Source organism: Chelmon rostratus, chromosome 12, assembly GCF_017976325.1.
Source record: "Chelmon rostratus isolate fCheRos1 chromosome 12, fCheRos1.pri, whole genome shotgun sequence".
NCBI classification, from domain to species: Eukaryota; Metazoa; Chordata; class Actinopteri; order Chaetodontiformes; family Chaetodontidae; genus Chelmon; species Chelmon rostratus.
Window position 1 is genome coordinate 10,478,417 of NC_055669.1, and position 566,806 is coordinate 11,045,222.

The window sequence follows — 566,806 nt, forward strand, 5'->3', positions numbered from 1 at the left end:
CAAAACACACAGGGGACTGATGTTTGAGGAATCAATAGCAGACGGACGGTGTAATGATGCCCCCGCCTCACACACGATCCTGCCTGGGATGGATCCAACACTCACTATTTAACAGGACCAGAGAGCCTCTTTACCAAACACACACACACACACACACACACACACACACACACACACACACACACACACACACACACACACACACACACACACACACACACACACACACTTTAAAAAATACTTTAAAATGTGTAAAACTATATTTGCCCATTGAACAATGCTGAAACAAACTATGTTTTAACCTGATAGCTGACTCATGTTATACAGCTTCTTATCAAACACTGATTACTTCCTGTCACAGCATCCTTCCTTCTCTGCTGCTTGTATTATTTCATCGTACAGATATAAAACAAGACTATAAACAAACAATTGATATTTCCTGATTGAGAGTTCCCATCCCCTCAAACACTGACTGGATATTGGAGGGTCTCGCCACTTCTTTTATTGAAATGTGTGTCTGAGCGCACCAGAAAAGGTACAGAGATACTGATGCAAATCACAACCAGCTCTCATGTCCACCTCTCCACTGTTTTCTAAAAAAAAAAAATAAAAAGCCAAATCTTCCTGAAACTCAAAACGTTACCTGAACTAAATGAAGCAACAGTCGTGTTTCAGCAGTCAATTAATGGATCAGTCGATCAAAAAAAAATTTCATTAACTATTTTGATAACTGATTAATCGTTCCAATCATTTTTCAAGTAAAAATGTCAAACAAGTGGCCCACTCCCAGCTGCTTCAGTGTCAGGATTTACTGCTTTTCTTTTTCATCTTTCGTAGTGACTGAAGGCTCTTTGGGTTTTGAACTGTTGGTTGGACAAAAGAAGCCATCTGAAGACGTCCCTTTGTGCTGGAAAATTGTGTTGAGCATTTTTCACTATTTCTTTTTTTATTTTATTATTTTTACATTTTATAGACTAAAAGATTAATCTGAAAATAAGCAGAAGATCCATCAATAAAGAAAATACTCATTAGTTGCAGCCCTTTTCAACACTATACAGTACATTGTGTGGTAAATATATATATTTATATTCAAATATAGATGTAAATATAAAGTATCACAGTTGTATATGTATTGTATACTTATCAATGACTCTTTATGAATAATGGCCCACTTTGTTGTTGTTGTTGTATTATACTGTATGTTACAATGGAGCTGAGCTGAACTACGTTATATACTCTTATCCTCAATCTATCTCAATACATCACATTTTTTAAACATATTTGTTTAACATCAAGGATAAAGTAACTATAGCTGTCACAAAAACACAGTGGAGTAAAAAGTCTAATATGTCCCTCTGAAATGAGTACTCTATGTGCTATGAAGGCACCTATAAACTAACAAAATCTATAAAATACTTAAAAGAATATAAAAGAATAAAGCATTTGACCGTAACCTTTGAGGAAAAGATCTACCGGATCTCCACCTGCCCACATGCTGCTCACAAAGACACTGCTGCTGCATTCATTTCAAACGTTTAACCCTGATGCTCGCTAAAGCAGGAAAAAGGCAACAACGCTGCACTTAAGTTCTATTCTGGGCCTCTGACAGGAAGCTGAGCTGTGAAAAGGGTCCATGTCACATTTCTCTCCTGGGGGAGGCAGTTTTCCTTCGGAGTGAAGGATAAAAAACGACAACGCTTTCCAAGTATTTCTGAGTTCGACAAATAGCGGAACAAACAGCAGTCATGAGCTTCAATATTTTGCCTTTCTGTCATCAGTTGTCAACCAATGTGCTGAGAGAAACAAACATTATGAGTTGCAAAGATGGATGAGTGAGCCAACGCACTTGTCAGATAAAACTGTTATGACTGCCACCGCCTGGGACTGCATGGGCTGTTTTGGCTCAAGCTCAGGTGCCACATCTACAGCACTCTCACTGTACCGATACAAAGGAAAATGTCCCGTCGTTGCAGGAAGTAATGATAGAAAATGAAGAACACAATGCATGGTTCAAGAACAAGTCGTTTTTAACTGACACACGCGCGCACTCATTCACATACACTACAACTACAGTGTCTCAGCTCCTACAATTAATCAACACTCTGACAAAGCACAGCTTGGTACAGCAGTCGTGAGCAGGTGTGTGGCTGGTTTCCAGAGAAAAAGGATGAGTTGAAGCAAGAGGAAAATAAACAGAGATGACAAGGAAACTACACACACATACACACACAAAATATGGTTATGTATAAAATATGTGAGGAAATAGAATAGAAGAATGTCCACCACAATTTTCCAGATGTCTTGTTTGGGTGATCAATAGTTCAGTGATTCAGTTTGCAATCTTGCTTTTCCCCCCCTTTGCTTATAAATTAAAATAAGACATAAGATAAGATAAAACTTTATTAATGCCCTGCCAAGGATATTAGGGTGTTACAGGCAGCAAGCTATAGTAGCAGGAATATACAGAAAACAAAATAAAAAGTTGTCTATATTTATGTACATTTCATACAAAAAGACTGTAAAAAAATATATTGCCAATGGATTTTTTTTTAATTGCAAATGGACTTTGGAAAATTGCTAAGGGCCTCCACAGGTCCAGGACAGAGCCAGCTCTCCTGACCAGTTTGTTAAGTCTTTTTCTGTCCCTCTCAGAGCTTTCACAGCCCCAGCAGACCACTGCATAAAAGATGCAGATGCAACCAGAGTAATAAAATGTTTCTAACACTCCAAAGGACCTCAGTCTTCTCAGCAGATGGAGACGACTTTGGCTCTTCCTGCACAGGGCATCTTATACTAAGGACAAAAAAATCATCTTGACCTCTGCTTCTTTGATTTCTACCTTTCTTTTCTTTTAAATCTGCCTTTTGTAAGTCCCCAATGTGACAGAGGCGCAATACTAAATCCGTGGAGCAGACCGTTGATTTTGTGTGGATCAACCAACCAGTTATTTGCATAATGGTTTTAGCATTTGCTGATATTCACTTGCACTAAAAGACCTGGCGGTGAGCCATGTAGATCAAGAAAATAGACCAGTATCACAAATCACAAGTTTGCCTCACATGTAATTATCTGAAATGATAAGTGAAAAAAGGTACAGTGAGTGGACGTGAAAAATGTCAGGCTGAGTTGGAAAAACAGCAAGTGGTGTGTGGGATAAAAGCCATGAATTCCCCATAAAGCCAATATTACAGGGAAATAATTGCACCAATGGTCTGTCTGCAGGACAGTGGTCATGTTTGCATCAGGATCACTGACACTGCAAAATTCTCCCCAAACAGCAGCAATGTTTTGAGGGACACATGCACAAAACCAGCTCAGCTTGTGATATTCAACAAGAAAATCAACATGAAGGCATCATTATGCACATACTGAATGACAACCACAGGAAAATGAGCTCAACAACAACAAAAACTTTTCCACATGCAGCAACACAGACAGCAGCAGCAGCATAAGAGTAGAAACTAGCATTCAGTAAATGACAAGTTTTCACATGCAAACCAACAGCAGCCTCTGCAGCACTTCAGTGGTGGAAGAAGTACTTTATTTCAGTAAAAATAACTATACCACACTGTGACAATACTCCACTACATGTAAAAGCCTTACATTCAAAAGCCTTACTAAAGTAAATGTATGCTGTATTAGAAGTAAGTAACAAAAGTAAAAGTACTCATTGTGCAGTAAAATACTACCTGTCAGTGTTTTACTACATCTGATGTTTTTATATTAATTTTACTGCTGCATGACTGTTGCATTTTACTGCTGTAGATATTTAAGGTTGAGTTTACTCTAAATATTTTATAAACTGTTGGGTTACATTATTTTAATCTACTGCAATGCATCATTTCATATAAGAACCACACATTTCTAATAGCGTGTCTGAGAGAAGCAGCCCTGTTTTCAGCTCTCTGTTGATGCATCTTTCAGCTAATCCAATGTGGTTGTTAAATAATTCATTTAACTCAAAAGAAGAAAAATTAAAAAAAAACAAAAAACAAAAAACACCAGATTGGAGATACATGGATTTCACAGGACATGAGAAGTGATCAGTAACTACAGCTGTCAGACAAATGTAGTGGAGTAAAAAGTACAATATTTGCCTCTGAGATATAGTATAAAACTACATAAAATGGAAACACTAGTACAAGTACCTCAAATTTGTACTTACATGAATGTATTTAGTTACTTTCCACCACAAACACAACCAAAACATCCGCTCACAGGTGTTAACCATGTTAGCAAAGCTTGAGCTACTCACCTTAGTGAAGCGGAGAGAGGAAAGTCGGACTTCGGGGGAGATTAAATCCTTCAGTGGAGACACTTGTTCACCTCCATGAAGTGCGAGTTTGTGGCACAAAAACGATTGTTTTCACTACACACAAACAAATTAAACTTCCTGAAGCGTCCTCAGTGAGTGTAGAGTGTTAGCTTGCTTGCGCAAATGCTACACGAACGGTAGCATCTGTTTCCAGTGATGTTTTCAGGTGAGCATCTTGAATAATCCCGCCCCACTTCAGAGGGTGCGTTTGATTTACGTTCCGGTGAGAACAGTCTGGCGGAACTGTTTTTATATTTTCTCCTGTTTAATTTTCCAAACCTGACATATAGCTCTTTCGGCTCACAGTGTTAAAAGTTGTATGTTTGCATTTAGACGGCATAAATTCACCGCACTTATCAGAAAAACATGTGATGTGTGTTATTTCATATTTAATTGGTTCAACTCTGGTTTTACTGATTTCACCATTCTTGAACTGAGTTAAAGTGAAAGGGAAAACACGAAGAAAAAGACGACGATGACGACGAAGAAGACAAGAATAGAAGATCAAGTCAAGAGATTATAAAAGAAAGAATGTAAAGAAATAAAGTTTAAATAAACACAATCAAAGAAAAACACCGCTCTGCATAATTTGCCAACTGCAAACTAAGAAGCGGAGCAATCAAAAGTAACTTAAGACCGCCAAATCAAACTGAGGCTGTTGTTGATCACTAGCGGCCCCTACCGGCCGCTTAGGAGTAGTGACTTAGCAGTCAATGGCAGTATAGAACAGAACAGTCATTAAACCAGTTTTTACATCTGTGAATCACCACAACCACAGGAGGGCCTTGAGCATACAGTCCTAAATGTGCATAATACTATGCTGATTGGTTCCGGTTGTATGCGAGATTAGCCTCGGACACACACACACACACACACACACACACACACACGCCTCTGGGTTTCTGAGGCACTCTGTAGTGTTCTCCAGCACGGGTCCATTAGATAGTTATTGAACATGTGGTGCTCAGTTAAAAGGTCACATTAAGCTGCTAATTAGTCAAATTGTATTTCTTCATCCTCGGGGATCTGCTGAGTGAAGAAATGAATCGTCAGCACTGTTGTGAGCAGGGAGCCCGAGCAGAGCTTGGACATTTAATAGATGAACTCACATGAAGGGCGGTCAATTAAACGCTTTGTGGGATTGATTTAAAATCTGCATACAGTGGGTTATACAACAGGAGGGGGTTTGACTTCTCTAGTGATATTCTTAATGTTTGTCAGAAAATGTTTCTCTGAAAAGTGTCAATTCCAAAAACTAGACATTGTTTCTTGTACCTTTTGAAACAAACACAGCTGAAACAATTACAAGTATTAAACTGTACATTCTCTGGAATAAACTCAAGGACTTGTGCCTCTCCTGCATTGTCAGATCAGTGTTCAGCCTGTTTCATTTGTGTGATTTGTCTTCACATGTGCCTGAATTCTGCCTTTAGAACAAGAAATCATTATCAGACATTATTAAAAGACGAAAAGATGCCATCTGTTATTTGTTACTTGTCTTTATTTCCAACACACTACAAGATATATTTCACAAACAAACCTTGCAACCAGATTTGTTGGATAGTTGATTGTTGGATTCTTTTCTTACTTCAAATACATGTTGCTGTAGATGCTGTCATGCATCATCAGTTTAATATTTACAACTTTCTTTTCTGTGTTGGTTTATGTCGAAACATATTACATTTACTCTCAACCCAACATTAATTCATCCTTCCAGCAGCAGGGTTCAGTAATACAAGTTTTTTAAAACGTTTTTTTTTAAGGCATTTCAAAATTCATAATGACATTTCAGATGATGCTCGTTATCCAGCAGTTTCTCATATCATTTACCTCCTGTTGAAGTTCTCATCCTCCCCCAAGCAACCATTATACTGTATTCCTATCGCAGCCTTTGTTTGTGACAGACCTCACCACATTTGTTGTTTCCCTCACAGCAGCCACCTCACTATTAAATGATTTAGACACTAACAGTGAATTATCAGTTGTTTTCTTTTTGGCCCCGTTGAACACGTTATTGCAAAATGTTTCATCACTAACTGCGTGTCAGGGTCGATCTTTTCCACCACATTCAGTGTCTTCTAAGACAATAGTGCATGGGGTTTTATTGACGTATTTATCAGTTGGTCTCTGTCTCCATCATCCTCATCATTTGTTTTTTTTGTGTGTTTATCATTCTTGGCCTATTACTTAAGTCAATACAGAAATTGCAACCTCTAAACTTTTGGCTGGAACTTCACCAGAACAAAAGTTAAAATTGGACACATACAGTGAATACTGTTGTTTCTCTGACAGCTGCACTTATTGAGAAAAACAAATTCATTCATAAGTTTACCTTTAACCTTTTCTTGTTTTACCTCTTTCAGTAAAACTACTAGCTATCCTACTTGATGAGAATTCATCTTTTTTAATCTATCTTCCTGTCTTGTGATCTTTTAAAGGAATAGTTTTGGGATACGTGTTTATTTGCTTTCTCGCCAAAACAGTCACATGAGAAGGTGAATACAGCTACAGTCAGCTGATAGTTAGCTTAGCTTAGCATAAAGACTGGAAACACAGGAAACAGCCATCCTGGCATCATCTAAAGGGAACAAAATCCCACTTCTAGCACTTTTACAGCAAATTTATTAGCATGTTTGTTCAATCTGGACAAAAGCGGAAGTGTAATAAACTACAATGTACGATTTTATGGGGGTTTATGTGATGAGCCGTTACTTCCTTGAGTCTCCACTGGTTGCCTAGCAACCCCACAGTGACAAGATTCCGGCTCTGTAACACCACCCCTATGAACACCACTGAGTGTCTTCAGTTTTATGCAGATTATGTCCTGAATGTGTGTTTAAGCAGTGAGTGATTGGTTTTCTTTTCAGATTTCAGGAACAGGAGCGACCCGAGCAGAGGGAGCTCTCCACAATTTCACAAAAAAAGCAAGAAAATAGACAAAAGCCCCCAAAAAACTAAGGGTCTATATTTTTCCTTTAATCATCCTGTAACTCTCTCAGATTTATTTCGGGATCTCTTGGGTAATGTTCAAACAGCTCATTTCATGTGTCTACATATACTGTGCTGCTGTTTGTGTAGCTCTATTAAAGGGTATGAATGGAGGCCGGATGCATCAGTGCCTCGTGTTCAACCTTTTAACACCTCAGACACTAAAACATACACATATTCCTTCGTAGAACGCATATTGTATACCAGGCCTGTTTGGGCCCAGAAATACAAAGACTTTGAACAAAGTGGAGTGCTGGCTGTCTATGTAAGCTTATGTAAACAAAACAGCCAGTCAGCTTACTGCAACATGTGATGAATTCAGGCGGCTTTCCAACATCTACAATGACAGCTTATTAATTATGTAAGTCCCTGGGTTTGCCAACACACACACACAGACACACACACAGAGACAGAGAGAGAGATGTCTAGTGTACAAACAAGGAGAGCCGTGTAGAGTCTAAAACAAGTCTTTATTGGTCAATATACAGAAAGCAGTGGGATGACCACTAAAGAGAGCGAAATCCCAACCATTTTGTTTACAAAAGAAAAAGAAACGGATATATAAAATAACTGTCTTGAACATTTTTACAGGGTTTGTTTTTATATGTAAAAGAATCTTTTTCTCTTTAATCTTTCAGAAGCACAATATGACAAAAGGGGGACGAGGGAAACAAGGCAGTTGTTTCACAATGATGACATCACAATCACAGGTGCTAAAGGCCAACAGAGGGAGGGGAAGGTGAACAGGAGACATATCAGTTAAAGAGCTCAGAGGGAGTAATAGTCACTGATACTGTCTGGACATGAACAGGTGAGAGGTGATTTCTCTGAGTAGAAATGGGAATGTCAAAGAGATCTGGAGATACTTGTAGATCATTTGAATGAAGGTGAAATCATGGAATTACAATTTGTCTGAGCAAGCTTAATCTGGAATAACAAAATGGAATTAATATCAGTGAAGTTTCCACTTCTAGCAACACCAACAAATACACACACCCTGCTTCTTAGCTCTGTGGGTCTGCACCTGACTTTAAAGGGGTACTCCACCAATTTTACACACTGAGTTCAGTTTATTTGTCAAAGAGAGCAGTCGTATAATGTCATCAGTGGCTCTGGAGGTGCTTTGTCAAGCCTAAGAAAATAACCCTGATGATGTAACCAGGGTTATCTTTGCTTGGACATGAGACAAATGTTTAACCTGCATTGCAAAAGTTTGTTTTAGACTAGTCTGTCGTGTTAGGCCAGCCTTAATTTTGCTCTCAGATTAGTCTAATGCAGCAGCTCTCAAACTGGGGGGCATAGAGCCTCTGCAGGACTGCAGCCTAAGTTAAAATGTTAACTGACCCAGAATTCATGGCAAATTAGTTTGACTGAAGATAATCAAGAACTAGACAGATTTATGCAGTGGATTGATTGAGATGTCGAGTCTGACTGTCAGTTAGTGTCTTTGCATCTTTGTGAATCCAGCTCCGGGTATATTCCACACAAGTCTACAAAGGTGCTACTCAGCTATTATGGGAAGTGTAGGATCCAGTGTTTTTGAAGTTTGACTCACAGGCACTGAGTCAGTATATCATGGCCTCCATTGCAATTTTTACCTTATTTTCAAATCTGCCTGTCATAAATTGTGCAAAAATAAATTGCTGGAGTACCCCTGTTTCTGTATACTGGTCTTTTATGCTGGGCCCGTAATTGCATAGAGGGCTCCTATTACAATGGAATTAAAAACAAAGCGAAGACAGGATATTAGTAGCATACAGTAACATCATTTCATCTGCTGAAGAAAGAAAGATAACTGACCTAACCCCAACCAGCAAAGGCTACAACAGACCACAGAATCATTTTAAAATATGTTCAGAATTCTGCTTTGTATAGAAACCAGACGGAATGAGGACTGTTCATGGGCAGAGATAACATGATAACAGGATCCTGTTTCTCTTTAGTGTCCAGGCCACAGAACCACAGCACTGTGATGAATTTGGAGAAACTCAGTACTGATCACACAGACTTCAGGGACAGAACAGTGTCTGGGTTTAGTTAGAGATGAGAACAGAGGACATACACTGAGTGACAAAACACCTATGTTATACCTGCTATATAGGCCAAAGGAACTATATTAAAAGGTTTTACAGATACATTAAATAATGGATGTGTATATGCATTCATCTCACTGCTCAATCTGTTAATGACCCATCACATTGCAGACAGTCTGTTTAAGAAATAAACAGAAAAAGTAATCTGAGGACACATGTAATTGCAAATATTAACTGTGGGATAAAAGCCCACATTATCTTAATGTAGTCGATGTAAGAAATGGAGAGAATTTGTGACACTATATTTAAGATTTGACTCGTGTTTGTCAAGTTTGGATTAAATTTTATCAGCACAATTCCAGCTAATTGTACACATACAATGAGAAGACTGTGCTTGTTTGATATTCATCATATATTTTGCTTCTTCATTGGCTGTGATGTGAATAATAATCTACTGTGTTTTTCGGCACTGTGGGACTGCAGCTGACTCTGTAGTACTGACTTTGTCCAGCAGAGGGAGATGTTTCATTAAACATGACAACATGGAAAGATCCAAAGTGTTTTTTCCAGCAACAGATTGTAGATAATTTCAACAGAGATTTTGTGTCTGTGTGCGTATGTGTGCGTGTAGAGAGCATGACGGATGGTGTGTGTGTGTGTGTGTGTGTGTGTGTGTGGTTGATGGAGAGAGGGTGACAGAGAGAGAGAGAGAGAGAGAGAGAGAGAGAGAGAGAGAGAGAGAGAGAGAGAGAGAGAGAGAGAGAGAGAGAGACGCACACGTATATGCTTGTATGTGCAGATATATGTGCATGTGCGGTTAGTATGTCATGGAGGAACTGTCCCACTCTAGTTTTCCCTTTTGCTTCCTCTCTTTCACCTCTTCTCTCTCGCCTTCTTCTTCCTCCTCCTCGTCTTCATCACTGTTGTCTGATTCAGCACTTGTCATTCCTCCCACCTGTTCCTCATCCTCTTCTTCTTCCTCCTCCTCATGTCCTTCTTCTTTTACCTCTTCATCAAGTGCCTGAGCTCCTTTTATGTTCTAGAAGAGAAAAGGTAATTTAGTAAAGGTCACCCCAGATCCGAGATCCGGTATAGAGAGGCAAGCAATGCAACTGAGCTATGAGTAAGAAAAATCCTCTTCTATCCTGCAGTCAGCCTTTCTAGTCTTTAGATCGATAGTCTTTAGGCATACTGCAGGAGCAAAACCCCAAAATTTAAATGTAAATGTCATCCAACCTCCATGGGGTTGACCGTGATCGTGAGTGCAGAGTTGTCCCAGTCTTCCTCAGGGTCTTTGCCCCCGTCCTCATCTTCTCTGGACCCCTCCTGATGTGTGGCATGGATCCTGTACACGCCGATCACCACAATCACCACCAGGGCGGCGATACAAACCACAATAACCACCGTGGCTGCTGGAGGTGCTGCTCCTGGGAGAGGAGTAGAGAGGCAAAAGATGGCATGGCATTATTTTCTATTACATCAGAACTAGCGCTGTCTTATTTTGCTGTTGGCTGCGACTGCCTCTCTTCTTGTCTCCCTGTTTTCGTTTAGCATTTGCTGGATTTAAATTTAAATTGACCTGCTTGTTTAAACAATGGTTAAAAAAATGTTGCATACATATTCATGTGTATACAGCTGAGTCTACACATGGCTGTAGATCTGCCACTGTTGGTGTTCAACTTTTGGCTCGAGCTAAATATCTGTATGATATATGCTGCTTCCTTTCTGTATTTGATTAATTTAAAATCAAAGCTTTACAAATTCTCCGACAGTTGTCTTGTTTTTGTTGTTCTGACCGTTGTTCTTTTCAGTTCTGACAACATTTTAGTCTTGAATTTGATTGCTGAGGTCTGGAGACATAGTAACTCAATTAGAAAAGGCATTAAACATCAGCAGAGTCATCTCCAGTTTGATCGTCTTGTCTAAACCACTTCAATGGAACAGAAATCAAGGGCACATAAATTTAGATGTCCATTATAATCATCCATTGCAGTGTGAAAGTGGATCAGAGTCCAACTGCTGTACAGTAAGACAGAACAGTGGGTCTAAGCTGAACCTCTAGGAAGGAAAGACATCTATGTCTTTATTTTCATTTCCAAATAATAGTCTGATTAACAAAAACGCTGTCCTGTTAGGCAGCAGGTGACAGAAAAGTCAGTGCTATGTGTAAAGATGCTTGCTGAGTGCTGGTATGGAATAAGTACAAGACAGACCGGTTAAAACATCATTCTCCTCCATCATTACAGCATCAAATATTCACCACAGAAAACACTTACATTTTAGCTTACCTGACATGTGCGAGTTTAGAGTGTGTATCATGAGTGGGTGATGGACGGGTCTCATGTACTGAGGTTGGGCAGCCATATGATTGACATGTGCCACCAGTGCTGAGTGGTGAAGAACACTGACCTACAGAGGCGGGACAAACACCATTATCCTCGGGAAAAAGAAGGTGGAGGATTGAGGGTTGAAAAAAAACCCCAGAAAGACATCAAGCTGACCTCTAAAGTGAACTCATTGCTGGTGTAGCGTCCGTTGAGTTCGGAGCAGGTGAGTCTGAACCTTCTCTCACTCAGGGTGGCAGGTCGCCAGTTCCTGTAGCGCACCTGTCTCAGTGCCTGCTCGTAGTGGGCCATGGAGTCCACGCCTTGTAACACACAGGAAACACGTGTTATAGGATGGTCTAAAATATGTCATGACGGGCTGTGTGTGAGTTTGGAGCTGTAATAACTTATGACAGGGTCTATTTCACTGACCTTTACAGCTGTCCTACTGTATAGAGTGTGAATGTTCATCTTACTGCTGCATAAAGGGCAAGCCATTTTTAGTGACATTCTCAAAGATTTTAAGGTGGAAAGGTGGTGCATCTCTTCCCACACATCACCACCCTGAGCAGATTGTTCGCACCGCCTACCATAGATTGATATTCCAGAGGTGGAGTTGGTGGCATCCAGGTGTTTTCCCAACAAAGCACTGTGATGAATCTCCAGACTCTCTCTCTCAGGATTCAGTTCTTCCCCAATTACCAGAACATCACAGTAGTCCAGGTTATGCATCACCTCCATCACACCTGGTCTGCGGGCTGTATACGCACACACCAAATGACAAAAATGAGTTACGTGCACCTAAACAGGACCTTAACAGGACTCTAAAACCACAGATTCTGTCACGTTAAGTGGAACATTACTACAAGGCTGGTGTGACACGAGAAGCACACAGGCAGCCTCTCCACTCACAGCCACCGAAGCTGTCTCCCTTCATTACTGTGCTCGTGATGTGAAGCTCCTTGAAGGGTGCCACACCCAGCGGGGCCCGCAGGTCACCGGCAGGCCTGACGAGCCGATTAGATCCTGTAATAGTGATTCTCGGTTCGCTGGGCGGCAGGACCATCACTACCGCCTTGATGTCCGGGATGGAGAGACACGTGTCCTCCCCGAAACACCTGACAGACGGACACACACGCAGAAGAAGACGAGAGGAGGGAGAGGTTACAGCACGGGACAGAGCCAGTGTTACTGACTCACTGCTGATTTGTCTTGATTTAACTGTATGGGTGTTTTGCTGGATTTTTTTTATGTAGTTGTCACAAATAATGATCATAAAATGCAAAAACACTGTGTCATAATGCGCAAAATAAGCAATAATGTAACCAGAAAAAACATTTATTTTTTGTTGGGGAGTTAAACGCTACAAACTAAACTGTTTCATCAGGACTGTGTGGGTGTTGTTTCATCAGATTTGACTGACAGTGGCCTTTTCATTAGCAGATGATGACTGATTACAACTTTTAAGGGTAACTGAATGCCAGAACAAGCTGGTAATAAACACTTAATATGGAGGAAACAAAACATTCCCTAATGTTCCCCTTTTACGCTCCATGTTATGATCAGGAAATCAGCTGCAAATGAGAAATATTGCACCAACAACTAGGAAATCATCCTCTGATTCAACTTGATCATTTCCAAAATTGTGCCCAAAGTGATGTTTATTTTCAGTTATGGACAGAAAATGTACTTGATGATGAGAATGCTACTCGATGGACCCTGAAGTTATCTGGTATTCACTTTGGATTCTCCATTTATTCTGAGGAAAGTATTAAATGTACCAAATGTGTTTATTTGGTAAAAAGCATTGGTTCATAGTTTCTCTCATGTCCTGGCAACCAGTCCTATTTGTTCTGAGCCATTTCAATACTCTGTTGTCAAAGTTGTGTCTAAGTGTAATAAAATACCCATTTTTTCTGCACTTCAACTTTTTTTTTTTTTTACATAATCACCACTTAAGAGTCAGGAAAATCAGTTTAAACTGAAGCATCTCTAACATAGGTTTAAAAATGAAACGTTGCAATAAAGCGAAGCCTCACTTAAAAGTCTGAAGTGACAGCAATTAGCCCTGACCTCAGCTCTCAGTCATACAGGAATAAATCTCCAACAGGAAAAAACAATCCATTTCAAAATAGGCATAATACATAAAGAAAGATGTTATCTTAACCCGGTCTAAACAAAACACCAGAAAGAAGAATTTAAAAACTGTCAATAATGTGTAATGGGACTACATATTATCGTCTTTGCCTCAGTCACGCTGCAAATTCAACATATCTTGTGAGGCAGATCTATCCGTCTTCATCTCGAGGGGAGTCATGAAGTGTTGGTCAGAATTAGACAGCCTCTATTGCTGCTCCTCGAGCTCACTTCTCTTTATCGACCAGCACACGTCTAAGCTGATTTCAACCTGCCTGCGTTTGCTGCTCAACAAATGAACAAGTGCTGAATGCGTGTGGAGACGGGGGCAGACACATAAAGTATATGCTGTGAGACACATGGAGAAGCACTCCTGTACACACATGCAGCGTATAACTCACACACATTCTTTAAAAAAGCTATGAGACCTGCAAAGGCAAATCTTACTTAATTCCTTAGTTATAGAACGTGCAATTTATGCAATTAGTTTGTGCCACTCAACATGAAGGAACTTATTTACAGTATTAGCTAGTTTGTAAGTATTTTCCTCAATCATTCTGTTCTTAAAGGTACATTGGGTATTAAGCTACTTTATGATTCACAGTTTAGATGATATACAGAACACATACAAGGCTAAATCATGTGTTTCTGATTATGCAACGAGAGTAAAATAAAACATAAAAGTTATGCTAGCAGAAGTGTGAATGCTCTGTTAATCATTACCTGCCCATTCCATTTTCATATTTCCTGTGTGTAAATGGAGATTTCAGCCTGATAGTGGCATCAAACGAAGTGTCAGGGATGTCATCAAAAACATTACTATTAATCCTTTGAATAGTCAAAGCAGATATCAAGGAAATCCAGTCATTTTCAAGATACAGTGCTGTCGCCCAAAGTCTTTTGATTTCCTAACAATGTGATTGGCAGTCAAGATATTTTTGGTTTGGACAAATAGATCGACTGACATCACCGTCCTTGGGATCTGCGGCTATCGAGCAAAGAAAAGTCAATTCAAATCAAATTACATCCAGAAAGACATACACAGAAGGACAATCAGAAAAACAGACAGAAAATGAAAGTAAGAAAGAATGAGACAGAGAATAAACAAAAGCAAGGAATATAGACGCCAGCAAGATGGTCTTTCCATTCACCAGAAGGCTTAATGTCCTTAATGGCCAGCTGGTCTGTTTAGTAATTTAATAGTTTTTACACTAATGATCCATCCTTTGCCATCTCGCTGGGAGTTCTGTGGCTTGAAGACAAAGACACACACGACACATCTGACAGAGCCTTCCTTTAATGCTTTAACCACCACTCCTCTGGCTGTTGCGGTGTGTGGCTTTTGTGACCATCTACTGGAATTAAGTTGACCAACTTGTTCTAGGCATTATGCATCATTTCACATTAGTGTTAGTGTGATAGTTACCTCACACTTAATTCAACAACCCACTCAACCCGTAACCGTAACCCACTCAAACAGAATACCTGCAAAATGTGCTTCCCTAGTGATCACCACCGAGATGCGTGTCCTCGGGTGAGGTGAAAGGTTTAAGATGTGCTTTTGAGCAAGGCCATAAACTCATCCAGCAGAGCTGCTCAGTGACGGCGACTGAACTGTGCAGCTCCTACAGTAAATGCGAAAATGCGCAGCTAAATGAATGTAAAGCTGGATGTTAAAACAGTCAAGGCGTGAGTGAAAATGCAAACAAGTGTATGGGCACTTACTGTACTGTGGTGGTGATGTGTAGCCGGCGGAGGCCTGGCGTAGGGAACTGGCGAGAGTTAATGTAGGAGACCTTGGTCATGGCTGTGTTGATGCTGTCCACATCCTCTCCTTCCACCACCAGCACAGACTGTGCAGGGTTGAAATGGAACTGGACACACAAACGATTTGTCCTCAATGGAACTTCCAGAGATCCAGATTCAAACAGCTGTGTTTAAGTTGTTGTTTCACAATATCAAAGGACATGAATTAAAGAATAACCTTCCTTTTGATAAAAACCATCAGCCTGAAGAGTGTCTTACTTCTATATTACCGCTAAAGCAATTCCAGGACCCATTGGCTATCATCTGATGATGATTTAGCCTCTGGTGTTTCAGGGTGAATATCTAGATAGTGGATATGCGGGCCAAGGCTTTCTCTTCAATGCACCGGTCATTGTTTGTAGTCTGATTTGAAACTTGACTTTCAAATTTGACAACAACTTGACATTTCAGCAAATCTCTATAGCAGACATTTGCATATGAATGCAGAGAAATTGAAAAAAAAGGCTAATAAAAAGCTAAATCAGACGATCTGATAAATCTGAGATTTTGTCCATTTTGCCTCTTTTGCTCTCCACGTGGACTGTTTACCTGCATGTAACCAAAGCCCGCTCAAATGTGATTGGTCAATCCTACTCTGACTACAAACTGAAACCAAAACTTCTGATGCCAAAATCTTATCTCTTGCCTACAGATGTCTGCATTCATATGCAGATGTCTGTTTAAAGAAATTACCACAATGCTGGTGCTATACTATCAACTAAAAGCAGCTGAAAGTTTGAAGTCTATGTATGTGTGTGTGTATGCGTGTGTGTGTGTGTGTGTGTGTGTGTGTGTGTGTGTTGTATATTGGAAACACCTCCACTTTCCACACACCTTGATGTCCTTAGCAAGGCTTTCAAGGGAGTTAATATCAAGGCCTTCTTTGCAGGCCTGCAAACAGGAGATAACCTTCTGGGTTTCAATGCGGCCTGGTCGGATTGTCAGACCTGACAGGCTGCCATGGAAATACTGGGTGAACCTTGGGGTCGCGACCTCACCACCTAATGGGAGCAGAGAGAAAAGAAGAGAACCACAGGCAGGAAAAGTGGGGAAGTGAGATATGAGGGTTAAGGGCAGAATTGATAAGGACGAGAGGAGAAGTGACAAATGGGTCAAATACAACCATTGTCACAATGTCAGCCAATTCCAAGTCTCACATTTTCCTCGTCTGGGTTTTTCACCTGCTATGAACTAAATCTCCTGTCGTTACAGATGCTGCCACTCACACCTGGCCTGCAGTAACCCCTGCATTCCCAGCATTCCCCATCACCTGACCTCCCCTGTCCACCTGCACTTCCTCATTAGCCAAGCGCCATACTGTATATACTGGCCCACTTCCATTCATTCCCTGCCAGATCATCTGTTGTGCATCTGCCCTGGCGCTCCAGCCGTTTCCTTCGTCTGTTAAGACCCCCTGCCTGCCTTTTGATAAGGCTCTCTCACCTGATCCTTGTTCTCATGTGTCTGCCTCATCTGTGCGGCCCATTTTGACTTTTGCCTGTTTTTCAACCTAGAGTAAACTCTGTCGGCCTGGTCTGTGAGACGTGCTTTTTGGTTCAAACCTTTTTTTACTGAGCCTTTGCTGGGTAAAAGAGACAACAACATGCATTATGTATGTTTCCAAGGGAAAAGCACACACAGTTTGCTGAGAATAACATCTGTGAATCTGCTTCAGAAAAAGCTTACAGGGCCCAGTGGATAGCGAGCTACGAAGAATTTAGAGGTTATTTTTCCCAAAGTTCACAATGGAGGTAAGAAAAGAAGCATGCAAAACATGAGACACAAGTTCAGACAGGAAACAAATGTAACTGAATCACACTGACACTGACATTGTGTTTTCACAGTTTTCTAATGTCTAATGGAGTTGTCATTAACATATAGTAGGGTTGGAATGTTAAACTGCTTGATATAGATGACAAAATCATTTCTTTAATAGATGACAATGAACAACTAAACACCTGTAACTTCTAATTAAATATACCACCACAATGCAGGAAATGCTCACAAGCACATCTCTTTCTGTATGACTTCATCCACATTAAATATGCTGTGGGAACTGATGGCAACAATTGTGTCATATCACTGAATAAAGACAAAAAGCTACCTAAGAGTAGGCGGCATTACACAAACAAATAAGTAAGTCTGCAATACTCAACAACTATGACATGAAATTGCAACAGCTGGTACAGCTACAGATATTTTGACCCTTCCTGTCAGGTTTATGCATTGAATTTGATGTATGGGTTTGACAGATGGAATGTGTGCTTGACCTGAAATGTTCTGCAACTGCCACAGAGAGTGGAGAGAGTGGGAAATACGTCCTTTCATGCTAAATGAATGGAACCTCTACTGCAAGCCAACACATTGGCACAGTCTGCGTGTGTGTGAGGTATCGCAGCACTGCAGTCTGTGGGGTCAGCTCCATCACAAATTCAGTCAAGCCCTGGCATCTTATGCAGTAAAAAAAAGTGTGTTTTTTTCATCCATAACACAAGATTTTGCTCTGTGGTGCAAGTTCACCACTTCTGATGAAGCAAATATTCATACTTGGTGCTGTATCAGTCAATGGTAAATTGCAAAATGTCATGGAGGTGTAATATGAGCTCCTGGACAGCAGCCTCGTTTTTGAAATTAAACATTTACATCTTCTTTTAGGAAGATTTAAGTTGCATTTTTGAAATCCAAATAAACACTACATTGTATTGTGCTTCTCTGTTAACTGAAATATTTGAAAAGAATCTCTAGACAGTAATGGTTGGTATTGGTTCATAATAACAAAATCAAACAAAAACATGAAATTAAATGGACACATTAAAGAATGTTTATGCAAACACAGAACAGTGCTCGGTACTGTTAAACGCTAACACACTTAAAGAAGACTTAAATAATTTAGTTTGTTAAAAACAAACAAGAAGAACTAAGTGGTGATTTTTGTTTTCTGTTGAAAATTACAAAAATAAAGTTCAATCTTAAAATACAGCCAAAACCCATGAAATACAACATTTTTAAAAAATATAGGTAGGAAACAAGCTACACTGAAGTTTGATTGACTGTTGAATATTCCCATTCATCACCTTGTTTACTAGTTTATTCCAGGCCCTTTGTCCAACATATTTCCATCAGCATCATTGTTTACACTCCTGAACTAACCATATTTCAACCCTCTGCAGCAAAATCAAAATCCCTGCTGTCATACTGAATATTTGCTCTTCGTGCCCGAATGCTGAATAAATAATTTTGTTGTTTGAGGTTACTAACCCACTCACTGTAATGCACGCTGGAGGTTCTCCTTGCACAGCACTCTTCTGCAGAGCAAGGCTCAGGGGAATGGAAGACAGTAACAGCAGACATTATTCTGAACAGCAGCTACCAGCCAGCCAGCATGGGCTGGAGGCATCCACTCTCTCAGCTCTGTCAATGTGAATCACACAGTAGTGTATACATGTAGAGCTCAGAGAGAAGATCCTGTCACGGAGACAGCAAACAACTGCCTTCAGCATGCCAGACAACAGGAGACTTACAGTGTACAAAGGCCGCCTAGGCCACAAGATTAACATGTCACTTATTAAGTAACTTACAATTTCACAACATCGACCATGTTCTCCAAGAACCACTAAAACAGCACATGATTTGCAATAACCACATAAACAACACTACAGCAAACAGCAAAACAGAAGAAATTAGAATCTGCTCAAACAATCCAACTGTCTGAGGAAGGTTTATAAACTTTATCTCATGCAGACACAGACAGACACTAGACTACAAGCTCATTCACACTCAGAATCACAAACTGGCAGGCAGTGGGAACAAAACTCCTGTCTTTGATCCCAGCATGGCCATCCAACCAGCCCGAGAGCTTTATGACACTTTCTGACTGGTCTGCGTGCTGCTCTGTGTGCTGTATGTATGCACACAGTAGAGTATGTGTAGAGGTCATTCTGGCAGTTGTCACCCACATTTCACTTATCATGACAGCTCTGCAGCAGGAGTTTAAAAGGTCACACCTTCAAGTATTCTTCCTATACTACATTATGGACATTATTATTTTACATCTAGATCACAACCAGAGCATGCTAACACATCAAGGTTTGTCAAATCAAAAAAAATACTGAAATGCTGTGGCTGCATTTTAGTATATTGCTCTGTCCCTTCATTTTTCATAAGAACGTGTTCTATGATGTGTGCCTTTTCCAGATGAAACAAAAGTACTGCTGTTGGATTGCTGAGGCTGTTTTTGTGTTAGGATTGTGGCTTCCCCATCTGATGATGAATGTCAAACTAGCAAACAGAAAATAACTGAAGATGATTAGAAAGCTCTTTGGTCTTATTTAGAATAACTTGCAATTTGATTTGTATGTGTCACTCCCTCTGCATTCATCAGATACTGCAAGAACTACAAATATCATCCTTATCATAGGTTTTATTATTCTTATTCTTTATACTTGCCCATGCATTAGAGGCAGACATGTAAACACTGTTTGATGAAAGTGGGTGTAAGTAGGAGCAGAGTGAGGAATCCATGACCTCCCTTTCTCTCCAAATGTAGCAGTTGTCCTCATTATTCTGTCCTGTAGTCTCCTTCTTGATCTCTCTGACAAATGCTTGGTTGAAAGCTTTTCATCAAGGCACTGTCTTTGCGATTGCATTACCACGTGTGAACTGATTGTGTCTAGTGCATATGAGGTTTATGTAGATTCACAAAAAAGAGAAATGAAAGACGATAGAAGACGAGGATGAGGAAACGTCACATGTTGGACATAATAAAGCGCTAATAACTGAGAACTTTTGTAACTAAGCAATCACTGCTAATTTACATTGAATAGCTACTTATTTCTTTTACCTCTTTTACCTAAACAATAAACTGGACTGGTCCACCAACACAGATGCCCTGTATAGGAAGGGCCAAAGTCTTCTCCATTTTCTAAGAAGACTGAGGTCCTTTGGAGTATGTAGGACATTACTGAGGACTTTCATTTACGCAGTGGTCTGCTGGGGCTGTGAAAGCTCTGAGAGGGACAGAAAAAGACTCAACAAACTGGTGAGGAGAGCTGACTCTGTCTTGGACTGCCCTCTGGACACCACTGAGGATGTAGGTGAGAGGAGGATGTTAGCCAAGCTGACATCGATCATGGACAACCCCTCCCTCCCCCTGCATGACACAGTGGGGGCCCTTTGCAGCTCCTTTAGTAACAGACTGTTGCACCCACCCTGTAAGAAGGAACGCTACTGCAGGTCCTTCATTCCATCAGCTGTCAGATTATTCAACTCGTTATTTGGTCGTTTGCCAAATAATCTGTTGTTTTTTTCTCATTTATGCCAACATACGCTCATATCCTTTACATTTTTGTGCAATATTTCCTTTACATTTTGTGCAACACTACATCTTTTCTCTACTGTTTTGTATATTTTTTCTTCTGTGCAATAGCATTAACACTATATATTTTTTCTACATATTTTTTATTTTATATAGTTGCTTGTATAACATGTACGTATATATAGTCACGTTTTATTTTGTGTCTTGTTTTTTTAATTTCTCTATCTTTGTTGCTATTTTTCTTTCCAACTGCTATTACATGCTGTTGTAATGCCCCAATTTCCCCGGCTGGGGATAAATAAAGTTTTATCTTATCTGAGTCTGACTTTTTTTCTTTCAGAAAAAGGATCACTTGTCATACACAGATGTGACCAATAACGCAGAAAACTGCTGTTGCTCCTGCATCTCATTCCAGTTCCTTGGCACTTGTATTTGACCTGTTGGCTTAATGGTGGGGCACCTTAATGGAACAGAACCATAATTAATATGATTAGCTGCACCGCACTGTTTCTGCTTGGTCGAGCCAAAATGAGAAAGGTCTAGTGGATTACTTTCGATTTGAAAAGAAATACCATTTATGCTCGTAGTGGTGCACTGGGACAATAAACATGACTTCTGTTCTCATTTCACTGTGTGCTAGAAGAATACGATCACAAAGCAAGCTGTGCTTCTACTTAAATTGCAACTCATTTTAAACTTACTGCTGTATATGTTGACTGGTACCTCATTATTAACACAAAATTACCCAAGGCTCTTGATGCCTACACTGTGCTTCTGTGGTATTTGTGTACTGTACTGTTGGGGGGTTGCTTTGAAATTGCACACCCACTTTCCTGTTGCACATGAAATGCGATGGAAAACACACATTTACATCCAAACTTAAAAACAGCCCCCCCCCCCACACCAACAACCAACCCATTCTTTTGTTAACCTTGTATGGTGACAACACACGTTTTCCTTTTTGTTTGCAGGGCAATGAATACAGTCTGAATGCCTTTCATTCCACATGTCTCATCATTATGTTGTTGATTGTGGGGAAAAGGGGATGGAGAAATGAGAGGCTGAAAGGCAATCTTGCTCGCTAATGGCCTGCAAAGTTATCAGTTGCGGCTTAGTGAAGCTTAAAGCGGCTTCATTGGGATGTAATAGCTGGCAAAGTTGTCCTCCATTCACTCTAGCTAATCCTTCCTTCAGGGCTTTCTCTCACAATCAGAGATTCATGGAAAGAGGCAGAAAGACCAGGCTGTATGAAGCAAGGAAGAAAATGATGACGACAATAAGAAAATTGCAATCAGGCACAGGATGAAAAGACATTTAAATAGCAACCAAAACGGCATCAGGATGAAGCTCTGGATGATGCTGGTGAGGGTTGTGAGCGTGATTTAGGCAAGCTGCAGAACGGATCACTACTGTGTCATTCTGCCCTCCTGTAAAGCATTTTTGTATAATTATTCAAGTCATAAACATGGCAGCAGGGTAGCTCTTATTCATTCCAATGTGATCACTACCCGCTCTCGTTCCCTGCCGCTGGAACTGACACGCAGAATTTCCTGTGTGATACCCACACGGCTAGCGCCTCTCCATTTCAAAGAAGAAATGCTTGCAGCCCCGGGGCATGAATCTTAATCTCTTTATTTATCTTAGCATTAAGACTCCTGCTTTCTCTCTCTCTCTCTGTTTGTGCTTCAAATGTAATGTCATTTTCTTTTGGCTGCTGTTGTTGTAATGCAGTTTCTCCATATTTGGCAAAGGTTGCTGTCCTTTTCCAGGTATTACCCATTTGCATATTTAGAGAAAAATTACATTTCTGTATATTTCACAACACTTTGATTAACTTAACTACAAATGAATTGCCAGATTTGATCTCAGCTTTGTTTCTGTGTCAATTAATTATTTTCCATGTATTACAGAGTTTCTGATCAAAATACTATGACAGGTATAAATACAATGCTTAATTTTGTTTTTCTTTTTGTATTGGCACAAATATAGGCTTCTTATGTATTATTCAATACAATAGCACTATTTTATATTTAAACAAAACTGCTCTGTAGAAAAGCAATTGTTTTATCTTGATGTGTGTGTATATCTACAGCAGATACTGGTGACAAATTAAAGAGAAAAAAACCCACACAAAGTGTCTTTGTAAGCCACCAGAACAGCTCCAGTGCTCTTTGGCACAGATTCTCCTGGAACATTCTTCCAAAAAGTATTCCCTCATTTGGTGTTTTTTAATTTATTTTTTTATCCCTTTATTGGTTTTCACAAAAAGCATTTATAATACTAAAGCTGCTGTAACTATCAATATGCAACCACAAACCAATTACATAACAGAATGAACTACAGGGCTTACAAATAAGTGATAAAGATAATGTTTCTCCTGTACAGATATGGCTCCTTTTTGCGGAAATAGGCCTATGAATAACTCTGTTACTTCATTTTATGCGGGGCAAATAAAAACCATAACCTCAAGCTGAAAAGCCTGCTGCATATAAAACGACTGTCAGATTATAGTATAGCTGTAAAATATCCCAACAACACAACAACGTGCAACATCAGTTGTGTCCCATTCCTGTCTGAGTTTAGCTTCTTTAATGCCATGGGCAAATTTCTGCATCACTCCAAAGCTACTGTGCATTTTTAGACACACACACACACACACACACACACACACACACACACACACACACTGACCTTGCCAGCAGGCGCCCACAGTCAGCTGCGTATCAATCTTCGAGGTGTGGATCGGCCAGTCATCCGTCACCAGGTAAGGTTCATAGGTCACACCATCCACAAATAGTGTCACTGCAGGAAACTCCACATTGATCACATAATAGTGCCACTCCTTGTCACAGATCTGTAAAGAGGAGAGAGAGGTTATCATGTTACTATGCTGTAGAATTTTCTGCTATGTGTCCTCTTATTATGCACTCAAATAAGAAAGTATCCTTAAGTTTGTACATACACAAAAATGGGGCAGCTTTAAAAATACATTACTCTGGCAACTACATTTCTTTTTGGGGGGCCTTATTTAGGTTAGGAGCATTTTTCCGTGGAGGATTATATTTAGAGGAATGCCGTTGAAGATGATGATGTTTACTCCAATCATGCAGCCGAGACCGAGAGCGCATCCTTGAACGTTCCCCGCCTTTCTACCTTCAATGAGAGCGACGCAACAAATTCCTCTCCTCATCTCCGGATCATTTGCTCCCTATCGTCAGATAGCTAATGAGGTTTGCGTCTAATGAGCTGTTCATTAAAGGCACAGAATGAGTGACAAACACGGCTGTGGGAGACCTGGGTTTCTTTGATTATTTAGAGAACTTGTAAGGACATGTCCTGTTGTCTCTCTTTCCCTCCTGCCTCTCTACCCACGATAAACACCCAACCACACTTTCCCTCCACCTGGGCCACAACAATATGTGGACACTTTAGCTATTTTGCATACATGTAGTTGGAGCCATAACTACAGATTATTTTCACTAGCGATTAACCGACATATTGCTTTTCTTGACTAAATAATTAACTGTTTTATTTATAACCTGAACTGGGTGGCTGGCCGGGGCCTTCCTGTGTGGGGTTTAGTTTGCATATTCTATATGAATCACCCTGTGGGATGGAAGGTAAAGAGGCAAACGATTCCCACGTCTATGACTTGAGAGCGATTTTGTGATGGGACAACAAGAGATCTAAAAATACTGTGCATTGATAATATAGCATTTTATCCATCCATTCTTGCTTAGCTGTTTGCCTTTTCAGTCACATCCATATTATTATTATTATTATTATTATAGTACCAGTCAAAATATATCACATACAACATTTTCAGAAAAATCTCAGATGTAATGTTGAAATGAATATTGTTTACAAGTCAGTAAATAGCAAAATAAGATATTGCAGTAACTTTGATATTACATGAATGCAGCATTTGCCCTGTGATTGACTGGTGACCTGTCCAAGATCTACCTTGCTTGGCTCCAGTTCACTGACACCCTAAACAGGATAAACAGGTATAGAAAACGGATGAGCCTAAGATAGAAACACTTACACTCCCAACACCCAGGGTAGCTTGCAAAGATTCATGTCATATTCTGTCTTGTAATATGCTGTGATATGGATAAACAGGAATAAGTGCTGTTTTCACCTATTTCATCGGCTGAAAGGATCAATGACAGATACAACACAGCATGAAGCCTTGAAAGCAACAACACATCGTTCTCATACACACCATGGTGCCTGTTATCTGAATTAAAGCAAGACATGCAAATACTCTCAATTTAAAGCCATTAAACTGCAAGTGTGCTTCCTTTTCAAGTCATATTTACAGTTTTAATGTCTTCAGCAACTTGGTGAAGTCTCAAAGGATTTAGAAGTCCTAACGTTATTGTTCCTCCTCTTATGGCTACAGCATCGGTTTTTCTGTAATCAGTCTGGTGTGAAGGATTCGGTTGAATTAACAGCAAACAATTTATTTGCACTGAAGGAGAATATCTGCTAATTTGAGATGCACCGAGAGGAACTGCAGGAAAGGATACAAGAGTCAGATAGATTTTTATTTTGTTGAATTTCTTTCCAAGATTCAGTGGCCACACACACACACACACACACACAAACACACACAAGTAGTTTATTCAAGCTGTGATGTGTGACAACGAAATTGAGACCTGTGTTGGAGCCACTAGTAATCTCCAGGGATGTACAATTTAGAACGTAGAGTCTCACCCCTCTCAAGTGTGAAGAGGCATAAATTCCCACAGGATATCCCAGAAGCTCCTCCCACACAGTGTCACATCTCTTGGCAGACAGTGGGATAACCACTATGCTTTTTCTATGGACTGCTTCCTTATATGACCACAACTAGATCTGAACCTCACAATTTAAGGCCTGACATCTGGCCGTTCAGAAAAACTACAATTCTGGTGTGATACCAATAATTGATTGGAAAAATCCAAATCTTTTGAACAAGTAAACAAGAACAAGTAAAAAAAAAAAACCTACATAATTAGATCAAATTACAACCTGCTCAGATTGCTGCTCGCTTGCTGTACACAGATTAAGATATCCCATGATTCCAAGCATGTTATTAACAATGACAGTGTGTTTTAGTTTCATCAGCTCACATTCAGGATTTGTATGTGTACTGTGGTACACAGGCAGAATGAATTGCCACTTTCATTTAGCTGCTGGCTGGCTGACTGCCTGTGGAGGTCACTGCAAAATATAGACACTGAAAAAGAAGAATTACAACGGGCATCTGATCTTTTTGAACTTGCTGGATTTTGACAGGAGTTGCAGCTTTCTTGGTCATGTTTTTCCTGCTGTCCTTCTCTGCTATTATAATGCCATCAAAAAAAGGAGCAAAAATTCATACCATCAAGTGTGAAACAGGACTAAGAGTTTAAAATGCAAACATTCAGATGTTTAGCAGATATAATTCTTACCATATTCACCATCTTAGTTTAGTGTGTTAGCATGCTAACATTTGCTGATTAGTACTAAACACAAGGTACAGCTGAAGCAGATGAATGTCATTAGCTTAGCAGGTAAACAACCAGTTAAAATTTTGACCTGATGATGGTGCTAGATGAAAGGTTTTTTGATCAGCAGTTACTAGAGTTATTACAAGATTTGTGTACTAAATTTTATCTCCACCTCCACAGCTGTGTTTCAATTTTATCTTAAAATCAGAGGATCATCAAAGTTATTAGGATTCATCCTGTGATGACCATGAACACCTGAACCAAATGTCATGGCAACCTAATAGTTGTTGCGATATTTCAGTCTGGACAGAAGTGGTGGACCGACCAACAAACAGACAAGACTATCCATAGAGCCTTGCAGCTAGCATGGTGAAAAAACACTTTGGGAAAATGGCAAACAAACAAATAAACAAAACCCCACAAAGCTCCACTTCCAGAAAAACTACAAAAAACATTTTCACAGAGTTCCTTAATTTCTAATCTTGTGCTCTCTCATTCTTCCTCTCCGTCTGTGTTTTTGAGTGGAATAACTGATAACTGGTGCTGGACCAAATGGCAGAAATAGAGGCCATGAACAAATAATGACCTCTATGTCTCTATGCTTATTAAGAAATGCATGTACAGTGACAGCAGGAGCTTTCAGTAGAGTCGCAATCAGATTTTATTGCATGAATATTAAAGCACAAATGGAAGCTGACAGGCACTGAGGGTCAGACAATGAACACAAATACTGTGTATATTATTATTTAATGTGCAATAAAGTGTAAGTAAGAATACACTGTTGGCAAGAACACAGGTCATCTTGTTAGACATTAACTTTACAGAGTGGCTTTTAGTGCAATCATTCATTGTATGTACACACAGTGCCTGTGACTACTGTAATTAGGAAAAGTTAAAGCCAAGGATCTAATCCAGCATTTAATTTGTTTATCTTGTTGACTCTCTTTACTTGACAACTCATAACCCGCACTTACAAATGCACATACATGCCCCAGTAAACACACAGACACACACACATCATTAGTAGATACCATCAGCTGTACTGTTTTTGCTTGAGACATATTTGTATACACAATGCATGTCTGAAGGCATATTAATCAGTGGAAGCTTGAAAGTATTTCTCCTCTTCACCAGAGTAACAACACAACGAACGCTGAAACACTGTAATGAGCTGGTCCCCAAGCAGGTTGCAGGCCTGCTTAGAATGAACAGAATCATCAGAGGAGTCCCACAACAGAGAGAGAAAGAGAGAAAGAGAGAGAGAGAGAGAGAGGGGGGGGGGGGGGGGGGGGGGGGGGGGGGGGGGGGCAGCAGTGGAGGTGTCTCTATGCCTCTGCTAAGACCATGTCTCCCTGTTAATGTAGATGCACTACAAAATATATGTTTGGTGATCCATTTTGGACCTCTATTCAAATCAAATTGCTGTTTTCTAACAGCAAAAACAGAATATTTTACTTGATGCACTCACAGTGAGAGGATAGTTATCATTTTTGCGCTCTCTCACTTCCAGTGTTGAAATTTCTACCTCTTTGATGGAATACACCACTTTAGTTGAATAACTGAGGGAAACAGTAATTCAAGAGTAACTTCGAGGAAAGGCCATGCTATCCTTAAATTTCTATAGATCCGTAAACATGGCCTGCTTGATGAGAAGTGTGAGAAATGGAAACATTTCCTTTGATGAAAACTTTTCATCTATTCTTCCTTTTATTGCTCTGATTGCTATAGTATGGTGAAGATTTGCAGCCCATTGGAGCAGAAATTCAGCTTCTCACAGAATTAACAGTTGCTTTTCTGCCAAAAGGATTACTAAAATTAAATGTCTGATTTCAGCAGGTGAAAATGCAGCTTACCTCAGAAGGCAAGATCACTGAACTTGGACAAAAACAACAAAAAAATTCAGTTGAACAAGCTGAGGACAGCAGCAGATGCTGGGAACATCACAAAAAAGGAAGATAAGCAGTCAAGTTTTTAACAAATAAATATGCTGACCGATTAAGGTTATTTCAAGATTGAAAGGGTTCATTGAACACACTGTTTTATGTGCTGCATCTACGGGGACCTGTTGAATAAACCCATGTCACGTTCACGGATGGTGCTTTCAAATATTTCACCTTGTTAGACCTCTTATTAGGACTTCTGTGCAGGATTCAGACCACATGATACCAGCCTGACCTGACAGACTTAGACATCAAGAATGAAAATGGGTGTCGGGGGCAACAATCGATTGAAGCATATCATAGTAAACGACAACCGATGCCGCATAGAGGACATCATGCAGCATGCAACTGTGAAATAGAGGAAATGTCACTATCATGCCTTTTTTTTCTTTTTTAGGCTTTTCCAAACACAAGACAGCCAGTATCATACGCAGCACCACAATTTGTTTACATTCATTTTCCCAAGAGTCCTTTCCCTACCAACTCCTTTGCAGTGACATCATGCACATTGTGAAAAGACAGCAAGCCATGATTGGTTGTTAGGGCAAGTCTATAATCAGCTAATCTGACACAGTATCCATCTTAACAGACAAAAATGGTGTTTGAACTTGGTTTTACTGTTGTTTTGTTGCACCTTTTAGGGGTTGTTGACTTGTCATAGTACAGTGGAAGAAGCACAGGGGTAACAACACCAGGACAAGAGTGAAGCAGCTAAAAGGAATTGAACCATCATTAATTGCATTACTTTCAGCTGTGCTTTTTCCTATTTTGTGAAAATATCCTATTGAAAAAGGCCGTTTTTTTTAGTGCACCTTGTTTGGTGACAGCATAGCTCCACACACCATCCACGTAAGCAGAATTCTAACCAGCAGGAACATGTGCAGGCTGAGGAACCTTTTAGCACAGTAGACAACTTATCATGTCAAACAGGAAAAGCACAGGTGTAATTGATAACATTAAAAAAAACCCGACTCCACGCCAGTGTAGGTGAGCTAGTTCCACGGTCCTGCGGGAGGAGATGGCCAGGAGAGGTTTGTTTTTACTCATCCTACAACTCCAAAAGTATTAGAAGAACTGTTCACACAATTTCTTTTCATATCTGTTAAAATAACACATCGGGAGAACTGCTGTCTGATTTCCTTTATCGCGAGCAGGCCAATCTCCAAAGAATTTATACTCCACCTATAACCAGTACATAAAGCATAGATTTCCCCTGATTTTCTCCCAGCCTTTGCTACATTGCTTTCTTCCTACCGTGAGATGACTTTGTGTTTCTGTAATATTGATATTTTCACCTCCCAGCTCCACTCAAAACTTGAAGTTTTGTCCATTTTATAGTCTGTATTTATACACAATCTGAAGAGTGATTCATCACTCAAATAGAAGAATATACGCTCTCCTCCTTCAGGTATTCTCTAAAATAGATTACTTCCCTCCCCGTGTTGGTTAAGATCAAGAACTGTCCAATCGGTATCCAGACACTTTCTGATCATTCCTCTACTACTATAGCCATCTCCAATCCTTATAAAGATTAGGTTTCAGATACCTTACTGAGCCAGATTCCCTTTGTTGAGTATACTACCATGCAATAGCAGTGTTTTATAGCTGAGAATAAAACACCAGAGATAAGCCCGTCTATCTTGTGGAAATCTGCCACGGCGTATTTACGAGAGGCTATTACATCTTATACATGGGCACAAAAGAAGGAAGATCTTAAGAGCCAATTGGACCTTGAAAATACTATAGAGTCTGTAGGATGAATTCAGGTTGTCACCCAAAGGATATCTGGTAAAAGAAGTAGACACTGCCTGTTCTGCGTTAGATCAACTACTCACATAAAGAGCACAGTCCTAAACCTTTTTTTTTCTGCCAAATATTCATAGGTTATAGGATGGAGGTAATGAAACCAGAAGGGCTTATTGTGCATCTTGCTAGGGAGAAAACCAAACATAACCCCTTATTCACAGGGCATTTTCTATCTGCTGACATAAACAGAATAATGAGGACGTTCTGCTGGCTGCTGAAAAGCCCTTTAATAGGGTCAGGTTTATTTTGATGCCTTGGAGAGGTTTGGGATAGGAGGAGACATCTTTATTTGGATGCTAACCATATATAATGGTGTTCAGATCTGTTTCATGTGATGAACAGCGCCCGGCAGGCATGTCCCATTAGACCACTGATCTTTGCTTTGGCACAGAACCACGGGCCAAGACCATTAGGCTTTTTGCTGATGTGAAGGATATAATGATTGGTAATGATTGGGGCATGATTTTTTTTCTTGTATGCTGACAACACTCTTTTTTGCTGTTGTCCTCTCCAAATATATTGATTGCTTACTTTCTGTCATAAGATAATTTCAGGAAATCTGAATCTTTGCTTTTTGGCATCACTACCCTCCTTTCCTTCTTCTATCCTCTTCTCATCTGTCCTGTTCCACACCCCTTTGTTCTGCTTTCCATCTCCTTTTATCCCCCACCTCCATTTCATTACTCCATCCTAACCTGCATCTCTCCTCTCTTTCTCTTTTCATCTCCTCTGTTCTTATTCACGTTCATTGCCTCTCCTCTGCTCCCCTCTCTTCTGTCAGTGTTGTGGCACTACATTATTGATGTCAGCCTATCATGTGTCAGTGTGGTGGTACAGCATGAGAAGGGTGGTAAAAGAAAGAAAAAAATAAAAGAAAAAATGACAGAAAGGAAAAGAGCTTTGCTAACCTGCTCCACAGCATGTCCATAAAACACACCTTGTCATACAAAACCAGCTTATTTGTGATGTAAGATGTTTACATGGTCATGCAGAACATAACATTCACAACTATTAGTCGTAATGTCCAAATGAAAAGTTTTGAACTAACTGAAAAGAAAAATGACTGTCTAAAGACTGCATCAAGGTCTGCTTTCAGAAGTTTTACTAAAGCATGTTGATGAAGGGAAGATCTGCAGCAACTGATTCATGTCAGTGACACAATTGAAAAAGCTAAACAAAGAAAGATGTGAGGCACAAGATTAAATAAGAATGCAAAACACGCCTGCCACTTAAAGTCAAAGGTCCACTTAGAAATTATGTTTTGCTGCAGGATTTTTGAAAAATCTCTATTGTCTATCTGTCTCTTCTGTCGCCTCAGCAGCTCTTACTTGGTTAATGCAGGAATATAATATTGGTGAATTATTTAAGTTGTACATTTAAGGTCAGCCAGAAAAGCCCCTTTTTGCCTCAGGTAAGGCAGGAATTAGAGAAACGGGAGGATAAAAAAGTGATGGACAGAGGGGAAGAGAGACCAAGATGGAGTGAGAGAAAATAGAAAATGAAGACATGGAATAAACTAGCTGTCAATACATTAGTGTGCTGACCGAATTCTTATGTAGTGCTGCTTATAGTGCACTCAGCATGTCCTCTGAGTGGTCTATAAGTAGCAGACTGTGGAAGTAAGCACCCCGCCTCTTACACCAACAAACACAGTCACTATTTGTCACACCCTAGTCTCAGCACACACACACTGCAAAGACTCACACATTTAGTGAGATGCAGCAGCTCTACATACTGTAGGAAAAACACAGGAAGTGCCTGAAGGAGACAAAGCACAGCTGAGCTCTCAAATGACTTCATTTGGGAAATAGAAGCCAGAAATAAAATAAACGCACACACTGGAAATGTATACGCTAGAGGCAATGTTCAATATCTTCTCTGTTGCTCTTTGTCTTTTTCTGTTTTGCTCTTACAGAACAGCAAAAAAAGTGTGTTTCATGATTGCTTGTGCTCTTTTATATTAAAGTATGCTACATACTGAATCCTTGTAATAGCTGACTTGCCAAATCAGAGTTCAGTCATAGGAAATAATATTATAATAAAGTCAATAAACACAGCAAGGCCAGAGAACACATGACGCTGACTGAACAAAAGTATGGATTTGTGTGTCTTTCATAAAATAAGCATTTCACTTCAAGGAGATTTTTTTCCGACAATTACAAGATCACTTTTGTAAGGTGAGGTAAACAAACATATCCCTCTTTCACATATGCTTGCTTTAGAGGCAGAATGACTAATCCAAAGACAATCTCCCTCAAGCATCGCATGACCCACTAGAAGTGTCTGGGGGTGTGTATCTGCAGAGACCCTGCCCCTTGTCTGTATCTGCTTATTTTGCTGTACTTGGGATGTTCTGGGTGTCAACCTTTGGCCAGTGGGTGTGTACCTCTAGCCAATAAAAGTTTTTAGGCTGTGAGGGCTGGACTTTCTAAAAATGTAGTTACCAGGTGCCAGACTGTCAGCAGCTTGCATCCAAGAGGAAGCTACGAACATGGTGGGCACTGCACAAAAAAAACATGCAAATATAGTGAGATGAAACGCAAAGCAGACAAAGCTGCTGTCAAAACGAGCGTTAATCTGGGGTGGGCTTTCACCTGTTGGCGAGGTGGCACAGTGGGATGTATTCTGGGAGGGGCGTGCGCCCCTGGTGCCGTTGAGGAGGGGTCAACTTTGTTGTGTTTATAAACCACAACTGACAAATCCTACTCATTCTGCCTTTCGCCTTTAAAAACTGCACTACTGTACTGCTATAACAGCATTCTAAACATTATAAGCATTGTAAGCACACAAGTAACTGAGCTGAAGCACTTTTCAGTCAGTCTCTTGTGTTTGAGATGGACCTAAATTGCTCTCTGAGTAGGCGCCTCAATCTCACCTGGTGTCTACAACAAACACACAGAGAGGCAATACACTCTCACAAATACCAGCACTACCACCACCATCCAATTAATCTCAGAAACAAAGGGAGGCTTCTAATAAACACAGGACAGAGAACAAGCCATGGCACAACGAGCATAGTAATAGCAGGCAGATAAGGCACATAATTGCAGATGCTGTATAGACAAGGGTTGTTTTGTGCTACTCCAGCATTCCGTCCATATAATCAAACCCAGACATAAATGATAAATAGCAGGAGGTCCGCAGCTGTTTCGAGCCGTGTAATTGGTGAAATTGGAAAGTTTGTCTGTAATTCACAACATCTGATCTGTGAACTGTACACTTCTCTTGGATTGATGTGAAACAGCTTCCAACACAAATAAATCTTTGGCTTTTGACTTATCGTTTTTACATCTCAGGCCTCAGCTGAGAAAAATACTGCGTATTTGTCTCAACCCTCACCTCTTTGTTCACATAGATTTTTCCTGCTCTAAGAACCCTGTTGTGAGTAAATAACACCTCGTTTGTAAGGATTTAGATCAATGCCACATCACAAACACACACTTGTTCATTATCTTGCTAAGATGGGCAAACTTGAGCTGTAGGGATAGTACAAAATGGGGTAGATTGGGAAAAATGACTTCTTTATCCACTTCTGTTTATTCTGAACTTCTGTAGGTTTCCCTCTATCCTCTGCTTTGTGTGACTTTGTTTGCATGTTTGACACATTCCTACCATATTTTGCTAACAGGACATTACAGGAGTGAATCTTCATTTGCATGGGACCGTTTGATTTGACTGTGAGTGAACACCTTTTTGAACACCTGGATTCAACTGAACTGAACTCTTTAGACTCACGGACAGTGAATAATGTGCATAGAGAGGAGTGATCCATCCTGCAGTCCATTACCAAGGCTGAAAAAGAGCAAGGAAAATTGGCATCCTGTGTGTGTGTGTGTGTGTATGGGTTGTGTTCACAAATAAGTCAGTGCCTGTTGGTGTGTGTGGAAAAGTGTCTGTCAGATGAGACATTCCTTCAGTACATTTGACCGACAAGGAAAATGGAAGCCTCTCTCTCTCTCTCTCTCTCTCCCTCTTTGCCAGGTTCCTTTCATCCCTCTCTCCCCCTCCTCTCTTGGGGTGAGAATTGTAAAATCAATAGAGCTAAATGGAGTTGCCGCGGAAGCCATTGAGCGTCCTTTCTAAGTGCTGGAGGAACAAGGACAGTATAGAAGCAGCTGTGACAACCCATAGTGACCTCTTCTCCTGCTTCCTTTAATCTGCAACACTCAATGTTTTCAACATTCTCTGCTATTCTCTGAGTTTGTCCTCATTATTCACCTCAAGGCACTGCAGCACCTCCTGTGCATAAAGTACAAGCTACACAAGCCAAACGTCAACCAAAAACCAAGTGGGTGTCACAGAGAGGAGAGAACCAGCAAACGGTTGCCTAGGCTGTATTTGGAGCTGCACACTACACACTACTGATGAATGCAGTATGCAGTATGTACTACATACTATTTTGCATAGGAGTATGCAGTATGGAAGTGTTAAATTGACCTATTTTGCAGTAAGCCAGGCCAGGCTTAGCTGGTATTCAGCTTTGGAAAGTAACACGGCTAATGTCAAAAAAACACTACTGCACAGCAATCCATTATACTCTAAAAAAAGGAAATTATAAATGTGGATTTTCACAATGTTTCTGAAAGATAAGTATTTACCTGAGAGATGGGTAACCCTATCTGACGATTGGAAGCAACCAGATTCACCAGCTTTTTGTTATTATGGCATTTTTGTTCATGTTAACACCCACGCTGGTGTGGTCGTATCGTGACCCCCCCCCCGGCAATAGCTGCAAGTTTAATAAAATTGGTCAAAAATGTAATGACAGAATAACAGCAGTACAGAAATCAAAAATATCTTCCAGTTGTGGCCCTCGCTTTCCTCTACCATTGTTGGTGAAGTCTACTGTGTTGGGTGCAGTGGTGTGTGTGACTGTGGGGTCTGTGTGTGACTGGCTGGTCGGTTAGCTAGCTACCCCTGCAGGCGCTTATGCAACTTCTTAAAAATACTTTTCCGAATCATCGCAAATGTTTTCCTAAAACTTCAATATTCAAAATCTACACATGATTTCTCACCTCAGAAATTGTCAGAAGTGAACTAGCATACTAAAATTGTAATAATCTGGTTATTGTGACTGCTCCAACACTTTGTGGGACAAGGTACTCGAGGTAGACTGGTCCGATGCATACTGTGATTTTTGCAGAATCAGCACAACATCTGGATATTTTGGTCACAAAGCAGATTTTGCCAGATTTCTGTCTGCATACTACATGTTACATTTTGGCCAAATCAGTACATACTGCAAGTGTAGCAGGTGATTTCCAAAACTGCCCTTGTCATAAACATGCATTTCTTAAAATGAGGTTTTTGCATAAACTCTGCCTTTAGTAAGCTAAAAGTACGTGGATGAAAGGCCAAAATGCATTAAAAAAAGCTACGTTTTGAAAAATGCTTGTGCACGTTTGGACTAGGCATTTTTCTGATGACCCTCAGCCACGCCCATCCCCAGTACCTGCAAAGATGGCAGCTACATAAACTACATGACAGGGTGGAGAGGAAGTAAGATACATACAGCACACTACACTATATTTAAATTTCATCTGAATGTTGGAATATTGAGTGTGAACCTTATCCACCACACAGTGCCATCGAGCATTCCCACAATGGAATAAAAAGGTAGTCGATGGCACAAATTCCCCAATGCAATACCCTTTGTAGGTGATAAAACTGCATTTTATATTAGCTAAAATTCCCACTATAAAGTAAACCTCTGAGTATCTGTCATATACAGTAGCGAGGAGTGAACAAGGCGTTATTTCACAGCCTCTACTTGTCATAGCAGGAAACAGGTGTAACCACTCACATTAACAATGGCTCTGTTTTATCATGTGTACCTTTGCGGTGAGCCAACATGCATAATATCAGAAAATGGAACTAGGTCATCTAAATGGAATAGAGACCTAATTAATGTCATTAATCACAACTGTGCCTTTCCTGCTATGACATGTCAAAATGAATGCAGAGAAAAACCTTTTTACTGACAAACATTTGATCAATATTTCATGTCCACTGATTGTAACACCAGGTGTTGACTTTACTGCCCATGGCAATAGTAATTTTGTCCTTATTGTTGATAATAGCTCACAGTTGACCCTATGAATTACAACTGAGAAACCCTGACCATACCCAAACCATATTGTAGGTTCACTGACATCATCATCAATGCGAGATGAAAATACATGAGGCTGCAATTTTATACAGTCCACTAAACCTTCTAGCATCTTCAAAAAAGATTCATATTGTATTTGTAGAATGCTACTGCTGTTTTCAAGGACACTGTGCTCACTTCTCTTTGACCTAAAATACTGTGCACTGCTTCAGGGCACCCATTAGGTTTCGATGTCAGCTCTTCGCATTCAAAGAGCAGTGTTCTATACTCACCATTTTGCACTGAGATTCAACAATAACACAGACCTAAATCAATTGTAAAAAGAGACACCAGTTTCTCTTTTGGCAGAGGCCAAAGTCCACAATTAAATTCAACAATCCTGCAAGTAGCACCAATGGATAAGTGCTTTGTCAGACATTTTGCCAAAAAATGATTACATAAAAACTCCAGGCGTCACTACCATAAATAGAGATACTGTACATAGATACAGCAAGTTCTCTAAACTACACTGTACATCAAAGATCAATGAAATGGCAGTTTATGAAAATATTATGAGTAGTCTTCGCTCCATTTTGTCCATTCATGCTCCTATGATGTCATTTCTCTGGTTAACCTCCGGTATTTCAGACCAGTTTCCATTTATATTTAATGAGAGTCTCTGCACAAGTGATTTGTACTGGTGAGTAACTCATCACATATTCTCTTTGACTGCACTGCGTGCTTCCTCTGTGCTCCTTCTCAAGATACAACTAAAGGAGAAAATGGGATCCCTGCTATCGATGTACTGTATTTATGTGTGGGAGAGAATGACAGAGAGCAAGGGAAAAATAATAAGAGCGCGAAAGAGAATGAGAAAAACAAGACTGAAATACAACTGAGTCTTGAGGTTGTTAGCTAAGAAAACTCAGTAGTCTGCTACTTGGCTGCCCTTCTCTTAGTCACATCTGCCTCTGTGGACTTCAGGAGAAAAGAACACTGGACTGAGAAAAACTTTTCAATCTAACTTTGAACCAGAACAAACAACCACCTGGCTGGAAGGTACACACCAGCACCGGCAGACACAGTGCCAAGAAAACACACTGAAATGACTGCATGCACACAAGGACTGACTGCATGAGTCTTGCATGTAATTTTGACAACCTGTGGAAAAAACTCCAAAATAAAAGCAGTTTTCAGAGAAGACACACACGCAGATGCATGGTCAGACAGCCATGAGCGCACTTACACGGAAATACCCAAATACAAATCTCTGATAATCTGCTTAGTGAGCAAAACTTCTCACAGCTTGCTGTAATTATGGAGCATTTTCTAATAATTTCAGCACTAGGCGAATATATGTTGTATCCCAAGGGTACACAATTAGATTAGATTTACATCTACCATCCATTACTAGTGAGATGGGGAGACTCTGTGGAAAGATTTCTGTGCAAGAGAGTTCATTGGCTTATCATGAAAATCATTTTGACTCCAGGGATTTTATTTTCTTTTTACAGTAGGATTTTCTCTGCTCAGTGACTGCCTGCTGAGCTGGAGTGACTAGACACCCTTCAGCTGGATGATTCTCATTCAAGCATCCGCCTTACTGAGGTGTCCTTGACCAAGACCTTTAATCCGTCCAGTGACTGGTCTGACATTGTAATGTCTTTAAGGGAGGGTGCAAAAATGAGGTGTCACTTGGCAGACTTTAAATTTCTATCTATATATTTGGATGAATTACCTGCCTGCTGTGCATTATGTAATTCATTTACTGTGCTGTGCTGTGTACATCTGCAGGATACTTCCAGTAGGAAAAGCACTGTGAAACATTTAGAGAAAAAAAGCTTATTATGTGCAGCCTTCTAGCTGAAGGAACTTCATGTGTGCAATATTTTCCTTTCAAAGGCTTTCTGCAGGTCTGAAACAGTGAGCTTCACTGCAAATTAGTTCAATAACACTCCAAAAGCATGGCAGATAATAGAGATCTGCTGCTAGGTGAGCTATTATCCATAACTAAACAGAATTTCCTATTTGGGTCTATGCTTGTGTGTTTGTGTTTGTGTATGTGTGTGGGGGATAACAGTGTCTTCTACCCTCTTATCTCCTGCAGCGAGCAGAAGAAAGTGATGGAGGGCCTCAGGTAATTAGGATGGAGAGCCTCTCCCTTCACTACACAAATAATGATAGCCCTTCACCTGCTGTAGAAAATCACCCTGAATCTATGTTTGCACTCAAATAAGACACAGGCAAGCTCACACACATGTATACACACACAAACACAAACACACCAACACACACACACTCCTCACCTGCTCCAGTTTCCAGTGGAACTCGGCAGGTCTGAAAGTGTCGACCTGAGTGAAATCTCTTCTAAGCAAGAACACCAGGCGGCAGTTGTGAACATACAGAGAGTAATGGTGGCGGTTCATCTCTGCAAAAGGAAGATCACAAGCATGCGTGGTCACACAAAGACACCAACACATGCACAAAATTAAACAGAATCCAGCATTTAACCGCAAATGAGTCAAAGAGCTCGAGGCCTCTACTTCGAGGACAATAACTGATGCATCTGCTCCTTAAGTTCTCTTGTGGAGGCAGTTTGATTTGTTTCTCTGGGACCATCCAGAAAATGCAGTACAGCTGTGAGAAACTCTTCAGCTACTGCAAATGGGTTCTCCACATCAAAACACAGCTATCAGCATGACAGAAAGGGTCTAGTGAGTGTGCTCACAGTGTGCATACTGCCGGTATGTCTCTTTTTCATCGACTGGTGTCTGAAGGAGATGGCAATGAAAGACCCACTTGCTCCGCTTTCATAATACACTTAATAAGCTTGAGGTGGGATCAGGTGTGGGATGTGCAATACCACACATGTCCACAGTGATGAACTCGTGCTTGTGCTTCAAAGACAATGTTTGTGTTGTTTTTTAAGAGCAGTTTTTGGTGTTAAAATGACTGAAATAGAAACAGATGTTTGTCATCCCATACTTCTATGAGTGCAAATGAAATCATGGCAAAGCAACATCTTGAAAATCATTTGAATCTTGATTTATCATGACATGGGGTCACAGAGAGTGCATTTATCAATTTCTAAGTAATGTCAGGGTGAAAAAAGGCAATCTCATTCATCTTGACTTAAACTAACAATATTATCTTTTGTTGTCAATCCATATCATTGTACCAAAATCGGTCGCAGTGTGAGGTCTTCATTTTTTTTTTGTTAAAAAAATATAGAATGTTTAGGTAAAATACTAAAAAAACAATTGAATTAGTTGGTTAAATGTAAATATATTCTATTTATGTATTCTTTCTACATAAATTATCTTCATTCAACTTAGTTTGACTTCATGTTTTTCCCCGGGTTATCTTCCGCCCCCCTGCAGAGGATCTCTGCCTCTCCCCCCAGTTTGAGAACTGCTGGATTAGGAACAATTTGATAAGTATATTGACATGCTGCGATTTAGATAATATTGTGATAATTATCATGATAGTTATTTTGTTTCTATCTCAGCCAGAGGAATAATGGGACATAAAACAGGGCCATTTTTCCACACAGTATGCTGATATGGCCCTCATGCTCTGCCTTCTGGTACCATTCACATCCTTAAGCAAAAAGTTGCAAATGAAAAAAGGGTTTTAGAAGATTTTGATGGTCTAACACAAACTACTCTGCAGTTTTGCATTACAAGATCAGACTACACATTTCCTAAGCTAATACACCATCTGTGAGACCATTGTGAGAGCGTGAAATGTGCAGATGGCTCACTTAATTACACAGTTCAGGCAGCTTAGTTCAGACATGCAGTGGGGAAAAAGTTGTAAATTTCAAAGGGCATTGTGGGCTTCAGTCTTGGCTTTAATTTTCTTATTTTGAAAGGATGTTTTTGATCATGTTATGTTCATATAATGTTAACATTGAGGACTCTTTCAAAATCAAAATAAGAAGAATCAAGTAGTTTTCAGTTTCTTAAAGCAGGAGCAGAAATGTAGTTCAAATGAACAAAAATTAAAGATCAAATACAAACTCAAAGTTCAAACTTTTTTTTGAACAAATTTTAACTCTCTAACATGTTAGATGGCAGAAACTTGCTTCTTAATAGTGAGCACATGTGAATTTTTTCCTCACCGGTCTTGTCAGAGTTACACAGTAAGGTTTCCTTCTCAGCTCTGAGTCCTGGACTGGGCCCGTGTTTCATCCATGTTGCTATGGTGAACTGATCTGTCAGGTTTTGGGGCACCACGTGATCTGGAACATTAGCAGCCTGACGCCCGTCGAATCTGTAGATGAGGTCACTGTCTCGGCCGCTGTCAGTCAGGAGAGACGCTGTCCAGTTTGTGGAAGGGCTGGGGGCAGGGAGGAGGTCGGTGCTGCCTGATGCTGCACCTGGATGTGCCAATCAGAAGATACGACGCTGTCATGACGGCTGCACAGGGAATCAACCTGGAGAGAAACTGCTTCTCCAGAACCATCTTAATTTCCATGTGATTTCTAAGTACCAGAAATCTGCAGACATCAGTTCATGACCTAATGTTGTTTGTGAATGTCACAAATATAACTTCACAGGTAGACTGTGAATCAGTGAATGCTGAGAAATAGAAACTAGTCTCATGTCACCACTCACCACCACCACCTTCGTCAAAGGGAATACACTCTTTGTCTGTTTGACACATACTGTATATTACAGTGCAAAGCCATGAACACATGTCACAGTTTGGAATAGCATTTGGAAATGTAATTTAAAATAAACATTATTTCAAAATAGTCTGTAGGATTTAAGTGCCATGAAAACTGGCATATTAATTGACAGCAGAGGGTACGATGTCAAGAGGTAATTTCTTCTTTGAATTAAATTTTTCCTTTTCTCTCATTATTATTTCTACCCTTTGCTCTTTCATAGTCCTTGACTCTTAAATAGCACCTCACTATTTCAACAAAGCATTTCAATCCATCGTTTTTTAGCAACTCCTCATTTCAACTTTTTCTCTCTTTTTTTCTTTTCTCTATACTTACCGCAGAGTTTTTGCAAAGACTTCTCAGAGTATGTTTCCCGGTCGCAGCCCTTCCCGATGTGATTGGTCTGCAGCTCTACCATCGCCTTCACGCCAGACAGGGGACCTCCACATGTTTCTAAGTGCATCTTGGGAAACAGCTGCCTGCTTCCAGTCCCTGGCTCATAGTCCACCCGCTTGTTCCAACCTTTAAGGATCAAATTTTGTTTAGTAGCTGATGAGAGTAAGTAAATCCTACTTTTCACATGAGAAATAATGTCATTGTCATTGCATGTGTCACTGCATAGATAGCTGGTCTGTGATCTCATATTCCTGTTGGTCCTCTTTAACATCCCACTAAAACCTGACCTGACCTTCTCTCAGGGTACTAATCTCACTATCTTGATCATATGCACACACTGGGAGAGCTAAGCACCAGCACCATGTGGTTTCACTGTGGTTGACAACAAAATTGATCATTTCTACCCATCATAAGATAGTTCCATTTAAATTGAATGTCTACTTCTTTTCAGCCCTGTCTCGAAATTAAAATTGTATTTCACTAATTTGTCTTCATAATCACATTGTGGTAGAGTGTGTAAGTTGTAAGTATGTATATGTATTCTAGCATATTTATTCTTATTAAACCTTGTTCCGTGTAGGATGAACACATCTCTTGTTGCTAATCTTTTCTTCTACATTTCAAGCGTCATTAGACCAGTCCACGGAAATGTAGGAAATATTATTTTACGTTCTACTGTAGGTGGTTTTATAATGAGCATGTGGGTTGGGAAAGAATGACAGATTGGCAACTTCAGAACTTAGAATTTCCTCAGTGAAATATTGCCCTGTGTCAAGTCAAAAGGACACTGAAAGGGCCCAGTAACATGACAGGCCTGATAGAAAGGGGTGCATACCTTTTTTTAACTGTCAGTCCTGCTGCCAGATGCTATATTTTCATTACCCAGGTGTTACAACTACCCTCATTGTACGAGAATACCTGAATCACCATGGTGAATGGTATTTACAAGCATGATTGCGTATAGGAATGGCGTCAACTTGTGTGTGTATGTGTGTGTGTGTGTGTGTAGGTGGACACCTGGGATCTCTTGCCAAGCCTACAGAATATGATATGAAGTCTCCTGAGACACACATTCACAAAGAAAGAAAACACGCAGTGATCAGGTAGGAGTGAGGAGGAGTGAGAGGTGAGGTGGAGCCACATGTATTTGGCCACTATTTATCCCGAGGGGCCTTCTTCAAAAAACAGCTGCAGAAGCGCTGCTGACCTTTACACACAGATAATAAATAAGGTTGCATGGACAAACGACATGATGTTTGAATGCATCACTGCGTTATGTTTTATTCATGGACTTTAAACTACTATGGGTTAATGGCTTTACAACAGGATTATGCAGTACGGCCTCTTTCATGAGCCAAATTGCAAAGAATCATGCAACACTGATGAGGATGTTAGGAGGGTTTTAGGCAAGTGTTTTTTTGTGATTCATGTGCGGTGTGTCAACGCTGTGTGCCCATTTAATCTCAAAAACAACTGTCTATTTTTTCCCTATTGGCAAAAAGAAGATCCAGTTGATGTTTTATTGTCATTCAGTTGATTTTATGATTTGATAATCACTATAAGTTGGATCAAAAATAGCCTGTACCTTCTATTCTTCAATTATTTCTTTAGTTAGGGTTACTTTGTTAAAATCAATGGCCCCTCAGAGCTCTACTTCACACAAAGTTGACATTTACATAAAGTTTTAATGCCATTTCAGACTTTCTCAACACTGCACAGACTCTTTCTCCCTCTGCACCACCACCCCTCTGCGATATGCACTGACATTTCCCTCAGTGAGTGTCCCTAAATCCTAAACAATGGCCATTCACATCATTTTCAGTATGTGCTCTCTTTGCACTAATGGATCTTGTCTGAAACATAAGGCTTCAGCTGTGATTTTAACTAAAATTATCTTTAAGCACCAAATTATATGAAGCCATTAGACATGGAGCAAGGTGTCCAGGATTGAGTTATATATATTTAGGTTAGCTGAAAAACATCCATCAAACCATCATGGACATCTATAGCATGCAGCCATGGACCTTAGATGTTCAAATCAACAGCCTGACCTACTCTGAACCAACGATACCCACTATTTAATGCAGACCAGCATTAATGTATTGCATTATCACACACAACTGTATCCTAAGGGGATCTGGTCACAGACTTAATGTTTAAAAAACTTGCTTTCAAATAATGAAACAACATTTTTTTTAGATTGGGGTTTTACTAACTACACCATACACAGTAATGTACTATATCCTGGTTAAGTTATTTATTCCCAACCAGATCTGTGATTTGTTTTTAAGACAATAAGAATAACTATCACCTCTTTCCTTCCCTCTAACTTTGTTTCTCTCTTTCCTCCCTTGAGTTGCCTGTTCATTCGGTCTCTTTCTTTATCTCTTTCTTCCTCCCTTTCCTCTCTCCCCTCTTATCTTTCCACTGTCTTCCCCCTTCATTCCTGTGTGAGCATGACTCCTGAGATGCTGTCAGTGCTGACAGGTGAAGCAGCAGGGGAGACGGGCTGGCTCAAGTGCCAAGCTGCTAGCATGTTAAAGGAGAGAAAAAAAAAGAACACACTCCAGTCAACTTTCCCTCTGGAGGATTTTGTCAGGTCTTCTGATTTCCTCAAGAGACGATCGTTCCAAAATGAGATAGAATTCCCTTGAGGGAAAGGATATGCTCAAAAACTGCACTGAGCCGCCTGCTTCAATTTGGATGGTATTGTTTTATATTTATATTTTATTTTATTTATATTAAACAATATGTCAGTGCACTTTATATCAGCATAGCAATAAGTTAACTTCTGTAAATTATGGGAAGGTAAATGAAGGCATTTTGAAAGTATGTCTTTTGCTGTTTATCTCTAACCTTGCCATCCAGGTTTGCAGACAGGCTTGACATCAATATGCACCGCAACATCCTCCTTTGCTCTCTTCTGACCACAGTCAAAGGCCGTCACCATAATCTTGTAGCTTTGCTGTTTGTCATAGCTAAGCCGCTCCGTGTTTCTGATGTTACCTACAGGAAGCAAAAACAGAGAGGGAATACAATTCAAATTATTCATTGATAAAGAAACATAAACTGTTGTGCTTATTTGACAATAATGAAGGAAGAAACACTTCCTGCTGAGCAATAATTGAGACTGACATTTAAGAAACAGCTCCTCGAACTCTTATTAACTCTTACTTATTGAAGCCTTTTACTGAAAACTGAAGGTCCAGTAACCTTGCATTTCATTTAAATATCTAAGGCCCTTTGTAAACAGTCAATGTAAAATTGCAATGATGGATTATCCTCACTTGTCACCAGGGTAACAGTGTAAGAACAACGTGAGATAGAGGAGATGCTACAGGCATGTGGATTTTTAGAAACGTGCTTTGGGTACAGCCACTAGACAAGGTTATATACTGAGTTTACTACTTTTGAAGAGTGCAGCCTGCAGCTCGATAGCTTTGACAGATGTTTAATAGCGCGGGATCTTGCAGTTGTTTACTGTGATGTATCAACTTTTACATTGTTAAAGTGCCTTTTTGACATAATGTGCTTTCATGGTGTTGAATATTGTTAGACAGCTCCGGATAGGCCGCTTCCATTTAGCCTTGTATTTCCACAACTTTTAGATTGTTCTTATTTGTGTGCATGAATTGTTTGTGACTATAATAATCATAATCACGTCTGCCTCTAGCAGGACAAATAAAATATTTAAATTGAATTTTTAGAGTATTTATTTTATTAAATTTCTCTCTGTTCTGTAATGGCTTCTGTCCTTTCTATTTCTAGTATGACACAGTGATACTGTATGTTAAAGAAAGTAATTGTAATAATTGACAGAGTCAATATGATCAATATAAAGCATTATAATGTCAATGCTATTTCTGTGCCGAAGCCAAAAACTACAAAAAATCATAAATGCATAAATAAACTCGGCTTGAAGAAAACAATGATTAATGGTTGTTTGTCTCACCAAAACACTATTTTAACACTGTGCAAAACTTTATTTGCTACTTTAATGATGTGCTCCCTAACAGTGGGGCAGTAACCCACTAATCTTGCTTCATGAGAGCAGACCCGGGTGGAGTTGGTTTACTCAACTGTACCCACCAAGCTTATGGTTGGATATTTGTCAAAAAACACAATGGAAGACAGACTGCAGTGCATGTCACTGACCACTGGGCATTTTATAAATTCTACACATTAGATACAACCTCATTCAAGCATATTTTAGTATTAACTGTTTTTGTTGCCAAGTGCTTGCTCATGAGGGAATTGTTGAGTCTCTGTAGATAAAGAGTTTGGCCTGTACCTGCTCTATATGGAAAGTGTCCACAGACATCTTCGGTTGTGATTTGGTGCTATATATGAACTTGTGAAATGCACTTGTTTACTGTTTATTCCATGGTGGTAAAAGTCGATGGAAGATTGCATGAAAGATAATTTCAGACAGTGTTTCATGTTGTGTTACAAGTCTGATGTCTGGCCAGAGATGTGTGGGTTTGAAGTCTTTACAGTTCTGGAATATTTGCAGTGTGATTATAGTTAATATATATAAGCAGTTGATAAAATGGTAAAACCACATCCACAGGAAAGAGATACATTGAGTCACTAGAGATTACACCCCAGGAAGAGTGGTGCAACAAGGCAACAGCTACTGACTGAGCTAAACTTTAACAATGCAGCAGTGAGGTTGTTGTGCATCTCAAAAAAAAAAAAAAAGACATAAAATCTTTCCAGTTGATGACACACTATTTATATGTGAGACTTAAATACAGATGTTCCTCAAGATAAAACAACAGACTTCAAAACAATGTCATATTATTCTTTTTGTCATTTTGCATCAGTCAATGCCGTCACAGTCTGTCTCCGAACCTATGAGGACAACTGAAGCTATTTTTTGTTGTTTGCATCCGGAGGCTTGGCTGTATGAAAGGCTGTCACTCTGATTGCTGTCTGAGAGCAGAGGAGAGAGGAGCGGAGAAGAAAAGAGGGGGAACCAGAGGAGAGGAGGTGCAGTGAGCACGGGAGAAATCAGTTCAGAGCACAGCAGTACAGAGAAGAAAAGAGCTGAGCTTGAAATGTCATAGGAAGAAAGGTGAAGAGGCCAGAGTCAGACAGTTCCAACAGAAGTCCCCTACAGTGACTGTTTGATCTGCAGCTGGTTTGAACAGTAACAGTTAAGGTTCTGGAAATCAACGATCTGACACTTTTTTCAACAACAGGGAAGGTGATAGTTCAATTTAACAGGACATTTTACCCATGAAGTTCTGTACAAGGTACTGAGGATACTAACCCAACCCACACCCTCTATCTGTCTATCTTCATTAAATGATGTTCCGGAAATATGAGCTGCTCATGCTACCCTCCTTGTGGCAAATATTCAGAGTATCTGTGAGAATGAATCTCCCACCTGGCATCCTGAATTGCAGGTAAGTCTACACAGGCAGCAATTCCACCAATGTCAGTAATCCAAGAGAATAATCATAACGATCTAATTTTACCAGTACAATCAACCCTTCTCGCAGAAAAGAAAGACATTTGTATATGGCTTTGAATTTTGAATTATGTTGGATGAGGGTCTTTCAGCTTCTGAATTATTACAATATGTAATCATATCACAGCAAAGAGGTGTTATACCAAAACTCAATTTGACTGTAGCAACTGTCCAAACAACCACATCTGAAATCTGAAGCCTGTTTTACGGGTTTTTTTTTAAAGGTCCAGTATGTAGGATCTTGTGGTTCCTATACCCCTCTCATCACGCCTCCCTTTCCCGGCACGTAGAGAACCTACAGTGTTCACAAAACAAACTCCATGTTGATATAAAGGGCTCATTCTAAGGTGATGAAAACACAATTCTTATTTTCAGGTGATTATACACCAATGAAAACATACATGGGAATATTATGTATATCCATTTCTGCCAGTAGATTAAATCTCACACGCCAGTCATTTAAATGGTCCTATTAGTACTACAGAGAAGATTAGGTGCCATGTATTTTTCTTCTCAGTAGAAACAAAGGTCTTGTTTATGAATTTATGTATTCTTAATTCACTGACAGTTTTAAGATACTCAATTTACTTACAAACTGCAGCATGGCCCATTTACTTCTATATTTTATCTTCCCTCAGTGCACAAAATTACCTTGTTTATAAAATAGGTCTAAACAATGGGCTGTGTCTTCGACTTTCTCCCAAACAATATTATTGCGCCTGGGAGGAGATCAAATCAAATAAGCCAGACTACTGTTAAATCCAGTAAGTAAAAGCGCAAGAGGTTAAACTAAAAAAGCAATGAGTCAAAATAATAAATATGACCCTGAGAAAGAGAAAGATACAGTACGGAAAACAGTGTGTGCTTATGTCTGATTCACTGGCAGAAGTCAACAAACATATACACACACCAGACCCTGCAGTCCCCCTTCAGTTTGGATTACGCTGCACTCAGATCAGGACAGTGTGGATGTGAAGCTCAGGGAGGAGCCAGCGCAAATCCCAAAGCTGAAATTTTATATAGGCAGATATGCTCAGAATAGCTCTCAATTTGGAATGAAATACTAGGACCTGTGCACATCCACAGTGGAACAAAAGAGAATCTAAAAAAATAGAAAGAGGAGGCTGTCAGAGTAATGTGGATCTTTTTCAAGTAACGTGTGAGGGATGCACTGATGAAAGCTCACAGACCGCAACAACTGCAATAAAAAGAGGAATCAAATCTCTTTTTCATTTTTCTATAAGTGTATTTGCAGTAATCTGTTTAATAAACATCACATAAAGATGACTGGTGCAGTGCCTGCTGTACATGCAGATAAAAAATAAAGGTTTAAAGCAGTTTGTGCATTAACAACATCTTTAATCGTCCACCACTTAGACACAAGCGAATGTGACTTAACTGCTTCAAATCATCCCTGGGTTATTATTTTCCACATCACTTGTTTCTGTTCACTGTCTGCGCCACGATTCATCTCTAGGTTCAGCCGGTCTGAGCTGGCTCTCTCATGTCTATCTTTAGTAGAGACTTGTTCGTGTTCATACGAGGTTCAGCTGGTTGAGATCATAGAAAGAACATATGCAAATTTAGCTGAAGAATGGCATTTAGCTTTCATCACGACATTTACCATGCTGCTTGTGTTCAAGTTAGGCAGGAACAGCACTGCTATTCATGTATTCGAAATTTAAGTCTCGAGCAAGGTTCAAATGAGCTTTAACTGAAATGATTAAAGGCAGAATGGGTTTGTTTGTTGGTTGCAGTTTGTAAACACAACATTCAAAGTTGGTCCCTCCTCCCTGGCGCCGCAATTTTCACAGCTTCTTCTTGGATGACAACCTGGCACCTGATCACTATGTTTTTATAGAGTCCCGTCCTTATTGGCTGCGGGCGACACAGCCACCGCCCAATATTGACGAAGAGAAACGCCCTGACCAAAGCAAAATAAGAAAATACAGGCAGAAGGCAGTGTCTCTGCAGGTATTACAGCATTCACCCTATTTTACTGAAGTTGAGAGAGCAGTCTCACTCCAAGGTCCATTTAGTGGCTGTTGTGATTTTATTTTGTTTTCTGATAAACTGGTTAGTTGCTGTTGGAAAAAAAATAACTTTAGGTCCTTGAGCCTCTCCTGAACATTTTTTGCAGTGTGGCAGGGTGTATTGCCATTGCCAATGGGGGGTTCGCTTGGTCTGTAACAACGTTTGAGTGGGTGTTGCCTTTCAGGGTGGCATCCAAAGGAATAGCAGGACCCAAGGTTTCCCAGCAGAACTGGGTATTTTAATGAGATGATCAATGTTATTCACTTCAGTTGTCAGTGGCTTTAATGCTGTGGCTCTCTGTGTATGTAAAAAAATGACATGTTCTTAGGGCTCATGACCTACTGTAAAATTTTCTCACTAATTGGCCACACTAATAATAAATAATTTAATTAATTTCACAAAACCTCCAGGCATGCAAATTGCCCTTCGCTGTGCTTCCCTACTTTCTCATTCTCTCTCAGACATATACATCACTCCTCATCTCATCAGCAATTAGAACTGCGGTCCAGTCTCTCATTCAGCTGAGGCAGATTCTAACACACACATAAATGCACACACACTTACCATTGCGGTCAATGGCAAATGGCGTCCCTGCAGTGACGATTTCATAGTTGCAGATCTGGCTGTACTGTGGAGAGCAGTCTTGGTCCCAGGCTTCCACCTGCAACATTACAGCCAGTTTCCTCTCAGTTCTTTAACAACAACACTACAAAGACTGCAGACCACACAGAGCTGTGTGGTAACTTTTTTGCACACAGCACTGCTGCTACAGAGAAAGTTTTGTAGCACAGGCCTTAAAATTGTAGCAAGACTGTAAAACATTTGCTACCGTCTCTAAAAACATCCATAAGTTGTGCAGTTTGTCACTTAAACGGGCATGTGCCTGGCCAATGGCATCATTATTATTGACAAACTACTCTACAATCACTCTCAGGTTGGACTGGGCCTTTTCCACTGGTGAGTAATGTTAGATGAGTGCATTTTCTGAATTCATTAATGCTGCAGGATGGATGTGGCCCACGGGCTGAGTGATGGGCCGGGTCTGGAATGAGATGCGGACTGAGGTCCGGACTTTGAGAGGCCCTGCTGTAGACAATTTTTTGTGACATTGTTAAACCATCATAACTTACATACTTATCTGTCAGGTTAATTCAACGAAACAATGATATAAAATCCAACAGGGCTAACTAAATAATACTAGCTTTCAAATAGAATATCAAAATACCTGTAAAATGCTGTCGTAGATCTTGCCCTCTGTTACCAGTGCCTTGTACTGTGACTCCCGAAACACAGGGCAGAACTCATTGACGTCATCCACCTGGATGTGAACCACGGCCCTGAATGGAGGAGGGAAGCAGGAAAAACAGGGAGAGAAAGATTCAAAGAAAGTGGAGTGGAAATGATTGATGGAGAAAGGGAAGAGAAAGGACATGGGGGGAGAAGAGATGGATGGAGGAAGGGAGAAAGGAGGGAAGGAAAAAATCTCTTGAAGTCATTAGAGATGATTGAAATTAATTAAGACCTAAAGTATTTCATTGTTTATCTTAAGACAAGTGGTTTATTAAAGGCAGAGGAGAGCGAGAGGAAAACAGTTCCTATGCTTTCAAATTTATTTATAGCGTTAGTCCTGAAGACAGTATCGAGAAGAGTTGATTAAAAGGTACCACACACACAGGTGAGGTTTTGTTTATTGGTACAGTGTATCTTTGTGAAATGGGTGCCAATTACTAATAAGATAGTAATTGGTAGTTTTTGCTTCACAGAGTTGGCCTGTTGCCCATTGAAGTTTATTTAACAGGCTTTTGCACAGACACAGGCGCTTTCTTTCGATACCCTTCCCTCTTAGTCTGATACACATAAACACACAAACTGCTGAAAGGGACTGCTGAAGATATTAACTAGACACTCTGATAACATTTGTGCACTAAAGTACATAAATGAAGCTATAATTCAGATGTATCATGAAGTTTTATTCACCGGTGACCTTCTCTGACAACAACTCACGGTGTATCTGAAGAAGCACATCTGGCTAATTAATGACATTAGCTTAATGAGGCCTATTTAGAATGTCATGCAGTGATAATGTCACACACATACACACATGCAGATGTGCGCGCACACGTATACACACACACACACACACACACACACATTCACACACGCACACACACAGTGCATCATTCATCATCCACTGGTGAAATTCATCACAGATCCCTGAGCTGATAAATCTCTCTCTCTTCCTCTCTTCAGTACCAAGCCCGCAGCAGCTTATTTTAGCAGCTCCTTGTCTCCGACTGAAGGACCAGAGGGTTTGATTTGCTGCTGTCCATGCCAGTCTGCCTGCCTGTCAATCCCATTCACATAGCTGCCACACACACATACGGACACACATAATATTGATGGGCCATTAGGGGGACATATCCTGAGATCAGAACTGCAAGTCTCAGCTGTCACTGCTGCAGCACTGAGAGATATTGGGGATAAGAGACAATAAAAAAAGAAAGAAGACAGAAACAGCAAAGGCAAGATCTAATTATTGCCTCAATGTATTTTTCTTTAAGATGTGAGTGTAAAATATAAATTAGTGTGTTTCCAGTTTTTTACTTATAAATTAATTTAAAGGGAGGGCTAATTGTATTGTATATATAACAGAGAGAGAGATACGGTTCTAATCTTTTTAGCTGCAGGATGTCTCCCTGGTTTTTTCTCTATCTACAGACACCAAGAAAAGTGGCTCAAGTGCTACAGTGGAACTAAGTAATGGGGATCCTAAATCACAGACAAACAAAAAAGCACTCAGAAAACACAGCTTCCAATGCACACTCCATCCCAGTCTTCTATCTCGCAGGGTCTTCAAACCACAGGTGGACAAATGACTTTTGACTCCTTTTCTTTACACCAAAACATGGCCAAGAAAATCAGTAAAACACAGTCTGGCACAGCAGTGTGCTGTTCTGTAATTATAATGTTAAGTTTTAATTAACACTGTCAGATAGGTGTTAATTCGACTCTGGTCATTTCTAAGGCTGTATTTTTTTAGTAACGCTGAGCAAATATCCTGCTGTCCTTGTTTGTGTTGGCGACTCATGACCATTGCTCCTCTTTGCTACTAAAGTTTTCCTCTGTTTTTCATTGGTTGTCAGGAATCTTGAGACTTTTTGAGAACTTAATATGACTCTTTTGTGCAGCTGCCTTTGCTACTTTGATTTAAGTACTTTTCATGTTAACATTTGTTTCTATGTCATGTCATCCACCCACTTTAAATCTGAATTACTTTGACAGCTAAACAAATGAGTCATTCTCAGATAAATAATAATTGGCAGTATGTGACAGCTTTAATACAGGGTCTGGCAATCACCATTTTCATTACTGAGCTTTTAGGCAGCATACAGACAGTTTCAGAGATACAAACATGTAAGCTAGTCAGTGGGTGAAGTGTTGCTGAAGTCACGAAATGTGTAAAGCTTTAGAGAATACATGTTCTCCAACACACAAAAACACTTAATACAAATTGATCATTTGAAGCTTCAGAAAGGAAAAATTTGTTGCAGAGCAAGTGTATTAAATTGTGTTACACTGACATTCCTGCAATTTTGTAATCCCACGAATACATGGTCATTTTTTCTTTGACTTCAGACGTGTGATTTTCTTGTCAGTCTGACTTCCTTCTGGCAAGATCTTCAATGTTTTTTTTTAACAGAAACAGCAATCATTGCAAACCTCTTAAAATGGAAACAAAGCACAGGTAGGGAAACTAAATATCTCTCCAGTACATGTGGAATGAAATCTGTTTTTGTACATTCTGTACCACGTGCAAAACAAATGAGGAAACACCAAGGACAGGACAGTGTTGCTCTCATGTTGGGACACAAATAGATAAATAAAATGGATGAACTAACACAAAGTATGACAAATAATGAAGTTACGTCTTTAAAAAAAAGCAATATTGAAAAACATAGAAAAATGTGGCATCAGCGATGGCTGTTAAACAATCATAATTTTATATATTTTCAAATTAGGCCAACAAGATGTGGAAACCAAAAGCCTTTGTTTGGGAAGAAAACACACATACACATACACATGCACACAGACACACACACACACACACACACACACCCCAACACACACACACACACAAAACATGTTTGACTAGCTCTGTCTTATTGACAGCTAAACTAAATACACCCACAACACATGGACAGACATTTGTTGACTCACTTGTGGGATTTCTTCCAGTCGGCCCCGCTGGGCCCAGCTCCACAGTCATAGGCCTGGATTATGAAGGTGTACTCTTTCTGGCTCTCACAGTCCACAGGGCCACTGGCCCTAAGGACACCTTCTCCTGATGTGCGATTTAACACCACGGCCTCGAAGGGAGCATCCTGACCATAGATCTTAAAGGCACAAATCTCCCCTAAAAAGACAAGGAAGCAGAGCTGTAAATGACTTACTTTTACAGATACACTGACAAAGTGAACAAGTAGACAAAGCTATTGCAGTGTTCTCCACAGTATGTGCTATCTTTAGCGGGGAACCATGCTAGCATTTTATAAAACTCATTTATTGTGCTTCTGTGCAAAAAATGAAGCCACACAAAAAATGTGTGAATTAACACAGCCAGGACTTTTGAACACATTGTTTTGGCAATTTTGAGGACAGTAGTCTGTGTATCAGTTGTACTTTTTTTCAGGCCAACACTTACAAACAAATCATGGGAAAACATTTCCAATAGCTGGATTTTTTCATTCACCCATTTTTCTTTGAAGACACTGCTGGTAAAGTATTATTTTGCTGTTTGTTTCTTCCTTCCCCCCCTCATTCTGAAACCCAGCAGCAGCTACCAAATGGCACAGATAGTTGAGGATGAATCAAAGTGTGGGTAATGAAGTAAAAACTAACAATACACACTGTGACATTTTCTTTACAGCACGGCTATCACTTCAAATTTCAGTCTGAGTCTCTTTTCTGGACACATCGAACTTTGTCAGCATGAGCTGCTCACAAAAAAACACAGTACAGAGCTCCTGGGGTGCAGTTAAGAGAAACATAATTTCTGATATGTGTCAAAGTCTGCCAGCTCACCAAAAGATGAAATTTGTTGTGCTCACAGAGTGTTGTACCATACACACTGAGTGTACTGTGTCTGCCTAAACGGGTGTGTGTTTCTGTGTGTAGATCTGGTTGTGAGTCTTGAGTCATCTGTGGAGTTCATCCCCTGCACAAGTGTTCATTTCAGGGATTTGGGAAATCTCCTTGCACAGGGCACAAAAAGCTGCAGAGCTCTGACCCTGTGTTGGCTGATAGCTCTCGGAACACAGAGGGACACAGCGGAAACAGAGAGCCACCTAGCTATGGGAATTCCGCTTGCATGCTCAAACCCCACCGACAAACACAAAGACAAATTTCCCTCTCGCCACTGGCTTCTTTCCACTTCAGTTCCTCTAGTCTTCGTATCCCACTGTCTTACAGCGACTCATTTCTCTCTCTGATTTCCTTTTAACCTGATTCAACTTTTTCAAATCCCCTTCTTGGTGAAATAATGCTGCTGCCAAACACAGTTGGCTTCAAAATTTGATCCCTAACCAATTTTCCATATGCCTGGCCCTCATAGTTGCTCTTTTGAGGAGTCGTCAAAATGAAAAAGTCCCCAGTATGGCAGTGGGATGTGGTTTGTACGTGGAGAAAAATAATAAACACAGTGGGTGGTATGGGAGAAGGGCGATAAGCACGGTCTTGATCTAGCATGAACACACACATTCATACACACAAACTGGCAATAAGGTCTTAGATGGGACCAAAGAGAGAAGAACCTGGTTTGAAAATACCAGTTATTATAACGTACTGCTGCATCCCTTTGCATAAACCTTGACTTAGTGGTGGGGAGCAGTAAAATGTACTTCCACTTAACAGTTTGGGGTTGGATGCGAATCCATTTTCCGCTCCATCTATTGTGGCAAATTCATTTTTCTGGATTACATTTTACAGGAAAACGTCGTGGAGTGCAGGAAAGATAGACAGAGCAATAGAAGAGGATGGAGAGAGGTGAGGGTGAGAAGGGATGTGATGTGCCAATGTATATGTAAATGGTAATGACAGAGATTTCTAACAGATCCCTACTGTGTCAGCAAATGTGTTCTTTATGCACATTCACTTTCTTTCCTGCCACTTCACTCAGCCTCACCAGAGGGAACACTATAATTTCACCACGCTGTGGTGTATGGATGAAATGAAGTCTAATCTTTTGGCCTATACGTCATGAGGGAAAGGGGTCGCTTTCAAAGTAAATATCATGGATTTTTGCTTCGGGGAGTTGGCCTGTTGCCATGCCAGATTGAGAATAAAATGGAAGAGTCAGCGAAAAAAGGTTCGATTATAACATTCATCTAAAATAGATGGCACTCCACAGAAAGCTTGAGTGGCATAAACTGCACTGACGGAAAATATCAAGCTGCTAAGGGACATGTATTTCACAGGATGTTAAATTGCCAATATGACGGAAATGGCCAAGATGGATACAATTAACTAAGACATCATCACAAGGAGCCAAAATTAATTTGTGCATTCCTACTTACGTAACAGTACTTGTTTTTAAGCAAGGGTTTTGTTTTTAAACTTTTTTTTTTTCTCTTGGTTGGATTTAACAAATGCTTACACTTCTTTTATTATCCATGGCTGTTTTTTCAAATACAGTGTTTAAAATAAGGACTTAATCTCAAAACTAGGTTTGATTGGTTATTCGAGCAATATATGCTTCATAAAACCTTTGCATTTTGCTCACAATGTGGTTCAAATGAACTAATTTCCATGTCATTAAAAACAAATACGTTCCAAGTGTGCAAAATGAAAATAAACTGATTTATTGTGAGACCAAACTGATTTATAACAATGACACTCATGAACACGCAAGTTGACGCTCTGAAGTTTACACTCGTAAACTTCAGAGCAAGGCTACTATGAGAATTCAAAAATTCAAAACAAGAATTCAAAACAGACTTGCTGTTTGTACAAGGTTTCAATCAATAGAAGCCCTTAATGAAGAAATAATTTATTACATAACAATCAATTATGTCAGTTGAAAAGACTTCTACAATGACTGATTTTTTTAATTTTCTCTCCATTGATGAGATTTTTTTTTTCTGTTATTTTCTTAAGTGATGTAGATTGCTGGTTATTGTGGCTCGTATATTGTTTTTTTCGTACTTTATTGATCAACATCTGATTATACACCAGTTGTACAATGTACAAAATAAGATTAAAATATCAAATCAGTCTTGTTATTACTGAGCTCATAAGCATTTTTTGTCTTTGTTTACATGCAGCATAGTGTACACACTGTAGTTTTTCCATCAATAACATATTCGTCATTGACAAAACTAATGGGGAGGGCAAAATGTTGCCACACCGGTGACTTCAGGGAAGTAGATTTTCTGTTCTGCTGCTCTGTCATGGTGTCAAGTTTAAAAGCTGTTGCTGTCTTTGTCTTTGGACATGTGGTGGACGTGTGCCAGTCGAGTGTGTGGAGAGAGAAAAAACAAGTAAGCTAAAGAGTGAAAAACATTGATGGATTCAGCTTTTCTCATACAGGCCTACACTTAACCTCACTGAACCAAAGACATTTTAATACAGCAGGAAAAGCACAGGTGTTACTAATAACATTTATGACGGCTCTGCTCCATTAAAGAACCTCAGTGGACCAGCATGCACAAACCAATACTTTGTTAAAGGTTATGCTTTAGATCTGTGACTATGACAAGGCTAAATGTTGCTCGTGTGAGCCCTATCAGTAATATTAATAATTTTACCAGAAGTCTGGCAGCAGCTAATTGGTAAGATGTTGATGACATATCCCGGGAAGACGACTTTTTCTGCATGTAACAAACAGGATGTGACAAAGGCATGAAAAGCGGTCTTAAAACTACAGGGCAGACCTGTAAGCAGCACACACTTCACCTACACCAACATGCTCTATGAAATGGAAGCAAGGATCAGTGTAGAGTACGAACTGGGGTCAGATCCTGCGATTTAAATTTCTGTCTTCAATTCTTCAATTGGAGGTTTTGGGTAATTCACCCCCTGATGACAAGAAGACAATTATGTAAAATAGACAGCCTGTCTAAGTCCTTTGGGTTAAAGGAGAGGTACAGTAGTGTATCATCAGCATGAAAATGAAAGAAAATGTCATGCTGTCCAATAATGTGACCCTCGGGTGACATCAGTGGAAACAAATCAGGAGCAGGAATGAAGCCTTGAATTTACGTCAGGAGTGACAGGCTAACACTACACCAATTAGTGCCCTACTAAGGGAAACATCCCTCTTCTTTAGATTTCAGCAGTAAACAATTAGATGTATCACTTTTAATCATGATTGCGATTGCGATTGTGTGACCTGCAATGTGCTTTAACAGGGAAATAAAGACTGACTTCCAATGTACATTGAACAAAAATCGACTTTTTTTTTAGTAAGTGTAGTAAGTAGTAGTTTTTAGTAAGTAAAAGATATAGCAAGTTGCTGGATATTGGCTGTAATTTGAACACGTGGCCATACCTGCTGATTCAGAACACCCCAAACATGCTTGATGGGTGACATGTTGGCTTCCAGCAGTTGTGTGCAGGTCCTTGCAACATGGGGTTGTGCATTATCTTGCTACAACATGAGGTGATGGCGGTGGATGTATGTCACAACAATGGGTCTCAGGATATTGCAACCGTTTCTCTGTGCACCTGTATTTGGAGTGCCCCAGTAGCCCACTTGGTAGAGCAAGTACCTAAGACCAAGTCCTTATCGAAACGACCCGGCCATCTTTTTTGCTGTTTGCTGTTTTTGTTTTTTTGGACCCATGCAAATGAAAGGAGGGTGTGAGAAGGAAGAAGAAGAACAAGTAACATATTAATACCAGGTCTACATACAACCTGGATATGAGATACATTTTAATTGAAGTTGAAAAGTGGGTAAAACAAAAAATTTGAGAGCAATAGGCCTTTTGTGTGCACAGAAAAAGTCTTAGATCTATCTATGATCTCAACCCATGAAAAATGGGAGCAAAAACAAAAAGTGTTGTGTTTATACTAAAAGCCTGAAGTGAACCCCCTTTCTCAGCAACCCTCAACAGAGAAACAGAAAATTCAATCACGTTAATTCCTATTCTTAATCAAATACTGTTGTGACTCCATCTGGTGTGTCTGTGCCTGTTTGTCTGTCTCTGCGTAGAGCATTAGACATAAAAGCTTCAGTATCAAGATTTGACTCTCTGTGTATGTGTGTGTGTGTGTGCACCCTCACATGGATGCGCGTGTGTGTGGTGGGGGTGGGGTGGCTGCAAGACCTTGATTAAAGTGAGTTTCTAGGCAGACAGTGTGTCAGGCGGTTTTAAGACCTGATTCCTTCACTCTCCTGCCTCCAGCACTGAGCTCACAGTCACCCTTGTTCTTGTCATTTAATTAGTGACTGGATAATACTTCATCCCACTTCTGACCCACAGAAACACCCTAACTACACTCACTCAGACACACACACAATATACAGTGTGCATATGCAAGAATTTTAAACACACACTGTGCGCTATGCACAGTGAGCTCCAAAGATACCCACAATGGATAAAAATGTGAAGCATGCTTCATTATGGTGTCTCAGATTTTAATAAGACTTTATTGACTCAGATTTTGGTTTGCTCTGTTTTTTTCATACTAAAATTAAAATACAAAGGCTACAGTTCTATTAATGCAAGAGCTACCTCTTTCCAGAAGCCAGCAGCACATTGAAAATATTATGATTGTATTAAATGAGTCTTCATTTTTGTCTAAAATGTCACCAGATCTTTGGAGAGGTTCATGTTTTCAGGTTTAATCTTTTGTGAATTTCATTGTAGGCACAAGAGATTTCCACCATGAAGAGGCATCTTGCTCTAAATAACCTCGTGGCATATGGAGCACACGGCTGTGTATGACTGAACAAATAAGGGATTGTGTTCTAAGTCGTCTCCTGCTCTGGAGCTGCAATCACTCCAGCTGTCCCAACTTCTCAGTAGGAAGTTTAGATTGGAGATCCAGCTACTTCAAGTCTTGTTCCAGGCTGACTGAAAATGTTTTCATTGCCATGGAAGCATCAGACTGTGCTTTTACGGACACTGCGATGCAATTCGTCCAAACATATGGGAGACAGAATATTAAAAAACGCCTCACTGTATAATGCAGTCCCATACCACAAAACAAGCCTCAAACTTCAATGGAATTGAGTCAACTCTTTTTAAACACAGGTTCAAAGTGACTCTTTAAGCTTCACAAAGGAAGGATTTATTACAGGGCTACAGATTGTGGAGGCAGCTAGTTAAAGTCTTACTGAAATGATTTGTAGTCATTCTTGGTTCAGTCAAAAACAATGTCAATGTTCTTTATAAATGTATTATCAAATGTTTTTGTGATTAAAGGGAAGGAAAAAAGGTCTATCAGAAATGGACATGCTTAATAAATTGTAATTCAGGTGCATTATAGGAAAAAATGTTCATAATTGCATTATGCAGTTTTTTATTTTTGCAAGAGAGAAAAAAAAGTATTTTGCATTCATATGTCAGCAATAGGTTGTGCGTTGTCAGATTGGATGTAGGCATGCTTTGATGGACTTACATATAAGTGTTGCCTCTTGCATTACTCACATTTTTATTGGAGGGCTATAACATAACTTGCCTAAATAATACAATGATAAATGATTTGTTTGTAAGTTGCAGATGCAGTCTCTTTTGAATCCCACTTGAACATCTCAGGCTTCATATAAAATATCAAAATTTGAATATTACTTGTATTCGTATGAGTTGCACACATTTCATTTTTTGTATCAAGTTTGGACATTTCAATTATCAGTTTTATTGAATTTATCTACATTGTTTTTGGACAAGTGGGTATAATGGGCAGTACATCTACAATGAATTTTCCTATTATTCAAAACTTAGAATTAATTACACTGTCGGAACATTGGAAAAATAACTCCTCTCCCTCTACTTTTGTAGGCTGAGGGAGGATAGAAGAGGAGGATCAGGATGAAAACAAATGACGGTTCACAGCCTTCCACTAAGCCTTTATCGTTTTGGCTTTAATGGGATTTTCTCTGTACTGTCTCAAGGTTTTTGGTGAGGACATGATGAGGACACTGAGCGGCAGGCAGTTAACTGGAGGATAAGTTGTCAAATGTCAGTGGTGGCTGTGTAGACTTGTCGCTGCCTGACATATGGCTTTTTAAATCTACACTCAAAGTGTTTCTCTACTACTTTACACCAGAGAAACCTAAGAAAAGGGAGGCATATTGTAAAAAAAACAAGGTTCATTGCTTAGAAAGTCATGACATTAGAATTAGAGGTCAATATTGAGTTACAGTCAAAAGGATCCATTCACTACATGACTGCATAGTATGATCTGTTTTAAGTTCTGCATGTGCATCCTCATAGTCACCCACTCTTTGAATACAAACAAATAAACAGGGTATTGATTAAAAGCTCCATTTTATACACAGACACCAACGTGAACACACAAAAATACACCAAGAACAGCCTATAGGCAGCTTTCAAATAATTTAGAGAGTTCCTCAAAATCGAGCTTTTACAACTCCTGAAATGTCTCATTTCCCTTTCCTTGTCTTCCTCAATCCCATCCAGAAAATACTGTTATGAAAAGTCCTGCTTTACAGAAACAATAATTTGCCTTCAACTTCCTGAGAGTGCGTTCGGCACATGACTAGTAAGCTAGTATTGACACAATGCAGTGTGTGTCAGTGTGCACGGGTGCATGCATTTGTTAACCGGTCGGTGCAGGCACAGTGGGCTCCCAGTCAGTTAAAGAGAAACATGCAGGAGCAATTCATCAGAGTCCCACTGGGCTCCTTCAGACAGCCGGCCACTTCCTAATTGCATCTGGGAGATTGTCACACCATCCACTTGACCTCGGGGTGACAAATCAACAACTCACACAGACCGGAGGCACATGCACACATGCAAACCCACACACACACACACACACACACACACACACACACACTTTCAGGTTATCTATTCACCCAGAACCACTGATGCTTTGGACAACACAATATAGGAATGGGACTATTCAATATAGCAGACAATCCACATTCATTCTGCTGGGGGCTTTGGTGGTCTGCAATGCAATTAGTGTTAATTGCAGCCTCTGAAGTTGTGGGATTAGAATTCATCAGATGAACTGTGACTGTCAGTGTTGCCTCTTAATTGAACTGTGTGAAGATGCAGTTGTGTGACTTAAATGCTGAAGAGGAGAGCTCTGAAAAATTCTGACCAAGGTGTTTAAAGCTGATACAAAGTGGAGTGTTAACTGCTGAAGTAAGGCACAATTATGAGTGGTTTAAGATGTCACTTTCACAGAAGCTACTTGCGACTTAAGGGCGGGTTTGAGTGCCACGACAAACAGGGAAATAACTTGCCTTCAGCTAGGCGCTTAACTAGCTAGGTGCTTGAATTTAATTTCAATTTAAAATATGTAAACAGAAAAAGGTAAATTGGCAGGAGGTTGCTCATCAAGTTAAGCATGAAATTGTGAAAGCTGCATGTGTGGGTCTGGCGGATTGCATCAAAAGTTGGACCTCCAAGCAAGCCTTTTTTTCCACTTCAATGTTTCACAGTGTTCAAAAAAAAAAAAAAAAAAATCAGAGCCAGGGCATGAGCATGATGATAGGAAGGAAAACACCACGAAAAATGGATAAAGAACATCGGGCACATGAGCACTGAGGAGGATACCAGTGACATGTAGTACAGAGGAGGTCAAAGAGATACAAAGAGTGGATTAAAAAGTGACTGAGAGGAGAGGAGAAGCTGCAGGGAAGATAGAAAGGAGGAGGAGAAAAATAAGGAAGGATATAGCACGATAACAGTGTGTGAGATAACTAATGCAAGTATAAACAGCACTATCAACCTCTTGAGTATCTCACTGTGCTTCCCCTCCTCCTGCTCCTCACCTTTTCCTCCCAGTGTTCCTTCTCCCTTCCTCTGCAGCAGATTTCACAGCGGTAAGCAATTATTCAGCTCTTAACATCAGCACTCAAATGCACCTCTCAACCTTGCCCTCCTCTGCCCCTGACACGCCTCACCCACACTTGTTTCTGCCCTCTTTCTCACCTTCCTCCCCTCCTCCTCTGTTCCTCAGTCACCTGCTGTTCGCCGCAACTGACAGTTCACTGCTCTCCAAGGGTCGCCGGATGACAGTTAAATGGCTTCTTGAACGGGAGGAATTTTACGGTTTGGGGATGCATGGGTGTGCAGGTGCTCTCTCACAAACACACACGTGCATAAATACATGCACAAATGAGAATGCTGGCTGGCGTCACACAGCTCTACACTGAGGTGTATAGGAGCCAAACACACACTAAGATTTGTAGTCATACATCTGAGAAAGAACGTATACTTATAGCAAGATACATATAAGACATATTTTTAGAAGAAGATTCACCACTGTTGGAATATGGAAAATGAAATATCATCAGTCAATGAAAAATGTCCATCCACTGTATTGTATGCACACAGTCTGCTAATGTAAACAAGACTATGATTCTACAACCATGCTGCTATGTAAAGCTGTACTGAGGCACAGTGGTGCTTTGAGCTAAATGCTAACACATTATAGTTTAGTGTGTTTGTATCCTAACCTTTACTAAATAGCAGTTCAAATGAACTACAATTGAAGCCAATCACAATTCATCCTCAGGGGTACATCAATGTCTGCACCAAATTTCATGGCAATCAATCCGATAGTCATGGAGACATTTCACTGAAAACCACGAATGTCAACAAATGGTGCTAGTGGAATTTGTTTCATCCTCTGGGGACCTTGCATGCCTATACAAGGTTCTGAGCTAACCCATCTGCCAGTATTTCCCTGAAAGCTTTGCCTTGCTGGTGGCACTAGGGGAAAAGTCATTGGATCACAACAGTCAGTAAGTATCAACAAGTCTACAAAATTTCATCTTAAGTCATCTAATAGTCAGTCTTAACCAAAAACTGTTCATACTGACTGACTGAGCCTTTTGTCTGCACGCAGTGAATCTTAAGGAAAATTTGGACAATATTAACAAGAATTTGTTTGTTTTAGGCATGTTTGCATTTTTGAATGATAATTTTTGAAACTCCACAAGAGACGAAATTAACATAAGATTACAGTGACCATTCTCTGAAGTCAATGTGCTGCCCTTGTCAACCGTTTCATACCTAACATCATCTGTCCATTATCTTTTCAACCGAATCACACCTCTTCAATGTGACATTCACATCATTGTGTGTCTTTTCTTTCGACGGCATGGTTCTGAGATAATCACAGGCTGCCAGGTGCAGCAGGGAGTCTCCATAAGCCTCTGAGCTGTAAATGTCACAATGTCTCTGACTACAACCTCTGTCACCTCAGCAGCTCACCGAGAAGAGAAGGACATGGACCACTGGTTCATAAAAGACACACACTCACATGCACACGTACGCAGTACGCATGTTTTTGTGCTTCACTGCACACAAACATGCAAACACCCATACACTCATAGGCATGCACACTCGCTAGCACAAACATTTGCACATGAATAGGACAATGCAGTGACAGTATAAGAGTAAGGACTTGTGACTTTGGATTTAAAAAATATGGTTTTAAGCATACTATATTTGTGCATGTTGTGTGACATTTTAAAAATGAAACTATTTAAATATTTGTTAAACTCGACCCAAGTCACAAAAATGACTTGAGGTTGCGCTTGGCTGATCAGCATTAGCTGCTTGCATTTTGCTTTTAATGTCTGGCTTAGCCACAGCTGTGTGGCTAGTAGCGTCCAGTCATAATCATGCAGGAGTATAGTGCAGACATTATGACCTGGCACCATCACTGTTTACTCTGGTAATTACACTCATGCTAACACTGTTTGCTGCTGCAGCTCCCTCCGCCACCCCACTGTTCTCCTTTCCATGGTATGTCATATTGTTGCTTTAACTGTTACTGTTCATGTATATGTTTAGTCACTGAGAGCTACCTTAAACAGCAGAGCTTTTTAGAACAAATCTAACTGTATAACCATTTGTTTTAAATTGTCAATTCCTTTACAAGTGTCTCTGACAAACAAATGTGTTGGCATGTGTTCAATGACTCTATCTGTACCAGAACTCTGTGCAGGTTGTTAATAAAAAAAGGAAAAAACAATTCTGCTTTGCGTGCTTTTGCCATAGTATCAAAAGAGGCATCGAGTATCATCTAGTATTGTATCAAAGTTTAAAATTTCCGATACTGAGACAATATTACTAAGGACAGAAGATATTTTGCTTTTGAGATGAATGTGTGATTTGGGTCAATGTGTATAAAAACACTTAACTACTTAAAAGTGACATATTTTGACCCATAAATGAATGATATGCATGTCTGCATCTCAAGTAGTGTAGATGCATCTCTGTGAAACTGAGACAACAATACCTGCGCTAATTTAATTTACTAACTTTGACAACTTAGAAATGCATACAAGCTATTTGACAATACAAGTCCTGCCAAAGCTGCAGCTATTTATTAAACTCTCTGACTCTCTTTATTAATCTCTGGTTCTGTTGGCAATAAGTTACTTGAATAGTAAGACAAAAATGCCAAAATTTGAAAACTGACCTGATGCCAAGCTCTGCAAAATTGTAATTACGGAACCACATCCCACATTAAAAAGATCAGGACTCAATGTAAAACCACAGCATACTGTACCAGGGCTGTGGTTTTATATTAAGTCATGGCAGATATGCTCACTGCATATGATTATACACTCAGCTGTCAGTTTATTTGGCATACCTAGCTATAATAAATGCAGTATAATGCAACAAATCCTTCCCCCGTGGAGGTTATAATGTTGACACTGAATGTAAATTGCATGGCGGATGCCAGACTGCAGCTCTTGCTCCATTGGCAAGTCATCATCAAATCATCAAGTCCAACTAGCTGAGCAGCCAGCTAAGACTCAATCACATCATGAAGTCCCACATCTGACAAACATGTACAGGACAATAATACAACAAGGAATCTTCATGTAAATACTCCATCATCTTATCAGTTTGTTATGGCTGACACATTAGAAACAATGGTCTTCTGATATTAACCGGCCTTTTAGTCTGATATTAACCGGCCTTTTAGCTCCAGTTTGCCCTACCACCCCTGTTTAGCTTGCGAGACATTTGCCACTAAGGTTTGCCAGCAACTTTATATGCTTCGTCTGGGTCTGGCAGTGTCAACCTTAAAGGATGAGCTGAAATCAGCTGAGCGATGCACAGAGTTGTGGGCTGACTTGTCACTTCTCATTGGGTTCACACTCCTTGCAACACTTCACTTTATAGGGAGTCATGTTATTCTTTGTTGAAAAAATATTGTTTAATGGAGCTTTACTTAAGATGTCAGTGGAGCTGTTGCATCACTTTACAGATTTGTACAAACAGAAAGAAGCAAATCTCCTATTGAAATCAGTGAACACCAGCACCAAGTGAAACTCAGCATAAATGCACTTATCCAGCTCTTATGTATCTGTCTCTTTCCCTCCCCTCTGTTTTTATTTCGCTATGAACACTTGGGTGCAAAATAATTTCCACATTATCTCTTCTATATGTTAAACTAAAGCATTAGTTAAAGCAAACACAACATCAATGAAATCTGGCAGGTGGCATTTGAAAACCCTAGGAGACCCTTTGCATGCTAATGCATGCTTATTAAAATGACACAAGTAAACCGTCAGTCAGGCAGGCCAGCAGGGGTGTGGGCTGCGAGACCGCATGCAGCATTCATCAGGAAGGTAAACTCAAAAAAAAACATGTTGAGAGGAGGTAATGAGCAGTGTAGTTTTGATATGCTGTGGAGGTTAAGATAACCTAATCTGTCATCTTTCATTGATCACTACATGCTAGTTATGTTTGTCATAACATACGGCAGGCAATAGCTCATGCGTGCGCCCCTGTCATGTTTGATCATTTGTCAGTTCAGGCAAATGTGGTGTCCTTTCGTTTTCCAGTGAGAGCAGCTCACACATTAAGCTGTTATATCTACTTTCTGTCTCTGCACATTGCACAACATCTACCAGGTACGGTACCAACACTAAAGCTGATCTAACACACAGAAAACACACTGGAAACACAGTAGACACAAAATCAAATCATGACCTTGGAATAAGAATGCATCTAAGACAAGAGCAGAAACTGAGCATCAATAACTTGCAGTCTAACAAAAATATAGATAATTTGGCACACGGAAACAGTCAAATGGTCAGAGGGCATTTCAGCCATCAAAGAATGGTGCAAGACTGGCGATTTCTTTACGAGTGTCTGTTCTCCACCACACCAGAATATGCCACCACATAACACCCCACCCATATGGACTGTGAGCTGACAAAATCCTCACCTCATAGTGACAGCCCCTCTTGTGATAGAGTTAAATGACACAAAAAGGTCAACAAAAGGTCTTAGAAGGGCAGGAAGGGGGTGGTATTAGACTGTCTTCATCTGTTTGTCCCATGGGAGGTAGAGGAACATAGATTAGGGAGTTTTCATCATCCCTCATCCCCCCTCTTTTTTCACTTTGCCTTTATTCTCACTTTCTCTCTCTCACAATTAGCAGAGACAAAGAAATCCTCAAGGGACTAACACCAGATAAAACCTGTGACAGAATACTGATAACACTACAGGAAATCAGAAATTAGTTCAGCAGCGTCAGTGCTGCAGAGTGCTAGACGTCATGCGTGGCATACTGTGGCTTTGCAGTACTTATAGATCTTGAGCTCAGAAACATGGTGTGTTTCCTTTGTTTTTAACTATTTCTGAACATTTACAAGACTACATTGAACCATTCTCTCTTATTAAATGAAATAACCTTAAACCTCTCAACTAAAATATTAATTTATCTTTTAATAGCTGTTGGTCTGTTTGCCTACTCGCAGTGAGGCACTCAGTGGGCATTTGATCTATATTTACTTTGAGCTAATGTCATTACTATTGTTTCAAGCGTCCACTGGGGATGTGAGAAGAGAAGTGAGAAGAGAAAAATGTCTCTTAAGGTTTTTTTATTCTTATTTGATTATTTTGATGCCCATCATGGGAGATTAGCTTCACTATCCTTTGATGACATCCAACAATGTTTTCTCCTCACTTTGCCATGTCTCTTGAAATGACCATTGACACAGTCAGCTGTCAGAAACTCCAACTCAGCCTCACAGTGACACTGTGACACCATTTTCAAAATACTTGACGGACATGTTCTTCATACAATATATCTGTATTGTGAACTTTTCAAAGCAATTTCCTGCTACAGCGTTCTGCCTGGAAGGAAAACGGAGTTGTTCAAAGCTGGTGCAGACACATGAGAGTGGCTGTAAGTATATGTTAGCTAGAACTCTGACTTAGTTCTGTTCAGCACTTGACTGATGGCCCTCGCTGCCCTCATCCATTACTCTGTCACTCGTTTGGAATTGCCTTTCACACATTCCGGCACTTGTGGAATAGTGAGCACTGCTCCTTTTTGTCTGGATAGCTGAATGAAGGCAGGTGAAGACGCAAAAATCTTTATTTTACTTGCACAGCCATTGGATCCTGTGGGACCCGTTCAGAGTTGATCTACCCCCTGAGCAAAATACACAGAGCAAAAAAAATTAGGAATGACAGTGAAAAGAATAAATGCAGACGCATGCTGCAAAAAGTATATAGCTAGAGAAGACACTTTAGTCTCAGAGAGAAATGTGGACACCAGACAAGGTCTCATTATACTCTCTCTTTGACTGGATGTCAGAAATGATGCTGACATGTGTAAGTAGGCATTTAGAAATGGACAGAACTTGACAACTGTAATTATCAAATTGTGGTCTCTGTGTAGACTTTTTGATCCATCCATGTAGAAATTTTGCTTCTAGACACAGCATATCCATATGTAAATATGCATTTCAGCATTCATGTAAACTGCCTGTAATCTTGAACTCACAGTCTCGTCTCCTGACCCTCCATTCTGTCTCTGTGTGTGGGCCTGGCTGACATGACAGCTCATTCCTAGACACTATAAATGACGGAGCTCCCCTTTTCTCTCACTATCATCTATCACCCAGAGCCAGACTGGCCATCACTCCTTCACTAAATTACAACCCGCTGCATGAGATATAAAATAGGGTAATGGGCTGAAAATTAGCCAATTACAATCATTACACTGCCATAATTGACCCTGGAGACCCATGTCCAGCAGTACACACTCTGCCTTAAGGTTATGTGTGTGTTCGTGTGTGTGAGGCACTTAATTAGGAGTAGATTGGACCATGAGGATGAAATCTAATTTATCGAACAGCAGCAATCTAAAAGCTGACTGGCAGTAAACAGGGAGTATTTTGGAGAGGTGCATAGCTGAGATGCTTGTAGGAAAGAATAGGAACAAAATTGAAAAAATTAATAGCAGGAGGAAAAGATGGTGGAGTGGGAGGGGATGTATGTAATTTATCCACAGGGGGAAAATGAAAGACTAAAACAGAGGAAAGGAAGATAAAAAAACAAGCTAAACACAAAAATGGGTCATTATTTCTCAAGGAAGAGCATAGCCAACAGATGTCAGAACCCAAATATTATCTCATGAAATATAAAGTTAATAATTGCTACAGTAGTTCACAGACAATAAGTATGAAACTTAAAATAAGATGAAAATAAATACAATTACACTTCAATTCTTTTCCAGATTAAACTTAATCTTATAGATATGATATGGAGCTCTTTTTTCAGTTCCATAATAATTTGGTTACTTCCTTTGGGGAAGGCTTCATGTAAAGATCTTTGAAATCACACTCACACACACACATTTATGTTCTGCTCACTTTCCACTTTATGTTTTCCGAGCAGCTGATATGTGATCATGTAGGAATAAAAAGAAGTTGTATTTTGATTATGGCATCAATGCCAGTGTAGCAAAGTAAAGATTAATGACTGAGTCTTACCAGCTCTGTTAGTAGCCTATACTGACAGCCTTTTCCTCACTCTGCTGACTCCCTTTACAGCCACCTGAAGGCAGCAGGTATCTGCAGGCTCTAATTGGAGTGATGAATTTTGTGCAAACAACACCAGTACGTTAATAACACCACAAACCTTTGTGCTTTACACCAACAGTCTCGTTACAATTAATTATTCTACTCTTTCTACTGCAGTGTCAATTAACAGTGTTAGAGACGGATGCACTGAAAACTGGTGATGCACTTTGAAAAATCGCAGATCAATTAAAAGTTTGCCCACTAATAACTCCCTCCAGTCCATCTGTCCACCCCGAGTGTCTCCATCCCGAACACCGGGGTAACAATTAATTAATGAATTAAGATTAAAATCAAAATGTGGCTGTGGTGAGCAACATGTGATAGATTGTTTGAGTTAAAATTTGTGGTGGTAGTGCCAGAAAGAAAAGGGTGTTTTGTGTTCTTTCATTTTATGACAACATGAATAGTGAGAAAGAATTTAATAACACTGACAAAATCACTTTGTTCCTTTGGTGCTCACACTAGTCCTTATTTATCCTCTCTCTCTCTCTCCTCTCTCTCTTCTGCCTTTCTCTCTCCTCTCTCTCCTCACTCTCTCTCTCTCCTTCGGTCTCTCTCTCCTCTCTCTCTGTCTCTGCCTCTCCCTCCTCTCTCTCTCGGTCTCTCTGTCTCTGTCTCTGTCTCTCTCTCCTACACAGATGTAATCTCAAGGTCTCTCAGACTGAGGCATCAATGAATAAAAAGGCTGTTTGTCTCTTTCACCTTGACAGAAAACAGCAAGACATCCATCAGATTTAAACCACCTTTTTCAAAGGCGGTGTGTAACCCAGTGCCAAAACCATAGTTTAGCATTTGAAAAGGTAGACAAACTGCCTGCTTCATAAAAAGAGAAAAACAACGACAGAAATGACACCTTAAAAGAGTCAATTTGCATTTGTTTCATTCAAATTTGCCTGGATACTAAACAGTTTATAAACTATTAAAAAACGAACCATTTGTCCTAACTTACAGTAACTTACAGACTGTAAATAATTCCATATTCAGATCTACTGTATGCAGTAATGAATAAGACACTGGAGCAATTTGTGGTGAAGCAGAGGAAATAATGCTTTTTTGTTTGTAATGAACAACAGTGATAGGAACAATGTTGTTACCACAGCGTATGTGCTTCTTGATCCACTGAAATGTTTTAGCACCACATTGGGGTACAACTGTTTATGTTTAAGTTATTACATTTGGCCACAGCTCTAATCAACATTCTGCACAGTTCTGCGCTGTTGAGGCAATTTATAATCCACGCAGGACATGATACATGATGCACCTGTAGTATAATCCTCTTGTAGCCACAGATGCTCTGTTGATTTTTAAATTGTAGAGTGATTGTATCATATGGGTTATGTTCAGTTCTTGCTTGTAACAGATGAGTGCAAATGTTCTGCACTTAACTAAGCATATTCAATATAATAGTTTGTAACCAGTATGTTGTAATACATAATTAGGAGTTTGTCATTTTAGCAAGATACAGACAAAGCAAAGCAATCTGTGTTTCTGTGTTGCCAAAAAATTACTCAAATTAGCTAACTGTGGACTTTTAATGACATAACTGTGCCGGCTAGTATCAGCCAAAAGGGACACAATATATTGACTCTACCTTTGTAACTCATGACAGAATTAATGGTAGAGTTGAACTAAGACACTGAGATTTGTTAAATAAGTGACTTAAATACAGTTTTATTAGCTTCATTTCATATTTCTCAAGTGTGCAGTAAATTCTGGGAAAATCTTTATTACAGGAAGGTTGTTTTCAAGCCACAACCATTGCCCTTTAATTCTTAGAGAATGTTTTCATACATGATCTTAGTTAGTTCACTGTTTATCATACAGTAGGAATAAATAATAAATAAATAATCTTCAATTGATGTCAATCAGGAAGGCTGTCCTGCTGTTTACTTTTTGTAATTAGGATGATCACAATGATGAGAGAGGAGAGGAGAGGAAGTTGAAAGGGCAGAGCAGAGGCAAAGATAAACAGAAATGGGAGAGGATGTGACAAAGGTGATTGAACCAACAGAGGTTCAAGTCAGTTACAATAAAAAAGAGATGGAGTAGAGTTGGGAAGGTGGAGGGGTCATGGATGATGGAGGATAAAGTTAGTCTGTGTGACTGTGATGTCGCACACAGGTCCAAAAGCCAGATTATCCTATTTTATGCTCACATGAACAAGGCAAATGGAGCGAGGAAGATATGCAAATTGCTGTCTAATTGGCCTGTCAGGAAACTGAAGCCCTGTCAAACCACTGTCTGAGAGGGAGAGAGCAAGAGCCAGAGAACATAGAGAATTACTGGATTAGTTTCAGCTGCCACTCACTGCACATTTCATTAAGTAATTTCAGCTCACATCACGACCATGGGTCAGCGCTCTATCCTTGAAGAGCAGGTTCTTTCGGCCGTCATTTCGAGAAAAGGGCTGCACTTCCCATCACCGCTCTACCTACCACCTCCTCCTGTCTGTCTCCCACAACCAAAACACAGACACTGCCAGCAGACGAGTTTTCACTGGCTCCCCTCCTCTGCAGATGGCACAAGGAAGACACATCTGAATGCAGAGAAGGTTACAAGAGACTAAACTGTGAAACAAAATATTGAAACAGGAATAAATCTGTTTCAAGAAGTCAGTCTAGCCATCAGTCAAACAGCAATCAAAACAGCATCATCTTCTCTTTACACATGCTAGATCGAGCTATCGGGACTATTTTCAGACATTGTATCAGACATTAATTCATATAGTAGTGAGTTTGCTGCATGCTCACAATTGACAGATCACTAAGCCCTGTCTGCCTTAATTGCTGATTTCTATACCTTTCTGTTCTTACACAGCAACTATAAACTTTATGATGGTAACAGTGGCAAATTTACCTCTCTAGATTCGTAGTCATTTTTGAAACAACCGTCCTTTATATAAGACAGAAGTAGACAAAAGCAGCTAATAAATTTGTAGCTGTCAACTGCTGATTTTACCCACTAAAATTACAGCTGTTGCTGGCAGATTTTATCAGCTGTAGCTAGCTAGCTGACTAAACTACTGCTAGCTCCATGAGTTGGTTGAGAAATCTTAAAAAATACATTTGATGGCTACACACAATATCAGGCTAAATACTGAAACTCAGGATGCATTGCCCTGGCAGGAAGTCAGCATCCTACCCAGCTGGCTTAGCTTACACACTAGTTTGCATTTTCAAACCGTATATCGACACATTGCAAGACACATTACAAGAGAGAAGGTCTTTTAGCATGAGGACTAACTGATGTATTTGGCAAATTTAGATTTTTTCCAAAATCTCAGGTAATGGTGACTTAATGCAAGTTGCTGGAATGTTTCCCACGTCCAAAGAGCAGGACAGAGCTGATAACATTACCCTGAACCTATCAGCAACGTCACAGACGAATGTATAACAGTCAGTTAATATTGTGTCATTTGGCCTTAGAAATAACAACAGTATTCACCGTGCTACTTAGCTGATGCTAATGATTGCAGCTTACATTAGAGTAAATAAACAAAGAGTTTGGAAAGGCTAAAAAACACTATTAAGAAAAAAAAACACCACCCTCCAAAGTCTTTAAATACAGATTATTGCTTTTACTACAGTATTTTGAAAGTATTTTTGATGGCGAATTTTGTTGCTACAACTTAACTGAGCTAACAAAGTAATTTCGTCTTACAGATGTGAAATTCATGATCTTTATGCACTGATCATTCTGATCACATCATCCGGTATGGTTGTTGTTATGGTATATGTAACATACATGGGGGTCATATACGCGCTGCCCCAGAGCATGAGTATAAAAGTAGGAGCACCAGCTGCTAAATGTGCTTTATGTTTATGAAATGATACTTTTTCATTTAATAAAAAAGCTCCTTTCACTATAACCTCATAGACACAAACACAAGCGCATACAAGCACACACACACACACACGCACACCCCCCACCAAAGTATGAGTGGACACACACAAAAAAGAAATAGAGAGCGTTCAAGAAATTGAAAATCATTATATGGTGTCAAAACATGAGAGAAAGATCCAGTTCAGAATGGAACAATGGAGTAATAGGGTAATAAGTGAAGGGACTGGGTCTTGCAGAAAATCAATCAGAGGCTAAGAGGTTGTTTGACGCTGTGAGCAACTTGACAATGCATTGATGACAGAGCTCCAGTGAAGCATAACTGGACGTGTAATTACTCTGAACATCTTATATGGATCCAATTAGCTTGCTTCAACAGTGGAGAGACATGGTGATTCCCATCTTATGAATGGGCTTCTCAATCTGTCAGTGTGTTCCAGAAAACATGCCATGGCAAAATATTAGTATATCTTTTCAGAAACTGGTACTTGACATTTTTGGTTAGATGCAGCTTTCTCTGGATAATCCTCAGATCCTGAAACAATCTGTTGGATGGTAACAGGTATTGATTACAGAGAGAGAGAGAAAAAAGGAGATACGTGCAATTTCTTCAAGAGAGTGAGAAAATCATTCCTCTGTCTTTAAATTCCCTTGTTCCTTATACTGTAGTTTCACTGAAACAAGACAAGGATGCAATCAGCCTCAATAATAAAGAATACAAGATGTCACAGTAATAATATTCAATCAAGGCTGTACACTCTGTTTAAGCAATAAATTAAATACCAAGGAATAAACCTTAAACGTTCTGCATACAACATTCACCGCTACTACATGTCACACCAGAGCACCAATGTCTAGGACCAGGACCTTTTTCCCATGAAAAACATCCTGTCATACTTTAAAATGGCTTGGACGTAACTCTTAACATAACACTTTTGCCATCATTTACTATGCACAGAGCAATGAATATGCAAATAGTCCCCACCCCTATCTCCACCCACCTCCCCACCGCTCATCTGCAGCTCCAGCATATCTGCTCACCTGCGACTTTGCTCATTAAACACACAAACAGCCCTTTCTGGCAGAAAGCCCCGAAGGAAAACTTCTGCCACGTGCCCCATGCAATTAAATTTCGCCCCCCTTAATCTTGCTAACACCACACTAGCAGCTTATGAGCTCCATCACGCTTTCTTTGTGAAGTAACGTTTTCTGTCAGAATCAATGTAATGAATATAGCCATCATCTAATGCGGCATCTTAGCTATCTGACAAACTGTTTTAAGTAACATGCGCCATAACTTTCTTAATCAATGCCCGCATTCAATAAAAAGTGTCACCAATTGACATGAATCATTGTGCAACCTGACAGGCTAACGTTGAATAACGTTATCTAGTACACTGCACATTTGATGGACACAGTAAATACATAAAGAAAAATAATTGTCTTGTAGCATATAAAAAACACCATATGGACGTGTTCACAAGGTGAACAGCTTGATTTTCATTGGAGGGGTCTTAGATAGTAAAGTCAAACACAGATGGGTTCTAAAGGCAGTGGAGTAAGTGTAATCCATTATATCTTGTTGACAACAGAAGGCTACAAACATTTATAGAAGCAGTCTACATACACAGACTTGCAGGCAAACAAACACACACACACACACACCTGCAGGCCAAGTGGCAAATGTGCTGTGGAGACCACAAATTGCTCAGTCAGTCATAAAAGATGTCTTTCCATTTCTTTTGTCTTTTGCTGGATTGGCTTTTTAATTAGGACTTGTCATTGCGCGGTGTAGCCAGCATAATATTGAGTGAAAACACATTTAACAACACATTTGATTTGAATTTGGTTGTTGCGTATCGTTCTAGAGGTGCATTCTCCCTGTCAGATAATTAGATACATATACATACATAGGAAAAATCACAAACTGTGAATTAACTGTTAACTAACTGAACTTAGATACAATAAAGATTTCAGGAAAGTGGAAGTGTAGTTGTTGAACAGAATGACGGCTTTCTTCTCTCCCACACATTGTCTATGGCCTCGGCTACATTCAAAAAGTCAGGTGCATCCTAATAAGACTTGAGAGAATTCTATGTAATTAATTAACAAGCACAGCACTAAAATCAAAGACAATATGCCCCCCTGTGCCTCTTCATTACTGCTGCATTGTTCCAAAAAGCTTAAACTTTCGACTATCTCTCTTGTAAGTGACTCATTTTGTCAACATCAACCTCGGAACGCTGAATGAATATCAAGACGAGATGCTAATCCAAAGTAACAGAGCGAAATTCATTGATGGAGAACAGCTTCGTCCCTTGATTATATTCAGTTCTGAGGTAAATCTGCGGTGCTTTGACATTTAATTTTAGGAAACTTAATAATTTAATAGAATTAACATTTTGATAGTAAAATGTTACTGCCTCCCCTCATTACAATGATTTGACCAAGATAAAAATGTGAAAGCCTTTAAAGTTCCTTGTGTATAAACAACAGGTCCCCCAGGAAAAGTGAGTGGCAAGCAAAGCCTCATTGGGGCAAGTGTGTCGGTCAGACACAGGTGAGAGCAGAATCAATAAAATGTGACAAACACAATATCTCTCTGGTTTCTAATAAGAGAAAGTCATTGTCTCAGGCTCAAAAAATATGACTGCGGATGAGTTCGGAGAAGTTTAAATGAAGATCCACTGTGATGACGGAGGAGTGAGAAAAAGAGCAGGAGAGAGAGAGACAGACAGCGAGGGCGAGGGGGAAACGAGAAAAAGGATTGAGAGGGCTGAGAGGGAGAAAAAAGGGGAATGTATCTGTCCTGCTGGGAGCAAACACAAAAAGATGGGTGTGGAGGCGAAGCACTGAATCTCATGTCCTAAGGCAAGGAGGAGATATCAGTACACACACCATCTGACAGCTCACTGAGAGCCAGTTGCCTGCTCTGAACAGAAAAAAGAGGAAGGAAGATACAGTAAGAGGAGAGAAGCTTGCACAGACAAAACTGTACTACAACTCCAAACCACAGTGGACTCGTGTCTGGGCCTGGCATAACTTTCAAAAGTGCTGTATCCGTTTTTCTGAACATCTCAACTTTTTGCGTCCATGGCCATGCCGTGGTAGGAGGTATTACACACACACACGCACACGTATGCATGCACGCACGCACGCACGTAGGCAGGCAACAAAAGAATATAGTATGATGAAGCATATTGCAGCACAATGTAGTGTTACTCCAATCAATATAAGAGGTGTTCTACTAATATTGACTATACCAACTACTGTAAAACTGGTAGGACTTCATAAATGGCAAAAATTTACTTAACTGATGAAATATTAGTAATACTGGATTTATGTAATCGTCCACATTGTCACATCTTATTATCATTGTATAATTAGAACATTTTAATTAAAACAAAATATCTTGCACACATAACAACATAATAATCACTTCATGGATCACTTAATTTTTTTTACCACTTGGAGACAGCAGAGTGAACTTTCAACTCAACATCGATATATTATCATTTTTAAAGTTGCTGATTTTATCTGTATGTCATGTGGTGCAGGGCAGTTTTTCACAAAAAAGACCCCTGCTGCAGATGGAAATATGGTTGACGAGAGCCAGGAGACTGAACAGTATATGGTCTAGTCGATTCCTCCACCAGACTGGCAATAGCTGGCTGATGTGCCCTTGAGCAAGGCACTTACTCCCCATATGCTCCCTGGGCGCCTGATGCGGCAGCCCACTGCTCCTGTGTGTTTCACTGCATGTTGCATGTGTGTTTTTCAAAACAGTGATGGGTGAGGTGCAGAGAAGAATTTCCCAGTTTGGGATCAATAAAGTCAATAAAATTTTTTAAAAAATTAAAATTTATTAAAGTAAAACTGGGAATCCTTGCACATTCCTGTACATTTCAGCCATTGTTAACATAAAAATATCAGTGCTTTAAGGCATTAATGTGATGTTCTGACTTTATTCATGGGTTAACATGAACAGATTTGATCCTGACAAAATGAAATAAGATGCTTGTGCAGGTCTGCTAACGCTAGTAGCAGCAGAGAGAAATCCTGCTTGCAGATGGGTGTCAGAGAGACCATACGGAATCTCTGATGTTCTGCGTCTGTTTCATGTTGCAGACCTGCCTCACTGTTAACTCATGACTAAGCACCCGCTGCAGAAATTTAACAGCTACACAAAGGCAAAGGGGACAGAGCGAGGGAGCGAGACAAAGACAGAGAGGGAGAGGCGGGCAAAGTGATATGTTCCTCTTCTCCTCGGGGCAGGCACACAGACACCTGCGTGGTTTGATCAGACTGTCCCTTCAATACTCTCGCTTGTTCTTTGATGATCAATCACATCATGTCTGACTATTCCCCCTGTCTGTCTCACTCTCACACACACACACATGCATATCCCTATTTCCTGGGCCTGGGCCTTTGTTTCTCTCTTTCATCTCCCCAGCTCCCTGTTTCGAACATTTTTTTTTTAGCGCTCTCCCACCTTGTTCCTGCCTCACCACCTTTGAAGTGTGCCATAGCTCCTGCTTTGTTGGGCCCTACAGTTTAATTAGCACCTCTCTTTTTGTCATCTTGGTGCAGTTTCACTTCCAGGTAGTCACTGTAGGTAGATCGGTGCAACTGACAATTGTTATTATGTGAAGATGTTTTGCAGCAACACAACCAAAACTAGAGCCATGATCTGTTGTAGAGCTGCACCTTAATGCAATCACGCAGTTAGTTTCCCTTATTTATTTACTCCTATTTTCTATTCTCCTCTTAATGTCCTCTCTCTCTTTTTAGAATGCTATTTCTCAGCAGATGGAAGGTATTTTTGGCAATACACATTGTCATGGTGGAGTTGTTTCTCTGCAAAGGAAAAATACAACTGTAAGCAAAAGAGCATTAGGCAACGGTGAGAACTTGACGATTCACAGAGCAGACTGCATTATGATTGCAGGAAGCGACGGGGAGCTGTGGATCACTTCCTGTTTTTGTCTTCATTGCAACACCTGACAAAAAATGATGTGATTGTTCCAGACAGAAATGCAGGAATGTTTAAACATTTCACTCACAATTATTCAACCATCCATCACTGTGTCTCATTAACGAGTCAGGTATTGTAAATGATGCATGCCCACATGATTCAAACGGCATGTATGGTATGTGCAGCTGGAGTGATTGTATTAAAATTATCAAAGTTAAATCGATGCACGGGCGGTGGCAGCATGGTGTTTCAGGAGACATGAAATACAATTCAGGAAGTCCAGTTTGAGTAACAGATCTGTGAATTTGACGGCATATCAGACACAAAACATTGCAAAGCAGTTTATAAAACTCCGACATCATTGAGACATCATTTCACAAATCTCGAAAGTTATCACAGGGGCAATCACTTCATCGTTTGTTGTGACAATTGTGAGTTAAACAGTAGAAATACACCTTTCACATCACAAAGCAATCCACCAGGAAGGAGTGCTTTGCGTGTATTTGATTGGCCAACACAGTTCCTTCATGCTGTGGCAAAAGTTGACCCTGTTTAATTTTTTTTGCCAGGTGACCCTCCAACTTGCCCCATTTAAAGAAATGCTGCATTTTCACACAGGGTAAAGCTGGTCTGAACAAGGTTTAATAAATGCATCCCAAACACGCCTTCTTTTCTATACGGTACATTTATTGCTATCTATTGATAGACAGTAAAAATAGAAGCTGAGGAGTTACAGCCCAAAGTGTTGAAACTAACAGGCTGTCTCAGCATTGGCATTTCAACCATCTCACGAGTGTCTGATAGAACAGATGCACTTAAACTGTAATCAATACAGCCGTCTACACTGGCCACATAAATCTGCACTAATCTATTTTCTTGTATCTTTAGTGTATAACTGCAGCGATTGTGTGTTGGGCCATGAGAGCTATCAAAACAGGCCTGAGCCCACAACACGGTCATGTGGCTTTAGACACTGACTGAGGATCGAAGTTGCTGCTTAAGCTTTGCAGCCTGTGTAAAAAACAGAATGATGTTGGTGGACTTTCTACAAAATACAGCTACCGTAGATGAAAAATTGATTCATTATTAGGTGATAAAGTAGAGAGTACACATCAAAGGAGAGACAAAACATTCAAGCTCACACTCAAAACACAAGTGCGAGAAAATGACAGATAATATACCACTGGACTTACTGTAAAAAATGCAGAGACTGATGAGAAATATAGTTCATACAATCGCATGAATACACGTGTGCATGCGCACACTCACACACACACAACCTAAACCAACCAATGGGAATAATCAAACATGTTTTTTTGAGGCAGCTGCCGGTGATGAACCTCGCTCAATTTCTTTGTCCTTCTGTCTCCTCTGTTTTTTTCTCTCCACTATCTATTCTCCCTTTTCCTCCAATTCTCCAACTACTTTTGTTCCTTTTCCCCGTGCGAGTTCAGCAGAGGAAACAATGTACTACAGCACATTATTCTGGTACCATGATGAATGGGTAGAATCCGTGCCTGTTGACTGTGGTCTTGAGATAAAGAATAAGCAAATGAAACTGTCTTCCTGCCTTTCAGCACCCTGGAGTCCACTGCCACCGTTCCTCATGCTAATTTGATTGAGAATGCTCGATCAGCACATAATCCTCGACCCACACACCTTTGCTCCATGGGAGGTGTTTGGGGGCAGGGGGGGTGCAGAGGATAGAGGATGCCATCATGGCAAGCAGTAATAACAATTTATCACCAGGATGCCTGTCTCAGCATATAATGGTCAAGTTAGGCCCACTGTGGGTAGTTTGCATCAAAGTGAAATGTGGAACAGCAGGAGAGGACAGGACAGAAGGAAAGACAGGAAGGAAAGGAGGAAAAGAATATTCAGATTAAAAAGGTGAGGAGGGGAGAGAAGTGATGTGAGAAGATGAGGGGGCTGTGAGAGGCATTCAGAGGAGTGATGGAAGGACAGACGGGAGAGGGAATAAAGGATGACAAGAGAAAAGTACAAAAGAGGAGAAAATAGGCAAGTACTTAACAATCCTGGTCTGTGTTCCCACACTGCAATTAATGTGGAGCCAGAAGGACAGCCTACTCCTTTCTGCAGTAAAACAAAACCAGGATTGATGAGAGTGTCTGTAGTGCATAAGTGACTGAGTGTATCCGGGCTGGCTAGGAGCAAAGTGTCGAGATAGAGAGTAGGAGAAAGGGCAGTCGAAGTGAGGAAGAAGGAATGTGGCACTACATGCAGAGAAAGACACAAACAGAGGGAGAGGCTGAGATAAAGATTTGAGGAGGGAGCTGTGTGAGTTTGTGCAAAACAAGGGAGAGCTGTAGCAGTAGACAATTGCAAGGGAAGATAAATTGGGACAGAGCTGCTCTTTTGATGGCCCTCTTTTTTTCAGAGTCTCCTTGGTAGCGATTGTATGGGTTTCATTCATTAGGCTGCATGTAATGAAAAACAAGGAGAGAAATATCACCAGTCAGCAGCCAGTGCACAGCTCTGCTTTTTCCTCTCGGGCAATATTTCACCCAGCTTGACCTTCTCAAGTCAACAAACCAAAGTGTTAATCATGGAGAAAAACAATCAAAATTAATTTCCTCTTTTGTTTGGCTGCTCGTTGCAGTGTCGTTAAACCTTTACTGCGTCACAGATTTGGTTACTAGGGAAAAGTATGTACTGTAAATTACAGTACGTCAGTACTGCTTGGTTGGAGAGGAACAATGTCTGTGAGGAATACCTTCAGCATCTCTACCTTAAGATGAATAAAGTTTTTGTATAATATATTACGTTTTACATGCTTTGAATAACTAAATCAAAACCTAAACCCCACCAAAGGATCATTAGATCTTCATATACTGTACAGTCCATAGCATTTCCATTACAGTGTGCAGTATCTGTAATACAGGCCTGTCAAAAGCCCTGTCAAGAGAAGCAGAACAAAAGAGCCTTTACATGGATCCAGGTTGTTTCACACTCCCCAAGGTCAGTTATATTTACCCATTATTTACAGAACAGCTCACATGTAACACTGAAAAACACAAAATTATAGCTAAACCAAATGAACAAAAACACACACAAAAAAAGGAAAACAGGGAGAAAAATAGCCAACTATCAGTTTTCCAGGGCTGTCAGCACTGGGATAAATGGGAGCCATTTTGTCATAATGAGCTGTTCAGCGTTAGAATACTTTGTCCACTTATAAGAGCTCTCTCTTCCTGTCACTGTCAGCACTGCTGTACCTGCATGACAGCTGTCTGAATTCAGCTCTTGTTAGACAACACAATCAGTAACTGAAACAATCATCTGGAGTTGAGGTTTATAATGATATATCATTATCACACATGTACCTGTGTGCTTTCAGTCAGCACTACGCTCCCAGCACCCGCTTTAATGGAAACCATTAATGGGCTATGTGGCATATCTGCCTCAAACTTTCAAAGCAATAAAAAGTTTGTTTTTCACAACTTAGACTTAGACTTAGAAATTAATTAATGAACTCAGGACATTAATAAATGACTGTGACGAGGACCAAAACAAAACCAAGTGCTGCTTCATAGAACTGTATGAGTAATGAGTGTTCTGGTGACAATATAAGCAAGACAAAACCCTGTCTTGCTTTTTGTGAGGTGTCATATTTTGGAAATTAAAAACTGTGCATTCATAGACAAGCTTGTAAACCAGCTCCACAGTAACATTAAGATTTAGGCCACAAAATGAACATTGTCATCATGAAAAGTTGTAAGTATGTAGCTTAGCTTCAAACCTGACATCTGACAACATTATGAGAATAAATGCATTTCCATAAACCTCTTAAGTGGGAATCAGTCATCTGTTCTTCCACCAACAAACTCAAAATCCACGCTGTTATGATTTTAAATCACCTCAAACCCAACAAACATGTTTAAGAAGGTTTAAATGTAATCATATACTAGTGGTAACTACAAACAATAAACATACTGATCTGAAAACAATCTTGCGAGTTTTTGAACAATTAAATACAATAGTGAGAAGAAAGTGCTCTTTAAAAAAAAGGAAAACCATTTGTTTAACAGTGCTATGGGTGATAAATGGAATTCAGTCTCCATAACAAACAGTGAGTACAGAGAACTGTTGGATCATCTGTTTTCGTCTTGTGGTGTGAAGTTGCCACAGTTGCCTGGACACAATACAGAAGCATCTCAGCCACTGTGTTTTTGTGTGCGTGCATGTGCGTGTGTGTATTACTTGCATTGTGGGGACATAAATCTGTTTACACAGTAACACTGTGGTCCAAATGCAAGTCTCCACAACATAAATCATTCAATTTTAGAGTAAAGACTTGGGTTAAGGTTAGGCTAAGGGTTAGGGTTAGGCACGTAGCTGTTATCATCATGGTTATGGTAAGTCTTCAAGTGCGTGTGTGTGTGGGAGGATCTATATACACTTTGTGTTGTAGACTCTCTAAATGTGTGTGGATAGTTGAGTGTGCACATACTGCGCAGCAGATTTTTTTTCTGTGTGTCTGTATTTGTTGTTCCTACCAGCATAGGGGACCGGGGCATCCTTGTCTAGAGCAACCAGTGGAGGGTCCAGCAGCACTGTGTCCATGTTCTCTGTGATCACACCATGGTAAGATGTCTCTATCCACGGCTTGTGCTTGTTCACTGTGGAAGAAATGGGAAAAGAGGAGGCATACCATCAACGTTAGTCTTCCTTTGTAATATTGCAACTGTACTTTTAAGTATATATCATTATTGAAAGGATTGTTACTGTAATTTCCATGCTTTGTTGTTTCTAGTTGTATCTGAACACAGTGAGTCACTTCTCCACTGTTTTAAAATGCTATGTTGTGATCATGCCCGTGGTTTGTGATTCATCTCTTAGGGTTTACAGATGACAGGATGAGTAATGGAAGTCTGACACTGAACATTGTGAAAAAGATTATTGATGTTTGTTGTATCTGTGACTGTCTTGCATTGAAAAGGGCTCTGTATTCCCTAACAAAGCACTGCCAAGAGCCACAAACAACCCAATTCCTCACTTTTACAAGAGAAGAAAAACAGCGAAACCTTTAACATTAGTACTCCCACTTGCTTTTTCCCCATTTCCTCTTGGTTTGTATACACTGTATACACTCCTTGTCTCTAATAACTCTCTGTTGGCCTTGGGAGGTTGCAGACAGACATGTGTCTCCTCACCAATGGCTGCACTGTCGGTTGTGCTCATTGGGGCACTGCAGCAAAGCTTTAAACCTCTAATATCTTGACTCAGTTGGGCAAAACAACAGGGTCTCAGCAGTCCAAATCTTTTAAAACCTTGTTATATCTACATCCCCGATTCCAAATAAGTTGGGACACTTTGTAAAACGTAAAAAAAAGAATGCAACTTTTTGAGCATCGGGGTTGTATCATCACTTGTTTTTAGACTTCAGAGCTGAAATTATACCCCAGACTTATCTGGGACATCTCTGCTAGTGTTCTACAAAATGGAGATCTCAACCACTGGGCCACAAATGTGACTGAAAGGTCAGGAGGATGAGCTGGAGATTAACGCGGATCACCATCACACGTAGTTACTGACACTGTAAATTAAACTTCCTCCCACGATCCCAGCAGGATCTCACGAGTCGATAGAGACCGATGTACAGGCATCTATCCCAACCATGTGTGCATGTGCACTCACACACGCACACACACACACACACACAAACATAAATGCAAATATCTCTGGTGCACAAGTGTCACTCTTTGCAGTGAGCTAGGATGTCAACTTGACCTTTCAATCCACTGAAGAGGGACGCTTTGTCTCATGCCAATGAGCAGATGACATATCCAGCTGGCAGTGATTTAAAATGCATCAAACTGTTCCTAAAACCTTTGGACAAATTTCAGTGGTTTTGTCCCACTACTCCATTTTCTCCCTCACTTGTCAGGTTGAGAGAACAGGGGCAAAGTAAAAAAAAAAAAAAAATAGGAAACACATGCAACAGAATCATGTTCATGTTCATTCACATCAAAAATGTTGTGAATGAAAGAAGAAATTAAACTTGGCAGCTTCTTATTAACAGGCAAAAATTGGTTACTTAAATGATCTTGAACCATAAACTTTTAACAACTTTGACATTAATGGTTTGTATTGGCTTCAATGACATAAAACAATATACTGATGAGATGAAATATCATTAACAAAATGCAATTACTGCGCCAGTGTGTTACTTCTAATTCACACTTGCCTTCTACTCCTTCAATTCACTGACAGAGACTGATGACTACTGATCATTCTAGACTCTTGCCCTGCTGAGACTAGAGTGGGGAGTGGATTATACGGAGTGAAAGAGAACCACAAGGGAGGACATTATTCATACTAGGAGTCTCATCTCATGCTCATGCAGGAGATATAAAGCACTACAGCGAACAGCACGACTCTGCTCTGCTGGAAAGTGGAAAGAACAGAGTGGAGGCCTGTCTTTGAGTGGTGTTTGGGCAACTTTACACCTGGAGTATTATACTTGCAACGGTGGACAATCAGTGCATTAAAGCACACCAGCACGCACACTTCTATGGTGTATTTTAGATACAACCTCACCCTTATACAATATTTACAGCTTTCTTTGGATTTACTCTTCTGTGTTAGTAAAAGTTCCACCCAAAAAGCAGATGTGAAATGACTTGAAACAATCTTACAAAGAGAATCTTCCAAACTAATTAACCATATTAGACTGAGGCGCTGAGGAGACTATAACACAGACCAAAAAAACAGGTATCAGTCAAGTGGGTCTTCATTTCTATGTGCTTGCATTTGCCAGTGTAAACACATATTAATCCATCATGCTCGCATAGCATTTCATTTACATTTGAAGATGTCTTCACTAAGTCTAATAGCAGCCCACAGCTAGCACAGTTTACTCATGGATGGCAGGTTCAATTTCTAGCTCAAGGTCTTACATTTATCCCAAACAAATTGGGTGGCGGTTGAGGCAGCAGAGCTGTGACTCTTTAAAGGGAGACTAATATAAGAGCTGCTTTGTAGAAAGAGCACACATCAGACCAAGGAAATGGGCTATTTCAAAATGGCTTTCATGACATGTAGTACTGTAAAGCCATTAGTGATGCATTTAAGGTATTCATCCATGACACCCTTGTGTAGCAATGAAACGAAAATTGAGGCAACCTTGCATTCGAAGTGAAAAAACTCTGGCAGGAGCAGCTGCCAAGACAAAGTCAGCCCTGCTATAACATACCATTCAGCTGTTTTCCAAACCATCATCTCTGAAACTGAAACAAGGCCCTACAGCCATGTTAGCAGCTCTATGAGGCTTGCTGACACACAGCATGTGCTTTGAGCTAAATGTTAATGTTAGCATACTAACACCTTAGTAAAATGGAAGGAATCTGTCTGTCTCTCTGTCTGTCTGTCTGTCCTTCGATTTCTCTGCAACCGTTCATCCAATCTCTTCACACTTGGTGGCCGTATTGCTGAGCACTAAAGGAAGAGCAGTGTTGAGGGTGAAGCAGTTTGGATAAATGTGGTTTTCAAGAAACGTAAAAAGAGAACCATTGCCCTACATGTTGCAGGTTTAAATGGCAACATGCGTCTCCGTCAAATCCAGAGCTATGTGAAGAGAGGGTTAGGGTTAATCCTCTGAAAATAGGTTGTAACAAGATTACATATACTTTTCTAATCCCTGCTTCCTCTCTATGTTCTCATGAGTGATCAGGACTCACACAGATAATCTTTTCCTTTTGGAAGTGTCTAAAGTATAAAATGAATGACAGGCAAATCAAAATTTTCAATTGTGTATTTTGACATTTTTAATACATAAAAAACTGCATATTTTGTGTTTTTGGTCTACAATCAAAAAGAAGCAGAAATAACAATAATGATTATTATTACTGATAGTAATTTAGGTGGCTCGTGTTTTTGAACCATCCCAATAAACTGTCTATTCTGGTGGTGTATTGTAACATTACTGTTCATAAAGTTTCAAAAAGGAAAAAATAAACTGGCTGCGCACATGTGCAGCATCATCTAAAACTGTGTGTCTGGAACTGCTGCACCTAGAAACATACCTGTCAACACTGAGATTTGAAAATTTGGGGCTGTCCCATCACCCTTAAGACTGATCATATACCTCTTGCAGTTAGACAAGGAGACACACAATGGATCCTGAAATCACCAATAGGCAACCACTTGCTGCAAAATATAAGAGCGACAAGGGTTGGGCTAACTAGTTCCTATATTGAGTAAGGGACTAAAGTTCGGTGGTCAGGATCAGATACCTGGTTGGAAGTTAAATACTGTGAAGATCCCTGGATTATATAAATGGAAACACAAATAGACATATAAATTCAGCACCTAATTTAAATATGTATAACTTGAAGGATATGTACAATGCACTTACACATTATGCTTCCCTTATGATGAGTAAGAGAGACAACTGGTTGGAAAGGGTGATTACGAAAATGGATTGGACAGATAGTGTGAATGCAGTCATTGACCAAGTATGTTTCTGCACCGCTTGGGCATGCTTATGCTTATCCTGATGATGGCCCTTGAGGAAAAGTCATGGGCTCATCAAAGTCATGCGGTTACATCGTCTGTGAGATACATTATACTGTCAGTGAAAACTTCAACTTGCTGGTGGCACAACAGTAAAAGGCATAGGATAACATAAATCACCAGGATTAATCCTACAGTACATGAATATCTGAACCAAATGTCATGGCAATCCATCCAATAGTTGTTGAGGTATTTCACTCTGTCAGATTTCAGAGTCAAATTGCTTATAAATGCACACATACTTGGCCATTAAAGCCAATTCTGATTCTATTACATCCTCTGGAGACCATGAATATCTGTACAAAATTTCACAGCAATCCAAATGATAGTTACTGATGTATTTCACTCTGGACCAGTGTGGCGGACTGAGTGGCCATAGACAGACAGATCCATGCCACTAGCATGGCTAATAAAAACCATTGTTGTTGCATGTGGTTCCTCCTTTAATGAGATTACAAGCATCTTTGGCCTTTTCCTAAGGAACATCTGCAGCCATTACAGCATCAGATTGCACATTATGGAGGACTAATTCACTTAGTTGAAGAAACTAAAGTCTAAAAGTGGATCTGGTACAGCACTGGATAAAATCTGATATGACAGTAATATGAAGACAGAAATCCACAAACAAGACAGAGCTTTCCTGTTAATAACATTACTGCAGGGGATTGCCAACTTGTCCATCCTGATACTAAAATCAAAACATCTATTAGTGTCTTCCCCCGGGACTGAGGCTCATGAAAACATATTACTATAGAGACACAGCCGGTTCACAGTCTGTATTTAATTTGGGTTCCAGCTCATATTCTAAGAGACACCGCATTACTGTGTTATGTATTGATCTGTTTAAGTCATGTCAATCCATTTCATGTCAATCCATTTCTTGTTAGAATTTATTTGATTGCAATAATGTTGCGGTGGAATAGAGTTATCCCAGCATAGACTACAGTAAGGCAAAATATCAAGGCAAGGATAAAAACAACACCACCAACAAGTAATAATAATGAGAAAAGGAAGAAAAGGAAGAGAGAAAGATAAAGAAGAGAGTGATAAAAGGGATAAATATGGAAAGGGATCGAAAAAGAGGGCACCACATCCCATAAAATCCTATTTCTAAAAGTGTTGAGAAGAGATTTAAAATATGTTACTGATTCTGGAAGTCCTATTTCCTTATAGGCATGGTAAGTCAGAGCTGAGGGGCCTCCTTTAGCAAACTACAGGCCGGTCTAAAACCTGCACCGACAAACCAGCACAATGTGCTAAGAAACTTCTCCGCTTTAAATGCAAATTTTATGAGGCACTTTACAATCTATGCAGAAGAGAGTTAGAATTTCCTTAATGTAGTGCAAATCATAAACATCCCTCAGCTGAAATACAATACCACTAGGCACCAGGAGGGGAAATGTACTCTAGTCACGATAAAAATATTAGAGAGGAGGATGAGTGCAGTAGAGAGGATCAGTAACAGGGAGCTGAGAATAGAAAAATGAGGTAAAAAATGATCCCATGGGATGCATCAACATTTCAGCAATATTACAGAATAATGATGAAAGCTAAGTGCGATTGAAAGGTGAGGGAACGGACTAAGCATGTGAAGTGACCTCCCAGTACCCTGTTAGAATGAACAACTTGGGTGGGCACACACACAAACACACATAACATATGCACATTATTATTATACAGCGTCCTCAGAAAGATACAGCTCTGCAATAATGGCTGACTTTTGACACAATGTGTGTGACTATGGACATGCAAGCCGCCATTATTTAACACCAGGGACAGAAGTAGATCATATAGATGCATGTACTGCATTAGCAGAATGTGGAAACAAAGGACATGATGCAAAATGTGAGAGAACATGAAGTGAAGTAAAGGAGGGAGGAGGAAAGGGTTAAACAGGAGAAGAGAGGAACAGAGAGGTAAGGAAGATGAAAAGTGGAGGCGGTGGGGTGAGTTGCGTTGATGGGGTGAGGAGGGAGAGATAATAGGGGAGAGGAGCCAGTGAGAAAATGGGGCAACTGGGGTAGAAGCGATGGCAGCTAGCACTTCCTGTATTACAAACAGACTGCTGCTTATAGGACAAATTCTTTAATTCATTTTCCAATTGAAATGTCAAATTTAATTCCTACTGGATACATTACATCTCTGACATCACACATCATCAGATCAACAGCATTGATCCATCACGGATCAATGTCAGTCATGTACAGAAAGATCTTGCGAAGGCCTCAAAAAATGGTGACTGAGACACACCCAATGCTTTGATGGTGCTGAGACAATGAATAAATAAACTAAAAAATAAAAATACCTCCTCATTGGCACAGAAAGATCTTGCGAAGGCCTCAAAAAATGGTGACTGAGACACACAAAAAATGGTGACTGAGACACACCCAATGCTTTGATGGTGCTGAGACAATGAATAAATAAACTAAAAAATAAAAATACCTCCTCATTGGCAGAAAAAAAATTAACTAGAGAAGACCGAGGAAGAAGGAGAATCACACCGATCACACACTGTCGTGGTAACCTCAGACAGTCGGTTGACTGGGAGGCTCGTCAGCTGATCACACTCACTTGGGCCCATATGTTCACTCTCTCTCACCCCTCCTACAGCTGGCAGAGTCTTTGTTTGTTAGTTTATTTTGTGCTTTGTGTTAACTTCAGTTTAATAAATTATTCTTGTTTTATGTAAAATCTTTTTGCGTGGACTCCTAACTAGTCACATTCTGAGCCTAGGCCAGTTTGTGACACTGTTATCACTGTAGCTTTCCAATCCAAGCTTTGGGTAAGAACTTGAGCATACAACTCATGTGTATCATGTAAACGTGATGGCCTTGATTGGAGTCTGGCAGGGAAAGTTTATCATGTGATTTTACGCATTCACTGTCTGCTTGCTGCCTCTCTCTTTAGTCAAAACCATCCAATATCAGCAAAAGGTCATACAAAAATCAAGAAAATGGCAATATACAAGCTGTAGCAGCTCATTTGTCACATGTCATCAGCCTTTCCTTTCCTTTTTTCCTATCTTTGCTGTCAACAATCAAATTAGAGGGAAAGAAGCAATAAAGACAAACAGTTCAACAGGTCCAACAAGACACCTTATAAGGCCATCTGTGATCATCCAGAGAGCGATTTTAAAAACCCCATCAAAAGAAAATCACATTTTTAATCTTGTTAACACCATATGGTGTTTTTTTTATATGCTACGAGACACAGCCAGGATTTCATACTTAACATGAGGAACCAATCCCGTTAGCTTGCAGGGTGGGGCTTTTTGAGGGGTGTCAGAGGAGAAGCCAGGTGTAGCTGCGTATCACTATTTAGCAAACAGAAACAGAAAACAAGCAAAGGTGTGTGTGTGTTTGGTGACACTTGACCTGCAGGCAAGCAGCATGGAGATAGAAGCAGGAACTATTCACTTTACCACACATATGAAGACATTTTAAGGCATGAAGGGTTTTATTCCTAACTTCAAAATATGTCATTTTGATGAAAAGAGATTAACCAATGCCTGTTGAAATAGAGCTCTTTCTTCTTCCTCTCTGTTTCTAGCTTCAGTTACAGAACGTAAATAAAGTACTACTGAATTATGTTCAATTATTGTTAACTGACTGCATGTTAATTTCATAGAAATTCAGAGCATGAAAGACAATTAAAACATTTGCAATTATCTCACAAATATGATTACACATTAATTTTCCACATTTGAGAAAACATCGTGACAGACATCACAATATTAAACAATATTGTTTTTTCTCTAATGAGGCACTTAAAACAAATCACCTCATTCTCGACCTGTCTCTTATAGTGATGTGTCCGTGTGGGAAAGTGTTTATGATGCTGTTAGTCTAATAGTAAATGCGGTCAGAGAATTAAAACTGCAGATTCTGAGCCATTCTGCTCAGTTAGGAGGTGATAATTGCTTCAGCGGTCAACAGTGAATCTTGTTATATCACGATTCCACAGTTAATTGACGGCAACTTAATATCTAAACTATGAAGGCTTTAATGACATGCACTATAACAGTTATAACAGAGTAACACACGAGCAGACATGATGGACAAGTTCAATTTAAGTCAGTAGTGTGTCTGAAAATATCCTCAACATAACTTCCTGCTGCTGGAGAGGGAAGAATGTGACTGCCGCACATCTACGCAGATGACACGAAATTTACAGCATCGGGGCACAGATCATTAGTATAGGAAAAAATCTTAATGTGTATGTGTAAAAAAATCATTAAAGCAAACTAAAGTGTCAATAATTCTAATCATCAATCAAAGCAATTACACAACAAATACACAACTCTATATAGACAATATATACACAATTTGCAATAACAATAATAAATTACATCCTTGACTGGTTGTGTCCTTTAATTTCTTTTTCTCTCACTTATGCGGTTTCCCGCCTTTTCAAAAAGAGCTACTGCGTTTAATGGGAGATGGAAACACCTTTTTCGACATAGCAAATATTTAACTCACATGACTAATCAGCTGTTTCTGAAGAAGAAGAAGAAGAAGAAGAAGAATAAGAAAGCTGTTTCCACAGATCTTGTGTAACCTTCCTCACATTAACACATAAAACAGAAAGAAATGTCATATTTCCATCGTGTTGTCTACATTTTCTCACCACTTGAAGACTGGTATTCTTTTAATTGCGTCATCTTGTTGCGCCCTCTACTTCTGTGGTATAATGGTTTTCTAACTGGAGAACTGGCTCCACCTACGGCTTATCTCGATGAAGCAACTCTTAATAACCATGTAACAGTAGTGGATGGAAACAAGCATTCATTCGCACTTTCTTTTGCTGATTTTCTAGAAATTCCGTTAAAATTTGCAATGTGTTTGGATGGAAACACAGCTTACGTGTACTGTGAAAGGGCTCACTTCTAGTGACAAACCAACATAAAATTATCACCCTATTCTGCTAAATGTGCAGTTTGCCTCAGCCCTAAGGCACATTTTTGCATTATTAAGCTCATTGCTATTGCCTTGCAGCCCCTGACTGTATTATTTTGGTTCACTCCAACCGCATGGTACTTTATGTGTACATGGTATCTGCCCAGCACCAGAGAAAGTTAGCATCTACATGGTCAACATATTGGACCATTTAGCAGCTAAAGAGCTATGTATTTTTCTTAAATTTGTCAGGTGGGGAGACACATGACTCTAAATGAATGCTAATATTGCTCTGTGTCTGGCACATGCGTAAATACATAACTATTTTGCAACACATTCGACATAACAACTTTGTAAGGTTCTTTTTTTTTAACTATATTTTCCTGCTTCCATTCTCAGCACAAAGCATGTGATTTATCGTTTGATTCAGGGACCAGAAAGCTTTTGTACCTGGAGGGACGAATTACAAATTCCAGCATTTAGTCCATACGTACTGTGCATTACCATGAAACTCAGAGCAATGGCCGATAAGAGAACTAACTACAACAGCAGTAGATTAAGCATCAGAAACTCCCACACCCAGGAGAGGAGGGGGACGAAATCATTACATTATGTCCATAAGTACTATTTGCATCCACTCTGACTTTTACAGTCCCACTGCTGAAGTGGAAGATGCAGTTAGCAAGATCAGAGTAATTAGGCATATTGACTGCTGCATATAATTCCTGCACTTTAAGCAGATCTAGGTTGGAGCTGACCAGTGGGTCATTTTCAGAACATTAGTTCTTCCCACTCACTCTCTCCCAGGACCCTTCCTCCTCGTACAGTTAGATTTGCAGGCAGTGCTGTTGTTTTTTTAGTCTTGTTTTTTTCTTTCTTAACAACTCATTAAAGAGGCCATAAACTCCGATCTTCACAAACCACAAGCTATAAACCCCCCTCCCCAGTTGTGAAGACAATTACTTTACAGAACATTTTGATTTAATTTGGTTTCGTCCACAATCCCATCAAGACAATCTGGCGGTTCCTTTCCTATCGGAAGAATAACACGTGAGATACAGATGTGCCATAATTGCTCTGCGTCATGCAACTCCCCTTTGCCTTCCCCAGCTTGGTGCTGAAAGCATCTAAACAAACTGAGGAGGGAAACAAAGCCACCGCGTTCAATTGACATTGAATATTTTGCACATGGTAGTGCATTGTCTACAGGCATGCAAGAAAAACAACTGCAGTTATTTCGGTATGTCTGAGGACAGAGTGTGCAAGGGCGTGAGTGTGTTCGCAGAATAGATGGCCATAGACAAAACCTAACGTGTAAGTACTGCTGAGAGAAGAGAAGAGAAGAGAAGAGAAGAGAAGAGAAGAGAAGAGAAGAGAAGAGAAATATATAATCACAAAAAGAGGAAGTAGAGAGAAAGGATGTAGGGTAGAAAGTTAATGGTCTGTGGTGGCATTGTATCTCCTCATGAGCATTCGATGAAACTCAGCAGGTTTCTAATTCTGGTGGATCTGATGACTCAGCAGAATCCTATGGAGGCTATGGAGGGAGAGTGGGTGGCGTTGTTACAGAAAATGACACTTATTGAATGAGAGATATCTGCTCGTGTTAAGATATGATAAATGTGATTTAAGAGTAAAAGGCACAACAGATATTGCCATCATTCAAACATCAGAGTGGCTAACCTCCAGCTTATGAAAGCATGGCATCTGAAAGAGTTATAGGAGCTTTGATAGCATTTTAGGCAGATGCCAAGTCAGCACCTCCATTTAATTTAATAGAAACACTATTTGCATTAGCACCGATTCTCAAAAGCAATAATCGGAGTCATTACAGTTTTAAGCAAACATTCCAATTTGTTTCACTCCCTGAAAAGGTTTTTTTTTTCTCAGCTGTGGCATTTCCTGACGCCACAGCTAAAGCAATACCCGGGGAGTCTCAAAATGTCAATCGTTCGCCATTCGAGTGCTTGGCATTCACTATAAGGAAATATTGAGCCTTGCTGAAAGAAACTCAGTCTGCCTGCCTTACAGAGTGGCACTCAATAATAAACCATATTTGTTTTTCCTTCTTTGTCTGTCTCTTCTACTTGTAATGAATCATTTGTTGATTTACAGTACAATGAGAGAGGGAGGGAGCGTGCCTTGGATAACTAACAATGGCTCTGATTAGGTTCTGCAGAAAAGGAGATGCTGAGTGCACTGGGTGATAGCTTACTGTCGATTAGTTTCACTGAGTGGGCCAATGAAGAGGCACAACACAAGGATTTGAAAGGAGCGAAGTGAAAGTGGAGTGGAGGGAAAAGGACAACAAAGAGAGAACAGAGAAGGAGGGAGGAGGTGATATCTCCTTTAACAGTAAGCAGCAGGCGACGAGAGGAGCCATGGTGAGGAGGAATGGATGGCTGTGTGACTGACTGGATTGAATAAGAAACAGTTCCACTTTGCAGACTTGGGCGTCATGTGATGATCAAGCAGCATAAACTGTCCACCAATTGCACTTACTTCAACTCACTTCAAATACAACAATCTGCTACATGTCGAAAAACTTTAAAAAAAAATGCAAATCCCAAACCCTGACTGGCTAGAGAGAGTGGTTCCTCCATCTGTTTGTCTAGTTTTGCATCACATGTTCAGTGACACTTTTCTACACGTTTGATGCAAAGCAGACTTTTAAGAGTGTGGTAACTAAGAGCAGGTTCTGACAGAGTGAGCAGATTTATATGGTATGCACGAGTTACATTCCCCAAAAGGGAAGACAGTGGCTAGACAGTGGTACGAATCTGACATGCCGGGTCATCACATGATATCGCACAGATAAAGGGAAATGCCAGTATCATTTAAATCTACTTACTGCTATCTACATCTTGTCAACACTACCAAATTCATGCACTTCTGCATCTTTTGATATCATTTGTGGAATTGCGGATTCAATCAGGCACTTTCGATTTTGGGGGGAAATTCTGCCAGGTAGTGAAGTTGATCTATGAACGGAAACGGCAGGCAGCAGATTGTTTCCTCTGAGGGGTTGAAAGGAAGCCCTAGATTTCTCCAACCACACTGAATGTGCGTGGACAACAGCAGGGAGATATCTGGCCTGCCCTCTCCATTTTGTAACCGTCAGTAATTATGGTTTGATGTGTGCTATGATGTTAAAAGATTAACATCTAAAGCGTTGAGAGAATAAAATGCAAATCAATGCGTGTTTGCTGTTGAAACTACAGAAACTACTGTTATGCATATATACTATGTGACTGTGACAAGATTACAGAACTAATTGAGCATCAGTAAGACATATTTTGATTCTAATTTTTGATCAGAATTCAACTTTTTAAATTGCTTTAGCTTGTGTACTCTATGTGTGTACACTCATTTTTATCAGCTAACTCTCACATACAATTAATAAATGAATTTGTCTCCTTTGCCAGCTTCAAGCTTCTTCATGGATAGAGAGGGGTCGATTTTGAATCTCTTACTGAACCTTTTATTACTATATGCTCTTTTTCATTAGCAAAGAGCAATGAACATAACTTTAGGGTTAGCTCATTGCTCATAGCTCACAGTGCTGAGCATTCACTTTTGTTAAAAGGATAAATATCACTGGCAGCAGATTATATCAGCTAAATAATGTTAATTCCATAACAGCTAAAGCGAAACTTTTGGCTGGAGTCTGGCTAATGTGCTGTCTGAAAGCCTGTGTCTGCTCAGCCAGAGATCGATGGTGAGGGAGCAGTAACATCACTCTGTAGCATCCCTTAACAACAAACAGACTGGTGACTATTCTGTGGAGATCTGATTGCGCCACATCAGTTTCAGAAGAATCATATCACATCAATAATAGAGGCTGAACAGTTTTGCATTGGGACTTCCAGTATTTGAAACAAGTAGTGCAAAAGTAAGTAGGCAACAACTGTTATTTCAGTGTTTCAGATCATGCATATTTCATACATTCTCATATTCCTATCTCATTTTCAGGTTGTATTTAAGATGTAGATTATATAGCTTCCACTTAAAGCTGTTCAACAAAAGGTGATAACAGATCAGATTAAGCTATTCATAAGTTGAGTGCCTTGCAAATGTAGAAAGCAAAACTTTTTTCAGATTCAATTAATGCTTTGAAAAGATTTGGAGTCAATAAAATGCTATCAAACCCCAATTATTCTAACTAACCTCTAACTAACAAGGTGCCCCACTAATTGTCTTCCCCGTGTCTATTTTGTCACATTAGTTTACAAGTGTCCCTGTTCCACCAGGTTTGGCATTCAAGACACCATGGTGGGTAAGAGACACATCACTTGTTCCACTCCAGTCATGAAAGTTGTACTCTGGCAGACATCTGTTTGGTTGCTGCGCTTCTTATCCTTTTTGTTGCTGACTCACATCTCGGCTGTATCAGCTGTGAGTCTGACTAACCCTTACTTTTCTTACCATCTGTCTCAGATCTTTTGTCTGTCACTGTCTGCCGTGGTAAATCTGTCATCTAAACCCACTTAACCGTGTCTTTCTTTTCCTCACTCTCTCACTCTCTTTCTGCCTGTCAGTGGTATCAGGTAACAGGTATTAGCTGTCAGTCTGATCATTTGTTGGGACTTTTTCCTGGGTTCCTGGTGAAGGTTGATATTAAATGTCCCTTGACTGAGCAAGCTAGAAAAAACTTGACAGGTCAGTGTCAGTCAAGTCAAGTCAAAAAAGGGAAGGCATATTTAACACGGATTTCAAAATGTGGAATGCTGTTGACATTTCTAGCACTGCAAAACAGAAGAACACTGTCATCCTCTGCTAAACGTGCGCTCAATAACTAAAATACTGTACCCAACCTTAGTTCAATTTCCAACATCTACAAATCCACCAGAGGAATAATGAACTGAAGAGAGCATGAGGTCTGTTATATCTCTCCAAACTGTAAGATGTCTGATTCAATTACAGCACAAAATCTGTTCCAATAGCTCTCTAACAAGCAGGAAGCAGGAAATTACTTCCACTTCCAAAATTGGCTAGTCCGTTCCCTTTGTGATGAAGATGTCACAAAAATACACCCTGAAGCTGCCACTTTCCCTCTTTGTGAAAAGAGGATACAGATATCATTTTAAGGATAGGCAACATGGACTCAAAGATACTCTCAATTGATTTAAAAGAAAAACTGCTGTCCTCATGATACATTGCATCTCCTGTGTACCTACGGGTATTTCTTTAGAGCTGCTGATGGTACTCAACTATGCCTCTAACAAACCCACCATCGTAATCACAATTAAATATGCTGTCACAGGTCATGTGGGTGTTGTTGTTGCTATGTTAGAATTACTCGTGTGCACAAAGTGCTCTTAACGCAAACCTCATTCTTTTCACAGTTAACAAGTTCTTCTTATTAAGTTATTCTGACTCATTTAATGTGTAAAAATGTGCCATGGAATTAAGTCAGATTGTGAACACAGTCGTAAAGAACTTGAAATATAAAGGCAAACCGTATGGCTGGAAAATAGTTGCAAATCCATGTATGGTACCATGGATAAAGAGTGAGAAATCACTCCAGGGAGGTTAAAGTTGCTGGCTGAGGCATTTTCAAAGCAGGGGAAAAGCTTTAGTCATGGCTGAAGGGGCCTATAAGCCCCTCTAGAAAAGTATGAGCATGAAACGCAGTAACTTTCCACAGCAGATTCATTTACTACACACAAATGCATATGCAAACACACCAACACACAGTAAGCCAACAACACTGACAGAATTAGTAAGTACCGCTCCACTGGGAATGAGGGTTTAAGTACTGTTTTATTACTCTCTCAACAGTCCTCTGGTCACAGTAGCATGCACAGGGGTGTGTGTCGTATTTGAGCTCCACGACTCAAAAGGATTAAAGAAACTAAAAAATTTTAAAAGCGCCAAATCACACCATCTGATTCCTGAGTGATGAAGTCGGCGATGAAAGACATAACGTCACAAGAAACTGGACAGTGAGTTCAACTGAGCTGAAGTGAGGGAGGTTTGTGTGTATGTGTGTGTGTGTGTTTCGACAGTGTAATGTGGAATTCACTTCAGCAACCTTTTTTATGAGTGTACCGACGGTAATTGCAGAAATTTTAGTCTTAATTAGCCTACAAATTGAAGCGCACAGTTAAGATTAACGATACTTATTATATTTCCCCATATCTGTGCAAACATGAGCAAACAAATGAGCGAATGAGCCACACCTTTTCCTTCAACGTGATCGGAGCAGTGCGGAAGGTCAACATGTCTTACAGCAATCTGTATGTCTGTAATTCATGTCCATAATTACTCTGTCAAACTAGCCTGACTAATTGATTGCAAACCTGTTTCCTTTTTTTTCAGCATAATGAGCATAATGAATAAACAGAGCTCTCAACACGGTACATTCACTTCTGTGGTTTAAGCCCAAGAGAACAGAAATCCTGCATTGTTATGGTCATACTACAAACATAGGAGTGTGTTTTCAAAATGTTTCTCACAATCTTGCTCACAGTATGATTTTGAAAACCACTGATATAAGCAATCAACTGTCCTGCATCATCCAGTGGCGTCCAATTGCATTAAATGGAAAACCCAATACATCCACATCCTCATAAATGACCTTACTGATTACTTTTACTTACTTTACACATACGTGCAAAATAAAGACGCAACATTTTGAAAGTGTCTGTAATACGACACACACAACATATTCTGCCTGGTATCACCGAACAGCCATGAAAACAAACAGCAGAATTTGATGTTTGTATTTATGTACAGATGGTGGGCCATGCCTTCCTGCTGGTGCGGATGTGTATGTTGCGGGCAAAGGTCTCTGCAGAGCTAAAAGACATTAAACATATTCCATGATGTTATTTTTACTGTGATAATCAGTAACCAGGAGAGAGCTTGTTATGAATCAACACTGTAAATGTTTCATCTTCACTCCAATTCCACTTGTTTTTCAAATGGCCCATTTCATTATGGTCTGAAGATAAACATTGTTGATACTAGGCCTGTGTGGAGCCATTAAGACTGGAATGAGGCTCTTACTATTGGAAAACAATTTTCTTAATCTGTTAATAAATATTTCAGGGTTTCCATCACTCTCTACCTCTCTCTCTCTCTCTCTATTTATACCTGTTCATTTTATGCCTCCAGAATCACAAACACACACAAACATGCACTCACACACACAGCTTGAGGCTATATCCAAACCACCATGGTAGAGAGGACCAGGGGTGATAGACTATTGACTGATAGAGCTCAAGCAGTCCATGTAACTCTTGGTGGTTAGTCAGTCATTTCAGTAACAGCCTTGGGCAACCTGCTACTATTCACTGTGCATGTGTTTGTGTCTGTGTTTCTGCATTGGGATTTGTGTGTTTGTGTTTTTGCTGTGGACTGATGGAATTCCCTGAAGCCCGTGAGAGTGACTGGGAGGATGTCTGACAGTTGAAGATAAACTGGACCAACAGCCAATAGCATGGAGGCAGTGGGCTTCATAAGAACAACATGGCAAACAGAGCACATTGTCTACTCTGTATAAAAGTTGTCTAGGGTTTATGGGGATATGGTGCTGCATTCATGTATGTGGTGGACTTGCATGTGTGTATGTGTGTGGTTCAGTGTAAAGGGAGCTCAGGGAATAAGTGCAAGGGAGAGAAAGAAAGAAGGAGGGAGAAATAGTGCAAGTGAATGTAACTGCAATGAGAGAGAAAGATGGGGGGAATATATCAGGGATTAGTTATGGACCATGAGGTAGAGCAGTAGATAAATCACCACCACCTCAGGGCAGCAGGAGAGGAGAAGTACCCCTCATGTTTTTAGATTTCTTCTAGAAGAAATTGTTCAAAATGGACACGGGTAACAATCAACTGACATGACAACCGACATGTACAGTACACTGACAGCACTGCCATCACAACCTGAAACTGCAACTGAGCCGGTTATCATTCATTGTCAAGAGTAGGATCATAAAAAGGCTAGGCAACTGAGCTTTAAGCTGCGTGTGAGGTGGCATGGTGGTAAGAGACTTTCATCTTTTACACTATCTTAAGTAGACACACTGATACATTTAATCCATACTACCACATGTCGCTCCTCTGCCACTTCTCCCTTTACCCTTAAGTACCTATACAGATAAGAGCAGACACCATTAGGCCCTTTCCCCTTTCCAACAGAGGTCGACACGCACACACATACACACGCAAACAGAAGGCAGACGAGAATCCTGGCAGACTGATGAATGCACCCAGCTATGTCAGTGGTAAAAAAGCGCAGCGTGTGCAGTGTGTGTGCAGTGTGAGACATACATGTGTCATTTTTATATTCCCTCTCTCAGCAGGTTTGTTTGGATACTCTTGTGAACTGAAGGCTCAATTAGTCCCTGAGGTGACCAAAGTAATCGATTTGCAAATTTAATAGTTCATACTGGTTCATATTGTCTGTATTTCAACTGAGAACGTCATATTCTGCAAATAGATGCATTGTAACAACTGCAGTTGTATTATACCTATTATTAGTTCAAGTTAGCGAAGTTATTTTTGCCTCCCTGGTGCAGAACCCTATGTTGGATCCCACAAATCACTATGAGCCAAAGGAAGTGTTTTCACAGATCCTAAACGTCTTGTTTCTGTGTCTGTGCTTCATCTTTTGAGGTTTCTTTGTAGAGCGATGCCCAGTGAGGCACGATCCAGCACAGCTCAGCAGTTATACTCCAGGACATCAAGTCTGTGTCTCATCTCTCATAGAGAGTGCGTACAAGTGTTCCAGGCTGATAGAGTTGTTATTCCAGCTCAAATAACAGGCAAGACATCTGTTAAAAGTCCCATTCGCCACAAAAAAGAATGAGCTCAGAATAAGAAAATAAAGTGAGACTGACACAAGGAGAACGCAACTCCACACAGAAAGGGTCGGAGCGAGGAATCAGTTTGAGACCTTCCTCGAGCTCACCAGAGTTCCAGTGAACCTCACCCAATGGATTATGTGTGAAATGTTGTAAACACTAGATCATGCTGGAGCGTGAAAGTTCATTCTGACCTTGGAAACAATAGATGAAAAAATTATTACCATAATTTTTGCAGCTTTTAATTGTATCTCACAGTCTTCCTCTTCATCAAACTCCGTCTACTGAGGGAGAGCATGACATGTAGTGAAAGCCCACAGAAAAACTAGTGGAACTGCACCTTTTTTCAAACAAAACACAAAACACATTATGGATTTAAATATAGTACAATTGAATAGCTTTTAATACCCAATATATGTCAATCTGAATTAAATTAATTGAAGACCCTGCAGATACTCTGGCCCTACATGTGCATGTGTGTGAGAGAGAGATAGTTAGAGAGACAAAGGAGAGGTAGAGAAGCTGGGCCGGGGACGAGCCAGCGAAGATCTATGGGCTGTCAGTAGCACTAATCAGGCTTTCCCCAGCAGCATTCATCTCTGGAGCAGCACCACAAACTGGGCGCTGACCAGCAGCCGGCCGGCCAACTAACCACGGGCTGCCATGGCTACAGCAACTGCCCAGTGATAACGATGGGGAGGGCAGATTCTTTCAAATGAATGACATGTCGTATTGAGTAGCAACTGCTTCAGATTCTTTTAATCTTAGCTATGATTTCCTCATTTTGAAAACAATGTGTGTGCTTGAGGAAGCTTTTTTTCCTTCTGTGATGGTCCCTGCAGTCTTGTGACTTCCTGACTTGTCAACAAGCTGCCTGGTGGAATAGCTCTTAACAAGACAAAAAAGAAATAAGAGCAGACAGGGAAAACTAAGCTTGTGTGAGTGTGTATCATACATTTTCAACAACATGTTGAATGGAGAATGAGACGGCATTGTGAGAATGTGACGGAACTCCATGCAGGCTATGAAAAATGTGTGCACTGACTGACTTCAAAGGAAAAACTAAAGAAAATACAGTCAACAGTCCCTCAGAACTGCCAAGCTAATAGCATCTGAGCCCTTTTCATTCTTGTTACTCTACTGCTGTGCCATTACCAAAACCACTGCCTCTCCCTACCAGCTTTATGTTCACTTTCAATCCTCTGCAGATTGCATCTGACTTTGTCAAAGTTGTCCGCATTGCATTTGAAAGAATATGTCATTGGAATAAAAAGGCAAGTGGGAGGAGGAGTGGGGGCCAAAGTAATCAAGGGAGCTGAAAAGCGTGAAAGTACCATTACTCATAATGCCATATACACATAGGAAAGATAAATGACTGCAATCCAATGGCAGCCCTCTAATACTGGATCCAGTTAGGCGGAAAAGAAGAGAAAAACCTTCCCCTTGCTTACCATCTCACCATTGTTTCAAGTAATCGTTATACATTGGAAGCTCATACGAAAATACATGTCCTAAAAGCACTGTGAACCTGCAAGACAACAACAGTAGCTTATGGCTTTACAAACCAAGGTCACATACACAAAATGTGACTCTGTTGTGAACAAGTCTACATGTAAACATTTGCCTCACACTGTGAGATTCCGGATGTTTTGACCCTGTGCCATTTGCTGTAGGTGTTCACAGGGTTGTGGTTGTCAAGATGAGGCTAGCGGCCACAATACAGGAAAAACAAAGCCACAGAAAGAGAACAAAACTCTTTTCTGTAACACACAAAACAAAAAACTGAAGCTGAACAACAGCAGGCAACACGCTCCCTCCTTCTTCAGCAACTGTGGTGGCTTTACAGGTGCCAGTTATCTCTGCCTCGGGCTACAGCATCTAAGACTAGGCAATACATCAAGATAGGAGACGTGTGCTGGGGGAAGTTGACCAACTGAGGGAGAAGAGTAGGGGAACAATACACTCCACTGCCTCAAAGCTCCTTTTCCAAAGGTGGGCTGTATTTCCACCTTCCACTTCCACATTTGTATTACTGGCCACCATCCTTATAAAAAAGTCCCACCAAAAATAATTTTGGTGCTTTTTCTATAATATTATATAGGTATTATCTAATCTTTAAAAATCTTTTTATCAAATTTCTTTTTTTTTTCAATAGCTTCCATGTCTGTTAAGCACACTCATTGTCTGCAGTGATTTGAGTACACACACAAATAAAAACACATTTTTCAAAGCTTTAACTCTCATGAGCAAGCTGTTCCAAGAACCAAGACTGACGTAAATTATTTGTCATGGCTTGTATAACAGTGGTTATAAACAGCAGCTCCTCGTGACATGGGCACACACCTCCCAGCGTGATTTTACTCTCCTGTCATTTTCAGAAGTTGTTTAGCTGCTCAGAAAGCTGTGGGAGCTGGAGAGAAAGGTAACAATTGCCAACAGCACAAAACTTTGCAAAACAAAAGAAAGAGGAGGGGTGGAAAAGTCAAAGGAGAGGGGGAACAGAAATGGGGAAAAATAAGGAGAGTTAATTAGGGAGACTCCACTTGGAGGAACCAAGAGGTTCACATAATAAGTATTGAGAGCCTGAGTAACTCACTTGAACTAATGTCGTATACTGAAAACAACCTGCAGTAACAGTGAGAAACACTTATGCAACGTTACATCATATTTCCCTCTGGGCTCGAACACAGAGGTTTCCATCATAACCACAGCAACGCCTGGGTCAGGGTTGCAAATTAAACTCTGACCATGAAATTATTTTGATGGTTTCAAAGTAATATTTTTCTACATGAAAAATTGTCATATTGTATGAAAATGCTTTACTGGCTTTGCTCTTCACAGCTACTGCTTAAGGTAGGCTTAAAGCTGGTTATGTGCTAGCAGGGGAGCAGGTCTAAAAATAACTGTAAGGTATTTTGTGAGAGAAGCCTACTCATTAGAGCCTAAAATACTATTTGGGCTGAACAAAAATCTGTCTTTTGATGTAACTTATCATTATGTCAAACATAAAGCAGACTCATTGGAAACAATGGAAAGCCCTTTATTGATAATATTGATAAATGTTGCACAATTTAGTCAAAACAAAATCATCTATTTCTCTCAAAATGATCTGTGTATGACAAATATTTGTCTTTTAGAGCTGAGAGGGGAGAGACATGAGTCCATATAACCAAGACAAAAGGCAGCAAAAGGCTACAGCCTTGCAACTGTGACAATAAGATATGATAGTGATGAATAATATTAAATTAAATGTCTTATCTAGTTTCCTGGCACACAGATTCAAGTTTTTCTATTGGCCCCCATTCCTGGCAACACTACATCAAGCAGATATACAATCCTGACAATTAGATGAGTTACTGCAAAAATGATGCACTCACTTTATATTTGCTAGATGATAACAGAAAACACAAAACGCAAATACACACAACCCCACACATTGTGGAGCCACTGCTGTATATTTTACAAACCCATATTTTACAATGTGGGTTTGTAAAACATGTTTCTCTCTCTCATTCTCATGCCAACACACACACACACACACACACACACACAAACACACACATCAATCCGCCCATAACCATTTTGGAAAGGGAAGTGTTTTCAAACTCCACCACTCAGGCAGAAACAATCTTGCTCTCCCACCACAGTGTGTCTTCAGGTGAGGACATGATGTCTTCCTGGAAGGAAAAAAGATGGCCAGACACAAAGCAGGCTGGATGCACCTGCAGCTGTGTTCCAGCCAGCCAATGATCTTACAGCCAGATAAAGAACGTTGATTCATCAGCAGGAGACGAAATATAGCAAGGCCTTGATGTTTACCACAAAGAGAGCTCCAAAGATGTTTTCCATGATAAGAGACGGGCACTTAAAGGTTAAATCACACATTTGACTTCATTGATCCGAGCCTTCTATGACCTTGTTTCAAGTCATTCCTAGCAATAATCCTAATAAGTATTTCTTGCAGCAGAAAAAAGGAGATACAAAATGAACTGGGCAGCATTGTTTATTTTGAACTTATCATTCAAACTTCATTAACAGAAATTTAAAAAACTATAACCCACAAGCAAGCCAATAATAGCCAATACGCCAACAGATCACGGTGCATAAACAGCACAGGGCAAATCAGCACAGCAGAAAATCTTTCAGACTGTAGACATTAACATATTCCTTATGATTAGCATTTTGAGCTCTTTACACACTCGCTTCTTCATAGGTTGTAAAACTGCCTTCTTTTCTTAGCTTTAAGCTTCAAACCTAGTCACAGAACTGTCACATTCATAAAAAAAAAACCATTAAAAATCACACATTCTATTTCCTGGTTATGTGATGACACTACACTAAGGCTACAATATTTTTTTGTCTCCTCCTCTCCTCAGTCAATACACTGGCCTGTTCTCTCCCTCCCACCTATTCTTTAAACAATTCCATTCCCTTCCATCAGACTCTTCCACCCTTTTGCCTCTTTCGCTCTCTCTGCACATAAACTCGGAGCATGACGTTTGCCTGGAGAGTCGTGTTTAAAGGAATAATCGATCTGGATACAGTAACAGTACACTGTTATAAGTCTGCAATGATTGATGCTATGGAATTTTTCAATAAGGTTTTTTTGTGAGTGTAGTATTGTAAGATAATTGTTGGGTGTAGACTAACTTGCCGTTTCTACAAACGTTCAAAAACCCTCAGAGACATGCCTGAACTTTCTGAATTCAGATTACGATGGCTGGGAAAGTGCAAGAGAGCTGGTCAGAGTGACTGTTTCCCCTTTTATCAAAAACGTATGCTGTGCTATGTAAACTCATTTATCCTTCAATGATGTATACCTTTGGCATAAAAGATTGATATGAATTCATTTCTGTTGATGTTTGACTTAAAACTTCTGGAAAAGAAAATGAATTTGAAGCTGTTTTTGATAATGGTTGAGTTTCGTTTAATTCTGGAAATGGTCCAGTTGCAACTTTGACCAACAGCCTCCTCTCACATGTCTCCCCTCTGCTGTCTTCTTTTTCGCTTTCTTTCTGTCTCATTACTCAAACAGAAAGTTTCAAAGTTTCCATCTGGTGCATAATAGTCTTTGGCTTTAAAAAATGAGTTGGCCTGCTGGGGTGAGGTGGTAGTTACCTAGTACAGGGGCCTAACCAAGACATTAAAAATAAAGAAGGGTAAAGCTGGAAAACTGTAATTTTTAAAACAAGACTTAAATTTCTCTTCAAAAGAATTTAATTATTGATGGAGAAATGGACATGGACATGCAATAAAAATCCATGGACATGACCTTGATGTCCTCATTGGTAGTTTCAGCCTTGATACAATACACAAGAGCAAAAAGGGCCACAGCACAGTGTGAAGACCAGTCAATAATCCGATAAGCAGAAGGGCAGACAAGACAAAGTCTGTGACGAGTGAGCTGGTCACACAGAGATGATGCTCATCACCAGAGAGTGCTTCATCCAGAGGAGCTGCAGCACTGAGGGGAGCAGAAGTGTTTTGAAGTCATTGTATTTCTCTTTGGCACAGCTGACCCTTTTTCTCACACTGTGGCATCAGCCCGCTGCTAGTCAGTGACTCTATCTCCGATCTTTCCAATCAAATTCTATTCACTTCCCTTCAGGCTTAGAGTAGAGATTCACTGAACCCAGATCCATCTTTCACCACTCACACAAATGACTTAGAAGACTAACATTAAGACTTGATAGCATTTAAATATAATTTTTTTGCAAATCTTCAAGCTCAAGTAGGGGTGGGCAGTATGCTTTTATTGTTTTTTACTCTCACCAGTGTGCTATGCCACAATATGATTTTATAACGTCACTGCCGTAATAAAAGTTGGAGCATCTTAAAATAATTCACTTTACTATGTATGTGATAAGATGCAGGTGGAAGGCTACACATGTACTCACAGAACTGGAGTTACATCCACTAACTGCTATTTTCCACACTATAACTCTGACTCCAGTAACATGACGATATGAAGGTTAACATTACGAGATATGCACTCTGATTTTTCAGCTGTTGGCTGCAAGGACCAACACAAAAGTCTTCATCTACTCCCTCCCGCCCAGTGGATTAACTTGATGGAAATGTCCCCACAACAACTGGGGATCTTAAAACTGAAGCTCAAGGATGGATCAATTGTGACATCAAACTTAGAACCTGTGTGTTTTGCCATTTTTATGTTGCTTTACTGATAATTCTGCTGGCTAGCCTGTTGAATTTAGCTTTGGTGTTGTGAAGCTTCACTTAATGTAGAATAACAACATCAAATGCATTTATGTATGGAGAATCCCAACCCATTGAACACATCATGAGATGTAACCAAGCTCCACAAAGTACCAGGGATGACCTGGCTTGTCAAGCAATTTATCTGTCACAGTCTATTCACAATCTATTCAGTTTTACACTGATTCCTTGTCCAAAAAGCATTTCTTGCGGTCACTAAAGCTACTAAGGACAACACAATGCACATCATAATACACACAGTGTGCCATGCCACATTCCAGATTGATATCTACAGCCAATTAAACATGCAGTGAGGCTAGGTAAATTTCTGCACAAAATGACACAGAGGAGGAAAACATAAATTGATGCAGAGTGCTCTCTGCACGACACATTCTTGGCACTGTAATTGGCTACAACTGCATGAGAATTGCAAGGAACAATGATGTGACTCAAAACAAAGTTATTTAACTGGTATTCATGCTGCTGCTACCTTTGAAACTTTTCAGTATTATGCTTGGCCTGCTGCTTCATTCTGTACTCCTGACACAGTAGTTGTGTTAGTCATTAGGCCTTTGTGCTGCAAAAGTCTACACAGCATCACTGCATGGCAACTGCTTCATGGCCACCCGATAAAGGCATCGGGGCCAGAATGCAAAATAGCTACACACTGGGCTGGCGTTTTCTTGAACCAAGTTCTATGTGGTGCCGTGGACGCTAATCCTGTATGTACCCATAGTGCACTGAAGCCGAAGAACTGAACAGATGACTCACAAAGTCTAATGAAGGGAGGCCAGCCTCTTTTATGGCCACAGCTATGGTTTTAAAGTTGCAGAGCATGACTATGTGGATGATGTCTGATGCGTAGATATGAGGTCAGTTCAAGTCTTTCAAATAAAATGATTCGCTCATTGGGGAACTGCATCTCAAACAAGCACAGAAGTGTAGTCATTCAAAACCCCCTCACTTATTCCAATACTGTGCCTGTGCACCAAGCTTTGAAGTCTGACATCTGTGTTTGTTATAGTCTCACAGCACAGAGGTCTTTAAATCCATCTCTGGCTGGCTTCAGTTTATGCTAACTGAGATGCTGTGTAAGGGCTAAAGGCAGATAAGACAGTCTGTATTTATGTTTGACTTCCCTTTGGAAGAGAATTTCAAGGAAAAAAAAAAGAGATTCAGAGGCTAGCCACAGTAACATCACTCACTGTATTAGATTGCATCACTCCGCATCTACCTTTGCCCCTTTCGGTTATGAAAAAAAGCAGTTTCATTGATAAAAAATGACTGCTATGCCATGAAAGCTGAACGAGTGGCAATGTGAGTCCAGGGAAAATAACGCACAAGAAATTCCTCCGAAAAGAAGCCTTCGACCATGGTGGACGAAGATGCATTAAACAGTGTGACGAAACCATCTGACACATATGAAAAGGGGCAGAGAAAACATGAGGTAGAGAGGCAAGGGAGCATTCCACCTGCCAAGGTCGGAGAACAGGAGGAAACCACTTAATAGACAAACCATTTAGATGGTAAAATGTGTGTGTGTGTGTGTGTGTGTGTCTGCGTGTGTGTCAAAGAGAGAGAGAGGCAGAAACACAACTATAAATAGGAAGACATAAGAAATAGGGAGAAGCAGAAAGCCAGTGGGTGAAAAGATGAAACAGGTAATTTTCATTTTTCCACATAAAATTCCTCTCGCCCAACTCTGACTGCCCCCCCTCACTATTCCACCTACACTCTGCCCCATCACATTTTCCCTGGCTTTTGACTCCTGATTTGAATTTAGACAGGGAACACTGAGCATAGTGCATGGCTGAGGTTTACAGCGGGTGATTTGTCCTCGCTACCCTTGGAGTCTGAGGGACAGAATTCAGTTCTTTCCAGCCATGCTGGGAAGCAGGCAGACCAGAAACAGAAAGTAATTTTAGAGGTTATATAATTTTGTGTCCAAGTGGGTAGAGGTTTAGGACATGTTCAAGACCAGTTCAAATCCAGCTGCAGACCCTGTTGACATGCCATCCCCCTGTCTCTCCCCTTATTTCCTGCTAGCTCTCTACCATCTCCTATCTACTAAAAGCCCAAAAGAAAATGCGCATGCAGCCAAGGTTCCCTAAAAATTATGCTTATTTTGTACAGATCTGCAAAGCACAATTTCCGTGGAGCTCATGTCCTCTCAGAGTCTTGCAGTAAATGCTTGCTTTCTTTTTCATAACCTCAGTCTTTTTCTAACCTAGACTAAGTGTTTTGGTTGCCTAATCTTAAAGGTGTCATGCTCAACACACGATAACAGTCCAAATATGGGGAAAACTGCACACAATTTTGGGCAGTCTCTCCTCAAAGGCTTTCACAGTGTTGCACAAATAGTGGCATAACAGTTTGTTTCCATCGGGCATGGCTCCATCGCGTTCCAGCTGCAGTGCACTTCTGTCAAACCACACCAGGAGCGTTTCAGAAGCAGAGCTTCGTGCTTCTGCTATGGGTAAGTAGGCTATGTAGTTAAATGGTTTCTTTTCTGTCTGCTGTAATTGTGTTTATTGTTGATGTACGAAGTCTGCAGTGGGTGTTTTCTTTTGAAAATTGCCAGGATTCTGTGTCTGACTACATGCCCGCTTCGATCTGCTCTGTGCAGCTTGACGCAAAAATAGCCGGGGCAGTTCTCCGTGGAGCAGAGCATGGAGTCACATCTGGGATGTTTCTGAAATGTGCTGCGACACTTCGGTGGAATCAAAGCTCATTCTGGAATGGCTACAATTAGCTCCAGCAGCCATGTTGCAGCCAGCACACAACGCTACTAAACCCTACTAACTTCCTCACCTCCATACACCTGGCTGAAGGCAGCCTGAAGCAGACATGATTGTCATTAATTGGAATGTATTGAATTACTAAGTTTAGAGGACATACTGTATATTGTACAAGCAGAACTTGGCATTGGGGAAATGTTGGTTTAGAAAAACGTCTTGATGGATGACATAAAAGAGAAGAATAGAATAAAGGAAAAGTGAGACAGGCAGAAGCATTGAATGCAGCAATGAAAAACAGCGCTGAAGAAAACATATCGAACTATGTGGTATTCTCTAAACTAAAAACTTGTAAAGTAACAGTTGGCGTCTTAAGCCAGTGAATCACATGAAGAAAAGTCTGCCCATGAACCAAAGGTTTTACAATTCAGGGTAAAATAAGTTGTTTGTTCTTCAGTGCCTTGGCAACAGAACAAGAAATAAAACATTTTGTTGTCTGTTTGATAGATTACCATCTGCCCACTATTCCCACAGCATGATTCTTCAATCAGACACAACCATAGATCTTTCCAGATAAATCCCCCTCTCTAATACTGTAAGGGTAGATGGGAGGGACAGAGAAAACAAATCTAAAATCTAATTTAACTCACAAACAGTAGAATGTGTACATCAGATTACAATCAAATTGAATTTCCTACTCCCTGTCTCCCAAGTTGCCTTTTTTATACATCCACTTGTACACAAACCTCCCTCAGTTGTTTGCTTTGATATTACAAGACATCAGCTGGGGCAGTTCCTCGTTTCCATCAGCCCATACTGAGCACCACAATGCTTTTCTGTGCGTCTTGTGACATTTGTTTTTTCAGAGGGGTGGGTCCATACGCTTTTGGAGCAGCAGCGTTTATGAATACAATAGACACTTATCATCCGCAGGTAATTTCCCAAGGCAGAAAACTAACCTCATAGATTTCCCTTGAGGTGGCTGTCTAAAAATGCTCCCTCTTCTTCTGGTGGCTGTTTTACAAACTTTCTATCTTTCGCGTGTTTTCATCATCCTTCCCTTGTTGCCCCCTGGCAGACTCCAAAAACAGCAGCAGTACTTTTACAGGATTCAGATTGTGGGTTGGTAGGTGTGTATTTTTCATTTAAACTAATCAACTGTATTTTATATGTGTGAGGAGTTGCTAATACACCAAGCAGCATAATTTAGTTGGGAAATAAACATAAGCTGCTTTTTTCTTCATTTACTAGGTTTACGTGACAGCAAAAACCTGACTAAAGAGCAACAAAGGAGCCTTCCAAATTTCTCCCTGCACTGCTTCAATAGATTGTTGGCTTCACTATTAATAGGTCCTGACATTAATTAAATCTCATCCAATCAGAACTGAGAATCTTAGCCCATATTGTTTGTGCAGCTGCGTCATTGAGGTCATAAGCTTTATAGCGGAGCTACAAAGTTGTGACCCAATCACACAGGCCTTGTTTGTGTGTGTGTGTTTTTGATTTTGGATCTCGTCGCTGACTTAAAACTGACCCCAAGCCATGTGGACTCCCCTCATAGTGGGGACCTCAATTTTATCCCCACTATGCCTTTGGGGGTGAAGACTTGGTTTTAGGCTTCAAATTAGGTGAGGGCTAGGGTTAGGCATTCAGCTGTGATGGTAAAGGTTAGGGTAAGGGGCTAGGCAATGCAAGTGCGTATGCAAGGCCTTGACTCATATGAGGCACTTGAGATAAGCTATGGGATGTTAAAAAACCTAAACTCTGGAAATCTGCAGTTAAACACAAAGGAGCTGAGTCATGATGTCACATTTGCAACAACCGTAGAGCTGGTTCTGTTATTTGTGTAATTAAATTAGCCACAGAATTGGAGACAGCTGCATGTTTTATTTTTAGGGTTTTCTTAGAGTATACTTAAAAATAGCATTAACTTTCAAGATGCAGTCAAAAGTGTCATCTCTCAGTCAGAGCTCATCTCATTTAGCATATTTTCTCCCTCCTTCTCTTCACTCTTTCTTTCATACACGGTTTTGCAACTGTTGCTTTCTCTCTCTCTCTCTCTCTCATTCTTTCTTTCTCTCTTTCTCTCTCTCTCATTCTTTCTCATTCTTTCTCTCTCTCTCTCTCTCTCTCTCTCATTCTTTCTCATTCTTTCTCTCTCTCTGTCTCTCTCTCTCTCTCCCACTTAAGAATGATCACATTAGGAGATCCATTAGGTGAGAACAAAAGGGGGAGAAAAAGCAGCTAGCGGACAAACTGTTAACACAGCAAGGTCAGCAGATAGCCATCAGACTGTTATCAGGAAAGGTCACAGCCATAATGCTAATGTGTGTGTCTGTGTGTGTGTGTGTGTGTGTGTGTGTACGTGAGTATCCTTGTGTCCACATTAAAATGTGGATAAACATGATGCATGGTGTAGAGTGTAAAGGATAATGTATATACGTAAATGTCCCTCTGCTTCATTCACCAAAGTTTATTCCTCAAACAGGCAAAGCTTTATTCTGTTGTGTTTTCAGCGTTTCTTCAGTGGTGTCCAGATAGACCCAAAGCTGCTCTGAATCACGACGAAGCATGTTACCGAGGGATAGGACCATTCGCAGTCCGTCTTCATCACTCTCTGTTCCCCCAGGCCAGAAACAGGCTGGACATGGAACACTGCAGGAACACTGCATTTGTTGGTTAACATGAATGCCAAAATGATTAACACATGAATACTGACTTGATGTATCATGTTACTGGCTTTATGTGGCTCTGGGTCTATTATTGATTTGTCAAAAAATGGCTAACCCTCTGTGAACTAGCAAATTAAAAAAAAATAAAAATACCTTTTTTTAAACCCTTTTTAAAGAAAACCTTTTGGAGAGGATCAAATGCACTTAAAGGGTTTGCTTGTGTCTTGTCTCAGTGGTGCTGTTTTTGTACCCTGCTGGTAGTTGAAGAGTAAGTGAACTGAAACTTAAAAGAGGTGGTTATATTGTGTATAGTGTTTACTTTGCAGTACACTACCAGTGTGTATGTACCAGTATGCAATCTCTATACAGTCTCTTCCATATGCGGCACTTCATATTGCACATCTGCTGGGTCCATGGCCTTAGTTTCCTTTCATTCTACTAAAATGTGTTTTTGTCCTATGCCTCCTTCAGTCTTTTTATTGATCTGCCTATTTTCAGTCTCATGCTCGCTCACACACTCGTATAGCATCAGCATGGGTGGCAACCCCGCCATCTGTCCTCTTCACCCTCCTTCCCTGTTTGCTGCTTGCTAATATGCTGGTTAATTATAGAAATGCAGGGGATCAGTGCAGCCTCTTCATGACATAGGCTGTGGTTATTATCTTAGGGAAAAGCTGATTCTAATGAACTCATCAAACATTCGGCCTGTAAGCCAGTCAGATAGTCAGGGAATAGATTTAAGGGCATACACATTCATAAGTACCTACAGTGTAAATTCTTTACTCACACCCAAGCAGGTAATTCCAGGGGAAGATGAGTAGCTTCTGTAAAATTGCTTGGGCAGCTGAATTCCAAATTGGTACTGTGAAGCTAGTTAGCTCGTCTGTAAAGTCCTACAGATGGCCCCCGAATATGCACTGTAATAAAACATTGTGTACTCTATTGTACCCTTTTGCAAACTATACTCTCTGAATTTGCAGCTTTATTGCATATCCTGTGTAACTGAATCAGGTCACTCTCAACAAAAACAAAATGCTTACAATTCTTCATTATTCTAAATTGTTCAGCTAGTATTACTTCCTGCTGCATGTTTATACAAGAGAGATGAACAATACAAATTAAGATCTAATCTGATATAAATGTATTAAAAGACTGATGATGATTGAATTTTCACCATCTTACTGATATGTAACTTAAATAAAAATGTTCTTTTTTTTCTTTACCTGACCCACAAGTTTGTTTAGTCAAGTTAGTATCAGGATGGTCACTTAACTTTATGTTATGTAAAAATAAGGATAACTTATTGCAATGAGAAACATCTGAAAATATTTTGGATGGGGCCCTTTAGGTCTCATGCTTATTTGAGTGACTGCATGACCCGTGGTTGTTTTATTGATGGTAACACATTAAATACTTTTGCTACAATTATGTGGCCTGTACTACAAAACTCTTAACCTCTGTAGCACCAGAGTTGATGTACAGCTCTGTGTGGTCACAGTGACCTTTGACCACTGACCACCAAAATCTTATCATCACATGTGACTATTTGTGCCAAATTTGAAGAAATTCCCTCAAGGCGTTCCTGAGATCTGTTCACGAGAATGGGACAGATGGACAGACAACCACAGCTCTGGCCATGGCTGTCGCCGGCATGGAGGGATAGAAATTCCTTTACAAGCTTAACTGCACCTGTTTGGACTCCAACACAATGACAATGAGATTCATAGTTATGAGGTGAGTGACGGCATCCAATTTGGTGTTCGTCTCATATTCATTATCACCATATTGTTCTTTAATTCAACAGCAATGACATCCTCTCCATGCTCTGCTTCCTGTTTCATATCGCCTTTAATTCAGGTTTGGTGAGTGTTTTTCACCAAAATGTGCTGTGAAAAAAATAATCAATTAAATGTTTAATTGGAGGAGTTAAATCAAGTCAAGACTGACTTCATCTTCACGGGGAGACGAGTTGCAATTTTGCCTAACTGCCTGACAACACCAGCTCCCTCAATAGATCACTTAATTGTGTTTTCACACTGAATAAGGATTTTCAGTTCATCACCTCATCCAACATGTGTAAAATGAAAAGGATTGCAAACGATGTACTGACTCTCAGTAAACTTGCATATTCTTTTTAGTGATTATTGTTTTTTAAAGCCAAAAAAAAAAAAACACTTGAGAAAAAAGTTAGGAAACGTCTAATCAACTGTCTGCACCAATTGTATTTTTTTTTTGGAAAGGGGAAAGAGAGTGTGGATGCCATGCAGCGAGGGGCTTCAGGCTGAAATCAAGCCCAGGCCGCTGTGGTAAGGACGCAGCCTTAGCAGATGGGGCACACATTCTGCCAGGTGAGCAATGTGTCAGGTGTCCCATCTGCACCAAAATTTTGGTGCAACAAAAAAATATAAATCCTGTTCAACAGACAAAACAATAGCACCCAAAACAAAATTGAAACTGTCCATAACCGACAGTGCAGTGCTATAAATTTACCCATTCAAACAGACTAAAAGATAGTAATAATGTCATTTTAATAAATTTTAAAGTAGTATTTTAAAGTCTTGTAAGAATACAGGCCACAAAGCAGTCCTCGCTCAGACATTTCTGTGCTGTAGCTGAGGTTATTTAGACCTTGGGTTGCAGGTGGGATGGCAGATGTCTGACGATGGAGCTAATCAGACTTCCTGCTTGGTCTAATGGCTGAATAATTGTCCCAGGCTTAGCTATGGTCTGATAACACCCTATCAGCCCGGAGTCGTCTTACAGAGCAAACAGGGATGGAAAGTAATGCAATAGGGAGAGTGGGCAAATTTTATTAGAGATGATAAAGAATGGATTCATAAGTCTGGATGGAAATAGCAAGAAGCAGAAAGCTGCAAAGCTCATTGCTCTGAAAAAATGGCTCTCATCCTCTGACCTTTCAGATACAGAGCGGGAGAGAAAGAGGATCTCACTGTGTGTGAGGAAATGTTCCCTTGTGTGATGAATTATTGTCCCACCCTCCTTCACATATATAGACTTATGCATTTCTCTCCTATAAAAGCCAAGCAAAGGGGACCTTGGTGAACACATACTAAGGGTTAGTTTTCATTGTTAAGGCATTACACTGTAGTTAAGAGAAATGTAAGCTCATATCTTGACATACTGTACATGTATAGAGAAGGTTAACATACATAACAATCATTGGCTACATTACAAAAAAATACAATCATTTTAAATAAAAGGACTTTATACCTGGCAAATGAATTTAGGAAATAAAATTCATATTGATTACTGACGACAGTTCTATTTCCTCTACTGACCAGTGTTTATTGTGCATACAACTGAAGGACCTGAAGATACAACTGAAGATATGGCTCTGTCATTTAGTCAGTCATTTACTTTATAGAAAGACCTCTTATCTATGCACATAAACTACCTACACTACCGCAGTTACAGAAATGTTCAATAATGCCACTTTGCAGAGAATGGTACTAGTAGTAGTAGTAGTAGTAGTAGTAATAATAGCCATGTCTACCTTGTGACAACAAATAGGTATTCAAAAAACATCATTGTTCTATTTCTATGCATTTACAGGCAAAGACATGCAAAGGCTGAGTTCATTTTAGACTAGTATGCTTTGAGTACAGATTTATAAGAAAACGCAGACTCCTAAAAAGAAACTGAAATATATATCCATGGCCAGGTGTTAAATCACAACAAGCATTGAAAATATCTTCCTTTCCATTATTTCCTAAGGTAATTAAGAAAATGCAGAAGAAAAAATATAAATAAAATGCATCAGAATTCTCCCTTTGTCTTTTAATGACATGTGAGATGGTACACTACAAAATAAAAGCGTGTTTTGAAACAATTAAATAGTCATGTATTGTTGAGACCAATTAAATGGCACCACTGTCAAATTCTACGAAAATATAATTTGCTGAGTTTTCACAATTTCATAAAGTTCTCATTCATTACAACGTATTTACTGTAAACGCATAAATAGCCTTGCCCCGATTCAATCTGCCAACTGATCAAAAAAATGTAATAGTAAAGGAGTCACAACGAGAGTTTCAAGTGGTAACTGGAGTTTTTAACACAAAGGTTAAACTATGGCTTATACCGGGAATAGGCAATAGGAAGTTCATTGCTGTCATGTATCATTCCGTAAATGTCGATTGCATAATGTATTGGCAAAATAATAATGACACCATCTGCATTTGAATTGGTTCCTTTCTTTCTTTAAGTAAGCCTCGCTTTCATGGTGCACTTTTGTCTGCCACAGGTTGCGATCTCCAGGAAGAACGAATGGCGATCCAGTCAGGCTGGCACAGTTTTTTTATGCTTTCTTGTCTCTAATATAGATCCAATGAATGAATGAACTCACACCTTTTCTCCAAATGTTTTCTTATGAATGAATGAATGAATGAAAATTTATTTCAGTCAGGTCATTTAAGATATGCAGTTTACCACAAAATACAATTATGATGACAAATAACCAAACCGAAAAGGCATAGGCTGAAGCTAACCCCTGCTGTAGTTGCTTGTTTGCAAGCAGCAACACTCAAACTATGTTACTATTACATATAAAATTCTGATCATTTCACTTTACTTCTTCAGTGAACATGCTTGTTTCCTTTCTCTTATTTCCAAAGTGGTGTTGATCATTTCTTCACAGAAATTTGTAAACAAATGCAGTGTGCTACGTCCTTTTGGTAGTTGCTGGACTGTGCGACAGCAGCGTCAACAATAACAGCACTTGGAAATGGTAGTGGGGGTTGAAAAGTTGCCTGTTTCCACGTTACACTGAACACTGAATGAGGTTTGACTGGAACCACTTGCCAAATACAGTACATGTACGGTAGGCCTACATACAGCCACCCACACACATTCTTACTCCTACATGTGAATGTAACATGCTGTCTTCACTTAGAGACTATTTTTCCAGAGGAGTACAGAGAACTGATAGAGAGCTTCATCAGATGGTGCAACGACAATCACCTGAAGATCAATATCAGGAGAAACAATGAGCCGGTGGTGGACTACAATGCTTCAAATATGGATGCTGCTGCAAAGAAGCTACAAACTGTAAGACGTGGATGCGTCACACACATCTTCAACCCGGCAGCACAAGATCTAAACAATCAGCTCAGTTTGAAGGTAGAGACCAAGATTAGTAGTTAATTCAGTACCTGACCAAATGTGAAATATAGTGACAATTTCCCCTTTTGTTCCTGAGTTATGGTGTTGAATAATAGCCAGAAAAGTGTTTTTGCTGAACACTATGACGTCATAGGGAAGGTGACCTCTGATCTTTTGGATATAAAGTGTCATCACTTCATCATTTTATCCTCTGAGACATTTCAGTATTTTTTTTTTATTTGGTTATGGCCTGAAATGTGTTTACTGTGGTCACAGCAACCTTTGACCACCAAAAAGAAGAAATCCCCTCACCGCGTTCGTGAGATATCGTGGTCACAAGAATGGGACGGGTGGACGGACCACCCAAACATATAATGTCTCTGGCGGCTGCTGTCACCAGCACAGAGACACAAAAATTGCTTTATATGTCAAACTGCACCTGTTTGGACTCCTGTACAATGACAATGAGATTCATAATCATAAAGTGAGTGACAGCATCCTATTTAGTGCTCCTGTCTCATTATCTCAATCTTTTCAGTGACACGTCTCTATGCTCTGTTTCCTGCTTCATATCGCCTTTAATTTGAGTGGTTTTGTAGATTTTTTTTCATCAAAATGTGTTGTGAAAAAATACAATGGGACAGATGGATATACAGACGGACAATCCGAAAACATAATGCTTCCGGCCACGGCTGTCGTTGACAGCAGCATTGATGCATTCACTAAAACAGAAATCAATCCAATTGCCTGTTCTTTACAGTATCCACTGTGATGGCAGCATTCCTCACATCCGTGAGCAATGGTTTGTGCAACAATATAATGCATATTATCTCTCCACTAAACTGTTAATTTCATCAATTTCTTCAAGCTTTTAGCTTCCCCTAGCCTTTCTTTCGTGACAGTGTATTTTGTGGGTTTTTTCAAGGCTGTGATTTGGTGTGTGACTCTGAGCAGCTCTGTCGCATGGCTGGACTGAAAATTCATGCACAGTCTTATCACCAGCTCAAATGGTTCTCCCAGATTGTCCACAGTGGGTAAAAAGGACAGATGTTGGATATGTGGTGTTCCTTCGTCTCCATGTCTAAATTTGTTTTAGCCAGTCTGAGTCATATCTCCTAGAGAAAATAGTCTTTTAAGTCACTCACAATATCAAACTCTTTCTTTTCATCTCTGTGACATTTAAATGAGCAGATGTGACAACGTTGATACATGTATGTATGATTTCATCAAGGCTTAATTAGGAAATTGTGCCATCTTAGCAAAAATCTCATCAAGCAGGGAACCATACATACATAAAAAGCAATATTATGTTTTCTTGTTTTAGGTCTTACATTTAACTCAGTCTACATGAACTTCATTGGTTCATTTAACTATAGAATGTAATCCTGATTTAAGCAGGACCCCCTAAAGTTAGCCTCATACAATCAAAGTATTTCAAATATGGTATTTGTCAAAGGATTATTGCACTCATGCTTTTTGCATCGCATCAACAGTTTAAAGTCACTTTAAAATTTTGTAGCCGGCAGTAAGTCACGCTTCAGCAGAGTTCAGGCAGCAGCTTATTGATGCACTAAGGCTGTCAGTGTCCCTCACTGACTTCAACGGCCATGGGGAGAAAGCAAATATGCAAGATCAAAAGAGGACAAACCACCCTAAACTCTCCATTTTAAACATAATGGGGAGTTCATGGGTGCAGGTAAGCAGGTGGATTCTTATATAGCTGGACATACAAATGGAAACAATATTCACCTCCCCCTTTTTATTTCATTACACATCTTCAGACCAACTTATCCGCAGTTAGTTGCATGACATTATGACCCCCAGTCTACATTAATTCAAGTCATCAGTGTTGAAAGTTGGCAGTAGTGAGCGTCTGCATCTCAAGCAGCGATTTTCAACATGATGTGTCTGTTTGTGGTCAACCGGAGATATGGTTCATCACGCATGGCCTCTCTGCAGTCTGATTGGCAATGCAACAGACCCCAGCACTTTGCCTTGCAGGTGCTGTGCCCATATGGCAGCAGCTTCCACGTTGCTTCTTGGGCTGCGGTACAGTCCAAGGCACTCATACTCATTGAAGCTCCCCTTCTGAGTCGGGCTCCAGCAGAGGGACTGTCCTCCACAGTCAAGATGTGGTTGATTCGTTCAAAAGCTACTGCAGCTATTTAGGGAGCTTGAGTAGTCTTAGTCTTAGTCTGGCCCCGCCCTGAGACCAATTTGCCTGGGGAAACCCTAGAAGAGCTGTTGCTCCGATCATCAAGAAGTGCTACCTTGCTTAGCATTCTGCCACAGCTATTTGGACCCAGATAAGTGGCAAGAAATAGTTTGATGGATCAGGAATCCCGGCAGCATTTTATAGTGGAGGCATCCATTCTCATCTATATATGATATAAAGAGCGCTAAGTTTGTACTGGCGAGCTGGACTTCACCGATGGCTGTCATGGATAGAAGGATGATGGGATGTATCAAAACCTATTTTATGACAGACAGCCAATTTCAGCATTTTATACCAATACTTCATATTTCCAGCAATCTACTTGGACTGTCAGTGCAGTGAAGTGCCGTAAACATAAAACTGAAGCAGCAAGCTTTTTCCAGAATTTACAAGTGGTATAACAGGGTTAATGAATATGTCTTGATGTTCTTTTTTCTCTTTATTATTATTAGTGGTAGTAGATGGAGTAATTCAGTAGCAGTTGTAGAGTATTAGTAGTAGCAGTAGTAATAGTAGGAAGAATTTAGGGCACTGTGTCAATACGATTCCTAATTTAAATTTTATGCTGCAAAGCAGAGTGAGTTTCTCCAATTCCCTGTTGGGCTAAAAACTGGAAAAAAGTTGGTTAAAGAGACATGTTTTTAAACTCCAGCTGCACAGTTTTCCTGGAGCACCATGAGTAGATGTGCTGTATCTCTCTACCTGCCTTTGTAGCTCATCTTCCATGTAGTGATGTTACTTATAAAGGCTAATGTTGCAAGACATTATCTTAAAAGCTGCCATATCAAATTCTAGTCAATGGTTGCCTGAGGGGCTAATTGTGGCCAATGTTGTGTGTGAGTGTGTGTGCGTGTGTGCGTGTGTGTCTGTGTGTGTGTGTGTGTCTGTTCATCACAAAAACACATACACCCCTGTTTTCCAAGGAAAACCATGTATCTCCAAATGTTAACATTTTTGGATACAGTGGATGATTAAAAACTCCTTCACGTGTTGAGATGAATAAAAATGTTCCTTGTTCGGCCAATATAATACTATAAATGTTTGTACTGAAATGAAACTGCAAACAACATGTGATGTGAAATACTCTTTATCCTGGACTCAAACCCCCCATAGCATGTACATGGTCATGCACGCAAATTGGACTGGATGCTTGGTTGTGTCCCTTGGTGTTCATGTGGTTTTTTACACGTAAAGAAACACACGTTCGGATTACTATCCCTGACATGACACAGGAGAATGTTGCCACTTTCTTCCACCTGTATCAGCCACTCATATGTATGCGCAGGCATGTACTGTCAAAGCAAACAAAGGCTTACACAGACACCACACATGACTAACCACACTCCTTTCTACATTGGTAAACGTCCTGTCTGTATCCATGCTGATAGTCTTTATCATCCCTGCACCGCTGCCCGACTCAGTCGTCATGTCAATGCTATTGTCAGGGCAACATTTAACACAACGCGACAGTGTTGTAGATGAAATACATTGGAAGGACAGGGTGATAATAATGTGTCATTTTTTTGCAACAGTATACGTGTGTGTGTGTTTGCTTGTGATTATACCTTTATTCCTGAGGACAGAAAGTTTTGTTTTTTTTTAAATAATGTCACTATCAGCATGGCACTGGACACTTTCATTATGAAATAGCAGTTCACAAGCTGTAATGATATTACAGCTGGGTGAGTAAAAAACATTTCTGCTTCTCCATGCATTAATATCTACCATGTATACTCGTAAAATCCAACTAAAGTTATTTGTCAAAAGTTGTGTTGAATGAAGTTGAGTTTGAATAAAGTCTTTTCATATTACATTAAGTTGTTTATTATCATTGAAATACATGTACAACCTGCTGTTCAGCTGCTCTGATATATTTCTGTTTCCTGTTCAGTTTCCATTCCTCACAAACACTACCAGTGTCACACGTTGAAGAGATGTCATTTGCCAATCTTAGAACTACAGAAATGGTGTTCAATCGTTGTTGTTGTTGGCAGTGTGTGAGACTTGGTTATGCACTGAATCTTTGATTAAGAATTCTCCATATTATGGACACAGTTGTACAGCCCAAACAAGCTAAACTATAAATAATACTGCAACCAGTCAGTCATAAGATGAGTAACTGGTAAAGTAAAACCTACTGAACAATGTTAACCTTGTATCCATACACTCAGTCTTATTTTCTCAGAAATTTACTCCCTGAGTGGACGTCATGCAGGTGCACTGCATCTGCAACTTTGCCAGCTTTTTTCCACAAACCTGCACCTGTTTGGTATTTTGCTGTCTCTCAGTGTGGAAGGAGACACACATGATAGAGGAGGTGGCACTTTAAATCTAGTTGCACACTGCTCCTCTGATGTTACGATTGGCACTGTTTTGCACTGTCCCACACACGCTGGTCATGTAAGATTTTTCAGTTTTCTTTCAGATTTCACCCTGTGTCCATGTGCATTTAGCATGCACCACTTGCCAGCAGCCCAGCATTTAGCAAAAGTGCACCCCTACTTCCTCAGAACACTTGACTGCGTTTCATGCTCTTTGGCTCACAAAATTTTCACCTGAGGAGCCTTCAGTTAAATAAAAAGTCTAAATAAAAAACTGTAAATCCTATCTTTATGCAAAATATGTGCTTATTCATACAGACATTACCTCCCTAAGTGCAGACTTGGTTGCAATGTTAAAGAGTGCACTGTCCTGTAGGTCAGGCTGCAACACGGCATGGTGTTATTAGTTGATAACAATAGTGCCTCATCAGGATCGCTCCACATCCTCCTGATTACCACTCCGGTAAGGAACTAACCAATAGCACATCCTGGTTTCAAAGTCTCCAATTTTGGTAAAGAAACTGTTGTGCACGTAATGTAATGAAGTGTATGAGCATGTCATTTTATGGAATATGGTTGAAATCGGCAAAAATTAGTGGGAATATATCATATGAGGATAATATGGGGATAATGCTATCTAGATACTGTACAGTATACACAGGAATATATCACAAAGCCTAAGCCTGGGTATTAAAATATTGGTGTGTCATGCATGCTACACTGCATTCATTTTTATTGGACTACCCTGCGTGTTGTTGCAGTCCAGTGTGATGTATTGGGGCTTCTGGTAGACTAATGGAGTGTATGGGCAACTCTGAGTAAACATCCTACAAATGATAAAGCTCCTGCATCCAGCAGTGATCTATTCCTGGATAGGAACACATTCTGTTTCTACGGGGACAATGCACACACACATTTTTAAAAAGAGACACACACACACACACACACACACACACACACACACAGCTATTCCTGGACACACAGCCAGACAGAAGGGTTGGCCATGTCTGGCTGGCACAACCAGCAGCACAGCTGACACTACAGGTTGTCTATCTGCGCATGTGTTCTTATATTTCAATCTTTGTGAGGACTTGAGAATGAGAGTAGTTTGAAAATGAGCAGGCTTGTCACCAAGTCAGGGCATTAGAGTGCTATGCCACAGTAAGGAGAGGTGTGATATCTTTTGTTTTAATTTTTGTGTATATGCAGTACAGGCCAAAAGTTGGACACAACTTGTCATTCAATGCGTTTTCTTTATTTTAATGACTATTTACATTGTAGATTCTCACTGAAGGCATCAAAACTATGAATGAACACATGTGGGGTTATGTACTTAACAAAAAAAGTTGAAATAACTGAAAACATGTTTAGCACTTGTTGGCCCTTTTGCTTTCACTCTGTGGTCCAGCTCACCCCAAACCATCTCGATTGGGTTCAGGTCCGGTGACTGTGGAGGCCAGGTCATCTGCTGCAGCACTCCATCAGTCTCCCTCTTGGTCAAATAGCCCTTACACAGCCTGGAGGTGTGTTTGGGGTCATTGTCTTGTTAAAAAATAAATGACTGCCCAACTAAACGCAAACTGGATAGGATGGCACGTAGCTGCAGGATGCTGTGGTTGCCATGCTGGTTCAGTGTGCCTTCAATTTTGAATAAATCCCCAACAGTGTCACCAGCAAAACACCCCCACACCATCACACCTCCTCCTCCATGCTTCACAGTGGGAATCAGGCATGTGGAATCCATCCGTTCACCTTTTCTGTGTCTCACAAAGACACAGCATTTAGAACCAAAGATCTCAAAGTTGAACTCATCAGACCAAAGCACAGATTTCCACTGGTCTAATGTCCATTCCTTGTGTTTCTTGGCCCAAACAAATCTCTTCTGCATGTTGCCTGTCCTTAGCAGTGGCTTCCTAGCAGCTATTTGACCATGAAGGCCTGATTCGCGCAGTCTCCCCTTAACAGTTGTTCTAGAGATGGGTCTGCTGCTAGAACCCTGTGTGGCATTCATCTGGTCTCTGATGTGAGCTGCTGTAAACTTGTGATTTCTGAGGCTGGTGACTCAGAAGAACTTATCCTCACAAGCAGAGGTCACTCTTGGTCTTCCTCTCCTGGGTCGGTCCTCACATGTGACAGTTTCGTTGTAGTGCTTGATGGTTTTTGCGCCTCCACTTGGGGACATATTTAAAGTTTTTGCAATTTTCCGGACTGACTGACCTTCATTTCTTAAAGTAATGATAGCCACTCGTTTTTCTTTTGTTAGCTGGTTCTTGCCATAATATGAATTAAAAAAGTTGTCCAATAGGGCTGTCGGCTGTGTATTAACCTAACTTCTGCACAACACAACTGATGGTCCCAACCCCATTGATAAAGAAAGAAATCCCACTAATTAACTCTGATAAGGCACACATGTAAAGTGAAAACCATTTCAGGTGACTACCTCTTGAAGCTCATCGAGAGAATGCCAAGAGTGTGCAAAGCAGTAATCAGAGCAAAGGGTGACTAGAATATAAAACATGTTTTCAGTTATTTCACCTTTTTTGTTAAGTACATAACTCCAGTTAGGCTTTGATGCCTTCAGTGAGAATCTACAATGTAAATAGTCATGAAAATAAAGAAAACGCATTGGATGAGAAGGTGTGTCCAAACTTTTGGCCTGTACTGTATATATATAAAAAATATGTCTATAGGCCAATTGATCTGTTGTGGCAGGAAGATTTGAACCAGATTCAGACAGCCTCTCTAGCATGAACAAAATATAGCTCAAATGCAGCTTTCAACCAAAAAATATCGTGAATCTTGCATAAGGATCATGATGCAACAGCCTGCCCGGGGGAAATCAGATACCCATCCAAGAAGTTTCCTCTGGCTCTCATTTCTTCAAAAGCTTCTTTGAGGCTTGAGACTTGGTTTTAGGATTAAGGTTAGAATTACTTTATGTTTTTGTTAAAGTAAGTAAGGCTAGAAACATGTAGTTGTGGGCACACGTGTGGGTTTCTGTCCATGTATTTGAGCTTTTGTTTCCTTGTTACATGGCACGTACAGTAATTCCATGGCCAGGGGGTGCACTGTCCTAGATAGTGAAGGTGTGAGCAGTCTAAGATGCAGAGCTCAGTGAAAAGTAAAAATGGAGCACCGGTTTCTGGGGGAAAATAATTTAAAATTTAATGAAGACAGAAACTTAACACTCTAATGAGCAATGACTCCATGCAGCTGCAAAACATGTTCAACCCACCTCTTCAATACTCGGCCAAGTCACAGATTTATGATACTGGTTTCTAACATAAGAAGAGCACCAGAGTTTTAATGAACCTGGATTTACAGAGGAAGGTTTAAAAGCAAGTTAAAAGGGAAAGAGTAAAGCAAATTAAACATTCCATATTTTTTCTGTGTGCCCCAGTTTAGTCAGAGTGAATATTTGTAGCTGTTCTATATTCTGAAAAAAAAGCAAAGAGCTTCCTTTGCCCTCTCATCGGTAAAGTTCCTGTACGTACTCTGAAAAATCACTGGAAAACATGTCCTTGAGCTCAGTGGCACTATGGTGGATAAAAATGCTTTAAATGAAAATCAGATAGACATTATTAGTTTGGAAGCATGTAGGCTTATTTTTGGAGGAAATATGTGTTTTTGGTGGTAAAGTTCAAATAAACATTCATCTGTATCTATTATTTCGTGTCAGTGGAGCAGCACCAGGGATTATCTCAATATTTTTGTAAGAGAAAGCATGAAAATCAAGCATTAAGGCAAATTAAAGGTTGTTGACAGAGTAGAGGTGTCAGTGCTAATAAAGCAGACAATCATGAGGCTAAAATGTGGTGCCCCCATGGTTTACGAGTTAAAATGCCAACAATAAAACATTATATCCCCTGTTTAAGTCCGGCTGGGGACCTTTGATGCATCTCTCTCTGTCCCTTATCATGTCATCTCTCAGCTCGCAATATCTAATAAAGGCATAAAAAGGGAGATTTGTACATAATAAGGGTTACAACTCCTATACTGTTTGTTTGATGCAGGTATAAACGCCCTTAAATTAATGATGAAACTCTGCATTTTACCATCTACAGCTTTGAAGGAGGACCTAAGAATGACTACATCAGTGAAAACTAGCACCATGCACCTTACAGAAAGAACAGATGTGCGTATCTCTTCTTGTAATTGTAACGCAGCTCCTGTTTTGACCGATAACAATGCTGGCAGGAGGAATATGCCACTCGCCTCACAACTAAATTAATGACGCAAAATTATTTCTGTTATAATTAATCAAGTAAAAAATTACCATTACATGTGTTACTACATGTATTACTTGATACATGCTTTACCTGTCCCTTTGGTATTTTGCTGCTCAGTGTGCATGATACGATGGTGGGAGGAAAACAATGCAAGACTGATGTTTCATCTACAATGGCAGCACATTTGTCACAGCACATTTGTGTACTGCCACTCTGAAACTTCTCGACAACAGTATTGTTTTAATACTGGTCTGCACCCTGCTTTTTATTTGATGGACCATTTTCCTTAAGTGCGTAGCCAACAGTATTATCACAATAGATAAAGATTAAGACTTAAGGAGAGAGGAAAAGAGAGGTGAGGCTGTACTGTCAGGTAATGTTGACAGATTGTCAGATACTCCTCCAGGGCTTCCAGGGACAATCTTGTCTTAAGTCTATAATACCACTTAAGTCCAGCCAAGGTTCTCTGGAATTCATGGGTAACAGGGCCGCGTGACTATGGATTGCAACCTCAAGAGCAAGACACTCTTCTAAGAATTTCAATTGCTCACTTGCAAAGATGGACAGAGTAGCAGAATGTACTGTGATGAGAAATACTGAATACTTAAGTTTCTGAAAGACTATGTTCTTGAACAGCAAAGGCAAAATGCAAAAAAAAAATTTAAAGACTGCTGTAAGTTACAGTTACTGAGCTGCTACAGTGAAAGGTGTCATTCTGGCTGTTAGTATTCTGAAAGTCTTTACCCTGCAAACCAGTCCTTCCCCAATCAGTGAAGCTGTGCCTTATAAGAGAAAAGAAGTTGAAAGCAACTCCTCCTCATTGTGCCTTAACAACTGAACTGTACGTTACTCTTTAATTATTGCCTTCCTAAAAGTAGTTGAAGACCTTCTGACTGGTTTCAGAATGTATTCAAAAAAGTACAAATATGTAAAACTATTCAGTTACAGAGTATGTCCAAACTTCAGTTACATTACAACCCTGCTGTCATTCTCCAAATTATTAACAAGGGAAGAAATGTGGACAGAAGGAGGTAAAGGAGGGATGAACTGGAGTGGAAGGAATTGAGAAATGCTGCATCAACTTATCAAATGTGTAAAGGAAAAAGCTATTCATTTTGACACATCAGTGAAGCCGACAGAAATCAGTTTTAGATTATGTTTGTTACGTGTGTGTGTGTTTGCTACGTGTGTGTGTGTGTGTGTGTGTGTGTGTGTGTGTGTGGACACGCATTTCTCATGTTGTGGGAACACAAATCTGTTTACACAGTCACATTGTAGGGACTCACCTTCCTTATGAGGACAATACGCTAGTCCCCATAACGTATATTACTACATTTTAGGGTAAGGATTTGGGTTAAGTCTGTGCAAGTGTGTGTAATGTCCCCAAAATGATGAAACCATGACTATGTGTGTGTGTGTGTGTGTGTGTGCGTGCGTGCGTGCATGTGTGTGTGTGTGTACTTGCACAGCGATCTTTGTAAGAACATTTCAGCCAGTCCTCACTCTCAGACAGACTTTCAAAGAACTGTTTGAGGGTTAGGTTAGAATTAGGTTTAGGTTAGGGTCAGGGTTTGGCATTTAGTTGTGATGGTTAAGGTTAGGTTAGGGTAAGGGACTAGAGAATGTATTATGTCAAGGAGTATATGCACGTCTCCAGGAAATGAATATAAGTGTATGTAATGTCCCCAAAAGTTATGGAAATAAGACTCTGTGTGTGTGTGTTGGTGTGTGTGTGTGTGTGTGTGTGTGTGCGCGCGCGTGTGTGTGCGTGTGTGTGTGTGTGTGAGAGAGAGAGGTGATAGAGTGGAAATAAAATAATGCAAAAACAAAGAAAGCGAGTGAACATGAGATAATCTGCAATCATTCAAAACAAGAGAAGTTCTAACCATATCTCAAGACAGGTAATTGTATTATCTCTGTAAATGTTGTATTTTTCATTGAAGCTCGTTTATTCATGCATAAGGCGACTGGTGTTTCTGTAAACTGTCTAAAATGATCAATGGCCCTGCTTTACACTCCTGCAGATTGTGTTATTCATCTTCCCTCTGTCTCCACAACCTTTCTCTTCGTCTAATTTTGGAAGGGTCTCAATTAGACAATCCTGGCATTTTAAACATTACATGTGGGCTGAAAGGATGTGTGGACGGTCCTGGAGGCAGGATGAGAGGGGATTTTATCGGGATGACTCATACACCTGGGTAGGATCAAAGGATCAAATTCACTTTTCCAAGACAGATTGTGTGAGAACTTGGAACAAGTGACAGAGTCTGATGTGTAACCCCATTTTCAGCTAAAATGAATAAATGGATTTCAATAAATAACTGGATCTAACAAGTAAGGTGGGTTACAAACTGTCACAGAAAACCATTATTACAGTGGTCCCTACAGTATTGCAAGTTATTAAATGACTGCCAACACCAAGAATTACATATAGTACGTTATTTGTTTTAAGCTGCTTTGTAAAACTGCACCACGTGGTTAGCCTTCACTACACACCTGCATACACTGACTAACAATTTACCCATTTCAAAAGTAGATATTGTTGCCTGTCATTATACACAGCCATCTGAAAGCAAAGCTAAGGAACTGGAGTTGTGACTTTTTTGGAGAACAGAAAGCTGATATCTTACGTTACATTCATAGCAATTTTCAAAACCTTGGCAGCTTGAATAATCATTAAAAAAAATCTATATTTTTACACGCTTCCATTGCCTGGACTTTTAAACCCCTGAGTTAAGGGTATGAAGTCACACAAACATGCTGCACTGCGTTTGGTAAAAAGCTGTAGCAGCACATTCGGCAAAAAACAATATTTCTTTCTTACTTTACAAAAAATGCCAGGTAATTCTCATTCTTTTCATTGGGAGAAGTGGAATCAGCTCTTTCTTTCGCATGGTGCCGATGTAAACTTAAAGAAATATTTTGAGTCCAGCAATTCTGTTAGAGACGTTTTCTAGGATGACGAAGACAATGCGTCAGCTGCTGCTCTCATATAGTCTAAAAAAAAGATGCAGAGACTTTTTAGGCTTGTCATTCTTTTTTACAGTAATGAGTCAAAGCTCAAATCTGTATCAACACAGTGATTATCTCTCAATCAATAAGATCAGTTCAGAGAAAGAAGTGATAGTTGTGAACTAAGAGGCAAAGCATGAGAGTTCTACTGTACTGTAGTATTGCGCTAGCTTTTTTATGCTTACTGCCAGAAACTGACTTTTTTGTTGTGGAATAAAAAAAGAGATTTATTTGAGTAGGAAAGCAACGTGATATTAGAGGCAGTAAAGAATTATGTAACATATTCCAAACAGCAGTCATCAAACTGAAATAACATTGTTCAATTCGACGGGCATATTCAAACCAAAGGCTGTATCACTTTAAGTTGTGCAAGTACACATTTGTGGTTGGATTTACTGAATTAACTACAATTATAAAAACAGTCACAGAGTACAAATGTGTCTACAGAGGAACTTAATGGAATTCTTCACAGGCTCCTTCATGTTTTGTCATATTGTCTTTGTGAATAAGACAGCAGCAGTGTGACAACAAATTACAACACTAGCTGAGAGTGACTGCCAGGACAACTATGTCCACTTTCACACACAAACAGACAGATCTTTCAGTTTCAACCTTTCACAATTTCAACAAAGCATTTTAATGAGTGAGTGTCACTCACAAATGTTCACACACACACACAAACACAAATAACATATATATAATAAATAAATGCCAAACAATTACCATAATAATTAAAACATGTAGCTATGACAGCAAGTTGAAAACACTAGGGTTATTTGCCATCACCTCTTGAGCAAGAATAGAAACATGCTGTCATGCCGCAAAGATGAGGATGTACAGTCATGAGGAATTCATTTATTTACCCATTGATTCGAGCTAAAAGAATCAGCTAACCTCTAATGTCTTGGGGCTTATTTAATAGAATACTCGCTACTCAATTGTGTCGTTTTCTTCAGAGTTCCCCAAAAGATTAATAATAATAAGACAGTTCATTGCAAAATATGATAAAAGAGACTAATAATACACTATTTAGAGTCTAAGTTTACACAGCACATCGGCAGTGGAAGCCTGCTGAGACAAGAAAGGGAAGCTTTTTGTTTTACTTTTCAGAATATTTAACTTGAATGATGAGTGGAATAAAACTGAACATCTGCGAATTTTACAACATAAAGACATTCATCATACAAATACTACATGTGACAAGCCACCCCCACCACCCAGCCACAAAGCTGTTCACGGTGAAGGAACAAAGAGAGACAAAGGGAGAAAAAAGGAGTTTGGGAAGAAGGGAGTGAAATAAGGACAGGGAATGGATTATTTCCTTGTCTCTCCCAGGCTGTTTTGGTGTACCTAACCCATTCTTCCAGGAAGTAAAATCAAATCAGAAATCAGCCAGTTGTCTAATAATATATTTTTCTCTTATCGTTTGTCAGAGCAGAGAAAGAACACATGGCAGAAAAAGACAGAGACACAGAGGTTAGAAGCCACCCCATGGACAGACACACAGAATGAATGACTTTTTGTTTCCATAGATATGCCATCACATTTTATCTTATTTAAAGTATATTCATGTACAAATTAAACATATTTTTCTGTGTATTGTAGAGACAGCTGAGTTGCACATCTCAATGTGCTAAAACTAAAAGCTGAGGATACAAAGCAGTTTTTCCCCTGTCCCAGAAAATATGGTGATGAGAGGTAACTGTTACTATTCTGCCCATGTATTAACTCCAGCCTTTTATAAATCCACGGAGGTGATGTTTTCCCCAAAATATTGCATTGCATCAAATTCACTACCCGCATTTTCATTTCATCAAGTCTTTAATGCAAAGTCGTCAATTGCCAGACTACGGTCTGGGCTTGTTAGCTAGTCTTACAGTCAGCATTTTGCAGCACACAAAATGAACCTGGAAATGCATGAAACAGAAGTACAGGGAGTGATGAGCCCCAGGCGAGCCAGAGAAACTCTTATTTTCTATAACACAACAACACAAGCCCCAGAAAAACTAGCAGTACCATCCATCAGCGATGATATCTCAGCTGACAAGGGCAGCCCCAAACCAGGCGGCAAGCCAATACACCACATCCAGTTTGGCCAGGACACCCAAAATATATAATAAATCATGGTTTATTAAGTTAATGTAATACATACGTAAATTGATGTGATATTCAATAATAAGCAATGCCTTCTTATTAATACCAGCTGAAAGGCCTGTTATTATGTTAGGTATATCAATCCAATAAACATACTGGAAAAATCTTGAAAGAAGATTTCTCTTCAGCAGTTTATTTACTCAAAGGAAAAACCTAAAAGATATCCATCTCTTCACTTGGTATTTGATCAAAAAGGAAAGCAATTACTGCCCCAAAATCACTCTAATGGGAATAGTTATCCTTGAAGAGAGTCGATTTGTTTGTGTTTGAGCTTGTGAGCAACTTTTCATCTGCTTGTTTATCTGTCCTTCTAGCAGTTTGAAAGTCAAACATTGGCTGCCCTTCCCTCCCTCAGAGTTTGTGCTGTCTGTCTTCCCACCACCTGCTGGCCCAACTGTGTCTCACTCAGTCTGTCAGTCTGTCGTTGTGTTATGGTAATTGTTGCACATGCACAGTTGTGTGTGCACAGTTTAGGTTATACAGCTCTTGTGTGAGTGTGAAACCTTCAAACCTTCATCCAATATTGTCACCAAACATCGCTCAAGGGAGGATTTCTACAAGCTCAATGTCAATTTCTTTCCTTCCTCTTCTGCTACCTATCGCCATTTAATTGAATACTGCAGGACAACACTGTTATCACACAGGAAAGGGAAAAATGAATGACTACAACAAAGATAAGGTTCAATAAAATTGCCGGAAATTGTTTAGGTGTTAAATCTGACATTAGGAACAAGCAGTGGACACACACAAACATTAAAGCAGTTTATAATGTCTTGTTTCCAGTGATTACGCTCTACTTACAAATAACATTTACAGAGAGACTATAATGTCTTGAGGTGAGACTTTTTGACTGTGAAAGCTGCCTTTCATTTCAAACTGTAATCAACCAATCTATACAGAGGCCAAACTGTCTGTAGATCATATTTCTAAAGCAGAGTGTTAAGTGTCGCTTCATTTCATTCCAGAGATTATGTCATTTTAATTGCTATTATGTAAAACAAATATCACCTCAAAGGGACACTGAGGGACCAGTCATTAGAGCTTGGGAAGTGAAGGAAAAGTCACATTAATTTTACCTTTCGGACGAATATAATGCGCAGCCCACTGGTAAGTATCAATCTACAAATGGCCTTGCAGGAGTGAACGCGTGTTTGACAGAGATAGACAAGTATGAGTGGGCAAATAAGGGTACAAATATGCTGAATTTTCTTTTACAAGATTCATACTACTACCAGCTTCAAAGTATACTTTCCCCCTCCTCTTGTCTCATCACCACCATCAAAACTACTGTATATCACTTTTACTCATTTACTTAAAACTCTCAACCAATAATCTTTACCATTAATGTCAAAGTTTTCTAATAATATTAATAACAACGAATATTTAATAATATTACACACACTATTATTAATAGGTTACTGATGATAATGGTGATGATGAGGCTGATTATTATTACATACTTTGTAAGAATTGTGATGAGCGTGACAATGATCATTATTTTTATTATTATTAATAGCATTGTTGACTATTACTAAAATGATGCTGATGAATGAATGAATGAACAATTACTATTATAGTCACTATTGTTATTTATCACTTTAACATGTATACACATGCATACACAAACATGTATACACATGCATACACAAACGTATAATTTAAAATTATAAAGAAAAACCTCACTTATTAACTCTTTAGGCTTGTTAATTTATTTATTCACTACATTATTTGTTGGTTTGCATACTTATTAATTTACCTTCTATTACATATTATTCATTTCTTCGTCCCTTCCATAATCAGCGATTCCCCAGAATGAGACACCTGACAAGCCCTGGTAGATGAACGGGGGTTTGGGGGAATGGACTAGTACAGGAAAGCTGTGATAAGAGAGGACCTAATTGCAGCTAAGTCCCTTTTTAAATAGAAACTGTTCCTCAGACCCAAATAATCAGGCCCTCTCCCATGAATGTGGGGAGACTGTACGAAAGGGGATCTGACCTGCAACAGGAAATGGATATATAAACAAATTAATAAAACTCGAGCCTTAAACTTAGCTGACCTGACATGTTCAGTGCCACTTCAGCCCCTGTGGCCCAACCACAAAGGTCCCCCTTAGAGCTTTTTTTCTTTCTTGTTATTTCTAATAATTTGACACTGTGAAACCAGAGTTAGCGCAGCCTCTCATGGCCAGTACATAGCACTGATGCTAAAGAGGCTGTAAGTTTTTGTAGCACAAGCCACAAAATTGTATTACGAGTATAAAACATCAAACAACTTTTGGCATGGAAATGCTCACTTTTAACCAAATGTGTCATAAACACATGCTTGATATTAGCAACAAACTAAGCTGTTAGAGTTAGAAAATTCAGTGAGTTATGATGATTTTAAATGCAGACAGATCCCCTTCTTAATTGACTTGCATTAGTGGGCAGCTTCCATGTACAAATATGGTGGCCGATCCCGAGGAACCTCGCACAAAAAAGCAGCTCTGGCTTCGTCCACACTGTTTCCATTGTAAAACAAAACCATCTCCATCCAAATGATTTTAGCATCATTTCAGACTGTTTCACACACACACACACACACACACACACACACACACACACACACACTGCAAAGATGCATCGCATGGATTCATGCGTATGATCGTTCATCACACAGACCGATTTCTTTGAAGCAAGTGCAACATATATGTCCCACCGTACAGCCCTGCAGCAGTCAATGCTGATGATGGAAGACTGGAAGAATTATTTGTGACTCCAATTATTTTTGTCAGTGAGCAGTTCAGGCTGAAATACACAGGCACTTTCTGCATCTCTCAGGTCATAACTTGAACAAAATGCAGCAGCATTTGAAGAGAGAGAGGCATAAAAGAGAACAATATTTAAGTGATTAAGAGCTATTTATCTGAAAGCTGCCACCCTCTTCACCTGACCATTAAAAAAACAGGTTCAATTAGTGTCTTTCGTTGACCAGATACTCTTAGGGAAAACAGACAGTTATAGTTCAGTAAAATGACCGATCAGCGTAATCACACTGGTTTCCTTTTAATGCTCCACAACAATTCCCTTGTCCAAATAGCCCATTAACTGTTTGAAATTAAATTATGCCATTATCGGTAAAAGAAAGGACTATGCAGTTTTTTTTTCTGCTGTGTTTATGGAAATAATAGCATGGGTGTGACACTGTTTTTAATTCAGCATCTGCTCAAATTATGATTTGAAAGATGTTTCAGTTTTTTGCCACAGCTGCACTTGCTTTCTCTCACACTGCTTTGCATCAGTGAAATCCAGCTTGGTGTTTGAAGCATAAACAGCGTGAAGTGCGATGAATAGCTAATCAGTTTTTAGACACTTAAGGCAAATGTGCTTCATCTATTAAAAGCTCTGATAAGCTTAGACCTTTTCATGGTCTTAGCTCAAAGAGAAGGCGATGGCTGACTTCCAAATCCTCTAAAGTGGTGAACTTAAAATGCATGGGGGTCTAAAGTGGACGTAATTTAGTCTACTATATTTAACCAGTACCTGTTAGCCCTGGTCTTATTACAGGGCACAACAAATCAAGTTTTTATATAATTTTAAGAGCATTTACATTAGATCCTGAATGTACCAATGTCAATATTGAAAAACTGATCACAGACACATGAAGGATATATCAGCACTAGCATCCCTGTCAGTCAATAAGTACCAATAAATTGCAGTATAGATGTGCCAGAGACAGGTTTCAGCTCATTCGAAAATGGTGTTGCCATTACATAATTTGTCCGTTAGAAGGTTTCAGGTGTAAAATAGTAATGTAACCAAAATCCAAAAAAACTTATGTATTAAATGTAATGTGAATATGTGTGTAATACTGTTCAAAAGTTTGGAATCACCTGTTATATTGTTGTTTTTATTCTTTCCTTCAATAATGGCTATATATTCCGTGATCCAATTTCAACAGAGCTAACCACAAAGGTCCCCCTTAGAGCTTTTTTTCTTTCTTGTTATTTCTAATAATTTGACACTGTGAAACCACAGTTAGTGCAGCCTGGCCAGTGGCCAGTACATAGCACTGATGCTACAGATATGGCACTGATGCTTCAATAATGGCTATTTTAACATAGATAACATATAATTCAGAGACCAAATGTACTATCGACATTTGAAAAAGTTGTGGTCCCAAAAGAAGAATAATTAAATGGCTAAAACTTTTAGTCAATTCCCCACAGTGTTGCAGGAATGGGGAGAACACTAACCATTTTTCCCTCTAAATGCCCTTCAATGTTGAATTTGTTTTCCAATCCAGAGAAGCGCAAGTGACCCTAGATCATTATTGAACCACAATGGTGCGAGTGGGCTTTACATATTTGGGAATCCATTTTTCTTTGGTCCCTTTGCAGTCTACTCAGTAGTATGTTCAGCTGATATTCCATGATCCAAATTCAACAGAGCTAACCTTTGACTAAACTTCTATTTCTGTTTTGAAGTTCCAAGAACAACTTTGCTAAAGCAATATGCCAATTCTTTCTAGCTATAGTTCCAGTTATAGGCATTATTGTGGACTTTCATTCCTACTTAAATCTGCACAGATTTTGATGCAAGGCTTCCAATTTCTTTTATCAATGGCTGGTGATTTCCTATATTGTTACTCAACTGTTCCTCAGCGATATCTTTCTGCCCTTTGACTCAGGTTGAACCATTGTTCAGCATTTTGCTCTCCATGTAGAAAACACTGCTTTTTGCAACCCCTTCATACAAAATGACATCTATTTGGAAAGAAGACTTTCTACAAAATAACAGCATAAAAGACCATTCAGAATATAGAATAGTCATGTCAGTCACCTGACTGTACTCAATCAAGTTTTTGTGGCAGGTGATCCCAAACTTTTGAATGGCATGTTAAAAAAAATTCAATGCCAATCACTATCATCCTCATTAACAGACTACTGGTCTGGCTTTACTGTCCACAAAACTGTACAAAATGCTTTGAGACACAACCCAAACACGAGCAGAAGTCCTGTTTACCAGAACTGGGAGACTCGAGAAACACTGTAGGAAACTCTGTGGAAATTTAGATTGTCAGTGTTGGGAAAGCTACTTGGAAAGTGTAGTGAGCTGAGCTAACAGTACTCTACATTAAATGAAGCTTCACTACACCAAAAGTTACCCCCAGAGAAATGTAGCAAGCTCAGCTACAGCAACATGGCGAAAGCAGTTTACTACAATGACGCTTTTTTTGTTTTGTTTTTTACATTGAACCAACTTCATTCCAAGTAAGTGCTCAAGTGCTCTCAGTGATCAATAAAACTGCAAGTCAAACAGATTGCTAATTAAACAATAAGCTGTGCTCTCTGCTCTCACTGCTCCCAAACCAATATGGAAACAAAAACAAACAAACTTTTGGTCCACATAATAACAAAAAAGCAGGTTTTGAGAGTGCATGTATGTTCATCTATGTTTGTTTGTGTGTGTGTGTGTGTGTGTGTGTGTGTGTGTGCGTGTGTGTGTGTGTGTGTGCTTCCATTGGTATGCTCAGTTTATACAGACGTTAACATCTGTATCAGTATAAACTGAGCGTGTTAACAGATAAAATTGTCTACCACCACATTACGGAGAAATGTAGCTGAAGTAGTTATGCTGCTACTTTCAGTGCCGCTACTGCACAGCACTGACAGACACACATACCAACATAATATACTTTGGCAGAAAACCCAAAATACAACAGTAGTCAGTGTGCAAGGAAGCATGTCTATCAAGTACAATTACATACAGCAGCAACAGACACGTGTACAGATGTGGCAGGCAGCGGAGGGGGCTTTCCTGTAAACACAAATCAGCTGAGCTTGTGTTGCGGTATGAAGTGTAGAGTGACTGTTTCTCACATCCGAGCTACCACTCTGGTTATTTAATTGGCTTCAAATGAGACTTAACATTCACAGTTTCTTCTGACTGTCCGTCAATATTAAATACAGCAACATTGCTCCAACAACTGAACAATTAGCGTGCATTGCTAATAATCTTACTTTCACATCTTCATGTCAGAGGAGTCAGCTTTATAGCACAGAAAATAACAGTTAGTGGATGTAACTTCAGTTCTACATGCGTAGCTCTCCACCTGCATGTTTTGGCAGCCACAGTAAAGCAGATTATTTTCAAGATGCTAAAACTTCATCATAGTCATGACAGTACTGCAAAATCCATGTTGTGGCATGACATGTCACACTAGTGATGGTGACGAAACAGTATATCGCCCACCACTAACGTAAGGACAGATGTTATCCGTAGTTATTCATATTCTCAAGTGTTAACCAGACATGTATGCAAATTGAGCTGATGACAGCATAATAGGTGAGAAGGTGTTGATTGTGCTTGTTTTGTAAATGAGAAATGCACTTAAGAACAAAATCAAAGAAGGAAATTAGAGATAATTTGGCAAAACACAGAAAGGCACACACAGCATACGCACATATGTATACACATATACACACACACAAACACTATATCAGTATTTCTGCATCAATAGAGAGAGAAACACAAACAGTATGCACATTCTGCTAAAGAGCTGTCCAAGCACACCATGTCAGGATAAAAAAATATAAATGACGTTCTGCTCTGTTTGCCTCCAAGATTGTGCTGACAGTGCAACACTGCATATGAGTAATCATATTCCAGAGCACCTGAGGGCACACAGCAGCACGCTAACACACTGATACTTTTCAGTAATATAGAGTGTCAGCTAAGTGATTATAGTAGATGATGGCTTTGACAATACCTCCCCAGTGTAGGCACACGGTTTAATAGATATTGTCAACATGAAATAATAATTTGCATCTCTTTTCTATCTTTGGCATCTTTGGTGCCAAATGCTCACTACCATGAAGTTTGTGCACCGCACCTTTAGAAATAATTTTTCAGTAAACAATGTGTCCAGTACTATGACATCTTTATACGTAACTCCATCTTAAAGGGACATTCCATCGATTCTACACATGAAGCTCAGTTTAGTCAGTCATGGGGAGTACAACTCAGCTTGGGAAATTCTGTGGCTCCGGAGAAGCTCTTCAGTGAAAAAAAAAAAATATATATATACAGAATATAAATATAAAAAAATGGAGGTGTGGGGTTTGAAAAAAGTGGGAATTTAGGAGGCAGACAGAGTCTAATGAAATCTGCAGTTGAGTTGCATTAGGGGAAAGGAAGAAGAGCTTCGAGTTTGACTAGAGACTCTAGACTCTAACTAGAGACTAAAATCAGGATAGCTCTGCCTTTCATGCTTCGATTTAAACAATGATTTTTTTTAAATCTGTCTCTTGTGAGCCCCCAAACATCACATTTGGTGTATGTGGTGGTGCTAAATCGTTGGAGTATCCTTTTAAAGGATTAGGATGTTTTTCCTTATGATGTCATTCTGTTTTCTTATTCTCAATCAATTCATACATAAACCAAAACCAACAATGTGTCTCTAAATACCATCTGACATCTTCCCATCTGTGGCACTCAGCCTTAAAAACAGCTCCCAAACATATTGTTTGACATACCAAAAAGGCTGAATAATTAGTTTTTAGTAAATGTTATCCAAATTCAGAGTAAATGTTGCATCTGTTAGGAACTATTGTCAGCCACGTATTAATACACATTTGGTGAGTATTTATGATAGTGGGATGATGCAAGTGGGATTGACTCAAAACAAACTACTTGTAGGAGCCACATTGAACATTTTGCTTGTACTCATATTTTGTTGTTTTCTGCATTTTGTGAGATTGCGTCCTCTATAGGTGGTGAATGGTGCCACCACCACCGGGTAAATGGATGCCTATTGCGCATGTCTGTAGGAAGGCAGGCAGCAGGATACAGTCATTGACCTCGCCCGCCTATGACGCACGCTGCTCACCTGTGCTGAATATTACCTTGCAGTGTGCTATTTACTAAACTTTATCTTTTGCATACCATTGCATCCTTTTGTTTGTATTTTCTTTTATTTGTAATAAAATCGGCAGCAATTCCAGTCAACCATCTCATTGGATTATTAAGGGTGTGAGTCTGACACTGTGAAATCTGCCTTCTTGTCTCATGGGAAAACGGATAGGACTTGGGCTAAAGGAAAAGCCAAAACCTGTTTTTGCCATTACACTACTGTTCAATGAAATGAGCAAACCATGTATGTACAACAGTATATATTTTGGTGTAGTAATTGTTGTAATAATTTGCATGTAAATTGAATTTTATTTGGAACTTCCAGACAAACAAAACTACTGTATCATCTGAAATGTCAACGACACTCGCCCACTCGCTTGCTGTCTAGCAGTGTAGCAGTACAGACTCTGGTGAATGACACTGTGAAAATATGGTTTAAAGGATATCTCCCATGGTGGAAATGGTATTGGTAAATCTATACCAGTGGACACATTTCTACCGTCACAAAATATAAACCATCATATCACCCAACCATGAATAGAGATGTAGCACAACCCCTGAACCTCTAGCTTGTATCAGCGTGTGACTGCTCAGGGAATACTTATTAGTAAGATCAAATCCTTGTTTTGGTCTTTTGATTGGAAGTTCTGAAAGTAAGAAAAATAATACATTCATATTATGTAGACATCAGATAAGTAAATAATTGGCTGAAAAATAGAGCTGCAACAATTTGTCAAACTATTAATTAGTTGATTGAAAGAATTTTGTTCCCAGTTATTTTGATAATCAATTAATAATTCCAGTCATTTTTCAAGTAAAAATAGTCAAACATCTGTCGCTTCCAGCTTTTGAAATATAAGGATTTGCTGCTTTTCTTTGTCATTTATGACAGTAAATGAACAGTCTTTGGGTTTTCGACTGTTGGTTAGACAAAAGAAGCAATCTGAAGACGCCTCTTTGGGCTCTGAAAAATTGTGATGTGCATTTTTTTTTCAATTTGGCATTTCATGGACTAAAGGATTAATCAATTAATTGTGAAAAAATCAGCAGACTAATCAGTAATGAAACTAATCATTAGTTGCAGCCCTGCTGGACAATGAAATAGATTAAAACATGAGTGGTGGTACATGTCCAGAATTGAACTCATTTTTGAGGCGAACAAGTCCATAACCTATACAATATTCATGGAGTGACAGCAGTAAGAGAGAATGACATTGGTTTTAGCTGCAGCCTTGGCAGACATACCACAGGGGCGATCATTAATCATTTAGACCTCCCCACCACCATACTGTGCATTAGAGACTTAGTGTACAGGAAGCGCACATGACATTACACTGTGTATATGTGTTTGAGTGCTACAAAAGCATCCACCTACAACTATAGGATGAACAGAAAAAGCTGCAAGCATCCACACAAAAAGTTACAAGCACCAGGGATGTTTTTACAAGTTCACTCACACAAACACACACACACACTCACACACACACACACAACATTTATGTACAAAACTGCTGACATTTGGACAAACAAGAATTATGCACTGTGAGCTGTTTTTGGAAGAAGTGAAATGTGGCTGACTGGGATCAGTAAAGAGAGAAACATAAAAGAGATGTAAATGATCAAGGTAAGAAATGACAGCAAATGCCACAGAGGAAGTCAGAGACACGCGAAGGGTAAAGATAGAGAATCACAGAAAAAGGGTGAAAGGGAGGAGAGAGGATTGAGGTGAGAGCCAAACTGACAGACAAAAATTGACACTTGACATTTAAACACCTCTAATGAGTCAGTGAAGCTGCATGTGACACAACAGATGGGAGTAAAAATAACCAAAAACTCTGATATAGAAAGCTAAAATACGCCACCAACTTCTCAATGTAAAAAGCAACACGTCATGTGGACCTGCCGAACAAATAGCACCACCCACATGACAGACATTTTCAAGACTCCAACACAAAAAAGAACTATTTTTACAGAGGAGGACAAAGAACAGAAAGCTTTGTCACATTGTGCAACAGTCACCTAAAGATCAGTATTAGCAAAAATGAGCTTGTGGTGGACTACTAGAGGAAGAGAAGGCCCATTCAGGAAAGGCCACAGTGATTTGATCACCAAATTCCATCCGTTCCTCACTGAATCCAAGTGAATGTTTGAGCCAGATGTGATGAAATTCCCTCCAGGCATTCCATAGATATCTCGTTCACGAGAATGGCACGAACAGACAGGCAAAAGGACGGACAACCCGAAAACATAATGCCATGGCTGTCGCTGATGTGGAGGCACAAAAATAGGTGCAGCAGAGACACAACACAGGCAGAAAGTGACCAAGATCCTTGCTGGCAAAAACAGATGCCCCAAAATAACAGCAGCCTCCGTCGCTAGTGTGCCCAGCCCTGCCTACTGTGACATTACCTGCCTACCACCACATAATCATGATGAATCGCTCTGGGGCTTGGGCCGACCACCGCTCACACCGCCAAACAATGAGTGGCAATGGCAAACACCACCACATTGCGCAGTCTCTCTTCCTTTATCCTCCCTCGTTTTCTGTCATTTTTTTTCATTCTTTTCCTTATCTCTGCCTCTCTCTTTCCCTCTTACATGTCACATCTCTTCTGTCCTTGGCTTCTACACCATCCCTGCATTGTCACTCTTCCAGCCCTACTCTTCTCGTCTGGTCATATTATTTTCTCTCTTTCTTTGTCTGTTTTGTATTTTCAAATGCACCTCTGTCCTTCATGTTTTCTTTCAACTTCACAAGAAAGACAGGTTTATTACAAGGAAGGGTACTGGAGGTGACTTGCACCTGCATAGGACAGACAGGATAATAATAGTTAATCTGATGATTTTGAAGGATTTCAGCAAGTCTACTGTGAATGGGGATAGTTACTGAGCTCTTAAACAAGGAGATGGTAGATTATGTCAGTCTGCTGCAATGTGAAAGCCATGACAGTGTACTATATGCCAAACCATATTCATTCTGCACTGTACATCTGGTAATGAGAGACAACTCAACACTTCAGACTTCAGTGGCTTGCCAGATGAACTTCTGAGGCAGGAAAGACATTTGTGTGAAATTTCACAGTGTTGCCAATATTTTGGCATTTGTTTTCTACATCATCTCTCAGCAAAAGAAATATGGGCGGTGAGGTCGCTACAGGGGGAAATGTGATATTTGGAGTATTAGACTCCCATAGTGCCATAAGAAGACTGTTGAGGGCATTTTCAGAATTTAATAATAGGCCAAGCCACATTACTCTCAGCAGTTTGTTTTAATCTACCACAGGGATCAGGATGGGAAAGAAAACATTATTTATCATCACTTTTCTCCTAAAATCAATATCTTGACAACAGGGATGAATTACATATTCTGCAATAACAAAGAGGGCAGCAACACCGCCGTGTATTTTTTAAAATGCCACCATGGCTACAAAATCGTCCTCATTTCTCAGAGACAGACGAAATAACAGAACAAAAAGAAGAGAGTCTTGTGAATACACTGCTGTTTGTCAACAGAATGCTTGGAAGAGCCGCTGAAATCCTAGATGGTGAATTTCTGCCATGACTCCCAAAGCAATTACCGGTGCTTCCCCTTCACTTTGCTTATCTTCTATGTAAAGAAATGATGCTTAAGAGGCAAACAGCACCTTGAGAGGTAAACACAGTAGCTCTTTAATATTGTATGACGTCTCAGCTTTGTTGCTACCAATGCAAGCAATCCTACAGTATCAGTACTCCAAGTGGGCAGAAAGACGGAAGAGAGACAGAGGTCAAGGGGTTAACAAGAGGAGTAAGCTGGCCATCTTCTCCCTGATATGTCTCATCTGCAAGCATCTGTCTGATTCTTTGTGGAGCTGCCATCTTGGACCACTCCACTCACAGCTGATGCCTATTACTGGGGGAGACAGCAGCCTTATTACAGAGGCTGAGAAGCTGCTAAGTGAATGCGTACGTGTGTGTGTGTGTGTGTTTAATTGTGCATGAGGGAAGAAGGGAGAATGTCAGTGCAAAGGCCATGGGGGAAAAGGGTAGCTGTGGGAGAGACCGTATGAAGGAGCCAGGCAGGGAAACAACACGCTCATGTCCAATAAAAGCAAACACCCTTCACATCCTTAAGTTGCAAGTGTGGAGCTACCATACCTGCTAAAAGGAGTACTTTCCTTCCTGTTGATCTGACAACTCAGAACCATTTTCTGGCCAATTACTTTAAATAAAGCGTAATGGGTGAGTGATCACACAGGGAGAGGGGAGGAAGGGAGGAGAGAGGACTGATGATGTGTTTTAATGGTAATACATCCCAAACAAAAACATCAGCAGTGTGACCCGTGCTCTTTAAGTCACTTCCAGAAACTTTCATTGTGGTTACTTCATCTGTGAGCCTCTCCTGTACTCCTCCACTCTCCCCACAAAAATGCTTCTGGGGCACTGGATTTCCTTTAGAGAAACACTCAATAAATACACAGCTCCAGTAAGTGCAATAATTAAGCACATAATAGTGTAATCACAGGTTCAAAACACCACTGATCTAGGCTTTAAAAGGTGAGTGATAACAGATATTCAACACAATGTCTGCTTTTAAATGACACATTTATCATTGCAATGTGCTCCACTTCGACACAATGGTTTATATAGTACATAATTCGATAACATAGTCAATGTCGCCAGTGGATCGCATAAGTGGTAGCTATAAAGTTTTTATTGTCTCTAGATTTGAATTTACTCATCCAATAATCTGGAAGAGAAGAGCACATTTCTGACAATAGTGTTCTGGCTGGCAAAAAGTAAAATGCCTTGTGTTGAGAGGATATTAAATGTATGTTGCCATAGCGAGGAGGCTCACTGTTTCAAGTATTTCCCTGTTTTCAACTATCAAATATAATTTTTGCTCTCCACTCTGTGTGTCTGATGGTGCCACTGTCTTTTCAACTCAATACAATAAAGTTATTGTCTGCTTGTGAAGAAAATTGACTATAATTACAGAGGAAAAGTGCCACAGAGATACGGGGGTGAGCAATCCACACACAAAGCCTTGGCAATTTAATAGAAATTTAACAGTTCAGTCGTGGGTTAATTGTGACAGGTAGACTGAAGAGATGCTCTTACTTCTTTCCAGGCTTTTTGTTTGGAAGACCATCATTTATTTGATCTGAGTGCCTTTTTCTCTCAAAAAAAGATGCATAAAGGTTTATTTAGAACAGGGAAGGAGTCATTTCACTGTCTAGCAAAGACATAATATCAGTGCTTTTGTCTGCTGCATCCGTCTAATCAGACAGAGCAGACTGTGTTTGAGAGAGAGACTGAAAAAGATATAGGAGGGAGATTTTTTTGATTTTATAGTTTTTACCTTTGCCTTTAGCAAACCTACAGAAACTGATGCAATAAATCATAAGCCATCTTAACTTACCTACATCTACCCTTGACAGAAACCAAAAGCAACAAAACAGAAGTAATATCATCCCAGATATCACAAGACCACCTCATGTGGACATGACAAGTCATCAGAGAGAGAGAAGAATCACATATGAGCCATGTGCTGCCACATTACAAGACATAACTTACAGGGTGAGGTCCAATTATGTTTTCATGAACAATATTTCAATTAAACCAATTACCACAAACACACAAACATACTGCATATCCTTACAATATGAATCAGTATAGATACTATGTGCTATCAAATGCACCCTCTTCTTAGTGTTTCGGTGTCCCCTTGTAGGTGGAAATGTCACCCCAGACAAAGATGTCATTGTCATATATAAGCGTAAGTTGATGTGAGATTTTCTACATTGGAATGCTCAAAGGCCTAAAAGGGAAGTTTCATTTTGCATCTGCGATTATGAATGTCAATCGATTAACGATAATGAGCTAAAAAAAACCTGGGCAAGCACCTTTATCGGACTGTGCAAAAACAGTGCTGAAATAGCAGAAAGATTAATAGGATTTTTTGCTGACAGAGAACAGAGTTGTAATAGCGAAAGCAGTGGACTGTGAATAAAATAAACAGAAAATGTCATTACACCAGAGTAAGTAAAAATTAAAGCTCATCTGTTGTGACATGGAGTTGATGGGAAATGCTGCTATGCTGACACAAGAGTGGTGGGTGGTAAAATACTGCTCATTCCTTCGGGACAAAAAGAGAACGTGAGGTAGAGAGACAAAGAGAGGTGGAAAACAGGGAGGTTGAGGGTGACTATGTGAGTTTAACAGCTTGGTGGAGCATCAACAGCAGGATGAACTCAGCAGTGAGGTTTTGGTTGAAAGGTCAGATGAGCATATAGGAAGTGTGAAGGAGTTGGACCGAATGACTCAGAGGGCAACAACAAACTGTACATGAAAAGCACTGCAAATGGAAGAAACAACGGCGAAGATGGGGAGCAAATTACAAATCAGAAATTGAGGCTCAGTTCTGACACATTAACATTTATGGTTCAGGGAAATATGCAGTAGGTGACTCACAATCACACTAATTCCTTTCGTGGCAGCACATTGTAAAGGCTCCATGAGCCCTATGCACACAGTTCATCTCTCATGTGGACACGCACACACGCACACACACACACACACACACACACAACAAATTCTACTTTGAAAGTCTAAAGAAACATAAATGAGGTCATTAACTCCCTGGGGAACACTTCCTGCTACAGAAACCAGTGACTCAGAAAAGCCAATATTTGAGCAGGTGCTAAACCATTGCAGGTTTTGCTCTGCGGATTATGCATAGTAGATAGTAGATAAATAAGCATGTTTCCTGCAGTTTTATGTCAGTTTATGATTAATGTATGAGGAGGACAGTTTTTTAAGGACACGACTATTACTCTGTTTACACAATGTTAATTTGTATTTAGAACAACAACAATAAGAAATAAAAATGTATTTTACTAAACTAAAAAGCGTCTTTTATGTCTCTGGATATTTAATATTTATTTCCTGCCAAAAACACATCATAACTTCCCCACCTGTGCTGTACACAATAAAAGCTGAAGAGCATGGGCAAGGTGAGCAGAAAAAGTGATAACACACCACAAAAAAGAAGAAAGAAGAAGAAAGCGTGCTTTGTCCTTAAATACATTTTTTTTGAAGGACCCAGAACAGAAAATAAACCAGTTTCTCTTATTCCCACTGGGCTCTGAGCATCACTTCTAATTAAACAACACACTCCACACAAGAATATTTCAAAAGAAATGCTGCCCATTTCTCATTACGGTATATGATAATTTATTTTAGAACTAATTTAGGATTAATTAGGTAAATTAAGACTTGAATCAAGGAAAATGTACTTCTTCATCATTTTTCAGAAGAAAATTAAATTAGGAAATTATGAAAACAGAATTAAATACAATTTCTAGGTTGTGTGGCAAGAAGGTATATATAGGTATATGTTCTGTTCACCAGTCAAGCAAACTAATACACTTTTAATTTGCCTGTACCACACATTTTCATTTCTTTTCATGCAACAGGACATCACATTATAAATGTAATCTAAGCCAGAGAGGCATGAAGCACTTAATTAGCAGTTGTCACAGGTAGACATATTGATACATGTACTAGGTGATAAGCTGCTATGATGGATTTTGCACAAGAAATGCAGTATATACACAATAAGACACAATATATGAATGTGTTACACACACATACAGAGATTTGGACACCCTCTAATTTAGCTAGAAATGAAACACCAGAAGAGAGATAGAGTAGGGGGACGCAATGCAGACGAGGAAGAGTACAAAAGAGGAGACATGAGCCACACTGGCAGAGGTGAGGACATACTCTCTGTAGTTAGGTAAGGCTCAACAACAGCAGCCTTACAAAAGAAGGAGAAGATGAAAATACAAAAGTGATCTGCGAGGAGAAACAGGGATATTTGCACTGACACACACAAATCCAAATCCTCATATGTAATGTGCCGCTGCCAGGAGGGGAGAAGAAAAGAGAGGCAAAGTCAATGACACACACAGAGACAGGTGGGTTGGTAGAGAGTGAGAGAGAGTCATAGAGGAAGAAGCAGGAAGATAGACAGAGAGAAACAGATAACTCATCTGACTCGTGAAAATTAAAACCTTTCTTCTTGAGGACATGCTTTCATTTTCCCTTCCTGCTGTGATGCCTTTCTTCCTGAGCAGCAGTCGTAGCTTCAGGTACACCAGGTGCATGAGTCTGTGTGCATACATGTGACTGAAGGTGTGAGAAAACACACACTCACTCACTCACTTACTCACTCACACACACACACACGCGCGCGCACACAAACACACACAGACACACAAACACACACACACAGTTATGTTCTGTCTCCTCTGAAAATATTCCTGTGTTGTTTTAAAAATGACTTGCTTTTCAGTCACACACTGAGTCGCCTTGTAGGCAAAGCATTAGAAAACTTAAAAGAATTCCCTTTGGCATGGCTTGCAGTAGAACCTGTGATGTTACACTACACAGTTTCACTTCGTAGCCTACCTCTCTAACATTCATGAACATTTATGAAAACCTGTGGTTGTAAAGCATCTCCAGAATCATATCGCGTGATGGAAAATAAATGGCTCTTTCATGGTTACTGCGGGATGAAATCAAAAGCACTAAAAAAATCTAATATAAAGCCATTTCAAAGCATATAGTGAGGCTCTGGACTGACTATACAAGAGACCCACACAGGACAACCTGAAAGGAAGATGAAGGAGATGACTCAATCAATGTGTGAGTGGGTGCGCTTTTGTGCGTATGTCTCTTATATTTGGTTGGACATGAACACACACTACAATGTTAACACATTTTATTAGGTGTACAAATGCACAGCAGGCTAATAAGTTTGTATTGGAATTATAATTAAAACAGCGAGCAGTGGTGCATGTCTTCATAACCTCAGGCTTTATCATGAGTCACAACAGACTGCAGTCTATTGTTTAATAAAGGATTGCTAGGCCTGTGTACATAGAGACAATAGAAAACATTTCAATGACACCAGCTCATGGGACACAGGACAGGCACTGTGGTCGCAGTTCAGTCAGTAAGTTGCTGCTGAACATTGCTCTATTCAGCCAAACTCAGACTGAGGACCAGCCATTTTCAAAATTGGTAGCATTGAATGCTTTGGTTAAACAAGACTAAAAAGACAAAAAAAACCATCTCAGCTTAAGAGAAATTTCTCCACTAACGCAAAAACTCCATCTAAGTTCAGAGGCACTCATCCTCCTCCTTATTTGCCCTGGGACCTGCTCTTGGTGCCAACTAAGACTATTTTCAATGTTTTACTGAAATGGCAGTGAGAGCAAACAAGCTACAGTTAAGGAACATCATTGGGAAAAAAATTGACAAGCTTTTACTTGACATGAAGAGAGATGTTTAAGATAGCCTATTTTGAAATAAAGGCAAAATGAGTAGAAGCCATGACGAACATTCAGGGCTATACATGAACTCTTCTGCACATGGCACTGGTGCCACAGATTTAGTATAAAAATTCTGTTACCATCTCTAAAAACATCCTTAAGTAGTGCAGTTCATCATTTAAACAGACACGTGACTGGAGTACATTTTAAGACAAATATTTTCTTTATTTGCCCATAATGGTACATTTCACTGATATAACATCTCTTGCTGCACAAAACATTCATATATAACTTGTTTAAATGAGCAGCATAAATGTTTGTGTAGTCATACATAGAATATCGTTTACATTAAATTCATATTGATCATACAGTATGCATCTGTGAAGTGTTTTTGGTCTTGTATTAATAATTTACACTAACAAACATAGTAAGCAGTGTTACAACTAAAAACTAGCATGCTGCGTTATTTTAATAACTTTCCCTCTCATTTCACCCTGATATGATTTGCAAACAAGTTGTTTAAACATCCCAGTGCTCTACATCTCACAACTACTAGAGTAAACTTTAGCAGCAGCTCTGCTAGCCTGTAGGAGTACCTCCCCACATGTCTGTGAATTACTTGAAAGAAGGCTGCTGATAATATCGACCGTCAAACAGTCCCTGACAGTAAAAGCATGTGTGTGTGATTGAGAGAGAGCGCGTCAAAAACTCAATTCACTTGTTTTATTGTAGGGAAGCACGCTAAAGTGGAGGCTGATTAAGTTAGCCGGTCTGGCTCTAAACGCTCAGCAGACTATGTACTAGCAATGGCGACAATGTATGTAATATGGAGAATAGTGTGAGTTTGCGTAAAAAACACATGAAAAACTTTACAACTCACAACTACTAACGTTGCTGTGAGCTTTCTGGTCCTATGATCTAAAAAATTAAAGTGAAGATAAGATGCTATAAGCTATTTAGTGTTTAACAGTTGGTCTAATCCGTTACAACAAGCTGCTGATAATATTGATATGGAAATAGTGATAGTAGTAAGAAGTGTGTGTGTGAGAGAGTAGAATTCATGAGTGATTTATCTAAATGTCGTTTCAGTTATTGTGACATTTTACTTTATTTACTGTATTAAATTCAGAGAGCTATTATATAAAGTTTTTATTTAACTTGTTAACACCATGTACTTTTTGTTGTCTTTGAACTTAAAACAAAGATAATTCATTTCAGTTATATTTAAATGTTACTTTATTTACTGTGGAAACATTTATATCCGTCAATCCCTAGTACTCTATGTACAAATGATCTAATGAGACAAAAAAACTCAAATTCTCAGAAATTCCGACTTTCCAGTTCAAATGGAATGCACCCTTAGTACATCATTAGGAGGTGCAGCTTCCCTGTACCAATAAGGCAGCTGTTTCCTAGGAATTGTGGGAATTGGCATTGCATGTAAGGCCTCTACACAGCTGGGCTGATTTTAAACTGCTCGACAGACTACAACTACCAGGAAGACTACTGATGCGCCATCCATTTACCCCACACACACAACCGAGCACACAATCCCTCACCTCAAACAAACACAAACACAAACAAGCCTGACAATGCTAATACGTTTTCATTTTAAACATTTTAACACAATGTCAGACTGTCTCACACGACTCACAAAGCTGTACCGTATAGGTGCTACTGCGGTAATTTCATTCATGGCACAGACAGATTTTTTTGATAGCACATGCGACATATGTCACACTGTACAGCCCTGGCCTTCATTTGACAAGCAGAGAACTGATTACGTGACTGCAGTCAGTGTATGTTTGAAGCCTCCCAGCATGCACTGTGGCAACAGAGTTATGTGCATAATGTCTCACGTTATGCGTTTTCCTGTATTATTTTTACTGGTGTTATTTTGTTCTGCATTGTGTCCCACAATGTTTCCACTGTTTGAGCACTTCAACAGCTGTTATATAATTCATTACAAATGAATGTGGTTAGACTGTTAGTGATGTTATGTGGATGGCCAAAATTCAACATACAACGTGTGGCTCACGAAACAATTTACCTGTAGTTAATGAACTCATTCCAATTTAAAATCATTTATTGTTTTAATCCACATGAATACAGTCTGTGTTCATGATGCAGTTACAAATTATAAATTTTACCGCTGAAATGACCAAACATCGTCATAACATCACAGTTAAATGTAATGTGTAATGTAATCCATCCCTGTAAACAGTCTTTTAACAGAAAGTTTTAATTAAGTTCATGTTTTTCTTTTTAGGGGGTTTTCTTTTTTCAATCGTACACTAATCATGTTGTGTAGGTTATCATATATAGGTATATAGGTTGTAGGTATATAGGTTTTAATTCACCAGTGTGAAAATGGCATAAAGAATGTTACAATAGTACTAGCACCACCAGATTGTGTGGGTTTCTCAACAATCTTATCATCAAAACAAGCTAGTTATCCGTTTAAGAAAAACGGGGTCCAGGTTTGTATTTGTCAACAACACAATCACAATCACTGCAGATCATTGGCTGTGTTAGACAGAACAGCCATGTAGACCTGACTACAAACACAAGCCAACCAAATGACCTCTGTCAGATAACTTCAGTTTCCTTTGCACCGATGTCAACCAGATGTATGAGCGTCTCACTCGTGGCTCACATATGGCTCTGTTTTTGAGAGGCAGCTTGCATCTCTGAAGCATGAAATTCACTTGGAAATGTCTATAAATCCCTGTATTTACTTCTATTTGTTGAAATTCTCTTTGCATCCCAGCAGCAATCCATAAATCAAATGTTCACAAATTGTTGACAAAAAAAGAAATCTGGTCTCTGTGGCTGACCTGTTATAAGTCCAAAATGAAATGAGTGGATGGCCCCACTGCCTGTCTCCCTACACGCCTACCCAAGTGCATTCTGCCTATGCTCATTGCACATGACCTCAGTGTTCCTGAGACAAAGACGAAGTGAGCTGCTGCAGCAGCAACAGACCCTCATTCAACAGCTAACCCAGTAGCAAAGAGCACACACCCACAACGGATCATGATGCAACTGCATCCAGTTGATATGAGGGTTTGATATGAAAGTAAACACACCAGACAACACACTGACAACAACTGGTCAGTAATGACTGCAGTTCTGGCAGTAGACGAATCCACAAACCCAACAAGAAAATCATGTTCACTACATTATTTCATCTGCAAACTGTGAACATAAATTGACCCAGACTAGAACAGATCAGGTCCAGTTTGGCCCAGCCAATCACACCAAAATCAATTTCATAAACAGTTCCAATGTGGGTCCCTGCCTCAACCCTTGTACCCAATCTTTTGATGTTGTAGGGTCATGGTTTAGGAAAGCTGGTATCTATGCAATTCTTTCGCTCATTCTCTCTATTTTTTAACTCTCTTGGTGCCTCATACATTTGTGTTCCTAAAGCATACAGAGGAAAATCATATAAAACGGTTATGATGAAATAATTATGGAGAATTATCATCCACATTATGTAAGGTTTAAAAAAAGCCCAATTCTCCTTTATTTCCTCTTTCTGCTCTTTCCTCTCCCATTCCTCTCCCAGTGACTTTCTCTCCTCTCAGTCATTTAGTGACAATTGGCCACCAGGTGAAGCTTCAAGGGGAAAATATGTGTGGGTTTCTATTAATAAATAAAAAAGTAAATGTGTTTACTCAGGTAGTTTCAAACTACAAGAGTGTCTGAGTGTGTGTCCAAGCACTAGTGAGAGAACTAAGAATGAGTGTGTGAGGGTGTCTCAGAAGCCAGCTCTGCATGCAGTGTTTATCCACCACATATTGAGCAGTGCTGACCAGAAAGCCCCACCGGGGCCATTGGACCAGCTGGTGTAATACTGGCGTATACACACAGCGCAAAACACTAACACCTATCTGTCACACTCATACACACACACAACAACAAACACACTCATACTCATATACATCATCCTATGGCACCCCTTCCATTTTGCTTCTCTCCTCCACCTTACGCCTCATCAGACATATTATAATTAGCCGTGCTGAGTAATTAACATCCAAATTAGGACATTCATTTACATATCTGCCCTCATTTGCATATACTTTGAGCAGCACACAGACCTGACGATCCTCCACACACTTATAAATGTCAGTACAAAGCACAAGGGTACTCAGTCTTTTTCAACACAATCGTCCGCCATCACAGCACATGCACACACCTTTTTACATATAGCACACATGTATTTTTTTCTCTTTTGTGAGGCATTTGAAAACAAAAAACAAAACTGTGGATAGTAACAAAGAGCGAAGATTTGAGGTGGAGGGGAATGAGAAAAAGTACGGGAGTGAAAGACAGAGAAAATCTGGACAGGCTAGGAAAGGGAGAGAATATAAATGGGACTGAGGAGGGGGTCTGTAATAGAGGTACCCAGGATTGAGTGAGAATGTGACACTTTCCAGATGAGAAAAGGCAAAGTAAGACAGAAAGAAGACTGCCTCACCATTTATACATCTCACTTAAGCCCATAAAACTTTGAAATTGAATCCACGGCTGTGGAGAGATAGAGAGAGCGAAAGGGAGAGAGACAGAGAGAGAGAAGCAGCTTTGGAAATCAGAGTGAAGACTGCTCAGGCTTGGAAAAAGAAGTGAGGAGAAGAATGACGAAACACTTCTCTCTCTCTGTGACATTTGCCCTCTGAGTGGCATCAGCTCAACGGAGCGGAGCAACCAAACAGTGATGCGGAGTCGAAGGGGGGGAGAGAGAGAGAGAGAGAGAGAGAAGGGAGAATAACACAAGTGAGAAAGCAGAGGAAAGAAGGAGAATAAAAAGGGCATGAATAACAGTAAAGAGGAAAAGAGCTACAGGACAGGGAGAGCAGTTCCCGCCAGACATTGTTTCAGCAGCCATCGCACAGAAGAGGAAAAACCTGAGTTATGCTCCTGCATTCCACATCGCTTTCACGATTTATGTTCCGGTGAGGATAATGCAGCTAGACGGCTCTGTTGAAAAGACACCCGTAAATCTGATCTTGTTTCCGTTTTTTTTTTCACATTTTTCTTTCTCTTTCAGTGCCCCCCTAATCCTCTCAGTCTGTGTTCGTTGGCATTCTTTGGCTCCAGTCTATTTCCTGACTTCTTATGTAAAGGTATTCAGCAGCAAGCCTGCGTCTCATGTACATACTCCATTCTGCTCAGCTTGTAGAGCTTGTAAATACCAAATCAACACAAACACACACAAACACACACAAACACACACACACACACACAAAATCACTCCGTGTTCATCTCATACAACAAGCAAACATCCAACCAGCACACAGAGGCCTTGGTCAATTCCTTTTTAAAGTATTATCAAATTTAAAGAATTTATGTTGTTTTTTTACCGAGTCAAAGTAACTTCAGCCATTTCATAAAATGTTTGGCAACATGATATTTGACTTCCAGACCAGATTGTAGATGTACCTGTGTATTGCATAGCCAATGACAACTGTGGAGATATTTATAAACACACATCACATTCACCTTTGACAAGCGAATGAGTCATGAACTATCTACCGAAAACAGGCTCTTCTCGAAAGTTAGTCTAAACCAAGTTAGCCTTCCATATGGCTCAGGGCCATATGGAGGTCTTTTATAAACAGGGAAAAAAAAGATCATGTTTGGTTGAGTGTAGACAGCGAGTCAGCCCAGTGCTCTCACTCCAGAGACCCAATTAATACCACTGTAAACCACCGCTGCCCTTCATAGGGAGCACCAGTCAATGCTGTTTGCGTGTGTGAGAGAGAAAGAGAGAGACAGAGAGAGTATCACACGCGAGGATGTGATTGTATACAACGCCCTGACCATGGCTGCCCTCCCTGAGCACTAATCGATTATAGTAGACAAAAATCATCTTCAGATCACTGGCCAACCAGCCAATCATGACCAGCAACAGATCTACGGATATCCTCAATAAATGTTGTTTTTATGTTGTTAATCATTTCAAAAGCAACTGGCACATGACAGAATGTTATGTGGGGACGAGTTTCCAGCAACCTTTACAGGTGACATAAATACTTGAATGCTAATATGAGAATTCCTATTGTCAGTAAGTGAAATAGGGGTGAGGTGAAAGCGTGTGATTGCTAAAATTCTGTCTGTACGGGTGCCTTAGTGAACCCTAGGTTGTTTTGGGGCTGTGTCCTCCTGATCTCCAAATTAATGATATGTAAATATATACAGCAAAATGCTCAGACTTATGTCAATGGAAAAAAATTACCCATCTACTCAGAGGTAAACTGAATTTGAGTGAAAGGGTCTGGGGACCCTTCCTGTATTTGGTGGGATATGACTTAGGGAGCCTACTGATACAAGGAGACAACTTGGATGGTTTATGATTTGAAGTGTGTATGAGCCTGTGAAATACCTTCATATTTACTGCAGGCACATTTTTTAAACTTTACTATATATTGTTTATTATATGCATATTGCATTTCTATGCATAGATGTATTTTTACGTTCTTGTTAAAAGCGAATAGGTCGGGGAGGATTAACGCTACTGCTGATGTGGTGTACTTCTATGCATTGAATGCGAAAACGATAAACGTGTTGTTGACAGCAGTTAAGTGAAATAGTGATGAAGTCTGCGCATCATCAGAGCTGAAGCGATTAGCCAGTTAATGTCAAGTCATTTGTCCATAAATCTGATAATTAATAAATCGTTTAAGTCATTTTTCAAGCTAAAATACCAACTATTGCCAGTTTAAGTTCCTTGTTTGTGACGAGCTGCTGCTATTCGTTGTTTTTTCCGGCTGTTTCTTACTATTATCTAACATTTTATAGTTTAAAACAAACAATCAATCGATGGTGGAAGCGTCAGTTGCAGCTCCAATGTCTAATGGCGGTTATTTTCCACCTTTTTCCAGTTATGCTACCAACATATCACAGTAAGACTACCTGGCGCTACAACTACGCTGCCATTCCCCACCAAACTGAACATGTCCCGCTAATTGCCTCGCCTGGCACTACGTGAACTTTGACTAACAAGTCAATAATTTCGAAGATAACCATAGGCTACTGAATATTCAGCACAACTTAACTGGAGACAGACAAAAAATACCTAAATGGCGACGAAGTTGTTGGATGGACGGTAGGCTCTCTCCTTGCCAACTTGGGCGAAACGCGAAAAAGCAGCTTTTTTTGCCCCCATATGATTCTTTTTCATGTTCCTACCTTTTCCGCTGAGAGCGCAGCAGTGGCCCCACATGAGCCAAAACAGCAAAACGGGGGTCCCGAGTATCGGCATGGTTGTCGAGCTGTGGAGGTGATGTCTCCCCGTCCTCTCCTCTTCTGAAATCCTGGTTCACTCTCGAGCGCGAGGATGTTCAACTAGCCGGGCGCGCGAGGGAGAGTCCGTGCGTAGAGAGACAGTCACTGGGTACTGTAAGCAAAGAGAGAGAGAGAAAGGCTGACGTTTAAATAGCGTAGACACAGCAAAATTTCCGGTTAGTGGTTTTCAAAATAAAACACACTTGCCTGTTAACTTTGAGTGGTGTCACATAAGGGTCGTAAAATAAGGCAGCATTTACACGGGGTTAAAATTACATCATTTTTAAAAACTTATTTCCAGACTCTGTCCATTACGGGTTGTCCGAAATAGGTTTTCCCAAGCAAGACAAATTGTACGCTTTTAAGTTGAAGAAAAAAGGTGTCCTTTTCTGGTAAATATCTTTCTTTATTCGTCAAACTTGACAAAGCTGTTACACAGACGGAGCAAATGATGGAGAGGAGGGAATGCATGAAGGGGATCTGGCGAAGATGAGTGTGAATGTGTTGATAGTTTGGTGTTAAGAGGGGACAAGATTGATTTTGACACCCCGGGAAAGGGCTGCTGTAACCAAGAGTTAGGTGCCAGTGATTGCATTCCTCAACACGAATAAAGCTACAGTTATTTAATCAATTCAATAAACCCCAAGCTATGGCAAGGTACGACACCAGAGGCTTACCACTTTCTTGAAAATTTAGCAATGAAGTACGCAGGGAATATCAATTCTCCCATTTTTCAAGTTTTTAACACAAGAAACTTATAAATCAGTGTTTTCCAATCTTTCTCGCTTGTGGCTCCTTAAAATAAAGCAATCTCGGCAGCTGCTACTAATGTCAACTAACTGGGACCTGTTCCCGAGAAGTTATTACTTCCATTTTATGTTAATAATTTTTATGTCATTAAGCAGTAATTCAGAGGAAAACAAGCAAAGGTAAGAGGTAGATTTGAATAACTAACATGAATAACTGTTCTAAATTAGCTTCAGAATAACATTTGCTTGACATTTGCCCATTGTGGTAATAGTAAAAGATACAAGATCAGATTTTATCTTAGATCAGGGGCCACACCTTGCTGATGACCACCTGTTTGGCATTTTGGTATACAGATTAGTCAGCAACCCATGTGCATCCTTGAGCCAGTTTATTAGCTGGTACCAACACATTCACTGCATGTGTGTAAATGTAAGTTAGGCTGCATTTGGAAAATGTAAAAAAAAAAAATAATAACTTTAGTAGCTTTGATTAAGGAGTAACAAGAGCTGCTGATTTTTTCATTTTCTCACAGAAACACTCCTTTCATAATTGAATGAAGCAACTGCCACATATGATATTTTTCCAGCTGTATCCTCCTAACAAGCGCCTGAACAGCACATCTATACTCCCCCTCACAGATTTGAGTCTTTCAGTTTTCACCCTGTGGCAGAATCACTGGTTTTCTCTAACGGCCGTATGCTCTTCATTTATTCCCCCATGTTTCGTCTTCTGTTGGGTGTGGGTGTGTGTTCTGGGGATTAGAGAGAGAGAGAGGGCAGACCTCAAGTGAGTTAAGAGGATAACAAAGATAGAACAGACGTGCACACACACACACACACACAAACACACACACACACACATGCAGGACCACATTTACATGCACACACAGTCACTTACACACACATGCTCCCAGTTGACTGTTTCCATGGGCAGTGGCAGCAAAGTTAGAGCAAAGCAGTGATGTGCAAAAGATGGTGCAATGAGCGGATTATCCTTCCACTTGTGGTCAAGCCATCAGCTCAGCAATCATTCGGAGACAGAAGAAGTTATTCAGTGTGGCATCACTGAACTATTGCTTGTTATGTTACTTACGAGTACACATTGTACTCTCAGCATTACACACAACCTCATAGGAAAAAGGCTGGTTGTGTTTTAGACTTTCCACTTTTTCCAGCTTCTGTTGCAAGCCTAAACAGTGCATGGCTGATAAATTATTCAACAGTTTATGACTGCTAAATTATTCATATTATTAATAAATACATTAATTAAGGTACTGTATCCTCACTGTCATAAGGACTTTAATTTTGCCAAGAATTTGCCTTAAAAAGCCTCGAACGTACAAATGCTAACCCTAAGACCTTGGATAATTCAGTCAGTATACATGAAAATGTCTTCTTCATGTGAACAAACCAAGGAGCCAGCGACGCTATCAGGACACCCTGTCTCGACCTGTCACATTCATCTGACAACTCAACGGTGACATCCAAGTAAATTTAATGTTACAGTAGTTTTACCCCTGAAACAATACAAAACTGAAAATGTCCCTCCAACCACAGAAAATGAATCTGGGAGCTTTTTCTGTCCATCTGCACTAATTCTGGTGTGGCAATTCCAGGATAAGACAAACTCCATTCTACTGGTATGTAGGCAGTTGAGGATTTTAACGGATATAGACTAAGCAGTTGAATGTATAACAAGTTTTAGCTCAGAAATATGGTTGTATATGTCTGTTTGTTTTTTCAAACACAGAAAGGCACACACATGCACACGGAGAAACACAAAAGGCCTCTGTAACCCACAGTTCATTGCTGGGTTTGACACTGACAACAAAAATAATTACTATCCTATTAAATAGGTGAAATTTTGAATGAAAGTAACTACTTGTTTTTAGGGGTGGAAGAAGTACGCTAGTCTTGTACTAAAGTAAAAATAGCAATACCACATGCACATACAGTGTGTTTGCCTGTGCAATTCCTGTGGCCATAACTGTCTCCACTGGACTGGTGTAGAATTTTCCCGTGTTATATAACAGTGGTCTGTGAAATTCCATGGCACTTACATGAAAGTTCACATTATTTTAAAGTTGTTTTCATACCTCTGTGACAAAGCAGAGTTATTGGAAAAGCCATTTGCTGTACAGCTATTTTGCAGGTTGCACTCCAGACAGTCAATTAGTGTTCGACAAAGCTTTTCCTTTTCATCTGACAAGCAGTTAACAACAATGGAATGAAAGGTTACTAGGAGCAGGTTGGTGTTTGATGCTACACGACTATAAAGGTCAGATGATGATTATAGCAGTTTTTTTTCTGGGACAATGTTGTCCTCAGCCACAGAGGCTCAAGCATGCGTTAAATTAAAGCTCAATGTAACACTGATCTCAAACAAGTAGCTACAATGCTGATCATCTTTATTGTGTGTAATTACCAAAACTTACCAGCAGCTTGTCCAGTGTATTTCAGTACCGTGGAGAGCTCCGTCACTTTACCCAGAATGACCTCCTTCCACCTGAGGGCGTAATTGAGCCAGTTTTGCCTCAGCGGAACCATCGAGCGGTAGCTTCCCAGAATAGGGGAGTGGAAAGAGTGTGACACAGTTACCCAACAGCAACAATGTGAATAGAAGGTAATGGAATTATTTATAATTTCTACTATTGAATGTAGTTCACATTACATTTTGTAACATGACCGTTTGAATGTACTACTGTTCACTTTCATTTACACATCCCCTCTAGTGTGTGTTTGTCGCTTGCACGTAGTTTTGTCCGCTAGGCTAATTAACCTTAGCCGCTTGTTCAACGTCAAGCCTTCATAGACTGAACGTTGCTGCAGTTTGTATGCTGCCCTGTGACTTAAACGATACTGTAACAACTGCCAAAAAAGCACAGCAACTCATGTTTTCTTCGTGTAATTGTGTCAAACTTATGAACTAGTATCTGAAATGGGACAGTCGACAGTCTGTGGTCTGATGACCATAGCATCCATCAGTCACCTGTGCTCTAAAGACTGATCCGTTTCGCACAGGAAGTTACTTGTGATTTTTAAAGTCAGAGACGATGAACATCCTACATTTTCTTTATTCTCTGCCCTTTCGTAATACATGTGCGTACAATAGAAGAGCATTGGCCCTTGGATTAGTTATTCAATGAATAAAGACAATAAATGTATGTGTTGCACTTTCCAAGCAAACAGCAATAATTGAAACGAAATGAATGAAAGAAATGCAACAAAAACAATAAGAGAACACTATGACACAGACGGGACATTACATGCAAGTTTTGCATCTAATGTCTAAAAATAGGCAACAAGCAGTCAAATAGTCAAGCACATCCAGCACAGACACAAATATCTGATCTATATACTTATAGGAAATATTAAATCTGGTAATTACATGTCAGAGCTTTATTATGTGAATGATATTTCTAGTTGTCAGGCAGAAAGGTCACACTATAAAAAACGTCTTTAAGCCTGATTGAGGTATTATATAGTGCACATAAAGTTAATCATTTAACTAACAAATTGCAAGTCAAAGAAGTTCTTCGTGACTGAATGCGTGCCAGAGAGGCTGGTTAAAATAAACCATCTTTCCAAACTGTGTTGACAGAGGCTGGTGTTAATTTCCCTTTAGGCTCTCTACACACGCATGCACACATTAGAACAAAATGCCACTGCAGTTGTTCCCCTCTTCCATTGTCTGACTCCGGCGAAATGCCGCCACATTTATTCTTGCCTGTTTCTCTAAGTGCTTTGGGTGTCTTAGTGATAAATGGACAGAGAACGGCTATGCTATGTGTTGCCTCTCATTGGGGCCACCTATACTAACACTGTGCTCATACATCGTAAGGTGCTTTGGGATTTCAAACTCCTACCAAATGTCAAATTGGTTGTTAATGTTAATGCAACTAAGGCGAACCTCTACAAACTGTTACTACATGACACATAGTTAGAAGTACAGAGTGACTTTTAAATTTAGAAGTCTTAATCTTTCTGCACAGTGTTCTGTATAATGTGTAATCTCTTTCCAATTGTTAGCTTCCTTCTCTCTTCTGACGTTTGCATCCTGTTTTGTGACTCCTGCCATGTTAATTCTTTCTTCTGCTTTTCCTCTTTCCTCTTCTTCTGCTTTCCTCCAAGGTTCTTTGACAGTGGAGTGAGGAGTTAAACCAAGATGGCCACCCACCGTGTTCCACTACTCCTGCTAGCCTGCGGCTCCTTTAATCCCATCACCAACCAGCATATGAGGCTGTTTGAGCTGGCCAGAGACCACATGCACAGCACAGGTGAGATCCAGACATCATAGACACTGTGTCTCTTAATCGTTTTGTGTTTTTATTTGACTTTCCAGAGAACCTTCAGGGTCAAAGCAGCTGCTTTAAAAGCTCCTAGATAATGGCCACCAATTAATTAATATTAATAATTAATAATATTAATTAATATTAATAATATAATTAATTAATATTATTTTATTAACAATGAATCAAATGACAATGTGTACAGTGAGAAAGAGTTTGCTCATAGTGATGAACCTATACAGAATTATGACCAAATCTGTAGTTCTACAGGGCTTCTTTTTTTAATTAATTTTAATTTTATTCACTCTAGTAATCCCAAACTGGGAAATTGCATTTCACCCATCGCTGATCTACTGAAACACACACATGCACATGCAACATGCAGTGAGACACACAGGAGCAGTGGGCTGCCGCATCAGGCGCCCGGGGAGCATATTGGGGGGTTAAGTGCCTTGCTCAAGGGCACATCAGCCGGCTAATGGAGGGGGGGAGTGAATACTCCACCACACCCAAGTTTCTCTGCCAGTCCGGTGGGGGGAATCGAACTGGTGACCCTCCGGTCACAAGCTGCTTCTCCAACCTCTAGGCCATGGCTGCCCCCGAAACTTAAACTCTAGCTCAACAAATTTACGGTTTCTCCACTCTCATCAACCTCATTTCCAGCAGCAGGAGCAGGCAGCAGCTGTTTCCAGCAAAGCCCTGATGAACCGGCTGTCTCTTGTCTATCCAGCACCAACCAGTAGTAGCATACAACACTAGAGACCAGCTGGAGGAGTTAGTTGAATGTAAGAGCTCAAAGCAGAATAAATATGGGACATAAATCAGGTTCACGGTTCCAAATGAATGCTAATGCTGCTTTGTGTCCTTTTGATTTGCAAACAGGCTCTTTGCTAACACATTATACACTTTATGAAACAATAACAGAACATTGTTTTTCAGCTTATTGTGGGACCCAAGCCCCCTAGTGGCTCAAATATTGATAAATGCAGCTTTAAACACCAAATTCCTGTGTATTTGCCCAACTACAGACAACAAGAAGAATCAGATAAAAGGAGAATCAGATTTTATTGATTGTTTACAAATAATACAGCAATATGTCAATTTTTCTGATACTGCAGATACTACAAGGTTGCACTCCTTGTTGTCCTCTTCTAAACTCAGTCACCCAATGCCACGCTGTGTGACATGTGCTGCCGGACAGCCCCATGTAACAACCGTGTCAGCAGACGCAGTCTCCTTATATTAAACCCTGGACCATTTAATTCCCAAGCTGCTCTAAACAAGAGCACTGGCCTGGACACATGGTCACAACGACATCATTATAGCTTAAGAGTTACGCTGGTCCTGAGTCAGCTCTCTCTAAGATGCTTTATGAATCAGTGCAGCATGTAAGTGGGCAGGAACATAAATAATGCTCTTACAGTTTCCCTTTGACCCCTTACCTATAACACATCAGGTGACTCATTTGAGGGCAATTATAAAATGACTATAAACTGCATACAGCAGCTGTTTTCATTCTCCTGTTTGCTAAATGCAGTTGCAGATACATCAGTTGTCATTTAAACTCTAAAATTTGCACAATTTGCTTTATCAGAATGAGAGTTCTCAAACTTTTAGCGTAACCCATTGTTTAAGGCAGTTTTCTAAACCTTTCATGTCAATTACACATTATAAGTTACAAGTAATTATATAGTTTGACACTTGTCATGATCAAGCGCCTTCATCAGCCCGCTTTAAAAAGATAAGTTGTAGCATTTCTCTCTCAAATGTGCAATCTGATGACACAATAATAATATTAATCTCAGCATGTCTTAGAGATTGCTACTGATTTATATTCCATTTCTATATCGGCTGTCATGACCCAGAAAAAACTGTATTAATCGTCTCTCCCTTCAGGCCAGTACCAGGTGGTGGGTGGCATCGTGTCTCCAGTGAGCGACGGCTATGCAAAGCAAGGCCTGGTACTGGCTAAGCACCGCATTGCTATGGCAAAGCTGGCGCTCCAGAGCTCCAACTGGGTCACGGTTGATGAATGGGAGAGCCAGCAGCCAGACTGGACCGAGACTGTGGTCACCATGAGGTATAAAATACGTTTACAGCATCGGCAGAGTTACAGTTGCTTCCTTTGAAAAAGAAGGTTTCCACTGTCCAAGCAGGAGAAGCTGTAGGATAATATCAGCTATTGGTCCCTCTGTGCTGCTTGTCACCTGTTGTCAAGGTACATCATTGACTACATCCACTATTATACAAGATATTTATAATGCAGTAATTCCCTGTCCATTCATTCTATGATTATGGCCGCTCCAGTGGTTTATTACAGATGAGATTTATCTCACAAAAATGCCATTTATCCAGAGTGCAGCGAACATGCTATTGCTTTGTGTGACCACCCATTGTGAGAGTACATCAGCCCATTATGTGTAGCTAGTCAAAGTATTGGGACCTTAATATCAACAGGTGTCCCATTCCTTCAGTTTTTCTGTGCTGGCCCACACGATGTGAGCTGCGATTACGATGCGACACAATGGGCCCAGGTCATCTCTGGTTTAAATCAGTTTATGCTGCATTCACATGGAGTCGGGGAGAGAGCAGGCAAACATTTTCTGAACTGCACGGGAACAACAAACAAACAAAAAATTCTGACAGAATGGGAAGGGCGGCAAATGAAGCACACGAGTCAGTATTTTTGCTGTTGCGTTGAGGTATTATTAGATGAATAATCAACCACCTGCCTGAATCCATGTGAATGCAGCATTATACAGAGTGTTACTCAGTCGCTGCTTATTGTTTTCGTTAGCCTTTACTGTCCCATTACGGCCTTCTTCGTCCTTGATGGGATAAAAGACACATGTTTTTTATTTTAGGACATGTCCTAGTTTTACCACAGCACCAGCAGAGTTCACAGGGATGTGCTCTCCTCTGCTGCGTCTCTGCCCGCCCTGCTGCATGCCAGCTTCAGCTGCTCATGTAACACAGTGTTGCCTGGTTCCCAGAGCCGAAATTACAGGTTCTGGTTGATTGGGAGCTGCCAGACTTGACTCGACTCATGTCAGGTCTGGGTTTTTCATGAGGTTAAATAAGGGGCATAGGCTGTTAAATTCACTGACCAAGTGGGAACTTGGTTGCAAAAGGCTGTTTTGGCACATGAACATGGGTAAAGACGGGCCGACAGCTGTGATGTAAATACGGGCTGTCTGAGTGAAGGTCCACTCCATATGGCAGAAGTTTACTGTGCAGAAATATGAAATTTATTTCCGCTGTTGTGTCCAAAGGAATTAATCATCTAATGGAAAAATTGTACCTTACACTCAATTACTGCACACACCCACTGTATGTCATGTATGACATTTAGGCTTATTTTAGAAAAGCCTTGTATCCTTGCTTCATTAAACTTTTATTCACTCTCCTTCTCCCCTGCTCCGCTTTTCTCACAAATCCCCTCATGAGTTAACACCACCCCCCCAGCTGGCTGTTTCTAAGCAGCATTTGCGCAACATGGGTGCTGATCAAGGGGCCTGTTGTCCGAAGCAGGCCACGTCACACGTCCTCTCACTCCCCAGCACACACACACATACACACACACACACACACAAATGAACACCTTTAAGAAGCTTTACTTGAAAACAGTGAAGTTTTTCATTCATCTTGGTGGATGTATGGATATTTCTCTTTTCTAATTCAGTTCAGTTTGATAAAGCTTTATTGGCATTAGATTTAAAAACATGCATATACATAAACAGAGTAAGAAATGAATAAATACAAATAAAAGTAATGATGATACATATCATATGTACAACAACGAGCTACTGGTTGCAACCATTTATAAAAGGAAACAAATCCATTCTCTGTCCCCCTCTCTCTCCTACCTTTGGTCATTGGGCAGGTATCATTATGGGCGTATTCTGAAGGACTATGAGCAGAGCAGAGGAACGCATAACTCCAATGGACATACCACTCCACTCTCAAGTAAGGACCTCTTAATGTTTGACACTCGGGATCAGCACAGAAACCCTTTGACCACTTAATTTGCATTGGCCGTGAATTCCTTTCATTTTGGGATGGCATTGGTTTGGTGCACCACTTTGATTTCATAAATATCTTAACAACTATTTGATGGGTTGCCAATAAATTCTGTAGAGACATTCAAGGTCCCCAGAGGATGAAGTACCTTTGGTGACTCCTTGCTGTTGCTCTAGTGCCACCAGTGCAGAAGTATTAGAATCAAAATATATTTAAAGTTTCAAAAGTAAAAGCACTCATGCAGAATCATCATGCCTGTCAGAATATTTGAACTTGGATCAATCCCACATTATGTGCCGGAGCTTAATGCGTGCAAAGTAGAGGCCTAATGGTGCTCTGTGGTCCTGACCAACAGTGGTTAAAGAGTATTAGGGATAGTTTTAATACTTTTGAGACTTTGTGTGTGTGACGGACAAACTCACACATACATATAGCTATAGCACGTGTGAACATGATGGTTGTTGTGTAACTGGAAAATAGCCAATCAGTATTCAGGAGCGTTTTCATGGATTATCTCTGATTTGTCAAAATCATTTCCAGGGGTATCTGTTTGGGCCCCACTGCCTCTCCGCACAACACGGCACAACGATGACGACTTTCATGCATTCATTCAGAAATAGAAAAGTTTCTTTGCTTTTTTGGTCTCCTTTTTAGTTGTTTCTATGCTGAGTCTAAACACAAATTACCGTTCAGTTTGAATTTTTGGTCTTGGTATGATTTGTTGTAGCCTCCAGCACCATGAATATCTTCTAAGTTGCACAATTTGTAGAACTACTTAGCCCGTCATGTTCTGATGTTTCATTTGCCTGGTCTACACTCACAATGTTTGCTTGCTTTTTCCTGGATATCCTCATCACAAAAAAATGAAACAAACAATGAAAATAAAAATGATAATAATGGAATTTTACTAACACCCACTGGGCCCTTTCCATGTATACAATCCTAACAACACTTAAGCATTATCTTAATCTTTGCCACCAAGTTTGCTCAGAAAAACTTTTTTTAGTGATTTAGTGAACGGGCCAATCACCAAATAACTATTTCTGGGTAGTCATTTGAAGGAGACCAGCGATGCCTGAAAGGTGAAAATCCAAACTGGACAGGTGACTGATGAGTGAATACCTTTTGAAGATAAAACAAAGCGTCATCATCAAGCATCATAAACTATCTTAAAATAGAATTATTAATCATATTCCTTTTTATGTTCAAAATGAATCATATCGAGCGTATCTCTGACCCCTCACTGCATATCAACTTTTCTCTCAGCTTATATGCAGCCTATGTGAACGCCATATTTATCATTCCATGTTTTTGTTTTAACCCTTTTATGGTAAATATTCAAAGATAGTCTGGTTAGTAAAGAAGTAAACAGTCCTCCGTCTCTCCCCTCAGGCCTCTGTCCCCAGCTGAAGCTCCTATGCGGAGCCGATTTCCTCAACACGTTCGAGATCCCTGGCCTGTGGCGGGACGACCACGTGGAGGAGGTGGCCGGGCGGTTTGGCCTCGTCTGCGTCAGCCGAGGGGGGCTTCAGCCCGAGCGAGCCGTGCACGAGTCGGACACGCTCTCGCGCCACCGTCAAAACATCTTCCTGGTGAAGGAATGGGTGAGGAACGAGACAAGCGCCACTGAGGTCCGCCGGGCTCTGAGGCGGGGGCTTAGCGTAAAATACCTGATCCCGGACTCAGTGATAGAGTATATACACCAGCACAACCTCTACACAGAGGACAGCGAGAGGAGAAATGAGGGCACGGCACTGAGGCCGCTCACCAAACAGACACAGCAGCCTGTGAAGAGTCTGGATGACTGATAGATAGATGGAAGGCTACAGCATTGAGCTGTACATGGGAGCCCTTGAAATGTGAATTCACTCACAGATCAGTGCTTCTCTTCAGGGACGGTAAGCTCCGTTACCTTCCACTGGACTGCAGCGCGATAGAGGTTTGCACAACCTGGAAATGTCTGCAAAGAAACACCTAGTGTGTTTTCCAGGCATCACTTGTTTTCACTTTGAAGCATCTACACAGTGCCGTGGTGTCTTTTGAATCATACACATGAAGTGTTGCAAATACTGAGCCTCATCTTTGTGCTACAGTGCGAATGAACATTTGTTTGCTCAAAGTTTTCATCCTTTGTAGTTTTACACATTGCACATCATTACAGAGTTGGATAAATTGAGATAAAAACCTGTATGTTTGAAGTTTTTTTGTCTGCCCGGTGTTTTTTTTTTTCCTGGGAGCACTCTAAATGTATAAAATCATCAACCAAGCAGAGATTTAATCAGGATTGTGGAAATAATGAGCGCATGAGTCCAAGTCCCACCAACAACCCAAATCTCACCCACAGAGACACCAAGAAGACAGTTTTTACAACATGCACAACACTTCAAATGCCTCCATAAAAATACAACATACCTGATTTGAGAACGATAAAGTCCTGCACTCATTTCAGTCATTGTCCCTGGTGAAGACAGGTGTTCAATGACTGATGGTAAGATATATTAGAAAAAGAACTGAAGAGCTTGGAAACTGAATCACATGAAGAAAAAAGATCAGATCTTTTCAGAAAGCAGACAAGGTCAAAAGCATCAGAGACATCTTTGCATCTTTGGGTTTTTTTGTTTTTTTTTTAATAAATGACCAGCTACAGTTTCAGTAAAAAGCATTTTCCAACATGAGCCTTTTGATACTGGTGGACAATTATTGAAGCCTTGATTTATTTATCATGAATTCTTTTGTAGATCTGCTGTCAAGAATCAGCATATGGCACCGTGTGTGTGTGTGTGTGTGTCTTTTAATGGTATGCATCTTAACCGCAATAGGCTCCCAGGAGGCCCCCATGTTTTTAAGTTTTTAATTGCAAAAATATCAACTGTATCCTGGTTCTTCTCACATGCAGATCATTAGTTGGTGTCTCCACTCTGCAGCAGCCTCCCAACAGCAATTCATTGTGGATCTATTCAGCTTCCCCATTATCGTCCACACTCTGTGTCTGAGAGGCCTGTATGATTTTCCACCAAAGGATTTTAAGTAATCCTGACAGTTGCTCAGCTACGGGAGGTGTTTTCTCACTGAGGCCAATGGCTGACAGCGCCAGTGCGAGTGATACTAACTGGCATCCTTTGAAAGACGCTGTGTGTGTGTGTGTGTGTGTGTGTGTGTGTGTGTGTTCCAGTCACTAAAGGATCTAGACAGTGGGTTAGCTGCAGCTGGCCCAAAAGAGAGATTATCACATTAATTGAGTTATTTAAGTGAGACAAAAGATGTGACAGTCCTATTGTGCTATGTTTAATTGTTCCAGCTGGATCATTTTAAGCTCAGGTGATTCTGCTTTTGTACGGTGCTTATTATCCACACAGAGTGCTCCATTCAGCCACAATTGCAGGCTGATCAATGTTGTAATAGATGTTTGTGTCATTTTAATCCATTAGTCTGAGTGTTGATGGTCCTGCAGCTTGATTATAACCCTGATTTAAACATGATTAAAAAGGCTTCATCTTATACAACAGAACCAGGCCAAATCTGCCACACGTGGAATTCCATATAAGTGCGCCTGTGTCAATTAATAAAGGAAGTGTATTCATCCTAATCCCACATAGGCGGGGTAAGCAGTCTCCAACAAAAAGCACGTGTGTATCCTACATTATGTATGCATGCCTCATGTTCTCAGTATACAATATGTAGGGAGAGCATGGTGAGGATTGAGGGGTTACATGGTGTTGGCAGTGGGAGGGAAGTGGGAGGTGCATACATGTTCCTTAAAAAAAAAAAAAACAGCAGATAATCGGATTAAAGTGAGTGTGGTTCAAATTGAGGCGTTTTGACAGCAGGTTCTGCACTCGGTCACAAGCAGCCGTCCACAGTGGACCTCCTCATTCACTGGAAGTAAGGAAACCAGCAGAGAAACAGCCAACCATGCCAGCCGATTTGAACGGATATTGGAAAATGATTTCCAATGATAACTTCGAGGAGTACCTGAAGGCCCTTGGTGAGTTGAGAGTAGCAGGGGATAGAGCGCAACAGGCCTGGTAAAGGCACTGGAGCAAACTTATCATCATTACATCGCAAATATCAAGCTCTTAATATTAGAATTGACTGTAACAACCCTTTAAACCACTCTCTACTATTCATAAAAATCCTAAAATTTCAACTGGACTAGCATGAGATTAGATCTAGTATGTTTATGTCTCACATTGTATTATTACAATAATGAGAAAAATTTAGATTTGTTGTGATATTTCATATCTTCTGGTTATTCTTGTGTAGTAACTACAGTTATTATCAGAAACACCAGGCACTTTTAAAGTTTAACATAAACAAGCTGGACTGAAAAATGTCACATAAACACTGCTGCATCATACAGTTTTTTTAAAAATCTCTACATACTATGTGTCTGAGACCGCCATGCTTCTCATGGTCCTTCTCCCCTGTTTCTCATTTATTTTCCACTTTCTTTGCGGACCTGTCGCAGATGTTAATGTTGCCATCAGGAAAATCGCCACCTTGTTGAAGCCTGACAAGGACATCGTCCACGACGGGGACCACATCATCATCAAAACCCTGAGCACCTTCAAAAACTACAACATGGACTTCCATGTGGGCAAAGAGTTCGAGGAGGATCTGTCTGGAGTGGATGACAGGAAGTGCATGGTGAGTGTTTGGAGCAATGTGTTCAGAGGGGATTTAACACATTTTAATGAATACATACATGATGCATTACTATTAAAACTTGAGAAACGTGTTCTTTATACTTCGTGGTTAAAGTACATTGCTGCAGGTAAAGGGACCTGTGGCATTAATCTCCCATTGGTGAAAAACCTGTAAGTGACTTTTCATGGTGGCACCTCTCCAGATTATAATGAGCATATGGTGCGGTGAGATTTGACCATTTTATTTTTTCCACCTAGTTTCAAAACTTTTCTGAAACTTTTCGCACTCTTTTCAATGAATCAATGTAATGAAGACCGATATCAGATACTGCAGAAAAATAACTGGGAGAGGCAAGAGTCAAGACGCGCATTTATTTCATCAGATTGTGTCCCTGAATACTAAATAGGATCAAAGATTATCTGTGGTCCCCCTTGAAAAACCTTTTTTGTGTGCTGATTATAGATAAGCTATAAGCGGTTTGGAGGCTGGCTGAGAGAAAGGGTCACGTGCGTCTGTATGTGCAGATTTTATCACAATAATTATTTTTAAGACGTGGTGGAGGAAGACTGAGCCTCCCACTCTGCATACATGTGTTTAAATCTGTATGTTTATGAAAGGAAACCTGAATCCAGATTGTTAAATTTGAGTTTTGCACTCGTCCATCATGTATTATAATGACATGTTCTCCCCGACCTGTGACCTCATGCAGACCACTATTACCTGGGAGGGAGACAAGCTGGTGTGTGTGCAGAAGGGAGAGATTGAAGGAAGAGGCTGGACCCACTGGGTGGACGGAGATGAGCTTCATCTGGTGAGAAAACATCAGCTCCTGCCATGAATATTAATGTATGCAATTTGGACACTTTAATCCAAACCCCAAATGCCTCTCAGCGCTGTATGTGCGGTGCATATATTTTTATGTGTGACTCGTGAATTGGCCCACTCGCCCCGGCAGCAGTAACAGCTGTGTGAGGTGCATGCACACTGGGAAAACACTTTATGAAAGTGGAGGTGGAGGTAACTTGTTTTTTTTTATTCTCAAATCTTCCGTCAACATCAAACTGACACAAGATGATGCAAGATTAGAAATTAAACGTTCTGCTACTCATTCATCTCATCTTCCAGTGATCCAGCACACACCAACACCAGCTCCTGCCGTATTATTATTATCCCGGCTTATGTCCATCAGAAGGACTGTGTTAACTTTTTTTTTTTCAAACATCTCCTCTGTGAAATTCATAATGTGGCCCAGTGTGGCCTGTAATGAAAGCATTAGAATCTGAAAAGACTTTAAAGTAATGACTAGCACATTACCATTTTCATTAGCTCAGCATTATCAGATTTCAGTCTCTTTGATTACTGCTATCAAAGCTAAGCAAAACTAATCTGCCAAATTATTTGGTTTAAGTGATGCCAACAGATGTTTTCAATCAGCAGCCATGAAATTAGTTATTAGTTGGAATTTCCCAAGAGCTGGAGGAGCATTTAAATGTAGAGCAACAGTGCCCTCTAATGGCACAAAATAGTTTGCAAGGTGGATACTGAGGGTATACTGGAAGACTGTTGCTGTTCAAATTACCTTTAATTATTAGAACTACTGCACATTCAATGCCTCCTTGCATCCTTTACTAAGTCAGACCAACTTTTTTGTCTTTGAATTGTCTTTTGTCCTCTGCAGGAGCTGAGAGCTGCAGGAGTTGTCAGCAAGCAGGTCTTCAAGAAGACCTAAGCTGGCTCTGATCGAACGAGACGGTGCCTCCGGCTGACACTGGCTCACAGAGACACACCAGACGCATCCCATGCTTCTGAGATACCATCCAACTTCCCTTTGGTCCATTCATACGTGTCTACATGCGTCCGTCTACCAATCTGTCATGTATTTTTTGCATTTCAAATACAACTTTTGCCAGCCATCACAACTGGTGACATTTTTGCCTTGTTCTGCCAAAGTGGATTCATATTCTACATATTATCATACAACTCAGTACGGTGAGAGCCAGGCCAGGAGTGTGTGTCATGTAACATCGCAAAATAAAATACCGTGTAGTATATCTGTCTCAGGGTGGGTGCTCTTTTGATTAACAAGCTTAGATGTGTTGGACACATGCATACTGCTACTGTAGGTGTAGCTGAGCTGAAAACGCCATGCGCTGAAATGACCAGTGGAAAAGGAATGGACACAGTGAAGAGAACAGAGATACAACTAGTGAAAAGGCTTCATCCTGTTTTAGTTCTCTGACTGACTACTGTGGATGGCAAAGATGATACTTTGAGTGTGTTTGAGTGCCGTAAACTTCTTTGCTACTGAGGCTTAGTCTCTAGAATGGATATCAGATATGATATGAGTGTATTTATCCCTCCCAATTCCTTTGGGACTGCGCAATTGATAGTAAAAATTATTCAATCAATAAAGTAAACAGTGCTCAATAATGTCATTTGTCTTTTTCTGAGTGGTTAAAGCTGCCATGCATCTCTCTCTTTTTTTTTTTTTTGCTAACCAGACTTGTTGGAAAAGGAAATGTTTTGTTTGGCAGTTCAGTGACAAAAGCGTTGGAATGATTGGTGGTTATTTACTGAAGTTTCACAGGCCAACAAATCAGCATTAGAAGCTTCTTTGATCTGAAAATGTCTCTCCAGACATGCACGAGGATCCTGAGGGCCTCAACTTGAGAATTTCAGCGAGAGAAGTGGAGCCTGCCGAGCTGCAGCCAGACAACTCGAGACACGCTGTGCTCTGAATCAGCTCATCTGTCAGCTCACTTTGTGCAGTGCCATTACCAATTGGGCAGTCTATATAAGCTGTCCAACTCACTTGCTCATTCTTTGCTGCTGCTGCTGCTGTTCTCCCTGCTGTTCTGCCTCCTGCTGCTTCGTATGCATTCACACTCTTCCACCATCCCGGCGTCCACCTGCAGGCCCTGTTTATTTATGGTTCCCCAGTGGGGCTGTTATTGATCTCTCCTTGCTCTTACTTTGGCTGGTTAAAAAAAAAACGCTCTCAGGGAGGGGCCGAAATGGAGCGTGGCGCCAGAGAAAATTCTTCATTTGCATTTATTTTCAGTATAGTGTTTCTACTCTAAGTGCATGAGTTGTCTGGCTAAAGGTCAGTCACTCATTGGCCAACAATCAACAGGTTGACATGAAAACATGAAACCTCCAGCACACATACTGTACACTGAGAATGGACGGTTGTGTGAGGTTGTGACCCTTATTATTTTAGTCCTGGTTGATTTGGTAACACCTGTGGTTACTGGTGGTAATGCTTAGAACATTTTGATAATGCAAGTCCCAGAGTTCCATTAGAAATGAGCCGTATTGATCACCGGGACCAGGAAATGTGCTTTGAGCAGTTATATTTATGGTTTCCTGTGAATCCTGCTTCACCTGATCTGATGTCTACTGTATAAAAATGTAACTAACGAGTGTAACCACATTTAATGGCTATATCAGAATAAATGTTTGCCATAATTAGTATCAAAACTTGCATTTGATATGATGAAAATCTCCAGGATTAAAACTTTAAGATTCATAATAATATTCACAGATTCTGCGTTTAACTACATTTGATTATTTGTCTATTTGTTTCATTTACAAAATTAGGCACAAATGCTGATTTTAGACCAGTTGGTGGATCTCTTGAACTTCATTAACCGTCATGCTCAAAGTTCAGGTATTCTCGTTTAGTATCTGATCTTGCCACTGACAAAGATCAAATAAAGAGCACACACTGTTGGCAGACGTTACAAAAGAGCTCCTGCTGTCTGTACATTGTACACTGACCATCACTGTAGTTAGTGTCTGCATGCGTCTGTGTGTAAAAGTGCATGTGAGAGCAAGCATGAGTAGTGGTGGTGGGGAGGGGGTGGGCTCCCCCAATGACAGTGTAAAGGCTGAAAGAAAAGGGTGAGCCCTCCCCCTCCCCCTCCAAAACAACTGCCCCTGCCAATCCCCTTCAAGCTATAAACTCACTTATCAATAGTTTGCTGCCCCCGTGAGGGCAGGGGGCACCCTGACTCATATAAAAGCAGGAGGACTCCTTGCACCTTCCCCCTCCTCACACTGTCTAAAGTCTACACACAACACTGTCACCAGCTGCCACCATGCCTGCAGACTTCAGTGGGAAATGGATTCTGGAAACCAGTGACAAATTTGAGGATTATTTGAAAGTGCTGAGTAAGAAACTTTTCATTTTGGTGGGTTTGAGTTCTGTGTTAAAGTAGTGTTACAGGGTGAGGTGACAGGTCGGACAAGCTCCACAAAACAAAATCATCCAATTTCATGCCCTCTGGATCTCTCTGTGAGGAGAGTTCTTCTCTCCTTTTGTTAGTGTTCGACTTAGTCCGGAGCGAGCACAGAAAGGTTTTTCTACAGGGATTCTTTTACCACAAATTCTCCAGTGTACAACAACCATGATGTCAAATACTAAAATTATTCCAATTTAAAACTCATGCCTAGGGGATTAGATTATTTTTTCAATTGTGGACAGAAGTTAAACTTTCCACATCACCTCATCTACTCCTGTAGAAATATACTTTACGCTCTGCAAACTATATGTGTATCATCAAGTCTCTCTATTCTGGCCATAGATATTGACTTTGCTACAAGGAAAATTGCCATCTCCCTGTCTCAGACCAAAGTGGTGGCCCAAGATGGAGACAAGTTTGACTTCAAAACACTGAGCACCTTAAGGAACTATGAGCTCTCCTTCACTGTAGGGGTTGAGTTTGACGAGTACACCAAGGGACTGGACAACAGAAATGTCAAGGTGAGTTGACCTCTCATATATGGAGTCCTTGAAGTGATAAGATTGAGTGATAATTCAACTGATGAGTCGATATTTCCCATTTTTCTTGTTGCTGATATGAAAACTAGAACGGCGTTATCTCAGCGTGTCCAGGGGAAAAACTGGTCTTTGATATCAGTGCTGCAAACAGACAGAAAACATTCAAAGGGATTAGCACTGTTACTCTGAATGCCAGTGGATGGAAGACTTTTGAAAAAAGGCCTGGGGCACAGGAGGCTTAAACATCTTGTTTACAACTTCAGCCTCTCCTGACATGAAATGTCTGCTTCAGATACCTGCAGAACCTTTTGATTATCAAGCTGCGAGGAAAATAGGAAATGTTGTTGTGAGAGTAAATTAGGTTATTTTTAAAATTTCTTTCATGAAATAACAGGAGGCAATGGGGAAAAATAAAGCACTGTATTTGAAGCCTAGTAGAATTAATGGCTATATTAAGCTGGTACTTATTTATTGATAGCATGTGTTCAATTACATCGCATAGCTCAGTAGAGACAATTTTCACTTCTGAGGCTCCCCAGAGTCGCACTGACTGATACATTTAGTTCATTTTTTTTGCCAAAAGAAGAGCTAATATAAGTAGTCTACACAAAAAGCTGGTTTCATTCAGTGCTGATTCAGTGCTAACATGTGAGCAGTTCTTAATTGGCGCTAGCCTTCAGGATGGAGACGTGAACCTGTGGGTGGTAAAAGTAGTCATGCATAAGGTGGAAGAGGCTGTTTTAATGACAGGTGTGTCTGTGGAGGGATTCCTTAACACAAAGTCAAATTTACATTACAGATTTATGAATGAGGTTCATTGTTTAACAAGTGCACCATGTGTTGGCCTGTAGAGTCTGGTGACCTGGGAGGGGGACAAGCTGGTGTGCACTCAGAAAGGAGAGAAGGCCAATCGTGGCTGGAAACACTGGACCGAAGGAGACAAGCTCTACCTGGTGGGTTGACAGTATTCCCTGTCAATATATATAGATTTTTGTGAAAGATCTGGACCAGAACATGGACTAGTGTGGTTGTTTGTTGTAGTAAAGACACTGTTATATTATTAATTTATTTTCCCCCATAAACACTCTCAGTGAAATGATAATAACAGACTAATTTTCCTCTCACAGGAGCTGACGTGTGAAGATGTCCTTTGTCTTCAGGTGTTCAGGAGGAAAGAATAAAAGGCAAAATATCTGTTTTCGTTTTCATTTACTCAGTCATGAAGGTCTTTGTTTACTCCTCGATGACATGTTTTTTCTTAAACTGGTGAACAAAAATAAAGGTGCTATTCAGAGAACATGTCATGTTGCGTACGAACAGAGACAAACCTGTTAATATTATGAATCAGCTGTGAGTTTGGGTGTTTACACTGGGTCTCACATCACAAAAAAATGAAGGTGCTTTTTGACAGAAGAGACTCATTTCATCATCTTACACAAAACGGCTGCTAGAACGTCAAACTCATCAGTATTTTTCATTGTAAAACACTTAACACCTAACATACCTCCTCCTGATGGTCCGACAGTATGTCTGTGTAGCCACATTTTGCACAAAGGACTGATGAACTGAGTTTTAGTCAGAAGAGTCACATCGTTTTGTCAGTTATGCATTGCATTAAACACATCTTAGGCTTGATAAAGTGGGTTATTTTATGAGGCAATGCTTAAATGCCCATCTGCTGGAAAAAAAATATGGCAGCATGTTGGAGGTGGGATAGCATCTAATAATATGACAATAACATCAATGGATATAAGCCTCAGAAATGACACCTTTGAAATATGTTCATATTACCTGGAAATGAGTAAAAAAAAGTGCCTCTGCTATGTTATACGAGAAAGTAGCGTGTAACTTTATGTAGAAAAGTTGATGTGACTGATTATACTACTAGTACCACCACTACTATCAGTGATATGGAAACTCAATAAACAAATTAAATGATTTAACGTCTGTTTTCTTTCTTATGTAAATCCACACCATGTGCATTAACCATGTGCAAAGTGACTGCTTATTTTTACCTATTTGCTCACTGGCATCAGTTTGACTGTACTCTTGAGGGTGAACATGGCTGTTTTGTGAAGTAATAACGGGCAGCTATTTGATTAACTGTTGGGTTATAGCCACACAGTTGGGTTATAATATAATCAGTGCACATGTGTTTTGGTGCTTTGGTTGTGTGTGTCACTCAGAGATGAGATGCCAGTCATTCAGCTTACTTTCTCATCACGGGGGACCTTTTATTGTTATAGCAACATTTACCTTGTTACTAGATAGCCTGCCTTTATGTTGCAATGATAGTTTATTAGAATCTTTCCTCAGTATAACAAGACGGGCTGGTTGCTACAGTGCGGTAAAGTGACTGAAATACATGTCACCTTGCACAAATCAAAGGCCATGCCAGTGTCCTCAATCGCCTCTGTAGTGTTAGAAACTGGATTCGTTAGGTGATGAAAGTATTGGTATAACAGCAAACTGGGAGGGTTTTTTTTACTGGCACCGTGGTAGAACATCGCCTGTCGCAGTCGCAGCTGACCGACCTTCATGTCACGTCACCATTTCCAACGTGCAGCTCTCGCGAGATTCGCTTTCAGGAACTTCCACGTCAGTACCCAGTGCTCTGTACACTGAAGTCGCAACATTTGGACCCGGATTGCACACATTTATCTGATCTTATTGCGACAACACAGGAATAAACATGGTAAGAGACATTTAAATAAGTTACCAATATCTTCCGTCTCCGCACATGTCATCCGATTTATTTTATAAAAGGACGGTTAAGCAGTATCAAATAATAAGACATCCTTGTAAATAGCATAGCGGCTAACTAGCTTGAGTTAGCATTTTAGCTAACGGGTTTTAAAATGCTTAACTATGGCTGTTTTTAAGCTTTGTATGTGCTTACATGTGCTTGTTGTTCTGAGTCAGTTGAATGAATATGAGACGTATAAGTGTGGGATTATCGGAACCACTGAAATGGGAGAAATGTTAGCATACTAACGGTTACTTTGACTTTATTACCTGCCTTACGATTCCGGGTTTTAACATCGACGCTAAGAAGTTGTTATCAACTCGTTAAATGCCCATGTAAAACAACTCATATTTAGAGTTTGATCAGCATAAGAAAAGACACTGATGCCCCCTGTCTTTTCAGCCTCTGAGGCTGGACATTAAGCGGAGGCTGACTGCCAGGTCAGACCGAGTGAAGAGTGTGGACCTTCACCCAACTGAGCCATGGATGTTGGCCAGTCTGTACAACGGCAGTGTCTGTGTGTGGAACCACGAAACACAGGTACGGATCAATAGCCCACCCATACAAAGTTGCACTACACATTGTAGAAAGATTGATGGCTAATCTTTCATGCTTGAGTATGTTACTTTATAATCAATGACCGATTTGACACTTAAAAGCAGTGATGATGCAGCAAACCATAACCAAGTCAGCAATGTTCTTTCTTTCAGACTCTGGTCAAGACCTTTGAAGTATGTGACCTGCCTGTCAGAGCTTCTAAGTTTGTGGCAAGGAAGAACTGGGTCATCACTGGAGCGGTGAGTTGCATCTAATTGCTTGTGTTGATGACAGTTGTCATCCACAACACCAGCAGTTATGCAAACTAATAGTATATAGAGAGTATGAGTTTAAACGTGTTTAATTTGGTGTGGCTTTAGTGTTATGTAGCTGTGTGCTCTTTTTTCTGTTTTGTGTTTATTTACTTAATCAGCTGTGTGTTCAGCTAATATTGAAGCCTTTTTTTTCTCCCTGTGCAGGATGACATGCAGATCCGTGTGTTCAACTACAATACCTTGGAGCGGGTCCACATGTTTGAAGCCCACTCTGACTACATCCGTTGCATCGCCGTCCATCCGACACAGCCCTACATCCTCACCAGCAGTGGTACGCTAGTAAACTCATGATATTTTGATTGGTAACATACTAGACTCTTATAATTTATTCACCACAAAACTCAAAGTTGTCTTTATACTGGTGTCCTCAAATGCATGTGTATGTTTGCACTTGTATGAATGGCTTTCTGTTTCTGCGCAGATGACATGTTGATCAAACTATGGGACTGGGAGAAGAAGTGGTCGTGCAGCCAGGTGTTTGAGGGTCACACACACTATGTCATGCAGATTGTCATCAACCCCAAGGACAACAACCAGTTTGCCAGTGCCTCCCTGGACAGGACAATTAAGGTAGACTCTGTTTGCTGTTGTTGTTGTCTCCTTTACTGCTGCTAATTTTATGTTGTTATTGGCTGAGTAATGTGGAATGCCCATATCCTACTGCAGTACTGCAGCATCTTCAATGACTTTTGATCAAGCGTATTCTTCCCTTAAACACAATTAAAGTAGTACATTCAGTGATGCTCTGTTATGTCCTCTGGGTTGTTTCAGGTTTGGCAGCTTGGCTCCTCCTCTCCCAATTTCACTTTGGAGGGTCACGAGAAAGGAGTCAATTGTATTGACTACTACAGTGGAGGAGACAAGCCTTACCTCATCTCAGGGGCTGATGACCGCCAAGTCAAGATCTGGGACTATCAGGTTAGAAAACTTTCCTTTCACTTCCTTCACGAGAAGGTGAGAGTAAGCCATAAAACAGTGATCATGGAACTAATAAGCACTTCAGATGGGCACAGGCTAATTTCCTGCTAAAGGTTTTGTTGTTTTTTTGTGTTCTATAGAAAATCAAATCTTATAGCTTACTAAAGGAGTTGATTGTTCAAAAAGAATGTGTTGCTGCTGTATCCTTTCTTAGAGTATAACATTGTCTCTATATAGAAACATTTCAACTGTCTTCCTTTGCGTGTCATAGAATAAAACCTGTGTTCAGACTCTGGAGGGCCACGCCCAGAATGTCTCTTGTGTCAGCTTTCACCCAGAGCTGCCCATCATCATCACTGGATCAGAGGATGGTGAGCAGGAATCCCACTCATCCTCACCTATGTACACAAAGACCTCATCTCATTCCCTCATTAATCATTGTTTCATGCAACATTACATCCTTGCTCTGTAGGTACGGTGCGTATCTGGCACTCAAGCACTTACCGCCTGGAGAGCACTCTGAATTATGGCATGGAGAGAGTGTGGTGTGTGTGCGGCCTCAGGGGCTCCAACAACGTGGCATTGGGCTATGACGAAGGCAGCATTATTATTAAGGTGAGTGGAAGAAACTTTTTAAATTCTTTAAAAATGTATTGCGATTGTAAAGAAACTCTTACTAAAAAAAGTGCCATTGGAGATTTACACAATTGTTTATTTGGACATCAAAATGTTAAATACAGAAGAAAAATAAAAATTTGCTGTACAGCAAAAAACAAAAACAAATGACTTACAAATAAATGCTGTCTATAAAACATTCAAGATGAGATGTATGAAGTGTATGATCAAATATCTGAAACTAAAGTCCCTTTTCTTTCTCTTCCTATCGTTCTGCCTCCTGCTGTAGGTGGGTCGGGAGGAGCCGGCCATGTCTATGGACACCAACGGGAAGATCATCTGGGCAAAACACAGTGAAATACAGCAGGCCAACCTGAAGGCCATGGGTGACGCTGAGATCAAGGACGGAGAGAGGCTGCCATTGGCTGTCAAAGACATGGGCAGCTGTGAGATTTACCCTCAAACCATCCAGCATAACCCTAATGGAAGGTATGCATGTTGTACACTCAGCCCAGGCAGTCTGACTGATTATTTTATTTATTTTTCAGAAATGGAAGAAAGTGGAACCACAAATGTTTATCTTCTGTAGCCAGTCTAGATATGAATTTATTTACACTAAGATCCCTGTCACTTCTTTGTGCATGTTTGTGTGCAACAGGTTTGTTGTGGTGTGTGGAGATGGAGAGTATATCATCTATACCGCAATGGCTTTGAGAAACAAGAGCTTTGGCTCAGCGCAGGAGTTTGTCTGGGCACACGACTCATCTGAGTAAGTATGATGTTTGAAATAGGTGAGATACTTCCCTGCTCTATATCTCTGTACCTCAGAGTTGATGATTAACTGCTACAATCTTTTTTTCTTATTATGACAGATATGCCATCAGAGAAAGCAACAGTATCGTCAAAATCTTCAAAAATTTCAAAGAAAAGAAATCTTTCAAGCCTGACTTTGGAGCTGAAGGTAATGTGAATGCTGTTGTATAGTAGACTTGTGGTTTCAAAGTGGATTGTTCCCACTATCTTCTTTACTGGATGTGTTTCCATTTCTTCCCTGCAGGGATCTATGGAGGTTTCTTGCTTGGGGTGAGGTCAGTGAATGGCCTGGCATTCTATGACTGGGAGAACACAGAGCTGATCCGCCGCATCGAGATTCAGCCCAAACATGTAAGACTGGCTCACTTTATTTTCGCTCTACGTCCTGGTCTCTGTACGATATAAATTTAGTCTCTGGCAATGCTTGCCAAATTATTTGGTTCTACACATTTAGATTTTTTTTTTTGTAAGTAGCTACGAATGCAGTTTTGTGCTTCTATATTTTGATCTTTAACAATGTTTTATGTAAATACTTAATCAAACCACAGTCTGTTGCCCAGTAATTTTAGTAGCTCTCTCATTTTTGCTCTCATTCTCTCCTTCACCCTTTTTCCTCTTGATCATAATTCATCCAGATCTTCTGGTCAGACTCTGGTGAACTGGTCTGCATTGCTACAGAGGAGTCCTTCTTCATTCTGCGTTATATGGCAGATAAAGTAGCTGCCTCTCAAGAGAACAATGAAGGAGTGACAGAGGATGGTATTGAAGATGCCTTTGAGGTGGGTGTGTGGATGTATACACATCTGTTGTTAGGATTTTTTTATTATTTATGCTTTATGCTTTATATAGAGACCGGAGCAGTTTTTTTTTTTCACTTTTTTTTTTTTTTAAACTTTATTTTGCATTTTTCTATTAACAAACATACAACTTCCGAACATAAACACCGACCCCCCACCCCCCAAGGCTCATAAACAAAATTAAATCAAATAAACAGAGTACAAGTACAAAAACAAATACAGAAATAGTCAGACAGGAACCCCTCATTATATGTTCCAATCAGTGATATGACGTTTTGAGCATATAATAAAGAGGCTTTAACTATCCAATACAACTTGTATTAAGGTGTATCATTGAAAAGAAAAGCCTTCTACAAATTCTATAAAGGGACTCCAGATCAAGGTAAAGTTTCTGTGGACTTTACACATCTTGTATCTCATTTTCTCTAAAGGTAGAAAAGATGGCACATCCCTCAGCCACTGCAGGAATGACGGGGCTGAATTCGACCTCCAATTAAAAAGTATGAGTCTGCGTGCGAGCAGGGAAGCAAATGCCAAAGCATTTGCTTGCAGGTTTGAGACTTTGCAGCCTGGTGGTGGAACGCCAAAAATGGCTGTGTGATAGTCAGGTGTTATGGACTGGCCACAGATTTTGGAAAATACATCAAATATCTGTCTCCAATAGTCGTCGAGGGAGGTGCATGACCAAAACATATGACCAACTGTGGTGGGTACATGACTGCACCTCGGACAGCCTGGATCTGTAGTGGGAAAGAGTTTGGCCAACTTATCCCTTGAATAATGCAGACGGTGGAGTACTTTAAATTGAATTAAACCATGGCGTATACACAATGACGAGGTATGAATACGTTTTAGACTATGCTGCCACATATCATCAGAGAGCTCAACCCCCAAATCCCTCTCCCATGCCGTTTTAGTTTTATCCCATGAGACTGGTTTGAGGTCTCCAATCATATTATAAATGACAGATACACGCTTCCTCTCATAAGGATCTAATCCTAGAATTGTATCAAAATGCTCCTTGGGTGGCAGGAAAGGAAATGAGGGGAACTTTTCTCTGGTAAAGCTGCGTATCTGGAGAAATCTAAAATGATGTGATCTGGGTATATTGTGGTCATTTTCGAGTGTTTCAAATGAAATAAACACATTATCAGGATACAAATCACAGAAAAACACCAACCCATTTCTATGCCAATATTGGAATGCATTGTCATACCCAGATGGAAGAAAGAAGTGATTATCTGCTACAGGGAAGTACCTGCTATACTGCTTTAGATCAAAGTGTCTCCTAAACTGTAACCATATTCTAAGCGAAGCTTTGACAACTGGGTTTGTGAACTGTATAATACAGTTGTGTGGTAACGATGACGTGAGCGTCGGTAGGGGGTTGGATAATAGTTCCATGTGAACCCAGTCTGGGCCCTGTTTATTTTCATATGTATAAATCCAATGAATTAGTTTTACTATGTTAGCAGCCCAGTAATACCAAAGAAAATTGGGTAACCCCAACCCACCAGCGTCCTTGGGAACCTCCAGGTACATCTTCTTCATCCTAGGGTTAGAATTGTTCCATATAAATGAAGAAATCAATCTATCCAACTGTTTAAATGTTTTCATAGGGATAAATATAGGAATCATCTGGAACACATAAAGAAATCTGGGCAAGACTGTCATTTTAACTATGTTAATGCGGGCTGCTAACGAAATTGGTAAAGTTTTTTTTTTCACTTTAAAACCATGTGTTACATTAATCACCTTTGTGTCCTTGTTTTTTATGTCCAGGTCCAGGGAGAGATCCAGGAGATTGTGAAGACTGGACTCTGGGTAGGAGACTGCTTCATCTACACCAGCTCTGTGAACAGACTCAACTACTACGTAGGAGGAGAGATCGTCACGATTGCTCACCTGGACAGGTACAAATACAGATGTTTAGCTTGAATTTAAGTGGGCATATTTAAAGACTGTGAGCACTGTGTATATCTTGCAGACAATTTGTAAACGTTATGCTATGCTATACTTTAAACCCTTCACGGTTGCCTACAAAGTCTAGAAAAACAGCAGCTAAGCTCTAAAAGGTTATGTGATTGCTGCATCTTTTACACCTCCTGCCTTCTGTCCTTGCAGAACCATGTACCTTCTGGGTTACATACCAAAAGATGACCGTCTGTACTTGGGAGACAAGGAGCTCAACATTGTCAGCTACTCCCTGCTGGTCTCCGTCCTGGAGTACCAGACTGCCGTAATGAGGAGGGACTTTGGCATGGCTGACAAGGTGCTACCTACAATTCCTAAAGAGCAGCGAACCAGGGTGGCACATTTCCTGGAGAAACAGGTAAACAAATACAGAAGGATTTGATTTTCTTTTTATTTAATTGCAGACTGTCAGTTTGATGCCACTTCAAAAACAGAGAAGATGCAGATGCAGTAATTTTGGTACCCAACTTGATAAGGGGTTGGACTTGAAACTGAGGTGTAAAGTTGTTATGTCATCACCAGAATTACATGATAAGGTTATGCAGTGGCACCAGCTGTGGTGCCTGATGGTATTCTGAGTGATGACATATTTAGGTTTTTGTTTGTTTGTTTTTAAATTCAAAAAGGATGTACACTTTGTGCATGTAGCATGCTGATGGATTTTGTTTATTTGTCTCTTCAGGGTTTCAAGCAGCAGGCGCTGGCCGTGTCCACAGACCCAGAGCACAGGTTTGAGCTGGCGTTGCAGCTGGGAGAGTTGAAGATCGCCTACCAGCTGGCTGTCGAGGCTGAGGTTAGAGCACACATTCTATAGCGTGTCACATCTTTTGCACGACTTGAAACGCTGCCAGAGATCTCACAGGGGGCTCACTGTACATTTCTCCTATTTGTCATTCTAACCCTTACAGTCGGAGCAGAAGTGGAAACAGCTAGCGGAGCTGGCTATCAGTAAGTGCCAATTTGGCCTGGCCCAGGAGTGCCTGCACCATGCCCAGGATTATGGTGGCCTACTCCTCCTTGCCACAGCCTCCGGTAACGCCACTATGGTGGGCAAGCTGGCTGAGGGTGCAGAAAGGGACGGCAAGAACAATGTGGCCTTCATGACCTACTTCCTGCAGGGGAAGTGAGTACCAGATGTGTGAGACTGAAAGGTGGTGACACTGGTGGACAAATGAGGCAGTAGATGTGTATTGATCATGTGGTATATGTGGCGACCGTCTTTTCTCCACAGACTCGACCAGTGTTTGGAGCTTCTGATCAGGACAAACCGACTACCTGAAGCTGCCTTCCTGGCTCGCACCTACCTGCCCAGTCAGGTGTCCCGGGTGGTCAAATTGTGGAGGGAGAACCTGGCTAAAGTCAACCAGAAGGTCCGTACAGGATTTTTGCTACAGCATGGAATTTGTTTAAAAGCTAAGGTCCAATCCAGTGTGTATGATTTAGAGGGATCTGCTGGCAATATGATATTCATAAGTATGTTTTCATCAGTGTATAATCACCTGTAAATACGAATCATTGTGTTTTCATTAGCTTAGAATTAGCTCTCGATCTGCAGAGGGAGTGTCACGGCCACTGTAGGTATTCCCACATGCTTGGAAAGGGAGGGTGAGGCGAGGGGTATTCAGTTGGTTGCAATTTGCAATCTCGCTGCTAGATGCCACTAAATCCTACACACTGGTCTTTGAAGACAGTCAGCATCAGTCTGGCTAGGGAAAAATCCTATTTAAATTCAAAGCATCTTAAATTTTTAAGACTTTTACCCAAACTCTAATGATTTAGAACCAGAGATTTTGCCTTTTTAAAAAGAGAATAAATGAGTTTGACTATATAAATATTTCTTTTTCACCCTGACACATTGCACTGCATCTTCACTGCAGGCGGCTGAATCCCTAGCAGACCCTACAGAGTATGAGAATCTGTTCCCCGGGCTAAAGGAAGCCTTTGCAGCTGAGCATTACCTCCGAGAGACCTGCTTGGGCACCACTAGGCCTGCTAAAGATTATCCTCTTGTCACGGTGAGTTTTAACTCCACAAATAAAGTAGATGTGTTGTGTGCAGACAGTATTTCTGTAGTTGTATCTCAATCCTCTCTCTTGCATTTCAACGAACTCCACCATTTTTCAGCTCAATGAAGACAGGAATATTCTTGAGGAGGCTCAGGGATATGAGCCCAAAGGAACATTCATTCCTCCTGTCTCCAAGGTTTGTCTGCCGTATATTTTCTGTTGAACCAACTTTGATCTAATATTAACCTGACTACATACCATTTGTAGCTAGTCAAGCCTGATTTTACATATTTTGTTCATCCTCTCCACCTCCATATTCTGTAATCTGTAAAAATATGATTTTACAAAAGGTTAAAAAGAAGAGGAACCAGTGCTCAGTGCTTTAAACTGTATTTCATTGACCTTTTATGGCAGACACAGGATAGTGAGGAGTCAGTGGCAGCAGCTCCTGTCACTGCAGCAGCTGTGATGTCTTCACTGCCTGAACCTGCTGCTCCAACAGCAGTGGACAAAGAGGAGGAGGAGGAAGAGGAGGAGCAAATCCCTGCGTTCTCACAAAAAGAGGTTTGACTTCTGTCTTCATTCTTTAATTTAATTGTTTGTTCTCACCCTGAAAAAATATACAATGAGATACGAAATAATAGGATCACTTAAGAGAACAGTAATCTTGTAAAAAGTCATTGTCCTTTGTGCGTGTCTTTATTTAGACTCTGGACGAGCTGGAAGTAGATCTGGACAACATGGAGCTGGACGACATCGACACCACAGACGTTAACCTTGATGATGACTTTCTAGATGATTGAGACCTGCCTGAGCACTCTGCTCCCCAGCAGTCTTCAGAGCTAATTTAAAAAAAAGAGAGAGAAAGAGACCAAACCCCCCTTCCCCCTTTTTTGTATTTGTACGTAAAAATATTATATTGTCATGTCCGCCCACTGGAGTGACAGAATTTAAGTAGATGATGGTGACTTCAGCAATGTTTTCAAAAATAGGCAGATGATGTCTATTTCAGACTCTCCATTTTGTACACCATTTATTGACTGTTTGAGAAACTTTCACTTACTGTCCATTGAGTGATATGTTATATTTACTCTTCGCTTTGTGTTGTCTGTAATGGCAAAATGAATTCAGTCCAATAAACTGCAGTTGCTGTACATATTCAAATTTGACTTGAGAGTGTTCCCTACTAGAAGCTAGGACAGTGATAATGCCATTTACTAGTTTCAATACATAACCTTAGGAGGGATGTCTTTAAAGTGGAATGAATGTTACATTTTCTAATTAACCAGATATGTCACGCCATCCATCTAAATGTGAAGCCTGGCGTAGACATGCAAAAATTAGTTGGCCTTGACCATAGAGGGTATAAAACATGGACTATGTGTTCATCTTGGCAGTGCCTGGCTCTGCCACACTCACAGCTAATCCACAAGTGAGCTATCAGGTTGAGCGTGGGTGGAGCTGAGGTGGGCCGAATGAAGCCTGGTTGCTGTCACCTAGCAGCTAGCCGTCACTCAAAGCAGCCATGCCCACAATTGTGTATAACTTTAAGCCTTAATGTAACCTATATTAGTGAGTTACATAAAAATGTACACCCATACAGCTGTCATGAACAGGAAAGTTAGCTGTAGAGATTAAAACTTATTTGTACCACGCTGTAAACATGTCTATGTTTGCTGTGAAGTTGGGCATTTTAATACAGGGGTCTGTGTGGACTGATCGGCTTCTGGAGCCAGCCTTAAGTGGCCACAAGAGGCACTGCAGTGTTTGGCACGCCACGCTGGCTTCATTTTTCAGCCCCTGAGGATGCCTGTGTGTTTTTTATTATAGAGGTGTAGTAGTCATACTTGAGTCTGAGTCACAAAATAAAACAATTTTGGATCTTAGCCACAGTTTGGAACTGTGCCACCATGAATGCATCAAAGCTTTCTGTGCACCTCACTGGTACCAAGTGTTAGTTATTTGGTTTGATTACAGTGCACAAGGACATTTATGTTTTGCTTGTAAGTTACTGCTAAGATGCTATCATTATGAAGTAAAACTAAATTTTAATTAATCATAAATTGAAATTGATAAAATACAGAGGACAGCCAGCCCAAAACCTACAAGGAAGAAAAATGTTGATGTTTCCCCTTGTTTTTCCCAGTGCACAATGAAATAGGCTGTAGACCCCCTGTGACAAAAATGGGTATGGAAGAAAGGATGATTGACCAAGCCATTTTTTTTTTTTTTCAGATTAGCAAATTTGTTAGCCATCAATCCTCATCGTGATGTCTGTCCTAACGTGGGCGGCCCCTCAGGCTGCAGGGGCTTAATGCCCTTATCCGTATGACCGCCTCTGTTCAGTCATGCACTGCAGCAGGAATATTTCCCCCAGGAAAGCTGTCACTCTCCTCCTCTCCTGTGGATGGCGCCCCTCCGAGACTGGCTCGGACGAGTCTGTGCAGTTTCGTGTGCAACAAAGTATCGAGCTTGGCAGCTAGCGAGAAGGGAAAGCCGAGCCTTCTCAGACTGTATCTTTCCTGCGTTTTCAAACAGCTTTTCAGATATTTCCAAGCTTTCAGCGGCATACTGGAAGTTTAATACAAACGGAAACTAACGCGATTCAGTCTGCGAACGGTGTTAGGACATTTAGTGCAGGAGCAAGGGGGGGTTTGGATAGAAAGGGAGGTAAAGCAACATTGACGAGCTGGCGTAGGAAAGAGACCCAGGACTACGTAGCGTGTCGGTCAGCCACGGAGAGCCGGGAGGACCACGGCACAGCCGCCGCCAGCGCCACGGGGAGTCGGGGCCCGAGAGGGAGCCTGCCAGGCCCTCGGCTTGATGCACCCTGCCTGCCTCGCCTTAGCCGCAGTCCGAGATGGGGGAGACCAAAATTATCTACCACCTCGACGACCAGGAGACACCGTATCTGGTGAAACTGTCGGTGCCGGCGGACAAAGTCACTCTGGCAGACTTCAAAAATGTCCTCAAGAAACCAAATTACAAATTCTTCTTCAAATCTATGGACGATGACTTCGGGTAACTGTTAAAGGGTTTATTGCGTTTAACATGGAATCAGCATAACAACCGTGGGTTTTCTGTACGTTAGTGCAGCTAGATTAACGTTAACTTAGTGGTTACCTCCTCCAGCTGGCTTGTCATCAGTTTTAACGTTACCTGGCTGTCGATCATTAGCTAGCTACTTCCATTGCAGTTCCTTTGTTAGCTGCTAGCGACGAGCTCCCATCGTTAGCAGGTCTGTTTAGCGTCCCGACCCCGTTTGTTTACATTGCTTGTGTGGCTATCCTCTGCGTCTTGTGCCTTGCCTTCGCCTGACCAAGTTTGGTATTTGTCAGTTTCACGAACGCCAGCGAGAGTCCTGAATGACATTTTAATCCATATTAGAGAAAGTGGAAGCAGGGGCAGTTGACAACACTGATAATAACCAGTTACTGACGTTACTGCTGTCAGTTGCTGTGTAGCGAATGTGAGGTATGTTTCTGCTAACAGGCTAATGTCAGAATGTAAACGGCCAGTCTCAGTTAGCTAGTCAGTGAGTCCAGCAGGCCCCTGCTGTTGTTGTCTATTAGCCCGAGGAATGCAGAGTTGGACACAGGAATGCTCTGTTCATCACTGTGGCAGCTTTATGAGCGTGTCCTTTTGTGTTAAAACATGGCTGAAAAGTAGACGTTTTATGTTCCTCCAGACAGTGTCCTCTAGAGAGTTAAAAAAAGGGCCCCGAATGTGCTATTTCTTTAACATTTCAGCCAGGTTTCCAAAGTTGTTTTTGGCTAAATTCAAACTAGGGTGGGGCAACAACTTTTTAACATTTGGAAGTGGGAAAGACATATTTTCAAAAGAAGCCACAGCTCTTCATGTTGGTATGAGTGAAGGTATATTCTGTAAATAAACTGTTGAAACCTTTACTGTGGTATAGACTGAACAACCTGTCTGACTGGAATAGAGACTGGTGTCCATATTTACCAAGACATTCAAAGGAAGTCTCACTTACCTTCACTATTCCTTCTGCTCTGAAAGGCGCAGCTAATCTGGTCATGGCCAGTAGTCTGAGGTTGATTTGTCCTATGGATTGTTTGACAGGTGTTGTTGCGGTACCGTCTGACATTGTGCAAGCAAGCAATCTGTTGAGGATTGATCGGAAAACGTTTGCTGAATAGTCACACGTTTGAACTGGTTAAAAACATTCAGGCGAATCTGTGTTTTGCATGGCTGTTGTTTCAGAGCAAAGAACTTTACTTTTCAGCAGCATTCGCTGTATAGACAGACACTAAGGATTTCTTATATAATGCCTTAACAGATTTATTTCAGACGTGTGTTGGCTGCACCCTGTCTACTCACTGGTTCCTACTCCACATTCAGTTAGATTGCAAAGGACAGTGGCATGCAGAAATGTTGCTCTTATCCTTTCTTTGGTTCCTTAAATATGTTGTTTCCTCACCTTGCTGAAAGCAACAAGGCGCAGTTTTATCTTTGCAGAAAGATTTAGGAAATATATTTATTACACAATAATCAGCACTGACATTTTTTATAGGCAATATTGAATATATCTGGCTGGCAGTGTGTGAAAACAGTGTAGTAAGTGTACTATTAAATCAGCATTGGTTGTCCCAGTTGTCAGTATCCATCCTGACTAATGGAAGTATTGCCCATCTCAATTGCCTCTAAATGCAGCCTCATGTTTTATTGCCCTAAGAGTGCTTTTGTGTCGGTAAAGGTTTACTGAAACAGAGCTTTGTTCTCTTTACAGGGTGGTAAAGGAGGAAATATCTGATGACAACGCTAAGCTGCCCTGTTTTAATGGACGTGTGGTGTCATGGGTAGGTTAAAAAATCCATCCTGGAGTAATTTTTGGATTTATTTACTTATTTGTTGTTGTGCACTTGCCTGTGTTCACTGTATTTGTGTGGTCAAGTGGCTGTGTGGCAAGTGCGTGCGTGCATGTATAACAATGATTCCCATCTGTTGACCAGTGGCCACAACCATACTCTGTCTCCAGGGAGAAGCCCTCCGCGTCTGCATGATAATGTCATTATCACATAATGATCCTCGGAGCAACACACAAATGCAAACGCCCTGCTGTTGTGTTTTTAAGGACATTTTTTAAGAAAAAGCAATACAGTGCAATGTTTTTTAAGTAATTTAAGCAGGTCCTTACACATGCTAGTCACCACATGCAACACATACATGTACTTGCATGTAGTGTCTCATTTAGAGGCTCTGAGCAATAACTCTCCTGTCTCCACAACACTAGAGACATCTGGTGCCGGTGCACAGCCTCCCTTCCTCTCGTCTTGACATTGAAATTGAATTAAGAGCAAGTGAAATCACAGGATAGAAGGAAAATACCCCATAACAAAGAGCCTCACTGCATGTCATCTAACAAGAAGATTGAATCTCACAGGGTGGGGAGAGTAAAGCTGAGAGAGTGAGAGTGTTCTGTGTCTTGATGTGAGAGGCTGATGCATTTGGTTAATTAAGTACAGTGTGGTTATAATTCCAAGTTTTATTTGAGAGTCATCAACACAGCGCTATCACCAGACATGCATGTGTACAATCCAGCATGCTGGTCCTGATGTGTCCCTCTGTTGTGGTCACTTTCATTAGACAATGTGGAGGTTTGGTTGGCTCTGGTTCAAAGCCAGTTTCGCTCTATGTGTGTGTGTGTTTTAATCTGTTTGTTATCTTTTGGGGGCTGTTGAAATGTTCCATGTACAATGAAATGTTATCTCTGTTACTGTACGTCCATTTGTTTGTCTCCACCGTTCATCTGTTGTTTCAATGACCTGATTGATTGTCCTCTGGGGTCCGAGGGCTGGGCTCGCTATCATCACATTACAACAGGCCAGCACCCTCCATCTGGCCTGTTGTATTTTAATGTCAGCTGACAGATTTTGTATATCGAATTATTTCTTTTACACCTTATCTTAGTGCACCTCAACTGTCCTGTAAATACATTTCTCCCCTTTCTTCACACATAGTAGACTGCCTGTCAAGTGAAAATGAAACAGTACAAACACAGTATATACGTATAAACTGGATAAAAGGGAAATCAAAATTACTAGCAGAGCTTGTGTTCATTATTCTTTAATCTGTCTACGTCTTTTATGTCTGTCTGTTTGCCCTGTTGTGGCTCAAAATAGTTAAACTACTGTTTTCTTTTTTTATTAGTGGATGGGTCGCTTTTTACTCCCTGCCAAATTCCACTTCTGTGCCAGTTTGCTTTCATTGGGAGTCACTGTCTCACTTTCCCTGTCCCTCACACAGATAGATGCATTAATCAGAAATTTTTAGATGCCCCTGTCACCCCAGAAACTGAACTGAGTCATTCTAGTTGTTCATGGATTTTCCCATTTATACTGACTCTGCAGTAAACATGTCCAATATGTCCACGCCTTTTCAACTGTACAGTATGTCTAATGTAGAGAGGGTACTACACAGCTCAAAAGGGTGTATGGTACAGCTGAAACACTATGAAAAAAAACAGTAAGTGATAAACTTGATGGATGCTGTGATGCTGAGCATAAAATGTGATAGTAGATACGTATAAATGAACAGCCTGTGTCTGAGCATAAAACGAAATTGAACCAGATTCCAGGCACTGCACTCTAGTTCACACAGCAGTATTTCTATCCCATTACACAACAGATACAATGTACAGTACTTGTTGAAAAGGTGCCGAATGCCATTAACAGCTAGCAAATTTTATCTGGTTACCTAACGATCGCCTGCTAATAGTGGAGATTGTTTCACACGGATTTCATGTTAGCCTTTAAACATTTTTGTACGCACATCATGCATGTACATGCTTCATATCTAATATGGACAACATCCAAGATGCCACAGAACTCAAGCTCCATGGTGGAATGAATCTTGAGTGAGCAGGACTAACGTTCATTGGAATTTGCTCAAAGTAAAAGGAGAAAAAAAGATGGAAATGTAAACAGCCCACTATTCTAATGCTTGAATTTACCCGTCGTATAATTTCCCCTGAAAAAGCAGTCATGGTCTATTGGATCCCACTTTTTCCCACACTTGGGTAACTCAGGCAACGCTGACAGGTAGACAAATCACAAGTCTTGGCACATGCTCTGCCTTTCATCACGCATTGAATCCACAGCTGCCTTTGTAGAGCTTTGGTCTTTTAGCAAAAATAAGTAGAAAGCAAATTCATTTTTACATTGTAGTCCCTAAATGCTGACAAGCCTTTAAGCAGGGACATTAAAACGATATACCACCCAGTCCTCGACTGTGGTGCAGTATAAACACAGTAGTGCTCTGACGTGGGTCTGCTGCCCACTTGTTCCGTGTCTGTCAGTGTGCTCCACTTGAGTGTTTGTCTCATCCCTCTGACTGACCCGATTCTCTGTCTGTTGACAGTTGGTCTCTGGAGACGGGGCCCACACAGATGCAGGCTCAGTGGCGGATAGTTTAGAGGCGACACCCCCCTTGGAGAGGACCGGGGGCATTGGAGACTCAAGACCACCTTCTTATCAGTCAGTATATTCAGAATAGACACTGTGGTGTGTTTCTTATAGGAGGCATTCAGGAGATTTTGTGTATTGTGTGTGTGTGTGTGTGTGTCTCTGTGTCTGTGTCTGTGTCTGTGTCTGTCAATGAGGGAGATGCCGTGCGTACTTTGTTTTTGGCGCTGTGCATGTGTTTTGAATGAGTCTGTCTGTGTTTCCTAATAAGCTCAGTAACAGAGGAAACAGCAAATTGAATGGAAAAGTATGACACCTTGTGACTGGCCAGGAGGACACTATCTACCTATTTTCTTCTCCTCGCTTATCATGAGCTTATCTTTATTCTGGAAATCAGACATTTGACTTGGTCATGCAGAGCACAGTTTTCTCTTATACTTCCTGTTGCCAGTCTTTTATTTTTTTATTTGTTAAAAAGTATGTAATCATTGGCTGTTTTCACATTTGTAAGTATGGTCTGGTACATCTGCAAGTAACGCAAAGTGTTCAGTGTGCAGAATTGCAATTCTTGACAAATATTTTTAGCTACAGAGGGTAACCTCAAGTGCACTGAGCCAGAGAAGACATAATGTAACTAATGTGATTGTAAGCAGAAGCATTTAATGGGTGGCTGTTAAATGAAGTAAACTGCCTTGATAACAATGCAGTGTAATTCTGTCTCTTTTTAACACTACCTCTGGCTTCTGTGCACCGTCTCCGTCTAAAGTGGGAAAGCAGCAAGCGGTCGGGACAGTTTGGACAATGACACAGAGACTGGCTCCATGGTGTCGCAAAGGAGAGAGAGGGAGAGGCCGCGACGGAAACACACTAACGACCACGGTCAGAGAGCTGTTTGCTATACTGTTTTTCTCATTGTATTCTGTGTATCAGTTTTATTTCCAGAATTTCCACATCTTAGCAATGTCTTTTATGTGGTGCCCTACGCAGTTTTATTAAAAGCCGAAAGCTAAAAGCTTTGCACAGTGACTTAAGAAATGCATATCTCCAGCCTGCTGTCCTGTAAGCATGTGAGGGTTGTGCAGAGGCTTGATATCTGTGGTTTGAGTAACCATATGATGATGTGGGAGAAATGCAACATTAGGGCACAGTCAGAATAACATGTAGGTCCTCTGCAGTCATCAAGATGTATCAGTCTTAATGAATGTGTGACAAACATTGCGGGAGTTATATTAAAATTCATCTGTAGTGCAAGGGTTTCAACAAAGTTATTTTTGTAAACTGTGACATGGTTATATAAGTATAAAGAGAAAAAAGTCTGACCCCTAATTTGAAATGGGATATACGGTTGTACTTTCATATAAAATTGTGGATTTATGCTGTAACTGAAACCTGTAGTTTAGTTCTAGTCTGTGTCTAATTTGTGGATGGAATTTTTAGTTGGTTTTTTTTTTTGGTTCTCTGTGCTTTTACCTTTTTTAATGTAACACCTGTATTTTCATGTACTTTGTGTATACATGTGTCATCCTGATTGTAATGCCGTCCCACTGCAGGTGCAAGGCAGAACGGCTACTCATCGCGGGCAATGGGACGTGGGGGCGCCGAGTACGACAGCTGCTCGTCCTTCATGAGCAGCGAGCTGGAGTCTACCTCCTGCTTTGATTCAGAGGATGATGACGCAACCAGCAGGTCAGATGTCCTGTGTAGCTTTTCGGCTTGTTGTTCATAAGTGCAGTTCCCAATGAGAGCAGGCATTTTGGCTTGAGGAATGCATCTGGAATTGCAGTTGATGGGTCTTGGCAGAGATTAGTGCAAGATTAGTCTGGTGGTTTTTGTGGGGTTCTCCTCCAGGAGTCGTAGAAATATCTGCAGCCCACTTTAGAGACTCTGCTGTTCTCAGTCTTCAGGCATCTCTCAGGATGTTTTCCTGTTGATGCGGCTCCAAATAGATCTGGATAAAAGCTTCATCACGATATGGGTTTCTCTCCGCCACAGAAAGAAATTTCTCGATATTTGTGTCCATCACTGATTTGATGATCAGTCAGGTCATAACTTCTAAATGAAGTGGGTTGGGTGCTGTTTTACAGACAGTTAAAACCAGTCCTAACTACTAGCAAGCACCACTTTCATTATGGAAAAAGTGTTTCAATGGCTTCTTAGTATGTAGTTAACAGACAGGCTTTAATTTGATGTTTAGACGAGTTACATGGGGAAAACAGCTTCTGTTTCTGTCCAGGTGTTTTTATTCACGGTATGATCTGTCATGGTTTGTTTTGGTGCAAGCGGGAGAGCAGACAGTTAGACAGACAGTCAGAACATTTGACCATGGTTAAAATTTTGGTTTTGAATAGCTAGCAAATATGGACTGAAGCAGAATACTTTATATTTTGTAAATGATTACATCTCTCCTTTTTTCTTTTCTTTTTTTTTTTTTTTAACCTAAATTTTGACTGTTGGACTTTCCAAAGCTCTGGAGTTATTAGAAATGCGATCACACGAGTTAGAAACAATCCTACACAGTCACTACTGGGATCTAATTCTACAAATAGTGTTATACTAATAATATTTGTGCAGCCTAATTTTTATCTGTAATTGTGCAGAAATACCAGATTCAAACCAACACGTTCTCATCCCAGCTCTTCAAATACTGATGCTGCCTTGTCACGCTGCTCTGCGTCTCATGTGCAACCCGCAAAGCCTTCCCACCAGACAGCTTTTCTAACACATGGTTAACATTGTAAAGCTGTCACTGTTTGTTTAGGTTTAGGCACCAAAAGTACTTGGTTAGGTTTAAGTTCATTTAGGATATTGCAGCAGATGGGATTACATCCTGGTGTGTCTCACACAGATGCTAAAGGCTTGTACGTCTGTATCACACCCTATGGCATTGGTCCGTATGAGACGCCGAAGGGCAGGACACAACGTCGGTCTGTGATGGCCTGAGACTGGGCTGTTAAAACAGAATGAATAGACATGCGACAGAAAAACTGCATAATAGTCTAATATTGCTTTTGTTCTTCTTTTCTTGTATTCAGATTTAGCAGCTCCACTGAGCAGAGCTCCTCTCGTCTAATGAGACGACACCGCCGTCGCCGACGGAAGCCTAAGGCCTCTAATATGGACAGGGTGAGGCCACAGGACTGCAAATCAGCCCCAGACCTCTTTATTGAAATTGTTTTCCAGTTTGTGATTCTTGACTCTTTTTTTTCATTTTCTTTTATATCTTTCCAATCTTCATCATTCTTCCCTCCAGTCTTCGTCATTCAGCAGCATTACAGACTCCACCATGTCTCTGAACATCATCACAGTCACTCTCAACATGGGTAAGTCACTTGGGCATATGGAAGCTGCACACAGAATGCAATTAGATTTGTTGGTACAAGAAGTCTTTTCTGAATAAAGCCTCCTTATACAACCACGCTCTGAGCCTAAGTTCAAAAATTCCTCTCACAAGATTGGAAAATGTACAAGTGTAACCAAATTGTTCCATATTGATGCAGGTTGCGGTCATCTTTTCCATCTTTACTTACTTGACCGCTGCTTCATTTCATTCTTGGATACACACTGTCCTTTGGTCTCCTCTTCACAGAGAAGTACAACTTCTTGGGCATCAGTATTGTAGGTCAGAGTAATGAGAGGGGAGATGGAGGAATCTACATCGGCTCTATCATGAAGGGAGGAGCTGTGGCTGCCGACGGACGCATAGAGCCTGGGGACATGCTGTTGCAGGTGTGTGTCTGTGTGTGTGTGTAAGACAGAGAGAGAGAGGGGGAGAGACGCACACAGAGGATGAAAAAATGTGTGTCTGTGAATACCTGGGACTTGGACCAGGAAAGTGTGTGTGTGTGTGTGGGTCAGTCAGTGCGTGCTCTGTTTGGGTTTAGTGCCAGCACCTGCAATGGAGTCAAAGGACTTAGTAATGTGAGACCAATCAAGTTTTTTTTTTTATTCAGATGGCCATGTGTAAAAGATTAAACCAAATCTGGTTTTGACCTTTTCTGAATTTTATGATTTTTATGAAATATTGTTTTGCAGTCTGTTTTCCCTTTATTCTCATTTCCCTTTTTTCTGTTATGGCAGTCACATATGATATAGAAGTGGCATGTTGTATAGCAATATGTTTCAGTCAGCTTTGTGTATGGCTCTAATGATCATTTTCTATTTTCATCATCTGTTGAAAACCCACATCCCAGATGCATTATGGCACAGCATGTTGAACAGTTCCAGTAATGGGTTTGTATAGTAGGACTTACTGGAATAACTGTAACTCTGAGAGTTTTATACCTGGTTAAACTGTAGGAATACAGCATAGTGTGTACAATAGTGTTAGGCCCATCTTATATTGTCATAATGATGCATATTCCTGCACAAATATGTACACAACCTGAGAGATTGTTTGATTATTTTCTTTAATTTTTATTCATGTAGGTGAACGACATAAACTTCGAGAACATGAGCAATGACGATGCAGTTCGAGTACTGAGGGACATAGTGCACAAGCCAGGGTAAGCAGCAGTCAGGCACACAAATTTGTACTTGCTTGCATATTCTTTAATAAAGATTCATTGAAATATTCCTACATTAAATGCAGGTGCAAAACACTGATATAGCTGAGATCTAGTAAAGTTGAATGTGTTGTTCTCTGGTTGTTACCAGCCCCATTACTCTGACTGTGGCCAAGTGCTGGGACCCGAACCCTCGGAGCTGCTTCGCTCTGCCCAGGAGTGAGTGTTTGTCTCATTGTTTCTTTTTTCCTTTTCATTTCAACAAGATGGATACATCCAAATGCTGTTTTAGTGAGTCTGCTCTGATTAAGATCATCTAACTGCGTATCCTACATTTAATTCGAAAGGTGAGCCAATCCGGCCCATTGACCCAGCTGCGTGGGTGTCCCACACGGCGGCCATGACAGGGGTGTACCCTGCGTATGGCATGAGCCCTTCCATGAGCACCGTCACCTCCACAAGCTCCTCCATCAGCAGCTCTATCCCTGAGACTGAACGTGAGTCACCCCTGCAGCTGCCTGTTGTGGCACTTTTACTCAAAACAACTTGCAATGAACCTTAACTCTTAGTCACAGTTTCCATTCACCTCCCTTTGTCTTGATAAGGATTTTTGCTCACATGCGTCCTCCTTTTTGAATTTGCAGTGTGTTTTTTGTTTTTCTGTCCTTCTGTTTTTATCAGTTTACAGCATGTACTATGTTTTCTGTTGGATTTTTGATAACCTACATTCACTTAGATACATTTGACTGTTAACACTATTATGATATGAAGCATGAAATCCTCCAGGATTGTTGGTGTTTCAGGAGGTTTTTGAACAATCAGCTCTCATTTTGGAGCCACCACCCTCTGACCTCCTAAAATGCAGTAATATCAGTATATTCCTCAGTGGTGTTAGTAAATCTCAGTGTGGCCCTGCCCTCTTACTGCATTCCTGTGACTGCTCTCTGTTCCAGCTTTTACTGTGTTCAGCCTCACAGCTTCCATCTGCTCAATAACTCTTGTCAAAACTAAGCCATAACTCACAACACTCATCTTCCCTGTAATCTTTGGAAGAATAGTGATGTTTTTTCTTTCTTTCTGGAGAAAAATCTTTCCTCTCTCAACACACTTTCGTAACCAGATTGGTGTGACTCACATTTTTGTAGATTTTCCCTCTTAGACTGAACATAAATTTTACAAGATCACATGCTACAGAAAGGCGTTAGAAAAAAATCTAAATAATTTAAGTATTCTTTTGGTTGTGTCGCCATGTAATTGTCAAGCGAATTTGAAGCAAACTTTTGAAGAAAAAAAAAAAGCAAATGCAAATTGCAAATAGCATGTTTCCATCAAGTGGTTTGAATCAAATAAACTAGGCTCTGCAAAATGTAGTGTTGTCAGAAACAGGCTAAGAGAAGAGAAGTAAGAGAAGTTGAGGTTGTGGTGAAGGAGAAAAAGGAGAAGGCTTGATACTCAGAAAAGGTGTTTCCTTCTCCCGTTCTTATTTTAAAAAAAGGCAAAAAAATAAAGGAAGTTATTTTGAATTTTGCTGATTCCATCAACGTTTTCAGATGCAATATCTCAAAATGTACATGAAAATATGTTGATGCAAACACAGCTAATTAAAAATATATATATATTGTTGCACCTTGCACATCTAGCTGCAATTTATAGTTTAATGATGTATTTTTCACAGACTTGATACTTGGCCAACTGTATTGTTGCCAGGAGTTATTTCAAGTGCAGCTATAGTGAAGTTTAAAAGAAGAAAAATGTCTATCTACGATATCAGTTTTAAAGTTCAATTGGTGCCTTAAAGTCAGTGCAATGGCTTCTTTCTACACTCACTCTTTTGAACCAGTGTTCAACGGTCATACAGGCAGAAATCTGTCATGGACAAGATGGGTTCAACTGTTTCTCCACTGATTAAAGCCTCAACAGTACATGGAGCAATGCAGCCGCTTAAAAGGTTGAGTTTTGCATAAAGGATTTAACTGTTGGCAATGTGCACAGCTGCAACAGCCTGCCAGAAGCATTCAAACTAGAGATGTGAAAAATGATTTCTCAAATACTAAATAAGTTGTAAATTGTGACTCCTTTTCAAGGATTTGAAAATGTATTTAAGTCATGTACTGGTTCACAAGTTATTGAAAACAGAAACAGTGTCTACAGACAATCAAACAGTTATATCTACAATACTCCCAGAGAAGATGTTCACGCCCTTGTGAACATGCGGATGGTCACAATGCTTCCTGAAAAAGAGAGGAAATCACTGAGTGAAGCGGACATACAGTAGACAGAATGAGGGGAAGTGGGAACACCAAAAGGTAAATTAGAGCACTTTTTCAGGATATCTTATCTTGGAATGCAGTGAACCTTAGCCTTATGATATGTAACAATGTGATAGTGTTTGAATTGGACTACAACCGAGCTTGAATGAATCAAAAGTCCTTCCTCAAACAAAGATCCTGCCTAATCCAGTGTGATTCTTGGTCAAGACAGAACATGGGTCGAATTACAGTCCAGACCACAGGAAACCAAATATTATTTAAGGGAAATTTTGGAGTTGTCTCGATACCACAACAGCATTTGGCTGTGTTGCCATTAAGATTGTAGGAAACCAAACAAAATGTCCCCTTTTGACACTTGTGTGAGATTCATTTCTTTGTCTCTTTTGTGTTCCACATAATAATCTCATACAAATTTGAGAGCGATCAGACCCAAACTACTTCAGCTCCTGTGGTAACTTGTGGCGTGTCCCCTGATCTTTCCCAGGATTCGATGACTTCCACCTCTCCATCCACAGCGACATGGCAACAGTTGCTAAGGCCATGGCCTGCCCAGAGTCAGGTCTGGAAGTGCGGGACAGGATGTGGCTCAAGATAACCATCGCCAACGCCTTTATTGGTATGTCTGTGAGAGCAGAGGCCACGGTCCAGCATTTGTTTTTTCCTTCATCTGTATTCACACACTCTCTATTCTTTTCTTTTGCTATTGCTCAGTTCAGTTCATAGACTATTATGTAGTGTGTTTCCGTGATGTGGCTGAAGTGATGCCTTAGAGCCTCTAATATAAATTCAGAATTTTTAATTGTTTACTGCTTGTGGGGCGCCGCCATGTTGTGTCACTCCGAAAACGCTGTTAAATCAAAACAGTGTCATTTACAGTTTTCCCTATTGCTCCCAGTTCATCATAGCAGTATTTTGTTACATTCAGCAAAACATATTTGTGTTTACTGTTGACCAAAGCAGTCACAGACATGATGAGCAAAATTCCCATGTCCAGTACCTGAGGTGTGTACGTCTTTGTGTCCTCAGGCTCTGACGTGGTGGACTGGCTCTTCCATCATGTGGAAGGGTTCTCAGATCGCCGAGAAGCCCGCAAATACGCCAGCAACCTGCTGAAGGCCGGCTACATCCGACACACCGTCAACAAGATCACCTTCTCTGAGCAGTGTTACTATATCTTTGGAGACCTCTGCGGCAGTGAGTGGCACTCTGCTCTCTGATTAGCTGAGATCTGCTCTCAGCTTTCACAGTAAAAGCAAAGTGTTGTGGTTCAGTTGAATCTGTGCCCCCTGCAGTGTCTACTTAGTCAGCAGGTCAGACTGTACACATCACACGTTTTCTACAGCTTTTTCTTCTATCTCCCTCAGACATGACTCACCTGTCTCTCCATGACCATGATGGTTCCAGTGGGGGAGCCTCAGATCAGGACACTCTCCCCCCTCTGCCCCATCCCGGGGCTGCCCCCTGGCCTATGGCCATGCCCTACCAGTTCCCCATTCCACACCCATACGACCTGCCACAGCCCTTCCATGGTGGACCAGGCGCCGGCAGTGCAGGAAGCCAGCACAGCGGTGAGTTTAGTGAGACCATGCACCATGTGTTCATCACAACCAACAATCTGAAAGGGTGGTAGTGGAGAATAAAATGAATGCCATATTAATATTATACGTTGTATATTCCATCCAAGTGTTATCGTATGAGTGTCAAACACTCATCCCCTTCTCTGTTAAGTTTGTAGTTTGTTCTTTCACAAAGAACTACAGCAGTAGTGAGCCTGAGTTCATGTCAGTAATGATAGATCTTGATGATAAGAACTTTTCATGGTTTCATGGATCAAAATGTCAATAGAAACCCTCCAGTGATTGCAAATTCCCTTTCTCAATTATTCATCTGTATGCTACCAACACTGTGTCGCACACTATGTTGCAAACACATTCAAAACAATTCTAAGATATGATTCTTCAAGCAGAGCTCCAGCGCTTACATGAGGGCAATGCGAAAACAGTAAAAAGTTGTCTAAGTCATTGCAACTGATATGAATACACGCAAACAGCTACAGCTGCGTTTCTTGACAAGGAGCAAAGTACAGACCTTTAACAACCACTTTTCAAGCCTCCAGAGAGATATTTGAGAGTGTCACAGAGGGATTTAAAGGAATACTCTCAACATTTGCTGTGTTTCACATCTTGTTTGCTGTCTTACCCACAGCCAGATGACCGTATCAACATAAATTTTTGTCCACACTTGAGATACAGTTATAGGTCCCATGCATGTTTAAATTAGCTTACTTCAAAGACTTGAAGGAGTGAAATGTATTCCTTCCAACAGCTCCAAAGCTGCCTTGTTTACATGTTTTACTCTGTGTATTTTAACAGGTAGAAGTAGAAAAGCAGACATAGTGGTTTTAGGAGCAGTTTGCTTACGCAGTGGAGATATTTACTGACCAACAACAGCTGGGTCCACTGACTACAAATCAAACGGCCTGTCTTCATTTTGTGGTTGCTTACTAACATGCATGTATTGGATAGTTTATTAGGTTACAAGACACAACATGAGTTTTTTGAGTTGTTATAAGGTGTATTTTATTTATTTTGTAGTTGGTGTTAAATTAGTCCCAAACCTGCCTGTCTAAAAATAAAATGTATCTTTTCATCTGTCTGTGGGTTTGATGGCAACTAGTGTGATTCTCAAAATGTCAAAACGTTCCTTTAAGCATAGAAACTGTTGCGGTTTTTAAATTCATCAGTCTGAAGAATTTGTTTGTGGTAATAAAATGAAAACATGCAATTGCCTTCAGTAATGGCAGAGCTGCGTTGCCTGTGAAAGGCAGTGAACGCTCAGTGGCCATGTCTGCATTAGTCATGCAGCTCTCCTGAGAGCCTCCTACAAACTGGGTCAGTACTGCCTGCGTCACTTTACTGACATGCAGATGGGAGTAAGTGGCTCACTCAGTAGGTCAGTCGGGTTTAATTAAAAAAAACATCATGTGTCTGTATGTTGCACTTATAATAATCACTGTCTCTTCTACTCTGTCTACAGGAAGCAGTGGTTCAAACTGTAGTAAGAACGAGGGACGGAAGTCCGGCGGCAGTGGCAGTGAAACGGAGATCAGGAGCCACCGAGCTCCAAGTGAGCGCTCAGTGGCTCCCCCAAGTGAGCGAAGCATCCGTAGCTCAGTCAGCCACCGCAGCGCCAACTCCCACTCAATAGCTTATGGTCCTGGCCTTGTTTATGGACCCCCTGGCCTGCCCCCCCAACCGCCACATCTGTCTACAGCTGCACCTGGTGCCCCACCAGGCAGAGAGCTCGCCTCTGTGCCTCCTGAGCTCACCGCCTCACGCCAGTCTCTGCGCCTGGCGGTGGGCAATGCCGGAGAGTTCTTTGTTGATGTCATGTAACACAGATCCTAGGCCGATAACGAAGTAGCAGATTGGGCTTTCTCATTACCTTGTAAGGCCGAGAAGGACGACAGGACAGGACAGGAGGGAGGGAAGATTGCAAAAGCTGTAGCCCAAGACATTGATTCCACTTAACTAAAAGCAGAAATGGAACCAACCCTGTTGTGTATGCTGAGAGAAAGTGTTACTCCTCTCTTGTGCTTTTCCTCCTAGTAGTAGTGGCCATACTTTCTTCAGTGAAGAAACCCCCTTGCTCAAGATGGAACCAAAGCGCCTCTCTCAGTTTCTGCTCCTCGGTGGGGAAGCGTTTGAGTAAGGACAAAGAGCAAGAGAGGGAGGGAGGCAGCGGAACTGGACAGCTGGGCAAGATGACTCAGCGCTTTTCTACATGGATGTTTTTCATTTGTTCTTCTCTTCACTCTACCCTCCTCTCTGTCTTCCTTATCTCACATTCTCTGCCCTCCTCCACCCCTGTTCACGTCAAAACTGAGAGAAAGAAGCCTCTTCCCTCCTTCTGTTCTTTCAATTTCCCCGACTTCTAACAAGAAAAAAAAAGAACTCCCCGAAAGAAAGCTGAAATGAACACTAACTGTTAACCTTATTCAGACTTTTTAAATGTTTGCTTGACTTAAGAGAGAAAGAAATGGAAAAATGTGTATGTAGTGCAAGAGAATTGCAGTCCTTCTTACTGTAAGAGCGCATTTGTTTTATTATATACGTAGTTGGTCACAACTAGTTTCATTTTTCAACGCTAAACGTGAGCATCCAGCTTCAAGAGTCATTTTTACACTACACAGCTGCATTTTCATCTTTTAACCAGAGCTATTTCAGACTCTGTTGTGATAATGTATAGTGAGAAAAAATTTCTTACCATGTCTTTCACACTACTCTTTTATCAAGGAAAAAAATGTCTTTTTATTTATAAATATAGTTTTATGACTTAGTGCTGCTTTGTGTTGTGTTTTAATTTGAGTGGTTGTGGATGTTTTTTTGAAGCAGAACGTTTGCTGCTATGTGTGTGTGTTTTCACAGTATCTGAGGTCATGTTTGCATTTAAAGGCAGTGGATTTTAGACTGTCCAAGATCAGGAATGTGAAGGTTAGGCAATCTGGTGCACAGATGTGTGTGTGTGGGCTGTGGTTGTGTTTAAGAGGATCAGCCTGTGTGCTTTTAGATTTGCTTCAGAATTGAATGACCCTATGAAAAATGCTCTCTGTGGTTGGAAGGTGGGGGAAACTCCTGTAGAGAGGTGAGTTGATTCAACTTGGACAAAATCGTTGAATCAGATGGACTCTCCAGGACAGAAAAAAATAAGACCACCCACGCAACACTTAGAGGACAAACACTTCTTGTTTCCTCCCAGGGAAATTAGTTTCCTTGCCCCAGTTCACTGAGGGTGAGTTACAGAGCAGCTATCCACCTCTGGATCTAGAAAAGTACCACTGTGTTGCTCAAGAATAATTAAATAAGCAAGTTGGATAAATGCAAACATAGTCCCAAATTCATTTTAAAAGGGTACTAGCCTGCCGTACTACCCAATATAGTTACTATAGACATAACAATTAATGAACGACCATGAAATGAATAACTGTCCTATAGCCAATATAGCTTATCATAGCAAGGCCTGGGTGCGGTTAACACATCGCTCCTGCCGCGCCTTTTCCTGTCACAGCGGAACGGCGGTGCGTAAGGACGGCGGGTCAGCTGACAGCTATCAGCGGACCAGAGGAAGGAGCGGAATTAGCGGGTGTGTGAACTGGGAACCCACTGGATCCTGACATAGGCTATATCCGAGGCAAACGGGGAGAGAAAGCCTGTTGGCGTTCGTGAGAGAACTAGGGTAAGTTCACTAAAGTTGAGACGGTTACATGTTTCTCGTAAAAATAATCAATTGTAGCCTGGTAACCGTTTCGGACAACCGGTAAAACTGTTTCAATCGGGGGCGAAGCTAACGTTAGCAATGTTAGCTTGCTGCCGCTCCGTTAGCCAACGTCAAGCTAGCCGCGGCAACTACTACGATAACGGAAAAGTGGTTATTTTTCCCTTCAAAATAAAAGTATATAGTATGCCTTTTATGCAATGTTTTAACGATGTAGCGTTATTGTGCACCGTCAGTGCTAAACATTTAAATTGTTAGTTTGTAAGTGTGCGGCATTTTACAGTTCTGCGCATTGTATGTTCGTCAAACGGTCTGATTTTCTTCTCACCGGAAGTCCATATAAAATTCGGCACGGCTCGACGTGTTCGCTGAACACCGCCAGTTAGCCTGCTATCGTAAGCTAAATTAGCTAGCTACCTCTTACTCGATCTATTCCCCATCACTTTGATCTTAGCTGAAGGTCAAGCATTCAGTAATGTTGTATCCATTTAAGTAGGTTTAAAATAAAGCTTCTCAAGCAAACCTGTCCCCCAATGGTCGAGGAACAAATGGGGAAATATGAAAAATGTATGAACGTTAGGAAATGGCCCGAGTGAGCAGACATCTTGACTTCGGCCAATAAAAGGGCGACTAAACCCGCTCAGGTCTTGTGCACGGTTTATTCGATCACGACTCAGGAATGTCCACATGGAGAAATTATTTTACTGATCTTGGGCAAATGATTGTGTTGTACACTTCTCTTAGCACCGTGTGTGTAAGATGTCTGGCCTCTGTCTTCGAGGAATTCCAAGCATGTCCTTCATCCCCTGGTTTCCAGAAGCTTCATTCTTGAATGAGGACAAACTCCCATGATTTGTTGGTCTAAATCATGTAGACTTCATCATAGCCGTCTAAAAACATCGCCGCCTCTAGATGAATTTTGCTGTCTAAAGGTTTTGATCTTTGGATTCCATGTGTAGTCTAATCCGGTCCAGGGTGCATCTGGTAGTAAAATGCAACCCAGTAAGAGCAGCAGATTTGTAGCTGGCAACCTGGTGACATCCTGCTTCTAACTGGTGCCTGCTAATCTGCGGTTAATTCTTACTTTGGAAGAAAACAAGGAATTGGCTGTGGTGAGGGTGGTGGTAGTGGAGTCTTTTAAGCCTGTATTGGAGTGATATTTAATGCATGTATGTGTATGCACGTGCACAAATCAGAAATGAGTCACCACAGTGGGGCAGCTGCAGGGTATATTCAACTGGCAATAGAGTGGTGTGTGTGTGAGTGAGAGGGAGAGACAGAGAAAGCGGATGTGAAGGACAAGCGCCTCCCTGTACTGTTGGTCACTCCTCACTTTTCACTGCTTTCACTTCTCTATCACCCCTTTTTCCTCTCCCTGCTTCCTTCCTGCAATCTCTGCTCCATTTCTCTTTTTTCAGGCGGGGTTTGGTTTCACCATGGCCAGTTGGGACTGAGAAGCAGCCACAATGATTGGAGGATTGTTCATCTACAACCACAAGGGGGAGGTCCTCATCTCCCGGGTCTACCGAGATGACATTGGGTATGTTTTACAGTCGCAAAGCTGTTATAACAGTCCTAAATTTCCGGGGTCTTCATGTCAGTGACAAGGTCTGGTAGGGTTGGACAGGTTGGGATTGATTCCGAGGGGATGAGAGAGGATTATGCCCCTCCTCCTGTCTAAGAAGTTAACATTTGTCTGTTTTGTTATCTCCTCTAAAATGTGTTTTAGCTAAGCCAGGATTACATTTAGGACAATGTTACTAACTGTTAAGCCTCTTTCACACATAGTTCCCGGTAAATTGCTGGGATAACCAGACACCACTAGTGATCTTCATGATTCTCTGACGCAGCTGCCTCTCTCTCTCACACATGCACTGCAACCCTCAGTCTATTTAGATATTACCTGGAAGAGCTGTCTCTGAGAATGTAGATGTCAAAATCAGTTGGACTGGACATTACACGGACTACCCTGCCAGCACCATAGTACAAAGTCTGTGTAATACCCGAATGAGCCAATGTGTGAATAGAGGAGGTCATTATCCAGAGAATTCGCAGCGAGCAGAAGGGTGTGTTGATGACGTTGATGGCCACCCCTCACCTAAACCAACTGATGTATTTCCAGTACATGGGAGCACGCCAGACACGGGCAATCTTGTGTTGTGTGCTACATGTGTGAAAGGGCAAATCTGGATATTGCCCGGAGTTCATATGAGAAAACTGCTTCTGTCTGCAGTCACCACTCTGTAGTCTCACTCATTGTCCTGCCCACAGCACTATCTGACTGGTTACACGTCATGAGTAATAGCCACTGAGGGCTAATAACACTGAAGGTTACTGTGCCACAGACAGGCAAAGAGAAACGCATGTGTCGGCTAGAGCTGCTCCGCCGAGTGAGTGGAGCTGATGGTGGACCTCTGTCCACATCTCTTCTTATTGTCAGGAACATAGCTGGCGAAGACCTGTTTTGTCAGGTGCTCTTGTACTGTATTTAATATTCAACAAGTTTGAGAGACAAGTCATGTTTTTTCATGATCGACTAACTGTACGCAAGTCCCGGATTCAAAAACATCATCAGCAGAGTCTTTTGTTTGGTTTGTTTGCTCCAAAAAAGTGTCTTTTGTCAGACCATAACCATTTAGGTGCTTGTTCCTGCAATGTTACTGCTTTCCTTCACAACACAGCTGTACTGGCATTTTCCCTAGAATGTGACTGGTTCTTAAGGTGGGAAACTGACAGCACAGAGTTCCCTGAATATTGATCCGTGTTCCCATCCGCACATGACCCCATGCAGGAAATGTTCCTGAACATTTAAGGGATAGACTGCATGTGTGAAAGGGGCTTTAGACAAAGAATACAATTATTGAAAATATAATAACATAGAATAACGTGCAGAGATTCTCACAATAAGTCAACAATGAAATGCGTGCAACTGTAATAAAAAACACAGACACAGAAGTACAATTATGCCCAATCAAGAAAAATGATCTCCTCACTCCCTGTTTCCCATGTTATGAGGTAATGATTTGGTTCACTCATGTTTATCAAACCACACCTTCTATTTAAAAGATTAGGTGCAGCTGTGTGAAAAACTTTTCCAAAATGACTTAATGTTGACACAAGACACAAGTTATTAAGTATTACCATATGGACGTGGGGTACTGATGGCAAGCACCTTTTTCCTCTCCTTTAAAAAATTATGAAAATACCAAAGTTATTGGTATGGAAGGATGGGGGAATCAGCAATTGCTTGTTCAGGGAAAAAAGTGTGGAAATGCCTTAAAAAGAATAGTTAGTGGGTTGTAATGGCTGACTTTCAATGTGGATGTAAAAGCTGCCAACGATTGAGCGTTGAAGCAAAGTAAATTGTTCCAGCCTACGATGGACAACTAAAACCATGGCTGAGTCATATCCAGCGTAGACTGGGAGTAATAGACTAAAGACCTTGTCACATGTGACCTAATCACATTGAAAAAAATGCAGGTAAATGTTTGGTACTTCACACATGTCAAATTAAAGACTACATCCACATAGATATTACAGGAACTCAGCTGTGTGGCCAGAAGAATAGAAGATCTGACTTATCTACTTTCTCTTTCTTCTTTTCCTTGTTTGTTTGTTTGTGGCACATTGTTGATGTGATTCATTTGTAATGTAGACATGTAGTCCATGCTTACACCCAAGGATCGCTTTGTGTTTTGTGTAAACTCAGACACATTCAGTGATTCAGTTGAGGGTAGACATCTCCAGAACACACACCAGACCAGTGCTTTGTAGCGTTATACAGTGAGGGCTGGCGAGGGCGCAGCGGGAGAAATTGATTTCCTAGTGTCAATTATGTGGGTACACACAGCAGCAGTGCTGGGTCAGTTTGTTATTCTTTTGTGCAGACCCTTGAAGCATTTTTTTTACATTTCATCCCTTGATCTGTTTTTGCTGTAGTTGTAGGATTACAGGAGGAGAGAAGAAATGAATATACTGTACCAGGATCCCTTCATCTTTTGTCCTGAGCCTAGGTTGCAATCAGCAATGTAATTGTGGCTGCTTTGTTTGTAATCATTGCTCCTTCCTTGTCTAGCAGCAGCACAAATACATCTGCTGCCTCTGCCTCCTCAGACACAGCACAAAGTGTACTACAGAATAGCACTGAATATGTGAAAAGGAAAAAGAAGTTGAATTCAGGCCCTCATAACGACATTCCATTTTGCTAAAAGGTGTGAAAAGAGGAAAACTCATTTTGTGAGACTTTCATTTAGACAACAGCCACAGAGATTTCTTATGTTTAGAAAATCCATAAGTTTTGTCTGCAAATCTCTACTGTGGTCCCAGCATCAGTTACTGTTGGTGGTCCTCCCTGTGGCTGCAGAAATGCATAGTAAACCAGACACATTATGGTGCTATCGTGCTATAATGTTATGTTCGCGCTTGTTTTATATTGAAATAGAGCTTTTAGTTAAAGCTGAAACGGATCTACTTGAAATAATTCAGCTATTATGAGTTAAGATGGCCTTGCCATGCTGTTGTGACGATAACACACAACTGCTGACTTGTTTCCAACGTATTCAGTGTCAGTGATGGCGTCATAATAAACACCATGTTACTCACCTTGTCTGTGTACATGATGCACGAAAATGTCTCTTGTGCATTTTTGTCTCTCTCCTCTCCTTTTACTTCATCCTTTTTTCCTCTCTATCCTCTGTATCACCATTTTCCTCCATCTGTCCATCTTGGCCCCTGTAGGAATAGGTAAGAGATGCTCGAGCATCAAGCATGACCCCATCCCCTCTCATGGCCACCAGTCAATGACCCCTGAAACCCCTAACTGCATGCCCATTGATTCCACAGTCAACTTCCTGATACTTCCTCCACGCATGAGTCACCTGTCATGTCATTACAGTGGTAAATAAACCACCGGATACTGAGATACAACAGCCAATCAATCAAAACCAACAAATTCAACCACTACCAGGGCCCTTCAGAGTATTGATGCTCACAAACAGCTCTCTCAGTGCCTAAGCATGTAGTCTGAGCATGGGATATGACAGTTAAGTAGTCCCCTCATCCTTTGATTCTGCCCTTATTTTTCACAAAGAAACTGAAAAATGGCTTAGATCGTTTTAAATTCATTTTTAGAGGTGGGGCTTGAATGGAGTAATATACACTGAAATCAACAATCTTTTTAAAATATTATAACTGACAATTTGTTTTCATCAAAGCTTAAATGCTGTTTCACACAAGGAAATATGGTAGATATGTTTTGGCTGATAATACTTACCAGTTTTGATATAGAAGCAGTTCATTGGACAAGGCAGACATCATGGCGGCCTCCCAGACTGACATGTTGTACTTTTGTCCTCGTGGGCCTTCATTAATCACCACGTGCAATTCCTACACCTGCCAATATAGATGTTGATATTTTGATAACATTACATTTGTTTTTCATGGTACAATTTTAAAAAGTGGGAGCTATCAGTTACAGCGTGGTTGAATTGTTCACCTGATGTCTTGGTTCTTCTGATGTTAATATACTAAGCTATTACACTTTCAGATTAGTTATTTTAGTAGTTTTTTTTTTTAAGTTACACTCAGCTGAGTATGCCAGCTGTTATATGTTTGAAAATAAGGTAGATGATTGTAGTCTAGAATATTAGTAAGGTGGACAGTTTGTGTCTCCTTGATGTTCTCTGGTGTTTCTCAGTAGGATTTGGCATTCTTGTCAGAATGAGCTGCATCCTCTGTGCTAAGCCTTGTTATTTATATATCCACAGTAATCGGGGCAGTGTTTCCCTAATGCATCATGGCACTGAGTTATACTTTAAGGTGAACTTCAAAATAAACAAATAGTCCAACTTAAGATCAGATTTGGAACATACATGTTTTTTTGTTCCCATGGAGTCCATGTAGTTATGCTGTAGCCTCCCTCCTGGTAATTATCAGCATTTACACAAAACAACTCTCCTTTTCACTGTCTTAAAAGCACCAACTTGAGGCGTCTTCTTCCTGTTCCAGTTAGAAATGAGGGATATGTTGTGGAGGTCAGAAGGGGTTAATTATTGAGTTCAGTGCAGGACTGGATATCAGGATATGTTTTTTTTTTTAATGTTTTCACAGGATATCACAGAGTGGGATAGTGTTAACTCTAAAACAATTCTCTCAGCTGCCAACGTAAATGTCTCTCTCTCTCTCTTTTTCTGTATCCTCGCCCTCCCTCCCATCTCAGGCGTAACGCTGTGGATGCGTTTCGCGTGAACGTGATCCACGCCCGGCAGCAGGTTCGATCCCCGGTGACCAACATCGCCCGCACCAGCTTCTTCCATGTCAAGCGCTCCAACATCTGGTTGGCGGCCGTCACCAAGCAGAATGTCAACGCCGCCATGGTGTTCGAGTTCCTGTACAAGATGTGTGACGTCATGACGGCCTACTTTGGCAAGATCAGCGAGGAGAACATCAAGAACAACTTTGTGCTCATCTATGAGCTGCTGGATGGTAGGAGGAGATCATCTGTCCGTGTGTTTGTTTATATAAAAGACAACTGGGTAGCAGTTGACAGCAAAACCTGAATTGTAGTTTCAGTCTCATGTTTGCAGTTATGCAGGTTGCTTTATTAGCTGCTCTTGTAGAGTTGCAGTAATCTAATGTCTCAGTCAGTCAGTACTGGTTCTTCCCATTGCTACATGGCCTGGTTTTTACTTTTAACCATCTTATCTGTTATGAACACTTATCTGTCCATGTTTGTTCATGCAGAGATCCTGGACTTTGGCTACCCCCAGAACTCAGAGACCGGAGCTCTGAAGACCTTCATCACCCAGCAGGGCATTAAGGGACAGGTCAGTAAGACAAGTTCAGTCTTTACATTTACGGATTGAGTTTTGTTGTGTTGCTATAACAATAGACTCAGTTGCTAGTTTATTAGGTGCACTTAGCTAACTTCTTGCTAACTTCTTAATGACCTGCTGTCAAGTTCACTTTATGTTGAGAGACAGTCTTAGAGGGGTGCTGATTCAGGTTTATGGTAGTTTTAGAGGCTGTTGTTTATTTTCATTGTTTTTATATTTATATACAGCATTTATATCAGAGAGGGTAAATGAAACATTTGAGATCAGTGTTACTCAGTATCTGGAGAATCACAAGTGATAAGATAAATACATTTTTTTACAGAGATGTCCCAAGCCAGTTAGCTTGATCTGGGTTTGACTTTTTTATTAGACTGATGTTGATGTTATAGAGCCTGATCTATTTCCAGTCTTTTGTTTATTGTAATCCATTAGACTATGAGTAGCAGCTGTCAAACATACTACCACAACATTTGATTACGCTGGAACCTGCAGTGTTCCCTACGCACAGCGTTGCGACCGAAACAAGCGATAGCTGACAATGTGATACATTGATGTCCACGCTGACTAAGTGAAAGAGACACTAGTGTCTTCATGGAAATCCTACAAAATGTGGTGCACACCAAACATTATAGGAAACCATCAGAGGAAAGCTGTGATGCAGACAATTTTGCAGCGACATCGGACATCCCCGTTGAAAGAAATGCATTTGTAAATTGAGTCGTGGCAGAGAAGTCTTAAAAAACCATCACACAAATGCAGTTTTTTCATGAAAATTGCAAATACTTTATTGCATGTATTTGTGGATTTCTACTTTTATTTATTTAACACAAGAAATATTTTTGTGTGCGTCAGAAATAAACTTATGAGTCTTACATTTTTTTGTATTTGGATGTGCGTGACATTTATAAACAGAACAAACAGTGGTGAGAGTCATTTATATATAAATCCCCAACTTTTTTGTGAATCTTTCTGTGTGCGTTCATTAATATTGAGATCTGATTCCATACTTACCTGCTAATCATGATCTGAATTGAAGTGGTTTTCCTTATTTGACTGTGGGCCTCCATTAGTGTCTGTTATAAATACTGGTATCACAGATGGTCATGAGTCCGATTGTGTGCAAAAAAAAAAAAGATCCTGAATCTAATTAGCACATTCCTGGTTTATGTATGAAAAAAATGTATGTTTATGGTGTGATTAGCTAAAAACTTGAAATTCTATCCTAATTTTCTGTTCTCTCCTTGTTTTCTACCAACTTGCGGTCTTGGACACTTCGTAATTCAGCACCAGGTAATAAACAACACACACGTCAGCTCAGGAATATTCATTTTATCCATGTATGGGGCCGTGTCATATTTGTTTTCCTCCCTGCTAATGATCCCTCTTCATGCTGTCTTTCTTTGCTCAGCCTGTCAGACCTCTCCTTTTGTTAGTAGTGATACAGTTTCTCTTCCTGTCTCCCAGACAAAAGAGGAGCAGTCTCAGATCACCAGCCAGGTGACGGGGCAGATCGGCTGGCGTCGCGAGGGCATCAAGTATCGCCGCAACGAGCTTTTCCTGGACGTCCTGGAGAGCGTCAACCTGCTCATGTCACCACAAGGTTTGTTTATGCGGCCTTCCCAAACTGGGCGGGGACTGCTGTCATTAATGATTTACTGAAATGTTCTAGTGCCAGTAGTTGACCACTTGAGAGTTTAGGGCTTATGTCTCTCCTTGTTTATATTGATTGATTTGTATTATTTGTTTCTCAATATATTTGTCACATGTATAGAGAGCTGAGCTGAGCTGAGAGTCTGTGCATAAGATATCAGCTAGCAGTCCCACTCCTTTAGCGTCTATTTTTCTTAGCCAGGCAAATAAAAGCCATCATCATCTTCAGTAGGTGTAGTTGGATGGAGTTTAGTTTCATCTACAGAGACTTGTTACTCATTCTGAACGTGATGACAAATTCCAATCTTGTCTTTTGATTTTTGATAGCATTGTTTCCCTTTTGTTTACATGTGGGCCTTAAACCGTTAGGTGAGCGCTGAGCAGGGAGAGAAATATAATTTGCAGTCCGTCCAGTTTTGGACTCACTTTTTTCCACTCCTGTCCAGGCCAGGTCCTGAGCGCCCACGTGTCGGGCCGAGTAGTGATGAAGAGCTACCTGAGTGGAATGCCAGAGTGCAAATTTGGCATGAACGACAAGATTGTCATCGATAAGCAGGGCAAGGGAGGAGCGTCTGATGAAGCAGGGAAGAGGTGAGTGACATAACGAGGCAACGATATCTGGAATAAACCATATTTTGATAAGCAATTTGAAAATGATTTTAGGTAATTTGTAATTCAGTTTCTTTATTCTTTACTGAGAGTTGGTGCTTTTGTGTGATTTTCATCTTGAAAACGCTGACAAGGAACTTTATTGCTGAGTCAGTTTTTAAGAGACCACCTTGTCTGTTAGCCCCGTGTCTGTGTTATCAGTGTTGTCTTGCTGTTTACAACAAGACAGGCTTTACAATTTCTTTTTAATTTTTCTTTCCTTTGGATGCATCTCTCCTTTCTTTCCCTCTCTTTCTTTTCTATGTGCTGTACCTCAGTGATTTAGGGGGAGGAAGGTACTGTACTGATAAGTGTCCTCAACCTCTGCCACCTCAGCACACACACACACACACACACACACACACACACACACACACACACACACACACACACTTGTCTTGTCTAAGCCCTTAAGCACATTAAAAATCTGTACATCTCATGCAGTGTTGCTACCCACACACTCAATACAAATCAAACACACCTTGTTAACTCTTCAGTGTACTGCCCGGTGGTTGTTTGCCTATTTTGTGGAATGGTTGGTCTGTTGTATTACCCCACACCTACCTGCTTGACTTTTAACTATTTAAACACCTAACGGGGATTGTGATTTGTTTTATTGCACAGTAGTGCCATTTTTATGTTTTTAGTTTTTTTATGGCTTGATACCAGCAGTTGTGTCCCTACGTGTGCTCATATCTTAATGTTTCCTTTTAACCTATGGACATTAGTTGAGGGAGAGTAGTAGTTTTATCTTTTGAAGAATTGGTGTCATAGTTATTAGATAGAATTTTTTTAATAATAAACAAGTGAACTAATCTTTCGTCTCTTTTGTGTGTGTCTCTGATGTGTTTTTTCTGCCGGCAGTGGGAAGCAGTCCATAGCCATCGATGACTGCACTTTCCACCAGTGTGTGCGCCTCAGTAAGTTTGACTCAGAGCGTAGCATCAGCTTCATCCCCCCTGATGGAGAGTATGAGCTCATGAGGTCAGTAGATGGATTTAAAAAATCTTTTAAAGCTTTTTTTATTGTTATTATTAAGATGTCCAGACAAGAGCAGAATGTGACAGAAAAGTGTTAGAGTCACAGGGCATGAGTTTAATATGTAAACATATGAAAAGCATATAACATGTGGTAGTTTGTGTCCACATGGTCTTTTACTGGATGCGTGTATCCTCAGTTTGTCTGAAAGGCATGGATGAACACTGAAACAAATACTTATTTTCTGAAATAACATTTTGTGTTTTGTCCTCCCCCTTTCTTGCAGGTATCGCACCACTAAAGACATCATCCTGCCGTTCCGCGTTATTCCTCTAGTCAGGGAGGTTGGCCGCACTAAACTGGAGGTTAAGGTGGTCATCAAGTCCAACTTCAAACCCTCGCTGCTGGCCCAAAAGATCGAGGTGAGCTCTGATCAAAGTCAAGATGACAGCAGCGCACACAGATTTTAATGACCAACACTGGTCATTTTTCCTCACATTGCAGCAAATCACAGCTTAAACATGGCCAAAGGTAACCAGAGACACTTTGGAACGCCTCTGCACTGCATGAAGTTTGATTGTTTTAACACTGTTCCATTCTCAACTCCTCAGGTGCGTATCCCAACGCCCCTCAACACCAGCGGCGTGCAGGTGATTTGTATGAAGGGAAAAGCCAAGTACAAGGCTAGTGAGAACGCCATTGTCTGGAAGTGAGTAGTAGCTCTGCCCGAACATTCCCGTACAAACTCACTTTTGTCTCTGTGTCAAGTTAATGATCAACAGCTTCTCTTTGGTTTGTTTAACCTAGACACGCAGTAATCTCTGTTCTGTAAACCCTCTCATTTATCCTGGTGAGGTTTTAAAAATGAGGCTCATTACTGACATCTATGGAACACTTCCTAAGCTTTACTGTTTGTTTGTGCGTGTGTGTGTGTGCAGGATCAAACGCATGGCTGGGATGAAGGAGTCTCAGATCAGCGCTGAGATTGAGCTGCTGCCGACCAACGATAAGAAGAAATGGGCCAGACCTCCCATCTCCATGAACTTTGAGGTGAGAACGCATTAATAGTTTATAGTCTCTGCCTTCCTCTCTGTCGTACACACACACACACACACACACACACACACACACAATCTGATCCCAGCAAATCACAACCTGCTTACTTCACACACACACTTCCTGCTCTGAGCTCACTTGATTTTCACAGGCACAGTAAGAACCCAACATGCCCCGACACGCCCTTAACCTTCCTCTTCTCGTCTCGGCAGGTTCCTTTTGCTCCCTCTGGTCTCAAGGTCCGCTACTTGAAGGTGTTTGAGTCCAAGCTCAACTACAGTGACCACGATGTCATCAAATGGGTGCGGTACATCGGCCGCTCCGGCATCTACGAAACACGCTGCTAAAGCTCAACCCCGCCGGGCAGCGAACTGACCACTTTTCCTCCCATCTATCTTGTTAAGATTTTTTTCTTCTGCCCCTTCCTACTTTGTCTCTCTCCTCCCCTCAATCCTTCCAGCTTCTCTCATACAACCCCACCCCGACCCCCCTCCACCACCACCCTCACCCCTTCCTAACTAGGTGTTGGAGATTGAATTTACATCGTTAAAAAAAGTAAATATGATATAATGCACAGATATATGCAAAATGTGAACCATTGTATCGTATATATCTCGTAGTGATGAGTAAACCTGTAAACCAACTGGTGTCCAAAAGAAAAAGACAAGTGATGCAGGTGGGAACCAGGGGGGAGAGGACTGGAGGCACCCTTTTAGGTGACTTTAAAGGGTGTCCTGTCATGTTTATCCAGTGTTATTGTTTCACTATCTTCTCTCCAGTTACTTTAGAAGCCCAACAAGTCCTAGAGTTAATCACTGGTAAAATGGTTTGTAGCTGTTGTGGTTGAAACTGAATCCTGATGTAGTTCCTGTGTTTGAACCTCTGTCTCCGTAGAGTCTCCCCTTCAAACTGAGATGCATTGTCTGATTCTGTATTGTGGACTGATTGATATTTGATATCTGTGTTTTTTGGGAATGGTCATATGGATCAAAAGTCTCATTTCAACATCTCTTTTGGGTAGTTAGGAAAGATAAGGAATTGATAGTGACCGCGCTGTTTTTGTATTTTCTGGAGAGTGTATCGTTTCTTTCCCTTGCTATTTTTCCACCGTTAGTTTTACCAGCAGCCAGTAAGGTCAAAGTATAGTTAAAACATTGGGGAAACATTCCAGACAGTTTTGAGGTTTGACCATCATCCCGATAAGCTAGGACGTGACTCAACTTTCCTGTTTCTTAAGCACTAAGATGAACTTTGTCACACCATTGCGATTGAAAGATGCTGTGGGGAAATCTGGCACTGGGAGTATGTTTGCAGTGAGGTGAGGTCTCCCCCTGGTGTTTGCCTCATCACTGTCTGCTTCTTCATGTTTGTAGCCCTGGTGACCGTTCTGTCCAATAAAATCTGACTATATAACCAACCCTGCATATCTCCTGTGTGTGTTTTCATCTGGCCGATATTATTGTAGATCGTCTTTAATGTATCGTATTGCTGTTTCCTCTGGATATTGTTTGAAATGAGGGAGGGGCTGGTGCAGGAACTGTGGATCCTGGGCGATGGTGGATGTAGCATGGCTTTGGTTTGTCCAGTTTACATCCTGACCACTCATTTGAGAAATAGATTAGAAACTCCCTGATTCAAACATTATGTGAATAAGTGCTCATTACATAAAACCACAGCAGACAAAATAATTGAGCGCGGTCGAGAAATGCTTTGGCCAAACATGTTTTAATACATTGTTCCTGTCTTGCTCTTCCTCTACATCCAGGACATCCAAAATAACCCCAAACAGTAAAATAACATGATTAAAACACTTACTGTTAAAAACATTTACATTTGTTCTTAGTAGTAGTGGCTGTTATTCATCTGCCACTCCAGTCTTTGCCACCTCGAACTCGTAATGTGGTCTGAGAAGTTCACACTGATTTAAAGGAAGCGATTCCACAAGAATCGAGACAAGGCTTCCCAAAAGTAGCTTAGCACCAAAATCTAGGCTAGTGTTCCTCTATACTGGTTTTGCACTTTTAATACCAGAAGTAGGACTTCATAACTGTGGCTCTAAAATCTGACTTGCTTTTGGGAAACCAAGCCTAGAACAGATCAATCAACATTTATATTCCGAGTCGTTAACAGTATTGCATTACATCTCCATGTGACCTGTGATGTTTCATTTTTCAGTTATATAGGAGACACAAGACATGCTTTAATCACTTGAGATGCAGGACACGCAGCGAGGCCGGAGAATCTCGGATATCTGACCCAGTCACATTGCTTCATTGCTGCAACAATGGCTCTGTTTAGAAAGGAAAAATATTCATTTGTGCTCATCTGAGCAAACCGAATCAGTTCAGGGAAGAAGGAGGTAGCTACATAAATGTTGATCTGGTGTTTCATTGATGCATAAATCACACCACTACAGTATTGACACAGTCTGCCACCTCTAAACAGATGCAGACCGTGTCCACAGTTCTCCTGTAAATTGGTGCAAACTCCAAATCTGTGGGTTTTTGGGACGACCTTGTGTACTTCTGCCATGTATGTGTGCTGCCAATGAGGAGGCCTTATTCTTAAAACAATCTTATTTTGTGCTTGTGACTCCAAATAACCAAAAGATGTATATTCTTATAAGAAGTATGGCATTTAGACAGTTCTCAGGTCTTCTTTGATTTATGAAAACTTAATACTTTCTATCGTCATCACACATATATCTGATGAAAATTATTACTTCCTTACAGGCCCAGGTGACGCAGGATCTGCATTACAAAAAAATATACATATGTAACTCCAGCCCTGCTCATGTTGATTCACTGCTCAGACTATCAAAGCACTTCTAAACAGGGATTATTAAGATCGTTATCTGTACAGACGATAAAGAAAGAGGGAATCTACAAAAATAAGTATTTCTACATTAACATTTAAATGGTTCAACCTTGCATGACTTTCATTTACGCCACAAGAAAGGCGCCCAGTCAGAATCTAGTCTTCCGAAGACTGAATCTTGTCAGCAGACAAAAAACATTTATTACTACGTGTTTGCAGTTAAATCAAAGCTGAACCCAGGTCTGCAGCATTCTGTGGAGAATGTTGGCAGAAGACATTTCAAACATGCCGACGTAAGAGCTTGCACGCACGAACATCACATGCACATACACACGGACACGCATAGCCCCAAAGCAGGTGGACAAACTTGGGAAAAAGCTGCTGTTTAGTAGACATTTAACACTCGACTCCTAAGATTCACTTCATATTTGATCTAGAGTTCCCTGCTATTATTAAAAAAAAACAAAAAGCCAGGTTGGTTGCTTGTTACTATGAGCAGGACTGAAACTGCCCCGCATGAGCAGATCTTTTAAAAGTCCAGTTTTCTGACCTGCTCTGAAAAACCTCCCCTGGAGATATTAGACAGTGTCTCAACGAGGTCTCAGCTCAACTCTCCCACACCAAAATAGATGTGCTGTTCCAACAAGTGACCAAAAACCTGCGAGCCCTCCCGCTAAAGCCATGACGAAAACAAAAACACAAACTGCTACCTCACTGCGATGCCGACCTAAAGAACATTGTCATAGATAGAAGAGTGCACTGAGTGTAGCCCCTGCAGATATTCCTAAGTGACAGTGAGCAACTAATAAACGCAACATCAAAAGTGACTGATATACGTGAATCTAATTTTCAAAGAACTCAGGTGACGAGTGGTGACTTTACTGACCGTTACACAAGAACAAAAAGGACAAAAGAGGCTGTTGAAAACAAAAGAGGTGAGAAACTGGCTGCTCAAGTGAACGGGACACTGAAGTGACAAACAAAGTAAATCCATACACAAACAAAAAAAATGAAAGCAGGAGCTCAATGAAAGCCACGTTACTCGACCGGTAACCGGTAGCTCTGACTGCGGCACCAGACACATGTGAGGGATTCAAACGCGGCCTAGTTTTCGTCGTCTTCGTCGTCGTCCTCGCTGATGAGGTATCCGCGGGCCCCGCTGTGGTGCGGCGGAGGCGAGGGAGGCGGGGAGGTCTTGGTGAAGAAGGGCAGACGGAAGGTGGGAGAGGGGGAGCGCTCCTCGCGGGTGGGGCTGCTGTCGGGGCTCTGCCTGGGGCTGATGGCCTGCAGCATGCGGCCCTTGCCTTCCTTCAGCATGTGCTTCTGTGGAGGTGAGACGGAGACATGAACACATCGTCCTTTATATCGACGCATGATAAAATCAGCTTAATGCAAACCCAGGGTCAGTTCAAACTGCTTCAACACAACACAGCTTGCCTTCTGTTGTTACCTCTGGACAGAGCCAGGCTAGCTGTCCAAGACACATAACTATTCCTTTAAAAAAGATGTTAACATATGAAAAGAATCAAATCAAAATAAATCTTTTGCATTGGTCATTGGTAGGAAATCTTATCAATGGTGGCGTATGACCTAATGCAGATCTAAATGCAAGTTATGGCTGAACACACAGTGCTTTGCTTGTTCTGTAAGCATACCATCATTTTTTAGGTTGACGAGTGCTTTTTAGTTCATGAATGATTTCATACTTTCCAGGAAGCGAGTGGTTAAGCTCAAACCAGGACAGAGGTGGAACAAATTCTGTCAGTGAAGCCTTCCATCCCTCAGAAACTTGTCTCCCCGGCCATCGATAGTGTAAATAAGGATGTGTTCTTAGCCACCCAGCCTGATTAAACAGTGATGAAAGACACAACAAAACCAACATCCTCACCAGAGCTCCCTCTGGGCCGAACATCTGCAGGAAGTTGCCGATGAACTCCCTGGATTTTTCTTCCCATTTCTGGATGAGGTCGATGCTCTTCTCCTCCACCTTCTGGACAAACTCTTTGCTCTTCTCCTCTACATCACGCACCTTCCTCTTCACCTTGTCCACGCGCTCCTGCAGGTGGTACTTCTTCTCCTGATAAGCATGGCGACAGCAAAGGTTACAAAAAATAAGGTGCCAGGTCTGTAACTGCCACGTCTTCTTTTTATCCAACACTGTACACAGCTACAGTCACACAGTTAAAGCCAAAACTAAGTTTCATACATTAATGAAGCTGACGTTGAGCTCCTTGGCTGTGTATCCTCTCTGCAGGTTGCGTCTGACATACACATCATAGTCACGGACGATGCGTGTGATGATGTCAGAGGTGGAGATGCCCTCTGTCCTCTGAGTGGGAGCAAACATACCTGTGGAGGGCATGAAAAGGTCAGGAGTCACTGTATACAGATGGTTACAACTACACTCTGTCAATCAGTCTGAGGTGAAGCCGTACCGAGATGACTTTAGCCAGGGGCTAAAAATGGTACTAATGATTGCAGTTTATAGATTTAATTCAAGAGGTTGCAGTAATAACCGAATGCATTCAGGAACTTAGGCTACATCTATTTCCTGGTAAAGTCTCCTTGGTCATTAGCTAGATAAAATTCATTCCTATAATCTTACAGTATGTCAAATCCTGCTACTTTCTTTGCAGCTCAATGTGCAGTACAACAAAAACACTGAAATTCTTCCTGAAGCAGTCTGCTAAAGGACTCATCTCAGATTTTAACATATCTACTGTAGAACATGAGCAATCAGTCCTTGCTTTATATAAAGCAGCTTATGGATGAGACACTTACTTATTTTAATGACAGCTAGCATCGTCAAATATTATTTCATAAAGTAATTTCATTTTCTTTCTTTTGCTTAATTAGTATTTACTCTAATTACAACTGCCGTGCATACACGTGTGCTGCATATACAGTATGTGCATGTGTGTCTGCATGCATGCATGCATTGATTTGTTCTTTATACTCTCCTGCGCAAGGTTTGAGAAAACTATTACACGTAGACACAACACATAAAAAAATGGATCAAAGTATATTTTCAAGTACAGAACAATACGGCACCATCTGTGTATTGGAAGCAGTAGTAAATCCTGTACTGCATCCTGTAATTAGTTGTGTCCCACACTACCACTCACCAGCTTCCTTGATGTGCTTATACACGTCATCACTGCCCGCTGAGGAGTACGGGATGTCGTCATGGGCCACAAAGTCAATCTGGAGAGGTCATTACAACATACATCAACACAGTAGATTCAGATCTACAAATTGTACAAAAACAAAAATACACACAGACACAAAAAAAAAAAAAAAAAACACAGGGAAAAGGTTACAGAGGATCAGATGTGGTGGCTCGCCCACTCATTTCTCCGCTTCGTCCACTCACGCGATGTCTTGCGAGGAACTCTGGCGTTAACGTCCAGGGAGCGTTTCGCACCACTTCATCCACATAGCGGCAATGTCTGATGGCATCGTAGCGCTCATCCTCATTCATCACTGTGAAGCCCTTGTATTTGTGGGTCAGGTCATCACTGCACACTTTGAATAGTTAAAAAAATACAGAAATTGCTGTTTGAAATGCCTTTACCATGATGAAAACAGAAAAGTAAAGAATGAGGTGAAGGTGTCTTATTGTTACTTTAGCTTAGTTCGCTTAGTTAGCTTACTTGTCTGTATTTCCTTACCTTGCATTATCATCAGTTATCTAACTTTTCCCAGATTTCTGAATTCATCAGACGTGTACTGGGACTCTATCGAGTGTCTTCCTGTTTTGTTTTTTTATTTCATTTTCACACTTATGAAAGAAGCGGTTGATGGGATGCGTGTTGCTGTAAAAAGCCTGTATGGCAACAGACGGTCACAGACTCACACTTACCTCCAACGATGAGGTGCGTATTTGGGAAGAGGCATTTAGCCTGCATTAGTGCTCTGGCGTGACCTGAGTGGAAAACATCAAAGATCCCATCTGCATACACCCGCACCGGTCTGTCGGCTGGACGGAGAGAGACGAGACACCCGCAGATGAAAGATGTATTCTGTACAGAGTGAATCTAAAATTGTTCTTGTTTGTTCATATATGACTGTGAGAGGAATAATGGGTGATGTGTATAAGAAACACAAGAAGAATAGAAAGAATAAAAGGTCTCATAAGACCAAGAGGCATCACTGAAAGGCTCAGACTCACGTGGCGTTCCCCTCTTGGCCTCCTCCATGTTGACTCTCTCATAAGGTTTACCATCAGCTGGCTCCAGCTCATCTGCGAAAGGTGCAGGGTGCTTCAACCCCTATGAGACCCACACCAACAGAAGGGGGAGATTTCAGCAATCAAAGACGTTTTCTATTTGTTCACACAGAAATCATAGCTGCACATCACAGCGAATCGTTTAGTCTTCACTGGTTGGATAAAGTTAAATTAGGATGCTCTAATTGTGTGACATTCTTTCCTGGAACAGTCTGATGTGGAAATCAAGGGTGCTGCTATTATGATTAAACAGCTGATGACATTTTTTCTAAGTACACTACTCATCAAACAACATGAAGTTTGACACATGATGCACACAGCAGATAAAAACTACATTTCAACTGACTGTAGAAAACATACACTGTGGGACATTAAAGATCCATTAACACGGAACCTTTATTTTCCAACTTTTTGTCCTTCTGTCAGCCTATAGAAAGCACTGGATAAACACGCTGCTCAAAGACCGCTGGGGCACACAGCTAACTCACCACTGTACATCTGGGGATTTTCCCAAGCCTCTCGCCCTCCTCGGTCTCTCCATTGGAGCCGTCTCTCCTCCTCTTTCTGGACAGCAGCAGCCCGCTGGAGCTCTGAGCCTCCATCTGTGTCAAAATAAACGCAATTAAAACACAGCATACTTCAAATACACCATACGCTGCTTTGGCATATTCTAGCAGGATTAAAAAAAGAGACACACAGACACTCAGTTCTTCTCTGTATAATGGGCCAACATTCGAGGCATGAAGTCTGTGCTACATAATTATAGTAAGCATTGAGGTTATGGCAGATGACATATCTTCAGTCAACTTTGACCCTGTAACAGAGGGAGAATTGGGGAAGTGACTCAATGAACCACGAGGACTGACTTGTTTTCCAGTGACACACATATGAAGGTCAAGAGAAAATGAAGCAAACACCACCTGTTTCAACATGAAACATTTTGTTCCCAAACATAATCAAGCATGTCCAGCCTTCACTTCAGGTTTCTGGTCTGGTCTGCTGTCATTTCTAAAAACCTAGTTACCATCACATTTAGCATCAGCAGATCAGGCCCTGCTCCACCAGACTTCAGCTGACTTTGTTTTGTAACAGCCAGCTGGATGACTTTCTTGTGACTGCACACACTGGTATGTTTAGGGCTACTTTTAACCAAATACAAACTTTTTTTGTCCAGCATAGCAAAAACAAATTTTGAGAGGATTTTTTGAGAAACTTAAGCTCAACATATCTGGATATCTGTATTAGATCATGTAAAGTAGGGCTGAAAAAAACGTATCGTTTCGATCATCTTCACACTTTCCCATAGACATCTTCCCAAGGTGACATCTTCTTATCTAAGTTTGTCCAACCAAAAGTCAAAAACCAAGCTATTCTATACACAATGACATAAAACGGAGAAAAGCAGCGCACTGTAGAAACTGGAACCACCAAATGTAACAAAATAGAAACAAAATCTTGCTTGAAAAATGACTTAAATGATCAATCAATTACCAAAACAGTTAAAGATTAATTTTTGGTCAATTAATTGACTGCGAACAACCAAATAAATCTGGAAGAGTGAGTGATCACAATCTATAACTGTCCTGTGTATCCTGGTAGAGAACAGGGCTGGGGCCTAAAATAGCCATTTCATTCTAACATGGCTTTAAATTCCTTACACAAAGTGTGACACACCTTCAAAGAGCCCATCCACAACGACAATGTGACATCCACCCTATCGGTCCAAATTCAGTGACACAATAGAAACTACTGCAGATATCCTACTAAAAGGGTTGCTGTGTTATGGGTTGAGGCTCTGCCCCATTCCCCACATTCCACCTCACTACCAACAATGAAGGCTCGGTCATTAAAGGGAGGGGTCATTATTTTGAAATGTCTTGCCTTGCCACGTCTTTAACGTGCAGCCCTGCCTGAACAACCCTTGGCTAGACTTGTGCTGCTGTGTCAGTTATGAAAGTGTGACTCAGTGCAGCGAGTGACGGGCATGCAGTACACGATCCCGGTGGTGACAGCTACCTGATCCAACGCCGCGCATTTGCACAAGCAACCCTCTTTCTCTTAGCAACAGCTGAGCCCGGAGAGTGAGAAGCCCTGCAGGGCCCTGACACACCGACAGAGAAGATTTACACAAGTCGCACATGTCATCATTAACTGAAGCAGCCTGCTATAATAAGACAGCAACAAAAGGACAGTGGCCTGTTTACAGGGACTTCAACTTTATCTAGTAAGACAATGCCACAGCCCACGGTGAGGTTTCCAAACTGTTCATTAATTTTAACAAAAAGTAAAAAAACTAAAAGATGTTCTGTTCACAATCATGTTAAACAAAGAAACGGAGCAAATCCATACATTTGAGAAGCTGGAACAGACAACCTTTGACATTTTGCTTAACAAAGGACTCCAATGACTAACCAATGAATCAACTTGTTTCAACACTAGGAGTACTCACTGTAAACTGTAGTTTTGGGTATAACAGTGTGACTTCAAAAAGTCAGTGTAGTGTTCTGTTATTGTACTTATACTGCAGTAAAAACACAAAAATCAAATGTACATTTTGCTGTTGGGCCATGGATCCATTCCTGGCCTCCTGATGGCTCCCGGACCACACTTTGAACCACAGGCTTCAGGGGCATTTCACACAATGTTCCCAGTGTCTGCTTTCACGTTGATTTTGACAAATCACTTAATGTTAGATATTGGATCACTTGTCGTCACAGAAACAGACACAGATATGTCAAAAGTTGTCAAAAGCAATGCCAGAAGTGAAACCAGTGACCAAAACAGCTGACTGTGGAGTTGTACTGGTGACACTGTTTGTGCAGCTGAACTGTCAGATGGCTTCCTGGACGCTTTCGTCTGGGACAAAAATCCTTAAAATCAATATTCTAATTAACCCTTAATAGTAACGGTAGCAAACTTCAGACAGCTACATGAAGTTTCTGCTTACTTACCGTTCACTCGTTTGCCCAGAATACTGCTTTGACGGAGTGGGCGGCTTCCGAGACTTGTACTACCAGCAGGTTAGCTAGGTAAATGCAAAAAGCCAGCTAACGCTGCTAGCTACCGTCGAATGCTAGCTAGCAAGCTAGCTGTCAAGCTGGTTGGCTTGGTAGCTAACTTTAGCCGTTAGCTCGCTGGTTAGCTGACACCTGCAACACCGATAAGAACGAATAATCCTGTGTGTCCGACGCCCTGGTGCTCGCTCTGTTGCTGGCGGAAAACTGCTACAACCAGGAGGACAGACAAATTATCAGTAGTGACAGCTTGTACTACAACGCTGACAGGTCAACTACACAGGAACTACAAAACTTCGACAAGGAACTGACATAAGTCAGACATTTCCGGTGTTGAATCGTACTGCCCCCTAGTGGAAAGACTGTATGTGGCGGAAGGAGACTTCAAGACGATTTGATAAGAAGAATCGTGCTTTCCACGCATGGCACAAAGGTAATTATTTTTTAAAATGTGACATGCAGCCTCCTGTATTCTACATTTATTTCAGTTATGCATATGCATTTTGTCACTGGTGGAAAATGTTTTAAGAATTTTACCGAGTAAAAGTAGTACTATCATAGTGTAAAAATACTCAAGTAAAAGTCTGGCATTCAAAATCTTACACAGTTAAAAGTATGATTATTTCCAATATAAAATCTCAATCTGCAAAGTCACCACTAACTATAGCCATGAAATAAATGTAGTGGAGTAAAAAGTGCAATATTTCCTTCTGAAATGTCGTAAAGACTAGAATGGAAAGCTGTGCTTAAATTCACTACTTGAGAAAATGCACTTGCTTTTGTACATTTCACCACTGTCTTTTTCAGAGTTGACATTTAGACTTGTCAAGGAAAAGCACAGGCATTGATAACAACATGAGTAATGGCTCTGTTGTATTGAAGTGTCCCACTAAGCCATGGCAGTGTGAAAGCATGCATGATACACAGAACCGAAGCAACTAAATGGAATTCAGCCATCAATAATCTCATGATTTTGACCTGTGATTTAATTTCACAGCATTTTATGTTGATTCTAGCCTGTTTTAAATGTGTAATTGTTATGTGCTAAAGATGTGTTAGCATTTCTATATAGTTTATAAACAATATACACTACACTGAGTTGATTGTAAGAATAAAATAATGTATGTGTGTATATATTGAATGAAGATGTTTTGTAAAAACCATCATTGTTGAGAGAGCTTCAATCTGGGCCTAGTATGGAATGAGATTTAGCAAAATCTGATACCAGTCCTAAACCTTGGCTGACCCTATACAGGACCAACTTTAGGCCTCACATTTATACCATTGGCTGAGGGAAGACTATTTCACTCCTGCTCTGGCAGTCAAATCTTAACCTTCCATGGACGGTCTTTCTTATGTGGGCTGAGTGATACTGGACTGTGTGGGCAGTCACTGAGCCACCCCACATTTTCTATGTGAGTTCTCTTCAGCCCATTTGACTCAAGAACTGCAAATTTTCTCCTGCAGTAGGCAAGAGAGAAGTTTCATCCAAATATCTGCAAACTTACATGATCTTACAACAGGAAAACTGAGCGATAACCTTTAACCTTGAACAAGGCTGCCTTATTGCTGCTGAGGAAAGACAGCACAGAGGCACCATAGCTATGGAATGACGGGTACAGAGCTAAAAACATAACTCTTGAGCTGACCCTCTTGTGTCCTGCAGATAGCTCCAGGACAAGGTATAATTTCACCTGAAGATCAGAGGGGCACAGGCAATGATAATTGATACCCTAGAGGTGATGGTAAAGTTGTGCAACAAACGCTGCAGTACTTTGCAGCAATGCAGCTATTCCATGATCTCCTTCACTATCAGTATGACTTGAAATAAAGAACTGAGAGCAATAAGGTGATGGATGTAAGATCCTTTAAACATATTTTCATTTTTCCATCACAAAACAATGGAGATAAACCCTCTGTAACATTGTCTGTTTTGTAATTTTTAAAGGCATTACAAGCGTGATGTTTCATTGTTCAGTTTATCTCTTCAGTGTTCTGTCAATCTGCCACAAGGCTCATCCGGACTTACTGTATCCATTGGTAACAAGTGCTGGTGGCTCAGTTTGTTGTTATATAAATGATTACATTTTGCCAATATATGGAAGTTTTGCAGAAGCGTTAGTCTGACAAGCCTGCAAGAAATAGTAATAATAATGTCAGAGAGCATTGCACAATTTTTGCCCTACTTACACCATCTGCAAAACAACTTGATTTATTTTGTGAAGCGGCTGGTTGTCTCAGTGTACAGGTAAAATAAATGTATATCATTTAAGAGTAACAGGTACTCTTGCCCTTCCATTTCTTTCATGTGCACAGAGCAATTAGAGTATGATGCTCACCATTAGCCACCTGGTATGGACTCCCTGTCTCCTTCTTGCACTCTTTGATCGCAGCCTTACCTGCTGGTTTGAAGGATAGAATTTGCTTCAGTGTTGAAATGACAAACACTGAGTAGGCAAGCAAGAGTGGAAGAAAATGAAGACAGTCTCAAGAACGTTAAAAGAATGTAATAAAGAAGAATGTAATAAAGAAAAAGGTATAAAAAAGAAGAAAAAAGAAAAGCTTCCCGGGCTTATCTAACATGTGGTTGGCACAGGCACACATCATATTCTGGATCATGTGTACTAGTTGAACCAATACTGGTGTCCTGATCACATGGCAAATAGACAAACATCTGAAAGTTGCTTGTTTTGGCTCAGTTCATTGCATGAAGTTTCCTGGTTTTGTCTCTTCAGACAGGAAGGACGCAGAGTATAAGACAAGGGAAAAGAGGCTCAGGTGGGAAATGACCAAAATTGTTCTAAACACTTATCCAGATAGCAACTCTGTAACCTATTTTGTGCATGTATGTGTGTTATTGCCATCCAGGCATTCAGAAATACTTGTCAATGTGGAAACCAATAAAAATGGTGTTTTGAAGCCTCTAAAAAGAATTCCCAGGCTGTGTCACATTGACTTGGTGTTTAGCCAAGATAGCCCATAATTCCTGCATATTTCTTGGGGACTTAAACAGCAGTTGACTCGGCTCCCCCTCTACTTTTTGACTGGCCAAGACCGGAGTTAAAAGGGCATATCCAGCTGTTTCCTGTCAGAGGGTTAATTTTTACCTGCCAGGCATGTTTTGTCAAGAATTGGGCTACAGTAGCACGGGCATCTCACTGTATTTTGCATATTTGGTGCATAAAACAAACAGAAATATACATGTTTGGCAGCTGTAGACTTGGGAAAATGCAGTGTTTTTAAGTGCATAGATTCTACCTCCATTGGTGGCTTCATCCAGGGCTATGACCGGTCTGCCTGTGCACCCAGTAGGTGCCCTGCTGTCACAGGGCTGTTTTCTTGCACCTTTACAAGGAGTCACATTTTGTTTGAAGTTGGTCTTTTACTGCCGCTTCATGCTCAGTGTGCTAATGAGCTCTTCCACGTCTCAACCGAAAATGCGTGAGGGGTGGAGTTAGGCCTACTTGCTGCTCAGTGGCCAATGGACAGGCCCCAGAATCAGCGGCAGTATTTATGAACAGTTATGTTGTTCAGAGGATTAGACCAGGACTGGACAGATGCGACAGCAGGTGAGCAAGTCCTGCTTTCTTTTTCACTCTGTTAGCCGTGTCAGGTTTTACAGAAGAGTTGTTTGAATAAGGCATCCTTTGCTTTGCATTGTTTGCATTAGATTTTTATCAGTTCACTTATCTTTGCACAAATAATTATCTGACAGCTATTTAAAAGATAATCTGCAAATATCAAATGAAAAGGGGGACGATTGCTACTTCACAGGAAACTGAAAAATATGATGACTGCTACAGAAATCTTAGTCGCAAGCTTTATTCAGGTGTTGTGAGCTTTGCCAGCAGGTATTGTCATCTGGTGGTTCATGTCATGGAGTGTGACACTTTTAAGTGTCCCTGCATGTTTTTCAGCTCTCTTTCGTTTGTTTTTGTGCTTTCAACATGCTTTATGGATCCTTCTTTGGTTGTCTCTTTTGTGAGTAACAGCAGTCATGTCAGACAGAGAGCAAAATAATCAGGGTTCTTCGTGATATTGCAATTGCAGACGTCAAGGATGATTTCCCAGGTGTTGCTGTTGAGGGCGCTAGGCTGCCTGCTGCTAATACCAGGTTTGTCCATGTAAAATGCAGAGTTTATTCCTCTTTCATGTGACCTTTATGTAAGGGTTCAAACCTTGCTCATAAAAAGCTGAATGATGATGGTAAATCGTAGCCATTGTTATCACTGTTCACATTGCCATGAGTTGAATGCCTCCTTTGATTGCTGTGAAATGTTTTGCACAATGAAGTGTTGTGTTTGGGGTGAGTGTCTTATATGTGTGCTCTGCCTCCCTCCAGGTTTGCTTGAAGCAACATCTCTGGTGAAAGTAAAAAATCCAGGAGGTACGTGATCTGCCATCTTCTTACAGGTTGTAATTTTTTGTTGTGAACATTATAATTATTGCTATGTTGCCACTTCTCATCCTAAAAATTAAAAAGTACCTCACAAATTTTAGTTAAAATGTGAATAGGGTTGTTTTTTCCCCTTTATAATCCCCGGCTCTGTGTTCTTTCACAGGGAACCCGCTTAGCATTGACTCTGCTCAGGCACACGATTTCTTGACCAATTCTCGACCTAAGAGGAACATTGACCCAAAGTGGTACCGAGGCACTCCAGATTTTCAGTCCTATTACCGCTTCTACAACAGTATTGGACACATTGAAGGGGTAAGTTGTGGTTGGTTGGAGATTCTTACATATGTGGTTCAACTTGAATTTCACCATTCATCTAAAGACTTTTCAAGATTCAAGATTTCTTTATTGTCATTGAGCATGACATGTCAATGAAAATTTTTCCTCTCTTGTATGTTTCTGTGCTCCTCAATCAGCTCTACGAGATTGACAGGATCAGGATGTTGTATCAGCAGATGCGTCACTTGGAGCTGACCTATGGTCCGGACGCTTCCAGTTACCAAAATGTCTTGGGTGTACTGACAACCACTGCAGCACCAACTACCACCACTCAGCCTCCCACCACCCCTGCTCCGACCCCAGACCCTCTGGAGAATGCTCAGAGGATCTATCTGTGTAACCCCAAAGATCCACTGTGCAAACCTCAGATCGTCTACCTGCCAACAGGGGCTGTCCCAGTGCTGTGTGACCCTCGACTCAACCCCTCCTGCAGACCTAGAACAGAGGAGGAGATAAAAGCTGCTGCTCCTCCCCAACCACCCCCTGCTCCTCCTGCTCCCAAAAAGTCTGCCCCACCTCCCCCTCCTGTTGTCTCTGCTAAAGGTATGGAGTATGACTGTGACCCATACTGGGACCCCGACTGCCTCATCGATCACCCTCCCCGCCCAATCCAGGACACATCCGCACCAGAGGCACCAGCTGAAGAGAAAGTGGTGAAAGAAGAAGTAGCAAAAGCCGAGGAAAGTGTCCCTGCAGCACCAGCCACCCAGAAAGCCCCCTCGCCTTACTTTGACCCTTATGATTTCAAACGTGACCTTTATGACCCCTTTAAATATGCCAATCCAGCTCCCGAACAGTAAAAACAAAGTGCTTAACAAATTATTCTACGTAGGGTGAGACTACAAAATTAAATCACAAGACCAAACCAAGGCAGGACTGTGAGCAACTCCACATTAAAAACAAAGAGAACGAGTTGAATTGTGCCAGTCATCAAATGTTTCATGGAGCAGACATAAAAACAAAGCTTCCGTGCTCATAGTTTTTCCACATGACAAAAAACACTATGACTTTGCTGTATGTGTGTATGGGTGTTCATAAGACGTGCACAATAAACGTTTGTATGGAACAAAAACCATAAAAAAGAATAAAAATGGATTATGGTAATAAATATGTGTGATTTTATATTTCTTTTTAGTACATTATTCTGTGGTATTTGCATAATGATGGTGGACTCCCAATAAAGTGCATTTAATCAAATTGCCACAAACTGACACAAATGGCATTGTTCCAGCAAAATGACTGGTTGCTCTGGACTTAATTGGAAATAAATAATGGAATAAAGTACCATAGAAGGTACTTTATCATGCTTTCTTGCACATTAGGTCACTGTAGAAGTTTTTATGTTTATCTACCATAGAGGCATCCAAGTAGGCACTTTTGCAGCATTATTTTTAACACAGCATTGCACAGGTTTGAAAACGAAAAAGGGAAAAACACCTAGTTCTGTGCCACCATTAGATTCTTTTTTCAGATTTATTTAACAGCTGCACTTAGTGGTTTGAAGATTAGGATTTTACTTAAAACACATGATCCAGTTCACAAATATAATATTGTATTATTGACTAAACAGCTGGACAGGATGAAGTAGCTAAAACTGACTCAACCTAAAATGCTGCTTCTATGTCAATATCTCAACTATCAAGTGGTGTAATACATTTTTAAATTTGACATGCTGAAATTGGCCATTCTGCATTATGAATACTTGATACTTTAACTAACCTACATTTCTCCCTTCTACTCTAGTTAGTTTTTGCAGTACAGATAATTGTGCTTAAATAAATGATCTGAATACTTCTTTCAGAAGTCCTACCAACAAACAGGTTACAGTACAGTACAGGACAGTTGCAGCTGAACAAAATCCAGTAAGTAGGTCTCGATGACAGTGTAATTTCTACCAGTAGGGGGCGGTAATACTCGACTTTAACGATTGTGCGACCAAACGCCGAGGAAGGACGACGCAGCGGCGAAGTAAACTACTGTCTCCCTTCCAGCATCATCAGTCTCCACCTCCATCACTTCTATTCAGACTTACCGCACACAAAACTGGATTCTATTGTCATCTGTCTACTTAAATCCAACATCTGATATCAGGTATTTTACTGTGCCACCACAACCGTGTTGCTTTTAAACGTGTCAGTGAGCGGGACAGTAAAGCAGAAATGCTCGGGCGTTGGTTTGCGATACCACCGTTAGTCGCTTATTATAACAGCAGGCCCGCCGGCTGCCATGGAGATTAGCATGCTAACATAGCTAACCTAGCAGACAGTGTAGCCGTTAATGAGATTATTTAATGTTTTGACATATGTTCGTGCCAGTGGAAAGACTTAATAACGTGAAGCGTTCACTAAATTAGCGACCTACAATGTAGAAACGTAAGGTAAATTGACACAATAGCGAGTTTTGATATTTATCTGCAGTCAGTATGACAGTGGGTGGATGGTGTTGGAGCATCTCGGTTGTCCAACTGTTATGGACATTCGCGACACACTTAATAGGATTACAGCCTGAATATGAGCTGGTGTGTGTAGCTGTATGACACGGCTAACGTTAGCTACGCCAGTTATTTAAACGCTGCTAGCTCTGACTTTTGACAGTTATATGCACAAGAGTCAGAGACAGGGTGATAAACGAAGAATATTTTTTTTAGGATAAAAATATAACTGAGGAAATAATAATTTCACAAGTAAATAGCTTATATTTAGTTTGTATATTTCTGGAATAATACACTCGCTCACATACTCATGATTAGCTGTGACACCATGGAGAAAACAGATAAAGAGGACATTGTTATCAACAGCTGGTTGGTGTTCACATGTTAGCGGGATGACAGGCCCAGGGCTACCCTGCACTGCTCCCAGCTGCTGGTCCAGACATCGCAGACTGGATATTGTGGCACTGATAGGTGCAGTTTGCAAACAGGGAAAATCAGAAGTCACAACTTCCTGAACAAAACATTTTTTCTATTGCTGTGCAGAGTTTCTGATGTTTATTGATTGACTTTGCAGGTTTATTTATCTTTGGCACTTTTTGAGGGGTTCTTGTACTGTACTGTAAAGAGCTGCCTGTCTTCTACATACATGGCCAAACTGTAAAAATAAGTGTTTTACAAACCTGAGATAAAATTGCATCAAACAGTTGCAACCAGTCATTATTTTCAATATCAGTTTTCTGCTGATTGCATTAATCCCATTGTCTATAAAATCTTGTTCAGTCCAAGACTATAATATTTAGTTTACCATCATGCATGACAATGAAAAGCAAGAAAATCTTTGCGAGAGGCCGAAAACTGAGAATGTGTGGCATTTTTGCTGGAAAATGACTAATCTGTTAATTGATCATCTAAATACTTATTTATTTTCAGTCAGTCGACTAATTCATTCATCAACAGCTCCAAGACCTCAAACAATCTGCTGGCTCAGTGAGACCCATAAATTAGTGTTGGTTTGAACATAGTCTTCAGTGCTCACATGGACTCAATTAGAGCGATTAAAATTATTCTAATCTAATCAATCAATATTGCCATACTTAAAGAATTTCTTTAAATAGTTTTTTCCTCACATACTATAGGAATGCCTATGCTTGTAGATATGCGGCTCAAGGACATTTGATGTTACCAACACTGAGACTTGAATGACAGTCTCCTCTCTTTGCATTGGTTGTTCTTCACCATTTTCTCATCTTTTAAAGACCAAACAATTTATCAATTTGAAAATAATTGTCAGATTATTAATTGATTATGAAGATGTTTGTTAGTTGCAGCCCTACTAAACACCCTGTAAGCCTCAAAGTTATTGTGAGTGAAGCAGACGATTTTTAGTGAGTTTAATTGATTCATAATAATTCAGAGAGAAAATGCAAGAGCAAGGGGTGACAGATTTCTTGAAGAGCCTCTTCACGGTCTTGCAAAATCTTCACCCTGCAGTATGTCTGACAAGAGTGAGCTGAAGGCTGAACTCGAGAGGAAGAAACAGCGGATCGCCCAGATTCGAGAGGAGAAGAAGAGAAAAGAAGAGGAGAAGAAAAAGAAGGATGTAAGTTGGAATGTTTTCCAATTTTACTTGTATCTTACAAACCTGCCAGAGTGCTGCTTTGTTTTTAGCTTGCCCCTGTACTCTGTAGGGAGACTCAAAACGTGGTGCTGAGGCGGGGTCTTCTGTCGGCCATGAAGACTCTGACCTGGAGAGGAAGAGGAGGGAGGCGGAGGCTCTGCTGCAGAGTGTCGGCATCACCCCCGACATACCCCACGGTAAACGGACAACGGCAGCATGCTTCTGTTTTTACCACTCGCCCTCACTTATCTCCCATCACTTTCCGACCGTTTGCTTGATGGATATGCACTGTTTACAAATGTCACCTCTAATGTTGCTGTCTGACTTGGTTTCCGTCACACACCCCCTGCCCCCCCCCCATCCCCACCTCACAAAATATCTCAACATTTTATATAACTTTTGTGCATGACACCTAAACCTGCCTGCCATTTATTTTCATTCTCTCTTCTCTCCCCTTTGTCTGTCCTTTTGTGTTTTGTCCCCCTCACTGCATGCAAACTCATTCACTCACTCACTCATTGACACACTCCTTCCATACCCCACTTCCTTCTCCACTCCCTCACTCACTCTCTCCCTCACTCACTCACCCATTCATCGACTGACACACTCACAAACACACACGCGCACTCACAGCTCAGCCCCTGAGGGTAGTAACAGAAGATACATGTCTGTTTCACTACCTAGTCCCCGCCCCCATGTCTCCCTCCAACAAATCAGTGGGCAGCGATGCAGGAAGCCAAGATTCTGGGGACGGAAACGCAGGACCAAGGTGTGTGTGTGTGTGTGTGTGTGTGCGAGAGAGAGAGATTGGAATTGGTTGTTTTAGGTAATTTTTATGTAATACTGGGTTGTACCTGCATGCCAAAGTGTGTGTGTGTATTAACATGTTAAATAAACTCGATGAATTCTGACATGTCTCCTCTTTGCCTTTTCACCGGCACGCTGACATTTCTCAATTAACCCGCACTCCGTTCTTCTTCTCTCTATGTCTTTCTTCCTCTCTGTTTGCTGTCTTTCCAATCTTTAACATCTCTTATATGGCTCACCTTTTGCCCGTCTTCTGTGTTTGGTTTCATCCTCTTGTTTTCCTCTTTCTTTCTGTCTGTCTGTCCTGTCTCTCTCTTACTAACACCGTCTGGTGGTTTGGCTGTATAAGGACATTGCATTGGGATCCTGACCCCTCTACTCTGCAACTCCACTCCGACTCTGAGCTCCTGGGGTACTGCTCCTCCTCTCTCCTTTAGCTTGTCTTTCAGCTTTATTCAGTTTTTGTGGTTTCATCTTAGATTTGTCTAAATGTGTTAATATTATGTCTGTACATCGTTATTTATGTCTCTACTTGTAAACTTCAGCATTCAGTTCTGCTTTATACTGCAAACCTGTGTATGTGTGTGCTTATTTCCACAATGGTATGTGTGTGTGTATATGTGTGTAGACGTGGAGCTGTGAGGCTGGGAATGTCCAAAGTGACCCAGGTGGACTTCATCCCGAAGGAAATGGTGTCCTACTCCAAAGAAACACAGACACCAACTGAGACATTGACACAAGCTGATCAGAAAGCAGGTGAAACAAACACGGACTTTCTCAGCCTCTTACTTCGGCTGATTTAGAGCTGAATGAAATATAAATCAAATCTGCCTGTGTTTTCCAGATGAGGAAGAGGATGAGGAGATAACTGCTCCCCCACCAGCAGAGGACACCCAAGAGGAGAAAGCTGAACCGGGCGAGCAGCAGGAGGAGGGTAAGAATAAAAGTGCTTAAACTGTTATGCTTTCAGATTTCTGCTCAGTGATGATTTTAAGCTGATGTTTTTTCAGCAATATGTTACCTGTAAACGTTAGTCTTCTCTAATGGATTTTTTTCCTCATCTCATCTTGAATTATCTGTGAATAGACACTCCCAAAGAGCTGACAGAAGAAGAGAAGCTGCAGATTCTGCACTCTGGGGAGTTCTTGTCGTTTTTCGAGCGAGGCAGCAGAATTGTGGAGAGAGCTCTGGCTGAGCAGGTGGACGTCTGCTTCGACTACAGTGGCAGAGATCTCGAGGATAAGGAGGGGTGAGACGCATGAAAAAAGCTGTTGAGTAGTTGAGAAGTTGAGTGATAGACAGATGGATAGGCACGTTGATAATCTTTTCTTTTTTTCTTTTTTTTCCGTCCCTCTCAGTGACTTGCAGGCAGGTGCAAAGCTGGTTCTGAACAGACAGTTTGCAGATGAGCGCTGGACTAAAAACAGAGTGGTCACCTGTCTAGACTGGTCTCCTCAGGTGGGCTTTAGTTTGTTATTTATCCCCACAAAGAAATTAGTTCTACATGTCCAAAACTGCACGCCAGGTTCAGTCTCTTCCACCTGAACATTTAATCCTATCTAACCTTTAGGCCCGATTCTCCTGTGTGTTGACTCATAAGTGACAGAGAGAGCGTGTGTGTGCACAGTTAGAATGACTTAAAATCACAAATGACTCGTATTCAGTCATTTGTGATTCTTAAATGATAAATGATTCTTCTCTGCTTCTAAAAATTGCTGCCATGTTCCTCTCAGTATCCAGAGCTGCTGGTGGCTTCATATAACAATAATGAGGATGCTCCCCACGAGCCTGATGGAGTGGCACTGGTCTGGAACATGAAGTACAAGAAGGGCACCCCCGAGTACATCTTCCACTGCCAGGTAAGGAAAGAATTCACAATGACACCAAAGACATTATTTTAAGCTTAATATGATCAAACACTTGGGCAGAATATGTCTAAATTGTATTATTTTCTTCTTTCAGTCAGAGGTGATGTCAGCCGGGTTTGCAAAGTTTCACCCTAACCTGGTGGTGGGCGGGACGTACTCTGGACAGATTGTCTTATGGGACAACAGGAGCAACAAACGCACCCCTGTTCAGAGAACTCCTCTGTCTGCAGCTGCACACACAGTAATGCACTGGAACTCACGCCGCTTTGTGTCTACACACACATCGTTTTTTTCCTCCTTTCTTTACCTCTGTCCTTGGTTTTCCTGGTAAGTGTGTGCTGTCTAAACTGCGCTCTCCTGCTGTGTTCAGCATCCAGTCTACTGTGTGAACGTGGTCGGAACCCAAAACGCAAACAACCTGATCAGTATTTCCACTGATGGCAAAATGTGCTCCTGGAGCCTGGACATGCTCTCCCAGCCACAGGTACATTGAACTTGTCTGGATGACGTACAGACATGCTGTCGTATCTGTACATCACGTCTGTTATATGTGTATATCACTATCAGCTGCTTCGTCAGCCAGTCTGAGGCTGCCTGTGCTCTTCCCTGCAGGACAGCCTGGAGCTGGTATTCAAACAGAGCAAAGCGGTGGCTGTAACTTCCATGGCCTTTCCTCTGGGTGACGTTAACAACTTTGTGGTGGGGAGTGAGGACGGCTCTGTCTACACAGCCTGTCGCCACGGGAGGTGAGTGCTTTTTAACCCCTGACCTCATTAGCGTTTTCCTAGATTTTTCACTTCCCAGATTTTTGTTTGGTTTATAACCAGGATGTGAAAGTAGCACTTCCAACAAATGCTGGAGAAGTCTTTGGGGGAAAGAGGCTAATTGGTAGAAGTCCTCTCAGTCATTTTCATGTGTGTGTTACAGTAAGGCGGGTATCACAGAGGTGTTTGAAGGCCATCATGGTCCGGTGACCGGGCTGAGCTGTCACAGTGCTGGAGGACCGGTTGACTTCTCTCATCTCTTCATCTCCGCCTCTTTTGACTGGACTGTCAAACTCTGGAGCACTAAGGTGAGACATTGACAGTCACACTATTAGATGCGCGATAAGTCATGTTTCCCGACATTAATCCAGTTCTCCCATCGTTCTTCTGTGCAGAGTACCCGTCCATTGTACTCGTTCGAGGACAGTTGTGACTATGTCTATGATGCGATGTGGTCTCCAACGCACCCTGCTCTGTTTGCTTGTGTGGACCTAAGTGGACGCCTGGACCTGTGGAACCTCAACAATGATACAGAGGTATACACACACACACACGATGCACTGAAACCTGAGACCTTAATTTCACCCTTTAAAGGAATAGTTTTTGTAACATTTTGAGGAAATGTATATTAAGTGTGTATCTGGATCCAGCAGCTGGTTAGCTTAGCTTAACATGAAGACTGAAGACAGGACCATCCGTGGATCTGCTTCTTTCTATGCTGGTGTTTGTTGTTTTAGGTTCCCACTGCCAGTGTGTGTGTGGAGGGGGCTCCAGCACTGAACCGTGTGAGATGGGCTCACTCTGGTAAAGAGATTGCCACTGGGGACTCAGAGGGACAGGTGCAGGTCTATGATGTAGGGGAGGTGAGATATTATCCCATAGTATTGTGGGTGCTTTGGTAATTTCTGTATTGGCATTTACTGTCCTTCAGTTATAGTACTAAAAATAAATGATGTTGGTCCAGATATTTAGGTTATCACCCTCTCCAACGCTTGCTTGACGCATCATCCTTTGTCTTCCTGCAGCAAATCTGTGTGCCGAAGGCTGACGAGTGGACGCGCTTTGTCAGGACGCTGGCTGAGATCAATGAGAACCGAGACGAGGCTGAGGAGCTGGCCAACGTCTGATGTTACAAACCCCACGCTGACAACTGCTCATAAATTTCTTTCCAGTACACTCCACACATATAGCACACTACACGACACTGGCTTCCAACCTGTCCACCTACTACAACATGAATTGGCCTGAGGAGATGTGCAGAGCTAGAAGGGATAGAAGAGACAGTTTTAGACGAGTTTTAGATGTGTTTTTAGAAACGTCTCGAAGAGTTTTAGAGTACCTTTGTAGGAACAATGAATGTGGTAGTAGTAGTAGTAGCTACATTTAAGTGGTTGGAAGTCTAACTGACAGAGGAATACAGGGAAGTGATTTTCAGAGTAGATGTGGCTGTCCGCTCTAAACTTCTAGCTTTGAAGACATCCTCAGGGCTCCAAGAAACTGCTCTTCTCCTGAGGCCTCAACCAACTCAGTTCTTTTTTAAATATGCAAACCTTTGTACTTGCACCTTTTTATTACCATTTGAGTGTTTTTACATGTTTTAATATTTTCCTGGACACACTTGTGTGCAGGGCTGGCACAGTGTGTGTTGACAGAGTGAAAAAAAGAAAAGCTGACATATCACCATCAGGGGCCGTATTCACAAACATTCTCAGAGTCCAGTCAGAGAGCTCCTAACTTAGCCTAAACATTTCTAGCTAGGAGTCCCAGCTTTGAAGTGATTTAGGACAATTCTCCGAGCAACTCTGAGCAAGGAAAGGACTGAAGCTTTTACCTTAGTGAGGAGGCGTGGTTGACCTCTTTGCTAGGTATGACGCATACTTTTAGACGGTGTCATTGGCTAATTCTTACTGATAGTGGACAGTGAAATCGATAGGCCTAATCATAGAATTAAGACATGGTGTAATTATGAATACTATTTTATGTAATGCCTACTTGCGCATGGCTGAGAGTTGTTATATTTATTTGCTTACGTTTGCTACCATGCTGGTAATTTTAGTGCATGATCTATTTGATAGGCCTATTAACGGGAGAAAAATGGCTCAGTTAATTGACATAACTCCACCATAAACATAACCATAAATGTCCTTTTGTGTGCCTGCAAGGTGCATTCAGCATTCAGAAATGCTGCATTTTTCCAGCTGCCAAATATCTTCTATAATATAGCGTTATTTTGTTAGGTGGGAGAGCACATCTTGAATGAGATCAACCACAAACATTATTCCTGCACCATCTTATCTGTAGCATTTCATGAATTCACTGTCATTCAGCGTTTGGAGAGTATTTCTCTTTCCACAATTTTCTCCTCTGCTTAAGAAACTCTTCTGCCTCTTAAAAGTTTAAAAGTCCTCCTCCCTCCTACTCCCAACAGGTTTTCACCTCAGGAGCTCTCTTAAGGGCTAAAATGCTTTGCAATTAACTTTTACCTTTATCAGAATCTAGTCTTAATTGTAAGGAGAAATTCTTAGAAAAAGTCATCACTCCAAGAATTTTCTTAGCACTGGGAATCTTCATGAATACAGCTCCAGATCGTCTTCATCGTCAACAGCACTTGAATTTGATGACTAAAACATTTTAAGTGCTTACATGTGCTCACTCAGACCTGTGCACAAGTGTGTCAATGTTACATTCTAACCACTACAATATTTAATATTTATTCTGGTGGTTGCACTTATTTAAATATTTTGTTTGTTTATGAAATGCTGCTTTGTATTAAGACCTTGAGTAGTCAATTCCTAAAATTAGCACTACAAGCTTTTTACTAGGCAAAATCTGTTACTATACTTGCCTTGAATTTATTGACACAAGTACAGTTAAAAAGTTCAGGGTTTTTTTCTGTACCAAAGGTTGTTTATACTCTGAACCTATGAAACGAGTGGTAGAAAACCATTTCCTGATTTGTCCTCTTTAAGAGGATCCAAATAAACTACAGGAAGTTTTAAATGGAGATGTAACGCTGAGGTTGGAAAATAATTTTTGCTTTTCATTAGTTTCTTTTTCCATCCAATTTTTTCATTCCTTCCATAATGCAGCAGTCCAACCTCACCAGGCTGGTTAAAATTTTCATCTTGAAATGCTTTCTCTTTAAATGTTTAAAATTAGCTAAAAAAAAAAAAGCACTGTAGCAATCATATTTGATAGAACATAAACAAGATCAGTATTCTGCATAGACTAACTGTACTGTATCCTTACGTGTTACTGTTCCTGATACAGTTGAGGGTTGCACTTTTCCATTGGAATAAAACTCAAGACATACTGTTAAAATTAAAACCATATGGATGATTTATTTCAATAAAATACAATGACTGAATTCCCATACATTTAATTTATTAATACCTAATTCTCTGCTCATGATTCTTGTTTTATCAAGAAAACATTTAATTCTGTAAAGTTCTGTACATCAGTAAGAGAGATTCTCAGAGACCAGGACCAACGGCCCTACGTTGCTTTAACATTACAGTTGCTGTATAGTTATACTAACTGAATGTTATAGAGCTTTGTCATGTAACATTTTCGTTACTGCTTCCTGCCAATGTGCTGTCTCAGTACACTTATACAATATGTACAGTACATAGTGCCTGTGTGAGGCCCAATCAATAGTGAAGCCCTGCACACTGTGCTGACCAATCTTAATATTTTCTATGCCCGCTGTCTAATAAGAGAAGTCGTACTCACACTGAGTATCAGACAGAAAATAGAATAATAATCATATCAGCTACTCATGAGAGAGAGAGAGAGAGGAGTGCCCAAAGCTCTGTTTTATACAAATGCTGGAGAGAAGAACACAAAAGATGAAGATGCCAGGAGCGTACAGCCACTGAAGATACAGCACAGTCAGCGCTCTGGTCCTGTCGCTGTCTGCTCGGTTACATCCGCAGCTGCAGCCAGCTCTCCAACTCCACCACTGGCTGAGGACCAGTGGAGCACACCTTCACCCTGGAGAGGGTAACGGGCTGGGGTTGTTCGTCTCTAAGTTGACGGCCCCTATTCGTGGAGTGTGTCGTAACTGTGTGTGTTTTGTTTGTGTATCTATCTAAGTGTCTGGCTCCTGGTAGAGGAGAAGGATGGCAAAGTGATATGGAGATTCAGACCTCTATGAGGCCTGAGCTGGCGTGGCAGTGACTGGCTCTGGATGATGTATGGAAACCACGCCGGAGGACTTGAATTTTGGAAGGTGGAGGCCAAATTTGTTCTCCACCCCGGCAAAGGTAGCTGCGGCCAGGCGGTAGCCTCCGACGTGGTCCGCGTTAATAGGAGGAAGCTCTGAGATGCGGGACTTAGGTGTGGGCTTAGATCCTGCTGGACGACTGCAGAAAGGAGAGATGAGAACAGGAGTGATCATTACTCAATCGTAACAGTGACATAGAAATGAAGGGAAAATATGTTTTCAGCACTTATAGTTACATCTATATAAATGTATTTTATTGTGTAAGTCTGTTTCATTTTTTGGAAATGAAGTGATTTTCTCAGGAGTCATGATGGACGTTAGGACAGTAGTCTTGATTTCAACCTGGGAAGTCACACATTAAGGCAGTGCAACAGACATCATCCTATCATGTGATCAATCTCATTACAAAACAAATAAAATGCAAACAAACAGTTTTTTGGTAAACCTTGAGATATGCTATCCAGCAGCGGGAGACAGGTATGACAAATTATATACTCTATTGAACAGAATGCAAAAATCAAACAGAATATGGCATCAAGAGGCAGTTTCAGAGTTATGTTCTGTATTTTTAGACTGGCCAGGAATCTTACCAGTGCATCCTCAAATGTGACATGTGCTTTTCCAACTCTCCCAGTCTACTTCAGCTGTCTAAGTTGTTAAAAAAAGCTACAGAAGTAATTTTATGACTCACTCTTCTTTAAACCTAAAGAAATAAATACAGAACTAAATAAAGTTAACTTACTGTCCTCCAAAATCAATGTAGAACCACCGCTGTAAGAGCTCATAAGTCACCAGAGTCACGCCAAACTGGGGAGAAGACCGGCACATACGAGCTGGAGAAGAGAGAGACACAGTTTAACACAGTTTAACACGGTTTACTTGCAAAAACAATCGCTGTCTGTTCATGCAGGAGGACACAAACACACACCTCCAGCTCCCTTCCACAAGGCCCTGAACCCTTCCTCTCTCATGATCTTCCTGAAGCAATCAATGACTCCATTGTAAGTGGTCTGTCCCGCCCTCGCTGCAACTTGCAGACGCGTCTTGATGACATCAGCAGGCGTCACGAGGGAGGCTGCAGGGATACCTGGGAAGTAAGAGTTAGAAAGACGTCAGACGAGGTATGTTCCTTTAAACCCATTAAAAATGGGGTGTCCATGACTTAAGGGAAGAAGTCACAACCAGTAGCTTGTCTATCACCATTTCTTGGTTCAGCTTGCAGCTATGGTGTCAGTCGAGTGGTATGCATTTCTCAGTGCACAGTGCAGCTGAATAATGACTGCTGCCGCTGATGTAGCTCATAATCCGAGGTTACCTGCAATTGCTCCAGCAGTGAGAAGCTGCAGAGGTCCCACCCTGCCTTGTTCGTCAGCCATCTGGGCCTTGAGGTGAGCATACGCTGGGAAATAGATGGCTGAGAAGGGGATGTCTCTCAGGAAACATGCTTTAGCACCCTACACAGACACATGTGGGGCAGACAGATGCGTGAGACTGTGCTTGGGAGAAGAACCATGAAAGAGTGAGGCAAAGAGAAAGAGTGCACAAATACTCATGCAACCACCATTGGGAAGCCTGAGAAAAGACTTGTGGGGCAGATCTGGTTCCAAAAAAGTGGGACGCCGTGTAGCACGAAAGTGAAGACAGAATGCAATCATTTGCAAATCCTTTTTGACCTACAGTATGATCAGTTCAATTCATTTTGTTGTAAATATACACTGATTCTGAATTTGATGCCTGCAACAGGTTCCAGAGAAGTTTGTAACAGGGGCAGGGATGTATCTGCAGGTATCTTTACTGAATGAAGGCTCTTAACCTCACGGGGGCCACAACACTAAGTGCTGAAGTTTTGAAAGTGAAATTCTTTGTCAGTCTTGCTTGATATGTGACTTGAGTTGTCAGTCCGAGGTCTCCCTTGTTGGATTTTGTGCTTCATAATGCTCCACATATTTTCAATGGGGGACAGGTCTGAACTGTAGACAGGTAAGTCTACTACCTGCATTGTTTTACTATGAGGCCGCACTGCTGTAACATGTGAAGAATGTGGTTTGGTGTTGTCTTGTTAAACTAAGCAGGAATGTCCCTGAAAAAAGATGTAGCCTGGATGGCAGCATGTTGCTCCAATACCTGTATGTACTTTTCAGCAGTAATGGTGCCTTCACAGCGAGTTACCCCCTGCAATGGAAACTAACACCTTCCAAAAACAATTTGACATGTCGACTCACCAGACCACATCACACTTTTCCATTTTATATCAGCACATGTTAGGTGAGCTCAGGCCTAGAGAAGTGAGCCACATTTTTGGATGTTTTTGATATATGACTTTCACTTTGCATGGTAGAGTCTTAACTCACATTTGTAGATGCAGCGACAAACTGAGTTCACAGACAATAGTTTTCAAAGTGTTCCCAAGCCCACGTAGTAATATCCTTTATGCAATAATGTTGGTGTTTAATGCAGTGCAGCCTGAGGGATCAAATATGCAAAATTCTCTGATCTTTCGATGTTGTTATGGATTTAGATGGTGAAATCCCAAAATTCCTTGCAACTGTTCGATCAGAAATGTTGTTCTTAAACTGTTTTTAATTTTTCGCCTACGCTCCAGCCTCGCTTTTGAACCACTGACCCTTTCCAGGATGCTCCTTTCATACCCAATCATAATACTATCACCTGTTACCAATCAACCTGTTTACCTGTGGACTGTTCCAAACAGGTGTTTTTGGAGCGTTCCACAACTTTCACAGTTTTTTCTTGCCCCTGTCTCAACTTATTTGAAACATGTTGCTGCATCAAATTCAGAATAAGCAGATATTTACAAAAATCAATGAAGTTGATGAGGTAAAACATTGAATATCGTGAGTATATGTCATGGATTAGCAAATTATCACATTGTTTTTTTCATGCTGTTACACAGCGCCCCCAACTTCATTGGAAACAGGGTTGTTCATTCAAAGACACATTACCTTGTAGAGGCCGAAGAAGCCCAAGTCACGGACCACGTTGAGTGCGCTGACTCGAGGACCAGTGGTGATCTCACCTGCCACCTGCAGGCGAATCTTTACGATCTCCAGAGGGTTTGTAAAAATCACCTGAGAGCCTCCAGCCTGGACAAATGGGGAGATGAAGAGTGTGTACATTCACATAAAACAAAAAACAATGTTCCTGCATCTCACATGTACACAGCTAAGGGATGGAAGGAAAGTCTTGGCACATGGTAGGTATCAAAAAGTAAAAATCAAATCCTGTTCAATCATTTACTTTGCCATTTCTCCGGATGATAAGGTGTGCTGGGCCAATGTAAGAATGAACAATGCTATCAAAAACAGACAAAAAAAACTAAACAAAACATGTTGCCTTGGACAATGACAATTTAACTCTCACTCATTTCACTCACTCTCACTCACTTTAACTCATTTGGAACTCTGCAAGCTAGTTAATACAACAAACAAACACACTGCATGCAGAAGTTACTCTTTAATGGACTTTATAACTAAAGAGGTTCACATCCTGGGTCACACTATTATTTCTTATTGAGTCTTCATTTATGCATTCACAAACAGAAAGAGTGGGATGCAAAAGTGTTTGGGACCTGGTACTTACACAGCCACCGGCTAAAATCTCAGCATACAGAGGAATTGTGTCGTCTTTTGTGGTGAACTTGTCTCTTACAAAGTCATTCACCTGTGGGACACGAACACAGAGCAGGAATGAGACCAAAGACAATTCAGAGGAATGCTAAAAATCAGTGTTATCTTGCTTTTGTCAATCTGCCCTAATGTGATGAATATTATGACCCATTTCTTTTAGATTTTAAGCTTTTTGTTACTGTATTTCTTATCTCTCATGTTTAAATTACTTTTATTTTATATTCATGTGTCGTATATGATCTTGTCACCTTCCTGTACCTTTGGTGAAGAAGCTTCTAAAACAGAATCACTGCTACTAATGTCATTTAACAAGCATGCACAGTGAGGAGGATTGTGTGTTGTGTGTGTGGGGGAAAGGTACTCACTGTGAGTTTAATAGCCTTCTCAGGTGCCACACCTATAAGCTGAGGAACCAGACCTGTGGGGCATCATGGGGGATTGAGTGACAGTAGAATCTCATTTCATTAGTATTACTGGGCAAACAGCAGCATCAGAGGAGAAATCAAAAGGAAATAAGAAGATGAAAAAGAAAATACAATTCAAAAACATGAAGGTGGAGACCAACAAGGACAGACAGAGCTGAGAGATGAAGAACACACATGAAAGTTGATTACAATAGGGGTATCTTGTAATTAGTATGATGCAACATAGCCCAAAATGATAGAGGTATCAATAGGAGAATGGAAAAGAAAGAAAATAGAAAACATTTTAACTGATTTAACAACAATTTTGAAATACTCTGCACTAAGCACTAAGATGCTTCAACTGAACAAACGTATATTTCACATTTGAACAAGGCAGCTACACCCACTGGACTACATGCTGAACGCAGTTTCAGGAAGTTATTTGCAATTTTATAACAGATTCATGTTCAAGAGGTAAATGGCATGGTGTAGAAAAGATTAAAAAACACAGCCAAGATGAACAAAATAAAAGACAGGACACCAAACACCAAACCGCTGGTGTTGTGACTGCAGACGGGATAATGCAGGTGCCATTTCAGAGCTCTGCCTGCCTGGCCTACCTCTATAGAAGCCGAAGAAGCCCTCATAGCGAAGCACCTTCTTAGCACAGTCGAAGCTGTTCTTGTACATCAGCTCTCCAACAAAGGATCCTGTAGACCTCTGGTTCTGCATACGGGTCTTCACCAGGTCGATGGGGTACACAGCCGTCGCTCCCGTAGCTATGTAAACACACACCAAAAACCAGGACTAAATACTATTCATCAACTTGAATGTATCAGATGCTGCTGTGTGCCCATCCGACAGCCATCCATCTCTGGCCACAGGATAACTCACCTCCAGCAATGGAGCCCAAAGTGAACCTGTAGGCCGACTCTGCAGCTTGGACCCAAACAGGCCTGGAGCTGTCTCCGTGGGCCTGATGGAAATATCACACATGGCAGCACGGTGAGTTTATATTAGGAAAACTGTTTTACGCTGATGTGAATTGTTCTTGTGCAAGACACAATCCTGCTTTCATGCTGTGAATTCAGAATGTGTAAACAGTATATTTACTTATTCATCTATGAATCAAGAGTTGCACACGCAGACTGATACAAGCATCCTACCTGTTTTTGGGTTTCAACCAGATGGTCAGGCAGACATCCTTCCTCTAACGGAGCTATCCTCTCAATGTCAGTTAGATTCAGGCGCCTGATACACAAATGTTTATTTTCCCATTATTAACATCACTGTCACCACACAAATCATCATATTTTTCTGTAAATATCAGCACAGAGCACAGATGTTTGGATTTGTGAAGCTAAGGAATTGGGCCTGGTTCTACCACAGGCTGAGCAGCAGAGTGAGTGTTTACCCAGAGGGGGAGTGCAGGCCTGACAGCTGGTACAGGATGTCAATTTCCATTGGAGTGATCTGACCAAACTTGTTGGCAGCATGAACAAACTCTTCTGCAGAAAGAGACAGAAGCGAGTAAAAAATTACCTTACAGAAAAACATGGACATTCCTGCCACAGCAACATCTTGGCTGAAAGGCAAAGATACATCACAACCATGTAACAATCTGGGCACCTTTAGTCACGAGCGTGTCCTTCCGCGTGCCAGCCAGTGTGCTGTAGATCTTGCGTATCAGCTCCATGTTGTTCAGGAGGGAGTTGAAGGCATTGAAGTACGAGAAGCTGACCATGTGAGAGGTGCTGCCACCTGCAGCCTAGCAGAAGAAAGGCAGAGGATATCAAGTACTAAGTCCACAATAAAAAAGCTTGTTTCTTTATATTAATTTAAGCATTACGTTAAAGAGAAAGCCAAGACGTACAGTTGCAAATTTTACTCAGTACCGCTTTGAGCAATCTTAAGCTAATGAGTAACTTTACTCCTTTATTTAAATCGTTATGTGAATATTAATATTGCACTGCCATGTTCTGTCTTATAGCCTAGTATTCTACTTTAACAATTTCATTTTTGGCAGGCGATGATGTTAAAAAAGGCTTAAAGAAAAAGATGTCAAATGTACACAAAACGTATTCATCCTATGCCATTCTTAACAGGATATCTAACTGTCAGTGAAAAGAATTTCCGGTAAATCAGGATAACACCACATTTAGTCAAGTCCAGAACTGTTGGAGATTACAGCTGGCATGTGTAGAAAAACCAAGCTCAAGAGAACACCAACAAGCCTGAGCAAGCTTATAAGATTATTAAAATTAGAAATTCACCAGGCCCCAGTTGAAAATGACCAGTATTGTCCTTTAAGGCTCCTAAACTCCAGATGCAAAGCGGATGAGGATTTACCTCTGTTGAGTGGGAACATTTTCGTAGCCCCACAGGTCAGAGTGGATTATATGGCCACTAGCCAGTGATCAAAACACTACTGTTGTTTTTCATATTTTGGGGTAAATGAAAAACTTTTTGTCCCAGTTAGAATTCAAATACTAAAAGTTTGCTTCTCCAGAAAGTGGCTGAAGTCATAGCCTAGTCAGAACTGAAAAGAGTGAGCTTCCAGCTATGAAAATTAATTTAGAACAGTCAGAGCTGTGGTTATCTGAAAATAACACTCATCCTCCTGACAATCAGAACTGAATATTCTCTGTGGCCAGAGTGACAAATTATACAAATTACTGTCAGTAAGCCCTCCATGCACACACAAACACTCACTGAGACAAGGTTCTCCTCCACAAAGGGTGTGAGCATGTGGTGCCTGATGGTGGCCATAATGTCACTGAAGTCCATGGCAGATATGACGCCATTCTTCCCTTTGTCCTTCTGGGCAAACGCCTGGCGTGCATGCTCCAACTGCAGCTCCTGAAAAACAAAACAACAAAACAAAACAAAAGATGACGCCACAAAGCTGAGTGTTAATATAGCAAGTAAGAGACAATATGGAAAAAACTCAACTGATTTGTGTGTTTGTTTTTGTGTGTGTGTGTGTGTGTGTGTGTAACCAGCGTGCCTGCAGGAACTGGGTGAACTCGAGGTAGCTGAGGTGTTTCTTGCGATCGTGCCCAAAGTGCAGACGGATGAACTCACAGTCCCAGTTGAAGGGAATGTGATGGTGCACTGTGGTCTGGCTGAAGATGTCCCGCACATTCTCTGCAGCACAAATACACATTAACACACATTACAAAAAAAGAAAGAAAGAACGAAAGAAAGAAAGAATCAATAATCAATTACAGATGAGTGCAATGCACCCATAACATAAAGGTTGATGTATGTGGCAAAAGACAGAAAGCAGAAGTAGGAGGGAAAAGAAACAGTGCAAGAGAGGCATTATGTAAGTCCATCCATGTGTGATGACTTAGACAAGGAGTAATCTGGTTAACAATGCCACATTAGGAAATTCTTTCTCCGCAGTACACAGCAGGAAAGCGTGTGAATTGCTCAGATGACGCAGCACACAAACACTTCAGGAATGGGTGCACCTCAATTAAAGTACAGGACTTCTTCAAAAACTGACAGCTGAAAATATTATGCAGAGTGTACAGTGCTATATTAGTACTGACTTATTTGTTTTTTGTGAAATTGGGTGAACTGAACTGAAAGCTCATCTGAAAACACGGAAACACACTGGCCCGTACCGAAGGAAATGGCTCCAGTTCCAGTCTTGTCAAACAGCTGGAAGGCTACTATGAAGAGAGTGTCGGGCGCACACAACACCGATTCAAAAGCAAGAAACTCCTGGAACGAGATCAGCCTGTGGGTGTGTATGTAGTATAAGAGGGGAAAAAAAGACATATGATTAAAAACATTCACCAATTCACAGAAAGACAGATATTTGTTCTTAGCTAACATAACACATATAGGTTGCTGTTCAAGTTTAGAGAAGCAAGCGAGAAGGTTGAAAAGAGACATGCCTTTAATTACTGATTATATGATAATTCTGTGCCACCATAAGAAGCATTATTCAACAGAACTGTACAGAAAATTAAAGCAACTGAGTGTGTGACAGTGTGCATTGCACTCATCTGTGCAGCTGATCAGCTGTTAACAGGCATAATAATAATAATAATAATTTATCTAGTCACAGAGTAGCCTACACGTCAGTACTGTCACACTCACACACTGTACATACTGACACAATATTTTTTATGCATAAAAAGTAATTACTTCGAGCTCATGCCAGTTCGTATTATAGATCATGAATGGCTCTATAAACTTCCCTTTAAGATAACCAGAGAAAAATGTAAGTACCTGGGAATAATTATTACTAAAAATTTTAATTTATTGTTTAAGGCCAATTTTGATCCCTTGATGGATAAACTCAGGAATAACATTCAATTTTGGAGGACGCTTCCGATTTCTTTGCTGGGAAGGATAAATGCTGTTAAAATGATATTTCTCCCGCAGCTGTTATATTTCCGCCAGAACATACCTGTTTGTATCTCTAAAGCATTCTTCAAACGCTTGGATTCCATTATTCTCTCATTTGTGTGGGATTATAAAGTACATAGAATAGGGAAAGCTTATCTTTGTAAACCCAAGACAAATGGAGGGCTGGCTCTGCCAAACTTGATTCATTATTATTGGGCCTCCAACATTCGCTCCATTGCCTATTTGTTGGATGACTCAGCTGTGCTGCCTGTTGGTTTAGAAATGGAACAAGAGGATTGTCTACCTTTCTCTGTAGGTGCAGTCATTTTGTCACCTGTGCCACTAAGTAAAGCCAACTATAGTAACAATCCAATTATTCATAACATCATACTCATTTGGAAACAACTTAAGAAACATTTTGAGCTTAGAAATGTGTCTTTCCTATTACCCATAATAGCAAATCCTTCATTTGCTCCTTCTTCTTATATATCTTATTTAGGCTCCTTTCTTGCATGGAAGGATTTGGGAATTGGATGTGTTGGTGACCTATACCTAAAATGAGTGTTTGCATCCTTCCAGCAACTTGCTCTCCCACAGTGTGACTTCTTTAAATACCTGCAGGTTAGGAGTTATGTGAGAACACATCTCCCCTGGCTTTGAGGATGCGGGGCCGGACAAACTGGATAGCTGTTTAAAATACTCCATGTGGCCTAAAGGTATAATATGTTGTCTGTATAACACGCCATAGCATAGCCCCAACTGCAACTAATGCAATTAAAGCAGAATGGGAAGCAGAATTGGGTGAGCAGATGTCAGAGGATATTTGGAATAAAAGCCTGGACTATATACATACTTGCTCAGTTAACGCACAGCATCGTTTAATTCAATTTAAAATTTTGCATAGATTGCATTATTCAAAGACAAAATTACACAAAATATTTCCACAAATTTCATCTCAATGCGATAAATGTGGCTCACCAAATGCAAAGTTATTGCACAGTCCCATGATCAGTAGAGCATGTGTGTGTTAATTTGTACCTGTATGACCTTCAATGAAATTCTTGAAAATGTGAGTCATTGGGGGTCTTATCTTATCTTAAAGTGGTTACAATATCAAGTAGTGATCAGACATCAATACACTCAATTAGTGACGATAAGCCGTGTGCAAGTGTTTCTGTGTCAGAACGTACCCGTCCTTTGTGGTGTCAGCAACAGCAGCGATGAGCTGTACAGTTTTGGGGTTGTGGTGGATCTGCGTGTGGAGTCCAAGATACCTCTGGACAAAGTCTCCTGGGGTCATGAACCTCTCTCCATCCTTGTCTGCTACGCTGGCATACTAAGGATAGAAACAAGACATAAAATCAACATCAAGAAGAACAGCTTTGTTAACCCTCACAGTGCCCCAGCTGATGGCCTGTTTGGTCAGTGCTCAGAGGCATGAGTGTGGAGCGTGACCAGTACATGGCTTTCAGTGAACCACAGGCCAGCAGTACTACACTGTACACTGTAGGCTGTTTGTTGTCTGTCACAAGCTGTGTACATTATACAACATTATAAGGTGCATGTTTTACATACTACACTACACTGACTAATTCCAGTGTTATTTCAACCTTGTTTCTAGAACTGCAACAATTCGTGAATCAAAAGAAAATTAATTGCCAGTCAATTTATCGTTTAAGACATTTTTATCGCAAAAATGTCAAACGTTTGCTGGTTCCTGCATCTTAAATGTAATTACTTGCTTATTTCTTTTGCCACTTATGAAAGTAAATGAAAAGTATTTGGATTTTGGACTGTTGGTTGGATAAAAGAAGCAGTTTGAAGACGTCTCTTCGACCTCTGGGAAATTGTGATGAGCGTTTTTTCAAAATTTCATGGCCTTTATATACTTTATGATTAATTGTGAAAATAATTGGCTGAATAATTCAGAATGAAAATAATCGTTAGTTGTAACCCAGTTTGTCACAGGTGCAAGTTATTACATTCAATTTTGAGGTCAGTGGCTCACAAAAGCATACAATGTGTAATCCACCTTTTACTTAAGTGTGCTGGTGATTCATACTGCACCTGAACAACCAAGGTCAGTAGTCTTGCAGTTGTGGAGTGACATTTCAGAGTGACACCAGCCCACACTTGGGCATGCATGAGCATAAAAAAGTGTACTGATGTTTTGGCTTGAGCTTGTCAGCTATCTGACCTATGAATATCAGCATGCTGACAATAGCTGGCCCGCACGACAACCACACAGTGGGTCACACACTCACCACGCAAGACGACAGTGGAGCAAGGTGAAGGTTAACCAAATCCACTCTTGTTGCAGTCATGCATGCACATCTCATGCTCATAAACATGCCAGTCTCCATTTGTATCCTCTAACATGCAACAGCCTTGACCCTGACTCAAAATCTTTTTTTATACATAACATGAGCTCTGGTGTGACAGAGTGCCGTCTGATCCGTAGACATGCAAGTCCTTGCTAGTGCTGTACTGGAGAGCTTGAAACAAAACCTGACAGACAGACAACAGATTTCTGGACCCTCAGATCAAAAGTCTGATGCTTCCCTGACTGGGCTATCTAGGCTCATGAATCTTGTGCAACATCCCAACACATTCCCTGAGCATTACATGACGATCAAAGCCAACAGAGACTGACACAAGGAGATGTTAAACACTTCTCTTCGCACCCACAACAGCTGCTGCTGCTGACTCAACAAGTTTGAACCACTATTACGTCTAAGCTTCAACCTCTGACAAAAAACACAAACAACAATATTAGGCAAACTGATGAATATGATGACTAGTTAAATTCAGTTTCAGTCAGTTGTGTTTGAATGCAATAACAGCAAGCCTGTGCTGGACCTTTAACTGTGGCTAATGCTGTAATTTAAACCCCATGACCAACTTACAAGCTCATTCACGAAGTGAAAGCAGTCCTGGGTGAGCTGTTGTCTACATACAGAGCCTTGTCACAAATACATCTGAGGGATATGTACAAGATGGGCACACATTCTACCATATCAATGGGTAATGTGACACTGACTGAAGAAACGCCTGAATTTTATTTGTCTGGGTGAAATCTTACCTTCTGGAAGATTGCCTTCAGCTCACTTGGGTCCCCGCGTTTGGTAGATTGCACCTAAAACAATACAAGGTCAAGTAACTTTATGACATTGTTCGACAATGCAAAAATGCTTTTTACAATACCAAAAAAAGCTACTATGCGAAGCAAGTTTTGCAGGCACTGTACTCGACATCAACTGAAGCAAAACAAGCAAGCTAAGTTACTTTCTCAGGGTTTCTGTCTCCTTGAAACGTCCACTGCTGTGAAGGAGAAACGGGCACGGCACACTATCAGATGTTAAATTACACCTTGGCATGCCCTCACATTTAGCATGTTAGGCAGCTAGCTAAACAATCGACCAGCTAATAAGCCAAACCTCTGCAGGAGCTCTAACTACTGTTACAACTGAGTAGCCGGTTAGCAAGTACAAAGCACACACAGGAAGAGGACACAAACCGTTGCAATGACATGTTAAGATTTAAATCGGGAAAAAGCGAAAGGAGGAGAGCAAACTGTCAGAGAGTCGGCTGCTCCGAAAAGATGCGACTTTATCTAGCGTCAGCGGGTTTTATTCGCGGTAGTATTAGCAGCCCGATAGCTGTTTAGCATTTTCTCGCTAACTTCTAGGTTGTGGATGTGTCATCAAGGCCAGCCGGGCGGCGGCTAGCCCAGGGATGCTACAGCCTCAGAGTACACCGCATCCCAAACACCCTACCCGGACAGGTACAGAAAGTCTAGCTTCGAATAATCCCACAAAAGAAAACGAGCAGAAGACATGCAGACACGATGAAATAGAGGGTTGAAAATCGCTTAGAGAGCGATGCCGAAGTCACCTTGACCGCCATGCTGGTTTGACGTCACGTACAGTGAGCGAGCAGGGCGCAGCGCACCCCATCAGACGGCGGCAGCTGGCACGTGAAAAGGAAAGCGCGCATCATTTTAAAAATACACACCGATAAATCAGGCACACGATAAACGTCGTAATCAATTGTTCAATCTGTTCATGACATTATCAAATTACTGGAGCGTAATAATGTTAAAGGTTTTGTTGTGAGGAATGAACTGTACTCATAACCTGACACGTAAACGCGCGCGTGCACTCACTCGCTCACTCATTCTCTCTCTCTCACACGCGCGCGCTGCTGCATTACTACAATCACTGCTACTATTGTTGCTGCTGCTGTTATCACTGCTGTAAGTACATACACAAACACAAAGAAGCGCACAGGGAATGTTTACTGTCACAAGATTTTCTTCAGACGGTGAAGCAGACAGTTAAATCCGGATAACTCATTGAAGCCCTTACATCAGGCATGTCCAAACTATTCCATAAAGGGCCGTGTGGCTGCAGGTTTTCGTTCCAACCAAGGAGGAGCACACCAGGCCAGCCAATCAACATCAAGGGATCACTGAGTTATCAGCTGAAGACTGAGCTCAGCTAATTAAGCTGGTGTGCTCCTCCTTGGTTGGAACGAAAACCTGCAGCCACACGGCCCTTTATGGAATAGTTTGGACATGCCTGCCTTACATGAACAGAAGTAAAGAGACATTTGTGAATGAAGTCCTCAGTTCAGTCCCATGTGTGACAGATGAAAACGGACCCATATCGATTTGCACAGGCAGATAGTGGAGAAGATGGAGAGACAGCTGCCAGAACAACAGAAAATAATTTAAGGTGGACAACACAGGATTTAGATCATTGTGATAAGCCATATACAGTATAAGCCCATTGTTGTCTTCATAGCCATGATACACTCCTTACTGAAATTCAGCTTCAGAGGACAGAGAGGTGAGCATGAACAAAGCATTATAGTTACAGCTGCAATGTTTATGAAGCAGTAATAATGTGAATGGGCCTTTTTCCTGTCACATATTTTGACATGTCTGTGGCAAACTGTGGCTGAATTTCATCTCACGGCTCTCATTGGTTGTTGAGACACTTGAATAGAACGGAGCCATTGTTAATGTTATTAGCGACACATGTGGTTTGCCCACTAGACAAGTTGAAATATCCGCTGTGAAGATGACCTATCGTGCCAACAAACAACTCTTCTTCTTTTTTGTCTTTTAGCTTACCTCTATCCCTCTATCAGTGCTGGCTTTGTTCGAGGAACCAGTAGATGTAGCAATTGTCTACTTTTGTGCTGAGAAATGTTTTCATTTTTAATCTATTTGATACTTATGGATGACAGCTTATCTCGTTTGCCTTGGTGAAGTGTCCCTATGAGACCTCAGCAGTGTTTGTTGTCACTGATAACGCAGTGACCTCTTACCTCCACTATCTGCACACAGCACCAGTGATGGCCTGTGTTACCTAACTTTGTTAAATAATCTATGTAATGTACTGTAATGTAAAAAGTAAAGTCCTACATAGAGGTGTTCAGTGGTGTGTTTGGTTTCGGGGGTCACATGCATTTCTTCATACTGTACATTCACAGGATAAAGAACAACTGTCATGCTTTCTGTAATCATGCTGGCAGCTAATGAACTAAGAAATAACGTGTACAAGTGCTACAACTACTTGAAACATTCCAACCAAGGAGGAGCACACCAGTCTGGACTCATTTGATCAGCTGATCTCAGTCTTCAGCTGATAATTAGATGACCTCTTGACTGGTTGGAGCAAAAACCTGCAGCCACATGGCTCTTTATGGAATAGTTTGGACATGCCTGCCCTACTGGGTCAATGGCCAGACTATCATTAAAATATTTCTAAGACATTAATAGTATATGCCACTAAATCTAATACTCTGAATGGTGCCAGTTTGCATAAAAAATGCTTTTACTTTATTACTGTTTGCTGTTAATACATATGTAGTATGGTACTATATTGTAAAATATTGAATAAAGGACTTTTATTTTTACTTAGTATTGTTACAAGGCAGTATTTTTACTTTACTTTACTACAACACAATGTGAATATTATGTATTTCAATACCATAGAAATGATACAGAGCAGAAAAAGCATAATAATGATGACAATGAGTTCCATAGTGGTTAAAATCTGTGCAAAGACTGCAAAATGAACAATATATGGCAAAGGATCATCATCGAGCAAACAACAAAACACTACGAAAAAAGAAAAAGAAAATAAATATTAAAAAACTATTATATTCAAAATCAATAGAAAGAGAGGACAGAGGGGAATCAATACTTTACAGCCCCTGTGGTTCTTCATATGGCTGAATGTAGTCTGGATCATGCATCACGTGACTCCTGCACCACGTGACCATCAATAAAAATGGCAGCCCACTGTTCGGCAGGACTTGCTGCAAGATCAGGTACTGAGCTAAAACACTGCCCAAATTCTAGTAGGCAGGTAGCATTAGCGGCTTCTCAGACCAGCCGTATACGCGAATAATATAAAAACAAACTAGTTATATAACGAGCACATGAAAACATGACTGCAGCTTTGATACTCTGTAAGTAAACGGTGTGTTGTTGATGTTAGCTTACCTCCTATACTGTACATAACTTACTGTAACGTTACTGTTATGGAGTCCATAATAGTCAATTTCAAATCAGAAATATGTAAATTCAATTATGTTTATTTCTGAAGTCATGGCGGTGTTGAACTATATACTGAGAGGTCTTTCTCATTTCTTTTGGATTCCTTATTCCTTAATTAAATCTGGCATAAAATGGACCTCACTAACATTGACTATCTGTGCAAGTTTTGTGAAGCAATATTAGATATGTCATACAAACTGCAGTATAAGGAAAAATACTAGCATTGAAAACACTCTCTCTTGGTAATTAAACAAAGCAGCTGTACTTGTAGTTAAACATGTAATTTCCTTTTTCTTTTTTTTGTAATTTTGTTCCTTTATTGGATAGTAAAAGAGACGGATGACATGCAACATCGTTTCCTGGCTGGACTCGAACAGGGAACGAAGTGATTTCATAATCAGTGTCTTAAATCTCAAAGTCACCAGGACAGAGTGAGTTACATATTTGATGAGGTGCTCATCCGCTATGGTTGGACATTACTACTAAGCTGCTATATGTAGATACAGCAGAACATCCACAGTGACGTAAAATGCAGCCTTTGCTATAACCCAGTAATAATCATGTAGTGACCATACTGCTAGTGACAGATGTCTAGCCCTCACATACTAATTCTGCTCTTCCTGGTGGCGGCTTGGGCATGATTACTCTAAACAGCGGTCTTCATCACGGCTCACACAATAAGCAAAAAAAACTACAGATTGTTGTCAGTAATTGTTGCACAGTGGACTAAAAAGAGAGCACTGGTGAGGGGAAATCCCATTTATTATTATGCCAGAGATAGATTGTCAGAGAGCGCTCTTCTTCATTGTGATGCTGTCCCTTTCTCCAGGACTGGCCGGTTTCTTACGGAGAGTCTGTGGTCTAAAAAGCTGCGGTCCCCCCACAGCCTTACTGTGTCAGCAACATCGGTGCTTCTTCTGGAGGAAGTGGAAAAGTTCTCACAATGTTGTTCGCCCAGCTACTGTTAGGCCTGCCTATGCAGTACCCAAGGTACAGTACCTTATGTCCCCATAATGTCACATCCCACAGCAGCATTCTGATTGGAAAGTCCAGATTGTAAGTTTCCAAGGATGGCCTGCAGTTTGAAGTTTTACCTTTGTTTTTCTTGCTTCATTGAATTTATTACTACGTCAATAATTGTGGCACATTCTAATGATAGAAGCCTTCCTAAAATTATTGCAAAATGATGACTGGCAAAATTACTGGAAGTAACAAAGGTGTTGCTGGAACCAATGCAAGGATATTTTCATGATCCTCTGAACATTTTCAACCTTTAGATTTCTTCCTGTGAGGAGGGTCTGTGCTGACTTCCAAGTCAGGGTGGTCAGGCTGTCAAAAATGTTCCCAGTAACAGCCTCAGTACACATATAGAAGATGTAGAGGCAGCAACATAATACTATTAAGATGTTAACTTACATATGCATCAGATGACTTCTCACTTTAGGATAGTGTTTTTGTTGAAGCAAAACCTTAAATTCTTCTATTCTTTATTATTGAATTAAATTGAGGGATACACACTTTAAAATTTTCTCTGTTCAGGCCAGTCAGCTTTTGTCAGTTTTTTTATAGAACCCTGGGACAACAATATGACCCACCCTTCATATCTTGTCTTTCCTCTCCTCTTTGACTGCAGCACATTGTGCGGCCTGACTATGTAGGCACTACAGTGGTCCCAGAATGGCCAGACTACATAGAGATCAAAGGCCAGGAGCAGATTGAAGGCCTTGCCAGGGCATGTCAGCTAGCCAGACATGTACTGCTACTAGCTGGCTGCAATCTGAAGGTAAGCACCTACTCGCTACAAGTACTGTGTGTGTTTCTGTGTTACGAAAGACAAAAACAGCTTAACAGTTATGACCTGTGTCTTCCAGGTTGGCATGACAACAGATGAAATAGACTTCATCGTGCACCAGGAGACAATCAAGCACAACGCGTACCCATCTCCTCTCAGATACGGGGGTTTCCCCAAGTCAGTCTGTACGTCTGTGAACAATGTGGTCTGTCATGGTATACCTGACAGGTAAATGGGCAGGATATTCATTCACAGCATTTAGATCAGATTTGGAGAATATCACTCCTAATGAGAACAATGATGCTGGGCTTTCTACAAAGCCTCTTTGGCATAGAAAGAGTACTCAAGAAATCTATGTATATAGTGACACCCAGTGTCCACAGTAGGAACTTTATGTTGATACCCACAGCGGGCCAAATATAATTGTGATTTCAAAATAACTCAACAGCCAAATGAACTAAGATGTCCTAATGACAGTGTTAATTTAGACACACAAAACAACAAAAACATTTTCAATACAAATGATGTGTTATTTTTCTCTTTACCTTTGTTTGCCTTCCAAAATGAGATGCTACCAGTGGGAAAATAAACCCATTGAGAAAATGATTTTTATCACACAGTTAACCACATTTAAGTGAATACTGATAACTTAAATCTTTAAATGTTGGATTTGTTATAGAAACTGATGATAAACTGTATCATTTTAAAACAGAATTCATTATTGGACAATTGCCTTCTTAGATAAATGCAATAAAGACAAAATACAGTGTAGATACTATATATTTAAAAGGTGCGGTACTATGAGGATGTCCAGTATTAATTGACTTATAACAGAAAAGTTGTACATTATTACAAATGTAATTAATGTTTTGGGTTTTTTTTTTTGTCCTGCAGTCGGCAACTTCAAGAAGGAGATATAATCAACATTGATGTCACTGTGAGTTGATGCCATAACAGACCACTGACTGAGTAGAATAAGTGGACCTAGAGTCCTTTTCAGACCTCCGGGTCTGAAAAGTGAAACCAATGCAGAAGTGTCTTAAACCTGCATTCTTTGTGCAATTGTATGGAGTCTTGTGACAAAACGATCACATGATTAATTACCTCAGTAAACAGTTTCCTAATTAGTTTATGCCCTCCATCACTGGTTTCAAGTCTTCTTCAATACAGCATGATGTTCATTTTGTAAATTATGGTTATTTAGAGTAAAATAGACGATAAAGCTGGGCATGCTTTAGGGTGTGGCGACCTTGTTTTTGACAAGTCCTCACCATGGCGTGTCCTTGGGTTCTCAGATCCAATCAGGATAGAGGTGTAGCACTGCGTGTCATCCTCAGCTCCATCCTCTCAACTAAATATGGTCACTTCTGGCTCCAAAATAACCAAGATGACTTCAAATTAGTATTCAACAAACCAATTGGTGACATCACAATGGCTGCGTCCACTGCTGTTATACAGTCTAGCAACAGACACACAAAGTGAAAGGCATTACTGCAAACGAGACCAGTTTGAACCCTGCTCCCATCACTGACCACTGCATATTTGTCATAGGTGTATTTGGATGGTTACCACGGTGATACCTCAGAAACCTTCTTGATTGGTGAGGTGGATGAGGTTGGGCAGCGATTAGTTGAAACTGCCAGGCGTTGCCGAGATGAAGCCATCGCTTCCTGCATGCCGGGTGCACAGCTCTGTGTTATAGGAAACACTATTAGGTACACACACACAAAATATACACACAGTGAATACCCATGTATTGTATTGTCACTTTAATTTTTTTCTAATATGCCAACTAATTTTTTTTGTTTTTGCTGACAGTGAAATAGCCCATGCTAGTGGCTTCCAAGTTTGTCCTTATTTCATTGGACATGGAATAGGCTCATACTTTCATGGCCATCCTGAGATCTGGCACCATGGTGAGTTTGAGTCTGTGGTCTGATGATGTGGCAAACTCCTGTATGAACATCTGAGACTTCACCAAAAGCACCTGCTACCCATTTATCAAATACTTTCTTTAAAGTTTTATGGGTTCCTTATTATTTAGTAGTAGCCCATATTGCCAAAAGGTCTTTTTAATGAACAAGAGAATTCTGTTTTTGTCTTTTTCTTCAGCTAATGACAATGACATGACCATGGATGAAGGCATGGCTTTCACAATAGGCAAGTTACCTTACGCAGTATTTGCATGCACATTAAGATGCCACGGAGCGTGGGGCTGATATTGTCTGTCAATTTGTAGAGCCCATACTGATGGAGGGGTCTGTAGAGTTTAAAATCCTGAAGGACAAGTGGACAGCAGTGTCTGCAGATGATAAAAGGTAGGTAGCAACCAGAAACATCTTGGCTGTGTTTGCAGCTGTTATTTTGCGAACACTTTTTTCCAGCTGGCATCATTAGAGCGTGTAAAAGCCTTAAAACTCCCTAAAACTACAAATTGTTGTTTTAACTGTCTGTGGATTTTAACCAAATGAGATGAGTGTTAATTAATTAGCTTTAGGTGTGTTAGTAGGCCTATTTGGAAACTTTGGAGAGAGCTAGGCTAGCCGTTTCCCCCTGCTGCCGGTGTTTATGCTAAACTAAGCTAATAGCCTCCTACACAAAGGCATGAGAAGTGGTATCAGTCTTCTCATCTCACTCTCAAAAAAGCATATTTCTCAAATAATGAACTATTCTTTTAAATCTTACACTTGCTTCTTCTTTATTTGAAATTGACATTCATGCAGGTCGGCTCAGTTTGAACACACGGTGGTCATCACATCTGACGGAGTGGATATTCTCACCAAACTGCCAGAAGAGAGCAATCTGTGATCTGACTCCTACATCGGCTGCTAGAAATCTCTTTATGTCAATCAGCACCTAAACTGCCTCTTGTGATAATAAAACACTGTTAAAAGAACTTGCATGGTGATTCACCAAGACTTATCTTGAAATAATAAGAAAAGCGTGATGTTTCTAACTTGTATAAATAAATACAATAAATTTAACTTTTAATTATTCGGTAGGGGTTACACACCCAGTATCTACATACTCAATTTGACTCAGGTGTTTTTTTTCACTCTTTTACTTTTTTCACTCAAAAAGTGACCCTGGATACGAGCCCAGCAGGAACTATGTTTGTGTGGTTAAGACCTTTTGTCCACCTTTATGCATGTCGGATATTGTGTCATTCAGGTCAGCAGATCTATCTCTTGGTAAATGACACACTGTATAGTCAGGTGTAGCCAGTAGATGGCAGCACACACTGTAATAAACTGTGCTTGGAGCATGTTACAGCCAGCACAGGCTTCTCATCTCACCCTCTATATTCAGATTATTTGTTTATGGCCCACACGCAGTATGTTTCAGTCTGTCTCCTGATGTTAAAGTCAGCACTCGATTAATCTAAACCAAGCGTCTCCCAGGGCCTGAGGCTAACATGTGAACAACTGCCCAACAAGCTATCTCTGGTGATACTCATGGTCAGAGTATCACCAGAGTTAGCTTCCTAAGTATGAAAGACTGATTGAACATGTTAAAGAAAAAGAATCTGGACAACAAAAGCTACCTGTGGGTTTTGTACATTCCAGGCATAGCAACATCCTTTTGTGCTATTCTTCCAGTTCTTCTCCACCGTCTATATCTTTTGTCTACAGGTGGATTTAATAAAGAAGAGAACAAGAGATCAAATATCTCACAAGGCCCTTTCTCTCGTCCCGTCATCTAGTTAAGCTTTTTACAGGAACGCTCTTGCACGACATCTCTTGACATTCCTCACTATGATTAGAGCACAAATTACAGGTTTGTTAATTTACACAGAAGCTGGATTGCAGAGTGCAGCATGTGAGTGATTAAAAGCTTCTCATACAGCCTTATCAAGTTCTCAAAGAGTCTGTCCACAAAGCTGGGTGGATCATTTAAATTAGATGCTTTTTGTAACGATACGTGTTAATGTGAGGAGAATATGGTGAGGATGCTTCACACAGAAAAAACATAGGAGGAGAAATTGGATTCCAGCCCACTGGGTGTGTTTTAACTTCCTGCCAATGTACTCTTGAGTGTGTGTGTGTGTGTGTGTGTGTGTGTGTGTGTGTGTGTGTGTGTGTTTCTGTACTCCTTGCCAGTGCCAGTTTGTGGGTGGGGCAGGAAGGATTACACAAATAAAGGTGGGTCAGTTAATCAGTCTGATCATGTCCAGCCAGGAAATGATTCACATTTTATCATTTTGAGACATATGGTGATAAGGAGAATCATACACATCTATTCAGCTTTTATTAAACTTGAGGGTCAAAAAACAGACTTTAAAGCCTTAAAGAAAGACCTGAAATACTGTACAGAAGCCTTTATTGTGGCTCAGGCTATTTGTTGAGGCAACACAGTACTCCCCATTTGATTTCAGGGCAGGGTGCGTGTGTGTGGCTGAAGGAGTGTGAGCTTCCGGTGAATCAGGACAGGAGTCACGTAAACAATTCTCAATGGCCTCCCACCAGAATATAAGTCATTAAATATGAAACATCTGAAAAAATTGAAAAGATATACAAGCTTTGGCAGCAAGAAGGAGAGAAAATGCAGGCAACAAGCCAAAGGTAGATAGTAGGGGGAGCAGAGGTGGGTAAGAGGGGAGGATTTGGGGAGGAGCAGGGTGTGGCGGGGTGAGGTGTTGGATTGTGGTCATGAATCTCTCTCCTGCCTCTCATTCTTTTCCTGCATGTTGGGACTCATTCCTGCTCTCTCCTCTCACTCTGTGGATCTCTGTGAACTCTCGTCTGTTTATGTTAAGGCTCCTCTTTGGTATTCAATCTTGAAATAATAAGAAAAATACTCTATTGCTCGAAATTGAACCCTTGGTGGTTATCATCGCCTCTGCGGAGGAGGCTTTGCTTCTGTTCCTTTTCTTTGCCTAAAAAACTATTCCAGTGAAGTTTGGTGAAAAGTCAAAGTCAAAGTCAAAGTGAAGTGTTAGGCCATGAGCCTTGGGCAAAACTCATAAAGTAAATATACATATGAATATATGAATATACTGTGTTTTACTGGATATATGACAACAGCTGTACATACATCAGATATCACTGCACTCATGGTGTACGCTGCTCAGCCATCAAACACTGATGCTGAAGATACAGCCATCATTCATTCCACCATGTGTGAGGACCCACCTCTCTCTCTCAACAGATTTACTGTCCACTGTGTTTAGTTGTTCTGTAACTACTAGGTGAGCAGCTTGACATGTTATGTTTCTCCCACGTTCTCACCCTCCAGGTGTGCACGCCTCCGTCACAGTATGCATATGAGACTGTGATATGTCACACTTACCTGGTATCTCACTGAGGGGCACCGCAGGAATTCTTGGTTTCCCTGGCGACCCGTGAAACTGTGGCTTTAACAAAGTGATGTATCATTGCCAGACTTGTGGAAGCGGATCTCTCCGACACATGCCCAGATGGCATGTGCTGAATTTGACTGAATCACCCTGTCTGTGGTGACTTCGTCAAAGCACCTGAGGGCCGAGCAGAAACAGCTGAGTTCGTGTGTTGGAATGGAACATGCGGTGTGCAAGGACATGCCTAGCTACAGGGTGAAGTTGGGTGAATAAACACATTTGGTTTCTCAACAATGAGGGAAAAACAGAAAGGTTACTCTAGTTTATGATGGTCTGCACACAGTTTCTCATTTGGTTAACCCAGTTCGGAGATAGTACAGTAAATTCATAAAGCCACACCTTCTCCTTGCACTAAAGCAAGTGTTGTCTACGTAATCGGGCTGTTATTTGACATCTTCTTGTTCCATTGCCTTTATTTGCTCTAACTTATGTCCAATATTTTTTCTCTTTGTGTTGTATGTTGTTTAATTCTCCAGACTTTTTTATTTGCCAACCTGTGCGTGCAACAAGACTGCAAACATGGCAGCAGCTCTCTGAGGCTGCAGTACTTTGAGCTAAATGCTAACATGCTTGCAATGGCAGTGAGAAACTAAGATGGTAAACATACCTGAACTTGTAAACTGGAGCCACCAGACTGCAGCAGAGAGGGTTCTCTCTTGATTGACACTTACAAGGTGGAAAACTTTCTCCTATGACCTCTTGACTCCTTCACTGTGAGGAAGGCTTTTTGTCTTTCTAACACAGTGGAAATATTTTTGAAGGCGTGATCTCGTGCTGCCAGACCACAGATAAGGAACCCTGGCTGTCCGCACATCCCGGCGTGCGGCCTTGATTCCTGGGTGTATCTGTTTGGCTTCTGTGTGATTCTTTGTTCCTTTGACACCATTCCTGCGTGTAAACAACCAAAGCACACTGCCAGAACAAGGGCAGCGATGCGGCGTGCGGATGGTATGCATCGCCCGAGGCAGCTCTGAAAGGTCTCTGATAAATAGTACTGTAACTGTCTGCCTCTGTTGTCTTCTGAGACTCACACACACACATTCACATAAATACACACTGGAGCTCGCTGCCCTGTACAATGGTCTCTCTTACAGTGTTTGGGACACAGGAAAACCGGTTATGCAGCTCAGTGCAATAGCCTTTTAGCTGTGTGTGTGTGTGTGTGTGTGTGTGTGTGTATGGACCTCAGTGGGAGGTGTGGAGACATTCAGGTAGGATCAGATAAGCTTTAAAGGAGAACAAGTGTTTTATTTCTTTAGTCCTTGGAAACACCCCCCTCATTTCCTTTGATCTGTTTAAAAAAAGCTTCACCCAGACAAAGACTTGTGCTAAGGGAAGAGCCCACACGCTGATAATATACACTGATGTCACTGACTGATATCACTGGCGATGACAGACAGTGGATGTAAAATACTAAAATACTATCAGATATGTGATATTTTTTTGACAGTGTTCTGTCTTGATGAGACAGGGAAGTAGTTGAGCGACAGGCATCACATTTAGCTTTCCTGCTTTGACTGTGCTCCTTCCTACAGTCCATAGATATTTTCAACAACAGCAACTGAACTATGTGTGTGTGTGTTTGAATGTACAATATAATGCAGTGGACCAAAACAGAGGGAAGGAAGCTCTCTGTGGTGCCAAAAGGAATTCTGGAATGGTGGAGGAACTTCTAAAACAATCCTCACAAGTTGAAAGGTCAGGATCCTCAAAGCACCATTAACACAGCTCAGAGCAGCTCAGTATTTATGTGTTAGTGTGTATTTGTGTGTGTGTCTGAATTAACAATTAGTTCTACCCAGTAATGTATAGCTCTCCTGGATGCCAAGGGAATTCAATATGGTGGAAACTGTTTTGTTGCGCTGCCAGCTTTGAGTTATGTTTGTCTGACTGTTGTGTGTGTGTGTGTGTGTGTGTGTGTGTGTGCATCTCCTACAACAGAGTTATGGTAGAAGTGTTAGATTTACTACAGGGACATTTTACCTTACCACACTACCTATCAGACATTGTAACAGGATTTATTTTTTGCTATATCTTAATAATCATTTTTTAAATATTTTGTGTTGGATTCACTCTGTTGTTTCATGAAATCTTTGCAAAAGTTTTGCATGTATTTATTATTAACCAATACACATTTTTTTAAGGGATCAAAAAGTTGTTATTCAGTACAATTCACCCTAAGGGGTCATGAATATCTGTATCAAATTTCATACATCCAATAGCTGTTGGGGTCACAAATGATAACCTCGTGGTGGCGAAAAGGTGGAGGAGAAAACACTGGGTCACCAAAAGTCAGCAGGATTTGATTTGAAGTATTTGTGAGATAAAAAATAATTTAAATGAGCAAACAGGCACTTCTTGTATTCACTGACATACAGGTTGTTTTAGCACCTCCTTGTTTTATTTTCCAGATGCTGCACCCACACAGTACAGTCAGTCTTTTACTGTTTGCCACTGAGACACTTTACAGGAGCAGTTTGTACTTAACTGTCTTTCTGAAACAGTGCGGAGAGCAATATTTCCAATCCAGCCCATATTTTTTTCAGCCAGTCCATGAATTGAACCCCTAACCTTTGTTTTTATTGCCTGGTCAGCATGGCCTTTTTAAAAATGTCTGTCATCAAATATACGTACTAATACCGCTGTCAGGGGAAAATAGCGAGGTTGTGTGTGGTGGGAGTTTTTTTTTTCTTAATTTTTTTCTTTAGAAAGAGCACTTTCAAATAGCAATGTCATAATCACGTAAAATAATCATAGAACACATGTATACAATGACATTATCAAATAAGTAGTCATAGATCATCTGAGAATATCTCCATACAGCTCTTTCAGATATTTTTGAACCTTTATGTAAACATTAAGTATGAATTATTTACAAGAACACGGGAGGCCTTCACATTGGAGAGGTATAGAAACAAAATATCAGTACATCCATGGAACAAAATACAAAGGTTTCCAATAGTTTAAGAGAAGTCTGGTCTTCTGGTCTTATATATGTGGATTTCCTGCCAATAAGGAACAATGACTGGGCAGTTCCAGAAAACATGATAATAATTGGCGTCATCCATCGTGGTGAGAGTTTTAATGTCGTAGATGTTTAATGTGTTTTGTTGCTACAGACAACAGACTGCCAAAAGCTGAATTAAGGATTGAAGCGAAGTTCAAAATGCATTTAATCATTGGAGTGAGTTATAGTGCAATTAGACACATTATCTTATCAGTGACAGACAGCGTTTAGAAAGAGTTTTTATAAGCTGAGACAAGTGCCCACTGCCAGCCGACTCTGTCAGGAGAAAACTGAACTTTGCACCTCCCTCAAGTTAGGTAACATCTGTTTGAAGCACACCTGCACCCACCAACGCTGGGACCCTCCCACACCTACTGCCATCTCATATTACATCCTCTGGCCAGGGCTGGGACACACACACACACACACACACACACACACACTGCTCATTCAGGAGGTAAATGTACAAAGGGAGGTTGCAATTATCCCGAGGGTGTTACAGCACTGCTGGACACGAGAAGGCATCAGTTCCTCCTTATTGACTGTAATCAATACACTCATCAACAAGGACAAAGGATCTGTTGCAGCCTGCACTGTGTGTGTGTGTGTGTGTGTGTGTCTTTATGTTTTAACCATGAGTATAAGTCCTACTAAGAAATTGGATCAATACTGTTAATAAGAGATATCACATAGGGGAATGTAAATTAGACGTTTGTCCCTACAATGTCACTTGATTGCTAACTGATAGCTTTGTTTTCGTTCTGGTTTGCAGTACATTATACACACGGCATCGCACACACTTTCATGTTCTCAGTGTCAGCAACACATGATCTGAACCCTGCATCTCTTCACCCTGACAGCCCTTCTGAAATGAAAGCATTAACATCAGCATTTCTACGGGTATTAGACTTTTATCTGATGTAAAGAATGCATTAAAATGCATTAGACCAGGAACTTTCTGTCTTTGATTAGTAGACACAGTGGGGTAATTTGTTGTGTAATTTATTGTTAGCATCACTGCTAACAAAAATGTGAAAAATAAAGTCAAGATTCAAGATTCAAGAGTCTTTATTGTCATTGTCAATGAAATTTTCATTGACATGTGTCAATAAAGTGTTCCGCAAGCTGTGAGTTGACAAATGTAATGTAATGACCTCCTAGAGGAATAGTTTGATATTTTGGGGATCTTCTTTCCTTTCTTGCAGAAGGCCAGACAACATAATTGATGCCACTCTGATATCTGAATGGTAAATATGAAGCTACAGCCAGCAGCCAGTTAGCTTAGCATTTGATCCATACAGAAAGTGAAATGTAAAAACGCTGTGGTAGGTGGGTCTTTTTACCTTTGCAAGGAGCCAGGCCAGCTCTTTTCCCCTGTTTCCACTCTTTATGCTTAACTAAGCTACCTGCGTGCTGGCTGCAGCTTCATATTTACCATGCAAACATGAGAATGGTATTCATCTTTTCATCTAACTCCTGGCAAGAAAACACATGTGTGAATCTCCCCCAGTTCGGACCTATCCCCTTAAGCAATGCTACATTCAACATTCAAAGCCAAGCAGCCGGCTCTTAGCGTACGTGAGAAGAGCTTGGTCAGCGCTCATTAATCTTCCGACTGTCCTGAGTTTTCATTGAAGGAATTTCAGCTGATGTTTCATCTGTTTGTCTGATCTGGATCAGAATCAGCTATAAATGAATTCTGAACTGTTCTGCTGTCTACATATTTACAGGCTCACGTAATCGATAGCGTTCAGGGAAAATGCGTTAATGTGTTGCGGTTGGGAAAGATCCTGGGTTTGGAGTTCAATGTGATTGTGAAACAGATGTGTGTGTGTGTCTGTGTGTGTGTGTGAATGCATTTATCAGCGCCTTAAGGCTATGTGTATCTACAGTGTCATAAAGACACACACCTTACCAATCAGCTCACTGCGCCACACCCTCAGATGAGTGTGTTTGTTTCCCCGTAGTGTACCTGGAGCTGCAGCTTTAAGAACAAATACAGGGCTGTGGCTCGGGCGAGTCTAGGCACTGAATTTTCACTCTGCGTGTGTGTGTGTGTGTGTGTGTGTGTGTGTGCGCCTGTGTGCGTGTGTGTGCCAGAGAACATTGCTTTCACTGTCATTCCTCTACTTAAGCACCCAGGGCAAGGTTTTTTTCTCCCCTGCTGTCGTAATACTGAACATGCTGTACACTCAGCACATACTCATGACTCAGTTGTTAATTCTGTGAAGAGATAATTAACAGAATATGCGTGTGCGTGCATGCATGCATAAAACTTTAGCAGGAGTTGGATTTTGTTAATGTTTGAGTCGAATCTTTACATCATTGTTCATTCACTGACTCTTTAAAAAAGCAGCAGCAGCAGTTAATCAGCAATCATTCATTAATAAAGTAAGGAGGAAGCCAATTCAGAGCTATGTATCTCATTAATTACTTACTCATTTGTTTTACAATCTGTTCTCAAGTACTTTATCGATATTTACTATTTTTTTGTTTAATCAGAGTTTTTAACTGCTTGTTTACCACCACAGTTAATCCCTGATCTGTTCCTTAGTGGCTAGGTAGGATTCATCATTATGTGTTACCCTTAAATCATGACTGAATGTCAATAGATCAATGCTCAGCTGTAGCTGCAGCTGCCTTTCAGTCTGTTTATGTGTAGATGAGACGTGTGACCTTTATTTCCCTGGAGGATCTTAGAGGAGAAGAAGAAAAGTTGGTTAATCATGTTGACAGGCTGTGGTAAGTGTGATGTCGAGGTTTGATGATTGAAAAAAAAATATATGCATTATGAGCGCCAACCAAGAATATTTTTTGGCTGTCGTTAAACCCAGCTGTAGCCATGGAGGGATGAACGCCAGAGAGAGGACAGCTGTGATTCGATGTCAGCCAGAGGAAGAAGTGTCATACAGTATGTCTGTTAATTAACTGGGTGTCCCTCTGTTGTCTCTGTGTCAGTATGTTACAACAGACATACACACGCACTTTGGACATAGACGTTTACTGTGAGAGAACGCCACAAGCCAAGGGCGAGCTAAGCTACCTCAGCTCACCTCACTGTACACGCTGCTGTTGGCTCTTATCAGCGATAAGGCTGATTCCTGTTTCTGACCTTCTGCAGATAAATCACCAGTGATTGTCCAGTTGGCTGCTGCTCTTACCTGGAACTGGAACAGCACCAGCCCGAGCTGGACTGGAAAGACAACAACGCGGATGCAAAAATAGAGTCAACGGGCTGGCGGTCACATGACGATAGGGATTCCACTACCTCAAGAAGGGAGGTTTATGAGATAAAGTAGTATCATCTGGACATCTGCCAAGCATGTGACTGACCAGGGCAAAAAGAAAGTTTTGAAACTCTGAGCCAGTTCACACACACAAATGCACCTTATTTTGTCATCTGTTAATTAAAAATCTAATGTAAAAAAAATTAATTTTGGTCCAACTCCAAGTAATGTTAAATCACAGAGCTGATCCTTGAAGTCTTAAGTAGATAACAGACCTGCATGGGAACCACATTCCTCCCGTGCCCTTTTCCCTTTCTGCGCTCCCCTCTTCCACCATTAATTGCGGCTTTTATACTGTATGTGGGCAGTTTCTTTCTCCCTCTCCCTTTCTGTCTGCCCTCTTTCTCAATGTGCAGACAAAGCCTGCGTTGTCTGCTGAAATGCTGTGTTGCGAGGACAGGCTTTGGGTCAGCGTCTCATGGAATGCCTTGAAAACCATCTAGGGAGGGAGTGTGTTAATGTGCGGGTCTGTGCCCAGTCTGGCTCCTTCTGGCTCTGTGACTCATCTAATCGGTCACTGCGGAGCACACAGGCCCTGTGGTGATAACATGTCAGGATCTGAGGGAGAAAGGATTGTAATCCCAAATTCTGACTAATTTCTAGTTTTGGATTTCTGGGCTGTGGCTTGTAGAGGCCATCTAGTGCACAGTAGACACACTAGTTGCTGTATATCTTTATTTCTTCTATTCCTTTATGCCCAGAATCATGTATTTGCTTCTCTGTTTCCATCTGTCTCTCCCACATGGCCATTTTATTGCTGCTGTTGCCTTTACTGATCACCCAACACTAACTACTGTGCCACCATGACTCTCCCTCTTCTCTCTCCCAGCCTATTGTCTCTGCTTCTCCTTTTTAACTGCAAGGATGTCAGTAAACACAATTTACTGTGAGCGTGCAGATGACTCTCCCATGTCACTGGGTATCTCGCCAATATTTTCCCTCTTGTGGGACTTAGGATATGTTTGTTTACGCCTGTTTCCAAGGGAGTTTAACTCAAGTCTTTATTATAGCGTTATGCTTCGAGATCTGCTGCCAGTGTAGCCCAAAGCACTGCTTTATTGCTGCAAATGTGTTTGGACTAAGCCTCAGGCATCAATAAGAATTGATCTGCTGAACAGTTTGAGAGGGGATTGATCTGTTCCAATTAAAATGCATTTGACAATATAAGTTAGATTTCTAAGCAGTTTGAGGTGTGGTAGGGTGGTGTGTGTGTGTGTGTGTGTGTGTGTGTGTGTGTGCCAGGAAAGGCCAGTGGGAGGGGCAGCAGCAAGTAAAGTGGACAACATTCAAACCCTCCAGCAGCAGCAGTCACTCATTCGCACTCTGCACCTCACCCACTGAGGACTCACCTCTCACCAGTTTAAGGGAGTTTTGCGTGTGATTACAGCTGATGGCGGACAGGATCACCTGCCGACTGTGGCTGGCCGTCTTTCTCCTGGGATGCGGACGACTGTCCGCTTTCAACCTGGACAGCGAGAACGTCCTGCGGAAGAGCGGGGATCCGGGCAGCCTGTTCGGCTTCTCTCTCGCCATGCACCGGCAGCTCGATCCGGTGGACAAGAGAATGTAAGAGCCTCTCGAAAAACTTTTTGCTCCACAGCTCGGAGGCAGCGCACTTACTTCTGCGTCGTCCTCGGGAACACGCTGTGCATGTCATTAAAATAACTCCTGTAACCATGTAATTAAAATGTCACAGCAGCGTCGGAGCCGCCGCGGGAGTTGAAAAATCCCACTTTTAGGAGACAGCAGTGAAGCTAACGGAATGCCCAGGTGGGCTGTGTCGCAGGTAGCTTCAAACCAGCGGCCTGGACGATTTTTCCACTAAATCTCAGCCCTCCATTTTCCTCAGCTTCCTTCTGGAACGTCCAGTAACTCAAACACCTGCTGTGAGGTAAACCTCAGGCCTGCGGCTTGTTAATCTTTGCTCAGTCCTGACTTCCAGGTTACTTATTTGTGAGTTTTTATTGGACCTCCGCAGTAGATTTGTGTTCACGTGCACGCCACAGCGCGTGCCCACCTCTCTCTCTCCTCTGACTTTCTCCCAAAGTTGGTTTTAACTGAGCTTGGGCATCCAGGTCCAAACATCTCAATGAATCATTGTTGGCGCTTTTACGGGCATTGATTCAGAGGGATTTGTCATGGTGCATAAAGGCTAACTGCCATCATGTGGTCACTGGGCTGAACAGCCTGAATATTAGCTGACCTGAGATCAGAGCAGTCAAATTCTTTAATCTGAGAATCTGTTAGAGTATAATGGAGCAGCTAGAAGTAGAGATGTGTGCCTGTATTTTCCATTAGGGGTAAAAAACACTGTCAAAAACACTGCATGCAGAAAACAGGCCCTTTGAGAGTTGTATTATTATCTATTATATGATTGGACTATTGTTGCTGATGGAGTAATGATAAAAAAATACAATTTAATGTTGTATTTGATTTAGGTATATCTGATTTTAACTTGTGTATATACAATTTAATTTATAGCAATGCAAAATATTTTGTAAACTCATATGTTTTGTATATGAAATCTTAATTAAATTAGGTAAAGTAACTAGTAGCTAACTATAGCTGTTAGATATATAGTAGAGTAAAAGTACAATATTTTGTATGAAGTAGCCTGAAATGGAAATATTCAGGTGAAGTACAAGTACCTAAAATATCTACTTAAGGACAGTGCCTGAGTAAATGTACAGTTGTATTCCACCCCTGTCACTACTATAGGAGAAGTCACCCAAAAAATGATGAGTGCCTCTAGTAGGGATTACAATCTGATAAACTACTACTGTTAACTGGCTGTTTACTCAGAATTGGTCCATAAAGAGGTTTTTCTGTCTTGTAACTAGTTAATAGAAGGGTTGAAGCTGAACTCCAAGTAGTGGTTTGTGTTTGTATAGCTAATGCACGAGGGGGTCACCGCAGTGTGTTTAACCACCGCAAGATTACCCTGAACTATCATGGGTCAGGATTAGCAAGCATCCAGAGATTTTCAGCCTTGGCCACAGAGGTTAAACTTATTTACACACTTCTACTACTGCTGCACATTCACACACACACACACACACACTGTGGCAGTTCGTGTCCTAGTTTTAGGCTGTGTCTAAATGAAAGACACATGGTGATCAGCACGAGACCAGAGCCACCGCAAAGTCCCACTGCTTCAGGTTGTAAAATTACATTCAAGGAGACAGAACACAGTTGGATTCTGTGAACTCAAAAACAACAGATACTCGTGTTTATAATATAGACTGAGCCGTGTGTGGAGGTGTCAACTACTGAAGCAATTAGGCGATTAATGGAGCAGTAGATCAGCAGAATAATTTGTCTGTAATATTCATTCACTAATTTTTAAGCAAAAACAAAGCAAACATTTGCTTGTTTCATCTTTTTAAATGTGAAGATATGCTGGTGTCCCTCCACGTCTATGATAGTAAACTGAATACCTTTGAGAGTACAGTTTTGACATGTCAATTGTGCCTCTGGGAAATAGTGATGTACATTTTTCATTACTGTCTGATATTTTCTGGATTAAACTAGTAACTGATTAATGGATAGAATCATTGGCAGATTTATCTACAATGAAAAAAAAATGTTATTTGAGCTCTAATGCTTATTTTTGAGAGATGTAACCTCAGGCATGTTTTCAGGCGGGTTATTTCCCTTGATGCAGAGCTATTTGCCATAATCTGTCATCTAAATACAATTGTATTCCACATACTGTAACAGTTTGTTGCACACGACTTTTAAAATACAGCCTTGTCCTGTATCAGGATAGAAGCAGGTGAGCTTGAGACATCAGCAGTTTGTGCGTGCTCCCTCGCAACACAAGTTGGAAGGTGTGTGTGCATGTTCGAGCAGGAAGCCATGTTTGATTTATAAGCGATGGTGCTCATAGTGCTGTTACAGAGGTGGAATGTGCTCTCACTGTGGACTGCGCGTTCGTGTGTATGCACATGCATTTGTGCATTGCCTGTGGATGCATGTGCGTGTATGGATGAGTGCGTGTGTGTGTGTTTTAATGGTGCTGATGCATGCTGTGGCTGAGTACTGAGGCGTTGCCTTGTTGTCAGTCACTTGGACGAGTGTCAGAGAGCTCAGTGTGCAGCTTGACACATTCCTAACCTGAGGCAAAGAAGAGAAGAGGTAGATTTTTTATGCTGACAGTGATTTTCTTTTCCTGTAAGAGTTCAATAACGTACGTTACATTAACATGGCGGTGTACGTGTGCTTTTGCGCCCCCACATGTGTATCCTCACTGCTGGGTTTGCACTGTGAGTCACAGTCCTTTCCTAGCCAGCCTGCCAACTTTTATTTCGTCTTATATCTTCCTGTGTCTTTCATGCCCTACAGGCACGAGTGTTGCATGTACCTGCAGGAGAGGGCAGGACCCGATGGGATTGTGCATATGCATGTGTGACAGTGTGTGCGCATGTGTGTGTGTGTGCAGCATTCCATGGTTGGTCATAATTGCCAGACGGAGCCGTCTGTATAATAAAATCAAGAGGGAAAGCACAAAATGCATGAAGAGGGAGGAGGAGACAGAGAGTGAGAGTTGAAGGAAGTTTAAGAGCTTGGATTGAGTGTGAGAAATGTGTGGGAGAAAGTAAATGCATGTGTGTGTGTGTGTGTGTGTGTGTGTGTGTTCTTTTGAGAAATAAACTGGCTCTGGAGAAATGGATAAATGTAGCACAAAGAGTAAAGGATATATAGAGACATGCAGTGAGAGAGAGGGGAGCGAGGCATGCTGGCATGTTAAATAGTAATGTCAATGTCATGCTGGGTTTGGATTCCTATGATGTAGGAGACAGGACGACTGTAGAGTTGAGTACTTAAGTCAGCTTTGTGTGTGAGTGTATATGGTCTGTGTATGAGAGTCAGGCTGCCCCTTTCTCTTCCCTTCAGGTGAGTTGAGGTTAAGCACCATCAAAGGCAGAGAGCGATGGCCGAAAGCCTGTGGAGAGGAACATAAATCAGTTTTACATCTGGGCACCAAATAGAAGCCGTTATTAAAGCAGTCGGAGTCAGCGGGCTCCATCCTGGCAGACACATGGAGGCAGAAGTTGGGTAACACATGACATGAACCTCTGGATCTGCAGCCCATTTGGAGGCGAACGCCTCTGTTTGATAGGGCGGCACTGGCTGTCGCTAAGCAACAGGCTGTGCCCCGGCTGGGCAGCCAGTTTGCTGCTGTTAGATAAATCGACACACCTCTCTCAGCGGGGTGTCGCCCTGTGCTGCGCAAGGGCAGTTCAAGTGTTGCTGCCAGTATGTGTGCTTCTGTTTTGGGAGTCATTGAACACTTTTACCCAAACACACATTCACACACACACACACACACACACACACACACACACACACATACACACACTCTCGCTCTCTGTTTGTCTTTGTCCTTCCTGTAGACTAAGCCCGTGTGTTGGGGCTTCCTCTGCTGGTGGTGAATGATTAGATAAACAGCTGGCTCTCTGTCAGTGGACCAGCCACTCAGCCTTATCGCTGTGTTTCTCCCGGACACGTCACGTCAGCACTTCAATGGCAAAAAACAATAAAAGTGTGTAGCCATAAAGATAACATGTGTCTATTGGGGCTTTTTTTAATTTAATTTAATTTGGATCATATGTCAGCAAATGCTCTGCCTGCTCCTTCTGCTGTCTAAATCATTGTTCAATCAATCAATTGTTCAAATAATCACTAACATAATGAGTTTTATATCATTATGTCTTAATTTTATTTGCTTTTGTTGGCTGCATTGTGCCCAAAGGAAACAGCTGAACGAGACCTCGAATGAGCATCACCGTGTGATTATGTAAAAGCAGGAACGGCAGCATCCACTCTCTATTAACGCAGCAGAGACCCCAGACCCAGTGATCCCATTTCCCAGAGTCCCACTGTGTCTCGGCAGATCACTTTCCGTCCATTCTCCTGACTTCCTGTGTCTCGGAGGATGACGGGGGTGGAGATGTGCCCACTTGGGATTCGCTGGTAGTCACGAATCGTCTCTTTGGAAGCGATGACTCGTCCGAATCTGGCTCAGCCGTCGAGCACATGCTCGGACAGTTGCTCTGGGTGTGAAGATGTGTTTTCTGTTGGGTAGGTGTGTGCGCGTAGAGGTGGAGAGTTGACTTCAAAATGTGTGGTATCAAATGTCAAGTGTCCCTCGTAGTTTAAACAAAGGCTGGATAGGACACTTGTTGGGTGGGATGACTGCACAAATTATAGTGCTCTGGTTTCTGAAATGAGGCCAAACCAATCCAGTGGTTAAAACGGGATAAACAGTGCGCACTTGTCCATCATTGCAGAAGGAGTCTGTTTCTGTTGTGATGACTTGTCTTAATGCATTTTTAGAGGCAGTTCTTCATAATTTCCCAGTATTTCATTACATTTAAACCATCTCATAAGGCCAGCATTGTCAGACTGTGACCAACTTTGTGAACAGTTTTAACGAAGCCATATTTTTGTGTGTCATATAACCAGATTTATCGTCCTTTGCTCATCATCACACCCGCTGAAGTCAATATTCCTGATTTATGCTCGTCTGAAAAAGTCAGCTTTGTAGTTTGAAGTCTTCCCCCACATGCAGCGAGTGTTGACTAGTGAGGTCTACGCTGCAGACATGCTGATCACATTAGGCCTCTTCACTCTGACTATATGTCTCTGTGAATTCCCTCCCAGATGGCAAGTGTGTGTGTGTATCTGAGAATGCTTTGTGTTCTAGCTAAAAATGGCTTCGCTTAATCTCATCTGGTGAAGACAGTGTGCTGTTCAACATTAACTCTGGAGGTCATCGGACAGACAAAGCAAACCAGAGAGAGCTGCTGGAACATGCAGGCAGAGAGGCCGGTGTGTTGACAGTGTGTATGTGCGCTGGGCTCTACTGTAAACCTCCACAAAGCATCAGCTCGAAAGACGCCATCCTTGACTTGTTTGATTCACTCTGCAGGGAACCCTGGGAACTGGGTGCCAATCGCCAAGACTTGGGTGTGACATTTGCCCTTGTCCTTGCTCCACAAAGGCAGCCTGTGTGCGTGTGTGCATGTGTGCGTGTGTGGAAAGAGATAGAAAGCCTGGCTCAGTCAACCACAGCGGGCGTTTGAAAGGGGTCTTTGACTCAGCGGGACCATGAAGACATGGAACATCAGTTTGGTGGGGGATGTGTTTGTGTCTGTGTGTGTGTGTGTGTGAATACGGTTCTGCTGTGTGACACAGTAGACTGGAATGTATGATAATATAATGTCTGAGTGGAAGAAATGTCCGGATGCTGGATTGCAGATGACGGTCGATTTGCGTATGTCTTAATGGAGTCGTTTGTGTGTTGCAGGCTGCTGGTTGGTGCCCCGAGAGCAAAAGCCTTGAGTGGTCAAAAGGCTAAAGTGACAGGAGGACTGTACAGCTGTGACATGAGCTCACCTGATTGCTCCAGGGTTATTTTTGACGATAGCGGTGAGATATCTGCTCACACCTGTGCACTTCCCACATGTTTTTGGCTATTTCAGACATTTTATTCTAATATTTCAGTCACAATAACCTCTTTGTGTCTATTTTGGTCCCTGTCTCTGTGCAGAGGATACAGCCAGAGAAAGCAAAGAGAACCAGTGGATGGGAGTGTCAGTCAGCAGTCAGGGACCAGGAGGCAAGATTATGGTAAGAGTGTGTGTCTTTGTATCTGACCCTGACTTTGAAATTGAACATTTTGGCACTAATGCCCAAAGATGATCTGCTTGCTGCTGTGTGAGGATTAGCTGCTTTTTCTGTTTTATGTCATTGTAAAGTGAACATCTTCTTGTTTTAGACTGATATTTTATGGACTGAACTATTGGCAGATGAATTGATACATGTTTTCTGTGTCCCTGTTAGACCTGCGCCCACCGCTACCAGCGCCGGAGCAATGTGAACACACCCATTGAATCCCGGGACATTATCGGCCGCTGCTACGTGCTGAGTCAGGACTTGACTATCAACCCGTCTTCAAGTGAGGATGGAGGCAGCTGGCATTTCTGCGAGAGCCGGCCCAGAGGCCACGAGATGTTTGGCTCCTGCCAGCAGGGCCTCTCTGCCAGGTTCGACAAGGACTTCCACTACCTCATCTTTGGGGCCCCGGGAGCTTACAACTGGAAAGGTAGCCGAGTGCGTGTGGATGTCACAGCTAGTTTGCATAGATGTTCAAAGTAAGCTATGAAAGAAGAACTGACCTGCATGTGTGCTTCGTTATCACATTTCGTGTATGATTTATGATTTTTCATTTAAAGGGGGATTTGCCAGTGGTGCTTCTTTCAGTCATGTGTTCAACATTACTGCCAATTGGATTATTGTGTCATGGGTTTGTCATCCCTTTGTTGCAAGCCTCATCTCTCCTGCCTTAACTGGCCTCCCCTCCTCCAGGTGTGGTACGCTTGGAACAAAAGAACGACACCTTCTTAGAGATGGGCATCTATGACGATGGTCCTTTTGAGGTGGGAGATGAGAGCGAAAAGAACCCTGACCTGGTTCCTGCTCCTGCAAACAGCTACCTTGGTAAATCGCCGCTCGCTCTCTTCGTCCGTTCATTGCCAGTCTTAGACTTATTTAATCACTTCACTTGCTCTCCTGTCACAGAAAAGCGTACCTGACTGGCCTGGACTATCTGACTATTATTTTGTCTCTGTCTCTCAGGCTTCTCCCTGGACTCGGGGAAGAGTCTGACCAAGAAGGGCCAGCTGACAGTGGTGGCGGGAGCTCCGCGAGCGAACCTCAGCGGGGCGGTGGTGCTGCTTAAGAAGGGCGCGGACACTAGCAACATCCTGCTGGAAGAGTACACCCTGGAAGGGGAAGGGCTGGCCTCGTCTTTCGGCTACGATCTGGCCGTGCTGGATCTTAACAAGGACGGGTGAGTGGCACAGCGTGATAACACAACTGTGCTATTGCTATTACTGCATGCTCATGAACAAGTTCCGCTTGCGTTTGTCAGCTGGCAGGACATAGTGGTGGGGGCACCTCAGTACTTTGAGAAGGAAGGAGTAATTGGAGGAGCCGTCTACGTCTTCGTCAACAAAGCCGGAAAGTGGAACAAAGTCATGCCCACCAGAATCGATGGACCTCAGGACTCCATGTTTGGCCTGGCTGTGGAAAACTTGGGAGACATCAATCAGGATGGTTACCATGGTGAGGCTCCAATGTTTGTGCGTGTGTGTGCATACATAATGTACTACTATTCTTCACGCCGGTTCTTGAATGAAATGTTCCTGTATAGCCACGTTATAAATCTCTGTGGTTGTTCTTGTGGTCAGATTTTGCTGTGGGGGCTCCTTATACGGATGGTGGTGCAGGGACTGTTTACATCTACCATGGATCAGCCACAGGTCTCAGCTCGAAGAAAGCTGCACAGGTATGTAATAAACTGATGGAATAGCTAACTTCACCTTGTCAACAGTTGCTGCAGCCTTGTTTTGGGAGGTAGGGAGGCTGTCATAGATCATAGATTCAGCTGTCATAGTCATAGATTTTGTCCAAATGTGTGATGTTTGTATCTTAAAGTTAGGATAGTTGGTTTGGATGGAAGTTTCTTTGTTCTGGGTCACACCAGGTTTGACTTCTCAGTCTCTGTCATGCTTTACAGTAAGTGGCTGTAATGAAAATGTGTGCTTCCCTTGCTGCAGGTTCTGTCCGGCCAGCCTTTAGGAGTCCGGCTTTTTGGCTACTCTTTGGCAGGCAACATGGACCTGGATAGGAACTCATACCCTGACCTGGCTGTGGGATCCCTCTCTGACGCCGTCTTTGTCTACAGGTGAGAAAACTGGTACACTTGTCTCCATGTACTCTCTCCGGTCTCATGGTCATAGAGTTGCTCACCGAGTCTTGTCCTCCCAGAGCCCGTCCAGTTATCAACATCAAGAAGGAAATCAAGTTCTCACCGAAGGAAATCGACCTCACCAAAAAGAACTGTGGCAACACCTTCTGGTACCTGTTTTTTTTACTGTTGCTTCAAATATGAACAATTGTATTCATGGCGAAAAAGATGAGAGATCCAGTTTAATATTATTATGTTCATGAGATGCTTTGATTCATTTATGGACATTCATCAAACTGTGAAAAATCACTGTGCCAGTACTCTGTCTGACTGTGGATAAACTGCATTATGTCTCCAGCTTGAGTGTTGAGGCATGCTTCACCTACACCGCCAACCCCAAGAGCTACTCTCCCAGTCTGAGTAAGCTGAGCCGTCTTTTCATTCATTAACACTCTGAACCACACAGCCTGTCAGCCTGTCAAAAATATGCCTGTATCATGTGTAGCCAAAAAATGTCAGTCTCCTCTGTCTTATGTCTCCGTCTCTGTCCCGTCTAGCGGTGGCGTACACCCTCGAGGCCGACAGTGACCGCACAAAGAACGGTCTTATCCCCAGGGCCACCTTCTCCGAGGCCAATGAGCAGAGCTACGAATCCAAAGGGACCATCACCTTGAACAGCAAAGGACAGAAACAGTGCGTTACACGTCAGCTCGCCATAAAGGTAGGCGCTCTCTCTGGAAATTCCTCTGTGTTGATGAGCGTGCATTGTGGCTGGCCCGTCATGTTGTGTGGCGTCCTCACTCTGCAGGAAAATATCAAAGACAAGCTGCGCGGGATCCCCATCGAAGTGTCAGTGGAGATCCAGGACGCCAAACGCAAGCGCAGACAGAGCTCAACTCCTCAGCTGCCACCCGTCCTGGACGCCAATGAGCCCATGACGACTCGATCAGAGGTGTGTGTGTGCGACTCAACGTAGGAACACGCTGAAAGACTTTATAGACACGCAGGAGATGTGCTGATGTTCCGACTGTGTCCGTGTAATCTGGTTTTAGGTGCATTTCCTGAAGGAAGGATGTGGCAGTGACAATGTTTGTCAGAGCAACTTGCAGGTGAAATATCGCTACGGCTACAGGACAACTGACGAAGACACATTCACTCCATTAGGACTGTAAGAGCGCACGCACACACACGCACACACACACACACACCTGTTTTCATAACACCATTACCTTTATTGGGGCTTCTAAGCCTGGTTCCTTAAGACTGTGCACACACGGCCACTCAGCAACACACTGGCTCACAACTGCTGTCTGTTTAAAGGGAGAACGGCGTGCCGGTGATCTCGCTCAGCAACCAAAAGGACATCGCCCTGGAGGTCAAAGTAACCAATCTGAACGGAGATGATGCGTACGAAGCCTCTGTGCTCGCCTCCTTCCCACGCTCTGTTACCTACTCTGCGTTCCGCGTTCCACCAACTGTGAGCCTGTCTTTCTCTCTCCGTCTCCCTCTCTCACACACACAAACACATTGAACACACACACATACCACTTTGCGGCCCTGACTTGATTTTGTTATTGATTTCAGGAGCGGCATGTAACCTGTGTAGCCAATAAAAATGGTTCCCAGGCTGATTGTGAGATTGGAAACCCCTTCAAACGAGACTCAGAGGTGAGAGAAAATCTCCTGTTGGCGCCGTCTGCCACCTCTGCACAGGTGCTACTGTTGATATTTATGTATTGCCTCTGCATTTGTGCACATAGACGACCTTCTACATCATCCTGGGTACATCAGGCATCTCTCTCAACACTACTGAACTGGAGATTGATCTTCAGCTTGAGACGTAAGTATATCTAACGGCTTAATAACATTGATTTACACCTTTTAAGAAGTTAGATGATTGATTTTGAATTGATGGATGGTTTGACAGTGGTCTTGATCTTCTGAAGATGCGCTCCTGGGCCGTATCTTCAATATGCATTAACATTTGTAGTTCATCTGACTTGACCTGTGTGTATCCTCTGATCCAACAGTACGAGCGACCAGCAGAAAATAGCCCCTGTTAAAGCGAAGGCAAAGGTGGCCATCATGTTGCAGCTGTCTGTATCAGGGTAAGAACACACACACACACTCGGTCACAACCCAAAAAGCACACATGTATGTTTAGATTCATACTACTAACTGTGCTTCTCTGTCTTTCCAGACAAGCCCAGCCATCTCAGGTCTACTTCACAGGAGAGGTCAAAGGTGAGGCGGCCATGAAGAGTGAGAGTGAAATTGGCAGCGCCATCACACACCAGTTCAGAGTGAGTACAGGGAAGCTCAGATTGGCTCGTTCTCCTCTGTGCCGTTAACACGTTTCCGGCGTTCTGTGTGTACATGTGCTCGAGTGAGATGGAGGTGGAACGCCGTTTCTGTCTTGATTTGCAGATCATCAATCTGGGAAAGCGCCTGACAGACTTCGGCACCGCCACCCTCGACATCGACTGGCCAAAGGAGACGGAGCAGGGGAAGTGGCTGCTCTACCTGATGAAGATCACCTCCACTGGAGTGGACCATATAGAGTGCTCTCCTAAAGGGGAGATCAACCCTCTTAACAAGGTCAGTAAAAACATCACATTCAGGTGTGGTGGTCCCTCTGTCTGCATGGATAGTTTAGTAAAGTGGACTGTTTTACATATATTGATTCATATTTATTTAGACAAAGAAGTTGAGGTAAATTTTATAGTTGGATGTACCTCTTCCTCTCTGCCTTAAGGAACCAAGTAACTCCAGGACGAGAAGAGCAGCAGATAACACCCAGGGAAGTGAGGAGGGCACTATTTTACGTTCAACTGACAAAAGGAAATCTAAAACTCTGGTAATACCACACTGCCTGGTTCTATTCTTTTGTTTTATATCACTATATTTTATGTGCCTTCGCAACCAGTTGTAAAAGGAATGCTGTAGTAACTTTGTGCTCTCTTTTACTTTGACAGTCCTGTGACAACGGGGCAAAATGTGTGAGGATAAAGTGCCCCCTGCGGGGCCTGGACAGTAATGCAGTCATCACTCTCAACTCTCGCCTCTGGAACGGCACCTTCATAGAGGTAACACAGCTTGTTTTAATCAACTTTTTGGGCCGGATTTGAGACGGGTAGCAACTCTGTGGTGAGAATCAGCTTCACTGCCCTGAGAAGTAAAAGTAAAGGAATTTCTCAAATGCTTTTTAACAAGCTGAACTTATATATTGAACAACCCAATTCCAGAAAAGTGTGAAACTCCAATAAAAATGGCTTATTAAAAGCCATCAGTTCCATAAATGCTCATTAACACCATCACATATTCACATATTGTAGTCATTGCACTGAAAGCTGTTACTGGGCTCTTAGAGTGTTACAGAGGAATGTACAAGAGTAAGAATAAGAATTATTGAATGAAAAACAGCTGTCTAGCTTCATAGGCTGCCTCGCACGCAGACTATCACGTTTAAAATATAATATAATATAATATGTTTTTAGTTAAAGGGGCAGAAATTGCAATTGAAGTTTTTTTTTGTCTTCATTTCATTATTCTAAACTTGATCTTCTCTTCTTGTCTTTGAACAGGATTATTCCAAGTTACACCATGTGGAGGTGATAGTGAGGGCCTCTCTGCATGTTGATAGCACAACAAAGAACACAGTGCTGCAAAACGCTGAGACACAGGTAACATGTGGCCCAATAAGGGGGCATGATTATTGCGTGACATGGCAGTTAAATGATGTCAGTGTAGTGTGTGAACATGGAAAGCCTGAGCTTGTGAACCATATAAACAGAGAGAATAAGGGGACATTTGAAAGTGTAGCTGACGCTCTGATCCAGAGGTCTTAATGCTGATGTTCTGCCGCTGTCTTTGTGTTCCCCAGGTGAGACTGACGGTGTTCCCAGAGAGGCGTGCAGCCCAGTATGGAGGAGTGCCATGGTGGATCATCGTGCTGTCCGTCCTGCTCGGGCTGCTGTTGCTGGCCCTGCTGGCTTTCCTTCTCTGGAAGGTAGGGCAAGGGACTGGGCCACACCCTGCGCCAGCTAATTAAAACACATGCAAGCACATCTACATGTTCCTGGTTTCAACTGAAAAAAGTCTGTAAAGCACAATTTCCAGATCAAATGTAGGTGTACATTAACAGCACATACACATTTTCTAACAATTTGCCTCTCCTCAGTGTGGAGTCTTTGGGAAAAAGAATAAAGAGGACCCATCAGAAAAAGAGAGACTGACATCAAATGCATAAAAAAGAGAGGGTAAAATTACCCGCCTGCTATGAATGGGTGAAGCGTTTTCTTTGCTCCTTTTTTGCTTCAGAAGTGCTGCTTTCTGGTATGAGGCAGGCAGTGGGCAGTTCTCATACTGTGATATGAATGCTACTATAAAAGCTGACTGATTAATTCTGCAAGGAGTCAATGCCGAAAAGGTTTGCACACATGATTCTGTGTGGATCGTTTCAGTTTACCTGCATGGCAAGGGGATGTGATGGCTGATAGCAGTGACAGGATCACCACGGGGGGCTCTTCTGCATCTGTCTGATTTTCTCATTTCCTCTGTTTCCAGTTTCTTTTGTTGCTGTTGCACATGCAGTCACTTGGTCTGCAGGTTTCTTTCTGGCTACATTTAAAAACAGAGGCATTAGAACATGCTTCCTGTCTTTAAGAGGAGTGCAGATGGCTTGTCTACACCTCTGAATGGATTCACTGAATCTTGGTTCTTCCCTTTGAAACGGACTGATGACATTAAATGTATCATCGTCCCCCTTTGCTTTCTCTGAATGTCTGAAAATATACTTTTCCCCAAACAAAACTCTGATTGCTTTCCCACTCTTCTCTACAGTGTGGCTTTTTTAAGCGAGCCAAATATGAAGACAAGGTTCCCAGTTACAACGCTGTTCGGATCAAACGGGAGGAGAGAGCAGTGAACCCTGGGAATGGTAACTGGGAAAACCTGGAAAAGAAGCCCTGGATGACAACATGGCATGACAAAGAGCATTATTCTTAACAGCCAATGAGATCCCACCCCACACAGATTCCTGTTGCTTACTGATAAAACTCCCAATATCACCGTTTTTTTTCCTGCCTCGTCTTTACGCAGCGTGGACTGTAAATAGAGACAAAAATCATTTGAAAAAAAAAAACTTTGTAAGACTAAATACTTGATCAAACATTCTGCTTCAGGGGCTGAACCGATCTTGGACAAAGTCTGTATGAATCACTGGAGAAGGACAGTTGCAGTGTGGGAGGTGGTCCTGCACTGCTACTGTCTGTCAGAGCTCGTTTTGTACATTTACTACATACACAGTGTTGACTGGGGGAGGGAGGGAGTGTTTATATGTTTTTTGTACATTTTTCTGAATGTTTTGCAGAATTGTTTGTATTTATTCTTTGTGAGGAGTACTTTATGTTACGTGCCCTACAGGCCAAAGAGCCATGCAATGCAAAGACTGGCGACTTTGGTGTTTTTTGTTTTTTAAACTAAAATGCATTTCCCCCATTTTTTAGCATTTCTACTTTGCATCTGCCTTAACTTGCTGATCAGTCAGCATTTTTCATGCTCAAGGTGCCTCAGGTCGTACGTGATGGAGGAACAGCGACTTATCTCGCATTTGTCGAGCACTCGGTTTGCAAATACACAACCAAGCCTCTGCATAATCCACCTTTTATTCACTGGCTGTAAAATAGCAGAGCGAGCAAAGAATTTCTTGAATAAAAATGTCTAAATGTTGTTACATCCAAGTGCTCTGTGTGTGGTTATTCAAGGATAAATTAATTAGTCTATAAAGGGTATCAGGAAGAAGTTTAAAGCATTATTTATTTGTACATAAAAAAAGCATTTACAGCAAATACCATCATTAAATATTAAAATCATTCTAAGGATAATTTAAGGTCCATGATTTAAAAAAAAAAAAAATCACTGTAAAACAGTAAATTGTCACACATTTCACTGGACATACACTGAGAGATGCGTGTCTGCTGTGAGAGTGAACTTTAGTGCTGGAGTCAGCCTCTCTGGTCCAAAGATCTGTGTGTCCATTAAAAACCAGCAAGTGTTCTGGATCCTAAACGATGACTATCAAGATGTGAACAATAGAGGATGTTTGCAGTGGATCTAGCTGTTTCTATCAACTACATAGAGACTGGTTCAAGTGCATTTTTGTGTGTGTTACACTGCAAACACTCATGCTGGTGGCGCATCTCTGACATCACCTTTACAGGAGTGACTCGGTTCTTACAGTTTTGCCACTGCGTCTGGCGTCTTTCGCTGATTTCTCGATGATCATCATCATCGCCTTCTCTTTTTCTTCGCTCTCCTTATCCAAAATCGCGTTCTTCTCTTTCTCCTTTTCCTCTTTCAACTTCCTCTCTCCTTTCCTCTGCCCCTTTTCCTCACTTTTCTTTATCTCCTTCAGCTTCTTCTTGAGGGCAGAGCGGTCGCTATGGCTGCACACCCCCAGAGCCTGACAGCAGAGGAAAGAGAAACAGCGGGAAGACGCATGTGAATGTAAACATATGATACAAAACCAGATTCAAATTTTTTTCATTTTACTGGATTAAATAGTGTCATAATTGGAAACAAAAGTGGTTTAACCCCATTAAAAGGGACTGATGCAGCCTCACTGAGGTAGTTATCACCAGTAGAGCCTTGTCAATATATGGGCATGGCTTACTGTATATTATCTTATCACTGATTAAATAGCATCACCATATAATACATGTTGATGGATAATTAAGAAAATGTAGCAAAGTTATGATGATAATGTAGAGACAGTGTGGACTTGCATACTTTGCCCACGAAGGAGCACAGACAAGTGTATTTTTTAACTGAAATGCCCCACTCAGCACAGCTCCTGGAAACAGCTCTCTAAATAACCGGTTTTAAAGGGATCCTTGTTGTCCTTGTTTAAAAAAAAAATGTTCAGCCAATATGTCCTTGTCACATTTTTTGTAACATCTTAATACAATAACAACATACACTCATCTACACAAGCATAGATTAGTAAACAACAAAAAAGACGAAAGAAATAACTGAAATAAATGAACTAAAAATACAGAATAAGGGCAAAAACTGTCAGTCTGAGGATGGCAGTGTTATTAGAGTTTAAAAAATTAAATAATAAAACTTTAATCACAGTATAATCACATTGGCTATTTGATAGTCGGACCCCTACTCATGAATTAGTTCAATTAGGAATAATTAAACCAACATGACTTTGATCAATTAGTTGAAGTCTTGAGATTAAGCATATTTAAATAGTTTAAAATGTGTATATATGAGAATACAGTTTAATTCAATGTCATAAAATGTATCAGAATCAGTGTATCCTGTGCCTACCACAATGATTTTTTGGATTAATCTTAATTGTTCACCTTGAGTTTCTCGCTGTCCATGCTGAGCAGCTGCGTCCCATCCACACCTCTGGCAGCGAACTCAGGCGCGTACTGGTCCATGCTCATGGCGATTAACCACAGACACACCTGCTGGTTGTTCCACTCCAAGACGGGCCGACTTTGCCACTGGTTGTTGTTATTGGTGGGAACTGGGTCATCGTCCAACGTCTGACAGGACACCAGAGACAATATGCAAGACGCAGACGGAGCGAGGGAGAAGAGAGGGAAGGAAATGAGAGGAGACTGTAATTAAAGACGAGAGCAGACTTGGGAAAAAGAACAATTGGACAAGGAGCGTGCCACGGGGGAAGTAGTAAGGAAAAAAAGGCCAGAAAAAAGGGAGGGAAGGACAGACTCACCTCAGTGGAGGAAAAGGTGAAAGTGTGAGAGTGTCCAGAGAGTGACAGATCAGAGACATGACCCACCATGCTGGAGCTGCACACTGGAGAACCAATACTCTGGAAGCAAGAGAAAAGGGCTGCCTACGTACGGTGCTTCACACGTGTTGCATGCGAACCCACGCGCGTGTGTTTATATTAGAAAGGATTTCTGTTTGTGAGATATCAGAAAGCTCAGACAGAGGAGGAGGATGGCATGCAGAGAGCCTAATTTATATCCTTGTTAGTCCAACTACATGTTCACACAAATTCACACAGTCCAGCTTTTCTTACCTGATCTCGTCTACCTGTGGTCGTCAGGTACGGTAAACTGCTGCTGGACACGGATCGAAGCCTCTCCCTGCCTCTCTCGGCCTCTTCTTTTTCCCTCCCTCGCTCTCCAAACCAGGGAAAGGGCAGGCAAGAAGGCATGGAGGTGACTGAGCCTGACGGAGAAACTCCCGTGGGCTCATCCACCAGGTCACCACACGACCCTCTGCTAATAAACAGTTACAGCACCAGTCAAAAGTTTCTTTCAAATGTTCATTCTCTATTTTTCTACATCATACGTTCGTACTGCAGACGTCAACAGTAAGAAATAACACATGTGAAATTATGTCAGCAGTGCAGATGCAACGCTCTGATAAAACTGGCTCTCATGAGGACCACCCCACGAATGGAGAAGGTGTGAACCAGATGAGTCCTCCAGGCTATGTGAGGGCTATCTGAGCAAGGAGAGTGACGCAGCGCTGCATCAGATGACCTGGTCTCCACAACCACCTGCCCTAAACCCAGCTCAGGTTCGGGATGAGGTGGACTGCGGAGTGAAGCTACTTTGAAGAATTAAAAATATAAAATAGATTTTGCTTAGTTTACGCTTTTATTGCTTACTACATAATTCCATGTGTCTTACTTCAAAGTTTTGACGCCTTCAGTATTAATCTACAATGCAGAAAAACCACTGAATGAGAAGGTGTGTCCAAACTTTTGGCGGGTACAGTATGTATTTAATTAACATCTCAGACATGTTTGAGGCTAATTTCTTTTATGTAGTTCCAAGGAGCTTTTTTCTCCTTTTTGTTGGACATTTCCTGTTTTTTTTAATTAGAAATGTGCATAAAAGCAGGTGATACTTTATTACCATCAGGAGTGGTAGCGTGCAAGTCATCAGTACTAAATGCTTTCTACTTACAGCGATATCACATGAAAGTCATGAAACTTAATGTTAATTGCTCATTTTGGTATTTTTGTTTTGTGTTAGTGTGCATGTGATACCATACCTGTTATTTATAGACCTTTTGCGGTGTTTCTCACTTCTCCTTTTGCTGAGGGACTTGCGAAGGCCACTAAAAAAAACAGAAGAAAATTCTAATCAATAAAGGGATCAGGAAAAAGTAGACCACCAGCAAAATGGCCGGGTCAGTGTCCCTACTCAGCCAGCCCCTGTGGCAAATGAGCAGAAATTCTGCCTATAGCAGAGAGGGAATCTATAAACTACTATGTTTTGACATATCATGATCCAAAAATCTGAGACACGTGAGACAGAGATCCTGCACCTGAAGTCGGGAAATTTCCTTTTGGACTTTCTGGATGCGGAGGACTTGCACGGTGAGGGAGTGACGGTGTTGGTGATGTAGATGGGAGGGGTGAAGTTGGAGCTGGTGGGGGGTTGAGGACTGAGAGCAGAGAGAGACGAGGTGCTGGACAGGTCACTTCTGCTGCTCTTTTGTACCGCTGTGGGAGCAGACAGCGACTGGCTCTCCTGGTGTTTCTGAGCTTCGTCTTCCTAAACACAACACGTGGAGGCGCCTGTTAAGCTTCACAAAACAGCAAACAGAGTTTGAGTTTCACGGCTCCGTCTCCTACCTGTTTCCTGAAGCTCTCTCTGAGTTTGTCTCGCGAGGGCGGGTGGCGCTTGGATTTCTGGGCCAGCTGAGCTCTGGCTATGTGGGCGCTGGAGTCTAGACGTTCTGTATCAGGAACTGGAATATTCCAGTCTGGACCTGAGACACAAACAATTCATTTTGCTCAGTCAAAAAGCACATTTTTATGAATTTTATTTATGTATTTGATGTATATGTATATGAAATGGTTTTGAAGTTGCCGGCAGCGACACAAAGTCTAAGAGATGTACGGTCACATGAACAGCACGCGCTACCGTCACAGTAATTCAGCTCTTACCTGTGTATGGAGAGTCCACAGAGTGGTTCTGTCTTTGTGGCGCTTTCCCCTCCAGCTGTGCTATCTGTGATAAACAGTGTGGAACAATGACTACAGAGAAATGGCAGGCACAGTCAAGTAAATCCGTCCATACATTACAAGTGTCCTCTCACCTGGATTTGCAGTCTTTCGACTGTCTCTTTGTGCAGCCTCTCTCTCTCCTCCATTTCTGTCCTCAAATCGGCTTCTCTTTTCTCCCTCTCCTCCTCTCTGAGGGGGATAATTTTACCAGCTTACAAACAAAATACACTCCTAATAGTAGTGTGGTAATTAGTAGTAATTTGTGATGTGTGTGTGTGTGATGCTCCACATTGTCAGGGAAATAACTCGACTGGGTGGATTAGATCAATACCTGCTCTGGTATTCTCTGACCAGTCTCTTGGCCTTGCTGTATTTGATCTCCAAGCTCTCTGATTGGCTCTGGGCATCAGCCAGTCGCTGGCTCACAACCCTGCACAGCGTCTGGGCCTCTTGCCAATACCTGATAAAAAGAGTGAGGGGCGTTAAACACCCTCTTAACCATCATTATAGTCTTCATAATGTTTCTGAGCATGATTATCCTTTTACAGGCTTTCGGCTCCCACTTGATCTTTGCATATATGGCAAAATGCATTTCTATGGTATGTATGCAGAATACAGTCTATAGCATTGTACTTGTCTAGTTTGTCAGCTTTCTCCTCTCCATCCTCCACTCTTTGCTCCAACTCATTCTTCTGGCTCTCCCAACAGGCCTGCTGCTCCTCCCATGCCTTCAACTTGGCAGACATACAGCACAAGAGTAGATTATATACACTTTTATGAATGCATGTGATAAATGGCATATCCACAAGGGGGGAAGAAAAGTCCCTCTGTTGTAACGTCACACATTTTTAGAGTTGGCAAAACCGTGTATTTTTTCAATCCTCTTACTTCACGAGTTTTGATACAACAAATGAAGCGCTCACTGATCTAACACAGCGGGACAGAAGAAAGCCAGATTTGCGTTCGCCAACCCAGTTATGTCACAGCGGTGATTACTTCAAGGCAAAGGCAGAAAAGCGTTGCTGACGTGGAGAAGTGTTGGAACGCCGCCCGTGTCCTAGTAACTCTGCACCGAGCCATCTCACACACAGTTAAATGGGTCAGACTGTTCCAAATATGGACGCAAAGGTAGTGTATTAATGTGAGTACAGTTATTGGTTTGTACGTGTGTGTGTGTGTGTGAGTGTGTGAGAGAGAGAGAGAGAGAGATCTCAATCTCAGCCGAGTGACCTACCTTTTCTCTAGCATGGTGAAGCTGGGCTGCTCTGCTTCGTAGTTTTAAATGAAGCTACAAAGACAGACAGGGTGGAAAACAAAATATCCATGGATCTGTTTTGGTATATTACAAGCTATACAACAGGGGATGCACTTTTAATAGTTTTACATTACAAGCAAGGGTGGTAATATTTTTGTAGGATGGAAAGTGGGAAATGTAAAGTACCTGCTGGTATTTGAGGCAGAGCTGGTAGTTGTCCAGGCTGGAAAGAACAGACACATCCTCCTCCTCGTCTTCCTCCTCTTCCTCAGCCACTGAGCCCCTCTCCGACATGCTACTATCATTATATTCATCTCCGCCTGCTCTTCCGCTCTTCATATATAAAACACACGTGGAAAACAGGACAATCAAACCATGTGGAATCGTTAACAGGGCTGAAACTTCACCCTTGTTTTAGAAAACACACCTTCCTGGATGTTTTATCCATTTCCAGGCTTTCATTGATCAGTCGGGCGACCTCGCTCTCCACCCCCTCCTTCTCTCTGCCAATCAAAAACCTGCATCCGAAGAGAGACACCAATATAAGCTGTGAGCTATCACCACAGCCTGTTTCACGGCAGACATTTTAGAAGAAATTACACTGTCTTATCCTAAACACCTTTCCTTGACCTCGATGGCAAACGTCATGAGGTGAAGGAAAGTCGCAAGAAGGATTCATCAGGACTTAGGAACAGACTGACGGTGCTGAGAGAATCTGACACACTTACACTGAAACTACACTAGGCTCCGTAATGATGTCGGATTGCTGCTGCAAGGAATTGTGGGACCACATCATCTCCTTCCTTTCGGAGTTAAGAAAGTTAAGAAAGGAAGCACTGAGGTGCCTTTCCTCAGCATTTAGAGAATTCAAACAGCTCTTATCATGGCTGCCACTTTAGTTAGGAACCTGTGTGACTTGTCATAGCAGGTAAAACACAGGCGTTACTAATCAAATTGACGATAGCATATGTGGCAGTGAGGCAGCATGACACCACGACCTGAAAAATGAAGCAGCTAAATTGAATTTAGCCATCATTCATTTTGGTAGTTGCACCTGTGCTTTTCCTGCTGTGATGTGTCAAAATGCCTTCTGTGTTAAAAAGCTTATTGTGCAGTTTGTCGTCAGTGCACAATAATACAGCTAGCAAGCACAGACTGCGTTTAATATTCTCTCAATGTTGGTGCGTTTAAAGACACTAATTCTGGAGGCATTGCTAAAAAACATCTCACTCACAAGTTATGCTACTGAAAACCTATTTCAGAAAAATCAGCTCAGTGGACAAAGAAAAGCTTATGTGGACTTCATGAAGAGGAAATTAATGTGGTCGTTTGTCGCTTTAAAAGGTTTGCCGGCTGGCATCCGAACCTACAACCTCAGGTGTTCCACAGGTGTGTTCTATCTGAAAAGCTGGCAGGCAATCGAAACACTAAATGCTTTAGCTGACAGGCTAACACTTCCTGGATGTTTTTTTTTATTTTAATTTTTTAATTTTATTCACTCTAGTAATCCCAAACTGGGAAATTAGTCTCTGCATTTCATCCCATCGCTGATTTACTGAAACACACACATGCACATGCAACATGCAGTGAACCACACAGGAGCAGTGGGATGCCGCATCAGGCGCCCGGAGAGCATATTGGGGGGTTAAGTGCCTTGCTCAAGGGCACATCAGCCGGCTAATGGAGTGAATACTCCACCACACCCAAGTTTCTCTGCCAGTCCAGTTGGGGGAATCGAACTGGCGACCCTCCGGTCACAAGCCGCTTCTCCAACCTCTAGGCCACGGCTGGCCCCCAATTGATTAAAAGCACTAGTATGGTCTTTTAAAAACACCATCTGGGGGGTGATAAGTTATATTTTCCTTTCTAGCACTGTTTCATCTTTAAATAACTTCAATTATGTAACAAACATTTAGAAGTCTGACTCTGTTCCTGATCAGATGGGCTGTTTTTTCAAACTGACAAATCAATCGTTGTGATATCAAGCCTCTGAATCACTAACGACAAAGACTTCACACTCTGTTGTTCGCCCAAACTAGCAGCAATGCATACAAATAGTGGGAAAGATGCAACAGCGCAGCAACATCGCACTGAGACGCGACGACTTACTTGACGAGGCCTGACGTGTTCTTGAGGACTGTGGCTGCGAACAGCTGGGAGACTCCAACCAAACTCACCCCATCCACATCCACTATCTGGTCATTCACCTGAATCCTAACACACACAAACACACACAGAGACAAAAGAAGATCTCATCTTATCGGAGCCACATTGAATGCCCAGCTAACAAGAGACTGCTGTTAATTGTACCTTCCATCCTTCTGTGTTGCTCCTCCTTCAGTGATTGTCTTGACGAAGATTCCCAGTTTTTCCAGTCCCTGGTCGGCACCTACACCCATACCTATGATACTGATGCCCAGACCGTCGTCGCCTGGAGGGAAAAGAAATTAGGAATTTAACCTCAAGTTAACAGCATTAGTCAGAAGAAGACAGCTGGACTGTAATGAAGCAAAAAGTATGTAGTGAATAGAGGGAAAACGTGGTGCGTGAAGTCAGAGCAGAAGCTGAGATTATTATGATAATTCTGCTTTTTAACCTATTACATGTCAGCCGCGATAATACAGGATTTGTTACGTTTTTCTTTGCTTCTGCACTCTGATGTGGATACACACCCTTTTCTATCTCCACTGGAAACACGTCCATCCTATCCACTCTCTTCTCCAGCTCATACTCAGCTGAGGCGGACACGGGGTCAATATCCTCATTGTGTCTGTCGTACTCTGCGTTGGAATAAGTGCAGAACACCTGAAAGACAGCATTCAATTTACGGTTTAAGTCCGGCCGCAGCTCATGTTAACACCGATGTCAAATTTAGGCTCAGCGACTTAGCTATTGACACAACAAGAAACTGATTATGTTGGCAGATGTGTCAGAGGGAGAGAATCAGGACGACTTGAGCAAACTGCACAAGCATAATTAGAGGATTGCAAAAAAATCTCAGTAAATACACCCAACTTCCATGTGTCAATTACTGATATTACACTGACCGCTACAACTTTACTTTGTTATGAACTGAGCCAGACGAATGCCACACACACCCACAGGAATGTTTTCTGTGCTGTTACATCAAGGCACCTCTGAGCTGACAGAATGAAGCATGTGGGATCTTGCCTTTCCTCCTCCTCCTCTAATGGATTAGAAACATGGCTTTGGGGCTGACACTTCCCTTATATAGATTCGAACACCAGCTTGAACTGACAGTCACACAAATCTACGATGAAGAGCTCCCGTAAAATGCATGAACGTAGAGATAAGTGACCCTGCAGCTGTCAGTGAAGTGAATAACGAGTGCTGAAAGCCTGCACTTGTATTATTTTTTCCTAAAGGTTTCCTTACCTTGATTGGTGCTGAGGAGAACCTGACCTTTCTCTTTACAACTTCCGCTGCATCCTCATCCTCCTGATCGTCCACTTCAGGCACACCAGGAATTTCCTCATATTCCGATAACAGCTGATTTCCTCCAGGTGTAGAGTTCTCCCATTCCTGCCTTGGTGACACTGAATGAGTCTGGGACTCCTGCTCGTACACAAAGGCCTCGTTCTCAATCCCACAGGCAGCTGCAGATTCTGGCTGGTCCTCTTTGCCCCCTCCTGCATGATCTTTCCCATCACCGTCCTCTCTGCACTCCTCACGCTTGACCTCCTCATTGACATGCTCCTCTTGCAGCTCTTCTTTCTCACTTTTCTCCTCCTCTTCAATTCTTTCCCCCTCTTGACTTTGTTTCCATTCTTTCTTCTTTCCCACACTGCACAATGTATCTTTCTTGTCAGTATCATCCTCCTGCATCATGCCTCTCTCTGTCCTTCCAGCACTTTCTTCCACTCCTTCATCTGTCTTTTTCTCCCCATACTCCCCCTTTTCTGTCGACTTCTCAGCCAGTGCAATCAAATGACTTCTCTGCCCCTCCCATTGTTCAGTCACCTGCCGATACTTGTCTTCTCCACCTTCCCCGTCATCCTTGGTCTCTCTTTTACATGACATACTGGCTGATAACTCCCTCTGGTATTCTTCTGAGGGAACGACTGGCCTGCCACCCCCTGATCTAATGTCCACTCTGTTTTCCAGCTCATATGGCCTTGTTTCCATGCAGGGCCCTTCAAAAACATCATCCACTAGATCCTGCTCACTTTCTCCTGCTACTTTCTTTGTATACTTTTCCCACTCATCCTTAAGCCAGTTTTCAGCCTCTTTCCGCCCCTTCTCTTCTTCATTCTCATCACTTTCCGACGACTCGTTCTTTAAGTCAACTAGTTCTGCCCTCACCGGTTCCTCTGGGGTCAAGCAGAGCTCAAGAGTTGCGCTCTCAGGCCTTTCTTTGTTGGTTTGTGATCCTGTGCTTTGACCTTGTTTGTCAAGATAGGAAGGAGACGTATTGGATGCTTCACTCGGGCCATCTGATACAGGAGATTTAGGGTGCCTTGTCAGCAAGGCCTGTGCAGGCGGCTGTGGTGAGGAAATATTTATGATGGGTGGGTTTATGGATTTGTCTCTATCAAAGCTATCCTCCTCTGGATGCTTACTTTTCCCACTTGTCTCTTCCCATTTTTCCACCTGGCTGACACCTCCTCTCCCCTCTTCCTCTTCTCCCTGCCCATCTGCCATCCCCTTGCTTCCCCTGCTGGTAATACCTTTTAAAACCTGCCCTCCACCACCTTCAACCTCTGTAACCTTGGTCTCAAATAACCTCCGCGTTACAGAAAACTTCTGAGCCAGAGCAGCTCTGTCGATATCTGCTATCTCCTCAGACCTCGATAGTTTATCTTGCAGAGAAGATGCTGGAGTAGAACTGTTGGCCACAGTGCTCGGGACAGATGAGGAACTGACGATTGAACGTCTGGATCCAGAGAAAGGTGACGTTTGGAGCTGTGGGCTAGGATTATGGGGAGAAAGGAGGGGTGTGGGGCCAGAACTCAGCACTGGACCACCATCCTGTTTCAGCTGCTGGCTGTCCATTTGCAGGAAGATGTTGTCTCTGATCTTGGTCCCCCTGGTGCTGCGAACCCTCCCTCTGCTGCCTGTGCTGGTGTGAGACATTATGGGATCTGAGAGGCTGGATAGCAGCCTGGTTGAGTGCACAGCAGAGCGCTGGGCGGCAGCGGCTTTGGTCCCCGGTTGTAGAGTGGTCCCAGTGTCAAATGAACATTTGATGGCGTGGAAGTCAGTCTTATAGGTTATCCTGTGAGGGGAGGCACTTCGGCCTTTGCTGTCCGTCCGCATCATTTGGTTCTCTGACGTGAGAAAAACTGTGGAGGAGTTGAGGAGGAAGCTTTTCACAGTTAATGAAAGCACCTGGGCAAGGGTTGAACAGGTAGATAACGTTTGAGGATTTGCTGGTACAGTGGAATGGTGGCAATAAGGCAATAAATATGCTGGGTAACAGAGCTGGTGTGTTAAGAGGTTACTGCATTTGTTTGATGACAGCAGGTGACAAAACCAGGCTCTTGGTGTGGAAACTTCATTGTCAGCAGGTGGTCTTCAAATATTAATTCATCATCACCACAGTAAGAGTCTCCTGAAAAAGTGGTTCGAGCAAAGGTTAGGCACAACACATTCACTGAGGTGAACTAGCACAACCGAACGGGTCATTAATGCAAATTACTGCAGAGACAATTAAGTAGCTCATTCAACACTTGCAGCGATCAGTGCTAGAATTAAAATCAACAAATTTCAGGGTCATTTCACACTCACTGCGAAGTTGGAGGATAGGCGATTGTCAGCACCGTCAAAAAATACAAAACGTATTTGCTGCACAGCTAGGTACAATTGTTTGCAAGAGCAAAGTCCTCTGGGGAACCGCTGCTTTCGCGTGCAGTCGGAAAATGTGCTGATAAAGTACACCTGGACATGGTAGCTAAGTATCTCAGGGGAAAAGACGCATACTTCTTTTCACTAGCTATTGTTGTACTTAATTCCCTGGCATCGGGCCTCAAATTGCACGTTTACGTTTTGTTTTTCCGAGTTGCTAAGTTAATTAGCATAACTTAACCTCAATTTGATGGCTGGTGTGTTTTGTCCTCTCTTCAGTGCAGCCCTACAGCGCACCATAACGTCAGTCCTGCGTCCCTTGAGCTCTAAAAGTAAATTCTCTGTCATTAGCATCGATGCTAACTGTGACTAAAACTGCCACACGAAATGAATTAGAGTTGGAGTAGGAGTTTACGACTGCATTTGAAGGCAGCAAATCTCTCCAACCTGGCCGGAGTGCGCGCGCAGTTTAAAGGTCGTGACGACCGTCGGGTGACAACAACCAACGGCCGACTAGACACAACATTTAGCCGGTGTGCTACAACGGCAGCTATGTTGCATTTTCTTACACAATTCCTGACAGCTTCGTCTTACCGTACAAGTGCTGTTTGTTTGTAAGCCGGTGCTGACGGCTCGCTCGCTGTGATAAACGCAGACAGATGGCGACTCATGTCTCTAAATACTGTAAGTGGATTATCCCCCGGTAATCCTGTGTAAACTACTCTAGTAACTGTGAAACACTGATGGTGAGTGGGTACCAGCACCGGGTTAAATTAGCCAACATTTGGAGGGCCAATTGTTACATCTGTACCCTGTAATTTATCTAACTACAGTAGGAGGTCTGAACATTTTGCCCACTGTTCACTCCAGCCTGTTATAGTCTTTGTGTTAAATGAGCATTTAGTAGTTAAGTATGGAGGCAAATGCTATTGATTCCATCCATCATGACAAATACTGCTTTATTTTACTGTGTCACTCCATGATTTCTTTCTAAATTTACACTTTGGCATCATAATAATGTTCATATGATTTACTGTAGTTGTGCCTTACACTACTATCAATCATGCAGGCTACAGCTACATCCACTTACCTTTATCTGTGTTTCAGCATCACTGCCAGTGCTGTCATCTGCTGTGAAAAGCGATATCACTGTAACAAAGGTCCTCCTGGGCTCAGAGGTAAGCTTTGTGTGAATATTCACCTGTGTGCATGATGCAGGTTAGTGCAGTCAGCCAGATCTCTCACTATCTACCTGTGTGGTGTGGTGTGGTGTGGTGTGGTTTGTGTGTGTATGTGTGTGTGTGTTTGATGTGTGAGGCAAACGAGAGCAGTGATGCAGCACCTGCTGATGTACGTGTGTGTGTGCCTACCTACCTGTGTGTGATGCCAGTGGGTGAGTTGGTGCAGTAACCATGTCTGTCTGTGGAGCTGGCTTGTGTGGCAGATGGACTGGACTGGACTGGACTGGACTGATCCTTGCAGAGCCGAAGAATGGTTCTGCCTGCTGTGACCTGGATCTGACTGGAGACCATTGTCCCAGGTGGCACTGGGACCTAGTTGATATAAATACTAGCCAATCACAAAAGCCTTATTCTGAATGAGGCTAACCAAAAGGAGGGAGGGAGAGGAGGGGAGGGAGGGAGGGAAAGTGAAGTGATGTAGAGATGGAAAATGAGGGAGTGATGTCGGGGTGGGTGGCAAAGTAAATTTAGAGACGTAAGGGAAGCAAGAAAGTGACTGAGGCAGACTAGGTGGAGACAAGGAATGGAAGCAGAAATTTAACTTGGATTGGTAGAAGGGAACTGGGAAACAATATATGAACTGAATGGTACATATGAGTAAAACAGTAAATTACATGTATGATGGCTGCTGGTGAATAAGAGCAAATCCCCTGTATTTAACTCAGCAGTGGTGTTTGTAATTGATGGCAGCTACTGGAAATACAGGGATCTGTGTGTGCTGACATAATCCTCAACTCCCATTTCTCTCACCAGCAGCAGGTCACCTTGACTTCTACAGAAGTTGGTGTTCTACCCTCCTCAGGCTCACACAAGGATTTTGTCTTTTTGAATTGGGCATGAGTACATTGTGGTCTACACATGGACACACACACACACACACACACACACAGCTGGTATTCACAGCACTGCCATTCTGGGTTTGTGTTGTTAAGGTGCATGATGATAATTGGGCAGGTGAAGGGATGGTGATCGTGCGTGTTAACAAATCGATATCAGTGGCTTCTACACACTGCTAAAAGACACAGATTACTGACACACCAGCACATTTTTCTTGCTGTCACTCTTGATTTTATTACATCACAGATGTATTGGCTGATATCACCTTATCACAAGTACTTAGTACTGGTCAGAAGTCAGCTGATAAACAGGAAACTGCAGTACAGAAATGCCAAACATATGTTTGCAATTGATGTTGCCATTACATAGTTTGTCCACTAGAGAGAACTTTAACTTTGAACTGTAAAATGTAATTATATATAAATTAAACTCTCAAATGTGAATATCAGTATCCGCCTCAAAAATCCAACATCTGTGTGCTTGTACTACTAATCACAGCATTCAGTCCAGCTTCAATGAAATGCTGGCTCATTAAATTTGTTAATTTTAAGTCAGATCAGGGGAAATGACAGATGTTTTCTTTAGACTGAGATACTGTCTGACAGCTGATGGCATCAGCTCTGTATGTGTGTGTCATGTAGGCTGCATTTGGCAGACAGTCATGCCCCATATGGTTATCTGTTCAGTCAGCCATGCTCAGAGTTCCCCAGCTTCACCAGGGAATTGCACTCAATCCTCTGAACATTTAAATGCAGACATGCACACACAGACACACACACACACACTCTCTCACTCGACCCGTGGCTGGGATGAACACACAGGTCAGCACAATGTAGCAGTTCTGCAGCTCTGCACAGTGAGTTTATGTGGTGCTGTGAATCAGTCTGACGTGCCCCTTAAACTGCAGTTTTTATAGCTTCAGTGTTGGTGCATCTGTGAATCCATAAACAATGATGCTGCCACATTGTGTTTAGATGTGTGTACTGCACATACATTATTTTAACGACACCAGTAACAATGCTGTAATTCTCTGTAGATGAATATGTACGTCGAGCTAGGCACTAGCACTGACAAAGTTATGGACTCAAATCTCACCAGGGTCAAAAATGATAAAAACAGAGCTTCATAATATGGTGATGTGCTTTGGAAAGAAGCTTCCGCACAATGTTTTTGTCTTGCAGAAGCCTCAGATCTTCATACCATTGTGCCTTTTTTTGTATTTAGTGCAGTAGGCAACAGCTATTATAGAAAATATGTTGTGATTGTGGAATCTATCCAAATCCTCAGTGGATTAAATTAAAATGGATCAATGACAAGGCTAAGTCAAGACTTTGATTTTAGAAAGGCCAGCTGATAATGATTCATAAATAAAATCATTACTTGAGATTTCTAGTTTTCATATATAAATAAATGAACAAAGTTATTCAGCAAGACACTTTCTAACTACTGATAGAGAAATTATTTTGGGTGTTGCAGTTTTTATTAAGAGGAAACTTGTTTTTATTGTGTTCAAGAGCTTAACGTGCTGCATTTCAACACAGAACACAAATAGAACATCTGAAAAATACAGCGTGACTAATTCTGAGACAGCTGGAATGACACACACGCACACACACACACACACGCACACTCGCTTCACTTTAACAATATGGTGAAAACTTGCTCAATCACCCTGCAGTGTTACAATCATGCGTGCTGAAGTGCCATTTCAAACAGATGCAGGAAGGCAAGCGTAAACATCCACACACACACACACACACACACACACACACACACACACACTTTCAACAGGTGCACACATTCACGCATCGTAATTCACCTGATGCAGTAGAACTAATGGCTTTAAAGATGTCAGTATGCAGGATGGAGGACGAAAACGGGGTCTAAGTTGGAGGAGTTTGAGATGCGACAGTAATTCTCCTGCCTCACTTGTGTCTCATACCTCATTTTTCTTGCCCTCCTCTTTCTATATGACCTGCTTTTTCAGAGCAGACACTGAACAGAATAAATCCCTAAATTCCTCTCATAGCACATCTTCTGTTCTCCCTCCTCTCCTTGTTTTCACGTAGGGTATACATGGGACATGGTTTTAGGCAGTGCTGCTGCTCCCTGCTCCTCATCATCCGCCCTTCCTCCCTCCCTCTCATCCTCCCTCCCTCCCACACTCCCTTTGCTGCGGTGGCTGCGGTCATCTTGGTGACGGGCTGCATCTCTGCTGCTGCCTCTCTCATCACTTGGGTTGAAACAACACAAGATAGACTAACGCTGCTTTGTTGCTTGTTCACACGCCATTTCACACAAGGCGTCCTTTCAAGGCTACAACATCTTTATTTCTGCACATCAAAGCCTCCGTATGCAGAAGCAGTGGTCATATCCAGCTTGTTTATGTCATGTTAATTTATATGGATGATTTAATACTGTTGTGGTATGATTTGGCCACTCTCCTCCATTTTTATCCCAAAATTTCAGTCTTACTGGATCCCAATTATCATTATGATACTTTAGTCAAGAATAGAAAAGTAGATATCACGAAACAGTGCAGGGTCATGTATCAATATTTATTGTGGTTTTGACACCACTTTCTTAGCTAGTTATAGTTCCTATCCACAGGTGCTTCCAAAGACAACGAGGAGGCTTATTTTTTGTCCTAACTGACTGGTGGGGAGTCCCAGACATTTATCCTCTTGCAGGATCATTGACCCGCCCAGATATCATGTGAGTCGTTAGGGTCACAAGAGTCATGGCGTTAATGGGTCAGTGGGTGTTAATGGGTGAGTCATGGTGTGAATGGGTGGGTCGTTTACCCAATGAACATCACGGGAGTGATAAGGTCCTTTTCTGCATGTGTGGATGTTAAGAGAGTTATGTAGCACAACTCCTTGGTCCTACCAGGACGTCCAAAAACATGGGGACACAGGGGACCCATTTAAGCAAATTTGCAACATACAAGTTTAAAATTGCAACATGAGATAACCTCTTTTAATTTTAGCATCACCGGTCAAATAAAATTCCATACATACAGTACAAGCCGGGCATGTGCATGCTAGAGTGACAATCATTTGCAAAACAAGATGCTGCCTCACTTGCGATGGACGTGTAAGCACCGGTCGCAAATCTCTTTTGTGAGACAAGCGGCTTATTGGAAAATGGATGTTCTGATTGCTCGCAATCCATTATACTCTGAGGTAACCCAGTTGGATGTCTTCCCCTAACATCACCTGCACCTGCACTGACCAGAAAGGCATGCTGTCCAGAATGACTGGGGAAGGGGGGGGGGTCCTGCCCACCCATGTGCACACCACTGGAGTAACTATTCGTTGAAAGCACCTGTAGTCTTACCTCCAGCATACTGCCACATTATTGATATTGAAATATTTGATCAAATATATAGCTAGTGGATGTTGCCTACCTCTGATGTCCCTACTGACTGTACACAACAGGCCTATAATTGCACTTGTAAGCATTATATCCTATGGCAGGCTACCAACTGACATACTGATATACTCAGTTGTAATGTTTAATTGTGTCTCCGAGCATTGCACTGCAGTGTCTGAGCCCTCCAGCCCATAAAGGCAGCCTGACACAAGTCATCTACGTGCCATGATGAAGGCGGCGGCAACAGCAGCAGCAGGCTGTAGTTGTGTGAGGCAGCTCGAAGCAGTGGGGCGGGGAGGGGGCGCAGCCGGAGCTCACATTCATTAACGACCACCGACAACCGGGAAGCCTCCTCCGGTGGCAGCGTTCACCGTCACACGGCCGGGGAAGATGGTAGCGGTGCAGACGTCCCCCAACTCGTCCCCGTCGGCGGAGTGGATCTGCTGCCTGGACAAAAGGTGGGTGAACACACGCTTCCACGCCGCGCATCCCCACGCAGCGGTTTTCTCGACCCTCTTCCATTCACCCGCGTCAACGTGATTAAACGCAGCCGGCGATCGCCGCGCGTGCGGCGTGTGAGTGTGCAACAATAGCGCGATACGCCTTGTTTTGGGCTCTACAGCTAGGCTGCTGTCATTTCCACTGAATAAACACCCCAGCGTCCAGTGATGCTCGAGGCTGGAGCGCATCGTATACACGCTGTTTTTTGAAAAGGTTCCTGTTTTCGCGTGTGCTCGGTCAGAAAGGCGTTGGTGGCTTCGAGGTTCATCACCGGGATGTCTCCGCACCGCACGAGCTGTGATACGCGGCAGGACAGACGCACATGGTTTATGTCCGTCCGCTTCAATCAAATATCCATACATTTTTAAAATACTATCGTGGCGTGCGTGTTAGCGATTTCCTGGAAATGTGGATTAGCAGCAGGTCAGTGCTTTGCCCCCCCCCCCATGTTTGTCACAATGCTGCTGCAGTTGAGGCTGCATTTGTCTGCTCTTACTGAGCACGTTAGAATAACCGATCAGCCAATTCACAGTGTGTTTATTAACAAGCCTTCTCCTCTTTGAGCAGCCCAGGAGCTGCTGGGTTTATGCTGTATCTGCCCAGTTAACATTCAAGGTCTCATGCTGCAAGCAAACTGTGCCAGAACAGGCACAGTGTCCAAGGGAGTGGGCTTGAATAAATAAACAAGATGAAATGGCAGCCTGTGCACTAATTGCTGTAGATGGTACACCTCACACCTTAAACAAACAGTGGTATACGAGACATGCACCCCACAGCACCGACACCCACGCGTGCTGCACACACCTCTCTATGACACATCCTCACGTTACCATTGGCAACCTGAAGCTACCATCTTGTCTTCGTATCCTCACCTGTAATAAGACTGATGCATGATGTAAAAACAATGTGCTGTTATATTTAGCCGCTGACAGAGATGATGAAGTGTAGGGCTGCGGCTAAGGATCATTTCCACATTAGGTTAGTCAGCTGATTATTTTCTTGATTTGGTTAATTGTTTGGTCTGCAGAATGTCAGGAAACAGTGAACAGCAAGCGACCAGGTGTTGTCTTTATGTTGCTGTTTTTATCCCACCAAAAGACCAAAGACCACCAAATAATTTACAATTTGAAGCTGGAACCACTATGCTTTGGGCGTTTTCGCTCAAAAAAATAGATCAAATCAAAATGTTTGTTAATTTATTTTGTGTTGATTGACTGATCAATAAGTTAGTAAATTGTTTGGTGTTAGTTAAGTGTGATTTGTTGTTAAATGTGGACAGCTGTGTAGAATACAATATAAAATCATTGTGAGCGGGGTGTGATCCTCACAGTACTAAAATCTTTACAATTTATATAAAAAAACAGCACAGCACTGAATATCTTAAGCAAAATGCAGTCAATGTGCAGTAGTAGTTTGGGCCGTAATATTAGCCAGGACAGGATCTTATTTGCAGAGCACTCAGTGCTCCTCAGCTATGCACCTCCTTATTCAATCAATAACCAGCAGTGTGTTTGTGTGTATGTGCGTGTATGTGTGTGTGTGGGGCAGCTTTCATCTAGAGTAACTGTTGATGTGAGCAAGTGGAGAGTGAGAGGCGGGGGGAGAGGGGGAATGAAAAACTAAGACGGCGGTTAAGATGTGACTGTCTCTAATACATCTGTCCAGAGACATTTATTGGCAGTGAGTGTGAAGTATGTGAGATAAGATCAGATTTGTTTTGTGTAGTGTTTCCCCGGGAAGGTAATAGACGGTCCAGTCAGCACAAACACAGCACCGGTCCTGATGCCAGATGAACTTTAATGTTCCTCTGCTGGAGAAAAGTAGACGCACAGAGCAATGTGATGAGTTCACGGCCATCAAGTGACAAGGAAAACAACAAGTTCAAGACAAAAGCAGCTTCACACAAGTTAAACCTGTTGTCTCACGTGGGTTGATTTGACAATATGAAGGTCGATCTTCAAATATGTCCCGGCTGGATGAGCAATTTGATGAGTGATGTTTCGCTGGTAAATTGTAAACTGAGCTGTGTTTATGCTGATTAATATTCAGTGTTTTTTACAGGATCTCAGGTCTTTACTGGTGATGCAGATGGTTGTCGAAAGAGCTGTGTACATACAATTAAAGAGACTCTGCTACAGTAATGCATTAATCTGCCAGCTCGGGAAATCTGTTTGTGCTGAGGCTGTCTGACATTTTGGTTGGCTGCCATAAATCAACCTATGATTTATTTTGTCTGGAAACAGTGAGTTTTTCCAGATGGATCTTTCCTAAAACAATCTGCAGAACCTTCTGGTGTCTCTCAATTTTCTCTTCACTGTGTCATGCTGGTCCATTAGTAAATCCTGCATGTATGCGTGAGTGCGCATGTGTGTGCATGTGTGGCTATAATTTGTGGTTGAAAGCTGAGATCTCTGCTGACATGATGAGTCGGGGGGAAAGGCTGAGAAAGGGAGAAGTCAAGGAGGAGAGAAAAGGGGGATGGAGGGAGAGTAAGGTCAGGTGAACAGCTCTCAGGTCGCATCCGTCTCGTACTAACAGGGGAGGAAGATTCCTGTGGACGGGCAGGGAGCGAGCAAGCACAGGACAACGGAACAGAGAAAGACAGAGGGAACAAGGATTTAACCAGGGGATTATAACTGACGTGTCTACAGTTTCACTGTAGACGCATAGGTGAAGGGTGATGCTGGTATTACCCATTCAGCCCTGCAGAGCTCACCTCCCTGTCTCTCCCTGTTGCAGTGTGTGGGAGTCCACCTGTCTAAACCATTAACCCAGCCTACACTGGGATATGATGCTCTGTCTGAGCACCAAGGGCCAATATACAGGCCGTAAAAGGATGATGGGAGGATGAGTCAGAGGCAAAAAAAAAAAACGGGCTAAAAAGACAGAGAGAGAAGGAAAAGACCCGTTTGTAATGGGCCTGAGCTCGTGGCAGATGTTGTGGGACTGGAAAGATGTGTTGTGCGGTACATCCCTTTAGGCGAAGTCTGTGTTTATGTGGGAGTACCGTCCTGGGTACGGAGGACAATCTACTACAGCCTGGGGACACAAATATATGTGTTTATCCCTGTATGTACGTGTGTGTGGGGGGGTAAAAGGGGGAGTCATCGCTGCCTGTGAGCTTGCAAAGCAGAAATGAGTGGATAATGATGGAGGGATAGTGAGTGCGGGTGCGTTAGTGTGGGACTTAATGGATGGAGGGAAACACGAATGTGCCAGTAATGGAGAGGAGAAAATGGGTAGAGTAAAGAAGAAAGAGGCCATTTGTTCTTTTCCATCTCGCCTACAATGTTCCTGAGAGAAACAGGAAATCTTGAGAGTGGAGGAAAAATGGATGGAGATAAGAGAAATGTTTAGTGGAGGCAGACAAAGAAGGGAAAGCTGGGAGCGAGGGAACGGGCAGGAGCTGAAGGAGGAGAGGGGATACATAGCCTCTCGTCTGTGAAGGAAGAAGCCACACACACACGTGCAAGGATGACTCACTAGCAGAGGCAAAAATGTGAATGAATGACACTAACTGCAGTGTGTGTTACTCTGAGATGTTTCGGCTTTGTAGTTTTTTCACCACCGCGTCACAGAACAGAATGTTTAAGCTCTCAGATCAATCTTCTGTGTGTTCTCGTGTCTGTGCGCCCGCGTCGATGTCCAACAATGCTGGTGTGTGCGTGTGTGAGTGTGTGTGCGCGTGCAGGCTCAGATTTAAGCGTATTAGAAACAGCAGCAGTACAAATGAGATCTTACATCAACACCCTGTGGGGGGTCTGAGCCGAGAGAAGTAACGCCTGCAGCTCTCCACTGTTATCGCTAAGACATGAGGCTGAACAATGAAGCAGCGTGCTCACACACGCACACGCACACACACACACACAAATGCACAGATAACACTAAAACACTACAGCTGCCTTTCATCTTGGGACAATACCACTGATTTTTCATGTTTTAGTCCATTAACTGCTAATTGCAAATATTTAACATTGCCAGCCGCTTTCCAAAGCACACTGTAGGTTCGTGATTGATTCCCTTGCTCTCTATGCAGAAATGGATTCGCTCGGGAAAGATAATCCATCGCACTGAACAAGTTACATCCTGCAGTTAATCATTTTGTTTAACATAGTTTCGCAGTTAATAGGCCAAAAACATGAATTAGCACTGGTGTGGTTCTTTAACTGCTAACATTAGGCCTAATGAATTCTGTTGTGCGCAGGCCCTCGGAGCGCTCAGGAGAGGATGTGGACATCATATTGACCAGACTGAGAGAGGTCAAAGCCTTCCATAGGTTCCCACCTCCGCTCTTACTGCAGATCTGTGCCTGTGCCTTCTACGAATGCCTAGAGAAAGGCATCACTTGTATGTGCTGTACACGCGCACACACACACACACACAAATACGGATATGGTTTTGTGTACGACAATAGATGCTTCTGAGGCTGTCAGGCTCAGACTGGCTCTGTATAGTGAAGCATCATTATACAGTATATACTGTATACGTTATTATATGACAGTCGTGCTGAAGGAGATCCCTTTGCTGTGTGAGCTGTGATCATTTAAATTCATGTGTACACACCTCTCTGCAAACAAATAACACAAGCCTTTTTTTAACATGTTCATTGGAAATGGACGTCAACATAAATGCTAATAATTAATAAATGATTATTGCAGTATTTATAGCCATGAAATATCACAGTTGCTTTATAAAAATAGCAGAAAACTGTGAAAATTCCATAATAATTTCCCAGAGCCCAAATAGTTTTCATTTAGATATTTAATATATACTTATAACATAGAGAAAAGCTGCTAATCGTGCCTGGATCTGCTGTATGTCTTTCACTGACTGATATGTTTTTCATTCCACCAGCACTCTACACTGTTTAATGTATTTTACTGTCCGCAGTGTTTCGACAGGGAGACATAGGCACCAGCTGGTACGCTGTCCTGTCTGGCTCCCTGGACGTCAAAGTGTCAGAAACCGCCAACCACCAGGTAAGACCAGCTTCCAGTCAGATTAGAGCTTCATGCATAATAGCTTGCTTAGTTTCACTTGTGCTGCTCTTTCTCTCTCTCTCTTCTGTGTTTCCTATAAATCATTTGAATCACAAATGAATGAATGAATAATGAATTGAAGCGTGAATCACAGACACCACCGGGTTCATTCTGCTATTTGCTTGTGTATTTGTGATGATTTTTCACGGCTGCCGTTTCCGACTCCCTCTCGTGCTGCTTTTAGCGTAACCTTCTCTGTCGAGATCCAGATGCTCTACAAGTGCGCCTCATTTTAGAGAGCTGGTCCTGCGTGACTCTCTTCAATGCTGACATTGTTCTAGTACATTAGCTCATGTCTCCCTGCTTAAATATGCCAGAGCAAAGCTGCCACAGCGCAGAAAACAAGTCCTCTGAGAACTGTGCTTCTGCTACTTGTTATGCCCTTTACGCTACAGTGTGGAAATAGGTTTATACTGTACATATAGAGGAGAAGAATGACATGTGGGAGAGAAGAGAGAGAGAGCGAGAGAGAGAGGGGATTTGTTCCCGGTTAAAGACAGAGATAAGAAGCCCCTCCATTGTGAATCGTCCCTTTTATGTATGTAGCCCTAAAGTGCCATTGGTGGCCTAGTTTCTGTGGCTATATTTGAAATGTCACTTTGGACAGCTGAAAAGGTTTCCATAGCATGCAGAATATTTGTCTAAATCAGTGGATGGCGTGTGTATATATGTGCATGTGTGTGTGTGTGTTCGCCCGCCTCTAGTGTCCAATTATATCCAGCACCCAGAGATATTTTCCTTACAGGAGACTCCGTTTACTCGTCCCTCGTGTTTGAATTTATTTGCATTAATTACCATATTTTAATCTGTCTGCTCTTCATGTCTGTCCATTTTTATGAAGCGTCCGGGGCTGCAGCGTTTAGCTGATAGACAGAAAATGGATCGGCGACGATTTTGATAAATGGTTCATTTTGAGTCAGTTTTTTTAAAGAGAAAATGCAAACATTCTCTTGTTTATGTTTCTGAGATTCTGAAATGTGTCGCTTTTCCTTGTCTTTACATTGTTACGATTGTTTTCTATGGTTATATAGATCAAACGATTAATTGAAAAATCTTTTTCCAGATTTCCAGATGAGTTGATTATGAAAATAATCCTTAGTTGCAGCTCTAGTCGTGTCACAATCGAGCGATTTACTGTATAACCGCAAGCAGAACCAGTATAACCATTGCTCCTGTATGGTAGGGCTCATTTGAACTGATTTCATCCTTAAATTTAAACCTGTTGGCTCTCACACATTTCATCTCTAACAAGCATATTTAAGGAAACATGTTTGTGTGCAGGATGCAGTCACTATCTGTACGCTGGGGATCGGGACAGCGTTCGGGGAGTCCATCCTGGACAACACACCACGCCACGCTACCATCGTCAGCAGGGAGACCAGCGAGCTGCTCCGTATCGAGCAGAGGGAGTTCAAGAGTCTCTGGGAGGTGAGAGACAAAGAGAGGGTTTTAAAAACCGTACGAGCCGCTCTACTGTATGTATCTGTGAGTATGAGCCGGAAGCACATGATTCAGCATGAACGCTGTCTTGGTAGCGTACCTAAAGGTTTCTGTCGTGGAAGGAGTTTCTCGTTTCTTCAGACAACTTACCATTGTTATTGTGCCTTTAACCACAAGAGGGCTGTCTGCCATAGCAGTGCCCCCTGTTCCACCTATTAGACACACACCTCAGGTGATACTCAGCAATGAGGGAGAGGGAGCGGGAGAGGGAGAGAGAGAGAGAGGGAGAGAGAGAGGGAGAGAGAGAGACAAGGGATATCTAAGTGTGAGGTGTGATAAGTTCACATTAGTTCTTGTACTGCCATGAATAAAACAGAGGTTTCCTCCTCGGCTCAGGTACAGATGGATTGATTTTAACACTTTCTGATTCGTGTTGGAAAGAGGAGGTTAGGTAGTATCCTGTTGGACTGGCTTAATATGCTTGAATAAATTCAGTTTTTCCACATAGATTGGCAGAATGCTTTTTTTAAATGCAGATATTTTGACAAGTTACTGCAGGAAAAGTGCAGATGTATTCAATACCATTAACAACTTCTTTTGTGTAACTTTCCATTGCAGTGATTTACATCATTATTTACACCTGTGCTTTCACTGCTGTGTCAATATGAAGAGTCTAAATAGCCGATTCCTATCCAGAATCAGAGTATGACCTCTGTTTTTCAAAGAAAAGATCACAACACTTGTACTGCCAAGATGAATTTTAAGAGGATATTCTCAAATGGGGTCCACTCTGTGTTGGTGAGATCAGTAGGATTCACTTGTAGTAGATATTAATCAAATGAAAATGCAAAGACAGGCGCTGCAGCAATCATCTTTCCCTTTGTGCTTCAGAATGAAATATCGTACACTGTGGGTAATATTGGTATATTGCAGACATAACTTCCATCAATAAAACATATCACCGTGTACCACACCTTAGAGGGGAAAAAGCCAATAACACTGTAGCGTGGAATGACTTAGATGAGTCACGTTCAGAATATAAAAACTCACCGTCAGCAGGTGTATCAGATATTGTGAACAGACACTGTATCATACAAACTGGAAGAATCAGTACTTTGGTCTGGCATGTCCTTTGAGAGTCGCACACTGGGTCCCTCTCAGAGAGGAGGTCCTGGCGGAGGAGTGGATCGGTTTGCTGAGGCTCCAGAGTCCTGTGTGCCATGTTGTTTTGTCAGGCTCTAATCTCCTATTTTGCATTGTCAAATCCAAAAGGTCCCATTTTCCTCCTTTTCTTCTTTATTTGTTTTTGTGTCTAGTTTTTTCCACATACAGATTATGGCTTTAGTACTTCTAATTTTTAAAGGACATTTTATTTCCAATTGTAGTTTTTTCCTTGGTTTCGCTCACATTGAGGTCAGAGGTCAGGCTCACTTTATAGAATGATTTTTGAGTGTTTTGAGTGTTTTCTGATGTCAACACTGTTGACTTCAGATGTAGTTGGGTGGATTTATTGCGGTATTTTACATATCAGAGTCTGTTTTTACCGGTCTTGGGAAGTAAGACTACATCTGCGGAAAAAAAAACGTAGTATAAAGCCTTTTGTTGTTCATTACATTAAACTGAGTTTTTCCCTCATTAATGAAATATGTGTTTTTAGTTACTGCTCTGATTTTCACACAGATTTTCTGTGTTTTAAATAATGATTAAAACATGCTGCATTTTGCACATCAATGTGGTTTTCTTTTGGCCGACCTTTTTCGTGTGTTATATGTGGGTCGTGTTATGAACCAAGCGTAAATATGAGTGTGAGCATTGTTTTTGACAACCCTGTTGACAAAAAGAGATTTCTCCAAAAATAAATGCTGTTTTGTTTCACATTCGTCTATTCATTGTTGCCATTTCTGAAAAAAGTAATGGCCTCTTCAGTCCTATTATTACTAGATGAAATTGGATTCACTGAAACGTGATATCTCCATTTCATGACACAGGAACATGTAAAAGCGAGATAAGACAGTAATTGGTGATTACAGCACGTGTACCATCTTATTATCAGGCTTGTCGTGTGTTTGTTTGTCAACTAAGTGCACTCACTCTTCCTCTCTGCTGTCTATTTTAGGACAGTAGACATAAAGCAGAAGACATAGCCCGCGGTTGTCCTCTTTTGAATCTTATTCAGCTCATAGTAAAAGGATCTTTGTGTGTGTGTGTGTGTGTGTGTGTGTGTGTGTGTGTGTGTGTGTGTGTGTGTGTGTGTGTGTGTGTGTATGCATGGACTAATTTGTGTGCCCGTGCTGCGTGTGCTTGTGTGTGGCGAGGACTAGAAAGCTGCGGGATGAATGCAGTCATGTGTTTGATGAAAAGATGAAAGAAAAAAAAGCGCTGCTCCATAATTGTAACACCCAGTGGAAGTGAGATGAATGAACGGGGTGAAGGCATAAAGCAGCTTGTTGTCTCTGGCAGATATGTGTAAACACACAGGTTTCCAAACAGTGGGTGCTTGGTTGGCCCGCACTTGGTCTCTCTTACTTTCTTTTTCGACCCTAATTTACTCCTCTGTCCCTTTCACCTGCTCTACATTTCTCTTGCCCACTTCCTCTCTCCATTATTGGCCAGGTTGTGTCTTTTGCCAGCCTCCGTCCTTTCCTCCGCTCCCTCCCCCCCTGCATCCTCACCCTCACTACTCCTTTCTTGCTTCCTTTCTCTGCCCCCCCCTCTTTCCTCCTCCACTGGAGTAGCTCTGTGGTACGGAGACTCAGATCACCGTGGTAACCTGTGAGAGAAAGTGGCTTGGTTGTTGGCTCGATCGCGGTGAGAGAGGGGGAGCGAGAGACCGGGGAAGACACTGGGGTGACTGTGTGTGAGAGAGAGGGGAAGAGAGCGGGGAGAAAGAAAGGAGGAGAGCAGCTTGTTTTGAGCAGGATGCTATCCGGTGGCTTGTGTGTGAGTTGTAAAGGAGCAGAGGGCAGCTCTCTGGGGTTTCAGTCCCTCCAGCATTAGGCAGCTGAGTGTGTTACCTCAGGTGAGTCTGACTCCTCCACTGTGACACTGTGTAGTCTGTGGTGTGCATGTGTGCTAAATAATGTTTCACTGTCATGTGTCCTATTTACTTCTGCTACCTTTTCACAAAATGAAACTTAAACTTCCAGAAACTGTTTTGCAACGCTTCTTTGGTTGTGTTTGTGGGCAAGAAAGACATTGACAGGGCTGTTTGTGACTTTAGGTCAAACAGATGCTCCCTCTGTCTCTGCCTCTGTGTGTGTGTGTGTGTGTGTGTGTTCATAGAAGTCCTCAGAGGGCATAGGTTGCAAAAAGCAAGGGCACATTCAGGCTCAGAATTACCTGCTGTGTGTATTTCAGTGTCTCTGCTATAGAGATGTAAACACACTGTATTGTTCGTAACAGCTGTAAGAGCAGCATCTGTACAGTCTCATTAACCTTTGTCTGAATGCTGCTGCTGCTGTGTGTGTGTGCGTGTGTGTTATATAATGTTAGTTGTTCTGCATGTAAATGATCTTGGTTGTACAAAGGGCTTTGTTTTGAGGGGCACTTGCAGTGTGTGTGCTTGAAAGTGACACTGTGTATGTTAGAGTGATGAATAACGGGTTTTGATGTTTGATAGATGATGTCTTCTGGAAGATCAAAATAATGGAGGTGTACTTTTTTTAGGATAGGCATAAATTCTGATGTGTGTGTGTGTGATTTGTTTTGTAGAAGTATCGTCAGAGCTTGGCTGGACTGTTGGCCCCTCCTTATGGAGCTATGGAGAGTGGATCCAACAATGACAGTGAGTAGACACACACACACACACACACACAAACACATACACACATACAGTAGAATCAAAGAAACTCTGTACAAGTGATAATATGTTTAATTACTGGATCTAAGTGTGTTTAGTTATGCATAAAACAATAAAAATAGTAATGTAGTCTTGTGAAACAGAGGTGAGAGGCTGAGTCGGTTGTATTTGGATTAAGATATACCAAAAAGGTAGAATGTAGAATGATGAATATTATAACTCATAGCTTAACTTCTGTGAAATTCTTCATTTTGAATCAGCTTGACTACAGTTTTTCCTCCTCAGGACTCGCAGACAAAGACAACATGAACTCAGACTCTGCAAACAAAGCTCACAACAAGGTAAACACTCTCTGCAGATTGCTGCTCGAAACCCAAAAGTCTTGGATTTGTGCAGGAAGTGCGAAAAAGTTCAGCACGGCAACCCAATCCTTTAAATGAGCCCTGCCAACACGTTTCAGGGAGCTGTGTCTTTCCTCGCGGCACACAAAGCATGAATGAGCCAAACTCACAACCAATATACTGTGTGTCCCAGGCAGCCTCAGTTTGTCTTGGATTCCTCTATGTCTCACTACTTGTGTCAGAGGATGTGTGTGTGGACAGGGCAGCTACTTTACAAAAACCAAAAACATTGAGAGAGAAAAGACAGTAAACTGGATCCCAGTGTCAGAAAACTGTGCGCTGCTGCATACTTTCATGTCTGTGAATGAGCCTGAATGCCAGTATGAATTTTGGAGGTGTGTGCGTGTGTTCAGAGACGAGACAAGTGATGACTCACAGCTGTGATCCTCTGTAGTTATGCTAATGCCAGCTAACGCATGCACACAGAAGAAAGGTCCCATCTGCCCAATTAGCATGCCTTGCTTTGTTGTTTTCTCCAGCAGCTGTGTGTGTGTACACACATCTGTCCTTTTCCTCTGTTTCTAAGGGGCAGGTGTGATCTGTATAGGATGTGTTTGCTTGTATGTATCCACTGTGTGTTTTGATACAATTTGACTGGTATGACTGCTGTATAGTGCTGTACCTGTATGTTACTAGTATTAGCATGCATCCCTCGCAGCGTGCCAGTCTATCTCAAGGTCAACAGTCAAAATTATCAATTTTATTGTTGGTTTATTGGTATTTTCCATGTATTTTACAGAAGAATTTATTGATTTGAATCAAGATAAGTTTAACCTGGTAATATTAGCTTACCTGGCGGCAGCACAGGTGTCGCGAGTATTGACTTGTGAATCATGGCACGCAGTCAGTTCACCAAACTAGCCCGGTGTTCCTGTGCGTTCTGTAGATTCCTTCAGAGAAGCTGCAGAGAGCCGGGAAGGTCCTGCGCAATGCCATCCTGTCCAGAGCCCCGCACATGATCCGAGACAGGAAGTACCATCTCAAGACATACAGGTGAGAGCGCGCTTGTCTACAGCCCCAACTGTGAATATGCATGCAACAGCTTTAGGAAGATTCAGTGCATTTTAGTGGTTTGTGTGTATTGCAGACAATGCTGCGTAGGCACAGAGCTGGTGGACTGGCTGGTGCTGCAGAGTGCCTGTGTTCTCACACGGTCCCATGCTGTAGGGATGTGGCAGGCGCTACTAGAAGAAGGGGTGCTCAACCATGGTAACGAAATCTTTCTCGTTATATAGAGTATTCTGTTTAGTCTCACTCCATGCACTGCCGTGTCAGGATGAATACCAATGTGGAAATTAATTAGAAATTTTGAAGCAGCAACATCAAATACAGATTGAATCTCAAATTCATAACCTTCAAAGGAGACGTCTGAAAATTGAGTTCTGAGAGTAGAAAACAACACGTGATTGCTGAAAACGTGCACACTTGTGTCTTCTGACCGTGTGTGCTCCTCAGTGGACCAGGAGCTGGGTTTCCAGGACAAGTACCTGTTCTACCGTTTTCTTGACGACGAGGAGGAGGACACGCCGTTGCCCAGCGAGGAGGAGAAGAGGGAGAGTGAGGAAGAGCTGCCAGAGACCATCCTCTTCCTCGCTCAGATCGGCCCAGACGCACTGCTGCGCATGATCCTCAGGAAATCGTCAGTAACAGCCAATAATGACTTTCAAAACAGCCACATTCTTTTAGCAGTAGGATGCGTCAACACTAATTTCTATGTAGTGTAATAAGAAGTGAAGTGCGTGCATGAAATCTTCATGGTGAGCTCATTGTGACTAACCCCTGTGTGTGTCTGCAGGCCTGGTCAGAGGACAGGGGATGACCTAGAGATCATCTATGATGAGCTGCTTCACATCAAGGCCTTAGCTCACCTCTCCAACACCGTGAGTCAGCCGGTCCACTTCGCTTTTAAAGGGACAGTACAGGTTTCCAAAAAGGCTGTTAATTCTTAAGAGCCGCTTTGTACATTTTTTTTGTTTGTAAGACCAGAGGAAGGAGCTGTAGTCACTGTCAGCGTTTCTCTTGCCAGTGTAATTGGATGCAGTTTTATACCATTCTGCCGTGTGATGGCAGGTATTCACCATGTGGAGGAGTCCTGAAGTCTGTAATGGCTCTTGCTGTTGTTTTCATGCTACATATATTCCTAGAATCACTAAGTGGTTCTCGAACAATGGGCTTAAATCAAGTTTTTCATTTAAGTGATTTTTATTCCTATTTCCCTCCATTATCATTTTGAACAGACTGCTTATTTATATTAGATTCCAACTACATTTAATCAGCAAATTAAATTCTCTTCAAGCTGAAACGTGCATGTGCTGTCATGTCTCCCAGATCAATTTAAATAATCCTTAAACACCCCGATCTGTGCACTTTTACTGTTCTCGCACATGTTTCTGCATTGCAGTTGAATCCAACATGGCCTGAACAGTGTGCTCTGGTTTGTAGGTGAAGAGGGAACTGGCGAGCGTTGTGATCTTCGAGTCGCATGCGAAAGCTGGAACAGTGTGTGAGTCTTCACTTTGTCCTAGAATGCCTTCTTATTTAGAAGTCTTTGACACTGTGGGTCCCCCCTCAGACAAAATATAGACTACTGCACCCCCCAGCACCCTCCATATACTCCCTGGCTTTAAACACAAGGCAAATACCTGCACATTGATGGATAGCATCACTGTTACAGGAATATAAGAACCAGGTTGATGGGACATTCTGAGGCTCAAAGAAATCTTGATAGTGCAACATGAAATAAAGTTAGAATTACTGGACCGAGTATACTGTTATTATTTATCACTTTGAGGCATAATCACATTTTGGAACTGCAGTAGTATCATTCTGAGATGTTGGGGGATGTAAACACGAAGAATAATGTTGCCATGGAGTCAGTGATTAAAGTTATCTGTGGACTCATTTGCTTACATTTTGGTCACTTGGCCCTATTAAAAGTATGCTGAATTAGCTGTTAGCAGTTCCTGTTTGCAGTTTACCTGTGGATGCACAGACAGCTAGCACAGGACATTGGACATTAGAGACGATGACATCCTCAGGAAGCATAATCTAAAAATATCTCTGTCACGTTCAGATTTGACTGCGTTGTAACTCCAAGGAGGAGTATGAATTTTGATGCAAACTGCGGCTGATGTCCTTCTGTTTGTCCACTTTATCTTCCAGTGTTCAACCAAGGAGAGGAGGGCACATCATGGTACATCATCCAGAAGGGCTCTGTCAACGTGGTTATCTACGGCAAGGTGTGTGTGTGTGTGTGCTTGAATGCATTCATCCACCTGCATGCTTATGTTTGTTTGTTTGAGGCATGAGCATTGTTACAGCTTTCTGCTTCATTGGATGATATTTCATCTGGAAGTAATGGATTAAAACGTGTAGCTGATCAGACCAGCAGTGTCTGCCCTGCGGGGCCGGGAAACACCAGCACTGGAGTTTGGCAAACTCTGCCCAGCTCACCATGACTCATCACTATGATTAAATGTCTTTAGGGGATTGTACGCATATTTCACACCACACGCTGATTTACAACCACTGTACTGGCAGATGTCCTCTACGTGCTCATGTGTGTGCATACACACTGATCACACATGTACTTACACACATGCACTCTGCATGCACACATATAGATGAGTCATCCCTGTCCTGAGATCTCCTGCTCCTTTCAGATTTCCCTTCAGGGCTTAAGATGACTTGTAAACTGTGTTTGTGTCTGAGCTTGTTTGTATCTTGGAGCGTGTTTGTTTGTGCGTGCATTCATGCATGTGTGTGTGTGTGTGTGTGTGTCACAGGGTGTGGTGTGTACGCTCCACGAGGGTGATGACTTTGGGAAGCTGGCCCTGGTTACAGACTCACCTCGTGCTGCCTCCATCGTCCTGAGAGAGGACAACTGCCACTTCCTCCGTGTGGACAAGGAAGACTTCAACAGGATACTCAGGGTAGATCAGTGAGAGATAAACACTCATCATGATGGATACAAGTGTAGCCACACCAGCACCATATCACTACCAGACTGTGACAAACACTGTTATTAGCAATGTATATTCACAAAGTTACGGCTAAGTCAAAAGATAAAGCCAAAAGTCAGATGCTTTCCACTCAACACTACCTGAATTCATTCACGTGGTCCGTCTGAAGGCTCACGCTACACTATATACCAGCTGATGCTGCCGGTCTATGATGTTTGTCTCCCTCCTCTGGCAGAGGAGCTGTATTCCATGTAAAAAGCGACACATGCATATCGTCTTGTATGTACAGGATGTGGAAGCCAACACGGTGCGCTTGAAAGAGCATGAACAACCTGTGCTGGTGTTAGAAAAGAGTCCCCGCGCCTCCACCCTGGGAAGCATCAAGTATGTGTGAGGAGTCTTGGACACATACTTATAACTGAACAGTAGAAAATATCTCTCTGTGTCTGACCTTTTTTTTTTCTTCTCACCTTTTCTGCAGGTACACTGTGATATCAGGAACACCGGAGAAGATTCTTGAGCACTTCCTGGAGACGATGAGAATGGACATACATCACAATGAACCAGGTAGCTGAATAGAAACAAATATATAAATAATACAAAGTGAAAAGGTTGTTAGGCCTAATTAATTTTGAACAGATGGTTACCAGAGATAGTCTATATTATATGCATTACAATGGAGAAATAGATAGAGAGATAAGCAAGATGAATGGATGAATGATTAGTGGTATTTTCACTACCTTTTGCACCTCTTGATTTCCTCTCTTTCCCATCTGACTCTCTTCCCTCTTGCTGTGTTTTTCTCCCATCTGTTAGACCCAGCTGTGGATGATTTTGTCCTCATGCACTGCGTCTTCATACCCAACAGCCAGCTGTGCCCTCTACTCATGGCACAATATCCTGTCTGCCTGTTGTTTGTTGCACGGTGCCACTGACAGCATCTTGGACTGTCCAACTTAGTGGTTCTGCTTATGGAAGTGCTGAAGCAGCAGTTGACTGTCCAGCACTAATGAACTGCTCACCGGGTGCACACCTCCCTTCACACCATAGTAAGAAGTTGTAATCCCGGCCAAGAAGGTCTTTTCTTATTGTCTTAGTCATTGTAGTGCAAGTGTTCAGCCAGTTGTGCTATACCACTGCTGCACTGATGATTATACCCTGATATGGTACTGATGATGCAGTGATGAGGGCTAACCATGGCTTTGGGTAGGTTGAAATATCAGTTCTGTTTCCTGTACTGCATTTAGTTTGGGCCATGTTGTGTTTCCTCATCAGGTTTGGATCATTCCGCAGGTAAACAGGTTCATTGGTAACAGCTGACAGTATCATGACTTGGTATGAAAGGAGCATCCTGGAAAGGCTCAGTCGCTCATAAGCGAGGATGGAGCGCGGCTCACCACTTTGTGAACACGTGATTGGATAAAGGATGTTACTACATGGGCTCAGGAAGACTTCATGAAACTGAACACAGTTTGTTTGCAAATAAATGCATCTGTTTTGTTTACCTTTTAGACAGTGTCCCAGTTTTTCTGGAACTGGGGTTGCACATAAAGATACGTATTTAGCAGCAGTGACGATTCGTTTAGATTCAAGCTGTGGTTGTACAGCTTGTGCAATGTAAGATCTAAGTTGTATTTATCTTTAACCCCGTGTGCACCTACCATGCGCCATCTCCGCCTGGCCCCGAACAAGAGAAGTTGGAGTACGCGCTCAACAGTAAGAGGAGGGCCGTCATTCTGGCCCTGCGCTGGGCTAACACACTCACATACATGCTACAGGAGGAGCCTGCTGCAATCTCCTTCCTCGAGGTGACCAAAAGCAAGCAAATATCAGTAAGTAACATAACACTGATTATATGCACGGCCTGATTGTGGTTCTTCCTCTTTGGCACTCTGCAGGAGTTGTATGGGAGCTTATCAAATGACTCTCGGACGCTGAGAGCTTTGAAAGACTTGGTTCCTGACCTGGAGAAAGTTGTCAAATTACAGTATGTTTCCCAGCTTCTGCACGTTAAACTTTCACTGTGATGTTTCATGTACCACCTCTATTTATCGTGGTTTGTTTTTTCTACCCTTTTTACATTTTGTAGTTCAGAAGAAGCCAAATCCACAAAAAAAGTAAGTCCAGACTATTGTTTTGAAAAAAAGTTGGTATTGCATTTGACATGCATCTTGGTGATATGCATGCTGTTTTGTATAATCCAACAGAAAACCCTAATAAGACAGTTCAGCAACGGAGAGGAAAGGCTGCAGAAGAAACAGCCCATCAGGAATCAAGATGACAGTAAGTTTATGTGAATGTTTTTTTGTTTTTTTTGGTGTGATTGCTGACTTTTCCTGCAGTGCCACTATCACACCAACAAATGTTCATCATTTCAGTATTATTTCTGTGTGCGCGTTAGTCCTGTTGAAGGTGTACTGCGGCGATCACACATACACGACTATCCGGGTTGCCGTGGTAGCGACGGGAAGAGAAGTGATCAGCGCTGTGGCCGACAAACTTGGCACCACCGATGAGCTCCTGTTGGTCCACCTCAGCTCTGCTGGTGGTAAGAATGAAGATTCTAACTACAGATAATCAGTCGTTTCAGTGGCTTCATGCACACATGATGAATTCTGTCAGCTGGGTATATACCATGCACACTGCATACGCAGCGAGCAGGACTCATGAAGACTCAACTATCCCCATTTTTGTTACAGAAAAACTAATCGTGAAGCCGAACGACGTGTCAGTGTTTTCCGTCCTGAGCATCAACGGCAGATTATTTGCTTGTCCTCGAGACCAGCTCAACAGTCTGGTAAGAGACGAGTGTTTCCCCTGTTTGCTTGGAACTTCTGAAGCTTTTATTAAATGGGTTTACAGAAATGCCTATCACTCACTTGTTGTTGTAATTATACTTTAATGGTGATGTATATAGATCTTTGTCACATGACATTATTTGAAAGAAGCTATATTTGTAAAAATGCCTTGATTGCCATACAGTGATTATTTAATGTGTGTGAACCTGTGCTCTTGCATGTGTTTATTTAAATGTGTGTCCATGTGTCAGACCCCTCTTCCAGACCAGGAGGGTCCCTCTGCAGGCTCCATGTCAACTTTTGAGCTGATGAGCTCTAAGGACCTGGCTTACCAAATGACCATGTTTGACTGGGAGCTCTTCAGCTGCGTGCATGAGGTATCGCGCACTCTCACACTCACACACAAAAACAACTTGAGGCCAAGACTATGATCTGGTACAAGCGTGTACGGTGTTGCAGAGCCTTATTTGACACTTTGAAAAGCAGAGATTTGTTGCTGCATGATTGTTCAGAACAAAAACACTGCAGGAGTAAAGCTTGATAGATGCAAGGTGGCAGGACCTGTCCACTAGATTAACTCTAAACCTGCTCCCCCCTAACGTCTCCTCCCTTCTCTCTGCAGCATGAGCTGCTCTACCACACGTTTGGCCGGCAGAGCTTCAGGAGAACCACGGCCAATCTGGATCTGTTCCTGCGCAGGTTCAACCAGGTTCAGCTGTGGGTGGTCACTGAGGTCTGCCTCTGCGGACAGCTCAGCAAGAGAGTCCAGCTCCTCAAGAAATTCATCAAGATAGCTGCACAGTGAGTCGGAGCTGCTGGGGACTGTCACACACTTCATCTAAGTGCACGCGTGCCAACCAGCACGCATATGAAGAGTTTATCATATACATGCTCGACCTTTAGCTGCATTCACGTCATGTCTTGCATGTGTATATTTGTCTGTAGCTGTCGGGAGTTTAAGAACCTGAATTCGTTCTTTGCCATCATCATGGGGATGAGCAACCCTGCTGTCAGCAGACTGAGCCAGACGTGGGAGGTAAACTTAGTCTAATCTACATCTAGGTCTTCAGTGAACCTTGGGTGTATTCCACTATTGCTAAAGTACTACACTGAAATCCTCTGTTTTTCCTGGCAGAAACTGCCCACCAAGTTTAAGAAGTTCTATGCTGAGTTTGAGAGTATGATGGTGAGTAGCATGAAATTCCATTCACCACCATAGTATCAGCAGGTAGCAGCAGAAAACTATAGATGATAGATAAAAAAAATGTATATAGCAGTGGTGGAGGAAGTAACCAGATCCTTTAATTAAGTTTATATCTCATTGTAAAAATACTCTGTTACAATCAGAAGTGCAGCATTGAAAATGTTGCTAAAGTTAAAGTTTAGTAAATTAATAAAAGTAAATGCACTCAATGGAGAAAAATGGTTATTATGTATTGTATCAGTATATTATTTTGTTAGAATCCATAATACATGAACAGAACTTCTGAGATATTGACAGTTTATATGTTTGGTGACAGGACCCGTCAAGAAACCACCGGTCCTACCGACTCACCGTCACCAAACTGGAACCCCCAATCATCCCCTTCATGCCCCTCCTTCTCAAAGGTACGACTCAGGGTGGAGAACAGAGGAGACGCGTGGCTCTCTCAACAAGACCTCCGTCACTGTATCACACGTAATGACCTCTGGGAGGAACATGACTGCTGTTAATATGAATTTTTTTGGTTTCAGATATGACATTTACACATGAGGGCAACAAGACCTTCATTGACAGTATGGTCAATTTTGAGAAAATGGTGAGTTTCTGTGCACAAAAAAAGGGCGAATTAGTCATGTTGGGGATATGTTTTATATGTCACACTCTTTTTACTTAAGAGTCTCCTGTCCTTATCTCTTCAGCGTATTATAGCTAACACAATTCGCCAAGTGAGGCATTGTAGAAGCCAACCCTTCAGTAAGTCTGCTCGTTACTCATCAGCACACATTCACACGCCGGCTTCACACACATCCTCCCAATCACATTTTTTCTCTTCCTTCTCTTGCCGCATCAGACCCCGACATATGCCAACCCAACAAAAATCAAGCGGAGGTACGGGCTTACGTTAGGAAGCTCTGTGTGGTCGACAACCAGAGGGCGCTGACGCAGCTCTCCTACAGGATGGAGCCTCGGCGGACATGAGCCCCAGATCTTCCACCACCATCGCCTTCTCTGTGACGTTAGCATAAAAAAACCACACTCCACAACCATTACCTGGATTAAATAACTCAACACGACCGGCCGTTCAGTAGCAAATCACAACCTTCAACGACTTTAACACTATTGTGGACTATTATGGATCAAGGACTTCTACTGTGCCATTAAAAACCTCTTCCTCCTGGACAGAAAGTGTTCAGCAGCTCTCTCGTCGCTGTGTCTCTGAGGGTTTTAACCGTACTAGCTGTTACTGTCTGGGACCTGTTAGATAGAACTGTAATGTATAGAACTGGAATCAATATCCTGCATGACTGAACTTCATAGGCTTTGTGTTCTATGCAGTGGATTTCTATCGGAGTGTCCTGTAATGTTGTGCTACCCCAAATGAGCCCTAGTTTACAATATATTACTGTACCTGCCTGTAATGCAAACCTTACTCTCCTGATGGTCCCACTCATAGACAGAAAACCCCATAAACCATAGTAACCTAGACTCTTCATTCTCCCTGTTGAATATACAGATAAATAGGTAATCTGAAAGTACTTATTTACTTCATCATGATTATATTCGAGTCTTTGAAAATCTTTAGGATTTGATGTCCTTTAGGTAAATGTCAGTGTCTTTTAACTAGTCAGACACTTCAAAATTACTAAACTGAGTATTAGATCAAAGCCCTAATGTTATTGCAAAAAGTATTCAAATCTGTCACCGCAGTGTTATGATTTCTTTTTGCATTGGAGTACAACTCCTGAAGAATATTAATTATTCTAGTTGCTAAAGTTTCTTGGTACGATCTGCTCTGAGGTCAGCTGTATAATCAAATCGCACTCCTTTGATTTGGAAGCACTGATCCGACACGCAGAGTCTAAAGGCAACTTCTTCTTAAAGGGGAACTCTTCTCATCTCTACCAGTCGTGATCAGTCCGTGTAACTTTATTTTTATATATGTGAGTGTAGATCTTGAGCGTGTTCTTGACAAGTGTCATTAATTTTCCTTTGATCTCAGGAGCTTTTGATGTGACGGTGTGTGTCGAGAACTGCCGTGAGGCTGGCTTTCCCCAGAGCGGCCTGTAACTGTACTGTATGTGTGGTCTGCCTTGTAAATAAAAATAGCTAATTTAACAGTGCTCACGGTTTGATTTCAGAATGTGTTTTTGCAAGTGGTGGAAAGGCTGCGGATGGCGGTAAAATCCAGAGCGCTAGACGTCACTAGAAGTTTCCATTTTTTTAGATGAAAGCCTGCTTTACAAATGGTGGGTGTGAAGTTTCAACAATGTGATCATTTATTTTGCTGAAAATCGTGGAACTGCTCTTTTTTGAATAAGTTAGCTTTTGGATGTTGTGACTATGAAGATAAAATATGAAAGACATGAGGATTGGAACGAGGTTGTATTGTTCACGAGTGTTGGCGCAGTATTTGATCTGACTAAATTAAGCTGCGACAGTGACCGTCATGCCCCCCTAATGACCTCTGTCCATTTAAGGTCACCACATGACCTTTCACCTGCAGCCACCTGTAGGTTGAATCATCACCTTTGCACTCAACAAAGTTCATTAATTACTTAATTTCCTCTGTAACTGGCTGACTGTTGTTCATTGTCAACGCTTCCATACTACGGGGTGCAGTGATTCACTGCAGCTTCTGGGAGCACCCGTTCAGACTTTTAGTCACGTTTTATTTAACCAGTGAATCACGACTAAGTCTCCTCTCGTGCTTGATTACTGTCAACAAGCGAGAAGTGTCCTAAGTTCCCCGAGCTGATCTCACCTGTCCCTACTCAGTGATGTCAGCGTGTCTATCTTGCTTGATGGTGTCACTGGGTCATTCCTGTCGGGCTGAGTAACACACAGTCACTGCCCGGCGTCTCCGGTGTGTGTGTGTGGGGGGTTTTATTTAGACGCCGTGTGTGTGAAAGATGGCTTTAGGTATCTGTGGCAGTCAACCTTGTTGCTAACTGATTTATTATGTCTGACACGCTATAGGCCAGAGCTGTATATCTGTGTGTGTGTGTGTGTGTGTGTGTGTGTGTGGTGTATGGAGATCTTTATATAGCCACAGTTATCCAGGAAGAAGGAATGCCCTGGATGCCAGTGACCATATTTGAACAGTGTGTCTGCTACAGGCAGACTGCACACACACACACACACACACTGACTGCGAACCATAACTTCCACACACTCAAACACTCAGCCCCCCTTCATGGTCAGGCTCTGTGCATGTGTGTGGGCTTCGTGTTGTAGTTACACTGGACCGCCACTATCAGGCAATGTAACACCTAGTCTGGCAGTGACAGGGGGGGCTTCTCCTGCTCACAGGGGGAAAACTTCTCTCTCTCTCTCGCTCTCTTTCCAGCACTTTCTGGTCTCTTCTCTCTGACAGTCTGCTCTGCTGACTGACAACATCCACTCCGCCTCTCCTTACTCCTCATCCTCCCCTCGCTCTGCGCTGAGTCGGACGGCCGGCGCCGGTGGCTGAGCGTGCGCGCTTTTTTTTTTCTCTCTCGGGGCTGTGCGTTGTGTGCGTACGCGCGTGTTTGTGTGCGCGTGAGTCAGTATGCCATGTCGTCCCCTGGCTCGTCGTTTGTGCAGATAAAGCACGAGGACCTGCTCTTCTATGAGAACTGTGGAGGAGGCAGCTTCGGGAGCGTCTACAGAGCCCTGTGGATTTCCCAGGACAAGGAAGTGGCTGTGAAGAAGCTCCTGAAGATTGACAAAGAGGTAAGGGGGACACGCACGCGCACACACACAGACAGACACACGCACGCACGCACGCACGCAGAGCAGTCGTGCTCTGTGCAGCAGACACACATCACTTTATGGTCCAAAGCATTAAAAAGTTATGGGCTCATCTGTGACACATGAATCAGTAATTCCCCCAGATTCCCTTTGGACCCGTACAACCAAAGCCCCCTTCCTTGTACTCCCCCCCTCCTCCCCCTGTTGTCTGCCGTTGAACAAGTGTTTATCTTAAACATACCTCTCCCTGTCCCCCCTCCTCCTCCCCCCACTCGTTGTGGATGGAGCCGTTTCATTTATGGCAGCGCTCCCCCGTTCCTCCCATTATGTGTCCAGGCGAGGTGTGTGGTCATTCGGGGCTTTCTGCGCTGCACTTCAGGCCCGGGGAGTTCTCCACGAGTGTGATGGTGATCCACACACGTTACTCAGGCTCACAGTCCAGCGGCAGGAAAGTGCTGCAGGTTAGGGTGACCTGCGGGTGATCGGGCACGGTGTTATTGTTGTGGCAGCAGGTTTAAACAATGTAACGTGAAGCATGCACAATACGGGGGGGGGGGGGGGGGGGGGGGGGGGGGGGGGTAGATTTGTCCTCTCTCTTACTTCTCTCACGCTCACTTTCTCACACCCACGCGCAAACGGCAAACGCGCGCAGGGTGGCCAGCTGTGCGTAAAAGCGTGCGCGTGCGGCTCATGCGTAAATACACACTGATGGGTGGTGAGAGAGCTGCTCTTTGTGGATGCTGTGGAATGGATCAGCCTGCGAACATAAAATCAGAGTTGCAGGAACGTTGCATTCACACAGTGGACGAGTGTGCGGATCTGTAACAATTACTCTCTAATAATAGTCTAATAAATGTTTCACTGCAGTGAAAGCGCAGATGCATTAGCGACAAAATGTAATTAAAGCATCAAAAGGAAAAGAACTGCAGCTATACCAACTAAAGCTGTCAGATAAAACATGCAGTGGAGTAAAACTACCTCACAATTGTACTTAAATATATCGCTTGAGTAAACGCACTTCACAAATGTGAAACTGCATGAGCTCAAACTCATGTTTGTCCACGCTGATAAGCTCACACGTGGAGGACATGATGGAAAGAAAAGTGATAAAATCAATCAATCAATCTTTGCCATAAAAAAATATTTTGTTAAACCGCAGTTTTTTTTTGTGTGTGATTTCACATAATTGATGGTTCGTTATTATGTTGCTTGGCAACAGTCACATATTCCACATATTCAGAGGGTATGACCTATCTGTCAGTTCAGATTAATGGCATGTTTGTCACCACAGTGTGGAAGGTTTGGAGACTCAACCTGCGGTATGAAAGAGCTTCAGACCTCAGTCCAGGCATCCCGGAGAAACAGTCGAGAATAACTTTAAACTTCAATAACACGTCAAACACTCTTTACGGTTTACAGTCTCTCAGGAATGATTTACGCTGGATCTTCCTAAAGGTCACGTTTCCTTGCCAATGTCAGATATTGGAAAACTGAAGGAGGCTTGTTGTTCATGTCCCTCTGTTTCTCCTTCTCTCGTCTCCTCGTCCAGGCTGAGATTCTTAGTGTCCTGAGTCATAAGAACATCATTCAGTTTTATGGAGCCGTGCTGGAATCTCCCAACTATGGCATTGTCACAGGTCAGACCCCACACATGTGTGTGTGTGTATGAGAGAGAGAGTGTGTGTGAGAGATCCATGTATCCTTTCAGATGTCCTCACTAGAACATAAAACTTAAAAATGTGGCTGTAGGAGTATTTCACTCCATAATTTCATTCAGATAAGTGTTATCTTTTGAAAAGGTGCTCTACAAATGAAGACGTGTGTTATTATCTGTGGGGTTGCAGCCTAATGATATAGATAACATTAGGTCAGTCAGGGTTTCAGGTGAGGCATGAAGGGGTTGGGGTCACGACAGATTTAAAACTAGGCCAATGTGTGTGCATTAGCTTTATTAATGCCTATCTGATCCCAGACGTGCCACTTACAGACACATTAGCACATGCTCCGATGGCAGACAAGTGTTTATGTGTGTGTTTTGAAGTATTGGTGTATACTCGGAGCGCTGGTTCTTGCTGTGTTTCCTGGCAGGACATTTGTAACTGAGACCAGCATGTTTGGATGTGGTTGTAACCCTGGATGGGGTCATATGGTTAAGATAAAGCACCGACACACCACTACAGACTTCTCCAGCAACAATTCCCGCTGCGGCCGAGTCTAACAGAGCCCAGCGCTGACTAAAGATAATAAAGTACAGTAGGAACAAGGGAGAACTGGTTCAGGAGGTGGACTTTGTTCCCAGTAAACTGCATTTTGCAGCCATTTGAAAGGACAGATCCTTGCATGTTCTGCTCTCCAGGCTATAATCAGTTTTTAAAGATGAAACTCAAACAGGTGTTACATGGTCACATTGAACAGAATGAGCAGCCATACACACCCGATTTTCTTATGATGACCATTACTTCTCTGTGTGTGTGTGTTCCTACAGAATATGCCAGTGAAGGGTCTCTGTATGAGTACCTCTCCAGTGAGCAGAGTGAGGAGATGGACATGGAGCAGATCATGACGTGGGCCATACAGATAGCCAAAGGTACACCTGAAGGAATGAGGATAATCCTAATAATAAAAATCACTTAGCTTTTGATATCAAGCCACTCAGTGTTTGGAGCCCTGATACAGTCCTGGTGTCTTGTTTAGTGTCGTACTCTGGTCATCATGTACCAGAGTTAATGGTTTACACAGCTTTTTATTTGCCTCTTAATCGCCGTCTCTAACCTTCATTCAGTGGGTTTCTACGTTAACCTGAAAGTGAGTTCAAACCAAAATATTTCACACTAAAACTGCATCCAAATCGGCGCAAAAAAACTGATCAGAATAAACATTAAAAGGCTGTAGTTTCTAACTCTTGATGCTTGATGTCCTCGCAGGGATGCATTACCTCCATGCAGAAGCTCCAGTCAAAGTCATTCACAGAGACCTCAAATCACGGAACGGTAACGCATGACCTGAAACAACATTCAGATTTTTTCCCATCAAACTGTGCTTGCTTTTCTTCTGCACACTGAAACACGAGTTGTCTTCGTCATTTGTCTGTTTACATCACTCAGCTTTGACTGGTGTCTCTGCTCTCTCTCTTACAGTGGTAATGACAGCAGACAGAGTGCTGAAGGTTTGTGACAGCGACCTTGTGATCTACAGACAGACACATATTAGCGCTCTTCATTCAGCTCAGGCACACGGGACACTCTGCGTTTTCCTAACCGCTCTCTCTGTTGGGATTTCAGATTTGTGACTTTGGGGCGTCTAAGTTCCTGTCCCACACCACCCACATGACGGTGGTGGGCACTTTTCCCTGGATGGCTCCTGAAGTCATTCAGAGCCTGCCTGTCTCCGAGACCTGCGACACCTACTCTTATGGCGTGGTGAGTTCTCAGCACTGTGCAAATATCAGACCAGGAAATCAAACCTCGAGTCAATATCAAGTAGTGACAGCTGGAATTAAATGCTTCCTCAGATATGCAGTCTTTACTTATTACTTATTAATACTCACATCTGAGAAGTTTGATTCTTTTGTTAAACTGCGAAAAAAAAGTATATTCCTCAAATAAAGTATCAGAAAAGTACTGTGTGGTATCAGCCATCGAATCGGCACTAGTGTGAATTCATTCCAAACAGCTCCCCGCCACGCTGGGTTGGGTATTTTTGTTTGCTTTAGTGGTGCCTTTATATTAAGATATCTCCACAACTATCCAGGAGACGTGTCCCTGAAGTATTTGGAGCTTCCAGCAGCACGTCAAAGAAATCATGTCTGTCTGAACTGAACCACAGTCTGCTCTGTGGGCAGGTGCTGTGGGAGATGCTGACTCGGGAAGTTCCTTTCAAAGGTTTTGAAGGGCTGCAGGTTGCGTGGTTGGTGGTGGAGAAACAAGAGGTAACCCACGCACACACACGCACGCACGCACACACACACATGTGAGCACACCTTTCTGAACTGTCAGCATGTAGACCCACCAGAGTCTGAGGAGGCTGGAGGAACAATGCGATGCTCTCATGGTTTCCACTGCGAGCTGGTGAGGCTGAGGCTGGGTATTTTTAGGCCTGATGTCAGTTCTCTGCTCTTGTAAGGCCTGGATACACAGCAGTGGAGCTGGGCCAGACTCCCCCCTCCCAGCTAAAGCCTTTACGAGAGAGACAGAGAGAGAGAGAGGGGGAAAAGGGGGGTGGGGGGGGGTAAAGATTGCAGTGATAAGAGGGTTGATTCAAAAGGTTTATGGGAGATGGGAAATGATGGTCATACAGTGTGTGTGTTTCAGTTTTTGACATGCTTTAATCCCCCTCCACAGTCACACACAAACACAGGGGCCTAACAAACAACTCTGAGAACATGATTCCTGCGTAGCTGTTGGCTAATCTCCAAATACTCTCCCTAAATAACTCACTCTCTCTCTTTCCCAGTCTCCCCCTGATTTTCCCCTCCACTGCTATACCTCTCTTCCTGACCCTCTTACTTGCCCTCTCTCCACTCAGAGTCGGTGATATTTTAGGATTAATCCCCAGAGAAAACTGTTTCCATTTACTGCGCTGTACTATGGAGCTGTCTGGGCTCATTCAGACCTTTGATGATGGGATCAGTTGATCTTTTATGCAGGGACATTATCTCAGTGGCTTGGTGTGGTTTAGTGTTGTTCCTGCAGCTTACATATTTACAGTCAGATAAACAGGAACTTGGACACTTTCACATTTACCCATTTGAGTGTAGATTGTACATTAAGGACTTTTTGGTCTGTAATGTCTAACAAATTTTTTTCTTAGCTCCTCTCACTAGTTTATTGTTTGTGTGTTGATGTCACCTACTTCTGAGAACCAATCAGGATTTGATTCAGAATCAGTTGACAGCTGTGGGGCTGTTTACTTGTGCTTCCAGGCCACTGTCAATCAAATCTGTAAAAACCATACCCACACAGTCCTGATGAAGCACATTAGCTGAGAGGAGGAGCGTCAAACTCTTAATAAATGATACCTTAAAATGTTTTTGGCCAAACTAGTGGACTCTAGCGCTACCATGGGGTTGACATTTTTGGCTTTTAATGATTTGTCTTGGCATCCATTGGTTGGATTTCCATGAAATTTTAGATTTTCATGGGGCCCAGATGATAAATCCCAACGACTTTGGTGATGCTGTGATTTCTCCTCTGGGAATACTTTTACTAATTGGATGGATTGCCTTTGTATTTAGTACAAACAGTGATGTTCCTCCTTGGGATGAACTGCAGTAACTTTAGTGATCCCCTGATTTTTCATGCAGTGCCATCATCTGCTAACACAATAAATTATCATCGTGAACATAGCAAATAAGTACAGCCTAACAGAATGGATCTGAGTCTGGTTTAAACTTTCATGTTGCTTATTCAGTCTTGAATATTTATTGTTGTGGAGAAAAGCCACATTTTCAGCTGGGTTTGGTTGGGTGGGTTTAATTAGCCTTAAAATTGAGGTGGTCTGACATGACTTTACCGTTAAAAGTGAAGGCTTCTGCTGCTTGTGTTTGCATGTGTTTGTGGGTGTCTAGAGGCTGACCATCCCCACCAGCTGTCCAGCAAGTTTTGCAGAGCTGATGAGGAAATGTTGGCAAGCAGACCCAAAGGTAAGCCAAATGGACAAGGGATACAATTATTGATCTGGTAAAATGTTTTTTATGCCTCACTTGTAAACTTCTAAAGACATTAAAAACAGCAGGTAATTTTATCCCGTGTGCATGCATGTACCTACAGGAGCGTCCACAGTTCAAACAGGTGCTGGCAACCCTGGAGACCATGGCCAACGACAGCAGACTACCGGACCAGTGCAACTCCTTCCTACATAACAAGGACCAGTGGAGGTACACACACACATATACAGTCTTGTAGACATCCAAAAGAAAACACAGAGTGTATCTGCACTGTGTCTGAGATTGAGGTATCTTGTTTAATTTTCTAAGTGTATTATATATATCTTGGTCTCTTGTCAGAATGACAAATGCAGTCTGCGGTTTACTGTACTCCAAATAAAACTCAATATGCATGCACACACACACACACACATTCAACATAGTCACACACGTGCCAGCATGTACACACACACACACAAACATACGTGCACAGCTCTGCGGACTCTAAAGCTCAGGAGAGAAGTTGAACGTGTTACCCTGTGCTCCACTTCAGTCTATAATAAGCTCTCTGGAAAGTGTCCATGGAAGAGATTCCTCTACTCCTCCACTCTGCCCTCGCTCCTCCACGGGGAGAACGACAGAGGGGCTGGAGCAGTGGGGGAGAGTGGGATAGAGGTAGGGGAGAAATCAAGTATGAGCTGAAGAAGAGGAGAGGTTCAGGGAGGAACTGAATGAACTCTAAAACACTGAACAAGAGAGAAACGGCAAGGATAGTGGGTATCGAGACTGGACAGATGACAGGGGTGAGAATGGGGGGAGAGGTGGGGGATGGAGCAGAGAGAGGGTGCGAGATTCTGTGCATATTTAGCAGGAGTACAGCGATGCAATCAATTCTGAGTGAAGTTTTGGGTATGGGTGGAAAAAGTTGGACAAGGGAAGGGTAGGCAGAGAGGAGGAGTGAGGGAGGTGAAGGGGCGGGATGAATGAACAGGGAAGTATGGAAGGAACACAGGAGGAGGTATGGCTGTGCGTCAGATCTGTCTATATTTAGTTGCTGCGAAAGTTGATTGTGTTTGTGAATGCAGGTTCATGGACAGTCACTCACAAGCTTTCACAGTGATCTCTTGTGGTAGCAGACAGTACTGCAGCCACATATTCTACACTGTTAAGAAGTATTGTCCTCTGCAGGAACAGTCAAGTAAATATGATATCTCAAGTAGTCTGCTATATGAAAGTATATGCTGGTATTGATGTTAGAATATTTTTTTAATGTTGTATCAAAGCTGCAGCTTTCTGGAAGCCAAATAAATGAAGTTCCATTTACTAATGTTTATCTAGTTTCATAGTACATAGTAATATTCAAGCAGTAGCTAAAGTGTTTATACTGCAAAGTGAGAATACATACTCAAAAAAGAATACTAAAATATGTGAGTTGAGTGTGCTCTTGATGTACAGTATTTTTCCCACAATGCAATGCACAAAAGAAATTCAAACAAATTATGGATGGTGGTGAGGTGGCTCACAAAAACATTTTGTGGTGGCATTGAATGTGGCAGCTTGCATGAATCAGGGCAGGTACTGCATAATATCCTGTCAGTACAAAATGTAAAAGTACACAGATTTCTTGATCATTAACTGCAAAAATAGCAAACTGACTATTAGTATATAGTATATAGTGTATACTGCTTGTATGTGGTATGGAATTACATGACATTACTAGTTTCTTTGTCCTGAGTAGCTTTCTAGAAGTGAGTCTGTCATTTGTTCTAAGGCGACGGCAGTAAAGTTGCTGTTAAGACTAGGCCACATCTGCACGTAAAAAGTCACAGCAGGTGACTTGATAGTCTGTCTGTGTGTGCACATACTATAGGTGTGAAATTGAGTCGACCCTGGAGCGCCTTCGGAAGCTGGAGAGAGAGCTTTACTCCAAAGAGAAGGAGCTGGAGGAGAGGGAGAGGAGGCTCAGACTGTGGGAGGAGAGGCTGATGGAGAGGTCCAACATGACTCCCAGTCCGACCTCCCTACTCATGGAGCGCTCAAACATCTCACCAGTAAGTGGAAGTGGAGTAAATCTGAAAACAGACATCAAACAGCTGAAAACAAAATTTAAAAAAAACCTTTTCATGATCTTGACCGTCCTCCTCTACTTCCCTTCTCTCTCTCTGACAGTTCTTCACACCACTGTCCATCGGTTCCTCTGGCTCTTTCTTCCGCTCGCACTCTCAAGACTCCAACAGCACAGGGATCAGCAGTGCTGGCGTCAGCAGCGCCGGCGTCAGCTGTCTCCTCCGCACCCTCAGCAATGGAGACACGGAGAGGGGCAGCAGTACGGTACTGGAGAGGGGGATGGGTTCGCTCGACAGCGGGAGGCTGCATGCCATGCTCCGAGGGTTGCAGGGCAGGTTCGGGGATGAGGACGAGGAACAGGAGGGAACCCTGGAGGAGAAAAACTGGGGGCAGAGGGAGAGAGATGACAGTGGGAGTATGGAGGGAGGAAGGGTGCAGGTGACACTCAGGAGCTTCCCTGGCGGTGTAGTGGAGAGGGAGGAGAGGACGTGGGAGGAGGGGGACAGGGAGAGAGGGGGAATGCAGAGGAGCAGGGTGACCACCATAGTCCGTGGATACTCAGGTGGGTTTGGAGAGGCGGAAGGGGAGAGAGAAAAAGAGGGAGGATGGGAGATAGAAAAGATGGGGGACAGGTTAGATGAAAGAGGGATGGAAGGGGGGATAGAAGGGGGGAGGCTCCCAACCATGTTTAAGGGTCTGCACGGGAGATTGGGGGGCTTGGGGGACATGCTGTCTTTAGACATGAATGAGATGGGGGAAATGGAGAGACTAGGTGACATGGACATGGAGATGGATATGGGTGACCTGGGAGTGAGGAAGGTCGTAGGTCACGGCATCAGGAGTGAGGTGGGGGTCAGGGGTCGCAGGAGTGACATGGGAGTTGTGGTCCAGGGAGTCCGAGGTGACCTCAGCGAGGCCATCAGCCAAAAGATTAGAGGTGAAGTAGGGGTCATTGGTCATTCAGGGGTGCAGGTGAGCATGCAGTCTTCGTCCAATCAGAACTCTGTGAAGAGCTGCAGTGTGCGGCAGGGAACCAAGATCAACATGGCGACCGCAGCCATGGACATGATGGAGTTCGACTGGCCTGACAGTGACTAGAAAACACACAGGAGCACACACACACACAGAAAACACACATAGAAAATACACACAGAGGCCAAACTAGAAAGATTTTGACTTGTTAGCACATGCGAGCTACAGTATGTGCGTTAGGATCTCCAGTTAAAAAAAAAGCTGGCAGACACACATTTCTTTTGTTAAATTCTTTTTTATAGAATGGATGAATACTACGCCCATGTGTACTGTGAAGTAGGAAGGAGCAAAGAGACAATAAGAGGTTGTCTTGTCATGTTGTCAGACTGACTTCACCTGTGTAATTTAATGTGCTATTAAACTGCTGCATAACATACTGTAAGAGGTACAAGTGTTACAAAATAACACACTTGAATGCCGCTCTAATGAGGCAGCACTTCTTTTTCCTGCTTATCAAGAATCTTGTAGTTTATAGATTTGGTTTGTTCAAAACAAGCTTAGACTTCATCAGTTCTAACTGTGATCTAGTGTGTGAATTTTTGGCATTTCTTTCTGTATATTTTATCATTTTTCAATAAAAAGAAAAGAAATTGATTCCATTCCTGTGATTTTGCTCTTCTAGAGTTAGCCTCCATCCTCCAGTATATGGAGGAGGATGCCCCTTTTTAACACATGGTGACACACCGAACCTACCACTTAAAATCAAATCCCTCTCAACTTCTGAACTCCTAAACGGAGGTAACAAAGGTAACGATGGTTCTGTGAATTCCTGCATCACTGCCAGTGGATATATATCGGCTAGCACAGGTGGTCATCTTATGTAACCAAAGTCACATGTGTGGCAGTCATTCAGGAATCCACAGAACATAGTTGCCTTTGAAACCTCCTTTCAGCAGTAAACAAAGTGAATGACTGAGACCAGCAGAGTCACAAGGAACAAAAATCACCTACTGGCCAACTTGTAGAAGCCAGCGGCAGAATGACCGACACTAGCATGGACCCAGAGGCCACCTTAAGGTGATAGATGGTCAGAAATGTGCAAGGCAGTGTCCAGGACGCCGCCACACAGATCAGTGATAGTAACACCTGCTTTCGCCTCCCAGGTGAATGAAAATATGTAAGGTTTACTATCACTCCATAAGCCTTGTTAAGACAGTGCCTGGCTCTTGTTCTTTCCACTATGGCACCCTAACAGCTGCTCTGAGCGCCTGAAGCTCTGTGCTTCTTCAATGTACAGCTGCAATCCCAGACTGAACACAGCAAATTGTCCCTCTCATCCAGCTTAGATCTAAATGGGGAAGATGGTATGCCTCCAGTTTTATGGCCTGGCTGGGGGATAAAACCCTTGATAGGAACAAGATTGTTTGGAATGACCTTTGCCATTTTCATTTTGTTATGAAATATGCCTGTTTGGAGTAAAGAAACATAGCCAGCATTCACAAAGTAATCATTAAATTCAGTGGCAATCTCTTGGTTATATTTGGTTGATTATTTTTAATAAAGTAATTTGGATGATCTGATTTTCCTCAACCCTAATTAAATAGGCTGTTAAGCACTTTCCATGTATTACTTCTATGCTGATTGAATCTCATACTTTTCTGTTTCCTTTGTTCTGTATTTTAAGACCAGCTTATATAATATTATTATATAATTTAATATTATCATTAAACTTATTCTGTAAGGTTGCAAAAATAGGAAGGTGACTTACATCATTGAGAAGCAGTCCACTCACTACTCTACTAGCACTGTCAATGGTTATGCTGGTTGGTTTTCTGACAGTGTGAAATAGACTGACACTGTACTTTGTGTCCGTAAAGTCTCGATTCTTTATGTTATTTGGGTTTAACAAATCTACGTTAAAATCCCCACATACAAAGACCATCTTTCCATCATTCATCTTATCACACATATCAACCATCTTGTGATTAAATGTGTCAAGATGGGATCCTGAAGTTTCCTATTCACAGCTTATTATTTTTAGATTTCTCCATATATACTACTACAGTAACACAGTCCATGATATTTTCTATTGTTGTTGACATTCTTTCTATTTTACAGCTGAAGTCGTTATTCATGCCATTATTCATTAACATGGCAACTTCTCTCAAAGTTGCTTGTAGCCCTCAAATTCCACATCAGCTCCCATGTCTTTACTGACGATAAGTCTCCGTGATTAACTCATTACAATAAACATGGCGAATTGTCACAAATAATCCTTAAGTCTTGTAAAACTGCTATAAAGACTTTTACTGTTGAAGTGTATTATTCACAACGTACCGTCCATTATTATATTGCTTTGGAAAAACAGAGCCATACAGTCACATGAGGGATAACAAACACCAAACAACACAGCATGTGTTTACCTTCCTTTGATCTGCAAGTGAAAAACACAACCCAAACAAGGGTCTACAAGAAACCGAGGCTAACAGCAAGAGGCCGGATGAAGGCTACCATGTGGTCCACGTGTCTTCGCAAGGAGACATATTCACTTTGTTAACTGCTGCCAGCAGTCAGGAAGGAATGAAACAACTCCCTCTTACACACTGAGCAGCAGAGCCACTCCTGCCAGCACCCACTTGGCAGGCCTCTCCCTGGTTTTAAGGCTGAAAGTCCATACATATGTGGTTCCTCTGATCTTGGTCTTGTACAGCGGACACTCATAGATGTTCCTGGTCTCGTGGCGGTCATTGGGCACAGCTCGGACTGAGATAACGGGCATAGCTGGGGTCAGTTCCTTTAGACGGGCCTCAGTGATCACCCCAGCCTGAGTGTCCCACCTTGCACCTGCAGAAGGACAAAGGTGAAGAGGAGAGAGAAAATGGAATTACCTTCTGTAAAACAAGGACATTCGAACACTACTGACTAACTTTCCTTAAACTTACATAAGTTTCTCGCTCAAGGATCAGTAACAGAAACTAAAATAACAAAATGGAGTTGTTTGTCATTACCTTCCATATAAAGTCCATATACGTATGCACCCTCCCTGGCGGGTTGGTTGAACTCTTCCTTAAACTTCTTGGTCACATCCACTGTCAGGTTCACTTTATCGAGGGGCCACTCATTCTTGCGCGCCAGAGACTGCATCACTGCTGCAAAGCCAGAGTAGACAAGGGATGACGCAACAGAAAAAGAAATGAGGGGAGAGTCTGGAAAATATTTCACTCAAGTTATCTGTATGCACGAATTTGTGTTACCAGTGAGGAAGGACTGTGGGTTGAAAAGTCCAGACAGCCAGACAACGCTAGGCAGAGACAGGTCCTGAGTCCAGCTGTCTAGCTCTTTACAACGCTGCAACACATCATTATACCTGACACACACACAAACACGGCAAGAGAGAGCGACAAAGATCTAAAGATATTGTCAGTCTTCTGGACACAAAAATAACATGAATTATTATAGCTACTGCAGATGGATTAATCTGTATGTAATGTATAACAGTACAGTATCTCAAACAGCTAATTCTATTTTTTTGCAGGCAATGTGTAATAACACACTAACTACATTTACTGCAACTACATACAGTAGATCACACAAAAAGCAAGACAAAAACTTGATTTCTAAAATGTATTCCCCACATTTTTGGAAACACAACAGATACACACACGATCAAACACACACACACACACACACACACACACACACACACACACACACACCATATAGCGAGGCTGTAGGTGGAGGGGTAGGCCAGCTTGGTCCAGGTGTCGGGGACGTTGTCAAAGAACAAGGCCGTCTGCAGCTTCTCCATCTCAGAAGAGATGGCCAGTTCACCCTTTGACAGACGTATTTAACTGTTACATCGCTATGAATACAGTGCTAATTGTCACAATTACAATCATTAATTTGACATTCTAGTAGGGATGCACGATAATTATTGGGCCGATAGTTATCGGGCCGATAACAGGAAATTATGATGTCATTCCGATAAGTCCGTAGTACGTTACACCTTGAATGCAGCATGCGGCACAGCGTGCTTATGAAAACAGACTTCAGACTTCTGTTGAAGTTTCCGAAGAAGATTGTTTGCTGGTTATTCATAACAAATGTTCCAAGCGAGTTCCACTAGGAGCGAGAAATGGCACAAGCTTTAATACCCGATCAGTCACCGGAAACATAACCACCGCTTTGACGGAGTTTGGAAAGCGTATGAGGACGCTAACGTTAGCAAGCCAGCCGCACCGGAAGCCACCGGGACTTACGCGTCGGCGAGGCTTTCGAAAAGTCCAAGAAATTTGCCAAAGATGACCCACGGGCTAAGGTTATTGTGGATTTAATCATGGACGTGATGCTGCTTGACTTACTATGGACTGCCCTTCTTCAGTTTGTTTACATAGATAAGTCTAAGTAAGGGATTAACGGCTTATTACTAAAGCATTCAATAGTGTGACACAAAATAGTGATTAAAACACATTTTATTGATTTAAAATGAGTCTACTCTTGCCTGTCGCCGCTCTCACTGCGCAGCGGCTCTGAAAGTAAACACGTAACTCTGCGGCGGTCGGCTAGTTTAGCTGTAGTTTGCGACTGTTATTTTTCACAAAATGGATGAATATTTTTCCGACTCTGAGGTGGTGGACAATGACTTTGTTTACCGTTTTGAGCCGGAGTACACGGACGAGGAGCTCGTTGAAAGGAGGATGCGGAGGCAGAGAGAGGAACAGCTGGCCAAACAACAACAAATGCGTATCTTCTGGCCGCGAGTCCCACTCTGAGCAACAGAGGCATTCCTCCTCTGTTGTCATCGATGAACATTGTCCACAAGAACACCACCAGTTGCCGTTTACTCGTGGACGCGCAGCCGTTTGTTGTTGTTTTGGCCAGCTGTCACAGTGTGATGTCAGTGTGTGTGATGTCAGTGTGTGATGTCACCGTGTGATGTCAGTGTGTCATGTCACAGCGTGACGTCACAGTGTGACGTGTGTGATGTCAGTGATGTCACTGTGTGATGTCACTGTGTGATGTCACTGTGTGATCTCTGATGTCACACTGTGATGTCACACTGTGATGTCACTGTGTGATGTCACACTGTGATGTCACTGTGTGATGTCACTGTGTGATGTCACAGTGTGTGATGTCACAGTTTGATGTCACTGTGTGATGTCACTGTGATGGTCATTTCTAATTATATCATTCTGAGATATTAAAATCATCGTTTGTGGGCATGCATGATAATTATCGGGCCGATAACAAGAAATTATGACGTCATTCCGATAAGTCCGATATCATCACGAATAGCCCCGATAACATATGTGTTTTTGTCAGCACGGCAGTGCCTCGCTCCCACTATGAGACCCGAATGGCCTGCAGTGAATGCTGCGTTCAAGTGACGTTGGCATAATCAGAAAAACTCTTTCTCACTTGGAAAAATCAAGAATACCCCCTCATGCCAGAAAACAACTTGTTAACTCGGTCATAATTTTGCTAGTTGCTGACTTGAATTAATATTCGCAGTATTTTTTCACATGTTACACACAAAAAATAGAAACATGAACTTAAATAGGCCAAAAGAACGACTGGCAAACGAGGGAACTGGGGAATGTACGTTACACCTTGAATGCAGCATGCGGCACAGCGTGCTTATGAAAACAGAATTCAGACTTCTTCAAAGTTTCCGAAGAAGATTGTTCGCTGGTTATTCGTAACAAATGATCCAAGGGAGTTCCACTAGGAGCGAGAAATTGCACGAGCTTTAATACCTGATCAGTCACCTGAAACATAACCACCGCTTTGACGGAGTTTGGAAAGCGTATGAGGACGGCCGGCGTGCTAAAGACGCTAACGTTAGCAAGGCAGCCGCAAAGAAGCACCGGGACTTACGCGTCGGCGAGGCTTTCGAAAAGTCCAAGAAATTTGCCAAAGATGACCCACGGGCTAAGGTTATTGAAGATTTAATCATGGACGTGATGGTGCTTGACTTACTATGGACTGCCCTTCTTCAGTTTGTTTACATAGATAAGTCTAAGTAAGGGATCATGTATCTTCCTTCAGGATGACATAGAAGCCTGACGCGACGCTTCTCCGTAGGAAACTGCTCACTATATGTTATCCCGCTTAGAACGCGGCTTACTACTAAAGCATTCAATAGTGTGACACAAAATACTGATTAAAACATATTTTATTGATTTAAAATGAGTCTACTCTCGCCTGTCAACGCTCTCACTGCGAAGCGGCTCTGAAAGTAAACACGTACGTTGCGTAGCAACCGCCTCTCACTGTGCGCAGGCCGGCAGGTAGGAAAACTTATTTCTTTACAGATGTTCAGCGAAATCATGTCAAATGTGGAGAAGTGATGGGATATCCCAGACCCGAGAGAGACGTAGCTGGAGACAGAGTTTGGTTTACCGCTGTTTTTTCGGACTGATGAATAAAAGTCCTGCATCAGCTGATTTCTGCTTTCAGCGTCAGACATTAAAAAATCTGTCTCCAGTTTTGTCTCCACTCAGCAGTCTTTTAGCAGACCGATCGTGTTTCTCTTGGTGTTTTTTTCGTGTCTGTCGGCTTCAATCTGGTCAATCTCTGCGTCCTCAAGTCTTTTGTGTCTTAATATCGCTCCTGCTGTCGGTCCAGCGTTGTTCTTTACTTTTCTCGTCTTTTTTGCTGGGGACATCATTCTCCAGCCAAGTGTTTGGTCCTCTCCAAACAAATTAAAAATAATGTACGGAAAATGCTCCATATTATGCCACTCAAATCAGCAGGCGATTTGTTATTGAGCTTGGTACATTAAGGGATTGCCCCTTTAGTCTGACTGTTTGGAACACGCGATTGACCAATCAGAATTAAGTATTTAAGAGCGCTGTCTTCTAACTTCTGTCAGTACAATATGCACTGTGCATTATTTTTGTTGTCATTGAGGAATGCACTTTTTCAGTTTGTTTAAATAGAAATGTTTGAATCTAACTTGTGCCAGTGCATTAATTTTCTATGTATATTTATTTTTTTGTAAACTTCTGGAATACACTTTTTCAGTTTGTAATCCTGATGCATGTATTTGCATCATTTCAAGGGGCCTTTATTTTTTATATCAGTAAGTAATGCACCTTATTTAAATTGATGTGAGATATCAAATAGGTTTGTTTGATAGCTTTAAGAACATGTTTGAGAGGCTTACCAATAGTTTTTCATTGGAAAAATAAATATCTCTTCATTTAAAGAGTCAAAACTGTTTTTGGTTTTGTTCGTGGTATTGATGTCATGATGTTGGGTATATGTGTGTGTTATCGGTTATCGGTTATCGGTATCGGCCTTTAGGAGCTGAAAGTTATCGGTTATCGGTTTTAAAAAACAGTTATCGTGCATCCCTACATTCTAGAGAAAACGCACACAAAGGTAAAAACACACCTTGAGTCCCAGGTCAAGCTCCTTGAGTGAGCGCCTTATCTCAGAGATGAGCGTGTTCATGCGCTCGCACTCCTGGAAGCAGACCAGGATGTACGGGGACCGCTCAGCTGTCTTAGAGGTGATGTCAGACATGTTGTACTCCTCTGGTAGCTTCTCCAGCACCTCATCTAAAATTGTTTTCACCTACCGAAGGGTGGAGTCAGTAATTATTAGAATTATTAGAGTAATGTAAAACTGCTGCCATTGTGAGTAACTGAAAGATCTGACTGGTAGAGAAGTGTCAGTCACTATATCAATATAATGTATTTTAATTCCTGTCAAAAAACAAACAAAAACTCTCATTGAGAATTAGTTGAACATGTAGGTGTAGCTACCTTCTCCTCCAGGGTTTGTGTGGCTCCCTCCCCCATCACAGCATCAGGAGACTGCAGCTCCAGCAGAGTGTGGAAAAGGTTATCGGATGTTACTGTCAAGAACTCAATTTCTGCATTTGGGTGCAACCCATAATGCACTGGGCTCTCGTGGGGCAGCATCTCATCTATGAAATCATGGTAGCCCTGGAGATGTAGGGAGAGAAAATGGTGAAAGTCATCATTTGTTATTATCATGTATTTATAAAAACTACACTGTAAGTCATCTGGTTTCTTTTATTCTAAGTGTTTTACAGTCGGACATAGTTAGATTATGAACTTCCCTTGTGGGAACTGAATTTCAACCGTTATTTGTCCAAGGATAAACAGGTACTTACATCCACAAAAAGACACATCAGGTGCAGTTACACTTCTGTTCAGACCAGTTTATGTTTGAAAGATCTGACAATGAAAGTTAAACTGTTTCAAGGTGTGTTTCCTCAAATACCCATCTCTAGTTACCTGGTAGTCCAGGTTGGAGGGGACAACAAAACCAGGAGCCAAAGCAAGCTTCCGGTCAAACTAGGACAAAAACAACACATTTTTAGCTTCAGATCCCTAACAGTACAAAACATGAAATTATCCAAACCCAGGTAGCCAAAATTTCTTGGCCTAAATCTGGCACATATGGTTGCCAGACACTCTTTAGCTTGCATGTGAAGTCTCTGGCCCAAAACTAGCCAAACTACTGCTAACTGGAGCTGATTCTCAGTCAAAAATGTCCCAAGTCTGCACTCCAAAAACACAGTTAAATCCGGCAGCCATGTTTGGTCTGCACCAAAGCCAGTTCACATTTGGTCCTCTTGTGCTACAACATAGGCAAGCATGCCAACACTCAATCTCTATCATAAAGACTAGGGAGGATTACATTCACATTTTCTCGCTTTGTATTTTCAGGCTCATGAACAAACCTGGTTGGGCTGCATGTATTCTTCCAGGTATGTTCTGCAGAGCCGTCTGTCCCAGTCGTCAGTGATGTGACCTCCATACATGATCTCCCCAAACAGATACCTTAGGTCCTCCCATGGCACCTTCATCATCATAATCATTATGAAAATCACTGCCAATACAATCATCACCTTTCTTATCCTCATCATCCTGTTATGCACCATCTCCCCCACTCATAACACCAGTAACACATCCTACCTGTGCATTAGCCTCCAGGTAGTTGTAGAGGACATTAACTGATATTGTCAGGTCTCCGGTATTGAAGGGGTACTTTCTGTTCCAACCTTGGGGTCCAAACTTCCTCCTCTCTGCCACACAGGCATGGAAGTAACACAGAGAGAAGAGGATGGTCTTAAACTCCTGCTCACGGCTGCACTGGTCCAGGATGTCCTAGAGAGAGGCCAATCAATTAATTAATAAATAAATAAACAAATATGCATGACTTGCATAAAGCAGACAGTCTCTCACCTGGTCAAAGTTATCCAGAGCAGCATGCAAATTGGCGAGCATGCCTGTAGGAGGTTCATTGGTGATCTTGATCGCGTTTTCCAAAATGCCCTGAGGAAAACATGTAAGATCAAGAGATTCAAATTTGTATTTAATGCCTCCACATACCAACTGTAAATTTCTCTTTGGAGGTTAATGAAGTATCTATCTCTCTATATATCTATCTATCTACCAAAGTGAGAAACTGCAACATACACTGCAGCAGCTGTACAATGAACTGGTGTCAACATTGATCACATGACCTTCCTGCATGAGCAGTGCATTTCTACCTGAGGGATAATGTGTTCCTGGGGTGTTGGTGCCGGCTCAGCGCTCATAAAAACTCTGTAGTCTGGATGACTGCCTTCACAGCAGCGCTCCAGGAGCTTTTCAAGGGAACCCAGCCAGCGACCAACCAGGTGGATGTTCTACAGGAAGGTGGATGAAAACACAAAATCAAACTCTCAGTATTCAGAGAAGCAAAGTTAATACAGTGTTCAGAGAAAAACATTCTTATTCATAATTTACAAACTATTTTAAAGTTTAAATCTAATTACAGAAACTACATTTATTCTCAATTACTATTCAGTCAAGATTTTCTATCCTCTAACAAAACATGAGTTCTATTTATTCAAACACTCAGAGTAAACCCATCTCTCTATCAATCAGACCTGCAATATAACCCAGTGACCCTCCTTGGCAGCCTTTTCCATGGCAACCTCAGCCACAGCTTCCTGGCCCTGGCCCAAGGACACGTTGTGAAGCTTCCCAAGATCGATAGTGAAACCCATCTTCCTTCCTGAGGACAACAGGGTTGAATTTAAGTCTTTCTATATGGTGATGTACACTAAAACTCCTCCTTCTTAAAAATCTTCATGTGATCATACTGCTACAGAAATACAGCCTTTATTCTCAATAATCATTGTTATCAACAGTTTCAAAGAAGTTATTTCTGCCTCTCTCTTCCTAAATTTTGTTTTTGTTTTCTCTGCATTCAATTGCAACATGATCACTCTATTGTCACTATGACATTGTAATATATAGTTTTGGAGCTATTTCTAAAAGACCAGGGACACTCAAAACAGTGAGAGTACCTGAGTATGTATGTGTGTGTGAGTGTATGCAGTCTGTGCATGTTTACAGCTACTCTCTTCACAGTACCCAGTGATTCCACATCTTTAAGTGGGTCCACTCCGGGGGAGAGGATGAAGAACACAGGCGAGGCTGGACCACTTTCTCTGAAGGACTTTGCAAATTCAGTCTTTCTGCCCTCAGTATACTTCACCCCAAGCTTCTCCTCCACAAAGTTCCTACAGTATGGCAACAGGAAGAACAGAAAAGGTCTGGATTAGCAAAAAAGTGATAGGGGAGTGCATAATCCAAAAGGACCAGCGACATGCAAATACATTCTGAGGGAAAGAGGTAGAGCCAATGAATAAAAGAACACAAGAAAACCCTCCTCACCTGAGAGCATACGTCATGCGGTCAGGTCTCAGGGCTCTCATCATGATGAGTTTCTGCAGGGAGCTTTTCCCTTTCCACTCCTGAGGAAACTTCTCTTTTTCTGGACACTCTGACTCGACCAACTTCTTCCAGCGCTTCGGAGAGCCTTCAATGTCCCGATCAAGACCACGAAACTCATCAGTGAAACTCATCACCTAGGCAAAGGCAAGGGGCAGCAGGTGGTGCTTGACAATATCATTTAAGAATGTGAGTCAGCAAAATAATTAAATAAATAAACTCTTGAGTGGATGCGTGTGTGCATGCACCTTGATGGCGCTCCACGCTGAGTTGGAAAGAAAGTCGAGGGGGCTGACATAGCTGTGCTCGATGTTAAAACGCAGCAGGAAGTCCAGCTCCCGCACATCTATCTCCTTACTCATCAGGAGTAACTAAAAGAGCAAGAACACAGTCAGGGTGGAAACACACTGTCTCTCAAACACTGACTCAGACACATACACACCTGGAAGGCTAGCTGTGCAGTAAAGGTGAGCTTGTCTCGCTCAAATAACCCCCTGCTGATGTAGTTGAAGGTGGAGTAGGTAACACAGTCTATGAGAGTGTTAACTCTGCAATTCACATCTTCTGAGGCCTCTGCCATCGACACTGCATTGTGGAAAACCACATTAAAGGCCTGAGAACAAGAGGGAGGAACTTCCAGTTTATTAGGTAGTTGATCAGGATCACTGAATAAATGTCACATCACAGATTTCACATGAATTTATGTACTTTTCATCTTAGGTTATCCAGAGTTTACCACATGATCTTCATCAGGTCCTCTAGTATTTAAACCAGAGGGACACGTTTAAACATGTTTTAACATTGAGTCGATATGTGTATGTCTGCTTCTTTCTAATTCAATCTGTCAGTACAGAGCCTGTCAGTCTGCTGTTAACGCTTTACCTTGAGGCTGAACTGGTACATGGGGTTGATCTTGTTGAGATCGTTCATGATAAAGTAGAGCAGAGACGCTCTGACAGCAACAGGACGATAGTGCTCTCTGGCTTCGTTTATCTTCACCTCATTAACTTTAGCTTCCAGGACCTGAGAAGGAAGGAGGGAGGGATTAGAGAGGAGAAGAGATGGAAGGAGTAAAGTTGGAGCATTGGAGGAAGTATGGACGAAATTTGTAGAGAGTATGAAAGACGCAAAACTAGTGAACTCACAACAACTGTACACCCACATTCACTCCATTACCTTCATTTCAATCTCAGCAGCAGTGTGCTTGGTGGTCTCCAGCTTCTCCACCAGCACGTTGTCACCAAGGAAGTTACTCTCTGCAGCAGACAGCCTGGTCAGTAGCTCGTCCTCCAGAAGCTTCAGCTCAATCTTGAACATATTCTGCTGTTTGGTCAGTTCACTCTGCAGGGAGTTTACATACACAGCAAAAACATTATCAGCACTGTTGGATTTAATGAAATATTTCAATGGAAAGAACGCGAACCAAACCAAAGCCTACATTTTATTATAATACAATATATAGTAACAAGGGAACAACAGATTAACAATGGACCAACACCAATTTGCCATATCATGGCGGGAAACTCCTAATAACTTATTTATCTCACCTTAAGGTGCTCAAGGTCAGGTCTTTCCTGATTCACCACCTGGGCCAGAAGCTGATCCTCCAGACCATCCCTGGTCACAGTAAAATTGATGAGGGTCGTCTGGGCTTGAATCTCTGGCTTGTAGTGAGGATTGGCCAACTTGGTGTGCAGGATGAGTCTGAAGCTCGGGTGGAAGAAGCACTCCTTGTCCCCCACTTTTATACAACTGTGAGAGTGTGGTAAAGAGGAAGGAAGCATAAAGCATGAGAGGGCAGAAAACCAACAGGAAGTATTGGTGGTTTTCTGTGTACAGTACACATGAATTTCTCTTGTGTTACCTGCCCTTCTTGATGGTATGTCGTCCCAGCAGAGGGTCAATAACAGGGTCGATGGTCTCCTCAAGGTTCTCTATGAGGACAGTATCCCCTGCCACTACAGCCTGTTCTATCACATCTACATAGCTGGAACAACATTTAACATTAGATGAAAATTAAAGCTCATTTACAGAGTAACAGACACAGTTGGTGGTAGCAGGCCTGTGCTATGTTAGAATGCTTTACAGTTATAGCTTTCCCAACAGATTTGTGTCAAGGCTGGTTAGGCAGGGCAACAGGGACAGGAGCCAAACGAAGACAGAGGAGGCAGCAGGATGACCTCAGTGATTTATGGATGATACAGAGCAGCTTACAGGCAGATTCAGGTGGACAGACAGGCAGAGTGGTAGGCAGGCAGGCAGGCAGGCAGATATACAGCTGGCAGACAGACAGCAGAAAGCAACTAAGAATTGGCAGAGCATGAGTGGGAATGGGCTGACTAACGGCTAGCCCACATATACATGGGTATTTTCCAAATAGTAGCTTTTTCTCTGCATTTTTGCCTTTCGCCTGAACATGAACACAGTTTTAGGTAACTGAAAACAGACATATGTAGAAACTCTGCTTGCAGTGTTGAAACATAGACATAGATTTTGTGCAATAGCAGACATGGCTAAAACAGTAGTGGTGCTAACCTTGTTAACGGGACTTTAAGTTTACACATAAATATACGGTGACTCTTGCACTTTTATTGAGGGACTGAAGCATCAGAATGCGCTACGGTGGTCACTGGTACATAACCAAACACTCCTGCAGGACTAATGAGGAAGAGTGGAAACAGGTGAGTCGCTTTGTGATGAAGATCAGGTGACTGGGACTGCAGGGAAAGGGGTTATTGCAGGGGCAGGAGGGAGTGGCTGAATGTGGGAGAGAGATGACTGGGACGGCAGAAAAAGGCAGAATGTGTCTTTAGTGTGTGCATTCATACACAAATTCATCAGACACATAGCAGCATTTCAGGTCCAGAGCAGGTCTGTAATGAAAGCTATTATGTCTCCACTTACCCTCTCTGGCCTAGACTGACAACCTTGAGGCTGCTGCCATATCGACTCTTGATCCATTTGATGCCTTGCAGCTGAGGGTCAATGAGGAGAGGCCAACGCTCACCTGAAGCAATACACACATGGCCCACACATGAAGATTGGATTATTACTGAGCACATTGCCTGCCATCACTCATTCGGTGATATGATATAGTATATTTAATGCCACAGCTCACAGTTAGTGAGGATGGTCGCATTCTGAGTTGACATTTTGTCTCCTGGTAAGCCTTCATTGTTCCACTGGGCCACCATTGCATCATCAGTCAGCATCAACACTGGATCTAAGCCCTCTGTCATGGGGATGGGCGTCTGACGGAGAGATGATAAGGAGAAATTAGCAAAATAAGAAGAGATGTCAACATGGAAATCTAAACACAATCTGACGCAGCTGGGGGTAATGATAGAGGGGAAAAAGAAGGAAAGAGTGACATACAAATGTAGAGAATACCTAATACTTTGGGAAAATATTTTTTCATTATAGAATAATTCTGGGAATTTTCTAAGTTTGTGTAAGACTGTGACCTTCTGGCTGCGCAGGAAGGGCATCCAGAGGTTGTCCAGCAGCTCTCTCCTGTACTTCTTGGAGAAGGAGCCGGCATAGGAGATGAAGGCTGCCGTCAGGAGGACGTCCCCGCTGAGGGTTTCCTCCTGTTCATGGTACTGAGCCACTGAGTGAGCCCAGCGCACATTCTCACTCTGAAACATGCACACACAGTATACAGGGAGACACTTGGGTATTATTCCCAAAATACTTCCACACTGTGGGTAATGTTTAAAAAATGTGTACAGTTTACAACATATTGCACTAATGCAAAATGTCTGAAGTCAGCTTTAAGAAGCCCACCTCCAGTCCTTTGACCAGCCGATTGGCAAGTTCTATTGTCTTGTTGGTGCGGTTGACCTCTTCTTGAAAGCGTAGTTTCTCTGATGTGGCTTTCTCAAATGCTGTTGTCAGAGTTTCCAGGCTGCTGTCCAACTCCTGAGAGAGAGGGGCAGAGGATCATCATAATAAAATATGTCATAGAAACGTTTGAAAATTATTTTAACTCCATGTGCAATCTGTATACAACCAGGCAATTAATATAGTACGGCAAAATTAGTAAAATTATTCAGAGCCAATAGCACCTACGAAAAAAGAGCAGCCATGTGTGACAGGCACATTCTGAAAATGTAAGGGTTTGCAATTTGTAGTCACCATGGTCTAATCAGACTTACAGCGAGCTTCTTCCTGATGGCCTCTAGTTTCTCAGCAGCCTCAGCCAGATCAGCATTGGCCTGCGACAGACACATCCTCTTCATCTCTACCTCACAGAATACCTGTAGACAAAACAAACACAGACACACACACACACACACACACAGCAGTTTAACTCAAAAATATCCATTATTTTGATGGGCCAATTATAAAACAGTACAATTGGCTATATTTAGAAGTGCATGTTTAGTTTTATCAGTAAAACACAATGTAATTCTTTGAGGCATGCAGAAAAAAACATAACCTGCCACAACCTATTCTATCATGAATGACATTCACAGGAGTCCAAAAAGATTATGTAACCTGGAACAAAACACTTCCTCTCTATGCTCACATTAAATCCCATGCATGCACTGTACATTTGAAAATCCAATAATATAAAAAAACAAAGCAGAGCTGTACTTACAAAAATCTTTCCAGGGCAGCACAATAGTTGGGGAAAGAAAAAAAAAACAATCAAACAACAAGAACACAGTGCTGTACATTGAAAACATCACACACTGGCTTAGCTTGGATGACACTAAATATGTGTGACAGCTGGTGAACATGTCTGTACCTCGTGGAAGCGTATGATGTTGATTACCCAGGCACAGAGCCCCGCAGCAGCCGAGGACTTCTGACGTACGAACTCTGGGTTGAACTCCGGGTCACTGAGGTGCTCCTCTCTCACACACCTCACTGTGGCCTCGGGGATGTGCTCTTTGTCAAAGTTCACCAGAGCCTGCAGGAAGTCATCAACCTGGACGTGCATTTGTGTGTATGAAGTTGATAAAATGGTGTCACCTCACAATCTCCATACATAATACTTTTGCTGGCTTTTTGGATTTTAGATTATGAGTGGGAATTGAGAGGTGAAATAAAATAAAAATACATGAAGCCACACACCGTATTGGCAACTATCTAATGTAACACAAGGTTTGCTAAAATCTCTTTTTCAGTTTCAGGAAAGTGCCTCCTGAAAATTAAAAATCTCCTTTACCAGAAGCCAAGATAACAGCAGCACACAGAACATAAAATATAGAGGTTAAAAACATTCAGTATAACAGATTCAAAAATGATAAAATAAAAGCAGTCAATACATCATTAACAGTAAGAGATATAAAAACATATACAATAAATATAAGTATTCAATTATCAGTCGTGCTGGCAGCTCAGACAAGCAATGAGGAATAAAATGGCAATAAATCATTTTAAATGTGGCACAATGTTATTTCAGCAGTTTGGGGAATTTATTGATGCTGGACTTCTTTGGCTTTGTGGGAGCTAGCCATAAATCTCACAAACACTACAAGTCATCACTGTAAAATATCACCTTGCTCATGACCATCTTGGAAGCCTTCCAGCTGCGATCTTTGGGGATTCGGCCTTGGGGAGACAGCAGCACCAGAACAGCTGCTGAGACATTGGTGACAATTGCTGGAGGGTTGGGGAATGTCCTCAGCTCTGTCAGGTTCAACTGGATGAGCACACATGCACATATAAAAAAATCTTTATATGGGAGGCTGAGATGGAGCAAACCTTGCAACGCTTTTCTTGATATATTTTCACTGCATGAAACTGTCACGTATAAAGCAAATGGAATAAATAAAATTAAACAAATAAAATAAATCAATTTTAGTGAAAGGATTCAGGTCCATTTATGCATACAAGAGTGATTTACCCTGTTTAGTGTATTGAGGGCTGCATTGGCTGCCTGTAGGGCAGGTTCAGCCTTGGCCAGGTCCTCCTCTGTCTCCTGCTGCTGTTTGGTAACTTCAGCTTGGATTGCAGCGACCTGAGCAAACAGAAAATTACGTGTGATATCTAGGTTGTACTTTCAGCGGAATTGGTGCTTTTTCACACTACACACACAGTGTAAACTGAAGAAGTGGCATTAATGGAAACTCATGATCCAAGCCTTCACATCTATTTTACTGTTGCCCAAGAGGTCCCACTCACACCGACAGTCTTACCTTTTGCTCCTCTGCATCCGCCACAGCTCTCTCCTGGTTGAGCTTGTCTGTCTGTTGTCCTATTTTAGCGATGAGAGCCTCTATATCTGTGTTCCTCTGCCACAGCTCCACCTCCTGCACTGCTAGCTTGGCTTTCAGATCTTCTACCTGAATGAGACAGACAGGAGGAGATTGTCATATTAAAACAAGAAAATGACAAGACCGGTTGGGAGAATAAAGAATGTAAAAGGACAAAGTAGATAGCTTACAACTGTCTGCACTCATTCAGTATAGCATATATTGCTGACCTGTGAGGCAGTCGTCTGCAATTTCTGCAGGCCGTTCTCTAATCGTTCCATCTTCTGGGTCAACTCTGTCCGTTTTTTCCCCAGCAGGTTGCCATACAGTTTCATAAACTCCAGGAAACTCTTTGGGGTGGTGTAGTTAAAGTGTTTCTCATTCTGCTGGTACTTGACACTCACCTGTGCATTTTGGATAAACAAGAAATCTGAGTGGTGATGTCAGACAGGTGTGGTTGTCACTCATGGTGCATTGAATAGCTCACCTCATTGACACTGGTGTGGGCATAGGAGATAAACTCACTGATAGATGCACGCACGTTTGGCTGCATGGGATAAACAAGCACAGGGATAAAAGGAATTATTATGTTAGCAGGCATCAGTTAGACAAACAAAAATATTTTTAGTAAGCGTAAATACGATTATTGTTAAGTTTTCATATTTATGGATATGACTGGTATACTACCTACAACTGCATATTATGTTCACGCTGTTTGGTATTTCGAGCAGAGGAAGTAGTTAATATGGAAATGAACGTTATCATGAATGCTAGGTGAATGTGCTGTCACCTCCAGTCCAGGTATCTTCTCTATGAAACTGGAGCTGACAGACTGCAGGGCGAGCTGAGGCCAGGGGTGGAACCAGTCTATGGCTGTACAGTTCACCAGAGCCGGAAACTTCCGTGCGCGTGTTCGCAATGTGAACCCGACTGGCGAGAAACACAAGACGACCTAGAGGACAAAGAGGGTGGTGGCAGATGATATGTGAGATCAGTAATAAGGGAAATGAGATTAAATAATGCTAAATACACGGCTTAATATTACATAAATAATGTTTCAGACCTTGAGCTGTCTTCGTATCCTCTCAATAAAGAAGCTCCAGCAGTTGTCTCTGGTATCTATGAGTCCTAATCCTCTCAGCTCCATCCGGATCGACGTCACAATCATGTCCACTTCCTCATCACTAAACAGGTCTGGAATATCCCCTAAATTATACAGACAAAGGTAGCTTTAAATGCAAATGTTCCTATTTACAGTATAGTGTAAATACAGAATTCAGCAGAGTTCAGTGGAGTTGCTCTGTGCCGATTTCCACAGTTTCTCCTTTTAGGTTATTGATGCCAGTCTGGCTCAGATCTATTGTTCATCAACAGTCAATGTGCTCTAAGCTTCTAATACTGGCATACAAAAAACACTTGGTTTTATTTGGACAAAACCTGTTAAAATTTAAACTGGATTAGAATCAGATTTTTGTGGCATCCTATAAAGTACGTTTACCAGCAAGTGTAACCTGGTATTGAAGCATCGTCACCACCCATGCACCACCCTATTAAGGAAAAATATAATTCAAGGATACATTTTGGCTAGGTCTGTGGTTCCACTACTTACTCCTTAATTTATCCAAGCAGAAAACTTAAATTTGATCGATGAAATCTGGGCAGGGTTGCTGAATTTATGCTCTGAACATCTCTGACACTTTCAATTCATGCACAGAAGATCTTTGATATTCCCTGGAGGAAAGTTTGCTTTCAGTAGCTTTTTTTTAATCAAAAGAACCAGTCACTGTATCCAAACCTGAGGCCAACATATCGTTGATGAGCACCAGGAAGCGTTCATCTGGAATCTGGGCATCGGTATGAAGGAACACCGTCCCAATGTTTTTCACCCCCACCTTTATATACAACGCTGCTATGTCACTCTAGAGATAGATGATAGCAGAAAAGGGACAAAGAATATATAATATGGCATGACACAGGTCCATCTGGCATGAAGTTGTATCAAACAGTGGAATGACATTTTGCATCATTTGTGCATGTGTGCGTACATGCATGTTTACCTTAAGGTCATTGATGCCGTAGCCTTTACGCAGAGTGATCTGGAAAACTTCCAGCGTGCTGAGGAAGGCAGCCAGTCGACACAAACTCTGCTTCCCACTGCCCCCAACCCCCACCAGCAGGGCGTTACCATAGGGAGCCTCCAGGATACGACTGATACGACATCTGAACACAAACACCAGAATTAATAGTGTCTATGGTCTGTTGTTTACATATGTGCTCATCTGTGTAAATTCTCCCTTTTGCATGTTAACAGATGGTACATGTTCAACTGCAATTCGCGTGCATGTGAATGTCTTACATGTGCTGGATGGCTTCTTCAAACAGTACCAGGTCCATGACAGCATGCAGCTCATTATAATGCTCCAGAGCATCAGCCAGTGTCTTCTGGAGTTTCTCCCAGTCTGAAGCCTGACAGGACAGGCAAATAAACAAACTTTGCTCTCTCGAGTAAGGGCAGCAGTGTCCAAGTAACTATGTGGTAACTTCCACATACATAATGAAATTAAGTTCTTATCAAGACTTGAGTCAATTAACTTTCAATTCAAACTCCACATAGAAAAAAAGGTAATTAGTTTGCTAATGACAGCACATTTATCCTCATTTATTTTCTGACAGATTAGACATGACAGCCAAATTCATGCCATAAGGTTTTTGAATATGTGAGCTACAGATAATCCACATGCTAAATTGATTTAAGTCAAAAACAATTAAACTCACCCATTCTATTACCACAGTTAATAAAGAATAAATGGATGTTTGAAAGGAGCAACATGGGCTCCAGATCGGAGTAGCTCTGACGAGTTTGTGTGTGTGAATGTGTTGAACCTGGTGATAGCGAGGCTCTCCCACTCCCTGGGCAAAGTGACAGTAGACCAAAGGCTGGTGGATAAAGATGGACTCATCTATTCCCTGGAGAAAATTGGCAAAAACTGAGATAAGAAGAAGGCAACAAAATAGTGAACATACCACTGGCCTTCAATGGCTAGAAATACAACAATTATTTTCAGCAAAACAGTATGACATACAGTACTGTACGAGAAGCCCTACAAAGATGTACTGTATGTTCCTTACCTCAAAATATCTCTTGCCAGTGTCCAGTAGGATTTTGTTGAAGAGTTCCACATCTTTTTCTTCCATTAGTTTGTCGGAGTAAACCCTGGAGCTCTCATGTAGCCACAGGTGAACCAGGTCCATCGGGTAACGGATACTCTCCGGCAGGGCAAACAGAATACCCTACATACCAAGATACATGGAATAAATAACCATGTGATTCATCACACACAATTGACGCTAAACTAATGTATTTAATACATCTCCATCCCCACAAACCAGGTATCTCACTGACAGCTAGCCAGATATACTGTACGTGGCTTGATAGCTGAAATGGATATTTAGTAATTCAGCAACCACTTCCACTTCCCCTGAAAATAGACCCATAGCTTTGTTAACTGTGATTCTCATTCACTGTATTACACACCATTCATCCAAGCAGTGCATAGAGGAGGCAGCAATCATTTAACACAATATGTATTTTTTATCTGTGTCTGTCTTACCTGGAAAATATTAGAGAGGTCTCGCAGGTTGAAGATGTAGTGGAAACGTATTGCTGTGGGGAGGAAGTTCTGACTGATTTTTTGATGCAGACAGATAGCTGCCTGGATGAGCAGAGCAAAAAGAAGGACAGACATAAAGATGGATGGATAGATATTGAAACAGACTAACAGATGGGCATTCTTACACATAGCACGGCTGAAAATTTTGAAAGACCAATCTGAAAGTCTGAAATCAACTGTCGACGAATAACGCATTGATACTGTGGTGTACCTGTATGAGAGTTCCAACTGAGCGGGAGACCCCATAGCTGAATCCTCCCTGAAGGAAGTGAGCTGACAAGATGCTGGAGAAGATGGTGGCCAGTGCATCGGCACTGGGGAAATGTACGGCAAATACTGAGAAATGCCTCTGAAAGGAGAAATGAGAGATGTGACAATGACTTTTAATTAAAAGTCTGTAGGAAGTACCTGTCAAACTGCTTTCTAAACATAATTACTAATGAGATTTGTACTGTCATCAGTTATTAGTTTCCTCAGCCATTCTAACTTTAATTTCACTGCTGTTTTTTGGGCTTGTTTATTTCTTTGTCATGTAATTGCTTCTTGCTTTCGCTGCTGATTAAATTCATTCTGTGTTAATCTGCACCTTGATAAATTACTTCATAAGAATGCTTAATGACCTAATTAAGTAAAGTAATTGGAGTAAAAAGAGCAATGGTGATGTGTGGTGTATGTATGCGCCACGTGCCCGTATGAATGAACATCTATACCTGTAGTCTGGGGTTGATAGAGAAGCTTCCAGCTGTTGGGTTCATGCATGTGATATACTGGCAGTTATGAATTTCCTTCAGTGCCAGTCGTTGTCTGTCATACCTAAAAAGGTTTTGTCAATTTAGATTCAATGTAACCATTAAACTCAGTACCTGTACTCACCGCACAGTACATGTGTTTACATACAGATGTGGGTGTACATGGACAATGAGCTAACTGTGCATGTATTGCGTGTATTAGTCTTACCAGTGGTTGTAGTCAAGGTGCTGGCGTATAAGTGTGTGCGGCTGGACAGTTCCATAAACGTCCACCTCTGGCATGTTGAGGTCGTCTATGAAGTAGATGAGTCTCTTAGCAGTGGGAGGAGCAAATTTACGACCAGCTTTCTTCTCCAGGGGTTTCTCCAAGACACCTGAGGTCCATATATGTAATGCAAGAGACAGCTGATGAAAACGACAAGACAAAAAACTGTGGGCAGTGCACACAGCAAATGACTCATTTAACACAGTCAGTGTGTGAATAGCAGAGGAGTGGTTCTCAGTTATGGATTTCAGTCTGCACCAGGAAAAAAGAACTGAACACAAAAGCAATGAATGCAATTAAAGCAATATTAGAGAGCAAAAGCAGTGCAGTATTACAAGATGTCACTACACTGATATACAGGCAGGGTCAGGATCTGCTTTGTTGCTGGGATTTTCTCAACTTACACAATGTATTCAGTACATTAAACAATCCCAAATTCTAATTCTCAAAATCTATTATGTATGATGTTTGCTCCTTTTCCATTTCATTCTGAAACAACTAGAACTACTATACCTCACAAAACCCCCACTGTGCCATCAGTGTGTAGAATCCGTACTTATTTTAAGCAAGCACCAGCCCCTTGTCAAAATATTTGTCCTCATTCCTGTGATTCTTACGCTGCAGCATGGCTGATGTGGTGTAGTAGTTGAAGGGGACTTTAGCCACCATGTAGTCCTCTTTCAGCTTGGCCACTTTATCAGACACCAGGATGGTCTTGCCCACTCCAGCGTTGCCCACTAACATGATAGGTTTGCCTCTCTGGAGCAGCAAGTCCATGAAGTAGGTCAGACAAATGGTTTCTGGAGTGTGGACCAGCACAGTCTGAAACACACGTCGCATGACCTAAGTGAGCCTTGTCCACAATGTGGTAATAAGTGTAAAAATAATGTGCAGTAATTCTGTTCAGTACACACCTGTAATGGTACATCGGGCTCTAGCTCAAATGGCACCATCTTCTCGCTCCAGGGAGTAAACTTTTTAGTCTCTGAGTCAATGAAATAGTCAAAGACAGTGCCCTGGGAAGGAAACTTCACCGCTCTCATCTCTTTGGACCACCAGCGGCTGAATTCAGCACGGTAGTCATTCAGCTGGACCGGGTGTTGGGAAAACACAAAAATAATACAAATCATAATGTGCTGTAAAAATCTGAAGTGTCTCCTTATCTGCAGTGTAAAGTTTATACTTCAATAAAAAGGAGTCATCTCTTCAAGCAAACACTTAGTGACCACACACATGATCCTGGAAGAGGGCTCCTCCAAAGGCCCAGACACAGGCGAAGACAAAGTAGATCTCATAAAGTTCTCGGGGAGAGTCAGCAGGAGTGTTGTCCTCTGTCAGCAGGCAGTCCAACAAGGAACACAGTGTCTGGGCACAACACATAAATGTAATGTTTTTTTTGACAATATGCAAGAAGAACAACACCAAACAACACCAAAATTGGATGTAAAGGTAGAGTATGTAATGCAGTGTTTAAAACCCTTTGGCCTGTAGGCTGTAGGTAGACACATAATGAGCATGTTGTGTGTTCTCACCTGCACCATGCTGGTTTCTGGTATGGGAGTGATGGTTTTCAGGTTGCAGCGGACTTGTTCCAGGCAGTATGGAACATACTTATCAAACAGAATGGTGAGGTTGGCACGCTCTGATTGGGCCTGTCGGGTGTCTATCCAACTTGTCACATACCTGGAAATACAGTTAAGACAACACTGCACTGCTGACCAAAATTTCAAAACAGCAAAGAAACAGAAGTCCATCATTTTTGTGTGTGTGTGTCTTACGAGCTCCAGCCAAGGTCCTGCGGGTTGACGTAGAGTATTCCTGCTCTGGACACAGTAGCTGGAGTAGCAGCCTTCAGATGAGAGATCTCAAAGAGTAGACGCATGGAGGAGGACAAACTGATCCTCTCATTACTGGCAAGCGTCAGAACCTGGACAGAGTAGAGGACAAATTAGATTTTGTGTACCATAAGCATTTGCTAAAATACACTCAGCAGCTTCAAGATGTGAAGTGACTGGTGCTGACAAACATGTATTTACATATTTAGACATGGGCTTTGGGTCAGTTGATGTAAAGATTAAGGCATACTGAAATGCTTGGAACTTTAACTGCTTTAAGGACAAAATCCAGAAGTAGAAAAATGGAAACACAGGACAGAAAACAAAGATGCACTTTGACCTTATTGTCATCCATAACTGTGTTGAGTGACTCAATCCACATGGGGTCAATATCACCATCCAGAACAATCCATTTGGGTCCATCATGGCCCACTGAGGTCAGCTCTCTCATGGTAGAGGAGAATAGACCTACAGTAGAGAGTAAAACATACAGTGGTATATCAGCAGTATTTTGTTTTGATTGTTCCGGTATCAGACAACCACTAGGGTAAAAATGTCACATGCTATTGTTTATGTAATACCAAAGTCATATAATGGAATCAAAATATTTGATATCAAAACTATTCCAACAAAAGTTAACTCTCAACCAGAAAAAGTACTTTAACAAATTCTAATTAATTCTGAGAAGAAGCTTGGGAATAAATTACGGACTTGGCAGTATAATAACTCCTGCTTGACGGCGACCCAAAATCTGGAGAAAACACTGGTTCCCTTCATCATCATTTACATCTTATTAAATTCCCTGTGTAATCCTCAAGTTCCTCACCATCTTTCCACTCTCTGGTAGCAGGGTGCAGGTACCCAAACAACTCGTCTGTAGTCACAGCTTTAGGGTTGATATCGCTCCATATGGGCTTCATTTTCATGTTTGCGTAGGTTCTGTGGAGCGTCTTCAAGATCTGATGAATAAACATTATAAATAAATGTGTACCCTGTCTAATCACGAAAGCAAATCAATCATTATACCAATCAAAATCTTCAGACTTAACAGCACAGTCGCAACCTGAAAAGTTATGTGTTTGGGTGTGAGGACAACATTTATAAGCCACCTCTTATAAAAAGTGGCTGTGAAGACAAAGTTGCACATACTATTCTGTATGTGTTTTAATGGATGTAGTAGTTATACAGAAGTTAACCTGGCTCTTTCCAGTTCCTGGTCCACCTACTACAAACACAGAGTGTCTGACAGCCAGCAGCTCTTCCAGCTGGGTCACCTGTACACAAACAAACAAACAAACAAACAAACAAACATAGCATCATGTTGGATTTCAACTAATTATAAATATACATTTCTCAGTCACAAATCACAGATCTAGTATATGTATGTCTCTTTTCATGTTTCCAAAGAAATAAAGTACTGTGTATCCACTGTGTAAACATAGTGATGAACTGTGTGTTACTCATCAAAATTATATATTTGTAAAGCATACATTGGTCTACAATCCTAAGGCAGCATTTCTTCCTTTTTTTCAGAAAAAAGACATACCAAAACCCCTTCATACTGCGACTGAAATAGAGGCATGTAAATTCACATGTTTGTTATGTTGTTAAAATGAGACACCTTAAGTATGAAGTTCTCCTCAGGCTGCAGGCGCAGTTCACTGACTGACTGGCGAACAGCGTTCTCCAGCTCAGGGTCTCTCTTCCTGGGCACGTCCAGCAGAGGAAAAAGGTCTGTGATCAGACCGAGGAATATCGGCACATCGCTGGTCACTATCTTAGGCAGGTTGAAGTCCCTCAGTGCCCGCATCAGCACCTAGGCAGGAAATTAAATTTTTGGATGTTGTAGTGCAAAAACACTTCCAAACGAGATGTGTGATGCTTCAGTGTGAATGACAGCCTCCACCAGTGACAACAGATTGATGCGTACCTGTTCCTCAGGTCTGCTCCGGTCCTCTCTCTTCAGCGATCCAGCCACAACCAGTACGGATTTGATAGCCCTTAAACCCCAATCGTAATGATCCTAACAGGTAAAGGGGATTAACTATCAAAGTCATGAAAGCTAGGGCTACAATATGTCACATTCTTCATTGTCCTGGGAAATAGTAGAGGGATGTTTAAAGCAATCCAACAGTATTTTAATAGTGCAATCACAATGACCAGTGCAAAGAGTAAAATATTCTGTGCAAAGGTTTGAGAGTGCATTTTGAAGCCCCTTTTATTTTTGCTCCAGTATTTGATGATGATGACTGCATCTAAATGTAGTGGCACCACTTGCACCATTTGTTGCATTTCCATTAAAATCAAGATCCAAAAGTTGGTTCAGTCTTTGGACCTGCAGGTGTTGGATTGCTAAATGTCTACAGGATCACCCATTACTGTTGCAAAGAGTGCTTGTTCTGGCATAACAGAACTTGCTTTTTATTCCTTTAATATTCACATTAGTTTTCTTAACAGTACACACACATCCTGAAACAGCAGGATGAATAGTTACAGTATATTCATGGCCCTGTGTGTTAAGTAGAAAGTGGTTTTATGTACCTGTTTGGACAGCAGCTCCTTACAAAGAGTGTAGAGGCTGATGAATTTGCGTGCCAGCAGACGAGCATCTATAAAGCCTTCTGCTACCAACATGATCTCGCAGATGAGCTCAAAGTCTGGGATCACCATGGCACAGGGCCTGGACAGTTAGCAAACAAGCTGTTAATTTGCCATTGACATTTGTTGAGTCGTACTCTTTTTCTTCTCTGTTTATACCAGACCTGAATAGAGCCTTGAGGTTCTCTGGGAGTTCAGCTCTGCCGGCGTAACCTGGATTCAGAGTGATGAAGATCCCCACACTTTGCTTCAGCTCAATCTCCTCTCCAAGGAAATGGAATCTACGTACACACAGTACCAATTACAAATGACTAATTACATCTGTAGAGAAATCCCAGAGTGGATTAACAGACAAATCGATGAATAGATAAAAGTGATGATGAATAGAACTTAACTTATAGTGCATGTCATTGTTGCCACATCTACCTTTGTTTCTTGTTGCGTACAGCATCCTGTATAGTCTTGACCTGTACAGCTACCACAGATAGCACTTCCACTGAGATCCTGTTGAACTCATCGAAGCATCCCCACACTCCTGTCTGAGCCAGACCCTTATAAATGTTACCTATGGACTGAAGAGTAAGGGTGGAATGTACGCAAGTGACAATATGAATGCAGTAAATATGAGATATAAATGGACACTACAGAGAACATCTGTACAGTCTGTGCTACCTTGTAGTCCATCTGTTCTGAGCAGTTGAACACATATACCATGATGCCCAAGGAACGTCCAAGGTCTTTAGTGGTCTCTGTCTTACCGGTGCCAGCAGGGCCGGAGGGGGCACCACTCATAGTTAGATGGAGGGACTGGGTCAGGGTTATGTAGCACCTTACAGAGGTAAGGTTGAGACATAAAATCCCCCAAAAGAACACAACATAAAACTGCACAGCTTGACTGGAGCACTTAAGTCTTTGCCCTGCCCAAACGGGGGTCACATGCCACCTTTCTTACACGACAAGTACAAAGCTTTAATAATGTGTACAATCCATGTGCATGTGTACTGGTGTACTATACATATATGTGTACCTGTCAGTAAGTGGCGTGATGACAAGTCTGTTAGTGTTCCCCAGGTATTCATAGCTGAACTGGAACTGGGCATCACAGATGTTAACATAACAGTGTCTGGTTTCATCATCCCAGCGATGGCGTAACTGTGACAGCCATGCAAACGCCTGTCCTGTGGTCACCTGGACACATACAGTAATGTCAACAGGAAAGTTTTCTCGCCTGTGTAATGCTCCATTTAACAAATGTACATCTTACTTACCTTCTGACTTATGAGATTGGCGACGACATCTCGAGCATGAACATCAATAGTGCAGACAGTCATAATTTTCTGTCTGTCTCCACGAGTTAAATCTCCCAGCAGCATGTGGATCAGTGAGTTCAGCTGTGTGATCTACAAAACCAAAATTCAGCAAACGTCACTGTGCAAAACAACCATAGTTGTGGTCAGCCAGCATCCTAGCAATATCTTACTCTAGATTTAAAGCAATACCTGTTTTCTGTTGTAGTCTTTGAGAGCTGTCTCAAATCCCTCCTCCACCCTCTCAAAGGCAATGCCCACATCTGTGGCCCACCACACCTGACTACCAGTCAACCCTACCTATGAATGCAAAGAAAACAGAGAAAGACAACAGATAATTTGTGTGTTTTAAAAAGCTAATGTGGTAATTCTACATACAGCACATGACATGACAGACCTGTGCAGGGTAGTCAAACAGCCACTGGTCTCGTGGTTTGTCCTCATAGGCAGCAACAGCCTCCTGGATTTCCTTTCGGACCGTACAGCGCATGGTGCTCTCTAAGGCACTCAACCAACACTCTGCCTAAGGACAGACACAAAATGATCAAAAATACATGAAAATAAAGACATGAAAAAGGCATGACAATTATTACACATGGCACATACAATTCAATATTCTGTTTAAAAAAGCATGCATGGGTGTATGCAAGCATGGTTATATTTTTAAATGTATATGCGTAAGTATGAATTTATGGGTGCATGTGTATATATGTATATACAGTATGTATAGTTTTATATTTATATAATCATATATCTTGTATAATATGTACATTTATATAGTCTACTTTTTATTTTGTATTTTTCAAATGTTCTCTACCTCTGCTGCTATTTTTCTTCCCACTGCTATCACATGCTGCTGTAATGATCAAATTTCCCAGCTGGGGATAAATAAAGTTTTATCTTAACTTATACAGATATATTTCTGCTTTAATTATGTAAATTCTGCTTCTATTCTGTGTGAGCATAAATGCTAATAAATGCAAACAAACTGTGCTGTAAACAATTTATTCATTATAGCTATGCCATGTGATTAATGAATATAGCAATAACTGAGTGTAAATCTGTCAGTCTATCAGTTTTTATACCTGTCCTTCACAGACACATGGCTCAGAGAATGGAACATATTCTCCCTCTCGGCTGTACATCCCTATAGCAACTGCCTCCCCATCCTCCTCCTCCTCTCTTCCACCTCTGTCTGAGTCCTTGAAGCGAAGATCTGCTATGTTGTCGAACAGCTTCAGTAAGTGTCTGGTCACCTGGAAGAAAGACACACAAACACACACACGGATTATGGTTCCATTTCTGTTTTAAAGGTTGTATTTACAGACTGTAATCTCTTGAGTTGGAATTTGAGGAAACTAAAAAAGAAAGCAATAAATCAATGTCAAATTTCCACTTTGTCGTTAATTCTTATTTTTTTTTAATATTCTCTGCTCCATAAAGCTAAGACAGTTTGAGTATAATGAACTGATAACTACAATGTGCTAAAAAAATAGCATAATTAAATTGTAATCCTCACCTGTTTGGGCTGTGTTCCCTTGGAGACGATCTCCAGAAGGTCTGAGGCAGAGACAAAGTAAAATCTAGGGAAAGTGAGTCTCTTGGTCTCCAGGTACTCGGCCAGAGCCTTCTCACACACAGACAGCCTCTGCTGCAAGGTCTCCAGGTTCTCCAGGAAGCCGGTCTGGTTGGTCACCTGTACCACATTACTGTTCTGCACCATCTCAGTCATCAAGCTCTGGGTGACAGAAGAATTAAAATGTTATAGTGAGATGGAGACATGTGGGCTGGTGGTCTTACTGTATATGTTACCTGGAAGTCAGTGTGAATTCCCTGGAAGCGCTCTGCATCATTAGCCAGCTGGCAGCGGATGTCGTGACTGTTGGTGAAAATGCTGTTGAGGTGGGCCCAGGTCCTCTGGACAGACATCCAAGAGGAGATGACCAGGTCAGCGACCATCAGCTTCCTCTGCCATCCGCTCACCTCTGCTTGGAAATACTCCACGTACTTACTCATCAGGATGTTCTGCAGCTGCACCTGCAGAGGAAGAAAGAAGGAGCTTTACACCTGCAATCTTTTAATGTATGATGAGAAAAAGAGAAATGAAACTATCCATTGATTATGTTTCTGTGCATTTTTTGTTCTTGTTACCTTCTTAATGTTAGGTCAGACTGACTGAAAGCACTACTTGAAGGCATCAAACACCACTAGAAACCCAAATATTAAATGCAACACTGAACCTGGTGTTCTATACCAGACAGGATTTAAAAGCATTAACCTACTGAATCAATCTAGATATCACATGTTTGGGTTCAGCAGCACTTTTATCACACTCACCTGGTTGTCCTCCAGTGTTTCTATCAGATTTTCATCTGCTTTGAGCAGAGGGGTTCCTGTGCTGGTATGAGTCTCATATGACAATGACATAACACTCCATGTCTGGGTTATCTCAGCCAAAATCTAAGCAAATGTAGAAAATGCATCTTTACAAATGAGACACCTGCTATTTGAGAATGAGGAAACACATTCAAATTGTGCAGTAACATAAAAAAAACATATAAAAAGAAGGATGTTACTAACTATAATATATATCTTACTTCTGCATACTGTAATGAATTGTAATTTCACCTTTCTTGTCCATTGTGAGTCTGCTTTATGATTATTTGTGACCCTCCTTTTCAGAATACAGTAAACGTTACCATTTAAAGTTAAAGGATTTGGGATAGCATTTGTATCTTCGTTCAGAATTACTGACAGCCATTAAGACTGACTCAAAAAGAAACTGTTTTGTTTAGTCAGTACTTAAATATTGACTTTTATGACTACTGCATTAATACACAGGACAATATTCAATTACTGGTTGGTCTCTATGATTCTTACTTTCTCTATGGCCATTTCTTTCACAGCCTTGTCCACGATGTTTTTGACCTCATCCTCCACACGGTGAAGCTGCAGTTCCAAAAGGTCCCCCAGGGTGGTGCCTTCCCCCATCACAAACCTAACCTGAGGACAAAGAGGAATACACGAGCGTGGTCGGATTTCAGATCAGGATAGCGGGTTCACTGAACTGTGCTGGTCATCACAGGCCTGGACATGAGTTGGCAGGATAGTTGAATGAAGGTAGAGTACATGAAGACTAGATTAAAGAACAGAACTACACTCAAAAGAGTGGCAAGCATACAGTGCAGAACATGATCATTGATGGAACATTATCGAATCAGATGGTATGAGACAGTCTGAAGCAGCAGCAGAGATAGTCCTGTACCCTGGTGGTGTTCATAAGCTGTTGCCAGTGTCTTTCTCTGACTGCAGAGTTCTGCAGCTCATTGACGGCTCTTAGAGAGGTCAACAGGTTCTTCACAGTCGACTCCAGACCCATGTAAACGTCCCACACCCGCACCTCCTTATCCAGCATCTTCATTTCCTTTAAAGTGCAACAAAGATAGTCATAAATTATGAGAGAGGTATGCACATGTGTAGATTATAATGTTTATCCATGAAAGCTTGACATACTTTGGCAAATCGTCTGAGTTCCATGTCCATCTGCTCAACATTGATCTCTTTCCATGGAGTCTTGGTCCAATCCTCTATGCTAGTCTAGTACAAAGAGGAGAATAGAAACATTTAATGATTCTCTAATGAACATTACAGAGAAAAATCTATTTTCCCCTACAGTCAAAAAGGTTATCTGTTGGTGTAGTAATGGATTCACAGCTTCTGGTTGCCTGCTGTGTGGAAACAGTCTGCCTTGTGTTCATGGTTTATCCACGGAGCTCAAACATAGCAAAGAAATTAAAATATCAACGTATTTAATTTGTGCCGATTAATATGTACCTTCACAAAGATGACCATGTCCCAGACTGCTTTGACCAGGATGATGTCAGAGCGACACTGGCGCAGTTGCTTGTATTCTGGGAAACTGACCTCAAACAGATCAGCAGTGTCCTGCAGCTTCTTCATTTCTGCCTCCATCAAGGCTACTGCGCGATTAGACTGGAGACATTTTCAAATGCTGTGGCTTGAAACTGCGTTGCTTACTAAATTCCATTTAATCATACACTGTGTGGCCTTACTTTGCAAAAGAATTACATTTAAACTTTTTTTTTGCAGAGCATAGCACGTCTCCCAGTTCTCACCTTATCAGTTAGTTTATATGGGTCCTCCAAGTTGATCTTAAAGATCGGTTCAGTACGAAACTGTTCTCTGAACTCATGCTGCTTGACCTAAATGTGGGAAAAAAAACAAAAAACCCTGCAGATTCAGGATTCTTTGAAGCTGCAGTCCTATGCATATCTACCTCCATGTTTCAGTCTATAACTATAGGCACCAAGGGGGGTGGGGGGTGTCAGTCATATATAATGCAGGACAGAAAGTGAGAAGGTTTATATGTCAGATATTGAGCTCTTTGTAAGAGGTTGTGACACTGACATCTTACCCCACTCACACACAGCCTTACCTCAAACCGCACACATTTCCTGCGTATAACAGAAACTTCATTTGACTGTAGAGGTGCCACTTCATGTTTAACTGTGAATGCAATTTTCCTCAGACTCTTCCACTTCTCTGGCAGCTCCTGCGTGTTGTGGTGATAAAGAGAACAATGCTGCTGAACAATAAATGTACATATCTGTCAGCACTCATGAAAATGTGTGTATTTGTGCACTACTACACACTTCTAGCTGTGTGTAGACGCTCTCTGGCAGCTGCTGTCCATAGGTCTTTAGGAGTTCAGCAGTGGACTTGAGAGGTTTGAAGTGCTGTTCGTTGCTGATCTGTCTGTCTCGTATGGCCATAAGGTGGCCCATGATGTTCACAAGGCCTGCATAGTCGCCATCTGACACCTTGTTAGAAAGACCCCGGGCCGTGTCCTGGACAAAAGAGGATAATTCTCTCACGCTGCAGGACGGAGAGGAAGGAGGATGATGTAAGGTTTCAGAATGGAGGAGTGTCACAGGAAAAAGTCATATTAAATAAAAAGATTAAATCTCTTGTACAACAATGCAATTGACAATGTTTCTAAACACATGCATTAATTTGCCATCTTAAATAATTCTTTATCTGTTCTTGTTGATCTTGTCTATTTAGAGTGACAAACACAAACATATGTGTGTCAGTGCTGGTGCATGCGTGTGTCTAACCTCTGGTTCACATGGTTGAGCAGGTGCTCCTTGAACATCCAGCTCCATCTCTTGATGACATTCATCAGTGTGTGCTTGAAGGGTCTGATGTCTAACTGTAGCCAGCCACAAAACACTCTCCTGTCCTCCATCTTGCTCACTCGTACATATAGAGACTCAAAGAGGTTGATCTGGAGTGAAGAATGATACAGTGACTCCGGGACAATGAGGAAAAGACCAGAGATTATGGTTACACTGATCAGCTCCATATACTAAATTACGGTAGGGTAAAATGAAACACACCTGTTCTTTGAAGTTGTCCAGGGTAGGTGGGTTCTTTTTTAGCTCATAATCAGCATACAGCTCAGCTTCCTCTGTACTTAGCACATGGCCATATAGCAGGAACTGCCGCATAAATTCAGACCTGTGAAAGTTCAGGAAAAAAGAGCAGCTTTTTGCTTTAATGTTTTTTAAATCCTTTTTTTAAGAAAACGTCCTCATAAGTTTCCCCTAAAAGATATTTATAAATAATAATGTGAATGAAATTATGTACAAGAACCTGTATTAGTGTTTTTCTGTAATGACATTTGATGATTGTAAAAAAAAAAAAAAAGAAGACAAGAGAGCCATACACCTCTGACCTGTCATCAGTCCAAAGGTAGCGGTAGCTGGCAAACGATCCCTGATATTCTCTGACCTGAAAATCAACACAATATTTACAGCTGTATGCATCATAAATGAGCCTCCAGTGAGAGCAGAAAACAGACTCTCACCTTAGCAATAGCTGCACGTGCTCGTGAGCGCACTATATAGCACATCTCTGACAAATCCTCCATCTCATTGATGTCACACTATAAGAAGAAGAAACACAGCCTATGAAAAGGTTGTGTGCATGTGCAAATATATTTCTGTAGAGTTGTATGTATTTACATGGTGTATAATGTGTACTAAAAATCCCATCTGTACAGCACCTGGTAATTATCCAGCTGTTTATGCTTTGCCACTCTGGGAATGAAGGAGGCCATGTTGGTGATGTTGGCCACCATATTATCCACGATATCATAGAAGTTACCACTGTGGCTGAAGTCCAACGGGGGGTCGAAGGTCATTTCATTGCTGTTGAGTACCAGCTGGACCTCAAACAGTGGTATAACACGCTGGGCTGTGTCTGTGTTGTCCATGAGGTACTGCAGGGAGCAGCGTACTGCACTGGAGAAGCCTGTGAGGATCATTCGGTCCACATAGTCTGTGTAGGCCTGCCACTCGCTGCTGTCCAGGTCTGTAACGCAGAGCAGCGACTGGTTCTCCTGGAGCACAGTGGACAAGTGATGTGTTTGGGGAGTGAAGAAGGAAAAAAATCATAGGTTTAATATTATATATTCATAGATATGAATATGGGTTCTGAAGATAATAAGTCCTTCTCTCCAGCATCAAGAGTAAGGTAAGTGAATGTACCTGCAGCAGTTTGTGCATTTGCTCTCCTGTACTGCTGATGAGAGCGTGCTGTTTGGAAACACTCTCTTCAATGTCCGAGAAGATGAGGAGAGTAGAACCACAGCTCTTTCTGGTGATGAAGGCACGGTGGCTGAATTTTCCCATAAGGGCCTGGATGGCCTCCACATTAGCTTTACTCCTCTGGACACGATTAGAAATGCTCTGCCGATAGCAAAAGAGAGAAACTATTGCAGCCGGTAATTACATCCCCTTTGGCTGACAGCTGCATGTTGCTTTTTGTTTCAGAGGTGTTTGCCACAAGCGAGAAAAGCTGGCTTGGAATACATGAGGAGAATGCCAGATTTCAACAGTTTCATAGCAGCTTTTGATTGTACAAACTCTAAAATAAACCATAACTTTTATCTAACTTTTTATGTTTCAGCACAAAATGCAGAGACAGGATTCTCTTCTGTTTCTTTAAATATAGCAGAATAGTACAAATACACTGCAGTTTGCGGCTATTTTCATACCCAGAGCTCCTTTGCTCTGGTCAGAATCAGATGAGTGGGTGAACTGATCTGTGAGTGTTTTCTCCTGGGTTAATTTTCTTTTCACACAGAGAAGAATCCAAATAAGCCAAAGTGCAGCACTACAAAGCATGTGAGAATGTTTATTTCACTCATTGGTCACATGTGTTCAGAGTGTGAGCAAGCGCATACAGATAGAAAAAAGGTCCTGAAGGAGGCCCACTGGCCAAGCACTAATGTAGGTCCAACCTTGATTCATTCCCCGGCTAGTTGCTGTTCAACTGGCTCATCTGCATCCCACTATGCAATCAAGTTCCCACAACAAAACAAACCGCTCCAGAGTTCATCTGGGACCGGACTGAGATCCTGAGATCCACAAGAAATGTTCAGTACCTTGACCAGGTCTCGTGTGCTCTGAATATAGTCCCATAGGTCGTCCTGAGCCCAGGTGAGCTCCTGGAGGGCCGGATCCAGCTGTCGTCTCGTCCCGTCCATCTCATCTTTCACTAATCCCAGCTCGACAGCTAGGATGGTGCTGTGGAGCTGGTTGTACCACTGGGTCACCAAGGTCAGTGTCTGTGTATACTACAGGATACAATGCAGGGTTAACACCTTTTTTAAACATATTTCACAGGTAAAAAAAACCCCCAACAATTCCAGATATTCCACATAGCTCACATACGTAGCTGTCTGATACTACAGTTTATCCAATGCAACTCTAGAAGCTTAGTTACTCACCATGTAGAGTCTCTCCCGTTTGGAGTAGAGATGGAGAGCTGCTTTAGGAATGTTTTGGTTCTTCAACATGCCCAGATACTTCACCTCTCTTAGCACCGATGTCAACTGAGGAGAGAGAGAACGAAGAGATGTAATAAACAATTTGATGAATCCAGACTTGTAGTTAATCTTTTGTTTACTTTTGCCTTGATGGCAATTTGAATAGAGGGAACAGCATCTTAAAGTGGCGACCTCATTCAGATAAATTATATGAAAAACCTAGCAGTAAATTCATTCACAAACACATTCATACACTGGGGACTGAGGCTACCACGCAAGGTGCCACCTGCTCATCAGGAGCGATAACTTACACACCGATGACACAGCATCAGGTTTAGCATGCTGCCCAAGGACACACTGATATGTATGCGTGTGGTCAAAGTCAGAGGAATTTCCCAGCTGAAAATTACACTTTGACTTCCTAGTGTTCCAGGTGCACAATGCCAAATATATTCAAAAAGCACAACAGACCAAGGAAAACTGATGTTTCTTTGGCAAGTGTACACCCAATTAAGCTCTTAGCAATACAGTTCCTAGCAAATACAAATGAAAACAGAGCAGGAAAAATGACGAGATAACAGATGCCATTATAAATCTCATTTTATGGCATTCTGATACTAGAAAACGTATCTAAATATTCTATTCATTAGCCAAATACAAATGATGTAGTCTTCTAAGACATCCTATCCCCCTCCCCTATTTATTGAACTGTAGAAGGGGAGAAATAAATTACATGACATTGAAAACAAAATAAACTTAAAATTAAATAAGTTAAGGGCTAGTATTAACTTTACAGAGACATATAAGTAATTGTGAGATTCAGTAAATGTTCTATATTTTCTAATGTTTTTATATGTTTTTGGCATTTTTAAGGTTTTCCTGAATAACTTTTGTGCAGAGATGACTTTCAGAGCTGGCTTGACAAAACCTCGCAGACATAACACAATTAGATAAAATATATTTGAACTCTGACTAATAAATGTCACTTTGTGATTGCATCTTCACTGTGCTTACTGCAGGACTGAAGTTGACCTGGAACAGGCCTGTGTCAGTGTCCAGTGTTAGCAGTGGTTCTGTCAGGTGGGTTTGACAGATTTGCTCCAGGCCCTCAGTCCACTCTGTGAACAGCTCCTCATCATGCTGGTCCAGAACCTCCAGAACATGCTCACACTTCTGGAGGACATCGTCCGCTTCAGCACACCCCAGAGGCCTGGAAGTGAGGGAGGGTGGAAAACAGAAAAGAAGAAAAATGGAGATAATGAGTAAAATATGTCATCTGGATCTTGTAAATGTTAGTAAACTGTATTCTTGCAGTATGCGTGCCAGATTTTCTGAGTGTAAGTGGCCACCTTGCATTGTTTGTGATATACAGTGCCAGGTTTTGACAAGGAAGATGTATGCGTGGAATAAAAAAAGACTGTATCTGTTGTGTGTTCTGCTGCACTGATTTTACATACGTACATATGGGCCAGCTGGCAGAGGTTGCTCCTGTTTGTTAGGATGCGATTTCGAAGTTCCTGTGACCATTTGAGGTTACCAGACACTGACGGCATATTCTTCCCCAAGACAGCACAGCCAGAATGCAGCTGAAACACACAGACCAAATTAGTTTGGCTGATGATATACATATTTAGTGTGTGAATTATAATAGCACATATGTCACATTGAACTCTTAGAAGAGAGGTGGGCACAAAGGGGTATTACAGCTATATGCACACTTGTTGAGAGAGGCCAAATGCAGAGCTTTCAAGCTTTAAGGGAAAATTTTGGGTTGGAGGCAAGGGAACTTTTTAGATATTTTCAGGTAAGGGATTATTATTTAAAAGAAATTAAAGTAAAGGAACCCAGAGAACAAAATGGGATCATTAAAATAATCATAAATGCATACGAAGGAAGAACATGTAGAGTTATCTCTGCTCTATACCAAGCTATTGATGCCAGCGGGGGTAATTCAACTATATATATAAAAGAAAAATGGGAAAAAGAGCTGGGCATAGAAATAACGGAAGAGAACTGGGAGAATGTGTGCAAAGCTCAACAATCAGCTACAGGTTCAAGAATATGGCGAGAATTTGGGTGGAAGAACATTATAAGGTTTTTCATAACACCAAAGATGACTGGGAGATATACACCAGATAAAAGCTTATGTTGGAGGCTGTGCGGTCAGGCAGAGGCAGACCATGCACATGTGTTCTGGAAATGCCAAAAAATAGAGGAGTATTGGGAGGGAGTGTGGAGTGCATTAAAAAAAATATTGAGATATGATATACAAAAAACACCTTTGGTGCTGTATTTGGGATATGTACCACAGGATGAGGTTCAAGGAGAAGATACATATCTGCTTAAAGTACTACTTGCAGCCAGCCGAAAAGCAATTACAAGAGCATGGTATAAGGTAGACCCCCCAACTTCAGAGCAGTGGCTTAGTATCGTGGAAGAGATTTATGGCATGGAAAAGTTATCACACATTTTGAAAATGCGAGAGGAACAATTCGAAAAGAAATGGGAGAAATGGTTTTGGTACAAGAAGGAAGATGATACCATTGACTGAAGGATAATTTGACAGACTTGATTGTTTGCATTTATGAAAGAATGAATGAAAGGACCCATAAGCTGTTTTTTATTTTTATTCTCATTATTATTATTATTTTTGTTTTATTATTACTATAACTATACTTCCATGTTGTTGGTTTCTGTTTTTATGCATGGATGACATTGTATTTGGATGCAAAAAATCTAATAAAAACCAAAGTTTAAAAAAAAAAAGAACTCTTAGAAACTGCCCTGTTATGGCATAATTTAGCGTGCTAACTGGCTGTAGTCTGATAGTATGGCTGTATTTCTGTACATTTTCAAGTAACTGTGTCAATATTCAAATTCACTGAAAATATTATTTCTTTTCAACCTCTCTTACCCCATCTCTGTGTTGATCAAGTATAAGATGACAGTGGTCTATTTCCTGGTTGAACATGGCCAACAACACATTATAATTTGGAGAGAACAGCTGGTGGATCCTGGGTCTCTCTAGCAGGGTGCTGAAAATCTTCAACAACTAGATGGGACATGCCAAGGGCAGAGAAAAAGGACAACATAAGTTTTAAACATTAAGGTCGTACTATGATGCCCAATAATATAGTTCTGATTAGCTTCCCTGCCTTTTCCACAATACCCACAATAATGACAAAATGCTTCTCAGCTAAGATCATTGTGATTATTGCATGCTAACATGCTAAGCAGTCTCCACTTGCTCTTTTAACTTTTGTAGAAAAGGTATGATCAACACCTTGTCCCTGACCGACCTGGAAGCATATGACTAAAAACTAAACTAAATACAGGACTCTGACTGTTTAAGGGGCCAATGTGTAACTGACATACCTTAAAGGTTGACTTCAGGTTTCTTGAGTGCTGGAAAGCCAGATTGAGGACAGTTCCCAGCCTCTGGTCAAAGTCTCTGTTCTGCTCTATGAAACGCCTGTAGTGATGCACAAAACCCTGGATGCAAGACAGCATAGAGAGGAAATTGACACTTTTCACTTTTCCCTTTCCTGATTAAAAAGCTGTAAGTCAACTCATATTATTCAGCAATTTTTATATTTGTATTCCATCCATATTTTACTCATATATAACAGATCAATTCCAGTTTTGATTGGCTGAGTCACATTGGAAGCAGTTGTAAAATAACTGGAAAATATCTAGTAAATTAAATATTGATGCACTGACAAATAATTCCTGCTGCCAGTGATTCTTACATGTTGCTTAGCAACTACTTTGCCTTGCTACTTTTCAATTACTCTGCTGCTGGGCAGTAAAATAACATCTAATTGGTATTTTTTTATTATTCAGCTGTGCCTGTCAATGCCACTTATTAATTGCTTCGAATTACAGCCCTTCAGGCCTTATTAATTACATAGCAGTGTGATATCAAAGACAACTGCAACAATCTCACTATGCCTCACATCATCAGTATAGTCCAGGGGGTCATATTTGCTCTCTCTGAGGGCCCGCCAGCGGTCATGAAACTCCTCGCTCATGCTGAAGACCATCTCACTGAGGACTTTCCCTCTGGATCCACCCAGTTCAACCTTCTCCAGTTTCAGAAAGTCCAGCGCTGTTGCAAAAAGCTCCTATAGACGAGAAGAGAAAAGCCACTAACGGGTCAGGGAGATGGGATGGAGGTAATCATAATTTACAAAACGCTTTGTGTGGGATGGCAGTTTTGATAAACAATAGACAATAAATCAAAAATAAACATTACAAATGTATAAACAGCAGTTTACTTGATGCAAATAATGAAAATAATGTTGAGAATTCTGTTCTGTCTTTCTTAGGATTGACAGTCAGGTGAGCATGTTTCTAATTTTCCTATGAAACCAGCACACACAATACTCTGCTTCTCAACTCATGCACCTCGATCATTAGCAGCCTCTCCATGATACGGTCTGAACGCTGGAACACAAGTGTAGCCGGAAAGTCCCACAGCCTAATTGTCTGGGTGTGCCTGTAGTACTTGGGGATCCGCTGGCGGTGAGTATGAAACAATTGCTTGAAGCTGCGCAGAACTGAGATAGTTATCTGAACTCTCTCCATCCCCTCCTCAAGTTCCATCTTAAACAGTTCTTCAGGGATAAGGTAGGCAAAGGCCTGGATACAGATACACAATCATTAATAAGATGAGTTGTACAAATTAGTTAATTTGTCTTATTCTGTCCCCCTCTCTTTCACACATACACAGAGATGTATCACTGTACCTTTTCGATGATCAGGTTGCAGAACTCCTGCAGGAGGACCACCATGCGTTGTGGAGTGCAGTAGTATTGCGAGCGGCTCCAGATGAGACAGAGTGTATGGAAAAGAGAAGGCAGTAGAGCGTCTAGCTGTGGGAAACTCCTCTCTTCTAAGCTGCTGATCAGTCTCCTCAGAGGGCGTAGATAGAGATCTATATCCTCTGCCTCCAGCACCGCTATCATAATGCCATGCAGAAGTACTTATGAATAGCTTGATCCTAATAAGGTGTTAATTGAATAGAATCAAAATCATACTGTGGTTTCATGGTTGTGTTTTCAGATTTCTAGAGAAAGAAAAAATCTAGCCACCGTTGCTAAATGGGGGTGAAACACAAAAAATGCAAGGTAATTCAGAAATTCAGAAGAAATGATTAGACTAAATACCAATATTTTTGCACTTTGAGTCAGGGAAAATAGTAAAAACAAAAAAAGAATGAACTGAATTGAAGAATGACGAAACTGTGTGGAGGACACTGTTGAAATAATGGCTATAAACTCTAAATGTAAGTGCAGTATATATAAAGACAAACACTGCTCAATGTGTCTTAAGTAAAAATAAATGAGAAGCGGAGAGACTACCTAAGAGAGACCAGACGATAGAATGAGGAAATTAATTAAATAGCACTGATAAAGGACAAGTGGTGCAGATGTACCCTCATTAACTCTGAGGCAGACGTCTTTGAAGGAGAAGTAATAACTACTCTTAACTCTTCTCAGGATCTCCATGATGCGTTCCACTTTGGGGCTCTGAATCTGAAAAGTAGGACATCATAGCAGGATGTACACTCAGTGGCCACTTTAGTAGGTACACCTGTACAATCTATTGCAATTCAATGCAACACCTCTGCCATACACAAGCTTTACAAAGTGCGTTCACTTTTTAGTGACAATGTCGGAAATGCCTAAATTAAATTATTTGTTTATTGCTTGGGTCGTCATCAAATGTGGTGCTGGACTGGACTGCACTGCATTATATTGAGAAATCTTTCAATTTTTTTGTCCTCCCTATTCACATACAAATACACTGTGGATTATGACCTCAGTGCTTAAACACAGTGTCAACAAAAACTGAACATTATAGGCATCATAACAGCAGACTTAATGGCAGGACAGCTGAATTAAATTGCATGTGATTCCACAGGTGTACCTATTTAAGTGGAGGATGATGTATGTCACCTGAGCTGTAGAGGAAAGATAAATAGGAACTCTACTAGGTACGCAATGACATGCAACACAATTGGGTTCTGTTGGTCTTTAGGAATAACAAGAGTCTCATATACAGTCTATGAGTTAAAAACATGACTATGTGGGTACTCAGTTTACATTTTGAATTGACTGCAAACTTCCACAGAGCCAATGTCATACTTGTGACTGAATGCCCAGCAGGTTTTCTCTCTGAGTGGTCCAAAACTGGAGCTCCACACTGGGGCCTGGGTGATCTCCCTGGAGCAGCACCACACCAGACTCTTTCTTTAGGACATTCCATATCTGTCCAGACCACTGAACTATGAGAGTTTCTATGGAGTATAACAAGCCACGGTCCAGTGGCCAACCAGTGGGGCTGAGGGAGACAGAGGGTGGGGCAGTCAGTGTGAGTAAAAATGGAAATATGGGCTTTACAAAATGAAAGTAGAACAGGCAAACTGAAAATAAAATATTATTCCATTAACGTTAGGTTGTAAATGCCATCACAGTAAGCTTGTAGCTAGCTATATCTTTGTTAGTTTGACACAACCAAACGCTTAAACAACAGCCTGACAACACTTACCTCTGTTTTTAAGATATTTCCAAATTCCTCAAATATTCTTTACGCACTCAAACTAGCTGGAATGATAAATGTTCCGTCTGCTAAACAATAAAGAAATTTAACTAATGCTAGCTCATTAACATCTTGCGACTCTATTAATTAAAATAAACAAACATGGCGACCGAAAATGGGCTTGACCTTGCTTTTTTTTTCTTTGTGAATCCTTGTTTCTTTTGACAACTCTTAAAATCTTATTAAATGCGGAGACAAACAACAAGAGTAACATAGGTGAGTTAATGTGATAGTAAAATGTTACATTTTTGTCATGTTTTTATTAACATTTTATTTTGATGCTGCGTCACACAAGACAGACAGGCAGTATGTAACTTCCGGCCACTAGTTGAATAGAACAACTGCAACAATTTAAACTTAAACGGCTTAAAAATGTTTTATTATGAAACCCACGGAATATTATTCTTTCCAGCTGAACATGAGAGAAGTTAACAAATCTGGAAATGTGGTGAGTGTCGTCAACCAATACTAAAGACGAGCATAGGGTCTTTCATTGTTATGATATACGTTAGTAACGGTAACAAATTAAGCTAGGCTATGAGCCACGTATATACTTACCTGAGTGCGATGTCTTGAGGCCGTGCCCTCTCTACACACAGTGGTAGAGGCAGCAGTGTTCGTCCCTCTGCGCGGCCTCTTAGAGTCACCACCCTGCTCCTCAGCTTCTCCAGGTGCCTGTGGATGTCATCAGACACCACCCGCGGCCAGTCCTCGTGGTTCAGACCGTTGGATAGCACACAGACCAGCACCTACGCAGTACAGGCTGATTTTAAATTAACACGAACACGCCATTCGTTCTTCTCTTGTCCTGACAGCAATAGTCTGAGCTGGGAAAACCTTGGATTTTTTTTACACTCACACACACAAGCCCACCTCAGAGATGACAACAGGTAGGTGCTCCATGGGGTATCCAGGCACTTCTCCCAGCCGCACTTGCTGTCTGAATTCTTGTCGTGCGATTCTCTTTACACCTCTCTTCAGCACACACAGCAGCTTGGTCTTCCATGGTGGGGACGTCTTCACAGATGCAAAAACAGTAGGAATGCTTTCAACAGCATTGAAAGCACCAGAAATAAGTAGTGACTTATTTCAAAACAGTTTTATGTTAGATGGAGTGTAACCCAGGATATTTAGTAGAAGACACAGTAAATCCCTGCACGTCAGCTTATTGTCTGGTCTAAATTCAGTATGCGCTTGCGTGTGCATGGCAGTGTTTTCTGTTTTCCTCTCAGGATGTGCACATCATCGCTTCATAGTATCTTCACCTTCGGGATATTAGTATACAGAAATTCTAACATACAATGCACACAGAAAACAGGAGATGACCAACACCATTAAGCATTTAGTCAAGGCTATAACCATAATTGGATTTGCTCACAAAACTGACTCGACTTGATTGCCAAGATGGGGAGATGAAAAATAAAATTACAAGCACACTTATGAAAGAAGGTGCCTGAACTTTTGACAAGTGCAGTTCATGCCTGTGTGTATTTCTTACCTGAGCATCCCCTGCATGCAGTGTCCCTCCAGGCCCAGTGAAGAGCAGCAGTCTGTTGGTCCAGATGTGGTCCAGGAAATCCAGTATAATCTTCTGGTTCTCTTCTGCTCCAATGAAGCGGTTCCACTTATCCGTCTTCACTCGCAGCACACAGAAGGCCTGCTCCCGAAGGAAGTCCACCCTCTCATCTGACAACACCACCCCAGCTTTCAGAGAGGGCTCCTGGGGGACACGCACTCCTCCAGCCCCTCCAATGCCTAAACCTCCACTGTTACTGCTCGTGCCGGTGGCCTCAGCCATGAAGACTCAGCTGGCGGGACGAAGAAATAAGGACACCACTACTTGCCAGAAAAATGAATCACGTAGAGACAGATTAAAGGTACAAACTCACCGCAATCCTTCCAGTCAAGATCAGCAGCTATAAATTCCCTAATCATAACAATGATGCACTCTTTCTGCTGTCTCAACCTGATGTTTCTCTCTCTCCCTTCTCTCTGTTTGTATCGTTGGAAAAGTGATACACACCTTGATGGATAGGTTTACTGTCACTGTGACAATGCAGCATTGGCTGGCTTCATTATCCGGCACGTTGGAGGCTGTTTGTGTAGCCTGTAAGGCTTGCAACCCAATCCTGTAACCTGAGCCATCAGAGGAGACCTAACTACAGTGACACCTCCAGGACAGGTAATGTTATTACTTCTGTGATGCACTTATAAGGTTGTAGGTGATATGGTAGTCGATGAGTTCCGTAGTTAAAAGCTATTGTTTGTGGAATTACCAATGCTATGTCTGTGTATGTCAGAGGGCAGAACAATTTGATTCTGCATTTTTTGCATTGCTTTGGATTGTTTATTTTAATATGCAGAAGATCATGTGGCAACTACTGCTGAAACGAGAAAGTCACATTTATCCAAATACAGCAGAAGACGTTTTTTGTGTACCCTTTTCTACTCCCCTGTGTGATGTGTATCATCACCACATGGGGGCAGTGTGGTACAGTGTTTCTGATGGCATCCTTCAGATGTAATCCAAAGTGACCCCAACCATGACATCCTATTACACATGTTATGCCATTTATATAAAAACGTGGAAAAATGGGACATAACTCTAACTGTGTTACTTAAAATACCACAGCAGTGATTACCCTTTTAAAGATCCTTCACTTTTTGAGTTTAACCTTAATGCATGGGTGCAATCATATCCCAATTTAAAATGGGCTGACTGGAGAAGGCAGAGCTTTTCTGGGATAGCTGACATTTAAGTGAATTGCAAACCTTATGGTCATACATTTGACCCATATATAGGGTTATGCAATGTGTACAAATAGATAATAATAGGACCCTTTCAAAATTGTAAAAGTCCTCATCTCCACTATTCCTGCATAGTTTACAAAAACAATTTAACCATTCCCCATTAGATTATACAAGACTTCCTTGTTTATAAAACCACTTCATTTTCTGTAATCGCTCCACTTTGGCTTAATGTTTGCTTTCAAACATTAGATGCAACTGATGAAAATGATTTCTTACTTCACATGATGTATTTATGCTTATAATGGAGGAGTAGAATTGTTGAATGTGGATGGTCATGGACATAATGTTCATGCCATTATTTTTAACACAAGTGTTCAGCATTCATCAGTAGTGAACATTTCCATTGTTCACACTGGCTATACCAGCCAATAATCCATGACAGTTCTCCAAGGAAATCTGTCCTTTCTGTAGTCTATAATTCCACGCCTCACTCTTTTTGCATAAAAGAAATGCATGTTTGTGTTTTTATATGTTTTGTGTGTGTGCTCTTTGCGCACATCCATTTTGTCTGTGTGTGTCATACAGCTTGAATGACTGTCCTTTATATGATATTTAAGGGTGCAGTTTGTATTCGTATGAATGTATGGACATATGTGTGTATGTGTTTCTACTCGTATATGCCTACAAAAGTGTGTGATTGAATGTGTTGGGCTTGTGCATGTGTGCCTGTCCAGAGCCCAAGGCAAGTGAGGGTGTCCCTCGGGTGTCTCCACACACACTGTATCTAAACCCATTTGAGCCTGCTGACAGCAGGAGCATGACTGCCCATCTCTCTGACCTCATGCCCAATGTCAGCTCTACTCTGCAGGGATAGAAGGATGGAGGCCAGAAAAAGAGATCTTAGGACAACGGGGAGAATAAGAGGAGCAGGAGAGGGAGCCAATGGAGAGACAACGAGGAAGGAGAGGAGAGGGTGGAGAATGAGGAGGGGCAGTGAGTTTACAGAATACAAATGAGACAGAGAATAGAGTGATGAAGGCGCAGAAGAGTAACACCAGAATAGAGATATGCACTTGGCCGGCTATTGGTGATAAATATTCAAGAGTAGTTCTAGTTCTGAGTCATTGCTGAGTAATGTAAACAGATGGAGTAAGAGGGCAAATGGAATAACGTATCCTAAGGCAATATTTAAACTCCCAGCTCTTGAAGGTAACTGAAATACCACCTGTAAGTGGATGTAATATTCTGCTCCAATGTAGCATAGCAACGCATCCGCTAAACTCTTATTTAATCTCTCGGCAATGTAGTCTGAACCTGAAACATCTCCCTCATTTCTTTTCTCCTCCTCTGTTTTTCCATCACTCCTCCTCGCTCTCTCCATTTGCCGTTGCCATGACTACATGTTGCTTGACGATCAGACTGGCGCTCTTGAGTCCAGAGCTTCAGCCTCGCTCACTCTCTGTCTCTCCCCTCAAACGCTCCTCTGCTCCTCTCCTACTCTCCTCATCACCCTTTCCCTGTCCTCAGTCAGGGGAGGAAAATTACATGTAGATGAGCTTGAGGTCTATATCTTTCAACCACACACACACACACACACTCGCGTGACCGTCATCTCCTCAGGCACCGGGTGTCTCGAACAAGTCCGCACTTTGGTGCTACTCACCATGGCCTTTTTCATTTTGTGTTGTAGTCTCCGGGGAAAAACGACAGATTCGTGTATTTCTGAAGCAGCTGGACTCAGAGGAGACAGAGAAATGGATGGAAAAGGAGGATAAAGGCGGGGTGGAAGCAAAAAGAGACAAAATGTCACCAGGGAAGGAGAGAGAAATTGAGACAGTGACAAAGATGGCAAATGCATACACACTGTCCCAGGCACACATGTAATGATCATTTTAGAGCGTCCCTCCTGTTGCTGGCTGACAACCCGTGAGACCCTATCATTGCTAGTGATTTCCATGTATGTGCTTGTGTGCGTGTGTCCAGATGGTGCTGACCAGCCATCCCTCCCTGGGTAGATGAAGTAAATGGAGCGATTACAGTAATGACCGACACGCACATCTGTCTCATTCCTCTGTGTGGCTGCCAGCTCTTTTGGACACACACACTTGCGCAAAAGCACTATTGGCTGAGATCTGCGGAGTTGGTTAGAGCAAGCAAATCTCATTATAATGTGTGCATCATCTGATGCTAAAGTATTGCACAATTTTGCAGTTTGCTGTTCTGTGTTTGTAAAATGTGAAAATGTAAGCAGCTGGTTGATACCTCAGACACCTTACAATGAGAGTCAGTTTGGATGGAACGTGACCCCTCTTGTCAAGGTGACTCTGCTTAATCCCTCTTAGTTTCTCATTCTAAAACCCCAGTTACTATTCCTCTTTAGGCCTCTTCATCCCCACTCCACTCTGCAACTGTCCCCTTCTCCCCTCCTCCCTTTCAGCACCCCAGTCTGACCCACTTCAATGGTGCCCCCTCTCCTGTCTTGCCATTTTTCTTGTTTCTATGTCTTTGGTGTTTTTCTCTAAGCAGAAATGAGTGGGGAAAGGGGGACAACTCGGACAAGCCACCATGGGGCAGGCATTCTCTTTGTAGTTAGGAGAAAAGGCAGAGTGTCACCAGCAAGCTCTTCTTTATCAAACCTCTCCTTTGTTCTGCAAAGGTCTCTCTCTGTCTGGACTCAGTGATATTTGAGAGGCAGGACCATGTGCACAGGAAGGGGTTAGAGAGCACGGCCAATCTCCCTGGATGTGTGTGTTTGTGTATTTTAGTCCTGAGCTTGCTCTCTTCTGAGTGTATCAGGTGCGTTTGTGCTTTCGAGTTGAAGGAACCCCAGCAACTTGTGTCCAGAAACGCTGAGTCCATGCTGACCGCTTCCAGGATGTTGTTCACAAAGTCGACACTGTGTAAGAGAACACCCTTATTCACTGGCACAGTACTGCAGTGTCCCCTCCAAAATTTGCAGATACAGTATTTTTTAGTTACAAAAAAGAAAAAAGGACAGCATTGTTCTGTGCTGTGGTAGACACAGGTACTTTCCGCTTACAGCAAGATCACCTGGGCACGCTCTCTGGAGGCTCATTAAGCTTTGCTGAGACAAAGAAATGCACTGGAATAAAGTTAGGTACAAATTCTTGCCTGTGTAAGAGAGGACTCTCTGTCTCAGTTTCCAGTCACACTTAAATCCTGTAGATGGTGCTGTTTCTCCATCAGGCTCCAGAGTTCCCTAGTCAAGTCAAAATTTCTCCCATGCCTCATCCTCTTGTTGCTTATGAATACCCATATATGCTCTCAGGAGATGTGTATGATGTGTGCTGCCTGTCAATAGCTGAATTTGACAGTAGACATAACTCCACCGTGGGCACATTGTAAGCATATTGCTATAGGTATCCACACATATACTAGTACACACAAACCAGTAGAAGTGTGTTTGCAAATTCTGGCTCAGACACATACATACTGAGTGTTCCCTTGATCTTTTACAAAGTATTGTTTCTCTAGATTTATCATCGGCTCACCTCAGAGATATTAAGACCATAAAACAATAAAAGAGGAGTGAAACACACCTGGGTAACCTCTGATGAAATACAAATTACACATATCTGGTTCTGTCCAGTGGTGGATAGCATTTTAAAAGCATTGAGAGCTGAAGAGGTGATGGCAAAAAGAGAATGAAAATTTCCATATCTCTCTTTGTTTCTGTAACTTTTAAGAGAAGCAACAAAAGTAAAGCCCTTGAGCAGAACTGTCTCACCTCAAAGACATTTACCTTCCTTTAGAAACTGCCCCTCCATGGCATGATTAGATAAAGCGTAACACCATACTGTACCCTATATCTTTTTCACACTCAGTGGTTTGCCAAATGAGGTGAAAGGAGCCAAACGTTTCCATGGTTCCATTAAAATATGTCCGAGAACAAAGCACAGAATTAGACACACTGACACACTAACTGTACCACCACCCCCCTTTCAAATGACTACACTACTTTATCTGATTGGCTGCCACAGTGCTTGGCCATTACATGTGAAGACATGGTAATGAAGGTAGACAGAGGGAAAATGATAGACTAAGGTTTCACTCTGGTGAATAAGATTGTAGGACACAGAGTTTGCTTGTCTGTCATTTTGGTGCCATTCGTTTGCAATTATGGCAGTGGCCAGCAATTGGTTTAATGTTGCGTATAGGTTAACTGTGGTGCTGTCCAATGCCTTTATTAGCAACAAGACACTTGTTTTTTCTTGTGTTATTGTATGGAAAGTAGACCACTTTGCATTGAATTTCTTTGGGAAATTGATTAATTGTTGGCTGAGTGCAGGGTTTAGGCCACAGGCAGGGTTGGCTGGTCAGGAGAATGGGGCTTCGAGCTGCCATTCATACAGTTATCGTCGTGTGTAGTATGCTTTAAGGACCAAGTGGATGTTGTTCATTTTTTGTGATGCTTGGCTACAAAAGAGGGACTCTCTCTGCCACAAAGTAAAATCTTTGTTTGGGATTCAATGTCTTGCTCTACGTCACTCCAGTAGGGTGGAAGCTTGTCCCACTCTGGGTTTTGCTCACACTGCCATACGAACTTCTTAACCACACTGGCTAGCAGCAAAGCTCTATGGATCGCAATTCAATGTGTCAGTTGGTCAGGCCATCGCTTTGGTCCAGAGTCACATTCATTGTCCCCAGGTGAATCCTGAAGACTTTGGGAACCCCTTGAGTTTTCCTTAAGCGCCACTGGCAGACATAGAATGTTTGCACAGACTTGCATGGACCCGAGGATGAATCCTTATGGCTTGATTAAGCCTCTGACTTCACTCAGAATCACATTTGTGGTTTTGAATCAATCAATCAATCAATCAAACGTTATTTATATAGCACTTTTCATCCATTTTCATCCATAAAAAATATCTCGCTTCCAGATATACACACATGCGCTCACACACACACTCACAAAACGCACACACACACACACACACACACACACACACACACACACACACACACACACACACACACACATTGCTGAGACATGGCAGGGCACTGAGGAACCATGTGAGGAAACAGCTATGGGAGCCATCCACACTGGGAAGTGCTACAGCCTGCGGCCACTGGGCCGGGCAGACCGGGCATACACCCCAGTGTGGAGGCCCCCCATGAGGAAACACTGAAGCTAAAAACTAAAAGACTAAAGAAAAAATAAATAAATAGATAAATAACCAAATAAATTAAAGATAAAGGCAGGTATAATACACAAAAATTAAAAGCTTTAAGAAAGTTAAAAATGTAGAGATAAAATAGACAAATAAATAAATAACTAATAAATAGTAAATAATAAATAAAAGTAATACGATTTTAAGATGTAATACTGATAAAGTGCATAACTAAGAACAAGTCATAAGAAATATAAGAAGTAAAAATAACATAATAGAAGAATTAAAAGTTTAAAAGAGATCAGTTAAAAGCCAAACCAAAAAGGTGAGTCTTGAGCCTCCTTTTAAAAACATCAACAGTCTCTGCAGTCCTGATGCTCTCCGGCAGGCTATTCCATAGTCGAGGGCCGTAATGGCTGAATGCAGCCTCCCCGTGGGTTTTTGTATTAACTCTAGGAATAATTAAAAGTCCAGTGCTGGAGGACCTCAGGACCCGCGAGGGTTGATATGATAAAACGCATGTTGGATAAATAAGTGGGCCCAAGACCATTAAGACATTTAAAAACTAATAAAAGAACCTTAAAATCGATCCTGAAACACACGGGGAGCCAATGCAGCGATTTTAAAATCGGTGTAATGTGAGCCCGCCCTCTGGTCTTCGTCAGCACGTGTGCGGCTGAGTTCCGTAATAGTTGCAGGTTAGAAATTGTCTTTTTTGGGAGGCCAGAGAGCAGGGCATTACAGTAGTCTAAACGACAGGAAATAAAAGCATGCATCAGCACCTCCGTGTTAGCTTGAGAGAGAAATGGGCAGACTCTGGCTATATTCTTAAGATGATAAAAACCTATTTTTGTTACATTTTTAATATGTGGAATAAAATTCAGCTCAGAGTCAAAAATGACACCCAGGTTCTTTACACATTGTGTTGGTTTGAAATCTTGTAGTTTTGGTAAAAGTTTCTCTCTCTTGCCTTCAGGACCAATGACTAAGACCTCTGTTTTGTCCTGGTTGAGCTGTAGGAAATTCTCTGCCATCCATGATTTTATATCTAAAATACAGTTAAAAAGGGCATCAATTGGCCCTGTGTCTTCAGGAGACACGGCAATGTACAGCTGTGTATCATCTGCGTAACTGTGGAAGTTGATGCCGTGTCTCCTCATGATGTCCCCAAGGGGAAGCATACATAGATTAAAAAGAATTGGACCTAAAATTGACCCTTGGGGCACCCCACAACTTATTTTATGAGTTCTGGAGGAACATGTATCCAAACTTACCCAGAAATATCGGTCTGTGAGATAGGAGCTGAACCAGTTAAAAACAGTACCAGAGAGGCCGACTAGGTTTCTGTTTAATAGGTGTCTGTTTAATAAAATATGGTGATCTACTGTATCAAAGGCAGCACTTAGGTCCAGTAGTACCAATACTGTGAGTTTATGTGAATCTGCGTTATACCTAATGTCATTTAAAATCTTTGAAAGGGCCGTCTCTGTACTGTGGTTCTTATAGCAGAAATGCATAGAATCTCCATGCCATTTGACACAGATGTTCATGTCCCCTTCAGGATAATTTGACATTTTTTTAAACCTTGGTAGTCCCCTGATTTTTCATTGAGTGCCATCACCAGATCAAAGAAAAATCTGTCTGGTACTTCAGGATATGACCAAATACATTCCCATTAGCCTCAGCTGTACTTTGTGTTTAGTGTCAATGATTAAATATTAGCATGCTCATCTGTTGAACTAAGATCATGAAAATTGTAAACATTGTTCCTGTTTAACATGAGTGTTTTAACATTGTCATTGTGAGCACATTAGCATGCTGAAGCTACCATGTAAACCAAAGCACTATTATGCCTAACTACACCCTCATGGCTGTAGTCCCTGCCTTGTTACCTTTAAACCTAATGGTAAAGATGTAGCCTGGTTATAAAACATATGAAGTCATAATAAGAAGAAATATTAATGTAGAATGTAGAAAGAGGGAAAATTGGGATGATGCATAAAAACACACGCACACACAAACAAACAAATGTCATTGATCAGGGTTAAGCTTTGATCTCTGTGTGAGAGCATGCCATAGCTGATCGATAACTTTAATTCGGTCTCAAGTGTGTGTTTGCACGATTCTGTCTGCCACGTCTCTCACTCCGTGACACTTTTCAACCATACATGTGCGTGTACACAGACACACACGCACAGAGTCATATTCTCCCTTTTCTCATACCCTCACAGACAGAATTAAACACTCACACATACACAGCAACCTGATTAGGTGAGCCACAGGGGTTAGGCCTAATGACAAACAAACTCAGCGTGTGCACAAACACCGCAGCTCCTGAGATGAAATATAGATTTTCCTCTGTCCCAAAAGCTGATGGGTATTAGGTGAAGGCATGTGTGTGTATGTGAGTCAGTGTGTGCATGTATGCTTTTGTGTGTGTATGTGTGTAATCTTGTTCTCCAGATTGTTTTCTATGGAAAGAGGAGGCACCAGGGAAAGCCATGTAAGTGATTGGACACTGCTTTGTTACTGTTAAAGACCCTCTCTCAAGGGAAATAGTGGGTTAAATAACTCTGTTTTCTGCTTGTGTGTATTTGTGTCTGTCGTGTGTGTATGTGTGTACACGCACTGTAAGGTGTGTTTGTCTGATGGATTAATAGGACTGCTCTGTCATCCCAGGGGAAATGCATTGGTAATGTTTTTACTGATGGCAAATCCTTCAAGATTACTCAAAATGTGCCTAATGAGAGTGTGTGTGTGTGTCTGCGTGCGTGCGTGCATGCGTGCGCTTGCTTCTTCATCATCCTTTGTTATAGATTAATAAAAACACAGCAGGGCCCTTAAAAACATTGCATACACATACTGAACCAGACATATTATATGTTTGCACATGTTTATAGTGTAAAAAGTCATCTTTGATTACACATAGAACATATTAAGTGCATCTTATAGCCGAAATGCATGAGCTCATGCCTTGTGAAGTGGAAATGCTAATGGTCAACAACAGGAAGCATAGTTGGTTAACTACATGGCATACTGCTGTATGAAGCCAAATCATGCACATGTGTAATGTTGTGCTGAAAGAGAAGAAAGAGAAAACAAATTAATATTTTAATATTAATAGTGGGTGAGAGGACAATGCATAATGTGAAAGGTATCACTTGTAGTGCTGAACCCACAAAAAATTATCATCTTGTGCTGCAGTTCTCCTCAGCTCTATAGAGTACTAACAGGCTTCATTGTTTGGCTCTACAGCCCACAGCTTACTGTTTTGATTTAGTCTTACTGCTCTCATCAATTACGTTTCCAGCCACAAACAGGCATCTGTTTTCAGCAAAAAAACCTGTAACCCACTGTACACTACCTGCACAACACCAAACAGCAACAGTTAGCGACTAGCTAAAGTAGATAGTGGAACATTTGGCATTTAAAGAGATGGTAGCTTGGTATAAGGAGAGCGAATATTGGACTTGCCAGGTGGAAATAAACATGACTCCAGATGAATGATAATTATGTTCGGTATCTGCTGTATGTGTACGGTAAATTGGCAGCTATATGCCAAAACATTAACCACGTCTACTGTATTGGGTGATAATATGTCAGTGTTGTGTTGAAAGGATACTGTGCTGCCCGCTAGTGGCCAAAAAGACTACTACAGTTTTTAAAAAGCCTGTATTGTAGGGCTATATGATTAAATGCAAGCCCACGCATGGGTTCCTCGTGGTCAAACAAGTATCAGTCAGACACGGACAATACAGTAAACACAGATCTCAATCGAATACATGACAGTTTGTGCTGCAATATTTTGCAATATATTTACTGAAGGAATGTGGCATAGTTATTCCTTCATCCTTTTATACCCAATTATGATAATATCACCTGTTACCAGTGAACCTGTTTCCACAACTTTCCTAGTCTTTTGTTGCTCCTGTCCCAACTTGGTTGATTGGCATCAACTTGAGAATAGAATAAGCATAATTTTACAAAAGTCAATGAAGTTGATGAGGTAAAGCATTACATATATTGTCTATGGTACTGTTTTCAATTGAGTGTATGTCAAAAAGGATTAACAAATCATCACATTCTGTTTTAATTATGTTTTACATGCAATTTACAACTTTTTTGAAATCAGGCTTGTACTGTACAATTTCCCTCTCAGTCAGTGACTTTATGATATCTTTCATGCTTTTTCATCGTAATTTGATGCTATCTAAAATTCATATCAACCACCCAAATGATTGTATCATCAAAACCAGGGTTTTTTGCAAGCAGAGGGATTAAGATGACTCATAACTTTAATTATAATCTGTAATCATCTTTACTTTCATGCCAGCTATCAATGTCAGTTCTATCTAATGGTGATTTTGAAATGAAAATTTTTCAAACTGCTCCTTCGATATCCGTGTTGTAAGGTGTGTAATGTCTTGTAAGCATGTGTGTGTCTGTGTGCCTGTGTTTGAACGTGCTCAGCTCACTGTAGGTTAAGCTAAGTGGCTGTCTGGCACAGGCATCTTTGATTATCTTTATTTATCCCTCCCACCCACTGTTTCTCTGCTCACACACCCCTCCTGCTAAAAAGCTAATCTTTCTGTGCTAATGAAAGGTATTGGGTTTCCTAACAGGCTTTTAAAGGAAGGTGATGGATTGAAGGATAGATGGATGGTGGGAGGGGAGAAGGGACATGGGGAGGGAAAGAAGTGAGAGGGAGGTGAGGTGTCAATAAGCACATCAGCCTGATCCCTTTCCGACTGCGAGGTGTGCATAAGCTACTAATGTATGCATTCATGCACGCACACACGCACCCACGCATGCCTTTAGTCACTCATAAATCTCTGAGCAAAGCATAAAAGCAAGTCTTTCGGTGCCAATAAGCTGAGAGACAGATTGTGGGAGATGTCTCCACCTTGACCAGTGCTGTGATAAATGCCTGAGGGTGTGTATGCATCCACTCCAATGTATTACATCAGTTGGAAGCTGTAGGTCTGTGCAGATTGGTGCAGAATGACTATTATTGAGTGTATTTTGTGTTTTGGAGAGGAATTCATTATGCAACGCTTGCCATTTTCAGCACAGTTGTGGGAAGACATGTCTTCCTTTTGAACAAACCCAAACTGCATACAAAACAGTTAAACGTGTTAATTAGTGATGGCCTGTGTGCTGTAATTGATTGAACGTTGTCCTTTAGGACCTGAGCCAGATTCAAAGACGTGAAAGTATTGTTAATAGTACAAATAATATATAAAAGTGTAATTTTCAGACTTTGGATGATTTCCAAATTCTCAAAATGATCTCTTTCTCTTCATATATCTCAAATTTCCTTTCCCTCATCTCTTTCATTCCTCCAGGTGAAACAATCACGGGATGTCTTGGGAATGGGAGCCCCTGCTCTCTCCTACTCTTTTCCCTTTTCTAATAAAGCTGATAATCATTTGTTTCCCAATCACATTAGCATGCCAGTAATGAGAGGGGTAAGTCAACCATTAGAATATGATCCATAATTCATTGTTGACTCCCGTTCATTACCCCAAACTCACTCTGATGAATGTATAATAAGTCTGTGTGTGTGTTTGTGTGCATGTGTGACTTTGCATCTCTGTTTATCATCTGGGATACAGTGCAGTGTCAGGCTGCGATGGATTGTTTGTGCTGATGGAAATTCAGACGATGGACTCTGCTTTTTTCCATATGCATTACGTAACTTATGAATGACGCAAGCAACAACTTTAATTGGAAATGTATGCAAGCGTCCATTACGGTGTATCTGTTTAGGTGTGTGTGTGTGTGTCTCTCTCTCTCTGCAGACAGCTGTTATCAGTTGCTAACAGAATCCTCCCATCAGCCCCCTCCTTCTGCTGTCAATCAGAACACATTGTCACCAAGTCGGCATTTAAATAGCCTTTTTTCCTCTGTTTACTCAAGCAGTGTGTGTGTGTGTGTGTCTGAAAGAGAGAGAGAGAGAGAGAGAGAGAGAATAATGGAAAAGCCCTGCCTTTGCTCTTCTCCTCGAGAAAAAGACAAACACTGCAGGTTGATTAATACACAAGAATTCCCCAAACACCTTCATCAGGTTCCCTACACTGCAAAATTACTCCCTCAATAAATAAATAGTTGTTAAAACCAGCTGGAACATCATTAATGTCCGGCTCTGAGCCAGAGGAAAGTTGCTTTAAGTTGTGTGTGTTTGCGTGTGTGTGTGCGTATGTGTGTGTCTTTTGGCAGCCTCTTAATGAGATGCCTGTGTTTCCCTCCATTAGTATTTTATTAGATAGCATGGGTCGCTGAGGTTTGTAAAATACAGTAAGCTTAATTTAGCACATTTGGCACTACGGGGGCATAGGGGACTTAAGGGAGTATCAAGGGCATGGACAACTGGCATAGCTTGGGATGTAAATTAGAGTTGCCAGCAATAATAGATGAGCTATTGAGCACAGCTATCATGCCCTTCAACAATGCATTTACTTGCATATTAAGCTGCCTTAGAGGTACTGATGACTGTGAATAAAGTTATGTGTAACTGGGATTTGAACCACATGACAAACGCTACTTAATTTTATTCTGCTGCTTTAAAGCCTGTAATCAGCTTTTTTAAAACTGTTGGCTGTGGTCGGAGATCACTTTGCAATCAAAAACGGTCAGCTAGATGGAGATGCAATTTTTCTTATATTCTGTTCAAGGAGCAAACTTGGTGTAGGCGGTACTCTATCATTTGAAACAGTCCACGGGTGCTGCTGTTGCAAATGTGTTGTATTATTCATTTTCTGAGTCCCAGAGTACTGCTCGTAGGGAAAGACCTACCTGACGCTGGATGTTTAGGACAGCAAATGAAACAAAGGCTTTGATGAATTGGGTAAAGCCTGTACTGCTATTGTGTATTGTACTCTTGAGAGAAACACAGAAGCAAAGTGGATATTTAGTTATTTGAAAGCGATGCATATCTTGCCATTTTAATGTTCATATAACCTGCTTACAGTTCGCATGTTTATTTCCTTATATATATAAAAAAAAAAATTATATGGGACAACCTATACATTTCAGTCTATATAACAGATCCATTTGTGCAAATGTGCAGTACCACAGAAAACATCTCCTTCAGTAAGTATAAAATAGAAAGTACATAATGTGATTTTTTTACAGAGAACAATTTATTAATATTGTGCAGATGAAAGAAAGATACACCTAGTTCTCTTCGTCTGTTTGACCTCGAACAGAAATGCACACGCACCACACACACACACACACACACACACACACACACACACACAGCATAATTTATAGCTAGCTGGTAAGTGACAGATAGACCCATTTTCTCTACTGTTCATGTAACCTTTTCTGTCTGGGGCTATCAAAGGTCACTCCGTCAGGCCTGATTTACTGTAAGAGCGCAATACTACACCCCCCACTCCCCCCTGAAACTAGTCCCTCCTCCTTGCATTCGTCTGTCTCCCTATCTTATGCCTATTTTACACATGCACTGTATGTAATTCATAAATGCTTTGTCAATTTAATATGCTGATGTCAAATTTGATGAGGACCCTGAGTCATTTTTATGTAAATGTCACTCTGGACGTTTGTCTACTTAGAACATATTAACATTTCTGTAGCAGTATTAAAAGTATATTTCCCTACACAGCTCATGTGAGGGTAGTAGAAGTCACATTGCTTGCAAAAACATGCACAAGATTATGGTGTTCTTGTCAAAGACTGTATGTATGACATATTTAGGCATGCTAGCAGCATGGCTCTTAGGTATTGTGGTCTGTTGTTTCAGTGAGTCGGCCCGCCAATTTGTTCCACACTGAAATATCTCAACAACCATTTGATGGATTGACTTGAATTTGTGTAAGACATCTATGGTGCATAGATAGATGTAATATGTTTGGTGAGCCCTCAACTTTTATCTAGCACCATCAGGTCAAAGTTGTGAATGGCCCATCAGCCTCGGCTGTGCGTTTTGCCTAGAGCTTATTAGCAAATGTTTGCATTCTAGCACGCCAAACTAAGGTTGTCAACACTGTAAACATGATATTATATCCAATGTATTATTATCCTAAATATCTATGTCCATGAAAAAAGATGAGAGGGCCGCACTCATCAACAAGTGTGGCCCTCTCTTTATACATAAACATTTTATCTACTTCGCATCAGCACGTTGGCATTTTCATTGTGAGTGTATCAGCATGCCGATGTTAGCATTTAGCTCAACGCACAGCTATTTCCAAGTATAGCCTCACAAAGCTGCTGGCATGGCTGCAGGTTCAGGCTTGTTGCGTATGAGAGACTAGAAAGACTTGATCATAAAGATTATTTTGAAGTTTCAGATTTTACTCATGGCAACGTAGCACAAGTATTGTGGCCCTATGATGTTTGATGTGTAAACCAAATTATTATTATTATTCCATGACATAGGCCTGCATTTATTTACCAGTTTTTCTTTTCTCCATCCTTTTCGCCTCCTCCTACCATTGTGTTTTTTTTTTTGTTAGAATTTTCACACTTCTTCCCCACACATATGTATTTGTGCTCTCTCCTATTTCCCCCTGTTCTTTCTCTCTCACCTTTTTCTCCTCTCTGCCATGTGCAGGTCTTGGTTTTGGAAGGAGACAGGGACCGCATACTCGAAACTTAATTCGACAGGCAGAATGATGGATATGGTGCTGCACAATATAAAGAGTAGAGGAGAAACAGCTGAGGCAGAGAGAGGCAGGATTTCAAACTGAGCCCTTTTATCATTGCAGTAGTTACATTTGTGAAGCTTGAGCTGCTTTGACGAATGCTCTTGTGGCACAAAAATACACGTCGTTATGCCGTTAATGAGAAGAATAACACTTGAGCTTGAAGTAGTGCAAAGCTCATTCATGCAGGAAGCTTTACAGTGCTTTCTGTCATACATGTCTAAATTGGAAGGAGAAAAGGTGGGCCACAGATTGAATAGAAAACGAACAACTATGGAAAGACATTTTTCTGGGTGAGGATGAAGCAGAGTGGAAGTTATGTCTTCTTTTCTTCTTTATAGGTGTATGAAGCTCCCCTACTGGTTAGACTGAATGGAAGGCAGGAATACTGTAAAGTAAAGAATTCGTATCAGTGTCGCTGAGCCCCGAACTGAACAAAGATACTACTCTGACATATCAAAACTGAGAAGGAGAGACATCTGGGTGACCCTATAAAACAAGTAGTTAGAGTGTGCATGTGTCGGATTGAGAAAGATGAATTGAGCTGTGGTTTTGTTTGTGCGAAGCCGTGTATCTGTTTTGAGTGACCAGGAGAAATGCAAAAATATCATCTTATGTTGATGTAGAGCTGTTTGCTCTCTGGGAGAATGGAGAGAAGTTAGATGGAGTAGATGGAGGGCAGGAATAAATTTAGCATTACTCTTCCTTTGATGCTGTCGCCCTCCGTTGCTTGGTTGCGTTGCCTTCTCTGACGCCATGCTTCTTTGCATCCTATCTGCATCCATTCATGTCCCATTTGTCTCTTTTGACTCCTCTCTCAGGTGTGCAGACATCTTTTGTCCTTGGATTTTCTTCTTTATAAGCTCATTGCATCATATTTTCCCCCTCGCTCTTCCTTCCTTGTGTGATTCCTCTGCCTTGTGAGATTGTTATTGCAGATCCGTCAATATTCACAACGTGTGGCCAAGGCCGAGGGAGCTTTAATCTCGGTAATAAACTCACTGCTTCGTTCTCTCCCACAATGTGTGTTTGTGAGGGGATCATGTTGTTTTCTTTATTTTGGATATGCGTCAGCAGTGTCACATTAAAACGCTTTCCTGAGCTTTATTGGGAAGCCAATGTTCACTTAGCATATTGATTCATTAGTTGGATCTTTACACACCAAGTCTGCCGCTGTTGTTTATAGTGTTTTCTAACGTGTAGGCAGTTTCCTCCGTGGCTATGTCGGGCACTGTCTGTCTATGTGTGTGTGTGTGTGTGTGTGTGTGTGTGTGTGTGTGTGTGTGTGTGTGTGTGGGGGTGAGTGCGCTCTAGTGTGACTGTGTGCATAACTGTCAAGAGCTAAGTGTTTTGAAGTTCATCATGCTGTTTGGTGTTTGGAGAGAACAATAAGAGAGTATTAGACGCTCTTGTTAAGCCTTCCTGGGAACAAACAAAAGCAAGAATAGAGCACTTGTTGAGTCTTTTCCTCCCTCAATGCTCCAGCACAGTTACATGAAATGACTCTTTTCTGCACATTTCCTCTATTGTAGTATCTTGGGATATTGATGGACTGTGTTTTATCAGAGCATTTCTGTGCCAACATGTCGACGATTGTTCATTAGTCTGTGTGTGCATTGTCCAGGTGCTCTAGATTCAACCCCTGTTGTTCATTGAAAGAGGATGCATGTGACATTTATAAAGAGCTCAACTGCTTAACAAGCAGCTATACTCAGAACCTCCCTCCCCCCCTCCCTCCCCATGAATTATTATCCCTTATGGGCTGAAGTAAGTCAGTGAAAAGGCAATATTGCGGAAACGCTATATTACACCATTTAGACTTGATACATTTACGCCTAATCTATGAGACTGTTTAATGTGAGACCTGTCTCATAAATAACTATCAATACTTCTGTTCATTGAAATGATTATTGCACAGAATGTTTCTCGTCAGCAGGCTACCTTTGCCAAAGCAATCCACGCGGCAGAAAAGGACAATCTGTCACTCTACTTTATAGTCCTGTCTCTTGAGAGTTTGTGAAACGAGCACGATGTCCTAAAATGCAAATGTGTACTTCATGCACAAAAAGTGTGAGAAACACATTTTGCCCTCCTTGAAAGTATTACATGAAGGATACATATCTGTAAACAGGTTACAGTTTGACATTGAAATGCTGGGGGGGTGGGGGTGGGGGGGTGGGGGGGTTGGGGGGGGGGTTGTGGTGTTGAAATAGTGATGGTACAAACATTTGCCTTCAACCTTGGCTGCCTGAGTTTTATTCTAAACCCAAGCCAAGAAGTTTCCTTCTCTGGGTGAAGTTTAAATTTTGTGTCGTGCTTATGAAAGTACAATGGAAATCCTACACAAACCTTGGCAAATTTGTTTTAGATGCCTTACCACTATGACAGTTTTAGTTGCTGCTGTGCTCATTTTACTGCGACTGTGCTGAACTGTTAGGGCTACAGTGTGCTTTAGACAAAGTGCCTGTTGGATCATCAAACGCCTGCTGACATCCACTCCTCTGACAACTTTCCTACGTTTGACTCAGGCTGCATCAGATGACAGTCTGATACGCATTTCATGCAGTTGTCCATGTCAGTGGGGGTGGGAAAGCAAGCAAGATTTAAAGGAATATGTAAGGCTTTTCCATTCCTCATACAACCACTTCTGTCACTTTTCGTGTGTAACTGATCCAACACCACGAATGTCTTTGAGGAGTGAGTCCCTAACCTTTGTATGGCTGGTCATGAGACAACAAAGACCAACAGAGTGGTCCATGCAAAAATTGTGAAAAAAAAAAAAAATATATAGATCAAAAACCCAAATCTTTCTACTTTGGCTATGACTGCAGCTGCACAACAAAGTTGGGCTTAATCAACATCATTTACAACAAATGCACTGGAGCTCGAACTCTCTTGTTTATCGTCATCATCACAATCAATAAATATGCCACACAAATCCACATTTTCCAGATTGTTTTGTAGTTGCTACAATCAGACAGTGAGTATTTCAACAGGTTAACTGTTTAGTGTAGAGTCATTATGTAAAAGGGATGAATACACCTAAGGTGACTTGGAAGCACCAGGAAAGTTAGCCTTACACTAATCGCAAATCAAATGAATTCCTTTAGACTGGACAGTACAGCTCATTCCTGGTTTTGTGATGGTGCAGCTCTTCGTTTCTTATTTTGTTGCAGACTAAATTGCTGTTACTGTAGCTACAAAATTGACATTTTTGGAAAGGTGAATTAAAAGAACCTGGATTTATTTAATACGAATGGGCAGCATGAAAAAAAGGAAGTCAAAAGAATAAGCCTTCTCAGTGCGTGCGCGCACACACACAGAGTCATACACTAAGCTGTGGTGTTGAGAGTCTGGAAGGTGTGTAGGTTAAAGACTTTTTCTGCATATCTAATGTAGAGATTAAAATATAAAGGTGTCCAGGGGAGTCTTCGTTTCACCTAAAGGCTTCATGTAGTAATTGTGTTATTCATTCTTTCGCATCATCTCTTTTTGTTCTCTGTCTAATTATCGTTCTTTAAAGGGCTCATTGGCAGTAGTAGCTGTAAATAGCTATAGCTAATAGCTTATCCTCACCTTATCCAGTGAGTTTAGTGAGTTTAATTACCTTAAGGGCCATCCTACATATGTCATTGTTACATCACTTATTTTAGTTTGAAGTACACATACACGGCCTGTGGTCAGAATCGAGGTATTAGTTAAATATTGTCCCAGTGTCTGAGCAGGAGATACAAACAGAGATGTGTCCAACAAAGCCTGAGGTGACTTCACCCTATCCATCTCACATTTACGCTGCTGCTTCAAGGTTAATCTTCATGTCAGGACCTCTCTGTTTGTCTCTGCCTTTCTATTTTCCTCTCAGGCGTTCTCTCTCTCTCTTCTCCTCCTTTCTCTCTGTTCCTGCCTCAGATCAATGAGCTGGATGACTAGAGTAAATCTTAATGGTCATGGTGTGTGTGACAAAGTTTAGATGTTTGTGTGTGTCTTTGTGTGTGTGTGTGTGTGTGTGTGTGTGCGCGCGCCTCCAGTGCAGGTGAAGTATTGCTCACTCAGCACTGTCCTGCCCCTTGGGCACCACCACACGCCTGCCTGCCTGCCTCCTGTCCAGCCACAATCAATTTCACAGTCCCACACACACACACACACACTGACACACACACACACACACACACACACACACACACACCCGCGACTACGTGCACAGATGCTTCTACACAGACAGTTGTTTTGCAGAAGTCTAGTTTTAAAAACATGTAGAAAACATTAAATTGAAATAGTTTTTATTAACAAAACTCTAGGGATTTTAAATAAGTGTTACATTATTTGAATTATTTCAGTTGATAGAAAATTGTTTCTTACTAGCTGCCAACGACACTAACACATTTCAAATTAATTATCACTTTGAGCATGAATTGCACACATTTCAATGTATTGTTTCAGTTTCTTTTAGCTTTAGTTTTTGACTCATTTTCATTCATGCTAGCACTTGTTTTCATCCAGTTTTATGAAGGGTAATCCTTCTTGTACATCAGAATTACCTCATCTTTATTTAGTGAGAGAAGCAGCTTATAAACTTGCAACCATGATGAACAATGTGCATCAAAGGCCCAATCAGACCACGAAAAGATAATTGGACATGAACTTATTTCTTTTTACAGACAGATTAAACTTTGTCAGTCAATGTGGTCATTTTTAAGACCAGCCTCAGCCTCATAGATCATTGAAAACTTTGTCCAAGTTCACAAGTTATGATCACAAGTATTCAGTTTTGTTTCAATTTTGGCAGACCACCCCAAAGGTGGGATGGGTTGTACAGGCTTAAAGCTGATACAAGAAATATCAGTGTCATTTTAAGAAGCCTCCAACACTGCTAACACATTAGATTTTGTCTTATTCTTTGCTTTAGTTTGGCACTGTGACACCTTCAGACTAAATGTGCTCATGTACTGAAAGTCATAGTGTTAGGAGTTGGAGATGAGAGGTTAGATACACAGTTAAGATTCAGCATACATTTAGTGTTTGTTCATGTGGGTGTGTGAGTGTATGTGGCGAGGCAGCTGCAGCATCTCGCCTCTGATTTTATGATTACTTCATTTCATGTTTCCTGCCCATAATTGTAGACTATGTCTTTGCATATCTGTATTGGTCTGTGAGTGCTCTCTGCGTGGGTCCTCGCTCCAATCAGTCTATGATTTCAGTGTAGACAGATCTTCATCACATGTAAGTAGAAAAGAGCCTGATGAAACCTAAATCTGCCTCATCCTAAAGAAGAGAGAAATTGAGAGGGAGAGACCCCACTGTGCTTAGACGGCGTGGGCCAGGTGGTGTGAGAGGAGTCGAAAGGGTGTGTGTGTGTATGTGTGAGGTGGGTGGGGGTGGCATTCAGCAGGCACCTGGTGCTGACAGGCTCTCATTGAAACTCTGCGATCCAATTCAGATTCAGCCCCCCTATGCTGCTATGAAGGGCCTCGTGACAGCTCAGTCCCCCTCCTCCCCTTTCCTCTCCTCTCTCCTCTCCCCTCTCTGTGGGGGTCCCATCATTACCTGCTGATTACAGAACTGTCATTCCTTGCATCTGACAGGCTTGCTGATTGACACAACTATGTGTGTGCATGCATGCGTGCGTGCATGTTCACGTGTTTGCTCTTGCCCATGTGTCATGCCCTTCTCGTTGTGGTCCCCTGTTTCTTGACTCTAATGCAAGTGAGTTTACCCATCTGTGCGGGCACCTGTGTGTGCATGGAAGTGTATGTGTGCTCTGAGTATGATTGTAGTGTGAATGAGTGCTGGTGGATGGGAAAGAAGAGCAAAGGTTTTGTTCTTCGGAGAGCGACCTTTGGGAATTGCAGCGTGACTACACTTAATCTCGTCTAGTTTTTCTGTTTATGCAAGACTTTCTCATCCGTATCGCAACATGAATTATATATGGACTGTTTTGCTGTTTAATTACCGTACATGTGCTGTTCATGCCACATGTAACATGCTGAATTTGACTGATTACTGCCAACTAATTGTCATTGTTGTTCCACTTACCACTTAGGAAGAAATGCACTGTGATGTAGACATACAGTAAGGAAATGGTCTTCTACTACACTTAAAGGGAAACAACAATCACTGTGCACATATCACTCATTAGTAAAGAAGTGGAAACAGAAATGTACAGGGTGTACAGCAAATGGAAGTACAAAGGCTGAATGTAAATGCAGCATTAAGTATCTCTCACAGGGATCCCTCAGATACCCAGGTCATTAATGTGTGCCACAGCAAGGTCATTAAAAAGTGCCAGTGAAGGGAAGTGGCCTGATTGGCTGTTTGACCTTTAAAGGGTAATTGCCACTTTTAAAAACTAATAAAGACTTTGAGAGGCTGAGAGGAAGCCAAACCCATTTTACTGGAAACAATAACCTCAAACAATAAAGGTATGTTTCTCCATAAAAACATGGAGCAAGTTATTGGGAAATGGCTCTTAAATGGAATCAAAGTGAAAACTGCAGATTTTTTTCATTTTGTTCCCTTACCTTTTGCTCTTAAATATTTCAATCATATAAAGTCAACCTCCAGTATGTTGTAATGTGCACTGTTCTTATTAATAGCAGAGGTAGCTGCGTTTTGTAAAAGTTAACCCCTCAAATCTCTTCCACCGTGTTAAAAAGACTTCTTCTTCAAAGCCTAATATCCAATTTTTCTGTCTGCTAAAAAGGGAATGAGAGATTTAAGTAAAAAACTTTATGACAGTTTTACTGGCTCTGAGTTAAAAGGTGCCCTCTATTCAGCCGGTATGACAGTCCGACTTTGAACAGCAGCATTTTGGAAAAGAGATTGCTTTCAGCACCCAGACCATTGTCGCTTCAAAACTGCCTGAGTTCCTCTTTGGCTCTCCTTAGAAATGGTTCCTTGTAAAAAAGAGGAATAAAAATGGAATGATATCAGACTGGAACCCAGGATGATAATGGCCTGAAACCAGAAGACAAGAGGAGAAAGACCAAAGGGATAGATGGGGAGAGGATAGACGGTGAAATTAATGACATAAGTTAAAAGGCTTGAGGGCACATGAACTGCTGAAGACCACCATCTTAGAGGAAATAGACAAACAGAGGTCAACCTGAAAACATAAAAAAAAAACCTAGGAAGATGGAGACAGGTGAAAAGATACAGCAAGAGGAGCAGACAAGGTAATCATGAACGTGTTAAGCTTCAGTGAGTAAGGATAAGAGAAAGGCGAGAGGGTTATAGGCTGCAATCAAAACATCTACAGTAGAAAAAAACATCTCAACCTTTGAAAACGAGAGACATTCCTATATGAGAGAAACCAGACAGCTGAATGCTGTGTGACAGTGTGGTTAGTGTAACCGTCCATGGCATCGCTGTGCCAGTGCAATAATTACCATTTAAATGTTTCTCCTTAAATGTGCCCATGACAAACATCATCACCACTGACACCACCATCACTAGAGTGACTAGCAGGCACCCTGTGGTGGTGATTCAACATCATTAGTGAACATGACTGGCTGTGGGCATTAGAGACGCAACATTACACCACACCATGCAGGGTGCTAATGTTCTGGAAAACTAGATACTATCTCTTCACTTGTCATCCTTCACTCACTGAATTCTGTGGAAAAAGACGTGGAAACCTGACGAGAAAAGACAGAAGCGAGAGAAGTGTTTTCTACAGATGTTCTGAGGTTTGTAGCTTGAAGTGTGTGTGCTTTAAGAGCTTGAAACATATACAAGAGGACAATGAAAATCAAAAAACTAACATGTGCTTTGGTATTTCATAGATGCATTTACTCTGCAGTGTTTTCACCTCGCTGTATGTTTGCTCTAAGCTCATATTTTGCTATCTTATCCTCCACCCTTCTCAATCATAATGCATCACACACAGGTAGCCTCCCATAGAGGCTCTGCAAGCTCCACAGAATTAGCCTGCTGTCTGCTAGATCTGTCTTTAATGTTGCTCCTCCCTGCCACTAGATGCAACATCTGTGAAATAGGGGAAATGGTGGAAAATCCCATTTTCAAAAAGACATCACAGCAAGGGCTCACTTATCTGTGAGGACTGATACAGCAAAGGCATTTAAGTGTGCGTGTTCATGTGCTTGTGTGAGTGTGTTTGTTATAGTGCATTATAATATTCATATGCGGCCAACCCAACTTGCCTGCGTTTGCACAAGTGTGTTCATCCGACTATGTGCGCATGCATGTGTCCACAGGAGCATGCCTGAGCAGCCCACAGTAAGCACTCTCATGTCAAGGCTATCATCATCTCACCTCCTGCTATTATCACCACTTTTGACAGCCCACTCCCTGCTAAATTAATTTCCCCCCGTCATTCCAAGTGTTCAGTCCCCCTTCTTGAAATATCTCTCTGCTGCCCATCACCACCGTGACCAACTCATTCCTCTGGTATTTGTCCTCGCGTTCTTTCCTCTTTTCTTTGTTCCTCCTTTTCCTCTATGTCTGACAATTCAAGGAAAAGTCAGTTTTCCACTCAATTTTTTCATTTATACCTCTTAAGAGGTGGCTATGCCTGACTGAGATGTGTCTGTATCCAGAGTGTAACAGTAGGAGCTGGACACGCTCCTCATCAACAGAGACGATCAGATTTAAAAATTAGAAATAGAGAGTAGGTTTGGAAGGGACACAGCGATTGTTTGTGAACCATTGGTTGTAGTGGCTTTGTGGAAACCCATTTGCACATCATTTCCATTAAAAAGCAGTAGACAAAGACATACATGGTGGTGGCACAGTGGCTTGAGCTTCTATAATTTACAAGTATTTGAACAGCTTTTCATTTCTGTCACATGCCTATTTTGCTAGAAAACCCACTTATGACTGTTACATGTGAGATTCTTAAATAAAAATTAAGTCAGAGACGGCTAAGAAATGGAATCCACCTCAGACAATTAGATGCACCATCTGCCTCGTCTTCCACCATCTCCTATGTGATACGAGTAAATACCAGCCAAGTTAGTTAAGTAAATGCCACCGACCCACTGGTTTGTGCTCGGAATGATCGCCTGAATATTAATATGGTTGTATTTGCTGCTATGTTTATGCAGAGTAAGACTCCATTTGGTAATGTGTGACGAGAATGGCGGAGGGAATAGTTAGCTTGATTAAGCTGGGCCATATGCTCTAGTCACAACAGAGGACCCCAAAAAACACCAAAAACAACAACAGCCCTGAATCACAATGAAGATGCACTTGTTTGCCGTCTGCTCACTGTGGATGCACTGGACCACACAAGGTCTGTCTCCTTCTCTCTCTGTCTCTACATGTGGGCTCTATTTTTGTCATGGCATGCAGTGCAAGATGCAGCGTTGTGCCAGCAAAATAACATTTTCCTAAGGTGGGCTATGCTTGTTTTTATCTTTATTGTTTTCATATTTTGGTGACTCTGCTGTTGTGCACCAAACTGGGACAAGAAACACTATCGGGAGTTTGCCAGAGGCTCACTCTAATTCTTCTGTCAAGGTGTATGAAGATTTGTGCTAACCACTGCATGCCTGCTCGGAGCAAGTCAACAGGGCACAGAACAAAGTGCATTCATGTTTTATGTTATTATTATTGCTGTGATGAACGATGGCTTGATGAAAAGTTTTTTGCAGAAATTGCTAATGTTTTTTAATATAACCCTTCTGTCCCTTAAGCCGGTCCTACATAGACTGCTTTGTCTGCTTGGTAAATGGGGTTGATTCCCAGGTTGAGTCCCAATTAACAGACATTAGAGGAATATCTATGAGAGGTAAACCTAGCTAAACCTGAGAAAAGTGCAAATAGTCTGTCACTTTACTGCACTATACTGTAGAGACAGATATAAATTAATATACACAAAAAAGTGCTTGAAAAAACATAAGGTTTGTCAAGTATGTTAACAAGTCCTCGTCAGTATTTGTTTCTAATGTAATCATACATTATCTACCCCTCCATTATCTGATAGGGCACATAACATAAACTTACTTTGAATTACATGATTCTGATTTAAATATTCTGATAATATAGTCCTCCTTATGTAACCCGCCTATGCAGCAGGTGTGTTGTGCCCCAGCTATGAAAATGTCAATGTCAAATCACTTTCCACGTGCAGTGGTTTTCGTGATCTTGGATTTGCCTTACACCGTATGCCTTGCGTTTCGAGAATAAGGCGGTATGTCTATGTTTTCCCATGTGTCTCAGCTCACTCTCTGTATTTATTGCTGTCTCTCTATTGATTCCTTCCCTCCTTCTTTATCTCTCCGTAACTCCTTACCTTCACACAGTTTGCCTGCTTCCCACCTTGTGTGTTGTTGTACATCCTTCTGGCACTTCGTTTTTTTTTTGCTCATCTGTCTTTCTCTTCCCTCTCTCCTTCCCTTCATCACAGTATGCTGAACTGGGATGAATGAACCTTTCTGAGGAACAATGCCATTACAGGCATGGATGCACGTGTGTGTTTGTGTTTTTGTGTCTGTGTGTGTGTGTGTGTGTGTATGTATGTCTTCAACTGTGTGTGTGACACACTGTGACTATGGGCACAGACTCCTCCTGGGGGAAAACACGGATGCAGCCTTTTGTTTTTGCTCTTGTTTCAGATTACATTTTGTTTTATTAATGCTATGGTAATCTGTTTTCTCCTCCTTCTTTGGTCCCTGTGCCTCTCGAAATGGAGGAAAGCTCAAAGGACACCCATTGATCTAAGCGGCTCGAGAGACCCTGTGCCACTCAGCCAGTTTCCACCGTGTCAATCTTTCATGAATGCTGCTGGAGGAAAGTGGCCGTTGGGGAACTGCAACAGACAATATGTACAAAACAAAGGGCTGGAAACATAGTGGAGTCACCGGTGGAATGGCCAGGCCCTTGTGTGGCTGCACAGCCAACTTGTTTTTCATTATACGCTTATTTATGCTGCTGCTTTTCACTTGGATGACTGACTGACACAAAACGCCCACGGCTAAACATGTTGCAGAATAAGCTAGGTGTAAAAAATGTCTGGGCTGTGTCGCTCTTCTCATTAAGTAATTTGCTGCAAATATCAATCAATTTTTAAATATTGTTCATGCCTCAATTTAAAGATTTGACCCAAACACACAGTCATCTGTTTAATGTTGTATCTGACTCTTCTCAAAAGGTTTGGCACAAGTTGTTTTATAAAAAATGCAAAGGATGCTTCAGAATGGATCACCAGTTAAACCCCCAGATTATTTAGATGCACACACATGCACAACTACACTCAGAGCCAAATGCTTGCAGCACATGTGAGCAGATGCAGATTTGCTCATGCGCACATGAAACAATTCTTTACGTATTTGTCTCTCTTTATTTACTGTTTTCTTTTCCTCTATGCGTCTCTCCATCTAGTCTTCATTTTCCTTCACCTGCTGGAGACAGCATATGAAATATTAATTACAATGCACTATCAAGACGATGTGCTTAGCCTACTGAGAAGCAGTACGTGTGTGTGCATAGGTGTTTTTCTTGGGGCTTCTGTTCTGCCTGCTAATGACCACTGTTTTCGAGACCTCTTGCCCTCTTTCTCTCTACTCTTGTGCATCTGTCTCTTTTCTGCCCGTCTCACCTCTAATCTTGTACCTCGGCCTCCTGTTTCTCCCACCACTCCCTCTCTCTCTCCTCCTCCTCTGCCTCCCAAGCCCAGATGCAGGTTTAAACAACTAGCTTTGAGCTCCGCTGACACCTTGTCAATGCAAATTGAATCTCCTCCAACTCGCCGTCTCTCTCTCATTTCTTTGCCGTCTCTCTTTTTTCACTCCCTTTCAGAGATTATGTGGTAATGAGGGTGTCTTGCTTGTACTGCGAGACCTTCCTAACCTTGCTTTTCTTTTGCTCTCACATTTGCCTCTCTTTCTCTTGCTCTCATGTTGTCACTCTCTCATGCTGTCCCCTCCCTCTTTCTACCTCTTGTTACATTAATTAGGAGTGTATGTGGGCCAGAGATGACCTGTGTGTTAATGTGAACAGAGGAACCATGAGACTGGTGGCTGCTCTGGCTTGTCAAGTGTCTCTGCAAACCACTGTGCACTTCTACATGGCTCAGTGTGCTGCAGACAGCGTACAATTCTGCAAACACACACACAGACCGTTACAACTAATAGCTGTGTTGGCTGCAATTGAGCCAATTTGTATTCAGTGGATAGTAAGACAGAAACCTCTGTAGAGTCAGTGGGAAAGAAGGTGATTCAACTTTAATGCAAACACACATACATTTGAATATTCAGCTTTTAATTGGTTGTTTGTGTTAATAGTACTAGCATCTGTGCTTGAAGATGACAAGTTGTGATGTATATGTGATGAAAAAATATAAATCGAGTGTGAAGTGCTTGCCTTTACAGCAAAGAAATTAATTTCTTTTAACAGTCTTCCTCTTTGGTTACGTTGTTCAAACTAGAATGTTCCCCATGGAGGCTCTGGTCTTGTTTCCAACAGAAGGACCACTTACAGGAAGCTATTTTTCTCCTCTTCGATTACCTCATTCAAAGCTTCGTGAAACCATTTTGCATCAGTACCTTGCCTTCCATTACCCCTTCCTTTTTCCATACAAATATACACGGCATTCACCAAGGCATTGAAAGGATATCCACATGTAATGTGTTTTTAAGTGCAGACAGAAGTAAATGGTCTTTTTCAGTTGCACTCTATTATCATGCATTCGAATCCTCAACAAGAGGCTGTCCTAGTGTGGCAGAAAATGTCACCTGTCACATTAGATGATAATTGTACCAAGATGGAGGCAGCTGAGGCAGAGGCCCTGCTAAGCTATTCAGCTCTTATCTTCAATGTGACTGCATTATAAATGCGCATCTAGGATAAAGGATTTCGCAAATGGCCCCACACATACAAAATGAAAACATAACTTGTGGGGATGGGTTTAGCACTGTGTGATGGGTTTAGTACATCTTGATCACATTACCTTTCCAAAACAGCAAAATAGTAGATCCGTCTTTCTAACTTTTTGACTCGTGTCACAAGTCCAAGTAAAATGTGTCTCACACTCACTGAAAACTAGTTTCATCTGCAGGTGATCTGCAGGCAGGCTCATACAGACAAAGACTCTTTATCTGATATCTGATTATATATTCCAAGACTTTTAGAAACAGTTTAGTGGTCTTGAAAGACAAAAACTACAAATATGTGAAATTCTAATTAAAACAAAGTGAAACAAGTCAATTTATTACAGAAACCCCAGTTACAACCTGCTGCACTGGGCACTCATGAACAAATACATATCTGAATGAAATGTAAATGTAGAAATACATGTTGAAACATTACAACGTTTTTTTAACATAACACAACATAATTGACAGTTAAGAGCATTCTGAGCTGAGATCGTCACTGAGTTTTCTGACGGACCCTGATGAAGCTAATTCTTTCTCACCTACCAAGATGCATATTGGTGTCCCCGTCCTCAGAAGCAGCTGTCCTATCAGCAGCAGAGAGGACAGTTAGGAGACAAATTGTCATCACCAGGCTGAAGAACAGAACTATACTCGAGGATGCATTAGGAGTATACAGGCTGAAAACTGCCTCATTTTTATTGGTTCATTTATTTATTCCCACCACCTGCTGCCCACAGTGAAACAGCTTCACAGCATGATTCCACACGTGCATCTCAGAGTCAGTGTGGATCATTGACTGACACGTCAAAAACACTTCAACACATGTGTGCTGTTAAAATAATCACAACACTTTATTTTTGTATCTTATAGTCTTGTCTGTTTGTGATTGTAAGAAGCAGAGCAGCAGCATCCTGCATGAACTGAAGGTGAAGATTTTAATACAACATGGAGCTGCGCATCATCCCCATAGCACCGACGATGAATGTTGTGTTTGCAGATAATTTGATGAAGAATGTACACACAGTACATTGAGAACACCACAGAACACATCTCGCATCATGGAAAGTTTATTACACACGTCTGTAAATGCTGGATGCTTACCTATATGCACACATTCATACATTCAAATAAGATTTCTATTGCAGCAAATCAAAAAATGAATGACACCAGCTAATTGATTAACTAAGAGCATCCTGAATGAGTATCCAACCACAGCCTGGATTATCATCATTATTATTATTATTAAGCTCTTTTGCATATCAATCTGGCAGTTGCTTTAAGGGAAACACACTGGAAATGTATGATGCGAGTCAAAACATCATTGTTTTCTGTGTAGTTTCCATTAGAACAAAAGCAAAATGTGCCAAGAGGCTCATCTCTGATTTGCTCAAACAAGGAAGACAACAAGAAAGTGATGCAGCACTATCAAGTGAAGTTTAGCCTCCGCTTGCAGTGGATGTTTCATCTTCATGGTTTCTGGGAAATATGAATTTAAAGTTTTGAAGTTACATGATCACAGCAATCCTCGTGGCAGCATGCGCAGTGAAACAACCTGATCTACAATCAGACAAAACAAAGGCATCTAGCTACTGTTTGGGACGCAAAGTGACAAAAAACTGTACAAATACAGGACATTTTGCACAGACACGGCCCAGCATCGTACATCCTCCTCCTGTGCTTTACTTTACAAGATAACTGTGGTTTAATCAAAGTCGGCCTCACCCTGTTGTCTCATTTTGTGCTGAATTTATATTGTATTGACTTTCCTTTTTTGTGTTAACTGCATGATGCTAGCAGATGCTAGATATTTTTTTAAATCCTTTTAGTTGTCTGAAAGATGTGTCAAGACTATAGATGGCTGACTTCCTCCAAGATTCATTGAGAAGTGCAGCTGTTCACAGGAATGCATGGCTGTGCATCTGTGAGAAAGGTAGAGTATGGGTTTGTGCGCATATACAATATTATGTGTGTCCACATAGCTGCGTGTACATTCACTGCGGGCAGCGACTAACTCAACTGACCACATATGCATTAAGCAGTCCCACTGAGGGCTCTTGACCTGCTGCCTCTCGGCACTTATGTTAGACACAACATCTTAGGCAGGGCGTGCTGGTGTAATTATAACACTCACCGTGCTGTTGCCAGGCTCCTACATTGTGAGGGGACAGGAAAGCAGTCAGAGGTTATAGTATGTGCTTATCATTCATGATGACTGTTGATGATTTACATCCTGTACTCTATATTGTACAGCTGTTCAGTTCTAGGTTTTTATAGATTTTTGAATTACAATAGATATAAACACCTTGAAAAAAATAAATCAATCAATTTACTGTTGTTGAACCTGATTGCAGCACCATTTAAATTACAGTTTTTCCTTAAATAAAAGCTGGGGGCTGGTAACCACAAATAAACAATAAACCACAAATAAACAAATAAAGGCCTGCCCAAAAAATAAAAATAAAAATAAAAATAGAAAATAAACTGCTGCTACCTGTTCTATAATGGCCATGCCAACTAAGCACAAGGTACATTTCCATCAAATTCAACAATATAATCACATTGTTTTCAAAGCTTTGTCATTCTGGATTACTCATCTTAGGTGTTACTGTCCAGTTTCAGTCACTGTGGATGTATGTGTGTTGAATTCGCAGCCAAACTGTATTTTGTAATAAGGTACAAGTACCATAAAATGGCAGTAGCTACATTACCATACTACATGGGAACTTTGCAAGTGACACTTATCCACAACACATTCCTGTAAATGTTTGACAATAACAGCCTTCAATGTAAATGGATTCTGTTCACTGAAAAGCTGGAGGGCTTTTAATTTGAACAGATACAGGCAGTATTGATCTTTTATTAACAGCATAATGCTGCAACAAAGCTTTTAATGGGGCAAATATGAGCAGTTTAGAAAAATAAGGAAGATTTATACAAAAATATGACCAAATATACTAATCAAATAGAACTAAATAAAGGCCTGTCTCTAATACCAGCTTGCTTCAAATAAAGGCCTGGTACCCTCTGTTGTTGAGGTAAATAATGGACCCAGCCAGTATTTGATAAAATACCATTTCAGAACACCTAATTATAATTTTTCAGTGTAAGTGTTTAATCCAATCAATTCACAAAGACGTTTGTTTTAATTTCAATTTTCATTGACAACAAAACAGATTTCACTGACTGAGAACCTTTCTGTCCACGATGTTAAATTGTAAATTTGATACAGTCAATGCTTATAGTCGGGTCACCAGCATATCCAAAGAAAAACACAGCAGTGTGCCAAAAAGCAGTCTCCATATGGTGACACCTGCTTTTTCTTTTTTCAACCCGAGAATCTCTCTCTTTCTGTTGAATTTTTTGACTTTTCAGATCCTTTGTTGAGACTGTCAGGTTGTAGTGTGTGGTACTGCTGAATTGTTATAGATAACAGAAAGACCTCTCTGTATAACAATACAGTTCAACAGCATGTTGTTTTAGAGTACAGTAGTTTTAGCAGCTGAGTGCAAATACCAGGCACTTCCCTCTTGCTTCAGACGGAGCATCAGTGCATTACTGCTTTGGCGTTTCAGGACTAGCTTGTCTATAATGCCTGCCCACCTGTTGCCAAACTATAAGTCTGTAATTGACCTTGTCTTAGTAAAATCCTTTTACTTCTGCCTTCTGTTCTGTGTTGTCTACATCTGAACTGCAGCAATAAACTGCCAAAAAATTCTGATGCAGTGTAACATTATTTGGCAACACACTGCTTCAACCAGTCCAATACGTGGAGGTGCATATACCTGGCAGAATAGTACCACAACTGTAGAGACAAAGCTTAGAATGACTGTTACCACAATAAATCTCCCCAATCCTAATTCAGAGTATTGTGACCATGTATTCAAACTGGACTTCCTGGATCAGTAGCAACACACCCACATCAACGCAGCCTCTTGCTGTGTTTTTCTTTAAAGCACTGCTGTTTTTGGTCAGACACAGCAGGGGCCCTGTTGGACTGGTGCAGAGTCGATCCAAATGATGGGTAGCCCTGGAGCATTTCTTCGCTATCACCACTGTACTGAGACAGAGAATTTCACAGGTGGTTGTCAGGTTGTTCGCGGAACATTCAGGAATGAGCATGTTTGTTGTCTCTGTGTTCACTCTTGGACCCAGCAATTGAGGATAGTAAAGTCTACTACTGACCCAGGTAGAAACAGAGGGAAAAAGAGAAACACTGTTGTAATGGGTTTAGCATGGTTCCTTTCTTAGCAGACACACACAAACACACATACTCACCAAAATGCACACACTTTTTACACTCTTACTTCATGTTTAAGTCATGAGACTGCGCTGTTCTTTTGCCAACTCAACAAACGCACTGCTGCCAAACCCGCTTTAGTCCTCACCCTCAGCCACAACCCACTACTTTACACTTTAAAATGTCCTTTATCATTTTTTAGAGTGGACACAAGCTATAAACTCCTATGGGTTTAGCATTTCTGTGTCTGCGTTTTCAGCGTAAGTGAATAAATAAAGGCCGTCTGCTAATATCAAAATATAGGGTGCCTACACAAGTCTGCAACCATTTGCTGTTCATACTCAAAAGTTTACCCACTTGCACTGAAGACCTGCATTTCCCACAAGCCCTGTGAGCATTCCCTGGCTCCAGGGCAATCTAAAATACAGCTAGGTATGAAATTGGCTTTCACAGATAATATCGAGCACAATTGTGTTCGACACAGGTGCACTTGTTGACACATTGCTAAGTACACATGGTCAGAAAATGCTGTTTTGAGGATGTTGTGCAGAGATTTTTTGCAGATTTATGCAGAGGTAAAAGTAAGATTCACTTGTTGTTAATGTGGACGTAGCTAATTGCTCATCTCCTGTGCAACTACAACAGCAACAACAACAAAGAAAAATACTAGGAGCAGGAGAGGGAACAAGATGCGCTTTTGGAAAGAAGAGGTGTACAGCACAACCTTAAATTATAGTACACTTAACATTCTAATCCTTTCAATCCTGTTTGCATATTTGATGAAAGATTGCTGTCATTGCTTATTCTGTAACAAATGCATTGTGTTTCCTGTGAGTGCCTCATAATGATCGTCACCCTGTGTTTTACTGGTCAAATTAATGTTAATTAAAGTTAATGTGAATGAGCAGCAGTAGCAGTAACTTCATACAGCTCTGATACATGGATATGTGTCAGTTAAATGAAATTACAAACACTAGTGCGTGGCTTGAATCCAATGGGAGAATGGTGGACTCAAGCTACTAGTAGTGAGCTAAGCTACAAGTTCATATGTTCATCTATGTTTATGTCTGTGTGTGTGTGTGTTTGTGTGCACCTGTGCTTGCATGGGTATGCTTTATTTACAGGACAAAGTTTAACTCATAATTTACCAGCTCAACTCAAACCACCTAAGAAAAAGAGTAAAAATCTTGACTCCCTTGGGATGAGTTCCTCTCCGTCCTCACCGTCTGCCATATTTCCATCAAGTAAACTTGTGTGTCTGTGTTCCCCTGAAGCAGAGATGTTGTGACATCAGCCTAAGGATTGGTATTTGATGTCACTGTCATAATGAAGAGACCCTGTCGGCTACACATTCATGTCCGTGTAGGCGGTGACATCCTGATCTTTAGCAGTTACATTTGAGGTTGCAGCAGAGAGTTTCGCTGTTTGAGCTTCAGAAATGCTTGGGAAAATTTAGCATGTCTTAACGCTACAGCACTGCTTGATCAATAAAAGAGCTGAGCTACTGAAAAGCTATTTGATTCAAAAAACAGCAATGCTACCACCACACTGCTAAGGAATGTAGTTAAGTAACTAGTAATGCCATGCTTCTAGCACCACTACTGCCCAACACCGGTTGTAGTAGCCGTTTGTCCAAGCAACAAAAAATTTCAAACTAAACTTCAAAAATCATAAAAAATCAAAGGGCCACTGCTGCACCATGGGTTTGTGGTGTACGCGGGTGGGAAAAACGTAATGTACAAACAAATGTTCAATTTCAACAAAAAACGTGGTTTATTTAACCAAACAGCGAGCAAACAAAGAACAAAGACATTCCACAGTGCTTCTCCCGCTCCGGTAAAAAACCATTTCCCCACCCAGGTGCATGCTGGTCCCTTACCGTAGCCCTACTTATGTCATCGGGTGCACCCCTAATGTGCCCAAATGAAAGAAAACCACAAATGACAAACAAGAAAACACCTATACTAAACAAATAAACAGAATACTAACAAAAATCTAATCATAATGAAATCAAATAAATTGATTCAGAATAATCAAATCTAAATACTAACAAAACTAAATACTAAACTAAACAACACTAAATATCAATAAATAAATAGCTCCAACACTCCGGCCCCTAATTGTGCATTTAATCACAATTACTTTAATTTCTCAAAGGAGCTATACCCTCAACCAAACCTATGACTGAACATAGTATGCCATGCGTTAGCTTCAGTTCACTTTCTTCTTTGTGGTGAACCTGCAACAACAAAAAAAAAGAGAAAGAGAGAGAGAGAGAGAGAGAGAGAGACCAAGAGTCCATGGTGTCACACTCCCGCTTCCAGCAGCAGACAGAGCTTCGTCACAGGCCTCTCAAATGCTGGTCTTAGTTCGAAGGCGCACAGAGCGCACCAGGCCCTTTGCATCTGCTCTCACATCCAAGATTTTCCCCATCAGCCAAGATCCTCTTGGAGCTGTGGCATCTGCTACGAGGACGATGTCTCCAGGCATGAGATTCATTCTTGGCCTTGTCCATTTCTGTCTCTCCTGCATCATAGGCAGATTTTCAGAAATCCATCTCTTCCAAAAGAGTTCTGCCATGTATTGTATTTGCTTCCACCTTTTCCTGATGTAGAGATCACTGTGATCAAACAATCCTGGTGGCATGATTGGCTTGCCCTTTAACATCAGAATGTGATTAGGTGTGAGCGCCTCTAGGTCATCAGGGTCATCAGAGACTTTTGTGAGAGGTCTGCCATTCAGTATGGCCTCAGCCTCACAGAAAACTGTTTGGAGCCCTTCATCGTCCAGAACTTGCTGTTTGACAACTGAAGTGAGAACACTTTTCACTGAACGAATCAGGCGCTCCCAAACACCACCATGATGGGAAGCTGCTGGTGTGTTAAAGCTCCACTTTATGCCATCCTGGAAAAAAGATCTCTGAATTTTGCCATGATTTAAACCAGCCAGACTTTCTTTCAGCTCCCGGTTGGCTCCAACAAAGTTTGTGCCATTATCAGACCTGATGGTAGAAACTGGGCCTCGTCTACAAATGAACCTCCGGACAGCGTTTATACAGGAATCTGTATCCAGTGTATATGCCACCTCCAAATGCAAAGCACGACTGGTCAGACAGGTGAAAAGCACGCCATACCTTTTAAGAAGACTTCTCCCTCTTTTGACATCGATGGGCCCAAAATAGTCTACTCCAACATCTGTAAAAGGGGCTCTGTCTGGCAACACTCTTTCCTCAGGCAAGTCTGCCATCTTCTGTTCAATAAGTTTTCCTCTGTTGCGTCTGCAAACAACACAGTCGGATATGACTTTCCTTGCAGCAGAGTTTGCATTGATGATCCAGTACCTCTGCCGCAGCCTGGACAGCATGTGATTTCTTCCTGCATGTCCCAGTTGATGATGAATATGGCGCAGAATCAGTACGGATACATGCAGATCTTTCGACAAAATGACTGGATGTTTGGACTCTGCTGGCAGTGCCGCTTTATTCAGCCGACCACCTACTCTGAGGATTCCATTATCCATCACTGGATCTAGTCTGTACAGCAGACTCCCCTTGGAAACACTTTTACAGCCATTCTTCAGTGAGGCAATTTCAGCTTTAAACTTGTGTTCTTGTACATACTGAATGATTGACTGTTCTGCTTTCTCAAGATCTTCAAGAGTTAAGCTCTGTCCTTTGAGTGTGGTTTTCAAGCTCTCAATTTTCCTTTCCACTGTATGTATATGAGTCTCCAGCTTTTCCTTATTGAGGTCTGCAGAAGCACACAACTCCTTTCTCTTCTGTCCCAATAACACAAGAGTTCTCTTGACCTTCAGAAACCAAGCAACAGATGCTTTTAGTCTCATCCAAGATGAAAAGTAACTGAGCAGGCGATCTGTGGCACTTTCAAAATCCACAACAACAGAATTCACCATCAAATCCCTTTTAACCTCTGGGTCATCTGCAGGAATCACATCAAGATCAGCATCCACTTTAGGCCAAACCTCTTTTGGCTCACAGAGAAATATTGGCCCATTTATCCATCTCCTGCCTTTCAGGAAATTCTCTGCCCTCATTCCTCTTGATGCATCATCTGCTGGATTCTCCTTAGACCCGACGTATCTCCACTGGTCAGCATCTGCTGCTTCTCTGATGATGGAAGCTCTGTTTGCCACAAAGGTGTGGAATCGTCTGGTTTCATTATAGATGTATTTAAGAACAGTTGTGCTGTCAGTCCAGAAAACTGACTTCTCCAGCTTAAGTTGCAACTCCTTTTGAAGCATTTTATCAACTCGAACTGCAAGAACCACTGCTGTAAGTTCCAGTCGAGGAATTGTTGTCTGCTTAAGTGGAGCAACTCTGGCCTTTCCCAACAGAAGTGCAACATGAACTCTGTCATCCTTTTCCAGTCTCAAATAAGACACTGTTCCATAGCCAACTTGGCTGGCATCAGAGAAGTGGTGAAGCTGTGCTGTGGCAGGGTCTCCAAAATCTCTGGGTTTAATACAGCGATCCACCTTGAAATCAGCCACCTTCTGGAGATCTTCCAACCACTCAAACCACTTCTCAGAGAGGGAAAGAGGGATAGCTTGATCCCACCCCAAGCTTCTCCTACAAAGTTCCTGCAGCAACAACTTGGCTGGCATGGTGAATGGGGCCAAAAATCCTAACGGGTCATAAAGTGAGCTGACCACTGACAAAATGCCTCGTCTAGTCTGTGGCTGTTCCTGTACTGAGGTCCTAAACTTGAATTTGTCAGTTTCAATGCACCACTGTAACCCCAGTGCCCGCTCCATTGTAAGTTGGTCCACATCCAGATCCAGCTCCATCACTTCTTTTGCTCTGCAGTCTTCAGCAATTGACAGCAGTACTGTTCGACTGTTGCTGATCCACTTGGAAAGATTAAATCCTCCTTTGTGACAAAGTGCAGTCACATCCTTGACCATTTGCACTGCCTCCTCCTCTGTGGCCACTGATTTCAAGCAGTCATCAACATAAAAATTACACTTGACTGTATTAACCACTTCATGAGGGAAATGTTGGGCATTGTCATCTGCAGTTCTCCTCAATGCATAATTTGCGCAGCTTGGTGATGACACAGCTCCAAACAAATGCACTTTCATGCGATGGTCCAGGGGAGACTGTGAAGTGTCTCCACCAGGCCACCAGAGAAAGCGAAGAAAGTTGATGTGCCTTTCAGAAACATGAACTTGGTGATACATTGCTTGGATGTCAGCCATTACTGCAACAGGCTCTTGTCTAAAACGAACAAGGACTCCAATTAGAGTGCTGGTCAAATCAGGGCCCTGCAAAAGCTGACAATTCAGTGATGTCCCTTTATATGCTGCTCCACAGTCAAAAACAACTCGCAGCTTGCCTTTTCTGGGATGATAAACCCCATGATGAGGGATATACCACACTTTTCCATCACTCTGCTTTAGTTGATCAGAAGGCACCAGTTCAGCATATCCTTGAGCCACCATGTTGTTTAAAAATGCGATGTATTCTTCCTTAAATTGACCATTCTTGACAAATTTTCTTCTCAGGCTCTGGAGGCGCTGTTCTGCAACATGGCGATTATTTGGCAAGAGAGGGTTTTCCTGTCTGAAAGGTAAGTCAATGCAGTAATGACCTTCAATTAACTGTGTGGTGTTGTTCATAACTTCCATAAACTTGACATCCTCTCTGGACATTTCTAACTGTTCGTCTGATGACCTCTCATTAAAGTCATGGTTGAACTGTTTAACCAGCATTTCCTGAAGATATTCAACAGAGATCCGGTTGGATGTTACAGCAGAGCAGTCACTCTTATTCTTGCTCTCACCACGAAGTGGACCGTTAATGACCCAGCCAACCCTGGTTCGAACAGCATAAGGTCCCTCATCCTGGCTGTTTATCAGTTCCCAAGGCTCCATCACCTTTGGTGCATCAGTTCCAATGAGCAGATCAACACCTTCGTCAATGTCATGAAGTTGAACATCCTTGAGATAAGACCACTGATCAACGTCCTCTTGTCGTGGTATATTGAGTGTGGAGACAGGCATGTCCTTTTGAGTCAAAACATCAGGTAACTCAATAAAGTCATTCATATCCACACCAGACACCTCAAGACCTGACAGCACATGAGCATTTACAATCTTCTTTTGACCCATTGTTCTCAACAGAATACTTGTCCTTTTACCTCTCAAGTTCAATTTTCTTGCCAAGTTCTCTGTACAAAATGTTCCTGAACTTCCAGGATCCAAAAAGGCATATGTCTGCACAGTTTGGTTACTCCTCTGACTCTTGACTTTGACTGCAACAATAGAAAAAATGGAGGCATCTTCATGACCGGCCCCAATATGGCCACAGGTCTGAGACATGGCAGGTGAAACACTTGAAGAGCTCACAGACTGTTGATCAGAGGGTGTTCCTTTATCCTGTCGCTCTATATGAAGGACACTTGGGTGCTTTTGGTGACACACGTTGCAATTCAAACGACTCCTGCAGTCTTTGCTTGTGTGGCCTACTTTCAGGCAACCAAAACAGATTCCTTTTTCTTTAATGAAATTAATCTTGTCCCTGTGTACTTTCATTTTGAACTGTGAGCATTGATTCAGTGAATGATTACCTTGTGAACAGAACAGGCAGTTGAGAGTGGAGGACGTGGTCTTTTTTCCTGTATGTTGAGGTATGACTCCTTCCTTTACTGCAGTGACATTGGTGGCAAAGCTGCTCCCCCTTTTCCTTTGTTTGAAGTGACTAGCAGTGGAAGCTTTGAGATTAATGAGCAGTGGGTCTTGAATGTTGCCAAAAACTGGATCTGAAGCAATTTTGACTTGTCTTTCAATAAAACCAACAAGATCAGTGAACATTGCTCTCTCACCCCTTCGTTCTTGCAGATCACAAGCAACATTTCTCCATTTTTCCCTTAATTTATAAGGAAGTTTCAAAATGATGCTCCTCATGTTCGATGGTAAGTCCAGTTCTTTCATGTGCATCAGTTGCTCTGTTAAATTTGAACATCCACGAAGAAACAAGGAGAATGATTGCAAACCTTTAATGTCCTCACTTTTAACAGGTGTCCAGTTAAGTATCTTTTCCATGTATGCAGCAGCAATTTTGTGTTCATTTCCAAAGTGCTCTGCAAGAAGGGTTTTGGCCCGATGGTATCCCTGCTCTGAAGGTAAATGTTGACAACTGTGCACCAGGTCTTTTGGCTGCCCCCTGGTGTACTGTTCGAGAAAATGTAAACAATCACTCCAATTGTTTGTTTTCGCCTCCACCCCATTTTCAAAAGCTCTGATGAACGACCTGTATTGAAGAGGGTCTCCATCAAACACAGGGATATTCCTAGATGGGAGGACAGAGCACAGATTTTGTTGTACAAGCAAAGCAGCGATGTCATTTTGTCTTTGCATAATGTTTACAATGTCATTTTGATAATTGTCAGTCAGAGCTTGGGTCTGATGATGAACATGTCCCATTTGAGTTCCATTTACAGTTTGCATCACATGAACTGGAGCACCAACCTTTAATGTAATTTCATCCATTTGTCCCATCGGTCTTTGTTTAGGCCTAACAACTGGTGGTTGGGGTACAGAATCAGACAAACCAAGAGCATGATCTTTTTTATCCATTTTGTTTGGAACAAAGATGTTGGCATGGGGATTTAATTCACTCGCACCATGAGACTCGTTCCTTTCAAAATAAGAGTTCATGCCGTCTGAATGTTTTGAGCCACACTGTGATGCACTGCTTTCCAATACTCGAAGCTTCGCCTTTGTTGCTGCCAGTTCCGTTTCAAGCTCAAGTTGCTCCTTTTCTCTCCTCAGTTTTTCCTGTTGCGCTTCAATTTCATGTTTCCTTTTTTGCGCAGCGATGCGCTCCAAAAGCGCTGCCTTTTCAGCATCAGCTTTAAGGCGTGCAGATGACGTCGAGGAAATCCGCGAAAGCTGTGAGCGTGATCTTACAGAGCTTGCTTTTACACTTGAAACGTTGGAAGCACTATCATCAGGATTTATTTCATCAGCAACACATTCATCACCAAAATCATCTTTATTTGGCTCAACATATGGATGACCCGCGTCAGAGAGCCAGCCTTTTACCTTCTCAGTGAAATCACAGTACATTGTCATTTTGTCCGTGAAGTACGTACTTTGCCTCACAACTTCATCTTTAGGCAAAGGTAGGCTCATAAAAGATTTATGGATGTCATTTGCATCTCGGTAACACTTGATGAACACAGTGAGCTCACTCTTTATTGAATCAACATTTTCTTTTGATGCCAGCAACGCATTCATGTGCTCCATGCACCTTTTGGCTTGTTTGCATTTTGCACTCCTTTTTTCCTGGTACGTTATCACATTGTACTCCAGAGCTTTATAAGACATTTTAACAGTTCTTTTTGACGGCAGATTTTCAGTGTCCCTTGAAGCAACATCAGACATTTTTCGTTTCTTTTAAATTGGTTTTTGCATTCCAGTCACAGTCCACAATCACACAAAAGAGCAGGTAGCAAACACACGATGATTATTGACCGAACAGATCCTCTTCATCAAACAAACACACACTGCGGTAGGCATTTTATGAATGAATGAAGCCGCAGTAGTGGTGCGTAAAAGTAGAAGTGGTGCGTAAAAGTAGACGTGCAGCGATTCAAACCATCCACTCATCAAACTTCATGAAACTTGCATTGTGAAATACTGTCTTTCAAACTCCACTCGTTTGGCCGTTTTCCATTACAGCTCTTTACAGTGATATCACATACCAGTTTCTTTTGAGAAGGTTGAACGTCTTGTCGATCTGGGCCAGAAGCCGCTTGCGCGCCGACGACGAATCCAAAGGGTGATCAAACAACCTCTTTGTCCATTTGTCCAGTAATCCAAATGATGCAACAAGTCCAGCAATTAAGTGTATTTCCTCAGGATCCAAGGGCGGGTTTTTTACTTGATGTAGTAGCCGTTTGTCCAAGCAACAAAAAATTTCAAACTAAACTTCAAAAATCATAAAAAATCAAAGGGCCACTGCTGCACCATGGGTTTGTGGTGTACGCGGGTGGGAAAAACGTAATGTCCAAACAAATGTTCAATTTCAACAAAAAACGTGGTTTATTTAACCAAACAGCGAGCAAACAAAGAACAAAGACATTCCACAGTGCTTCTCCCGCTCCGGTAAAAAACCATTTCCCCACCCAGGTGCATGCTGGTCCCTTACCGTAGCCCTACTTATGTCATCGGGTGCACCCCTAACGTGCCCAAATGAAAGAAAACCACAAATGACAAACAAGAAAACACCTATACTAAACAAATAAACAGAATACTAACAAAAATCTAATCATAATGAAATCAAATAAATTGATTCAGAATAATCAAATCTAAATACTAACAAAACTAAATACTAAACTAAACAACACTAAATATCAATAAATAAATAGCTCCAACACCGGTATTTACACAATGTAAATACATGAAATGACTATTGATGAAACAATTAGTGTAATTAGTTTCAGAGGTTTGATTTCATGGAAATTTTAAGAATCTAACTTTAAAAAGTATTCAAAGAATAATTGCAGTTTAATACAATCTGACTGCTGCTTACCTTTGTGTATCCGATACTGTTTTGACCAATCGGAAAACCCTGAAAATAACACTCATGTTGTAATAAGCTGGAATTGTTTTTTAACTTTAATACGATTTCATAGTAACTGTGCGATTGAGAAAAGCAAATTTGAAATGAAATTGAAATATCTTGCTATTGTTCTGACCTTTTGCCTCACCATGGAAAGACAAACAGATTAATCATGCAAATAGACTGAAAACTCATGGGAAATAACACACACACACACACACACACACACACACACACAAACAATACACTTTGTAGCTGAGTTTATAGAGGGCCAGATAAGCACAATCAATGTCGGCCAATTATTCTTGCTGCTCTAAGTGATTAGCTACGCATCTGTGTGCCCCTCTCTGCATTTGTTTATGAGATGTGCTTCTCTGATAGCTTTATACTGAACTGTGTCTGCATAAAGTGACCATCAGTGTATCTCATTCTCCAGTGGTACTTGATGAAGGAGCCTCTTTGTGTTTTTCTGCCAGCTTGATGAAATGTCTGTGGTTATGGTGTTAATGCCTATATGCTCACAAGCAATCAGAGTAATGAGTCTTCTGTGGAGATATCAGTGCTAAATGCTCATGCTCTGTTACAAGAGCTTCTTCAAGGCAATGAACACGTGAAACTTGTGGAAAATGCCTTCGTCATTTGGCTTTTTTAAGGACAAGTGTCAAGTTGCACTTGTTTCGTACTCTCATAGCAGAGCAGAAGATAAGATCAGAGGACTTGCAGCAAAGTTGTTTGGTGGTTTGGCACAATAACCCGCTGTTTGAGTACCCAGTGTAATGAGAGGTTAGATGTGGTCAGTGTTTGCAAGAATGGGAGTTTTTTAATGCTGAGGGGTGTTTATGAGTGTACGTGTGAAAGAGAGGAAGTGTGTGGAGGCTGTAAGAATGATTTTGCAGCTGTTCTTAGAGACAGACAGACAGACAGACAGAGAAAGAAAGAAAGAATAGGACCAATGAAACAGGGTTGTCCTTCTTCTGCTCTCTTTTCTTGGGGTGATTCATGAGTCAAACACCTCAAATTGGGGCCCCATATAGCCTTGAATACCTCTCCCTTCCTCCCTCCTCTCCTGCATTTGCCCACATCCAATCCCTCTAATGTTCAGTGAATAACCACTTTTACCGCTAGTTCAGGTGTGATACAGTGTTGGAGGCGGAGAAGACCAGGAGGCCAGGGGGATGAGGCAGGCAGGAGGAAGACTCTCATGAATAATGGATGTAACAGAGGGGCCATGTTATGCTTGAATATGAATGGCCTCCCCTGCAGTCACTTGGCTTGATCTGGGCTCATACTTGCACCTCAGAGATGTGCTCTGAATGTTAACTCTCTCTTTCTAGTAGTAGGCCATTACACTGACTCGGATAACTTATTACAGGTCAGTAGCCGAGGAAGACTACAGCTCGTTGCTGTTGTTGTTGTGAAAACTAGCCCCTGTGACTGAGGTATTATTATATAGAAAATTATTAGATTATTCATACTGATATATTAATGCATTAGCAGCCTTGGCCATAACTGTCCAAGGTGGATCTAGTTTGAAGTATTTTATGTAGTTTAGTCCAGTGGTTCCCAACCTAAGGGTTGGGCCCCATCCTGAGGCTCATAAAATAAAACCACAGTTTTCTGAGATGATTAATGGAGTAGGAAAAAAATGGAAAACAAAATTCTGCCACAAGTATTTGTATTAATTATTTGGACTAATCTCTTATTTTACCTTTCTTGTAAAATAATGGATGATTTTCCTCTTTTAACTTTTAAATTGTTATTCTTAAGATTTTTGTCTTAATTGTTTTGGCGACAGCAAGTGTGGTTTAATACACTTAAAAGGCACATTGAGCAGCTATTTTGTCAGAAGTACAAGAAAAACACCAACTGCTGTCTCTGTTTATAGTGCAGCCAAACAAACCCGCGTTGTAGGTGTGCATAGAGAGGCAATTTGAATCCAGGGCAGGAATGGCAGACTATGTCAAATGGTGAATGGTTATTACTGAAAAAATGCTGACCACGAATCAAGTATATGTTTGATGTGTTTGTTTTAATGGACATGAGCATTATAAAGGATTATAACTTAAAATAATTATTAAAGCAAACCATATGAAAAGTTTCAAGGTGAAATAACTGGAACTGCTACCAACTCATGAACAGGCCAAAAAGGCTTGGGAATCACAGGTTTAATCTTTAACGTCTTTATTTTGTGTGGTTATTATGTGTTTTTTTTAATGTAAAGCCTAATCTTAAATAATGTAGTGTGGTAAAAAGAAGTCATATTTGGATTATGAAATTTAATATAGTTGAAGTTATGGTATAAAGTAACCTAAAAATACTCAAAGTACAAGTACCTCAAAATTGCACTTAAGTACAGCCCTTGTGCTTAATTGCTTTCCATCACTAATTGGTTGTTGTTGGAACTGTAGAATTTTTCACTGAATCAAGAGAAATTGAACACTAGGTCCGGCTTTCAACGTGAATGTCTTTTTCACTTGCCCTGTCGGAAAACAATGTGTTTAGTTCTTTTTTATGATTGTGCAAGTGAGTTGCTAGATGTTGCATTTTACTTGCCCTGGACCACTGGGCAATCCTTATTGTTAACCCTTAATGTTATGTACAGCAGTGTGCTATATGTGTGTTTAGATCTGGTAGGTGCAGGATTTGCTATTAGCTGACAGTTACAAGTACATTAACAAGCAACAACAAGTGTGTTGTGTGTGTGTGTGTGTGTGTGTGACTGAGAGAGAGAGAGAGAGAGAGAGAGAGAAGACAAGATAGTAAACATGACCTCGTCAGACGTTCAAGACTGTGATGCTTGACAAAGCGATATGAAAAGCATGTTTACAGGTGTCTGATGAGATGGCAGCAAGCAAAGCTTAGTTATACTACCACTATCTGCACCTTCAAGGTGTGTGAGTATGTGAATACCTGTAAAGATGCATGGATGTGTGCATGCACGGATTAGCAAAAGAATGGGGGCACTCAAAGTAAAGCAGAGGAGGTCCTCATTGCAGCAAAAATACACAATAATTATCTTTGTCACACAGAAACCCAGTATGTGAACTCATTCATTCAGTGCGCCAGCCATTGTACTGATCTTTTAACTGATAATGTGCAGCTTACTAGTTTTACCACAGTGGCTTAAAACTAACACAAAACAAAACAAACCCTGATGCCGTGGGACACAGAATCAATAAAACATGCAAAGCGCATAGGAACACGTCACAAGCACACCGATTGAGGTATGTCAAACAGCAGCAACAAGACTTGGCGGTCCATTCATTTCACAACACTGTAAAGTTTAAACAACAGTGAAGCTTACACGTACACACTATCAGTGACCTGTCTCTTCCCATACAAAAGCAACTCACTTGACACTACTTGGGAGTGATGCACTGTAGCACTGTAGCCCAGCTTTTATGATAGAAGTCAAGGCTCTAGGTCTAAGTGGCCCGTGGACCACATCCGCCCCGCAGAATGTTGGTGTAGAACATGTATGCATCTAAAGTTACTCATCCAGTGGAAGAGGCCCAGTCCATCCTGAGAGTGATCGTTGCTCTTGGTTCTGCTCTTGGTTGGAGGGTGTCAAATTTATATCCAAATAAAATGAAGACCATAAATTTCACTTATTCCAGAATTGTGCTGGAAGTGAAAGAAGTTGCAAGATTGCACCAACCCCCCTAACATAAATGGTCTTAGATGGTCTGCCTGTACTTTTAAGAATTGTTTAAGCCATGTCTGCAGATGTGTATTGTTATACACACGCTACTGACTTCAAGACAGTAGAACTGGTAAGTCAGGTACCATCAGAATATCCATTTTAGTGAAAAGAGCTTTTGCAATGTATCTGAGGGGGAACCAGCGAATGCCTGAGACCATGGATTATTTATAGTAAAATATTTTAAGATCAACAAATCATTTCAGTAATTTTTTAAAGAAAAATAAAAAACACTCTCCCAGGTTTGCGGCTTCTCTCTGTTCTATCTCAGTTGTAAATTTTTTACAGCATGTTGGTGATCAAGTTTGCTGTAGTGTAAAACATTCTCAAATTATTATAATCTGTTTTTTAATAACTATTAGATATAAGTTATTCTGGCCATTCTAATTGATACTATCGCACAACATTTAGTATGACGCCATTGTTTGTGTTGTGTTTTGTTTGCATGCGGTTTGCTGTGAATCACTCTCTGCAAAACAAATCTACCCTCGGGTATAAATAAAGTAACCTCGAACCTTGATTATATAGACTGATCTCTCAGCATCCCCAGCTGTGACTGAATCCCAGCATTCCTGTTAGCTATTGAAACTTTTCTTCACTCTCAGTTTGATGATTGTACTGATGCCTCTCTCTGTTTCTTGCTAATGAACTAGTTCTGTTTTGCTAAATTATACTCAGTCATATGCTGAAAGAGATGAGGCGCCATACTGCCCCCCCCCATTCCCAGTAGGTGCACACACAAGTACACAAACACACAGTCACAGGGATTAGGTTTTTGGTCAGAAGCCACTGATTACAATATGTTTATTACTCTGTGAGCCAACCACAGAGCTCTTATCAAACACACACACATGCACACACAGTTTTTGTGCTGCTTGTGAACTGCAGAGTTCTTATTAAAAATTGATCTGCAAGCTGTTGTGTGACGCTGCTTCGCTGAGGAATTCATTACCTCTTTGCCATGCACTGCTGTGTCTCACATACACACGCGCGCACAATTTAGGCACACAGCATGCCTGCAAGCAATCGCGACCTGTCGAACAAAACAACACCCTTTAGTTTAGAATATTCGAGATGCAAACAAACAAAAGCTCCGGTGGGGGAGAGAGGAAGATGGGCAGAAAGCGAAATAGAAAGATAGAAAGGCAAAACAGAGATGGGCTGAGAAGAGAAAGAAAAAACAGGCGTCGAGATGGTGTGATGGTGATGATGAGGAGGGTGAGATGACAGGGAAATAGCAAGTGAAGAGTAGGAAAGAGTGGAAAGCATCGCTCAATGCCAGATGATTGTTTTGTGGTAGCCGTTTAAAAGGCAATGTGCGTCGGTATACACACCTCTTTGCATTTCATCCCCTCCTCATTCTTCCATAGCTCCCCCTCTTCTTCTCTGACTGCTCTTTCATCTTCTCAAATGCACTACTTGGACAAATCCGTGCTCTATCTTCCTCCGACATTTTTCTTCTTTCCATCTGACTCTCCCTGTCTCAATCCGACAGCCGTCACTCTCCTCGCCTCACACACCTGTTTATTTATTAGTTGTAGCTTAATTTTTTTTTTTGGCTTCAGAGCCGTGATTATGTACACTCAAGCCACGAGCAGTGGAAACTGAATTGTGGCTGAATGATTTACTCCGTCTTTACCCTCAGTTCATGTGTATTAACTAAGACAGCGCTACTTGAAATTCAGCTCCATGCCTTGCAACCTGCCAAGTGTCCCTGAAAACCTTGTTCAGAGTTGAGTGCAGATGAAGACACAAAGAGAGACAGATAAGGGAAAGGGAGAAAATGAAGAGAGAGACCAGACAGTTTGTCTGCCTGTCTGTTCCTCTGTCTTTCTGTCTGTCTCCTTTTGGCTGTAATGACCTCTCCACATGATCAATGCACCTCAGTGAATAGCTGTTCACCTTCTCCTAGCACTGTCATTTTCTCTCTGTCTGCCACTTGTAAGTCACTCCCTTTTTCTTCAGTCACTCTGCAACCATCCCCTCTCTCTCTCTCCCTTTCTGCTTAATTTTTTGCCCTGTTCTTCAGTGAGCCCCCTTCCACTCTATTACTCAGTAGGCCACACTGAATATCATTGTCTTTGAAAATTTTCTCCATCTCTGCCAATCTGCCCTCTGCCTTATTGTAAAATGGACTTGTAAGTGTTTCTCAAAAACGTTCCTAAACTTCTATGGTGTAGTATAGCACTTTGGGGAATAAGGCGTATTCGATTTGTTTCTGAGAGTCACATGAGATGCTCGATACCACTTTAGTATCTGGACAGATACACATACACCTTAAATATGGTCTCGTATGAGCTGAAACAACAAAATCTGTCCAACAGCAGTAAGCTCTAGACAGCCAAGCGCATTTATTCCTCATGTTTTTCTTCCTGTTGGAACCTTGTGCTCAGGTAGACAGTTTATTTGCCTCAACCCACCGAATAATACACACGAAATTCTCTTTCTATTTGTTGCAACATTTCTAACATTTGCCAGGTTTCCATCCACATGTAGTTCAGATTTAAATTGAATTTACAGAAAGTCGGCTAAAGAAAATGCAGAGTAATGTGCGTCGACTACCACTATGCAAATATTAGAAGTGAAACGCCTCGAGATAAGCAGCTGCTGGTGCAAATTCTCCACTCAGGTGCCACGGCAAGCTCATCCAGCTACATACAAACACGGTGTTAGTTCAGGCTCATTTTTAATCATACTGGGACAAAGCAATACTGTTCAACAAGTGTTCAGCCGGGAACCAACTGCTCAGCCTCCATTGTTTAAACGATTACAATTTTGGGTCTCACAACTGTGACTGAACCTCAGCTCTCAGATCTCCTTTTGCAATAAAACAGCTTTGTACATTTATTTTCTACAAGATAAGCAAAATAATCTTGATCACAAGCATATTCACGTTCTCCTGCTAGATTTTCACGGCATGCTTTTGATTTTGAGCTGATTAGGAGATTATGAAATTGATGTTGGAAGCTCTTTGGTATGTATTATTGTTACACATTGATCTGTAGTGCTGGCCGCATGCTGCATTAGAGCCGCTGCTTATCTACAAAGCCAAGGGCATGGGAAAATCTGTGAAGTCAACCTCCGACTGACTTGCAGTTGGAGTGGAGAGGTCTCACAGTATCACACTTCAGTGCTGCTCAGATTGATATGCAGTGTGTGCATGAGCCACCTTTAAATATTTTGTTAATTTCCTTTTTTCCCAAATAAAAACACAAGGAGCTGCTAAACTTTTCTACCTTACTCATGTAGAAGACAAACCTAAAGTTCTTGTCTTGTGTTTCCATAGCTTGGTGCCAGGAGTCTTACTGTACCTACAGTACCTTGACCAAAAAACTTTGGTATGCAAGCGTTATAACTATGAATATACCCAAATTTGAAGCAGTGGGCTTATAAATATTCCACACTGTCATTGATTTTAATTTCACAGAGAGCGAAGTGCCATTTACCATTTTTGTACACAGATGAAGGAGCACACTTTCTAATATTTTGGAGGCTTGCTTCTTTCGGTAAACAAAGCAGCTCCAAGTCATCTTCTATCTGTTAAAGAGAGATGGAAATCACCCAGAGGAAAGGCCCTGGCATGCTAAGATAATAGAATCTCGGCTCGTCTCTGTGCTGGTCTTTGGTCTTCACGAGAGCCAAACCTGCCTCACTAAACACTTCTGCCTTCTCCCCTCATGAAATATGGATTTGTGTACAGGCGGGCACAAATGCTAATCGTCATGCAAGCGTGTGTGTATCTGTGTGTGCGGCGTGTGGAAATTCCAGTGACTGTGTTAAGTATGTGTATGCGTACGGCTATGCACGTGTATGTGTGTGTTTTGCCGGGCCGAATTAGATTTGGGTTCCGAGGCGAGAAAGGGAAGAGACGCATGGAGGAATTTAGCTATGAGGCTCATAAATAGTTTAGCCACCCAGAGCAGATTCATCAAGTAGCGTGAGGGATAAATCATATTCCTCCCCTCCTTCTTTACCCCTCCTCCCCCATCCCTCGCTTCTCTCTCCCCCTGAAGAGAGGGGTGGAATAAAGGATCTTGGATGGTAATCCTGAGACTTCAGAGAACCTAATACCTCCCAACACTTGTGCTGTTCTGATCTAAGATATAGCGTCTAATTGCATTCTCCGACCTGCTTAGGTGCGCAACCTCATGCATGCACACAAGCACATACACTTATATCTGCGCCAGGGAATGGGCTCAGACAATATTGACAGTAATGAAAAAGCATCATCATCAGCATGCAGGTTAATATACTCTAGTTTCTCCTCTGACACACAAATTTGATCTTCACACAGCAACACCTTCCTATGAGACGCATCACATAAAACCTGAACAGTCCAATCGATAGTGATCTGTTGTGCTGCATCGTCCAGTGACGTGACAAATATCCTCATAGGCAGCCGCGGGCAACAATTTCCCCCAAATTGAAAGGCCCCGAGGCCCTTTAGGCAGTGGTGTTATTTGGCTGTTGATTTCCCCTCATGGCCATCCATGACGGATGAACCTCTCTATATATCATTTCTGTCTCTTTGGATAGAGCCCAACCTCCATCACCATAGCAATGGGTGTTTAGCGTGCACCCCAAGAGACACAGTCATTCCACAGATTGCCTGAAAGAAGGAGATTGTGTGTGTGTGGCAGTGGATTTTAAGGCTTTGAAATTTTGTGTGTGTGTGTGTGTGTGTGTGTTTGTATAGATGTGATCCTGTGTTTCTGCTGGTGTCGCCTCCATTTGCTGGTATGAATTATAGATCAGGGTGGCCATGGGATTTATGACAAAGGCTGAAGAATCTCTGAGTCACACACCTGAGCCCTCCTCTCTGTTTTGAAGCAAGTAGAAACAACTTGTTCTATAACAACAACTCTTAAGGTACCCTGCCCTACTGCTTCACCCTAAATGTGTTATGCATGCAAATGTCTTTACATCAATCGTGGCTATTGTCTTTCCACTATCTCCTCCCCGTCCCCATTGCTCTCTAGCCCCCCCTGCTCCCTTTGCTCTTTCTTTCGCTCCCTCTCTCTCTGTCTCTGCCCCCCACTTCTCTCTCTGTCCCCCAGAGATACCCCTTTTTCCAAAGTGCAAGCCTCTGAGCCGTTTGCTCCTTCATTACTTCATTACTTCACTCTCTCGTTCCTCTCCCTCGCTCTGTCTCTCCGAGGAGGGCTGCAGTGGCTTTTCATTACTCAACAAGTCAATCTTCATCATGGCGTCCTCTGTGTTCTCTCATTGGCTCAAACACACATAGTCACACACCCACACATACAGGTGTACGCCACTCGCATCCCTCCATACTTAAACATAAAGACAGATGTGTATACGCTGCATGTTAATGACACTATTTTACCTTTTGGGTTTGCTGCATAGAGGACAGCAGAAGTGACAAATTGAAAATGTCAGGTATTGTAACACCATGAGAAAAAGTGAGGTTTGTACAGATATATGCTGTGAGACATCACTCCAGATATTATAATAGATAATATGCTAATGTGGAGCTTGTTGTCTATTTTCCCTGAAGTCAGTTGTTAAATCATACTTGTACGTTTACTTATCTTCAGTCCTCTTTATTGTAGCTGTGGGCCTGTGGTAAGATAAAGGTGCCACTCAGAATATCAAGTGAGGACACATGCATGTGCACACTTCATCCCTTTTCTCTGCTCTCAGAGAAGCCTCATCACGTGGGCTTCTTGTTGTATCAGGGAGCTGATTTCAAAGGCTGTATTATCATGCGCGTATCACGTTTGAGGTTACCTGCAGTGAAGTGCCTTTATATGCGAGTGTGTGTCTTGTGGTGTGTTTTTGTGTGTCATTCCCGGTCTTTGTGTATTTGTTTGATACCGGCATTATTTTTCTCTTCTATACCTAGAAATTACTGATGGAGAAAAAAAAAATCATTTCTTAGCAAGTGCCTCACAATCGTCTCAGTGTGACGGACAGCCTGGGGTCTTGAAAACAAACACACACACACTCACACAGACACAAATAGATGCACACACATGCACATCAATTTTATGTCCCCTTGTTGAGTGCCTCTAGAGAAAAGACAGTCTGCAGCCAGCCAGTAGTTTACTCCTGAGACACATTCTTGTTTAGCATTTAGATTGGCTTGATCAACCACCAGTTAGCCAATATATATGTGTGCGTGTGCGTGCGTGCGTGTGTGTGTGTGTGTGTGTGTGTAGGCATCTGTGAATGTGCACATGTTGAATGCACACACCTCCCTGTGTGTGTATGTGTGCTTGTCTGTGGTGTGTACGTTTTAGTATGTGCGCCTTTGTGTGTCCATTTAAGCTTGTATGTAATGCTGCATGGATGTCTGGTCCTTTGTGTGTGTGCACATGTGTGCACGTGTGTGATGAGCCATGGCTAAGAGCTCTAGGTGAATACTCCAGACCTACTGTAGGTTGCCAATGAGACTTAGCGAGGCAGTGAACCAGGGTCAGACAAAGTTACACATTAATCTTTCAGAGGGGACCCTGCCACCACCATCACCATTACCACACTGTACCAGAATTTCCAACAATTCCTCACAGCAGCATCAAATATTTTACACCAAAACCACATCTACAAGCATAGAAATTTTTTTTTTTTCCCGTTTTTTGGCCAAACATTTTATTTTTTGGCTGTCAAATTAATATGCTGGTTTAAGCATCATCTGTCTGATGTAAGGCAAATGAACGGTGATGCCTTGTTCTGTTCAATAATTGATGGGGGATTTTCAGAAACGCTCAATCAGTCAAACTGTATTTAAGGAGAGGAGGTCTGAAAAGGTTAATGGGATTCTGACTGTGAGCATCGACGTCACGTGTGTGTGCAAACACACACACACACAGGGTCACACAGGGTGTGTATTTTCTGGGCTCTGAGATTGCATCTTTAAAGATCAAATTTGTCAAACCCCACCTGCACTTTGTCTCCAAGCACACAATATAACTTTGCAGTGGGTCACATTATATTCGTCGTGGTGCTGGTGGGTGTGTATGTGTGTGTCCACCCGTGCGTGTGAGTGGCACTGCCTCTCACCTCTCTTTTACCCCGAGTTCAACTAGAGTTCACAGTCTCCCCTACATCACTTAATGTGTGTTGGGAAAGAAAGAGAGATAGTGTGAGTGTGTGTCTCTTCAGTTCTCTGCCTGGAGTCTCCCCAAAAGCCACTTATGTGCTCACAAGTTATGACTGTGCGGAGCGAGACAATTAGTGTGTGTGTATGTGTGTTCACATGTGTATTTATGTCTCTCCGATGTGTGCATGTGTGCATTTGTGACAGATGCCCGGTCTCTAAAGACCGGGGTTGGGTTCTGTGATGTTGTTGCCCTTGAGTGTCTGTTTTATAGCCTGCCAGGACATTTTGGTTTCAGCTCTATTTCCTGCTAATATGCAGCTGAAGGATGTGCGGTGTTTGACAAACTACATTACCTTCTTTCTGTACTGCTAAAAGAAAATCCGACCTGCTAACTACATCACAATCACCCACCTTCTCTCCTGTCCATGTAATGTTTTGCCACTGGGTAGATGTGAGAGAGGGGTGAAGGTGATAACACTTTCTGGCTGAGTGAAATAGAAAAGGTAATGCATTTACTCTGTGCGCACATATGTTTGTGTGTGTGTGTACTGGCCTTAAATAATTCAGCCCAGAGGTGATGCGCTGGTAATGGTGCCCCAAAAGTAAGCTGCCTTTCTCTTTCTTTCACAAAAACACACATAACCACAGTTACACGGAGGCACACCTGTTGTGGTCTGCGGGGAGACAGACAGTGTGTGTTGATGTGTGCGTGATGGCAGCAGTGTGCAGACAGGACGGAGAGCTTAAGCAGATTTGACAGGCTGTCCCAGGCACTAACGCTACAAATGGCTGCCTGGATGGAAATATCTTCATCATCCCAAACAAATAGGATGTCACTCAGCCCTCCAAAGCTCCTGTTGACTGAGTGCCATTTCTCCTCTCTCTCTGCCTCTGTCTGCTGCGCATACACGCTTTTTGTTGATGTCATCACTTCTTTTGTTTTTTTTTTATTCTAATGTCATATTTCTTTCTTCTGGAGTAAGTGCAAACCATTTTCTGTTTCTGAGTGTCTGCATATGTGAGTGTGTGTGTGAGAGAGAATCAGTGTATGTGTGAGGGAGATCATAAATGAGGCTGATGCTTGGCCTTTGTTTGAAATATGAAACCGCTCTCAGCTGTATAATATTACAGCAATAGAACAGCAATCAGACGTTAATTGAATCTGGGTTATGACTTTTCTGTGTTCTCGCTCAGCTGAGTGTCCCTCCAGTTCTCCCTCTCCGTCTTTCTCCCTCCCTCCTCCCTCCCTTTTCTCTCTGTGACTTTCATTTTCTTAATCTTCCTGCATCTGCAACCACTTTCTTCTCCCTGCTGCCTGTAGACTTCTTTCACATGTATGTACTGTAATTCTTGTAGCATGTCTCACCTCATGCAGCCTGCCAGCCCCTCCCCGTCCCTCTCTCCCTTTCTCAGTTAACTGATGCCACAGTGTGATGCAGCATCCCCCTCTCCGCCTCAGTTAAACCAATCACATCTCATTCAAAAGCCCTCAGGTGAAATGTCACCGTCTTAACTACCCTTCAAAACGGGACACTGGCTTTCAAATGTAGAAAAATGATGTGCGTCTTTGTGCATGTACAGTGTGCATGTGAGTGTCATGTGTTCCTGTGTGTATATATGCATGTTCCTTAATCCTTTGAGGACCAAGCTTAAAAGAATAAGGGAAAGTAGCCAAAGTGAGCATGTTTGCTGGTTTACTTCTTCTTTAACGGTCAAGATTTGGGCTGAGACATGAAGTTAAACATGCAGGGGGAACTGTTAACGTCAGATTTAGTTGTAAGGGAGTTAATGCATTCACTGAGTGTCCTCACAAGCATAGTACTTACTAAGTGTGTGAGTGTATGCTTGCTTCCCCTCCTTCATGAAATAGGAGACTATCTATCCAGCCTGACCTTTCCCTTAATTGGTTGGTTTGGGTTCTGTCTCTGCTCATTTCAGGAACAGCGGTCTCCCTGAAATGACTGCTGACTCCCAATTGTCTCTGGCAAAACCTCACTTTACCTGTGGCAGCTGACAACCCACAGACCCACATTTGAAAAGGCACGCATTTAAGCAGAGGTGCAAAGACACAGGCATGTGCATCAGCTGTTGCCAGGGAAACCAGAAAGTAACGCAATTTGGCTGTCAGTGTCACTCAAGGTCATATAAAAAAGTACACACAGCATAAGATAGTGTGTTTGCAGGGTTCAATGTCTTTTTTCTGTGCTATTGGTCATAGAAATTCTCTCTGTGCTATCTTGTTCATTAAAACACCCTCCTTACCTGCACCTTTGAATGTCACGCACCCATTTCTCTGCCTCACTTGTACATACTTTTACTACAGTTAGAACTTGGACAACCATACGAAATGGCTCAGATCCAATAAACTTTATAGATCGTAAGCAGAGAAACTGAACAGTGGTGGTCCTTCTGTTGAGGGAATCTTATGGGCGTCAAATAACTGGACCTTTTTGTAAGTACACTTATTCACTTTCTTGCCAAGCGCTACATGAGAATATCAATATTTCTCTCATGTCTTTCAGTGACTTTCACTGTTCACACATGCAACTACATTAAGGAAGATTTCCATCTTGCACCTTTTCACACATGCCATGGCAATGCCAGAATAGATGGAGCAACCGCCAACCACCATAAAAACTACCAGAAGAAGCAGAGGATGGGGTGAGGTTGGACGCACATATGTGTCTCTAGTTATTTTCAGTAACATGGTGGGCGTGGAGCTGTTTTTGTCTGGTGCCAGTGTTTGCAAACAAAAGAACTTATGTTGCTTATTAGTCATCAAATCACCCACGAAAGCTTTGGCAATGCAACCGTAAACAAGTCTTGGATTCAAATACCTCATAGAGTCTTGATTTGGTGCGCGCGCTCCATGTGACATAACCCTTTAGGTCCTTGTCCCTGCAATGCTACTGCTTTCATTCATAGAGCAGTGCTGACACTTTCCCTAAATTGTTACTGGGCCTTGAGGTGAGAAACTGGTAGGACAGATTTCGAGTATTGACCCCATGACCCCATGCAGGAAATGTTCCTGATCAGTTTAGGATAGGTGGCATGTGTAAAAGGGGCTCAAATAACGAATGTACAGGACTCCAGGAAGTTAATGTGTCTGGCCAATTATATAACCCTCCATAAAAAACACATTGTGTAGCTTTGACACTTTGATTTGTGTCCATATTAAGCAGATAAGATACAACATATATTTATTGCTGCTGGTGGGTGTACTGTTTTACCTTTGGACCGAGACTGTTTCCGAGCTTTGTGCTAAGCTGCGCTGCTGCTTAATATTTACCGTACAGACATGTGAATGGTATCCACCTTCCCACCTAACTCTTGTAAGCTAATTGAAAAGGCATGTTCCTCAAAACCTGTATCGCTCTTTCTGTCTTTGTGCTCTAAATTTCAGGTGGCATCCGTGCAGTGTTAAATTGCAAGGCAGAACAGAAAAAACAGCAGTAATGGAGGCACAGCTCAATTTGTGTCATTTCAAGCTCTTATTTTCCTTTGACAGACAATTTAACTATCAATCTGACAATAGATTTGTTTGCATGAGTGGTTTAACATAAAACAGGATGCAGTGAATGGGCAGTGTAGACTAAATAGACAGTTTATCTGGAGGTGATTAACAGCGTACGGTTTTTCCATTATTCACTTTCTTGAAATATTTAGGTTGGTGTTCTGCTGAATCTTGCCTTTTGTTGAAGGGAATTAGTGGAAACAGTTTCCAAGTGTTGCTCGAAGGAGCAAGTAGTAATCCCCACGTCAGCTGCTGTGATGCTGCTGGAGAGAATTTATATATTGTACTAAAAAGCCATCAGCAGGTCAGTGGAAGAGATCACTGAGATTTTCTGAGCAGAGAGCAAGTCACACGGTCAGTTCAATGAGCTGCATAAAGAAAAAAAATGAGATTACTTAATTCTTAATTCTTGCTCCTCTGCTCCTTCATTCATTATTCCACGCCTTTTGGATCCTATCCCTTCTTATCTCCTCTGGCTTCCTTCTATTATCATACTGGTTTGAAATCAAGGCTATCAAGAGGCGACTGCATTCTCGTCCCTGTCTGTGAATATAGGGAGCCTAAAATTACCACTCTCTCTTAGCCCACACAGGAGCCAGTCACTAATCAGCTTTCTCTTCATTAACCCTATTAGCTGCACCTGTAGCATGTTGCCTCTAGCTTCTGGCACTGGTGCCAAGCAGTGGCACCCGCACCAAGCTAGGGTGTAATGTTGCTGGCTGATTGCGAGGTTCATCTGAAATTATGGGCGTTAATCACAGATGGAGCGTGTGCCAAAAAATGTAATTTAGTTTTATCAATGATCTTTTATTAGCATAAATTACTCTCTTGGCGGAAAAAAAATGCAATTAATGTCATCCCACACATTGTGGTTTGGGTGAATAAGTTGTCAGTTCTTGATATTTGACTAAAATCGGAATATTGAAATTTGACCTTAAGTGAGAGTCTACTGGTAGTCTGAGCAGAACTACAGTGCGCTAACTTGGGCATTTTTGTCTGTGCTTTGGCTCACTGCCCTAAATGAGCATTTCAGCACTGCCAGCTCACCTGAGCTGTGTTCACTATCTCGTCTCTCCCTCTTTCTCTGTCTGGCTGACAGTCTAATTGTCATGTGGGCAGCCTCTGCCGCATGGATTTAGTGTCGCGCTTGCCTTAATTTAATTGAAAAGCTGCAGAAAGGAAGGAGGAGGGAAAGGAGGGAGGGGATGAAAAACAGATAAATAAAAAGTGGAACCAATCTTTGGCGGGTGCGCTGGGCGGTAAAATGGCTGTGTGAGGTGAATAATGCATGGGGGAGATGGATAGGTCTGCGTGGTTAGAGCCCAGGACTGCTGGCGCTTCATTACCGAGGTGTTTGTATGCTGATGCTGTGATGCTGGCTCCCTTGCTCTGTGAGAAAGTGGCTGCAGAGGTGGCGCCTCCCTGAGCTATCTCATATTTTGTCACTCATTTCCTCTTTAAAGCTCTTTCTCCCTCTCTCTTCTTCTGTACATTTCAACACTGCATCCCTTAACACACTCTTTCCTCCTGTGTATGTTTGTGTGTGTGTGTGTGTGTGAGTGTGAGAGAGAGTGTGAGTCTTCTCTATTATGTTAAAATAGCAAAGCACAACGGCAGATGGTATTTAGGCCTCCCTCTTCTTGCGAGGGACTCACATGCACACTTACAGCCAGCTTCTTCCAGAGCTAGTTTACAAGAGAGACAACATCTGAGACAAGACAACTTTTGTTGCTTGGTCTTTGACCCCTGCTGCACCTGTCCTTTTTGTCCTGCAGCTGTCATATTAATAGTGATCTCATCCCGTTATAATTCCCCTCATTCTTCTTTCAGAAGCCTGATAACAAGTGGCTGGCGATGTTTATTCTGGGCTTACATCTGCTGATTGAATTGTGCTGCACACTGTCTGTTTGACTTGTATGCTCTGATTGAGGCTGTATGAACTGAGGAACAGAGGAGCGTTACTGGTTGCTTGATTCTGGTTATTTGTCTCAAACTGTGAAAGTTCTCTGCAAAATTAGCTGAACTAAAATACGACATGAATTGAATTTCATTCTGGTTGTCTTACCATGGAGTCCGACTGATGCATACACTGCTGTTATGATTTCAGTTAGTTGCAGATATACTGGTACATGTATGGTGTATATGTCAGCCAGTAAGAATTCAGTGAGGAAATGAGGAAGATATATGGGCAGTGTTGCCATCATGCTGCTTGCCTACAAGAGAGCACTGACAAGTTAAGCTGGGAGATGTTCAGCTCACTGCATCATTTAAAGAGAACTTAAAAACCAGCTGAAAATCATGTGGTCCAACTTCTCACCTTGCTGCAGCGATGCAGAAAAGTACTCCATGGTGTGTGTCTACATCTTGACATCACTGTTGGGGGCACATAGGAGCCCACTTCTGACCACACTCAACCATACAATGCTTGTTAATTGTATGTGTCAATATAAAACACAAATATCAAACTCTCCAATATTGATATCAACAATGACCTCAATAATCTATAATGTCAGGCTTTTGATTTCTAATAAACTTTTAAGATTGCAGCGGTAGCCACTTCCTATGTGCATCAATTCTGTTTCCAATAATGTAACTGTGAAATATTAGTAGGAACGGGTGCGTGTTAGTCAGACAAACAAAGTAAACATCTCACAAAGCACCCACTCTGGAGACTTCTTCATTTGAAAACATGGAGCAAGGTCCTGTCATTGTTGTTGTGCTTTGATGGATCTCCAACCTTACTTGTTTTGCTTACATGAAAGGAGCTAAATGCAAATTTGGGGGGAAATGTCACTTTACCTCTAACGCTGATCACAAGATGCATTGTTTGTAAGTTTATGTAGCTGCCAATAGCAGAAACAAACAACTCCTGTAAGCAGCAATATGATTACCCCAAGCAAAACATCATGGAGTCCCGTGAGCTGTAACTATGGCCTCAAAGAGATATTTGAAAAGAGGAGTAAATTCAGTCCTCTAATGGTGGCAACATTTCATGTGAAGCTCTTGGTGTGTTATGTTGGAGCAGCAGGTCTGTGGGAAAGCCAGGCCTATGGCGCACAGGTGTCCTGTAATGTATTCCATTTCATTATATTCAACCTCCCAGCCTGCTCTCATCAGTGGATCAGGAGTGTGCTGTCTCACAGGCACACCGAGATTTTAATTACTTTCTAACACAGGAAGAAGAGAAAGGGAGAGCGGCAAAGAGACAGAGAGAGTATGAAGGAATGAACAATGAAGTTTAATTATGCTTTATGGCAACAATTATAGAATGAAAACAGAAAGTCAATAGGCAGAAACATTGTCTCATTTTCTCTGCTGAGGTGGACTGGGTTTTGCATAGGGCCTGAGGCAAACCAAAATATGAAACAGTCAAGAGGAAACAAAGAAAAGAAGGAGAATAGGCCCGATCATATTTATTAGAGAGAGAGGGAGAGAGGGGAGCTGATGCAACTCCAAATCCTCCTGTGATTTCCCCCCGCTCACATTTCCTCATGCTACTTCACTAATTGCGACCTTTGCAAGTAATTAGGAGACCGTAATGGATTCCACTTGTACTCCCTCCACCTTGATGATTGTGAATGTCTGGTTTTGCCCCGCTCTGTGTTTAGAGGTCAGTGATGAGCAGACGGTGGAACTTGAGGAGCTCCATGCGCGGCGTCAAACTCAGCCACTCAGACATTTTGTTTTTTATCACTCAGTCACAGAGTATCGGGATCAGTGGGATTAGCAGACTGATTATCATGCCTCATTGGCAGCAGTGTGCGCACACACACACACACCCAGACAAACACACTCTCAATCAAGAACAGATTAATTAAAGGGAACAGTCTAATTAGTGTCATTAAGGAAGGAATAATAGAAAGGCTTGTACATAGGGACAAGAACTGAGGCAAGCTGTCGTTGTGTTTACGCACGCACGCACACACACACACACAAGCACTTACCCCCCTCCCAGAGCTGGAACACAACTAGGCATCAGTGTCCTTAAGAAAGAATACTGCATCAATTTGTTTTGGAGGTTTTAATGGTGTTCAATCAATATTTCACTATATGCCCCCTTTTCATTCTTTGTGTGTGACCATGTCTTTTCAAGTTAGAGAGGAGCAGACAAAAGTGGACACAGCTGAGTTGCCATGAGCAACAAGCCCCCACGGTAACCCGGAGTTACTCAATCGCCAAAAAATGCCTTGGGTGGACTGTTGAACACAGGAGCCAAGGAGCCAATCAGCAACTGGTTTAAACACACACAAACGCAAACACGCAGTCATGATTGCACAAAAATACACTTAAACGCATGCACACACGCGCGCACACACACACACACACGCAGACACACTGTGGCTTTGGTTATATGAGCCAAAATTTATATGAAAGTGAGTGTTGGGATGCCCTGTAGCAGAAAACTTTTGAACGCTTTCCTCTCTTTTTCTTTTCCACTTGTACACCCTTTCACACAGCCAGGCATAGAGAAAACTGAACCTCACATGCACTCACACACACACACACACACACACACACACACACACACACACACACACACACACACACACACCTGATTTTAAGCTAGAGGCTGCATAAATATGAATCAGGGGTGACAATGGCGTGCAGAGTGGAGCCCTATGCATCCTATTTTCATCATTTACCTTAGGCTAAATGGATTTGGAACACTGTTGGATGGCTCACCTCTCACACTGGTTTGCCTACTTAAAATGTGAAAAATGGTACATTTCCAACCTCAACCTCACACTTCTTCTTTTTTTCCCTCCATTCTGTCACTCGCCTCTCAAAAAATTACAGAGGCATTATCGCTACAATAATAAGCGGTACCACAGATAGAGGTGGATGTAGTAGCAGCAAAATCAGCTGCTTCTACAGAGTGCAAAAGGATAAATCTTGAGGCTTTGTCCATTTGTATTTCTTTGAAATGGACTTTTCGGTTGTAAATGACAAAATATGGTGAAGAAACATGATAACTGGAAGAAGAATTTTGTTTGCAGTCACACTGTGTGAAAGTGTTCATTTACCAAAATTACTACAAACATATTTTCTCACTTATCTCGAGTGATTTCTGGCCACACAGATTGTTTTGTTTCAATTTATTTGAAATATCTGTCTCTGAGATTTACACCTTCCCTCCAATGCAATAGAGGTGCATGACACTTCGTTCTGTGGCTCCCACAGCATTGAACAGTCACATTTAATAGAGTCAACAGTTCCATGTCTCTCATGTCTCTCAGTGTCTAGGTTTCCCTCTTAGAGTCACTTTACAGTGAGCAGTTTTCATTGGCACTACTTTCTCCACATGGAGACTGTTGACAGTGTTGTTCTGTTGTAGATTGTTTTTGACAGTATTCATTGACAAAATATGCAAGGGACTGCCTTAGTCTCACTCCAGGTACCGGCAGGACATGACGTAAAGATCCAGGAGGTCCAATTTGAGTAACATATCTACGAGTTTGAAGTCTGATCACATGGCAAAACACTACGGTAATTTTAATACTATGAAACAGGTTTTTAGAACTCTGGAAAGTTCTTTTATTTTTCAGTGTGTTTCAGCGTGAGGTTTACAGCAGAAATATGGTGTTCACATTACAAGGTCTGCCAGGAACGTGTGCTTGCATGTGTTTGATTGGCCACCACAGTGCTTGTTCGGTAAACGGTGAGCCGGGTCGAGCTGTTTGCTGGATGACCTTGCTTTTTCTTGCTGGAGCCCTCTGCATTGACGGACCAGCCACATTCGAACGAATGTGGGTGCTGCTTTTTTTCACTCAGGGCTTAAGTCGGTCTGAATGCAACCTCAGCGTGGCAACAGAAATCTCAGAGACTGATATCTTCTAGCCAAATAAATCCAAAACTGTATGCATGGCTAAATACCACTTGACATATGTAAGAAAATATGTTTTCCTAATTTGGTTAAACTGATTCTTTAAAAGCAAATGCCCTTGACTCATTATTTCCTTCCTCTCACTCTTCTGTCTGACTGACTTTCGCTGTCTTTCTCTTGCCTCTGTTTCCACCCACTTCACTCTCTCTTGTCCTTTGTCCTCACTCTTTACCCTTTCTCCCAGGTCCTCTCTCTTTCTCCACATCTCCCTCTCCCTCAGTCCCTCCTGATGGCAACGTGTTTATCTATTATTGATATTCTGACTGGGCTCGCTTCCCGCCCCCCTGTCGCCCCACTTTCCTGCAGCCTGCCCTACTTCACCAGAGCCCTCATGAGAGACACACACTGATGCACAAGTTTGTGTGTGTGCGTGAGACAAAAGTTGTAGTAACCCTGAGTGTTTATTGAAATGTGTGTGTGTGTGTGCGCGTGCGTGTGCAAGTGAGTGAGACAGAAAGAGAGACAGAGAGTCCACACACAGCAAGAGGAAGGTCTCTATATTTAGATCCATGTAAGAGACTGTTACCAGCATCCAACCGTGCACACACACACGGCTCAACAGTACATTGCAGTCTCTCACGCGTTCAGTCGCGGACAATACAGCTCTGTGGCATTGTTTTTATGTGTGTACATACCTCCACATGCAGCAGCTTTTAAACAAGCCTTTACTCTGTTTTAATTTCCTCAAACTACTGATCTTCCCATCTTTAATTTCTAATGAAAATTATGTTAAGTGTGGTTCACAAAATGCCCTTCATTTGACTTTGTGGGTCAGTGAAACATTTTCTTTGTGAATCTTTTGCAACATAAAGTGTTTCTGCTTTGCTGTTCAGGCCAATTAGCATCTGCAGTGGTCTTTTTTTAATACACTTAAGTCCCCTTGCATTTCATATTCAAGAATGTGTGTGTGCGTGTGTGCGTGTGTGCACGTGGGGCTGCATATAAACACATACTATGTGCACACGTAAACATGCAAGCACACACTACACACATACTGACTGCCGCGTATACACACACACGCAGTTTGAGTGCTTTGATAAGGCAGACTGCGGAGTGTATTAGTGTGTGATCCTTTGAAGAGAAAACATGAAAACGTTTGTTGTGCTTGGAGCAAAGGTTTGTTTGGTGCTGTCGCTCGACTTGGCTCCATGGGGCCCTCGCAGTAGTAGTCTGTTTTGAAGCAGTTATCAAATAAGATTTCTCATCTGCTGCTTTTCCGTTAGCCCCAGATTGACTTTAAGCTCTGTTGAATCCTCTTCCACTTTATTATGTACAGTACGTAGGTTTTGTGGTCGCTTGTAATGATGTGTTGCCTCAGTCTTATCCTTGAACGTCCTCTTGTATGTGTGTGTTTGTGCTCGCGTGTTTGAATATGCTCATTTGTCCAATCTGCATGTCTGTGCGCTCATGTTTATGTTTGTGTGCCCTGGTTAATTCTGTGTGTTTGTGTGTGCGCACGTGCACACGTGTGTCCATGTGAGTGTGTACAGATTTTCCCCCTGTGTTGACTTTTAATTGTTCTGTGCTTCTGAGAGTGTGTGTTCAGTTTAGTCCACAGCAATTGATCTGGAGAATAATGGTTGGTGGAGCGTCCCAGGTCTCCAGGACCACTGTCTGAAACTCATAATTACCTCTGAGACCACTGGCAACGATGAAGAGAGACAGAGAAAGAAAAAGTGATATACAGGAGAAAAAGATTAAATTTATAGAGATATAGCCATAACATGTGAACCAATTAAACTTGTGTAAGGCTCATTGCTTGGCAGAGCAAAACAGACTTTCGCTCCAATTTTAGGAAATTTTCTATATTTTTTTGGTGTTTCCTGCCGAACAACACTTCATCAGTTCACAGTTAACAAGGTTCTTGTGTCACAAGAAAACCGACAAATTTGTTTCTAGTATTCAAAAGAACAGAAAAATACAGAGTAAAGGCTGATTACCAGAGTAAGCAAAACAAGAAAGGGAACAAAAGAATAAATAGTAAAATTGCAGTTGTTGCACTGCAAATAGTATCAAAAGATAATTTAAAATGCTTTTTTCCTATTGAATTTTTACCCATTATTCAAAAATATATCATGAATTTCTCTTTCTTCTGCTGTGAGGGGGCCAAATGTTGCATCCTATCATTCTGTTAGTGCCGTAGAAGCTGGAGTCGCTATTTGTCGCAGTCTCTCCCATAAGTTGTTAAGCTGTTAGCAGTAGAGCAGCCCAGGCTCTCTCTCTCTCTCTCTGTGTGTGTGTGTGTGTGTGTGTGTGTGTGTGTGTGTGTGTGTGTGTGTGTGTGTGTGTGTGTGTGTATGTGTGTGTGTGTGTGTGTGTGTGTGTGTGTGTGTGTGCGTGCGTGTGTGTGGGGGGGTCATCCAGCCAGCAGGAAACATACTCGTGGAGAGCAGAGTGCTTGCTTCAGAGTTATCACTGCTAACAAGTACAAGGCTGCAGTGGGCTCCCAGCAGACCCACAGCCTTTGGAAAATCGTTCATGGTCATTGTTATTTCTTTGTCTGCCTAAACGTGTCCTTTTCAGCACAACATTCAAATCTGATAGATAAAGGAGAGAATTGATTCAGCTTTTCTTGCAAAGTGATAATGCTCATTCCAGGCATATACACACAAATTTTGTCGCGCACACACGGACACGCTTTCACACGCGCATATTCACCTGCAAACACTGAAAGATGAGCATCATCAGTAACTCCAGCAGCACAGCAAATATCGTTTTTTAGGTATCATCATTTCTCCTTTCTCGTTCCGTATCCACTAAAAGATTACACCGGAAAGAGCGCGCAGATGAAACTGGGGAGCAGGAGAGCAGGGGAATAGGGGATGGAGACAGTGACGGTGCCGAAATGAAAACAGGAGATTACTGATCAACGGGAAACGCCGGATGATTATTTGATTCAAGCTTTTGTGGTGTTTTCTTATCTGAAAACACATAATGCTGTTATATTGGTGCGTTAAGAACATGTAGGACTGGGGTCCAATGCAGGCGCAGAGGATTATTGTTAGATGGAGCATAAAAGCCAGCAATTCTCAGTGTTACTGAGCCAGGAGAGGCTTTATTGGTGGTATCATGTTGAAATTGAGTTTCATCTAACAGATATCAGTTAGTGCTTTTGTTCCCTTCTGAATCAACGAAAGCCTTTTGGGTGTTTGAGTCACTTAAGGCTGAATCTTCTAATCTGCCAGATTGTTGCTGGAACTTCACACTATAAATCAGTTGTGTCAATGTGAGAAATATTCAGAAATTGGCAAATGACTGTATGGAATGTATGGCACTGTATGTATGTGTTATAGTGTTTCCATTGGCTGGATAAGGATTATGTCCTTGTACTGGATATCATCAGTAAGCAGCGGTGCATGTCCACAGGCTGATAACATTTTAAACATTGATGCGACTTTGAAAATAACGCATTAGGAGTTTATTGGCTTTGAGAGGTAAATGCTGGCAGGTGTGTTTGTATGCGTGTGCGTACACACACATGGCGACACACACAGTAGATATCCTTGTCCTTGTAATTGCTCCTCTCATTGCCCCGAGGCAGCGTGAGCTGGCATATAAGCTATATAATAAAGCATATTATCCTGGCTGGTAATGCATTTCTGCCTCCTCAAACCTGATGACAGCTGGAATTGAGCTCTGCGTGTTGTAGAAGGTGATCCATACTAAATTCCTCCAGGCAGCTTGGAGCTCTGTGTCATAGTGGTGACCTTCTCCTGACAACGAGCATAATGAGTTTTGGAATAGCAACGTTGTCCATGAATGAGCAAGGTTGCTCTTTAGGTGTTACTTTGATGTCTGTACATCCAAACCCGGGATTTGAGCCAGCCACAGTTCCAGGAAATATTTATGTCGTGCAGCTGCTGTGGTCCAGAGTCAGAAATCAGAAATTAAATTTCTCTGTCTACTATGTTTTCAAAACGTTGAAGTTTTGAAGAGAGAGATCAAGCACTTCTTTGCAAAGTGGAGCATTTTTTGTTCCCTCGCAGATTCCAGCTGATGACATAGAAACAAAAGGCAGCAGCAGCAGCCAGATGAACAAACTAATATGTCCCTCTTTGCTCTGGTCTATTTATTTTATCAGAATCAGCCCCAATCGACCCGTCAAGTTGTAAAGGGAGCGGAAACTGAAGTTTGCCTGCCACTCATTCTGAAACCACCTGTACTCCCCTGAAACAGCTGTGCTTTGACACGATAGGATGCTTTTCCTGTGAAGACAAATGCCTGCAGTTTGGCAACTCTTTGATCTGAGTGAAGCGAGCTGTCAGCTGTGCCAGGTTGAGGTGTTGTGGTAGTGTTACAACTGTGAGACAGGTGAAGCCAGCAGGTGGCAGCTGGAATAATGCCACAAGCAAAGTGATAGTATCATCACTATCTCTCAAGGAAAAAGAATGAAATAATAATAACTTAAATGCCGTATGTTGAAATATGTGTAACATCTCTTAAATGTTAAGTTTTAGATTTCATAGTCATATTTAGGTTGTATTGTATTTGTAGTTGTAGTTGTATTTGTTGATTGTGTACCTTCACTGCTTTTTGTTGTATTATACAATAATATTCCTCTATGGTACAGTACATCCACCTTCAGCCTTTGATACTGTTTTGTAACCTAAGTTTTAGTGTCACTTTGCTGGCCTGCATGTTTAGTGACTTTGATGTATTGCTGCTTTATATCTCTATCTAACTTCTTTTTTGGAGATGATTTATATTTATTTAGTCTATAGATCTCTTACCTTGTTCCTTCAAAGAACAGGTAACCTGACATAACATTGCTAACAGAGACTTAGCCTTTTTGAAATGACAGTGAAGTGATAGCAAAGCAGGGTTAGTTTTCTAATCAGCAGCATACAGCGAACCCTGCAGATGCATGGAGGTTGTTCAGTGGGATTGTAGTAATTTCTACATCTCCTGTAAAAGTACTCAGTAAATATATATTTTGCAGACGATGAATGAAAATGAACTATAACCATGTATGCATATGAGTATTCCTAATTAAATCAGTTTTTTTTAACCCTACAATTAATGAACATAATGTAATTTCTAAGTAAGTAAATGCTGCATCTCAAATAGGAGCAAAATGTTAGTTACAGCATGCAGAGCCTCACAGAAACATATTATTAGCAATGGGAAGATAATACACAAGGTGGGGAAGAGTGTTCGAAAAAATCACATAAAAAAGAAGTGTGGCTGATACTGAGTCTGTTACATTTTTCAGAAGATATGGAGGTGTGTGACTCTGCGTGAGCTAAAGTTTGTGTGAGCAAACTGATACTTGTGTAAATGTGTGTGTGAACCGGTGGCATATTTTCAGTGTGCATAACAGAAAAACGTCGGGAGGGGGGTTGCACACAGCGATGGAAGCGTGTGAGAGGGAGGGAGAGAGAACAGGGGTTATTTAATGATCAGAGCAGTGTAATTACCTCCCAGCGAGGTTCAGCCTTTTAGACAGATGATTATTCAAGGGGAGAAATCTCATTTGCATCTTGTACAGTAATATGTAAAAGTGTTCACTCTACACTAAATTAAATTGCCACATTGATTTTTTCCCCCTCCTCACTAAGAGTACATTTTTGTCCCTTTTCAGCAGAATTATGGTTTTAAATGTAAATGAATTTATCTGTGAGCATAAAAGAGAAGATTGTCTCTCTATGTCCTGCAGTTCTTGTATCTAGTCATGTCTCTGGGGTTCTTGCAGATCATTAACAAGGTGTTAGACATTATACTCTGTGCACCATAATAAGGGGCCGTGAAGAGACAGGCCGTGCAGTGAACCTGTGTGCCCTCCCTGTAGCTCCGTAAGGAAGGGGGGCAGGGAGTATCCCTGTGAATGACATTTGCTTAGTGTAATTACCCAAACATTTGCAACATTTAAATCTGCATATCAGCCTCTCTCCACTCGCTTTTTCTGTAGATTTTACAGATTCCACACCACCCACACACACCTACACACACACACCTTCCCTTGGCAAGCACACGGCTGGCTATCAGTATCTTCAGAGTATGAATTCAAGGACCCTGCTTTCATTCACAGCACCTCCAATTACTGTGGGAGTGAAATAGCATGGGGTGAGTGTAATGACAGCAATCTAAGCCGTGTGGGGGAGAGGAGAAGAACACCTGACTGCTGATGTCACATTCGCCGCTAAACCACCTGGGGACAAATAGTCCCACCAAGGAAAAAAGATATAAGAAATGAAACCTTATATTGGATTGTCAGGATAAGAGTGAGTAAATGAAGATGGTAAGCAGAGAGAGGTGTGGTGAGATTTAAAAAAAAAAGAAAAGAAAGAGCCGATGATTGACAGAGAGCCATCTGTTGCTCTTCATGCTTATTTGTGTTGCTCTGAGCCTTTCCCCTCCCAACTAGTCCCTCACGTGGCTGACTGGGGGTCAGCTGTGACTGATAGTCGGTGCTCCTGTTTTCAGCTGACAGATGGGCACGGGGACCGACTCTGGTGCTGCCTGAAAACGGATTCTCCATGCCTCTGTGTGCTGCCACTGCCATTTTACTCAGCTGTCAGTCACAGACAGCATGGTTGACGTTATCAGTTGTACCCCCGCTTAACGGTGGAGGTCTGCTCAGACCTGCTGCTGGGTAGGACTCAGACGGAAGGGAGGGGAACGGAGAAGATGGAGGCAAGCAGTTGATGGACATAGGGAAAAAAAAGAAGGGAAATTGAATTTGCGAAGGTTAAAAACATGGAGATGGAAGGTGGGGAAATAAAGTGAGGAATGAAAGAGAAAAGGAAGGGGAGCTATGGTATGCTCGATATGAGTGCAGAGTAATTAAAATGACATCACATGGGGTGGCCACTAACACGGTCTCCTCCCGTAGATGGACATATAATGAAGAAAGCTTCCAAGGCCTTTGGCTGCGCACCAAGAACAGAGAGGCTAAAGATGAAGTGCAACAAGAGAATCAATTCTCTCCTCCCTCCCCTCCTCTTCCTCTCAGGGAGAGATTTACAGGCCAAGTTATGACAGCACAGAACAACAACCGCCATATTTTATTCCTGCAGTCCGACAACACCACCCACAGCCAATCAAATCTACCACAGCATAAAGTTATCGCTGCAGCGCGCCAGTGTGTTTGGGTGTGAAAACTGCTCGTCATCGCTAAATGTGATTGCGCTACATTGAGTTGATCTGCTCAATTTATTGCTGTCAGAGATAAGGGATTCTGAGGATATTGAGATCGACTTTTATGGGAAACGCATTAGAAAAATAAACACCCATAAAAGAGCCAGTTTCAATCAGTCGGAGATGAATAGCATGGAAAAATGATCAGGAAATATCGCATGCTCTTAAAAGTTCACCTGAGTTCTTAAGAGGGGCCGAGGGAGATGGAGGGAGAAAGAAATATGAGAGTGAGTGAAAGAAAAGGAGGGACACTTCAAGCCTGGACAGCCACAGCAGAATGATGAGAAAATAAAGAATGAGAAGAGGAGACGCAGAAAAAGAAAAAAGGCAACCAGAGAGTTACTTAAAGCTGGACGAAAGTGTGCATGGATCAATAGATATGGATGTGAATAGGGAGACTTTTAAATAAGGCTCTTGCTTGTGTCCTCAGATCCTGTTTCACAAAGAAATTCAAACTCTACAGATCAATACTCAGCTCGTCTCTCTGGCCCGTGTCCTGTGCAGCCCTGCAGGCAGTGGCTCCTCTTGTATGGCACTGTTTGTCTGTCTGTCTCCGTTCACACCGAAACACACTCGAGCGGCCTCTTTTTATCCTAACAATACCTGGCTTTCTCAGCATCTACACCACCTTTGCTGGATAAGTGCTTATTTATCAATTTCCCCAACAAGGTAACCGCCAAGTAACATTCTGCTATGTTTACTATACCCAATTCAAGAAGCATTTTACATTTGTTGTTTTGAACATCTGATACTGTGCAGGACTCATCCTCTTTGGTCATTTTTTTTTTTTTTGATATTTCTGACAGCAGTAGCACTGAACTTAACACCAGCCTGTGTGCATGCTACTCTTGTGTGTACAGAACTGAAGGTATTTATGGAGCTGTTTGTGTCTGTTTGTCATTTTTACATTTTTGTGTATGTATGGAATCATGTTAATTTAACTCATGAAAACTATGATTAAATATGTTGTGACCTTTTTTTCCATGACTAAGACAATATGATAGCACGATGGCACCGATGTCATTAAATGTTGACTGTGATGATGTCAACATGCAATATTGTTGGTGAAGAAAGAAAAGACTAAAATATTGTTTGGAATGATGTACCAAAATGTATTTATTTCTGTTGACAAAAGAGGGTAGATGAAATTTTTTCCACACGAGCACAGTCACGACTTGGCGAGTGTGTGTGTGCGTGTGTGTGTGTGAGAGAAAGCGCGTGCGTGTCGATAAAAGCAAGTGTTGATGTACGCTGGAGCGTGCACGTATGTGTGTGTGCATGTCAGCCAGTGTCGCGAGTGCATCTCATGTGCGGGGAAGCTGGTGTGAAACTGTAGCGGGGCAGGCTGTGACGCTGTTGTTTCCGCTGGATTGCAAGTCTATTTAAAGCAGCAGTTGGAGCCTCAGTCTAAAACCTGCGAGCTAACTAGCTAAAAGTCACACGCCTTCAATAAACAACAGCCTAGTTTGCTCGTAACGCCTGAGCAGCTGACTTACTAACTGATGATTTTGGCATGTATTTGGTGACAAAAAAAAAATGCTGTTTATTTTTACTTCACATTACCAACAAAATGAATTTGATTTAATGACTCTGGATGAATTATTGCTTTAATTGATATCATCAAACCACTTGCCCACACACTTTCTGCAAAGCTGCATTCTTAATCATCTTAATCATTCAGCTTGTAATTTTCATCAGATAATGATAAGATAAAATCTTATGTCAAATAAGTTTGACTAAAGTAATAAAAACCTATTCATTTTGACTGAAATGTTCAATATAATCTGATGACTAGAAATGAATGAACGGTTAACGTAGCTGCAGTTTTCTTTGGCTAAGAAAAAAAAAACCAAAATCTGACAGAATTACCACTAGTATAGTATAAAAAAAATGAGGGTGTGTTAAGTCACTTTAGAGGTGTTGGTAGGCAGATATTTAAACTTTGAAGAGAGCCAGGATAGCTGCTTTGGATCCACTTCCAAATAGAAACCACACTCATGCGGGTCCTGTGACATAGGACAACTACAGTAGTCTGGAAAATAAGGATATAGGGCATTGAATTTGATTTACTGTTTATCAGACCACAAATGAGACAGGGATGAGCTTGCTAGCATGCTATTTATTAACTGTGCAATGCAGTCAGTTCAAAGGCCTTCAGTAATGTTGACTTGGCATTGGCATGACAGCAACTGAAGGGAAGCAATGGGAACGCAGCCGTCGAGGCTTTTGTCATATGGAATTGGATGTTGTTTCATCCAAAGTGGGTTGGAAAAATGAAAAGAAGTAAATGTATTTCCCAGAACATTTATCACATATTACATATTTTACAAGAAGATTCAACAGAATAGACATCGCTGTACTGTAGTCACCAAATGATCTCTAGGAAATGCCCCAGCAATGAAAACCACCACAAGAGACCATAAGAATTACTACAAGCTAATTATTTTTTAATTAACACACTATACAGGCAGACGGCAGTCAATAATACGATGCAGAGAGGATGAAATTCATTAAATACTAAATAATACTCGTGCACACTCACACAAATGCATTTATTTGTAGACTCACAAAGACACTTTTCATTAATTCCTGTCCAGCTACTGTGAGCCCTGGACAGCCCTGGGACATGCTGTTAATGAGATGCAGAGAGACTGCCAATGGTTGGTCCAAACTGAGAATGTGCTCCACTGCGTAACTGCTGCCTCCGGTCAAGTGTGTGTCAATACTCAGAGAATGCTGCATTAGAGCTTTGTTTGACCACAGGGCTTTTGAATTTAGCCTGGTTTGTGCATTTACATAAACACAGGTGTGTGTTTGTGCGTGTGCGTGCACATGTGTGTGTGTGTGTGTGTGTGCGCGCATGCTTGCATGCACTCGTGTGTGCAGAGACTTGTGTGCTGCTTGTGTATCTTTGACTTTATGCATGTATCGCTGACTGTGAGCATGTGGACGTTAGGCTATCTTTCTGCTCACATCCTGCTCCTTTTTTTCCTTATTAGTAAAAGTGGACCTTGTTCGTCATTATTGTGTGATGGTTGGTTCCCACTGTGCAAATGTCACCAGAGTCCTCTCCCTGTGTCACCTCTGTCTGCTCCCTGCTGTCCCCTCTGACATCTCTGGTACCCTCCCTGCCCTTTTTTTGACAAGGAGCTGGTAGTTATGCGCGCACGCACACACACGCGTGCGCTTGTACTTCTATCTTTTTGAGGACCCTCATTGGGATAAGATAGATAGACAGACAGACAGACAGACAGACAGACAGACAGACAGATAGATAGATAGATAGATAGATAGATAGACAGATAGACAGATAGACAGATACTTAATTCATCTCCAAAGAGAAATTTGCAGTTCCAGCAGCTCAAAAGGTGGACACACAAGGGCATGCAAAATAAGAACAAGAACTACTTTCAAGTAATGAACAACTTTCAAGTAGAGATCAACTTTCTAGTAAAGAACAACTTTCAAGTAAGAGGTAAAAATACAATACAAAATACAAAATAATAATATAAGAAAAAATAGTGAAATAAAAATAAAGAACTAGGCTATCCAGGATAAACATCTGAACATCTGGCTATACAGGATAAACATCTGAACATCTGGCTATACAGGATAAACATCTGTAATATAGGATAAACATTCGAGCAGTTAAATATGTGTTAGCTAACCTCAACCTAATTCAAACTTCACCCTTAAAACCAAGTCTTAACCCTCAAACAGTCCTTTGTCTGTCAGAAAGTAAGGACCTGATATCTAAAACTCAAATAGGTTCTCACAAAGATAGCTCTACAAGTACACACACACACCAACCCACATACTTTGGATTACAAACAGAAACGTAGAAGAAACTTATGACCTCATCAAGCACTGATTCAATATGAAGCACTGCAGCTATTCACACAAATGTTGCTTAGCCTTACAGATGCACTTAAGACGTGCCGTCACCACAGGAATAGCTATACAAACTCCATTAGTCACATTGTCAAGAGCTGCGATGTGATTTAGATGCTCTCAATTCAACTTTGGTATCCTTCTCATTTGCATTCTGCATGATAATCAGTTAAATGCTTTTTAGCTGAAGTACCGTATGGACATGGGTTGGTAAATGCTCTTTCAATAAAAAAAAAAAAAACACTTAAACACATGGTTGTGTGCATAAGCTGTTGCCATAATGTTCATATTGGGCTAGCAGCTTGCTTGGACATTAGAGAAAATGCAGGGTTAAAATGTTGCATCGAGAAACTTCTTGACTACGATACTGGAGGCATTAATTAAAAATCATGAGTTTTCAGCAAAAGGATGCAGGTAATTAGGGAAGAAAGAAGGGATGGAAAAAAAGGAAGGACAGACAGAAGGAAGATTGAGTAATAAGCTGAAACATCGTTCAGCTGTTTTCTGTTTGTAAACAACCCTAAAGGCACAGTAAAAAGAAATAGTATTTGTGTTATTTTCTTGGACAATGCAGATGCAGTTTCCACCCCTCACTGTACTCTGCTTCCTTTGGTTGTCAGGCTTATTTGTGTGGCCCTTTACTACGCTAACAGGCTCCGAGAGCTTCATAACAACGCCCACCATCTGATAACAGTAAATGAAAATGGCACAACTGAAGCTAGGCTGGCAATGACAGCAAGGAACAAACTCCCACGACAACCGCAGTAGAAAAAAGATCCTGCGCTCTGGTCTTCATGTATTGTGAGGCTGAGGTTTTAATGCATTCATAAAGGTGCAGGGGAAATGCTGAAAGAAAGTGGTGAATACAACTGCCAATCCAAAAAACTGGGATGCTGACATACATAGATAAAACACAATGGGATCATTTGCTAATCCTTTTTGGCCTATACTCAATTGAAAACAGTACAAAGACAATATATGTGGTGTTTTTTTTTAAATATCTGCTTATTCTGAATTCAATGCAGCCACACATTTCAGACAAGTCGGGACAGGAGTAACAAAACACTGGGAAAGTTGTGGAACGCTCCAAAAACACCTGTTTGGATCATTCCACAGGTAAACAGGTTGATTGATTGGAGCGAGGTTCACCACTCACCAAATGATATCACTACATACAGTTTGTTTGCAAATGATTGTATTCTGTTGTTATTTATGCTTTACATTGTCCCAACAACCATTGCAGGGCAGGTCTTTCCTGCTGAGAGCAAACAGAGAAGGAGGAGATACACCTGGGTCAACTCCCACTTGTTGCTAAGGGGAGTTAAGTGTGTTTGGCTCAGAGAATTGATCAAAGCCTGGCTGCTGGGCAGCATGCCCTTGCAGTAGTCTGGTTCTTGCCTTCCATCTTGTTCATCTCGGGAGTGAAGCGGCTGCTCAGAGCAGAGTACAGACTACAAGAGAGCCGTGGGGGGAACCCTTGCTCAGAGCGTTTGGAGCGGCGGCAGAGTGTAGTTCAACCGGAGAGAAGATTTAGATATCAGCTGTTGAAGAGTTCACTGAGAGAAGAAGAGAGAAAAAAATCTGATTAATTCTGTAGTCTTCTCGGTATTTAAGTTGGGAGATCCCTTTTAAAACCCAACTTGTTAATTCTAACAGCACACTGCAGTTGTAAATAAGAAACAGCGAGCAAACATGTAATTCATGTGTTGACTTAGCCATAACAGAACTTAACCAAAACACATGTGGGTTGTATATCAACCTCTAACTGATTAATGCTCACCGTACAAGTCACCAATGGATAATATGATATTTAAAATACTGCAGATCATTTTAAGCTCTGTACAACTGAGAGATTAGTGCAGCATCCTTAAAGCTAATCAATATTTTTATGCCTCTGCGTCAGCGATAGCCATGACTGGAGGCGTTATGTTTTCAGGTTACACGTCAGTGATATGTAACCTGTATTATTGTTGGGAATATACATATAACAGAATCTCTACAAATTAGGCACAAACGTCCACTTGGACAAAGGTCACTGTGACCACGCAAAACACCATTTTGACCATAAGCATTCACACACTAATTATGACAAAAAATATTCACACAAGTGTCTCATAGAATACAATGACAAAGTGGTGATATTTTATATCCAAAAGGTCAAACGTCAGCTTCACTGTGACATCGTTCTGCAAAAGCACTTTTCTGCCATCATCAACACCATCACTGAGGAACAGAAGGGGAGATCTTGACTGTATTTCACATTTGGTCAGATACTGAATTGGTGACACTTATCTTTGTCTCCACCTACATATTGTGCTGATTGTTTAGATCTTCTGTGCTGCGGGGTTGAAGATGTGTGTGAAGCATCCACGTTTTACAGTTTGTAGCTTCTTTGCAGCAGCATCCATATTTGAAGCATTGTAGTCCACCACAGGTTCATTAGTTCTGCTGATATATGTGATGAAGCTCTCTATCAGTTCTCTGTACTCCTCTGAAAAAATTGCCTCTGAGTAAAGCAGTTCTAGTTATATTAACAATGACAACAAATGACAACATCTAAAGAAAGGCCCTGTTCATTTTGACAACCCCACATAGAAAACACCACTTTTGTCAGTGTTTGCTTTACGGAGCGTTTTAGTGTTTTTCAGCTCTTTTTTTTTGCTCTTGAGGCCTCTAACTTTTGATGTTTTTGTTCAGTCTGGCTACTCTCATCATCCTCCCTTGTTTATTATTTGCCTTTAAAAACATTGCCATCATCTGCTGCTGGTTTATCGGAGGTTTCCAGCAACAGCAGACAGAAATTTGGGGATGCAGCCTCTGTCTATTACTGAATTTTTTTATTTTCCCCATTCTGTCTTACTTTTACTCATTATAAAGTGGGTTTTATTCTCCCCCTTATTTTACATTCATCTTTTATCCCTGTTTTTATGTCTTCTTATGTTGTCTTTTCTATGTGAAGCACTCACTTGGTACATGTGATTTCTTTGTTGTAAAGCACTTTGAGCTGCAATTCCTGCGTGAAAGGTGCTGTACAAAAAAGGTTTATTGGTATTATTATTATTATTGTTGTATTACCCTCATCAACCTGCAAAAAAACTCCTGATAAACCAACTGTACACTATTTTACCAGCACCAAACAAATAAAATAAAGTTAACGTTTCCCTCAGAAGTCAATAAAGACTGAACCAGAATTCGAAGGAGCGTGAGTATTGGTCTTAAATTTATCAGGAGGATACAAACACGACTCCAAATGAATGATAATGCTGCTCTGTGTCTGTGACAGGCATTTGTTTGTGAACATGTTTGTCACTGTGATTACACATTGTTGTGTTGCCACCGATTTCATTTTTTTTGTTTTGTTTTTTTTAAACATTGGTACAGTTAGAAAATGGTTGATTTGTGTTCCTGTCTTGGGCAATCAGCATGTCGTCTCTTAGTCGTACATACACAATGCAACTGTCACCACCAATATTGTCCTTCATTGTAGAGAAATCTTCATTTAAAAAAAGAAAATAACAGATGTTGACTGGGGGAGACTGAGTTTACCAGAAGAGCTGATTGTGGAATAAGTACAGAAAATTAAAGTGGACACAAACATGAACACTTAAACTGAACTCCAAATGCAGAGCCCAGACAAGGAGTATTGAAATGGTAAAGGGATTTATTGTCACAAACTTTGAGACACGAGGAGATGATCCTGAGGCACAAACAGAATGGTTTTAGTAATTCAGACAAGGCAAACTCGAGAACAGCAAAGAAGCTCAGAGGCTAGCAACCTGAGTGAGACTTGTTACCAGGCTAGTGAGTACAACAAGACTGGTGAGGAGATCCAGGTTTTTATCTTGTGGTTGGTGAGTGTGGATTGGTTGCAGCTGTGGAGGCTGATTGGTCTTTGTCGTTCATAATGTGTGGTATCTGTGGCAGTAACTTCCAAATGATGTCGTCACCAGCAGTGATGACTGTGTCAGAATCTGTTGCCCTCAACTATAAAAGGGTAAAAAGAAAGAATGCAGTAATTGCAGGTGGCGTTCTCTGGTCAATTATCAGTTGAAAATTGAACATAAAGAAACAACGACTAAAGGGTGAGTTCTAGGTGCGTTTAATGGTGTATTAACCTATAACCTCCAGGCAATTAGGAATTTCCCTGTTTAATCAATGATGACTGTCATTAGGTCTGAATTAATTGGACTTGTCAAAAGGCATAATCCCGGTCACTGTGTGGCTGCATCTGCCCAGGAGAGGTTATCATCACGGATCAGAGCTGAATGATAATGAGGGTGTATGTGCATAGGAGATAATGCCTGTGTGTGTGTGTGTGTGTGTGTGTGTGTGTGTGTGTGTGTGTGTGTGTGTGTGTGACAGAGAGAGAGAGAGAGAGAGAGAGGATGACCATGTCTGTGCATGTATGGTGTGGTGCGTGCACTGGGGAAGATCTGTGTGGAATTTTAATGATGTCATCACGTACTGTGCCTTACGCTGTTGTTCACAAACACAATATATCCTCTTCACGCTTTCTCTGTCTGTGTATGTGTGTGTATGTGTATGAATACTTGTGCGGGGACAATTATCTGTTCATGCTTTCACATTAAAGAGCATGACCTTTAATTAGGGGACAAAGCTGGTCCTCACCAGATAAACCAGGATTTTTTTTTGGTCAATGCTTGGTATTTAGTTAAAGCTGCTATAACCAGTATTTTTATGTTAACAATGATCACAATGACTACTTGTGTGTGAAAAGAGTCGGCCCCAGTGATGAACCCAGCTATGCAGTCGCCATCAGCTCCATGGAATCGTTTAGTATCTTTTCGCTCATTGCTTTGGTTTGCTGGCCAACTTTCCTGTTTTGATTAATTCTCGCTGCTCGTGCCACTGCTGATAAACACACTGTATGCTAGCTACCCACCACCAAAGGCAGAGAGACACAGCGACTGTGTGTGTGTTTATGTGAGCGTGTTGGACAACACTGTGTGTGAAAGTAGCGCACGCAGCCATCTATCTACAGTACATGGGTGTTGACTGTGAGAGCCTATGGCATTAGTAACCATGGTACGGTATACAGATTGAGAAAGGGGGAGAGAGAAATGTGCCCACACATTTTTCTTTTTCACTCACTGTCAGTTATGACCTGATAGCACACATCAAGCCGTCTTTGAATGACAGATGTCTTGTACGCTCAACAATCATATAATTGCTTCGATGTGTAAAAGAACATTGCTGGTATTTTTGTAGTTTTAGCTGTTAGATGATCCGCAGGTTGAGCCACAGCTGATATTCATACGTTTTTGTCATTTTATGGAATACATTGTCATTGTTGAGGACCATTTCATCTTCAGGCTGCAGACGAATCTCTCTCTGTAGTCTCTCTGCTCTCGTTGGCTCATACACACCCACACACGTGCACACACACATACGAACATTCACACGTACACACAAAATAGCACGTACATGACTGAAATTTGATCAGGTGTCCTCAAACCCCAGCTTCAGCGGCGGGGCCCTAAAATCAGCTCGAACCATCCATCATGCTTTACAGCACATCACACATTACGGCTTGACAACAGAGAGACGGAGAGGAGGAGGGAAATTGTGAGACAGCTGTAGAGGGAAGGAGAGTATTAAAAGAGTAAAAACAGCAAGGGAGAGAGAGAGAAGAGAGGTGGGGGGAGTGTTACAGAAAAAAAAGGAGGAGGGGGGAAGCGTCAACCTTTTCTAATCAATATCCATTTCCCGGGGCTGTCATGTTGTTGTGAGAGTGGCTGTTGCATTACCAAACAGAATGTCTGATCCTAAATAAAATATCACCTTCCAACCATCCAAACCATCCCATTCATCTTCATTTAACACACGCTCAGCTTTTGGCAATACCTTTTATGCACCCTCTTTGCCATAGTCAGAATGAATATGTCAGAATGACAAGGCCTGGCACCTGCAGACGGGAACATTTCTCCGCAGACTGTTAGTGGCATTGTTGCACCGCACAGTTCAAATGGGGAATTCCATAGGGAGGGATCGCAACGTGCAATTGAATTTATACTTTATGACTCACGAGCTTACAAGGGGGAGCGGGTTTAAAATACATGACTATGAAATTAAATCCAAAGAAGGGAAAGAAAGAAGTCTTTTTTTATGCGATGCTTTCCAGAGAGTGGGAGTATGTGTCGTCACGTGAAAATGAAAAAAAAAAAATCTGTGTTAGACAGAAACAATTGTGTGTATGTATGTGTGTATGTACTATAAGTGTACTAATGTTGCAAAATCATCTTAGAAGTCACTCTGTGGGTACGGCAGCGTATGTATCTGTTCGTGCATTTCCACTCCTTTAAGTAAGTCTGGACTGACAGCTGACCTTATCAGCAGAAAAGCAGGACCTAATTTGCGTGCTGATAAGTCTGAGAAAAACATGTGAACGCACAAGTTTGCTCTCTTCTCTCTCTCTCTCTGCACCCCTTTTTCTCTACGTTCTTCCTCATCTCTGTCTGTCAGGAGTCTACAGACAGAATTAAGTAAATCATCTGACCGTGTATCAAATCAACGAAAGAGCAGTGTAATGTCATTACTGACGTACTGCCCGCTTCCCTGATTCTCACGAGCTTCTTTGTCAATGGACTCTTAGTTCTCCGAGCATGTGAGAAAGCCAAAGGAAAGACTCTTTTGCTGTGGTATGCCTTTCTGAGGCATCCAGACTGGATTGGGTGAATCTGTAAACACCGGTCTTGCATTTTTTTGTGGACGTGGAAAATGAAGCTGTTGGAAAGTGTGATGCCTTGATTCCACCATGCAAGGCTCTGTGATGCCGTGTCTGTGACGCGGGTTTATTCCATCCTCCACATGACTTCATACCCCACTGGGAGTGTGTCAGAAGCAGAGTGTTTTGCCTCCCTGGTTTTGTTGACTTGCTCAGATACCGTTGAATTGGTTATTAGGCTACCTAGTTAAATGTTTTCTTTTTTTGGCTGTTTTTACAATCAAGAATCTGCAGAAGGTGTTTGTTTTGGGAATTGACCGGTCACATAAAGCCCGCCACATTCCCATCCAGCACACAGAATATCAATGAATTTCTAAAATGCGCACATTTAATGTTACTCTCCAGTAGAAAAGGTCGATAAGCTTGTCAGCCCCCGGCAATGAGCTAAAAAATTCATATTTCTAATTCACCTGCTTTATGAATAATCAGAGAATCACAAGGCTTGTCTATTAGATGCAAGAGGCGTCACTTGGGTTTATTTTCAGTCGTTCTTTGTCTGAGCAAGTCAACAAAGTCAGGCGGGCAAAACACTCTGCTGCTGAAACGCTGTTGGTGGTGTATAAAGCCACGCAGAGGAAGAACAAAAACAAACATGTCACAGCCAGAACACAATGCAGCCCTGCCCCACTGGAAGAGTTAGGGTAACTCATCTACTGCTGCACTGAGACATCAATCAAACCTCTACCAAATCACTTTTTTAAAAAATCTGTTTCGTTATCTGACAACAGACTCATGTAAAGAACTAACACAACTAATTTGTGAGTTTGGCTCCATAAAAAGATTTATCATGGCAGACGGAATGGACGGAATAGAGGTTTAACCAGCTGAGGACTGTCTGTCCCACTCTTCAACCAGATGTTGGCTGTGATGCCAGCCTGAGAGAAGGATTTATCCTTTTCCCTGTTTATTGTTTATGTATCCACTGTAACCACAGCCATTTCAGTGTAGACTAAGCTCATTAGCAAAAAGACCAGAAAACGCTTGTGTGGATACACGTTGTTTTCACACATGAACTGTGTTTTCAGATGGAAAGCGCACATGAAAGAAAGAGAGCACGAGAAAGAAAAAGAACTTGTGTGGGAAAGGTCTCATGTCATCTCATTTGTCTGTCTTTGCCCTCTCCTCCTCTCTCATGGCATCCTGTCGCTCTGTGCTCTGATCTGTGGAGCCGTGACAGGAGCCTGTTCTTCAGAGCTGCATCTCCACTTCAAACACTGAGGCAAGTGACCCGCTGCAGCACGGGGAGGGTAGCACACAGGATTATATGCATGCAGACACACACATATAGATACATGCACGCACAGAGCTATATGAGTGCTTGGGATGTCTTAACTTGTCCTCCGGGTCTCCCTAAATTGTCGTCTCCTCCAGCTGCTGCTAACAGTCCATTTCAGCCTCTAACCCTGCCCGGGGCCAGAGCCTTACAGTATAGTACTAATGATCTCTCTGCTTCAGCCTGTCCCTCCTTCTCCATCTGTCCATCTCTCACATTTCTCACTGCCTCTTTTACTCTGTCTCCTTCATTTACTGTACTGTCTCTGCTTTTGATTTCATCTCTGTTTATAATCATGCCCGTCGGTACCTGCACCTGTTTAATATTCTTGCTCGTAAGCATGTCCATAATTGTGTACATGACATTTGCAGCCGTGCACATCTTTGTAACCCAGTGTCCATTAACATTGTGTTTACTGTCTCTGTATCATTAAGAACCGCGGACGTGTGTCCTAGTAAAAGACTAGGACATAAACTGAAGTGATGTAGCTACGGTCAGACTCACATTATTCTCTGTTCTATTTCCATGGCTGCCTGGGAGTCTAAAAGCCTTCATAAATTACACCGTTATTTGGGTCAAACCTCTGTTAGTAAGCACGCAGCTGATTTAGAGCCTCAACTGCCCACCCTTAGCTGTGTATTTGCTCTTTATGTGTGTGTGTGCACATAACCAACCACACACACAAATGCACTAGGAAAAGCTTTGTTGTAATGGCATAAACAATAAACATTTGTTCATATCACACAAGTATGACAAGGGTATGGACAGAGAGAAAGGCTTGAATGCCTTTTATTTTTTGTGAACAGACCACAAGTAGAGTTTGAGTCAGCACTTGCACACTGTTTTAGTAACCCCTCTTGTGTGGTCAGACATCAACTATCACAGTATGTGTACGTACTGCATGTGGTTATGGTTTGTGCGTGCGCGTGTGTGTGTTGTGCATATGTTGGTGTGCCTCCAAAGTTGCTGTTAGTTTTCCATGACATTTTGCAAACCATGTGATTGTGGTTTTACACTACAAAACCCCACAAACTGGGTTTTCTCTAAAACTTGTAATTTGACTGTCCTGCTGGTTTTCTCTGTGTGCTTCCAAAGTTTATTTCCTTCACTTCAGCCTGAGCAAGTCAAACGACTGTGTTTGTGCATTCGGACGCTCCATGACAGGTTTAATTTAGGTGTGTAAAGTTTGGAAAAGTTTTATTACTTTTTATTAATTATTATATTTTTAAAAAGTCAGTACAGCACTGATTCCAAAAAAGTTGGGACGCTGTGTGAAATGTAAATAAAAACTGCATGAAATCATTTGCAAAAAAAAAAGAGGTGTTTCCAAACAGGTGTTTTTCCAGCATTCCACAACTTTCTCAGTGTTTTGTTGCTCCTGTCCCAACTTGTTTGAAAAGTGTTGCTGTCATCAAATTCTGAAGAAACAGATATTTACAAAAATCAATGAAGATGATGAGTAAAACATTAAATACATCGTCCTCGTACTGTTTTCAATGAATTATATGCCAAAAAGGATGAGCAAATTTTGACACAGCCTCCCAACTTTTTTTGGAAATTGGGTTTAAACCCTCAGGAATACTATTGTAATTTTTGTGTTAAAAGCTGGAGTTTATTATAACTTTAGTTGATTGATCTCGTGGTTCTGTTTGCAGTGCAGTAGTGCACTCTATGAAAACAAGACTTAAGCCACGCTTGCTGCTCTTTGGAGCTGCACCAAGGCACAGTGATACTTGGTCAACATAAAAATACTAACATGCTGATATTTAGCATGTATAATGTTTGCCATCATCACCAGTGTGTGCTAACATTTGCTAATTAGTAGTACAGCTGAGGTTGATGGGAATGTCATTAGTTTAAAATTTTGACCGCGAGAGGGGAAGTCAGGCGAAATTTCAGTGTGGACCTGAGTGGTGGGTCGACGGACAGGCTGCTAATTCTGCAGCCCTGAAGGTATGAAAACCTTTTCAAAATTCACTGGGGAAACTCAATAATGCAGTAATTACCCAGTTCAAAGAGTGTTTTTCTTCCTCCTGAACCTACATTTAAATAGTTTTCACCTCACGACAGATGTAATCATTTAATATGCAAAGGTCCTGAGGTCACCAAAATGGATTATGTGCTTCAGTTTGATACCAAAATTTTCTTTTTCTGTTTTTTTTTAAGTAGGTACATTTTACAAAAAAAAAGTGGTTAAGCCATTTTGGAATACAAATTAAACTGAACACGATTGCTGAAATCCAAATGAGTGTGCCTCTGATGGTCACGTAGAAATGCATATGAAGAGCCAAATGTCTTAGTTAGGTTATTGACCCTTGACCTCCAAAAAATCTTTCTCATCAACTTCAGTTCATTGACCAGCCTGTCACACAAGCTGGTCGATCCCTCATTTTGTCCTCCCCTAATTCTCTGGTCAGTGTCGTCCACTGTTACATCATTGTGATGCACGCTGAATTATTTCCATTTCTTTCCACAATGTGAAACCTTCCTGACAAATACCTTTTATTTTCCCACACACCCCTATGTATAGATACACAACCAACAGAACCACTTACCTATGCTCTGATTTCTCTTATGCCAATATTCAAATCCCTGGAGGCCATCACCAATCAATGCCAAGTAAACATTCCCACTTGTCAGTGGCAGCCATTATGTAGATGACAAACAGGCTGGAGGAAGAGGCGGAGTGGATGCAGGATGGAAGGCAGCACAGTAAAGAAAGGGACAGTTAAAGGAGACCAGGGGATGAATGAAGTGGCTTTTTCCAGCAGCAATCCACGCTTGAGACATCCAGAATAATACCACAATATGGAGGCATTTCTACTATTTCATTAAAAAATGTTTTCACTTACAGTGACTCCGTTTTTCTAAGCCTAATGATGTTCCAGTGAGACCTTCAGTTTAAACTCAGTCCAACCCACCACTAAAATGTTCTGTGCTTTCCATTTACGACTCTGGAAAAAATTAAGAGACCACCCCATATCTTTGGAATATCTTAACCCAATGGCCTACCAGGTCTTCCTGGAGGCACTGCAACTGTGATAAAAACACAGGACTAGCTTCCAAAGATAATGATGGAAGAAAGTTTTATGGGGATGATATTATTTGATTTTTACTTTGTTCATTTCAGAATTCAGGCAGCGAATATTTTACGATAATTATTGACTTTGGAAATAGCAGTTTGACAAAAACGTGTTATTGTTTTTTATTACACTCAAGCTTTTATTTTACTTGGACAGTCCCTGAAGATCTGCACCAACACCTTAGTTTTTGGCTGTGGCCCGGCGGGTAGAGCGGGTTGCCGATCAGTTGCAGGGTTGCCAGTGTTTGATTCTCAACTTCTCCTCTCCACATGTTGCCTTTCATGTTAGCCATTGATCTTAGTGTGTGTATGTGTGTATGTTGAGAAGCATATTGTAAAGCACTATTTAAATGCATTCCGCTTAGCCATTGTTTTACCTGTAACAATGGCTCAATTATTCTGTCTAACAAAACCATACGGTGTTGTATCTGTATTTATGTCTGCAACAGTTGTGCTGCTGCAGAAGGTGTTGAGAAACAAAACCAGAGGAACATAGCAGATGATGAAGAGAAAGACCAGGATGATGAAAGATGCATGAAGTGTGCGGAGCGATACTCAGAGTAGAATCATACTGCTTTGATGCGTTTAAAGAAAACTGAAGATGTCAACTACGGAAGCTTGTATTTTCACCAGCCAATACATTTCTGATGCGATGCATAATATAGACAGTCGGCTGAAGGCTCCTGAGCCTCTACACCTCCATTTTGGTTTTGAAAACCTTTTTCTATCGCTCCACCAACACTAAAACAGCTTCCTCCAGCTCAAAGAGGGGGGTTGCTGAGGTTTCAGAGCTCTTCCCTCCGACATCAAAGCTTGATTGATGGCACTTGAAGAGCTGTGTTTGATTATACAGGAGAGGAAACACACGTAAACTAGCGGCGTGTACAAAAGCACACTCATGTCTCTCCTCCACACATACACATGTACACAGACACAGGCAACAGGGGCAAGAAATCATGCAATGTACTGCAATCAGCTGTCACACACAGGGTTCATAATGGGATTTCACAGAAGTGCAAAACTAGGTCTGTACATTTCTGAGTAGGAACACACTAACAGTATGTTTACACTTCAATAAAAAAGACTTCTATAGACACAGTCACCCTGTATGAGTTACTGAGCCCTGCAAATATATGCAGCCTGTGTATCTGTTTGTGTAATTTATGGACCAACAGATGTGGTTGTTTGCTCTTAATTTAGATCTTCATCATCTTTTCTCCATCGATAGAGAGCACCATTTGAGCGAGAGCAAGTTTGTCTATGGTCAAAATCCCTCTGGAGTCATCCAATAGCAGTTCAGCATGTCATGTCTGCCAGGCATTAAACACTGATTTCCACATCTGTGAGGGATTTTGTGGTCAATATTATCTCAGTCCCTCCAAACCCCTCCAAGTTTTTCTCAGTCACTGTTTGTTCTCCTCTCCTCTTATTCTGTTCATCCTCTAGCTGCTTCTGCTCCATTATGAAAGCTGTTTTTAGGTGGTGACAGCTGTCCAACGCAAACAGTATTCTTGCTGATTCTCTTTTTGCCGTTACCTATTTGACTTGGGTCAAACAGTATTTAGAAATACTATAGTTTTTAGCACATGTGGAGTCCACAACCATGGGTGCATTTTGAGACAAGGGGGATCCTGTGCACAGTCATTTTGCATCTTTTTGTAGTAATTTATGTCTCTTTTTTAGTTGTTTTCCATCTCTGTGGTAGTTTTGCCTTTCTGTATAGTTGTTTTGTGCCTGTTTTAATGACATTTGTAGGTGAACCAGAACTTTCAGGTGCTGTTGCACCTGAATCTCAGTATTGAGTGATAAAAGAGACTATATAACTCCTGTCCAAAACTTCCTGCCCCTGCAGAACCACCCTGACCTTCCTTTGCACAGATTTTATACTAAATACTATACAAAAGTCATAGCATGCAGGATTGATTTTCTCAAAACAGGGGTTGTTCTGCTTTTAATGTATTTTAATCAAATCTTACTGTAGCCTCTGTATGCAGATAAGATGTAATACAAAGGGAAAAAATAAAGAAAAACAAATGTTGGATTGGATTTGGTATGGCTAGCTGACCCATCGGGTCCTGGGCCCGTGTCCAATAGGTCTGCCCAATGATCTATCCATTTCAGCAGCAAAAGCATATCAGAGTCACTTTATCACTGATTTGAGCTGCAGTGATGCAATAAACTCCACCTGCCATCTAGTTGACTCTAAATCAAGAATAGTTTCCACAAGCAATCAGACCCAGGTGTGATATCTGTATTGTCCTTTCACCATTCTCCTCTCCTTTTTGTATTATCTGTCCCAGCTAAAAATTGTGTGGATCAAATCACAACTCTGTCAACATCCATTTTCCTGTTCCACTGCACGCACAAGTACATGCACATACACAGAGACCATGACGCAGGCATACACCCAGGGTGGCGTCTCATTCCTGTGTCTGATGAGAGCAGGCATGATGGGAGTGAGGCATGTAATGTGATTTATAGAGCTGGGCTCACTTTTCAAATTCAATCAGGAACTTTGATTACTGATGAAAATTTGAGACAGGAAATTGCTTTGATAGCAAACTAAAACCTCATGAGACAGAAGAGCACTGATGTGTGCATGTGTGTGCGGACCACGAAACACTGAGCCCGTCTGAACTCGGTCATATTTGATTAGACAGGACGCAATGTGTTCTAGAGCGACAAAGCAGGAACTTCAGCAAATTCAACCAATGACTGATGAAATCTTTCCTCTGGTTCAGATTTTATCTTCTTCGTTCTTTTTGTATCCTTTTTTGATACTCGCACAGCAGGGCTGTCCCATTGTCCCAGAGCCAATAGACAATGTGTTTGGAATGAACAGAGATCTTGTCCAGGACGCCTCCGGGATGCAAGGAATGTATGTGTGTGTAAATGTCAAACTGAACCAGGCACTGACTACAATGCTGTTACTATAGTTACTATCACTCAGCATGAGACTTATGAAAAAATGTATGCGTTAAAATCCGAAAGGACACAATAAACCCATTATCGGCATGGGCGTACCCTTTTTTATTCCCCTGACAATACCGTTGTGAACCACAAATCCGAGTTGACATCAGGAGGAGGAGAGCTAGTTAACTGTTAGCTGTTAGCAGTCGGACACCAGCAGAGTCCTGCGATGTGTTTGGCTAACAGAGCTGACAGCTAATAGAGCCAATAGCTTACAGCTAAAGGAGCTTTTAGAGCTAACAGCTAACAGAGCTAAACACAAAGCAGGGCTGAGAGTTTCGGTTCTGGGACAGTGGTGAAAAAACAGCCATTCTGGACCACTGTCGCGCAGCTTACTCCCACACGAACATCTGTTTTGGTCTCACAAACATTATGAACACACAGTCATACCATTCACACATCCATAGACACACACGTACACACGTGCACATATGGCTGACCCTGCAGAGGTCACGGTGGATCTATGGCTGTTTGGTCTCTTGTGTTATTTTAATGTCTGCTGTTGCACTTGAGGGGACACTCAAACCCACACCTGACAGCATGACAGAGGGGCCCAATTACCATTCCCATGGGAGAGAGAGAGAGAGAGTGTGTGTGTGTCTGTCTGTGTGTGTGTGTGTGTGTGTGTGTTGTAGAGAGAGAGTGCAGGGAAGAGGGACAAAGAGAAAGGCAGAGCCACAGAGTGAGAGACAGAGTGCTTGTGCATGTATGTGATACAAACATGACAGGCTCATCAGTCACCAATGGCCTTTTAAAGTGTTGTCCATAGGGACACCTGACCTTTTCACATGATGCCAATAGCAGCTGCATGATGAATCAATCGCCTAAGCCTTTGGCTCCCAGAGTCCTCCATGTTACCCAAAGTAAATACGTGAGATGACATTCTCCCTATTGCGACACCTGGAGACAAAAGCCCTAAGTTATGGATTGGCCTTTAATATTGAAAAGAAACCCAGTGGTGATAGCAGTGATACAGAAAAAGGCAATGGACCTCAAAGAGAGGACTGCGTGTGGAGAAAACTTTTGGATGGATGGATGGATGGGTGGGTGGATGGATAGATGGATGGAGGTAGGGGAAATTAGAAAGCTATGAGAAGAGGAAAAGGCAAGGTGGGGGGAGATAATGGGGTAGTCGAGGTCAGGGAACTAGCCACAACCTTTCTGTCTGTCTGCACAGGATGGATAGGAAAGGGGAGGAAAAAACGGGGATGCACAAGGCCATCAGAAAGATTAAGAGGAGGCCAGTAGGAGGAGATATACTGAGGAAATGGAGAACAGAACTGAATATTTTGTATGTCTAGTTTTGTGTGTGTGTGTGTGTGTGTGTGTGTGTGTGTGTGTGTGTGTGTGTGTGTGAGTAGGAGACAGAGGGAGTGAGCGATAGGGGAATATGGAGCCTAATATGATGGGCTAAATGAGGTGTAATGGCGGTAACATAGAGTGACGGCAACTGGGCCAGTGCATTAAGGGGTTAACCAAGGCCAGGAGTCGCTGACCTTCCTCCTCCCTCGAGACAGAATTATCTCTCAGTAAGGAACACACACACTACACACACACGCAGATAATGAAGATGTGGTTGCAGGATGGCCATATTTTGCCATTCAAGTTATGTTATGATGGGAATTTCACCACCGCTATCACCATTACAGCAGAGATGGGGACAAATGAGACTACCCTTGAATTTCCTAGCCGTGCACTGATTTTCTGCAAGACTGGTCAGACGCTCACCAAAACAAAATTTGATACCTTCAGGCTTTGTTGCACAGCAAAAAATAATTAAGCGAGGGCTTCATAACACTTTCATGTAAAGGCACTTTGAATTTTATGCCGTCATATTCTGAGAGCCCCGGTGTAATTGTGCTAGTGAATAAGTGTCTCCGTATGAGAGAGACAGAAAGAAGAAGGCTGAAAATGTGTGAAAGAAAAAGACACTGAAAGCTTCAGGTGAGAAATTAGAAATATTAGCATATTTATTACAGCAACATGAAAGACATTAGAATGCCTACACCCTTTACAACAAGCAACGCAGAGGAAACTGGCATGGGGACAAATAAGCATTGTACGGTGGCCAAAGAAAGAGAGAGAGAGAGAGAGACAAGGAGAGAGAGGGAGACAGAGAGCTGAAATTCTCCAATGAGAATCTCTCATGAACATTTACAATACAGACCTGGTGGGGAATGGAGGACAAACACTGCATTTGAGATCAAGCAAACCAACCCACATAGCTAACCTTGGTAGGGTGAATAGTGACACAAACCTGGGTTTTTGAAACTGAGGTGTGGGTATGACTTCTGTATTCTTAAAATTTCAAAAGTGGGAGTGTTGAACAGGCTTGTAAAAAGGGAGGCTGTTATAAACCCATATTTTCTGGGTGACACTTAAAATCGTCCTTTTCTTATCCTGACATCGGATGAGGAATTTTGCACAGAAAAATACAGTCATTTTGCAGCCAAATATATCCAAATCAAACTGGAAGCTAACCACATTCATAATTTGCATGTGTTTGATTTCATTTCTTGATCAATGGACATCTCATGACTCAAATAAATAAGAACAATCTCTCAGTCAATGTCTCTGTCTGCTTTTACAGTTCATCAGCTTTAGGATTTATTCGATTATTTTCAGAACAAAACGACTTTGTTCTGCTTCGAGGAACCAGAGCGAAGGTGCTGTTGGAGGGGATCTCTGGGATGTTACAAAACCAGGGTGTTGATAATGAGGTCATCTTAAGAACACAGATAAATACTACCTGTACATACACTTTACTCTTAATATCGCCTCTATAGGGCCACAGAAAAGAACAATAGCTCAGTAAATAAGGCATCTAAAAGGCCAGCGGTCAAGGGTAGTCCGCTAGAGTGAAATCATAGAGTTAGTAAGAGTAGAATGTACTGACAGTTTCAGACAGAAATATTGTAGTTTTGCGTGCAGCATATTTGACAAGATAGCTGTGGTTTGGCAAACAGCATTTCATTTCTGGATTATTTAGCTATAAATGTGTTTTTATGCATCCTGTATTGAAGCATATTGTCCGTGCCATTATTTTACCATTTCTGGCAACCCCCCACCCCCCAAAACATTATTATGCTGCCAGGTAGTGGTTAAAGTTTTCACCTGGCTGCCCACTCCAACCTTCCCCAGCTGACAGTCGACTAAGCCCCGCCCCCTTAGTAACTGTTGCTACGCCTGTCAAGCTTTCCATCCTGGACTGACACATAACATAGTTTACGTCAAGAGTGGCAGGTTTCTCATCAAAACTCTTAGGCCAGCACAGACTACGGGAGTTTTAAAATCCTAACTGCTCCTTTTCTGCTCAGAAAATGCAGCGAATTCATACGTTTAGGATTTTAACTCCTGAATGTCAAACATGTTTGAAATTGTCAGGGCGACCCGATGAGTCCGTGAGCAGTTCGGGAGTTTTAAGACTGGATCTGTATATCAGATATTCTTGGCTGAACACTGGTCACAGACCTGATTTCTCCTCCTCCGACTGTGAAAAGAGTAAATCAGCCCCAGAGTCCTGTAGTCTGTGCCCAGCTTTTGTCATTTTACACCAGGTCCCATGGTTTTAGCCTGACAAATCTGCCATGCCTAGTAAAGGTTGCTAAGCTATGACTGGACGATTCCTACTTGGGGGAGGGGTTTAGTTTAATTTGTGATGTCTGGATGGAAATTCGATCTCAGGACTTCTCTTATCTTCTCTTCTTCCATCCCTTCCTTACCCAAACAAGCACTTTTACAAGTTGTGTTGTAGGCCGACGCAGGCTTAAAAAGTGCATGTAATTACTGTTGCTAGTTACTCAAATTAAGCCTGTGTATCAATAAAGAAAGTCCATTCTACTCATTCTAACGCTATGGTAGAAACTGCAGTCACTGTCACCTGTCAATCAAAGCCGAAGCTTTGCACCATGCTACATTCCTTTGTTCCCACCAACAAATCACCTTCCATCACTTTTGTCCTGTTTGACCCACCCCTGAACAAGTTCAGAAATCTCTTTTTCACAATAAAAGTACATCATAGTCATCATCATCGTTATCATTACAAACATTCTAACATTGGAAATCAACACTGTACATATTTTACACTATGATACAATCATATATACTGTACTTTTTGCCACTGTTGGTCCTATAGAGTACCACATATATTAAAACTGGTTTGGGAATACACTAAAGCTGGTTCAGTGCCATTAATGCAGTGCACACAAAGAGGGTCCCATTGTATTTAACCTTGTTATTAACGTGATGAGCAGCAGTTACCTTCTGATAAGGAAAAATCAACAAACCAATGTATTTGCTTTTTGCTGTAAACATTGTTTTGTAAATTGACCTTATGGGTATTGGTTTGAAACTAGTGGTGCTTGGAATAGGCCGGCTTGAGCGATAACAAGAAAGTGAGACAGTACAAGACATCTTTTTTTAAGTGAATTTTAACCTCTTGTGGTGGCACAGCTGAAAATCAACACTGCTCCATTTCATCAAGCAGACTATTTGGACACAACACTGTAAATACTGTAACTGGCCTTGTGTTACCAACCAGCCTTGACAGCTGACTAAAGGAAAGAGTATAGGGAGAATGGTGGTCTTTTGCCCAGATGAACACTTCAAGGTTACTGTACATGGCACAACACTGGAAAAACAAGTTACACGTTCTTAACAGTGTCAACTCTATCATGACCTTGGCAATAACCTTTGCTCTACACAAAACACTATAACTTTCTTAACACACCTGAAACATGGGAAGGCAAACTCTTGGGCTGAAATATTCTGAACAACATCACTGTAACTGCTGAATAGGAGATGTTGTTTGGAATAGACAGTCAGTTATGGAAGAGTAAAAATGTCTGTGCGAACTGCACATTCAGCAGTTTCAGCTGTTTTCTTTGCACTCACATCTTTAGTGCAAGCAGACGAGGAAACGTGCATTGGGTCTAGTTGCTAAATGTGTCTGAGAGCAGTCGCTAGGGAAGCCCTTGTCCTGGTCAAATACACTATTTAAATGAATCACTTCCATCCTACATAAGCTAGCAAAATCTACATCCCTCTCTATCTCTAAAGGTCCAGGTTTTCTGTTTCCCTCACCCCACACATTCATGTCATTCAGGATCTGGCTCATTCAGTAGCCTTCTGCATACAGAGAGCAATGGAATGGGCCATACACGTACTAGGTAATAACTCCTGTTAAGGTTTAGCGATATAACCCTCACCACCAATACAAACGTTAGGTCCATCTCTACGGTTGTGGGACACACAGCCCATATAAACATATATCTACACATATACATATCTTCTGACCCTTTTAAACTCTTCAAGGTGAAAACTCAGAACACAAACAAAATGACAGTAAAAACCAACTGTACACCTCACAGACAGTGATGATAATTATATTCTAATTTGTTTTTGTTTGTTTTTTTTTTGTCACTTATTAAAAATCTTTTTTTCTTCTTTCATTGAGCTGATATGATGTGAAATGGTCTGCGATGCTCTAGATGTGGCCTTGTAGTTGGACGTGTCTCTCTCTGTTGCTCCATAATGGTGGTGGTGTTGCGGCCAGACACCAGGGTGCTGGGAGTGCTAAAGCCGGTAGTGCCCATCAAAGATGGGAAGAATGGTGAAACTGCGAGAGGGTGGAGGAGTCAAGCGTCCATGTTGTCTCCATCTCAGTGTGTCTCAAAAATCAATGGAGGCCCGAGCACAGAGTATCCATTCCAACTCCATTTCAGTGAGGAAACTCTTCGCAGGAGTGTCCGTTTTGGCTCTGTCTCACCGTGTGTTTATCTGGAAACTGTTATACTTGGACGTGCGTCCCCTGGGTCTGCAGGCTCTGCGCACTGGACAAAATCTTCTTCTGGTGGCCGGCCAGAGTCACACCCATCTTGGCCAATTCACTACAAGGAAGACAGGAAAAAGATGCAAACAGAAATATTATTTATTAATGACAGTTTCTGAGAAAAACATCTGCATTGTGCTTCAAATGCCAAGCAGCTGCTGAGGTTTCATGTCCAACATACTTGCGTAAATCCCCTTCTTTAATTTTCAAATGACACAAATGTAATATTTTACTGACAGTGTTGAAAGTGCTTCATTTAACACTAGCTGTCTGTACCTGACACTGATGTAGAGGACTGAGTCCAAGCTGACATATCCAGCACTGGAGAAGTTCTCCTTATACTGGCCCATCTTGATGGCCTCCAACCACTCATCCACTGTGTTCACACTGAACTCTGGAGTGGACGCGTCCTCCCTGCTGGGATACAAAGCACAATCAGGGTTTCATGTGTCCTTAATCGGAATTTTAGGCCTTATAGGTCTTTCTCTGTTATGATTGGAGACCTCTCATCCTCCTGTGCCCCCCTCTCTTGTGGCGTCCCTCAGGGTTCCATTCTCGGCCCTCTTCTTTTTACCCTTTATCTACTGCCTCTTGGAAAGATCATTTCCACTCGTAATCTTCACTTTCACTGTTATGCTGATGACATTCAGGTTTACCTCCAGATTATCCCCAATGCTCCAGCTGTACTGAATTCCCTCTTCAAGTGCCTAGAAGGCATCGACCGATGGTTGACTCAAAATTTTCTGCACTTGAACCAGTCTAAAATGGAATGTATTGTCTTTGGTACCTCTGATGTATGTGAAAATGTGATTAGTAACTGCGATTCTTCTTCCTTTGCCTCTCTTCTTAAACCTGCTGTAAGGAACTTGGGAGTTATTTTGGACCCTGGTCTATGTTTTGACCAGCTTTTTAAATCACATCTTAAAACTCATTTATTTAGACTGGCTTTTAATATTGTGTAGCTTTTACCCTTTGATATGCATTTTACTGTTGTGTTTTTTTTTCTGTATCTTTTGTAATTTCTCTGTATAGCACTTTGATCTTCTGTCTGATGTTGTATTATATTATTATTATTATACGCCTTAAAAACTAACATGAAACCAATAACCATTAATGCAAACTGTGCAGCCCGGTCAGAATTTCTCAGAGGACACCCAGTTAATGTGCTCACTATGTGCTGTGTGGGCGAATGTGGCCTCTCCTCCCATCAAAAAAATAGCTGCTTCTAGTGGTAATCAGTAAAAATTGTTCTTGTTATCGTTAACGATTTTCCTTCATACCCTTCATACTTTATTTGCCAGTATGGATGTGACAGGTCTTAAATTGCATTCATGAAGTTCTTAAAAAGCCTGAAATTTGACTTGTTGAAACGTGCAGAAAGCCTGACAGCTCGATGACATTCTGTCCTGTGGAGTGGCCAGATAACGTTTCTGACTGGTGCTGATGTCACTTATTTGTCCGTCCAACAGTTCTTAAGGTTAACTCTTGTTAGGGCATTCATAGTAGTAAAAGCTGTCGGCAGCACACTTGAAGAGGCAGTTAATGCTCGCCCATGGTTTTGGATTTGTTTTTGGACAGAATAGCTTTAATTCTGCAACAACCACAGCATGACAGACTCAAATCCACTGTGAAAAGAAAACTTAAACCCTAAACTTTAAAACTAGCCATTAGTGGGTTAGTATGATTAATGATTGGTCCTCTTGCTGCCCTGTTCGCTGGCTTCCTAAACTTACTGAATACCTTGCATATACGGGAGTAAATGCAACTGCACTTAGATACAGTGATTTACCGTCATAGCCAATCAGATCCTTTTCAGTTGTGCTGGAATTTGTTGCTCTTCTCTATAGACTGTATTCTGTTTGAAAGGGACTGAGACATATTCTGTTGCACACTCGGAATGCTGGTTCTAAACATCAGATAAATGCCTGAAATATAAAAATGTAAATGTAAAAATAATGACATTCTAAGGATACGTGCAATACGACTGGGGAGGCGAGGAGATTATTAACTGAACTGAGACTATGGATATGCCAAACCACAACCTTACATTCGTACATTTTCACTGGCAAACATTACTTTGCTGAGAACAGATAAGAATGTGATTTACTGAAATGACATTTCCTACTTTGCACAATTTTCAAAACTGACAAAGTAGATTTACAATGTAGATTTGAGGCAGTGATTATGTCCTCAACGCATGGACCGTCCTTTAATCTAATCCAGGTATCTCAAGACTACATGTGTGTGTCAGGGAATGTGTGGATTTCACAGCTCTAATTTATAGCTTTCTCCCACTGACCATGCTGAGCTGTTGGCCAGCTCTCTGAGGCTGGCTGGGTTTCTGATGAGCTTGTCCAGGATTGTGACAATCTGTCCAAACTTTGGCCTGTCGCTGCGTCCCTTCTCCCAGCAGTCCAGCATGAGCTGGTGCAACACCACAGGACAGTCCATCGGTGCAGGAAGACGGTAGCCCTCGTCTATTGCTTTGATCACCTAGGGGAGAGAGGGTAAAATATCATGTTTTGGATCGATACTTAGAGGGGGAAATAAAAATGTCCTGGAAAATTCAGTTTCATAGCTGAGAAGTGCTCTGAGGATTGAGGTAAAAGTAAATGTGACATGATGTCTGTGTTTGTGACTCACATCCTGGTTGGACATCTCCCAGTAGGGCCTCTCTCCGTATGAAATCACCTCCCACATGACGATGCCGTAACTCCACACGTCGCTGGCTGAGGTGAACTTTCTGTAGGCTATGGCCTCTGGAGCCGTCCACCTGATGGGGATCTTCCCTCCCTGGAGATGGTTCACAACACAGTCAGCACATATTTGGCATCCTGAATATGTTGCCCTGAACTTGATGTTTTATCCCGTCTGTAACGGTGCAAATATTTAGAGGTTGCTTTATTAATACGTTTGTGGCTAAGCGCCGTAATAAATCAAGAGCAGAGCTGACAAAACAAATTAGAAGATGGTGGCTGCAGAGAAGCTGGCTGCCTTTAAGAACACAGCAGGTGAGCTTACACACCAACTTAAGAAAACAGCACCCCTCTCTAATGTGCTCGCAACATGCAGTACTTTTGCTCCTGTTTATTCTTGGACTTTTTTTTGCTGTTGATTTCTTTTTTCTTCTTCCGTTCTGCCTTTGTTGTTGATGCACGGATCAAAAGGCTTCCATAAAGCCCACTGTATAGACATGGTAGACAGGATGATACCCCCCAGCCTCTCTCTCTCACTCTGTCTAACACAAACACACACACACACTGTACCTCTATAGGGCTCGGTTCAGCTTTTTAACATGCGGCAGCTGCCTCTGCACCACCTAGCATTCCCCATCTCTGCTTGGTCAAAGTCAAATAAAAGACAAAGCTGCCAAGTCACTCGGCACTGTACTTTTGTTTCCAGCACCCCCTGTCCACCCCTACCCCATCCTCTTTTTTTCTCTTAACTGCTCTCACTGGATCCTTCCCCTGCCGTCTCTTATTTTCTCTCTCTCTTAGCCTCCCTCATCTCACTCTTATTTGATATCCTCCCTCTCTGTGTCTCTCCCCCCATCTCTGCCTCGGCCTCTCCCTGCCCCCCCCCACCCTCAATGCCTGCAGCTCTCCATCTAGGTCTCCTGACATCAGTGGGAGTGTGTGTGTGATTGCAATAGAGCAGTCAGCGGCTGATACACTCCTCCCAGGGCAATGCTAATGCCATATTAAAAATAACATCCCCAACACTTCCTATGAATATGAATAATGCCATCTCCTTGTGGGCATTTTAGATGAGTTACTCCGCAGTGGTTTAACTCACTGACGTTTGAGTTTCTTCATTCTCTCTGTGCTCTGTGAGAGGATGGTGTTGTTACCAAAGACTTCTTTGATTTGACTATATATAGGCAAAAACATGAAGGGGGGAGGAGTTTGCGTGGGTGCATTTAATTTTGTGAAGAGTATACATTAATGTCATCACTTGTGCGTTATGACCTCATACAAAACTTCCACTGTTTAGAAAACCTGTTTCTTTGTCATTAAAGAAACATTTTATATATTATATCCTGGCTGTTGCCATGGTTGTCAGGTCTGTGTGTAGTATGTCTACCTGATGGCCTGCTTAGACAGTTATTTTCTCTCATTGCTATATTAGAATTTAGAAAGTAAGTAAAGGTAGTAAAAGTTAAGAAAGTAGCGACATGTTTTCATCATTCTCGTCTCTGTAACTTGTTAAAGTTCTATCAAATGACGGTAAATAAAGGTGGTTGACACGTTGCTACTTCCTCACAAAATCAAGCAAAAATATCTGGATCCAGGCACTGCCATCTTGCACTGGTGATGTCATTTGCGCAGTAGTGGTCGGGGGGGATTGAGCTGTAGTATTGAGGCGAGGGTTAGACATTACTCACCCATTAACTAATTAAAACCAAACATACCAGAAAAATTAACACTTGAACATATATCAGTGTGATAAGACCTACCTAAAATTACATAAAAACACCTCTGATGTGTATTTTGATTTTTTAGTTTGGCTTATTTACCATCCGCTAACACGGAGGGGGTGGGATTTATGGCCTATGCTGCATCCAGCCACCAGGGGGCGATGTTTTTGAGGAGCTGTCCAGCTTTATATACAGTCATTGGTTATATACAATTTAGAAGCAATTTACCTCAAAGATCTGCTTTTCCCACATTTGTTCGAAGTAATTTACATTGTTCTGTTTCCCAAGGAAATCAAAACAAGCGTGAATGGTTCACTCTTGGTTTTCACTCCACCATGTCAGGGAAAATTTGCATAAACTTTCTCAACTTCTCCATATTGTACCTTTTGGCCAACATTTGACTGTTGAATCGCAGGGGCATTGCCAAAACATCACTTGAAGGTTGCAGGTTTGAAAATGTTTTTATGTGTGTTGGGTCAATTTGGACTTACACTGTGGAGGTCATTTGGTGGAAGAACTGTAACTGGAGACAACATTTATTTAAGACAGCTGCAGCCTGTGAGTGTATGTCTTACCCTTGTAGTGTAGGCGGCCTCTGGGTCGTCCTCCAGAACCCGACTCAGGCCAAAGTCAGACACTTTACAGACCAAGTTGCTGTTGACCAGGATGTTTCGAGCTGCCAGGTCTCTGTGAATGTAGCTCATGTCTGACAGGTACTTCATACCTGAGGCGATGCCACGCAGCATGCCAACCAGCTGGATCACTGTGAACTGGCCGTCGTGTTTCTGGAAGGAGAGACAAGGAGACAGCGCTGAGTGTAAATGCTGCAGCAGGGTGGCGTAGTGATTAGGGCGGGGTCCTTCAACAACCTCAGCTGGGAGTGAAGGTTCAAGCCAGGATTCAAGCATCTGTAATGGCAGCAATCTGCACTTCTGAAGTGTCCCTTAGCAAGAATCCCTTCCGGCTCTTGCTAAGCCTGTGCTTTGACCTCTCTGTGGAGGGTGACAAGCAAAAGATGAATTTCTCCTCCCAGGGATCAATGGATGATCACAAAAAACTCCTACTTTCAGAGGATTGGATCTGACAGAGCAGACAAAATTTTCCTCTCTAACACTGACCGTGTGCCCAAGCAGAGCTCACTGGATTTCAGATTTGAGCTGTCTTTGGCAGAGAGCAGGCCTGTTGATCGATGACCGTCCAGCTCACCTTCCTCTGCCAATTATTTCTGCCCTGGGCCAACGGTCCCCGTTAAAAAGCCATCCATGTTATCAGTCACCCTCTCTCCTTTATATCATCCCTCCTTCCCTCTGACTCTTTGTCCTCTCCATCCATCTCTGTGTCTCCTCAGTCTCTGTCTCAGAGAGAGAAAGAACTCTGTATTACTTAGTTTCAGTCTCCATCTATCTATATCTTCCTTCATCTTTCTGCATCTGTGCACCCCCTCCCCTTACTCTATCGCTCTTTCTCTCTCTCTCCCTCGGCAGCTGTGGAGTAAGTTAATTAGCCGGTGGTTTTGTGAGATGCTGATTGATTGGACTGTCTAACAAACCTACAGACTTCCTCTATCAATCTGCCCACCACATTGTATTGCCAGGAAGGACGAGGGAAGGGTGGGCAGGGCAGGCAAAGCGAGTGGAGACAAATGCAGGGCACAGAGGTTAGACAAGGAGATGAAGGAGACAAATGAGAAAGGTGAAGATGGAAAATTAGACTTTTTTTGGCAACTTCTGGCATATTATTGAAGTTCTTGCTAGAAAACTGAAGGCGGAAATGTGATAAAGGAATGGATAGAAAGGCCACTGTAGGTAGAAACAAGGAGACTAAGAGAGGAAGAGCTTCTCTGACAGAACAGTGGTTTTGTGATTTCTGAGGGATGGCTGCTTAATAAATGGTCAGCGTAATTAAAGACACATATGGATGCCGGGAGCACGGATGAGTTGTAAACCCATAAAACTGATTCCGTAATTATATTGAGCCACCGCAGACACTCTTTATGACCCTCGTTACCATACATATTGAAATGCACAACATGCGTGCGTGTCTGTGTGTGTGTGTGTGTGTGCTTCAGGACACTATCTTTCTTAGCCATTTTTTATCTGTCAGATTTCATTCCATTTTGCTTCAGTGTTGCTGATGGGATTGGTGTCTATTTAGCGACGGGCCTATCATCACAGGCTTAATGGCTTTGGAGCACTGCAGTGATTTTACAGGCTGACAAACAACTCTGAATATGAATCGGGGGACTTTCAATGTGAGGCACGCTAGTGCTGCAACAAGCTATTCATCTGCGTGTATGCAAAACCCAGTTCAGGGCTCCTGAGCTAAATCAATCGTGCAGGTTTGCTACTTCTTTGCACATGTTTTGTATGAACAGGAATCATGAACCACACTATTATCAAAATGTACAACATCATATGCTTGTTTACTGCATCTGCAATTAAATAAAGATCCATACTTCTGTGTATATAATCAACTTCTTAAGAACTGCTTCAAAACCTTCCGCCGTGAGAAAATACATCCAGATTTTATAAATAAACTTAATGTATCTGCAGGTTTGTGGTATGTTTCCGAGGATGGCTTGAGGGATATTTAAAAACACCAATTCGTGTAATGACCTATCGCGGGACAGGCTCTTTTAACTCTTGTCGTAATGTCAATTTTAATTACAAAGCGAAACTTTCACAGCCTTCCTTTGATTTTTAAATCACTGATAAGATGTTCAGCAATAACCTTGACCAAAAGTCTGCTTTTCAGGACTTGCCTTTGTAATACTCAGCCATGGATTTACACTATGTTCTATCACTCTACTAACAATTTATTTAAAACCAGTCTCTATAATAAGTGTCCCTAGAAATACTTCTGGTGACTGTTTCTCTCTTCATTCATAGTAGAGATAATTTCTCTTAAATCTCAATTTTTCGGCATTTTGGAGGTGAATGTTATGTGAATGTTATTCTCAGTTGCCATCTTGACTCATAACAACCGTATTACTTCTGTGGTATTACCTCACATTTGAAATGTGAACTGTTCATTTTTGTATCCCGGCAGAGCAAATGTTGCACACAAAGCAATACACTTTCTTTGGTTTATTACCCATTTGTCAGCAGTCTGCTGCTGTTTTCTGCTCTGGGATATGGACACTAAGTGCATTTCATAAACCCAGTATCAAACATCATGTGATGAAAGTGTGGGGAGGCCATGCATCCATCTGAATGTGTCTGGTTTCCACGTCTCTCTCCATCTCACCACCACCATGTGTGTACTGTATATTGATGGCATGTTTCTCGCAGCTAATTAGTGATTTTCACTATTTTACCATCTGATCGGTCATTTAATCTCAACATTTCACCCCGTAGCACGTTATTCCATGTTCTATTCTTTTTATATGTTCTTTTTATATTGTGCACACTTTTAATATGGGGACTTCATATGAAACTGTGATTTAAAAACCTGTTTAGAGACTGTACTCTGCTGATTTTTAAGGATGCTTCTTAAGTCCTTGATCAACTAAATTTAAGTCCTTGGTGGACTTGAATTGAATTCACCAACTTGATGAAAGACAGATTCAATCAGGTTCCTTTTATATAATTTTAAAAGAATCTGCCCTCAAGTACATCAATTTGGGAGAATGAACTCCACAATTTCAAACACCTTACAGTTTGGACATCATTTTCCACATGGTCTTTATAAAAACTTGTGGCCCCGACCTTGGAGGAAGAGTGAGTGCCGTGTTCCTTCCAGCTGAGGCATGACTCACCTTGAGGAAAGTGTCCAGAGATCCGTTCTCCATGAACTCGGTTATGATCATCACTGGCTTACCTACGGAGGCACATAACAAGGCAGTTGTTAATGGAGCAGAGTTACGAGGAAGCAGGACACCAACTATAAAGAGTCTAGGACAGAGAAGTAGTGGAGTCCACAGCTGTGACCAGCCTTCCTCTCTGTCTCTCTCCAGGGATAACATGGCATGTCGTCATCAGTCACACTGACAGCTTCTAATCAGGCCTCTCCATAAACGCCAGGAGATAATTAGAATGGACCAATCCACCAGAATATGTGTGTGTGTTGGTGAGTGTGTGTGTGTATAAGGGGGCCTCCTGAGATCCCATGAATACTAATCAGCCTCAAGGGGGAAGGGGGGTTGTGGTTGGATCGCCGTGCACCTGCACCTGCATGAGTGTGTGTTTCTGTGCCTGTTTGTGTGATGGAGGGGTGGTTGAGTGACAGGCCCCGCGCACTATGGTCCCCTGCATGGCATCTGGTGGGGCTTACAAATGATTAACAAAGTACCTGCAATCACACACACACACACACACACACACCCGTGCACCAAAAACAGCAGTTGTCCTTGTTTCACAGGGCTCTCCCTGGGTACCACCTCCTACAGCTGAGCTTTGCCAATCACAAACACGCAACACGCAGTACGAATGATGTGTGTGTGTGGCTTGTAAACACACAGACTATGTCAGTTGTGATGAATAGGTCACATTTCCCCAATCAGACCTTGGAGATGCTGGGAAAAACCTGGGGGAGAGATAAAGGCAGCATGAGAGAGGGGGGAGAGAAACTAAAGGAGTGAAGACAGAGACTCATCTGTTTCTGGTTTCATTTCTAAAAATCCCCAAAACTTCTGCCAAAAGTCTGTGATTGTGACTATTTCTTTGCTGTTGTTAGTAATTAGTTGTTTCATTTCTTTGTCTGTACATCACTACTTTTTATGTATTTACTGAATATATTATTTACTCAAGTCATGTTTTTTGATCAAAATGCTAATAACGCTTAAATGAATTAAGAATTTAAATTGAAAATGAATTGAAAGAAAAAGTTAAACAGAGAAAGCCCTTCATGGAAAATAAACACAAAAGACTGAGGACTGTAAAGGAAAACATAAATTGAACAAAAGAGACTAAGGGTTAAAAGATATGAGAACGGAAAGAAAGATGGATTAGAGGAGGAAGGGAAAAAGGAGGAAGAGGAAAGGAGAGGAAGAGGAATGGAAAGAAGAAGAAAAGGAGGAGGAGGGGGTCAAAAGCTTGTCATGGAAAGGCAGCAACAACACCACTGAGGCCTACAGTGAGATTGTAGGTAAAGACAGCAATACATCACCTTAAATGAATTCACTATCTCACTGCAGCAAACACACACACGCATACACACAAACAGAGTCGCCTGGTCTCTGGCGGTGGTGTCTTCTTTGACAGTAACATTAGTCTCAGGGATAAAAGTGAAAGAGAATTGGATTTTCTTCTGCTGGGGGTGAGGACTGCTGGTCACATTTATCTCCACACGGGGCCTGTGTTGTGTGTGGTGTGTCGCTTAGTGTGTGTGTGTGTGTGTGTGTGTGTGTGTGAGAGAGAGCTGGTTTCAGGGCATGGCAAGTGGGGAGGGAGTGGCACGATGATGACCGCCTGATTTCATCTCTGATCAGAAGTGTGTGTTTTATGTGTGTGTGTTCTACACAGCAACAGATAAAACAGTTAATGCGATTGGTCCTGACAGAAAGGAGGTCTCACTCTTCACAGCCTCCACCTTTCTACATGCGCGTGTCTGCATGTGTGTGTTTGTGAGCATATGCTTAATTGTGTCTCCAATTATAGACCCTGTGAATTTGAATGCATGTATTTTATTCTGTGTGTATCCATACAGAACAGACAGACACATGCACATCTGAATGTCAGATTCTACAAAATCGACAGCCATGACATGGAAAAGAGCTTTAAAAACCTACATCTGAATACCAATTAAGGTCCACGGTGTAGGATGCGTTCAAGAGAAGCACAGTCGAACACATTCATCCTCGTGCGCCTGGCATGTACTTACACACACACCACTACTGTATCATTAGCCATCATCTGGACACCTGCCATACAGAATTATCCCTGCAACGCTGAAAGATAACAGAGGTTACCAATAAAACCGACCACACACACTCTCAATGTACATTAGCTTGTTCTCTCTCTTTGTCAGGTGCCAGGACAAACACACACACTCACACACACACACTCAACGATTCAGTGAATCCCTTTCACTTCTTGTTGCGACTTCATCGCATCTCCATCTCCATGTCAAACACACACACACACACACAAAGTGACAGGACGGAGCCTCTCCAGTGCAGCGTGGAGCTCCTCTCCGCCAAACATTCACGAGCACTCCACAATTTGCTTCTGAAAGCGCGTAATTAACTAATCACGTTCATATTCATTTGAATTTATTGCCTTTCATCGCCTTCAGAAATAACAGAGCCGTTCACTGAGCTAAAAACAACTCCCAGTGTATGGATGCGTGAGCGTGTGTGTGTGGATTGGGTATTGATGTTCTGCCAGGTGGAGTGTTATGGAATGGATCAGAGAGGGAGACTTTGCTCTTTTTTACAGCTCTTCATTAAGTAGAAAGTGTTGTCTCTGCTCTCCCCAGGACAGCCATTTAGGCCTCTTGTGAGAGCGTGTGTTGGTGTGTGTGGATGAAAGCGATAGAGACAACGTGTGTACAGCATATCTGGTGCATTACAGTGTGTTTCTGTATGTGCTGGTGTGAGTGTAAACGAAAGCGAAAGAGTCTGTATACATCTGGACAATCACATTACCAGTGGCTATCTGTGTGCGTGCGCTAGTGGGCCACATTACCGCATTATTGAATGAGACTGCCCAAGGTACAAACGAGAAAATGAAATAACTGCTGTATTGATTAATGTTAAGGGTCTGAACTAAGTGATACAATGCTTTTAACACAGGACAGATCTCTGTTCTGGGAAGCTCCATGTGAGGGTGCGGGGGTGCAGAGAAACAGACAGAAACTCAATAACCTTATCTCCACTCCTCTCTTCACCTCTCCTCCCCTCTCTTCACTTTCTCATCTCCTCTCATTTCCTCACGTTTGTCTCCTCACCATCTCTCCTCTCGTCTGCTCACCCCTCTTTTCCTCAAATCTCTTCGCACATCTTTTCCCCCTGTCGCCCTCATTTGTTCTCATGCCCCATCTTCTCTCATTTCCTCGCTCTCGTATCCTATCTCATCCACCCGCCTCCCCCACCCCCCTCGTCCCGCACCCTTCGTCACCTTTTCTCTACATTCCCCTCCCGTTTCTCCTCTTCCTCATTTGTCGCGGCAGTCCAATCTCCAGATCTGCACATGTAACTAAAAACATGAATAATTTCAAACACTCTGACAGGAAACATTGAAACACTTATTGTTCAACAGACAAAGACACACAGTTAAAACTAATCACTAGTTTCTTCAAACAGAAGACGGGGGATTTTGCTGCTTTTAACAGCACCTTTGTAGAGCAGCTTTCTAATTGTGTGTGTGTGTGTGTAAGCGTGCGTGTGTGTGCGATGTGGGTAGATGAGATGGAGCTTGGTAATTGAGGGTTTTCCAAATGAGCCGATTGTTGCAGTGATTGTAAAACACATAAAGGACGGATGGATAAAATGAGGGACGAGGGGGATGAAGGGAAGATAAGGAGATGCAGGGGGGAGCGAGGGTGGGGCAGATTGCTGCACTTTCCTGATGTGTCGAGAGCCAGATAGTGAAAAGAAAGATCTATTTTTTTTCTCTTTTCCTGCATGTGGCGCTCTAATTAGCATGACAATAGCAACAATCAGATGACAGACACCAGAGTAGCACGCGGCAGGGGCTGCAGGCTTATAAGGTTTTAAGCAGAGAGAACACACACACACACACACACACTCAGAAATGAATGAAAAAGGAAATTGCAGACAGCCAAAATAGGCACTTGTGCACATTCCCAATACAAAATACAACTGTGTAAAACAAAAATAAATCCCACTCCAACTATTGGCACTGAAACAACTGCCACCATCCCTAACACCACTCCTATTAATAATACTTTTACTGTTATGCTGACAGTGTTACTATACTTGTAAGACTATATCTATGATTATAACTGCTGCAACAAAGTCTACAATTGCCCTTTTTCTGCAATTTCAACAAGAACAAGAGTACCACTAGTGTTACCAACATTACTGCTTCCTGTACTGTTACACTGTGGATATATTATTAAGTGTTTTGATAATTGCAGTTGATGAAAAGAGTCAAGTCTGAACGAGGAAACAGCAGATACCACGACAAACTTTACATTGTGCTGATCTGAATGCTGCCACATACTTGGCATCAGGCACCATTTTTGCGTGTGTTCCTGTGCTTGTAGATCTGAAATGACCGGTCCAGTTGGAGTAATGTTTGAAGCAAAAATGTCAAAAACTCCCTAGTTCCAACTTCTTAAATGTGAGAATTTGCATCTTATATGGCAGTAAGCTGAATGTCTTAAAATTGTTGGCCAGACAAAACAGTCACCTTAAGCTTTAGAAAACTGTGAGAGGCATTTTGCCACTGTCTTCTGACCAGCAGGATGCGATGAATAAAACACCATCACGCAACTCTTTTCAGCTCTAAAGAAATCTATTGCTGTAGTTTCCTTACTCATGCTTTTAATAATATTAAAACTGCTACTGCTGCTTTATACTACCAGAGCTATTTCTGCTACTGCCAACACCTCTACTGCCTCTAACGTACTGTGACAACAGCCATTACTCCTAGTACGACTCCAACCAGCAGTACCCGTAATTCTACTGCAACGTACGCCTACGCAAACCAATCCAACACACCTGAGTCCAGAGCAGGCAGGGTCAGCCTGCCTGATTAGACTGAGGGCGGCATGAAGGGACCAGCTGGTGCTTGAGAAAAAAGGCCTGAAGGAATTATTGACCCGTCTCAACTCTCACCCCTTCACTCGCACATACACACCCTGGGCTGTGACCTGTGAAATTACTCCTCCGCTCGTGAGATTTGTTTCTGAGGGGCTCTATCAGCTTCTCAATGTGCCGTGAAGACAGGTGAGAAGAGAGAAACGCACGGAAAAGTAGACGATCGGTACATGCGCGTTCCACAAAAACAACATGTACAAACATGTTTTTGTATTCATAGAGCACAGCAAAGAGCATCTTATCATGTTGAAGTAAGTTGCATGTCAAGCCAAAGTTCTTCTTCTTACAGTAGCAGTTTCCCTGTCAGCTCCACTATTGTCCTCCATCACAAATTATCTCAAGGCTTTGGCAGTAATTCTTGAATTTATTCTGGTACGTTTAATCAGAATAGCATGTGTGCCACCGAAGAGAAAGTGCTGTAATTACACGTCTGCCTGTTAGAATAAAAACCCACAATTGATTCAGTTTTAGTTTGTTGCTGTTGCAGTTCTTCATACTGCTCCAATCCTGTTAACCAAAGGTCATAGCTAACACCAAGCATTATGTAGACAATGAGCGAGAGAGAGATAGAAAGAATGACAGAGGCAGAAGAAATGAATAAGACATGCAGTGGGGTCTCATTCTTAATATGCAAGCTGCTGAATATTCATGAGGCTAAAAACACATCCAATTAACTTTATGAATTATTAATATTTGTGATAAAAGCCTATGCATATGCATTTGCTCTTTTATTGTTGGCCTAAGTGCCGCTGAGCACCAGTTTGTGATGGACTGATGATCTTTGTGTGTGTGACAGAGAGTGAGAGAAAGAGGGGGGTGGGGGGGGGTGAGACGGGGGGGAAGTAGAGGTTTATTTGTTTCCCTGCATGTTTACAATTCTGTTTCCTAGTCAGACTGCCTCCCTCTTCCTTTTGCTTGTCTGTAGATCTCTAACAAACATCTGCATGACAAGGTGTCATGGAGGAACTGAGCGGAGGCACTGAGCAACATGAACGGGAGGGGGAAGAGACATGAAATCAGGCTATAACGACACACGCGCATTGAGTGGTCACCTGTTTCAGTGTTTGAAAGTTAAAGATGACGAATGGGTAGGAGGTGACAGAGAGCTATCTTTTGCTGCCACACAGCCCCTGCTTTTGTGATTGATCCACTATGGATAACATATTCAAAGAGCCTAGTTTTTGAGTGTCAGCAATGCAGACTTGCACGGCATCACATTGTCGGACTGCAGAGAGCGGAGGTCATTTATTCTAGTGGTGGCTGAACAGAAACCGATGACAGGAGTCCTGTCATAAATACTATAATCTGTCTTCATTTGGACAAAAGACAACAACTGAACCTTTCTTCCACATTTGAAAGTTTATACATGTTAACGCCAGTTGTTGTCAATGATCACTGAAATACCTGACATATGCCGTTGTTGGACCATTTCGCTAATTATTAGAACCAAGCTACACATTTTGGTCAGTTGACGTATTCCAAGTTTGACTGAGGGAGACAGAGAGAGAGAATACTAGAGAGACAGAAGAGGAGGCTGGGATTGGCCGAGGGAGATGGAGAGCAAGAGAAAAAGCGATTGATTGAGAAGATAAGATGGACACTGACTGAGAGAGAGAGCAGGAGAGTGAGATAGGGATATGAGACGAGAGGGGGGACTTAGAGAGCGAGACCCAGCGATAACGAATCAGCCATCTTGTTGAACCAGGCCTGTGTCTGCGAAAGCACACACACACACGCGCTCTAATTGCCTAACACAATCATGTGAAGTAAACAACTGGCCGCTTGAGAGGCGGACAGTCGCCGCTCACATGCACACCGCCATGCGTCATCGATGTGTTACCATGTTAATGGAGCTTTTATCTGATCCAGGGTCAACTCCTATTAACATCACCAACAGCTCTGCTGTGTCTCACACAGGTGTGTGTCAGAGGAAAGAGGAACGACCGAACATGTTATCCCGACACGCACGCAGGGTGAAGTAAAGTTTTTGTTCAACAACTCACATCTCGTGACGACGCCCTCCAGCCTGATGATGTTCGGATGGTCGAACTGTCCCATGATGGAGGCCTCAGACAGGAAGTCCCTCCTCTGTTTGTCGGAGTATCCCGCCTTCAGACTCTTGATGGCCACGTAGATCTCCCTCTTTCCCTGAACACGCAGCCGACCACTGCACACCTCCCCAAACTCTCCTACACACACACACACACAGAGCCAAAAAAGTCATGATAAAGCTATAGAAAACTTGCTGGCAGCTTGTACAACAGGGATGAATAGATATCTGGATATCTGAGCCCTCTTATCTGTATTTTCTAAAGTTTTATAATATCTAATACTGACTCTAAATTGCATCCAGATTTTTTTTCTATCACCAAAATTGTTTCATTTTACAGATGATGTGCAAAAACAAAACAATAATCCATGCAGGTAAACATGACTCAAAGGACTTTGAACCAATCAGCCATAGTTTAAGTCATTTGAATTCAATCAAGTTAGATTTACTGCTTTTTGAGTTATTAATATAGTCTACTGCGGCTTTACTGCCAACTCACCAGCTCCAATGACTCTCTCTATGCGAATATTGGAAGCATCGATCTCTTTGGCAAAGTCCCTGACAGCCTGGTTGGGGTCCTCGTAGGTGTGAGGATGGATGTAGGTCCTGCTGCCTGGAAGCTTGACTGGATGAGTGGAAAAGTGGAGAAATGGGGAGAGATGAATAAAAAAGATAAATCCTAAATGTATTGAAGAATAGCCAGCTTTTGCAGGGTGTACGGTATTACATTAATTTTAAAAAGTTTGATAGCATTAATTGGGTATTGATCGCTGTCAGGAAATGGTTTCCTCCAGCAGCTGACCCTGATTCCTGCTCGGACACTTCAGCAGTGTGAATACGTGTTGAAGTGGGAGCTCGAGCGTGGGTGCTCCGTTTGAGTGACATTACAAATGATTACATAATTAAACACATAACTACTTTGTTAGCAATGGTGTTAAAATGACTCATTTTAACAGGAACCCATAAGGAGCTTCACTTTGCCAACAAACATTACGCAAGAAAGTGCAGAACAATGTGGTTTATTGAGCTGAGAATGTTGCAAAGTTGGAGAACTATGTCCAGTGGCTGCATTGCGTGCTGTTCTGTAGCTCTTATGATGCATTGGAGGGTATGCAGACAATGTATGACTGTTGGAGCGCTTTTACTCCTGGAGTGTTCATCTTTCTTTTTCATCTTTTCTTTTCTTTCCCTTTTGTCTATAGCCATAAATGCAGCTTTGCAATAATCATTGTTTAACAAGTCATTTGTTTGACAAATAAAAACAGAATGCATTTGTGTGAGTCCAGTGATGAATTTCATCACATGACAAAAAACTGAAACCTTCCCGCTTTGATAGCAACAAACACACATACAAACATTTGCATATGTGTGTACAGTATTAGTCTTTACCTCGGCCATGTTGAAACTGCATCTTCTCTTCATCGGGGTCCTGCTTGGCTTTGATATATCCACAGTGCCTGAAAAAGAAATGCACGGCTAGATTATGATCCCGTACATAAACAGACGTAATGTATGTACACAGTATAGTTTTCCACCACACATATACCAATATATCTTTGTAGCACGTCAGCAGAAGATAACATGCACTTGAGTGTGTACGTGCAATTGCACACAAGTGTTTGATATATTAAATCTATGATATTTCCAGGAGAAATGCGTGCAACACAGCGCACAGCCAACAGCTGTGTGTATGAACAACCAGATAGTTCCTTTTGTCTCTACACACCCACTCTGCTGTATCAGACAAGTCTGGAGGGAAATAAACATTCCTATTCCTCTTTCTCGTTGCTTCTGACTGTCAATTCCATGCTTCCCTCTAAGCTGGTATGCCTGAGGTTGATTGAATGATTGAGTGTGTGTGTGTGTGTGTGTGTGCGCGTGTGTGTGTGTGTCATAGATGTCTCTATGGAGGCTGATCTATGCATAAACCGCAGCTCTCTTTATGGACCCCTCTGGCCGTTAACCACTGCTTTCAATATGACCATGGGTCACACACACAAACACACACATCTATGCCCTTTCTTTTAGTGCCCCTCTGTGCACACATGCGCACACCCTGCGGCGTGGGTCAGTCCACCGATCAAGACAGAGTATTGACAAATTGATCAACTCCATCCTGCCGTCCAGCTGTGAGGAAGTGTTAAACTTATTCTGTTTTACAGACCTCACAGGGGGATGCTGCTAGTGTGTGTGTGTGTGTGTGTGTGTGTGTGTGTGTGTGTTTTGCGCGATGTTGGGAATGTCATATGTTTGCGTCAGTGTATTTTCTTTCCACTTTGTTGAGCTGCAGCCTCAAACAGTGTTTAACCGCCCTAATCGCCCAGAACGCGGTCGCTGAGATTTACTGCTCTTTTAAATTCAGCTCAAACATTTTTAGGACAAAAAACATCGAATGTAAAAGCTGTTTCATATAACGAGGTAGTAAGCACAGCAGAATACTACGTGGCCTCCTCTCCCTTTTCCCCTCGCACAGGTAGAGCAGCAGCCAGTCAGTATGTCTGTCCATCATGACGATGAATTGATCTGGGCTTAGAGCCCAGAGTAGAGTGGGAATCAGCAGCACGTACTGTACATGATTTAAGGAAGCAGAGCGAAAGGGAGACTGAGAGCAAAGATTCAATAATGATGGGAAAAGTTAGACAAAAATAATAAAAGGGAGGAATACTGAGGAGAAAAGAGAAACGGAGTCAAGTGTTCCGACTAAGAATGAGAGAGAAAGATGGAGTCTCACTATGCTCAGTAAATCTCAGTCATTTGGTGTTTAATCCTTGTGTTGATTTTACACAGCTGAACGCATGGTATAACCCAGACATCAATAGGCTGTCTTGGGAATACACACACACACACACACACACACACACACGGGTAGAGACTGGTTGCTGGTATTTGGGGATAATGGGGGGGGCATAATGTTCTTCTGAGAGGGGAGTTGGGCCCCACCTGGTTATCAGCTGGGCTCAAGCCAGTCAAACACCAAGGGACTATCATTACCCCCCTGACACACACACTCTCTCATACACACACACATGCAGCGCTTTGGGGCATGTGTTTAGAACATATGGGGAATGGGGACATGGGTCACACCTCTGCTCCAACTGTGATAATCCCGTGGGGCCGTACACACACACACACACACACACACACACACGTAGTTCTACAAAACACTACAACCCACGTTCAAAACACATCACTAGTGGATGTGTATCTGTGTTAGAGTGTGTGTCTCCACGGGTGCATGGCTGCATATGTGAGTGTGTGTCTGATGGGAAATGAACACATTTCCATAGTAATTACAGAGCGACTCATTTCTCCTCTTCAGTTAGAAGTGTCATGAATCATTAGCGCTGCAGTCTTAAACATGGCACAAAACCTGACATGGCTGTGGCTTTTGTTTTCCCCAAACAGCTGTGTCTGTGTGTGTTTGAAATAGATATTTTATTCAACGCCTTTGAGTAAATACGACTGACCTGTAATTCATCTATGAACGGGTCTGGAACCGGACTCACGAGGACAATGTGGAAGCCATTTTCCCGATGCCTCGGGTGTCTTTTTTGCATTTTTTTATTGAGCTGTCACAGTTGAAAGTGGTAACATGTGGCAGTGATACAAAAACAACACAACAGCACAAATCCTGTTATAGGGTAATCACACATCTTCATGCATTATTCCCATTTGCAGTTATGTTCAAACAGTTAGGCTGCTTGTCGTAAATGGTCCGCTTTTCTCACTTTCTATCAAAACTGTTCCCTTTGACTCACCAGCTTCTTATTACAGCCTTTTACTGACGTAATATGTCGTGTATTTGCCCCTCCGTTTTCTAACCTCTTCAGTGTTTCCAAGATTCATCATGGAAAACAGAAAACACGGTGGGAATCAACCCTGTTTGAACAAATAATATGCATCAACAATATATTTTGTGTGAAACAATGCTGCACATATAATGTGTTCAATCAACACAAATGGAAATGCTTATATTGCTTTAAGCTATATAATCCTTAAGATCCAGGTCCAGCAAGCAAATCACAGAATTGTGGGGTCAGCAGAACAAACTGTTGTTGTACTGATAAAGAAGTAGACAATAATTGGCCTTTCTATGCGCAACATCTGATTTTATGCTGCACCCTGCGTGAGTCTGTGGATTCGGCGATAGATAGCATTTAATTAAATGGAAATCTTCTAGGTTATTTTAACATCATCTGAAGCATGATTAAGATTTTGGGTTTGGGTTCGAAAAAGATTACAATCTTAGATAAACATTCAAAAAGTCAACCTGGACATGCTGTTGACATTAAACCAGAAAACAATCTTAACCTGAACCGTAACCAAATGTTTTTAAAGTGTGACGTCCCTCCCTCTGTCTGCTGCTGCTGCTGCTGGTGTGTGTGGTGTGGTTTGGCATCCTGGTTTAGGAGCCAATAAGCAGAGTAGGGAGCGGACACCAGGAAACGACGTAGCTTTGGGCCGTAGTGGCGTCACAGCTGACATTACTACCTTCTCTCCTCCACATGCTACTGTACATCACACAGTACCCTGATGTTCCAGAAGTACATGTTCACATTTATTTGAGCTTCATGATAAATGTAAATCTTCATCTTTATTCATGCTGAGTTTTTTTTTTTTTGTCATGTATCCTAGTCGAGTTTGTTGGCACAGTGCAGGACTGTCACGCTTCCTGGACTGGGAAAGAACATGGTCAGCGCTTGTAATCCAGGGAACTGCACGCATATTACCTCCAAAACATATTTGTACGTATGTACATAAAAATATCTTGTAGGAGATATGGTTGTGGAAAATGGCAGAAAACATGGTTATAGGCCCCACACAGCCCCGTTTAGAGGCTCGTTGTCTGCTATTGATTCGGATGCCACACTATGAGCATTCATAGACTCCTGAGCTGGAACAGACTTCATAATGAGATACAGTAGTCCTCCTGCATTGCCACGAGCTGCTTCTTTATGCTGCTGTACTGCAGTGTGAAGTTAGCACTATCTGTCACTGTGGGAGGAATCATTGTTCCATTTAGCTGCCATCCAATTGCACTATACTCCACCGTTTCATACAGTAAATACCCCCCCCCCCACACACACACAGACACACACGCACACACACACACACACACAAGCAAACACACATGTACGCTCACACACACAGCTGTGTATCCACGCAGACTTAAAGCGCACGCACCTGCGCCAATCACGCAAAAACACCCGCGTTAATGGACTGCGGTATCACTATCACACCCGCGCCCTCACCTTTCTCTCTGCCTCTCTCTGTTCCACTTGACTGAGGACAACAGGCTATCCCTGTCCTCCAAAGCCACACACTCCACATTTGCATATCAATTTACTTTTTAATATAATACTCTGTCACTCGAGACCCATTTGTCATTCTGCTAGCAAGCTTCCACCTTCATAGAGCGCCGTCCATATATTATCGTTGCCGTAGCCCCTCCCCCGTTCTCCTCTGTCTTCCTCTCACTTGCTGCCCTTTATCTCTCTGGGGTGTTTTATTCTTTCGTAATTCTTCCTTTAAGTAAAAACATTCACTTGTCCAATAACCCGTATTTTCTTTTTTCTTCCTCCTGTTTCCATCCAGTTATCCGCCCCCAACGGGCCCCGTCCTCTGCTCTCTTTTTCTTTGTGCTGCTTTTTGATAGAAAGAGTGGACAGTATAGGAGCTGGAAAGAGAAAGAGAGAGAGAGAGAGAGAAAGAGGTGGAGAGATGGATGGAGAAAGGGAGTGCTGACAGGCAAGAACGCACAATGGGGGTCCAAGCCTGCATACCAACTAACAAGCAATCAGATGGAGGGGAAGAGCGAGGGGAGAAGGGGAGGCTGCCATAGGAATAGAAACTTGAAGGTTAACATAAGGGATGTGGGCAGGAAGTGGGGTGGGGCAGTGTTGTGTGCTGCAACAATAGGAGGTGAACATAAAGAGAAGAAGAGAGAAGGCATGTTATGAGAAGAAAGAGCGCCTAATAGAGATGGAGTGAGTAAGAAGGGAAGCAACAAGGAGGAGATGTAAAATCTTCACACATGTGGGGGAGAGAAGAAACAAGGAGCGATGGAGACGTTGAGTTTTGGCAGCATGGATGGAGGAGTAAGAAGCACAGTGCAACAACAAAGTGCAGCACCATCAGCGTGCAGCTCCCCTGTGGAGGAGGGTGAGAGGAAGGATAAGAGAGTTGATGTTCAGATTAAAGGCCGGTGATGAGTCAGTCAACGCTGTGGCTGCAGGAAGCGTCATGAGAAAGAGTGAGAGAGGAAAAGAATCGACCCAAACGTCCCCGCAACAGTGAACTGGAGAAGACCAGTTAAATAAACTGGAAATCTTAATGTCATACTCGTAGTTTTTGCCCACTGAGACTAGAATCAGGATTCTATCTCAGCTCGCAGAAACACCTCGGGCACGTCGCCAGTCCATCACAAGACGGGCACAAGGTAGATAAACACACTCTGTTGAAACAAACAGTTTGGAGTTTCAGTCCACTTTAGACTGGGGAGAAACTGGAACACATGATCACGGGGTGAAAAACATCATAATATCATACAGTTTGCTTTCCGCCTGGGACATTTTATATATTTATGTATATATTTAGCATTTCAATACTTGACATTTATTAATATTTCTTTTAATGTTTATATTTCTTTCTCCAATTCTTACTTTATTCATATTTCTAATTATTACACACTCGCCTTTTTTAAATAAATCCCTGAGACCTAAAGGTAGTTGTCTGGTGGCAAGTTGAAATGGGCCCGTGTCCTGTGTGAACACACACCGTGAATCAGCTTGGCTGTATAATCTCATTAAAGGTTCACAAAACGTGTGACAAAGCAGGCTGCTTCCTTTTTCCTGATATTGTCACTATTATGCCAAGTCTTCATTTATTGGTCTATTAGCCTCGAGCTCTGTTGCTGCTTCCATTTCCCCCTCAGTCTAACTCCAGGCTATAAAGAGTGAGAGACAACATCTACTGCACGGAGTAGCGCTGATTTGTGCTTCCTCTGATAATTAAAGCCTGCGCTCAGTGATTCTGCTGTCGTTTTAGTTTGCCGGGGCTGCTAAGGCTTGACGGCGCAGTGTGGAATTTAGAGAATGACCCCTGTCAGATACAGATGGGGTAATCACATCACACAAACGCTCCTGTACTCTCTGATATAATATATTTGCAACCGTAACAGCCCGCAGTTCACAAAAGTTCTCTCTTTTAAAAAAAAAGTGTTTGCTGAGCCGCTAGAGAGAAGAGAAGAAAGGAAAAATGCATGGAGGTGGGAGGGTGTGAGGGCGTGGAGCGGAGGAACTGAGGAGAGCGCAAACGGGTAAAGCAAAACAAAGAGGATGGAAAGAGCGGGAAAGGGAAAACAGACGGAGCACAGTGACAGAAGAGGAGATCAAACGAGAGGAAACTGTGGCAGGACAGGCTGGATAAAAAACGGGTGATTATGCACAAGAGGCAGAGAAAGAGAAGAAAGTGAAAAGGGTAAACATGGACGGTGGGATAACCTTGAAATAAAGTTGGACAAAAGAAACACGAACAAAGTTGTTTGTGGACGATGATGCGTCCTAGGAGATAAGAGACTGTTTGACTTCATGCGAGTGAATAACCTTGGACTAATGCCGACCTGAGATGTGAAGAGAGCTAATAAAGCGTGTGCGGTTCTGAGCGGCGTGCTATCGCCCGGTTTGTTTTATATGACAGGCCACCTTTTATAGGATTAGAGGCCCGGCTGCTGACTGGAAGACAGGAAGAGAAACTGACTGACTCTGTGACGAGGAAGAGTCAGAGGGGATCGTTCATACAGAATCATACCGTGTTGTCCTCCTTTTCCTTTCATTTACTCTCCTCTCCTCCCATTTCCTCTCCTTTCATTCACACTCCCTTTCTCTCCCCTCCTCTCCCCTTTCATTTCCTGCCCTCCACATTATTTTCCCACTGCTAATCAGAATGACTAGAAAAATGAAATCAGTAAATCATTAGTCACCCCTCTAGCATGACACAATGAAATGACACATCTGTCCTCCTTTCACCACCACCCCCTCCTACCCAACCTCGCACACACACACACACACCCTGCTGTGGGTATCTGCTCTCATCATTACTCATGATAATAGTGATTCCATTTAATGTCAAGCTATTAAATAAAAAATAATTACTGGGAATGAAATCAATGGATTAAATTCACTCTCATTATTTCACAGCAAAATTAAGCTACGTTCACCGAGCTGAAAAACAAAATGCATTCACTGCCTGGGTGCTAATAAACTATAAGTATAATAAAGGCTGATTGTGGATAATTAATTAAGAGTCAAAATGGCATGACAAAAAAAACAAACTGACAAAAAGTCTGGGTGATGGAATGAGTGAGATTTCTTCTTCTGGCTGCCTCTCTCTCTCTCTCGCTCTCTCTCTCTCCCCATCTTGGCACCGGCTCTGCATTCTCTGACCACAGCGAAAAAAGATTTACTCAGCTCGAGCTAATTATTAGGAAGGGGAAATGATTAGCTGAAGAGTTATGACTAATAAATCTGTCTATGTTTCATTAACACCCTGTTTGGAAAAATTTCATTTAGCTCCCGCTCGTTAAAGAGAGTGCTAATGAAAGGAAAGGAAAGGAAAGGAAAGGAAAGGAAAGGAAAGGAGTGGGAGAGAAGTCGGGAGGTCGAGCTGGGCAGCGGTAATTGGTGTAATGTAGCGGAATTTTTAACAACCTGGTGAAAAGGTCAAATGAGAGAGGATGGAAAGAGAGAGAGAGCAGAAGAAGCATGTCATCTGTATCATTAAGTGAAGTGTATCTTTATATTTGCTAACAGATCAGCGTGAAACTAATTCTCCTAATGATGCTCCTACACCGGCACAACTTGATTAGGTCATGATCGTAACATGTCTGTGTGTGTGTTTGTGGATCCGACAAATCTATTCAAGTGCACTATAAACTTTAAAACCGCAACCTAAAACGGTTTTGAATTTGTCTGATGTTTATAGGACATTTGATCAATCTTACCGCAACATCTGCTCATTTGCATAAAGCCTGGGTGGAATAGTTTTGCACCTGCGGCAACTAGCTGCTGTTATTGCACTGTTTGCAAGCTTCTTTCGAGGCATTCTGCAGACAAAGCTGTATTCAGCTACACCCTACAGCTTAGCTGCATTAATTGAAAGCACCAGCATCCAAGCAACACATGCAAATCTGTCTAATGACATTACACACGCGTCATCGTCGTCGCATCTATGCACACACACACAGACCTCCCCGTGCTGTTTTGTTTCATATCGGCACACACAGAATCTCCTGGCTGCCAAGTCATTATTAGTGCTATTATCAAGCAAACAGGCCAACACCACCCACAGCGAAGGGAATGCATCGGCTGATTTCTACCTCCAAATTCACCATAAGTACCACTTGGCAAACATGGGTCTATTATTGGTGCCTTTGTTCCTGATTTCTTCCTATTTCCCGTTTTTGTTTATGTTGTGGTTCGAGACCACACATTTTCTCTTCTTTCCCACATCCAAACTAAAAAACCTTCAATGACTTTTCTTACTTTTAGCCTTTGGGGTTTTTAATTTCAATTTCTCACAACTCCTTTGAAATCCAAACACGTAAGAGCACACACACACACACGCACACACACAAACATTTTTGCGCTGCTTTACACTCAATTAGTGTTCTCCAGTTTCTCACAAGCCTCTTTCTCTAACTAGCTCTTAACTCGCTCTCTCTCAACAGCGTGTTTTCATCAGCACACGCTCCCTCTTTTTCTCCCGCCCTTCCTCTGCTCTTTTGTGTCATTAAGTTTTTAAGAATAACCCTGGGCTGCACGACAGATGCTACGGAGGTAAAAGAGCTTACGTGCACAAACGTGCACATCGACAGGACGTGCTATTGTGTTAAAAAGGTAGAGCTGTTACCGCTCTCTATTAGTGAGACAGAGAAGTCTTTCTACTAGAATCAGCTGCATTATAATGACATCTCACTTTCCTTGCCTGGTTTCCTCTCTGCCTTTCAATCTTTATTATTCAAAACTCTCCTCAGGAAAGTGTGTTTTTCCTCCAATGCTAGCCTTGTAGGAACGGATCTCTCTTCCTTTTGTCGTGGATGAAAACTGAACCACCCTGCAAGATGGTAATCAATAGCTTTCTGTTTGATCTTACTTCTGTGCAGAAAATAACAATAAGTTTGGCTTTAGTAACATCTTATTTTGCACTAAGTATCCAATTGATCACTTCTTATTATTCTAAGATTTTCAGACATTTCCTTGAACGGATTGCGGCTCTTGACTCCCTGCGGAATATCTCCAGCTCTGACAACAGATGTACTCCATAAAGGCGGACTTTGAGACACGTAGCAGATGAGACCGCTTAGGAAAAAAACAACAAAAAACAGGCGTCACATAGATGGAACAACTTCACGCTGACTTCTCACCAAAACTCCCACATTAAAAACTCGACCACCGAAAAACACACGGGAATCTGGCACATAACCAAAGCCCGCGGCTACTCAGAAGAGAAGATGGTTGTAAAGCTGGAGAATCATTAGACAGCAGACAAAACAAAGGAACACACGCACATGCACGCACAGATGCTGGGAGGCAGAGGCAGCAGCGTGTTTAACAAGGAGCGAGAGAAAGTGAGGACTGAAGGGAGAGAGCGCTTTTTGAGCGAAAGGCCATCTGCTGAATCCGTGGCAATGCCAGTCGCTCGCTAGCTTCCCATCGCTCGCACCTGCCAGGCTGCCAAAGCACCCTCAGGAGGACAAAAGCACCAACTTCACACGCAGACACACACTTGCGCGCATATACTCGCGAGCAATAATGGCACGCACGCAGCAATAACTGGTGTGATTTGTCAGCGTCGTGCTGCGTCTGAGGAGCTTTCGACGTTTTTTCATGTTTTCCCTCCTGCGGTAACAATGGCATAACAGCACTTTATTAAACGAGAACAGGACAGAACAGAATGGCCTGCAAATCAGCCCGTTTATGAGGCATAGCTGCTGAGGAGCCTGCCAGCAAAGGCTGCAGGGAGTGTGTTTGTGCCTGTGTTTGCATGTGTGTGAGTGAGAAAGACAGAGAGACTGTATGAGCATAGTTGTTTTATAGTTCAGCGTGTTCAGGATTGTGGATTCAATAGGTGAACTTGGTGTAAAACAAGAGCAAAAAAAAAGCTCTCTAGCACTTCTCTCCAGTCTAGCGATTATTGTGTAAATGATTTAAACAGCTGGCATTTGGGGAGAAAAGAAGCCTTATAAATGTCTGGTGGGAAATCATTTCAACCCTGGCTGACTCTTAGTGTCAATTTCGATTCCAATTTAATCACTGTCCACATTGAGCGGGCCTCAGTAAATACATCAGATTCTCGATACATTACGGAGGGAGTTTCATCCAAATGTAAATTTCAAGAACGGAACAGGAAATGAAAGCCGAAGAGCCAAAGACGGGGCGAAATGAAGAGAAAAGCAGAAGCGGAGAGAGTGCTGAATGGAGTGAAAAGGGAGCGGAGATAGAAAGAGAAATGGACTGATTGATGGATAAGACGGAAGGTTTGATAGATGAAAAAGAGGGAGGTATGTGCGTCAAGAGAGGAGCGAGATCAATCATTATTTTTAGGTTTCTCCCAGTTCTTCCAAAACCTGAAGTATGACACTCCTATTGCACCTTACAGTGCAATCGCCCACCCATCATCTCGCCCACCCTTCCTCCTCCTCCTCCTCCTCTCTCAAACACACGTGTAATCTACCTTTTCATCTTCTGCTCCTTGCACCTCTCCCGTCTTCCCATTGTGCCGCTGGCTCTCCCCCTCCCTCCATCAATCCCCTTTTTCTCTCCGTCTCTCTCAAGCCTCCTCCTACTCTTCCTCTCTATCTTTCACACCGTCTCAAAAATGTAGCTCTCTAGTGGCAACAAACATATTTCAGATGTACTTCCTCCCCCCTCCTCGCTGCAGTCTGTCATTCCCACTGCCTGTCTGCTGTAATATGCTCTCATTTTATCCTCCACTTGTGTCTCTCCTTAACTTTGCTTCTGTCCATCTTTCTCCCCCCCGAGCTCTCTCTCCCTTGCTCCTGTCTCTCTAGTGATGCAGCTTTGATCCTCGCCTCATTTCCCGGTTACAAACACGGCGCGCGCTCCACCTGTGCACGCACATTTTGACAGATGTTGTTTAATAGAAAGCAGTAATCAACCCTACTTCCTCCCAGGCGTCCCCACCTCTAAATGGACGAAAGATAGGTGAGACAGGGCGAGGGAAAGAGGACGGGGGAGAGACCTGAAATTGATGGAAGTGCATCGACCCCTCAGTAAAACCTAGTTAACACCTCCCCAGCCTGTAAAACCTGATTAGTCGAGTGTGTGTTTGTGTCACCGTGTGCGCTCATGGCACACTAACAGGTTGTTTTGTTTCTTACAGACGCAACCTCATAATTCCCCTCTGATTAAAGAAAAACTGATGTGTTCCCATTGCCATTGCTGTGTGTGTATGTATGTGTGTGTATGTATGTATGTGTGTGTGCGCGTGCACGCCATGCAGGACAGTCTCCACTGATTACATGCCTCCTAGTCAATAGTGAATAGAGCACTCAGCCTGATAAGCAATCACCTGAATCAATACTAATGTTTTTAGTGTGTGTACATTAGTGTGTGCATGTGTGTAGTTCTTAACATGTGGCTAATCTAGTCGGAGCTCATAGAGGATAAACATTTAGTTACAGGCATGGTAAATCACAGCCTGTCATCCCCTTCCTCTCCTCTCCTCTCCTCCACCGTCGTCCCTTTCTTCTTGCTCCAAAGAGCCCACTCCTAACTCCGACCCTTTCATCTTCTCGCCTCTCACCAATCAGCATTCTTTTATTTTCCTTTCTCCCTCTCATCTCCTTCTCCTCTTTGGCCTTCTTTGAGACAGAGCATTAACGGCAACCCAACCTTCAAAGAGAGTGATCATAGAGACTCCATGCTCTTCACATACAGAATCACACGGCCTTTAGTTAGGCTTCGGCAGAAGTGTGTAAATGTCAAAGATGGAGGCCTCGCTTTGGCACACCCACGTGTAATCCCTCAGGGAGAGGCACAGAGATATGAAGTGAGACCAAGTGGGGGATTCTGCTCATGTGCTTGTGTGTGTGTGTGTGTTTGTGTGTGTGTGTGTCAACCGTCACATGTTGATGAATGCACACCTGTATCGTACACAAGCCAACAATACACACAGTGGTGCGTGCAGCTCACACTGAACATGTGCAAAGGGCCTTAGTGTCTCTTATTTTAGCCCCTACCTTCCGCTGACGACGAAGCAAGTCACCAGGAAGATGAGGAGGACGATTCCCCCAGCGATGGACACAGCCAGAATAGTGGACTGGTTAGGGTCCCCGATAGCGAAAACATCTATGTAGGAGACAAAGGGAACACAGTGGATTAATAAACAAAAGCATAAAGGAGCATGGAAAGATGCTGGGGAGGTTTTGTGCAGGCGGGAGGCGAGGGGAGAAGAGATGAAGGGAGGCTACTAGGAGTAAAAGAAGACAGCAAGGTGAGTGTGGCGGGGGAAAGAGGGACAGAGAATGAAATATGATAGCAATAGAAAGGGAGATAAAAGACAGAGGCTGAAGGAGAGGGAAAAAAAGAGAGCGGCAAACGAGTAAAAGACAGCGAGGGGAGGTGGACGGAATAGTAAGTAAGGTCCTTGATGAAAAGCGCTCTCCCTCCCTGCATCGCCTATGAGGGTATGAGAGTGGACGTGAAAGCCATTCCCATTCGGCCACGCTGTCCAAATGGATATGTTAACATCGCACATAACAAGGCTGCTGCCGAGAACTTTCTGCAAAGATGCATCGATTTTTACGCCACACCAATCGAGCCATTACTCAAAACAAATACCCCATTTATCTGGCTTAGCTAAGCATGAGCGGACACGTGTGTCTGTGTGTATGTATATATATGAGTGTGTGTGTGTGTGTGTGTGTTGAACAGGCAAATTAATGCCCCTAGGCTGGCGCAGATAAGCATTGATCTCCTATTTACTGCCGCACACGTACACACCCTTCTTTAGCAATCGATAGAATTGATCTGATTAGATAACCTTGATATGATTGCTACAGGGCCAGCTGAATCTGAAAGATCCTGCCTGTCACGGTTCTGAACTTGAACGTGAACCTGCTGTATGAAGGCTCAGTGGCAGCTCTATTTACCAGCTGCCTGGGTCCTGAGCTGCACACGTTGCAGGCAGTGTCACAATCTTTTTTTACAGTCACATAATTCGTTGCAGGACAGGAATAGAAATCCTGCTTTGAATTCCTTGTATTGATTATTGAATGATTAGTAGGCTAATGTGTGCCAGTTGTATGCTACAAATCCATAGCACAGTGCCATACATTAACTGATTTATCCGCCTCTGCCTGCCTGTTTGGGAATCAATGTTCACTTTGAATAGCACATTATGGGCCTCTAAAGCAGAAAATCCTAGAACACATAATGAAGCGATAATGAAAGTGGATGACAGCAAACAAAGGAGAAAACAGTGGACGAGTGACAGTGAGCTTGAAGCCATCATGAGAGAGATGCAGCATTGGAAGCACAGAGCTGTTTGTGAGGCCTGGCCCCACTGGCCTGGATCGAACCCGCCATAGATTTCTCCTTTGTGTCTCATCCTCTTGTTTCTCAAAATGTAAGTGTGGAATACGCGTGTAAATGTAAGTGGTGAGTCTGCTTTAAGCAGAGCAGGAAAACAGATCCTGCTCTATGCAGATCACAGGTAGGGAGAATAAAATCAGTCAAATCATACAGGTGGTAATGTGTCCAGTCAGGTTTCAATTCACTCACTAGATGGTTACAGAATACCAGAAGACGCTCTGCGTTTTCATTCCCTGTCTTTTAAATTCATGCTTGTTATCGTGAACTTCTTCTACTTTTAGATTAAGCTTTTTTACCTGATACATAATCTAGGATACTTTCTGCTTCAGGTACGTACAGTAGATGACAGCTTGTGAGGCGACCGAGCTTTTTCTGTCTGACAACGCAACTGAAGAAGCCATTCAGAAGAAAAGGGAGCTATTCCATAACCATGGATGGATGGATTTTAACTGCAAGAGGGATGAATCAGACTCTCACTGTACTGTCATTTAAGCCACCATGACTCTTTGCTCTGCAGTTAATCTTTGTCCTTTGTGTTCACCTGCACCATTCACCTCTAATTTGGATTTGTTAACACCGTGGATTGTTTTTAAAGAACTGGCACGTCACTATCTCCTGTGACCAAAACAGCAACTAGAGGAAAACTAAAATTACTCATTCACTATGATTAAAAAAATATTTATCATTCATCCCTTTACCTTCGTGGCTGGTTTCCAGCTCGATCTCCCCGCCGTAGCTCCCGTAGCCCCCGTCGGTTCGAGCCCTGACCCTGAACACATAAGTGGTCCCCGGCTTTAGCCCGTCCACTGTCATCATGTTGGAGCGAGTCTTCAAGACTGTGTAGTTCTGCTCCCGCTGATTCTGAAGTAGAGGAAAGAGCAAGATACTGAGTTCAATGGATAAAATTAAGTGTCAGAGAAGCGAAGTGATTGCGGATTTTAAAAAAAGGGCTAAAATTATACTCTGAAGGGTTATACAAAGAGCGATGGACTGTGGTATTGAGAGAGACAGAAAAAAAAAGTCTGAAAATAATAGAAAACTCAAATTATTAAATTGAAATGTCTCCAGGGGCCACATACACCTCACTAAGTTTTCATTTGTTCATCACTGGACCATTTGGTCACATTTATACATGAGCGTCTGTCAACTCTCAAATCTTATCCTCTTTACACTGCAGGGCAAAATGTGGTTACTGGAGTCCTGCTCTGCATCATTCCTCGACTACCTTATAGGTGTGTGTGTGTGTGTGTGTGCGCACTTACAAATATATGTGTGGGAGGATGAATAAAGAATAAGTGTGTCTGTCAGTAAGCTGATTCCCTGCAGAGAGGCTGATACTCTACCTAATGGAAGACACTCTACAACACGGATTAACACTATTTTACTGCTAATGCCTGCCAACACACACACACATACACACACACACACACACACACACACACACAGAGGCTTAATTTCATCACCTTGCCCATGTTTTACGAGGTTTGTTCGACAGATGTGTGGTTAATTGGCTTGGTGTGAGCAGTAGGGGAGACGTGAGGGATATGGCGATGGAGATAGAGAGAGATTGGAAGACAGAGAGAGAGAGAGATGTTTGTGATGAAAAAGTCATTACAGACGTGCCCTTAGGCTAAACTCATGTCCTACGAGCCTCATGGAGATGAGAACAAGAGGAGAGGAAGGAAACATGTTGCATGAAACAACGTTAAGAGGCTGCTCCAGAAATTTAACACTGGACGTAAAAGTAACAGTTTGATGTTTTTGGAAACATGACATGCGTTTTCTTACTAAGAGTTAGATGAGAGCTCTCACTGCTGTACGCTGAATATGAAGCTAAAGTCAGTGGCGGGTTAGCTTAGCATAGCGCGAAGACTGAAAAAAGGGCAACGAAATCTGCCTACCAGCACCTCGAAAGCTCATTAATTAACATGTTATGTGCTCTTAGGTTAATCCACGAAGAAGCCAATCAATTTGCTGTTTAACTGCTGGACTATTTCTCGTCAGGGACCAGCAACGTTCTGGAGTCCCCGCTGGTTGCCTGGCAACTGGTCTCGGGTCAAGAAATAATCTGGAAAACAACACTTTGTATTGCAGATTGACGTTCTGGTTTTTGTACTGATTAAACTAACTGGGTATAATGTATTAATTTGGGATCTTCAGAGATGCAGGCAGGTGGATTTTTTCTTTGGACACAAACAGGCTACCTCTTTTTTTCCAGCCTTTCTGCGAAGCTAAGCCAATCAGCTGCAAGCAACAGCTTCATATTTAGCGGACAAACATGAGAGTGGTAGCAATCTTCTCATCTGACTCTCAGCAAGACAGCGAATATTCCAAAATGTCAAAATATTCCTCAAAAGTTATCCCACACCCCACGTTTGTAATAAAGACCATCTGTGAAAAAAATAACTAAACAAGTAAACAGATCATCTTGATGTGTAAAACTGGTGTTGCGCCCCTTTAAAAATGAGTTTGTGTGTGGTCATGTGTGTGCGTGTGCATCTCTCTCACCTTCTCATAATAGATGACCTCATACTCCACTATCGCTCCGTTGGGTCTCTCTGGACCCTGCCAGGCCAAAGTCACACTGTCCTTGCTCCGCCTCTCCTTCAACACTACGCTCACTGCAGCAAACAAAGAGCAAGCGGAGAAAGCATGAGCAACAACGAGAGAGTAAAGTTCAACGAGATGTAAAAAAGAGAAAAAAAGCGTGAAAAGAGGCTGCGGGGGCGAGGAGAGAGATTACAAGATGGGTACCTACTGTGCTATAATGAGAAGACCCATATTTGAATCATGTAATTTTGCTAATGAGAGAGCTTACAAGGTGTTTTTATACATGTGTGATCACAGCATTCTGCAATGTGTGTATGTGTGACGTGTGTGTGTGTGTGATCTGCTTGTGTTGTTAATGTGCAAACCCAAAACCCTCCCACTTCCTACCCAGCTTTCCCACTTTAGGGCACATGCCTGTGTGGGTTGAAAGGGTGTGTTTGCTCGTGCTTGTGTGTGTATAAATGTGTGTGTGTGAGACATTCTGCAGTAGAGAGTAGCACATGTGACATGTGGGGATCTTAATGAGGTTAACAACCTCCTACACCCTCTTCACCTTCCCCCTCCCTGTTATTACACTCACGTCCATCGTAAGAGGCTGTTAGTCATCACCACCCTGTCATGTGCACTTCTCTTACACAAATTTCCCACAGTCCCACACTGTGAAAGATGCACGCATGATTATATATGTGGAGGCAGAGGTGCAGAGCTGTCATTTTGTGGTATCAGAGTGCTGCAGCACAGCAGTAATTTTACAGTTGTCATGCAAAAGTCAGATACTGTTTGTGAGCACACTGCAATCAGGAGACAATTTTGAAAAATACTCAATTCACTGTCCTCCAAATTCCGAGTTCAGGCTGACAAACATGTTCTTCCCCGGAGGATTTTGTTTGCTGATCAGTAGATATCAATGAAATCCTGCCGAATCCCTTTTTTTTCTCAAGTGTTTACTGCAATTTAAATCCTAAAACACCCTGCCACCCATAAACATTACACTGTGACAGCCTTCTGTGTCAACAAATACTGGTGTCTTCACATCCATAGTTAAATTTGGATTCAGCGTGCTCTCACCTGTTTGTGATGTAGTGACATTGATGACTACCGTTCCTCTGGGTGTGGGACTTAAGTCCGACACTCCGTTCTGGCTCTCAACAGTGAAGCTGTAGTTGGAGTCCGGCTGCAGGTCGGTGACCAGCACCGTGGCCGACGAGAGGCCAAACTGTCTGGGAACGAAATGGACGCTGCTACCGCATGGCATGCACTTCCTGCCATCGCCGGAGCACTTCCTGCAGTGGAGGCTGTAGGTGATGTCTCCTCGGCCCCCTGTGTCTCTGGGTGGCGACCACTCCAAGGTGACGCAGGTCTCGTTCACCGTGGAGATGGAGTTCTCTGGAGCAGATGGAGGACCTGAGGGAAGACAGAGCCATAGATTTATTTCTGTTATCCTTCCTTCTGCTGTCTTTTCTCACCAAAGCCTTTGCGAGTATCCTTGGGGCCTAATAAAAATGTTTAAAAGAATACTCCACTGATGTAACATTGTACTCCTATAACATCGTCGGTCTCAAGATGGACAGTTTAGGAAAAAAAAGGATAAAAATCTAACAGAGCCAGAGCCTGTCTTGTTATTCCATGCATTTTAAACCATGCCACCCTTTATCAGAGTGTGCTGAAATACTGACTGATGAATATTATTTTTTTCTCATCACGCATTATTATGTTCATTCCCAAACTCACTATTAAGAGCAGAATTCACATTGATTAAATTAAAAATGAATGAACTGACTCCAGCCAGAGGGTGGACACTTAGCTTGATTAATGAATAGCTATGGAACGGACAGTAATTAAAAGAGCTTGGCTCATTGTAAATGTGACGGTATGAGAATATATTACACTTCCCAAGTTTAAATCCATCTTTAACGAGAATTCACATGATGTTAAATAGTTGACGCTCGACTTCAGGGAGCTTTTTACCGTGTGAAGTTGACGGATACTCATTAGTGGACAATGATCTATCGAAAGTCATTTTCTCACGAGTCAGGTACATTTTCTGATTTACATCCGTTATTTCTCTGTTCACAAGTGTGCGTGTGTGTGTGTGCATGGATCAAAGAGGTATGATGATAATAATATAGTAATAATCTTTGTTGACAGAGCACTTTTCTAAGCACATGTTACAAAGAGCTTCACACAAAGCAACAACAGGCCATGTATCAAGGCAGAGAGAACCCAGGCATAACGGAACTAAACAGCAGCTTAGGGGCATGAAAATTAATATTTCCTATAATAAATTTAGGCATTATAACAAATTAGAGTTTCAAATTCAATTACATTCGGTTTTGGGCCATGTTTGTGTTGGACGGTGGATACCTAGCTTGGATGGCGCTCAAACACCCCCTGCTTTTCCACTGAGTCGGTGTCAGATGCTCTATCCATGGCGTGGAGAGCCAGCATGCAGCAGCTATCGGCTTCACTGTTTCTCAACACTTCTCAATACTTTTGCTTTGCGCTAAAGCTTTCCACCATCAAACCAACAGAACTCTTTTAGTGGGTGTTGGGTCCAGTTTGAGTAACAGACACACGAGTTTGAAAACCCTGCTCAGCAGTTTATAACACCGAGAAGAAGGTTTGTACAACTCTTGAAAGTTATCACCAGGAATGTGCCCTGCGATGGATTTCGCTGGCCACCGCAGCATCTTGCATGATGATGTTGCATTGTGTTGCAGCAAAACTTGAGCCAAATTCGACATTTTTTGCCAGACAATAATGTGGTTTTTGCTGGAACCCTCCGCCTTGACAGCCTCGCTGTGTAAGCGTAGTGGTCCCTTTCAAATGGATGAGGGGTCAGGATGGACGACAGTTTGTGCGAGCCGCAGACCTCCACCAAGGTGAGCCTTTTAATTTTTTTTAACCATGCCATTGCTGCTGTTTGGAAACCACTCTCATGGAAGCCACTGATTGTGGCTGCTCACAGCACAGTATGGTGCAAGTATACCAACTGTATGGAAATTTGGCAGTAGATGGGCATTTGGCCTGACATCTCATCAGGTCCTGGCTGAGCAGTGAGCCCCAGGGGGCCGTCAGCAGAGCCTGAGACTTTCCTGATTAGCCCTCCCAGTGGCGAGCCTCTCTGAAGGAAGGGATGGAGGCCATGCTGGGGATAATTGAGGCTGTCGGTCATAAATCTCCTGAAAAGGGGTGCTGACTGATCCTGCTAATTCTGTCTTTTTCTTTTCTCCATCCCCCCTCTTCACTAGGCCACACTTAACTGATCGGCCTTTTATGACATTTAGATTATATGCCTCTGATAGTGCACTATTTCCCCCGCTGTTCTCTTCTTTGCCTGTGTCTCAAGTGTCATTCTCCATGTCTCTCCATTACTAATTCTTTCACCTTGTCTCCTTATTTCCTCATTTTCTCCCCCTCTCCATCCTCCCCAGTGCTCTTCACTGGCATGTGTGTGCCCATACATATTTGAACGAACCGTTACTCATTTCCCGCTGATAACACCAACCGTAACATATCTCACCTGCTACAACGATTAATGAGTGTAATCTACCATAACCCGATAATGGTTTTTGGTATGTGTGTCCATGCTTGTGTGTGTGTGTGTGTGTGTGTGTGTGTGTGTGTGTGTGTGTGTTCCTCCATATTTCTGTAGATCAGTCTCTCTCTCCCACCATGTCACTGTCCTTTCCCACCCCCACATCCCTCCCTATCTCAGTCCATCTCTCTCTGTCCCCCTCTTTCGCTCAATCTCCCCTCTTCATTCTTTCTGTTCTCCCCCGTCTCCTTTCGTGAGGATGTGGTCCGATCCCCCTGGCTCTGCGTATTTGTGTGTGTGTATGTGTGTGTGTGAAGCAGGCAAAGAATAAGAAACATAATCAAATTTCTGCCGGAGTATCACCCATATCAGTGTTCTCATCCGAGATATCTGTGGACTGTAACCACACAGCTCACAGATATGGATGTGTGCGTGTTTTATGTATGTATCTCAAGTGTTGTGTAAACCAGCAGCAGCTGAGGAAGAGAAAATGAACACATTTAAAGCTGCCATGCAATGCAAATTCTTACCGGAACACATTACAAACGAATTAAATGCAATATAATCCAATTATTGTTACTTGATGCCGATTTATGACATAAAAATGTAAACAAAAATGCAAATATTTTGACTACATTAAGACTGACCACACAACATGAAATATGTATCCACTCGTCCAGCTGTATTTGTGGCTAGTAGGATGTCTGTGTTTTTTTGCTGTTGCTTGCGTCACTCACGTGTGCAGGCCATGGAGCGCGGGTCGGTCTCAGCGCGGTAGAAGCCTTTCTCGCAGACGCACTCGACGGCTTGTTCCTGCGGGGACGAGCTGTGAGGAGGACATTTGGTGCAGTAGGCATCTGTGGCTGAAGCTTTGTAGGTACCAGGTCTGCACGCTGGGGGGAGGAGACGGATAAGAAGGAGGTTAGAAGCTGTGATAAGTCAACCACTTCACTGAACGATTATTAACTGTAAAGACAAAAGGTGTAAAATGTTTTTGGAGAGTCAAAACTCCAGCAATACCATAAAGTTCAAGTTAAACTATCAACATCCCATTTAAATGGTCTCTGTAATGCTGTGTAATTAAAAAGTATTGAAATCGTCTTTTTTGTGTTGTTTGATGAAGTGCTGCTGGAGTTTTGACTCTTTATGACTATTTCCCCTATTCATACACTGTAGAAGTGCAGTGGTGCCAGAAATCCCCTGTTCTCCAGAAATGCTTTTATAGGATACTTCCAGTTTATTACATCTTGGATATTAGTTTTGTAGATCAATGCTGTCAGCTGCCATAACATTACATTTGCCAAAGTAACTGCTGAGCTCTGGGAACACAGCAACGTTGCTAAAACATAGTCATAAGGCAACAAATATGCGCAGTCAGATGATCAGACAGGTTTTAAACAAACCCCCAGAGTAGCCAAACTTAATTGAAAGAAGAGAAATGGTGAAATCATTTCCCAAACTGCCCATTTTTAGATTTTGATGCAGTGTACCTACCACAGTCGTGTTAGAGACTTTTTCAGGTGCATTTGCTTTAGGTTTTACCTCTAAATAAAGTGGTTTCAGTACTCAAGCTAAACTCTTGGCTTGTTCACCTGTCTGATCGTCTCACCGCTGATGTTTCTTGCCCTCTAGCTCCCACAGTGATATCATAACTAATAGGAATGATGGCCAAAACTACAAGAATAAAACCAAGGTTGTACAGTTATAAACCACATTTCTCGTTTTAGCCTGTGTGAAAATAGAAGGGGGTCTAAGGTAGAACAGATACCCACAAAGGTAGAAAATGTTCAAAAAACACGAAACGACATGAGGAGTTTTGCTACATCAGAGGCACCACAGATGGATAGTGATATGTAGCGTGCAGCACCCACGGCAAAGAACGGGAAAACAAAGTTTGATGTAATGTATTGTGACATTAGATCTACGTGAGATCCTTTTACATCAGGCTGAAGGCCTGTATAACCACAGGGCCGTACAGTACAATAACACAGTGCAACAGCAGATCAACTATCATTCCTGTTATATAAGCTTTAGATCTTCAGGCAACCGGGGGAACGAAAATACACAGTCGCAGTGATAATCACAATAACATAATATGACTATTGCTACGGCTGTTACGGTGGCTGCATATTAGTCATTATGTGGAGTCATAAAACTGGGGAGGGAAAGCCGTGCTACATCTCAACCGGAGCAGCCTGCTGAAATAGATTGGGGACTTGAATGATTTCCCTTTTGCATCCGAGGCAGTAAAATGGAATTCCTGACTTTCCCTTTGGTAATCTGAATATAGATTACGCATGTATTTATTTATACATTCATAGGCCTGGTATTCCCATCCTTACATGCCTTTTCTGCCATGGTGGTAAATAGTATTACGGTGTACAAAACCCCACGTAAGGAAAATGAGGGTGTCTCAAAAGCAATTCGATAGATGCCCTGTGTGTATGCGTGTGTGTGTGTGTGTGAATAGGTTGGATCAATGATGCGACAGAATCCGCCAGGTGCTGATTGCATGTTCGTGTGCCGAGCGCTTGTGTGCGAGAAGGTGTTAAGTATGCGGCGTGTGCGAGCGTGTGTGTGAGCTTGCTGATTGCTTGTGCTGGTGGTGAAGGTCACGAATTTAATCAAGCTACACGTCACACGTCCCAGAAAGGCTGTAAATTATCACACACACACACACATTCACAAGTACACGCATATGTTCAATGCCGTGGTTAACCTGCGGATAGAGGAATGGAAAAGTGGCCCAAAAGTAGTGCGATTTCTCACTGTGGAGGTAAGTTCTTCCACCTGGACGCTGTGCTTGCTCGCATACAGACAGTATTTTTAGGCAAATCATTCATCATAGGGGAGCAAAGTCCACTAGCACAATTCCCAAAAGACCTGAGAGAACACTGGAAAGGGGATGTGTGTGTGTGTATGTTTGTGTGTGTGTGTGTGTGCAAAAAAGAAAGAAAGAAAGAAAGAAAGAAAGAAAGAAAGAAAATGGAGTGATACTCCCTTTGCTCTCTTTCCTTCTTCCTGTCAGCTTCCAAGGTAATGGGTGCCTATATGTGCTCTGCTAGTAACTGTGTGTGTGTATGTGTGTGTGTGTGTGTGTGTTCCTGTTGGCTGGGCTGTGGGAGCAGGGTGGAAAAGCAGCTTTTCTCTGGGGACGTTTCATCCGGAGAGTCCTGGCTCCGGCCGCCGGCCAGCCACACAGGCACAAAGGACCACGGCGCTAGAGGACAGACAGGGCGCCCCATGCCAGGCCTGGCGCCCAAACAACTGCCTAATCACAAACTTTCTGCAAGAATGGCGGCTTGGCTGCTTCGAGTGGAGCTTCCTCCTCCTGATCTGCTGTTTTCCGCTCTGCTTTTCCACCTCGTTCTCACTCCGGAGTCCCCCTTTCCCTTCTCTCCCACTTCTCTTGCCTCTTGTTTCTCTCAAGCTACTCCCTGTGTCTGCCCCATGGGAAATGTGTTACTTGACTTGGTTCCCTCATGATTAATGATTTACCATAGATATGAAAAAGGGACAAGAAGGCTGAGGCAGTAAGACAGTGCACGCATAAACATACACTCACACACAAAGCAGACACACAGGAGCGCAAAAGTTTAGTTATAAAAACTATGTTGTGGAACTATGAGCTAACTCCAAATTTGCTTCAAAGTAACTGTTGACAATGCTGTTCAGTATATAGGGTGCGTGTGTGTGTGTGTGTGTGTGTGTGTGTGTGTTTCTTCTAAAGACAAAGAGTGGCCTCAGATCCAGTGTCTTATTAAATATTCATCCGGTCACCAGAGAGACTTAGTGTATTTATGCCAATCGATAGCTCTTAGATATGATATAGTACTGCTACTCAAGACACACCCTCAGTAACCACGCACTGATTGAGAAGGGAACAACCCAACTGTTCCCTTTGGGAAAACACTGCATGAGCTGATTGAGTTTGTTCTATTCGACTGCTTTTAGGTGTGCAACTACTCGAATCAAGTATACAATGTCAGGAAGTAGGTAAAAAAAGCCTCTTACAGTTATGCAAATCACAAGGATGTGTCTTTAAAAAGCTGCACTAAGTCATATAATTCAATTTTTTTCATGCCTACTGGAACGCTTTAGGCTGACATAACTTTGAAGGGCGTAATGTCATGATCTGGTTTATTTGGTTTCATGTTGAAAGTATTCCTCACATCTCATCTTTTGCTTGACTTCCTGTGTTTTCCCGCCCTTGTGATTGTTTGATTTGTGTCACCTGTCCCCCATTTGCTTTCACCTGTGCCTCGTTCATCTTCCTCCCAGGGTATTTAAGTCAGGGTGTTCCCCTCAGTCAGTGAAAATAATCATTAGTTGCAGTCCCATATAATAGTATATATATACTATATATAGTATATATACTATATAATAGTTTGAAATGAGCTCCATGCCAACCAGCTACAAGAGTAAAATCCTGCTTCTGCTAAAGCATAACTAATAATGATCCAATGATTTATACAATGAAAGTATAACAGTCATAGCAGCATAAGTACATTTTCTTGATTATACTTAGATAGCTTACTTTTACTTCAGTAACATTTTTAAGGCAGGGCTTTTACTTGTAATAGAGTACTTTTGCAGTGTGGTATTGGTATTTTTTACTAAAGTGAAGGATCTAAATACTTCCTCCACCCCTGCATGAAACAAAGAGAAGCAGCAAATTCTCACATTTCAGAAGCGAGAGAACGTGTGAATGTTCTCACTCACATTCCTCTCCAAATTTATTCTATAGCATGAAATGAATGTGATCTATTAGAGGAAGCTTACACAGAGAGGGAAGCCAAAGTCAACTGCACTGGCAGGGGTGCAAAGTCTCTTTAACGCGCACACACACACACACACACACACACATAGACGTGTACTTTTACACATGCAGCCTTTACTGTCAGTTGAAATTCTACTGTTTTGCAGTCATGTATCAGTCATGTGTAAGTATGGAGCTGAGTGATTGTTTAAGACACTGGCGCTGAAGGTAGAAACCAGCATACTGAACGGAAATATGTCACGCTCTAGTTAATGCTGTGACGTCTGCTGTGATGAAGGACACTTCAAATTTCCGCCGTCTTCAGACTTCAGCAGCACTTCTGTGCGAATGGTTACGCTATGCTAAAATAATGCATTCAGTTAACGTTGGAAAGGGCCCGAACCGATTCACACACACACACACACACACACAGACCAACACAAACCCGATATCTCATAGCCAAAGTCATTACATTCTAATTACATTCAACCAGGCGGCTGTGTACGTATGCAGAATCACATTAGCTGCACTTTTCTGAATCAAATACTTCCTCTGCCTGGCTGCGAGCCTCCTCCTCGCCTCCACTTCCCTTTCAAATGTTCTTGCTAGTTTAACTGTTAATTGCTCTGTTCTCTTGCTTTCTGTCGCACTTGCTTCAAGTCAAACATTGGCTCCCCGCCGGCCCTACCATAAAGGGCAGAAAGAGGAGAAAACTGTTGTGTGTGTGTGTGTGTGTGTCTTTGTGGATAGGTGACGGGGCGGGGGGTAATAGTGAGTGTGTGTGTTTGCATGTGTGTGTTCTTTTGAGAGGGAAGTTGTGTAAAGCTTGCTGGCCCAGGGGAGATGAGCTCCATAATGGTCGCCATGGCAACAGGCTTTCAAGCTGGAACCCTTCTAGTACCCCTCGAGTGCCACAGCTCCTGGAGCACAGAGCGGCCTGTCTGTCTGTCTGTCTGTGTCTGTGTGTGTGTGTGTGTGTTTGTAGGCTACCCAGGCGTTAGTTGAGGCCAGCTACTTAAAAATTGATACATCAAGCGTCAGTGGAGAAATCTGACAAGATTGAATCTGACGTCCTTTATGGCCACCAGGGTCGCATCTGCATGTGTGCGTTTGTGTGTGTTTGTGCTCAAGCGCACGTACCCGTGAAACATGCTTTCGGTCGAATTGGCGTGTTTGCACGCTAAACAAACTTCAGGTTACGAAGCTGATAAACCTTGCACCTTATATGTTGAAAAACATAAACCTTTAGGTGCGAAGAAAACATCATTTGCTTACTGGTGCTTGACAGCACTACAAATGTGAATGTAAACATGTCACTTCAATCACTAGATTTTCTGCACATTGTTGTGTGAGGCAAACAAGGCAAAGAGGTTGGTTTAAATGCTGCAGAAGACCTTGAAACATGTGCCTAGTGATAGTAGTGAGAGTGTGTCCGTGTAGTCAACAATTTCCTTCATTGATAAGTGGAAGTAATATGTATGTGTGTGTTTTTGAGTGTCCATTTGTGTGTGTGTGTGTGTGTGTGTGTGGTGGTGATTGGGGGGGAGGGGTAATGATTAGGTATGTGTGAAATAGAGATGTCAACATCACAGTCCAGCCCCCTGCTGAGAACCTCTAATCCTTAATCGCAGTTCATAACAACCTTTAACACCACAATATCCACCATTACTACTAATCCTCTGAAACACACACACACACACACACGCTGCACTGCATTACAAAATATGATTGTCGTAAATGGCATCATCACATCACAGAGTGACTTCATTGAAGTCATACCCGTATACTGAAACTTACAGGAATGCTAAAATCATCACATTTATCACATCTTCCCTGATACACAACGTTTTTGTAGCATGCTCCATTGGTCATGACGGGGACACATACAGCATATTAAACAAATTACATCATTTCGTCCACTGCTCCAGACTAACATGTCAGCATGGATTATTCTGAGAACGCGAGGAGACATCGTTATTATCCCAGCAGTCAGGAAATAAGAGGTCTAAAGATGAATAAGTCGTCTAAAAATATATTTGCACAAATCTGGATGTATTCATTTATTTGTTTTTTTCAAGACCATGATTAAAAAGCATTGAATATTTTCAGAAAACAGTTATTCTGAACCACAATCATTAGAAGCTGTATGGGCATAAGAAATGAGCATGGTGGCCCCATTACAGACAGTAATTGCTGGTCCAGTTTAACCCAGTAGCACGTAACCTCAAGTACAGTGAAGTACTTATTTAGAAGTGAAACATGTGTGAATGTTGAAAGCTGTACAGACTTTTGATGTGTGTCGTGGAAAAAAAAAGTCCATCTGACCATCGGACACCTGTTAAAATAACCTGCAGTTGTCAGTGGATACTTTTATTTTTAAATGTAGGCCTATGTCAGAGCCTGTGGCATGCCTGGGCTTATATGTTAGGTTTTCTTTTCTTTTCTTTATTTTTTTTTGATTTGGCTGCAAGAAAATTGTCTCACCTGTCATATTTAATCGGAAAAGCTATACTTTAGAAATTATATTAGTGTGTTTGAGTGTGTGTGTCAACGAGTGTGTGGTATGTCTGAAAATGATTAAATGGTATAAGCGAAGGCCTTGTACAGTAGTCTTTTGAGTAGTTCGAGTAGGACCAGTTTAGAGTATTGATATCTTTTTATCCCAGTTCAACAGAACACATGGGACCATGTCTTGAAGGCTTTGTATTCCTAAAGCAAACACTGTACTGTAAAGCAGCAGCTACTTTAGCCTGCAAGACCTCCATTAGAGAAAGACAGGATGAGATGGTTGCAGAGCGGACGTGAGATATGAGCTGTGTCCGGACAGGACACGTTGGCCTCCATTACTGACACCTCAGGACAGACCCTTACTGTGTTTACAACGCCTTATTACTTCTTTGACCCAAACACACACACAAACACACACACACATGGCCAGACCGGATATGAAATGGTTTGTGATGTCCAGTACATGAAGCACATGAGTACACTCATGCTTTGTTCTGATCTACTCTCTGTCCTCTGGATACCAGCCAATTACTGAGAGCGGCCAAGGGGAACCACGGGATGAAGCTCTCCCTCTTCCTCATTCTGTCCATCTCTTTCTGTCTTTTCTCTGGATTTCTCCATTCCTGTCTTCCTCCATCTATATATGTGTTTGCCCTCTCATCTATTTCTGTTTTTCTGTCTCTGTCCTCTCTGCCAGTCTTGCTCCTTTTCTGGCCATCTCTACTTTATTTATACTCGAGATTTCTACTCTGTTTGTTTGTGTTGGTGCGTGTGTGTGTGTGTGTGTGTGTGTGTGTGTGTGTGTGTGAGAGAGAGAGAGAGAGTCGGCTTTTTTATGTGTGTCTTATTTCCCAGTGGGCTGTCTGTCATAAGTTGACCCTGACCTTCTCCAGAGCTCCTGCACAAATATTTACTCTCTTGCTGACAGGCACACACACACACACACACACACACACACACACACACACACACAATCCTCAAAAAATGAGAGAGGGAAAGAGAGCAAGCTCAATTTCAGCGCAATTAAAACACACATCTACACACACATACTTTTCTAGTGGTAACCCAAGCTGATGGCTCACTAATTTTGAGCCGGGATGATTATCCTGCAGTCTAAAAACAGATTAAATAGATACCAGGTGCCTGTGTGTTTCTGTGTGAAGGGGGTCATGGGCGAGGGATGGAAAGACAGCGAGCAGGAGAGAGAGGGAGAGGAAGAAGATAGAAAGAGAGAGACAGCATGACAGGCCTATAGAAGGAGTCTGTGGGGAGTTTGGTTCACCGTCTGAATAACTTATTCGTCTGTCTGTCTGTTTTGCTATCAAGATAAAAGGCCAGAGGAACACAAAGATTCACCTTCTCCCACTACACACACACACAGCTCAAATCTACATACACAGATTAAAACCTTCACCATAACCACATGCATTCTCTCTCCCCAGGCACACATGTAGATTAAACATCTTCCATAAAACCAAACCCACAGAGCTTTAACACACTATAAACACACAAACACACACGCGCACACGCATCTCATCCCCAGATACACTCAGGACACATATACACCACTCCAGTAAACGTGCCCACATTGGTGGGCCCCGTGACCAGCAGAGTGTGTGTAGGACGAGTGCACCTCCTTTCCTCACCCACGTTATTTTCAGTTCATCACTCTCAATAATTCATTCTCTGAGGCGGAGGAGGAAAGGAGAGCCCCGTGCCTTTTTCTCTGTGTCAGTCTCACACACACACACACACACACACTCAGATGTACCTGTCAGGTGGGGGCCTTATTCTCACTGTCTTTAATCTTTGGGTGGGCAGTGGTCGACTTTTTCAGCCAAACTCAGAGCAAATTGACGATAGCAGGAAAGAATTCACAGTCAGTGGTTTATAAAAAATGAACAAACACAAACGCAAAAGAAGGACAATGCTTTGGTTGCTGGTTTGTGGGTGCTGAGTGTACATCGCTGTGAATTCATGTATATCACCTGACAGTTTCAGTGTATTATTTCTTTTTTTCTTATGTATCACAAAAAGTAGTGTTCAGGAATTGGTATCAAAGTCATGGTATCTGGACTGGCGCTGGTATCAAAACAATAAAAACAATACCCAGCCTCACCTGACAGACCCCCAGAACCCCCGGCCCTCATTCAGCTCATGCAGGAAGTCAAGGGTGTCACACACAAAAGACTTCCCTCTTTGGGAAATTGCCACTGCGTGTCACTTTTGTGCTCTCCATAATAAAATCTGCACCATTCAGGACCACAGGAGCTTTTCATTTGACAAATAAATATCGACAAAGCAATTAGATCCATGAGAAGATCTGCTTAAGAAGCAGCCTTGAAAGGTAATAATACTCACAGACCTCACTGATGTCCTTTCAGCATAGCAGTGGATGAAGCTGGGAGGTAAATCACTATGAGAACAGAGGGTCTTCGTAGGATAAACGTTATGATTTATGATGCTATTTCTGGACTCGTACTCTCAGCTTCACTGAAAATTTGGTCATTTGTTTAGTTGTACTTGTTCTCCCTTAATAATGCATTATAACCGATCACACATGCATGAGAAAAATTTGCAAAATCATCTACTTCTTCCCGTTTTCAAAAAAATCATGTTTTGAAACAAGAATTTTCAAAATTTGGCACTGTGGGACCCCACAGACAAAATTCAGACGCATTGCATGTATGCAAATTGGTACGATCAAAAGTATGCTGAATTAGCTATCAGCAGTTTCTTTTTGCACTGCACTCATAGATGTACAAACAAGTATCACTGGATGACCTTGTTACTGAAGAAAACTTAAAAACATGATGATTCTCTGGCAAGTTCTGAGTTAAAAGCAGCATCATTTCATCATCATTTCTAAGTGGAATTATGGACAATTATTTTCGCTAGTCATCGAGGGTAATGATATATTCAGAAAGTTCAAGTCACGCAGAATGTAAAAAAATGTGTATCATGTCTGTGTTTTCAGATTTGACTCTGTGAGGGAGTGTGATTTTTGATGGAAATTGCATCAGTCAGTGGGAGCTGCGGCTGCAGCCCCAAGTGCTGGCAGTGTTGATAAGAAGCCAAATCAGCAGGGCAAAGTACAATAATTAACTTCCTGTTGTTTTCAGAACACCGCCATGCACTTGCCCCTTTAACCTCACACAGCATCCTTTCCTCGCGTCCCTCCCTTGAGAAAACCTAATCATTACCAGTAAGAATGTCTACCTTGCAGGTGTTTTAGCTACATATACAAGGTGTCAGATCAAGCCAGCCGCCTCTGTAGAGTTTTTTCATGTGTAACTGGAATACCGCCGCAGTTGGTCGAAGCGGTCAGGTAAAAATGAAATATAATCTGTCACATCTCTCGTCAGGTTCCGTGTAACCAGTCTTTGTTCTGGCCAACACTGGAGCTAAAGTGTCTATTTGAATTTTCTGAATGGTTCCCCTTGGCTGTAGAACAATAGTGCAGCTGTGCCGCATACAAAAGCAGCAACAAATTGGACTTCAACCACGGCTACATCTGCATGCCGTGTTTGGAGCTGAGCAGTAATGCCTGTGCAGTGCCGGCCCAATCAGTCTGACAGGCTGATCGTACATCTGGAAGCCATCCATAAACTAAAAAGAGAGGGGGGGAGGGGATAAGGGGAAAGGGTCAATGGTTGACTTCCTGTTCCTGTGTTTTCCCGTTCAGCAGACCCGCTGGCTGCCTGCATGCCTCCTCCGCTCTTTTACGTCCACCGTTCTTAAAACCTTTAGATCTTAAGTGGAGCAAACTCAACACTGATTCAACACTATAGAAATGTGAAAATTATGAACTTTCTCATGAGTGCACACATGTTTATCCCTAGCTGGAACTCAAAGCAAATGGAACGCAGCCAATTAATGGAAACTGTACCCAAAGGAGACAAACTCTCCCCTCTGCACCTCTCTCTCTCTCTCGGCCTCTGTCTGTGGGGAATAGTGCTATATAAGGACGTGAGGAGCTGAAACATGCGTTTTTCAGTCCTTGGCCTGCTTTTCCTCTTTTTCTCTAAGGGTTTGTTCACGCAGCTCAACCCACTGCACCAGACTCAGCCAAGCCATTCGGGGTCCTGTCTCCCAAAAGCCACCTTGATGTCCTGCGGTCTGGTTGTGGCTAACACTTCAGCGAAGCAAAAACACGTCTCGGTGCTAAGGTGGCAACTCAGCTTATGTCTGCTGAGTGTGGCGGCACGGTGAGGCTCGAGCTGTGGCTCGGAGGCTCTTTGTGAATAGACATTATCTGGGTCAGTGCTGTGTGGGTATGTAGATGGGGACTATGGTGTGTAGAGGATATAGCCAGCGTCTAAGCCTTTGTGATTTTGTGTGTCATTTATTCAAACACAAAAGAGAGGAGATGAGGAAGAAGGAGAGGGACTGGGGATGGAGTTTAGGAGGGACATGTGAGGGAGAGCAGATAAAGGAGAATAAAGGAAAAAATGAGGGAAAAGGTGGCTGTCATTATTCAAATAAATGAGAAGTGAATTCAGACAGATGGACAAGTCAAGTAGCAGAAAGACGCGCTGCCACAGGCGGGCAGAAGAACCGAAGACTGGTCTTTACTCGGCCCATATATCCGTTTGTCTTTTAAGAACATCTGGCTCGTAATAATACCCTGCTGCCTGACACTTCAACAGCTTAATGCCCTAATGCCTGCAGCAGTGTACATACACACACGCGTACATACACACAAAAATCTCTTGACTTGCTGTCTAAATCCTTCTGTTAGCAGCCCACTCCCTTCCTACCCACACCTTCATGCTCTCAGGCTCCCTGAGCTGCCACTAAGAGAAGAGCAAAGAAATGAGGAAACTGTGTGGGTGTGTGTGTGAACATAGTACATGCAGGAGGGAGCCCTTGACCTTCAGAAGTCTGTATGTGATCAACATAAAAATGCTCACTTTACCGACTGCCTCAACAGTCCACATCACACAAACACCTACACATGCACACACACACACACCTCTTCTGTGAGGACAGAGGCAGAGATCGAGCTCTGCGTTGGAGAGGCAATAAAGAAAGGCAGGCTCCCTACTGAGCTTTCAATACACACACACACACACACACACACACACACACACAGAGTCCTCTGTAAATGAGCTCAATCCCTTTCACAGGTGTGAAGATTAGCCTTTTCCTACATCTGTTCCCTGCTCAAACCTTTCATTATGAACAGAGGCAGCAATCCTCTTATGAGATATAAAGGGTAAAAATCTATTGTGCGTGTTTGTGTGTGTGTGTGTGCGTGCGCGCCTGTAGTCTTTCTACGTGTGCGTGCTTCTGCGTGGTCATAGCCCTTCTTTCATTATATGCACATGAGTGCATATCTTGATGGAGCCCTCACAGCACATGTATCATATAACTTTCACTTTGTCTGTGCGGAACGTAAGTTTTCTTGCAGAGAACAAACAAAGGCTTTCACTGTAAATCCTTTCCTGCTGCTCCGCGGTCAGAGCCAGGTCTGATCGACTGAGCAGCAGGCCTTTGATCGCCGCTCGTCGCTGGGCAGGCAGAAAGACGGGTTCCCCTTTGCAGGTTGAGCAATGTTTTCCAAAAATTTTAAATAGAGTTTTTTTTTCTTCTCCTGAGAATGACATTGTGCAGGACTTAGTTATCCCTCCTAAACGTTATGATCTCATAGTTGTGGTCAAATGGGGTTTTGTGTGTTTAAGGGGCTAAAGCAGTGTGATGTTTTCCTGGCTTTCAGGGTAACATGGCTGTGCCTTAAAGGAATAGTTCAACCATGGAGCTATTTTGTAGTGAAAAACAATTTATTCATGTCCCTGACACTTCTGTGTAGTGTTACATGGTGAAAGTTTCCAGATACAGTTGGTGAGCAACCTGGCAACCTAACTAAGACTTCAAGTTAAATATTAGTTAAATATTCCACCACATAACTTTCTGTAACTCTGAATTGTGCTATTTTCCACTTGATTTTTGCTCAAATTCTGAGGCACTTAGTGAGCTTTAAAGCTGCTGCTGGGTAGATTTTGTTTGTTGTTCAGGCTACTGTAGCTGTTTCCCCCTTTTTCTTATCTTTATGCTAAGCTAAGCTAACTGGCTGTGGGTGGTAGCTTCATATCTACAGTACAGGCATGAGGGTGGTATCCATCGTGTCATCGATCTATTAAACGCTGCCACCTCAGCAGGGCTCCGCTTCTTGACTCACACATGAAACAGTCAAACACATGCATCAATTTCAGCTGATTCATTTTCACTTTTAACAAACAAAAAATCTGCCAACATTCTTGAGTCCAATGTGAAGTCAAAGACTGCACTGATGCCTTGTTCTATATACATTCCTATTGTTTTGTTGTTTCTCAGAATTGACATTCTGGCAATAATGGGGTAACCTGTGGAAATAAAACGTCCCTAATGAAGTGTGTTTCTCAAAATGTTGAACTGTTCCTTTAACGCATGGACATTAGATTGATATTGATCTTCTTATCAAACTCTCAGAAGAAGCAAATACTGCAATTTCCTTAAAATATGATGTAGCTGTCCATAAACCCATTAAGTCAGCCTCCGCAGTGTTCCAACTCAACACGTAGACGAGACAATTCACACTGGATCAGATGCACGTTGGACTTGTTCCTCGCTGATTTACGCGCTGGTTTCTGTCCAATTTGAGGAGTGAAGAGAACAGCAGGAGGGCTGAGTGGAATCAGTATACAAGTCTGGTGTGACTTTGAAAAGTTCCTCTTGTAAACTTGCTTCATATTGGCAGCATCAAACAGACAAATGAACGGGGAGACAGGGGAAGAAGCGGGCCGTTAGACGGGGAGCAGACAGACATGTCATGCTGACCTATATTACTTTTGCCCGCTAAGAAATAGAGAGAGAGGAGATGAGAGCAAGAGAACTTGTGTCGAGGTGACAGGTGTCTGTCCTTCTCCACTCCGTCTCCTCCTTCTCTCAGGCATCTGAGGCAGTAATTGGTGCTGTCAGACACACAGAGGACAGAACACGCACACATACAAACACACACCTAGTCGCAGCTGCACACACACACTCCTGCCCTTCAGCCTGTACCCCTAGGGCTTAAGGCAGGAGAGGTTTGAGAGGAGAATTCACTACTTTCCCTACCAGCTGTGAGACAGAGAGCAGGGGAGGGCAAAGGAGTATGAGGTGGAAATGGAGGGGGTAGAGGAAACAGTGGCAGACAGAAACAGAGAGAGAGAAAAGAAAGCAAAAGAGAGTGAATGAGGCGGGGGGCTTTAGCTGCATGGACAGAGAGAGGCCTCTGCGTGGGGTAGACAGAGATGGAGGAGCGCTGACGAGGCTGTGCAAATGTATGTGACAGAGAGAGAGGCAGGGGGAGTGAGAGAGTATGTGTTTGAATGAGTGGGAGAGATTATGTAACGTCAGCGGTGACAAAGCAGATGAGCGTGATTTCATGTGACTGAGCGGCAGAGCCTCGGCCACCGGAGCAGCAGCGCGTTCAGTGCACGCCGCACACACAGAAGACCAAAGGCAGTGACATCAAACCACGGCGAACCCAATCCTGCTAACACGTCTGTGTGGCAAAAGTCTGATAAAGCTTATTCCTCTGTGCCATAGAGCTCCTTTATTGGCCAAAAACAATTAAAAACACATAAATGAGTCACGCCGTTGTTGCACCAGTTGTTATTTTTGCTCGATGTGAGCACAGTTTTAAGTCACTCCCACATACACCAGCCTGCTGCATTAAATACTCACTAGAGCACCAGATGCGTACTAATCCGCTGCTAAAAATAGTCCCCACATATAAACTCCAGTTTGAATAACGTAAGCAAAAAACTAAAATCTGCAGCTCTTTAAGTCAATAACTATAACTTTATTTTTCAGATGTAGTAGTTTACTAATGTTTTCCTTGAAACAAATTGATGTGTAATTATACATCTACAGTATGCAATTTGGTCATAGTGTATCAAAAAATTAGACATTATTCCTGGAATACGACTTCAGTTAGTTCATTCCAATCATTTCCCATTGTAACCTGAAGAACCACTTTTTGCACAGCAGGTCAGCTTAACATGGCAAAATGCTGTGTAGCTTTCTGTGTAGCTGTAAATTACAGACAAAAATACAATTCAGTCCGCAGAGCAAAGAGAGCAACTGCAAATCAACTACTGTGTGTGAACTCTGCACGACTACATTTAAGTCACTTCAATCATATTTCTTGGTTCTTGCTTCAAAACACAAGACTTGTTGCTCTCAGGAAATGCCACAGGAAGCAGAAGCCTCACCTGAATTACCTCACCTTTTCAAAAAGCCTTTTCAGTTCAGTCAGTTTTGTTTTTTCCAGATTTGCGTCTCAAGCACTTGAATGGATGTGGGATTGAGAGCCACAGACGAGTGAGGGAAGTCAGAAACTGAACTGTGACTGGTTAATTGGTTTTTAATGAGATTTGTTTGATGAGACTGATTGTTGCCAATAAGAAGAAATTGTAGTCTTATCCTTATCTTAGCCTTAATAAAGTACCAATATATCCTAATCACATTAATTATGATAAGTTTGTATGACTTCACTGTGGAGAGGAACGGCAGCTTCAATCACAACAACACAGCTTACTGGTGCTTGTGTGTCAAATGTCGAATCACATTATTTCCTCTCGCATACTCAGTTACTACTTGCTCTGGTTGTACTGGAACAATGGCGGCCTTCTCTCTCTGTGAGCAACATCCCTCTCAATCATTAAACAATTCACCGGATTTAGTCTAATCCAGCATCCAACATGAACAACATGAAAACATACACAGACATTTAAACACGCCTTGCGCCTCACTTCAGGGAATAAGAGCTAAGCATTGGGTGGGAAAATAGAAAAAGAGAAAGATGAACCCGTGATCTATAAATGTTTAACGAGCGCAGACAGGGGAGGTGAGGGCTGCGAGGAGGAAGAGGAGGAGGGGGACAGAAAGAAAAATGGTGAGGTGAAAAAGGAAGACAGCATCTGAAAGGATGGGTGAGGAGCAGAATGAGCGGAGAGAGGTGGAGAACAGTCCCATTACAGAAGCAGACGCCAGAGCAAGGTTAGAAAATAGCAGAGAGGAGGGGAGAGAGGCAGAGATTGAGGAAAAAAGGCTGTAATTGGAGGTGTCTGGTGTTTGTCTAACACAGAGAGGCTAGTAATGATTCCATTAGCGCCTCACACCGAGAGAGAGAGACAGGGACACAGAGAAAGACAGAGAGGGAGAGAATGGGAGTCAAAGGGAGAGAGGGAGAGCGGCACAGAGGCAAAAAGAGGAGGCTAGAGAGGCCAAAACACTACCGGACGATTCACACAGAACCTCGGAAGAAGAAAGCAATCAGCATCTGGACACATAAATTGGGAAAAAAAGAAAGCCACATGCAAAAAGAACAAGAGAAAGGGAATTCAAGGTGTCCATTAAAAGGCTCGTTCACCTGCACGATGATGATAATTACAAATGCCCCTCCAGTCCTTTCCCCAGCTCCCTCTCCCCCACCTCACCCCTTCATCTCTTTGTGTGACAGCGAGCCAGAGAGGGTGATTTAAATGCATTAGCCGAGTGTGTTTTCCCTATGGAAGACCTGCAGACTGTGTCAGGGCAGGAACCTTTTGTTTGGAGCGCTGAGAGGACTCTTTAAAAGCCTGGCCCTTGTTCTCTCAGGGACACATTAAAGCACAACGCACTGGGTTGTTGTACTTCTCTGTGTCCTCTCATGTCTTTGTTAAAAGCAGGCTGATTACAGATGCAGTTACATTAGATGGCTAAGTGAAATTTTGATGAGGGAAGGGAACAGTATCAGCAGAGAGGCACGTGCGGGCAAAACAGCACAGGCACCGGCGCCGTTTTAACAAAAGAGAGCCGACTTCCAGGGTGCGAGTTCGGCATAATTTCACAGCCGACAAACAAATACGAGCTGTGTTCGGCTGACATACGTGGGACAGCAAATTCTCCCGCTGTGTGAGGAGGAAATTTCATTGCTATGCAAATCCCTCCCAAGATCCCACAAAAATGTTTTTCCTAATACTGAGTAGGTGGCGCAGACAGCCCTGCGGCGGAGAAGCTTCAATTCACCACGAAGGAATTAAAATCTATTGGAAAATGCTAGTTGATTGTTTCCAGAATAATTGCTACGCCAGAAAATATGCCTTGAAATGAACTGAAACCAAAAACCTGGCTTTCCTTCCTGTGTTGCAGACACTAGACACCTGTTTTCCCTTCACACACACACACACAAAACAGCACATGCATCCACATCTGTATTGACTATAACTTATTAGACGAGGAACACATATATTTCCTGACCTCTGACCTCAGACTGTCAATAAGAGTCCATCATTACCTCAACACACGTCTACAGCGCACATGCACTAACGCACATACACACAGGCATGCCTCTACTGAGTTAAAGCTGGCTTGTTAAACGCGCTTGCCCTGCTCTATCTATTCTCTCCGGAGCGATAAGACTCGGGGAGCAGACTGATGAGGTCATGGAGATCACTGAGGTCAACCGCTTTGCTGTGTCAGACCGACTTTAAATAAAGTTTCAATACAGGGAGTGTGACATGTGCGTACGCGCTGTAGGTAGTGAAATCATTTGCGAGCCTGTCACTGAGATCACCTGTCAAATAACCACAGCGTGTCATTTTACAAGACAGACACGCTCAACAGTCGGCGTTTCGTGATTGAGATGCAGCCCGAGTTCTGCCACAATCTGTGCACGTTACCAGCCTGCAAACTGCCGAGTGCAGCTTCTGTTCTTACTCACTTGTCTCTAAGGCCCAACTGCCAAGTTTTCTGGGCGTCTTGGCTGCCGCCTCTCCAAAACAACTGAAATTGCAAGTTCGCAGTGATGAATATCTATGATTCCATTTTCTTTTCGGGAGAGGGGGTGAGCCTGTGGGGACAGGTGACGGCGTGAGCCTCATACAGCCTGCGCACTGAAACACACACACGCACACACACACGCACATACTGCACACGCCATCTGTGGAGTTTTACGATTCAATAATCTGCTTCCTGAGGCATACCTGCAATGCAAACACACATCAATAAGCATTTTCTCACACACACTCACGGCGCTCTCCTCTACTCAGCGGGGAAAATGAGATATCCGGCTCTGACAAACACACACACACTCACAAAAAAAAGACGACAAGATGAGATGCCCCAGAGCAACTCATACCCTTTTCTCTGCAAGGACTGTCCTCGCAGTGTTGGGAACTGTATAGAAGCCATAACACCCACGCTGACACACACACACACACATTTACACACCACACAATGACGTTGTAGAGAGCAGAATGGATACGATTGGTATGTTTTGTTTATGAGAGCACTTTTGTAAACTGTGGAGGAATCTCACATGTCTCAGGTTTCTTTCCTCTCTGAGGCCTGTGCACGCAGGGATGCACGCTACACAACACGCAGTCAGGTGTAAACCGTGGAACAATAAACTCACTTTCCATGTACACTTTAGCAACAACATTGTACGTTCCTCTTTCTTGCTTTCTAAATTTTACCATCTGTGTCTCTTTCTCTTTCTCACACACCCCCCCGACCCCTACTCCACTCACGTTGGCAGACGTCCTTGTTCTCCTCGAAGCCCGGTTTGCACACACACCTCCCGATGGGAACCAGCCAGCCTCCGTCTGCACTGCAGTACATCTTGGGAGCCTCAAACTCCTCAGAGGCATTAACACACATGCCGTGGACCTCCACCAGCGCCGTGTCTCCGCCTGTTATAGTGTCGGGGAACTGCGCCAAGTTGAGCACAGTGAGGGGACACTTCTTGTAAAAGACCCTGACTGAAACTAGAGCGATGCAGGCGCCAAGGTCCTGGAAGGCCAGGTAGAAACCCTTTTTACTCAGGTTGCTGATGTCGCGCACCTCCGTGTTTAACTTCATCACACGGTCGCCAACGTCCACCTGTGGATAAGGCACATCATTTTTAAGTGTCTTAGTTCATTTAAATGGGAGCATTGAAATTCAACTAGTCCAAAAATCTCTAAATCTGTTTTGTTAAAATACTGCTGCCTGAAACTCCAAGACAGAAATAATTATGTTCCCCTGCTAGCGAATGGAATAAAATAACTAAGTTTAAATATAACCCACATTCAAACACAGATTTATTTTTTAAGAGTGGGAGGCAAACAGTGAATATCTAATTTTGGAATGCAAAATCTACTATTGGAAAAATTGTTTTATGCTAAAATTAATATAAAATTCTCATAGAAAACACAGTACAAGAGAGCCAGCATACAACCTTCATCTCTTTCTTTCTTTTAAAGAAGGGGGGCAGATAAGAACTGGTCACATTCACGTAATGATATACTTTAACAACAAGGCCATTTGGGAATCTTTACGTATTTCATGCTGTGTTTGTGTACACAATGCAGTGTCTGTGTGTTTGTGTATGTGCGTACCTGTGTGAAACTCTCATCAGCAGCAATAGTATCGATCTTGACATACTGGCTCTCCTTGATGAACCACAGGTTGGCATTGTTGGACTCATAGTAGTACATGTTGAATGTCTGCAAAACAAACGGCATCCATCAGCTTTCAGACTCTTGAACTGGAAGCTATCAGACACAAAAGAATAACACGCACTAAAGCTCGACAGATAAAAGTGAGAGAGTCCATCCGATGTGAAATTTTAACTAGGCCCTCATAGCTCTGCAGTTATTCTGCTGCTTCTCTTCAAATCTCAGTCCATCTGTCTCGATGGCCAGTCAGCATCGCTGTCTGCAGTTTCATGAAAGTGCTGCTCTGTACTGTCTCACACAGTATTATCTCCACTACTCATTCCGGAGATGTACGGAGAGTGAAAAGGGTGCAGAGGGCAGACAACGTAGAGAGAAATGAATACAGAGGAGCAGCGATATCAGGCTGATATGAGAGAATGGGGGACAGTAAAAAAAAATATACCAGAAGTTAAAATATACGAGCAGCCACAAAAGAAGCCTCCAGAGCATCGTCTGTTTCTTTCTGCAGCTATTCTCTCATGTCATTCGTTTCCCGCCTCCTCTCTGTTTATCTGTTTGTCAGCCATCAAAGTGAACTCCCATCTCTCTCTCTCTGTGTGTGTGTGTGTGTGTGTGTGTGTGTGTGTGTGTGTGTGTTGAATAGAAAAGACCAGAAAATAAAATAATGAAAAGGATTATTCATTATGTCCTTTTGCTGCTCTGCAGTGTACTGCTGTACAGTTGAAGGACGCTACCAAGCAAATTTACTCAAGTACAACTTTAAGGTACTGCTAATTTGGCTGCAAATTCACACACAGGCAAATACTGTACTTTTTACTCCATTACATTTCTTTGACAACTTTAGTTACTAGTAACTTTGCAGATTTAGTTCATCAACAAATAAGTAATGATGGAATATTATAGATTAAGATAAAACTTTATTGATCCCCGAGGGGACATTCAGAAGCTACCCAGCCGATAAACTATGGAAGGCAGTTAAACCACATTTTCCAGCCCAACATTAAAGTGATGAACACATTCATGCATCAGTAATTCTAATCCCATAACTGGGCTGAAATGGGCCATAAGTATATTTTGATGCTAATACTTTTGTGCTCTTACCAAGAAAAGATAAGTAAAGTACAAGATCTGAGTACTTCTTCCACCTCTGATGTAGTATAATGTGCAGAATAAGCACTGACTTCACAACAAGCAATAATTAGAGTACAAACAAAAACCTTTTGACGGGCCTGTATATGACTACAGGCAGATTCCTCTGATATTTATCGTGTGAAATCCTCCAATATTATACGTAATGAGGAGACACAAAATAAATGTCTAGTGCTCCTCTTTGCCCCTGCTCGCCTCTCATACTTCAGTGTTTTGTCTTTAGATTTTCTGCTGCAGAAGCCAACAATATGGCATAATTGTAACAGATTCAATATAAAGATCAGGCGGATTTAATTGAAAACTCAGAGATGTGTTATTAACGGTAATTTGATGATTTAGTTGATTGGCTAAGCACATTCAAGAAAGTGGAGACTGTGAGTGTTTTAAGGTCCCTATTTGTGTTCTCAATTAATCAACAAATTTCCAGACAAATGTAATGTCTAACTAAGTTAGTTATACATTTAAGAAGTGAAAGAAATACTGATTACATTATAGTTAACTTAATTTTGCAAGGCTTAGAGCGCTGTGCAATCAGAGAATATTTTGTAGTGATCTTTCTGAGACAAACACCACTCCAGACAATTTCTGCCTCCACCATGTTCCTGCTTAGACTGACTCCTGTGCTATTGATTGCCAAAACAGAAATGTGTCTTTTTACTTGCTACCCTCCAAAAGAAACTGCACTCAGCTGCACAACGGCACCCGTGGAGCAGGTCAAAACTCAATGTCTTGCTCACTAAGAGTGAAAAAAACAAGAAGCACAAATGCAACCGGTGGGCTTAAACACACACACACACAAACACACACACGCACACACACACACACACACACACACACACACACACACATAGCAGTTGCAAGGACAGCTTTTATGTGCCACCATAGTGTGTGTGTGTGGTCAGAAGCTACATGTGTGTCATCCCATGTGTGAGATGCAGACCTCTTTGCAGGTACCAGGGACCCCGGGCAGGCTGTTACAGTCCCTCAGGGTGAATTTGATCTCAATGTAGACACGCTGCGCTCCTTCTCGGCTGATGTGGCGCGTCCTAAGCCAGTTGTTCTGGTTTGCCTCCATGACGTTACACACCTGGTAGGTCCTCATCGGGGTGTTCCGCTCATCCATCACGCTGATCTCCTCCCACTGAGGACGAGAAAGAGGAGGTTTAGAGAGAAAGGAAAGAATGGATTTAGGATTGTCCACATTCATCAGGTTTTTCTTGCTGCAGAGTAACAGATAGGGATGAAGGAAAAGAAGAGGGTACAAATCGGAGAGGAAGGATGTAAGAAGATGTGGAAGAAAGAAAAGAACGCTGGAAGGGATGTAAAACAGGAGAAAAAGGACTGGAAAGAGAAGAAGGGGAGAGAAATGGGTGAGTAGGATGAGGTGAGGGAAACAAGAGAGGAGGGTGCAAAAGAGAGGAGGTGAGAGCTGCGGAAGAGTGTTTGTGTTGACGGTGGAAATCTTTTCAACGAGCACATAAATTTCAAATCAAAGACTAAGCGGATGTGCAGCCAGGGCCGAGTGACGTTCAGCAGCACAGGGCCGGCTTGACAACAGCACCACTCAGCTGTAAGATCGTCTTATTTCATCGCCAGTCAATGGACAAAGGAGATCTCAGTCCAAAGATGGCTTACGGGGAAACTGGGCCCAAGTTCAATCAACTGTGGTTTTGTGCAAACCCAACGCTAAGCCTGCATGTTCTGTTTTCATGTCTGGGTGAATATGAGTGATGATCTGTGTCAAGATGACTGAAGGACTGTCTTTGTCTATGCCACACGTGCGCAGAGAGGGCATGTTTTTTCAAAAGCGAATGCGTGATTTAAGAGAGATTTAAGAGGCAGGAGTGTGTGCATGAGAGAGACGCACAGAGGGAGAACGAGGGAGAGAGAGAGCGAGAAGGAGTAGGTAGGACAGAGCTACTTTGTCTCCCGTCATCTGCTACCATCTGTTTCCACTTCTGACTAAGGCAGTAATTGAGAACACTTCTCGCATGAGCAGGAAAACATTTCTATCTACACACACACATAGACGGGCACACACACCCACGTGTATACCATCACAGACACACAGACACACACACACACACACACACACACACGCACATGCACAAAGAGAAAGAACATTTCTATTCCTTAAAGAAAAGGAAAATAAACCAACGTGGTTTCAGTGTCTCAAGATATCTGATCCATTGGAAAGCTAACTGGATTTTCTTGGACACACACACACACACATATGCAAAGACACACACACACACACACACAAGCTGGATGAGTCCTAGTTTGTGGCGAGGGATGAGAGGACCACCATCTTTGTTCTGAGGTTCTGTCATCATCTTAAGACTGAAGCTGTAAGCTCCAGAGTGATGAGCGTGGATGGCTTTACAGTAGTCAGGCCATGTAAACACACAGACCCTCATACATGAGCACTGGCCTGAGCAGAGACTGTAAACACACACTCACATGTGCATGCACACCTGACCCAAAGGAACAACTACCTGTCATGCCTAATGTGTCCTGAAATTTAAATGGAAGTCGAATGGTTGATGAGCTGAGAGGAGAAAGAGAAAGTAAAGAGAGTAGATGGGCCAGAAAAGCTACGAAAGCAGCAAAAAAAAAAAAAAAAAAGGCAAAGAGAAACTTTCAGACACGTCGAGTCCAAGCTGCGGTTGAATTCTTGAGGTTAATCTGAAGCGACGGCCCAACAACCCGGCAAAAGCTTGACGCATTTCACCTCCGAGTCCTGAGCACTAAAACAGACCTGCATTAAAAACACACATTCTCACATAGACTCGCACACTCTCTGCAGCTCAGATGCTTTTAATCCCCACAGAAACGTCTACCGCGTATGAACTGGAGCTCGGACAAAACCAACTCTTGATCTTGACCCAACAGTCCTTCAACGGCAGAACCAGAAAGAGGGGGGAAGAAGAAACGTGGGGAGAAAGAAAGAGGGGACAGAAGAGTGTTTATGCTGTCGCAGTCAGCTGACACAAACATCCCAGACGGCCCAGTTCACAACTTTACATTTAGTATCGCCGGAGTCGACATCAACTGAGCATCATTGTGATCAACCGCACTCGATTCAATTAAAAGAGCAAAACTTGAGACGGAGGGAGGAAGGCAGAGGAGAGAGGGAGAGGAATGAATGTTGGTAAATTACAGGCGCGCCTGGCAGCTAAATAGACCCATCTGTGCAGAGCTGAGACCAGTCGGACATCACAGGACGGTCGCACACACCCACAGACGCACACACAAACACACAAAGCTGAGTCCCCAGGGACTGGTGATTAAAGCATTTATGGGAATAGTCATTGAGGGATAAAGAGGGCTTTATGATGTCTTTGTTTATTTCTTTGTAGGCAGAGTTTGGAGTGGCTGGATTACTGCCACTTCCTGGTGAGCGACTTATTTCCCCAGTTGGCGAGTCTGTTCATTGTCACTTTTGCCTGGTGTAAAGCACAGGTGTGCTTATGAACACGAAAACAACCTGCTCGCCTCCGTGTTTGCTAATGATACAGCAGCCGCTTGAGAGGGGGAATCTGCGAAAAACACAACTGGGAAAATGTTTGGATAGGCTGACTCACACACACACACACACACGCACGCTCCAAGTGAAAACTGTTGCCTGTGTCGGTTCAGTCTGAACACTAATTAACATTCAGAATGAGACCCTCCTCCCTGAACCCGCAATCACCTCGGCCAATCAGCACGGAGCCCGCATGATTGCTTTGAAGTGAAGCAGAGATGTCGGATCGGGGTTTAAGTTCAACCATTCACCAGCTTAACATAATATCCCTCCTTCTGCAATCATCTGACGGGTACACCTACGAGGACATAATTGGCCTCTAAACTCTGGCTCGCTGGAGGGGGTGGAGGAGGAAGAGGGGAGGGGAAAACAGAGATGGAAGATGAAGAAAGGGGGTGCAATGAGGGCTGAGGAGCCTCCGGGGGAGCAGAGATGCTGTGGGGCCTCCCATTTTCAACCATCATTAAGACGTATCTGTTTTGTGTCCCTCACGAGGAGCACCCCCGCCCGGTGACAGAAGTGGGTCGCTCCGCGCAGTCTCAGGCACATCCGGCCCTGCACGGCTTGGATTAAGTTTGACCTGCGGGGGTCAAGTGAGGTTTGGCACTAATTCGGGTAGACAGTGGTCTCAGATTGGTGGGAATCGCCTCTCGCTGAGACCAGTCTCCAGGTTTTAAGTTCAAAGGTCAACTAGATAATCCCCCTGATATGAAACATAAGACCCTCTCACAGCCTCGGCACCTTTCTCCTCTCACTCTGTCACCATCCCATCACTCTATGTCTAACTCCTCATTTTTCTCCCTCTTATGTCCTTTGAGACATACAGTATGTTTAATTCTATTAAACAAACAGCACTGTTGCCAACATGACTGGCAGCCTCCATACTGTTATTTATGATGTCTTTAACTAGAAATCTGCTGGTTTGTTTTATAGCAGAAAAGAAGATACATTTACTAAAGCTTTTTTTTTGTGTGTGTGTGTGTGTGTGTGTGTGTGTGTGTGTGTGTCGTGAGGTACTGAGGAAATTCGAGCTGTGCTGGCACGGCCTTCCTCAGGATAGCGCGGTGAAGTGAAAAAAGAAGTCGTTTCAGTTGGTGACGTGTTGGAGATGTGCTGGTTTCCGCAAACCACAGTAAGAGCTCCTCATCCTCCGCTCTTCATCTAACCGCTCACTGTTTCTACTTATTTCTCCCTGCAGCATTTACAACTGATCTGCTGACCAAATAGTGCAGATTTCGTCCAAACAGTATCGTGTTGCACAGACCTGTTTGTGCTCCACTGACTCAAACACAAACACATTGCATTTCCTGTAGGCGCCTCACAATACTGAAGCGGACCACGCGGCCGTGAAAACATGGAATGAAAATCCATTAAACCCTGCAGGTACAGTTTATGTCAGAGCGATCAGCTGGCAGGTATGACAGCAGATGATGATGTAACTCGCCTTTGTTTCACAAAGCACTGATATGACACCGCGCAGCCTATTTAAATCCTGAAACTTGATACAGCTCTTCAGTTTGAAATGAAAAAGTTAGAACTGTTGCTCCAGCTGCACTCGCTTTGTTTGCTTCACCATGTTTGCCCTCCAACTGTTTAGGAGAAACAAGAGTTTTATTTTAAGGCAGTGTCGCAGCTAACTTAAGAAAACTGGAAAATTGTGCGCCTATTTTGGGGAGCAGAGGCGGCTATTTATCTCATACAGTTTTGCCTTGCGTGTTTGTCTTTGTAACTGACAGTGACGAGACTGAAAAAGGGGGATCGTGTTTATCTCAGAGGAAGATAACATCGCCTTCATCGCACCACAAGACAAAATCAGAACAACCAGCTTTAACCAATTTAATCATTGCCCTGGTCAGATAAAGCAGCTGATAAATCTTGTGGCTGACCTCAAAGAAACTCAAAGACAAAGCTGTTGTTTTTACAATGTCTCAGTTGCTGCTGTGTCATCGCGGGTCTATTTATACAACCCCGACTCCAAAAAAAGTTGAGACGTTGTGTAAAACAGAAACATCCACATCTTTCCCTTTTGTTGCTCCTGTCCCAACTTGTTTGAAAGATGTTGCTGCATCAGCTTCAGAATAAGCAGATGTTTATAAAAATCAATGAAGCTGATGAGTAAAACATTCAATATATTGTCTTTGAGCTGTTTTCAGTCAGCATATGTCAAAAGGGATCAGCAAGTTATTAGATTCTGTTTTATTAATGTTTTACACAGCGTCACAGCGTTTTTATTTGACAGAGGAGTTGTGTGGACACCCACAGAAACAGTGTCCCCTCTATTTCTGGACACATTCAGGGAGGAGATGCCAGATCTCCGCTGTGTTGACAGCTCATGAAAAAGATATACAGGATGGAGTTTATTATATATTTTCTACTTCCCAGCCAACACATTTCTTTGAGAGTAAACTAACAACACATGTTCTTTTGCGGGCCATGATTAAGCCACCCAAAACTGAACCATATTTCAATAAAAGTAACTTGTGTACTCTTTGGTTTTCAAAATTAGATTGAACCTTTTGGCTTAGCCACAGATGGAACAGATTCTTCTCTTCTATAAGGACCTTGGTGAGGGAAGAAGAAAACATACACAAACATCCATGATATGGCCACACAATCAGAGCATTTCAATAAAGTGAACTTGATACCCTTTCTTGCCTGAGAAAATAGCCTTGCTTAGCTCTGCTCACTTCAGCTGCCTCTCTGCTGCACACAACCATGAAACCGCGTGTGGCATCGTGCAATTTAACACACCGACGCTGAATAGTGGAGAGGAAGTGTGACTCAAGGGGAATAGAATTAATTCAGTGCCATTCAGCAGCTCCTGCGCTGGAGTGACATACAGAACCCACTCTTATTTCTTTATTGAATGCACTTCCTCGTTCCTGCTCTCTACACTCTCGCCCTCTTCCTCTCCTCTCGCTTCTCTGTTGTCATTTTCTGATGCGTGGTGGCTGCACTCCAGACTCCCCTGCTCCCTTTACCTGCAAAAGGCTAGTTACGCAATGCCCCCCCACACACACATACACACACATACACACATGCAAATACCACCAACATGTACACAACATCCTCCTCTTACGTAAGAATATTCACCCCTCCACCCCGTCCCTTTGCTCCATCCCAAAAATCGCAACCCGTAATAAATGGAGGCTCCAGTGCCACGGTGTTTGCAGCGCAGCGGAAATAATTTGTAAATTCCCCCTGCAGACTCCCGATTTAGCAAGGAGCGCTCAAGAACCCAGTGCTCTCTAAAACACACACTCCAGTGCCGCTGCTAGCTCTGAGTCCCTGCTCGGTCCCTGAGAATAAAGCCCAGCCCGCTCGTTGTGATCAGATTGACTCTTCTGGTGCCAGCTGCGGCATGAAGACAGGAAGGTTTTTTTTTTATTTGTGCGTGTGTGTTTTTGTACTCACCCCCTCATTAGGGTAAGCCTCCCAGCCCAGGTCGGCCAAAGCTGACATGGAGTCCAGCAACGTAACTGCAAGAACACAGAGGAGAGGGAACAAACGTGTTAACACACACACATACTGCAACAGAAATGAAATCATTCCTCAATCCCCATTTCCTTTCAAGATTGATACTGCTTTCCATTTCCAGTGTGGAGATATTGTGTCTTGAAAGCATCACATAACATCATACTGCACCCTATATGTATATGTATACTCTATATCTGTACTCTATATGTATACAGACTTTAATACTCGTACAAGGGCGTCTTTTGTTGTGTCGGAGTACAACTGCGGTGGCATCACAAGCAGTGGTAAACCTATAATTTCAGCTTTAAGATTACTGTGGTTCTGCTGTTTTGGTTCAAGGGTACACAAAGTCAGTCAGTGAAACAGCATCAGGACACAGCGGCAACTGTATATTTTACATTTACATTTTGGACATTAAAGTGACACTCCACCCAAAACCTCTCCTCCGAGCATCAACCACTCACCCCGCAGGAAGGAAATGCTGCAGGTTTTTTTTTTTTGCCAATATGTGGCTGCTTTCGTCTTAATTCTCATCACCCCGTTGAGCCCACGAGCAGGCACATGCGTTGGTGTGCACAAATTAGAGCAGGAGCTTCCAGCTGTTATAATGGTCAGATCTGCCTTATCCAAGCCCAGCCTCTCGCTACAACAGAATTATACAGCAGAAGACATTTGTCCTGTGCATACAGACTCTATGGGTTATATATCTCTGAGATGTCTTACTGCCAAATACAATGGAGGTGAATGGAATTCAGTTTGTAATACTCAACGAATGAAAAACTGCATTCAAACAAAGTCAGAAGTAAATTGTCCAGGTTAACATGGAAAAGTCAACAAACCCTTCTGTGAACGCTCCTCATGTGACTACTGAGGAAAGACTGTTGACAACATGATCTGTGGATCGTCCAGACATTGTTTCTGGATATCTGTTAACCTTTGCACATAAAACTGAAACTACCTCCATGGCTGGATAGCACTGTAGAATAAGTGAGAGCAAACTACAAGTGAACTTCCAGCCTAGAACTTGTTTAATACTATAAAGAGTGTCACTTAAATAGGAAAATGTCATGCAACAGTAGAATGGATGTGCATTTGAATGTGAGACGCATGTGTTGTTTCCTGTGTGTGATCGCGGTGTGGCAGGAGGAAGTGGAGGGCGGATGCAGGAAGGTGAGAATGAAAAGTGAAGGGAGGTGGGTGGCAGGTCGACCAGTGGGAGGCATAATGAAAACCTGCTCAGATTCTGGAGTGACGCTCTCCACCTGTGTGTGTCACTTGTTAGTGTGTGTGTGTGTGTGTGTGTGTGTGTGTGCTTGTTAAGGTCTTGGCTCAGTCAGGTGCTAATCAAGCCTTCAACACCGCTGACCATCAATATTTAATCAGCATCCATCTGCAGAGACTGCTGCTTCTCTCTTTCTTCTCCCTCTCAATCGCACGCATTGTGGCGCTAACGTCATCGAAATCTTTGAACCTATACGTTCAATCCACAGATCCCAGATCAGACGGGTGAGTCACTGACCCGATGCAATTAAACTGCATCACTTTAAAGCAGCACACTTTCATATTCCCTCCAATTTTTAGAGGCAGTGACCTGGAAAAACTGCTCCAAAGTAAAGAGAAAACAGAGTTTTACCTCCTGAATGCAAATGAGACTAATCACTCAATTTAAAAGTGGCTGTTTACAAGCCCCTCTGTGTATCCATGCTGCCTGTAGGCATTACAAAAGGACTGTAAAATTGGTCCAACCTCTTCTTTTCCAATCTTTTCCTCTCTTTCTCTTCCTCTCACACTCATGCTGTTCATGCTCGCTGAATCCCAGCCGTTCTCCTCAGCTCAGCACACCGTGACAGCAGGGAGGCATGTCATGCTGTATTAGTGAGCGTACATGTGCGTATGCGCGTGCAACTGCACTCATATCTGCGTGCGTCTGCGCGAGAAAACTGCGACAGAGGAAACAGTGCGCACGGCATAACGAGGCACGGAGAGAGCGAGGTAGATTAAATGAGAGGGATGAGGCGGGAACAGTGGCGGAGAGGTGCCGAGCAGCAAAAGGTCAGAGGCAGCCTCCAGCCCATGTGTGCGTTCAGAGAGACTAAAGACCATTTAGACTGCTTTCCTCAGCTCATGGGCATTTGAGTGGCGTAAAAAAATAGGTCATTATGGCATAATGATATAGGACTTCAGGTGAGGCAAACGCATTCTTTCTCTCTCGCTCTCACATGCACACACATTTTCAGAGATAAAAGCTACGTATCAACGAGGTTTGTGGAATTTAGCGAAATTGTCTGTTTCACATGCAGCCAGTGATGTCGATGATATTATCTCTGACTCACTTGCTGTAGAGCCTTTTAATGTGTTTCACAGAGAGTATAACTGAGAGCGACCTTGAAACATTTAAGCTTCAGTTCGCCCAAATTAGAAAAAAACATATTTCTGAGTTATCTGTGCTTATGGATAGTTTGTTTTATTTGTCCATATTTTAAAATATCTGGCATCAAATTTATGCCCCCAACTAAATCCAATATCAGTGTGTCTTTCCAGGAATAATGTCCTGGCTACCCTGTCGGGATAATACCCAGGTATCAGCTGAAGGAACTGTTGATCCTGTGGAGTAAAAAATCTGCTGTACAGACACCACCCGAAAGTGTGTCTGTTTACGTTCTGATCTGATCTCAGAATTCACCAAGAACTTCATGCCTCTCTGTTATTTTCCTTCAGTCTCTCTCCCTTTCCCGCTTTTCGCGGTACGTTTGTGAAGAGGGATTCAATAAACCATTGGCATAAGCACAGTTTTTTCAGTTTCCAACTCCCACGTCTCACTCTATGTTCTGAAGTGCATTTGTTATTCTTGTTCTTTATAGGAATACCTCAAAGCTTTGGGAAATATGATCATTTGCTTTCATTCTGACAGACAGGTGTGAGAATCGATGGGTGGTTAGCCTAGCCTAGCATACAGATGAGAAGCAGGGGTGAACAGCTAGCCTCGCTCTATTCAAAGTTCAGAAATCTGCTCTCCAGCAGGTTATGGGTTTGTTTAGTCAGTACATGCAGAGAAATGTAAAAACAAGATACTTTTCAGTGTCTGGAGTCGTACATCGTGTAGAAACTGGCCTTAAAATACTGTCTAGTAAGCTAATGTGTTACTGAGGCTATTACATATTCTAAAGCCATTGTGCAGCCCGCTGGGAAAACACACTCATACATAAACCTACACATCGACACTTTTTCTCTCCTCCTCACACCTCCTGTCAATACCACTTATCACCTGTAATCAATGACTGGACTCATCAATTATGTATTAGCTGTAGCTTCCTGTCTGCTGACACAGCCAATATGCATATCAGATATATGCGTGTGTGTGTGTGTGCCTGTGTGTGTTTGTGTGTCAAAGATCAGGAGAAAACAGAGAAATTACAAAAATGCATAGTTTTCCTCCCTGAGCGGATATGAAGCCACACCTCTCTGCATCCATCCATCCATCCATCTCTAAACGCTCCACCCTGCCTCCCTGTCTCTTCCCCTTTCACCGGGGAATTGGCTAAATTGTGTGTGTGTGAAATCCAAGCCTGGGCCAGGCCTGCTTTGGCCCGGAATAAAAACACCAAGCTCATCACTCACTCACTCAGGCCAGGCTCATGTTCGATCTAATGACCAGTCTGTCTCACTCTTGTACACACACACACACACACACACACAAGTTGTGAGCTGCTAAACATGATATGTCATGCCCGCAATGGAGCGCCTTCCAAATTTCTGCACTCGGAGACAACATGGAAACAAAAATCTATCCACTGTCACGGCTTTCTTCATGCCTTTCAACCTGAAAATACTACTTCCACGCAAATAAATTCACTCAGGGCCACACACACACACACACACACACACACATCCCATAATTTTTCCCAAGCTTTTCTTCATGGGTCATAAAAGCGCAGATCACATGCACATGTGACCTGATTACTGTGAGAGTTGTTTGGTTACAGAGAGACATGCTGTCTTATTGATTTTCAGCACCAAACTATGAGGTTTCCATTCTGAGAGTGGAAGACGAGGAAGAGGGGGAGGTGGAGGAGGTGGAGGAAGTGAATTTGTTCATCAGAAATGTCTGTACAAAAGCAGCGGCGACAGAACACAGATTTCAGAAAATACAAAACATTTTCAATCTCTTTGTCTCTTCATCTCCGTCCGCGTCTGTCTTGTTTTTCTTCTCACTCCTGTTTCCTCCCTCTGGGGTGTCCCTCTCTCTTTCAATCTTCCTCTCTTTTTCTTGCTCCTCCTGTGTTTGTTTAGGTCTCTCTGTCGCTCTCTCTCTCACTCTCTGGTCGGTATCCACTGCTTCAGCCGGGCTGCAAGAAGCTGTGATCCACCTGCCAAGAATCAAACAGTGCTGCCAACAGCCAGACTGGCACACAAAGAGACCAGGATGCTTACACACACTCACACACACACACACAAAACTGACTCACACACACCCTCAGATGGTGCCAGTGCCACAAGGAGAAAGACTCCTCAATAAGACCACCACACAGACTCAATATAGAGTACAATATGTGACTCCATAATGAGTTCATAGGATCTTGTCTGCTCAGAACAGGAAGTATTACAGGGGAATTTGTTGACGTGATGTATCATGAAGGTGCTTGCTGACACTGCATGCAACATGCTGATACTACATGTGTAAGCCTCATTGTTTTGCTTTTTCATTGCCTTTGGATGTAAAAACCCAGATTTTTTTTTTAAATGACTAGATCAGCTTAAACAGATTTTCAACCAGGTTTTATGTCCCCACACACCAAGAAAATGCTGACGATCGCAGTTTACAGTAATCAAGGTCCTCTTGTGGCAGAAAATCTTCCGCTAATAGAAAGTGAAGAGAAAAATGGGGAGGAAATGCAAATATGATGCTGATCATTCTTTTTAAGGACAAAATGATCTTAAAAGATATGCTACTTTGTGTGCCTTGCAAATGCTGTTTTTACAATCAAAAGTTGTTAATCTGATTTTCACCATAAATCAAACACCTTAATATATATATATATATATATATATATATATATATATATATATTTTTTTTTTTTTTTTTTTTTTTTTTTTTTTTTTTGAAAAATGTATTGAAACAGAGTCAGGAAAGGCTCACATAATGGTGCATTAAATAAATTGTGTTTCATCATGAAATAAATTGTTAGATAAGATGATTGATAACAATTTAATCTCTGTATGCAATATATTAAGCTACCGCCAACAGCTGCATATCTTAGCTTAGCATAAAGAGTGGAAACAGAGGGAAACTGCTAGCCTGGCTCTGTCGGTTTTTGTACGAGCAAGATGAGCTTCAGAGGTGCAAAGAGGCAGGCTGGCTGCTTCCTCCTGCTTCCACTCTTTATAATTCAAGTACCTGCTCTAGTAGAAGCAGCTCGGTCCACACTGAGATAACTTACTGCACTCAAATACACGCAGATGCAATAAATAAAACAGCAATACAACTGTACACGAGCACACACACACACACTCACACAATATCTCAGTATTAGCGCCGCCACACACGCAGACCTTCCCCCCTCTTACACTCCACTGAGAGTGCAGTTCAACGACTGAGAGTGTTGTCAGGGCAACAAACGGGCCGGCGGAGAGCAGGATGAAGGAGTGGGAAGAGTTGAGCTCTGAACTTTAGGAACAAACTGGCGTCGTACCAAGTCTTCCTCGCTTGCTGTCTTTTCATCAGTCCTCTCTCCACTCATCCACAAACCACCAGAGGCTCTCAATCAGCCTTTCTTTTCTGGCTCTCTCTCTCCTTCTGCGCTCTCATCCTCTGTTCATACTATTTTTATCAAAGCTGTGTGTTACTGTATCTCCTTCACATGCTTACCACCAGTGACTTCTGCTTCCCGTTTCTTTAAAATGCTTTAACTGGACGTCTTCCCTTAAGTCGAAGGGCGGAGGTTCTGTTTAGTGTGGAGGAAATATTGAATACACACAGTAATCCATGGCGTCAGGTGAACTGCCTCGTCTCCATCCTTTTACACCCTGGATTTGAAGCTTCATTCTGAACTTGTTCTAAGGTCTTCTTACAGTTATTCTGTAACCAGATTTTAAGGAATGGGAGAAAGACCTTTAAGCCAAAACGATGTCATGACTCTATCTTGTGCTGTTTGTGTGCATTGGATGTGTCTCCCCAAGAGCAGACATATCTCAATCTGCAATATTTTTAATTTCAAGAGTTTTTTTGTGGGATGAGGTGGGATTTCAGAGGGAAATTAATCTTTTTTGAGTGTGATATCTGTCTGCCAACTGAATGTGTCTATGAATAATTCAGTGGATTTGAATTATTGTAATTCTAATGCTAATTCTACTTTGATTCAGTTCAATTGCGCCTGCTTTCTAACTTCCTGCTCAGTTCAGAGAAATGTAATGCTGATCCTCCACACTTCCACGAACGCAAAATTAAATTCCTCTTCGGGTTGGACTGAATTGTATAGATTAAACACAGTAGCCTATAGTTATACTAATGAGTGACAGACTGCTCCTGTCTGAAAGTAAAAGCTGTGAAACACAATAAAATTCAATTAGCTTTTGCATGCATGGCTAAATGGTAGCTGGGTGTCTGAATCGTGAGTTGATAGAAAAGTGGCTCAATGCATAATTAAGATGATAAGTATATATCATTTGCAATTAAATTGCTAAATACAGCTGATTAAAGTTGGACCGGATTGATTTATTTGCTCTTAAATGTTCGTACGTTATAAACATCTTTATCATTCAGCTCAACCATAACAAATCTATGTGTATTGATCTGTCTGTGCATGTAAACATCAGACATGTGTTAACATGGAAAAGCACTTCTCTCGGCTTTAAGAAGCTCTGACATGTCAGCAGGGTTACACTGAGAAATACATGTGACTGTGTGACATCTAGTTATCATATCATTGTGCATGTACTGTAAGTATATTCCACAGGATCTTTAATGAGTGACTTGCCAATAAATCTGGACACTTAATATGTTAGCTGTTTTTTTTAAGTGCCAGGAGACATAAAATAAACTGTGATGATTTATTGACACATTGGCCATGCACTGCAGATGTTAAATGATAAACAGTCACGACAGCCCAAATGACACATCGGTGAGAGAGTTGTGATGAATGATTAAGATCAACTCGGCTTTAATCAAATCTGTAATGTCTTGTCCGAAACAAGTAAAAATTTAAGACCAACCGTATCAGTTCATTCTGTTTTTATCGTATGTTTTCTCTCTGTTGAACAAAGAGGAAGCCTGAGCGGATACAATTAGACAAGCAGGAAAATACATCTACACCATTTATCTGAAGCTGTTACTGTATGTCTGAGGTGTGAGGTTGGATCTTCCTGAATAAGCCAGCAGAATGTAAGACACTAACCCAATTTCAGGTAAAAAAATAAGCCAAGATAACAGCCATAAGATGTCCTCTCCACTGCAGTCACAGATGGGTAGAAAATGTGACGATTGTTAAGAAGCTCTTTTTCAAGGCGGCTGCCTTAGTGAAGTGATTTTTAAAAGGGATGCACATGGTTTATTGAAAACCTTACTCTCCAAAGCCCTGGAAGAAAAAAAGAAGCCCTGGCAACCCAAAAGGCAGATGGTGTGCAAAGCTAAAAATGTTTAGGAAAATATTCATGTATGTGATGTACTGTACCTCGTCGAGCTTGCATTTTTGGACCTCCCTCCCCCTTTCGCTGTGGCAGAAAGCACATTAGCCTACTCTGCTATTTCATATACACTAGCAGCACTAGCAGAACAGAAAAGATGCCACTCTGACAGACTATGACAGGAGCACTGCCCTAGTTTGTCGCTTGGAGAGGCTCTGAAGTGTGTGTGTGTGTGTGTGTGTGTGTGTGTGTGTGTGTGTGTGTGTGTGTGTGTGTGTATGGTTTGTCTGCGCGTGCTGGTTCAATGCTCACGCTGTTGAACTGTGACATGCAGTCAGATCCAGACACTTGTTTTTTTAATAAGCTTCTTCCACCAGTATGCCAACAACTCATCAAGGGCAAGGACCAACAGACACAAACACACACACACGCGACCATAACGACACACACACACGCGCGCAAACCAGACCTTGAGATTTCAGAAACAACTCGCAGCACAAACGACAGACACATACGCCTCCGCACACACGCCTCCACACGCGCTCACACTGTGACGCATCCCACCATTCATTTAAAGACCTGAATTAAAATAGCTGGTGAGGAGTGAATAGAGGGAATGAGCAGTGATAGATAACGCTCTTTTTCCTTAATAAGAGAGCGCAACTAATTCTGCAGGAGGGTCTTTGTCTAAATCCTCCCTCTTCGAGTGTGTGTGTTTCTCTTTCTGGGCTTTTTCTTGACCTTTCCTGTGCTCCGTTCGTTCTTATGACGTTCAGAACACACATACACTTAGGGGCCGCAGGGCTGTCACACAGTGGTTGGTCACGGGAGGGTAAATTGGCCTGGATCTCAGGATTGAGCCACAGCAGCGGAGACTGTTAGGAAATCACATGTCAGATAAAAGAGTGCTTAGACAGGTTGCTACTGTTGGCACACACACACACACACACACCTACAGTAATTGTCTGTCTAGCAACTTGTCTGTCTGCCCGGCTGCCTCTGTCAAATCAAACTTAAACCAATTTGCACTGATGTGGACGCCATCAAGTAGTAAACAGAAAGACGGAACAAGCATAACTCAACAAAACACTGAAGCTGAAAGGATGAGGGGGCGTGGACGCGCTGCAGGGACATACATGAGTGAATTATTCTGGCCAAAGGCCCCAAGCCAACAGAGAAATGTTTGTTAGCTTGGCCCTGTTTGCTGCTGTTCACTTTCGTCTGGCGAACCGCTCCAGGACTCATGGTCTCAGCTAATATCCAAGCATCAGTAGCATGAGCTCTGCTTGTGTCTCGAGAGAAAGGCTAGAAGACACGGGTCTACAAATCAGATTTCCATTTGTGACTTGCAAGAAGGCATCTGGGAGGCTGCAGAAGTGCACTTCCAGTAAGAAGCCGCAATCACAACGAAAAGTCCTTCAGCCAAAATATGCAGGTTGTCATCACCATCATCAAACTGTTAAAAAAACTCATTTCAGCATTTTCTCTATGGTTTACACTTGGCTAAGTTGGCCCAAACTCTTTTGGTTAGGGCTGGGGCAAGATCTCGATCATGCTGTCGGCTGTTGGCAGGGAACGGGATGGGAACAGCCGTCTCCAGTGTCCAAGCTGAGAACTTTGCACACACCCACTGATACTGCGCTACGACCTCAGGCTACTTCTGCCTGTGCTTCTGTGAGAAAACGCTCAGGAGTTGCACCACCAGAGGATGCTGCTTGTCAGGAAAACATGCTGTTTTTCGGCGTTTGAACAAACAATGCTGTTGTTTTGCAGGTGAGGACGGTTCCAGTCATGGAGGTCATGTATTTCACAGCTGTACTTAGCTAAATCAATTTCAAGCATGCACTGATTAGATGCAGCACATACACTCATTTTCACATTTGGGATCTGTCTCAGTAAATTACAATAAAGTCCTTGAAGCTGTGTGAATGTTTTCTGACAGCTTCCGTGTTCGTAGGTATTTTTGCTCTTGGAATGCCTTCACGGTTGCTCATCAGCAGAGAACTGATCGGAGCGTTGGTCAGCAAGCGTGCTGTATCTACAGCTGACCCAAATCCTCGGCTGTTTGTTTGTAAATCTGTTTAATGCAGCTCTTCACAGTGGCGGCAGCAGCCAAGCCCGCAGAGCAAACAACACGAGGAAAACAGAGCGTGAGAGAGAGAGAGGGAACAACCAGACTCAGTTTAGTCAAATTAAAGGTCAGGACAGGGGGTGCAGCGCTCACCTCCCGTGAGTGTGTGGGTGAGGAGGGGAGGGAGATTTAAAGAAAGAAAATAAGAACAACTGGTGTGTGCGTGAATGTATGTGTGTGTGTGTGTTAGGGTGGTGGAGAGTGGTCAAGGCCCAGTGATCAGTGATTTGACCAGCAGTTAAGGGCTTGTTCAGAGGGGGAAGGGGTCACTTATACCAAAAATTCACTCCAGCCATCAGACATCGTGTACTGAGGGAAGGCTCGCTTTGACATTAATGAACTCTGTGTCAGACAGAAATCATTCAAGCTTGTTGCAGCTGACCGCTGAAGTTGAGCTCTATCGCTGGTTAAGACGCGCACATGTTCACTTTAATGTTGAAATAACGTGAACTGAAATAATGTATAAAGTTAAAAAATCTTCCGGGTGGGCTGTGGCTTTTACTGCGTGATGAGTGCAGTCATTTGTGGCCTCAGGCTTTGCATCCTAAACGTATGCATATGTGCACCTCTAAAGCTTACTAATTAGCACATTATGTCTCGTTTGTTTTAGAGGAATACATACAAAAAACGCACTATAAATATTATTTTGTGGGTTTATGGCGGGTTATGTGCTGGGCGGAGTGACTTCCAAAAAACCTCGCAATGACGACGAGACTCCAGAAAGTCAGCTCCAGCGACCCGCTTGGAAAACAACAAATAGCCGTTTTGAGACTCCAGTTCATGCGCTAATCCAACAAATGAGTTGTAACGCGTTAATTAGTGATCTTTAAAGCTGCAAGTAGGCGGATTTCTTTTACATGTGGACAGAGCCTGCTAGCTGTTTCCCCGGTTTCCAGTCCTTCCAGTGCTAAGATAAGCTACGCTAAGCTATCCAGCCGTCAGCTACTGTCATAACTTAGAGTGATATTGATCTTCTCAGCAAGGCAGCGAATACACGCAATGTGGAACTGTTCCATTAAACATGGACAAAAGCACTTTCAAAGGTTAAATGTTTTCGACCAAAGTGAGTTTAAATTGGTGGAGCTGAATACAAAACCATCAAATACAACACAAAGGCTCTGTGAGGGCGCACACCTCCCATAATGACTTATTCACTGTGTTTACAACTATGTCGCCTTCTTTGTTCTCATTATTTCTTATGACTTTTGTCTTGCAGATTCTCTCTGGTGGATTTCTCTCTCTCTCTCTCTCTCACACACACACACGCACACACAATGAATCCATGAGGTGAAGCCCTCGCAGCAGAATCATTCTCTGTCACTGAGCTGTATTTATAACCCCATCTATCAGCCAGCCCCGGGAATACATGACACTATTCTGTGGACCAAGACCACCAAACTGCCCCCCAGCCAAACATTACTATAGTGGACGTGGGCGAGTGTGCGTGTGTGTGTGCGTGTGTGTGTGTGTGTGTGTGTGTGTGTGTGTGTGTGCATGCACCCATGTGTGCCTGCGGACCGGCCTGTGTTATGCAGATATAGGAGCTCATTACAGAAAGCATACAGTGGCTCACGACTCCTGTCCAACTGTTACACTGCTACTGGAGGTCAGAGAAAGAGACGGAGAGAGACGGAGGGGAAGAAGACGAAGGCGAAAACAACAGAGGAGAGAGAAGATGGAGGGCAGGAGGGAGGCTGATAGAAAACAGAGGAGGGCCAATATGGAAGAAAAGGATTAGAGATAGGTCGGAGTGGAGGAGGCAGAAAAGAAGAAACGGGAGGGTGCTCGCTGTGTGTCTCTGCTGCTCTCTGATGAGATCTATATCCTCTTCTGTCCAAGGTCATGGTTGTTACATGGGAGCAGAGCAATCTCTCGGACTCACACACACACACACACGCACGTAGGCGCACACTTAATGAGGTATGGCTGTGCCGATAACTACAAGCAACCATTATGGATTAAAGCAATTAAACCAGAGGAGACCTTTGACCCAACATTATACCACAGTCAGGATCTTGTGTGAATCATAAGACGGGTGTGCTTTACAAACCGTGTGCTTGCCTCTGCACTAACCGCTCGCCCTCATCTTAACCTTACAAAGCAATACAGCCAATCCCTCCCCCAGCACCCTAAGGCTGTGCTGCAGTTCAAGAGCAATTACAGATTACGGCAAACCTCAAGACTATACCATAACCCACAGCTGAGTCGTGTTTTTCCCATGTTTTCCTGTTTCTCTCTCCTTCTCTGCCAACTCCTGATTATTAATTCAATTATTTTTCCATTTGCACACAGCTTTCAGGCAGACTTCTGCCTTAAATCAGTCATTTACCTCTATTAATATACTCTAATCCAGTCATACTTCCAGAGTGTGTTTTCTAGGATTGAGGAGGAGATGGCATGTGTCGTTTCACTGTGTTCAAAGGGCTAAAGAAAGAGAGCAAAGGAGGGACCATGGGAGACCTGCGAGCATCCACCCTTCTGTTACATCAGGATGCCCTCAGGGTTCACACAGACGGTGCGTTGGGCTCCCTCTGCTGGCGCACAAAGACTCCTCCACTCCTCCTCCACCTTTTACTATTGATAACTAAGAATTTCAGTGGATGCTCTCCATCACAACGACTCATGAACGAACACTTTTCCGCTACATGTCATGTTCCGCGGTCTGCACTTCGCAGCAGTTTCAAGCCATTCTATCAGTTCTTCAGAGAGGACCGTGTTCCGCCAGTCCACCCTCGCCAACTGTCTTTCCTGTAAATGCCAACAATTTTGGAGCAGATCAATAGCTCTGGTAGTAAACAAAACTTGTTGACAGCTTAACACTATTTCCCTTCTAACACCATCAGCTCTATCAAAGGGACTGTGTTCTTAATTGAGCCTTGAGAGCTGTATCTTTTATGACAGCCTCGCTTCTGCTACTACACATCCTCAGAGGGAGGATTTCCTGGAATAACACGACTACCGAGATGCGTGGGTGGAGAATATGCACACTCATAGACAAACACAGAGTACACAGACACACACACACACAGGCACAAAGAAGAGCAATCCCTCGCTAAGTGTGCAGTCACAACAGGAAAACTGGCCCAGTCGAAAGGTAAACGTAGAGCATAGATGGTGTGGGCTGACAAAAATGGCTTCATTGGATTACTGTCCCATTGGGGCACGTGCACACATCCTCCACACACACACACACACACACACACAAACACGCACAGGCCAGGCAATGGGCTTAAAGGTACCAATTAGGCCAATAGTCTGACACAGTAGGACAGAGAAACAACCAGAGGACGAAAGACAAAGTGAATCACGCACATATGTATAGACACACACTCACTTCCTGGCAGATATTTTAAAAGTGTGTATTAGTAATGAAAACCACTCTGACCTGTCAGTCACCTCCAAAATCCTCAAGTCGAACATGATCCGAACACACACACACACGTACGGCGAGTTTCCTTTGGCTTCCAGTTGGTTTCATCATTCATGCTCATTTCAATGAATATTTCAACAGTGTGTTTGTGTCTCCCTCACACGCATTGTCTCCTGCTGTTAAAACACTCCTCCTCCTGCTCCTCCACTCTCTTTCCCGCTCCCTATGTACCCTCAGGAGCCTTTGTTCTGTGTGAACTCCTCAGGGCTGTGACATACATTCAACGTGATGTACGTATACAGCTAAGTCAGCCAGAGGTGGGAGATCCCATCCCAATCATCGCTGGTGTGGCCTGTCGCTGTGTGGAATATGCATCATTTGACTGTTTGATTCATCCCATCCAAGCCTGGACTTTCGGTCTGTGTGTGTGTGTGTGTGTGTGTGTGACGGTGTGAGTGAGAAAGGACAGAAAATGTCAGTGAGAGGCAAATCATGCAGCTCACAACAGGGCTGGAGAGCTTTGTTGAGCCAGAGAACAGGACTGACTGGAGCTTTGGGGAATACTGAATGAAATGATTCAAAGAATGACAATCAAGTCACAGCTGTATCGTCTCCAGTCAGACCGTCTGTCTGACAGCAGCCAGCCAAAACAGCCACAGCCATTTTTACCTCAAACAACCTGCTTCACAAACCCATTATTGTGAACACAACTTGTGCACGCCACTCTGTCCCTTTCCCCCCATTTGCTGCAGCTTCCCCATTAAACAAGCCAGCTCCCATGTTTCAGCCCACCAAGCAGTCAGGAGTAGTTAGTAAGTAAATACATTGGCTAATTTCAGGCCGAGCATCAATGTTAATACAATAACTGAGAGAGGCTCAGCAGCAGCGTGTGACAAATTTAATGTAATTGCTGCTGTGAGGCTGTGGACTATACTCCACAGCAAGAAAAACACATTTATCAGCGTGTTATAATACATATATCTGTAATTAAGAGGGATTTTGACACAGATGTCAATGTTGTTTTGGCATAATCTTTATAAGTTAGGCTACTTTAGGGCAAGAAAACTAGTTAAGCAGATTAATAAAATGTGAGGCAGCTCTCCCGATGTCAGAAAGTGAAACATCAGCCCTCTCTGTCTTCAGCATGGCACGGCTGCCTGTGTGTGTATATGTCATACAAATTTAATGTCAATATGCCCGGAAAGAAAAACGTGACCAACAGTTTTTCCCCTCTCTCTTTCTCTCTCCCTCTCTCCGCTTTTCTCTATGCATGATTCATAGCGGAGCCGAGCACTTAACGACAGCGTCCGCCGCTCCGCTCCGCTCCTTCCCCGGCGAGTGGAACCGCGGCGCGGGGCGCCCCATCCAACATCCATCCGCCAGCGCACAGCCAAGTCAGCCTACCTCACCCTCCACTCCAGCCTCACACCACCCGCCAAGCACACCCACCTTCATTCTCCGGGTAATTCCGTAAGGCTCGGCACGGCGACAACGCGTGAAAAAGAAGCAGGGAGGACAGGAGGGAAAGGGATGGATAGATCCACAGGACGCGTGGTGGTGCCATTTTCAGGCTGCGCTGCGCCCTCGCTGCATCCCTGTTGGCGGTGTCGAGTCGGTGAGCGCAGCGCTGCAATTGAGGAGAGGGAGAGAGAGAGGGAGAGAGAGAGGGAGCAGGGGAGAGGAGAGAGAGGGAGAGGAGGAGGCGCTGGGAAGGAGGGTCCACAGCCAGCCAAGTCCCGTCAATCAGCCGCCTGGCTCTGGGGTGGCATACAGAGGCCTTAAGAAGCGCTTCACAATTGGTCACACTGTAAGAAGTATCTATATGAACAGGTGATTCAGTTGGATATTATACGATATTATATGTTTGGCTGCAACTAAGGAGTATTTTCTCGATTTATCGATGAGTTGCTTGGTCCCTAAAATATCAGAATTTGGGTGTTTACCAAATATCTTGTTTTGTCCACAACCCAAACATTCATTTTACTGTCACTGGGGAGTAGCCAGAAAATGTTCACAATTAAGATCCGAGAATTGGAGAATTTTGACATTTTTTTCTTATCAAATTACTCAAACCATACAGCAATAGTTTGCAATTAATTTCAGAGTTGAGAACTTATTGATTAATCAATTTAAAAGGTAGGAAAAGAGTGAATATAAGAGAGATAAAACCAACTTTTCCACTCCCCAACCAAACATGTTAACAAGGAAACATTCAGTTGTCAATGCTTCAAGGGCACAATCAAACTTTTGTAATCACTTCCAAGGCCAGCCTAAACCGAGAGCCTCGCACAACAGAGCTCCTAATAATGGGTTATAAACGTCACAGCAAAACCAAACCTCTCATGGGATTATATGATTCTAAGCACGTTTTCAAAATGCTATAGCTGATTTATCTTTAAAGGAGATGCAGAAAGGTTTATCAAAAACTTGTTTTATTAGTTGTCTTGCTCAGCCGTATTTCTAGCACATTAATAGCCAGTTCATTTGAGATCAGACAGTGACAGCTGGGTATCCCTGCAGGAGCAGTGAAAGAGGTACAACAAGGTACAAGTAGAAGCAAATTTACACATGACCTCAACATAGCCGTGACCGTAAGGGAAACAAATCACCTATATGTATGAACCTTCAGATTTAATTTGCATCAGACCAACGTGAAATCCCACACTGAGTGATAATTTTGGTGAGATAGAGGGAGGGAAAATGTCCATGCAGTAAAACCCAGTTTAGATTTATTTACCCAGAACCACATTCTCGGGAAGAACAAACCACAGCAAAGACAGCCATCTCATTACCGATCCGGAGTTGTTGGGATCCACAGAAAAGCCTGGATAGCACCAGGGTTAACACTCCCATCTCACTGTAGAAAATACTGTCAATTATTTTTATAAGCAACATGGGCACATGGCAATTACTGGATTAGTGTCAGCTCGGGCTGGCCTCTCTCCGCCTTTGCCCGGTTGTTGATATGGTTCCTGCAGATGTTACCAGCAGTAGACAACACTGACATGCACAACAGAGTCCAATCAAACACTCTGTGGAGATTTATTCTGCCTATATTACATGCAGCCTCTTTGACTTCACTTTGGGTGTCAGGAATATGTGTGTGTGTGTGGATCTTGCTGTTGGTGTGTCTCGAGCTGACTGTCTTTAAATATGAATAAATAACGTGTGCAGCCTGTCATGTGAAATGTGCGAGGAAATGCTGCGAGTGTGTAAGGTCAACCTTTCAATCTTCCTCCTCTTTAACACGACCTATTTCTGCAGAGCTCCTGTGGTGAAACTCCTGTCTCTGCTGGAAGAGGATACCTCTATGAGTGACATACCACTGAACTGCTCAACTGTGTGTGTGTGTGTGTGTGTGTGTGTGTGTGTGTGTGTGTGTGTGTGTGTTCATGTACAGAACATTGTACCCTCATGCCCCCGGTGTCAGCCTTCTCCACCTGTTTTGACCAAAATGCATCACCTGTTGGTTGAGGTCAAGACAAAACATCATAATAACCAGCAACTGTTTGTGGAGACATTTTGAATTTGCTGACAGTTCATTGAGGTGCATGATCTGTTTCTACCAATTAGTCCTTATTAGCAGTAGTGGATGGAAGGGAAACTTCTTTTAACTTTCACTTTTAAATCTGTTTTGATTTTAGATTTTAAAGTTCCTGAAACAGCTCACAGAGTGCTATTTGCTTTCGCATATGTACATGTTTTCTGTAAAAACGTGGGGGTTTTAAATGTGAATTTGGCCGGCACTGAGCACAGCCTCAGAGACCGGCGGGCCGGTTTGACGACAGGGAAAACAGTACCGAGGTGGTTTTCTTGTCTGGCTCCTGGCTCCAGGGGCTGAGTCAGTTAATAGGACTACTAGCTGCACAGCTAACCAAGCTAACTAGCGGCTACTTTAGCAACAAGTAACTCTATCTGTCTATCAGGAAACTCCAGGGGCAGAGCAGCTGGAGGACATAGGTGGGAAAACCAGAAAATATTTTAATGATCCAGTTTCACCCAAGTCAATAAATAGAGTCATAAAAATGTGTCTTATACAGGTTGGGTTATTATACAGTAATCAGAAAGAGCCAGTGTCCTGTTTTGGTGGTATATGAAGGTACCGCAGCAGCTGGTTAGCTTAGCTTAGCATAAAGATTTGAAACAGGGGAAACAGCTAGACAATCCACCTACCAGCACCTCTAAAGCTCGCTAACAAACATCTTGTTCGCTTAATTCCTTCAGAATGAACGTGTAAAAACGGCATGTTGTGGTTTTACTGGGAGGAGATGTGCCCAGACCGTTTCTTGGCCGAGCGCAGCCACTTCCTGGAATCTCTGCTTTTTGCCGGGCACATAATGTGTGAGGCATAATGTGTGAATTAGTGAGGTGTGGCGGTGCTGTTCGGCTGATGTCGTTGCCATTATACAGAGCCAAGCTAGCAGTTTCCCCCTGTTTCAAGTCTTTGTGCTAAGCAAAGCTATGAGTCTTCTCATCTAACTCTCAGCAACACAGCGTTTTTGCCAAAATGTTGAACTGTTCTTTCAATTCTAACATTGGAGTACTCATTGCGGTGTTTGGTATTGAATATAAAGTGGGTGAAATCAGAACCTATGCTGATATCTAATTGGGCAGTTCTCTTGCTGTGAATGCTCAGGACAGCTGAATGAACGGGGAAAAGAGATCCCATGGGTCAACTGATGCACTGGGATTTTTCCCCTGCAGCCTGGAGGTAAATGTGAGGTAACCACGCCGTGATTTATGGAGAGATCATGACCACAATTATATTTACCACGAGCAACGTTCCTCTATCGCGCTTCTGTCCCAAATGAGGCTCCTGAAAGAGCTATAAACCTGTCGAACATACCTCGATTTATGCTGAAATTCTGCTTTACCCCCTCTTAGCAATGCATGTATAGAAGTGTGTGTCGCCTTTTGTGTTTTTTCTTGTGTGTGTGTGTGAAACAACCACCTCCACAGATTTGTTAAGGGTCCAATTATGATAATGATTTGTTCCCTGCAATGGCTTTACTTGGATGACCTAATTTCCTCATTGAGTGTGCGGAGAAGAAAAAAAATACTTCTCTCCCTCCGCTCGCTCCTTCCTCCCTTTTTTTCTTTCTTCTCTTCCTCCTCCTTCTTCTTCTGCTGCCATGACGCTGCATTCATCCGTAGGCTGACAAGACATTGCTGTCATGCATTCCAGCAGTGACAGCGTGACACGGCCCCTTAAACCCTTGTCACTCCCTCTACCACACACACACACACACATACATGCACCCAAAAGCACACACACACACATCCTGCCTGCCTTGTGAAAGAGTGATCTCGCCAGCGTAAAGCGGAGCTTTTGCATAATGACATTTCAAGGCTGCACACACACACACACAGACGCAGTGATGATCCAGTGACAGATGTCATGTGTTTCCTTATGCCCTTATTCATGTCGCTCGATCTGCCTCCGTCGTTTTGCAACATTCACTCTTTTGACTGAAGCTTGCAGAATTTATTTCCACAAGGAAGCGCTGATCTCTTCTTAGCCCTTTCACTTCATTTTGAAAAGAGATCTTCTCTCATTCCTTTTCCCTCCTCTTTCGACCTCTAGATTCTCACCCTTCACCCTGCTCAGCCCGGATGGGTCAGCCGTTCACTTTATCTGCCGTCGGCTAACCAGCCACGCTGCTCCTTCCCCTAAACGTGCGCACATTTCTTTCAGAGCTCCCGTCTGAGAAAATGAAGGACTGTTACGAAGTAGAGCTGAAACTTGGATAAGCGCAACAGGCACGAGTGTGTGCGAGTGTGTGTGTGTGTGTGTTGCATGCATGTGCCATTGACGGCAGTCGCTTGTTTGACAAGGGGCAGAGGTGATGACAGGGTCGTCTGCCTTGCCAGGAACTCCCCCCGTAGCACACCACACTCTATATACACACACACCCTTAGCGCTATTCAAAGCCACTCACTCATGTGGTAATGTCTCTATTGTGACAGCCTGAACGCTTTATGGGCAACAGCTTGGTGCTGGCATTTGGGCAGAGGCATTAGTGTGCATATGAGCGTGTGCACAAGTGTGTGTGTGTGTGTGTGTGTGTGTGTGTGTGTGCCTGTGTCTGGCTCATCCGCTGTGGAATCTGCCCATCTAGAGCTGAGACCTCGACTCCTCTGCTCCACACCGACAGACGAGCAGAGAATTGCAGGACAGAGGATGGGAGGCAGTGACGAAGATTAAAGGACAAGACTGCACACACACACACGCACACACACACACACACATCATTCCACTTCACTCCACTCTTACTTTCCTACCGCCACCATCTCAGTTAAGCAGGCACAACGATTCGTCATGTCAGAGAGCCCCGGTGCTGCCATACAACAAAAGGTGAAAGGGAGTGTGGGAAAGGCCTGGTGCACAAAGCCCGCCCTGCCCCCGTCTGTCTCCCTGTCTCGCTTGCATACGCAGGCCGAAGGCCCCTTCAGCATCCCCCAACTCTTTAGTCTTCAAGGCCCCATCTGCAAAAAGACAAACGATCTCCCTAAAAGTATACTATCCTTGGCTTACGTGGTCATTTTCTATGCAGCGTATTGTAGCTCGGGGCACCGCCGGGAGTGAGGTTACAATTTTTTCCGTGGCCACCAATCCTAAAACGTTTGACTCGGTAGATAGTGTGCAGAAATATCTCAACATCAGGTCTCTGGAGCTTCCACAAAAAAAGAAAAACCCTTTAGCTCAGTCCAGACAGCCATTCAGCCAGAGAGATAGAGGGAGGAAGAGACGGAGGGAGGGAGAAAGAGATAAAAACAGCTATTCAGGGAGGAAATTCTGCCAGTCTGTGCCAGCTCGACCCACAAGAAGAGAGCGAGGAAGGAGAAGGAGGGTCTCCTTGAGAGTGACACCAGCTATGCAGCCAGGGCAAAAAACAAACAGACAGACAGATAAAAAGGCTGAGAGAGGAGGACATTCAGGCTTTTCAAAGGGTCTTCTCATCTGGCCTGTTTTTCCTCTGGTTGCTAGAGACTAAATGTTGGGGATACACACACACACACACACACACACACACACGCACACTTAGACTAACTGCTGACTCGGAGGCAAAGTGAATGCTGTCTGGCTTATAGCTGAGCCCAGAGGAAGGATATTTACCGTAAGTCTGCGGGGGAAGAGCATTCAGTGTCTTATACCATCTTAGTCGTGTCCTTCTCAAACTGAGGAATGATTTAACAATCAATGAAAACTGACCTTGCCTTCCTGTATCACATTCCTGCCTGAGCTGACCTATCAGCCTGTGATGAGAAAGCATTAAGATTCGCCAGAGGAGGTGAGGTGAGCAACAATTTGCACAACAAAGCAAAGTCATTTGCATAGCAGTATTTTTCCATTGACCAAGACAATATCTCTATGATACCTACAACTTTGTTTCCCTCACAGAATGTTTGGAATGGAATAAAAAAAAGGGAGCACATCAGGTCTTTTATGCTATTTGCTTCAGCCAATGTCACATCAAATCAAAGGCGTTAGAAGAGAGAGGGATGGATGGATAAAAGGGAGGATGGAGTCATCATGACGAATTGGAGTTTGCCCAAACAGTGACAGTCTGTTGGCAGAGAGAGGAGGGAGAGCTGCCCAACTCAGAGCTCACTCATTTCCTGCTTGCTTAGTGCCTTGTATCGATAGGCTGGCCGAGATCAGGGAGAATATGAATAAGGATTGTGGCTTGACTGTCATAGATATGGATCACACAGAACTGATGTCACCGAGTCTCAAGTCTTATTGAGATTTACAGTCGCTGATGCCTCAGTGACTGAGGGGAAAATCCCACCTTAAATGGTCATTATGTCCTTCAGTGGGAAGGTTTTAGATTTATTAACAATCTATTTCACAGAAGACGTTTTGACACGTCACAGCAGGAAAAGCACAGTGTAAATAATGAAAAGAATGATGGCTGAATTCCATTTAGCTGCCGCAGTTTCAGGGCCCTGGCGTTGTGCATGCCGGCTCACCATCACACTATCGTGACTCCCTGGATGTAACAGAGCCATTGTTACTATTATTAAATGTCCGAAACCACGTCCTATTTCACAGATTATTTGTGTTATTTGTGTTAATTATCTGTGTCCAACTGACTTTCAGTCGAAGTTGCACTTTCCCTTCCTTTTCCTTTTTTAACATTTTTTTTTGTGTGTTTTTGTTTTGGATTCCTTATTTTGGCTCAAGGAGAAAGTTGGTCACATAATGATGATGCTCTCGTCTGTCTTGCTTACCACATATACTAAATATACTATAGAAAATAAAATTCAAATAACACAAGATAAGTAGAAAAGTAAGAAGCAGGCAGAGTGTTGGTGAATAGTTTTTTAGTACTGAGGAGTAACTAGCAACATGATGTTGTTCACTTATTAAAGCAGCGTTAAGTCACTTTCATCTGCTGAAGGGCAGGAAGTAGTAGAAAATATTGCATTCACAGGTCACACAAAGACAGCCGAACTTCCTGCTGTGCCCGCTTCATTCAGTACAGTGAACTGCAGGTGTGGAGGACGTCTGTCTATTGTTAAACAAGTCTGAATCTGGCGAAGCAGAACAATGTGCTCAAGGTGGCTGAAAGCTGCAGAAACTCTTCCACATTACACAATGTTCTATGTTAAAATCCCAAATATTTCCTAACTGTAAGTAAACACTTTCCAGAGGAAGTGTGGCATCTTCTTTCCTTTCCTTCACACACACACACACACACACACAAACACGATTATGTACACAGAGCAGATACACATGTTGGTGTGATTTGTCACCATCTCTCTTGGCACGGTCAGGCCTGCGCTAATGGACAGACACTCTTTGTGTGCTAAACAAATTAGCTCCATTACGAGGAGACAGACAGCGAGGGTGAGAGAGGCAGATAGAGAGAGAGAAGGTCCAAAATAAGGGATATAGAGGGAGATAGATGGAGTGAGAGGTAAACATAAAAAGGACGAGGAGCAGGAAGGAGATTTATGCATCCTGCACAATGAATAAGAGGGAAGTCGTCTTATCAAACACAATTCTGTGCAAGTGTGTGTATGTGTGAACCAGGCTAGACTTCTAAGCGCTCGGAGCCCTCGTGAGAGAGGGTAAATGTGCATTATCGTCCATCCATCACTCACTCATTACTCATTCACTTACTTACACTCAGACACACATACACACACAGACACACACGCACACTGAGCACATACATGAATGCTGATACGTCCTAATACATGCACTTAACACCAGGCTGGATGCGAGCGAGACACATTTATCTCCATGCAACTGTGTGGAAAGGATGCTGAGTGCATCTGCGAACGTGTGTATGTGTGCCGCAGCGAATGTGATCCGCCAGGTCAAAGCAATCGTCTGTCAAATGATTGGTCCGTAATCTGATTGACAGGCAGGCTCCCTCCTCCTCTCTGTCTTCTCCCCACTTTCTCATCGTTTATCATCCATTTTCGCTCTGGCTCATTATCCCTCGCTCCTGCTGTTTGCATTCCTCTGTTCCGTTCACCCCTCCTCTTGTCTTCTACTCTTTCCAGTCCCTCCACCTTCCGTCGTGTTTGTCCTCCCCTTTGCTGCTCTCCACCCTCCCTCCGTCCTGTCTCACTCTTGATGATATAAACACATCATTCTGTCTGCGCCGTGATCGCATTACCTGTGGTAACCATCTGGAAGTGCATGTACGTTTTTGTGTGTGTGTGTGTGTGTGTGCACAAGCTCCTCTATACAAATAAGTATAAAAACATGCCCTGTATGGTCAGGGTGAATGGAAACAGAAGCAGTAAGACTTTCCTCTCAATGACGATGGCACAGTAGTGGCCTTGGATGTGTCCTCTGGAATGACTACAGTCAAACAGAGTTGTGTGAAGTGGGAGGCTGACATGCTGTGTCAATACGCGGATTATCATCTAGACCACCCAGTGCAAACGAAATCTTAAGCACAGTTTCATGGGGTTCCTTTAAAAGCTCACACTGAATGATCTCTGGATTTTTCAAAGATCTGCATAAAGCAGTGATCATTGTTGGTGCTCTTCAAACCTGAAAGATATGTTTTTTGGAAAAAACTTACATTTGAAGCTGTGTAAAATAATCCACCCACAAGCGTCGTTCTCTGGCTGGATGGATTTCTCACATGCCCTTTCTCTCTGCACCCATTTTCTGCTCTGCTTTTCTTTGGAGTGTCAAGACTAAAAAAGTAACAAGAAAAAAAAAAGATTCTTTCATCGGGCTCAAGAAGTAGGATTCATTGCAGACAGGACACCAGTGTATCACACAGCTAGCGTATTTACAACTGCAGCCAATATTGAGTCACCGTGTCACCAAACCTGCATGTTTTTTAACTTTTTGCGAGCATCATGGCTTTTGAGATGCTAATGTCTGTCTGTTGGTCTGTGACTTCACTCCACACTGACGTATCTCAGCAATTATTGGATGGATGGCCTTGGAATGTTGTACAGACATTCATGTTCTCCAAAGGATGAGCCCGTGTGAATTCTCCTGACCTTTGCTCTAGCGCCACCACAAGGTTGACATATGTGTGTCTCAACAGCTATTGGACAGGCTGCCATGAAAGTTAGGATGAACATGCCCCTCCTCAAGGTGCTCATTAAGATGATGAACATGGTAAACATTATGACCGCTAAATATCAGCATGTTAGCAACTTCATCACAGACATTTAGGATGCTGAGGTTGACGTTTAATTCAAAGCGCCGCTGCACCAGCCTCATAAAATATTCACAATTGAATCAGCAGAGGCTGAAACTTCCAGACTTTTAGTCCCTAGTGTAGGTCAGACTCAGAATACTCTGGATCCTACAATTCCCAGAATGAAACCACCTGCCGAGCCCTCATCTGAAACTGGTGGGCGTATTCTTTTAAGAAGAGAGGAAAAACCTCAGTAGCAAAGGGTGAATTGGAAAATATATTGATCTTGTTCCATGAAAGGCCTTTCTCACCAGCCGAGAGTCTGTGAGAGCAGCGAGGGAAGAGTTTGGAGCTAGCTTTGACTTTTTCTTGTTTACGTGTCTTCGGATAAATTTAGGAAGCTGAGAAACTGGTGTTGAGTTCAAAGTGAGTGGGGCCTCTGCCCCTCCGAGGTTGAGGCCACTGTACCCCATTCATGTAGAGGGTGATTGATCTAATGGTCCTCAATCAGAGCAGGGCTTCCTTACCTCTGGCCTGCCAACCTCTCACCTTTGTATGGATGTATTTACAGCGTGAGAGCCGCGAGAGAATACAGCCTGCGGTGCAGCGCGCACACACTTCAGAGGATGAGAAAAGACAACACTTTACCAGAGTTCCTTTGACATTAGCGTAGGGATTCAGTGATATGTTATGGGTCTCATTTAAACTCTTAGCAGCTGCTTGGGATCCATAGTGCCATGTCACTCAACAATCAATATGTCTCACACACACACACGTACACACACCCTGGGAGGAATCTCTCTTATCGGGAAACATCAGATCAAGCAGATACACTTGAATGGCTATTGGGGCCAGATTGACTCACAGTGAGGGGACTCAGGATCAATGTTTTCGCTCGCAAGCCAAACACATCCTGTTGTGTTTGCCTGCCCAACCAGCTGTCCGCTTGTTCACGGCATATTAATATTAAGATGGTGGTGGTGAGGATCAGAGGACGGGCCGGCAGCCCCAGGACAGACCGAGTGCGACCGTGGACTCGCCTGACAAGAGAGGCCCCTGGTCGAGCTCCCCCACTGGGCTCGAGAGACAAAGACAAGTGCCTGTGTTTCCAAACACGGGCCCCCCTCACCACCCAGAGGTCAGGAACTTAGAATAATCTAGCTCAAGCAGGAGGGGCCATGCTTTCTCATGCACACACACACAAACACACACATTTAGGCATTAAGGCTTTGATATGACCCTGCTTAACCCAGCAGAGGAACGAATGGCAGGGTGTCGCAGGGGGAAGTGAGGGCTGCAGGCAGACAGTTTTGAAAGGGTGGTGGTGGTGCTGGGGTTTACGTGGGCAGAAAGACTTTTTTAAAAAGTGTTGGTGCTGGGGATGAAAAGGGCAATCATAGGACATATGCTCGACAGACAGAGAGCCGGCGCATGCCCGCTAAAAGGCAGAAACAAGAAGCAAGAGGGTGAGCTGTGAACGGACGATATGATCAAAGCAGACAAATAAAGACAGAGATGAAGGGAGAGGGAGACCTTGCTGCTGTTGAGTCATGAATGTGCTTGGCGATCTAAAAGGGACATGTGCTCTTTGATCCTCCTCTAACAACATTTCTCAAGCGCAGCCTCGTCTGCAGCGCCACCACCAAAGGGAGACGCAAAGATGAGCCGGCGGACTCGTCACCTGCCTGTGAAAAGACCCACATCAACACTCTTTTTTCCAATCAAGTAGCTCATATTTAAGCATTGTGGTGTCCAGAATGGGAAATGTACATTATTGAAGGCCAGCTGACATTTAATCTCTTTAGCCTCACAATTTACTGTACTGCCATGAAGAGCAGAATGTCAGCTGTAGCCTTGGGGTTGCAGTGGTTGTATTTTTGCCGCGCTAGACTCCTGGGCTAAATTTGGATGACTCTCTCAGAGCCTGTCAGGCTCACGACTCCCCCACTCACTGAGTGCAGGGGAAGCACGCCATCTAGTGCACCAGCGTGAAGGTTCACACAGGAAACTGAAAATGCACAGGGGTGGATAACTGTGAGCATCAGACATTCTGTGGGAAGAAGCGATGCGTCACTAAATTAAAAAGATTATCATTGTGGATTCTGACAGTAAGCTCCATGCTGTCTCACACACATTTTAAATCTCATTTAGATTCGGCGGAGCAGCTGTATAAAGTCTGTGTTGATGATGATCCATAATGTTGTCTTAATTTTCCTTCTCATCTCTAGGAGGGCAGAGAATTTGGAAATTGGAAGGACAAATATATTCAGATCTGCCAACACATAAGTATGTTGGCAGATCTGACATTTCCAAATGAAAAGAAAGTGAAAAAGAAAAAAATCGAGTTGGATATGATTCTTGATGTGCACTCAGTTACCAGTTTATTATTAGGGCACGACTATCTAAGACTAATGCAATAAATCCTACCTTCATGAAGCTTGGAATTCCATTAACACTTTTACATCAATGTTGATTCAACTTAATGATCATTTTGGAGTGACTGAGTGGACTCAGTGTGTCTGTCAATGAGGGCAGGCGTCATCGATATAAATATGGGTCGATAAAAATGTGACGCCATTCAGCAACACCACAAACTACAACTCAACTACGTCTCAAACTGTCAAAGGATTGGCACCGGCCAGCTCACGGAGCGGCGTATGTCATTTTCATCTGCAGCTTCAGACTCGCCAAAAACCAAAAGCTCCACTGCAAAACAACAACAACAAATACTTTAACACAGACTTAAAGGAACTTCAATGTTCCACATCATGGGACATCCCCTCATTTGATTTCCTGCATAAAGCAACACATGCAGGAGATCAGAAACACTCTCATCTGTCCCCTGAGTATGAAACTGGCAAAGAAATCGTTACCAAGCAAAACATGTCATATTTACATTTCTGTTTGTGTGTCAATTAAACAAACGAGACATGATGTGTTCATTAGTGATCTTTAGAGGTGCTGCTAGGCAGCGCTGTCATTCTGTTACTTTAAAGAGGAAGAGCTCTGGCAAAGTGTCACATCAGTGGCTCTGACCTCTGCATTGTGTCAGCTCTGGAACAGAGGGAAAAAGTGGAATAAAGCTGCTTCATTTAGCTTTTTACTGATGCTATTATTGGCTTTCCTCATACAGTAACAAGTGTTTGACAGGAAGCTTGGCCAATTCAAATGAACCCGACACACTAAAGATGACACAGGACATTGCTGTGAACCTGGGGGTCCTCAGTGGTCTGTGGCCCTGGAGTAGATGCCTGTTTGTCCCAGGTAGCATCACAACAGAACATTTGGGATATAAAACTCCATCATATTTAAATGTTTTTTTACTTCAAGCACTCATAAAAGATTTTAAATATATACAGATGAATATAAACAGTAGCATTTCTGCAACAGGAAGTCATAGACAACCTTAATCTGCTCTGCTACACCTTGTAAGGTTTATAAATGAAATTAATTGCAACAAACATTTCAAAATGAGTGCTGAAACTGCACAAAGCAGCAACACAATAGAAAAAAAGTGACTTACACCGCCCTGCTAATCGGCCCATTTTACCAAATCTAAGGAGAGGAGCGGACAATTGCTGCTGTCTATAATAGCGCCGGTCGAAAGAGACAGGTCACTGAGGCGGAGAAAACCGGCTCCGTCTCAAATGATCCTGCCGGATCAGCTGTGGCATTGCGCGTCTCCCAACCGTGAAGAACTGAGGGCCGAGGGCCGCCATAATTAAAGCGCTTATTGATGAGACTTTCTGCGCTCCTGCGTCCTGTGGACCGTGAGCCGGAGGCGCAGGGCGGGTCACTCGCTCTCACTATGCTAATGTGTATGGTAATACCGCCCGCCGGTTTAAGTCGATTATTGACGCCTTCCCTAAATGGACGGTTGATCCACAATTGAAGCTTTGTGAGGGGGGTCAATAGCAACGAAATTGATACCGGGGCAGGAGGTCAGCTTCTTTTCAACTCCACCGGTTTCAGGGAATGAATCGGGAGTGACTCAGTTAATTGAAATATTAATTGGAAAGTAAATGACATTTCTCAGCTCCAAGTGGGATTTCTGTTCATCCCCGTATCGAGCTGAAATATACAAGATCCATCCATAGAGGCCCTGGGGACCGGGTCAGTCGGCCCTCATTTGTTGAGGATCAACCTCTCCTTGGTTTCATTGAGGCATTTTTATCTTTCTTTATATGTTTGAACAGGCTCTGTGTGTGTGAGACGAGACTGAGATAAAATAAAAGAGCACAACGCAATAAAAGTCCTGAGGTAAAATAAAAGAGCGAGTCCCAGGAAGACGACCGGCCGTACCTTTCCTGCTGAAACAGAGAATAACAATGCCTGATGGTTGATGGACCTCTGGTGGGTGCTGGGCAAAGCAGAACATCATGCAATCAGTCTGAGAAAGGTCGGTGTATTGATCGGCGTGCACGGCTCCACTGTTACATATCAAAAACATCTCTGCTCATCCCAACACTTCTCTAACTCTAAAAATGACCCGGAGTCTGTCCCCAGACGGCCGTTCGGCCTGCCACGCTGAGGCACCGGCGTCTTTCAGACTCAAACCCAGACACATAGCTCTTTGTTACAGCACGCTTGGCCTTTATAGAAGTTTTCTTGCTGTTTTCCTAACTCGAAATGAACTTATCAGTACGCTGTCACAGTCAGAAAGGAGAGGAAGGGATTTAATCAGGTTGTCTGATCATTATAGTTCTGCCAGAAAAAGGGGGAAAAAAGAGACATATCCTAATCTTAGAAAATCAACCAATAAAATTCCTCTGCGCTTGATAAAGGATAAAATTAAACTTTGATCTGTCTGGATTCTTTATTAAACAGAGAGAGCAGACATAGCCAAATATATCCATCTGATGAGACGCTGCTTTAATTACTAGTTTCATTTGCGACTTGCCACTCACATGGTGCCTTTGCTCCAAAGGTGTTTGCTTTGAGTCGTGCACCGACCAGTGATGTGTTTCATATCCGGAAATGCTCCTCTCCGCCTCAGCCACATCCTAAAAACCCCATATCTACTGGCAGAGGTAGAGCACACAGAGGGCACGGCCATGAATTGGCGTGTGTGTGTGTGTGTGTATCATGTATGAGTGGGTTGTGAATGCATACAGTGTGAAGTTGTGGTATGAGACAGAGGAGATTGATTTCCTCATTTCTTTTCTCACTCGTGCTCCGTGCATGGCGATACGGCGTGCTTCTGTACAACAATAACCACACATTCAATGCAGCCTTAAAATGTGCATGTCAACATGCATCCATACGTAGGCCTCAATATGTTTTTAAGCATGCCCCCGCGTCCACGTACAGGAGCTCGACAAGGTGCTTCTCATTCCCGCTGGCGGTCGATATCGGATGAGGATATGAGAGTCAGTATTGATTGTAATTTCCTGCAACGCTACATTCCACTCTCTTGCTTTATCAGGAGACTAATTCCTATCAGCCACGCTGTCGGCCAACCAACAGCCCAGGCTGCTGCCCGGGACAACAACTAATGAATACGAGAGGAACGAATAATCCAGCGAGGCATTTCTCCTCCGACAAACAGGTTGCCACAGGGATAATAATGATGAGGCTGGGATATTGGCAGTGGGGAAATGTGTATATGTGTGTGTGTGTATATATACAGTATATGAGTGCCAAGTCCATCAGAGCAGGCAGGTCACGATGTGTGTGCCTGCCTCCGTGTGCGTGCATGCCTTTGTGAGTTTGTGTATGTAATATGTTCTCAAGTGTGTGTATTTTGTGCTTTTCGATGGCACACTGCAGCCGAGCTTTCACTGTTTTTAATGACTGGACACACGACGGGTGGTTGTGTGCCATGGGATTTGCTGTTGTTGACTGAGGGAGTCAAGGACATGCAGCTAACATTTGCTTTCCACCTTGACAGCAGGTGGACAGCCAATCAGGGCTTTATTTTTGCCATCATTGTTGAGCTGGTATAATGATGTGCTGGCTGAGAGGCACCACATGACCCAGATATCTACTCCTTAATTTTATTTGTTTCTGTTTTTCTCTGATTTGCACCTGTTGTGTCTGTTCATTCTTCATTTGACTTAAACAGATCCTCTTTATGCTGCTGTTTATCTCTCTTCTCTTTGTGTCTGTCACTCTCACCGTCTTCTATATACGCTTTCACTCTCTTCCTGCCAGTCTCTCGTTTAATCCGTCATCTCTTTCACTTTCATCTTTAAATGGAGTCCATTATATCACCAGTTTGCCGGCTTTACGGCTGGTTAAACGCTGTGTTTAAACTTGAGGACTGACACGTGACTCCTCTGTGTGTGCCCTACTAAATAAAAGCACTTTTCAAGAAGATTTTTCTCCTCCTCCATATATTTTTTCAACCAATTCTTCCTGGTACTTCAAATTGGGTGTAAATATAAAACTGGCTTGTCTCCAGCCAAAACTACTGTCTCTAAAGGCCACTGCCATTCCTATTATTTATGGCCAACATATGACCATACAAGTTTATTCTCTGGCTCTAGAAAGAGCCAAAAATAAAAAAGTCACCTGTGTGGGTGTAGTATGGGTGTGTTATTAAATCTGCTATGAGCATTCATGATGAGAATATGTCATTTATGTGACATCCATCTCATCTGGTTAATCTCAAGAAATTTCCCCTGGCCAATCTCACATTTATTAGAATTCAAAGCCAAATGTCTCATATAATGACTCTAAAGGTAGAAGCAACTTGTGGCTTTCATTGTGAGTGTGAAGGAAAGTATATGCGCACACATATCTACGAACCTTTGTGCTTTTACAGTTGTACTTGTGGGCAGCGCTGTGGTGAGGGGTCTGTTTGTCATCTCTAGTATGGGAACGGTGAACTCATTCTTTCCCCTCCCCACTGTGCAGCCACAGTCACTATTCTCCATGGTGACGGGTTAGGGGTGCGATGGGGGAGAGGCGGAAGGGCTGTCTTGTATAAGAGCCCAGATGAAAACTTAAATGATCAGAAGGACGGAGAGAACGGCGCTAATTGAAAAAGCCACGCTGCACCTGCTGTGTGAGCAAGACCGGCTTGATTCAGCGCTCTGATAACCACTCAGCAGCGAATTATAATCTGTGAGTGATTCAGATGATCTAAGTTTATACTGAGTGATATTGCACTCAGCCGTTGAAGGACAAAGCCAAGGTGTCATTTTGAAGATGAGACTCGGCCTGGTGTTAGCCGCTCTTCTCTGCTTCACCTGGATGAGCGGGGTCCATGCAAGTGAGTACCGGAAAAGAAAAAGTACCAGATTTTCAAATGTGTGTATGGGCTGAGTGTTTGTTGGGGTAAAATGAAGGCCACTTAATTTTTCTGTCTCTGTGTTTGTCTTGTTTAGCCCATGGACCGGTGATAAACTGTTTATGCCCCAGATTGTCCACAACAAAAGTCAGAGTTCAACTAATTGTGAATTACACCCATCAGACTGAAGGCATCTGTCCAATTGCAGCCATAATGTAAGTGGTCCTACAGTTCCATGCTGTATATACTTGGATCAAATCTCACCTGACAACGAATGTCCACATGCACTTCCGTACAGATGACATCATACTCTGAAAGGATGGGTTCACCTAGAGCTCAAAAAACACTAAAACAAACAATTTTCCTCATTTACCTCTCGTGGTATGTAGCCATACAGACAGTTGTAGTTTTATTTGTTCACGTTTTTAAATGCAGTATCTGAGTGCACGGGAAAGCTAGATTTAAAAAGAAACCAAACCTACCAAATCGAACAATCTGTGTCAATAGATTCTACTGCAGGTTAAGGAGAAAGTATGTTTTTGTTCCAACATGGATGAACTCCCCCTTTAAGAAATGCTTTGTCAGAACTTAATTGAAAGTGATGTTAAAACAGCATTACAGTGCCATTAACAGGTCGCAATCAATTGCAGATTTCACACCAAGGGTGGAAAGAAGCTTTGCTCCGACCCCAACAGTGGCTGGGCAAGAAGAGCCAAACTGAAGGTGGACGAAGAGAGGAAACAACAAACAACGACAACATTGCAAGAGATCGTACAGAATGACGATGGATCAGCAAGCAACATCACACCAGCAGCGTCCACCGCATCAAAAAACACACCAAGGAAGAGAAGAAGATATGGAAGGAGACGGCAGAGGAAGAAGTCCAGGAGAGGGAGGAAGGGGCAAAGGAAACATGGCTGAGGAATCACAAGACAAAGCAAAGTTCAAAGAGTCAGCAAATATTGCTCCTCCCAATTGGACTGCTCTATTACAGCAACAGCAAACCTGAAACAAAAACAGGCTTTCATGCATTATTCTGCCGATGATTAAATATGCAATATATATTTAAATACATGATAACTGCACCATGCTGTCTTAAATGTGTGTACCTTAATCAAGAGAGCATAAATTGTTACCTTTTTCCAGTCAGCTGCCAATAAAGTCTTTTGGGGCAAATTGTGTGTTTTTGTTACAAACAAATGGAACGTGCTCTGATCCTGAACTGGCATGTTGAGGCATACATTCAAGAGATCTCACTGGCTCTCGGACACGCTCGTTGTGTTCACTTAGTGCGGGTAACAAACAGCAGGAAGGAAACCAACACAGACACACAGCTAAACAGAGTTAACAAATATAGACAAAGGAGATCACCATAGAAGCAGCTGTTATGTGCAGCAAGCAGGCAGGTATTAGCAAACAAACATGCTGTATCTATATGCAGATAAAATGTACTGTGTGTACACTGTGGTCAGGTTAGTAGCTTTATTGTGCAAGTAGTGCATACAATGCACACAATGCAAGATGTTAGGAATGAGCAGATATTTACAACAATCAGTGAAGTTGATGAGGTGAAACATTATCAAATTCTGTTTTACTTATTCATATTCTTTCCACAGTGTCCCAACTTTTTGCGAGTCAGGGTTTGGACTCTATAGATTAGGGGTGGGCAATTAATTTTTGCAAGGGGCCACAGGAGAAACCTGAATTGTGTCAGAGGGCCACACCAACAAGAACTTAATTCTTGTGGTGTACAGGTCAAATAAAAAAATACTCCCATGCTATTTTTCTCCAAAAGTGCAACAAACTGTGATTTAATGCTCTCACTCTGATGAAGTTAACTATTTTAGTTACAGCATCAACCACATGGTTCATTTTTAACACTGACTTACACAACACTTCCTGATGTATAATACAATGCAAAAAAGTCAATTTCTGCACAGGGTTTATATCTGTCACTTTATCCTGCATTCTCTTTATAAGTCCAACATTGCTCCTCATCAGATTTGGACGGTGTCACACCGCCAGCTTGTCCCATTTCAGTCCTAACTTGTCCAAACATGCATTTACCTCTGAACAAGTGGTTGACCCTTTCATTGACTGCATGGCTGCCAGCTCCTCCGTGATGTGCAAGTCAGCAGTTATCCCACGTTGGAAGACGAGTAGCTGAGCGGTGTCACGGACATCGCAGCTCTCATCCAA

The 566,806-nt window shown here is 42.0% G+C and overlaps 19 protein-coding genes across 27 annotated transcripts; 13 read left to right on the top strand and 6 right to left on the bottom strand.

Moving 5' to 3' along the window:
- Window positions 1–10,153: 10,153 nt before the first annotated feature.
- Window positions 10,154–155,081, bottom strand: clstn2a (calsyntenin 2a). 2 transcript variants are annotated; one of them, XM_041949399.1, is made up of 20 exons: window positions 154,985–155,081; window positions 82,182–82,304; window positions 81,661–81,680; window positions 72,395–72,404; window positions 53,024–53,219; window positions 50,031–50,142; window positions 49,370–49,466; window positions 44,152–44,301; window positions 41,236–41,421; window positions 40,351–40,608; window positions 38,534–38,655; window positions 23,608–23,770; window positions 16,437–16,603; window positions 15,522–15,670; window positions 12,573–12,778; window positions 12,251–12,418; window positions 11,838–11,983; window positions 11,625–11,745; window positions 10,573–10,763; window positions 10,154–10,375 (listed from the first exon to the last, which is right to left on the bottom strand). In XM_041949399.1, the coding sequence occupies exons 1-20, from the start codon at window positions 155,055–155,057 to the stop codon at window positions 10,154–10,156; spliced, it is 2,880 nt and encodes a 959-aa protein (XP_041805333.1). In that variant the 5' UTR covers window positions 155,058–155,081. The 2 variants fall into 2 exon arrangements, with proteins under 2 accessions (XP_041805333.1, XP_041805332.1); XM_041949398.1 differs by lacking the exons at window positions 72,395–72,404; window positions 81,661–81,680.
- A 3,323-nt stretch (window positions 155,082–158,404) lies between these two features.
- On the top strand, window positions 158,405–166,309 carry nmnat3 (nicotinamide nucleotide adenylyltransferase 3). Its single transcript, XM_041948367.1, has 5 exons — window positions 158,405–158,452; window positions 159,961–160,106; window positions 162,015–162,198; window positions 164,002–164,084; window positions 165,531–166,309. Exons 2-5 carry the CDS (start codon window positions 159,995–159,997, stop codon window positions 165,944–165,946), a joined length of 795 nt encoding a protein of 264 aa, XP_041804301.1. The 5' UTR covers window positions 158,405–158,452; window positions 159,961–159,994; the 3' UTR covers window positions 165,947–166,309.
- A 1,680-nt stretch (window positions 166,310–167,989) lies between these two features.
- Window positions 167,990–171,136, top strand: rbp1.1 (retinol binding protein 1, cellular, tandem duplicate 1). The gene is made up of 4 exons (XM_041948368.1): window positions 167,990–168,123; window positions 168,607–168,785; window positions 169,495–169,596; window positions 170,464–171,136. Exons 1-4 carry the CDS (start codon window positions 168,051–168,053, stop codon window positions 170,512–170,514), a joined length of 405 nt encoding a protein of 134 aa, XP_041804302.1. The 5' UTR covers window positions 167,990–168,050; the 3' UTR covers window positions 170,515–171,136.
- Window positions 171,137–172,885: 1,749 nt separating this feature from the next.
- Window positions 172,886–174,749, top strand: rbp2b (retinol binding protein 2b, cellular). Its single transcript, XM_041948369.1, has 4 exons — window positions 172,886–172,958; window positions 173,372–173,550; window positions 174,420–174,521; window positions 174,696–174,749. Exons 1-4 carry the CDS (start codon window positions 172,886–172,888, stop codon window positions 174,747–174,749), a joined length of 408 nt encoding a protein of 135 aa, XP_041804303.1.
- A 1,406-nt stretch (window positions 174,750–176,155) lies between these two features.
- copb2 (COPI coat complex subunit beta 2) lies at window positions 176,156–185,467 on the top strand. Its single transcript, XM_041948688.1, has 22 exons — window positions 176,156–176,263; window positions 176,717–176,854; window positions 177,025–177,111; window positions 177,331–177,457; window positions 177,608–177,756; window positions 177,958–178,104; window positions 178,376–178,475; window positions 178,577–178,719; window positions 179,009–179,208; window positions 179,378–179,488; window positions 179,592–179,680; window positions 179,777–179,883; window positions 180,168–180,311; window positions 182,112–182,242; window positions 182,454–182,661; window positions 182,986–183,096; window positions 183,212–183,426; window positions 183,535–183,673; window positions 184,181–184,318; window positions 184,428–184,505; window positions 184,724–184,873; window positions 185,017–185,467. Exons 1-22 carry the CDS (start codon window positions 176,261–176,263, stop codon window positions 185,110–185,112), a joined length of 2,811 nt encoding a protein of 936 aa, XP_041804622.1. The 5' UTR covers window positions 176,156–176,260; the 3' UTR covers window positions 185,113–185,467.
- Window positions 185,468–186,779: 1,312 nt separating this feature from the next.
- On the top strand, window positions 186,780–202,843 carry LOC121615099 (segment polarity protein dishevelled homolog DVL-3-like). The gene is made up of 15 exons (XM_041949275.1): window positions 186,780–187,330; window positions 189,060–189,129; window positions 191,690–191,805; window positions 192,500–192,612; window positions 193,284–193,419; window positions 194,766–194,856; window positions 194,984–195,053; window positions 195,320–195,459; window positions 196,159–196,235; window positions 196,387–196,454; window positions 196,583–196,732; window positions 198,990–199,121; window positions 199,532–199,699; window positions 199,870–200,073; window positions 201,542–202,843. Exons 1-15 carry the CDS (start codon window positions 187,170–187,172, stop codon window positions 201,898–201,900), a joined length of 2,055 nt encoding a protein of 684 aa, XP_041805209.1. The 5' UTR covers window positions 186,780–187,169; the 3' UTR covers window positions 201,901–202,843.
- A 761-nt stretch (window positions 202,844–203,604) lies between these two features.
- On the top strand, window positions 203,605–216,361 carry LOC121614586 (AP-2 complex subunit mu-A). Of its 2 annotated transcripts, XM_041948537.1 has the most exons (13): window positions 203,605–203,740; window positions 205,198–205,319; window positions 209,997–210,262; window positions 210,521–210,603; window positions 211,897–211,902; window positions 212,077–212,212; window positions 212,709–212,853; window positions 213,189–213,206; window positions 213,775–213,894; window positions 214,175–214,310; window positions 214,500–214,597; window positions 214,827–214,938; window positions 215,157–216,361. In XM_041948537.1, exons 2-13 carry the CDS (start codon window positions 205,246–205,248, stop codon window positions 215,289–215,291), a joined length of 1,329 nt encoding a protein of 442 aa, XP_041804471.1. In that variant the 5' UTR covers window positions 203,605–203,740; window positions 205,198–205,245; the 3' UTR covers window positions 215,292–216,361. The 2 variants fall into 2 exon arrangements, with proteins under 2 accessions (XP_041804471.1, XP_041804472.1); XM_041948538.1 differs by lacking the exon at window positions 213,189–213,206.
- Window positions 216,362–216,657: 296 nt separating this feature from the next.
- pcyt1aa (phosphate cytidylyltransferase 1A, choline a) lies at window positions 216,658–225,298 on the bottom strand. Its single transcript, XM_041948680.1, has 9 exons — window positions 224,941–225,298; window positions 222,478–222,591; window positions 221,933–222,032; window positions 221,624–221,740; window positions 221,135–221,286; window positions 220,887–220,965; window positions 219,968–220,110; window positions 219,650–219,838; window positions 216,658–219,084 (listed from the first exon to the last, which is right to left on the bottom strand). The coding sequence occupies exons 2-9, from the start codon at window positions 222,589–222,591 to the stop codon at window positions 218,866–218,868; spliced, it is 1,113 nt and encodes a 370-aa protein (XP_041804614.1). The 5' UTR covers window positions 224,941–225,298; the 3' UTR covers window positions 216,658–218,865.
- and3 (actinodin3) lies at window positions 225,258–230,718 on the top strand. Of its 3 annotated transcripts, none has more exons than XM_041948683.1 (5): window positions 225,306–225,436; window positions 229,054–229,117; window positions 229,346–229,390; window positions 229,566–229,714; window positions 229,876–230,718. In XM_041948683.1, the coding sequence occupies exons 2-5, from the start codon at window positions 229,063–229,065 to the stop codon at window positions 230,536–230,538; spliced, it is 912 nt and encodes a 303-aa protein (XP_041804617.1). In that variant the 5' UTR covers window positions 225,306–225,436; window positions 229,054–229,062; the 3' UTR covers window positions 230,539–230,718. The 3 variants fall into 3 exon arrangements, with proteins under 3 accessions (XP_041804616.1, XP_041804617.1, XP_041804615.1); XM_041948681.1 differs by lacking the exon at window positions 225,306–225,436 and adding an exon at window positions 228,546–228,572; XM_041948682.1 differs by lacking the exon at window positions 229,054–229,117 and having other exon boundaries at window positions 225,258–225,436.
- Window positions 230,719–231,699: 981 nt separating this feature from the next.
- LOC121614411 (dynein, cytoplasmic 1, intermediate chain 2a-like) lies at window positions 231,700–240,423 on the top strand. Of its 4 annotated transcripts, none has more exons than XM_041948250.1 (17): window positions 231,700–231,829; window positions 233,661–233,769; window positions 233,858–233,984; window positions 234,421–234,556; window positions 234,944–235,006; window positions 235,223–235,350; window positions 235,439–235,528; window positions 235,681–235,843; window positions 235,953–236,052; window positions 236,328–236,453; window positions 236,557–236,703; window positions 236,833–236,946; window positions 237,075–237,208; window positions 237,390–237,534; window positions 237,622–237,762; window positions 237,964–238,089; window positions 238,252–240,423. In XM_041948250.1, the coding sequence occupies exons 2-17, from the start codon at window positions 233,662–233,664 to the stop codon at window positions 238,351–238,353; spliced, it is 1,950 nt and encodes a 649-aa protein (XP_041804184.1). In that variant the 5' UTR covers window positions 231,700–231,829; window position 233,661; the 3' UTR covers window positions 238,354–240,423. The 4 variants fall into 4 exon arrangements, with proteins under 4 accessions (XP_041804184.1, XP_041804185.1, XP_041804186.1 ...); XM_041948251.1 differs by having other exon boundaries at window positions 234,472–234,556; XM_041948252.1 differs by lacking the exon at window positions 234,944–235,006.
- Window positions 240,424–240,541: 118 nt separating this feature from the next.
- Window positions 240,542–253,811, bottom strand: LOC121614410 (calcium-binding mitochondrial carrier protein Aralar1-like). Its single transcript, XM_041948249.1, has 18 exons — window positions 253,759–253,811; window positions 252,947–253,000; window positions 251,055–251,200; window positions 249,132–249,247; window positions 248,507–248,646; window positions 248,212–248,358; window positions 247,129–247,267; window positions 246,914–247,007; window positions 246,666–246,750; window positions 246,394–246,475; window positions 246,120–246,278; window positions 245,461–245,513; window positions 245,049–245,129; window positions 244,412–244,552; window positions 242,767–242,905; window positions 242,380–242,538; window positions 242,194–242,284; window positions 240,542–241,590 (listed from the first exon to the last, which is right to left on the bottom strand). Exons 1-18 carry the CDS (start codon window positions 253,768–253,770, stop codon window positions 241,377–241,379), a joined length of 2,052 nt encoding a protein of 683 aa, XP_041804183.1. The 5' UTR covers window positions 253,771–253,811; the 3' UTR covers window positions 240,542–241,376.
- A 2,345-nt stretch (window positions 253,812–256,156) lies between these two features.
- metap1d (methionyl aminopeptidase type 1D (mitochondrial)) lies at window positions 256,157–261,212 on the top strand. The gene is made up of 10 exons (XM_041949709.1): window positions 256,157–256,206; window positions 257,265–257,425; window positions 258,069–258,218; window positions 258,307–258,455; window positions 259,122–259,164; window positions 259,779–259,942; window positions 260,046–260,143; window positions 260,340–260,387; window positions 260,467–260,545; window positions 260,951–261,212. Exons 1-10 carry the CDS (start codon window positions 256,167–256,169, stop codon window positions 261,033–261,035), a joined length of 1,017 nt encoding a protein of 338 aa, XP_041805643.1. The 5' UTR covers window positions 256,157–256,166; the 3' UTR covers window positions 261,036–261,212.
- Window positions 261,213–271,184: 9,972 nt separating this feature from the next.
- LOC121615107 (integrin alpha-6-like) lies at window positions 271,185–285,364 on the top strand. Of its 2 annotated transcripts, XM_041949290.1 has the most exons (26): window positions 271,185–271,443; window positions 277,190–277,311; window positions 277,433–277,512; window positions 277,726–277,987; window positions 278,251–278,382; window positions 278,521–278,734; window positions 278,816–279,009; window positions 279,135–279,232; window positions 279,504–279,631; window positions 279,715–279,804; window positions 279,993–280,054; window positions 280,192–280,355; window positions 280,443–280,586; window positions 280,687–280,802; window positions 280,955–281,111; window positions 281,219–281,302; window positions 281,395–281,474; window positions 281,665–281,742; window positions 281,835–281,937; window positions 282,062–282,232; window positions 282,390–282,491; window positions 282,610–282,720; window positions 283,219–283,317; window positions 283,518–283,643; window positions 283,815–283,893; window positions 284,477–284,614. In XM_041949290.1, exons 1-25 carry the CDS (start codon window positions 271,268–271,270, stop codon window positions 283,881–283,883), a joined length of 3,162 nt encoding a protein of 1,053 aa, XP_041805224.1. In that variant the 5' UTR covers window positions 271,185–271,267; the 3' UTR covers window positions 283,884–283,893; window positions 284,477–284,614. The 2 variants fall into 2 exon arrangements, with proteins under 2 accessions (XP_041805224.1, XP_041805223.1); XM_041949289.1 differs by lacking the exon at window positions 283,815–283,893 and having other exon boundaries at window positions 284,477–285,364.
- A 179-nt stretch (window positions 285,365–285,543) lies between these two features.
- LOC121615271 (neurabin-1-like) lies at window positions 285,544–296,181 on the bottom strand. Its single transcript, XM_041949551.1, has 18 exons — window positions 294,298–296,181; window positions 293,520–293,706; window positions 293,212–293,335; window positions 293,011–293,115; window positions 291,329–291,419; window positions 291,088–291,234; window positions 290,881–290,934; window positions 290,280–290,380; window positions 289,978–290,106; window positions 289,739–289,835; window positions 289,587–289,650; window positions 289,272–289,408; window positions 288,962–289,191; window positions 288,686–288,751; window positions 287,700–287,901; window positions 287,388–287,486; window positions 287,008–287,196; window positions 285,544–286,097 (listed from the first exon to the last, which is right to left on the bottom strand). Exons 1-18 carry the CDS (start codon window positions 296,179–296,181, stop codon window positions 285,849–285,851), a joined length of 4,155 nt encoding a protein of 1,384 aa, XP_041805485.1. The 3' UTR covers window positions 285,544–285,848.
- A 6,368-nt stretch (window positions 296,182–302,549) lies between these two features.
- LOC121614563 (rap guanine nucleotide exchange factor 4-like) lies at window positions 302,550–322,281 on the top strand. The gene is made up of 30 exons (XM_041948500.1): window positions 302,550–302,617; window positions 306,865–307,007; window positions 307,551–307,639; window positions 308,981–309,127; window positions 312,851–312,923; window positions 313,224–313,279; window positions 314,226–314,332; window positions 314,427–314,548; window positions 314,795–314,978; window positions 315,135–315,219; window positions 315,782–315,842; window positions 316,502–316,578; window positions 317,125–317,271; window positions 317,591–317,685; window positions 317,783–317,868; window positions 318,118–318,196; window positions 318,959–319,109; window positions 319,200–319,288; window positions 319,391–319,418; window positions 319,509–319,584; window positions 319,703–319,849; window positions 320,001–320,098; window positions 320,351–320,476; window positions 320,722–320,900; window positions 321,045–321,135; window positions 321,235–321,285; window positions 321,620–321,707; window positions 321,834–321,898; window positions 322,002–322,056; window positions 322,154–322,281. The coding sequence occupies exons 1-30, from the start codon at window positions 302,550–302,552 to the stop codon at window positions 322,279–322,281; spliced, it is 2,991 nt and encodes a 996-aa protein (XP_041804434.1).
- Window positions 322,282–324,834: 2,553 nt separating this feature from the next.
- Window positions 324,835–334,299, top strand: LOC121614867 (mitogen-activated protein kinase kinase kinase 20-like). Its single transcript, XM_041948957.1, has 12 exons — window positions 324,835–325,014; window positions 326,582–326,669; window positions 327,518–327,619; window positions 327,957–328,022; window positions 328,170–328,198; window positions 328,314–328,451; window positions 328,874–328,960; window positions 330,599–330,673; window positions 330,801–330,907; window positions 332,547–332,727; window positions 332,846–333,158; window positions 333,306–334,299. The coding sequence occupies exons 1-12, from the start codon at window positions 324,856–324,858 to the stop codon at window positions 333,839–333,841; spliced, it is 1,881 nt and encodes a 626-aa protein (XP_041804891.1). The 5' UTR covers window positions 324,835–324,855; the 3' UTR covers window positions 333,842–334,299.
- A 2,012-nt stretch (window positions 334,300–336,311) lies between these two features.
- Window positions 336,312–377,365, bottom strand: dnah9l (dynein, axonemal, heavy polypeptide 9 like). The gene is made up of 92 exons (XM_041948958.1): window positions 377,066–377,365; window positions 376,441–376,584; window positions 376,126–376,316; window positions 375,114–375,309; window positions 374,402–374,501; window positions 373,713–373,924; window positions 373,372–373,605; window positions 372,921–373,088; window positions 372,340–372,456; window positions 371,879–372,016; window positions 370,426–370,550; window positions 369,979–370,174; window positions 368,926–369,030; window positions 368,581–368,772; window positions 367,682–367,882; window positions 367,198–367,533; window positions 367,000–367,077; window positions 366,868–366,923; window positions 366,530–366,650; window positions 366,248–366,417; window positions 365,783–366,005; window positions 365,566–365,682; window positions 365,246–365,332; window positions 364,944–365,102; window positions 364,623–364,706; window positions 364,375–364,533; window positions 363,990–364,112; window positions 363,447–363,569; window positions 362,922–363,146; window positions 362,629–362,847; window positions 362,195–362,365; window positions 361,507–361,632; window positions 361,302–361,409; window positions 361,071–361,202; window positions 360,830–360,990; window positions 360,475–360,631; window positions 360,229–360,374; window positions 359,967–360,083; window positions 359,746–359,884; window positions 359,135–359,227; window positions 358,826–359,020; window positions 358,401–358,478; window positions 358,031–358,163; window positions 357,545–357,672; window positions 357,148–357,296; window positions 356,902–357,052; window positions 356,603–356,734; window positions 356,284–356,457; window positions 355,987–356,191; window positions 355,313–355,478; window positions 355,066–355,168; window positions 354,567–354,704; window positions 354,296–354,397; window positions 353,814–353,975; window positions 353,568–353,651; window positions 353,041–353,150; window positions 352,742–352,904; window positions 352,480–352,603; window positions 351,748–351,890; window positions 351,475–351,636; window positions 351,172–351,231; window positions 350,915–351,088; window positions 350,628–350,774; window positions 350,336–350,449; window positions 349,988–350,131; window positions 349,232–349,414; window positions 349,082–349,087; window positions 348,636–348,737; window positions 348,265–348,399; window positions 347,943–348,116; window positions 347,597–347,729; window positions 347,383–347,485; window positions 346,343–346,465; window positions 346,026–346,230; window positions 345,655–345,819; window positions 345,361–345,501; window positions 344,921–345,091; window positions 344,727–344,849; window positions 344,422–344,615; window positions 344,119–344,267; window positions 343,629–343,756; window positions 343,248–343,385; window positions 342,940–343,029; window positions 342,670–342,861; window positions 342,435–342,554; window positions 341,986–342,045; window positions 341,488–341,670; window positions 341,114–341,296; window positions 337,432–337,547; window positions 336,970–337,082; window positions 336,724–336,864; window positions 336,312–336,559 (listed from the first exon to the last, which is right to left on the bottom strand). The coding sequence occupies exons 1-92, from the start codon at window positions 377,363–377,365 to the stop codon at window positions 336,312–336,314; spliced, it is 13,509 nt and encodes a 4,502-aa protein (XP_041804892.1).
- A 91,288-nt stretch (window positions 377,366–468,653) lies between these two features.
- epha4b (eph receptor A4b) lies at window positions 468,654–548,312 on the bottom strand. The gene is made up of 19 exons (XM_041949871.1): window positions 548,198–548,312; window positions 533,565–533,629; window positions 527,565–527,765; window positions 525,416–525,523; window positions 524,567–524,918; window positions 506,497–506,652; window positions 503,290–503,625; window positions 502,180–502,292; window positions 500,370–500,532; window positions 498,318–498,426; window positions 486,446–486,513; window positions 485,556–485,681; window positions 485,010–485,195; window positions 478,039–478,100; window positions 474,857–475,066; window positions 472,508–472,657; window positions 472,164–472,357; window positions 470,141–470,281; window positions 468,654–469,922 (listed from the first exon to the last, which is right to left on the bottom strand). Exons 1-19 carry the CDS (start codon window positions 548,310–548,312, stop codon window positions 469,823–469,825), a joined length of 2,955 nt encoding a protein of 984 aa, XP_041805805.1. The 3' UTR covers window positions 468,654–469,822.
- Window positions 548,313–564,311: 15,999 nt separating this feature from the next.
- On the top strand, window positions 564,312–565,777 carry LOC121615501 (C-C motif chemokine 8-like). The gene is made up of 3 exons (XM_041949872.1): window positions 564,312–564,589; window positions 564,705–564,822; window positions 565,258–565,777. Exons 1-3 carry the CDS (start codon window positions 564,526–564,528, stop codon window positions 565,526–565,528), a joined length of 453 nt encoding a protein of 150 aa, XP_041805806.1. The 5' UTR covers window positions 564,312–564,525; the 3' UTR covers window positions 565,529–565,777.
- The last annotated feature ends 1,029 nt before the right edge of the window (window positions 565,778–566,806 follow it).

Excerpts from the sequence above, each read along its gene's own strand:
- clstn2a (XM_041949399.1), bottom strand. The coding sequence starts at position 155,057 with ATGCCGATACTCGGGACCCCCGTTTTGCTGTTTTGGCTCATGTGGGGC. Across the intron at positions 50,143-53,023 it reads GACTGGAAGAAATCCCACAA|GGCCGTGGTTCACATCCAGG; the intron begins GTGAGTCAACAA and ends TCCTCCATTCAG. Across the intron at positions 16,604-23,607 it reads TGTGGGCGCCTGCTGGCAAG|GTGGTGAGGTCGCGACCCCA; the intron begins GTCAGTGTGTGT and ends TGCTCCCATTAG.
- nmnat3 (XM_041948367.1), top strand. The coding sequence starts at position 159,995 with ATGGCCACCCACCGTGTTCCACTACTCCTGCTAGCCTGCGGCTCCTTT. Across the intron at positions 160,107-162,014 it reads AGACCACATGCACAGCACAG|GCCAGTACCAGGTGGTGGGT; the intron begins GTGAGATCCAGA and ends CTCTCCCTTCAG. Across the intron at positions 162,199-164,001 it reads GAGACTGTGGTCACCATGAG|GTATCATTATGGGCGTATTC; the intron begins GTATAAAATACG and ends GTCATTGGGCAG.
- rbp1.1 (XM_041948368.1), top strand. The coding sequence starts at position 168,051 with ATGCCAGCCGATTTGAACGGATATTGGAAAATGATTTCCAATGATAAC. Across the intron at positions 168,786-169,494 it reads TGGATGACAGGAAGTGCATG|ACCACTATTACCTGGGAGGG; the intron begins GTGAGTGTTTGG and ends GACCTCATGCAG. Across the intron at positions 169,597-170,463 it reads ACGGAGATGAGCTTCATCTG|GAGCTGAGAGCTGCAGGAGT; the intron begins GTGAGAAAACAT and ends TGTCCTCTGCAG.
- rbp2b (XM_041948369.1), top strand. The coding sequence starts at position 172,886 with ATGCCTGCAGACTTCAGTGGGAAATGGATTCTGGAAACCAGTGACAAA. Across the intron at positions 173,551-174,419 it reads TGGACAACAGAAATGTCAAG|AGTCTGGTGACCTGGGAGGG; the intron begins GTGAGTTGACCT and ends GTTGGCCTGTAG. Across the intron at positions 174,522-174,695 it reads AAGGAGACAAGCTCTACCTG|GAGCTGACGTGTGAAGATGT; the intron begins GTGGGTTGACAG and ends TTCCTCTCACAG.
- copb2 (XM_041948688.1), top strand. Across the intron at positions 178,105-178,375 it reads TCAAGATCTGGGACTATCAG|AATAAAACCTGTGTTCAGAC; the intron begins GTTAGAAAACTT and ends TGCGTGTCATAG. Across the intron at positions 179,681-179,776 it reads GCCTGACTTTGGAGCTGAAG|GGATCTATGGAGGTTTCTTG; the intron begins GTAATGTGAATG and ends TCTTCCCTGCAG.
- LOC121615099 (XM_041949275.1), top strand. The coding sequence starts at position 187,170 with ATGGGGGAGACCAAAATTATCTACCACCTCGACGACCAGGAGACACCG. Across the intron at positions 193,420-194,765 it reads GATGATGACGCAACCAGCAG|ATTTAGCAGCTCCACTGAGC; the intron begins GTCAGATGTCCT and ends TCTTGTATTCAG. Across the intron at positions 200,074-201,541 it reads TGCAGGAAGCCAGCACAGCG|GAAGCAGTGGTTCAAACTGT; the intron begins GTGAGTTTAGTG and ends CTCTGTCTACAG.
- LOC121614586 (XM_041948537.1), top strand. The coding sequence starts at position 205,246 with ATGATTGGAGGATTGTTCATCTACAACCACAAGGGGGAGGTCCTCATC. Across the intron at positions 210,263-210,520 it reads CATCTATGAGCTGCTGGATG|AGATCCTGGACTTTGGCTAC; the intron begins GTAGGAGGAGAT and ends TTGTTCATGCAG. Across the intron at positions 213,895-214,174 it reads GGAGAGTATGAGCTCATGAG|GTATCGCACCACTAAAGACA; the intron begins GTCAGTAGATGG and ends CCTTTCTTGCAG.
- pcyt1aa (XM_041948680.1), bottom strand. The coding sequence starts at position 222,591 with ATGGAGGCTCAGAGCTCCAGCGGGCTGCTGCTGTCCAGAAAGAGGAGG. Across the intron at positions 221,741-221,932 it reads GGCCAAGAGGGGAACGCCAC|CCGACAGACCGGTGCGGGTG; the intron begins GTGAGTCTGAGC and ends CTCTCCGTCCAG. Across the intron at positions 221,287-221,623 it reads TACGCACCTCATCGTTGGAG|TGTGCAGTGATGACCTGACC; the intron begins GTAAGTGTGAGT and ends AACTATTCAAAG.
- and3 (XM_041948681.1), top strand. Across the intron at positions 229,118-229,345 it reads CTGCCTGCTGCTAATACCAG|GTTTGCTTGAAGCAACATCT; the intron begins GTTTGTCCATGT and ends GCCTCCCTCCAG. Across the intron at positions 229,715-229,875 it reads GTATTGGACACATTGAAGGG|CTCTACGAGATTGACAGGAT; the intron begins GTAAGTTGTGGT and ends CTCCTCAATCAG.
- LOC121614411 (XM_041948250.1), top strand. The coding sequence starts at position 233,662 with ATGTCTGACAAGAGTGAGCTGAAGGCTGAACTCGAGAGGAAGAAACAG. Across the intron at positions 234,557-234,943 it reads GACGGAAACGCAGGACCAAG|GACATTGCATTGGGATCCTG; the intron begins GTGTGTGTGTGT and ends TGGCTGTATAAG. Across the intron at positions 236,704-236,832 it reads TGTCTGCAGCTGCACACACA|CATCCAGTCTACTGTGTGAA; the intron begins GTAATGCACTGG and ends TGCTGTGTTCAG.
- LOC121614410 (XM_041948249.1), bottom strand. Across the intron at positions 247,268-248,211 it reads TGGAGGAGAACCTTGTCTCA|GCTGCAGGTGGCAGCACCTC; the intron begins GTGAGTGTTTGT and ends TTCTTCTGCTAG. Across the intron at positions 244,553-245,048 it reads AGATTTTAGCCGGTGGCTGT|GCTGGAGGCTCTCAGGTGAT; the intron begins GTAAGTACCAGG and ends CCATTTGTCCAG.
- metap1d (XM_041949709.1), top strand. The coding sequence starts at position 256,167 with ATGGCAGCCCACTGTTCGGCAGGACTTGCTGCAAGATCAG. Across the intron at positions 258,219-258,306 it reads TAGCTGGCTGCAATCTGAAG|GTTGGCATGACAACAGATGA; the intron begins GTAAGCACCTAC and ends TGTGTCTTCCAG. Across the intron at positions 258,456-259,121 it reads TGTCATGGTATACCTGACAG|TCGGCAACTTCAAGAAGGAG; the intron begins GTAAATGGGCAG and ends TTTGTCCTGCAG.
- LOC121615107 (XM_041949289.1), top strand. The coding sequence starts at position 271,268 with ATGGCGGACAGGATCACCTGCCGACTGTGGCTGGCCGTCTTTCTCCTG. Across the intron at positions 280,356-280,442 it reads CACGTCAGCTCGCCATAAAG|GAAAATATCAAAGACAAGCT; the intron begins GTAGGCGCTCTC and ends CTCACTCTGCAG. Across the intron at positions 280,803-280,954 it reads ACATTCACTCCATTAGGACT|GGAGAACGGCGTGCCGGTGA; the intron begins GTAAGAGCGCAC and ends GTCTGTTTAAAG.
- LOC121615271 (XM_041949551.1), bottom strand. The coding sequence starts at position 296,181 with ATGATGCGGACGGACAGCAAAGGCCGAAGTGCCTCCCCTCACAGGATA. Across the intron at positions 289,651-289,738 it reads TCGAAAGACTGCAAATCCAG|ATAGCACAGCTGGAGGGGAA; the intron begins GTGAGAGGACAC and ends TGTTTATCACAG. Across the intron at positions 287,902-288,685 it reads AAAAGGTCTATAAATAACAG|AGGGTCGTGTGGTGACCTGG; the intron begins GTATGGTATCAC and ends GTTTATTAGCAG.
- LOC121614563 (XM_041948500.1), top strand. The coding sequence starts at position 302,550 with ATGGTAGCGGTGCAGACGTCCCCCAACTCGTCCCCGTCGGCGGAGTGG. Across the intron at positions 313,280-314,225 it reads CAAACAAAGCTCACAACAAG|ATTCCTTCAGAGAAGCTGCA; the intron begins GTAAACACTCTC and ends TGCGTTCTGTAG. Across the intron at positions 319,585-319,702 it reads CATCAGGAATCAAGATGACA|TCCTGTTGAAGGTGTACTGC; the intron begins GTAAGTTTATGT and ends TGTGCGCGTTAG.
- LOC121614867 (XM_041948957.1), top strand. The coding sequence starts at position 324,856 with ATGTCGTCCCCTGGCTCGTCGTTTGTGCAGATAAAGCACGAGGACCTG. Across the intron at positions 326,670-327,517 it reads CAACTATGGCATTGTCACAG|AATATGCCAGTGAAGGGTCT; the intron begins GTCAGACCCCAC and ends GTGTTCCTACAG. Across the intron at positions 328,452-328,873 it reads ACACCTACTCTTATGGCGTG|GTGCTGTGGGAGATGCTGAC; the intron begins GTGAGTTCTCAG and ends CTCTGTGGGCAG.
- dnah9l (XM_041948958.1), bottom strand. The coding sequence starts at position 377,365 with ATGGCTGAGGCCACCGGCACGAGCAGTAACAGTGGAGGTTTAGGCATT. Across the intron at positions 359,228-359,745 it reads AGGAGCTGCTGTCCAAACAG|GATCATTACGATTGGGGTTT; the intron begins GTACATAAAACC and ends TTTACCTGTTAG. Across the intron at positions 345,092-345,360 it reads TGTACCAGTTCAGCCTCAAG|GCCTTTAATGTGGTTTTCCA; the intron begins GTAAAGCGTTAA and ends TCTTGTTCTCAG.
- epha4b (XM_041949871.1), bottom strand. The coding sequence starts at position 548,312 with ATGGCACCACCACGCGTCCTGTGGATCTATCCATCCCTTTCCCTCCTG. Across the intron at positions 525,524-527,564 it reads TCCCTGGTACCTGCAAAGAG|ACATTCAACATGTACTACTA; the intron begins GTCTGCATCTCA and ends TTTGTTTTGCAG. Across the intron at positions 502,293-503,289 it reads TGTCACTACATCACAAACAG|TGAGCGTAGTGTTGAAGGAG; the intron begins GTGAGAGCACGC and ends TGTTTGCTGCAG.
- LOC121615501 (XM_041949872.1), top strand. The coding sequence starts at position 564,526 with ATGAGACTCGGCCTGGTGTTAGCCGCTCTTCTCTGCTTCACCTGGATG. Across the intron at positions 564,590-564,704 it reads GATGAGCGGGGTCCATGCAA|CCCATGGACCGGTGATAAAC; the intron begins GTGAGTACCGGA and ends TGTCTTGTTTAG. Across the intron at positions 564,823-565,257 it reads TGTCCAATTGCAGCCATAAT|ATTTCACACCAAGGGTGGAA; the intron begins GTAAGTGGTCCT and ends AATCAATTGCAG.